At 52.1% G+C, this 525,773-nt stretch overlaps 10 protein-coding genes, 4 long non-coding RNA genes, 1 other non-coding gene and 1 pseudogene across 28 annotated transcripts; 11 read left to right on the plus strand and 5 right to left on the minus strand.

Annotated features, from left to right (window-relative positions):
• Positions 1–631: 631 nt before the first annotated feature.
• TIMM17A (translocase of inner mitochondrial membrane 17A) lies at positions 632–14,617 on the minus strand. Its single transcript, XM_036909533.2, has 6 exons — positions 14,462–14,617; positions 8,369–8,468; positions 8,180–8,243; positions 4,587–4,715; positions 3,694–3,804; positions 632–1,523 (listed from the first exon to the last, which is right to left on the minus strand). Exons 1-6 carry the CDS (start codon positions 14,485–14,487, stop codon positions 1,438–1,440), a joined length of 516 nt encoding a protein of 171 aa, XP_036765428.1. The 5' UTR covers positions 14,488–14,617; the 3' UTR covers positions 632–1,437.
• On the minus strand, positions 7,159–7,264 carry LOC118924757 (U6 spliceosomal RNA). The gene has a single exon (XR_005029739.1). It is a non-coding gene; the product is annotated as a U6 spliceosomal RNA (small nuclear RNA).
• A 5,235-nt stretch (positions 14,618–19,852) lies between the features above and the next one.
• On the plus strand, positions 19,853–21,176 carry LOC118924751 (ATP-dependent RNA helicase DDX1-like; annotated as a pseudogene).
• Positions 21,177–23,855: 2,679 nt separating this feature from the next.
• Positions 23,856–58,992, plus strand: LMOD1 (leiomodin 1). The gene is made up of 3 exons (XM_057508128.1): positions 23,856–25,015; positions 56,096–57,579; positions 58,311–58,992. Exons 1-3 carry the CDS (start codon positions 24,755–24,757, stop codon positions 58,618–58,620), a joined length of 2,055 nt encoding a protein of 684 aa, XP_057364111.1. The 5' UTR covers positions 23,856–24,754; the 3' UTR covers positions 58,621–58,992.
• Positions 58,993–60,289: 1,297 nt separating this feature from the next.
• Positions 60,290–63,782, plus strand: LOC130684984 (uncharacterized). The gene is made up of 2 exons (XR_008999459.1): positions 60,290–60,973; positions 63,530–63,782. It is a non-coding gene; the product is annotated as an uncharacterized LOC130684984 (long non-coding RNA).
• Positions 63,516–67,080, minus strand: SHISA4 (shisa family member 4). 7 transcript variants are annotated; one of them, XR_005029684.2, is made up of 6 exons: positions 66,594–67,012; positions 66,101–66,272; positions 65,140–65,273; positions 64,215–64,382; positions 63,895–64,006; positions 63,516–63,667 (listed from the first exon to the last, which is right to left on the minus strand). XR_005029684.2 is itself a non-coding variant. In XM_036909530.2 (6 exons), exons 1-5 carry the CDS (start codon positions 66,664–66,666, stop codon positions 63,960–63,962), a joined length of 594 nt encoding a protein of 197 aa, XP_036765425.1. In that variant the 5' UTR covers positions 66,667–67,013; the 3' UTR covers positions 63,516–63,667; positions 63,916–63,959. The 7 variants fall into 7 exon arrangements, 5 of the variants coding, with proteins under 5 accessions (XP_036765425.1, XP_036765424.1, XP_036765426.1 ...); XR_005029683.2 differs by having other exon boundaries at positions 63,516–63,682; XM_036909530.2 differs by having other exon boundaries at positions 63,916–64,006; positions 66,594–67,013.
• Positions 67,081–73,463: 6,383 nt separating this feature from the next.
• On the minus strand, positions 73,464–127,062 carry IPO9 (importin 9). Of its 2 annotated transcripts, none has more exons than XM_036909525.2 (24): positions 126,846–127,062; positions 103,245–103,306; positions 102,942–103,028; positions 102,010–102,211; positions 98,838–98,926; positions 98,000–98,086; positions 97,350–97,469; positions 97,134–97,234; positions 96,879–96,937; positions 96,158–96,309; positions 95,963–96,061; positions 94,890–94,996; positions 94,386–94,525; positions 91,826–91,985; positions 83,558–83,784; positions 81,759–81,907; positions 81,154–81,282; positions 80,182–80,457; positions 79,758–79,924; positions 79,026–79,159; positions 78,255–78,377; positions 77,708–77,812; positions 77,457–77,533; positions 73,464–77,015 (listed from the first exon to the last, which is right to left on the minus strand). In XM_036909525.2, the coding sequence occupies exons 1-24, from the start codon at positions 127,003–127,005 to the stop codon at positions 76,905–76,907; spliced, it is 3,123 nt and encodes a 1,040-aa protein (XP_036765420.1). In that variant the 5' UTR covers positions 127,006–127,062; the 3' UTR covers positions 73,464–76,904. The 2 variants fall into 2 exon arrangements, with proteins under 2 accessions (XP_036765420.1, XP_036765421.1); XM_036909526.2 differs by lacking the exon at positions 126,846–127,062 and adding an exon at positions 122,706–122,776.
• Positions 127,063–128,655: 1,593 nt separating this feature from the next.
• On the minus strand, positions 128,656–361,249 carry NAV1 (neuron navigator 1). 5 transcript variants are annotated; one of them, XM_036909516.2, is made up of 32 exons: positions 360,353–361,249; positions 292,584–293,337; positions 288,046–288,155; positions 271,828–272,625; positions 221,066–221,168; positions 216,502–216,867; positions 166,279–166,417; positions 165,544–165,841; positions 164,167–164,860; positions 163,222–163,665; positions 162,637–162,678; positions 161,817–161,965; positions 159,842–160,009; positions 158,774–158,826; positions 157,991–158,014; positions 157,801–157,878; positions 154,826–154,909; positions 154,469–154,580; positions 146,402–146,523; positions 142,938–143,134; positions 142,490–142,682; positions 142,228–142,396; positions 141,819–141,916; positions 141,560–141,655; positions 141,154–141,313; positions 140,513–140,748; positions 139,657–139,811; positions 139,438–139,509; positions 138,790–138,986; positions 138,169–138,287; positions 136,885–137,082; positions 128,656–135,342 (listed from the first exon to the last, which is right to left on the minus strand). In XM_036909516.2, exons 2-32 carry the CDS (start codon positions 293,294–293,296, stop codon positions 135,247–135,249), a joined length of 6,483 nt encoding a protein of 2,160 aa, XP_036765411.2. In that variant the 5' UTR covers positions 293,297–293,337; positions 360,353–361,249; the 3' UTR covers positions 128,656–135,246. The 5 variants fall into 5 exon arrangements, with proteins under 5 accessions (XP_036765411.2, XP_036765413.2, XP_036765412.2 ...); XM_036909518.2 differs by lacking the exon at positions 159,842–160,009; XM_036909517.2 differs by lacking the exon at positions 157,991–158,014.
• LOC130684985 (uncharacterized) lies at positions 200,076–203,091 on the plus strand. Its single transcript, XR_008999460.1, has 3 exons — positions 200,076–200,200; positions 200,964–201,136; positions 201,615–203,091. It is a non-coding gene; the product is annotated as an uncharacterized LOC130684985 (long non-coding RNA).
• On the plus strand, positions 219,312–222,373 carry LOC118924612 (uncharacterized). Its single transcript, XR_005029682.2, has 2 exons — positions 219,312–219,530; positions 221,994–222,373. It is a non-coding gene; the product is annotated as an uncharacterized LOC118924612 (long non-coding RNA).
• Positions 361,250–383,113: 21,864 nt separating the features above from the next.
• Positions 383,114–404,251, plus strand: CSRP1 (cysteine and glycine rich protein 1). Its single transcript, XM_036909515.2, has 6 exons — positions 383,114–383,228; positions 393,219–393,337; positions 398,210–398,378; positions 399,292–399,421; positions 402,497–402,590; positions 403,039–404,251. Exons 2-6 carry the CDS (start codon positions 393,226–393,228, stop codon positions 403,113–403,115), a joined length of 582 nt encoding a protein of 193 aa, XP_036765410.1. The 5' UTR covers positions 383,114–383,228; positions 393,219–393,225; the 3' UTR covers positions 403,116–404,251.
• Positions 404,252–407,973: 3,722 nt separating this feature from the next.
• LOC130684986 (uncharacterized) lies at positions 407,974–410,740 on the plus strand. The gene is made up of 2 exons (XR_008999461.1): positions 407,974–408,407; positions 410,609–410,740. It is a non-coding gene; the product is annotated as an uncharacterized LOC130684986 (long non-coding RNA).
• Positions 410,741–417,465: 6,725 nt separating this feature from the next.
• PHLDA3 (pleckstrin homology like domain family A member 3) lies at positions 417,466–420,248 on the plus strand. Of its 2 annotated transcripts, XM_036909512.2 has the most exons (3): positions 417,466–418,203; positions 418,632–418,708; positions 419,586–420,248. In XM_036909512.2, the coding sequence occupies exon 1, from the start codon at positions 417,760–417,762 to the stop codon at positions 418,135–418,137; it is 378 nt and encodes a 125-aa protein (XP_036765407.1). In that variant the 5' UTR covers positions 417,466–417,759; the 3' UTR covers positions 418,138–418,203; positions 418,632–418,708; positions 419,586–420,248. The 2 variants fall into 2 exon arrangements, with proteins under 2 accessions (XP_036765407.1, XP_036765408.1); XM_036909513.2 differs by lacking the exon at positions 418,632–418,708 and having other exon boundaries at positions 417,471–418,203.
• Positions 420,249–451,816: 31,568 nt separating this feature from the next.
• TNNI1 (troponin I1, slow skeletal type) lies at positions 451,817–463,182 on the plus strand. Its single transcript, XM_057508133.1, has 8 exons — positions 451,817–451,875; positions 455,146–455,179; positions 457,649–457,690; positions 458,304–458,435; positions 459,620–459,709; positions 460,753–460,929; positions 461,797–461,906; positions 462,865–463,182. The coding sequence occupies exons 4-7, from the start codon at positions 458,310–458,312 to the stop codon at positions 461,902–461,904; spliced, it is 501 nt and encodes a 166-aa protein (XP_057364116.1). The 5' UTR covers positions 451,817–451,875; positions 455,146–455,179; positions 457,649–457,690; positions 458,304–458,309; the 3' UTR covers positions 461,905–461,906; positions 462,865–463,182.
• Positions 463,183–471,421: 8,239 nt separating this feature from the next.
• On the plus strand, positions 471,422–484,960 carry LAD1 (ladinin 1). 2 transcript variants are annotated; one of them, XM_036909494.2, is made up of 10 exons: positions 471,422–471,639; positions 478,196–478,333; positions 479,640–480,441; positions 480,957–481,061; positions 481,835–481,878; positions 483,083–483,155; positions 483,260–483,397; positions 483,702–483,788; positions 484,026–484,100; positions 484,413–484,960. In XM_036909494.2, the coding sequence occupies exons 1-10, from the start codon at positions 471,602–471,604 to the stop codon at positions 484,416–484,418; spliced, it is 1,506 nt and encodes a 501-aa protein (XP_036765389.2). In that variant the 5' UTR covers positions 471,422–471,601; the 3' UTR covers positions 484,419–484,960. The 2 variants fall into 2 exon arrangements, 1 of the variants encoding a protein (XP_036765389.2); XR_008999462.1 differs by lacking the exon at positions 483,083–483,155.
• Positions 484,961–490,793: 5,833 nt separating this feature from the next.
• Positions 490,794–507,090, plus strand: TNNT2 (troponin T2, cardiac type). Its single transcript, XM_036909497.2, has 16 exons — positions 490,794–490,827; positions 492,634–492,685; positions 494,055–494,065; positions 494,166–494,180; positions 496,385–496,414; positions 498,280–498,345; positions 498,698–498,733; positions 499,584–499,617; positions 500,627–500,687; positions 500,981–501,097; positions 501,962–502,039; positions 502,962–503,072; positions 504,303–504,412; positions 504,950–505,040; positions 506,473–506,513; positions 506,877–507,090. The coding sequence occupies exons 1-16, from the start codon at positions 490,809–490,811 to the stop codon at positions 506,920–506,922; spliced, it is 918 nt and encodes a 305-aa protein (XP_036765392.1). The 5' UTR covers positions 490,794–490,808; the 3' UTR covers positions 506,923–507,090.
• Positions 507,091–525,773: the final 18,683 nt, after the last annotated feature.

Here is a 525,773-nt window from a genome sequence, read left to right on the forward strand (position 1 = left end):
CAATACGGTATCAGCCATCAAGAGGAACGACGTTTTGGCATATACTACAACATCAATGATGGATGGGACTTTAAAACATTATGCTAAACAGAGTAAGACAGAAAACAAATATTGTATGATTCCACTTACATGGGGTACCTAGTAGGCCAATCCAGAGACAAAGTAGAATTGTGGTTACCAGAGGTTGGGAGGAAGGAAAGTAAGTGGCTGTTAAATGAGTACAGTTCATGTTGGTGATGATGAAAAGGTTTGTGCACGAATGGTGATGGCTACACAACACTGTGACTGTATTTAAATGCCACTAAGTTTAACGCTTACAAATGGTCAAAATGGTATTTTATGTACATTTTACCACACACACAAAAAACAAACCATTAGTAACTAAATGCTTACTATGTGTATGGTGTTGGGCCAAAAGACGAATGTGTGCTCACCATACGCAAATGGCCTTGTTCCCCATTCCAGAGATGTAGACAGCTGGGAACTGATGACATCACGCCTTCTCTAAGGCCACATGTCATTTCCAATATGATCAGTAAAATGGCCTATTATGAAAAACTCATCCATTTTCTAGGCCCAACCAGACCCCAAAACACACCCTTTAGGAAGATCAGCTTCAGGGGACTTAGAACACATTAAAAACAGCATATATTTTATTTTCAAGCACATAAAAAACACCAAACTTTTCCAGAGCTACTCACACCCTTCATAACCTCTTGCCCTACAGAACTGGTGATACCGGAACAAAGCTGTTGCTGGCGAAGTTCTGATGATCAAGAATTAAGATGCAGTAGCCACAAAGGTAAAGACAGGTGTGAATCTGACATCCTCAAAACCAGGAAATAGCCTATTTTACTTTTGAAGCAAAGGGTGAGTTTTTACCATGGCCTTCAATCCATCAGGTATTTCCTGCGGACTGATCCATGCTGGCCCTGCACGGTTCTTCTCACACACGATTCACTTCAGGGAGGGTGAGAGCCTAACTATAAACGTGCAACATCCAACGCACTTTGCATTATTTGAAGGATTCAAGGATGAAAAGCAGAACTCTACAACTTAGCTTAAAAGAGCAAGTTCCAGGAGTATTTTATTGTTTGACTAACAGAACACACAAACCAGGCATGGCTGCTGCCAAGGAAATGGTCGTGTTTCACTGCTGTTTGCCCTTTGGTCCTTCATCTTCTGAGTACTCGTAATATTAGAGACATTTATTTTCATCACAAATGCAATCCCAGTGTGAATAAATAAATGTATTATCTTTTATATCCCACTCCACCCCCATGTTCCTTTAAATAGAAAAGTGTTAAATGTCTCTTCATTGCCTATTTGACCATAGTTTTCCCATCTATGGTTTTGAAAACAGACTGTAACCTGATCTTTTGACATCTTTTCTTGAACTACAGCTCGTTCTGTTGAAGAAATCCTGGGAAAGAAGTCCTATTGATATTGTCGATAGTCTCCAAAAGGCGAGGATGGTAACTGGGCTGAAGGCAACTGGGAGGGGTCTTCAGCAAACTGTGGACCTGCAATTAAGAAAACAACTTTTAAACCACCTGACTATATATACATATAATTAAATATATATAATTAAAAACAGTAACTCTCTGTAGAGAGTAAATCAATCAACTCAACAGCATGGTACGCCACATCAGAGCTGCGATCTGAGTCTCCGTGCCGATTACCCTGAGAGCGCCTGAACTCCGGTGTAACATGGCTGGTCTTCCTCATGCTCCGGAGTGCACAGCTCTCAAGTGCCATCCAGGAAAGTAAGTCACATGGATTAGTCATGGCAAGAAGCAATATTCAAGTTTTTGAAGCAGTTGCTGTTAACAAGATGCCGTATCAAAATTGGAAGAATCTCTCATACTTCTTCACATATTTTTCAGCAGCTATTTAAAAGTACTTCCACAAAGCTTTAAATACCCTAGTCGTGTTGTGAAATAACTCGGTAATACAATTTATATAATTAAGTAGGGAATGAGTTCTGAAATGGGAAGACACCCCTAGCTTGCTGCAGAATAAAGTCCTGTTCTTGGATAGGAGGGCCTGCGAATGAAGAAAAACTGAGGCTCTAGAGAGTCTTCTATGGAAATAATCACTTTTTCTCTTCAAGCAGACTGAAAAATACACGGGGGGAACCGAGAAAGAAGGAACGGCGGAACTCCCCGCAGCTTTCCCACGCTTCAAGCCAGTGGTATGTTTCCCCTATCAAAGCAGCATCTGTTCTTTACAGAAAACTTGTAAAGACACTAGGTGAAAAGACAAACCAAAAGTAGCTATCACTATCATTTAGATAGAGCTTTATCTAATTTTTTCCCACTCTTCTAAGAACCTTTCCAGGAAATTTGTAAAAACTTGATTACGTTTGCAAAGAGCCCACTGCCCCTGCCCCCAAACCCTGCACAGCTTTTCAGAAACATCTAAAATAAAATGCACTTCGTCTGGAGATTTCCTTGGAGGAAAAAGCCTAAAAGCAAAGTGACCAAGTTTACTTAAAAAGTAATTTTTTGTAATACCCATTTCTGAGTTTCCAAAAACACAGACTATCTCTGGTGTTTCACGTGAAGTCTTTTACCCTGAACTGGTGGAAATGAACTAAAATGCAAAATCAGAATGTGACTGAAACAAAGTCTTAGGTCTTCAGAAGTAATGACCGAAACAGCAATAAGGTGAGAGGGTCTGGGTCCGTGTCATCTAGATCATCCCAGTGACATCACGTGCGTTTGAAAATTGTGCCAAAAAGATACGAACTCTCTTGCTAGATGCCTCAAGAAAATCAAATCACACTGGGACCTATATCTGTTCCTAATTTTAGGCTGAATCCTTTCCAAGCTCCAAAAATAATTTTCAACATGTCTCCCTACTCTGCATATTTTGTTCCCCAAATGCCAGGTCAAGGTTTCCCTACAATAATCCTCACAATACTTTTGTTTCTTTCCAATGTCATGGAATATTCTCATTTAGACAATTATAGTTCTCTGTAATTACATAAAACTGCGCAAGTTAACAGCTGAGCAGATATACCACGACCACGTAATGATCATTAGCCCACAATTTAACTTTTCCCCAATATATGAGATAAGAGGAATAATTAGCAGCAAATTATATCACCAACTTCTCAAGAGACTTTCCCTGGGAACCATTAAATAGCCCTCCCAAATGAGTCACTCCTTACCACTCTATTTCATTTTCTTCAAAGCAAGCAACACAAGCAGTCTCATTTATCAGTTAATGTGTTTGTTTTCTCCCACCAGGACCCTAAGTCCCTGTTCACAAATACACCCCTGGATCCCCAGCACCTAGAACAGTGCCTGGCACAACATGCGCAAGGAAACATTGACTACCATTATTGTTACACACCTGCAAGGACCTTTCTTTCGGGTCCTCCAAAATGATCAGCAATTTTTTAGAATAAGCAAATGAGCATTGATAAAATTAAACTATAAGGAAAGGACAGCTGCAAATTATACAACCAGAGCATTTTGGTTATTGTGGTTAAACACAACTGCACCCATATCCACCTTTTCAAATAGAACCAGAGCCTATTACCATAACCCTTATGAACCACAGCATATTAATACACAATGCAGAAATCACAAACCACCATGTTAGCAAACAAAACATGTTTTCTCTAAACATCAGAAAACCATTCCAAATGTCTGAACTGTGGTATTAAGCAGAAAGAAGACTCACCATTGGGAAATTGTGCAGATGCAAATCTTGTCAACAAGATACCAGCTCCTTCAATTAAAGCTAGGAGAATGCCACCCATCGCTGCTGACCCAACCATGGCCACTGGTCCATCTGAATACATTAATAACACAGGGATTACTTAAGTCTAGTTTAATGTAAGATACAGTAAGGGAGAGAGCTGTCCATGTGACCACATGCTGGTTCCCAAACCCTCTTTCTCACTGGCCAAGACCAGGGGTCAACAAACTATGGCCCAGAGGTCAAATCCTGCCCACTGCTTCTTTATGTAAACAAAGCTTTATTGGAACAGCCATGTTCATTCTTTCATGCATTATCTATGACTGCTTTCATGTTATGGGGGCAGAGCTGAGAGTTGTGACAAAAACCTCACAGCCCATAAACCCTGTACTTACTATCTGGCCCCTTTACAGAAAAGTTTGCCAACCCCTGACCTAAACCACTAAGCCCAAAGGAATTCTGGGTTCCTCTGTCCCAAAGATCCAGAAGATGTTCTGGATAAAGACAGTTCTTTACTCACAACAATGCCATGTGGCAGGTGCAATTATTAATTCAAGAGTACTGATGAAGAAACTATGGCACAACAAGTTTGGTAAACTGCCCACACAGCTGATAAACAGCAGAATTGGAATTTAACTGCTCTTAACCACTGTGATGTACAGGTTAGAACTCCAAGCTCTCCTACTCTCTAACATTCCAAATAAATTGATCCTCTTACCTTCCCCATGCCCCCCACAAATAACGATATACACTCATGCTATCCCAGATTAGGGAATGCCCAGTTTTATGTATTACAGATGTCACTAAATTAAGAGAAATGAAGGTTCCCCCCCACCCAAAATCTAGTTTTTACTACCATGTCTATGATTGCTTACTTCTTGCTGCCAGTATGGCTCCTGTTAAGGCACCACTGGTGATGGAGTTCCAGGGATCTTCCTTCCCTCTGACCTGAACCATACTGCAGTCAATCATGGAAAACAGACCTCCCCAAACTGCAAAACTACCTATTGTATTTGAAAATAAAACAACACAAATTTCATTTTTTAAAGTCCTATTTTTAAAAATGCTGCATAATTTTAACAACACACTGTTCTTAAAACTCTCACACTCCAAATACATGCAAACTCCTGTTGGAATAAGCATGAACAAAAGTAAAATACTCATCTTTTTTAATAAAGCTTGGGTTGTATTGTATCAACTGGGAAATAAGCCAGGCCTACAAAAGTCAGGCTAAACACATTAAAATCCCCCATTCAGAAAACTGTGTCTTTTAAAAAGCACAAAATAAATCCACCCTGCTTCCTCCTTCCTCCTCCCTTTCTTGTGTAGCTCTGTCTTATCTCTGTTTTTTCTTTTCTTTATTAAGTGTCACTGAGCATCCACTCTGTGAAAATTATCAATGGAAATACAAAGAAATCCAGCTGTTTTGGAATGTATTACAAGTGTAAGCCAATATCCAGTGAAGTGGCAAATGAACAATTACGGAACACCAAGGGGATAAAAATTACCTTTCCTCTCTCCTTTCTATGCTTTGTCCTCATGCATCAAACTAAAAATCCTAAATCAGACTACTTTGCACTTAAACTCATCCTAAACATCAACAATTTTGTAAAATAAAACACACTCTCACATATACATATACAAGTACACACAAGATCCAGAAAGACAACACCAAGATTTTGTCAGCATCTCTGGGAGAGACATTAACAAATGATTTTTCTGCTTTTCTATATTTTCCAAATCTTCTAAAATGAAAACATGTGACGTATACCATATGAAAAGTCTTACATTTATTAAGATTAAAGGAAGAAAAAACACTGCACAAATGAGCCCCAGTCACTTTATTCTTTACCCTCCGAAATCTCCCAGTAGTAATCAGGGCAATAAACTGAGTTCAGCCAGATGTCTGAACCAGATCATCACCAGGATCCTTTTCCAGTTCTCACATTATCAATTACATCTAAGTGACAGGACCAGTTGAAGCACAGTCTAAGAACCCTCATCTTTGCTCCTTATACTAGATACCACATTCCACATAAAAACAAACCAGTTCTTTCTTTTTAACTCCATAATTCTATCCCCAGGGAGAGATGATGCCTAGGTATATGAGAATTACCTCACTAAATGTCTCAAAAAAGATGCTCCCAACTCCCTCAGTCTGTTCTCTCTCCATCCCCTAAGAAAAGGGCCAGGGCAAGCTATGGTCATTTATGAAAGTGGAGACTTCAAGTCCATGCAGAAAGGTGGCCCAGTGTGGGGAGCCACAGCAGGGTAAGCAGGGGTCCACAAGGCAGGCCAGGCTGGCATGGGGGTCAGTGTGCCCATGGAAGGCAGCCTGCTGTGGGGTGCGACAGCCCAAGCAGGGCAAGGAAGGAGGTACTCATACGAAAAGGATGATGGGACAAATGAACCCTGCAGGTCTGGACGGGCATTAGGGGCATCAGTGCGACATCATGATTTCAATGTGTATAGATATGTAGAAACACAGATATAAATTTGTATATATGCTGCTATTGTGTGTTCACATTTACACCCACACACACACACTTCCAAACTCTATTACAAAGATGGCCTGAGAACAGCAACACTCCAATAGTAATGATGCACTTAGTGCCTAGGTTTTGGCTTCTAAATACCATCTCAACCTGAAGGAATCAGGGCTCCTTGGAGAAATGGCTGACTTTGTGGCCAGGGCAGAAAAAATATAAGATGATTCTCAAATATCTTGTTCTAAAAATGCAAGGAGGTGCTTGAAGAATAATAGGGACATGTCAAAAGCCTATCTTATTTCCTCTATAAAAATATTAGAACACAGTTATGACTCTTCTGTGTTGCCTGCCTCTGGATCTTGATTGGAAGAACTCAGTAAATGTTCACTGAATTAAACTGAAAATGCCATCCCAGTATTTTTAAAATTCAAGACATCATGAAGATTCTCAATAATTTCCTTAAAAAGCCCAATCTCAAGGATTTGAAATAAAGGATCCCAATTCATTCAATGATATACTCTTCCTCTATTCCACCGACTGTTTTTTTAAAATAAACTTTTCATTTGGAATACTTTTAGTTGCAGAAAAGTTGTGAACATAGAGAATTGCCGTAACATATCCCACATCCAGTTTCCCTAATTTCTAACATCTTACATTTGCAATGTCACAACTAGTGACCCAACACTGATACATTAGTAACTGAGGTCCATATACTTAATTCAGATTTCCTTAGTTTTCATGTTTCCTGTTCCAGATACAGTATTATACTTAGTCATTATGTCTCCATAAACTCTTCCTGGCTGTAAGCTCCTCTAAGCTTCTTTTTTTTCCTTATTCACTGAAATGTATAATGTGATAGAAGTCACCTCTCCAAAAACATGTAAATACCTACATGACTTCTGCATGTGCTAGAGGTTCAGGGTTTGCTGCGTACTTTAATACTATTCCTCATCTTTTTGAAAATATGGAATGCTTCACGTATTTGTGTATCATCCTTGCACAGGGGCCATGCCAATCTTCTCCAAACTGTCCCAGTTTTAGAATATGTACTGCTAAGTGAGCACCTCCTTACCCTTCTTAAACAACATGGTAATCAAGCGAAGGAAAATCAGCCACTATTTACTTTCCAGGGGGAACAATTATTACAGAGGGAAGAAAACAAAAAAACCATATCACAGCTTCAACCCTCAAAGCCTCAATTTCCTCAGCTGGAAAATGGTACTTATATCTTGTGTTGCTATAGGGATTAAATAAGGCTGTAAAACACTTAGCAGAGAGCTCAGCACACAGCAAGCACTCAATAAATGTCAGCTACTAGCTACTGTCTGTGAAAGCAAAATGTGCTAAAAACAGAGAAGACTACTTCTTCTGAGCACAAAGTGACCAGATAAAGACTGCAAGCACTGTCTTTTTCATGTGTATACATGGTCTCTTCTCTCCAACTCGGCTACTTTTTTACAAGTGAGTATAATCTCCCAAGCTTTTTATCATCTCTCTTCTGCCAGCTTCTGAATAATGAAGTTTTGAAAAGTGAAATGAATATCTTTTTGAATTTTGCACTGACCTCTGCACAATACCTAACAGCTAACCTTGGAGAGGAGCCCAATCAGCTCCAACAGTTTCTCTCTCATGAAACCCCAATCTTTCAGATCACATTCTCTTCAGCTTTATGTTACCACAGAAGCCATCGCTCCTGGCTCTCATGGACCTGAGCTTCCTTCTGGGTAAGAGGAAAAGACAAACAAAGCACCACTGAGCATCTGATGGAAAAAGACAAGACTTTCAAATGGATGCAACAATTGAAGTTAACTTTCTGAATAAACCATAAATCAAGATACCACAGAGAGATTAATTTCTAACAAGCTTAAAGTGAACTAAAATCACTAATTGGAATAATCTAAAAAAGAAGAAAACAGAGCTTCATCTTCAAATAAACAGGAAAAAATAGTCTGGAGTACAAATGGAAAAATTCTGCTTACCTCCCAACTGTGGAGCTCTGGTTTTAATAGCTGTCAAACTCCCTCGTAGTCTGTGGTTTACTCCCTGTGAGGAAGCACCCAAAAATATATTAGAAGTATGATCATTTCCAACCCACTGATGCGGCCACCAGTGATTTCAGAAAACCCAGGTTTCAAGTGATGATGAAATAAGATCATTCATCCACTCACCACTGGAGAGTTTCGAAAACCTTTGATTGCTTGAAAGATCCCACCACCTATGGTACCCATCGTAAAGGCCCCACCGCAGTCATCCACAATTCGCCAGGGGCTAAGAATAGGAAAAAAACGAAAAGATGACTATATTTGTCATTCATTAAACATAAAACTTTTGCTTACACTGTAGGGCTGCAACAGATTTCAGTGCAGGGCCCACTGCAACCAATAAACATTTGGGCCATTACAGAGAAAGATAAACACATCCATATCTATTAAGCCCCAAGTCACCGAGACCAGAAGGATTGGAACTGGCTCTAACTCCCTCCGATCAACAGCACTTTACTCATTCATTTAACAACTAGTGTATCTATTATGAATCAGCACTGTATGGAACAAATGAACATGTAGAAAATTACATCATAATCAACAATGTTAATCCAGTCTCCTAGGGATCAGGGTAAGCTCTTGTCTTGCCAGTGGGTTTCAGCCCCAGACAAGTTCACGATGAATTCAGTAAGACCAAGGAATGACAATGGAATGTTCTTGGGGTGAAAGCGTTTATAACCAACTTTATTCCCACTGTGGCAGGTCAATCACTAGAACCCCGTTCACTTAGAGCAAGTCTGCATGCAGCAAGCCGGTCTCTGCCTTTGGGCCCCTCTGCCCCCGCAGCCATCTCAGTCTCTGTCCTCAATGCTGCCGCCACTCCAGTCTCTGCTCTCTTGCAGCCGTTCAGCCATGCCACCATGTTGCCGAGAGCACTGAACGAAGCTCTTTATATAGAGTCAATAGAAACATATTGCCCGCACGTGTGTAGTGAGCGTGCTCACCAGGGCCAGGTGAGTATCCTGGCCATAAGAACCTTCACTTTATCCACAGCTCCCCAGTTACATTAAAATTTAAAGCCAAGGCCCAAAGAATGAGGGTTCAGTAGGTGCAGAGAAAGACAACTATAAAAATTTTTTAAAGTCTGAAACTCCTCCAAGTTAGCATTTGGAACTTTAGTCTGTATCAGATCCATTTAACACACTGGAATACTCTAATATTCAAAAAATTATAGAGGTTGTTTGGAAACCCAGCTTCCAAATGCAGCACCTCAAAGTGCCCAGTGCACTGCAATCTGAACAGTGCAAAAGATCTGGGTAATAGAAGTCTGATAGTTAAATTCACTTTTAACCCACTATAAATAAACTTCTTTTATCTAGTCTCAAGCATCAAATGGTATAACGAGCCTGTGGGGTGATCTCCCTGCTCAGGTAAACTTGTGAATTCATTTCATTGTCGCTGTTGGGGTATTTGAATGATGAGTATTACTGACTTTGCCAGATAGGAAAACAAAACCGTGTGGTCAAAATACCATATCCTTTACAAGTGTAACACAAATTAGGCCCTCACACAGAACTACCTCATGCAGCAGATATTCCAATTGTCAACAAGATGCTCTCGGGCTTTCCTACGCTTTGGCGGTACCAAACACAAAATCAGCAACAACTGGGTGCTTATTAGACTGTTGGGCTCCACACAAGACCTACTGAATCAGTCTACAGTTTAACACAATCACAGGTGACTTGATTTCACTTTAGGAGTTTAAGAAGCAGTGCTCTGAGAGACTAAAAGGGATCAGGAAAATTACTTTAAAATGGTAGAAATATTAACAGACAGTAAAGAGGAAAGACAAAGGAGAATGAATTAGTAACTCCCTCCAAGTGGTGGGTCAGTAACTTTAAAAGATCTAGCCTTAAATGACCTTATAGTTAGTTGGAGCTGAAATAAATGAGCATTTAAAAAATCAGTAAACAGCAGATCCAGAGCAGAAAGCAGCTGGCGTATAACAAGAGAGGATGTCCGAAACAAAGGCAAGATGGAAACAGTTCCCAAAGTCTGGCTGAAATCAAAATGTTTCTGCAGGGAAATGATGGGCTACACACACAAAAAAGGCTGAAGCCAGACTCTAAAAGAATGTACATACCAGATAAATACAGGCAACAGAGAATTAACAATAACAAGATTAAAAGTTATGTATTAAATGAGGTATCACCTCACACCAGTAAGGATGGCTGCCATCCAAAAGACAAACAACAACAAATGTTGGTGAGGCTGTGGAGAAAGGGGAACCCTCCTACACTGCTGGTGGGAATGTAAATTAGTTCAACCATTGTGGAAAGCAGTATGGAGGTTCCTCAGAATGCTCAAAATCGAAATACCATTTGACCCAGGAATTCCACTTCTAGGAATTTACCCTAAGAATGCAGCAGCCCAGTTTGAAAAAGACAGATGCACCCCTATGTTTATCGCAGCACTATTTACAATAGCCAAGAATTGGAAGCAACCTAAATGTCCATCTATAGATGAATGGATAAAGAAGATGTGGTACATATACACAATGGAATACTACTCAGCCATAAGAAAAGGGCAAATCCTACCATTTGCAGCAACATGGATGGAGCTGGAGGGTATTATGCTCAGTGAAACAAGCCAGGCAGAGAAAGAGAAATACCAAATGATTTCACTCATCTGTGGAGTATAAGAACAAAGGAAAAACTGAAGGAACAAAACAGCAGCAGAATCACAGAACTCAAGAATGGACTAACAGGTACCAAAGGGAAAGGGACTGGGGAGGATGGGTGGGTAGGGAGGGATGGGGGGAGGAGAAAAAGGGGGATATTAAGATTAGCATCCATAGGGGGGTGGGAGAAAGAGGAGGGCTGTACAACACAGAGTAGACAAGTAGTGATTCTACAACATTTTGCTACGCTGATGGACAGTGACTGTAAAGGAGTATATAGGGGAGACCTGGTATAGGGGAGAGCCTGTAGTGACCTTCAATGAGTTCTACACAATGATATAAAGGGCATATAAAAGTGTAGGCAAAGGGTCTGTTTGTGTTTATACAGAGGATCAAAGCCTAATTTGGCTACCCCAAAAATGAACTAAGATACGATATGAAAAAGAACTTCCAACATCAGCACTCTCGGGAAGACTCATGACAGAAGATGATCAGCAAAAAAAACCCCAACAAAGATCCACGCACTGCCACAGGTGTAGATGCACTCACCCCACCAACTCCTGGACTTGCCATGGGAATGAGGAAGGAGATATCTAAGCTGGCCTGTGCATACAGTAAAACAACAAATTTGACTGGATCTACACTGTTGGAACTCAACCAAGAATTAGGAGAAGTGCAAATTGTAGCACTCCAAAATCTTACAACCACAGACTATTTACTGTTAAAAGAACATATGGGATGTGAACAGTCCCCAGGAATGGGTTGTTTTGTCTGATTTCTCTCAGACTGTTCAAGTTCAGTTGGACAATATCCACCATATCATAGATAAGTTTTCACAAATGCCTAAGGTGCCTAACTGGTTTTCTTGGTTTCACTGGAGATGGCTGGTAATTACAGGTCTGCTTTGGTTAAGTAACTGTACTCCTATTATGTTAATGTGTGTGCGCAATTTAAGTAGTAGTTTAAAACCTATCCATGCTGAAGTTACTCTACAAGAAGATATGTCAAAGAAATAATCTTCCCAGGTTTTCTTCCACCTGCTACTTCTATAGCTTTTCTTCTTCCTACCTAATTACAACCCTTAAATAGAATTCGTGCCACATGTTGAATTTACCGAGTATCATAATTCTTCCAAGTGGTAAAGACACCTCAAGACAAATGCTGGGCATAGAAGCCACAGGGCATAAATATGCAAAGAAGTAAAAAGCTAACCTTTTCAAACAATAAGGCTTCTCTCTCACTTACCAACTTAACATTTCCCTGTATGGCCCCGGAAGATGACTGGTTAGCCAGAGACTGGTAAGATTCCTCAAGGGAGGAACAACCTAAGACAGGCACAGTCGCAGGGGGCCATCAGGTGAGAAAGTGGGGATCAGCAGAGGTGAGGCTTAGAACCTCCCCCCTCATGTTCTGAGAGAAACCTGCATACGTGGATGTTTTATTGCCCTTGTCTAGCTCGGATTAACACATAGTCTACAGGCACACACCTGATCATCTACATTTGCTCTCTTACAACACTAAACTCTGTTTTCTACCTTTATCTCGTATCTACCTACCACTTCAGCATTTTATTAAAAATAATAATAATAGAGAAATGTGGTATCCACATATAAATCAAGTATAAAAAGCAAATGAATATTCATATTTGAACTGTTTATAGTTCATAATGCATGAACAAAACCGAAAGCTTCTGTGATGACTGCCCTTGTAATGTTCACCATGTAACTTATTCACTATGTAAGAATTTGTACTCCATGTAAGAACTTGTTCATTATGCATCAGAAGATTGGAGACTGACGAAAATTAGGCTTGGGGTGGATTAATGATTGTGCATTGAGTATTGACCCCCCTATACAGAATTTTATTGTTGTTAACAACCATTTGATCAATAAATATGAGAGATGCCCTCACAAAAAAAAAAAGTTATGTATTAAGTTATTATTTATGTTTTCGGTGCCTTACAATGCAAATAAAACCTGTAATTTTCAAGACAGGTCATTTTCCTATAGAATCCCTCATTCTTTAAAGTATTAACTTTTAGTATTCCTGTCTCTTCTCCATCTTATGGATGAATAGAAACTCAGAGATTAAGTAACTTGCCCTAAGTCACATAGAAACTAATATTTAAATATAAATTCTAGTACTCCAAAATCTCTAAATTCTTTCATTGTATCATATACAGACTAAGGGTTAAAAAAAAAATAATAATAATAATAAAAAGAAGCTATTGTAAAAGGCATTAAAATATACCAGGTAAGAGCCTGACAATAAGAACTGAAAGGCAGAAGTTTTGGAAGAATTCAGACTGCATATGGTGTGTGTTTTTGTTGGGGGAGGCAGAAAGGAGGGGAAAGATGTTTATAGTTTGAGCTTGGATGGGATGACTTGAGAAAATGTTCTTACCAAACAGGACAGTCCAGAAGATCAAAGCAGTTTTGACTACAAAACTAACCAGACAAATGACTGTACTGTTTCAGGACGTATGTGCTAAGAGTTCTGCAAAAGGGCCGCCTAATCAATACCTATTCTTCTAAACATCTTTAACTCAACGAAGTTGAATAATTTACCCTCCTGTCAACCCACGTCATTTTACCATATCCAACAGCAATTAATAACAGGTGTCTATCATATGCTGAGTCCTATCTGAGCCCAATCCAGGAAGGGAAATAATTACCTCTGGAGAAAGTAACTTTAAAGAGCTAGGAGGTACTGAAGGGGGCGGGCGGCGATAGGACAGAGAGAGCAGCAATACGGCTACTGCCGGCCTGGTGAGTCCTGGGCACTTTAACGACTTGAGATCACCTCGGTTCCTGCCCTTACACAATAAAACAGGTCATTAGCCCAAATACCAAGATCTGATATTTCAATGACTCAGGCAACGTGAGACTGAATCTCTGACAGCAATCAAGCCGTTTTGTAACTATTTATGTGCCTGATTTATTCATGCTTTGATTCCTTGAACCTGACGAAGTGCTGAGCACAGAGCCCTCACTCACATGCCGAATGAATGAATTTCTGTTCAAGGCCTTTCAAAGAACACATGGCACTACCTCTGCTTTCCAAATAACTGCTGTCCCCCTCCTCCCCCAATGAAGAGTTCCAAACACGAGCCTCCCGCCTACATAAGCTTACCCAGACCCGTAGGGTAAAACCTGTGTTCTACTTAGTTGAAATGCTTTACAGACACATATTACAACACAAATAATGCCTCAAGAACAGCACCCCTCAGGGGCCTGTATTCCCTTCCTCAACGCGGTGCTGAGGAAAGCGGGGCACAGGGTCGCGTCCAAGGTCACCCCGGCGTGCAGAGCGAATTATTACTGACCCCGCACAAGGCCGCCTACGCCCCGGGCTGAGAGCGGGTTCCGAGGCTCCATTAAGCGCAGGCCTGGGCCCCCTCCTCCCCACCCACCGCAAGGTCACCAGGATGCTGGGCTGGGGAGGGGAGGCGGCCTCACGCCACCGGGGGTACACGGCGGAGAAGCCGACGCCGCAGAAGCCCAGCAAGCCTGCGGCTGAGTTCGGCCTGCACCTCGGGAGACCGGACAGCGGAGAAAGCAAGCCGCGGCGGGAAAGAGAGAAACAGCGCTACCACTCACCACGGCTCCCGTGCGTACTCCTCCATCTTGACTTCACCAGCACGGGGCACGCCGGGCAGGATGGACGGAGCCTGACCCCAGCGGCGGAAGTGATCTCAAGAGGAGGGCGCTAAGGCCTATAGGGATTGGCTCGCCGTTTTCTCCACAACCAATGGGCGCCTGGACTCCGGCAGCGAGGAGGCAGGGCAGAGGCCAGCGGGACGGAGATGGCCACGCCCAGGTCCCACAAGGCTGCGGGTCCGGGTTGGATGGCAAGGGAGCAGCCGGGTGGCTAGGAGTTCAAATTGCCCGGTCACTGAAGGTTCCGTGGCCTGAAATAAGCATGGTATCGTTCCAATACAGTTCACCACACTTCCTAAATACATCATCATCATCATCATCATTATTATTATTATTATTATTATTATTATTATTATTATTATTATTATTATTATTATTATTACCTTGGCTGCCAACTGTGAATTAATGCCTTGATTTGTGAACGTCTTACCAACCACATGTAGCTCCTTTAGGGCAGACAGGGTCTTAGTCCTTTACAGTCCCAGTGCCTGGAATGTGGTCCATGTTCAACACATGTCTGTGAATTGAAACTAGCTGGGCCGTTTTGATTGTCGTGACCAATTTGGGGCGCTAGAGTTAAGGGACAAGGACCACAGGGCCTCTTCCAGGCCTTACTTCAATGGATCACTAGAAGATGCAAAGGGTTTAGCTCAGAAAAGAGAAGAGCAAAATGATGGTCTATCAACCTTTTTTAGCTTACAGTTAACTAAACTTAAGTCATGGTGATGTCTGTTGAAGGAGCTCTTCTCCATTCTGCACTTTTGAGCTTGACTTTAAAATATGTATGTATTTATTTTATGGGGAAGTTAATATTACTATAATAAATAGTAGGCAACTCTAGGGAAGTGAGAGGGTCCCTCCAAAATCTTGGAGCAAAAAGCTAAGGAGATAAACCAAACCCTCCATAGAACTAAAGAGTATCAGTAAAATGTGTCTTGTGTGTGAAAAGAACAGTTCAAAGTAGTCATCGCATTTGGATATGCAAGTCCACGAAGGCCTGTTTTGGAATGTGAAACTAATTCACAACATTTAAACCTAATTAATTGCACAGGCTGAAGAGAGAATGTGGGAGATGGCAACATGGAACCTAGAAAGCGGAACCAAGAAGCAAGAATTTGATGTTGCACTGCAGACCTAGTGGGTATTAATATTTCAGGAACTAGAGACTTGCAGTCCCATAAGACAAGGATATTTTTTTACTGGTCTCTCCAGGACCCAGGTAGCTCTAGCTTCCTCCCTTAGCTCTTATTCCATATTCATTATGCAATCTTCTGGTTGTTATTTGGTTTCTGAATAGATTTTTCTTCAGGAGAAGATGCCCTGGCCTTTGCTCATAGCTGTTCTTGTCCACTTGGTAGTTGTATTGGTTTATGCATCTGCTTCTTGTGAGCTTGGTTCTTTTGAACTGAATCAGTCACCATGAATGGGGATAATACAGGGATCCTTGTTTGATTGTGCTTTGCTTAATTGTGCTTCACCATTACTGAGTTTTTGTTGTTTTGTTTTACAAATTGAAGGTTTTTTTAGCAACACTACATCACAAAGACTATTGGCACCATTTTTCCAACAGCATTTGCTAATTTCATGTCTTTATGTCACATTTTGGTAATTCTCCCAATATTTCAAGTCTTTTCATTATTATTAATATTTTTATGATGATCTGTGATAGTGATCTTTGATATTACTATTGTAACTATTTGGGGGCACCATGAACTGCCCATTAAGATGGCAAACTTAATAAATGTTGTATGTGTTCTGACTGCTCCACCAACTGGCAGTTCCCCCTTTTCTCTCTCTTTCCACAGGCCTCTCTATTTCCTCAAGCACAACAATATTGAAATTAGGCCAAGTAATGACCCAGCAATGGCCTCTAAGTGTTCAAGTCAAAGAAAGAGTTGCATGTCTCTCACTTTAAGTCAAAAGCTAGAAATGATTCAGCTTAGCGAGGAAGGCATGTTGAAAGTCAATAAAGGCAGGAAGCTAGGCCTCTTGCCCCAAGCACTTGACCACCTTGTGAATGCAAAGGAAAAATTTTTGAAATCAAAATTGCTGCCTCAGTGAACACATGAATGACAAGAAAGTGAAACAGCCTTCTTGCTGATAAGGATAAATTTCAGAGGTCTGGATGGAAGATCAAATGAGCCACAATGTTCCCTTAAGCCAAAGCCTAATCCAGAGCCAGGACCTAACACTCTTCAATTCTGTGAAGGCTGAGAGAGGTGAGGAAGCTACAGAAGAAAAGTTGGAAGCCAGCAGAGGCTGGTTCATGAGGCTTAGGAAAGAAGCAGCAGGTGCTGATGGAGAGGCTGCAGCAAGTTACCCAGAAGATCCAGCTGAGATCGTTAATGCAGGTGGATACACTGAACAACAGATTTTAATGTAGGAAAAATAGCCTACTAGTAGAAGAAGATGTCATCTAGGATTTTCAACCCCTAGCCTCAAAGCTTCAAAGGCCAGGCTGACTCTCTTGTTAGGAGCTAATGCAGTGGGTGACTTTATTTTGAAGTCAGTGCTCATTTATCTTCCTGAAAATCCTAGGGGCCTTAAGAATTATGCTAATCACCCTGCCTGTGCTCTATAAATAGAACGACACAGCCTGGATGACCGGCATATCTGCTTACAACATAGTTTACTGAGTATTTTAAGCCCACTGTTGAGATACTACTCAGAAAAAAAGATTCCTTTCAAAATATTACTGCTCATTGACCACGCACTCGGTCACCCAAGAGCTCTAATGGAGTTGTACAATGAGATTAACATTGTTCTCATGCCTGCTAACACAACGTGCATTCAGCAGCCCATGGATCAAGGAGTCATTTCAACTTTCAAGTCTTATTATTGAACAAATACCCATTACCTAGTTTGTCATTAACCAGCTCATTTCATTCCAACGGTCCCTCCTCTAAGGAGCTTACCATTCTGGGAGGCACTCAAGTGGCCAGCAAACATCCCTAGACTTCTTGCCCTCTGCTTTCTTTTCACTCTGACAGATAAACAGGGTGTAAGAGGACACTTTGGGCTGGGTAAGGCCTCGGAGGTAGCCTTTGTTGGCTAGCAGAAGAAGATGTCACCCCTCACTCAAAAATATCCACTTCCGTGGAGTGAACAAACATCTTGGAAGAAAAGATTTGGTTCTCTAATCTCCTCCTAGTGAGTCTTAAAGACATCTGAGGAAGCACAGCAGACCTCGCTGAAGGAGCGGTCAAAGTCAGGAAGGCGTGACGGAAGAAGAAGTGGAAGGCCTTGGGAGAAAACTCAGTGTAAACGTGAGGGGAGTTTGAACTGGTGGTTCATCACACCAGGGTATTTTCTGGTGAAAGCCGGTGCTCTGTGTCCAGTGCGATGAGATACGGCTGGAACTCATCCCGATCCAGGTCCTCCGGGTATTTGCTTTGGGGTAGATAGCTCCGTGTGTGCACTGAAGGACCTGTGGCTTCCAGGGCCTGTCTTGCTGTGAGATTTCCTCGACTGTACAAGCTGGAGGGAGGAAGATCCGCTCTGGTGCCCCCGGCAACTGCCCAGACAGATGAGCGCGGTGAGGTAGGTGAGTCTGGCAGTGACCCTGGGCCTTCGTCCCCACCCCCACCCCCCCACAATTAGCTTTCAGTCGTCCAGTATTGTCCAGGCAGCACCGTTGTTTTTTCTTGGGGGAGTCGCCGCTGACGGAGCCTAGGACTGGGGAGAGAGGACCGCTGGACAGACAGACGCTAAGGGGGTGTGGGTGATGCTATATTGAGACAGTCAGAGGGATTAGTGACCCTAAGTCAATTGTAAGATCCTCGTTCTGTGCTCAGGATCATCCTTAAATTTAGGATTAGGGTGGAGAGAGTACAGAAAATATTGATGGGGTTTCTACTTTCAGGCTCCTCAAACTGTGCTTGGAAAAACAGTTCTCTCTTGAAAAATATCTGGGGCAAAATTATAAATGCCAAAATGTGTGACCTAGAACCAGCTAAGTACTAGAGGCATGAGAGGGGAGAGGGAGCCCTGGGGCCAGAGTGTGTTCAGAAAACTTTGGTGCCTAACTGGCATTTAAGCTATAGCCTGAGAACCGAAAGCTTTCCATCGGCAGCTTTCAGTCTGCGGAGAGGGGCAGGAAGGGACCTGTGCTGTCACTGAGGGGTGGCTGGTCCCGTGGGGAGCGTAGAAAATACTCAAGCAGGGAGAGTGAGGCTCTACAAAGGGAGAAAGTTCCAGGGCAGCGGAAGTGGAGGCCGGCAGCGAGCGAGATAGCAGTGTAAGCCGGGTGTTGGGAGACAGCGCTCCGCGGGGGTCTCATGCTTCTGCACCTCTGAGCATTCAGAGTGAGCTTCCTTCAGATTCTCTTTCCAGGAATTGTCCAGACAAGCAATGGCCTTGGAAAGCTACAGACAGTGACTTCCTCTGGAGAAGATTAATTTACATGCTGGATAATGCAGGTAGAGATGACTCCTTCCCCCTTGAGCAGATGTGCTTACCTGCCAGGGTAATACAGATTAATAAGTTTTACCTATGTTATTAATGCCACTGAAGGAGTTCATTCTTAGGAGGATAGAGTGAGGTTCACAGGGTGAGGAGCAGGCCTGAAATAGCTTCTGTGGGAGGAAGAGAAGAAACCACAAATGAGCAAACGAACCAAAAATTCTCTGTACCCAGATCCAATGCGTGGAGGAGGGGGACAGACCCTGTCAGCATCTGCCCCTCCCGACCGCTCAGCACCTCCGAGGTCCCTGGGCCTGGGGAGGGTGAGCTCCATGGAGCCAGAGGCTTCAGGAGCCCAAAGAGTTCACCTGCCAGGAGATCGCAGGCCATGTAAGTGTCTCCGAACCCCACAGCCCCACCTGGCCCGGCCAGGGGACCAGAGACTCAGATGGGCCTGGGTGAGGAAGGCCAGCTCCCGGGTTAGGCTCCCGTCTGGGACTGGGGCCTGTGTCGTGGGCAGAGAGGTTTTCATCTGGATGGGGTTGGCGGGGGGAGGCCATCTCTTGCCTCTCCTGCCCACCCCCACCCCCACCCCCATCCCTTCTGTCTGAAGGTGTCAATCTGGCCTGATTCTCCTCTGCTTACCTCAGGGGTGCTGGGCCAGGCCAGTGGCTTACTTCCAGAGACAAGGTCTGCTACTCTAGAGAAACTTCCAGTATCCCCAAAAAGAAGAGAACCAGTGTGATTATATATTGATTAATAATGACCTGAGTACAGGGGGAGGGGTGGGGGAGGGCAGGTGGGGAGGGAGGGAGAAGGGGATTGTGGGGTATCATGCATGATTGGTGCACATGGTGTGTGTGGGGTCACAGGGAAGACAGTGTAGCTCAGAGAAGACAAACAGGGACTCTGTGGCATCTTACTACACTGATGGACAGTGACTACAGTGGGGATGGGTTGCTTTCTCAAGGTTATTCTGATTTTATAAACAGGACTCACAGATCCCTCAGATTATCTCTGATGGAGAAAGACTCCAGGTGATTGTTTGCTCGGCTACTTTGCATTCTCTTGATGTAAAGAAGCTGTCTGAGAAGGTAATGTGTTTTCCCACATGGGTTGACTTGAAAGCAGAAGATTCTGTTCGAGATACTGTACACCACGTTGTTGTCCCAGTGAATCCGAAAGCTGACAGGCTCTGGGAAAGGCTTGGAAACAATCACATTAGAACTGATGACATACATGCAAAAGATAACACAAGACCCAGTGGTAACAGTCCAGAAATGTGGTCTGAAGCTATTACCGTCCTGAAAGGGGAGTATGCTGTTCCGGCAATCAAGGAACACAAAATGGATCAAGCAATTATTTTCTGTAGAACCCAAATCGACTGTGATAACTTGGAGCAGTATTTTATGCAACAAGGAGGAGGACCTGATAAAAAAGGACACCAGTTCTCATGTGTTTGTCTTCATGCGGACAGAAAGCCTCATGAAAGGAAGCAAAATTTGGAAAGATTTAAGAAAGGATATGTAAGACTCTTGATTTGCACAGATGTAGCCGCCAGAGAAATTGATATCCATGGTGTTCCTTATGTTATAAATGTCACCTTGCCTGATGAGAAGCAAAACTATGTACATCAAATTGGCAGAGTGGGAAGAGCTGAAAGGATGGGTCTGGCCATTTCCCTGGTGGCAACAGAAAAAGAAAAGGGTTGGTACTGTGTATGTAGCAGCCATGGAAAAGGTAACAAGACTCCAGGAAGATGATGGCTGTACCATATGGTACAATGAGATGCAGTTGCTGTCTGAGATGGAAGAGCACCTGAACTGTACCATTTCTCAGGTTGAGCCAGATATAAAGGTACCAGTGGATGAATCTGATGGAAAAGTTACCTGTGGGCAAAGAAGGGCTGCTGGTGGTGGAAACTATAAAGGCCATGTGGATATTTTGGTACCTACAGTTCAAGAATTGGCTGCCCTTGAAAAGGAGGCACAGACGTCTTTCCTGCATCTTGGCCTCCTTCCTAACCAGCTGTTCAGAACCTTCTGATCCTAACATACACTGAAGAAGATTTGAATAATAAAAGTCTGTGGTCTTAAAATTCTAAAACAATTACACTGCTTCCAAGCAGCAGTATTTGTGGTCACTTAAGGTAACTCTTGCATGTCAAGAAACATTAGTCTTAGCAATTCTTCATAAAATGACAACCTAATGAAAACAATAAATTTGATGACTATAAAAAAAAACTGCATGAAAACAGGAAAAAATAAAACTGAAATTTAGAAAACACACACACACACACACACACACATGACCTGAGCACTTACAGCATGTCTGAGGCAACGCTATGCACTTAGCATGCATTGTCTTACTTAATATATCTAATAACTCCATAGCCCTGTGCCGTAGGTACTTTTTTTCTTAAGGTAGGTACTTTTAATATCCTATTTTCCATTTCCTATAGCTTGGAGAGGTTAATAACTTACTCAAGGTCACACATCTCATTTTATTTGCTCATGTTATTTGACTTCAGAGACTGCGGTCATATGTACTCTACTACACTGCCAGCCTGTAATGTGTGAGATGAGATCAAGGAGTCATTTCAACTTTCAAGTCTTATTATTGGAAATGTGACTTTCCTGGGGTCACTAAGGCCAATTGAGAACCACCCTCAGCATTCATTAAATTGGTTCCGGCTCCCTATCCCCACACACCACATATTTGGGCTGGAGCTCGGGGTCTCTTTTCCCTCCTTTCTCTCCCTGTCCCTCGAGCACAACAGGGCTTGTTTTTCTCAGGGGAATAGGCTGGTGCCAGAGTCCCCTATTCTCAGGATGAATTTGTTCCAGGTGCAGATGGACTCTGCTCTTGGGTAACCGCTGCACCCTACAGAATGGGGGTGGTGGTGCAGCAGTCCCTCCTTGCAGGGGCCAGAGAGGCCGTGCTCCTGGGCTCCCGAGTCCTCCAGCCAGGGCCCTGGTGCCTCTCATGGGAAGACTTTCAGAGTCTGTGAGCAAACTCAGGCAGGCCTGGACTCCAGGGAGTACAAGGCTTCAGACTGAGTCCTATCGGGAGAGCCAGCTGTTGGGAGCTGTGGGGTCCGAAGCAGAGAAGATACAGGAGTTTATGTGCAGAAACCTGGGTCAGGAGGCCATGGGTCCTGCTCTTGTGGACTGGCAGACCGAGAAAAGGCCCTGAAACTAGATGGTACAAGGGCCTACCCTGGGGCTGAAGGTGGTTAACCGCGTTCAGGCCCTGACTGCTCTTTGGGAGGGGAGAACATTATTGGCAAAATGCCTGAGAGAGGATGCTTGGAGGCTGGGAAGAGCTGCTTTGCCTAACTGGGTGACTAGAGGTTGGCCGAAGCGGCTCCAGAGCCAGGGACCCCAGACAATGATGCCTGTCCTAGAAAGCCCCCTTCAGGCAAGAGTGGACATGAAGACGGACTGACCTGGGGAAGTCCAGGAGGAGGGGCAGAGAGCACCGTTTCCACCCAGCAGGTCTAACTGAAGCCCACTCCAGGCTAAGTCCTCAGTCACATCCTCTGGGTGCCCAGCCTGACTCCTCCCTGCAAAGTTTAAGGTCTCCCACTGGGCTCCTGACAATTGATTCTACCTCTCCTGCTTCTCTTTGCTTTATAGTATAATTAGGTTTTTCCTGTAAGTTATACATTTTAAGGAGAATAGCCACATTGTAATTGTTTTTCTATCTCTCCACATAGTGCCTGACATGCTGTATATACATGGCAGGATCTGAAAAAAGTCCTTGAATGAAAGAGACCGGGTGGGAAGACTGTGTGTGTGTGTGTGTGTGTGTGTTAAGGGTAGTTCCTGCTGAAGGAAAGAGGGAAAAGATGGGAGAAGGGGAGGGCAAGGGAGAAAAGCACCCAGGAAGTGAGTAATATTAACATAAAATTGTTAATGATTATTGTGTTCACCATATATCAGGTATAGCAACTGTTTCACATGGATGTTTGAACTTAATGTTCACAGCAATCCCACAAGGTTGGCACAGCTGCTGTCCTTATTTTACAGGGGATGAAGCCGAGTCTCAGAGAAGAAGGTAAGTGGCCCAAAGTCACACGGCCACTAAGTAGCAGCACGAGGACCTGAGGCTTTAGTGCTGAAACCGACCTGCTCGCCAGTCTCGCCTGCCATGTTTCCCCCATTACTCCCATACTTCTCTGTTGGGGCATTGTGTAGACTTTTAATTTTTGAATGAATTATTTGAAATTATTTACTTGTTAACGGTCTTCACTGACAGAGTGTAAGCTCAAAGAAGGCAGGAACCACATTGATTTTCTGTCTTCATTTACATCGCTGGCTCTTGCAACAGTGACTGCCACTTATGAGCACCTAGTGACAGACTCACCGACAGACTGCCTCCTGCCTCTTAAAAGTGACAGCCCCAGGGCTCTCCGTGCCCTCCTTCCTGTCTCCCTCTTGGGTCCTCCTGCCTCACCCCTGTGATCCTGGCCCACCAGTCAGCACACTCCCCTCCTCAAGCCTTATCCTACAGCTGGTCTAGTGGACATGAAATGCCGGGGCCAACTTTTTGCCCCAGACGATTCCTGGCCTCAGCAAATGATGATCAAGTGACTGTGTCTCTCTGGCTTAGGATGGAAAGACGCCAGGAAAGATCGAAGCATCTACCCCGATGGGTTACACCAGGGCTTCTAGAAGGGATTTGGTGGCAGGAGGGAGGGGGGCAGGAGATTGAATGTCTCCATGACCGGTGCCGGGCAGCGTGATGGATGGGCCGTGGAAAGCCCTTTTATGGAACATGCCAGACTTGTTGCAATAGTATCCCTCCCAACAGCCCAGAATTCTATTTCCCTAAAGACACACCGGACCGTGCTCTGGATTTATAAGCGGGTGGTGACCTGCCGGCTCCTCCTCAGAGCTCTCAAAGGTCTGCCCAGCAGAGGAAGAAACAGATAACAGAGGGAGGCTTGAGCCCTCTTCCCAAGAGCCTCGGTGCTTCATGGGAGTTGACAGCCCAGTACACGTTTGCTCACTTTTGCAGATCACAGTGTCTCCCCAGACAGCCTGCCAGTTTTGAGTTTGGGTACACAGTGAGGATTTATTTTCTCTCTCTCAGGAAGTGGCGAGGTAGGCTGGGGCCTCTGACGCTCTGCACTCTGGTTCTCCCGGCAGAAGAGCATGGGTGGGTGGCATCTCTGAATTGAGTGATTTCCCGGGTCTACACAACTGGGAGACCCCCAGCATGTTACCAAATACAGTAGGAAGGAGTCAGTGGGCCACACGCTGACCACAGCACTACCCACCTTGGAGTGGAGAAGTCGTACGTGCTTGAACAGAGCATGCCTGGGGCTGGCCTCTTCACGGACCCCCATGGCCCTGTCCCTGCTTTTCCCTTTGTGGCTCTGACCCGCCTCTGCCAGCCTCTGCATTTTTGTATCTTTTTCTCATTGCGTGGCCCCCTTGTCTTTAAAAGGCTAAATGCTCTGTACTAAATTTGGTCACACAACGCTCCAAGATTCCCTGGAATGCCCTCAAGTTTCAAACAGCTCTGACAGCAAGGCAGGCCCGCCTCCCGCTTGGGGATTGGCTTCTCCTTCCAGGGCTGGGCCTCGTCAGGGCTTATTGGCTGCTGGTCAGGGCAGCCGGGGTCCTCCAGCCCTGGGCTTCAGGGAGGCTTCTGCTTCCAGTTAACACGCCAGCACCTGTGGCTAGCAGGGCAGAGGCGAGTGGTCCTCGGCCAGCTGGGGGTTTGCTCCCAAGCCCACTCTGCTCCGTCCGGGTCCTCCCTCCCCCTCTCAGCCCTCCAGGAAGCCCACAGCCCCCTGCAAGAGTGGCAGCCCACTTTGCCAAGATGTCCAAGGTAGCCAAGTATCGCCGGCAGGTGAGCGAAGACCCTGATATCGACAGCCTGCTGTCCACCCTGTCCCCCGAGGAGATGGAGGAGCTGGAGAAGGAGCTGGATGTGGTGGATCCAGACGGGAGTATCCCTGTGGGGCTGCGGCAGAGAAACCAGACAGAGAAACTGTCCACGGGCATGTACAACCGGGAAGCCATGCTCAACTTCTGTGAAAAGGAGACCAAGAAGCTTATTCAGAGGGAGATGTCCATGGACGTGAGTGAGCGCAGACCTGGGGGGAGGCGGGGAAGGGAGGGAGGGGGAGACCCTGATGGTGCCTAGGATGCTGCTTCCCTGTGAAGCGAAGTCCTTGTTGGCACAGGATTTAATGCTTCTGAACCAATTATCGCCCACTGAACTGGCTGTGTCTCTTACCCCTAATTTCTGTTACAAAGCAGAAGTTGGCTATGTTGGCAGCAGTCAACATCCCCCAGTGGCAGATGGGATCCTAGTAGGATGGGGGTGGAGGGAGCCCTTGAAGTGTTCGTTGTCAGGTTGCCTCTCTCCTGGTCCCCAATACATTTTTCCCCGTCACATTCATTTCATTCTATTGTATGGAGGGGTGGAAGGACAGAGGGATGCTTGCTGTCTCTTGCCAGCCACCCAAAAAGAGAAATCTATGCTGTCTTTGCAGGGGGATGACTCATTTTTAAACCCTGTGGTCCTCTGGGCATCTCACAGCACATGGACCCCCTGAGGAGGCTCAGGGGAGACGAGCTCCCAGAGCAATGGGAGGGGACACCCAGGGCCTGTGAGGTTGGAGGTGACTCTGTGAGGTCGGAGGTGGCTCTTAAACGATGGCTTCGGTTTCATTCCCAGAGAAGGAGGGGTCTGCACTTTCCTGCAGGGCATCCTGTGGGAGCATCCCCTGCTGAGGGTAGGAAGCCCTTGTGTAAGCTGGCAGGCCCCTTTCCTAGGCGGATGGAGATATTTCCCCACAGTGCTTTGTCACCAGGAGGGGACAGAGGAGGGCAGGGGGTGACCGTCTGGAAATGCCTGCCCACATCTCAGCTGGCGGGAAGCAGACCTGCTTTGCTCTCTTGGGTTAGCCTGGAGGGATTTTTTTTTTCACCTTGTTCATATGTGAGTTTCAGGGGGACAAACTACACTAGCCCCGCCCTGAGCATCACTGTGCAGAATCCCTGCGTCTGAGGTGGTTTAGTGGGAAAACTGTGCAAAGTGTCTGGGCTCCTCCTCTTCCACTCAGCACTTACTGGCCATGTCTCCTGTACGTTGTCCAAGAGACGGTGTATTCTTGCAAGAAAAAGCTAGGTCTCGATTCTTGTCCTTTGTTTTACTCCTGTGAAAACTGGGGTCCAGAGTGTCCAATGACATGTGCATTCTCACCGACGAAAAAGAAAAGCAGTGTTATCATCTAATATGCCTGGCGCGGCGTGAGATCAGGTCAGACAGAGTGCGTTTGTGGACACAGCCTGGCTCCTTGAGGGCAGGGCTGGGAGAGTGGGGAGGCGGCGGGGCCAGGGAGGGAAAGGGGGGCGGAGGAGCTGGAATTCTCTGTCCCGACTGCCTGGGGCCCATGTTTAAGGCTTGGCCAAGACTTCTCTTGTCGGGAGGGAGAGCAAGGGGAGGCAGGAGGCTCAGCGATTCATTCTGTGGGCGAGGTGGTTGCCTCTGACGCAGCCCTGATCATGATGAACACATACTAAAACATTTATGGTAAAAATGACAGAGTGTAGGAACTTACTCTGAGGGCCTGGTGCCTCAAAAAGGCTATCAGGAAACAGGGAAAGAAATGGGGTGCACGCATAGGCCTTGGCACCCCGTAAGTCCCCGGCTGGGACCCTAAACTTTCACTCTGGAGCTCAGTGCCCTCTTGCCTCACTCCCAGGCCCAGGCTCTGTGCCCAGGACTGCCTTGTGCCCAGTGGCATCTGGTGCCCAGGAAGATACTCCGAGGTGGAAGTCAAGCACAAAACACTCTTAATCCCAAAGCAAGATGCTTGGGCCCAGGAGATTGTGAGGGGCTTCCCTGCGCCTGGAAGTTTCATTCCAGCAACCTTTTTCCTCAGCCCATTAAAAACGTAGCCCCACCTCCCTGGCCCCTGCCAGGTATGCATTTGTTTCTGCAGGCAGAGCCGATCAGGGAACAGAGGGTGTGTGTGTGTACCTGTGTGCACGTGTGTGCACATATGCATGTGTATGTACCTGTGTGCATGTGTGCGTGTGTGTGCCTCACCCAGCCCAAGGGGGTATGTTGGTAAAGTGGTGGCTGGAGTTCAGGGTGCCTCCTGAGCCATGAGCAGAAGTCATCTTGTAAATCCAGGTGAATGGGAATGAAGCCTAAAAAGTGGCTTCTTCAGCACCATTAGCAAAATAGTGAGTGTGCGGTTAAGAGCTTGGGTTTAAGTATCAGAAAAACCTGGTTTGGCTACCAGCGTCTCTTACTGTCTGAATAACTAAGCCACTCACAAGTTAATTCATTTGGGTCAAACAACTCAGAAGTTGGTGACACAAGAAAAAAAACACACCTTTCTCCCTGCCCAGCCCCTCACTCCCCCGAGTCCCCTAGGGCTGTGCAAGCCACGCCTGTCTGTCCAACCAGTGGCCAGGGTGAGCAAGCACAGCCAGAAGCGCAGGCAGGGGGCAGGTGACGCCACACACACAGAGCGGCGGCAGGGCTCCAGGCTGCTGGACTGGCTGAGGCTTGCCCCCATGGTGGCCTCTGTCGCATGTAAGCAACTGAAAGTCAGTCCCATCAAAGAGTAACTGTTAGCCTGGTTCACTTGACCCGGGGAAGCACAGCAAGTTGAGCATTTGCTGAGAACTTTCTGTATACCAAACACATTCACCTTTTCTTTTATTTAAGCATCACAATTCTAGGGAGACATGTACTTTTAGCTCCATTATACAGATCAGGAGATTGAGGCTCAGAGAGGTTGATTAACTGCCTCAAGGTCACACAGCTAACAAGGACTGTACTTCCTCCTCTCTGCCATACCAGGGTGCAAGACGCATACAGAACCACCACAGAGGCATTGCAGAGCAGAGGCCACATACCCACCCATGGTCATAGCAATGGCTGTGACAGTCCAGTCTGGCTGAATGCTCTTCTCCTATTGCAAAGACTAGGAACATAACTATTAGAGCCAGGTATGGACTTGGGATTAAAACTATTAGAACCAGGTGTGAATTAGGGAAAGTAAATCCTGCCCAGATATCAGAAAATATTGCTAAATTTTATTAATTCCTTTTAAGTGGGATAATGGTATTGTAGTAATCCTTATCTTTTAGACATAAATACTGAAATATTTATGGGAGAAAACTGATAGGATTAGGGAATTTGCTTTAAAATAACGTAGGTAAGGGGAGTGGGAAGGAGCACTGATGAAATAAGATTGTCCTCTAGTTGATAATTGTTGAAGCTGGGTGGTGGGTCTCTGGGGGTTCTCTGTACTTTGTATGTTTGTTTGAAAATTTCCATCATCAAATGTTGATTTCAGAAACCAAGGGTGGAAGGCAGGCCCAGTTTGCATCTGGAGCTCTGGCTTTTCTGGGAGAGGAGCCCCAAGACTCTTACTCTGGCTGTCATGCTGGGTGGGTCTGGCAGGAAAGGGGCCCCTGGCTGCTCCTCCCTGAGTGGGAGGGAACACCGCAGGGGTCTCTTGGATTGGTTGCCACCTCTTTCATAAACATCCCTCCGCCCAGCCACACGCCTCTTCCAGGTCAACTCCTACTTGGTCTTCAGGTCTTGGGTGCCACCTCCTCCAGGTAGTCTTCCCCACCCCGGGACAAAGCGAGGAACCATGTCTGACCTGAGCACTCTAGCCCCACACTGTATTGACCCTGTCCTGATGTCATGTTGTCATACCTGTTTTCTTTATCTCTCTCCCTCACCAAATTGTGTGATTCTGGAAGAAAAATGCCAACACAGGGCCTGGCACATGGTGGGCCTCAGCCTCTGTTTGTTGAATGAATGCTGTCTAGGTGAGGGAGGAGGTGGAATTCGGCAGAGCTGACCCCTGGCTCCCCTACCCCCTTAGAAGGGGCAGAGCTTGCATCCAGTGCCCCAGCCTGGAGCCCTCCGGTGGCCCAGGTGGAGGACAGGGCCCGGCAGCAGGTGTGCAGCCAGTGGTTCAGAGAAACCCTTGGGCTTGGCTCGGGTTTCAGGAACACGATCCCAGCAGGTCAACTCCTGTGTTCTCTTTCCTTCCCAGTGGGAAAGAAAATCACCAGCCGGTGTCCCCGTCCTCCCTGGCATTAGCAGGGACTGGGGATTAGTGCCTCCACCCCACCCGCAGAGACCCCAGAGCTGGGGGTGGAGGAAGCCCTCAGGGGTTCTCCCTGGGGGTGAACCCCAGAAGGGAACCAGAAGCGCCCCGCTAGCCATCGCTGCCAGGCCCGGGCCCCCTGACCTTCGCCTTCGGTCTCTGGCCCAACGCCTCAGCCGCCCCCCACCCCCCACTAGTCCCAGTCCTTGGCCCAGCACACACCGCGCACCGTGTCTCCGCAGGGACGAGAATGCCTGCAAGGCCTGAGGCTGGTCACACAACCCGCTGACTGCCCTTTGCAGAGGCCTGGGCCCTCCCAGGAGTGCCCCCGGGCAGCACGGCTCATGGCTTAAAGGGATTAACCCGACGGGTGCACACCCAAAATAGCCCTGGAGGCCAGGGGGGAGAGGGCGGGAGGGGTGATGGGGCCTTTGACCCTGGGAGGCCAAAGCTGGTGCCCAGCAAGTTTAAGATCTCTCCCTGGAGTCTGAAAGCTGCTTCTATCCAGAGTTTGAAAAAAACCGTTGGCCACTTCTTAAACCAGGTGGTGGGATTGACAGGAGTTTGTTTTATTACTCTTCCTCATATATTCTGAGTTTTCTTCTGTATATATAGAATTTTCCCTGAACGAATTTCCAGCAGTGAAGCATCAGTGCCCACTCCCACCCCTTGCCTCCTTATCAGGACATCAGGGATAAGAGCTTGACTGGACGGGGTGTGACGGGAGGGAGGCGGGGCTGACGGACAGGACCAAGGGGGGCTTGTAAGAATGCAGTGGCTCCTCAGTGAGAGCGGGTGTAGATGGTTAGGTGGGGTAGGAGTCCCACTTACCAAAGGGAGGCTGCTACCAGTGTCTGGCAGGTGGGGGGCTTCAGGGTCCCCAGGCTGAGGCAGGAAGGGGCACATCTGAGCAGACACCCAGGGCGGGGACAAAGCCCTACTCTCCCTTCCCTAAGCCTCTCTCTACCCTAGAAACTGGAGCATCTGTGTCAGATAATATCAGTGCACTGCGGCTGCACCCATAGGGTGCAAAGTCCGGGTGAAGTGCCCCGGGAGAGGTACAGGAGGCAGGGGGGCAAGGGCACTTGACCCTGTAGAGATAGAAAGCCCACGCACGTGCATGCACAGAGGCACGCGCACGCACACACACACACACACACACATGCAGAGCAGTAACAGCACCAAAGCCCAGCTAGGAGGGGGGCAGGGAAGACAGCTGATACTCACATGCCTGCCTAGTTGGATAAACAGGCATATGCTGCACCACAACACACGGTCCTCTCCAGCCCAGGCTGTGCTTTCTTGTTTGTTAGACCTCTTTTGGTATAACCAGCACGAAAGAAGGAAGGGGTCTGGTTCAGAGTATCAGTTCTCCCCAAGTGCCTGTTGGCACTGGAGTGGTGTGGTGACGAGGAAGCCCATGGGGGTTTGGACCCAGATAGTGCCAGTCTGAAGCTGTTTCTGCCCTCACCGAGCCCGTGAACTTGAGTTAAGTCACCTGAGGAAGGACGATGACTTCACTGAGTACCTCCTGGCGCCACGGGTGCATCGGTGCTATTCCATCAGTGCAGCTTCATGAGGGTCAATTCCTTCACCTGTCACGTGGCGAGCCAGCAGCAGCCTGAGGGGCCATGAGGAGCGGGTGGAACGGGGCACTGCAAGCACCTGGCACCGCCGCAGAGACCGCCTCCTGCCCTAAATCCTCCAGTCTCTGAACCCGAATGTCTGCCACACCAATCTTTTTTCCTGTTTTATCTTTCACGGGGTTAAAAAAAAACCTGTTGGTGGGAAGGAGGGAATGACAGAGGGAGAGAAGGGGCAAGAGAAGGAAGGAGCTGACTTACCGGAAAGGCAGGCTTGTTCACTGACTTCCTGCCCGCCTGGCCCCAGCTCCTGATTTCTTTGAACTACAGTGGAAAGTATTTTACACCCCAGGCTCCAGGGCCCACACTGAGACACTGGGCTGGGAACAATGCAGAGTGGAGGGAGGCTAGGGGGAGGCTGGGGGCCTGGTGGGTTCTCCTTGTCTGCAGCCTTCCATGAGCCCAGAGGTACCACACTGCTTTGGAAGAACTTGGCTTGTCTGTCCCTCGGGTCCCCTGCAGGGAGGACATGCTGGCTCGTCAGGACGCTCTTTACACCAGCGGGGCTTAGAGAGGCCTCCTGCTCCCACGCCTGCCCACCCTCTGCCCCCTGCCCTGCCTTCCCATGGAGCGGCCCAGGCTCCTTGGCCCTTACCTCTGGATCCAGCCGGCAGGGCTGGCAGGATCCCTGCCCCCTGAGATGGGCGTATGGGACATTCTGGGGGCAGAACTTCCAGTGAAGCTCTGGGTGCAGAACGTATTGAGTCTAGTGCTTAGAACAGTGTCCTCAGAGGCCAACCAGACCCGGATTCAAGTCCTGATCTGCTGGTTGCTGGCTGTGACACCCAAAGAAATTACTTTACCTCTTTGAGCCCAAGTTTCCCCATCTAGAAAATGGAGATAACACCTCATCAGAGGATAGTGGTGAGGCTTAAGCAAAATAATATACACAAAGCACCGAGCAGCATGCTGGCAGTAGGGGCCCCGGAACCTCCGTTTCCCTCTTCCCTTCACACCTTTCTTCTCCACCCACCCCATTCTCTGCATTCTTTTCCTAGGCAGGATTCATGAATCATGTTTTGTGTTTCAAGGAGGGAGGAAGATCCCATTAAGCCATTAATTCTCCAACTATTTAGCGAGTTCCTATTATATGAGGTGCTTCCTAAACACTAGGAGAGAGTAGTGAATAAGACAGATGAGACCCTTGTATTCTAACGGAGAGACAGACAATACACACACATACATACAGAGATTAAATATCGTCTATACACATACCACATACCATATGCCATATATATATATATATATATATATATATATATATATATATATATATATATATATGATAAAGAAAAAGAATGCAGTTTCAGGGAGAGTCCATAGACTGACCATATTGGTGGGGAGCTGTTTCCTACAGGGTAATCAAGGAAAACGCCCCCTCCGAGGGGACCCGGAGGCAGAGCCTGGACGGACAGTGGGATCCGGCCACGGAAGGCCCGGAGAAAGGTCTTTCCAAGCAGAGGGACAGCAAACACAGAGGCCCAACGCGGGAGCAGGTGGGGTGGGGCCACGGTCCGGCCAGGCCAGCGTGACTGGAGCAAGGGGAGGGTCGCAGGGGGTAAAGCCCAGAAGGGAGCAGGTCCGGATAACGCAGGCTGCCTGGGGCAGCAGAGGGAGTTCGGATTTTTATTCCAGGTGTGGTGAGATATCACGGGAGGGTTTTGAACAGGGGAGAGATGTGATCTGAGTTTAGAAGGATCACTCACTCTGCAGCTTTAAGATGAATACACCGGGGAAGGGAGGGCAGTTGTTAGGGGGCTGCGGTAGCTCAGGAAAGAGCTAAGGATGGTTGGAGGAGAAGCGGTCAGATTCGGGAACTACTTTACAGGTGGCACAGTCAGGATGGGCTGGCCTCCGGGGGAGAGAGAGAGGCGGGGCTGAGCAGCCCTGCCTGAGCTGTTGGGTACATCAGTGCCCTTTGCTGAAAGGGGAAACAGCCGAGGAGCCCTCATTTGGAGGGGATCGAGAATTCTGGTCTGAACAGATGGTCCCATTCCACTCGGAAGGCCGGCCGCCAGGAGGATGGGTCGGGTTGACAGGGCAGGTACGGGTCGGGGGCTCATGGGGAGGTAGGGCTGGAGATTGGATTAGGGAGCATCAGTACATAGACGGTTTGTAAACCCATGAGCCGGGAAGAGATCACTATGGGGTGAGTGTGGACGGAGAGCAGAGGGCCCAGGAGCACAGCCTCCGTTAGCCGACAGGTAGGCATTGCCGGAAGAGGAGGAGCCGGCAAAGGAGACTAAGAAGGGGAGGAGATTGAATGGTCTCATGAAAACAAGAAGAAAAGGGGCTTAAAGGAGGGGAGGGTGTCCCCGTGTCCATTCTTGCTGAGAGGTTTGAGATGAGAGCAGAGGATCACCCACAGTAACTGGAAAGGTGGAAGCCACTGGGACCTTGGCACGACTGCGCTCCTGGTAGTGAGGAGTGGGCACGGGGAGTTTGGTGGATAAGGACTGGAGAAAGAGAACGTAGGCAAGCCTCTCTTACTTTTTTTTTAGTTTGGTTTTAATGGGAAGCGATGACATAGGGTGGCAACTGGAGATACATGTGGAACCAAGGGAAGATTTTTTTAAAGATGGAATGTTGTAGCAGTTTGTCTGCTCCCAGGGATAGTTTGGTAGAGAGGGAAACCTCGATGGCCCTGGGAAAGGAGGCAAGAAGAGATGGAATGCACCGGGGTTGAGGGCTCGGCCTAGCAGCAGGCAGTCACCTCTTCCATGGGGAGGCAATGCAGCAGATACGGGCCGGGATGCGGTCAGGCTGACACATGTGTCGAGGGGAAGTGAGGCTGGTCTGTTATGTGTTGACATGTGCAAAGTGCTCCTCTGGGAAGACAACACTGGCAGCCATATATATATAGGCTGGGCTGAAGCAGGGAGAAACTTAGGAGGCTGTAACAATAGTCAAGGTTAAACCTCAGATCACAAGGAAAATGCTCACTGCTTCCTGGGTGAGATGGAGAAAACACGGAAACGCTTCCAGATATGAAATCTGGCATATGTACAGTCAACAGACAACAGCCAGCTGCCAGAGCTGCTTGGAAATCCAGTAGATTTTCACCTCTTCTATCCCCAAGGCAGCCCAGGCCCAAGGAGGAGGGAGCTCACTGGGCCTTTCCCATCCCGCCCCTGCTGGCTGGCCTGGTGGGAGAAGCATGAGCTTGCGAGTCAAGCCACAGTGACCGGGGCCTCGTCCCCAGCTTGACTGCATCCCAGCTGTGTGACCTAAGATGAGCATATATTGTCTATAAGCTTTATTTTCTGTTATTTGTATTCTTTAATGTTTGTGTTACAGATTATACTTGACAATAATGGACTTTTTTCTAATACAGAAAAGCACACAAACCATAAAGGTAGAGTTTCCTGAATTTTCACCAAGTGAACTAGAACTGGAACTTCGCCAGCCCCGCACGACCCTCCCTGCCCCTCGCATCCACCTTCTCTGCTTGTCTTCCCCACTCCTGATGTCCAACCCCAGAATTAGGCTTGCCTGTTTTTAAATTTTACATATGGAATCATACAGTATGTGTTCTTTGATTGGACTTCTTGCCCTCAGTGTATGTTTGAGAGTTCAGCCGTGTTCCCTGCTGCATAGTGCTCCACGCCGGTATGCCTATGCCATCATTTATTTATCCATTTCACTGTTAAAGGACTTTTTGGTTGTGTCCAGTTTGGGGCTGTCACAAACAGTGCTGCTGTGCACATTCTCGTATGGTTTTTGGTGCACGTATGACTCCATTTCTCTTGGTGTGTACTTAGGAGTAGACGTGCTGGGTCATAGAAAATGCAAATGAACTTTTACTTTCTTTACCTGCAAATAGAAGCAATACAACCTGAATCGGTGAGACTTTACATGGATGGAGGACAAAAGTTTGAAGAAGGTCTAACGTAGTAATTTGCAAACAGTAGGCATTTAATTGAGTGATAGCCACCATCATCATTTCTAGTGGGGTCCATCTTTGGGAACAGCCAGGGTGCCCTCCTGCCCTTTGAACACGCCCTGCCTGCTGTCCTCCTGACCCACATTAGTAAGGTTTGGCTGTGCACTAAACCCAGGTCAGATTCCTCTAGCCCAGGGCTCATTACCTTTTCCAGAGATGGCAGCTTAAGGACGTATCCCACCCCGAGGCCTGTGCTCATTCTCAGCCTAATCACTCCCAGGATGGACAGACTTTCCCACTTTCACACCCTTTCCTGCTTTACCTGGTCTCCTGTTTTGTTTGTATCTTACTCTAGTCACTCTCAACATTATCCTGCAGTAATGCTGGGCCCCCAACATTTCATCACCCCGGCCTGGACGAGAGTTGCCGTGTGGTACATCTAGTCCCGCAGTTAAGCTGCCGCTCAGACCTGGAGAAAATCACACGCCATACGTATTGGCGCTGCTGTGGTTTAACCCCGGTAACCTCAGCCAAGCCTCCAAGGCTGCCCAGAAAGCCACTACACGTCCTCTTTTACTCCAAAAGTTAGCCCCTCTCTATGAACCCTCCTGTCCTACCGTCATTCTTCACCCTTGGCAGATTACCCAGTGTCTTATTTCCCTGAGAAACTTGAAGCCCTCAGGTGAGAATACCTTCAGGTTCCTCTTCTGCTACCAGAAAACCTATAAGCATCCATATGGGCAAGTTTGTCCCCAGCTCTCTCATCTCATGCAAGAGACGTCCCTCTCCTGTCCCAGGCTCCTGTCTGCTCTGTCTTGTCTTCAACATTCCTTCCTACTGGCCCCTCCTGTCCACTTCCCACCTGCCCTCCTTAGGGAGACCAAGTGTGGGAAATGGCACCTACACTCATCACGCCACAGGTCTCTGCCCCACCCCTGCCTGACCTCCACCTCGGTATGGCCTCCCAGGACCTCTTGTTGCTGTTCCCAGGGGACACTTTTTAGTCTTTACCCTATTGGTTTACCTTGTGGCATTTGACCACTTTCTCATTCTTAAAACACTCACTTCCCTGGGTGCCAAGACACCACCCTCGCCTGGGCTGTTTGTCTCTCCTGCCCCCTCCTCCTCTCCTCTCCAAGCAGCTCTTCCCCTAACACCCAAACATGGAAGTTTTTCAGGGCTCTGCCCTTCTACGCAGCCTTCACAGGTACCCTTGTCCAACCCGGGCCATTCAGCTCCTCTTCACGTGCTCTTTCTCCATCCCTGGCCTATATCTCTATTTTGAGTTCTAGATCATTCACTTGCCTCTTGGATTCCTCAAGTGTCTCAAATTCAACTCCCCTAAAAATAACTTAATCATTGTCACCCCAGTCCGCCCCAAGCCTGCTTCTCCCCCTGCATTCCACACTTGAGTAAACAGAAGTCCGTCGGGGTCATAACCCTGGTTCTATCCTGCTCTAATCCCCCTCCCAGTGTCTCCCAACTCTCCTGGCCTGGGGGGCCTATTGATCCTACCCCTGCCATCTCTCTCGGCTCCGTCCCTCCTGTGTTACACGTCTACCGTCCCCCATTTCCCCCTTAGCAACCATGACAGTGCCTCAACCTCCCAGCCGATCTCCCTGCTCTCCCCACACCCCTCTGCGATCCATCCTGCCCACAGCTGCTAGTGTCTTATTATAACACTGAAACCACAATCCTGACATTCTGCTGTGTAAAAGCCTTCAGCTGCTCAGCGTAGCGTCCACGATCAAGTCCACCCTCGCGAGCGGGGCTTGGCCGTCCAATGCCTGTCCCTGTGGCTAATACTCCTCTCCTTGATTCTTACCCTTTACTGCATCAGCACTTGGCCACTGGCTCTCCAAGGCGCCACGCTCTCTCTTGCCCCTCTGCCTTTGCACACACCACCTCCTGTAATTCGGGAGCTGGACCCACCCCTGGGCCTAGCTACTCCTTATTCTTCTTTTCAGGCTCAGCTCAGGTGACCAGTTTCTGCTTTCCTGGTGCCTCCAGGCTGGGCTGTGTGCTCCCCCTGTGCTGACGAAGCACCATCTGTAGCTTCTGTCACTTACGCACCACCCACACTTAACCCAGTGTTTTGCATTGTCTGTTTCTTTGCTTTCCTTAGACTTCTTACGGGTGAGGCCTGCCTCTCACTCACCTCCATGGCCCCAGCAGCGAGCACACTGCCTGGCTCGATAAATGCCTGCTGGATGAACAAAGGATGAATAGTTTGCAAACGCCATTCTCATCGTACTTGATAGAATTCACAGAAGTTACAATTTCATCTATACTCTTCAAAGACTATTTGAAAATGTGATTTTGTGTCCAAATCCTCAAAGGAAGGGAAATCTGGCAGTGATTCCTTTTCTCCAGTTTCTGTAAACACCCGATTCAATCAGCCCAAAAATTTACACTCTGGGATCTGAATTGTTGGGAGGAGTCAAGGCCATATTTCCCCTTCAGTTTGTTCTGGACAGAATGAGCCTCAAGACTCATTATGATTTTTCTTCCTTTCCTTGTTCTTCTATTTCCCAGCTCTCTAGGGATCTGAGATTACAGGCTGACATTTTTAGCCTGACCAGATCAAGCTCCCCTATAACCTCTGGGGCCACAGCTATGCATACGCTAAGGAGGATAGTAACCAAGTGCTCTGTATACAGCCCCTGAAGCCTTCAGCTCCCATCCTCTGAATTCTCCCCTACAATGTCTGCAGAAGTTTATCAACTTTGCCTCGAGATCTAGAAAAAGTATAGCAGGTTCCATTCTAGACAACAGGCAAGAAATTAATTCATTATATACAGTGGATGCCCTCAGGGCAGTAGAGGCTTAATTTTCTTCTGGAATGCCAGCTGATCCAGGCTGACAGGGGGCCATCTTGCTTATCTCAAGTTTCCCCAAGATGGACCAGCTCACCTGGTCCAATGGCAGCATCTCCTCCATGTGCCCCTGACTGGTAGCCTGCCTGACTCTGGTCCTTTACTGCACCGAGAAGCATAATGGGTTTCTAGTTCACCAAGAATATGTCTAACAGTGACCTCAGAGTACTGAAGGCTCAAGTGCTCCAATGGTCAAGGATCCTTCAGGTTTCCCTACAGCTCCTGGAATCCTTGCCTTAAAGGCAGGAGTAGGGGGTGGCACACAAGCGTAGAGACGCTGTTTCTCGATGAACTTGCTTCAGAAACTAATTTACAATCGCAGGTTTCCCCCACTACCCTTAAGTAGGGAGTCCTCTGAAACCTTTGTGAGCTGAAATGGCATAAAATGAAGAAGCAGTTACCAATAGCTTATATGGAAAAAAGTGGGGGCGTTCCCAGTCTCAGGAAATAACCTCCCTTAGGCTAGTCTGATACCTTAGGACACATCTCGCTAACATATGCACAGAGTACATCAAGATGAAGCACAGACGCTCTCAGACACTGTTCAGAGCTCTGGTATTGATGCTGAGGCGCTGAGCATGGTTCTCAGGAAGGAGCCTGGAGAGGCCCCCCTCTGCACGGGTCTGTGAGGGTCTGTAAGCTCCTCTATGAGGGTCACTGCCAGACAAAGGCTGATCGCCTTTTCGCTTTGCACCTTTTTTTGTAAAGGCAAAAATCCTCTTTGGATTTCTTTCAGTTAGCAAAAATAGGTACTAATGAAGGTTTTCATAAAATCAAGTGGTGCTTTATGGACTTTTAAAAACAGGGGATATATGTATAATATATTAAGGCTCACTACAGACAATATACAAAACAGGAAAAAAGAGAGAAAATAACCAATAATTCTTTGTCTTTTTAGCTAAAGAAATTAATCACTGCCAAGTGTTTTAGTGTACGCTTCTGTGCGCACTTTCGTAGTTGAGATCGTTTTATGCATTAAGTCACATGAATTGTGTTTTCTGCTTTTCTTTTCCTTATCATAGTAGAGTCATTTTCCCACGTCACTAAAAATTCTTCCTAAAGACCATTTTCAGTGGATGTTATCATAGCTCATCATATGGCTGAGTCAAGCCATTTGCCTAAATTTGGACATTTACATGGTTTCCATTAAATATATTCTCCAAGGTCCTAAACAGATCCCCAGAGCCAAGGCTCCTTCCCGCGGCCTTTGGCGCCGATCCCCAGGGAGATGGCCGGCCACACAAGATGACAAACAGACCCATCAACACACTGCGCCTTATGGCCCGATGGTGAAAACAAAACTCCAGAAGGGGAGAGAAGACTCCCCAGAGCTGGAGCTGGGAACGCAGGGACTGACGGTCACTCACGGGACAGACACGCCAGAGCCGGGAAAACATGAGTGTGCACGTGTTATTCTTTAGAGGATTAAGTTCCTGATGTGGGAACATCTGCTGAGCAACTTCCCTCTCAGGGACGCCCGGGAGAGAGAGAGAGAGAGAGAGAGAGAGAGAGAGAGAGAGAGTGTGTGTGTGTGTGTGTGTGTGTTTACTGTGGGTGGAACCGATGTGCCTGGGTTCCCTTTGGGAAGAGTTGTTCCTACTTAGAAAGAGAATCAAGCCTCCGGCCTTTGGAAACCGCAGGTGCTGGGAGGATGTCAAGAAGGGAGAGGCAGTCGGCGCACCCTCGCGCTTCAAGAGTCCTGCCCCAGAGACCTCACAAAGCGCCAGGGCCAGATCTACCTGAAGCTGCCTTACTAGGCCAAATCATTTTTCCCTCCCAAGAAAAATAAAGATTACCTGGCACACAGAGCCCGGAGGTAAGCACTCAGGTGCTCTGCTGGGACATCACCCCATACGCCCCAGCTCCTCACAGCACAATGATGGAGCCTAATGCCTGGGGTCTGTGTTGAGCCCACAGGCTTCCACACATAATCTCTTTTGATCCTCCCCGCAGCCTTGTAAGGTAGACGGGATAGACAGGCTTTAACCTGCTTGACAGATGAAGAAACTGAGGCTTAGAGAGGTCACCCAGCTGGTGGAAGGTCCTGAACTCTTGTTGCAGCAAACTGCATAACTTAACAGAAAACCACCACCTGTCTCACTGGCCTTTTCAGACCTCCCTGTGCTGGGAGGTGCATTTGCCCATTCAGCATATAGGAAACGTCCACTGTTTTATCTCGTGCCCATCTCCGGGGAAGGTGCTGCTCAGTCCCGGTGGCTGTCTTGGCTGGCAGTCCCCTGTCACTGTGCCACAGCCGGCAAGCCCCCTGCACTCTGTGTGGGCGCTGGCCCGGCCCACCCTGGGGAGTGGCAGCAGTCAGGAAGCACCCCGACTGGCCGGGGGGCACCCCCTCTGCCCAGCAGGGTCCCTGTGCTCTGGCTCCCTTGCCGCCCTTCTCCCTCCGCGGACCCCAGGGACTCGCTCACACAGCTCGCCTTCCCTCTCGAGCGCTGCCACCCACTCTCCCTTGAGGCTCTTCTTCCCAGGCCTGGCTTTGAAAGAGGCTGAGGTCTTTCCAACTGGCCTCTTCCTAATAACACTGGAGCCAATTTCACAAGCCCTTTATCATTAGAGTATTTTTTGTTGCTCATCACAAATGGAAGTAAACAGAGGGAAGTATAACTGGACCACATGGGAAGTGACAGTCACTCTAGATTGGACAGACCGTCCAACATGGTAGCCACTCAGCACACATGACAATGAAGCCCTTGAGATGTGACCAGTCCAGATTGCGATGTGTTGTAAGTCTGAAATTCACATCAGATTCCAAAGGCTTAGCAGGAAGAAAAGAATGTAAAATATCTGATTAATAATTTTATATCGATTACATGCTGTAATCGTATTTTGTATGGGTTCAAACATATTTTGTTAAAATTAATTTCCCTTGTTTCTTTTTACATTTTAAAAGTCTGCTTGCTAGAACTTTTAAAGTTACATATATAGGTCACATTATAGTCCCATTGGATGGTATTGGTCTACAATATGGCATTTCGAATTGTGGTCTCTCATATGTAGTTTGTTTTTTTTTTTTCAGTTCTTTATCCTTTAGAAATTAAAGCAACAGAGGCAGCTCACCTCTGGAGCACACCTGTACTACTCCCTTCTTGGGTGTGAACTTTATTAAACTAGTCTTTGCTTTAGAAAAAGAAATTAAAGCAAGACAAGATAACCCTAGTGTGTAAATAAGATCTTATTTAGAATAACCCTCCTACAAGTGTTTGTATAACTAAGATCTCTTTCAATTACCATAACATTTTTTATTGAGATACAATTCAATACCATAAAATTCATCCTTTTAAAGTATGCAATTCAACAGTTATCCTAGTATATTCACAAAGTTGTGTAACCATCACCACTGTCTAATTCCAGAATATTTCATCACCCCCAAAAGAAGCCCCACACTCATTAGAAGTTACTCCCCATTCCCTGCCCTCACCCAGACCCTGGCAACCACTCATCTACCTCCTGTCCCTATGGATCGGCCTATTCTGGACATTTCATGTAAGTGGAGTCATACAATATGTGATCTTTTAGGTCTAGCTTCTTTCGCTTATCATGTTTTCAAGGTTCATCCATGCTGTAGCATGGGGTTCTGTTCTTTTTGTGGCTGAGTAACATTTCTTTGTGTGGACATACCACATTTGGTTTCTTCATTCAGCAGTTGATGGATACTTGGATTGTTTCTACTTTTCGTCTATAAAAAATGCTGCTGTGAATGCTTGTGTACAAATTTTTGTGTGGACATGTGTTTGCAGTTCCCTTGGGTATATACCTGGGCATGGAGTCACCGGGTCATATGGTAACTCTATCTTTAACTTTTGAGGAGCCACACATGTTTTTCACACCCTAGTTGGTGTGACACTGTGATTTTGCTAGTGTCAGAGGATATTGGCACTTTCCTAACTTACTTTTCCACAGTCACCTTATTTATTCTTGCGGTTTTCATTGTCACTTATACACCTATGACTCCCAGATCTACATCTCAAGCTCAGATCTCTCGAGCCTCAGACCCTGAGTAATGCCGACTTGTTAGGATTTAAACTTTGTCACGGCCACAACAATTGGTCCCCACCACTCCCACCCTCGGCCTCCTCTGTATTCCTTGCCATTATAAGTACCACTATCTGTCCAGTCAACCAAGCTGGCAATCTTGGGGTCCTCTTGCACTCTTCCTGTCACCCCCACTTCACTGACCCTTATCAATTGCACCCCAGAAGTATCTGTGGAACTCATCTCCGCTTCTTCATGCTCACTGCTCAGCCTTGGGCCAGGATCTCATCACTTCCTGCTTGAACTTTTCTAAGAGCCCCCTAACTGGTCTCCGTCCCTGCGTTTCTCCCAGCCTCAACTCCGTTCTGCAAACAGCGGCCAGAGCTGTCTTTCCAGACCAGAAATCTGGTTGTCCCTTCTCCAGCTGAACATGTGCGAGCTCCTGCGCTGCCCGCTGGGGGACGCCCCCAGCCCGTGGTGTGCCGCAGGAAGCCTGTCATGATCTGGCCTCTGCTCTGACCTCTCCTACCACTTCCTCGGCCCCCTCCCCACACAGAGACCTTCCCAACAATCCCTGGATGCTCTGTACCCCAGTAAGTCACATGGTCTGCCTGTCAGTTCCCTCTGCTAAGAAGTCCTTCCCTCGTCCCCTATGCCCAAGTGACCTCCTCTGAAGGAGGCCACCTCTGAAGTGCTTCTCCTGCTTCCTCTAGGCTCTCACTCCTGCTCTGCATCCCAGGGTCCCGAACTGTGTAGATGCCACTTAGCATCTGAGATACAGTGACAGACATCCTCGTTTGCTGCCTGTCCTCCCCTTCCAGCCTGACTTCTCTCCCCCACCCCCACCCCGGTGGGAGGACCAGACCCACGTCCCAGTTGTCCTGGAGAGACCCCACTTAATGATCAGGCCTCTCCCCAGCTCCGCCTGACTCCACAGCACGCCTCTCCCCTCAGCTAGCAGGGAAGCCCTTCTCTGTGGCCTTGGCATGCAGAGGACCTCTGCCCTCCTGGGCCTCAGGAGCTCTAGTGACCCTGCAGCACGAAAGGAGGAACTTTCCAGAACAACTGGAAGTGTCTGAAGCCTGCAAAATGCTGGCTCCAAGTGTGTCATTTTACTAGGGTAAATATCCCCAGGAAGAGTCAGCAGTGGGCAGAGGTGGCACTGAGGCCAACAATTCTCTCTCGTCCCAACAATGCTGTCCCTCCAGAGACTTCAGGAGACTGGAGAAGGCCCCTCATCAGAGCTCAGGGGCAAGGACAGAGAGGGGGACCGGGGGTGTTGATGCTGGTCGGCGGCTCCCAGAGGTTTCTGGAACAGTGCCGGCAAGCTCTGTCCTCTGCTTGCCCTGTCCTGGGCCCAAAGATCTAGAAGGCACACCTACCAGACTTGCAGATTATCTGAAGCTCAGAGGGACAATGAACCTTTAAACAGCAGAAGCAGGATCCAGAAAGTTCTGGTCAGACTGGAATGACGGGCTCAGTCTGATAGCTGGACTCTCCTAGCCGGGAGAAGGGCAGCGTCAGGGAGAGGACGCCATCAACCTCAATACGGAGAGAGCGCCCTGAAAGGAAGGGGCGGCTTTGTTTTTTGCCCCAGGAATGTAGCCCAAATCAGAAGGGCTTTCTCGGTCAGCTTCAGCACAAACACTTGGCTTCCTCGGGAAGGGCTGAGCTCTGTGTCCCAAACAAAGCCTACTTGGTTGGGATACTGTAGGTAGGATTGAAATGATATCTTTTCACCCCAGCAAATACTGATTAAGTGCAAAGCCTCTGCCAGGCCTGGTGCTGAGGACAGAACCAAAGGACCGGTCTGCCCTCAAGTCACTTGTCATCTAGTCTAGGGACAGACAGGTAAACCGTGAAGGGCAGAGACAGCGGTGAGCCAGGCCTGCTGCAGGAGCGCAGAAACGGGGCTCCTAACCCCTGGTCCCGGCCGCCAGTGAGAGGGCCCGTGGGCTAAGTGTGGACGGGCCATTAAGAGGAATGATTGATACTGTAGCTATCTTTTTAAAAAGTTCTGTCTTTCCAGTAATGACTCTATAACATCTTTCTGTGCTGATGGACAGTGACTGCAATGGGGTGGGAGGGTACGTGATAATAGGGAGGAATGTAGTAGCCACAATGTTGCTCATGGGAAACCTTCATAAGATTGTGCATCAATGATACCTTAATTTTTTAAAAAGTTCAATAAAGATGTGACCCAGATGCAAAACAAAACAAAAACGTTCTGTCTTAGAGATGCACACTGAAATAGTTAAGCAGGAAGTGATACACCTGAGATGTGCTTCAGAATCCTGGGAGGATGGGAGAAACATGGCTGGGCACACGGGCGCTTTGAGGTTCGCCAGGCTGTTCTCTCAGTTTTGTGTACAACTGACACTTCCCATAGTAAACAGATAAACAGAAGAAGGAGGAGGAGGGGAAGGGGAATGAGAAGAGGGAGTCAGGCAGAGGCGGGGGAGGGCGGGCAGGAGGAGCACGCGTGGCAGGGCTGCAGCGCGGCCCGTTTGCCCTTCGCTGTGACCGGAGCGCAAGAGTGGAGATGACGCAGAGGCAGGCACATGGCGGGGCTCCTGCGTGCCCAGCTAGGGGGCTGGCCTTCATCCTGAGAGCAGGGGAGCCGCCGGTCGGATTGACATTTTAGGACGCTTTCTCTGGCTGCACTGCAAGATGGCTTGAAGAGAGAAGTAAGACAGGAGGCAGGGAGACCAGCCGGGAGGCAAGAGGTGCTGGTGGCCCCCAGCACAGCAGCGGCCCTGGGGCGGTGAGGGAGCTGCCCTGGCACATTCTAGGAGAGTGGGGAGAAGGAAGGTGGTGAGGGGGCAGGGGGACTCATGGCTGGCGCCCCGCATCCAGGGGTGGCGAATGCAGGCAGGCAGAGACCTGCTCTCCTCCTGACATCTCTGCTCCTGATTCTCTGTTAGAATGAAGACCGGCTACAGAATTTTCAGAACCCAGTGCAAAATCAGAATGTGGACCCCTTGTTCAAGAATAATTAAAACTTTCAAGACCATATGGGCAGAACATTAAACCGAACACGGTGCCCTTGTGAGCATGTGCTCTGGGTGACTGCGGAGGCGGCAGGCCTGGGAATCCAGGCCTGATAAGGCCACTGCAGCCGTGTCTGCTTAGGACAGGCGGGCAGGAGGGCGGCACTGTGGGAGCCGGCCCTGCTCGCAGCCCCAGGTAGTGAGAAGACAGAATGTTCCTCCTGTCGCCCCTTGGGACCTGAGAGGGACCCAGCTGTGGGACACACAGCTTACATTTAGGTGGGTCTTACAATGTTTTCCAAGCTTGAATTGGGATAAAGTGCAGAAGCAGAAAGTAAGCATTTCAGAGAGCAGAGTGTTATAGTGACTTGTTTGTTTTTATAGATTTCCTGGCTTCTCCAAAAATGGGGATGCTACGGGCTTCCCAGTATGAGTCACCAGACCAGTTGGCAAAGCGCCTAGGTCTGCAGAGAGCTCTGGAGCCAACCCTTGGCCGTAGGGGAGACCCCTCGGCCCCAGAGATGGTTCTTTATAACTTCCAAACAGAAACCCAAGTGCACTGACCACCAAGGTCTGGCCAGCGCTGGCCTTAATGTGGCACCTCCCCTTGAAACCCCGCTTCTTTCTCCACCAGCGTGAAGTGCAGAAGCCCTTTCGGGGAGAAGTAAGAGCCTGGGCAGAATACAGACGTGCTGCGCCCTCCGTCCTTGCTGATGCCTCTTGGTGGCTCCACCAGGGACGCGGGGAGGAGCAGGCACCCCCCTGCACCCCCCCAGGTCTCCTTCCTGCTTCTTATTTAACGTCCCTTTCACAAGAAATTCTTGCCCTTGAACACTCAAAGCAGGCAAGAGTCGCCATACCCTTTGGCAGACTTCAGTGGAACATTCAGTGAGCAAGTCCAGCCACCCAGTTGGTGCATCCCTGTCTTTCCCCAAATATGCCTCCCACCCCGTCACCCACAGGGCAAAGCAGACCCCGGAAGGGGCAGCCCTTCCCCTCCGTGCAGCCTGGGCTTGAGCAGGACTGCCCCAGGAAATGTCCTCCTTTCCCGGGTTCACAAGCCCCTCGTCCTGGCCCCTACTCCAGGCCCCCGGAGATCGTCCTGGGAGGCGTAGAGTTTGTGTTTATACTGGAGTTGGAGGCGGGGCCTGAGACCCTCTCGGTCCTGCTGGGCACATCACCGGGGCCGACTTGTAATAACTGGAACAGAAGGGTGGAGGGGCAGGCTCCATGCAGCAGCTGGCAGACCAGCCAGGCTGCAGGACGGGGTGCCACCAGCCCACGCTCTGTCTCCACCCCCCCCATCCCTTTTTGCCGCCACTGGCCTGAGGGGTCTTGTTTTTGTTTTTCTTTTTTTCCTATGAAACTGAATTATTGAAAGACAATTCTTTTTTATAAAACAACTTTTGTTTTACCTGATCATAAAAATAATTTAGACATTAGATGATATGTTTGGAAAAAAAAAGTCAGATTGCTACCTCATATCATACTCCCAAATAAAATCCAGCTGAATTAAAGATCTAAGCTAAAACCTCTCTAGGGCACAAACCAAGGTGAGCATTTACTGGGAAAACGGAGGGAGGAAGAGCTTCCCGAGTGGTGAGAACATCGCTGCGGACAGAGCGCAGAGGTGTGGCTTCCTGCAGGAACCGGGAGCGGCGGAGCTGGAGCGGGGCTGAGCAGAGCTGGGGGCAGGGGGCAGGGGGCAGGGGGCAGGCGGCGAGGAGCAGGCCCTGGCGGAGGTGAGCGGCACGGTCAGGACAGGCCTTGGGGGTCCAGACTTCCTTCTGAGGGCACTTGAGCGCCTCTGCAAGGTCTGAGGCAAGGAAGTGAGTTGGCGGGTCTGTCCTCTAGAAGGTCCCTGTGGCTGCAGAGCGGAGACTGTCAGCGACACCGGGCAGAAGGCGACAGTGGGCTGGGCTCGGGGCACGGCAGTGAGGACGGGAGAGGGGCTCACTGGCACGGTGTTAGGGAGGTGGCGTCATCAGTGTGCAGGAGATAAGGGAATAAAACTGTCCTTATAAAATAGGTCCATCTCACAGCTTTTCTCCCAAGTCTCCTGCAATGGGATAGAAGGGGTGAGTGGGTACAGAGAGGTCCACATTGCCCCCCTGCTCCCCCCATCCTCTTCCCACCAGGGTTTCTGCTTTGAGCCAACAGATGTTTGGGGGAGCCACTCAACAGAGAGGGAACAGAGCAGGGGCAGGGACGTGGCAGGGAGAGACGGGGAGCTCAGCCCTGAGATACGTGGACACAAGGGTCTGTCTGAACCTCTACAGTGGTGCCAGGCTCAGAAATACAGCTTTGGGAGGCATCCAGACACAGAAGGCAACTGATGCCAGTAGAGTGGGTGAGATCACCCAGAGAGAGGGTCTAAAGGTGACAACGAGGGAGGCTTAAAATAAGACCTTGAAAACACCCACATTTAAGAGGCACACTGAGGAAGGTGGCCTTTGGGGGGGCTGGGAAGGTGTCCGAGTAGGAGGAAGACCATGAGGGGGAGGAAGGGAAGCATGTCCGAAGGAAGGGCCTGGTCCACAGTGCCCAGTGTTGCCCAAGCAATGAAGCAAGATAAAAAAAATAAAGGCTGTAATCTGATTTAGCAGTAAGAGGGTCAGTAATGATCTGGGCGGAACTGATTCCCAAGGCATGTTGGGGGCTGAGGCAAGATCGAGTTGGATCCGGCAGTGACCAGGGACCAAAGGAAGGACTGTGTGGGGAAGTCGGCGTGGGAGTGGCAGAGACAGGCAGAGACAGAAGGCAGCGCCTGGGCGGGCTGCAGGGCTGAGGCGGAGACCGGGTTGCCCTGGGAGGGACGTGAGCATGTTTACGAGGTGGTAGGAAGGAGCCAGGAGAGAGGGAGAGGCTGCAGCTCAGGGAGAAGGCGTGGGGGGCCCACGGGGAGGGGGTGGCCTGGGCAGGAGGAGAGGGGAGGAGCATGGAGGTGAGGCTGCAGGCGTGACGGTGAAAGTTGGGGGTTCCACGGGGTGGTTTCTATTCATTCCTAGGAAATAGAGGAGATGGGGGTGGAATGGGACAAGAAATCTGAGGAGGGAGAAAGATGCAAACAGATGCTGTGGAGGCCTGGGAGAAAGCTGTAAATGAGGGAATCTGGACCAGTAATGCCGGCTAACTCTTGCCAAGAGCTTCCGTGCGTTCAGCACCGCCGTAGAGGCTCCACGGGAAGCACTTCACTGAAGCCTCACGACGCCCCTGGGGAGGATTATGACCCCCCCCAGCTCAGAGAAGAGCAAAGTCTAGACACCGGGCATTCTGACCCCAGAGCGAGTGCTCAACACCCGTGTCACCCAGGAGGGCCAGGCTGCGGAGTGAATGGGTGGCCCGCCCTGGGCGGGTGCTGTTTGCCCAGCATGGCCGGCAGCCTGCCAGCTTGACACACTGGACAGGAGAAGAGGTGCAGCAGTCAAGGTGGGGGGTTAGAGAATCAGAATTGGGTACCCCCCAGCTCCACTGCTTCCAGGTGTTCACCCCAAAAGAATTGAAAGATGAGAGTCCAGGTGTTTGCACCCCCATGCCCACAGCAGCATTATTCACAATAGCAAAAAGGGGGAAGCAATTCAAGCGCCAGCCCTGGATGAATGGGTAAGCCAAATGTGGCAGATACATACAACGGAATATTATTCAGCCTTAAAAAGGAAGGAGAATCTGAATGTAAGTTTTTTGAGGTGTCCTGGCTTAGCAGGGAACATGCAGCAGGACTTCAGCCTCACTCTTGCCAACGTGCTATCCTCAGCCACAAGGGCTCACTGGTAATTTCTAATAACTGAGTTATTAAGGAGACTCCAGCCTTGTCCTGAAAGATGGTTTGAGTAGTAGCCCAGAGAGAAGCCACTAAAGAAAGGAGCTAACAGATGACCTAGCCTGAAGCTAGCAATTCTCTGATTTGGTAAAACAAACTTGATCTCTCCCCAACTGCTCTGTACTTTGGGATAAAGAGGGAAAGATGAAGAGTAAAATGACCATCAGTGCCCCCCACACCCACCCCAACCTCCCACCTCTGGCCCCACGGGGCTGGCCTTCTCCTTGTTTACTGGGTTCCTCATGGCCCGTCACTGGGGGGCAGGCTCGGGGAGCTGGCCTGGCTTGCCTGGCTGCCTCTCAGCTCCCGCCCCTTCCCCGGGCTCTGAACATCCTCAAGGCGCAGCAGACCCAGGGGGACTTCTCAGGGTGGACTCCGGGAGTGCTGCTTACACAGGTTTGGCCCTGCAGCCAAACCTGACGTTGGACCAGCCTGGTCTGGACCCAGGGCTGGGAGAGAAGGGGACGGGAGCTGGGAGAGCCACCAGCAGAGGGCACACACCGGACAGGGCACCTGCAGCCGGAGGCCCTGAATGAGATTCTGTCTTGGCTTGGTCTCCTCGGGAGGGGATGTGAGTAGCTTAGGAACGCTCGACGGCTGGCCCTGCTGAACAGCAGAGCACAGGTCTCTTTCCAGGGGTGCGTGGAGTCACATGCACCCTTCCTCCTGTAGCCTGTCCTCTTGTCTGACCCTGGCTGGGCTTGTCCTGCACCTTGTACGTGTGCCTGGTGAGCAGCTCTCAGCAGCCCTGCTCACGGAGTCCCCACTGGTCTAAGTGGGACAAGTGGGGGTGGGGGTGGCTCTGGGTGCTGGGTGACAGAGCCGAGAAGGCCCAGGCCCAGAGTTCTCAAACCCATGGCCAGATGGGACGCTGAGCCCACGGGATCTGTCTCAGCCATAGGATCTGTCTCTAACAGCGGCGAGTGGGAGGGCGCCCCTTTCACCTCCAACACCCACCTCAAGGGATAGAGTTTTTATTCATCACCCACTTGTTTGTGCTCAGTTCCTTAGTCTACAAAGTTTCTTGCCCTTCGTCATTCCAAACTAACATTTGGCTTCATCTGGTAGCCATCATTCACCCACTCATCCATTCATTCAGCAGCTATTCATCAAGCATCTACTAGGTGCCAGGCACTATGCTATCTGCTGGGGATCCAGTGAATAATAAGGCATAGATTGTGCCTGTGGTCTCATGGGACAGAGTGACAGGGGCCAAGACAGGGGAGGGAGGAAAGGATGCATCTGGGCCGCCTGCAGCGCACAGCTCTGCTTAGTTCCGGGACTGCATGGGCCTGGGCTTCTCAGCTCAGAGCTTACCAGGTGCACACAGGCCCCCAGGGGCTGCCCTAGATGAACCCAGGGAAGCCCTGATCAGCTTGGAGGCTTTCTCCTGGCCCACTTTCTTTTGGAGGACCAGGAGACATAAGTCTCCAGCATTGCTTGTCTTGTTTAGTGGACGTGAATTAGTTCATACACTGTCACGCCCCCAGGGCTTCAGGCTGGGGGCAGGCGGCAGGCTGTCTCTGGTGTTGAAGGGCCATACGGGGCCAGGCCCAGGGTCTCTTGGAGCCTGACACCTGTCCATTTCTGATATACTCCACATGGATTACTTGGGGATGGTGTACTTCAAGTATTTACAGAGCAACTGTGATGTGCAGGCGCCCATGCTGGGCATGCTTATGCTCCCTCCCGCCCTGCTCAGGGCTGGGAGCTCCAGAAATGCGTCGTCACTAGCCTCAGCACAGTAAGGTGGTTCTGCAGACCCCATATCATATGATACAGTACCCAACCCCAAATTAGGAACTCCATTTACAGCCCATTTCTTAGGAGATTAAGTCTGCTCCAGTTATGGCGGGAGCGAAGTGTACACGTGGGTCTTTATGTACAAGCCGTTGAACACCCCTAAGAGTATGTTGCCAGTGATGGGAACCCAAGGGGGTGGAGTTAAGGCCCCACTCCACCCTCACTCCCCACTGCCTTCCCCTTCTCCAGCCGCCCTCTGGGGTCTCAGTCTCCCCATAGGCCCCTTACAAGCTGGGAGGGGTGATGGAAGGGGGCTCACAGACTCGTCCCGCCAGGACCCGAGGAGACAGTCATTGCTTTCCCACAATGGGGGGGCTGTGAAATAGGGGAAGCAGGCCAAACATGATCCACCAAAGGGCAGGGCTGGGAAGCTAAAATAGGGGGTTTCTGGGAGGCGCTGAGGCTGTGTCCCTGGGCCACTACCAGAACAGGAGTCAAGGACCTTCAGTCTGGGAATGGCTGAGGGGGGCTGCAGGCCTTTTTAGGGAGGTGGCAGTGATTCTGCGGGGACCTGAAGGGACATTCTCAGCTGAAACAGTGACTCTCAGGGGGATGACTGCTCTACGGGGTCCACTCCCTTGGCACCCTCTGCCACATGCAGTTGATGTCACCTGGTCCCCCTGTCTGCCATGCCCCCTCAACTGTGAGGGCAGGACTGTGTCTTAGGTGGCGCCGGGCCCTAGAATGGTGTTGGAACGTGCCCCCTAATGCCCGAGTCAGTGAGCGGGTGAATGAGCAGGGCCAGAAGGAGTCTGGTGGGCTGGCGCTAGAGGAGAGACACCTTTGTACCCCAGGCTCAGCACCAGTCCCTAGTGCTGGTTGTCACTGTTAGTGGGGGTGGCCCCTCTTCCCCTCACACTCCACCCCTGCCTCTGTCACCCTAGACTTGGGGTGGGGTTGGCGGAGACTTCCCCAAGTAACCTGGGCCCTTTCCAGCTTCTAGTCCTCCGGGCGGTTGCCAGAGTTTGAGATGTGGTCCTTTCATTTTTCACGTTAAAGTATAAAATGCAGTTCTCCCACCCACTAGGCAAGTGCTTCCTTTCAGCTGCTGAACAATACTAGGGCACAGAGCAGGGGAGCCGGAGGGCCCAGAGGGGGTGGCGGGGAAAACCCTCCTGCCTGCACTTCTCATAAGGGAAGGCCCCAGATTCATGGCAGCTTAACTCTCATTCAAGCGCCTCTGGGCATCTGGACCTTGGGTTGGGTCCTGGCTCTGCCACCTGCAATCCATAGAGGAGGTGCTCTAGATTGGTCAGTTCCATCTGGCATCTGAGACAAGGTTCAGAGAGGGTAAGTAACTCACGCTAGGTCACACAGCTATTCGGGGGTGGAGGTGGTATTTGCACACAGGCCAGCTGCCTGCAGAGCCAATGAACTCTCATGCCTCTGTAAGGAGAACTTTCCAGAACAATTCCTGACAGCTCGGCAGGGAACCTGTAGCTTTCCAGGGGTAACATCAGTTGTTGCAAGACCTGTAGTTTTGTCTGATGAGCTGGCCTTGGCCTCACAGAGGACTCCTGCCCCACAGATCTCAAGGGAGACAGGCGTTGCCATCCCACCCAGGACTGCCAGCCTAGGAATACACTTTCCCCAAAAGGCAACTGACCTTTCCGAAACTCCTTGTCAGGAGAGTGTAGAATCTTTCCTGGTACAAGACAATAAAGAGTTGGCACTCGATGCAGAACGGGGCAGGAGGCCGAGGAATGAATCTCCTTGGTCCCCGGAGCCCTGCTAACTGCCCTACCCTTCATGCGGGCCCTGTGAAGGGGCTCCAGCCGGTGGCCAGCCGCTCCCTGCCCACCCTTGTACACAGATGACCCTGGCAGCTGTGGTGCCTGATCCCAGAGGTCACCAGGTGGCTGGAGGGAGTGGAGCCAGAGCCCCTGCCCTCTGCCAGCACAGCCTGATGACAGGGGCCGGGGAGGGCGACCTCATGCTCTGAGACAGGGTGGGGAGCAATGGGGGGCACTGGGACAGGACCAGAAGGAGCAGGACTGGCACATGCCACACGTTTCCCTGATGCTTCCTGGTAAATAACCCTGATCCCGGAGAAACGGGAAGCGGGCCACAGTCCAGAGCCAAGGTAGGAGCGCTGCCTTCCAGTGCGCTCCCTCCACCCAGTCACCGAGATGCCGCCAGTGCCCCCAGGGACCTCAGCTAAAGCCTGGGGAAACCCCAGAGTCCCTGCCCTCAGCCTGGGGCTCCAGCTGGTGTATTCTGGACACTTCCAGACAGAAAGCCTGCGGGACTGTCACCAGGCAGCCCTGGGGGACACACAGCAAGAAGCTGGCCTTGAACCACTGGAGTGGGCATCGCCTTAGCCATGCTCTGGAGAAGGAACAATGTACCTGCATTCGTGGCAGCACTGTCACAGGTGGGGCACTGCCAGCCAGTCCTGCCCTCTGTGGTTCTGCCCGCTTCTAGGCAAGTGGCAAACCAAACGTTCCTGCCCCTTTTGCCTCCCGTTGGAGAAGTTCTCCCGTGCAGATGCCCACGTGGTGGTCAGCATGAGCAAATGGGGTACAGCGAGCAGTACCCAGTGGGTCCCAGTTTCTGGGGACTTGCTGAGAGACAAACAATTCTTTTCCCCTCTCTCTGTGGCCATGAAGGTTGTAAAATGTTCTCTGTTCAATCAGATAAAACTTCTAGAGGAAATAGCATCAGAAAGTCCAAGGTAAGAAAGGGATGCTGTGTTCTGCCCATCCAAACCCACCAAAGTCATTCAACTTGGATTCAAACCCAAGTGACAGACCCAAGGCAGCGATGTGGCCATAACGCCTGGAGGAGGTGGGGGAAGGGAGCTGCCCCCACCTCTGAGCCTGCCGGCCAGGCCTCTGCAGTGACCAGAGGTCGCTAGAGCTTTTCAGAGGCCATCCTCTCCACTACCCGGCCTCCATGACAGATTCCCAAACCCCGCCCGTGGGCTTTCGCTAACCATAAAGCTTTTCCCAAAGGGCAAAGGAAGTTACTGCTGCTTAGGTCTCTCCTTGAGAAGCCCTTGCTCTGTGGAAGTCCTCTGTTACATCTGACCTAAGGGACACATAGTTGAGTGCGGCCTCGAGACAAAATAACCACCAGTCTAGGAGCAAAAGAAGCCGGCCTGGCCTGCTTTCAGATCAGCAAGGAGGCAGCGCTGCCCTGGGTGAGGAGCCCTGGGTGAGGAGCCCTGGGTGAGGAGCTCTGCTCAGCAGAAACCGAGCCCGGACGCTGCGCTCCTTCTCCTTTTAAGGCAACGTCTGAGCTCTCAGGACTACGAGCTGCAACAAGCCCCAGCCCCACTCATTCCTGGTTGTTTGCAGGAAACTGATGATTAATCAGCCACCCCCCCCACCCCAGCCCACCAGCCTGTTTTTCATTAGGTTCTTTTTAAAGGGTTGGCACACCTCCTACAGAACAGACACACGGCAGATCCAAGCCAAGCAGACCCTGGTGGGGCAGCACCCTAAGGCGCAGTGGGGAGTAATCCTGGGTGACGACCAGGCGGGAGGTCAGGTCTGGGCTGTCAGGACAGAAAGAGGCTTAGGATGCTGGAAGGAAGGAGCCCTCCTGGGGGGCAGGGAAGGGTCTAAATTGGAGTCTGGGTCTCAAAGTGGGCGGGGCTGCACTGGGAGAGGAGCAGGCGGCTCCCAAGCTTCTTTGGGCAGCAGAGCCCACAGGCACCTGAGGGATGTGGGCAGGCTGGCAGGTGGCGCTTTTGCCCCTGTGGAGGTCAGAGAAGGTGCAGTTGACTTGGTGGCCGCTGGACAATCAGGTCTGAAACCCAGGGCTTCCTGACCTTGCCGGGCACAGCTGGTTAAGTTACAATTTCCCTTCCAGTGAGGCCTGCGCCTGTCACGGGAAGCCTGCAGAGGCAAGCTGGGCAGTGCACAGGGGTCTCTGAGGAGCTCTGCACAGGCCCGTCTGGGAGGGAAGGAAGGAGGGGCTGGCAGGAGTCTTGGCCCTGGGGGCCTGAGCACTAGGGTGTGGGCTGCCCAGTCCTCACCTCAGAGCTCCTAGGACAGGAGGGAATTCCCTGGCTCCACGGCGGGCAGGCGGATCATCAGGAGTACCCCGAAAGGGCTGGCCCATTGGGCTTCCCCATTTCATTCTTTTTGCAGTAAAGTCACCCCCACTTCTGTCCCCAGCCTTCAAAAGGTGACCTGAAGGGTCAGACCCGTTCTCTGGGAGCCAGAGTGAGGGCTGTGGGGGCTGTCTGCCCCTTCTCCATCGGCACAGACCCAGCGAGACACCCCCCCTTGCGGCTGGCCCTGGGGCCTGGGGGGCGCATTCCAAGGCCCCATCTCACCAGGCTCCATGCCCCTTGGCTGCCTGTTGTGCTTCTAGCAGCGAAGCCAAGGACTTTTGCTGCTAAATAAACCCTGGGGCTGGTCCCCAGCGGCATGTGTTTGTGGTGCAGGTACAAACTGTTTCCACAGGACCCGCCCGCCCTGTTCCCTCTGGGAGGGCTGGCGGGGAGGACGGGCTCACCCACGGTGGGCGGGGCGCTGCTTTTCCACCCCTCCTCCTCTTCCCATACCCAGACTGGGGGCTCTTGAAAGACAGAAGACTGTAATGATCAGGCCATGGTCTCTTTCTCCTAAAAAGCCTTTAGGAAAGGACATCACGATGTCCCTCGAGGGCCTCTCCCGGAGTCGAACAATCAAATCTGATATTGAACCTTAGTTAACCCTGCTGCCTCCCCAGCTCCTCTGATGGGGGTGCGGAGCCCCTCTGATGGAGGAGGAAACGGGGCCCTGTAGACCTGCAGCGCGACCCGAGCTGCAGGTAAACTCAAGCCTCTCCTGAGCTCAGCTGACTCCCTCCCGAGGCCTCCCTGAACAACTTCTCGGTGTCTGTGGGTTCGAAATGGAGTCACCGAGCCCTGCGCCCCAAATCCAGCAGAGTCCTCCCGAGGTCAGACCCTAGGGTTCCAGGCCTCCTTGCACAGAGGTGTTTTGTTGTTTATTTTTATTTTTTTATTTTTTTTTATTTTTTATTGAAGGGTAGTTGACACACAGTATTACATTAGTTTCAGGTGTACAACACAGTGATTCAACATTTATATACATGATAATTCTAGGTACCAGCTATCACCATACCAAGTTGTTACAATATTTTGACTATATTCCTTATGCTATACATTACATCCCGGTTACTTATTTATTTTATAATTGGAAGTGTGTTTATATATATATATATATATATTTTGTGAGGGCATCTCATATTTATTGATCAAATGGTTGTTAACCACAATAAATTTCTGTATAGGGGGGTCAATGCTCAATGCACAATCATTAATCCACCCCAAGCCTAATTTTCGTCAGTCTCCAATCTTCTTGTTGTTTATTTTTTTACCAAAAATCAGGACACTATTGTGGTTTTTTCAAAAAGCCATACATATTTGATGTAAAGATACATCTTTCATTCTGATCTATAAATACCCCTCCCTGGTAAAATAAAATCTTAGCAGCCCTACATTGGTTCCCCCAGCTTTTTTTTTCTGAACAGGTATTAGTATAACCCCAGTCTGAGAATCGCTCACCTGCCCTTGGCAGCAGGCTGGGCCCAGGTGAGGCCCTGGCACCCAGAGGAGCACAGGATGTAAGGGGCACCAAAGAGCTCAGGGATTGAGATAATCGGACATTACAAAAAAATCAGATTTACTGCAGAAAAAATCCATGATGAACAAAAATGCAAAATTTTAAATAAAGACAGGACCAGTATTAGTAAGTTTTCCTGTTGCCTCAGGTCCCCACATGGCTGAGCAGGGCAGCACCTGCAGGCCCGCCTCTAAGCCACCGGGCAGTGAGGGGCAGTCGGCACTGGGCCCGAGGACCCTCGGGGGGAGGCACCGCCAGGGCCCCTCAGGTGCCCCTTGGCCCTCCCAGGACCCTGGGCTCTGCTCTCTGCGTCTGCTGTCCGGTGCTTGGTGCCTTGAACCCATCCCTCCACTGTGGCCTCAGGACAGACGGCCCTTTGGGGGTGCAGGGCAGCTATGAAGCGCTCCCCACGCTTGTCCCCATACTCACTCCTCTCCCTCCACAGCCAGTTCTTCATGTTTGTTTTTCTTTCCTGAATTCTTAGGAAAGCAAGCAAGTGGAGACCAAGACAGAGGCCAAGAATGGAGAGGAAAGGGGCAGAGATGCCAGCAAAAAAGCCCCGGGCCCCCGACGACGGGACGCAGACCTGGGGAAGGAGCCAGAGAGGGGCGGCTTGGAGAGAAGCTTCTCAAGAGACAAGGATGCAGCCGACGGCAGGAGCGGGGAGAAGCCCAGGGAGGGGAAGGTCGTCAGGGGCCTTGACAAGGGCCGGGTCAGGGCGGCCGTGGACAAGAAGGAGGCCGGCAGGGAGGGACGGCGGGAGGAGAGGGCGGCCGCCCCCAGCGAGGAGGAGAAGAAGGGGGGCGGCAGGGGCGCCGGCCTGAGCGGGGACAAGGGCCGGGAGACGGAGCAGGTGAAGGAGACGAGCAGCCGCGAGGGGCCGGCCAAGGGGAGAGACCCCAGAAAGAGGGAGGAAGTGAAAAGCGGGGCGCAGGCAGACCCCAGGAAGCAGCAGGAGAAAGTGAAGGGCGGGCACACTGACCCGAAAAAAGAGGATGAAAAAGTCAGAAAGGATGAGCCCCTAAAGGCGCAGGGGCCCAGGGAGGACGACCAGCCCGGATCGCCAGGACAGGCAGCCCCCCGCTCCCCGCCGAAGCCCTCGGAGGGGCCCGCCGCGGCGCAGGAGGAGGAGGCGGCCCCCAGCATGTTCGACGAGCCCCTGGAGAGGGTGAGGAACAACGACCCCGGGGTGACCGAGGTGAACGTCAACAACTCGGACTGCATCACCCCCGAGATCCTGGTGCGCTTCACCGAGGCGCTGGAGTTCAACACGGCCGTCAGGGCGTTCGCGCTGGCCAACACGCGCGCCGACGACCACGTGGCCTTCGCCATCGCCCTCATGCTCAAGGCCAACAGGACCATCACCAGCCTGAACCTGGACTCCAACCACATCACGGGCAGGGGCATCCTGGCCATCTTCCGGGCGCTGCTGCAGAACAACACGCTGACCGAGCTGCGCTTCCACAACCAGCGGCACATCTGCGGCGGCAAGACGGAGATGGAGATGGCCAAGCTGCTCAAGGAGAACACGGCGCTGCTCAAGCTGGGCTACCACTTCGAGCTGGCCGGGCCGCGGATGACCGTCACCAACCTGCTCAGCCGCAACATGGACAGGCAGCGGCAGCGGCGGCTGCAGGAGCAGCGGCAGGCGCAGGGCGCCGGCGGCGAGAGGGGCCTGCTGGGGGTGCCCGGGGCCGGGGCCGCGGCCAAGGGCTCCCCCGGACCGTCGCCGCAGCCGTCCCCGAAGGCCTCGCCCAAGAACTCGCCCAAGAGCGGGGGCGCCCCCGCCGCGCCGCCCCCGCCGCCCCCGCCCTCGGCACCCCCCCTTGTCATGGAGAACCTGAAGAACTCGCTCTCGCCGGCCACCCCGAGGAAGGTGGGCGACAAAGCCCTCCCCACCCAGGAGAAGAACTCCCGCGACCAGCTGCTGGCCGCCATCCGCTCCAGCAACCTGAAGCAGCTCAAGAAGTTAAGCAGTCGGGGGGCGCGGCCGCGGGGCCGATGCAAAGGGGGCGCTGCGGAGCGCGACGTGGGGCTGCACGTGCATCCTCCCGCCCCCAGGCAGGCCACAGCCGAGGCCCCTTGGAGGGAGACCCGCGCACTCCGAGCTTCTAACCTCTCCACCCCGCAGACAGACATGTCTCTCCTAGAAACGCAGTCTCTACACAGCAGTTCTGCTCAGGGCCTTCCTTTAGGTCTCCCCCCCGCCCCCTCCCCCCCATTCCCAAAACGAAATGCTCTTTGCTTTACGAATTCCCTCTTAGGACCAGCCAAGTCCTACAGGTCAGTTTACCCCTAAGGTCTCTGGGAGACGCAGCGTGCAGGAGGGTCCGCCTGTGACTCCCAGGTGCCAGGGGCGCAGGGGTCATCCCTGGAGGGTCTCCTCCAGGCTCCGCCTCCCTGGTAACGGGTCGGCCACCCGCCCACCTGACTGGAGGTGGCAGCTGCCCCTGCCCTGGCACCAGCATCTGGATGTGACATCATGACGTAAAGGACGACCTCGGTTATAATTCCGGTGGTCATTTGATGACATCCCATTTTTACAGAAGAGGAAAAATGTTCACTCTGTGTCAACACCCCACTTATTCTCCCCACAGACGTACATGGAGGCATCTGGCTTCCAGGGAGAGGGTGGCGAGACGACCCCCAAGGCCCCGGGCTGAGCTGCCCTCTCTAAACTGTCCATTTTGCCCCTACAGGTGGAGGTGCCCAAACTCCTGCAGTAGGACCAGGATGCCAGCGCCGAGACGGCCCAGCCTCGCCTCCCGGGGCTGCCCGCCCCGCCCGCTCCACCGTGGCTGTCCCCAGGCTGCCCTGGCGGGGCTGCAGGCCTGGGGCGTGCTCGAAGGACGCCTTCTGTCTTCTCACTCTTCTCTTCTTGTCTCTGAGGTGCTCCAAAAATATCTTTTATACCTGGAGCTGTTTCTGGACAAGAAGAGCCCTTTTAGCACGTCACTGGCAAGTGGCAGAGCCCGTGTAGCTGGCAAGATATCCCAAGGGACCACATGACCAGCCCACCCCACTGCCCTCCAGGGCCAGGATTCAGGCCTCTGAGGAGCCCTTGGGGCAAGGCTGCTGGGCTGTGTCACTCTGTGCGGGGCAATGGCGAAAGATTCGGGGCCATGAGGGCCCAGGGAGTGGGAGGAGAGGCCGAGGGCACCCCAAGCCCCTCCTGACCACCCGTGGCAGGGAAAGCTGGCCTGGACGGGCAGTGCCTGGTGGGGAGTGGCTCCAGATGGGGGGAGAGGGACAGACAGCAGCTGGACCTGAACGTCTGATGCCAAAGCAGACATTTTCCTCACGCCTGCCTGCTGTTGTATAAATAGCTGTGTATCTGTTTTTCCATAAGATTTTGATAATATATGCAAGCCTTTAGCCATGGATGCCTGTGCGCACCTCTGTACTGTGCCACAGGCCCTGATGCTCACCCTGGTCTCCCTGGAGGACTCCAGAAACTCAGGTTCCCTCACGTGCCATCTGGAGCTGACCACAGAACAAGTTTCCATCTGCAGAAGGTACAGTGCGAGGGAGAGATCTGTTCCCTGCATCCCCTGTGCCTGGAGTCACTAGCCAGGGCTGCTCTTGGGGTGACAGGGCAGAGTGGAACACAGGGCCCTGGGATGGCTATATTAGGCATGTTCAGGGGAGGCTCATTCCATGACTCTTCCTAACTGTGGGCTCAGGGCCAGCTCCCCACAGCAGCCACAGGCCCGGGAAGCCAGCCTTAACAGGCAGAGACGGCAGCCACCATCTGGGGAGAGGACCGACGCCAGGGTACCCATCACCCCCACCCCCTGCTCACGGTTTGCACTCCCCGCCGGAGCTGCGGGCTGCTTTCCTGCCCTGATAGCGCCCCGCCCCTTGGTTCTGTGGAACTGCAGCCTGGCGTCTGGGCCACTTGTAGGTTTTTCTGGCTCCAGGTTTTGCCTCAGTGGCAGGGAGCACAGGAGTTCGTCTTTGGGGTAGAAGTGGGTGACCCTGCCAGGAAGCAAGGTCACTGTGCTAGGTCTGGCCAAAACCAGAGGGCTGACTAGTCCCCAAAACAGAGCTCAGATCTCAGGATGCACCCTGCCCCCACTCCTCCCCACCGCCCAGTAACCTAAACAAGGGTGGGGCCCAGGAGAGGGGAACCAGACACTTGCTGCCTCCTGGACGGAAGGGTGTTGGCCGGCGCTGAGCCCGGCCACGGCTGCCATTTACCCTGCGTCTGTGGGTGCTTTAGGGTGCATTTGCAGATGACAGTTTGGCCAGAGAGGTTAGCTAACACGTCCGTAACCACACACTCTGATCTCCCGCCACTAGCGCTACTTCTGATAACAGGTCCCCCTCTTCCCCCTCCTGAGACGACCCTGGTGATGGTGTCCCAGGAAGCTCGAAGCCTAATCAAGCGCAAACGACCAGTCCCCAAATCTTACGGCGCTGATACAGCCAGTCTCCTTAGGAAGCCCTTTCTACCAAAAGTAAAACAAGATTTAGTCAGACTAAAAAACAAAATTACACCTACTGTTCACAAGCTGCCAGCGCAGCTTCCTCCGCGCACCCGGCGCCCCTGGGGTGGGCGGCGGGGCCGAGATGATGTCATCCTCCCGCCTCCCGTGCCTTTGAACCTGGTGCGGGAGCGCAGCGCCACCTGGCGGCGGACCGCGTTCTAGGTGCTCCGGCGGCTCCGGGGCCGCGCCCGGGCAGCGCCAGGAGCCCGGGACGGCGGGGCGGGCGGCTGGCACATAGTGGGGCCCCGCGCCACCCGGGAAGAGGGCGGGCGATGGGCACACAGCGGACGCGTGTGCTCAGGGGTGGGCTGAACCGCGGGAAAGGGGCCTGCACCTCCGGCCGCGCCTCCCGCCGCCCACCTGCCCCAACCGCCTGGCAGACGCCCGGCTGCCCTTCATGCACCCAAGGCGAAAGAGTCGGAAAGCAGCTATCCTTGCCCAGCGTCCCTTATACAGGGAAGAAAATGAGGTTCAGAGGGACCAAATGCCCTAACAAGTTGATGAATCCGATTCAAACCGAGGTCTCCCACCGACTTGGGCCAAGAGGCCCCCGCTGGGTGCCCCCCGCCCCGCCCCCCCGCGGGCTGCCCCGTCACCTCCATGGTTCCCGCAGAAAGCGCTGCGCTTTGCCCCGTCTGGCCGCGGGCCCGCTGGCTCCCGCCGCTGCGCCCGGCTTCCCGCCTTCCGGCCCACCCCGCAGGAAATGGGTCCGCGGCCTTTCCGCCAGGCCCTAGGGGCCGCCCGCGATGGGCTCAAGGCCCTGGCCCTGGCGGGGGGCGCGATGGCACGCGCAGGGGCTGCTGAGGCACTCACCCATTCCTCGGGTGCTGCGAGCCCCGACATGGCCACTCAGGTGGCCTTCTTTGAGAAGCGTAAGATCTGGGCTCCAGTCACCCACCAAGCTTGCTTTCCGACCACCATGATCACCAAGCCTGGAGCGCCATCCCCTGCGGACACTGCAGGCGTCCTCAGCCCTCTGAAGGCAGGTCCCAAGGCCTGGGCCGCCGAGGGCTTATGCTACCTAGTGTGAGGGCGGGCTGCCGGCCTGGAAGCCCAGGCCTGGTGAGCAGGAGTCCCGCTCGCCACTTCGCCAGCTGCACACCTTGTCATGTGCCTACTTGCTCCACCTGGACTCTGCACCCTCTCCCTGCCCCTTGGCCCCCTTCTCGAGCCCTCTAAGCCCCTCCTTTCTCCCACCGCCCTCCTTGCCTGAAGTGTCTGCCTTCCTGGCTGCCTCCATTCTAATCCCCTCCGGGCCCCCACCACAGCTCTCCCTCTTCGGGCAGACCTTTCATTCCTCAGGCTCCCGTGCCTGCGCCTTGCATCTCCATGTCCCCTCCTCCCTAGCCCTCTCCCTGCCTCTGAACCTCTCCCTTCCCCCTTTGAGCTCTGCCATCCCCCACCAGGCCTGAGCTGGCCCTGCTGTCCCCAGAATGCAGTCCGTCTACTTTTGCATAGATGCTCTTGCCCATCTCTGCCTCCCAGGCTCCCCTAGGGTCCTCAGTGTTCCCTCCCAGACTCCAGGACCCCATTTACACCACTGCAGACTCCACTCCTTGAGGGTCACTGTTCCTCCCGCCCTGTACCTGGGTATAGGGGAGGGTGCCTGCATGGTTTCCAAGGGTGCCAGGTGAGGGGCAGGGCGATCAGGAGGCGCAGCTAGAGCTCTGTGCTTCCGCTGGCCCTGTTCCCCTGGGGAAGAGCAGGTGGGGTGCAGTATGCAGAGCTCTGGAGAGAGAAGGGCATCGCCCCTATTTAAAGAACTAGAGAATGTGGGCGGGGCCTTCTCTCTGCTCTGGGCATGAGAAGGCTCCATCCCATCAAGCTTCCCTCCTTCACCTTAGGAGTCTTACTTCTAGTGCTTCACAGAGCTGATGGACTGGCAGTGCTGGAAGGGGGCGGAGTCCATCCTTTCCAAGGCAGCCATGACTGGGATAAACCTGCCTCCCATCCCAGACACAGACAAAGCGGATTTTTAACTGGCCCCAGGTTGTTGATTTAAGGATAATTAACTCTGACAGGCATGGCTTTGCATTCATTTACACCTCATTTCTTAGGGAAACTCAGAAACCTTATCCTGCAAATCTCCTCCACCTCCCAGCTTCAGGGAAGAAAAGGGGGAGACACCGCCCCAAGCCTCGAGGTGACCTGGTGACCCTCTCTCCAAAGAGTGAAGGCAGAAGGGGTGGACTGGAAGCCAGGACACTCGGTGGCCCCAGCCCCCACCTCCTGCCTACGCCCTCGGAGACGGTGGATTTGCAGCAGTGGCCCCAGCTCTGTCCCCACCAGCATTAGCTTCCCCCTCTGGTGGGGACCAGGGGGAGACTTAGGGGCCCCCTGGGAAGGGAGGAGGTGGTGAATCTGGGGCAGTTTTGCCCATGGGAGGAGTTGCTGACCTTGGCCTTAAGGTAGCTGGCCCCAGAGCCTCCCCAGTATTATATGGGTGGCAGATGGCCCTGGAGGCAGGGTGAGCACAGTGGCCACATCCAGAGCCCCTCCCGGCTGACGCTGCAGGAGCCCAGGGGCCTGCGGCACCGAGGGGCAGCCTGCTGCACAGTGAGCTGGAGGACCTGTGGAGGGCGTGAGGAGGGCCGGGGCACGGGGGGTGGGGGCCGGGTTTGGGGAGGGAAGGGGATGGCTGGTTGGTGACGGCTTTGCCAAGCTGAGTTGGCATGCTCCCACTTGAATCCAGAACTATAGAACTTCCTTCCCTGGATCTCTCACTGCACAAGTCCTTCGAACACATGGACCGTGTCCTCAGGGAGGGAGGCAGGGGGAGATGGTCTAGTTGGGTGCACAGGCAGCTGCAGGGGTAGGGGCATCTGCCTGGCCCAGCGGGCAGCGCCGGTGTGGGCCTGGGGACCTGATGCCTCAGGGTGCCCTGATGATCCAGGCAGCTGACAAAAGCACCTTGCCCCGGTGTCCTGGGGGGCCCAGTCTCTCCACTGAGCTCCTGGTCCTAGGACCTCTGATCAGGGAGGAAGGACAGGACTGAGGGTTTCATGTCCATGTTTCACCCTCCTGATAGCACTGGGGCACTACCCCCATTCTTTAGATAATAAACATCCTCATAAAGGAGCCTTGGCGACCTTCAGAGACATACCCAAGGTCAGACAGTGGTGGTGCCCAGTGTGAATCTAAGTGTCCCGAATGGGCGAATGTGCTGTTGTACAGTTGGCAGTGCCTGTGTGTGGCGGGGCCTGGCCCCTACTGGGGAGTCTCTGTAATGCAAATGACACTGAGGCCCAGCCCCCCACCCCACCCCGAGCTCCCGGATGGAGGGGGGGGTTCCGCGGAGGGAAGTGAGGGGCTCTGTGCTCCAGCCCCGTGCCTGTCCTCCCCCACTAGGGGCTGGGGGGCTGGCAGTGGCCGGGGCTACTGAAGGTTCGGGTGGCCCAATGAGGCACCAACAAGTTACATCTGTACAGCTTTAATCCAGCAGCAGAGACCTGCCAGTGGGGCAGCCGGAGGAGGGCTCCTGTTGACTGACGACGGATCCCCCTCCCTGCCCCACCGAGGCCCACAGGGGACCAACAGGAGGGGCCTCGACGTTCCTGGCTTGGATCCTGGGAGCAGAGGAACTATAAAGAAAGCTGGAGCTATGACCCAGACTTTCGTGTCCTTCCCCTGCTCCCAATAAAAGCAGTCTGCCAATCCCCTGCCCTCCCAGCCCACCCCTCATTCATGGCCAAGTGCCAGCTCAGCTCCTGTTCCATTTCCCTGGGGCTCTGTCACCAGTAGGGCCCAGGGCTTGGCTTGATCTGGGACCCAGTGAGTAGGGACCCCTACCCACCCCAGAGCCAGATGCAGATACCGGAGAGGGGTATCACTGAAGGGCAGCAGAGGCTGACTGGTCCCTCAGGCTCCTGGGTAGGAGGGCTGGGATGGCATGTAGGGGGGAGGGGCTGAAAGCCAAGGAGACAGGAGTAGGGTCAGGCTGGCATCAGAGGCTGTGCAACAGGCCCCAGCCGCTAGGCATGCAGGATCCCAGGCAGGTCCCCAGCTGGAGGTAGAGGAAGTCTGGGATCGGGCCTCAGGGTGAGAGATGGGCAGGGGAGGTCCCCATGCAGGGATGGGTGCAGGCAGTGCCAAGGGCTCCAGATGCTCACTTACCTGCAGGGTTGTAGATAGGGGGCCCAGCGGGGTAGAGTGGGTACTGGGGAGCAGGACCGCCAGGTGGGTACATGAAGCCAGGCTGTGGGGGGATGGGGCCAGCTTTGGGGTCCTGGGGGTACGGGTACACTGGCTGCACTGGGATGCCTGTCATTGGAATCTCCTGGCCTAGGTGAGGGACAAGGATCAGCATTCAGAGTCCAGGGGAAGCCTCCTCCTCCTGCCCAGGAGACCAGGGAAGCCCAGGGAAGCCCCACTGGGCCCCCGCCTCCGGCAGGCTCCAGGCTGGCCACCTGCTGCCTTTGCCTTCCAGACCTTGCTTGGCGGAGTTGAACAGGGAACTGTGTGTGTGGCCCTGATGGGTCAATCTGTGTTTAGCATATTTGGTCCGCTCAGCAGCTTTCAGAGCCCTGATGAGCTGGAGAGCATAGCCTGGCAAGGAGACGGCAGCTCCAGGGGCTGGTGTCTTGTAACTTACCGAGCAGCACTTCTCTCCCACAGTGCTCCCCCACACGGTGTCACTGTTCCCATGCCCACCAGTTTGGGCACATATGCAGTCATGTGCAACACTCAGGCACAAATCCACTGCATGCATGCTAGAGCATCCCCACCAGTGCTCACCACTCTAGACACCACCCTACTTCCTGAGAGCCATGTGTGGCATATGCCCACTGCACACACACCACTGTTGGCAGCCGGCCTGCCGTAGAGATCTGAGTGTTCACATGCGTGCACATACATATGTACACACAGTTCAATGTTCACGTATAGCCCTGGCACATTCTTATATCTGGGCCTAGAGGCTGGCAGGTGTGTATACAGAAGCACACGCTACTACCGAATTCACGCTTCTGCAAAGTCTCTGGCGCCCACGTGGGGCTCAGCCCCGCCTGTCTCAGGCTCGCCTTGCCCAGTACCATCCTACCTTCAAAGGGGCTCTGCAGATGCTGGCGCCGGCGGTACAAGTAGCAGCAGGAACAGAGGAAGCAGCAGATGGTGGTGGCGACTACGGCCACAAAGAGGATCACGGCGGAGGCGATCCCTGCTATGGTCTTAGGACTTTAGACAAAGAACAGGTCCTCTCACCTTCCAGCATTCACAGGAGGGAGTCCTCATTATGGTGACCATAAAACTGTGCTCCAACTCCTGGCCAGCAGGGGGCCACCGCAAGCTGACATTTGGGGTTCCTTGTGGGGCTCTGCCCAGTCCCTGTAGAGGAGATCTTAGAGGACCTCCACTTCCCAGAAGGCTGGGCTGCCTGGAAGGCTAGTGCGAGGCATGCCGGTATTTGTAGTGCGCTCCCACCCTACCGCGGCTACATTACACCGTTAATTGCTTAGACTCACAACATGTTAGCACGGGGAGGCGTCTTAGCAATAACCCAGAGCCATGTTTCTCAAACCCCCAGACACACAGTCTCTTTATACCTGCTTTACGTATTAGTAGTCCCCTTCAAAAAGAAGTTTGCAACCTGCTAATTTTGGCAACCCCATCATTTTGTTTAGAGGAATCAATGACCTGTAAGGGAAGGTGTCTGTGTTCCTCAAGACCACACAGGTAATGGAAGGGGGCCGAGGAACGAAACCCAAGGCTCCTGCCTTCTTGCCAGAGCTGCTTCCCCAAAGCTGCAGGGAGCGCTGGGGGCAGACGCTGCACTCTCCCTCCACCCCACCTGACCCGGCCCAAGCCTTTGATGGTTACCCATGTGGCTTTCCTGGGACCCTGCGGCCCCAGCTCTACCACCCAGCTTCACCGCCAAGCTGGAGTCCTGGGTTTCGGCTAGGAAGGTGGAGGTGGGCAACGGAGAGGGAGATGGGCAATGGAGAGGCCCCGCAGGCCTTCGGGAAGGTGGCTGGAGCGCGTGCTGGCGCCCGGCGGGAGCCCACCTGAAGGCCAGGCAGTGCTTCTGCTGACGCTCTGTGATGAGCAAGGTCAGGTCCCGGCAGCAGTACCGCTGGTAGCAGGTCCCGCAGCAGAAGGTGAAGAACTCGCAGTTAAAGCCCGGATGCCAGGAGCCATTGCGGTCCAGGTACCACAGGCAGTCCTCGCCGGCCAGCGCTGCGGGCAGGGGTGGGGCGCCCAGTGGCCACCAGGCCAGCTCCCTGGCCGCGCCTGGCCCCGCTCCCCCGGCGGGCCCCAGCCCGCTGGCTCCCGGCACCTGGGAGGTACCCCTCGTCCCACCCGGAGGGGCTCACCCGAGCCCCGGAGCCTCTCTCTGCAAACGGCCCGTGCCCCGGGTCCGCTTTCGTGGCCCGGCCTCCCCACGTCTCTTCACGGCGCCCGGCGGCAACCCCGGGGTCTTCGCGGAGGCCCGCGCCGAGGTCCCTGTCATCCTTCCGCAGCCCCCCGGCTCCCGCCACCCCGCTCCCCGTCCCTTACCCAGCGGGGCCCCCAGCACCAAGAGGGCGATCGCAGCGAGCGGCGCGGCCCCGCAGAGCCCCGCGGGCGGCATGGCGGATCGGGAGCGGCCGGGCCCGGCCGCCGCGGGAACGGACCGCAGGAGCAGGCGGACGGGCGGACGCTCTGCGGGGTCCAGCCCGCCGCCGGGCTCGGGCGCCTCTCCCGCCTCCTTCGGGGGCGGGCCTAACGGCGGGCTCGCGGTAACCCTGCCCCCAACGCCGCGCCCGGCCCAGGGGTCCTCCTCCCGGCGACGCCCACCCGCCGGGCTCCGGGGCTGAGCGCCCCTCACCCAGCCCGGTACTGCCCAGCTCCCCCTTACCCGGCTGCACGGCGGCCCCTCCCGCTGGAGCCACCGTGGGCATAACGGGCCTCTGGGCACCGGCCGAGGAGACCTGGCCCTGGGCCCGCCCCCCGGCCTGGGCCCAGTCCGTGTCCCGGGCCGCAGAAGCCCAGACCCTGGTGCCATCTTGGCATGGCCAGGCACGAGGGCCAACCCTTCAGGGGCAGGCCGGACCTTCTCTGTGTCAGTGTCCAGCCCAGGACGTCCTGCGGAGAGGGGCGGAGGGCAGGGAGGGGAGGGAAAGAGGCTGTGAGCACCCCGCCCCCACTCCCAGAACACAAGCACCCATTGAGAGGCGGCTCAGAGCCGCTTTGTCCCCCAGCCGTGCCCACAGGCCTGGACGCTGCCAGCTGCACTGGCTCCCGGAGATGGCCCCTTCCCCCTCCAAGTGGACAGCGCCGGCATGCACTAGCCTGTGGCCTCCCCAGCAGCAGTGGCAGGGGCCCCATCCACCTAGACACCCTTCACAGTGAAACCCCTTTCCTCGCAGAGCAGTCCTGCAGAAATACTGCGTTAGCCAGCGAGCACATGGGGAGGGCGGGAGCTATTGACAAGGGAGACAGTCTTTCAGGGAGCGGGTAGTCAGTCAGTCAACCTTTTTGCAAATTTATCCTGAGCGTCAGCGACTGTGCCCCAGGCTACATGGGGTACCCTGACCCGAAAATGCAGATCAAGCTAGGCTGAAAACCAGAGGCCTACCTTAGCCCCTTGCCAAGTACAGCCCTTCCCAAAGCTCTTGCACATTTCCCTTATTTGAGGCTCTCCACAATTCCATGAGCTAAGAGAGGGTGACAGGTGTGATTAGCAGGCCTCCATTTTACAGACAGAGGAACTAGACTCGTGGGAGTTAAAGGACCTCTCAAGGTAGCACAGCCAGTAAACGCAGAGGCTTCTAAACGCAGGGGGATCCCCTTCCGGGACAGCAGGTGCAGACAGTGAGGTTTCCGGTGTTCCCGGGGTAAGGGAACCAGCACAGGGCGCAGAGGGCCTGCAGAGTCTAAGTGAGGGAAAGGCAGCCTGAAGAGCTGCGCCATCCGGGACCCCTGTGGTGCCAGTACACCTGCCCGAGGGGCTGGAGGGTGGAGAGGGCTGGCTCCTGCCCTGCGACGCTGCTGGCAGTCAGATGGGGACGCAAAGGGCGGTCATAAAGGCAGCAGCGGAGGGTCAAAGAGAGACCCTTTCAATTCACCCTCTGGACGGTGTGTCCCTTCCGTCCATGTCCTCTTTCCTGGGGCACAAGCTCCATGCATTCAGGGACCATCTGGCCATCGTGCCTGGCCCTCTCTTTTGGTGCTCAGTCACTGCTGGTTGAACGACTCTCAGATGAAGGGCTGTCCCTCTTCCTGTCCAAGGCTGACCCTCCAGGGTGTACTCTGGAAGCCATCTGATCCACCTCTGCTTCACTATCCCTTCTCTAGTGCCTTTAGCTTCTCCTTCCTTACCAGCTTCTTTTCCTCAAAGGAAAATGAAATCTCGTCTTTCCTATTAAAACAAAAGAAAGCCACACAAAACCATGTTTCCCAAAACTCACCCCCCTCTAGGTCCTGCTCTTCTCCTTTCCCCAACCAGTCTTCCTCAAAGCTCATGCCCCTGCTGACACTTCCAGCTCAACATGACACCAAGTTCTCACCACCAGCATCGGTGATCTAATTACAAAACTTCAGGAAAACTTTTCAGTCCACCAGATGGGAGGTGATTCGGCAGAGGGTGAGGAATGGGGCTGTGGGCAGCCAGAGGAAAGAGCTGGCAGCCCTGGGTGAGCCAGCTCTCCTTGGCAGGGATGCTGGAGCCCGGAGGTGGAGAGCTGAGGCTCGCTATGTCGCCATAAGGAACCTGCGTCCTGGCAGAGGCCACACAACTGGGCAGGAGTGGGAAGAGTGGCTGCTCTGCGGAGGGACTGGGGGCCGCACAGGGAGTTGCCCAAATCTCCAAGTCTGCAGAGGCTCCACGGCACCTTCTCCAGGCAAGGGAGTGTCCTACCCTCACCAAGCCCATCTCCTGGCCCCCAGTGGCGGGGAGGGGACTTCCCTGGAAAAGGGGAGGCAGACAGGAATCTGTGACCAGATGAGACAAAACGTGGACTTTGCCATTAGCCAGCCAGCTGTCCCCAGCATGCCTGGAGTAGGATGATAATAACGTTAGCAGCTACCGCTGCAAGTGAGTTTGCACGTTGTACATATGAGGAAACTGAGGTTGGAGGAAGTTAATTTCCCAGCTCACGCAGCCGGGATTTGAGATTGGGCTTTTGTTACTTAAGTCCCAGCCCTTCCTCTCCACCTGCCTCTCCTTAAATGTGTCCAAAATCTCCCTGCTGTGCTTGGCATACAGAGCACATACTCTAGAAAACTTTGCTGCCTAGCCCTTATGCCCAGCAGAGTCTGTGTGGGGAGGAAGGTACTGGGGCTATCTGGAGTGGGGAAAGGCCAGGACCATGCCAGTGTCCAGTCTGGGCTTGGCCTGGGCCGGGGCCGGGGCACTGCTGAGTCATCTCGCCGCTGGGCTGTGTGACCAGCGCAGGGCTCCTCCCAGCCTGCCTAAGCCCAGGGCCCTGGGGCCTCCACTCCAGGGGCTCCTGTGCCCCCCAGCTGTCTGGGGTTGAGTCGAACATTCTGAGATCCGAGAAACTCTCTTCCTCCTCTGCGCGGTCAGCGCTGTCTTGGGAGAGCAACCCGGGCTACTCTGCGCTCCTCCCCCCGAGTCTCTGGTAACCCGACTCCTGCGGACAGGTAACTGGACGTGCCTTTCCTCCGGGCGAGTCAATCCCATCGCGCCCACCCAGGGGGCACAGATACCCTGATTCTCCTTGCAGCCCAGAGCTGGGGAGAACAAAGCCCAGGAGAGCACCAGAAACTTGGCCGCGGTCTCATGGCTTAGTTGGAGACTAAAGGAACCTGGCTCCCACTGCCCCAGAACAAACCTGTCTCCCACAACAGAAAGTCTTTCCTGGTGTCTAGCTTTAATCTTTTTGCTATATATGAAAGACTGCGTCTCCTGTGTTTGTCCCCTTGGTGGGAGGTCCTGTGAAGTGCTGAAGGACAATGGGGATCAGCCTCACTGCTGTCCCAGCTACTGGTGAGGAGCACTCTTCCCTGGAGGGCTTTCAGCAATTCATTTGCAAGATCACCTCTACCACAATACCAGGTGTCTGCTTCTCTACAGTCTCGGGTCAGCCTGGGCTTTAGGAAAGGAGTGGGTGAGGCCAGGTCTGCTTGGATGGCCAGTGGAGCACACGGGGAGGGCCAGGTTTTCTTTAAATGGCACCTTACTCAGCCTGCAGCTCTGCCAACTGGGCATGGTGGGGGCAGGCAAGTGTTATTTTGGGACCTGAGGGGAAGGGAGGGAGAAGGCTCTGCTTACAGTCCTCCCTCCTGGGAAGGGTTTGGGGACGTGGGCCTCAGCCCTCCATCTGGCCCCCTGCACTCTGGGGGCTGTTCTCAGCCTCGCCTAATTCACCATCTGTGCAGCTGGGAACTGCTGGGTCTGTAGAGGCACGGGGCCTTTCTTGGTGATACCAGACCTAGGTGGCAAGAATTGCATTAGATTTAGGATTAGACTAATAATAGCTGAGATTAATGCTTACTGTGAGGCAGACTCTGAGATGCTTTTTATGTTGACTTTAATCCTCAAAATCATACCATGAGACAGATACTGATATTATAGCTGTCCTGTGATTAGGAAATGGAGGCACAGAATTTACTAAGTAGCTTGCCCGGAGTCACCCAGCTGGTAAATGGCAGAGCCAGGATTCAAACTCAAGCAGTCTGTCTACAGAGTTCATGCTCTGAACTGCTCACCAGAGTCTGTGTTGCTCTGCCACTTACTGCTCAGCACGCTTGGTGGAGCCACTTCACCCCGCTGGTCTTGGCTTCCTCATTTGTAAATGGCCTGCAGTTCGGTCAAGCCCATGGAATCCCTGTCAGCTGGCTGAAGCGCTCTGGTCCATTCTCCCTATTCAATGGCAAAGTAATTTACTCAAGGTCACAACAGGTCACTGGCAGAGCCTGGGCAGGAACCCAGCCTCCTGCCTCCACACGTTTGTTCTCTTGCTAGTGGGCCTCATGAGTCAGGGATAAGGCAGGGGGGCCAAGCCAGCGAGGGATACATGACTACATGACCAGGTATGAATTTGCCATCACAAAACCAGGTGTGGAAGAAATGTCACATTCCTTAATTGTCTTTTAATCAAATGCAGTCAGACTGAGTCCCTATCCAGTGGGGAGCTCAAAATCTGTTGTCAGGGTTCACTCCCCATTCTGGGGTCATGCAAAGGTCCTGGGATCTTGCACAGTGCAGAACGCCAGGGGTGAGCCCTGAGGCCTTGTCCACGCAGCCTCTGCAGACACCAGCCCAGGGCGCTGCAAGGCTAGCATCTTGGCCTATGCGGAGGGGCATCCCAGGAACTGGGGTGCCCAGCATCCAGCCACCCCAGGGGCTCCACTCCCTTGGGCAGGGCCCTCATCTCCTAGTGCTGATGAACAGGTCTGGGTCCTCCCCTTTACAGGCCTCATGGACTTCTGTCCCCTTATTGTCTTTGGGACTCTGCCCTTCCTTTCTCTTCCCCTCTTACTCCAAGACCCTGCACTTAACCTCAGTTCAGTCAACCTTTAGCCATAGGGTCTAGAAGCGTGGTTATCCTCAAGTAGTTCTTCCCACCCTGAGGGTGCAATTAAGGCAAGGAAATGCAAATAATTCGGCTACGTTCTCAGAATAAGTGGAGGGAAAAAACCTAGTGAAAGAAATTAATACACTGATATTTTAATGTCATGCAGATGATCACAGAAAAACCCTGCTTCACAGGTGGACGGCAGGTTCTGCAGCCACCTGTTTCTACCCTGTTCCCCAGGCAGAACGGCAGTGCTGCTGCAGTTCCTCCGAGCTGTCCTTCCAAAGTCTCACCAAGACCCCAATTTAGCAGCAGCATCTGTGAAACCAAACTGAGTCATTCTGCTGCAGTGAGTCAGCGAGGCTGAGCCAAACACAATTCCTAGCTCCGGGGGAGGGGACACTGGATGAGGCACTTTCCCCATTGGAGGTGCTTTAATCAGGTTATCTTGGACTCTAATGACAACCCTATGAGGTAGGTATTAGCTCCCCAGTTTATAGATGAGGACACCAGGGACTGGGAGTCGCCTGCCCCAGCTCCCTCACTTTGCAGCTGTGCTGTCATGCCAAGTCAGAGCAACTCAAGACCCCGAGGACCTCCTGATCAGGGCAGCTGTTCCCAGTTTTTCTTCCTGCAGTCATTTGCTAGGAAATCATGGGAACCATACAGGTCTGAAACACCGGTGTGATCTATGTTAGGAAAACAACAGTAACACTGCCCTTTGCTCACTCAAAAAAAAATTGGAATGAGGGTCCTTGTTAGATGGTTAATGTTAGAACCTGTACCAATCTGAGAAAGGTTAAGTAATTCATAAAATTTGGAATTAAGTTACTTTTGACTGCTTTGCTACTGGACTCGTTAAAGTATGGTTAAGATGTAGTATAAACCTGTGGGAACAGGGGATTTTTCCAGTGACTGATACTGAGCGTCCAGCCTCCCTCTGGGCTGGGGAGCGGTGGGGGGAAGACTCCCTGCAAACAATTCCATGGCTGGCATTTTTGGAAAACCTTTCCTTCTCAGCCATCAGTCCCTGTGGATGTCGCCTCGCCAATGTCTTCTCCCCCACTGTGACCTAGTCCCCGCTGCAGCTGCACTTCCTTTGGATCTAGTCTCCCACACACCCTCAACCCAGGTTCCAAGCACTCCCTTTGCTCCTGTTTGGATGGACATTTAGAGGGCTTCTAAAATGCAAGCCTGATCCCGTTCCTTCTCTGAAAACTGAGTGGTCTCCCATTCTCTGAACAGGAAGGCCTTGTAGGACCGACCCTTCACCATCTGGCCCTCATTTGTCCTTCCTGAGTATTTCTGGCTGAAAAGGCCCATGAACCATTAACTCTAATACTAACCTGCTTATAAACTCTGAAAATCCAATTCTGTCCTATGAGGGTCTTGAATAATTTTTGTCTGGAATGTCCTATCCCACATTATAGCAAATGTGTAGGGGAGGCAGGACAGAGAACTGGCAAAAAGGGCCATCTACTTGGACTAGAATCCTATACTTGTTATGTGACCTCCAACAGGTAACATTTAATCTCTGTGCCTTGGTTTCACCAATGTGTAGATGGAGTAAACCAAACTACCTACTTGGTAAGGTTACTAGATGATCTAAATAAGATAATCCAAGTAAAACTTTAAAAGTCATTGGCATTTAGTAAGTGCTTCAGGAATCTTAGCAGTCATGTTAGCCACCTGGCAAGCACTCAGTTCAAGGGTCACCTTCTCCACGCTACCTTACCTGACTTCTTGCTCCTGTTTCCACTGACCACTCCACCTTTGGGCAGGGGGGACCGAACCCAGTGCTTCCCTCATAGCACTGCCCACATTTATTGCATTCTGATCCCCTCCTAGACTAGCTCCTTGAGGGAACAGGCCAAGTGTCTCCAGAATCCAGCCCTGGCCTTGCATGTAATAGTTAGTGGTTTAATACTTGCTTAAAAGAATAGAAGCAGAGTAGCCAGAAACTGGCTTTGTGTTCATTATCTTACTGGCCATAGGTCTGCCCAGCCAGGGTGAGAAGTGTGGTATGTCTCTCACTGAACTGCCCTTTACTTTTCCAAAGCAGAGTCCCGTTTCCCCTGGGGCCTTCTCCAAGCGGAGCCACCTCAGATGCTTCGAGCTTCTTTCCCTCGACAGTGTGGGTCCTCTAATTCTTGGTTTCGCTCTTGCAGATGCACTTCCCACCTGTCAGGGAGCCACCTGAAGGGACCAGAGTGCTCCAGAATCAGACAGGCACAGGGAGACTGACACGACCTTGCACAGGTCTCTGGACAGTGTGTCCACTACCCCAGCCAGGACCACACTGGAGTTTTGTGAAGACATGCTAACCGTTCCAGGACATTGTAGACACGGCTGCACACAGCCTCGTTAACCAAGAGCACAGCACTCTATACTCTTCCACGTTCACAGATCCTCGGCAGTCCCCGTTTCTGCAGCTTGTAGAGATAGCTGTCTGGATCCTACACTGTCATTCTTCCCAAGGGATTTCGTTATCTAAAAATCTGATCAGCATTTCTCCCTTATCTAGTATTTCTTTCATAAATGGCCTCAAATTCTCTTTTGGAATGGGTAGGCCATTAACAAAACCCTCCTGTCATGGCATCAAAGGGGGCCAAGGACAGAGCCTGGGGCAATCATAATCCATCCCACAATGGGCTATTCTGCAGTCTGAGTTCATGGCCAGCTACCAACTTCTCCATCTTCCTAATGCTTTATTTTACTCTGTCCAGAGTTTATCTAGTCTGTTAACACAATCAGACTGAGGCCAGTTTGGCATCACTTGCTCTTAAGTTCATAATGAACATCTATTAAACCCCAGTGACATGTGATCATTCCTGTTTATCGGCTTGAGTAGTTTGTTGGTTTGTACTTCCCGATTAATGACTCTCATAGGTCGGTGACTTGTGATAATCAGCTTCCTTTCTTGGACTTTTACCTCCTTTTATAGCTTCTAGTTTCCATTCTTTTCCCCTCCATTCTCTTCACTAGGACCTCAGCAAACGCCTGGGAAAGCCCTGGGGTTCTAGTGGCCTATTCACTAGGGTCAGGAGACCCCGAAATACCTTAGAGCAATCCAGAGCTTTTCCTAACTTGTCTTTATCTTGAACTTCCGTGCTTTCTGACCACTTGGCATTCACTGGCCCTTTCAGACTGAAGCTAGTTCTCTTTGGCTAAAAAGACACAGGAGTAAAATTGGTGCTTAGAGTTCCATTTTTTAATGCCACTGGCCTCAAGCCAATCTTTTTTTCTTCCTGTTCATGCTGGGTATAGTCTCAACAGTTTTCTTCATCAATAGAATGGGAATAATATCCACTGTGTATCTCTTATAAAGGTTAAATGGGATGATATATGTGAAAATATTCTGTAAACACAAGAAGTCTCTGCACATCAAGGGGTCCAAGACCGTCTGCTCTCATCCACAGCAGTGTGTCTGTCAGGCAGGTGGGCCACCAAGTGACCAGAGGATCCTCTTCCTCAGGACTCAAGTTCTTCTGAGGTAGGAGGCCTAGTCCTCCCCTGAAATCAGCAGAACAGGAAAAGAGGACCCTTGCCTAGGGACAGCTTTTGACACTAGATGCAGACTGTTTTTCTGATTAGCAGGCCTCCGAGTCTCAGTCTTTGTGAGAGCCCTAGGCCTTCCTGAACTTGGAAGTTCAATGCTTGGGGCGGGAGATCATTCTTCTGTGCTGAAATCAAGGGGTGATTTGGCCTTGTGGAACCTTCAGCACTGAACCCAAAGGGTACTGCCTTAAGATCAGCTAGGGAGTGAGGCTCTAAGGTTCAGACTGTGGTTTTCCTGAGCACCAGCTGGTGAGACCGCAATGCCATGATCCCCCTAATGCAAGGGGGAGAAACAGCAGGGGACTGAGGCAGTATTAGCCTCAGAACCTGGTTGGCAGTATGGCAGTAAACACACTGTGAACACACACGCCCTCAAGCTTTTCAAAGATAGTAACGTTAACAGACCTCCCCCCTGCAGCTCAGACGTGGGAGTTAGGCACCAGGGACACCTAGTGGCACAGAGTCACTATTAGCTACAAAGTCCTTGAGCTTCTGTTAAGTCTTGCAGACTACATGCCCCACAGTGGGGCCTTTCCTTGAATGGAAATTTAGATTCAGTTTGTATATTTTCTCCTATTTGTGAGACCACCAACCTTAAGAAATACTCTGTAGTTATTAAAAATAGGGCACCAAATGTGGGCACTATCAAGGGAATGCTGGGCTTTACCTTCCGCTTCTTGATTTTTTTTTTATCCTCGTTCACTTTTTGAACCCACAACAGACTAATTTCCCAGTTAAGGGACCTCCCTTAATAATGCCAATTCTCCAGGGACCACTTCAAGCTAGGTTAGCTAAAACACACACTAGGGTGTCTACATGGGCTCCGCCTAATCCTTTCATTATAATTTTCCTTCTAAAAGGAACAGAAGGCAGAGGTGTTGAGACACCTTATGTCATGTGGACTAAATTCACTTGTAAAGATTACTCTCCTAGAAAAATACACACTGCAAATCTGAGGGCTACAACTTAAGCACTGTAGGGGGTTCCTGAGGGGGCAGGGTGACGTCTGAGTATGACTGTGTGGTAATGTGCGGGAGGTATATTATACATAGCTGGGTCAGGTGGACTTTAAAAAAAAATGTTTTTCCCATTTTTTCCCCCTAAAAAAGGAAAAACAAATTGCCATCTGTCTCGCTTATTGTGTGTGTGCATAGGAATAGCTTGAGGGGAGGGGTTGTGTCATGCAGTGAGTCAAAAACAAGATGACTTCTTGACAGGCGAGTCTTAGTGTTGTAGAAGGGAAACAAGGAGAGGTCACTGGAGAGGGCTTAGGACGTAGCTGCTTCCTCTTGTTCCTACTGAGAACCCAGAGCATCTGTCGTGGAGGGCAGAAAGCACAATTCTCTCTCCAGGGCATTCCTATCTGAACACATCAGATGTCCTGTAAAAGTAAACAGGTCTGTTTTAGAATATAAATGGCCATGACTTTCCGTGTTCCTGAGGTGGGCAAAACAATCCATGAACACATAATCCTTCTGGGCACTATGTTTCTGGACAGGCTGGCAGAGGCTCTAGGAACAGAGGTGGGGCAGAGTTGGGGAGAAAAAGGTTCTAGAGATGGGATATCTTCAGGGGGACTTTGAGAAGTGTTCTCTTTGTTCCAGCATTCCTAAGTGACAGCATGGGTGAGCTTGGTCTGAACTGTCGTCAGTGTCACTCCACTAAGGCCGAGGGCCAAGAATCAAGAGGCCACTTCAGGTTGAGAAGAAAGTACACCTCAAGGCCAGCAAGGGCTGCGAAGGGCTTGCTTGCTGCTGGGCCAGGAGGAGCAGATGCGGATGCTCCACCTTCAGATACCAATGGTCTGCAGAACACGCCTCTCGCTGTCATTAAGGTGGCCTGAGAACATTAGGTAGCAGGGCTGCTGAGCGAACTGGCACAGGAAGTCCGTGAGGTATGCCTGGAAGAGAGGAAAAAAGTGGTACTACTGACAGCCCACAGGGTCACCCACCTGTGTTGGTAAGAGCCAAGGTGGCATAGGAAACCACAGCTCTCAGACACATGCCAGCACCCGAGGGATGGTCTTCCACAACTACTGGATCTAGTTCAGGTTCAACCCGGAGACTGAATTCCAAAGGGAAACAACATTTTCCCAAGAACAGACCTCATGATCCACCCTGCAGACACTTACAACACGGCTTCAAGAAGCTGGACTAAAACGCTCGTATAGAACACTAAGGTGCAAAGCCCCAGCCCACCCAAAGCCCTGGGCTACTCAGCAAGACAGGAACCCTCTGCCCTGAGGCTCCAGGGTGAACTCGGGATGGGTTTGAGCCCATGTTCCCGATTCCATGGCTTCAGACACTGTCACTTGCAAGACATCCTCTCTGGACACCCTCACCTGCAGGTCCATCTGGTAGAGAGGATCCTTCAGGGCGTCAGGGTCGTCTTCCTCATCGTCCTCGTAGTAGCCCTCCTCTGTCAGACACAGCCAACACGGGGAGGGGTCAGGGCAGGGCCCAGGCAGGCTCCGGGCGGGGAGGCGTCAGCACAAGCCCGAGTGACGTCCCTGTGGGCCCGCCTCTCCCCTGGCGCTGGCGTCCCGCTCTTGGTACCAGTGCGCCGCAGCTGTCCTCTTCTCACGCTGCTTACCATATTTACTTGTAGCAAGAATGTCAGATAAGAGTTGGCCAGCTAAACCATCCTCCTCCTCCTCTTCCTCCTCCTCCTGGTCCTCCCACATGTCATTGGAGTCATCTACTTGGAGAGGAAAAGGAGCTGGAGCATTTCCCCAGCATTTTCCCTCCCCAAATCTAAACATGCCAGAACAGAAGGGTCCCAAGTGTTTCTGCAGTGCGGCCTGACGTCCCCAGTGGGACAACCAGGGATGGCCACACACCCTCCCAATGAGTTTGAATGAAGAACCGAGAGTTGTGGTGGGGAGATAAAAGGCCAGAGAGCTCTTGAGAAACACCAAGCGGGAAGGGCTAAGAGGAGCTTCCGCTTGCCCCAGCTCCTCCCCTCGAGACCGAGATTTCGTAAGGGAGACCTTCACATGCTTAGCAGTGCTAGTCATGGAGTAGGCATGCAATAAACCTTTAAAAAAAATTAGGGACTCAATAAGCCAAATCGATCATTTGAAAATCTGTAACTTGATCTGCCAGGCTCTAAGTCCCCTGAGAGTAAGGGCCTGGGGCACCTTGACCCCACTCCGCAGGGGTGGCCTGCCGGGCAGCGTTGGCCTCCATGACGTTGGAGAGCTCATTGATGATCAGCTTTAGGATCTTGACCAGCAGAGGAATGTTTGTCCAGCGCTCAGGGTCTGAGAAGGGAAGAAAAGGCTCCTCGTAAGGCTGTCAACGGGGCTCACTTCTGGCAGTGCCACCCTACCCCTCAGTGTTGCTCGCTGGACACAGTTCCCCCATCCCTCAGGCTTCTCACCACCCCCAACTACATCCAGCCCCCAGAAAACGATTTAAGTTGCATAACTTCACTCTGCTTAGTGTTATAAAAGTTCCGAAGTTAGGAGAGGCAAGAGCGTTCAGGAATTAAAGGAGGTTTTTCCCAGCAATAAAGCTTGGAAACAAGTAACTGAGTTACAATACTTTAGTCCCCACCACTTGCAGTTTGAGAAACAGCACAGGTTTATAAACCTACAGTTAGAGAGCAGCTTTGCACTCAACCTACAAACCATAAGCCAAAGGCAATCTGATAAGGACATGCTGAAAATGGGTATCAGAGCCCCAGAACAAAGCTGGAAGCTGGGGCTCCCTGATACCTGAGACTATTTTCGTCAATTTTCAGCAGTAGGAAGGAACCATACGTCTGATCCATTGTTTACCTAGTTTTCTGTTTCTTTTTATCAAACCTATCACTAACAATTACGTTTTAAAAATACAGATCAGCATTTCCCTGCCTTCCACCCAGGTACCCCTAGGGAGGAAGAGGGAGGGGTGGCATCACCACCCACTTTTGGCTGCCTTGGAGCGGGTGCGGATGCCCTCATCCATGCCATAGATTTCCTCTCCCTTCACGCGGATGTCCTGCAGCCGTTTGTCGTCTGCATTGATGCCATGCTGGAGCAGTTTGCACAGAGCCACAGAGCTGGCAAGGAGGAGTCAAAGAGAGTCAAGTCAGTTACCCATCCAGAGGTCACTTCAAGGAGATAAGCGATTATGTCCTAAGACTCCCTCTTCCGTGGTGAAAATTCTGTTCACAACCAATTAGGACAGACAGTGAGTTCAGCTGAAAATGGGAATTAGTGTTCATGAGGTGGTCTAATGAGAACTGTTCTGGAACAAAGCTAGGGTGGGCAAGGCTCACAGCGGCTGCCACACAGCGCAGTGTGGCAGGGTGATGAGAACCAGGGGGTTACAAGTCCAGGACAGAAAACTAGCACGCCAGGGTGAGAAGGCTTGGTTTTCTAAAGGAGGGTAAGCCATCAGCAGTACTTGGCTGGGTGAAGTCTGTGAAAGGAGGATATCTAGCCAGCAGAGATTAAAAAAAAAAAAAAAGATATATATTGTGTCAAATGTCTTGGGAATTTCAAGATGCCAACTATTCAAATACAGAAATTAGCAATAAAGAAAGAGGGAAAAGCGACCACAAGGGGGCGGTGTGCTGTGTGGAACAGCATCAGTGAAGCAGGTCAGGGAATCAGGTGGTGTGAGAGGCAGAATGCCCGGAGAAGACCAGGCGCTACCTGACTTTGCCTTCATACTGTCCATAGAACAGGTGCTGCCGGCTCGTCCACTCGGCCATCACGAACTCCAGGGCAGGCTTGCCTGTGGGTCCCGGGAGGCTGCACAGGAACTCCAAGAGGGGCTCCAGCTGAGTGTGCACCAGATGAGCGAACACCATGATCAGAGACTAGGAGGTGACAAGGACACCTGCTTCAGGGAAGGCGAGTCAGAAGCTTAGGAGGCAAAAGGGGTGGGGATGACCATCAAGAACAGGAGAATACGGGGCTTTGCTTGTCAACGTTTCTTGGGCCAAGAGAGAGAAATTTTACTTGACTGTTCTACGTGGGCAGTAAGATGGAGAGTCAAACGACGCAGGACCAATATGCCCATCTCCAGCCCTACCAGCCGCGGGCTGGAAAGCCCAGCTCCCCACTGTCCTCTCACCTGCATCACACTGAGCGTCTCTGCCTGCTGCATCTTACTGAGGATGGCACGAAGAATCTGGTCCAGATTCTCGCCCAGCTCCCGCCCTGCTTTGGAGATGAGAGTAGAGACGAGGCGACCCACAAAAGCTGCGGTGAACTCTGAGGTGCGTGGGTCCAGGAGCTGGCTCACAACTTGCATCACATACCACAGCCCATTGTGGCCCTGCTCATCATGCCACTGGGCCACCTGCTCCAGTGTCACCGACACATAGGCCCGCAGGCACTCTCCACCATTCTGGGGAGACAAGGACGGCAAGCAAGATCAGCAATCGGGGACAGAAGCCTCAGTGTGCATGGGCAGGCAAGATGTTTAGAGCCTCTGCCTCCTAAGAGTGATGAGAACTACAGGGTTTGTGGTGAGTTCACAACGCTGGAATGAGAGTTTACTGTTACAGTATAGACATGCACCACACAGTCCTCACTTTACCTGGAAGGCTATCTCAGAAATGCCTATTTCTCATCACAAGGGACAGAGGCCGAGCAAACTGAGTTTAATGATAAAGATCTATCTCTGGTACCAAAAACACACGTCCAAGGCATAGCAATAATTGGGAGCACTACAGCTCTTTACGGGGATAAGAACAGACCTTACACAAACCCCCATTTGCCTAGAGATTTCCAAAGGTCTGTCACTTCGCTGACTTTATTGACAGAAGAAATACCAAGGGAGACTTTCTTCTGGCCCCAAGTCTATGTCTTTAATCTCCTCCAGAGCAGCAAGACCCACATACAGAGAGGCACTATGTCCAGCACCCACATTCTTGAACACTGTAACATACCCCAAAGCCCAGAAGGCTTGGCTTTTGCAATCAGAACCCTTCCTGGGTCCTCTGGATAAAAATGGATTTCAGAGACTTGTATCTCGAAAGCATGAAACTGTCAGATTTCTCGGCCTACTACTTCTCTTCTCTAGTCACTGTGGCTCAGATACCTGCATGGTGGCGTTGTCATCTGTGTGAAGGGTGCACTGCGCCACAGCAGGGAAAGCCTGGCAGATGAGTAGCTGGGAAAGGGGAGGCTTTGTGTTCCGCACCACTGTGGTCAGGATATCAATGGCTGTCTGAAGGAGAAGAGAGAGTCAGAATTCCCTCTGGGGTGGGGTAGGGGGCGCCCAACAACCAAGGTCTTCACTGTGTGGGCACAACACAGCAACCCAGAGAAAGCTCATTAATGAAAAGCAAGTTTCTGAAAGAAAAGGAACAATTAGACAGTAGCCTCAGCCCATCACGATAGCCCACGGCTTGATTAGCCCCGGGGGTGGGCAGGGTGGCAGTGGACTTGAGAGTCAGGTACCAGCCTTGGTGGAGCTGTGATGATGGCGCCCTGTTCAGTTCCCTGAGGGAGCCTCTGGGTAGGAAGAGCCGTTTTCTTAAGGCCTCAAGAATCACCCACTGTCTCTGAGGGGCAAGCAGCATGCTAACCTCACCCCCGCACCGCTAAGGCTGCTGGCTTCCTGCCGGCAGGTGGGAACCTGCAGGTGCGCTTGTAGGGTGTGTTCGCTCCCCTTGGCCACCCACCCCTCCTGCAACCACTCACCGCACAGAGCCCTGCGGGGATCTTGTCTGCTGGGGCCTGCATGATGCTGACTAGAGTGGGAATCAGCCGCATCTGCACTGGGCCCTGACAGGCTTCAATCTGGGACAGCTCCTTGAAGATGTCCTGAGCCAGCGAGGCAACGACAGGATCTGAAGTGGACAAGGCAACATGGAATCCCCCCGGCCAATGGTCTGCATGTGCTTCTGGCTTAGTCATGCCTGCTGTTTGGCCCTGATCTAAGTTAACAAGTTCTTCTTTATGTCACATACCTGGGACCTAGTGGGGGCCACATGAGTAACCTGGAAGAACAGGAGAGATGTGAGGTCTCTAAGAGGCACAGTGAGTGCATGGTTTCATTAAGTCAAGGACTTAGTGATAGCTACTTCCAAAACAAAATCTTTAATGTCCTTATTCTTGTGAAAATTGGACTGATCATGAAACTAAATGCTTAAGGAAAAAAAAAGTCCCACTGATACTTTGTTAAAATACATGGAAGTTCTAGAAGTTGCACAAACATGGATGTGTTTTCATGGGTCCAGGAGGAATAACATCTCCTAGGGGGTAGGCATGCTGGACAAGAACTCCCAAAGCCATTTCCAGGCAAAAGGTAAAACCTTCAAAAGCAGAGCCTTGTGAAGAAATGAACTTCAGCTTTACCTACTTTAAATGTAAGAAAAACAGCCTCCTCTACCTAGTCTGAAAAAATATATGCAGTGCACTAAGATAAATGTGAAAAGATCACTGCAGCACTGTTTGATAAAGAAAAACATTGATAACAGTCTAGATGTCCAATAACAGAATGGGTAAATAAATTATAGGTATAGACATTTTAGGAAATATTACATGATGGTTGAAAAGAATCATATATATCTAAGAGTGCAATGTGGAAACCTCTCCAAAACACATTTTTAAGTGAAAAAACAAGTCAAATAAAATGTTTAGTATGATATTGTATTATATAGCCAACCCCTACCCCTATATAACCCTCTGAGCTTCAATACTGGAGCTCCCTCTTTTAAAACAAATATTCTCAATATCTTTTCAGCTAACAAAGTGTTAATAATATATACTCACTACAGAAAAACTTAAAATGCAGAGAAGTACTAATGGAAAGAAAACACCTGTAATTGCACCACCTAGAGAGAACTGCCTTTACTTAACATTTTTATATATTTTCTTCTGGTATTTTTTCTATATACATATCTATATATACATCTTCTAAAACAAAACCAAAACTTGGGATTATATTCTATGTGTTTTGGAAAACTATCTATTCACTTACAATGTAAGCTTCTGATGGCTTTAAATATTCCTTTGAAATTTGATTATAAATGGCTGCATAGCATCCTACTTTTATGGACATAATTCATTTAGTCTTTTCATTATTTCCAAATTTTGCTACTATAAAAAACATGTGAACACCTTTTCATAAACCTTTCCGTGTGTCTCTTTCTTCAGTTTATCTCTTTTTCTACATTACAGTTCTAGTCCTTTTCTTTTAGGCGGCTTTCGACTTAGTTGCTCAGTTTCGTGCATTACTTTCACAGTTCTGAATTACACCTCTTGCCTGTTAGCCCTTTATTCGCTTGCTGCCCAGTTCTTATTAGAGAGGGAGCGTTCCAGGAATAGGCGCTCTGCCTTTTAGTGCTGCCATTCTCTATAGCACACTCTGCTAACCGAAAGCCACCTTCTTGGCTTCTGATGCTCAAGACCATCAGAGCCAGGGTCATTTTCACTGAAATTCACCAGCCACCACCTTTCCTTTGGTGTCCCATCAACACACTGTCCTGGTGGCATACCGTTACTATACTTGAGGAAGATGGCGATGGTGAAGGGGCAGATTTTGCTTTCCATGCTTGCTGTGAACTCTGGGTCTACTGTACAAACGATGCACAGGGTCTCCATCACCAGGTTGAGGACCTCTGAGCTGAACTGGGCTGCAAGGTGAATCAAGCCATCCAGGATACTGGGGAGGAAGGGCTGAAGCACGTGGGTACTCTCTGAGACTTTCAGCTGGTCACAGTAACTAGAGAGAGAAAGCCAAGTATTACCCACGAGTGGATCCCTCAATTCCTTTTTTTCTCCAAATCCGCATCATGTTACAGCATTTACATGTGTAGCTTTATGAAGCTATTTCCAGAGTTAGCTAAGTTTTTATATCTTTCTGTGGTGTATTAAGTATCAGCACCACCATGTTTTTATTTTCTAATTTACTTCTGCTTTGGTCTTTGCCATTTCCTTTAAAAGTTCTTTTATCCTCTCCCACTTTGTTTTGAAGCAAATCCCAGACAAGTCATTACATACAAATTATTAAGCTATTAAGTTAAATGCCTTATGATTCTTTAGACTACTGCTGTAATCACATTCCTAAGATTTTGATATATATTCCCATTATTTCCTTTAGTTAGTGTTTTTCATTTTTTCCAATACAACTTTTAGTAGGAGACTCTGTTAACTTCCATGTTATAAAAATTTTGTACTTTTTGGAGTTTTTTTGCATCCTAAAATGAGATCAATGTATATGAACATTTTATGCACACTTATCAAACTGGGGTGCTATTTGTAGGGTTTAAAGTTTTCTATGCAGGTCTACCTCATTCACCTCTTAGTCAATCAGTAAATATTTACTAGGTGCTACTTACCATGTCCAATAGGATACACTTATCATGTTCTGTATTCTGTAAGAACCTGGGACAGAAACAGGACCCTTCCCAGGTACTCAATATATGATTTTTCTTAACATAATTTTTAAAAGTGTCTTACAACTATATTATTTGCATCAGCTGCTGGGTTAAAAGGTCCACAATGACCAGTGAAACCGTGGACACTGATCTCAGACTTGTCCACAAATCTTTTGATTTTTAGGTTCACAACATCTGAATTTTCAATACAACCACCTTGCTCTGATCTAATTTTTCCTTAAGAGGTGATTTAACATTAGCCAGCTCCCAGCAACTCAGACAGGCTTTGCATCCAACTACCTACTGGTACTCAGTTGTGCTCTACCTCCTCTCCCCTGCTTCTCCATTCTAAGGGTTGACAGTGCTTTGCCCTTCTAATGAAGTTGAAACTAAACAGTCTGGTAGGTCGCAGAGACTGCAATTCTGATGCAGATCATATGGGATCTTTTATGCCATGCTAAGGGAAGGTAAACTTCATTTTGGAAGCCAGTTTATCTCAAACTTTCTAATAAACTACTTCTAAAGCCTAATTTATTTGTTTCCCTACCCTAAAGTCTTTGAGGAAAGCTGACAGTCCAGGAAGATGCTGTATGTTTATCTTGCGGTTTCATGTGCCAGCTGGCATACCCTGACCTTCTGGGCGCTTACTTGTACCTCAGTCTGAACGGCACTACAGCAGACAGGACAGTTTTAAATACAGGAACAAAAAAATCAGTTCTCCATTTTAGAAAAATCAATTTGACAGCTAAAATAATACAGACTACAGTGGTGTGAGGTTGGAGGCAGAGTCCCCAGGAAGCTACTGCAGTAATTCCGGCACAAGAAGCTGAGAATGTGAGCTGTGGTAGAGACAGTGGGAGGGAGGAACAGCCGGGCAGTTTGAAAGAACCAAGACCTAAAGGGACACGATGTTCACTTTTACTCAAACAGGGAGGGCAGGCTTGGAGGTGCTAAATAGTAAGCTCAGGAGTGGACACGTTGGTTCTCAGATACTTCTAAGATAACCATCCTGGTATGGATAGTTAACAGTGGACATATTAATTTGGAGCTCTGGAGAAAGGCTGGCATAAATATGATTTCAGAAATAAGACACAAATATTTGTTGATCACTATCTTGTTTCAGAAATGAGTTAAAGCAGTTTTCAGTGATACATAAACTATGTGGAGGAATAAATTAAAACTGGGGCAAAAGAAGAAAGCAAGCATGGGTGTGGAATGACTGAAAGGCTGCTGGTGACATCAGAAAGGCAGTTTCAGTGCTGTGGTGAGGACACAGCCAGACTGGAATGGGATGGATGGAAACCTGAACAAGGAAATGAAATGGAGCATCGTGCCTGTGAAGAAAGGAATAGCCAGGGCCCCTTCACAGGACAGTCTGTTACCTCGGACCCATTGATGTCAAACCAGTCTTTGATACGTTAGGTAAAATTTTATAAAAGTGTGAGTGTCCACTCCTCTGGTGTCCATGTTCATAGCTTTTGTCACCTTTCCAGAAATCTGTTACTTTTCAAGAAATCCACTGCCTATATAGTCAAGAGTTGAAACTTAATTATATAAAAATTACCTATTTTTCCTGATTATGAAAGTAATATAAACTTGTAAACTTAAAATTTTTAAATCTTCAGCTTTATTGAGGTATAAGTGACATAAAGTTGTATATTTAAAGTGTGCATTGTGATTTGATACACATTGTGAAAGGCTTCTCATCTAGTTTGTTAACACATCCATCGTGCCTCACATTTTTTCTGTGAAAATAAATTCTGCTCTTAGCAAATTTCATTTACACAATATAGTGTTATCAACTCTAGTCACGTTTTGTTAGATTCTCAGATCTTACTCGCCTTATTGATGTGATTGTACACCCTTTTGTCAACCTCTTCCTATTCCATCCCACTTTTTTCTACTCTTTTTCAATGAGTTTTATGTTTTTTGGATTTCACATATAAGTGATAGCATGCAGTATTTGTCTTTCTTATTTCATTTAGCAAATGTCCTCAAGGTCCATCCATGGTCTTGCAAATGGCAGGAGTTCCTTCTCTTAGCTGAATAATATTCTATTGTAAACATATACCATGATCCTGTTTTCATTTCCTTTGTCATATACCCAGAAACGGGGTTAGTAAATCATATGCTAATTCAATTTTAGGTTTTGGAGGAATCCATAATGTTTTCCATAGTGGCTACATCAGTTTACATTTTCAACAGTGTTGGAGGGTTCCCTTTATCCAGTCACCAGTGCTTATTGTCTGTCTTTCTGTAATAGCCATTCTAACAGGCATAAGGTGATATCTCGTTGTGGTTTTTGGTATCTCATTGTGCATTTCCCTAATAATTAGTGATATTGAGAACTTCTTCATGTACCTGTTGGCTATTTTTGTTTCTTCTTTAGAAAAGTGTCTATTTTCAGAGCCTCTGCCCCTCTGCCATTTTTTAATTGAGTTTTATTGAGTTGTATGAGTTCTTTATATATTTTGAATATTAACTCCATTACCAGATATATGATTTGCAAATATTTCCTCTAATTCAGTAGTTTGCCTTTAATTTTATTGATGATTTCCTTTGCTGTGCAGAAAATTTTTAGTTTGATGTAGTCCCACTTGTTTATTTTTGCTTTTGGTGTCAAATCCAAAAAAATCATTGCCAAGACCGATGAAGGAGCTTAACTCCTGTTTTCTTCTATGAGTTTTATGGTGTAAGGTCTTAGGTTGAAGTTTCCAATCTATTTTGAGTTGACTCTGGTGTATAGTTAAGGGTGCAGGTTCATTCTTTTGCATGTGACTGTCCAGTTTCTCCAACATCATTTATTGAAGAGACTATCCTTTCCCCATTGCATATTTTTGTCTCCTTTATTGTGGGTTTGTTTCTGGCCTCTGTTCAAATGACCTACATGTCTGTTTTTATGCTAAAACCATACTGTTTTGATCACCACAGCTTTATAATATAGTTTGAAATCAGGAAGTATGAAGCCTCCAGCTTGCTATTTGGGGACTTATGTGGCTCCACACAAATTTTTGTTTTATTTCTGTGGAAAATGCCACTGGAATTTTGACAGGGATTACACTGAATCTACAGATTGCTTGTGGTAGTAGAGGCATTTTAATAATATTAGTTCTTCTAATTCATGAGCACAGGATATCTTTCTACTTACTTGTCTTCAGTTTTTTTCCTCAATGTCTAATAGTTTTCAGTGTACAGAGATTTTTTTACCCACTTTAAATTTATTCCTTGGTATTTTATTATTTTTGATGCAACTGTAGATGGGATTGTTTTTTACATTTCTCTTTCTGATAGTTTGTTATTAGTGTATAGTAATGCAACTGATTGTTGTATATTTTGTATTCTGCAACTTGACTGAATTTATTAGTTCTAACAGTTTTCTGATGGAATCTTTAGGGTTTCCCTTATACATCATGTCATTTGCAAACAGAGACAGTTTTACTTTTTCCTTTACAATTTGGATGCCATTTCTTTCTTTTCTTTCCTAATTGCTCTGGCTATGTTGAATAGGAACGGTGAGAGTGGATAACCTTGTCTTATTACTGATCTGGGGAAAACTTCACTGTAAGTATGTTAGTTGTAGGCTTGTCATATATGGCCTTTACTTTGTTGAGGTATGTTTCCTCTATACTGACTTGGTTCAAAGTTTTTATCATGAATGAATACTGAATTTTGTCAAATGCTTTTTCTACATCTGTTAAGATAATCATGATTTTTATCTGTCCTTCTATTAAGTGGTATATCACATTTACTGCTTTACAAATGTTGAACCATCCTTGCATCCCAGGGATAAATCCCACTTGGTCACGGTGTGTGATCCTTTTAATGTGCTGTTGAATACAGTTTGCTAGTATTTTGTTGAGGATTTTTAGATCTATATTCAACAGAGATATTGGCCTTAAGTTTTCTTTTCTTGTAATGTCCTTGTCTGGCCTTGGTATCAGGGTAATGCTGGCCTTGAAAAATGAGTTGGAAATGCTCCCTCTTCAATGTTTGAGAAGGACTGATATTAATTCTTCTTGAAATGTTTGGTAGAATTCACCAGTGAAACCATCTGGCCCTGGAATTTTCTTTTATGGGTTTTTTTGGACTACTGATTCAATATCCTTACTTGTTATTATCTTCAGATTTTCTATTACTTCATGATTCAGTTATAGTAGGCTGTGTGTTTCTAGGAATTCATCCATTTCCTCTCAGATATCCAATTGTTGGCATATAATTTTACAGTAGTGTCCTATGATCCTTTCTATACTATCAGTTGTAACGTCTCCTTTCATTTCTGATTTTGTATTTGAGGTCTTCCCTTCTTTTTAGCTAAAGTTTGTCAATTTTGTTTACCTGTGAAAAACCAGTTTCACTAATATTTTCTATTGTTTTTCTGACCTCTATTTTATTTATTTCTGCTCTGATCTTCCTATTGCTATCTTTGGGCTTACTTTGTTCTTCTGTTTCTAGTTCCTGAGGTTTAAAGTTATGTTGTTTGAGACATTTTTATTCTTAGTGTAGGTGTTTATCTGTACTTTCCTCTTAGAACTGCTTTTGCTGCATCCCACACATCTTGGTATGTTCTATTTCCATTTTTGCTTGTTTTAGGATACTTGTTTCTCTTTCGATTTTTTCTTTATAAAGGCTGTTCAGGAGTACATTGTTTAACTTCCACATATGTGTGAATTTTCCAGTTTTCCACCTGTAATTGATTTCTAATTTCATCCCACAATGATTACAGAAGACACTTGGTATGATTTTAATTTTAAATTCACTACGACTTGTTCTGTGACCTACCGTCTTACCTTTTCTGGAGAAATGTGCGTGTTTGGAAGAATGTGTCTTCTGCTGCTGTTGGATAGAACGCTCTGTACATGTCTGTTAGGTCCACTTGGTTGAAAGTACAGTTCATGTGCTATGGTTCCTTACTGATTTTGTTTGGATATTTTATCCATTGTTGAAAGTGGGACACTGAAGTCAACTACTCTAATTGTGTTGTCCATTCCTCCCTTCAGATGCTACTATTTGCTTAATATATTTAGGTTACTCAATGTAGGCCATGTGTATTTACAACTGTTACATCTAATTGATGGACTGACCTCTTTATCATTATATAATGACCATTGTGCTCTCCTATTATTGCTTTTGAGTTGATGTTTATTTTGTCTGATAAAAATATAGATACTTTTGCTCTCTTTGGTTTCCACTTGCATGGGCTTTTTCCATCCCTTCACTTTGAGGCTATGTGTGTCCTTAAATCTGAAATGAGCCTCTTGCAGGAAGCATATTAGTTGAGTCTTTAAAAAAAAATCCATTCAGATACTCTGAATTTTGATTGGAGAATTTAATCCATTTACATTTAAAGTAATTTGTGATAGGTAAGGCCTTACTAATGCATTCTTGTTAACTGTTGTCTGGCTCTTTTATAGTTCACTTGTTCCTTTCTTCCCCTTTCTGTCTTCCTTTGTGAGTTGATATTTTCTGCAGTGGCATGCTTTCATTCTTTATCCTTTATGTAGTGTAGATTTTTGCTTTGTGGTTACCATGAAGCTTACACAAAACATTTACTAGATAATGTTTTACTTAACATTGATAACTTAACTTTGTCTGCATACACTCTATCCTTCTATGCCCTCTTTTATGTTTTTGATGTTACATTTACTTTGTGCATTAACACATATTTAGCTGGTTATTTTTAATGTATCTGTCCTTTAACCTTTATGCTGGACTTAAGTGGTTAACACACCACCATATTACAGTATTAGAATATTCTGAATTTGACTTATACTTACCTTTTAGCAGTGTGCTGCATATTTTCATGTTATTAATTAGCATCCTTTTATTGTAACTTCAGCATTTCTTGTAATGCAGGTCCAGTGGTAAAGAACACTCTCACCTTTGTTTATCTGGGAAAGTCTTTATCTTGCTTTCATTTCTGAAGGGCAGCTTTGACAGGTAAAGCATTCTTGGTTGGCAGTTTTTTCTTTCATCATTTTGAATATATCATCCCACCCTCTTTTGGCCTGCAAGGTTTCTGCTGAAAACTCTACTTATGGCTTGAGGGGTTCCCTTGTAGGACATTTTTTTTCCTTGCTGCTTTTTAAATTCTTTGTATTTAATTTTGGATTGTCATAATGTGTCTTCAGGAAGATCATTTTGGATTGAAATTTTGGGGTGACATACTAGCTTCATGAACTTGGATGTGAAAATCTCTCCCCAGATTTGGGAAGTTCTCAGACATTATTTCTTGAAATAAGCTTTCTATCTCCCACCCACCTCCTTCAGGGACTCCAATAATTCACAGATTGTTTTTCCTAAAGGTATCATGTAGTTCATGTAGGCCTGTATTCTATTTCAGAGATTCCTTCTTCTGCTTGCACTGTTCTGTTCTTAATGCTCTTTACTGCATTTTTCAGTTCATGCACTGTATTTAGCTCCAGAATTTGTTTGATTCTATTTTATGATTTCTATTTGCTGAACTCATTTTGTATGCATATTGTTTTCCTGATTCAATGAATTGTTTTTTTGTGTGTTTTCCTGTAGCTCATTCAGTTTCTTAAAAGAGCTATTTTGAATTCTTTATCAGGTAAGTTGCAGGTCTCCATGTCTTTGAGGTTGGCTACTGGAAAATTACTGTGCTCCTTTGTGGTTTCACATTCCTTAAAATTTTGTGTAGCTGTTGTCACATCTGAAGTAGCAGTCACCTCCGTCAGTCTTTACTGAATGACCTCTTCAACATGTCCAATCTTAGACATTTTTTGCTCCATGTGCTGGAATTTCTCTGCTGGACTCCTTGAATTCCACAAAGGCTCTCATCCATGGGTGACTGTCTCAATCAGTTCTCTTGCAGGGGCTCCTGGACCACAGCTGAGAGGGGCTACAGCCAGTTCACAGGCCACTTCAGGGTGCAGAGCTGGGACTGAGATCTGTACTCCTGTTACCTGACACTGAGGTACCCTCCTGGGTACCTCAGTGTGTGGTGGTGACAGAACCCAAGCCAAATGGAGTGACAGCCAAGTCCTTGGGGTATGGAGCTGTGTCCATAATGTATTAAATGATTTGGGCTCTAATCCTGCCTCTGTTAATTCATCACTGTGCAACCCTGTGCAAGTTATTTATCTCAAAGCCTCAAATCTTCATCTTTGTAAGAAATGGAGTTGGTCTAGACAATTCCAGAGCTGGACTGAATCTAAAGAAAACGAGGAACAAAAGGGAACAGGATATAGCTGGTACTCCTGGAAGCCTGATTTGGTTTCTTTCCTGTCCTTCTAACATCCACCCTGCAGATCTTCAGCAGAAGTTTCCAAGCAACATATTCCACTGGACAACTGCCATTTGGGACTTCTACTCTGAGTAATTTTCTCTTAAAATAAAGGTCTTATCACCCCCAGGTGGCATACTCACCCCCAGATGGCTCTCACAGCAGAAATTCTAACCGATGGGGGTTGTGTCTCATGAAGACCACTAACTGTTGCCTGTAGAAACTGCTGGATCAATTCAGGGGACATAGCAACAGTGAATCGACTAGCAGCCCAAAGTGCCCGGCCCAAGAGGAAAGGAGACACTGGGAGGGAGAAAGAGCAATTAGGGGCTGGACAACAAAAGTTCCTGTTACTTGCCCTTCTCCCTTCCCACTCCACTCCTCACCCTGTCACAACAACTGTATGCTTGGTAATATATACAATTTAGCAGAAAAACAGCATGATGTTATAAGAGAAAAGCAAATGCAGACCTATGATAGAGAATCATTTTCCCAGTTTCAGTTTTCACTATTTGCAAAGTAGATATTAAATATTCTTAGACTAAAAAGACTCCCACCCCCGTTCCTACCCCTGGCTCTCCTATAGCTTACCCACACTGCTAAATATCCTCTCCATTGTTTGTTTTTTCCTACTCTAGGACCACGACTGGAACATTATAAATTATAGCTGTCGTTCTTTTATTTAAAATCTGTCATTGAATTCCACAGTTTACCAAATAAAGACCATCTTAGCATGGCACTCAAAGCCCCCTAAGATCAATGACTCTAGCATTACCTATGATTTCCCTTTATTCCTTCTAAACTCAAGCACACACCCCTCCCCAATAACTCACATCTTTGCCATTTCTGTGCTTTGTTTATAAGCCACCAACACCTCTCCTTGCCTTACTAACTGATCTTTTGGGATACAGTAATCCTAACTATCTGTGCTACTGCAATCCTATCTTTAATTTTCTTACATGTTACATATTGTTTGCTATTTCAGTCACCTGTGTAAGGATTACTACTCCCAGCCTATTATAAGCTGCTTAAGAACAGAGACTACCTTATTCAGCCTGTCACAGGGCTTAAGTTAGTTACTTGTACAATAAACATTTAGTTGATGAGAACTATTCAACAGAACTCAACACACTGTGACAAATAATTACATAGTAATTTATATAATATAAAGTAACAGTTCTCAAACTGGAAGCCCCAAAAGTTAAAACCATATTCACTGTTAACGCCAAGAAATTATGTGTCCTTTTTCACATTCATTCTTTCTCAAGTGTAGAGTTTCCAAAGGTTACATGGGTGACACCATGGCTCTGACAGCTAATGGAATGTATGCTTGCATTTCTTTTATTTTAAAAACTTCTCAGTTTTAATATCTAATATGTTTAATATTGATATATTAAACTCACAGAACAACATTTTGGGATCACTTATATTTTCTTAAAGTGTAAAGGGGTCCTGAGACCAAAAAGTCTGAGAATGGCTGGTACAGAAAAGCTTTTAGCTATAGCCAAGATAATAAACGCTACATATTAAACCCTTTCCAGTCTTCATGCTAAATATTCTCAAGTCTCCATTCATTTTTGAAGATTCTTTGCTAGGGAAAATTCTACAAAAAATATGTTTACGGGTTTGAGAAAGTGCTCAATCAGTTACTTTCATTCAATACATAATTAAGGAATGCTTATCACATGCAAGGCACTGTGGGATACTAAGATGTATTGGATATGATTTCTACTCTCAAAGACCTTACATTCTAGTAGGAAAAAGAAAACATATTCATCAACTACAATATAATGAAACATGTGGTAAGTGCACAGTACAGAAGGATATTCACAATGATCTGAGCTCTGGATGTTCAACCATTTTAATTCTGTGATTCAGATAATGGAAGTGATGGCGTGAGGTGATCCTGTAAGATTACCTAGTTACGGTCTGAGTAGAATGTTTCCAAATGGCTTAAACTACTCAAAGGGCTATCTCATGGAGAGGCAAGTGAATGGGTTGAGAAGGGAACAAACAGTACCACATGTCCCATGATTTAAGTATTCAGAAAAGAAGCAAAGACTGTTTTGTAAAGGGGGGGTCTGGCTCTAAGGAGGAGAATAAGGGATGGCCTGGGCAGCAGCAATGTAGCTGAAAATGTCACACAGAGAGACAATGAATTCTTAGCTGTTCCTCTGCCAGAGAAATAAGTCTAATACATTAGAGGCTACTTTTTTTTTTAAGGCAAGGAGCTAATGAAGGTATGAAAACAGAACACTTTAATTATTTGGATATTGGCCAAGAAATAAAGTTTGCAAAAAATAACAGGGAACAAACAGGAAGAATGAGTCTGACTCAAGCTGCCTGAGGATATTCTAGACTTAATGACAGAGGAACTCAAGCCACAGTTCTCAAGATACAGCAACTGGATTTTCATTCTATTCAAATGCCAAAAGCAGCCATGAATGTGAGCAACGATTTGGGAGAAAACATGAACAGCCTGGAAGAATTATGAGGCAGTATCAGTCTCTTAATTGGTAAAACTTGAGCCAAGATCTATAGACTGTTTTAGAGGTTCAGACGAGTTCAAGCTCTAGGGAGAAAGAAGAATTTTCACCTAAAGGATACATGAATACCTGACTTACCTATCTAAGTGAACAATATAACTGAGTTGATGACAGGTCTAAAGATCTTCTAGAATCCAGGTGTTGTGCTGAAACATACCTGAGATGTTGAGGTCCGCAAGGATGACATTGGTCAGGAAGCCATGCATGTCGAAATGGATTCTGCCATTTTTCACACTGTCAGTGATGATGGCCTTCACTGAGCCTAGGGCAAGCATGCATGCCTCATGGACCTTCCACCTGTGAAAGGGATACCACAGCCTGTAAAATAAACTACCCTGCACCAACGGTAATATTTGAGGAGGGAAGACTCAGGAAAGGGCATTCGAGCACAATCTGGCCCCAAACAGCCATTATCTGTCCTTCCAATATAAACCTATTGCTGAAAAAGTGAAAATTTTAACAACAGACTTTTAAAATTAAACATAAAAGTAAAAATCCTTCTTTTCAAGGGCTTTTAAAAAAGGAGTAAAATAAAAACTCTTAATTATTTTAAAGTTGGAGAGATCTGTTTTAAAACAGATGATTCAAAGCAAGAATTTTCTTGCCTCCGCTCTAATGCCCAGGACAAGTCTCTAAGTTTTCCTCTGTCGCTTGCTCTTACCAGTGTTCAGTGCCACTGTTCCTGGTTTGCTCGGCTTCTTGTAAATGCCGAGTGGCAGCAGCAGCCAGGGCTGCCGCGCTCTCGTTCTGGAAATCAGTGGCCACAGCCTAGGGAGAGAGGAGAGGGGCTAATAAGTCTGTCTGTGCAATTTAAACCCACCTTGTCTGAAAAAGCAAGTTTAACTGCAAACCGAATGGTTCAAACTCTTTCACATAGGCATGCTAAGCTCTGACTAGGTGTATTAAAAATATAAGACCTATTAGTTCAGGGTCTCTAATAAAACTAAAGTAATACTGATACTTCTACAGTGTCCAGGCATTGTGAATCTAACAAAATGTAAGGCTTCCTTTGGCTACATTCAGTGGCGTGTGAGTAATGGTAGGTTCAGCTCTGGATGACAAAGGGCCAGATGTTTATTCTCTGGGTGCCTGACTGTGGAAGTTAAAGGTTCACCTACTAACTGAAATCACAGGTGCCTTAGAAAACACTAAAGGACAATGAGAAATATTCGCTCACAATGAGGACAAACCTCTCACCCAATGGGCAGCAAGGGGCAGCTTCTTTATAGAACTTCAGTTTAGAGACAATTATGCCCCAGTGAGAGCCAAACTAAACAGGAGCAGATGTCTGGATGTTCATTTCTCAGCAATCTAATTTTTTTTTAAAGTTTGCCTGCCTTTGGTTTGTGCTACAGATTCTTGCTAAAGAGTGGATGAAACTGAAATGTTTCTGATTCAAAACTACTCTTATTCACTAGAACACTATCTTCGACAGTTTTTACATCTAACAGTCACTTGTAAATCAGAACTAGTGGCAATGACTTCGGAATTCCTGAGTCCCCAACTTCATCTGAGATGCTCTCCTGTTATCGCCCAAAAAGTCTAAATCAAAGTCATACAACCACACTGCTCAGATGAGTTTGATGTCTAGAAAAGAGGAAAAGCCCAAGTGACTGATGAAGATTATTTGGCTGAAGCATCAGGGTAACCTTTCTTTAAGTAAAGGTTTAGGTGAAAACATTGAAATGTAATAAAAAGTGATCTTTAAATTCAAAATAAAGTAAAAATCCTTACCAGCAGTAAGTCTTGAGCTGCAATCCTAACAGTATAGGAGAAAGTATCGTCATCTTCATCTTCTACAAACTGTTGCGGGTTGGCTGTCCACACTTTAATCTGCAATGATGAAGCAGTTAGGTCTTTGTGAGGCTGCTCATCGGGCTCAGGCTCTCATTCAGACAAGCTGGTAACTCTCTCCCAAGTATAACTTACCTGTTCTTCAGTGATTTGCATGTACAGGATAATATAGTAAATCAACTCAGGCAAAGCTTTCTTAACAGTGCTTTTGAATTTGCTGTTTTCAAGTAGAGCATGGACAAATTCAAAAATGCTAAAGACAAGATTTTCAAAGCCCAGGACTTCACCTACAAGACATACACAAGGAGAGATGTTATGACCAGAATGCAAAAGCAAAGAAGGCAGGCTGGAAATGAACTACATTATCTTTGTAAATCAATGAGTGTTTAAAGTACTTGCTAATTAGTATTCCCAAGGGAATGAAAGACGGAACTGATGAGTCAAAGAAAGAAACCTTAAGAATAGTAAATACTTGGATTTTTCAAGTAAAAAGATCAGAAACACTGAGTATATTTTCCAGTGAGTATATTTTGATCTGAAATGCTCAAAAAATTTTAAAACAGAAATGAAGGTATTATCATTTGGGACCCCAAAATTAACACAGACAAAATGCTAGGAGGCTGGATTAGATGGCCTTTTAAGGTATCTCTTCCAAATGCCTACAAGGAACAGATTAAATATTTTCATTTTTACATCTCTCTACATCTGATATGCTCAAAGGAAGCTCAATTAGAAAACTCACTTAAAAGAGGGAAGCCTCTAACTTACTGTTCTTCTGTCTCTGGTTTCTTTTTCTCTTCCTAGGTCCCTTTTCTCACTAAGTGGTGTATCTGTTAAGATGAGATAAACTACATACCATCAGAATCCACAGGATCTTCTACTTCCTCTGTGTAATTTACTTCTGTCCTCACATAAGTATGATGAAGAGTAAAGAAACAGAATTTGGAGTCTGCTTTATATGTATTCTACATGGGAATGTTATCCATTCCAACACTAAGAGTAGGTACTTTAAGCAACTCATTTACAAAAGTGGAACCACATGAATAAGACCCAGTGCCAGATTCCCAACTACAGGCGGTAGCGGGTCCCTTAAGCTTTCTGGAAAGGATATAAAGCTGCACTCTCAGTTAGGGTATTCCAAACTATAGGCAGAATCTGCTGCATGGAGGACACCATGTGCTTTGGGAAGTTTTTCACCAGGGCTGTCACTGCCTGAGAAGTTAAAGAGAACAAGACCCAAGAGTTACAAGTGGTACAGGAGAAAAATCATGGTTTCAGACCACTCTCTCAAACTCCAAGCATCCATCCAATGGTAGCAAACGCTCACCTTCAGGACTTCCATCTTAAACCCACTGTCGGATGTGGGGCCATCTGGTATCTGGAGGGCCTGAACAAAGGCCTCTGTGAACTGCTGCACCACAGGAAAGATCAGGACCTTGGCGGCACCCTGGTAACGGAAACCAAAGTCAACATAGCACGTACCTCTAATCAACGGCTTCAATGCACACATCAAACACTGAGGTGAGAGGCTACTGAAGAGCTCTTCAGGCTCAGGTTCCATCAGGAGGGTGTGACTCTAATGTCACTGGGGGTGTTACCTTTTACACTGGCTGTTCCTCACCAGAGCCTTCTTAAAGCTATTACATAAGACCAACTTTTCAAAACTACTTCTGAATCACAGGGATCAGTGTTTTTAGCTAGCTTTGTTTTACATGAAAGGACCATAAAGGAATAGTAAGTTCTGGGTGATGACTAGTATAAATAAATAGGATGTAGAAGAAATAAGGCTCAAACAAAGGGAAAGTAAGGTATATACAAGTGAAATTTTCAATCAAAATGTTAAATGTATCCACAACACTGGTTAGTGTGCATTCTGGAGCTGCCGTAATGAAGTGAGCGACTGGTCTGCCGACACGGGAAGGCACGAATAAAGACTTCTAAGCATGAACTCTGTCACTGGCCCCAAGGCACACCCACCTTTTCCAGCTCCTCCATGTTACAGATCATGTGGGCACAAGTGGTAAAAATCTCCACAGCTCGGGAACGGGTTCGAATGCCATACACCTGGGGAAAAAGTTATAGCACAGCATGGGATAGGTGAGCATGTGTCTGCATCTGTGTATCTGTGACCAGAAGAAAAATTGACTGGTCAATCCTGACATGGAATTGGACTTGCTAGAGATGGGGAGTGTCCCCCACTCATGTCCAGGAGACAGACTTCTTCTGTAATTCACAGAATGAAAAGCAGCAAAATGTTGGAGTTTATTGGAACTAGCCTTACATATAGGCCTCTGTGGGCTGATCTGATTGAAAATATTAGGCTGGGTACTGCTTGAAATCCCAACATGGTCAATGTATTTCTTTTGAAGTGCAGACCCTTGGCTGAGGGCAGGGAGAAGCGATGTTAAAACTTTATCCAGCAGGCATTCACACTTTATTGACATCAGTCAAATATATATGCAGTTTACTAGGGGCCTATAATGTGCAACGCAGTGTTACTTCTAGTACTTAGCTGAGCAAGCTCAGGGGGAGATGCCCCAGTGGGACTCTAGATGCAGCATAAAGGCACTAGGTTCTTGGCAGCTCCAGGACACCAAGGGGTATGGGATAGGGGAAGCAGTATTGCAATAATTTCACTCCTTTATCAAAGACTTGCCCTTATAGTGAAAAGGGAAAGGTCTAAAGTTCATCCACATTCAGATCTTTGTCAGTTCTAGTCTTCAGGTACAGGGATCAACGGCAAACACGAGTCTCCCACCTGAGAAGGGGGTGCTGACCAGAGCCTGAGCCACTCCTCAGAGCTGAGTGTTCATACCTCGGCCATGGTGAAGATCTTATACATTTCTGGGAGAATGACAGGAGCAACAAGTGGCATCTGTGTGTCTGTTACTTCTCGAGTGAATTCTACAAAGAAAAAAGGAGTACTGTAAAAAAAAATACTGCTTTATAAAGACAAAGCTGTGAAAATTTTTGAATTGCTTCTAGGTAGCAGTTTCCAAACAGCATGCAGATAAAGACTGGGCATGGGGGCCTCATCCTGTGGAAGGAGAAGTAGCAAGAGGTATTATTTTTTAGGAGGGGAAAGAGAACAATACAGAGATAAAGGAAAATACACTGGATTAAGAAAGAAAAACTTCATATAAATACTGAAGGAAAATCTGTAACAGAACTGTTAAAAGCCCTTGCTTGTGAAGTCACCTCAGGAAAACTGTGTGTTAATCCAGTTCGTGCCATGTGTCAACATTCACACTGGGAGGCATCTACCCTTGGGTCCACCTTCTTTACTCTTCCTTGGCAAGTTGGTTTGAGGCACGTAATAAAAAGTGCTCAGGCTTAGTAGGTTTCGGCTCTATTCTGTATATATTAACCGGTGAATGACATTTATTGACCTCAAAGTCAGAGGCTGCTGCTCATTGGAACAGAAAGGGTTTCTACCACACAGAAGTAGCAAAAAGCATCCTGTACACGGAATGACACTTAAAGGTGAGGAAACAGGGGTCATACCTTTCCCTTGGCTTCTAAACAAACCCCATAAGGCACTGAGAAAGCACGAAGGACCCTAGATTTCTTTGTCTTACGAAGCAGTGGGATACAAGTCCTTGAGGCCCAAGGTCTGTTAATTTTACCTGCTGCTTTTCTGGCTCGTGTGCATTATCAGTACAGAAATGGAGCTGATCACCTGGGACATTTTCCAGGAGGACCTACACTTAGAAATGCAAGTTGGCACTTTCAAGGTCTGAAATATACACCTCAGGAATCTCTGGCAATATTAATCACCTTAGGAATCAAATGAAAATCAGATATTCAAGGCTGAGTCCTCTTTACTAGCTGTGGCTTCCTCCTGAGGAATAAATTCCAAACTTTGAACAATAAATTGAGTGTTCTATTTTATTTACAAACTCAAGGAAATTAGTTCCAACAATGTGATGAATGGCATGTTAATGAAAACAAGTTCTTTGAAAAATGCAGTGTAATTTAATTCTACTAATAAAGTGCTTAACCACATGTTTTACTCTTATTTTTTAACACTTTACAAGCATAAACTCAAAATAAGTTTTCTGAGGCCAACCAGCAAGTCAAAAAAAGTCCAAGACACCAAAAACACTTCAATCTCCAAACTACTTAGAAAAAAAAGCTGTAGGTTGCAGATCAAATATTTCAATCTTTAGCTGCTGTGTTTGCATTTCCTTCACACCATTAGTTTTATTACCTCTTATTAATAAATAAAAAAGTTTGATGGGAAGCCTTATCAACGGGAGAACGGTACAGTGTCAAAATGCTCCGCAAAGCGTCAGTCCCCGCCTCCTCCCGGGCTCCTGTCCACACGCCAGCGCCCTGCTGTCTTCATGCACGCTCGCACCGCTGCTGCCAGAGTGCGGTCTACCCTCGTGTGAAAGCATGCAGGGCAGCTGTGTGGGAATGGAAGTCGGCGGCTGCCCGTTCCATGTCTGCTGACTCCATGTCTGCTGACTCCATCACAAAAGGATACACATCTCCCCCACAGTTTTCCTTGTGGATGGAGAAAAGTGACGTCACTGAACAGTGGTTTCCTTAGACAAGCGCCCCGACTATAGCAGATGTTCAACCACCCTTTTCTCCAGGTTTGAGACTGGAAGGGAATAAGCTTCCTTTCCTTGGTGGAAAATATATGTGAGCTGTTGTTTTGGCACCACGAAGTTGTGAATAAAGAGTCCTAAAGGCTGATTCCATGGAGAGAGACATATATGAAGCCCCCTGAATAATGAGTCCCATGAGAGAAGCAAGGGAGATGAGCAGGGAAGTGAAAATCTGAGCAAGGATCACTTTTGGTAAGTTTGCTCTATAACCTGAGCACCTGTCACAGATAATAAGAATACAGTGGGTAATTAACAAAGGCAACGAGGGGATAGGAAGAGAGGGTTTGAAAGGAAAAGGAGGAGGGATTGCTTTTGGGAACAGAATTGATATTATCTACCATCAATATTACATGGACTAGTAAAATTGGGCCCAGAAGCAAAGTTCAGTAAACTGAGATTCAAAAACTATAGAAATGGCATTTACAACTACGTAAGAATAAATTTCAGGTAAGCTAGCAGATCATACAGAAAGAATTAAGATAAAGGTAAGACTTCCACAAACTTATATGAAGAGAGGGGAAATAAGATTTCCAAAAGAGCAATACAAGATGAATAACATCTGGATACAACAGAGCACTGGCTTCATCTGGGAGAACAGGAAGCAGCACAGAACCTGGGAAAGACCGGGAAAATCAGGGCATACCTAGGGGTATATGGGGATGGCTCTGTGAGGGGCTGCTGGGGTGACCAAGCTGAGAAGTGATACCCACCCAATGGCCTTGGCCTAAAAGTTCAAGTTTTATCAACTTCTCAGAACAGAAAAAAATAATACCAATGATTACATATTCTCTAAGCTGGTCAAATCAAGGTCAGGATTATATAGTTATACTGTTTTTAATCTTCTTTTTATATTTCTATAAAAATTGTATTTGACTATTCTTAACTTTGCCTTGGTTGAACTAATACATCATAATGATAATCATAATGGCTAAAATATACTGAGTGCTTACCACACGTCAGTTATTGTGCTAAATACCTTATATAGATTTAGCTCATTTAAACTACCAACAACTCCTCTTTGAGGTAGATACTATCATTATCTTAATTTCATATACAAGGAAACTCAGGCACCAAAGACTAAGTAACTTGGGTCAAGATAAAGCCAGAAAATGAACTGAAATCTTAGCGCTTACCCACTATGCTATTAGTACTCTCTCTATTCTTAAGAGCTAAGGTTTGCCAACAGTAGAAGTACTCCACCTACTTAAGTCAATGGAGTGGGAGAGTACAACAACCAGGAGAGGGGAGCAGCATCGAGGAGAGCTAAATTTCAATTCCTACTGGTCAGAACTGTTCTATCACGTAGCTTCTTGTAAATATTCCTGTCACTTGGGATCCAAGCACGAATACCAGGGAAAAGGCTTCCGATACCTGTCAGCACTCGCATGGCTCCATGGACTGCATTTAAGTCTCCGCTCACCAGCATCTCCATGAGCAGGTTGAAGAGCTGGGGCCAGGCTTCGGGCCAGTCCCAGTGGGCAATGGCTGACACTGCATAGGCCACACTGGAGCGCACCTTGCTTATTGACTCTCTCAGCCCGTTGGGCAATAGCTCCCGGATAACAATTTTTGCCTGTTGAGGAGAAAAGCCCACCTGCCATTAGGCCAGATTACAGTGACCGGCAAAGTCCTACCCAGTTTATGTGGAAAACAATGTGCCCAAGAGACTATATGTCTATTGAAAACGGTAACATAAAAACTTGACAACTAATTCGGTAAGAGTTCACCCGTGAGCTCTGAGCTAATGCTGTCCCTTAGAGTGGTCACCAGCTACATACGGCCATTTGAATTTAAATTAATTACAATTAAATAAAATTAAAAACCCAGTCCCTCAGTTGCACCAGCCACGTTTAAGTGCTCAACTCCCACATGTAGATAGTAGCTACTGTACTGGACAGTGGATACTAACATTCCCACAGCTGCAGACAGGGCTGCTCTAGACCTTACACTGCAGAGCTTCTAGGAGGCCCAGAGTGGTCGCACAGCACTATACCAAGCAGAAATACTATTTCACTTAATCCTCAAACTCTTTGAAGTTTGAGTTTAATTCTCATTTTAGATACTGAGGAGATTGAAGCTAGTAAGTTACAAATATGTTTCCAGTCTGTCACAGGTAGTAAAAGGCAGAGCTGGAATTTGAACACAGGTCAGCCTGACACTTGAGCTCTTATCTATAGTTATGTTGCCCATAATGCCAGGTACTAATCAACCTCCATTTCTTCTGATGGCTGCATGCTGTCACAGAATGCTGACAACCTCTGAAATGGCCCCTCAAATCTCTACAGGTAGACTAATCAACTTACCCTTTCTGTGGTTTCAGGAGGCCTAAACTTCTCTGACTGGGCACACCAGTGAGTCTCCACATATTGCTTCAAAATGACTGAGGCCAGCTGTGAAGAGAGTAAGCCAAGTAGTAGAGCAAGAAAAAACCTTTCTTCCCAAATAAAAACACATACATGGCCTGACACATTCATTGGAAGTATCCCGACATCTGGTAAAAATAGTAGGTTATTTATAAATAGGCCTTATTATTTCTCTTTCTGATAAGAAAGTTTCACTACCAAGTAAAGTGAAATTACTTATAAACTGGGTCAGTGTGGACTTACCTGACGGATTGCCAGTGCCCCCTGGGGATCTACAGTTAGCTCTGCCAGGTGAACACCAAATTCTGAAAGAGAAAATTTTATTATGAGTCTAAGAGAACCAAGGAAAGCCATAGCAATTTACTGATAATTTCAGTAAAGAGCTTGATTCAGTGCTTCTGAAAGTGCTGATAACTGCTAAGATTGACTCCTCCAAGTAAGAGAAACAGTTGGCCTGCAGGACATGGCTGTTTACAGTGAAAGTTCCAAGACCCTCTTATTTTCTCCAATCATTGCATAGCATATTCCAGCTATCATCCTTTACAAGATAGCAATACCTTTTTCTTAAACCAATGAATGTAGTGTCTAAATGAATGCCAAAGAAAAATCAGAAGATGAGAATTCAGGAGTTGCCCAGATATGCACCACCAGATAAAAGATCATAAATCTAAGAAAATCTAGCTAAAGTCCTAAATACAACTGCTGAAAGTGAACAGTTTCCAAAAAACAATGTAAGAAGTAGTCTTGAAATGCATATTGGGAAGCTATAAACAACTCTTAGTCCCAAATTAAATTAGATCCTTCAATGCAATCTCCATCAAAATCCCATGATGTATTTGGAGAAAATAAAAAGCCCATCCTAAAATTCTTAGGTAATCTCAAGGGACCTTAAATAGCCAAGATAATCTTGAAAAAGACCAAAACTGGAGGATTCATACTTCCTGATTTCAAAACTTAACTACAAATCTACAGTAATCAAAACAACATGGTACTGGAGTAAAGACAGACATACAGACCAATCGAACAGAATAGAGAGCCCAGAAATAAACCCCCACATACATGGTCAAATGATTTTTGATAAGTGTCCCAAGACTATTCAATGGAGAAACGACAGTCTTTTCAATAAATGGTGCTGGGAAAACTGGATATTCACATGCAAAAGGATGAAGCCAGACCCTTATCTAACACCATACACAAAAGTTAACTCAAAATGGGTCAAGGACCTAAATGTAAAACCTACAGCAATTAAACTTAGAAGGAAGCACAGGACAAAAGCTTCACGACAATGGATTTGGCAATGAGTGCTTGGATATGACACCAAAGGCACAGAAAACAAAAGAAAAAACAAACTGGACTTCATAAAAGTTTAAGAATTTTTGTGCATCAAAAGATACTAAGAACAAATTAAAAAGGCTACCTACAGAGAGGAAAAAAATCTGCAAATTATACATCTGATGGAGATTAATTTCCAGAACATACAGAGAACTCCTGAAATCCAATAATGAAAAACAACCTAATTAAAAAATGCACAAAAGGACTTGAATAGGTATTTCTCCAATGAATATGTATGAATGGCCTATAAGTACATGAAAATAAGCTCAATATCACTCATCATTAGGAAAATGCAAATCAAAACAACGACACCACTCACACCCACTTGGGTGGCTATTATATATATATATATATATGTATATATATATATATATATAAACAAAATAGAAAACAAGTTGCTGGCAAGGATGTGGAAAAACTGGAACCCTGTGCATTGGTGGGGTAATATAAAATGGTACATTTACATTCTGTGGAGAATAGTAGTGGTTCCTCAAAAAATTAAAAAGAGAATTACCATATAATCCAACATATTTCACTTCTGTGTATGTACCCAAAAGAAATCAAATCAAGGTCTCAGAGAGATATCTATATACCATGTTCACAGCAGCATTATTCATAACAGCTAAAACGTGGAAGCAATCCAAGTGCCCACTGACAGATGAATGGATGAGCAAATGTGGTATATACATACAATGGAATATTATTTTCCTTTAAAAGGAAATTCTGCAATATGCTACAATTGCTACAATGGATGACACTTGAGGACATCATGCTAATTGAAATAAGCCAGTCATAAAAGACATATATGTATGACATGTCATACAATACTGTATGAGTCCACTAACAAAATTTATAAAGACAGAAGTGTAACAGTGGTTGCTAGGGGCTAATGGAGGTGAAATGGGGAACTGTTTAATGGATACAGAATTTCAGTTTTACTGTAAAGAGTTATGGGGATGGACAGTGGTGATAATACAACAGTATGAATGTATTTATTACCACTGAGTTGTGCAATTAAAGATGGTAAAGATGGTCAATCTTATATTAAATAAATCTTATATTAAATGTATTTTACCATAGGAAAAAAACACTTAAAAATTTAGGTCTAAACTACACTTGCAAATAAACCAAATATTTATCTGTGGAAAGAGGAAGAAGAATGTAGACCAAGCATCATAATTTTCACATCTCACATTTTAAGGCTGTGCTATCCAATATGGTAGCCATTAGCCACAAGCGGCTACTGAGTACCTGAAATGTGGCTTGTGAGAATTGGTGTGTGCCATAAATGTAAAATACACACCAGATTTCAAACTCAGTATGAAAACAAAATCATGTAAAATATCTTAGCAATGTTTTTATTGAATACATGTTGAAATAACACTTTACATACATTAGGTTAAATGAACACAGTATTAAACTTTTTACCTGTTTCTTTTTACCTTTTTAATAGAGCTTTTAGAAAATTTAAAATTTCCTAAGTGACTCATGTTACATATTTATTGGGCAGCACTGTTCTAGAGAATGAAGAGCAGATATTCAGATTTGCTCAGTTATGGCAGGTGCACAGGTTACAACAGGCTCATCACTCCCATTTGGAGGAAGATATTGTTAAGTGGGTTTAAGAGCATGGGCTCTAGATTTGGGCAAGTTTGGGTGAAATTATGAAGTTACTATGGCTGATCTTAGGCAAGTTACTTAACCTTCCTAAACCTCAGTTTCTCAGCCACAAAATAGGGATAGCCAAGCTACCCTGTGAGAACCGTAAGATACAATGCATGTAAAGTACTTAGCACAATACTTGGCACATAGCAAAAAACCTTAAAAATCAGTTATTGTGGCAATCCATATCAAGATTCTGTGGCATTTTTCAGAGAAGTAGAATAATCCTAAAATTAGTATGGAACCACACAAGACCCAGAATAGTCAAAGCAATCTTGAGAAGGAACAAAGCTGGAGGCATCATGCTCCCTGATTTCAAACTATACTACAAAGTTGTAGCAATCAAAACAGTATGGTACTGGCATACTAAAAACAGACACAAAGACCAATGGAGCAGAATAGAGAGCCCAGAAATAAACCCATGTATATATAGTCAATTTGCTTATAACAAAGGAGCCAAGAATAATATAATGGGGAACAATCTCTTCAATAAACGGTGTTAGGAAAATGGACAGCTACATGCAAAAGAATGAGACTGGACCACTGTATTATGCCATATATAAAAATTAATTCAAAATGGATTAAAGACATAAATGTAAGACCTGAAACCACAAAACTCCTAGAAGAAAGCATAGGCAGTAAGCCCTTGACATCAATTTTGGCAAAGATTTTTTGGATTTGACACCAAAAGCAAAAATAAAAAAGTAGGGCTATATCAAATGAAAAAGCTTCTGCTCAATGAAGGAAACCTTCAACAAAATGAAAAGGGAACCGACTGAATAGAAAAATACTTGCAAATTATATATCTAATAAGGGGTTCATATCCAAAATACATAAAGAACTCATATAACTCAACAGCACAAAACAAAACAGACCACAATCTGATTAAAACCCAGGCACAAGTGACATTTTTCCAAAGAAGACATACAGATGGCCAGCAGGTACATGAAAAAAATGCTCATCACTATCAGGAAATGTAAACTGAAATCACAATGAGATATCGCCTCACAGTTGTTAGAAAGGCTGTTATTAAAAACATGATAAATAACAAGTGCTGGTGAAGACATGGAGAAAAGGGAACCCTTGTTTAGTGTTGGTGGGAATGAAAATTGGTGCAGAAAAACACTACAGAGGATCCTTTAAAAATTAAAAATAGAACCATCATATGATCCAGCAATTTCGCTTCTGGGTATTCACCTGAAGAAAACAAAAATACTAACTCAAAAAGATATATACACTCCTATGTTCACTGCAGCATTATTTACAATAGCCAAGATACTAAGTGGTCAGTGATGGATAAATGGATAAAGAAACTGTGGTATATATATACACACAAGCAATATTATTCAGCCAAAAAAAGAATGAAATCTTGCCAATTGAGACACCATGAATCCACCCTGAAGGCACTGTGTTAAGTGAAGTAAGTCAGACAGAGAAAGACAAACACTATATGATTTCTCTCCTATATGGAATCTAAAACAAGCAAGCAAACAAACAAACAAACAAAAACCAAGTTCATAGATAGAACAGACTGGTGGTTGCTAGAGGCAGGGGCTAGGATAGGTGAAATGGGTGAAGGGAATCAATAGGTACAGACGTCCAGGTGTAAAATAAATAAGCCCTGGGGAAGTTAACATACAGCAGGGCAACTATAGCAATGATACTGAATTGGGTATATTTGAAAATTGCTAAGCACGTAGATCTTAAAAGTTCTCATCACAAGAGAACTAACAATTCTGCAACTTAAAAAAAAACAGTTATTGTACAATTATTACTTTCACTGCCCATTCATAAGTATATGGTTTGGCTTTCCTGTCTGTATAACCAAAGTCACTTTCCATGGTAGCACTATCATACTGGATTTCCTGGAATAGCCATCCAAAAAGGGCTTTGATGCCAACAGAAAAGCTTACTATCAAGAAAAAGTCAATCCATGCCATGTTTCATGTTCAAGGCTCATCCGAGTAAACAGGTAAAAACCACTAAAAATGATCTATCTTTTTTTTTTTTTGTAGATAATTATTTTTTATTGAAGGGTAGTTGACACACAGTATTACATTACATTAGTTTCAGGTGTACAACACAGTGATTCAATATTTATATACATGATAATTCTAGGTACCAGCTATCACCATACCAAGTTGTTACAATATTTTGACTATATTCCTTATGCTATACATTACATCCCGGTTACTTATTTATTTTACCATTGGAAGTCTGTCCTTTTTTTTTTTTTTTTGTGAGGGCATCTCTCATATTTATTGATCAAATGGTTGTTAACAACAATAAAATTCTGTATAGGGGAGTCAATGCTCAATGCACAATCATTAATCCACCCCAAGCCTAATTTTCGTCAGTCTCCAATCTTCTGAAGCATAACGAACAAGTTCTTACATGGAGAACAAATTCTTACATAGTGAATAAGTTACATGGTGAACAGTACAAGGGCAGTCATCACAGAAACTTTTGGTTTTGCTCATGCATTATGAACTATAAACAGTCAGTTCAAATATGAATACTCATTTGATTTTTATACTTGATTTATATGTGGATACCACATTTCTCTCTTTATTATTATTATTTTTAATAAAATGCTGAAGTGGTAGGTAGATACAAGATAAAGGTAGAAAACATAGTTTAGTGTTGTAAGAGAGCAAATGTAGATAATCAGGTGTGTGCCTGTAGACTATGTGTTAATCCAAGCTAGACAAGGGCAATAAAACATCCACGTATGCAGAAGATTTCTCTCAGGACAGGGGGATGAGGTTCTAAGCCTCACCTCTGTTGATCCCCAATTTCTCACCTGACGGCCCCCCTGCGACTGTGCCTGTCTTAGGTTGTTCCTCCCTTGAGGAATCTTACCCGTCTCTGGCTAACCAGTCATCTTCCGGGGCCATACAGGGAAATGTAAAGTTGGTAAGTGAGAGAGAAGCCTTATTGTTTGAAAAGGTTAGCTTTTTACTTCTTTGCATATTTATGCCCTGTGGCTTCTATGCCCAGCATTTGTCTTGAGGTATCTTTACCACTTGGAAGAATTATGATACTCGGTAAATTTGATATGAGGCACGAATTCTATTTAAGGGTTGTAATTAGGAAGGAAGAAGAAAAGCTATAGAAGTAGCAGGCGGAAGAAAACATGGGAAGATTGATTATTTCTTTGGCATGTCTTCTTGTAGAGTAACTTCAGCATGTATAGGTTTTAAACTAGTAATTAAATTGCACACACACATTAACATAATAGGAGTATAGTTACATAACCAAAGCATACCTGTAATTACCAGCCATCTCCAGTGAAACCAAGAAAACCAGTTAGGCACCTTAGGCATTTGTGAAAACTATCTATGATATGGTGGATATTGTCCAGCTGAGCTTGAACAGTCTGAGAGAAATCAGACAAATTAAAACAACCCATTCCTGGGGAATGTTCACATCCCATATGTTCTTTTAACAGTAAATAGTCTGTAGTTGTAAGATTTTGGAGCGCTACAATTTGCACTTCTCCTAATTCTTGACTGAGTTCCAACAGTATAGATCCAGTCAAATTTGTTGTTTTACTGTATGCACAGGCCAGCTTAGATATCTCCTTCCTCATTCCCATGGCAAGTCCAGGAACGGGTGGGATGAGTGCATCTACAGCTGTAGCAGTGCGTGGATCTTTGTTGGCGTTTTTTGATGATCATCTTCTGGCATGAGTCTTCCAGAGAGTGCTGATGTTGGAAGTTCTTTTTCATATCGTATCTTAGTTCATTTTCGGGGTAGTCCAATTAGGCTTTGATCCTCTGTATAAACACAAACAGACCCTTTGCCTACACTTTTATATGCCCTTTATACCCTTGTGTAGGACTCATTGGAGGTCTCTACACAGGAATTGCCTTTTTTTTTTTTTTTGGGTATCATTAATCTACACTTACATGACGAATATTATGTTTACTAGGCTCTCCCCTATACCAGATCCCCCCTATAAACCCCCTTACAGTCACTGTCCATCAGCACAGCAAATGTTGTAGAAAACTGATCTTTTTTTTTTTTTTTTGTAGATAATTATTTTTTATTGAAGGGTAGTTGACGCACAGTATTACATTATATTAGTTTCAGGTGTACAACACAGTGATAAAACATTTATATACATAATTCTAGGTTCCAGCTAAAAATGATCTATCTTTTAAAGAATGTTTTATTTTGAACTAATTTTTATACTTAAAAGCCTATGATAATACAGAGTTTAGGGATATTGCACAGAGTTCATTGGTGTCCTTCACTCATATTCTTCTGTTATTAACAACTTATACAACCTGGGTTCCATGACCAAAACCAGGCAACTAACATGGAAGTACTATTACCTGGACTACAGACACTTACTGTCCTTTTCCTGTTTCAGAATCCCATCCAAATCCTACATGTGTATGTGGTTGTCTTGTCTCCTTAGTTTCCTCCCATGTGTGACATTCCCTTATTTTTTCCTTGTACATTATGACCAGAACACTTCTGATGAGTAATTAGCAGTTATTCTGTAGGTGTCTCAATGTATGTTTGACTGAAGTTTCCTCATGATTAGATTGAGGCTATTTATTTTTGCCAAGAATAACAGAGAAGTAATCCTGTGTCCTCATTACATTATCTCAGGGAATACATAATGCTGATAAATTTTATTACTGGTAATGTTAATAATAATCACTTGGTAATGGGGGACTTCTGGGTTTCTCCACTGCAAAGGTACTATTTTTCACTTTTAATTGATACAATTCTTAGGCGAAATACTTTGAGGTTATGTTAATATACTATTTCTCTTCAAACTTTCACCCACTGGTTTTAGCATCCACCTGTGGATCCTGCCTGAAACAATTAGTACCGTACTATTTGCCTAATGGATCTTCTGTATTTTTTATTCTCTTTATACTTAATTATAATTCTTTTGTAAGGAAGAACTGTCCCTTCCCCTTTAGTTATTTACCCAATTATTTATTTATACCCTTATGGACTGATGCTTATTTATTTTACTTGATGGGTTTTAATCCAATGCTATCATTATTTATTTAATTGCTCAAATTGTTTGACTTTGGCCATTGGCACTTCTTCCGGTTGGCTCCTATGTACGCTTACAAGATCCCCTTCTTTTTCAGGCACTTCATTATTTTCTGATATCACAAGATATTCTAGGCCCAGCTTTTACTTTCTCTGCCTAAACCCTGGAATCAACTTTTTCTCCATGGAGCCCTGGTGTTTTTCAGTGGAGAATGCTATTTAGAAAACAAGAACTAGGAGATGGGTGAGCTTACTGGCACTGGGGTGACACTGCTCCTAGACTGTCTCAGAGAGCAGCGCTAGGAAGCAGATGTATGTATACTAACATATGCCTACACACACATCCGTCCATCCACCTTCCCAATCCATCAATCCATATATTGATACTTCAGAAGCCAATCCAATACCTCAAGGTTCATTATCCTTTTCTTCCTTTCCTTATTTGTAATTCTTTTCTCTGACAGTGATAAATCTGGCTCTCATGATCTAATACATTTACTTATTTTTTCAATCTTGGTATATACATGAACCAATCACAGAACTATTAATCTATACTATGAAAAAGATATATTAACTGGAGTACAATTTTTGTGTATAGTTCTTTTTGACTAATCTTATAATCTGCAGTCAAAATACTGTTTTCCAAAGTTCTTAGGTTAGTTCTTTCTTGCCCAACACCAAATAATAGTTATGTTATTCATTTGTAATACAGTTAGGTTCATTTGTTAGTACTTGTATTCCATTCTGGTCCACCTCCATTGTTTGATTTTAATTATTTACTTATTTTGGGGCATATAACATTACAAGTAACTATTACTGTAACTAGTAACATTACTATAACATTACATAGTAAAACATTACTATGATTCTCAAAGTTAAAGCTACACAAAAAGGCAAGTCCTGAACTGTCCTTCCAAGAACTGTCATTCCTTCCTCATCCTTATTAACTACTTTCCACCCTTTCTCCACTACTTCACGTAAGGAACCAATCAGTTTCTGATTTATCTTTCCTGTATTTCTTTTGAATAAATGAACAAATACATGTGTATTTTCATATATCCTCTTGTTTATATGAAAAATAGTATATTATAGATACACTTTTGCACTTTTTTTTTTCAGTGAACATTGTATCCTGGAACTCATTCCAAATTGTCTCAGAGATTCTCCATTCTTTTTTATAGATGCATAATATACCATTGCGTAGATGAACATATTTTATTCAACCACTTTTCTATGTATGGGCAATTAGATTGCTTCCAATTTTTGCTTTTATAAACTATGTTGCAGGAAATAATGCTGTGTGGTATGTATTTTTGTGCTGTTGAAGACAGACCTTCAGGGTAGACTACCAAAAATGGGATAGCTGCATCAAAAGGCAAGTGCATACACAGTGATGTTAGGCATGGTCGAATTTTTCTCCAGAATTGTACCAATTTGCCTTCCCACTAGCAATGTTAAGAGGGTTTCTCTACAGCCTCATCAACATAATGTATTATCATAATTAAACATTTTTTGCTAGTCCAGAGATGAGAAATGCTATCTCAATGTTGTTTTTTGTATTTCTCTAACTATGAGTGACTTTAAACTTTTTATGTTCAAGTGCTGTTTTAGTGTCTTTTTATTGGTGGGGGGAGAGGTGAGCTGTCTGTCTCTCCCCATTTTTCTGTTGGGATTATGGTTCTCTGTTCCTCAATTTTTAAGAGTTCTTTATATGTTAAAAATATTTTCCTTTTGTTTGTGGTACAGGCTGTGAAACATTTTTATCAGTTTCTCAGTTTTCTTTTGGCTTTCTATGTGTATTTTTTGTTACAGAGATTAAAAATTAATTTTTTTATGCAGTCAAATTTACCAATCTTTTCTTTTATTGCTCTGGATTTTGAGTCATATTTAAAAAGCTTTTCCTTATGCAAGATTAAGGAAAATATCACCCGTATTTTATTCTAGAATTCGTATGGCTTCATTTAAAAAATATTTAGATTCCTGGTCCATTTGGAGCTTAAATTTTTGTATGGTGTGAAATACCGATGTAATTCCAAATGGCCACAGTCGTCCCAGCACCCTCTCTCTATTCCAAAGTCCGTTTCTCCCCCCAATGATATGAGATACTACCTTTATCTACACTAAATCTCCATACATAGTGTGTGCCTATTTCTGGACTTTCTATTCTACTTCACAGTTCTGTATGACTATTCATATGCCAGTGTCATGCTTTTTTTTAACTATAGAGATTTTATATAACACAGTAATGTCTGGTAGAATAGTCCCTCCTTATAGCTTTCCCTTTTCACTGTTTCTGGAGCTGTTTTTCCATGCACTTTAGAATCAACTTTATCTCCTCTATCAAGTGGAGTTGCCCTATCCAAGAATAGCATGTCTTCCCATTTGTTCAAGTTTACTCTTAAGTCTTTCAGGAGTGTTAAAAAAGTTTCCCCTAATAAGTTTTTGCACATTTCCTGTTCATTTTATTCCTAAGTATTTAACTTTTTGTTGTTAATATAAATGAGTTTTTTAAAAAACACTATTGTGTCCTCTAACCTTTTGTTTGTGCATATGAAGGACATTGTTTTAAATTTTTTATATCCTGCTACTTTACTGAATTCTTAATTCATTTTTTAATTTAAAATTTTTATTAAGGGATTACTGATATATTTCTTATGAAGGTTTCACATGAAAAAACAATGTGGCTACTATATTTACCCATATTATCAAGTCCCCATCTATACCCCAATGCAGTCACTGTCCATCAGTGTAGTAAGATGCCACAGATTCACTATATGCCTTCTCTGTGCTACAATGCTATCCCCATGATCCCCCACATCATGTGTACTAAACATAATGCCCCTCAATCCCCTTCTCCCTCCCTACCCACCCTCCCCCACCCCTCCCCTTTGGTAACCACTAGTCCCTTCTTGGAGTCTGTGAATCTGATGCTATTTTGTTCCTTCAGCTTTGCTTCGTTGTTATACTCCACAAATGAAGGAAATCATTTGGCACTCGTCTTTCTCTGCCTGGTTTATTTCACTGAGCATAATATCCTCCAGCTCCATCCATGTTGTTGAAAATGGTAGGATTTGTTTCTTTCTTATGGCTGAATAGTATTCCATTGTGTATATGTATCACATCTTCTTTATCCATTTATCTACTCATGGACCCTTAGGTTGCTTCCATATCTTGGCTATTGTAAAAAGTGCTGCGATAAACATAGGGGTGCATATGTCTTTTTGAATCTGAGAACTTGTATTCTTTGGGTAAATTCCAAGGAGTGAGATTCCTGGGTCAAATGGTATTTCTATTTTTAGTTTTTTGATGAACCTCCATATTGCTTTCCACAATGGTTGAACTAGTTTACATTCCCACCAGCAGTGTAGGAGGGTTCCCCTTTCTCTACATCCTCACCAGCATGTGTTGTTCTTAGTCTTTTCAATGCTGGCCATCCTTACTGGTGTCAGGTGATATCTCATTGTGGTTTTAATTTGCATTTCCCTGATGATTAGTGATGTGGAGTATCTTTTCATGTGTCTGTTGGTCATCTGAATTTCTTCTTTGGAGAACTGTCTCTTCATATCCTCTGCCCATTTTTTAACTGAGTTATTTGCTTTTTAGGTGTTGAGGCGTGTGAGTTCTTTATATATTTTGGATGTTAGCCCCTTGTCAGATATGTCATTTACAAATATATTCTCCCATACTGTAGGATGCCTTTTTGTTTTGTTGATGATGTCCTTTGCCGTACAAAAACTTTTTAGTTTGATGTGGTCCCATGAGTTCAATTCTTGCTTTTGTATCCTTTGCTCAAGGAGATGCATTCAGTAAGAAGTCGCTCATGTTTATATTCAGGAGATTTTTGCCTATGTTGTCTTCTAAGAGTTTTATGGTTTCATGACTTACATTCAGGTTTTTGATCCATTTTGAGTTTACTTTTGTGTATGGGGTTAAACAATAATCCAGTTTCATTCTCTTGCATGTAGCTATCCAGTTTTGCCAACATTAGCTGTTGAAGAGGCTGTCATTTTCCCATTGTATGCCCATGGCTCCTTTATCGTATATTAATAATTGACCATATATGGCTGGGTTTATATCAGGGCTCTCTAGTCTGTTCCATTGGTCTATGGGTCTGTTCTTGTGTCTGTACCAAATTGTCTTGATTACTATGGCTTTAGAGCTTGAAGTTGGGGAGCATAATCCCCTCAGCTTTATTCTTCCTTCTCAGGATTGCTTTGGCTATTCAGGGTCTTTTGTGGTTCCATATGAATTTTAGAACGATTTTCTCTAGTTCGTTGAAGAATGCTGTTGGTATTTTGATAGGAACTGCATTGTATCTGTAGATTGCTTTAGGCAGGATGACCATTTTGACAATATTAATTCTTCCTATCCATGAGCATGGGATGTGTTTCCATTTATTGGTATCTTCTTTAATTTCTCTCATGAGTGTCTTGTAGTTTTCTGAGTATAGGTCTTTCACTTCCTTGGTTAGGTTTATTCCTAGGTATTTTATTCTTTTTGATGCAACTGTGAATGGAATAGTTTTCCTGATTTCTCTCTCTGCTGGTTCATTGTTAGCGTATAGGAATGCCACAGATTTCTGCATATTAATTCTGTATCCTGCAACTTTGCTGAATTCAGGTATTAGATCTAGTAGTTTTAGAGTGGATTCTTTAGGGTTTTTTATGTACAATATCATATCATCTGCAAACGGGGACAGTTTAACTTCTTCCTTGCTAATCTGGATGCCTTTTATTTCTTTGTGTTGTCTGATTGCTGTGCCTAGGACCTCCAGTACTATGTTGAATAGAAGTGGGGAGAGTGGGCATCCTTGTCTTGTTCCCAATCTTAAAGGAAAAGCTTTCAGCTTCTCGCTGTTAAGTATAATGTTGGCTGTGGGTTTGTCATATATGGCCTTTATTATGTTGAGGTACTTGCCCCTGATACCCATTTTATTGAGAGTTTTTATCATGAATGGGTGTTGAATTTTGTCAAATGCTTTTTCAGCATCTATGGAGATGATCATGTGGCTTTTGTCCTTCATTTTGTTGATGTGGTGGATGATGTTGATAGATTTTCGAATGTTGTACCATCCTTGCATCCCTGGCACAAATCCAACTTGATCATGATGGATGATCTTTTTGATGTATTTTTGAATTCGGTTTGCTAATATTTTGTTGAGTATTTTTGCATCTATATTCATCAGGGATATTGGTCTGTAATTTTCTTTTTTAGTGGTGTCTTTGCCTGGTTTTGGTATTAGAGTGATGCTGGCCTCATAGAATGAGTTTGGAAGTATTCCCTCTTCTTCTACTCTTCGGAAAACTTTAAGGAGGATGGGTATTAGGTCTTCACTAAATGTTTGATAAAATCCAGTGGTGAAGCCATCTGGTCCAGGAGTTTTGTTCTTAGGTAGTTTTTTGATTACCAGTTCGATTTTGTTGCTGGTAATTGGTCTGTTCAGATTTTCTGTTTCTTTCTGGGTCAGTCTTGGAAGGTTGTATTTTTCTAGAAAATTGTACATTTCTTCTAGGTTATCCAGTTTGTTAGCATATAATTTTTCATAGTATTCTCTAATAATTCTTTGTATTTCTGTGGTGTTCATAGTGATTTTTCCTTTCTCATTTCTGATTCTGTTTACGTGAGTAGACTCTCTCTTTTTCTTGATAAGTCTGTCTAGGGGTTTATCTATTTTGTTTATTTTCTCGAAGAACCAGCTCCTGCTTTCACTGATTCTTTCTATTGTTTTATTCTTCTCAATTGTATTTATTTATGCTCTAATCTTTATTATGTCCCTCCTACTTACTTTGGGCCCCATTTGTTCTTCTTTTTCTAATTTTGTTAACTGTGAGTTTAGACTGCTCATATGGGATTGTACTTCTTTCCTGAGGTAGGCCTGTATTGCAATATACTTTCCTCTTAGCACGGCCTTGGCTGTGTTCCACAGATTTTGCAGTGTTGAATTATTGTTGTCATTTGTCTCCATATATTGCTTGATCTCTGTTTTTAGGTGGTCATTAATCCACTGGTTATTTAGGAGCATGTTGTTAAGCCTCCATGTGTTTGTAGGATTTTTCATTTTCTTTGCGTAATTTATTTGTAGTTTCATACCTTTGTGGTCTGAGAAACTGGTTGGTACAATTTCAATCTTTTTGAATTTACTGAGGCTCTTTTTGTGGTCTAGTATATGATTTCTTCTTGAAAATGTTCCATGTGCACTTGAGAAGAATGTATATTATGCTGCTTTTGAGTGTAGAGTTCTGTAGATGTCTGTTAGGTCCATGTGTTCTAATGTGTTGTTCAGTGCCTCTGTGTCCTTACTTATTTTCTGTCTGGTTGATCTGTCCTTCAGAGTGAGTGGAGTGTTGAAGTCTCCTAGAATGAATGCATTGCATTCTATTTCCGCTTTTAACTGTTAATATTTGTTTCACATATGTAGGTGCTCCTGTGTTGGGTGCACAGATATTTATAATGGTTGTATCTTCTTGTTGGATTTACCCTTTTATCATTACATAATGTCCTTCTTTGTCTCTTGTGACTTTCTTTGTTTTGAAGTCTATTTTGTCTGTTATGAGTACTGCAACTCCTGCTTTTTTCTCCCTATAGTTGCATGAAATACCTTTTTCCATCCCTTCACTTTTAGTCTGTGTATGTCTTTGGGTTTAAAATGAGTCTCTTGTAGGCAGCATATAGATGGGTCTTGTTTTTTGACCCATTTAGTGACTCTATGTCTTTTGATTGGTGCATTCAGTCCATTTACATTTAGGGTGATTATCGATAGGTATGTACTTATTGCCATTGCAGGTGTTAGATTTGTGTTTACCAAAGGTTCAAGGTTAAACTTCCTTACTATCTAAGAGTCTAACTTAACTCACTTAATACGCTATTACAAACACAATCTAAAGTTTCTTTTTTTTTTCTCCTTCTTCTTCCTCCTCCATTCTTTATATATTAGGTATCATATTCTGTACTCTTTGTCTATCCTTTGATTGACTTTGGGGATAGTTAATTTAATTTTGCATTTGCTTAGTAATTAGCTGTTCTACTTTCTTTACTGTGGTTTTATTACCTCTGGTGACAGCTATTAAACCTTAGGAACACTTCCATCTATAGCAGTCCCTCCAAAATACACTGTAGAGATGGTTTGTGGGAGGTAAAATCTCTCAGCTTTTCCTTACCTGGAAATTGTTTAATCCCTCCTTCAAATTTAAATGGTAATCCTGCTGGATAAAGTAATCATGGTTAGAGGTCCTTCTGCTTCGTTGCATTAAATATATCATGCCTCTCCCTGCTGGCCTGTAAGGTTTCTGCTGAGATGTCTGATGATATCCTGATGGGCTTTCCTTTGTATGTGATCTTATTTCTCTCTCCGGCTGCTTTTAATAGTCTGTCCTTATCCTTGATCTTTGCCATTTTAATTACTATATGTCTTGGTGTTGTCTTCCTTGGGTCCCTTGTGTTGGGAGATCTGTGCACCTCCATGGCCTGAGGGACTATCTCCTTTCCCAGACTGGGGAAGTTTTCAGCAATTACCTCCTCAAAGACACTTTCTATCCCTTTTTTTTCTCTCTTCTTCTTCTGGTATCCCTATAATGTGAATATTGTTCTGTTTGGATTGGTCACACAGTTCTCTCAATATTCTTTCATTCTTAGAGATCATTTTTCTCTCTGTGTGTCAGCTTCTTTGTAGTCCTCTTCTCTAGTTCCTATTTCATTTATTGTCTCCTCCACCGTTATCTAATATGCTTTTAATACCCTCTATTGTGCTCTTCAGCGATTGGATCTCCGACCGGAATTCATTCCTGAGTTCTTGAATATTTTTTCTGTACCTCCATGAGCATGTTAATGATTTTTATTTTGAAATCCCTTTCAGGAAGATTCATGAGGTCAATGTCATTTAAATCTTTCTCAGGAGTAAAATTTTACTTTGAACCAGGTTCCTTTGGTGTTTGATATTTGTATATGGCGCCCTCTAGTGTCCAGAAGCTCTACTCTCTGGAGCTGCTCAGCCCCTGATGCAACGTCGGGGGTCGCAGGGGAGTGGTATTGGTGCCTGAGGGGAGGAAAGAGTTGTTTCCTGCTTCCTGGCCACTATGCCTGTCTCCACTGCCTGAACCAGTGGGCCGAGCACACAGGTATAAGCCTCTATGCTTTGCATTTGTAGTTGCTGTAGACAGGTCTTCTGTCCAGCTGCCTAACGCCTGGGTAGGTTTTGCCGGTTTTTGAGCCAGGTGGGGATGAATGGGAGGAAGGCGCAGTAGGCTGCATATCACGGAGGGGGTCCTTAGAGCTGTGTAGCCAGCCAGGGAGCTGGAGCACCTGAAGATCGTGAAAGCTCCCAACCTGCTGGGCAGAGTGCACCCGGACAATTTTGTTTACCTGTCCTTTCTCCTGAGCAGTAAGTGCTGTGCAATCCTTGTCCCTTTAGCAGCTCTCTTGCTGTTAGGAAGTCTCTCAGACTGCCCACCTTTCTTTTGTCCCAGAGCAGCCAGATATGAATCCCTGCTTTCTACAAGCAGCTGGAATCTCAGTCTCTCCAGGAATTCTGCCTGTCTTAGCTTTCCAATCCCCTAATCATGAGAGTACCATGCAAGCACCATGAAATGTAGGTTTGTGCTCCCAGGGAGATCTCCGGAGTTAGGTATTCAGCAGTCCCAGGCCCCCACTCCCTCCCTGCTCCATTTCTCTTCCTCCCGCCAGTGAGCTGGGGTGGGGAAAGGGCATGGGTCCCACCAGGCCATGGCTTTGGTATGTTACCCTGTTCCATGAGGTTTATTCTTGAGGTGTATGCGGTTTGGCACAGTCCTCTTTGCTGTTGCACTTTCAGGATTATTAATTATATTTTCATATTATATGCAGTTTTAGGAGGAAGCCTGTCTCACCTCTCACGCCATCTTTAATCCTCTCTGTTGAGAGGTGCAAATTTATTTGTGTCTTAATTCATTCTTATTACATCTTTATTTTAAGCTGCAGTTTTTGATACAATCCTATGGCATCTGTTATTTCCTTAGGAAAGGAGAATTTTTGCAAGACCACCACAAAAGAAGCCACATTATTTATAAAGCATTTACTAAGTAATTAAATCACAAGTAAATAATTGAAACCTGCGGAATTACCTCTAAAAATACTGAAATCGATTCTCATTCTTAGGATTAGTCTGGCTAGTTCAGACTCTGCTAAATCTTTAACACCCATTTTATAACAAAAGAAATGGTAGGTGTCTACAGCCCAAAGATATGGGAGTGAATCTTCAGAATGAACAAAAACACAGACAAATCAGATATAATTTAGGAAACTTCTTGGATACCAACCGATGTTCAAGCTGAAAGGCAAAAAGTGCACTAAAATGCACGTGTAAAATCCAGTTAAAGGAGAAAGGAAAAGGGGCACTAGTAAGGGTATCCACAGCCCCTTTGACTTCAGATACTTAGTGTGAATAATAGAAGCTAACTTTAAGGCCCTAAGTCTACTTAGAATGTCATGTCCATCCAGGTTTGGTTTCCCTGGATAGTTAAACAATGCTAGTGTGCTTCAGGTGACACCCTTCAGAATGACCTATAAACATGTTCATAAACTACCTGGGCCATACAGCATTTTCTAAGGCTTTTTAAAATAATTTTTGCATGGACCACTATCAAATGGGTTTTAATGTTCCTGATAGGAGCACAATTTTTAGATCATCACTACAGGAACAAACAGATCAAGCTGAACAAAATCTTCATCACAGAGAGTGAAAAGGTACTGAGATATAAAGTGAGACTTTTTGAGATGGGTTTAAAACTTGAGCTGAGGCTATAAAGTTTGAACAAATCTGAATAATTACCTTTGTAATGAAAGCACAGAGATTGTTACTGCTGTAGGTTAACAGTGATGCTCACAGAAGGGAAAGGACTGTGCATTTTCTACCAGTTCACACTGGTGCTGACCAGAAGAGTCACTATGGCATGAAGACCAACAGTTCAGGGGTCTTTTCTCATCAAATCTACTCTTTTTAAAGAAAAGTTTAGTGTGGATACATTTTTTCCATACCAGTGCCAGGAGAAGGTAGTACTCTGGTGACAACCACAATGGCTAGGAGTTTTTTTGCCCTAATACCATCTTTAAATTAATCTTGTCTAGTAAGCTACTGAAGAACATACCCCAATTTCCACTAATCATCTTGTTTCACATGTCATGAGATTGTGAGGGATAAGGGTGAGATTAAAAGATGATCAAAAGAGATGTGGCACCCAGAAACCTAAGTCAACCAGAGGATCGGTACTGAAATACGTATTACAGGATGGATTTTATCTGAAAGTTTATTTCCTCCACATAGGAAAGAAGTTTGAAAGTTTGAGTAACATGACTCTCAGCTCAAAAGACTTAATGGGAAAGAAAATCTTCAAAGAATATCATCCTCATAAACTAAAGACAAGTTTTAAAAACAAAATGGATAAACAGATTTTCTTCTCTACAGGTCCTTACATTCCAAAAACTGTGACCACAAGATTAACTCTGATTTGGAAACCCCAAAAATTCAAAGACAAAGAACCCATTTGAATTAAGTTATAAGGAAATATAAGAGGGAAAATATCAATTATTATTTTATTTAACCCAATTTATTCTGTCTAGACCATATATCCATTAGAAATACAGGGATCTATATTAGTCACCATAGAAGAGTTTTATACCATAAAATTTTAGTTTACTTAAAAGCTTTGTGAAAAACTCTTTGTAAGGAGTGATAGTGATGGTGTGGTGCTGAGGGTGAACTCTGTGCTATAAAGTTAAAGCTCAGAAGGAAAAACCAGAAAAAAATCAAGTTTTGTTTTAAATCTGATCAACACAGTTGCTCCTATCTGAATATTGCAGGTTTCTGTTAAGTAGTAAAAATCCAATTTACAGTTACTCATTTAACAGAGATCATACAATAATGTTTGAAAAAAATATAATTAAGTGTCTGTAGAGAAAAAGTACTCTCATTTATTTTGTTGTGTTGGGGAAATCTCCTGTTTTGCTGACTGATGTCTTTAACATAATTTCTTTAGAAAACACTAGAAAGAAGAGCTGAATAACTTACTTTGGGATGATTAAGGCAGGGAAATGCAGACATACATAGCTGCTTTATTTTGTCTTGCTTGGAAATGACCAACTCAGATTAAACTAAGACTCAATCTATGAAGTCAAGCCAAAGAGGAGCATTCAAGGTCTGTATGCAGTTAGCTTTCTAAAGCCATTTTTGTTAATTTAATTTCTTCAGTTCCTTTTCCCAAGGTGAAGTAAGGACAGAACCATTCTGTTCTTTTGCAGTTTCACCCTGACTCCAGGTTCTCATTATATTTTTAACCAAATATTCCTTTCTAAGGAAATTTTTGCTCTCTTTTCTTACTCATTCTCTTTAGTCTTCTGCTCCCCTCTCTTGTTATCTTTGCTCCCCTTTCTCTCCTTTCACCCCAAGTGGCAAAATATTATCTATCTAGAAGTTGGCTTAGAAGGGAAGATCCAAAGGACAGCATGGAGGATAAAGGATAAGTTAAGAAATTCATGCTATTGATGTTAAGGGTCTACAGTGCTTTGTCAGGGCAGCTACTAGCAGAAAAACTGAATAGGGACTGTTTGGAGAAGGAGGCAGTTCTGAGCAGAGCTCTGGAGAAGCCCCCCTTCTCTCATGGGGGTTGGTAAACACCACAAAACCACAGCTGAAAGGAAAAAGAAAAGTCCACCACTGGCCTTTTTCCGAGCGTGGCCGCCTTCCGCTCGGCTCAGTGCCCGCCACATGCCCAGGAGTGCGTCTGGATCCTTGAGGGGCTCCCTTCGCAGGTGACAGTGCTTACGCTATACTGTAAGAGAGCCAGAAAAGTGCCCATGAGAACCAGAAAGCAAACTTCCAGCCAGCAGGATCATCTCTCTAGGCATCTAAGATGGGGGGACCAACACAGGCATCTGGGCAGCAGCTGAATGCCAGGTAAAGTGAGGGAAAGAGAATTTTCCCCCTCCCCAGTTCAATATAAGGGTGGTAGAAGGAAAGAAAAAAATGTATTTTCTGTGACACAGCTACTGGAAGCAAGGCAGAGAAGACTAAGTCAAGGCCAAATGATGGAGGAAAACACCTTCACTTCTAATAGACAAAAATAAACAATTAAAAGAAGAAAGTGACCTAGGATCTAAATCTAGTTATATAAGAAAGTCTGTGCTCTGCTGGCCTGGAGAATTAAAGCTTATGAATGCAGGGAACTCATTCCACCACTTGGGTGATGCTGCTCTTAGGAGGAAGTCGTGAGAGAAGAAAAAGAAGGAAAAAACTTCATTCTAAGAAATAAAAACAGTAAAGCATAAACACACCAAAAATTAAGAGCTGACATTCTCAAAAATCATCAGCTCCTCATAAGTCAGACAGAAGAGTAGCCGCAGCTGAGTACAGAACATTAGACTTTGAAATAAGAGATACTGGGAAATTGACAACCTTTCCAGTCTTTCTAATTACGATGTTTGTAAAATGCTTGATATGACTTTGCCTTTAAATAAAAAGTATTAGAATGTTCTAAACATCCAAAAGACTTTTATTTTTATTCTATTGAAGCAGAACTAAATTCTTGCCAACTCTACTGATCAAATTCAAAATCTCAATCTTCCTAAGAAAAATGAAAGGGTGCCAATTATCTACTGGAATATTATATAACACAGAAACTTAAACTTTCAAATAATATGCTTCTCAATTCAGGATGAGAGTGCTCTCTGAAGAGGTGGTTCAGGACACCATCTCCTTCTCCAATTAACTCTGTGAATTAGGCACTAACTATTCAGAAAAGGTTTGCTGGGTTTCCCTCAGACTCCAAGTGACTAGGAAAAAAGGCAAGCACAAGGACTCCAGAAAATCATTCCAGGACACGAGGATGATGAACGACCCATCCTGATTCTTTTGAAGCTGACCCACTCTATGAGTCAGGTGGCTCTCTCACATATGTACACTTCCTCGCCTTAAGAGAACAGGCTCCCATTCTGGAAGACATGAAAACTAATTATAGGCAAGTTATTTCTGGGAAAACATAAGCTGGCAGACTAAATGACTGGGATGTACTTTGGGCTCCAGCAACCTCAATTTTCTAAGATAATTGCTTCTTACAATCTCCTCTACCCCTAGAAGCTGGTTATAACATGTCAACCTCTCAGGTCTGCCCATATAACAGGGAGTTGATGACCCAAAATTAAATTAGAGATTTTTCCACTTAACTGACAAGACTAGGGGTAATCACCTGACAGCCAAGGAAGGTGGCACACCTGTTTGCCAAGGGAACAGCCTGGTTAATATTAAGAATCAGTGGGGACCAGTCTCCCATGGGAGGCAGAATAAATGGTTTGCAAGGACTGTGTGGTTTTTGAAGGGACAGATGGACTAAAAACAACCAGATTTAGCTGTCATCTGAACGTGGGCTCCACGGAACCAAAAAAGGATCAAAAGACTACTGGAACATAACAATAGACACCAATTCCCATGTTTTTCATTAACTTGAAGTTTTAAGGAAACATGCTTCCTAGGACCAGGAAGCAAGGTTTCCTCTACTAGGATAAAACTAAAATGTGAAACAATTTCAAAGGAGTGATTTGTCCATTCATTTGCAACGCCTCACCATGGCCTGCAAGGTACTCTTAAAGCAGGAGCAATGTCTTGCCATTTTCATCAGGCCAAATAGTTGATTAAATCCTGGCTAGGAAGCCAGGTTCTCTATTTTCAAGTAAAAGGAGGGCAACAGCTAGTAGAGAAGAAACTACTAATCACGCTAAGGAAACATTTTAGATTGAGGCAGAATACAAGACAAGGTATTCTGAACCCAATGGCAAAAATAACTTGTTAAAGGCCACAAGACGATAAAGGAGAGATGCAAGGTACTGTATTTGAGGAATGGATCACCATCCTCCATCTAAAAATAGGGTACTGATAGAGGTGAATGTCTACAGTTTTTAAACATGAGGAATCAGACTATGTAAAGACACAAACAGCCTCTGAAGGGTTCAAAGCACCGCATTCAACTCCAGAGACTTGTTCCAATCCTGTACATCACCTCTGAAACCTGTGAGTCATTATGCCTTTACTGTAAGACAACTGCTATCAGGTCACTGCCTCAAAGCCTTTCTGTATGTCTCACAGCATGCCTGACAGCCCAGTACCAGTCGGTGTGGAGTATGTGTGAGTGTGTGTGCATACGAGTGGGTTTCAATCTGTTCCCACCAGTGGCCTAGATCAAATGCAAAATCCTGCACTTCTGTTTAATTTATTTCAAGACCCCAAAAGATGAAGAAAGTGAGAGACCAGAAGTTCAAAAAGAGCTCAAGAAGTTTATAATCGAGTTTGCCTAGATGAGACCCTAACATTGGCTAGAACTGAAGAGATCAGAGACCAAGTGGAGCTGTTGTTGGACAGTTTGAATATGCGCCACGGTTCACCTTTCACAGAAAGTGCCACACATGCATTTGGGGAACCAGGAACACTAGGTACCGCTCAGGGAAGGCATCAGACCTGCAGGCTCATTCAAGCAGTAACTTGAATGTGATGAGGTTTCTTTCCTTTGTCACTCTTTCACCTTCATACCCAAGGGAGGCAAAGCCCATGTGAATAAAGAATTTCACCTAGGAGCCTATAACAACTCCTTTGATGAAGCTATGCATGGCTCCTAAACAGCTCCGGTTCAGTGGTTGCTCCTCCTATGGGGTCTGACATTTTATAGAACGGTAATTACAACTAGGCCTTCAAAATCGGTCCTTAACCTGCTAGATCCCAAACCTCAACATATTCGCAATAGAGGGAACAGAGCTTTTTTGACAGCTCTCTCATGTTGTGAGAGAACAGAACATTAAAGGGGGATTTGTCTTAAAATTCTTTTCAATAAAAACCCCAGCTTAAGAGAGCCAACCTAAGGTTTTGAGTGTGAATGGTCAGACCACGGACGATTCCCCCGTGCTCAGATGAGCCCCTGAGAGGTGGTGGAGACATTCTGTTGGGCTGGGGGATTTGGAGGACCTGGAGTTCTTTCAGTGGAGCCCTGACAGACAGATAGACTTCTTACATAAAGACCAAGAGGACCTTCCCTCCTCCGGTTTCTGGATCAAATTGCTCTTTGTAGAGTGGCTGCACAGGGCCTGGTGAAAGGCCCGCTCCGCAGGACACTGACAGATATTCTCAAACCAAAAGTTCATTTTTTTCTCCATCACTCTAAAGCACATAATAGGAGGATGGGGGACAAAGAATCAAAGACAAAGGATGATCAGTTCCTTGAAACAAACGCATAGTGGTATTTAATAAGTGCAAATTATTCTGAAAACCAGCGGGGCGTAGGGTCAGGACGGTGATGCAGCGGTACATATATATATTTAATGGGAAAACATGAAGAGGAAAAACAACCCGCTGGGTTTCTAACTCGGAGGCAGAAACTTGCTGGACGACGCCCGCTGGGCTGTGACAGCCGCCTTCCGCAGGCGCTGCTCTCTCGCCACTTCTAGCGGCTCCCCGCACCCCCAACCCGGACAGCCGGGCCGGGGAAGGGGCCGCAGGGACCCTGGTCCTGAACTCAGCAACACTGCCCAGCCGGCGCGACCTCCTCCGACGGCCAGGAGTGCGGCCCCACCTCGGCGCTCGCGGGCCCCGGGCTCCGTCCATCTGTTCCAGCCTCCGCCCTCCGCCGACCCGCTCCGCCAGGCCGCCTCCCGCCCGGGGCTCTCGCGGCCGCCAGGGACACCCACCTCCGGCTGCCTGCCCCACGCCCGCCTGCCGGGCCTCGGCGCCCAGATGCCCCCGGCCGGGCGGCAGCTGCGGTCAACGGGCCGCACGGCCGCCCCGGGTCCTGCCCATCCTCGTGACGGTCCCGCCTCACTCACCCTCTGTCACCTCGAGCACTTTGATCTGCTCCTCGGCAGCCGCCCGCACCTCCTGCACTGGGGACAGGATCCCGGTGAGAGTATCCACTAGTGCCTCCTTCAATCCTTGGGCCACGGGACCCGGCAGCCCGGAGGCCCCACCAGCCGCCGCCGCCGCCATCTTTCCTCCCTTCAGCCCGCCAGCCCCGCGGGCAGCCCCGCCACTGAATGACGGCTCCCGCGCGCGGCCAATCCGCGCAGCCGCGCCTGCGCACCGGCGCGCCAAGGGGGCGGGGAACCGGCCGGAGCCTCCCGAGACAGCGCCTCCTGCCGCGGGACCGGAGCCTGCACCTTTCTCAGCAAGAATCCCGTCCGATTTGTGGTAACCGAGCCCCAGAGAGGTTAGGGAGCCTTCCCCAAACCGAACAGTAAGTTAGCAAACAAACTTGGAGTAAAGTCAATGATATGTGACATTTAAAGTCATAGATCTTTCAGGTATATGATACTCTTCGTTGATTGGAGGTGAGATGGGAATGGATGTTGAGAGCGTTAAGGTGTGGGTCAGAAATAGCTGTTTTAAACCAGACTCTTTTTCCCCCCAAACACTGAAAAAAACGTTGGCTCAAGCGACTCTTTTCATTTCTTGCTCAGGAATTCAAGTATGGGGGAAAAAAAGAAACTGCAGCGGACTGGGCGGGGGTGGTCGCCTCCAAAAGGCCCAGTCCCTTGGTTTTCCAGCCTAGAGAAGCCCACCCTCAAAACTGTTAAGTGCTTGGCCAGGAGAGGGCACCAGAGTGCGTAAGGGCATTTCCTCCTGAGTTAAGTTCTTATGTGACTATTTGAGAATGAATTCTGTTAGCTGAGAAAAAGTGACTTTTCTTTTTCCCCCAAAGAAATTATGGCTGGACATTTAAGGGGTGTTAGAACGAGAGTAGTTTAATATGGCTCTCTCAGGGCTGGTTGTAGGAAATGGCTGGAGGAATAGAGATGCTTCTACACACTGAAACAAGTGGAGAGGATTATCAGAAGGCCCTAAAAATGCAGGGCAGGGTGGTGAGCCTGTAGTGGCTGAAGTGTTGTAATGGCATATGTTGTTAAGAGTGGGAGATTCTAGGGCCAAGGGGAACAGGTATTTCTTAATAAGCTGTTCAGTTTGAATGCCTTCAAATGGTTTCCAAGAACCTTACTTACCTCATTCCCAAGTGCCAAAGGAAAACCAGTCAGCAATTCCTAGCTCATCCTAAGACTGTGGATGCTAAAATTGCTAACAACCAGGAATTAAGTCACCCCATCTGAGGATTCGTCCAAAAGAATGACTCCTTGATTTGAGCTCTGTACACCTCCCATGTTAGAGGGCAGAAGTGGGTTGTTACCAGTTTCACAGGGGTAAGACTGCTGCTTGGACCCTGAAATTCCACAGCAGAGAATAGTAGGACTTACTTTCCTTCTTTCAGTGGCCAAAGCTGAATTCCAGTAGAACAGCTGCTTTCTCATAGGCCAACTCACTTTTACCCTAAGGAGGAAACTTAGGAAAGCCCGGAGTGCGGTTTGTTTTCAAACACTGTGGCAGTGGATGGAGGTCTTGAGAACCCCAACTTTTGGGCTCAATTTTTTGAGTTCTGGTGAACAGTGCTATGTCCACCATGTGCAGGCAGGAAACCCCTTCTCCTCCAACGTAAGGGGTCAAGGGACTTCTGCTTAGTATTTGAGGATTAGACGTTCTGGGGAGATGGGTTTTACCTGTGGGTTAGGCAAATGACCACAGGCAATCTCACCTTCCAGATGAAGGAATGGGCCACAAGATAAATGGAGACAGAAACCAGACAGAGAGGGAGCTAGAGAGCGGCAGTGGACAGTACAGGAGATAACTTTATTGAAACATAAATGGCATCGAACAGATGAATCTTGCTGGGAGGAGATATGCCTGACGGACAGAGGGCCCAGATGGAGGGGGCCTCTGGTGGTGATGAGGAAGGCCTCTTCAGGTGGCCCTGGCATGGATTTAATTTTCCACCAATTTATTATTTAAAACAAGTTACTGAGGGGACAGCCCAGCTCTCTTCATGATTGTTACCGCAACTATATACAGTGGTTTGCTTTTCACATTCAGGTTTGCTTTCTCTACATTCGCTATAAAAGGGGGTAGATTGAAAGAGGGAGTTAAAATGAGAAAAAAACAAACACACACACACACACACACACACACACACACACACACATACATATCCTGGTTTGGGATTTTGTGTCCAATAAATAAGAAAAGTGTTGCAAAAATTCCTGCCCACCTTCCACCTGAGGATCGCCATGCAGTTGAGAAACACAGACTCCATCACATGAACAGTGCTGCCTAAAACAGGATGGGAGGTTTGGCGGGGAGAACAAGAATCTAGCAGGGGTTGGAAGTCATTAAAAAAAAAAAGACTGCACTGTTAAAAAAAACCCAGAGAATAACAACAAAAAACCCTAGGAAGTGGGAAGCTACTGCACAGCAGTAGCCCAGACACTGGGATATGCAAACTCTTGCCTTCTTATCCAACATATTCGGTCTCAGAGAAATGGCAGGGAAGTGGGAAGAGCCCCCAGGAGATGGCCCAAGGACCCCTGGTCAGCCTTCTGGAGACCGAGGGGTGACTGGAGTGTAACTGGCTTTTTACACTTGCCTTCCTCGGGCTTCAGTCCTTCCTCCACATGATCCGTTGGTCCCAGAGCTCCTGAGGCCTAATACTGGCTGGTTTCTTTGTCCTCTACTCACAGCTCTTACAGGGAAAACTGGCAAACTGGAAGCAAAACCAGCTGTAAACAGCCTTCTCTCTCCCACGGCCCCATCAGCTAGAGTCAGGGGCTTTGGAAAGATAAGCAGCTCCTTTCAGATTTCTTTCTCTAAAGGATTTTTATTCTGTTACCACAGCTGAGTACTCTCTATCACGTCCTGGTGCTGGCAGAGGAGAGGAGCCCGAGGCTGTCCTTCCCCAGCACCAGGGCACCGACCTCTCCCGTGAGCTGAGCCGAGGGACGAGGGGCCTTCCCGGGACACTGCAGCCCCTGGCTGTCAGCTGCCTCGGGGGAAGGAGGTTCTGGCCAGGTTCTCAGACCCAGCAGTGCTCTTCTAACTCAAATAAGAGAGGAATGTTGCTAGGAGAACAAGTTGTCATGGAAATACAAATTGGATTTTTTTTTAACTTTTCTCGTCCTATTACATAATCAGAAAAAGGCTCAGAGTAGACACAAATAATCCACCAGAAGAGCAATCTGGAAGAGACCTCCACCTGCTTTCTTCTGTTGCAACCACCACTTAGTTTGTCAGGTAGAAACGTCAGTGCCATGAGATTTTTCTCTGAAGGTTGTGTCCAACGAGAAGGGATGCAAACACTCCCCCAACTTCCGCCCATAGGCACACATACCTTTTCTTTTTGCACTAAATAAAAGGAAAAACAGAAGCCTGAGAAAGGTGATTTTGAAATTAACGCTAAAGTCTGAACTATACCCGAGGACCTTATTTTTGGTTCTAAAGCCCCTTAGTGTGGGGACTCTGACATGGCTTTCCCTTTACAAGTGAATTTCAAACTATCATGTGCATTAGAATTACCAAGGTAGTTCATTTTAACACGAATTGTGCAGCCCTCTCCCCAGTTTCTGATTCAGTATGTCTGGGATGGGGTCTGAGAATTTCATTTTTAACAAGTTCCCAGATTCTGCTGGTCTGGAAACATATGATGGGAACCACTGCTTTAAGAAACTGAAGAACTGAATCAAGGAAGCAAAGATTTACTTCCTTCCATGACCACTCCTGTCACAGAAAATTCTCCATGGCATCATCATTAAGAAAAATAGCCAAAACAACAAACTGGGAAGACCCAGCATGCATAGGTTTCATTTTCAACTCTACTGGTCTCTGCAGTTTCCAAATTTCTATTGGTGTCCTCACTTTGAGACTCTACCAGCTTTCAGTTTATTTCCCACTTCCCCAGGGTCCATGGCTGGCAGTGCTGGCTTCCAGGGCTAGCTGGAGCACACATGGACCCTCAGCGGTGGGGAGAGCCAAGTGGCTGGCCCTAGATATCCCTGATCAGGTTGACCGAGGCCTCATGGATATATATAGCTGATTTGGTTATAAAGGGCAGCATCTTCAGACTTGGCCTTCTGGAAACATAGCATCCCTAAGCTCATTATTATTACTTATGGCCTTTTCAATGGGGCCATGAACCAGAACTCAGCAGTAGTTATTAATCATCATAAGAGTGAACCAGCATTCCACCCGCACACCTCTGTTAGTGAACCCTCCCTTTTGTGCCATCAGTGGCGTTGGCTTACAGGAGCCTAGTTGGTGGCTTAAGCTCAGCTAAGCCCAGGAGTAAGGAATGAATAACAAAGTGTGGTGGGCAGTTACATTTGGCAATCCAGAAAACCCTGGACTTGAACACACCTGAAACCTGTCTTAAGGTGTGATTAGGACAACAGTGTTTCCTCTCCCAAACACCTTGCAGTAAAAAAATCCTTCAAGTCTCATGTAGGTCTTTCCCGATCCTGTCTTGCAGGACCAAGGCCCACTCAGTCAAATTTCACCTAATATGCAGGAGAGCCATCCCCTGTGATGATGGGAGGTGTTTGTGAGAAAGAGCAGGTTACCACTGCCCTCTTCCTGCTCGCTGGGAATACCACAGGAGTTACCTCTGATACTGAATAGGGTATCCCTCTCAATACTGGGACCCTTGTCTCAGGAAGCTAGAAGTGAAGCGAGGATGAGATTAGGTCCACTTGGAGTCTCGAAAACCAGAAGGCAAGCAATGACAGGAGAAGAAAAAGCACGCTTCTGTCTTTAAGTCCTTAAGGAGTACAGATAGATTCATTCGAAAGTTGGTGATTCAAGACCCAAACTCGGCATGCCAATCAATAAGGACTTCATTGTAGGGAGGGTCTCTCCATGGACTTTTAGCAAATCCTTCTTCCCTGCCAGCCTCTGGCTCCCCAATGGTTAGACTACATGAAAAAGATGTTGGCATAAGGATTCACACAAAGACAGAGATAAGCACCACAGAGCTGTCACAAAGCATAGATTATTTTTAAATACTCCATGAAGCTTTAGAAGATCAGGAATAGCAAAACTGCTCTGGTGAGAGAGAAGAGAGAGACACACACACAGACATCAGGTCCCATATTAGCCTCCAATTACCTAGTTTTATTTTTAGTGCCTAGGTAGGGATTGAGAAACAAATACACGGGACAAACGCATTGGTCTTCTTTACCCAGAAATGAGAGGGATCTGCTGAAGGTTTCTGGGAGTTGTGGCTCTCCCCAGAAGTTGATGTTAGGTATTGAAACATGTCATCTGCTAGCCAACCTTGGTGAGGACTGGAGTTGAAGGACTAGAGAGGAAGAGGATAGCACACATTCCAGTCTTAGATAGGCTGGATTCTTCTGAAGGTGCCTGGGGCTACAAATTTTGCTCTGGGACCTGGTTTTCCTTTCTTGAAGGATCCCAGTGGTCTCGACCAAGAAGCAGGTGTCATAGGTAGAGAGAATGCTATGAATTTGATCTTGCCGTTAATTCTAGGGCAGTCAGGGGAGCTCAGGTTTCCTGTGTTGGAGAAGTCTGGGTGAGCGTCCCAAGGGGTTATAGCACCATGAGGAGGCTCAACCTTCTGCAGTTGCCACATCACTGTGATTCTGTGGTGAGAGGATGGATCCCTGCAGTGGGGTCCCAGGTGTGCAACTGTAAACAGGGTCCCCTGCTCCCGAGGGAAAGCTGAAGCTGCGGTACCACCTTGCTCGATGGGAACACACTTCCTGGAAGAAAGCAACTGGAGACCTGGGCTAAAATGCAGCAGTCAACTCGGAGCAGAGGGGGACGGATCCCAGGAACAGAGATGAAAGTCCGAACACAAGAGGCCTCCAGAACCAACCTGCTGAGGATCCAGGTGAATTCAGGGTGGTATCCATGGTTGCCAGGGACACAAGAATCCCTCCAGGGGTCTGAGGCAGATGGAATGGAGGAAAGGGCTCTCCCCTTTCCCTTTCCTCAAGTAGCCAGTAACATCCATGACAGAAGGCACTGGCTGGGCAGCACCAGAAAATAGAAAGTCAAGGGCTCAGCCACTTCATGAAGGTGGCATTGAAGTCTGAGCCCTGCCACGGACTGGAGCTAAGGACAGGGGTTCAGAAGAGGCCCATACGGTCGTCCCTTCCTTCCAATTAGAACACCCGGCTCTGGGGCCTCCTCATTCTGCACAGCGGAGACCTTAAGGCAGTGATTTCAGCACCATCCTTGGACAAACAGCCTCTTCCCACCACAGAGCTGCGTATTTTACAGCTGAATTGGTCAGGTATCTTCATTGCACACGGACTTAGCAGCAATACCAAGAACGGTCTCCAGCACAGAGGGCCCCGTCATCTCTGGGAGCTACTAGTTGAATGCAGCAGCTTTCCTGGGGAACATTCTAGACCATCTTTTGGACCAAAATAAGAGAGATGAAGATTCAGATGCATCTAATTCTTCATTTGGTGGGACACAGTGATCTAGGTTTGCATGCCTGTAGATTCTAAGATCTTGTTGCTACTTAGGAATCTGAAGAGCAGATACTTGGACCCAGGCTCTTCACACATCCCTGATCTGCAGAGCCCTGAAACTTTGGCCTCATCAGGAAGCTCAGCCTCGATCTGATCCCACAGGGGTTTTCATAAATGGCGGGAGTAGATTTGCCCACTGGATAAACAAAATGCAATAGTCCTTCAAGGTTCCACCTTAACTGATCGCAGATCTTCTGCTGCCAATGTATTGGACGTAATTAATCTTCTTTCTAGTTGGTTCCTTGGGTTTTGGCTACATTTCTTAGATTATCCTGAAGACCTAGATAATGGGATGTGTACTTCATGGAGGTTAATATTTCTACTAGATTGTGAACCTAAGGACCCAAGTCTTTTTTTTTTTTTTTTTGACCTAGTGGCTGGCACACAGGAGGTACTTAGTAGATACTTGCTGAATTAGTGTGTAGGCAGCCAGACCTTCAGGGAAACTTCTGTAAAAGGAGGATCCCTTTGGAAGGCAGATCTTTGCTACCAAGTCGGATTCTTTGAGCCTTGTATTCTGACTGGGAGTATATTCCACATGGATGTCAATTCTCTGCTGAGTGACTATTCACTTTTCCAAAACACATAGTAAAGGTCAGCCAGGGATTCTGGATTCAGTCAGGCAAAGTGGCCACCATCAGAAGAATGAGGGGAAAGACAGGCCACAAGACAGAGGAATACTTCTGGCTTCCTAGTTCTCCTCTAGTCCACGGCGAAGCTCAGCGTAGATCTTCTATCAAGATGGGGCGATACGCTCTCATGACAGAGGCTGGCAGCTGAGCTCCCAGGCAAAACGTGTGCTTTCTCAAAAGGGAAATAAAGGTTCCTCTTCTCTTACTACTTCCGAGCCAATGCTTCATGTCTCATATAGTAAGCCCCAGGATGCCAGAGACGGTGACATGGAAGGTGTCTAGCTGGTGCCAATTAGATGGCATCAGATTCTCCAAAGAAAACCCACTTGGAAAAATCAAACTAGCTCCTGGAACAGCAACCTGAGCATCTTGTGGACATGTGAGGAAATGCAAAAAAAACCAAAACAACAAAAAAAAAAGGGAAAATAAATAGGCAAATGGGAGAAAAAAACCCAAAAATCAAAAATTAAAAAAGGAGGGTTTATTGACTTCATGCATGTTAAATTAGGAGGTGTAAGACAGAACTAGCAGTCTTTGAAGGCTGTAATGTTATTTTCATGGTTTGGCGACTTCTTAGATTGGCAGCTGTCTTGTCGACGTCCCCTATGTCACCCGGGGTGGGCAGGGCGTCTCTCTACCTTCGCAACTGGTTCCCCTCTCTCCAGCTTCATCTTTTCCTTTTATTTTTCTTTTTACTTTTTATAAATTGATTTAAACATTTTTTAAACCACATGCTGCTTCTTTTTCTGGGCTCCAGCCAGATCTCGGGGGGAAGAGCTGTTGGCAGTGGTGACAGAACTGGGCAGAGTCTGCAAGAGATTCCAGGGAGCTTCTGCTCCCCGCAGATTTCCCCACAGAGCACTGTCTCTCAGAGTCCCTCGGGAGGACTGGTTAGGAACCGCTGCAGGTTTCTTTGATGTCTTCTGATCCCCTCCCCCGAAAGGCCAGGAGTCTGAAACTGAGACAAGAAATAAAGGAAAAAGACCCAGAACTATCTTTTCCCCAAAGTCGTGAGAGGAGGCCTAGAAGTGTATCCAGAGGACCCCAGTGTCCCCACTGCACGCTGCCAGTCCCCAAAGCTGCAGCACCAAGAGCCCAGTCCTCCTCTCTCCCTGCTCCTCTCTCCTGGTCTCCTCTTGGGCCTCGAGCCAGAGCTCTGTAAGAGGAGAGGGGAGAGGAGGCACCGACGGAGCTGATACCCGCTGATGACAGGGACTGCGGGACCCTCAGAGCGTTGCCTGGAGGTTGGGGTCCAGGATGGTTTCTCGATCTGGAGACTCAATATAATTGGCAGCTTCTTGAAGTTTCAGCAGCATGGCCATCTAAAAAGCGGCAAAAAGATGGGTTCATGAGAGTTGGGGCTCTGGGTCCTGCTCCCAGAAAGGAGATAAAAAATCCAGATCAAGGATCTGATCCTTGGTTTGTAAAGTGATAAGGAGCCCAGAGAGTTTAGAGGTGGTTCATGAACAAGCAGCGATGGCTGCTCCAACCCTGTCTGTAAACAGGTGCACAGGGAACAGAGCTGGCGGCGTCCTGGCCACACAAGTTGCCCTGCTGTGATGTAGGGCCGGGGGGAAGGCTGACAGGAACAAGATGCCCTCTGCCTTCAAGGTGCTTACGCTCCGGCAGAGGACACAAGGCCGGTACCAGCAGCAGATCCTGGCAGGAAGGCGAGCAGTGCTGTAAGACCATTTCTGTCCGACAATTTCTCCTTCTAGTAGATTATTTCCCAACAGCTACACTCCAGGTTATTATGAACCTGTTTCCCCCCAACTAATTGCCTCAAGTCAGGTGTGTGCTCTCCAGGGGGCTCAACCTCTTCCTCTTCCTTTCTTCCCACGCTACTTCGGGACTGTGACCTCCAAGCCATCTAAGGAAGCCTGGCTGGTTCTCTAGTCAATCTGCCTTCCACCTTCCTGTTTATAGGATTCTTAACAGTCTTCCAAGCTAAAAGTATTTCTTACAGATGTTTTTGACAAGTCAAAATTTCACTAAAAATGTATTATGACTAAAGTGGAAGGATTTCCTGCTTGAAAGGCAAAACCACAGGGTCACAGTATTAAAACGTTACGTTTTAAAGTATTAAAAGTATAACAAAAGTATTTAAAGAAGTAAAGTATTTAAAGTTTAAGTATTAAAATGTTCAGTATTAAAATTCTAACTTTCAATATGGACTACAACTGCCACATTATTCTCCGGAGTGGTTTCCCTAATGAGCGCTCTCACCGGCAGAGTGTGAAGGTCAGTGCGCCCACACATGCTGGTTCTGCCGATGTGAAACGGTCATCTCCTTGGTTCAGTTGGATATATATTTCCTCAATTATTAGAGACGTTAAGGATGTTTTTACATTTTTATTGGCCATTTTCATTTTCTCTAGGCAAATGCCTGTTCATATCCTTTGTCCATTCTTCTGTTTGGAAGTTCTTTGCTAAGTTTTATATATTCCAGGTATCAATCCTCTTTTGGTTTGGAGCAGTCCAAGAATTTCCCCTCCTTGGTCCCTCGTCCTGGCCCGCTTCCACAAAGGCTCATGAAAGCCACCAACTGAAGCTCAGGAAACTCTCAGAGAGCAGAGGTGGAAGGACAGAGAGGTGCTAACGGGTCCTAGTGCTCTGCTTTTCGGTGGCTCTCCTACCCAGGACCTGCGTGGGGTCAGGTCTTTTCCAGAACACCTCTTGCTTGCGTGCGTTATCATTTAGCTTGAGCTAGGCCGCAGGTATCTGATCTAACCCAGGATGCTGAGAGTCAGCTCCTCCCTGGCCTCAGCCTAGTCCCGCCTTACTAATGTCCTTCAGCCTCAGGCCTCTACCAGGGTAAGCACGAAGGGTGCTCTTACTATTACCTCAGAGTGGCTTCTACTCACCAGAGGGTCTGAATCCAGGGAAATCGGGGTACTGTCTTTGACTGTCCTGTCCTCAGGAGGTGAAGCCATGCTGTGAGGGCCCACGGTGGGTGGGGGCAGGTGGTACAGCTTTGACTGGTCTTGCTGGGCTGATGGCCAGGGGAGAGTGTCCCGGACCCACTCCACTGGGTCCTCCCAAGCAGCTTTCTGTCCATGGACCTGGAGAGAAGGAGAAAGTGGTTACTGGCAGGGCACCTACATTCCAGAGGGTTGTTTACGCCATCTCCTGACGGCGACATGTGCTTCCTCAAATGCAAAGCCTGTAGGCTCTGGTTCCCTTGGAATTTTCTTTTGAGTTGCCCAAAGAGGGAAGTAAGTTGGAGTATATTGGTAAAACCACTTTGGAGATAAACACTTTGGCAGATGGTGTTAAGACTTAACATGTATACATCTCATGACTCCATAATTTTACTTTTCAGGTAGGAAATCCTTCCACTTTAGTAACAAATACCTTAAAAAATATTTTTGTCTTTGTTGACAACAGATGTTATCTGTGTAAATGCTTTTAAATTGGGAAACAACAAATAATAATGCAAAATTAAATGAAATCATAATTTCTGATATTGGTCTGATAGATAGTATTTCTAGAAATTTCCCCTATCATCAGTAGCTATCTATTGCGGAAACAAATTGCTTCTGTGGATGACACATGACTAATAGGGTCCAGTCATTGCATCACAGCTGATTAGTAGTGGAAGGAACTTTAGTGATCAATATGCCCTAAATTATAGGTGAGAAAACTGAGGTTTTAAAAAAATGACATCTTCCTTTTGCACAAAGTTCTTATTCTAACTTTTAAAAATCATTTCACGTATTTAATTTGTCTTAAAAACAACCCAGTGATTTAGGCAGAACAGAACTTAATTATTTCCTTTTTTACATGTGAGGATATTAAAGGGGTTAAGTAACTTGGCTAAAGTAACATTTTTATTAGTAGTTGGATAATGAGCCAAAGCTATGATAAGGTTTTACTTAATTCTTAGCGTATTTCTCTATCTGCTGAGTTTGACATTGAGCCAGAAAGCCCAGGACTGGAGACATGGCCCCAGAGGCAGTGGCCCCTTAGCCGTTTGCTGAAGGTTGGCTGTGGACAGGAAAGCAGCTTAGTCCGTGCTGAGCCTTACTCTGTTAGGAAGAGAACGTGACTGATCCCAGTAGCCTGTGTCTAACACTGAGGAGATGCTCCTGTTCTGTTAGGTGGATGGCCTGACCTTGCAGACTGATTAGTCAGAGGGTAGGGCTCACCTTGATCCCATCCTTAGCTCCTTCCTGTAGGTACGGAATGATAGAGTTGTTCCACAGGTCAATGAACCAGGTTCTGAAGTCCTCGATGCCAATGGGGCAGGACAGAAAGAAGCAAGGGCCTAGGGGAGAGGACAAGGCCATTGAGATGGCTGAGAACCCAGCTTTCCCCGACGTGCCTCTTTTACCCCGATACCAGGCAGAGGGGTCTGATAACAAAAAGGACTAAAATAAATTTAGAGCTAGGCTACACTGAGATGACCTCACGACCAGTGGGAGCTGACTGCCTGGCTGGCAGTCTCTGAAGTAATGCTTCACAGGGTCGGAGTGCGGGAGCGAGGGAAGCTTTCAAATACCCTCCCAGGTACCTTCCCTTTTTCCTATGACCTGTGGGGTAACGTGAGAGCGCGGGGTTAGCCTTCTGATGGCTGAAGCGATTCACCCAAATCATGGTGCTCAATGCATGGGGATGCTTGTTCTGTGATTGAGTGGTTCTAAGTCACAAGGTCTTTTAACTCCTTTACATGCTGCAAACTCCAGAAAGAAAAGGCAGCACCCCTCCAGGCGGCAAAGTAGGGAAGGGAAGCCACCTCTTGACCCAAAGGGGAAGCTGAACCCCAGTACCGATGAGGAAGTCTGAGGTGCTGTGCTTCTCAAGGAAGGTGTGGAGATGGTACCACAGCTTGGGCACCCAGTCGAGCACCCGAAGCAGCTCTTCCTTGTTGGCATTGATGTCACTGTCTGACTCCACCAGCTTCCTCCTCAGGTAACGAACCAGGAAGCCATTGGCTGGTTCCACGTTGTTGGAGAAGGTCAACATCCTGCCACCAGGGATGGCGAGATGGGGTCACAGCGGCAGTGGGGACGTCATCAGGGCTCACCCCCGCCAGTCCGTCCCGTGTCCTGCCTGCCTCCCACTAACGCCTGCTTAGTGTCTTCTCAAGTAATAGCAGGGTCGATCAACCAGGCCCAGGGAGGCAGCTCGGGGCAGGCAGAGCTGATTCTCTAATCAGGGATCCTCTGCAGATGACCATCTGACCTCACCGACCCAGAGGAGGCTGTGAGTGGGCAGAGAACCTGAATCCCAGCAACCTAGCTGCATCTCTTGAAGTTTTACAGCCGTTCCCCACCTCGATGGTCCTCCTCCCAGCCCAGAAGGCTCTGGCCAGTTCTCTCTCCACCTCCTACCTACTGACCCTCTGGCCAGACCCTGGGACTTAACTACTCTATAGGCTCTTAGGTAGGGTTGGAAGGTTCAGCCATAGTTCTTACCTGAAGCTCAAGTGCAAGCCATGATTGGGCGTCATTTTTACAGGCTGATTGGTGGTACCTATAATATAGGGACTATGGGGACAAAGAGAAAAGAGATTTACTTAGATTTGTCTTAATACTTGCTTTCTGCGCTGTGCACCCAGTGGAAAGCTCATAGGTTGGACTGGCCTGGGGTCTCCTCTTCCCACCGTGACGTGTTGGGTGCTGACTCCAGCTTACCATTTGTGATACTTGCAGGTGAGGGCCCCGTTGACCAGCTCGCTGATGGAGCCTGCCTCACTCAGGTCATCCAGTAGGATCACCAGAGGGACGTCCCCAATCCCTGTTTCCCGGTCTATCTGGTTGGCCAGGTTGGAGAGGTATAGTTGTAGATCCTGAAATAAAAGAAGGCAATGGGTCAGCACTCGGGAGTGGTGAGCACCTGGACCAGCCTCGGACAGCAGGGTTTTGGAGAAGCTATGCTACTTCTGGGCTACCTGGGAGCCTTGGGCTCCAGCTTGAAGCACACAGACATCTGACTGTAGAACCCGACCACCACAGATACATGGTGATCCCCCCAAAGCTCTAAGGCAACCCTCGTAAACAGTGGTCCCTACATCTCCCAGGGGCGGGGAACACATGGGATTTCCTAAGGGGATTTTCACTGGGTGTGGCACGGTATGTAACATGTCCCGAGTGCTTCTTCCCAGAAAGCCCCAAGCCTGAGAGTAACGCTCCAGAGAAAGGTGGAGGGGAGAAGATGAGAGAGCAGGATGGGACTGACGGGTAGGCAGGGAGGGAGGTGGGAAAGGGGAGGGTGTGGCTGAGCCAGCAAGCAACTAAAAGGAATGGGGCTGAACAGAGGCTGGGGAGAGTGTAGAGATCCAAGCAGGAGAAAAGTCTGGAAAGAAAGTGGAGGCAGAGGCGGGGCCAGAAAGGGGAAGTGGTAGGGAGGGAAGAAGACACCGAACAGGGGAGGCAGGTCAACAGAGGTGAGCAGAGGGGAAAGGAGATGACAGGGTGGGCAGGGCCGGAGAAAAGTCTGGGGAAGGCCGAGGCCTGGACGAAGGCTGACGGGGTCTCAGGAGGCAGCCACCTTGCAAGACTGCTGGTGCATGTTAAAGGTGCTGACGATGCCCTCGGTGACCTCGCGGCCAGAGCGCTCCACCAGGTACTCGGCCAGCCGGTTGGTCAGGTAGGTCTTGCCGGTGCCGCTGGGGCCCGAGAGCACGAGGCGCCGGTGCTTGAGCAGCAGGCCGATGTAGTGCTGCATCATCGGCTTGGGGATCAGCGTCTCAAACACCAGGCTGTCGACGCACTTCTCCTTCAGACCTGAACCCCCAGCCCAGAAAGCGGGAGTCTTGACCAGGGCCCTGAGGACGGCAAGGGACCCCGACGGGCAATCCTGTCTTCATCCGGGAGCCCGATGACAGAACTCAGAGCTACTTGCCCCACGGGCCCACGGCACCCCCAACCCCTGGTTTTAAAAGCCTACATCTTATTTTTAGGGACACAGGTCCACGGGTGGAGTGAGAAGTCCATCCGGCAGAAATGTCCCTAGAAGCCAAGTTAGGCCGGGGTCTCACTCATCTTTTTACAGCTCACGTCATTTAAACACAGCGGCCTTCAAGGCGTGGCTTCTCAAGAAATCCTTGTTGAATGAATGCACGAGGTTCTCTGAGGAGCCTCTCCCCTCCCTCACCCCCTAGCATGGCACCCCAAGGGACAAAGGCTGACCTTTGAGGGAGACTGATATGTTATTGACACCTCGACGGCACGGAGGCATCTCCGGGGGCTCCACGTCCAACACTCGCTTCACGTGGCTGATGCTGTAGCCATGGACGGACTCTGTGCTGAGGCCCAGGGTCGAGGCTGGGTCCATCTTGGAGACATAGTCCTGACGGAGGGGAAGGGGAACGAGCAAGGAGGGTGAGGCCCGCTGAGGAACAACAGCAGAGGCAGAAGAGGCAGGCAGGACAGAGCGCAGGGCACAGAGCAGATCTGCACCCACTGAGGGAGGGGCCCGCACATCCCGCTCAGCCTCTCTCCATAAAGCATCAAAGGTCCCCAAGACCCAATGCACGGATGGCTCAACATCTCACAAGAGGATGAGGAACCTTTGCAAGTACGTGTAGCCCTTTACCTTGAACACTTGGAAAACAGCTTCATCCAGGGTCTTCCAGTCGACTTTTCCACTGACCTTGCTGCATCCCAGGAAGAACTCCTGCTGCTTCAGGTCCTGTATGGCCAGGGCAGAGGATGTGAGCCTCAGGGCAGAGGGGTCCAAGGCAGACAGACCCCGGACGGCCCGAGGAGTGGGGTCCTCTGTCCTGGCAGTTATGCAGAGCCCAGATTTTCTTGGGTGAGCACGACTGTCACGAGCCGTCCCTGAGGTTCCTTACCCCTTTGATGATGTGCTGGGGGGGCATCCTCACCACCACCCGCAGGGTCGCTTCCTCCTTTGGGCCACTGCTGCTGACGCCATCCATGGGGGACAGGTCTGCAGGAGCGGAAAGGACTATTGGTTTTACAGGCACCCATAGGCTTTCCTCAACATTCCAATTGCCATCCTTGCCAAATACTTTCCTTGACCACACAGAAGAAACAGAAGCCCCAGACTGAAAAGTAATTAAGGGTAAAGGACCATAACAACTCTTTGTGTCTCCTGACACTGGCACCTGCTTGGTTCGGGCACTGCTGCCCCCCCCCCGATCCAGGGAAGGGGCCACCAGAGCAGGCGGCATGGCGTTCACGGTGACCCCAGTCCTTTTCTTTATGCCACCCTTACAGGTTCTTCTCCCAGACAGATACCTGTGTCTGTGAGGCTTGGGCTGCAGGAATGAGTGAGCGCAAGACCCAGGGAGCGGCGAGGGGATGACAAAGCAGACGGTGCAGGGACCTGCCCTGGAGCGGATCCCGATGAGGGGCCTGGGGCCACCTTTAGCCGGTCATTCTCTGCTTTCAGCAAGTCCACCTCCAACTGTGGCGAGAACAGACAGGGCCAGGTAGCAGGGCTGGACAGCTCTCCAGCCCTGGCCTTCCCCTTCCTGCCACCCTCTGCCCAGACACTGACCTGCATGTTATGCATGGTTTCGCGAAGCTGGTCCAGTTGGTGGGCAGAGTTGAGGGCTTCCAAGCGGATGTCTGTAAGCTTCATCTCTTTCTCCCACAGCTCGGAACGCAGCTCTGATACCTCCTTCTTCTCCGGCTCCTCCTCCTCACTGGCATGGAACAGCCTGGTGTGGGGACCCGAGTGGGCAGGGCCCCTGTAAGGAAGTGAGAGTGAAGCCAGGCTGCATGGGGCTCTAGAGGCACGGGGGGGAGATCAAGGCCCATGGGTGGCAGTGTTGGTTTCTCCTGCCTCCAGACCCTCACTTGGCAGAGAGAGGAGGGCTCCGTCTGTTGGCCCCGTGTGCCCAGGGAGAGGTGGGGCAGGGTACCGTTTGAGGCCTGCTGCCGCCTCTGGCCAGCAGTGTGTGTGTGCACCAGGCGGGGTGGCGGGCAGTTAGGACAGCACTTACTCGGTGGCCTCCATGCCCACGGAGGATGAGGTGGAGGACTTGATGGAGGGTGAAGCCGTCTCCGTGGGGCCATGCTGTAGTTTGGGGGACGAGGGGGCCGAGGAGTCGGGTGTGGCAATCTCCTCGATATCAGAATATGAGGAAGCCGACTTGGGTCCCTTTTTTATACTGAAGGCTTTGTTGAAGGAACTTCGAAGCTAGAAAAAAGCAGATCCAGGTAGAGAGATGTCAGGGCTCCACTCCGGAGAGGGGACGACTAGTTTGAGACTTCTGAGCAGTGGCAGAGGCAGATAACTCTGCCTGCTGCAATCAAGCCTCCCTCCTTACGGCTCTATGTGACTCGTGTAACATGGACAGAAGTCGCCTAGAAATCAGGGCTCAGACAAAGTGGAATACTCGGGTTTGCTGCTGTGGCCGGTTGTGGGAACTTCTCGGGTCTTTCTGCTCCCATGGGAACCTGTGCTGCTGAGAGGGACAGAGGGAGCCCCCAGAGGTCACAGGGCGGACCTTCTCCAGCCGACCAGTGACTGCTCCGTCTGCAGCCTAGCTCACTCTGGGCCTCAGGCCCCACCTCTGCCCTGGGCTCCTCTGCTCACCAAAACTGACCATATGATTCTTTGGAAATCAGAAGAGAGTGGCTTCAAGTTCCTTTCAGGGTCTCTTGTGCTCAGCACATCACAGAATGATTACAACAACCAGATACAGGGTTTCTTACTATTTCTACCCAACTGTCCTAGACTGAGGGATAGTTCCCAGCATTTCTTCAGAACGCTTGGGGTCTTACAACCTGACCAGAGCTTGTTTGATCTCAGGTGTTGATGAGCTAGAAATGCAAACCAGGGTCCTGTCCCACACCCCTTCCCATGCATCCTTACAGCATGCACACACGCACAGGGACACAGATATGGAACGGCAGCAAGAGACAGAGAGTAAAGGAGGGGTCGAAGGCTATAGGGCAAAAAGGCAAACCAGATCTTGGGGACAGTGAGAAAAGACGGGCAAACTGGAGGGTGCTCTTTCTTTCTAAGAGTCTCTCCCGGAGCGCGGGCAGCTGGCAGGTGATGGCTGGAGCTCATGACTGCTGTGTGCTGGGGTCTCCACTAGGTAGGACTGAAGGAGGACCAGCCCGGCTGCCATGGGGCTCTGAGGGACAGCGTGTGTGTCCACGAGCTGGAGTGTGTGTGCAGACCTACCGCCAGTGAGGAGTTAACATTCAAAACTGCCATAAGGCTCGGTTCTCTGGAAAGATGAAGACTTGAGGCTCAAAAGGCCACAGTGTTGACTTGCTTGAGATGAGGGGATTGAAGACCTGGGGCGAGAACTCAGGCTTCCTGATTTGCAATCTGATGAGGTCCTCTCTACACTACTGCCTCACGGGAGCCACACGTGTGTGCTTGCATGAGTGTGCATGTGCAGAAAAGAGATCCTGTGGCCACAGTCTGCTGGTGCATGCACCTGCTAAGGCCACTCAGATCCCTGAGGGAGGACAGCGCTCTGGGTGTAGTGCAGGTTTCCCAAAGTACAAGAGCTGGGAGTGCTGATTGGTGCTCCGAGGGGAGGGAGTCTGTGGTCAAATGAGTTCAGAAAACAATGGATCGAACAACCTGAACCAGGACTCTTCACTGAGGGACACCTCAGAACATCTATGCTGATGTGCACTGTAGAAAACGCAATACTCAGATTTGATGCTGGCATCTCTTTTTAAGGAGCACCTCAATGGACCACTGTGGGACACACTTCAGGAAACGCTAACTTAAAGGAATCTAATTATCCTGGCATTTCAGGCTTCCCCCTACTTAGCCAGACCTCTAGCTAGACTGATTCCCTCCCTGCCCCCTTTGACCAGGCAGCATCTGTGCAGAAATCACTCCAACACACTCCTCTGTACCTATTCAATCCCACCCCAGTTTAGCCTTTACCTCCTTTGTGGTGTTTCCCTGCCACATGCACCCGGTGTCTCTCACCAGTGAATTCCTCTAGCAGTCACGGAGCCCAGCACCTGGACTGTTATCAGTATTACATGCACAATGTGTTTTTGTCTCCCAGACACCCTGCAGGCCCCTTTATGGCTGAGATGATAGACTCCCTTTTCCATAGCCCTCACGACACCTCGTGCCAGGCTGGGATGGGGTCAGTGGACCTCAGCTGGCTGGTCTGTGAACAGAAACTCCGGGTTCACCTTTCTGTTTGTCTTAGACTCTCGTCCCTGAAATGTCTTTGGCAACTCCGCGGGTGCTCAGAGGGCTTCAGCTGCTAGGGTGACGTGAGGCCCTGGAAGGGACCGCGTCCCTCACCTGTCTGTGGTCCATCCTACTCAAGAGCTACATGTGCACACGGGGCCCAAACTGAATTGGCCTCTGGAAATCATGGTCAGGGTGACTCCCTTCCATTTCGGGCTCCTTGGGTTTGATGCAACAAAGAAATGAGACAGTGTACTTTCTGGATAGGAGGAGCTCAATTTGGCTGCTTTCATAACAGGCCAATTTTGTAACAAGGGGAAGACAGGAGGGAACAGATAAGGATTTTGCTTGGTAAGGCCCCCAACCAGACCACTCCTCTGTCCTCATGTGGGCAGCCATGAATGGACCATGCAGTGGAGTGAATTAGGAACTCCGGGGTGGCTGTTACAGTTAGTTTTATGAGTGGGCATTTTTTAGGGGGAGAAGTTGCTCTGGAAATGGGGAAGGTATGGCAAAGGGAAAGAGAAAACACAGGGAGAGGAACTGGGTCTCTTACCTCATAGACCTGGAAAAAAATAGGGATTTGAAGTCAGCATTTTGAAGGGGGGAAAAAAAAAAAGAAGCAACACTTAATCACTCATTTCACACAGCTGACACCTGTCTGCCTCCACAGAGGTTGTGGGCCAGTCTTATTGCACAGGGGGCAGAGAAGCCAGGGGTCTCCGTGTGGGGACCCTGCTCTTCTCGCAGGCAGCAGAGGAGCTCAGAGTGCGGGAGATCCACCTGAACCATTTCAGGAAGGCCATTCAACGGCAGTTTAGGATTATCTGGGAGGAAAAACCCACAACTCTTTGGACCAGTCAAAGGTAATGCATTAAGGTTCCTTTTGAAGTAATTTGTAAATTTCTAAAAACCTCTCTCCAAAAAATGGAACAAATGACCTCCAGAAGCATCCATAATGAATAGCTCTGTTCATAAAATCTTTCCATAGTATAGAAGGGATGGGGGAGGGCACAGATCAGGCATTTCCCTCTGTTGCCAAATATATTTGACCTCATCAAATATAGGAGAGCCCCAGGAAAGCGTGTGCATTCAGGCCGTGGGACAAATGGAAGACTGCGGGAAAAGAAGTTCAGCAGACCTTGCTCTGAGCAGACATCAGCCCACACTCAGCATCAGAAGGGACTGTCTCTTGGTTAATTCTAGGGGGGTGTGGCCCCTATGCCAAGGTGGAAGGGGTCCACCATGGTCCTCAGAGCTCCCGGCCCCAAAGCCTGTACCTACCCAGCTCTTCTTCTTCTTCTTTTTTGCATCAGCATCCTTGCCGCTACCAACGCTGGAGTGGCTGGTAATGCTGTTGAGGCTCGAGATGCTATCTGAGGAGTTCTGTCTCTTGATCCGAAGTTCTGCGGGCAAGTGCAAGTGGGAAGAACACAGACAAGGTAGACTTAAAGGAGACATGAGACTTGAGGCAAGGCCAGATGCAGAAGGTAGAGGAGAACGGACCCTACCAACCACTAGGTCCGCATTATTCATTTTGTGGATCATTCTTTCAACAAACATGTATTGCATGCCCATCATGTTTCAACATAAAAAAATGCAAAAGGAAAAAAGTAAGTAAGAAATGATCTCTGTCCTCAAGAAGCTTGCAGTCAAGGAGAAACAGCAGTGCACAGATGCATGAGCTCAGCTTGAACAGGCCTAAGAGGGACATAATTAAAGCGCACCCCCTACAGTGTTGTGGAGATGTCACCTACCACTTTTCATGGCTTTCTCCAGCAATACTTGGCTACTTTATTATAGTTGCAATTCCTCTCTTCCTCCACATAACAAACGTGCACACATACATATACTCACAAACAGATTTTCTTCAAATGTTTGAAAACAAGTTGCCAATAACATGACACTTTACCACTGATTTTTTCTAAGAATAAGGACATTATTCCACAATATTATCACATGCAGGAAATGAACAGTAATTCTCTTAATTTAAAATCTAGTCCATATTCAGATTGGAATGATTTTTGGTCTTAACTGACATTACTGGGTTACTCTGGGGACAGAATGAAGGAGAGACTGAGCAACACAAGACTAGTTAGGAAATGACTGTCACGATGCGGAATGATGAAAGCCTGAGCTGGGGCAGTGACAAGACGGAGGAGCGACAGCACTGAGATCTATACAGATATATAGGTGTACACAGGGGTCTTACCTATAACTGACTGACCACATACGGTGGAACAGTGTGACAGAAAGGATGACTCTCATATTAGTGGTGTGGGTCACCAGGCCGATAACGGCTGCATTGGGCAAAACTACAGAAGGGAAAGGGTCGGCATGCATATTTCTAAGGGAGGTGAAGGTGCCTTTTAACATTGGACATGCTGAGTTAAAGGCCCATATCATGTAATCTGAGTGGAAGTGTCCAAAAGTATTTGGAGAGAGGGGAATAAAATTCAGGAGACTGATACAGATTAAGAAGAGAGATACAGACTAAGAAGTTGTAAAAGCTATCAAGTTAAATAAATGAACTCAGTTAAATGAAAGAAAAAGGTTGCTGGATACAAGTTCAATGTACAAAAAAATCAATTGTGCATCTATACACTAGTAATGAATCATCTGAGAAGAAAAATAAGAAAACAATTCCATTTATAACAGTGCCAAGATATAAATTCAACAAAAGAAATGCAAGACATATATATCTGCATATATAGTAAAACCCCACTGAAAGAAATTAAAGAATAAATAAACAGAAAGGCATGCTGTGTTCACAGAGGACTTCATGTTGTTAAGTTGGCAATACTTTCCAAATTCATATACAGAGTCAACATAATCTCTATCAAAATCCCAGCTGGCTTAATCAGCAGAGATTGACAAACTGATTTTAAAATTCACATGGAAATACAAAGGGCACATTGTAAGCAAACTTTCTTGAAGAAGAACAAAGTTGGAGGACTCGCACTTCTGATTTCAAAACTCACTACAAAGTTATAGTAATGAAGACAGGGTAACATTGGCTAAGGACAAACATATAGAATAATGGAATAAAATTGAGAGCCCAGAAATAAACCCATACGTTTACAGTTAACTGATTTCCTATAAGGGTGCCAAGCTCATGTAAGGGGGAGAAACAGTCTTTTCAACAAAGGGTGCTAGGACAACTGTATAGCTACTTCAAAAGAATGAAGTTGGAGTCCTACCTCACACCACCTATGAAAATTAACTCAAAATGGACTAGCGATCTATAGGGAAAAGCTAAAACTATAAAGCCATTTGAAGATAACATAGGAGTAAATCTTCATGACCTTGGATCAAGCAATAGTTTTTCAGATACAACATCTACAGCACCAAAAACACAAAGAAAAAAATAGATGCATTGTACTTCATCAAAATGGAAAGCTTTTCTTTCAAAGGACAGTATCAGGAAAGTGAAAACAACCCATGGAATTTGCAAACCATGTATCTAATAAGAATCTAGCATTCAGAATATATTAAAAGCTCTTGAAACTCAACAATAAAAAGACAACCTGATTAAAAAGTAGGCCAAGGACTTGAATAGACACTTCTCCATGAAGATATACAAACGGCCAATGAGCACATGTAAAGATGTTCAATGTATGCCAAGCCATCGAGGAAATTCAAATCAAAATCACAGTGAGATATCACTTTACACCCACTAGGATGACTGTAACAAAAAATTAGTATGATAACAGGTGTTGGCAAAGATGTGGTGAGATTGGAACCCTCACACATTGTTGGTAGGAATGTAAAATGGTGTAGCTACTTTGAAAAACAGTTTGGCATTTCCTCAAAAAGTTAAGCATAGAGTTACCATATGACCTAAGTATTCCACTCCTAGGTATATGCCCAAGAGAACTAAAAACATATGTTCACACAAAAACTTGTACATTGATGTTCATAGCAGCATTATTCATAATAGGCAAAACGTGAAAACAACCCAATGTCCATCGGCTGACTAACCGATAAACAACATGGTATATCCATACAACGAAATATTATTCAGCCATAAAAAGGAATGAGGGTCTGATACAGGATACAGCATAAACGAATCTTCAACATATTACGCTAAATAAAAATGCCAGTCACAAAAGACCATAAATGGAATATTGTTTGATTACATTTATATGAAATATCCAGAACGAGCAAATCCATGGAGACAGAAAGTAGATTAGTGGATGCCAGGAGGTGAGAGGAAGGAGGAACGGGGAGGGGTATTAATGGGCACAGGGTTTCTTCGTGGAGCGATGAAAATGTTCTGGAATTAGATAGTGGTGACAGTTGCACAACCCTGTAAATATGCTAAAAACCATCGAATTGTATACTTTAAAAGGTGCATTTTATGGCATGTGAGTTATAGCTCAATTTAAAAGAAAAAAGAAGAAAGATCGGGAACAAGACAGGGATGCCCACTCTCCCCACTGTTATTCCACATAGTACTGGAGGTCCTAGCCATGGCAAACAGACAAAACAAATAAATAAAAGGCATCCAGATTGGTAAAGAAGAAGCCAAACTGTCACTGCCTGCAGATGACATGATATTGTACATAAAAAACCCTAAAGACTCCACTCCAAAACTACTAGAACTAATATCGGAATTCAGCAAAGTTGCAGGATACAAAATCAGCACACAGAAATCTGTGGCTTTCCTATACACTAACAATGAACCAACAGAAAGAGAAATCAGGAAAACAACTCCATTCACAATTGCATCAAAAAGAATAAAATACCTAGGAATAAACCTAACCAAGGAAGTGAAAGACCTATACCCTGAAAACTATAAGACACTCTTAAGAGAAATTAAAGAAGACACTAACAAATGGAAACTCATCCCATGCTCCTGGCTAGGAAGAATTAATATCGTCAAAATGGCCATCCTGCCCAAAGCAATATACAGATTTGATGCAATCCCTATGAAACTACCAGCAACATTCTTCAATGAACTGGAACAAATAGTTCAAAAATTCATATGGAACCACCAAAGACCCCGAATAGCCAAAGCAATCCTGAGAAAGAAGAATAAAGTAGGGGGGATCTCACTCCCCAACTTCAAGCTCTACTACAAAGCCATAGTAATCAAGACAATTTGGTACTGGCACAAGAACAGAGCCACAGACCAGTGGAATAGAAGAGACTCCAGACATTAACCCAAACATACATGGTCAATTAATATACGATAAAGGAGCCATGGACATACAATGGGGAAATGACAGCCTCTTCAACAGCTGGTGTTGGCAAAACTGGACAGCTACATGTAAGAGAATGAAACTGGATCATTGTCTAACCCCATACACAAAAGTAAATTAGAAATGGATCAAAGACCTGAATGTAAGTTATGAAACCATAAAACTCTTAGAAAAAAATATAGGCAAAAAATCTCTTAGACATAAACATGAGCAAGTTCTTCATGAACATATCTCCCTGGGCAAGAGAAACAAAAGCAAAAATGAACAAGTGAGACTGTATCAAGTTGAAAAGCTTCTGTACAGCAAAGGACACCATGAATATAACAAAAAGGAACCCTACAGTATGGGAGAATATATTCATAAATGACAGATGCAATAAAGGGTTGACATCCAAAATATATAAAGAGCTCACGCACCTCAACAAACGAAAAGTAAATAATCCAATTAAAAAATGGGCAGAGGAGCTGAACAGACAGTTCTCCAAAGAAATTCAGATGGCCAACAGACACATGAAAAGACGCTCCACATCACTAGTCATCAGAGAAATGCAAATTAAAACCACAATGAGATATCACCTCACACCAGTAAGGATGGCCACCATCCAAAAGCCAAACAACACATGTTGGCGAGGTTGCAGAGAAAGGGGAACCCTCCTACACTGCTGGTGGGGATGTAAACTAGTTCAACCATTGTGGAAAGCAGTATGGAGTTTCCTCAGAAAGCTCAAAATAGAAATACCATTTGACCCAGGAATTCCACTTCTGGGAATTTCCCCTAAGAATGCAGCAGCCCAGCTTGAAAAAGACAGATGCACCCCTATGTTTATCGCAGCACTATTTACAATAGCCAAGAAATGGAAGCAACCTAAGTGTCCATCAGTAGATGAATGGATAAAGAAGAGGTGGTACATATATACAATGGAATATTATTCAGCCATAAGAAGAAAACAAATCCTATCATTTGCAACAAATGGATGGAGCTAGAGGGTATTATGCTCAGTGAAATAAGCCAGGCGGAGAAAGACAAGTACCAAATGATTTCACTTATATGTGGAGTATAAGAACAAAGAAAAAACTAAAGGAACAAAACAGCAGCAGAATCACAGAACCCAAGAATGGACTAACAGTTACCAATGGAAAAGGGACTGGGGAGGATGGGTGGGAAGGGAGGGACAAGGGGAGGGGGAAAGAAAGGGGGCATTATGATTAGCATATATAACATGGGGGGAGGCACGGGAGGGCTGTGCAACACAGAGAAGACAAGTAGTGACTCTACAGCATCTGACTACGCTGATGGACGATGACTGTAATGGGGTTTGTGTGGGGGGTGACTTGATGGGGGGAGTCTAGTAAACATAATATTCTTCATGTAATTGTAGATTAATGATACCAAAATTAAAAATAAGAGAGATTATAGAAACTACAAGATAGACATGAACACTGGGGAAAATATGTAGAATCATCAAGGAAAAAAGCTGCGGCTGTCGCCCTGGGAAATGTCAGTAGGGACGGGTTCTGTGAAGGACTCAGAGTAGTGGGAAGAGGCTGTGATGGGCAGGATGACACAGAAGCCTGGGGAAGAACTTAATGAAAAAAGGAAACAAGGCCAAAGTTTGGAAATCTTGGAGTACTGGCTCTGTGTATTTGTAAGAGGAGGTATCTTTTGAGCACCTGGTACATGCCCAGCTCTGTGGTAAATGTTAACATACATCCTCTGATTTGCTACAACAGACTTTTGGTTACATGTTATCTCCATCTTACAGAAGTCAAGTAAAAGAATTACTACAATTATGTTAGAGTTTGGAAAAATCGGGGTCAGTGTTGATTTTAGTGAAAGCATTTTAGGAGGGTGATGGTGACAGAAGCCAAATTATAGTGGGGTTAGTGGGAAAGGGGGATGGAAAGGTGGATTTTGCTGTGAAGGAAGGAAAGAGATAAGATTATACAGTTGACCCTTGAACAGTATAGGTTTGAATTGTATGGGTCCACTTATAGATGGATTTTTTTTCAATAAATATTGTATAGTGTACTATAAATGTATTTTCTCTTCCTTGTGATTTTAATAACAGTTTCTTTTCTCTAGCTTACTTTATTGTAAGAATACAGTATATAATACACATTAACATACAAAATATGTGTTCATCTACTGTTTATGTTATTGGTAAGGCTCCCAGCCAACAAATAAGAAAAGTTTTGGGGAGTCAAAAGTTGATTATCAACATGGAATTTTGACTGCGTTGAGAGGTCAGCACCCCTCTCCCCCCATGTTATTCAAGGTCAACTGTAATTTGAAAGGACTTACATGGATACATCATTCACCTCCCAAAAGATAAAAGAGCCTTTAGCAGCATTCTAAGCAGAGGGGAAAGACTGAATAGAGGATAAGAAGTCAAAGGTGTAGACAAGTGTGTACATTTGTACAACTGCTAGAGGGAGCACCCCAAAGCATTAGATAAGGGGCCACTCTTAGCCAGAAGAGATAGATCCTTCCAACAACATGTGGGGGGGTGGGAAATAAGTAAGTACCGGATGAATAAAAATTGATGGCGTGGGGAAGAGTTGATGGAGTTCTTATTTAAAGATGTTTATTTTTCTTAAGGAGAAGGTGAAATCTATGTTCCGAGTGAGGCATGTCACCAGGGGAGTGAGGGGCTTGGGAAAAGTGGGGGGAGCCGGGAATGACTGACAGCGGAGTAACCAGAAAACCACGGGCAGGGAAGAGGGCTGGCTGCAGGCAGGGAGCCCAGGTTTTCACAGCATCAGACAACTAGTTGTCTTGAGTTTCTCCAGCAAAGCTTGATAGGCTGTGAAGTGGCAGCCTCATCATCTGAGCCCGTGCAGCCTCTGTGCCTCTGTGACGTGTCTCAATTGAAGAGACTGCATCTCCTTGGAGAACTGAAATGAGGGTCAGGTACATGTGTGTGCATGCACGACCCCTTTATGTAAAAAGGTAAAGTGCTAATTTTGTAGACTATTTTTTAGAGCAGTTGTATTTTTAGGTTCACAGCAGATGAGAGGAAGGTACTGAGGCTTCCACAGAGCACTGCCCCCGACAGGGGGGGGATTATTACATCGTTCTCCCCCACTGCCACCCTTCCCCCACCAGAGAGGTGCCCTTGTTACAGCCGATTAACCTGCACTGACATGTCGTTGTCACCCAAAGCCCAGAGCTGACATTAGGGTTCACCCTTGGTGATGGACATTCTGTGGGCCCGGACAAGTGTCTAATGACACAGCACATATCCACCATGATAATACTGTACAGGTCCCTTCCACTGCCCTGAACAGCCTCTGTGCTCTGTCTGTTCACCCCCACCCTGGCAGCCACTCATCCTTGTACCATCTCCACGGTCTTGTCTTTTTCATAATGTCATATTGTTAGAATCACATGATACATAGCCTTTCCCAGCTGGCTTTCTTCACTTAGTAAAATGCACTTACGACTCCTCAGTATCTTTTCACAGCTTGATGGCCCATCTCTTTTCACTGCTGAGTAATATTTCACTGTCTGACTATAGCACTTTGATGCATCTTTTCACCTACTGAAGGATATCTTAGTTGCTTCCAAGTTTTGGAAATTAAGAATAAAGCTGCTATAAACATTCATGTGTTTGTTGTGAGAATATAAAATTCCAACTCCTTCCAGTAAATACCAAGGAGCATGGTTGCTGTATGGTACAGTAAGAGTGCCTTTAGTTTTGTAAGGATAAAGCACTATTCATTAGTCTCATAGACATTGAGAAGTGACTAGTGGTTGGTCACTAAGGGGGAGGGGAGTGGGCCGGGGGGGGAGGGTGACTGCTAAACCACTGTGATGTTCATTTGATAATTAAAAAATAGTAATAATAATAGAAAAAAAAAAGAAAAAAGTGCTATTTTAATGTTTGTGGCTGCTCTTTAGCTCTGGCCTAAAGGTTCAGGAGAGGCCCCACGGGGACTGGGGTCTCATCTACTCTCCCTCATCCCCTGGGATATAGGGTCACGCTCCTGGCTGACCAGTCTCCTCAGTCCAGAGCACCGTGCTGAAGGGGTGATGCACCTTCAAGAATCTGGTCTGAGACCTGGCACACCAGGGTACAGATAGGACTCTGCAGTGACCTTCCTTCCATCCCGCTCCTGTTCGCCCTCCACCTGTCTGCATGCCCTACCTTTGGGTGTGATTTCCGAGGCATTAAGGGCTCCCTGAATGACGGCCTGAGCCTCAGAGTTCTTTTTCTTCAGAAAGTCTATGGTTTCTCGTAAATCAAGTAGCTCAGTATCCTAAGGGAGAAATGGAAATAGTGTCATTAGCTGGGACTGGGAGCTCCTACTATGCTCCGGGCAATGGGCCAGGCACTGGAATTCTACCAGACTGGATAGACAAGAGAAGCAGCAGGTTGAGAATTCAAGTTGATGGGAAGGGAGGGAGAAACTGGCACTCAGGAGAGAGGGGAGGAGGTCAGCCTGGGCCTGGCTGCCCGGGGGAACTGCCCCCTGCAGGTCCCTCCCCAGCCCAGGCCTCTCACCTTCTCCTCTGCCGTCTCTGCCAGGTGTCGTAGGCGGGAGGTCATGTTCACCAGGCTCTGCTCAAACGCTGCAACTAGATTAGCCTGGAATGAATACAGAGGAGGCTCCTCAGTTGCCTGAGGCTTAGGGAAAGCAAAGGACTTTGACGGGAAGCAGTTCGGGCTGATTTTCCGGGTCTCAGAGCTGACAATGTGCCAACAACCTCTTGGTGATTTTTAGATACTGATATCCCTGGGCAGACAAGGTGGACTCAAACCCCTTCTGGAGGGAACAGCTTCTTGACCAGTGACCTGGTACAGACAGCATTAGGGCGGGGCAGGTGTCTGGAGGCGCTTGGAGACTTGGGACCTGGTACCTGTCAGCTACCAGACTGGGGCTTCCCGACTCTGCGGGAGGGCTGCAGTCTCTGAGGTCGTTCCTCTGACCTCGGCTTGATGACTCTGCTGTCCCCCAGGTGGGCCCCCGCGGTCCACATCACCTCCCAGGAGAGCTGTGCGGTACGTCTTTCCGCCTCTGCTCCCAGTGGTCCCCCATCTTCACTAGTACTGCTGCTCCCCATTCCTGGTTTCCCCAGGCTCTCTGTGCAGCTGGCAAGAAGTGCTCAAGAAACTTCGGGGGCGTTCCACAGTTTGGCCACCAGGTGTCAGGCCCGCTTCGTGAGGAGTGCAGGACACCTGGGGGCCTGCGCAGGGAGGCAGGCCGGGGGAAGGTGAGCTGCGGCCACTGAGCGGCAGCTGGACCACAGACTGAACTCCAGCCGCCCACCTGGCAGCAAGGCGGACAGGAAGGTGCGGGGAATGAGGCATGACACTACAAAGGGAACACCTGGGGATGCAGAACCATCCCTCAGTGGAGGGTATCCGAGCAAGCTGGTGACCCTAGCAAGAAGTGACGGCCATATTTCGGGCAGCCGGCTCACTCACAAGCTCTAAGATGTCTGCGGCATACACTCACGGCTGCCTGTAGGCCTGCGATTCTCTCTCCCTGCTGGCTCTCCTCTGGTTTCTAGCCACTGCCCTTGAAACATGCCTGGAGGCTATGGCATTTGACAGTGGCTGGACATGAACCCTTCAATCCTGTGTGAGCCTCCTCGGCCTCGCCTACTCTAAGTGCAGGCCAGGTCTCTGTCGTGACCCTGAGCAGTGGACGTCACCTACTGTACAGGGAACGTCTGTCTCCTTGGCCTCAGACCATCTCGGTTATGTCTCTACATTCCTGCTTAAGTCTGTAAACAGACTGCTTCTAGTCCCAGCAAATCTTCTCATGAGAGACCTGAGAACCCCCGGGTTCCTGTGTGCTTTTCTGCCTCTTCTTCACTGGGGGCTCCCTTTACTCTGGATGGCCTTTCCTCTCCCTTCCCTCCTACATTTTATCTCCCTCCTCCGACTACCCGTCAACCTCACGAGGGTGCCTGTAAGACATCAGGGCTAAGCAGGCTGGAGACAGGCCGGCATTGGGAGGGGTAAGTGGTCTGACATGGGCAGCAGGTAAGTTCCATGAAACAAGACAAAAGCTTGGTCTGGGATCCTAAGGGGAGCTGCAGAAACTTCCCGGCCCTGGCACCTCATCTCCTGCTTGAGGGCAGGGCTCCAACCTCAGCAATATCTCGCCTCTAACAGAACCCGTCACATCTGGGTGTTTGGTCTATTCTCCCTAGCCAAAGGGAACTTCTTGTTCTAAGGAAAATCACCCTCTAAATTCATTTTCTTGGCTCTCACCCAGCCCAACAGCACGATGGCTGACACACTGCCGTGTAAATGAATCAGAGACACTAATGTTCTTGCCTCCCTGGCGCCTTTTCCCCCCACCCCGGCACCTCCCAGACATGAATTTCCTGGGGTGTGTAGAACGTGACCCAGGGCACTGGCCTTGGGTGGCGCACGAGGGAGAAGAGATGGCTCTTGTTTATATACCAATTCTATGGGTCCTCAAGAGTAGAAAAAAGTGTGTGAAATGAGCTTTGACCAAACTGGTAAAGTATACAGCTTATGAATTGAGGGTTTGGGGACAGAGAATAAAGAGGTAATCAGCATGGTGAGGGAACTGATGCTGAAATATATTAGAAATATGCAAAATCTTGGTGGAGAGCCTTCTACCTGATTCCAAGGGAAGACTTAGGTCCGACAGCTGGGCTCCCCAGAGAGGAAGGGAAGAGAAAAAACCAGAACTATTGCGGAAATCGCAGACACGGTTACTTTTGTGCAAACACTTGGAAAGCTCCTGCAGATCCGGCTCAGCTGTTGTTTACAGCTTCGGGGGAAAATGGCTCTTATGTTCTCTGTTCACAGCCCAGTCACAGGGGAGATGCGACCACAGCTTCCTCAGAGGAGGGGACTGCATTTCTCCCCATCTCACAGGGTGGACAAATCGAGGCCAAAAAGAACTCTCCTCAACTGGATATACCGAGGGCAGAAACAAAGAATTCTGGCTCTCAGCCTAAAGCTCAGATCATTTCTGCCAGTGGCCTACGGAGACAGCTATGGAAAGGCAGCTGTGAGCCAAGGGGTTAGACTGGAGTGGGAGTTGGCTTCCTAAGCAGAGTCGTGGTCACCGGACAAAATTCTGATACCCAATGCTGTGCCTGCCCAGGTATACGAGTGACCAGATGTGGACGCGCCCCGGGGCAGTGGTAAAGGGTCCTGAGATTTCTGTAATTATAATCCTTAACCATTTCTGTCCATGGCAAGGGTGTTTCCACCTCCATGCAGAACCACTGATAATCCTCTTTTCTTTGTCTACGGAGTTTAAAGACCACGGACATGAACTCATCCATACCTATTAATTAGGGTGGGACAAAATGGTTCTTCATAAAAATCAAGACTCAGAGAAGGGGAAGGCTAATTGCCAAATCCTTTGCTGTATAGCCCCTGGAACCTAAGCCCAGGGGATTCCTTAACTGATAATTCCTCTCTGGCTAAACTTATCTGACAGCCACAACAGCTGCCCGAGCCTTCCCCTGCTTTATGGCACTCACGTTGGCAGAGAGTTGAGATGTCAGGGTGGCCACTTTCTCCTGGGACGATTCCAATTCCCTACGAAGCTTCCGGATTTGCTGTGAAGGAAGCAGAAATACAAACTTATGGCAGCAGAAGACGGTATGAGAGTCAGAAGGAAAGCGGGATGCAGCGGTGTTAACAAGCAGAGATAAAGGCTTTGCACCCTACCTCAGACTGCATCCTCTCCTCAGCCTGAAGAAGGGGGCAGAGAAGGAGAGAAAGAGAGAAGGAGGTGGTTATACGGAGGTGAGGAAGCCAGGCTCTGGCGGCAGGGCAGGGGCCTTGAAGAAGCCTGACGCAGAGGCGCGGAGAGGCGGAACCTCGTTCCTGGCCCTGCGCCTCCCAAGACCGCTCAGACCCTGCAAGTAGGGTTTAAATAAAAAGATTTCTCTGGAGCTCATCTCCAGCCAGCTTTGGTCATTGCCCAGAAGGCTAGGAATGGAAAATTTGCTGACCCCAAGACTAATCTTTACTGCCACCAACTTGAAGGAGTAAAGAATGAGGGGCAGAACAAATTTAAGAATCAGGTTATGTCTAATGGCCAACGCAGGGCCAGACGCCTCACAATGAACACTGGGTAAATCTGACCACTGCTCAGATTCTGGAGTCCTAGAAACCTGCCCATCTCTCCGTGCCATGAATGCTTCCCACTTATGATGGCACAGAATGGGCTCTATAACAAAGGGGATTCTTCGTTTTTCAAAGGAGAGGATCGAGAGGCACCAGAGTTGCTCAGGAATTGCAGGTGAGGCCAGAAAGGGCATCGAGGAACTGAAGCGCCCCACCGGGTGCTCCCAGACCTAGGAGGCTCCCCCCACACCCGCCAAAGACCCATCAGGCAGAGCGAGGAGACAGCAGTGTCCCCCCACCTATCCGCCCAACTAACTACCCGGCCAAAGGAGGTCGTAAGGAGCGGCGCGGTGGCAGGGTAAGAGAAGGGAATGCTCTTACTGAGGAGTAAGTGGAGGAGGCGCTGGAGGCCAGGGACAGCACCGAGCCATGAACTGCAAGAGAAGCAGAACACAGTTAGCAGAGGGCTCGGGATGGGGGGCGCCCGGGGAGCGCCGTAAGGCAGGAGCCTGGATTCTGACCCTGGAGGGCGTCTGGAACAAACAGAAAGAACAGAAGGGGGACCCAACTGCTGTCCCAGCAGCCCGAAGTGGCAGGTGTCGGCTGAGGCAGGTCCTGAGCAGAGCTCGCCCCCTCCTCCAGGCTACCTGCTCTGGCAGCCTGGGTGTGGCAGCCCCTTGCTCAGCCTGCTCCAGGGGCGCCTGGGTGAAGGGCGGGGACAGGAGATGTCAGCGGATGGGTGTCATCTGATCTCCCCAGTCAGGAGAGAACTTTGGCGGCGCGAGAGACAGCAGCAGTGCCGCAGAGCTGTCTGTGTGCGTCTTCTCTGCACTGGGGGACCTGCCTCGCATCCTGGGGACCAGCCCCGCGAAGAAAGTACTGAAGTGTAAACACTCATTCTGATCACTCATTAGAGCCTGACTGAGAACGAAGGCGCGCCTGCCTGCAAGGAATGCCTCCTGGAACGAGCGTCCTGGGAAATCTCGTCCCCTGTAAAGCCCTGTTTTTCAGGCTCTGACCACTGACACCCACGTCACCACCAATGGCCACAGGGCCCTCCCTGAACCTGATCTTCAGAGCATTTTCAAAAGAGGAACGAGATGCCTAATTTTTCATATGGATCAAGAGCCACCATCATGTCCCTTTATCTTTCCATGCACTCTGACCGACGTGGGAAGGAAAGACCACCGCTGGAAGGAGGCAGGCAGGAGCTACAGCCCCAGGGCCCAGAGGGCTGCCACTCCACCCTTCCGAGCTCGACCCCCCCGGCCCCAGGGCTGGACGCCGCCGCCCAAGGTCTCTGGGCCCCCAGACCCTGCAGAGAAATGGGAAGAGAGGAGCGGAATGGCCCAGCTGGTGTTGTGCGCCTCGCATATGTGTGTGTGGTGGCGGGTGAGGGGGCCCAGAAGAGCTGGGATGAGCGTGAACCGCGCTGGCATGAAGTCTCACCATCGTCCGTGGGGTCTCGGAAGGATCCGGACCGAATCATTCCCTTGGGTCTCTCGGCCAGGGACAGGGTGCTCCCCATTTGGGAGCCGCTGTACAGCTCGAAGGCGGCCTCGTGGGTGGGGATGCTGTTGGAGCGGGCGACTCTTGGCGTGGCCGCAGTGGGACTCACTGGAAGGACAGAGGGGAGGGGACGGGCAGGGAGGGGAGGGCGGGAGAAGAGCAGGGTCATCAGCTCTCCGGCCCCTTGGGGGATGGGGCGCCAGGAGCAAGAGAGGTGAAGGGTGGGGGGGGGAGTGGGGGGAGCGGGGAGTGTGGGGCAGCCGGTGTCAGGGGCGGGGTCTCTCCTGGGGAGATGGAGCCCTACTGTCTGGAACAAAGAGCGCACTTTCTATTTTAAAGACCTTCCCTCAGCCCTGCCTGCCTGGAGGTGTCACTTTGGAAGGTTATGTCTGGGGGCCCGGCAGCTTTCTGAAACCTTCACATCACTTGGATGTGCCCGTGAAAGGGGGGTGTGTGGTTCTCCAAAATACTACTGGCAGCTTGGGAGGCCTGAGGACCCAGACCAGGACCCAGAGCTGAATGACGAGAAAGAGCCAGCGACAGAAGGGGGCGGGGCTCTGGGACCCCACCGGCTTGGCATTCACCAAGGCAGGGAGCCTCCCAGCAAGCAGCGTGCCCGAGGTCTTCGGTCAGTTCTAAAGCAGAAGAAACACAGCCCTCTGTGCCCAGTGTTCCCCTGGCTTGAAGGCCAGACAGATGAGCAGGTGAGAGTGCCCGACCCGGGCTGGTGGAATGGGCTTTGCAGCTGGGCTCGGCCTTCCTGCCGAGCACAGAACCTGCCCCCCTTTGGCCCTCGCTTGCTGGGGTTACGGCTCCTGTCGGGAGCCCCCTGGTTGTCCCTTCTCCACACAGGCGGGTGCCTGCCATCTCTCCACCAAGACCTGTGCGGAAGGTTTTACACCTCTGACCAGCCTTTCCAACATGGGAGGTGAGCCCTGTTTCGCTCAGCCCCTCACCCTGCAGCGTGAATGCACTTCCTCCCGTTTGGTCCTCAGTGGGGACAGAGAACAAGGGGGCCCCATCCTCCACTTAGTGGCCCTCGGGGACCAGAGGACTTGTGATTAAGAATCATTCCCTTCTCTAGGTACAATGATCCCACGACTCCTAATTTGTCCTCAAATTCCCCACGGGCATCCCTCAGGCACAGGTCCTCGTTTTGTCCTGACTGCCTCCCTTACTCAACTGAAAGGGGAGATGGCTTTGGAGAGAGACAGTGAACAAGCACCAGGCCTGTCCCAGGCGCTGTCCTCCAGGGGCTCCATTAGGCCAGCCCCGGCCTGCTGCTTCCCAGAAGCAGCGCCACCGCGCTCTGTGCTGGGCCGGCCTCTCTTGGAAGCTGCCTCCCCTCCCTGCCTCGGAATCACGCAATCCCGTCCTTCGCTCCGGGCCTTCCCTTCTCCTGAGGCTTCAGAGAGGGTGTTGCCAGGACATGCCTCAGACAGCCCTGCCCTCAGGGCTAGCACAGCCCTGGCCCAGACACTGCAGCTGGACGACCTGGCCTTCTCTGGGTTTGGAGGCAGATCCCATCCTGTGCAACAGCCTTCCCCTCCTTCCTTCCCCCCAGTCCAGCCGTTTAGTTTTGCAGCTCTGGGTGTGGTGGCTGTGTTCTGGCAATGGCTGCCTGTTCACTGCACAGGTTTGATCTCTGGGCCTCAGTCTGTGGCTTTTTCTTGCCATCACTCAGATACTCTGAAGCTACAAGAACCCTACAGCATGTGCCCTAGGGTAACTTTCCAATTCAGGATTGTGAAGCACTTTGCCTTCAGTCTTGCTTTGGATGGACAGACTGAGGTACCAGGAAGACACCCGACATGGTGGGAGTCAAATATGAGATGAAATCCAGTGCCCAGCTGCCCTGCCTTGCTCTGCAGGGCGACCCCTGCTTCATCCTGTGCCAGTGGCTGAAAGCACTGACCTATGTTGGTAAGCTGGCCCTTTGCACTCAAGGACATGGAGAGGGCAGGGGGGGAAGGCAGCTCGGACGGGTCGTCGGATTCAGGTAGCCCCCCGATGGTGTGGGAATGTCGCCTCTCCTTGGTGTCCTCTTGGGCCTGAAGCTGGTACCTGGAGGAGGAGGCATAATTCAGTCTGGGCAACTACAAGGGGATCTCGGAGGTTTTGTGGGCATGGAGGCTCTGAAACAGGACAAGGAAAAGCGGGAGCATAAGTGGGGGACTCAGCATCCTCTCCCAGACCGTCAGAGAGCTCCGCAAGAACCAGCAGGTATCCCTATGGGGTTACCTCAGGTGGGCACTGAAATGATGGAGGAGACATTAAGGCTCAGGACACAGCTTTACGCTTCCCTGCTGGGCTTCCAAGTGGCAGGAGTCATGTAACCGAGAAACCCAACACTGCCAATGGGTGAAGGGCCAGGGGTGTCTTCCTCTTGCCCATCTGAGTGGGCCCAGAGGCAGCCCGTTCCCCCTGGGACTGCGAGGAAGGAAAATTCCAGAAAGCTCAGCTGGGACTGTGGCAGCACAGGCTGGTACGGGATAAGTGTATGACTCCCACATGCCAACTTGTTTCTCCTCCATTGCCAGAACGCCAGCTCTACAGTCGACTCACACGCAAGCTTGGGGCACAGAGTGTGTGTGGGGAGGCATGTGTGCAGCAACGACGTATAAATGACTCGGCTGAGAGGGTCACTGAATTCACAGCTGGCATAGGGCAGGTTACGGTTTCTCGTATGGCCCACAAGCCCCAGGTAGAAGGAAGAAAAGTCATTAAAGGGTTACCTGAGCCCTTTCTTGGGAAGGGTGTTCCGATCCCGCTGATTACTGTGGAGAAAAAGAGAAAGAAGCATGTGGGTGCACCTTAGGAATGAGTTTGGGACCCGAGGTTTGAGGGATGCAAGACTTGACACATGACATCAAACTGTGAGCCCCTTTATCTCTATCAACAAAACAAGAAGACAGCTGTGGCAGTCCACCTCTTGGCCTGCAATGAGACATTTACTTGAAATGCTAAATGTTTTCTCAGCTTAGGAATCAGGGTGGGGTTAGCTGTTTAAGAGATTATATCAAGGGTGTGATATAACAAATCATTTTGGAGTAGGAAGCAAAAGCTTTGGATGACAGGTTAAACTAGTTAAGAGATTTCATATTAAGTCATTTAATGTCTCTGTGCACTGGCACCCCCACTTACAAGAGAATAATTTAAGAACAAAGAAAATCCTACCTTTGTCATGCAGTTGTGAAGCAAATGCAATTACTTAATGTCGGTGAAAAAAAACTTCAAAGTCACAAATCGAATACAGGACAGTATTACTAATGGCAAAATGAACCAGAGGCACAGGTTCGGCTCTGTCTCTGTCCACCTACCTGTCCAACTGCCCAGTTCTGGGGCTTCCGCTCCAGGTCAGCTCTTCCACCTCTTCCTCTGGGAGTGCGGCTGGGGGAGCAGGCGGGGTGGGGATGGGCGCACTGGTGGGGAAGGCACTGGGCAGGCTCATTGGCATCTGGAGGGACTCCATGCTCCTGTGCAGGCCTGAGAGTTTGGGGTACATGCAGGTCTCTTTTGGAACACTGAAGCCACTCATGAGCTCCAGGCCTTGGGAGAAGCTGGCAGAGTTGATATTGAGAATGGGTGCTGGACTGGGGGTGAAGCAGGAAGGGAGAGCGCCTCCTGTGGCCGAGCTTGTAGCATGCAGATCCGGGACCTTGGGCGGGTGGGCGTCACTAGACGAGGGCAGGTCCAGACTGTTGGAGTTGACCTTGTCTAGATTGGCTAGTGAGGGTGGCTTGACAAAGCTCTTAGCGGCAGTCCTGAGAGGAGTGGAGATAAGACAAAATATTTAGAATAGCAAGAGTTACAGAAGCAAGAGACAGATGGGACCTTAGATAATTAAATCTAATTCAGGTTCCTCACTTTCTGGCTGTTCGCTAAGTACAGAGGCTTATCCCAGTGCTGCTGAGAAATACACGGGAAGGAAACCTGGTATGTGACCCGAGGTACCTTCAAGTCTTACGAGCGGGTCAGCACACGCATGGGGGAGACACAGGTGCCCACGCGCACAGAGGGGGGTAACTCAACAGGAAAACCACCCGTACGAGTGCTGAAGACACGGTATGGGTTGGTCAGAGGACAGTACAGAGGAGGTGAGCTTTGAAAACAGTTTTAGAAGAGGGTGAAGGAAATGGGCACGCAGGAGGGTGGATGGGAAAGACCCGCGCCCAGGCCCAGAGTTCAGCGCGGACCGGCCGTGCCTCTCCGGGTCTGAGGAGCGCAGGAACACAGACGAGGAGGCAGCCGCCCCGCCCGGGTACCTGAGAGGGGTCGGCGGCAGCTCCGCCAGCTTGGCGGCTGGGGGGTGGCTCGCTTGGCTCCTGGGGGCGTTCTCTGGGGAGCCGCCGCTCTGCAGGGGGCCGCCGTCGGAGTCCACAGCCCCCGCCTTCGCTTTGGCCTTCTCCTTCTCGCGGTCCGTCTGATTGACAGGCGCGGGCGCGGGCCGCCCCCCGGCCACCTTGGAAGGCTCCTTCAGCCTGGACGGGGCGAGGCCCCCCTGCTTGGCGCTCAGGAGGCTGGGGTCGATGCTGCTGCTGACGGGGCGCGGCCCCCCCCGCCCGCCGGTCACGCTCATGGAGCTGGACTTGGCCGGCCGGGGCAGGCTGCGGTACTGGATGTTGGAACGGGCTCCGGGCGCCAGGAAGCCGGGCTCCGCGCTGTTGGAAACGTCCAGGCTGGTCTTGCGCCCGTTCACGGGCTTGACGGGGATGCCCGAGGACTTCTGGATCTTGCCGAGGGTGGCCGAGCCACCAGCCTGCATGACGGTGGCGGTGCCCGTGGCGGGAGGCGGCTTCTTGTAGCCGAAGGATCCCGACGCGGAGGGGCGGGCGATGCCCGAGGGCGGCCTCTTGGCGTCGCTCAGGCGCTCGCGGCCGGCGTCGGAGGAGGACCGCTGCAGCCCGGCGCTCTTCACGGCGAGCTTGCCTTTGTCCGCGCTTCTGCCGTCGGATTTACCTGCAGGACGGAGGCCAGGGGGTGGGGGGGGCGCTGGGACGGGCCAGGGCCGAGGCGGCGCCCTGGCCGATCCCTCCCTTCCTGTCCGCACGGGCCGTGGCCCGCGGACGGCCTGCACAGGGGCAGGCACGCACCAGGGAAGCTGCTGGGAGTTCTCCCGACCGAAGGGGGCTGCGGGGTGGGAGGCGCCTGCGGTTTTGTGTTGTGTTGCTATTTGTTGTTTTCTGCTTCCAGAGTAAAATGATAAAAGGAGGGGAAGCAAATGGCCTGCAGTCTGGCAACGTCTGCTGGTCATTAGAGACCAGAGAGAAATGCTGATTAAGGCGAAAAGTTACCCAAGGGGCCAACTCTGGGAGCGATACGATTCTGATCTGTCATCTTCTCAGGGCCCTCCCGGAATGTCAAGCAAGAACCTTGTGCAGGTAAGTACACCAACCAGACACACCAGGAGAGGAAAGGACAGAGCCAGCGGGAAGTGTCCGAAGGCAGGTCCCACAGGCCTCTGAACTGGACACACCCCCTCCTCCCCCTCTTCCTAGGCGCATGGTTTTGGCTCAGGGGCTCGCCCTGCTGGAAGTAATGTGGAGCTAGCACTGACTTTCCTACCTCACAGGACTCTGAAATGCTTGCTATCATCCAAGAAACAGGCTACACCCCCGTGCCTTCCGTGGTTCCGGGCTCACCTGCGACCTTGAGGGCACTCTGGGCCGTGTGAGTGATGGGAGACGTGACAGCCACTGGGGGGGTCTTGCCCTTCTTCAGGGAGCCAGGCTGGCCCAGGCTGATGGGCTTTTTCAGCTCCCCAACCTTGGATGAATCGTCGCAGCTCTCGGGTCGCTCCCTCCGCCACTTGGAAGCCCCCGGCTCCATCTTCAGGCTGCCGCTGTCGTACTCCAGCTTTTTGGGGGCCTTCTCCTCAGATTCACTAAACCAACTCAGTCCGCTTTCTGCCAGTGAGCGCTTCTCTGAATCTGTGCGCAGCTGAAGAGAAAAAGCAGAATGAGACCCTCATTTGGGGACAGGAAAGTGGAGGGCTGGGGCTGACGGGCTTTATTTTGGTTGCTGGGTGTTGACTTCCCAGAGTGTTAAGTCAACCCAGGTTTTCTACCTGCACATCAAGGATGCCAGAGAGAAAACATCACATCAAATATCCCTGGGCTTCGTTTTCTTCCCCAGATGGAGTAATTCTTACATGTGTCACTCTACACAGTTGTGGGCACTCGATACAGGCACCACTCATTCTGACCACTGCTCATGTCTTAGGTGACCACTTAGGTGACGTCTTTTCTAGAAGGAGTTGGCCGAAGGCAGATGGGAGCCAGTCCCATGGAGTAGGTGAGTGTATGGGCAAACCCGTCCCCAGGCTGCCCTGCTGCTCATCCTGGGACGGTGGCCTGTGCATCTGCAAACTCACGTACCACTACTGTTGAGTTCCTGCGAGAAGCAGTGGGAGTGGTTGGGAGGGAGTTGAGTGAGGAGCTGGCATTGAACTCTTCTGAGCTGAGGTTGTCTGAGGCATCACTGAGCCCACTGCTGATGGAACTGCTTTCATCCCAGCTGCAGGAGAGGAGAGATAAAGGCCTGCCGTTAAAACAGAAGCCGAGGCAAGAAAGTAAGTCTTCATACTGATGGAGAATGGCTATATTCCAGTGTAGAGACTGGCCAAAAGGAGAAAGCTTGGGGATTAGTCCTGGCTTTGCCAGTAACTCAAAGTATGACTTAAACTTCCTCATAATTTGGTGATGTTCTTTTGTAAAGGGAAGAGACTCTCTTTATGTGGCAAAGGAAGATACTATATCTTAACAGAAAATTATATTCTAAAGACAAGGTAATTCTTGGATCAATCTAATTATACAAACAAATTTCCCATCCCAGTAAATGGCCTTTGTTCTTATGATTACCTTATCTTTGTTCATTTCCCAATGTGTTCTCCAGGTGTTTTCCTTTCTTTTTCTAGATTTCTTTATACCCAGTGATAAGGGCCAGGAAAAGCTTTCTCTTTTTTAGAACGCTTAGGCCTATTGTTGCTCACAGCTCCCGTTTATACCATTCACCTATCCTGGCCTCAAGTTTTGCTTACCAACAGTGTGCACTGCTCTGCTGGTGAGTGAACCACAGAGGTGCCAAATTTGTGTTTTTCTGCCCATTGCGTGGAACATCAGATCTGTGGTGCCTGGGAGAGACTGTTGTAAACACGTCTGTCTGTCTGTTTTTATAGAAGGACCCTAGTCTGTATACCACACGACTGAATATAGCCTGTCTCTTTATAACTTGGACTCTACAACGTTCCCTTGGCTGTTCATTTTTGTGTTTAACAAGTTTCACAGTCCTAACATCTAAACTAAATAGCCTCCTCTACCGTTTATACTGGTTTCCCTTTTTATGCTGGTTTTATTTTTTTATTTTTTGCTATTCACAAGTTTCTTTTTCACCACACATTATTTTCTAAGCTCAGATTCTGTCTCCTACCACCTGTCCTCGAAGGACCCACTTTCCAAGTCTTTCACCATTTCCGTCACTCCCTTCTAGACCCTAAAAAACTCTTCCGGTTTCACTCAAGTTTTAGAGCCTAAAACCGAACATGGAGCTTTAGTAAGACTGCAGTGCAGGAGTTATCTGGGCCTGCAGGAATTAATTCTCAAAACCCTTGTACCTGTGTTCATCAGCTTTGCATGTGTGTGAGGAGTAAAGAGGCTGAAGATTTTTTTTTTTTATGAATTAGCTGGTATCTGGAAAATTTTTCCATTTTGATTTATTTTGAGTTTCATATTATGGAACAAAAATCAGACATACAAGTCATCTAAATGCCTGGCCCAGAGTTCAGCTGGCCTCCCTCTATTTGATGTGCTGGGAATAGGAAAGTGGGTGGTTTGGACGTTTGGCATGGCTGCTCTATAGTGATTAATCCAAATATGTTGAGAAAGAGCAAAGAAAGCATAGGGATTAGAACACACTACAGAGTCATTTCGATTTTATTACAGTGAAATACAGCCAGTATTAAATGACCATCAACCTCTTTTTCTCCCTGACTCTAGACATGTATTAAATCTCCCATTTGTGCCGGGCTAAGATATCACACCTCCCCGCCCTGAACAGAGAAAGAAAACTGAGGAGGAAAGATCAATTCCGCTTTTTCATCTTATCGGCTCTTCTGGTCAAGATAAAATCTCTGGCAAGCAAACAAACAAACAATTCCCAGCATGTTCTTAGGTCAAAGACAGAGGAAGCCCGCAGCCCTGAACCTTCCATCTGAGACTAATTTTTGGTGATCAAGGGTCTCGGAGCAGAGAAAACTCCTGGGAGGGGCCCTTGCAAGAACAGGGCTTCTGCAGCCCACCAATCCCAAAGAAGCCCTTCTTTTACCCTCTGTGTACGGAAAGCCAAATACTGACCCTGGGAGGGGAGTTTATCTTCTAGAGAGTTCAGGTCCTTCTTGCCAAAAAGACATTCTTCCCTAGTCACGGACTCCTTCCTACAGTAAGAAAGTATAAGCCCAAAATGACCAGGCAAGGTTGGCTACAGGATTTAAGGATTTCCTAGCAAAATTCCTTTGTAGGTTCCAAACAAAAGGAAAAATTCTATTGTTAGTACCTAAACGTCAAGCATCTCTATTGGAGATGCTCCACTGGAGGCAGCATATATCCTTTCTTTAAAAAAAAAAATCAGAAAAGTAATACGTGCTATAGTCAAGACTCAACCATTACATAAAAGTATAAGGGAAAAAGGAAAATGTGCCCCTTTTCTGTCCTCCCACTTTTTCTTCTAAGGTAACAATTATTAACAGATTCCTGTGCTTCCTTCAAGAATATCCCTACATATCTGTCCTCTAGCTATGAGCTCTCTCCATCTGCCAGCATGGGACCGCACGTGACGTTACGGGACCACACCTCACATCCTGGAGGTTCTCTTTACCTAGCTTTAGGCTGCAATCTTAGTCCTTTCTTTGCTGGTTTACTCTCTTGTTCTAGTGAAATACCTCTCCCAGTAGGAAAGAGGATGTTTGGGAAACAAACGTTATAAAATCTGACATATTATAAAATGTCTTTCTATTTTTACACATGAGATTCTGGCTGGGCATAGACTTCTAAACTGAAAATAATCTCCTTTCACAATGTAAAGGCATCGCTCCGCTGTCTAGGCGCTGCTGTTGGTATCCCCATTCCTTGTCCCTACCAGGTGATCTTAGTTTCTTTGCTTCCTCTCTGCAAACTTTTAGCCTCCTCCTGATGTTCTGAAACATCGTTTGTGACAGGCCTCAGTGTTGGCCAGATTTTTACCCATTGATTTGCATACCTTACTGGGCTCTTCTAATCTCAAAGCTCATGCCCTGCAGTTCTGGGGAATTTTCTCAAATTACATCTTTGATGATTTTTTTCTTCTCCATTTTTTCAGTTTTCTCGTCTAGAATGTCTGTTGTTCAGATGGCAGATTTTTGAGGCTAATACTCTGATTTTTTCTTACTTTCTAGTATGATAATATGTACTTTTAATTATATTTTTTGGGCAGTGATCTCAATTTTATCTTCCATTATCGCCATTAAGATTTTCATTTCTGCTAACTTATTTTTAATTTCCAGGGGTACTTTTAAAAACAGTGTATTTTTTGTTCTTTCTTTCAAGGATACAATCTCTCAATTCTGAGACATTCACTCACTCCCCCATTTGGAGGGGTTAGGTTTACAATCTCTTTGCATAGTTTCTAGTTCCAAGTTGCTTTTTTCTGTTTGTACTGGTGAGACCTTCAAGTTGCAGACCTCTGTGGTCAATCTTGGGCTGTTTGCTCATATGAAGACTGGGACACTCAGTACAAGGTATTTGGAAACACTGTGTACATGGGCAGGACTGGTCAACTATGGCTTCAGTATAGGGAGATGTGATTGGACTGATCCATTTAAGTTTTCTTCTCTTGGGCTGGTCAGATTGCCTAGAGATGACTCTTCCAAACTCCTTCCTGGAGGCAAAGGGCAGTTGCCTTTCTGGGAGCAGCAAAAGAATTTGAGAGTCTAAGTGTTTCTTATATGAATTTCCAACCAATCCTCCTGTTTTTAGTTTCATCTCTTCCTCCACAAAAAGTACCTGATGTCACTGATGACCATGCTTTTTGGGGTTCTGGGGTGCAGAGTTGCTGCACAGCTTGCCTCACACTTAGGATTCAGCTTTACAACTGATAAATCAGTTCACATTTGTCATTCTGAATTCTAGCTTTCCAAAATGTGGCTATTATATCTCTTCTTTTCTCCTATTCTTTGTCCTTGTGGTTTTATGACTTAAGGGGGAAAAAAACCCAACTTTTACTGTACCTTATTTTTGTGATAGTTGTGAAATATGTTAAACTAATTTTATCAGCAGCAAAATGTCCCTAAATGACACTTAACGGGGCCTGCTCTTTTGGATTAGATGTTCTGATGGGTAGACTTTAAGTAGAGCGGGGAGAGGAGACGTTAAATTTGGAGTTCCATCACCAAATCAGGAAGAGGCATGTGGAACCATCAGATGACTTTTTGCAGAACCAAGAGCTGTGGGAGAAAGGAGGCTGGGTAAACACTGTCCTCCCGAGACGTGACTGCTAAAGGTCTAGGAACAGGAAGTCTTTACAAGAGTTTGCAAAATCCACGAGCTAATGAGTCAGTTACTACAGAGTAATTGCCTGGACATTCAAGACAGCAGGGAGAAAGGAAAGCAACTTAAATAGGGCACCAAAAGGAGTCAGTAAAGAGGACGGAGCTCAGAGTTCTGAAGGGCTACAGCATCTGCTGTTTGGTACAAAGAATCTCTGCTCATTCTAAGCTGGATTTTGCCATCTCCCTTCTATTTCCCTCTAAATTTGTTTCTCATATAAATCTCAGAGGGAGAAAAGAGGGTTGGGCAGCAACAAGCTAGATCTAAATTTACTAGGACATGAGAAAAACAGAGAATGCAGAGAATTTAATATTCCTCTATAATTCAATCTGTTTATAAATCCAAGCAACAATCACTTCACAGGCGGCTGATGTAAAAGAGAAATGTTCTCTTGTGATTTACGGCACTTGCTTTGAATGGTGTGAAAGTTTTCATTCTGGGAGGCGTATTTTAAGAACAATGACACTTTATCTTTCTCACCTATCCTCAGAATAGAAGAGGAAATAAGTCTGAGTCAGCATATGAGAGATTAAGTCACATAAACAAGACAATGAAAATGACTCTTGTTCAGGGGTATTTCTGAAGTGCTGGAATGGGTTATCCAGGTAAAGAATTTTCTCTGCAGGATATTTTCCCACTTCCTCATCTCCTCATATCCCTTAATCCTCCCTCCAAATCTTAAACTTTTCATTTCCTGTTTCCACCAGAAGAATCACTATTCATTTTTCCTGTCACCCCATCGAAAACTTAGATAGGTCTTCAACTCCTTTTTCTGAATTTCTCTTAAAAAGCCCTACTGATGATGTTAGCACTTGCCTCCCAAATCTCCCTTTTCTTCCTTTACATTTCCCTGACTTTTGCTCTGATTCAGGCCTAATGTCCTCTCAGCTGAACCACTGTGAAAGCCTTCTTAATGGCCCCACTACCTACAGATGCTCCCTCCTTCCAATACACACTGAACACAATCAGAAGTCTAATCACCCAAAAGTCTGGCACTTACCAAACCTTCATTAGCTCCTCGCCACTGATAAAATAAAATCAAAATCCAACAGTCCACTCTCAAGACTATCCATCATGAGCCATCATTAACACAGTGCTGTGATTAAAGCACAGACGTTGTAGACAGACTATGTGAATTCAAGTCCTAAACTCTGCCAGGGGTTAAATCCAATTTCAATGGCAAACAGTCATTAAGGTTCTAATATGCACAAGGCAGTGTCAGTTGTATGGGCATTTGAAAATGAGTGGCTCTTCCAAATGTTCCGAACCCAAGGGTGAATAAAAAATGTACAAACGAAATGAATACCACCTCAGAAGTGCGGACAACTTACAGAAGAGAATTCAGAGAAAGTAGTGATTTAATTCTTCAGAAATATGACCGCCATAGTAGGATCCCGGTAAGCATAATGCTCATCCCCTTTTCTCCACTTCTACCTTGTTCCTTATTCCTATGTCCCCCAGGATTCCTGTTAGGTGACCAGTTGTCTCACCTCACTTCTTTGTGGAAGTACAGGCACATGTGAGGGTCCAGTCCTCTCATCACTGTGCAGCGATTTATGTCCTGCTGAAGATTCTGGAGTCCTGGAATTATTCCTGAGACTCAACAGCAGTGGCCATAAACCTGACCTACTTCCCACGGGTGTCTCCCTAGCTCTGCCTTTTGAAATCTTACCTTTCTTCAAGGTCCAGATCACATCAAACACCACATTTTCTAGGGGGCTTTCCACGATTCTCCTTATTAGAAGAAATCCCATTCTCTTTTATGTTTCCATGGACTTCACCTGTATCTCCACTAGAGTATTCTGCCTTTAAATATTTATGTCCATACATCTCTACTGGAGCACATTTCCCCGAGGGGTATGATTAAGTCTCATGAATCTTTGCACCCCTCATGCAATGTCTTCTACATACTTGCAGACTTGAATTCCTAGCTTATGTGAAAGTAGGACACACAAACCCAGGGAAGGGGTTATGATTTTGGACGTGCTATTTATCTGTTTCCCAAGCATGGCAAGTAGCTTATTTCCAAATGACCTTGCTCCATCGGGAATTCACAAACATTCTCTTTTTGAAACTTCCAGTTCTCTGCTTAAATTCTCCATCTATTCAAGAATGCAACCCACCTTTCCTATTGGATTCCCCGAAAACTACTGGATCCCTACAGATATTTATAAAAAGTATTTTACAATCCTTATCCACTAATTCGAACATCTGGGTCATCCATAGGTCTGCTTCTATTAACTATTTTTTCCTCTCTGTTGTATTTCCTGCTTTTTTACAAGTCTTGTCACTTTTAATTATATGCCAGATGTTGTGTGTAAAAGAATGGCAATAAATTTATGCAGAAAAGAACAAGCCCCTTCCTCTCTCAGGCTGCTAGGACTGAGAGCTGAGTCAGTCTCTTACCTTGAAGAGCTACGCCTGGGGTTTGCTGTCCCTTTGGTTTAAGTCAGTTCACCACTGGTTTCAAAAGCTTTGAGGGCAGGACCAAGACTGTCCTTCTGGTGGAGTTCCGGATCTGCCCACACTGCCATTCCAGGGCTCGTTCTCTATGCTCTACAGCCCAGCCACCAGCTTTGTGGAATGCTGTGCAATCCCCTTTGCCCTTGGGAGGCCACTCCTGTGCACTCACTGAGGGGCCCTTGTGCTTTGGCGGGGTCTTTCTCTACCCACCAGCCCTGCTCTCAGATTGCTCTGTACTGTACCGCGCTGCTGGGTGTGTGATGAATGCCCTGCGCACACTGAGCTGGGGGAGGGACTCTTTCTCAGCTTTCTGTCCTGCCCTCAGCTGTCAGCTCACTGCCACTGTGTGTACTCAGTGAAGGTTTCATGGCAAAGAAATAGGCTGGGGGGACATATTTGCTCTGTGACGGAGTCCCTTACCGCCAGCCACAGTAGCCTTCAAACGTCTGCATGAAGTTCAGCCATTCTCCCCTTAGCCTCACCGATGGGAAGTTTATTCTTCCTGCTGCCATGAGCTCAGGATGAAAGCAGCCAGGCAGTCTTTCTGCCCTTGGAAGGGCTCCTCCCTTTCTGGAATTTAGTTCAATTAGAATGCTTTGCATCCTTTTAATTTTTTTCTTTTCCAAGTTTTGTTTGTTACTTACCCAGCTCGTTCTTGTTGTTAGGGCGGGAGTGACAAAGTCCTGTGACACTGCACTGTCTCTCTCTGTAAAGTAGTCCCTTGAGTGCTCATTCATTAAAGCCTCCATCTAGGGCAGTAAGAATGGCAGCTGATTCCTCCTCCTATTCTCCTGCCTATTCCCAGCACTGATACCACAGTCTTAGGGACACTCTGGTGCACCCCATCTCCTCTGAAGGATGTAAAGGTGGATTATGTGGCCAGCTCAACCGAACACTGCTCCGCTCTGGCTGTGTCTGTGCAGACACGAGGCAGCACACAGGGAGGGAACACGCCTGCCCTCTGGGAAAAGCACCAGCATGAACGTAGCTCTTGGCAAGGACCGGCCGCCCCTCCCAGACTCAGTCTGCTCCCCACATTTCAGGCCCAGCCATTCCACAGAACTTGAATGACCAAGGGAGACTACAGGCAGCCAGAGGGCCAAGTGTGTGGGCTGGCTAGTGGGGAGGGAGGACTAGCTAGTGACTGCACAGGAAAGAATCCTTATTGCTTTTCTAGCACAGCATGGTTCTCAGAAGTCAAACTTCAACACTTAATTGGGTCTCTTTTGTCCAGAATACATACGCCTGGTGCATCAGTGACCAAACTGCTGATTATTTACCAATTAATGCATAAGAACTCTGTCCATGGAACCTTTCTACCTTACTTTCTCCTTTGAGAGTGGGTAAACATCTGCAGTACACCAGGCTGGCTAAAGGAGTTGGGTTTGTTCCCTGGTAGAGTTTATGGAATGGAAGCCTGCTGTTCTGTCTCCAGCAGATGCCTAGGACTTCCTGTTCTCCAGTTCAGGAAAGAGAAGAGCATCCTCATACCTAAACTGGAAACAGGCTCCAAGATAGTGGGCAGCTGCTTGACCACACAGCGTTCCCAATTTTTGAGAATCGAATCCTCAAGCTACTAGTAAAAAGAAGGCAGAGTCACACTTGGGAAGCTTTTCAGTCATGAACCCTGTACCAACAAGGGTAAACCATACTCCATGAAACACAAAAACATCAAATGGGGCACAGAGGGGAAAGGTCGCCACCTCTTGATATTGTCCCACTCGCTGGGATTGATGCATGGTGGCCTCAGTTAGGCAGTTAAACAGACAACAGCGACAGGTGGTGAGACGAAGTGTGAATTAGACTGGGGGACCACGAGCAATCTGACAGCTGAAATGGGTGGGAAGCTGGCAAAGGGGGTGAGGCTCACTTTAGGTTCCTTCAGGGCCAGAATGTCCATGCGTCAAAATAAAAGGAACATTTTGATGATGCAAGTGCCTTTACATAATACTACCACGGATGGTTTTGCAGCCAGAATATTTCATGCCATCCATTCCTGAAACTCAAATTACTCTTGGTACATAAAGAGGATATGGAAAAGAATATATAAAAGCTTGGTCTACGATCAGCCCAAGCTGGAAATAAATACATACAGAGACACAAGATTACTCTGTCTTCTTGGAGAGGCTGACCTTATGACTGGAAATGGGCCAGGCTGACTTCAAAGAGCACACTTCTGTGGACCAGAATACATTCTGGACACTTGCTCTAGTTGTGAAATTTCCCACAATTTCCCTGGAACTACACCAGCTTAGAATTAAGATACAGCTTTCCTTGCTCACTACCTCAGGAGTATTCTTGGCACCTAGGATGAAATGCAATAGGTTGAACTGTATGAAACTGCCAATTTTGTAGGTAAAAGATATGCTTTGAACACGGGTACTTTCATATGGTTCAACATCAAATGTTTATTTTTGTGTTTGCCCTATGCTTTTAGCACTTGTTTACTACAAAAGTGTGGTGGTGGATTCAAAACTCTTAATAGGAAGAAACTGGGCTCTGGAATCTGAGTCAAACGACAGGAATGAGAGGCTGTTCTGACCTAAGCCTACTTTGGTACATCTGAACAAGAGAACATGTTCTGTACTCTCCTCAATCCAAAGTTCCAAGGATATCCCATTCTTCATTTGTCTTTTATACTTTCTTCAGGCCCATTCCTGGGGACGAGCCATTGAGCTGATGGCCAGGCCAGGTTCCCCCAAAGATCACTTGGACGGCCATGGAGAAATGGGTTCCTAATGAGAACCAGTGGGTGATGCTCCAACTCTGGTCCCTGCAGCAAGTGGACTAACTTGCTCTCTCTGTTAGGTGGCAACCTCCCAGATCTGTGTAATACGGAAGTCCTTATCCATAGGCAGCTGCTGAGGACTTGAAAGGTGGCTGGTCCAAACTGAGATGTACATTCAGATTTCAAAGACTTAGTACCAGGCTTCAAAGACTTAGTATGAAAAAAGAACATACTATATCTTATTAATAATTTATATTACATATTAAAATAATATTTTAAATATATTTGATAAAATTAAATGTTATTGTAATCGATTTCACTTGTTTTACTTCTTAAAAATGTGTCTGCTAGAAAATTTCAGATTACATAGGTGACTTGCACCACATTTCTATTAGAAAGCACTGTCTTCAACAGAAACTTTTGGTCAATGACATGTCAGCTTTGAAGAGCTGGAGTTCATTCACTGCTACAGTTGGCTCATGACCTGAAAAAGATGGTTTGCAGTTAAACTTCAGCTTATCCTTCTTTTGATGGCAACCCAACGTGATAGGGTAGGTTGGGTACATCACTGAATTATTAGCCACAGTCCTCAGAGAGCAGTCAAGAGGTTAAAGAGGATAAGTGATTTCAGAAAAAAAAAAAAAAAAAGATAATGGAAGAGTCAGAGTGAAATTGGGCAATTCTGGGATGTTCAGCTTTGAAAATGAATTGAGGCCATGTAGAGAAACCAACATTCTACTCAAGTACAGCCCAACTTCTGAAGGGCTGGAACCTCTCCTCCTCCTCACCCCCATGTGGCCACAGAGCAGCCCAAGAGCAGGGGGGGCTGCAGTGTCTGCTTCATTGCATGTCTGTGGTTTGGCAGAGACCACAGCAAGCTAGCCTGATCCGGCCAAAAAAGCCAGGCAATGGGAGGAAAGGATGAATTGCATTGAGTGAGAGATTTAGAGGAAGAGGGGGTGGGGCAGAGAAGCAGCCAATGTAAATTTTTTGAGCTAAGGGTTTGCTAAGTCTTCATCAAGGGTAAAGATCACCAAGAATGGACTCTAAAGAAAAAGGTCACCAGAGTCTGATACAAAATTGAAGGATATGTATAATTAGGAAAATTTATTTGGCCCCCTTGATATTTTGTCAGTGAGCTCATACTTCTATCCCAGTCCATAAAAATACTAATGGTTTTGGTAACTTGTTAAAAGACATTTCCTAAACTACAGTTTGAATCACAGAACCATGTGATTAATTTTGTTCAACTCTCAATTGCTGAGGCTAATTTTGTGAATGACTACGGACTGGGCATCCCAAAATCCAGATTTAATTCCTACAGACTGGTTGCGTGGCACTACATGGCACAACTGAAAAATCAGAGAAAATGGTTGCCACAATTCAGGAGCCTATCATTTTAGGGTGTCCGCTGTCACATCTAGGTGGATTTTCACTCAGCCCCAACTGGAAGGATTATAAAGATTAGGACCACAGATTTTGAAATTATTTTCTGGAGCTCAAACCCAGTGAAGTAAAAGCCAAGAAAATGGGACCCCAAAGCCCTACTGTACCTTGATCATTCTGTAAAGTTCTGCAATCATAAATTTCCATGGTTGCCTTTTTAAGTCACTCAGTTCATGATTTTTGCAATGACCGCCAAAGTTCCCTGTGGCATCTAGAAACAGGTTCATGTAAACACACACAGGGCAGCTATACCACCAAGAATATGAATGTCACCCTAATGTCTCCACTGAGAGAAGCCTTCCACTGTTATTTCTGATGATGCTTGGCATAACGAAAAGTAAGAATACTTCTGTCTGCGGGGCTGTCGTTTTCACTTGCCTCAACTCTCGCTTTCAGAAGCTATAAACCACTAGCATGCCTACCCTTGCACACTCTTCCTGTAAGGTCTAAGGTTTTCAGGGGTGGGAGTTAAGTCACAGGCCCAGCCCTAGGCAGAACCTCACTCACTAAAATAAAGCTGTTAAGTTTTTGTTTCATGTCCTGTGCCTGATGCGATCTCATCAGGGGCAAAAGCATATTTTTAGAGAAAATTAGACTAACATGAAGTACTGCATAGGTCTTGCAATCTGGAAGGCCTTGTTACATAACAAATTCTGTGCATATGTGCAATTTCCTGGTATCTGGTCATACTTAGAGATTCTCAAATGTCTCTGACCCACAAAAACGTTTTTTTTTAACTGGTCATCTTGCCTCATAATACTTTGCTTCAAGCACTGCCTTAATTCTGGCATTTAATCTCTGCCCTAAAGTTATGAGACTTTCTTAAATTTAGACCATTGTTATAGATCAAATTGTGTCCCCCCAAAATCATCATGCTGAGTCATAACTCCCAGTGACTATCTTTGGAGATAGGGCCTTTTGGGGGGTAATTAAAGTTAAAAGAAGTTGTAAAAGTGGGGCCCTAGTCCAATAGTATTGGTATCCTCACAAGGGGACACCAGAGAGCATTCTCTATGTATGTGCCCAGACGGAAGGCCATGTAAGGAACAGAGAGAAGGCAGCCATCCACATGCCAGGAAGAGAGGGCTCACCAGAAACCAACCCTCATGGCACCTTGATCCTGGACTTCAAGCCTTCAGAACTGTGAAACATAAATTTCTGTTATTTAAGCCACCCAGCCTTTGGTATTTCGCTACGGCAGCCCAAGCAGACTCATATAACCATTAAGTGATGAAGATCAATTAATTCTTTATTTACACATCAATACCCCCAGTGGGCTACATACATTGGACTTCACCACCTCCATGATTCAGGTTAGTCTTCAATTCAGAGATTTACTAACATGAGGTTTTTGATACCACAGGTCATGACGGCTGAAATAAAGTACCCAGATGCATCAGCTAGGGTCCGTTGAAGCTATGGACTAAGAAAATCAAGGAGCAAGGACAGTGGAAGGAATTATTACTGCTTTGACTTGGCAGCTAAATAACCCTGGAGAAATTCCACCTTCTCATGACGAAATGAGGGTCTGTGTGTGCTCCTCTAACGACGCGAGACACAATTACTCAGCCCTGCAAACAGCTTGTATAGCACTTTGTGGAACAAAATGGGTGCGATTGGATTAGAGGAATCAATATATGTTATTGGGACCTTAATGTGGGAAAGGGTAATTGCAGGGCAGTGGGCAAGCGACAGAGAAGTGAGAATATAGGGGACAGACATGAGGGGCTGTTTCCGAGGTGTGGTTAAAGCTTTGCCATGTCAGCTGGCAGGGCCAGAGCAGAGGAAAAAAAGAGCAGAAAGTTGAGCTGTTTAACGGGAGTCTCCTTAATTAGGACCAACTGTGGGTGAGAAATGCTGACTCGGCTGGCCACAATTTGTTTGCGTTTTCTCTAGTTTCAGAGATTTCCCTCTTCGCCTGCCCCAAGCCTTCCCCCTCCTCTACTCCTTTCACAGGGGCAGGAATGAAAAAAACACGGCACCATCCTCTCTTTCTCGGATGTTTCCAAACAGGGAAATTGAAATCCTTCACTGAGTTAAAGATAACTGGAAATCTCTCTCAAGAAAAAGGAAACCTTCTCAGGGGTGCCGTCAAGTTCACCTTTAAAGGACAAAAGGCAGCCCCTGGAGGAGGCTCTGGCGGTCTGGCACGTCCATCGCCAATGCTCTTTCCTTGTCTTTAGCCTCAATTTCCCCAAGTAGATGATGCAAAATGTTTGAAAAAGTTGAACACCAGGGAAAATAATTGTGATTTTTAACTTAGGCAAAAAATTATTTTGATGAGAACTAAAAAGTCACAAAATTAAGATATCAACTGATAAAAGCGATCTCGAGTTTCCACGTTGTGATTAGAGAGCCTGAAGACAACCCTAAGAACGGCCAACAGGGAACTACTTAGAGCCAGTATTCCCTTCTCTTTCTAAAACCCGCAAAGATGCCCCATTTAATAGATTCTTGGAAAACGATGAAGGTAACATTTGCTTTAAAACTTCATGAGATACTTTCTGCTTCCTCCCCAGTTCTCACCCCCATTCTCCCCACGTCCTTAGGAATCTATCACCCAATTCCCAGATCCCAGGCTACTTCAAAGGAAATGATACAACAATATTTGCATTTCTGCATTTCTTTAAACCAGTAAGGAATTAAGAGATAACTGACAATACTTGGAACAGCAGGAAAGGTTCAGGTTAAATGCCTAGAGCAGGGGCTGGCCATTTTTTTTTCTGTGAAGGACCAGATAGTAAATATTTTCGGCTTTGAGGGCCACGTGGTCTCTGCTGCAACTTCTCCACTGCGCATGCGGCGTGAAAGCAGCCACAGGCAGTATGTGAACAGAGGAATGCGGCGATGTTCCAAATTAACTTCACTTACGGATGATGAAATTTGAATTTCTATCATTTTCATGTGTCATAAAATATTCTTCTTTTTTTTCCCCCCATCACTTAAAAATGTGAAAACCATTTTTAGCTTTGTGGGCCGGACGAAAACAGCCAGTGGACCAGAAGGCTGAAGTTTGCCAACTGCCAGGCAGGACCCACGGAAAAGGAAAAGGAAAAGAAAAAGAAATAATAGTCCCTCAACTGGCAGGTCCAGCAGAAGTTACCACCGACTGAAGGAGCCTCCACGTCCATCCCCTTCAGTGCCTTCCTCACAGCTCTTCTCAAGTCCAAACAAGATTTTTCTACCAGCAATTCTACTGGCTCAGTTTTGACTCAGGGGGGAAAAAAGGGTGGGAGGGGGTAGGCAGGGGAGGAGAAGACCAGAAAAAAAGGAAGCCCTGGTACATCTGCACTTCTCTGCCAATGCTCCGTTGGAATCAGGCAATGCCTTCAAGTAGGATGGGAGTCAATCATATTTGTAGCTTTTGAGAATGATTTATCAAGGTTGACAGAAGCAAAAGCCACTTGTAGTTAGAAACATAAATCCTGACATACAGTCAGGCTGGGAGACGCCATGTAGAGTGTGTATGTCCTGTGTTTAAGGTTGTGACAATAAAGAAAAGTCCTTGATGTTAACAAGCTGCCATTCATCTTCAGATCTGAAATCACCCTCTTAGCTCAAAGTACGTATCAGGAGGTGAAAGTGGGTAGGGATCGGTCCCTAAACTCATCATCGACCAGGCCAAGGAATCTGTGCCACTCTGAGCAGTTTCCGTGCCCCAGAAGATTCAGGCCAGACGGCTGGTGTGAAATGCCGAGCTGGCAGTAAACACTGTGAGCCTGTGAGCTGCTCTCCCTTCGGGAAGGGGGCTTGCCACCCTTGCCACTGCAAACCTGACCAACTGCCAGGCCTTCCCTCTGCACCCATTCACTCCCCTTTTTGGGACTTCTTTGTATCACATTCAATCTTCTCACTCCAGAATCCCTGGCCTTCCATTATCTCCTTTCAAACGTCCACTTCCCATCCTCTTCTCTAGTGTTTCCACATAAACTGAGATCATCTTTTTTCTTTTCACTGTCTCCCCTGTTCAGTCAAAAACCTGACTCAAAATAGAGGGTTAAAGTGCCACCCAAGGTTTCTGCCCGTAATTACCCAATTGCTGTCCACACAAAAACAGAACAAGGAACATTAAAAACGAAAGCCAGCAAAACAGAAACACACACAAATTCCAAATCCTAAAACGAAAGAGTAAAGTATTGTCAAACGACACGGCAGCATATTGGTCAGAGACGGGAGCCCGTTTCGATCCAGCGGCTTGCGCACCTGGGAGGAGCCACTCAGCCTAAACACACGGCATGTGACAGCATGACACTTAGTGATGCACAGAAAGGGATGTCGTTGAAACACATTGGATTCTCCACAACCACTCTCAATTTGTTTTCCACCTTAGCAGTGATACTGAAAAGTCCAACCCACAACAGAATGTGACCAAACCTCTCAGAATTCACCCCGTCTTGAGATCCCAGGGAGAAGAAGTTAACTCTATATGACTCACATGCAGGGTCCCACAGAAATAGCTGTTGTCCCTCCACTGAATAAAAGGACAGTAAGTACCCCAGGCTGGTTGGACAGTCATATGTTAAGATCAAAGATGAAGCTGTTTTCCAAGTTATAGAAATTATTAATACAGCCTACTTAGATCACTTTGAAGTTTGGACCTAAGTGACTGTGGCTAGATTTCTCCCTTCCCATAATTTTTGCAACTCCTCTTTGCGTCCCATCCTCACTTAAATTCCAAACTAAGCTATCAGTCATGTATGATGGCAAGTGGCCACAGGGTAGAAATACAGGTGATAAGTTTTCTCTTTTTACATGTCCATGAAGAATTAGAACTTGAGGACTTGAAGGAGATTTAGTGTGTTGCCAGGGAAGCTTATCAATTTGTTACTGGGGGAGCTTATCCAACGCTTCATTCAGCACCCTGGCATCATTATTTCAAAAGAAACAATCATAAGAAGGTAGGAGAATTTAAGGGCACACTTTGTAACTGAACATTCTTACATGAAGATTTAACAGTAAAGACTTCCACTGTGGCAAAGCAATCCATGTAGAGAAGTCTGAGACTGCTTTGCAGAAAGCTACTGTTCACCTAGTCAACAGGCAGGCTGGGATGTGACTCCACAGTAGCCATTACTTATACCTGCCCAGTCAAACACCGAACATAATCTCTACATTGCTGCAATGCCTGCTTTACTACGACTCATGACTTTCTGGAAGACAACCTCAAATAATTCAGGAAACTGAGAAGACAACCAAATGATAATAATGAACACTCAAGACGTCTGCATCATACTATCCAGCATCAGAAATGTGAAGGCCAGGTAAAGGACCTAGTTGAAGGTCCCCTTCAGTCTTAGAGTCAACACAATTACCCAGCTCACTTATTTGTTACCTGTCTGTAAGCATGCATTAAACAAAGCAGTTTCTCCACTTTTCTACTACCCAATGCTCTGCAGAAATCCAAACAGAATTTCCTAAATACTACTAAAAGGCATCTTTAATGCATTGCCTTTTATCGCTGGCATTTATGTCAAAAGGGCATGCATTCTATATCATTTTCTAGTGGAGATGCCAGATTTGTGCTCATCCATGCAAACATTTGAATCTTTCTTTGTGAACATCACCAGATCCTTATTAAAACAAGTTACCATATGTTCAGTGCTTAAATATGTATGCCATGCACTTTGTTGGGCACTTTTACATGATGTACAATTTCATTTAACCTTCATATTAACCCCGAGTTAGATATACTTCCATTTTACCTATAAAAGAGCTGAAACTTAGCACTGGTAAAGTTACATGCCCAAGGTCCCACAGCTAGTTAAGAACCAGGAGCCAGTTAAACATCAAAATCTGTCTGAGTCTAAAGACCCTATTTTTAACCACTACATATACTATAAATACTTCCATCATAAGAGAGATAACTGAAGTTAGGGGTGGTCACAGAATAGCAAAACTAAATCAGGCATTTACTCAGGTCACTAGGGAACCATCTGGCATTACATCTGCAGTGCATTATCTGGCAGCTTTCCAAATGGTGTTCCACTGGAGGGCGGGGACCACTTAATGCATCTCTCGGGGCTCTTTGCACAAAAAGGTGGTCTCCAGGTCAAATTTAATTTGTGTCTGCTCGATCACTTTTACACCGCACCTCAACAGTTATTGAGGTTTGGGACAGAGAATCGTGAAAAAAAAAAAGGAGTTCACTCCTGGACCTCAAAACGCCTACAGACCAAGACACAGTTTGCCTGGATGACGTGCTGATCATAGCTAACTATAAGAAGGACGTTAACAAAAGAATGTAGGACAGTCTAACTTGACAGAAACCTCTCCTATTTGTCCAAACTGCTTCCTACACAATGCAAAGGCAAATCAGAGCACTTCAACATGAGCACCGCCCAATAAAACCTCAACATCACAAACCTGCAGAATGGGTGAAAACCACTTGACCTTGGGGTGTCAGCTGGTTGAAGAACAGCTGGTGATGATTTAGCTGACAGTATCCTGTGGGTAGGTCACCCTTTGTGGGTGGCCCAGTCCAGTACCTTTCCTCCCTAGGAAAACTCACCCAGGACTCCACCTTGCCCTTGAATATTAAGTCCAATCTTCTGGATGCTGCTTTGCAAAGGAAGTCCCTGTAACTCGTGGGTAAGAATCGCACCACTCCCTCATGGAAAGGATGGGGGGAGGCTGGAGGAGTCCCCACAAGTGGGTTGCCTGAGGGTTTCAGCCCCAGGCAAGTTCACTGTGGATTCAGGGAGACCGAGAAATGACAACGGAACGTTCCTGGGGTAGAAGGTTTATATCCAGCTTTGTTCTCCCCGGCAGCAGGTTGTGCGCTAGAATCCTGCCTGCACCCAGCAGTCTGCGGGTCTGTAATCCTCCTCGGCTCTGCCTCCGCCCAGGGCACTGGGCATAGCTCTCCACATAGTGACTCCGTCAATACTGGCTCATTGCTAATGGGTGTGGAAGCACTAGCGCAGCAGCAGGCCTGTTACATCACCAAGGAGTTTAGTCAGGGGAGGATCCCGGCCATAGGAGCTTCCATTCTCCCCACAGGGGCCAATATGTTGGGACATTTGGCTCTGCCTGTTACCCTGCGGCCCTGAGCTCAGGTGCAGCCCAGGGCATCATCCCCAGGACCTCCTCACACGCTCATGACGACGAGGCGGGCCAAGCGGCACCAGCCGGGTCTCTCTTTGGACACTGCCTTCCACGTTGGGCTTGAGCCAGTCTTTGGAGTTGAAGCCAAAGCCCGCAAAAATTCCATTTAAAGGCTGCTGCCCCTCTTCTGCCCCTCAGCCAACACCCAGGGCGACCGCTGATTGGTCTCCTCGGTGCTGCGGTCTGTGCCCACCTTCTTCCCGCGGTTTACCTTCTGGTGCTCACCTGAGACGGTGGCACCAAGTCCAGAGGCTGCTTTACAAAGCAGCCAGGTTTGGGTAATTGGTCTGTGTAGAAAGTAGACAGCGATGGAGTGGAGCCCCGGGCTAGCCTGCAGTATGAGGGAGCTCGAGACCCCTGCCCCCTGCAGAAGGGCTTGTTCGCCTTGCGGAAAAACAAGAGAGCTGCAGGCACCTGACACCTTCAGGTTCAAGAGGAAATGCTTCTTCCTCTCTCCTGATTGGCTGGATGGAAATGAATTCAGAATAGTTTCCTGGGTTAACCGCAGTCGCCCTGGGTCTTTCACGGCAGGTAAGATGTAGTTTACAGCATGAACCCCAATGTTGTGTGTTCTCTGTTCCAAAACAGAGGGATCACGCATAGAAACTGATAGAAGCCTCTCTTTCCCTTTAGAGATCTGGAGGAGGAGCTGCTTTTTCAATAGAGTGCAAGACAGGAAAGTCCAGCCTCAGGGGCAGGTTGCTGAACAGGGAGATAACGGGATTGCCATTTTGTCACGAATGACAGAACATATGACATCCTGGTGGTCAGAGCCAGTCATGCTGCACCACCAGTGTGACAGTTGGCTTCCCATTTTTACATACTCTAATGCCAGACCTGCCACTATTACTGTGACTACAGAAGGAAGCACTTGGGGGCCAAGAAAACCATTTTCTGATCAATCACAACGACAGCCAAAGCAGAAAATAAAAAAAGTTCTCATTAGCTCTGTGCCCCTTTTCAGATTCCTGGAGAAGGATTAAGCATAAAAAACATTGGATGTGTTAGAAGAGAAACATATTCATCTGGAGAAGGAATTTTTCTTCAGGACGAAAATGCAGAGAATTCCTATATATTCAGTCACATGGAAGCAAAATACCGACTGAAAGATGTCAGGAGCAAGAAAGTGGGGTGCTGAGGCATCATAAATGAGAAGGTTTTGGAGAGGCTGACCTGCCTGTCAGCACCCTAGGATGTCATCAGCCAGAGAGGTCAAATGTTTAGTTATCAAAGGAAGAAGACTTTGAGACATGTCTTGGACCTAGTGTGGACATCTTGAAGAGAGATATGAAACCATATGAAAAGCTGATAAAACAGGTTTGTTCTAGAATGAACAAGGAAGTATGAAGTGTTCAGAGAACTAGGCTTTTTCAACGCCTGAAAATATGATTAGAGTGTTATAATCTAGATAAACTATAAAAACACATGAAAACTGAAGATTTAAGTACTTTTATATAGGCTCTGCCTTATACTCGTATTTGTGCATTTTTCTCTTCATTTTCAGCCTTCTCCTTGGAACATTTTAACTCTTAAAGGCAATTTTTAACTCTTAAGAGGCTATTTTTTCATGCTGGAGCTATTCTGCCCACTCTCCATAATGAGAACAAAAATAAAAACACCTTTCCTCTTAGGAGCCTATTCTCCACTTAAGGCCTCAGGAGTGAAGTCCCTTTAAAGATTTCACTTTCCAAGTACTTCCCTACATACAGGAACTCACGTGTCTAGTGTATTAGTTGCTGATCTCACTATCCACACCACCATGATTCTTATGTTAATGGCCCGTAACAAAAATCAAACTAAGAACTGAAATGATGCCTCAGCCTACATTTGACCATACAAATCATAGTAGTTCCTAGTCTGTACCTATAGAGATAGCCAATTCTTAACTGCCTCCTCAACACAATGATTAAGAACTAAGGTAAGCTAAAAGTAAGTATATCCTTCCTCTAGGTTTTTAAAAATGTTTCTATGCAAACAATTTTTATTTTATCTGGATAAGAGGGCCTTTTTGGGGGTGGGGGGGTGTCAATTCTTTTCAGTATGGCTGAAAACAAAGTATTGTGTGCAAAATATCACCTGGGAAATATTTGGGCAAAGGTTATCAAGTAACCTTAACTTTGAATTCTTATTATTCAAATGTCTTTGAATTCTTATTATTGATGTCTAAAGGCACTAGTTGCTCTAAAGTTTTATCTTGAAGTATCTAAAGTTATTCTTCTGTTCTTAATTGCATTTGTTAAATATTATACTATGTTTTCTTGAGCATTTTGGTAGAATTCCACTATATGAAACAAATTACTCAGGTGAGCTGTATTGTTAATTTTATTATGAGAGCCCATTATACATGCTGAATGAAATATATGAACATTTCCCCCTTTTAAAAAACTGGCTAAATTTGTGATTTATAATAAGAAATATATATATGTTTGGTTTTTGTCCCTGTTTCTAGCACAGAGCTCCTAAAACCCTAGCAATTTCCTAAGTTATAAAAGTGATAAAGAGGTCTTTAGTTTTGCTAATGGGGTGGCTTCAGGATCTCACCTGCCTACAGGGGGCTGGTTGCTCAAGAGAAACAACCTTGTGAGTATAAGATTGGAACTTTCAGTCCCACCTCTGGCCTCCACAGTGGGAAAACAGGGTGTAGGTTGAATCCCTCATCAATAACCAATGATTTAATCGATCGTGACTACTTAATGAAGCTTCCATAAACCCCCCCAAAGGGCAGGGCTCAGGTTAATGAGCACATGGACCTGCTGGGGGAGAGGCACGCTCCTTCCCACGTACCATGCCCTATGCATCTCTCCCATCAGGCTGTTCCTGAGTTACAACCTTTTCAGGTAAGTTGATATCTAGTAAGTAAATGTTTTCCTGAGTTCTGTGAGCTGCTCTAACAAATTAATTGAACCCAAGGAGGGGATCATGGGAACCTCTGATCAACAGCTGATCAGAAGCCAGTGATAACTTGGTCTTACGCCTGCTGTCTGAAGTGGGTAGGGGGCGATCTTGAAGAACTGAGTCCTTAACCTGTGGGATTTGATGCTCTTTCTAGGTGGAGAGTGTCAGAGTTGAGTTGAATTACAGGACATCCAGCTGGTGTCAGAGAATTGCTTGGTGTGGGGAAAGAAAACCCCACACATCAGAATTGGAAGTTAATACACCAGGACAAAATAAAAGTGTAACCTGTGGTACAAGTAACACAAAATAACATGGAAAAACTCTTGACTGTGTTTGCAGTCTGTGCTTTCAACTACCCACACTCACTGTCTCCACCGCCTCACATGTACTCCCCCACTCATGGAACGTGGCTTTCATCTCCCTGCTTTACTAAAATCTCTCTGGCAGCGGTTACCAAGGATCTGCATATTGTAAATCCAACTGGGACTGTGCAGTCCTGTCTTTGCAGCCTCTCCCTTGCTGTTTACAGTGTCCATCACTCCTTGAAACGCTTCCCTCTGTCAGCCTCAGCGACAGCGTTCTCTTCCTACCCCCTCACCGAGACTCGCACCCACCACTCTGCCCACCCCTGGCATGTCTGCTTTCTCATTGCGGCGCTTCACCTCCTCCACCTACTGGTGCTCCCATTCCGCCTGCTCCCCTGGTTGTTCTGTCCCTGAAGAACAGGATGGCAAAGCCTCTTCCCGTACAGGGCAAGAGAGGTTGGTTGGAAGGGTCTGGAAGAGGAGATACTCAATAAACACTTCCTGAATGAATGAACCAAGGGTCGTATTAAAATAATTTGATGGATCTGGTTCAGCATTCTGTGAGGGTCTGCGGTAGGAAAGAAGGCCATATGGAAAAAACAACTGTCACTACATGTTTTCTTCAAAACACTTTTATCCCAATAATCAATTTAAAAAATGTTTTCACTGGACACTCATTTTAAATAACAAAAAAACAAAAGCAAACCCCCCCCCCACTTTTAACCCAATGGCAGTTCCCAGGTTCTAATTTTCCTTCACTTTCCCCCTTCTTAGACATTGGTCTGCCACCAAACTGGCAATGTTCCTACTTCTGGGAAAAGAGTTCAACAGCCTCTGCCTGGGTTCCTGTAGTTGGGAGGGTCGTACCAGGATCTCATCAGCTCCATCTTTACAGTAACAGTTATAACCTCATACATTTACCCACCAGAGGCCGACACTCTATGTAGTCCCTCATGTTTCTGGAAAGCCCTTCAATCGGAGTTTACCCAGAATAGCTTAAAAACAAAATATGGAAGCAGAATTTGGTTAGTTGTCTGGGAGTAGAATTGTGTTTGACCTCCTAATGACAGCTCCTTGAGAGCCTGAAGCTTGTCATTTCTATGGAAAACACTTACCCTGGTCAATGCAAAGCACAGCATTCGGGCTGAGCCCTGCCATTTGGAAGGAATCACTGGAGTTCTGGAGTAGAAACTACCCCAGACTCTTCCATCAGTAAGGATATTTGAGACATACATCCTCACACCCACGTTAACCACTCTCCAATCCCAGACAGTAGTCACACATAAGGCCACCAAGTTTTCCTGTCACACACCGGATAGTGGAATTTAATGCAGTAGGGGGCTTCTCCAGTTACCCAATCATGGGCTGAAATTTAACATAGCATAACTGCTTCTGCTTTTTCCATTTATGAAATACGCTATGGGGTTCCTACAGGGCTCACCAATTCTTTTAGGATGGACTGCAGTACCTATACCACAAGGACGCCAAACAAACAATTTCAGAAGTATTTACATTATCACCTTTCCCCCTGAAATAGCTACTTCTTAGCGTGAATGCTCATGTGGGAAGATAGTTATGGGTGACCAGGAGAACTTTCTCTGCTTGGCGGGATGCGGGTTTCTAGTCCATTCTCAGGTCCCAGACAGATCTGAGATCTACACAAGGTGGCCTGTAATTTGAGCCTCCCTTCCCCCACGACAGCCCATACATTTTTTTTCTAATGTAAAGATTTCCAATAAGAGTGTAAAACTTGCAGTTAATAACAGGTCCCAACATGTAAATTACAGTGGTCTCCAAAAATAAAGTTCCATGGGGCGAAAAAATCTGCAAGTTACCACCATGAGGTAGATGGAGCAAAAGACCCATTTCCTCACACCGCGGAAATCTGGACCTCCACGAACAACTGGCAGACGAATGTTCTGAGCACAGAACTTGGAAATGATTTTTTTTTGTGTGTAAACCAAACCATGACTTTTCCCTACCTCACTCGCCTCTCTGTCTCCTTCTTCTCAACCAACCTCACAATTAAACACCCAAGCCCTGTCCCCAAGTCTAAATCTTTCCTTACATTTCTAGAGAGCAGTAGGGTTGGGGGTGTCGGGGGGAAGTAATGCTCTACTCTGCTGGTACTTAGGTCTAAGGTGATGACTGGAGACACGTGTTATTTGTGCAGTTTTCTCTAGTGCCAAGCGGCCCATAAATGTTTGCATCCTTGAGACCCTTAGAGTAAGAATATCTGTCCAGGATTCCGGAAGTGCTCCCAAGAGGCCCTCCAGATTCCTGCATTCTCAATGGCTTCCTCCCCCACCAAGAGCCGCTACTCTCCTTTATCAATCCACCCAAGCAAGACACTGGCAGGTTTGTCCAAAGAAATCCTAGCATTAAGAAATTCCACCGAATAGAAGGTTTCCCTGGCCCTTTAATCTTGGTCTTAAGAAAGGTCGGGCTGTCACCCCCACCGTGGGGGGATCACGGATCCGGCCTTGGTGGGCATCATAATTTTTTACAGACCTCTTGCCTCCACCTTCACTTCAAAATTAACTGCCTCCTTATCTTGAGCCATTCAGCTCAGGGGCCGATTACTCCAGGCGAAACATCTTTGTTGAGGGCTCTCGAGGTTTTCACTTCAGAGAACAGGGCAGCTGAATAACACATTGTGCATGGGGGTCAAAGGTCAGCATCAGAGCGAACACCCAGCTAATGCGTTGTGAAAGACCTTCGTTTTTAGGGGTGAGGCTTCCATGCATGTGAAAGTAAGCACATCTCTCACCTACTACAAAGCCTTGAACAAAAAGAATGAAAAGAAAAAGGAATCTTCTTAACCAGTAAGTGGATGAAGTGAAGATCTTATTCCACAGAAACTATATGCAGGTGTTCAGGCAACGTAAAAAGCCACTTGTTATATGCCCCAGGCATGACATTCTGCCCACTTAGGGATAAAGGATGGAGGAAAAAAATAACAGGGAACTGAAAAGACAGAGCCTCCTCAAACCCTCACCTGTAAATGCCAGATACATCGCATCTGCCCAGTTGTCACAGCATCAGGTATTGAAGTGTCTGCAGGGCTTTGCAAACATACATACCTGCCATCTTTGTAACTGGTTGTTGCTTTCAACACCCTGTGAGGTTGGACTGCCAGTAGCAAAGCCTTGCTGAAGCACTTTACATTCGGCTAGCATTCCATTCCTTCAAACTATCTCACACTCATTGTGTGCCATTTAATTGCTGGGGCCTTCATTCTCCTTCAAAGAAAAGGAAACTAAGGCTGAAAGTTTTGCCCTGGGTCATGGAACATGAGTGGCAACTCAGTATTAGACCTCTGGGGGTTTCATCTCTTTCTTTCAGCATCAAAAACATACCACAACCCTGGCTGGATATAAGCATTTAACACAACAACCCTTTCCCTGGACTCTCTGAAGTGTCCTTTTTGTTTATGCTTCCTTCAAAATGCCTCCTGCCACATCACCTCCCCCAGGTCAAGAGGGGGAACAGTTTGTTATCTAAAGATACAGATCTTAGGAAAAAAAATAACAGTCTGAGAACACAGGAAGTGACTAGCTAGGAAATTACTTTTGGTATTAACATGCTTTTCTTGAGCAACTATGAGTTGAAATCTCTGCTCTGAGGCTTTATGATCAGTCTGGGGCTTCTGACAAAATCCTTAAGTCAAAAGAAGGAAGGTTGAAATTAAAAGAAGAGAAAGTTAATCAAAATCAAACTAGTTTTGATTCCGTGGAAGGTGCCTTCAGGCAACAGACAGGAACAAAAACATCCTGTCTGTCTTCCATGCTGCTCCGATACAGGGAAGCTTGGGGCCACTTCTCAGCTTATAAGGGGTGGGGGTGGGAGGGCCCTTCCAGCCCCACCTCGCCCTCGGTCCTCTGTTGCCCAGCAGGGTCTGTGCCAACAGGTCCTGCCTGCCTTCCTGAGATTTGGAAGAAGAGAGCCCTAATGCACCCCTCAACAGGTGATGACCCTCTGGGCACCAACCAAGCCTTAGGTCTCAGTAAATGTAAAAAAGTCATCAATTCTCACTGTGAAGGAGCTGAAAACAGATGGATTTAAGATGCGACTTGGGAGCTAAAATACATCCTCTCGTCTCACTTGGGGAGAGCCAGTTCGGTCTCACACGATTTGGAGGAGAGAGAGACACAGAAAGGACTAACCTAGTAGTGTGCAAACTCTTTTTAAAGAACCCTTTTTACTAACATTTTACTGGAAGTCCCCGATGTATAAACCAGTAAACTAGGTGACAACAGCACCTCTCTGGCTGAAAGGGAGTCAGAAGCTCGGGATCCACCCGCCCCAACCCCCAGACCCCTTCAAACCACCACCAGATGGATCTCAGCCAGTTTCCTCCCCCATCACCAACACACCAGTCACCCAGGCAGATGGGTTTATTTCCTACATTGAAGACTTCCAGAGAAGGCCCTTCTAAGCCTTCCTCAGGCACTCATGCCACGTAAAATATCCTTGCAGCCATAAGTCCTTGTCACAGAAAATCACAAGGAAAGGTGCCAGTGAACCTCTACCATTCCAAGCCCTGGAACCAGAAGGGTTTATTCCAACACTCCTGCTTTTCCAGCCCCTCTCACACCTATATCCACGCCGCATCAGTATATCCATCTGTTTCTCTAAAGTAGAGCAAAGCTTTCATGACACAGAGCGATCTCAGAGCAAACTCCTGTTTCTCAGCTCCCCGTAACCTTTCAAGTCCTACACCTGGTTCAACAATGGTTTCCTAACAATTTGCCTTTTCAAGTTTCCCAAAGTCTTCAGTAATATAATTTTTACAGATACATTTTTTTACACTCAATTTCATTAATTTATGTAATAATTAAATACAATTTCAACTGACACACACACACACACACACACACACACACACACACACACACACGCTTGGGAACAAACTCTTGGTTAAGCACACCGCTGGACTGGCAGGCACAGAAGGGTGCAGCCACCCCAGAGGGGAGGTGGTGGGAGAGGGCTCTGCTCCACCTCAGGACAACTGGAGCGAAATTCACAAGGCGGAGGACATGGCCACAGCTCTACCTCTGACCCTTCCTGCCTCTCGGTATATTACTACTTGCTTGGCCTCTGGATTTCTTCGCTAAATGTAAAGACCAGAGGTGGGGATGAGGAAGTGAGGCCGACAGAAATAAGAATTCAGGTCATTTTTTAATCCTTGGGCTCAAATCACGTGACCAGCATTATTTTACTTGGATGGCATTATTCTACCAGTAGAGTTGTTCTGTGTTAGAGTGAGTCCTAGTTCAACTTTACTAAAGGACATGGCGTGGCTACAAGGCTTGCCAGAGCAGACTTTATGTGAAAACCAGACACCAAACCCGGGAGTCTTGACTTCTTTTGGGGGGCTCCTACAGGTTACAGGGCCTCCCTGGCACAGCAAGATTTTTTCCAAGTGCTTTTGGATATTCCGGGGATCAAAGCTGCTTACACAATGAATAGCTCTGTGCAAATGCCGAGAATTTGTTTCTCAGATAGCTGGAAAGCTCCTGCAACAAGCGGCGCATGAGAAAGCAACGATTTCCTCCGCCCTGCCAGGGGTTCCACGACTTCTCCAACAGAGGATGGGGCTGACCTTTCACCCCTGAGGTCTGAGGGTGGAGCTTGGTGGAGGTTCTTAGGCTCCGTGGTGAGGTCACTGAAGTGTGGCCGTCCATATCCCGTCTTCCTTTCAAACACCCCACTTGCTGATCCTGCAGGATCACAGCTTTACCAGGGATTTCCAAATGGGACTCCAGGGGGGAAAAACACTTGAAAGATAATGGCAAATATGAGGTGCATCTACAGAGGATGAAAGCAATTTCAATAAAACACTAGAGGAAGCTGGTGTTATTACGTGTACCTCCCCCTTCACATTTAATTCGTAGGAGTCGGGGGACAGTAATAATGGGACAAGGAAAATAGAGAAACATTAATGATTAACACGCTGCTCATTTTACGTCAAAAGTAGGTCTAAAAGGCATTATGAGCACTGTGAAGTGGTTTTTATAGATTTTCCTCATTCCAAGAATCACCTTTTCTGGAAAAGGGGATTCACACCTAGGTCACCCCTGAGGTCAGCTCCACGCTAGCCTAGAAGGGTATCTGCGAAGTGTTAGGCATGAATCCCTTAGGTTGCGAGACCCACTGCTGTGGGGCTGCCTCGGGGAAGGGGGGCTCTGAGTCTTGGAAGTCCGCCCCAAAAGCATTCTATGACAGCAAGTATGGAAGTCTGGGCTGGGAACCCGGGGCCTGGAAATTACAGGGATGTTTACGTAGAATATATGAGAGAGAAGCTTTAAATGGGGAGAAACAGTACAAATTACTGGAACTGAATGCATATATAACATAGGAAATAGGAAGAAATGGCACACATTTCCAGAACATTGAAATACACCATATGTGAACAAGGATTCCCTTAGGGAACTCTTTCCAGACAAGAGGCATCCATTTCCAGGGATCCGAGGTACCCATCAAACACTCAATCAAGCGCTGCTTTTCAACCATCACAGAGAATTAAGGAACAATCTAGGGTGTGCGTACAGAACAGTGCTGTTACCTTAGCCACTGTGTCTGGGGCGTCAGATTCCAGAGACCCACAACATCCAGGGATAAACCCCAAACACTTGTTTTCTCTGAGGGCCTCTGAATCACAGTTCCACCCACTGGCAGGAACACTACTTCTGTTTTAAAGCTGTTAAAAAACCTATTTTAAAATTATGCAGTTGGCAGACCATCAGGATCAAAACCTGGTTGTCTAGCACAGTCTTAGAGAATTTAGAATAATCCATGGGAAAATGTTCCAAGCTTGGAAAATAACGTGCGCGCACACACAGCCTTGCAGGAACACGTGTGCATATACACAGGACAACTGCGGCACAGCCCCAGGGACGGGGCCTCGCAGGACCCCAGAGATGACAGAGTGGGATGCACTGGACATTCCTGTATTTTCACAGCTTACCCTTGATCCCACTGCCCCATAAATTCCCTTCAAGATCTTGGGCTCAGGACCCTCCCTTCCTTCTCCATTCATATGTAAAAACCGCCCTCCTTCCTGAACACTCCCCAAATTTCCCTGTAGTCTCCATTTGAACGTCTCACGACATCACCACACTCGCTGCCCTGCTAATGCCCTGCTCCCTGACCTGGGAATAAATCTTCCTATTTCTAGCTGCCATTATCCCCAGTGTCTGAAGTCAACTTCCAACTCTGTTACAAGTTGATCATACCATGTGTGCAACGAAATAAGTTGTTCTCTTGGTAGCAATGAGCACAACTTTTGGCACACAGGTGCGATAAATACTAGCTGGTGGATGACTGATTTCCTGCTATTTTATGTAGCTGTTATATTTCAGGAGATATGATTGACCCAATCAAAAGAGCTCTAAGTGTGACATGGTACAGGATACACATGGTATATCCAAGTCTGTACTGTTATATAAGGTCTTATCTTGGGATCCTGTTAGCTCTTTGCTGCTATCACCGAAGGACTCTTATTAAGTCCCACTCATGTATCACTTGAAAAAGAGTCTCTGGCCCCTGGGAACTTATGACTGGACAAAACCACCACCATTTAATGAATGAATATGAGGAAAATATATATAAATAGAAAAGGTGGAAAGCAACTTCACTGGAGGGTGGAAACCCTTATTAGCAGCTCTCTTTTATAGAAAAAGACCTCCCCCCAAGGGGGCCTAGGCGTGCTCAAGCTTGCAGAAAGTTCCAAGCTCCTTAGACCTACATCTAGTCTAGAGTGAAATGGGCTGTGGAGCCAGCCAAGCTGTGTTTGAATTTCTGCTCCTCCACTTACTGGCTCTGACTTGGGACAGGCATTTTCCCTCCCTGAACACATGCCCACGTCACAGAAATGGCTGGATGACCATCAGCTTCTCAGGGTGGCTGGGAGGAGAAAATAAGGTAAAAAATAAAGCATCCGGCAAATTAGGTATGTATATACAACTGCCCCCTGCTCTCCTCTTTGGAATAACTCACCTGCTACTCAAATGGCACCTGCAGCTACAGTAAGTAGGAAAAGTAGTTTCCGAGGAAACTCCTATTTGCTGTATCCTCTGTGAGGCCGTGGGTTACGGCAGGCACTTCTCGACTGCGCTAAACGGGACCAGCACCAGGCTGTTGTGTATGTGTACACACATGGAGCGGGGACGGCTCTGGTGCTCTCTCCTTCTCAGGATTTCTTCCCCAGTGAGTGTCAGAGTCTTCATGGGATAAAGGCTCTTTAAAGCTTAAATGCCCAATATCATTCAAGAATTTAGTAGTTCTAGGAAATTGCTAAAGCCATTGCAAGAAAGTGAGGCTGAGGAGGAATTCTCACATTCTCCACCCTGGTAGCATTATCTGACTGTTTTCATGGCAATCTGTTATTCTGGCCATGAACTTGAGGTTCCACTGACACCCAGGTCCGGAGGAAATAAGCCCTGTCAAAGGCTGGTGCTGGGCAGTGAAAAATTTATTCAGCTGTCTGTCTCAGAGGCTTCAGTCTGGGACAAGGAGTTTGCATGACCGAAGAAGCCATAGTGATAGGTCCGGGCAGAGATGCTGAAAGATGATATAGAGTGTCTCAACTGAGGAAAACTCCCTTTCTTCAAATGAGCTCGTTTCTCTGGAAAACTCTGTTTTTGCTTCAAGGTCCAATGAAAATGCCACCTTTTCTGTGAAGACCTCCCTGACTACTCAAAGTATGGCCCCTTCCTACTTGCTCCAGATATTTCTCAGACGAGCTGGTAAATCAATTAACTTGCACCCTTCATCCACATTTCTCCACCAGACTGCGTCCTCCACCCTTATTCCATCTCATTCCACTCTCATGATTTGAAATAATGTATGTACCTGTTTGATGACTTTTATTTATCTGTTTTCACTGCAAGACTGCAGGCTTCCTGAGGGCAGGGACTCTGTCTGTCGTGCTATTAATATCCCCAGTTCACAGCACTGCGCCTGGCACCTGCGGGGGTGCTCATTGGAGTTTGTTGAACAAATGAATAAACAAATGTTCGCTCCTTCCCAGCATAGTGGCCAGGACAAAGTTACCACAAAGGAAAGGTTGAAAAAACAAGGTTGGTTTGTTTAAAAATAGGGTGTATAAATATGCCATCCTAATTAGTAAAGAATCTCGACTGAATAGAAATCTGAAGATGGGCAATTAAGAATTTAAGGGAAAAAAAATCAAAGCTATATTCTAAGCCAGGATTTTGCTCAGTCTACTATACTGATGAGCATGCTCGTCTTCAGCATTCAACATTCCTTGGGTCTCAGCAGTGTCAGTGAGAACCATCTCCTTCTGGAGGTGTGCAGGGCTTGGCTTCAGAGTCTGACAGATCCTAGCTGAGGACAAATGCCACAACTGTGATCTTAGGTGCATTTACTTAACCTCCCTGTGCCTCAGTTTCTTTGTCTGTGGTAATAAATTACACCCCCTATGGTGGCTGTAGGGATTAAATGGACGAATGTTTATGAAGCACTTAGCATAGGTAGGGTTTTAGGATACCAGTTATAGTGTGAAAAGGTGACTGGCCCAGATGCTGGTCACAAGCTGCTGCCATATTAAGTCTTCCTGGCTATAATGCTTCTTTCCTGGCACCTCTCTCCTCCCGTCTCCCAAGCAGAGGGCAGGGGCTCTGCAGGAAGAGGTTAAGCCAGCAAGTGTGGTTGGCCTGTGCTGTGCGTGCCTAGCCCTATAAAAGCTGCTAACAAGCAGCAGCTTGTCGGCTCTGCCGTCCCTGGGCATTCGGTCCGCTCACGAGGCTGAGTGGGCGCCAAGCTGAAGCCCTCCGCCCTAGGAGGTCTCTGAGTGAGGCAAGTGTCCCACTGATCCCCAGGCTCTGATTAACAGTCCTTTCCAGGAGGGAATGCCAGGACTCCAGGTTTTCTGCTTGGAACATACTGAAGGATAGTGTTTTCTTGGGCAGGAGAAGAGTGTTCTCTAGGAGAGACTGTAAACTTGAGATGTGCATGAATGGTGCTTATGGAGTCAGCCTTCCATGATAGATGCAATAATCCCAGGCATCTGGGGAGCAAAGGCATCTGCTCCCAGGCAAATGGAAGGGCCCACGGCTGATCACAGCTCAACTTATCAAAAGCTGGTCATGGGGATGCCTGAGGGCCAATTAAGCCATTCACCCTGATACCTCACACCCTCCTTTGGAGCTTAAGGGGAACCTGAGCCTGCAGGGAAAGCTCTCTTTGATCCCAGTCGGCCCCAATCAAACATCATTTACAGGGGAGGTTTTGAGCTGTCCCCAGAGCGCAGGCTTGGGCTGAATTCTCCCTCTGTGGACTGGAGCCAGGGCAGTTAAATTTTACATTTGCACTCTGGCAATTTGAGGACTGACCTCCACTTTACAAAATCCCCTCTTTCCTTGCCTACTAAAAATGATCCTGATAGTTGGGCTTGGATGGAAAGAAAACCACAGGCCCAGCCTAGCTCAGCCCCACCCCACTCCACAGGCAGCAGGCTGAGTAGGTGTAATATGACCTGCTTCCCTCCCTGGGCTACACAGACAAGTCCCCACCCTGACACACCTGCCCAGAAGTCCTTTCCGGTAAGGAGCTAGGTGAGTGCTCAACAGCTGTGGCCCCAGGATAGGGCACTAAGCTCACAGTACTAGCCTGGCTCGGTCTCCTGGGGTGCGGCAGGGTGGAGCAGGAAGGAGGCAGGAAGAATACTGATTCAAAAGAAATGACAGGATTACCTAGAAAAGTGCGTAGAAAGAAGGACTGATGGGCTCCAGGAAAGGATCCCAGAGTTAACTACAGGATTTTCACATCTTCCAGCAGCGGAGGAGGCAGAGGACATCAGAGCAGAACCAGGGCAAACCTTGGTCTGGTGGGACTGTTTTCCTTGGGCATCCATGCCCTGTGTGGATCCCAAGTAGTTCTGAACTGGGGTGGCAGTGGTAGAAACGGGGGGGGGGGGTTATGAATAACCCTTTGCTCTACCTTCTCCGGGTCCAGGACCCAGTGATTGAAGACAGCCCAGGATCTACCAGAAGTGGGAATCCCCAGAGGCCCCCAACTAGACCTATTCTCTGTTCATGAACTGCTTCCTCTTAAAGACAGCTGCGGCCCGTTATCATAGCAAAGTGCGTCCAAGGGTCCCAAGACCCATCCATCCCAGAGGGCTGCGGTCTGGGATGCTGGGACAAAGCATCTGGGGCCAGCAGGACTCGGGCTTCCGCGGATTCCGGGTGCCAGGGCTGCCTCTCCCTTCCCAGGCTCGCCCAGTTCCTTCGCTCTTACACGGGCCTGTGTGGGCCAAGTTGCCGCGGGGTCCCTGGTGAGCGTTTGGGGCTTCCTCCAGGGCACCATCGGGAAGCAGGGGCATGTGACCCGGTGCCAGTCTGGCCCCTGGGGCTGCGGGCTGCGAGGAGGTGTGGGGGTGGGAGTGCACAGCATCCAGCCTCCCACTGAACTCCCTGATCTGCTCCCTCCAGCCAGATCAGCGGGGCCTGAGGGAGATGTACTGGGATGGAAGCTCCCAGAAAAACCAGAAAACAACAGCCCTCTTTCTCAGGCAGCTGCAGTTCCCTAAATCCTCTCTTGTAAGTGCGGTTTCCAAGTCACCGCTGCGGGTCCCGGACTGACTGCGGCCACACTCAGTTCCCCTCCGCGGGGACCCTCTGTGCTCCGCCCTCCACCTTACAGGGATGGTGCGCTGTCCCCCACCGCTCATCTCCCCAAACCACCGGGCTCTTCGGTGTCCAGTCAAGTCCCAGGCTTCACGCCCTCTCGGAGGGATCCAAGCTGCTGTGGGGTCACAAATCCAACCCCACGCCACCGCCTTTCACCCCAGGTTAGCAGAGCCTCGGCTGGGCGGGTCTGGGGCTGAAGCCCCATCTCCGGGTCCTCGGGAACCGCGGCCCCCGCCTACTGCAGCGGCAACCGTCCAAGTTCAATCAAGTTGTGCTATTGTCTCAGCGTTGTCCCGGTCCCTGGGGAGTCGGCGCGCCTCGCCTTCCCTCTGCCCCGCCAGACCCCTCCACACACCCACCTCCGACCCCAAATGCCGACAACCCAAAAGCCCGGGAGCCGGCAGGCTCTGGCGGCGCTGGCGCCGCTCCCTCCATCGGAGAGGCGAGGGCGGCCAAGACCCTCCTCCTTGCAGCCCCCACACCCACCGGCCCGAGGCTGCAGCTGCGGCGGAGCCGGGGGCTGCGCTGGGGGCGCGCAAACCCGCCCCTGGGACTGGGTCCGGCGGCGGCGGCGCAGGAGGCGCTTACCTGCGGGGGAAATTCACGGTCCTTCCCGACCTGGGCAGGGGCAGATGAAGCATCTTCCCCGGCTCAGGCGGCCATTCGCCGGGTGGGCACCCAGCGCCCCCAGGGGCCGCCTCGCCCGGCGCCCGGCGGACACCCGAGGAGGCAGGAGCCGCGGGGCCACGCGGAGGGCCGGAACCCGCGCCCTCGCCGGCCCTCCGCTCCCCCCCCCCACCACCCGGGCTCCTACTTACGGCTCCAGCTGCACTTAAAGCGACAGAGCCCCATTTCCCCGTCGCTGACTTCTGCCCTGAGCCCCGGCGCTGCAGGCTGCGAGCGGGCTCTTTAACGCCCGGAGCAGGTAGACAAAGAGCCGCCACAGCCTCCGCCGTTCCGGTGGCCTCGGAAGCCGGGAGGTGCCGGCGAGGGCTGGGGGCCCCGACCTCCACCTGGGCTGCCCCGGAGCTACCCCCTGGGATGCCAGCTGCGTGCTTTGGGCGCTCCTACTCCTGCTCGCGCTTCTCAGGCGGAAGGGGGTGTGAGTGGCGAGGCATTTCCAGGTCTCTACGGGCAGGGAACCGAGGTGCACGGCTAGGTGCGGGGCTGGGGAGGCCTGGGCTGAACCCTCCCCAGAAAGGGCTTCCTCCCAATCCTCTCCTGGCCCCTTTCCAAGCTTTAGGAATTAGTCGGAAGAACATAGCATCAGCACTTGGCCTAAAACAAGGGGAATAGAGGGGTGTGGTGGGCGATGAAGGTCACACGGGGCACACATAGCCAGAGGTCGGCTCGGGAACTGTCCCACCTGCAGATAGGGCTGGACCATGCGACCTCCTGCAGAGCTGGCACGCCCAGGGGTGGGGGCGTAACATCGCTCCAGCCCTGGGAAATAGATTAGGGAAAGGTGTGCATGTGGGGGGAAGACTGTCACACCACGCACGGGTCTGTGCCTTCCTCCGGAGGCACTTCCAGCTGACTGATTAGGAAGAAAAGGATCCCAAGACATGAAGATTTTAGTGTCGAGTAAGAAAAAAGAAGCGATATCCAGTAGCAGGGCACCCCCATGAAGCTCCTCTCCCCTCAGTACCTTAACCTGTTCCAACGCGGAAGGAGAGCGCACTGGCTGCACCGCTTCCGTCACCCTTGCTGTTTCCAGGCCTCGCTCCCGGCTCCCCAGAGAGCTGGAAGCGTCTGAATGCGGAAGGCAGGCGGGGTGCCAATCCCAACGGCAATTGGCCAAGTGGGAAGCCTATGTTTTAGAACAGATTCTACCTACAATTTCTTTAAGCAACAAAAAGCAACAGCAGCAATGATGTTTTTTTGAAGTTTCCCCCAAAGTCCTGAACTATGATGACCGGCCACCACAGAGGAGCAGGTGTCTGTGTCTGAGCAGCCTGCTGGGACTGAGCCACACACCGACATCCAGGCCCCACAAGTCCTCCAAGGCCTATCATCGCATGGCCTTTAGCTTCTTGGACCTCAGTTTTCCAAACGTTAAGGTAGAGGAGAATCACATTCCCTCTGAAACCCTCCCTGCACTGCAGCCCTGAAGGAGGTCTGAATGGCGCTTTGAGTCCTAGGGTTAGCCGGCTGCCTACACGCCCATCTGGCTCTAGTCCTCTGGCTGCCCAGTGCCCCTGGACTGGGGCTGCAGCTCTCAAGGAGTGAACCCTGGTTCTCAGAGGGTGGGACACCTCACAGAGAGAACACTGTCTCTGGATCCCTGAACAGTGTGACTTGGGAGCGGTCTGTTTCTGAGGGTGTATACTGTAGCCAAGTTTTCCAAATATGCTTAGAGCTCAAAGAGGAGTAAAGAGTGGCAATAATCCTTGCAGCAATCCCTCATGCTACCCCCTAGCATGGGGGCAAGCTGGTTTCTATTCTCTTTACTCTGAGTAGTTGGTTCCAAGCAGACCAGGTTTGACAGGGCATCCGGGCAAGGCAAGAGGGTCTCACCAGCATATTTTCCCATCTCAGTCCAGGAATGGCGTCCCTGGGCCAAGCCGTGACTTGTCCACTTTCTGGGACCCTGGCTCTTCTGTTCTGATACTGTCCCAGCACCCCACCCTCACCACCACGCTGATGGCGGGTGAGCATCATCAGCTCTTCAGGGAGATGCTGGGTGATCTGTGGAACAGCTTATAGTGACACACACCAGAAGGGCTTCTCTTCAGCCCCAGCCAGCATGGAATACCGAGTAAAATGACTTTGTCTCAGCCAGAGGAATGTCATCAGCAGGGGATGTTTTTCTCCAGATCTAGCTGTGTGTTTTCCATAAGGTTTCCTCTGTTGTGGCTTTCCAGATAGAGCCTAGAGGGCGGGAGATGAGGCCTGGAAGGGGTAAGGCCCAGGGGATGGCTTGGGGGGACGGGAGTCTTTTGTGCAGGGGACTGAGCTGTCCCTGGACATTCCTTCGCAGACCTGCAGTGCCCACATGACTGTATGCCTCTTCCTCACACCTAGCAGCCTGCTTACCTCCCTTTGGCCCTCCCTGTCCCCCAGCATTGCACTACCCACCCCCCAGAGACTGGGGAACAGACCAGAAAGCAAGCAAGTCTCAGCCAGCAGCTCAGCCCAGGGAGAGGCTCTCAGCTTTCTGGGTCCCCTGCTAGGAAGAGTCTGGCCTGGGGATCTCTACACTCCCTCCTCCTCGGGACTGGTTCCTGAGCTGCAACACCCAGCAATCTGAGATTTCCCTCTATGTTCTTTCTCCTTCTCTATGAGGAAGCGGGATGATGGGAAGGTGGGTTGCACAATAGTGTCTACCTTCTTCTACCTGGTGACTCACCTGCCTGCTTGGTGGAGGCTAGAGTAGGCTTTACAGGAGAAGGAGCCGAGTCCCACAGGCTCTGCTACTAGCATAAAGAGCATGCAAATTAGCACCTGCTATTTTCAGCCAACAGGTCAAGGCACTTTGGGTAACCGAACAGCAGCGCTGAGGCCAAGTGCTGTCTGGGGGCTTTTGTGCAGGCAGGAAGATGCGGCCTCCCCTGTCAGCAGCCCCAGCTTGTGTGCTTGGAAAGGCCCTGCCTGCCCTTGCCCACCACGGGGCTGAGACAGAGTCAGGGTGTGGGTGTGGGTGTGGTGGCCTAGTTGCCTTGACTACAGTGGGGCAGGTACACAGGGGGTGACTCTGAGCTTCTTTCTGGGTCCCAGGCTGCAGAGTCGTGGCCTGAGGAGGGGCCGTGGGGACAGCTGGGGCACATGTGGTGGAGGGGGGACACCTGCTGAGAGGCAGCGGGGAGCAGGGCACTTTTCCAGAAAGAAAACCCAGCCAAAGACGGGGCAGGAAAAAGGCCCATCTACCTCGGACAGGCCTCCGCGGTGTTCCTCCGGCGCTTCTCTCAGAGCCCTTGAGAGCCATGATCTCATTTGTCTCGCATGCCAGGACCATCAGAGTGACTCTTTACAAGGGGAACCTGAGGCATAGAAAGCCCAGGAAATACCCAAAGCAGAGGGCACAGATTCCTGTGACGGGTAACTCCCTCTCCCCTACCCCACTTCCAGAAGGATCTCTGCAGTCACCCTGGCTCAGGTCCAAGGTCCTGTAGACCAGTGTTCCATTTCCAACAGAGACATCCAAAGAGTTCGTGGGAGGCCCTGGCCGTCTCCCTGACAATCATCTCAAAGGCTGACGGGGTTGGTTAGAGGCAAGGAAAAAGAGAAAGACTTGCCAGGAAGTCCCATGAGGTCTGAGTTCCAGTGTCCCCCGCCTGGGGCCCGACCACACACCTGATCTCCTTGTGAGCCCCGAAGTAAGACCCTTGGGAAGACAGGCCCCCAGGTAGGCATCCAGCACTCTGTCACTTTACCTACCCTCATGCTCTCGGTCCCACAAGTTATGAGGCTACTTATTTCCTTAGATGGAAAAGCCTCTGTAGCCCCACAAGTCTTGGCCAGTCTGAGAAACTCCCCTGGGACCTGTGGGGAATGGCTGGGCCCAGACACTTGTCCACTTCCTGGCCAGGCTGAGCTGGCAGCATCTCTGCAGAGGCAGAACAAAGAGTGTTTTCCCATACACAGGGGGTGATAAGAAAGAGAAAGGATTACACTGGGATGGAGGGGGTGGGAAAGAGAAGGAACCTGGGAAGACCTCAGTGAATTAACCCTGCGGTCACCGGCAGTGGGAGGGTGGGGTCTGACCTGGCCGCATCCCTAACCCCAACTTTAAAAACCTGAGAACCCTCGCCCTTGACCCCACTGAATCCTGGGAATCATCGCTGTGACCTTGATGGAAATATCTATACAAGTCATCCCAGCCTGTGTGCAGCACTGTCACATCTCTGATTTTATTTTCAATCAACCCAATGATCTGAAGCGAGGCAGGTGTTGTTATACTTGCTTTTTGGGACATTAAAGCCCAGAGCTGCTAAGAGAGAGGACAGCATGGAAGGTGTGACAACATTCGTCCCAGGCAGGGACTGGCCCCTCTTGGTTCTCAGGTGGATCTCTCGGCCTCTCAGGGTCGCCCGAGCTTTCTAGAGCTCCTTCTGCTCTCCGCTCCCGGCCAAGCAAGGCTGTACCTGTCCTCACCAACCTCCAGGCCCTCGCTGGAGCTCACACAGGGAGCCCAGAGCAGACCAGCTCCGTGCGGTCGGAGAATCCACAATGTCAGAGTCATCTGGTTCAACTCCCTCATTTCCACAGCCAAGGAAGTCAGGGCTCAGAAAGGGACAGTGACTTGCTCAAGGCCCATCCTCAGAGCCTGGGCTCCCTGATTACCAGGGCAGAGTTCTTTCTACTTCTTACCAACTCCCTCCCCAGGGCCAGCTTGGGGCTCAGACAGAAAGGCTTTAAGGGAGGGGGAGAGCGTGGATCAGGGGCCCTGGAGTCAGCAGATGCACACACAGCGTCCCTGAGCCCGAGCCCAAGCCCAAGCCCAGCCGAGACGTCTCTGGGGCAGCAGATGACCGTGGGTGGAAGGGGTCCCGATCCCAGCTGTGTTACTGCTCTACAAATATTTACACAACCTCTGAGGAGACCTGCCTTTCTCACCACCCCACAGCTGGGAGAGGCGCAGAGAGGCAGCACTCCTACCGGCTCTTAGACAGCAGGCTGCTGTCCCAGTGGCCCCAGATCACTCACGGTCCTCCCTCCACCATCCCCAACCTCAGTCCCTGAGACATGCAACAGGTGGTACAGTGAGAACAGAGACAGGAGAGAAGCTGCCTCTCAGCCGACTCCCTGGACAGATGTACGTATGTGTGTGTGTGTCTGTCTATCTGTTTATAATGCCTCCAGCTCAGGTCCTTCAGACCAGAAGCAATTTATTTCAGAACAAGAACAACCTTAGGACCCATGGCCCCAGGCTCTCCATCACTGAGTTCGACCTCTAATCTCTCAGAAAATGTGAAGGCACTGTAAATATATTGCCTCCTTTTATTCTCGGAACCCTTCTCACCACCTCCAGCCCTAGATCCCTGGGATCAACTGCCACCTTCTCTCTCCTGTGTTATTGCAGCGGTTTCCTGTCCACACTTCCAGCTTCCCCTGGCTTCCCTGTGGCCTATGCTCCTCACAACAGCCGGGAAGACCCTTCACAAAACGTGTCAGACCTTATCACTTATCTGCCTGAAACCTTCTTATGCCTCCCTGCTCACTTAGAAGAAAAGACAAAGTCCTCACCATGATGTATGAGCCCCTTTATTACCTGGCCCCTGGCTACCTCCTAACCACTTCCCCCTTGTTGACTCAGATTCAGACATGCTTACCTCCTTGCAGTTCCGTGAACACATGCCCATGACTGCCTCAGGGTCTTTGCACATGCTCATCTGTACACAGTCTAGCAGAGAACTTCCCTGACCACTCTATCTATGTAACCCCCACCCCACTACTCTATGCCTCTGACCCTGCTCTATTTTCCCTTCCAGTCCACAGCATCACCTAACCTTCTATATATTCATTTGTTTGCTTATTTGTATATGAATTTAAGAATAATGTTTTTTTTTCTTCTGCAATATCCCCAAGTGTCTCATATAGCAGGTACTCTATAAATATTTACAGAACATATGAATGAATATTCAATCATGAGATAGGCATTATTATCATCTTCCCTTTCAGACCACAAGACTGAAGCACAAAGAGGCTAATTATTCAAGGTCATGCAGGTTGTGAATGGCAAACCAAGAATTAAGACCAGGTCAACTGGACTCTAGAATATTTGGCTGACTTTGCCAACCTGCCTCCCAAGAACAGGAAACCAACCACAGGGGCTGGTGGAGACAGAAGAGACCATATGGCTGCTGCCTCACAGCCTCCAGGGGCACCAGCTCACAGCTGGGAGGGGCAGGTCTCTTAGGGGCAGGTCTCAAAAAGCTCACATGGGTGTTTTTTGCCCTGGCTCAATCCAGAAAACAGGGATCATCTGAGGAAAGTTCACACCAGCATATGCACAGGCAGCTGGCTGTGCCCCAGGCCCCTCTGTGGAGGCTGGCTGTGGCTCAGGAAGGGATGCTGACAGGCAGATGATAAGCTCTGTCCCTCCTCTTCTAATAGCACTCGGCAGAATGTCAGCAGTCTCGGGAACCCCTGCTGCTAGGAGCCCCCCTCCCCCCGAGTCAGCCCACGTGGCCCTGTACATGTAGACGGTGTCATTCCTGTACTGCCCCTTGTCATCAAGGCCACAGGGCTCCAGAGGGAAGCCAGACATCCAAGTAAGGAAGGCTGAGAGACTGAGAAAGGTGGCCCGTGAGAAGAGGGGCTGGGAAAGGAGCTGGAAGAGGGTGAGAAGAGGGAACAGGAACTAGGCTGGAGATGTGTCTCTCTAGGCTGGAGACGCCGTACAGGAAGGAAGGGCCGGGGCACCGGGCAGACTCCTTTGAGTACCAGCCAGCCAAGAGCAGCAGGAGGGCAGGCCGGCGAGAGGAGCTCGCTCTGCTCCGGTCAGGCCCCCAGGCGAGTGCAGCACACCCACCCCTCGGTGGCAGGGTCCCCCTGCCTCTCAGACACTCGCTGTGGCTGGCGGCTGCCCACCCCTGCCCGCCGTGGGCCGTGCCCCCCGCCCTCTGCCAGTATGTCTAGTGCACACAGCCTCTTTGTGTCCAGCGGCTGCTCACACACGTCTGGATGGGGCTCACACAGTGTCTGTCTGTCTCCCGTTCCCCTCCTTGGCGTGCACATCACGGACACGGTGGCTGTTTATCTGTGGCACATGCCCCCATACCAGCTTCTCCCACCTAGTCTCTCGGTGACCCGGTCTTGCATATCCAAGGAGTGTTGATCTGTCTCTCATGTGGCTTCGTGCTTTGGTTCTCACTGGACCTCCCTCTTTCTTTCTGCTTATTTTTCAAATCCAGATTGGTGCATCTGCCTGTGCTTGTCCCATCACCGCCCCAACACACAGGCCAAAGAGCTCAGTGCTGCTGCCTCGTTAGGGCACCCCATGCACAGCTCTGCCGGGCCTGCTGGCCCTTCTTCAGCTGCAGTGAAAGGTCTTTTGCTGCCTGGCCAGAGACATCTGATAGCCCAGAGGCCAGAGCTGGCCCCCGGTGAATATCCTGGGACAGCTCAGCCTCTGAGCCAGAGGCAACAAGGGCTTGCATTCACAGACACTTGGGGTGCAGCCCTGGGCTCTCAGCTGTGGCTGCTCTGTGACTCTCCAAAGCAAGAGCCAATCCTGGAAGATGATGAGGTCATTTAGGGGCATTCTAGGAGGGGGTCTCCAATGGTGATCCATTGGTCCATCAACGACATGGCCTAGGAACCTACTCTGCTGACCTAGGAACCTACTCTGCTGACTGTTGAGGGAAAATAGCCTCTCCTTGGGAAGCTCCTACTCCAGTGGAAGGCATGTGGTCCCCACCCCTGACATGCCCCCAGGCTCAGGGGGCACACGGGCTTCACACAGAGGGAAAGGTTTTGTGGTGTACACAATGAGGCAGCAGGTACACCATGAAGAGCACATATGTGGGTGTCAGAAGGCTGGGGATCTGCTCTGGGGCTGCCACTTTTAAGTTACATGACCTCGGCAAGCCAGTTAGGCTGAGTTCCAATTTCCTCACTTGTAAATTGGGGGAAAGAATACCTAATTCGCAGTGTTGTTAAGATTAAATAAGTTAATTCCCTTTAGTGTTTTGTAAACCCTATGTGCTATGCAATTGTTAGAGACATAAAAGCACAAGTTACTACAGTACAAATTATACATGCAAGTTCAAGGATAGCAATCATACTGCAATGAGATGAATCAGGGAAGACTTCCTGGAGGGAGAGGAGTTTGCAAAGACAAGTGGGCAACCGGGTGTCACCACCCAGGGAGGAAAGTTCCGTCCTACAGATGGCCTTTAGGACCTTTATAGCTTTGGCTTTCTAGTAGCCATTGAAGAGAAGGGAGGGAGGTAACATTTACTGAGCACTGCTGCATGCCTAGGGTATTAACACAATACATTCTACAATATCCTAACAGCAATTCTATTCCTATTAGAATGGACACACAGCTTCCCTAAAGCCTCAGAACTGGGATCTGAACCCAGGCTTGTCATATTTCCAAATTTGTGTTCTTGCTAAAATATCAGATTGCATGGAATTTTCAGGCACTTTATAAGCTTATCACGGAACGTAAGGTTTGTGGGGAAAAGGAGGAAGCTGACAGTTAAAGAGAAGAGACCAGTGGACAGGCAGGCAGGTGGGGAGGGCTGGTGGGGAAAAGCCAAACCCACCTCAACCCCTTCTCCATTCTGAGCGCCGAACAAATCATATATCATCAAACTCAGTGAAAACTCCGGCAGCTCAATTGTAGGTTACTAGGACACACCAGGGGAGGGGCCACTCCTCAGCTGCATCAGTTGCCATGGCAACTAGCATACATCCAGCTGCCCCTCTGGAATACCTGGCTTCTCCAGTCTTCCATCCCTGTTGGGTTTGAACAGACACTGTGATCCAGATCAACCCCACACGGACTTGAAGCGTGCTGTCACTATTTTGTTTTGTGAATTCAGAGGTGTTTGGAGAGCCAGGGCCTCTCTGAAGCCACCCACTTCTTTCCAACAGACCCAGGAATGTGACTCCACACCTTCCTCCCCTTCCTTTCTACCCATCTGCCATCTTCATAACTGATGCCACTTGTGTCCACCTTTGCTGTCCAGGTTCCACACATTCCAACAGCACCACCGCAGGCATCAGACTCAGCCCGAGGGGCTGCTCTTGGGCCAAATGGTCAGGCTGGAGAAACCCAGGATGCAGGGCCCCTAGGAGCTGCCCTCAGCCATGGTGAAAAGGAGTTTAAAGATAAAAAAATATCCACACCTCCTTGCCCACTGGGTGGAGCAGCTCTGAGGTGGGTTTTGTGTAATCTCCCAGAAATCCTTAAACCCCGGCTGCCCATGGCAGTAACCTGCATGTGAATGTATCCTGCACTGGCTTCCTTTCTCTTCCCTGACTCACTTTCCCACACCCCATCAGTGTCTTCTAGAATCAACTCTCAAATAAACCACCTGCTCTCAAATCCTTGTCTGGATGTTGGCTTCTGGGGGACCCCAGTCCAAGACACTCTTCATATATAATAAGCACAGGTTTGAGTGAGGCTCAGATACCCCAGGTAACCAGGTCATGGTGGGAAGGGGCATGGCCCCTTGTGTGACCCTTTGTGTGGTTAGCTTAGCTATGCTGCACACTGTGTGCTATACCCCTGGCCCAGACCACAGATGGGCACCATCTGCCACATGAGAGCAATGCAGGAACACATATACGTGGGTCAGGATATATCTAGCTTACTTGGCATGCCACTTAGTTTGTCAAACTCCCAGGAAGGATCAGAAACATCATTTTCAAGCATGAAGGTGAACGCACACTTTTTCAAATACTGTATTATCATTTAGGGTATGCATGTGACAGCTTAGGTCCATCAACTCACTAATGTCTGTCATCAAATGGCTAACAAATGGTAACTAGCATTTGTTGAATACTTTATATACATATATATATGCGGTAGATATATTAACTAACTTCATCCTCACATCAATTTTTCTCTGCATTTTTCAGCTGAAGAAACTGAGGCAGAGGGAGATGAAACACTCACTCAAACTCACACAACTAGTAAGAAGAGCCAGGATTCAGAGGCAGTCTAGCTGCAAGCCTTCATTCAATCTAACCCACTCCACACACTGCCTGTCTGTGGTTCGCCTATGTTGGTAAGCCTGTTCTCAAAGGTCTGTTTATTTAACTGCACACGGTGTTAAAGACTGTGTTAAAACGCAAAACAAGATCATCCCTCGCAACAGAAGTCCAAGCCCAAATTCAACTAACATGTCTGCCAAGTTTAAGAAATCTTATTTTGATACTAGAAGAGCCTCTAATTAAGACAGAGGCCATCAGTTAAATGAACAGATCAGTAAGTTGCGATCCGAATAGTATATGTCAAACCAATAGCTCTTTTTTTATCAAAGCACTTTTACATGTTCTTTTCCACTTGATCCTCACAAGGCAAAAATGAATACTTTTTTACAAACGACCAAACTAAAGGGGTTCTCAGGATGGAACTCCAGCTCCCTAGATGCTCCTTCCCCGGCACCAGAGAAGTACCAGCCAAGCCTACACGACGCATCTGCAGGTCAGCACTGTAATTTGTTACATGTCATCCCCAAAGAGGCAGCGGCCATTGTCTCAACTATACACTGTGTGGTGGACCCAGAAGGTACCCCACCTGCCTTTTAGGTTTGAAGGCCTTCAAAGGCAGAAACTGTTTCCTTCTTGAACTTGAAGGCCTTCAAACCTAAAAGGCAGGTGGGGTACCTCTCTAGCACGGCGCCCTACTGCCCTCTGCCCAACCGTGTTCCACGGGGAAAAGCCAGGCCTGGTGCAGCTGCCCCCTCGGCGAGATGCCTAAAGAACTGCCGGGACAGAGGACAAAAGCAGAAGAACGAGACTGTCCTCCCTGACCACCCAAATTCCAAAGGCTTCTCTTCCCTTGGTTCAGACCCTTCAAACCCAGCACCCATTGCAAGAGAACTATTATCCCTGAGGGCTTTGGTTGGGCATCTTGAGGTATGCCAGTCAGACATGAGCTGCACTGGAAAGCAGAGAACGAGGCTCCTTCTCAGGAGGGCGGCTGCAGAGGCCAAGGCCGCTCAGCAAGGCTGGGAGGTGTCTCTTTAAGGCTTGGGCTCACTGCCGCTGGGAGCAAAGAGCCAGCCCGGGGGAAGGCAGGGGCCTATGGTTTATTTTATTTGACATTTTTCAACGTCAGGACACTTCAGAGCCAAGGAGGAAACGAATCCCATCTGTTCCTGAGCCCCCAAGCACAGTTCAAGAGGACAGGCTGGGCAATGGAGGGGAGGGGCCAGGAGGGAACAGGAAGGCTGGGACTCGCAGCCACACACGCGGAGCAGGGAGCCACCTGCAGAGAACGGGTGGCGGAGCGTCGCCAAGCAGTCCTGCTGTCCCCCAACACACACCCGCAGCGCCCTTCCAAGATGGGGCCCCCAGGCTCTGTCTAGGGCTCTGTGGCCCTTGGCAGGGGTCACATTCACCCCTGGAGGTGTGCACCACTGCAATACTGCCACGGGCTTGGCTTGGGATTCCTGCCCATTCCTGTCAAAGCTCCGACGGAGCCCACCCAGACTGCCATTAACATAGACGGAAATGGGGACGTTAGGAGGTAAATCCATGTAAAAGTAGGGAGGGGTGGAGGGCCTTCCCATCTCAGTCCCCTCCAGGCACAGGGGTGCCTAGCTAGTGCCTGCACTCACCGCTGCTGGCCCGCACCCTCTGCCCACCTCCCGCTTCAACCCTGAGAAGGACAGATGGCCCTGGAACTTATCTTCTTACTTTGATTAAATTCCAGATTTCTCTATTTTTAGAAAAACAAATTCCTTTTCTCTTTTCGAGGGGTAAAAATGCCCCAAGCTGTCACCTAGGACAGTCAGCAGCCAACCCGAAACTGTCTACAGTGTCATGCTTAGGACAGTACCCGGGCAGGATGAGGGTCAGGTGGTGATGGTCGAGGTGCCAAATTTTAAGAGGATCATTGATAACTTGATAGCTGCCAGAGGAGGGTGACTAGGATAACCATGGTCTGGAGAACTGGGTCATTTAAGAAAGGATTGAAAAAAGCTGGGACATTTTGGGGGAGGAGGGGGCAAAAGAAGAGAATAAATGAGTAATCACTGAGCACATGTTGGAACATTTGAACAAAGATTTATACTTATTCTGTTTTTCTCAGATGACATTTGAATCCATAGGCAGAGGTGAACCACATTGTAAGTGAATATTTAGATACTCTCTTCTAACTTTATTCTCTTTAAAATGGAGTAAGTTCCCGATCACTGTGCCTATGCAAGTCAAGGCTGACAGACTGGCTGCCAGGGACACTATATGGAAGATTCTTGTACTTTATGGGAGGTGAACTAGTCCAAAATCACTGAGCAGCTTTCAAAAAATATGGCTTCCTGGGGTAGCAGATAATCTGTTTGGATGGGTCTGGAATGAGACTTGGAATCTGTTACTTTTTAAAAGTCCCATCAGCTATAAAACTCTTAGAAGAAAACCTCTATGGGGGAGGAAGTTCATGATACTGCCTTTGGCAATAATTTCTTGGTTATGACACAATATGCACCAGCAACAGAGGAAACAATAGTGGACTCCTGCAAAATGAAAAACCTTGTGCATCAAAGGATACTAGAACAGAGTGAAATTCAGGCAACCCGCAGAATGGGAAAAAACATTTGCATATTCTATGTTTGATAAGGGATTAATATCCAGAATACATAAAGAATTCCTGCAACTCAACAACAACAAAAAACAACCCGATTAAAAAATAGGCTAAGGACAGAAAAGGCAAACAGTGAATCTGTGGCATCTTACTACCCTGATGGACAGTGACTGCACTGGGGTATGGGTGGGGATGCGATAATATGGGTAAATGTAGTAACCACATTGTTTTTTCATATGAAACCTTCATAAGAGTGTATATTAATAATAAAAAAATAAAAGAATTAATTTAAAAAATTGTTTAATTAATAAAAAAATAAGAAAAGAAAAAAAATAGGCTAAGGGCTGGAAGAGATGTTTCTCCAAAGATACACAAATGACCAATAAGCACATGAAAAGATGCCCACATCACTTATCAATACGGAAATGCAAACGAAAACCACAGTGAGCTACCACTTCACACCCATGAGGATGGCTATTATTTAAAAAAAGAAAAAAGAAGTGTTAATGAGGATGTGGAGAAACTGGACCCCGTGTAGTGCTGGTAGGAATGTAAAACGGGGCAGCCACTGTGGAAAACAGGAGGGTAAGTTCCTCAAAAAATTAAAAATAGAATTACCATATGATCCAGTAATTCTACTTCTAGTATATACCAAAAAGAAGTGAAAGTAAGGACTTGAACAGACATTTGGACACCCATGTTCATAGCAGGATTATTTGCAATATCATTGCAGAAACCCTTTGACAGCTAAGAGATAAAAATATTATTCAGCTTTTGAAAAAAAAAAAAAAAGGAAATTCTGACTCATGCTGTACATGGATGAGCCTTGAGAACATTATGCCAAGTGAAAATAAGCCAGCCACAAAAAGATGACTACTGTGTGATTCCACATATATGAATTACCTAGTAAGTTCACAGAGACAGAAAGTAGGACGTGGGCTGCAGGGCTGGCAGAGAGGGGACGCGGAGTCATTGTTTAATGGGTGCAGACTTTCATTCGGGGAAGATGAAAGAAGTTCTGGAGATGGATGGCAGTGAATGTACTTAAAAGCTCTCAACCGTAGTCTTAAAAATGGTTAACATATTGACTGAACATACAAAACATATTATTTTCTCACAGTTTTTAAAATACGCAATTTTTAAACATATGCATTATTTTTGTAGCAGCACCAGATGCACCTTCCTCATTCTAGTTTGCTGAGCTTCGGTTTGAAGAATCTGCCTTCCCTGAGCTCGCACAGATGGGCAACCCCGGGAAATGGTGTGACATTCGCACGGAGTAGGGACTGCTGACTGGGGACTGAGCGCTGGCTTGGGAAGACCCTCCGAGTGGGTGAGCCCTCAGCAGATCACTGAGAGCATGAGAAAGCCTCAGAATCACTGTCACCTTCCACGGCTTACTCAGATGGCTGTGGCTGGCTGACGCCACCGCCCAGAGGGGCAGGCCCAGCGGTCAGCTCCGGCTCTCCAGCTGGCCCAGTACCGGCAGCTCCCAGGAGGCAGAAGCATGAATGGCAACACACAGGGGCAAACGGGGGTGACTGGTGGGGTCACCGTGTGGGTGAGAAGGGTCGCCCTGCAGGCTGTCCCTACAGGGAACAGCCCTACCTGCTTTATGAATAGGAAAGATAATTTTCTTAGGATTAGGCCATGTTCTAAATTATAAAACCCGGGGGGAACCACAGTGGGGATGGGAGGGCCAAGAAGAGGCTGGGCCAGGGTGGCTCAGGTCTGCATGTTCTCTTGAAGATTTGCAGGAGCCTCAGATGTCTGTTTTCTAATGAAAAAACAAAACACTTAGCCATGAACTCATAACTGAGGAGTGGTTGTTTACATTAAAATTATTGGGGACTATAAATGGATGCCCCTCAACTCTAACTTCCTAAGCACATTTAAGGATAGGGGTTTTATACACTCCTGGCATGTAAGTTACCAACAGAGAGACCTTAAAACCAAATACTAAGGGTTACTGCTCATTATAGCCAGACCATAAAAAAAACGCATGGGAAAATTATCTTGGAAACTGGCACTGAAATTTACAGTAAGGTCCACTTTATAGCTATCGCCATGCCAACACTTTATTCGGCTTCCACTCTGCGAACTCCCAGCTTCCTTGGGCTTCCCGTGGGTGGGCATGCAGGAGGGCAGGTTCTCATCCACGCCAGCCTCAGTGACTCCGCTTTTCGTTACTGAGTCAGGGGCACACACATTGTCCAGAGGGAAGGGAATAAAGAAAGGGTGCTGGAGGGTAGATGAAGGGTACTTTCCTGGCTCCCCTCACCCAGCACTCTATACCCTCACGCCCCCAAAATCATGTCCCCGGGATTGGCCAGATGCTACCTTATCTGTCCTCGCTGCTTATTCCAATGGGTGCTCCGGTCTGACACACCCCGAAGGCAAGACTGGGAGTCTCAGAGGGCAGGGGACTTACCCCTCATTTAGACGGCATTTTAGCCATCCCATAACAATAACAACACTTATAATGGCAACCAAAAAAGCTAGCATTTACTGAGCATTTACAAAGTCAGGAATTATCCCAAGTGCTTTATGCATACTAATCCATTCAATCCTCATAATCACCTGAGGTGATTATCTGCATTTAGCAGATAGACAAACTAACACCTGGAGAGGCTAATTTGCCCAAGCTCACACAGCTAGGTGGGTGCCTGCAGTCCTGCCACCTGCCTCAGCGGGCATCTCTCCAAAGACAGGAGTCCTGTGCCTTCCCAGTTTGGGGAATTTTTCGCCATGTCCAACGGCTCTCACCTCCCTCAGTCTGGGAGCTCCCTGAAGGCCGGGGGCCCTGGTCCTTCCAACACCTGGGGAGCTGTCAGAGCCCTTTGCCCCACGGGGTTATGCCTCCCCCTGCCTGTCCAGCTGGGAGCTCCCAGAGAACACTTCCCTAGAGAAGGAGCTTCCTGGGACAGAGCCCCTGGTCAGACACTGTGGCTGTCCTTCCTGCCCAGCCCAGCCCTCTGAGCACAGGGGCAGCTGGATGGCTTTTCTCCGGCCCCAGCTCAGGGCTGGCGGATCTCAGCGTGAGGTTGGGCGGCCCCTGGGATTAAACAGGGAGTAAACAGCCCCATTCATGCGTAAGTTGTTTTGCTCCAGAGCAGCCTCTTCAGCCGGACAGGCCCTGCCAGATCCCTCCAACTTTACCCCCGGGGGTGGGGACCAGTGGACAGCCTGGAGCTTGGCTCTCTGTCCTTGCTGAGGAGGGGCTATTTTACTTTCCGTTTCCTGGAAGTTTGGTATTTTTATTGGGGAGAGGTAGTCCTTGGGAGGGAAGGGAAGGGGTGCACTGCTCCCTGTGTGGTCCCTGGGAGCATCCCGGCAGACCAAGAAGGAAGAGTGGAAGCAGCAGTCAGCTAGGCGATGCCGATGCCCCGGAGAAGCTTCCAGAGCCTCTGCAGCTCTGTGGTGTCAGGGCCCGGGACAGCTGACCGGAATCCCACAGGCCCCAGCACTTCTTGCCTGCTGCCCTCTCCCCTCACTTCCCAGACCGTCACCTGTGTCCAAGTTGCTCCACAAACCCAACCCTGACAGGTAGGGCAGAAAAAGCCAAGAGGATGAGGGTCCCTGTGGGGCAAGGAGCAGGTGAGAAGGGTCACTAGACTCGGGGAGGGACTAGCGAGTTGCAGTGCTGGCAGGTTTGCGGAGGGAACCAGAGGGGGCGAACCGGAGGGTCGGGGGCGGCAAGGGGCGCGGGCGCGGGGCTGGGCGCCCTGGCGGAGGGAGCGACGCCGCTACAATTTATTTCACCTACAGGCTTTCGCGTTCCCTTCTGGCAGCCTCTTGAGGCGGACAGATCGGGTATTATCATCCTCTTTTTACAAACAGGAAAGCAGGCCAGGGTGTCCAAGGTCCACAGGGAACCGGAAGAAGAGGGGGGTCCGATGCGACCTTCCAGGGCCCTCCCGCCAGCCTTTGGGGCGCAGGGCACAGGGAGGAAGGCGGGCGCACCCCAGAACGGCAGCCACGGGGGCCAATGAGAGGGGGCATCTTCACTGGCCAGTCAGCTCCTCAGGTGCCACCTACCCCCACGGCCCACACTGGAGTCTAGACGACACCCCAAAGGCGCTGGGCGAGGGCCCACACCGGTCACTTGTCTCCGGCCACGGGGCGCAAGCCCAACTCCCCACCCTGCGCAAGGGACCCCATTCCCCGCCATTCCACGGGTCACCCAGCGCCGGCCGCAGATGCCCCGTGCCCCGCCCTTACCCGGTTGTGATGTCGTCATCCTCGGTCATGGTCTTGCCCATGAGGTCGCTGTCGCTCATGTAGCCGGACTTGAGGTCCACCTCGTCTGAGTCCAGGGACTCGACCAGCTCCAGGCGGGAGATGTGGCTGAGCTTGCTGGGGCTGCGCATGGGCATGGTGTGCGAGTAGTGGGCCCGCTCCCCGTGCATGTACCAGGCGGGCGGGCCCTCCTGGCGGCAGCCCCCTCCCACGGACGGCGCGTCACCGGCCTGCAGCCTGGGGCTGGACTGGCCGTAGCGCCAGGAGAGCGGGGACGAGCGGTTGGAGAGGCTGGACACGCTGCGAGGGTTGGCGTCATCGCTGTCATAGCAGGTCATCTCCAGGGAGCTGGGCAGAGGGCAGAGGGCACCCGTTTACTCCTCAGCACCCGTTCTGTGCGCTGCCCGCTGCTGCCGCCCCCCGTGCCCTCCCGTGGCCTCTCCATCTGCCCGTCTCTGGGTGTCACCCTGTTACATGTGATCTCAGGCTAGGGAAGCCACCCGGTACTGCTAAGACCATAAATTGTATCATATGCCCTGGGTTTGGATACTTTTCTTTCACTAGTACCAGTAAGTGAGCCAGGGGGCAGTAGTCAACCTTGCTGATCTTCTGTTTCCTCATCTGCACAACAGAGATAATAGCTCCTTCACAGAGTTGTAAGGATCGAGTATGTAGACCTAACACAGCACCTGGGGTACAGAAGCTGCTCAAGGAATGAGAAGGGGCCCTGAGGCCTCCCGGGGGGAGTGGGAGAGAGGGGTCCCCCAAGCTTAGAAGGCCTTGACTATTCATTTAGCTCAGGGTGTGTCTGTCACCTCTTTTCTGTTAATGAGCTGAGGGCTAGTCGATTCCCAAACCAGAGACGGCGAAGTCGGAAGGGGCTAAAGGGGGTGCAGCAAAAGCTTAGGTAACCTGGGATGTGTGGCAGACTCCCAGGAAGACCAGGCCCAGCTGAAGGCCTAGGGCTTCCGGAGAACCAGCAGTGCCTCACCAGAGAACAGAAGCAGCCTGAACTGGGCAGAGGAGGGAACAGAGGGCAGTGGGTGAGCGGGTAAAGGAAGGGGGTCCAGGGTCCCAAGCGGCAAGCCCTGCCAGGCCGGGCCAAGGAAGCATGCCCAGGTTAGAACTCGGTGGCCTGACGCTAAGGGAGTCCAGGGGCTGGAGAAGGAGGAGCCTTTCTCCCTCTGGGGCCAAGGAGGCTGGAGCAAGCATTCCTGAGGTCCTTGGAGAGGCGGCCTGGCTTCGGGTCAGACAGGCGCATCATCCCCCCCAGCCTAGCAGTGCTGCCAGCCCAAATCAACCGCAGGTAGGGTCTCAGAGGCTTCGCCTAACTAGAGCCAGGCGGGGTTGCGTCAATGAAATAGGACTGAGGGCCAAGAAAGCTGGACGGCTAGGGTGGCCTGTGGCTACAGGGGTCCTTGAACCTGAGCACGAGGGTGGTCCCTGCAGAAGTCCCGTGCATGAGCTGGGGGACCCCGGCCGGGCGGGGCAGTGAGCGACCGCTGCTCTGGAGCCCCTTGAGGGTCTCTGACCCAGCCCACATGCAGCTTCTCCCCCAGGGGTGTGCCTGTTGTTCTGTGGCTCTTCATCATACACTTATTTCTGTTTCTAATGACTGCAGACCGCAGAGAGAATGGATCTTCCCTGAAGGAGGGACTGCGGTGCCGTGTGACTGTCTGCCTTGCTCACCACTGTATTTCAGCACTTTGCACAGGGCATGGCATGTACCTGGTGCGTGTACAAGGGGGACTTCAGGAGGAACAAACCCGTGACGAGCATGCTCAGCTGAAGAGCAGTGACATTCTTGTCCCAAGGCTCAGTCCAGGGCTGCATGCAGTCAGTGCTTAGTAAGAACAAGCTGACCGTGCCAATGAGATGAGGAGAAGGAAGAGGATGACAACGATAGTGACAGGACGATGGAGAGCTGCAGGACGGCCGGTGTTGGTAGTTAGTCTACACCATGGTAATAAAATTAGTGTGTGGTGTGGGTTGTGTGGAGCACCCAGATTCTTCAGTTCTATTCCTGACCAACTCCTGTTCAGCTCTCTGCACTGGAAGTACCTCCTCCTCTATTGCACTGCTCTTTTTTAAACCCCAAACACATCTCCGGACATGTCTAAGTCAGTGGGGGAGGGTTCTAGCTCAGAACTTTTGTTCTTGATTTCCCATCCTGCACCCAGCCCTTCGGCCTTGCCTCTCTCCGGGGAGGACATTTCTGGGGTGGGCAGAGCAGTGAGCCTGGAGCAGAGGGAGGAAGGGTTTCACTTCCTCTCTGGCCCTAGCCCCAGCCCCCTGACCCAAATACTCTACTTGCTGGGGAAACAAGCTAGTAGAAACAGAGGAAGCAGAATGTGAATAAAGGTTTCTGAAAAGGAATCGAATCTAGAGTTAGTCTGTTAGGTTCCAGGGTGAAAATAACCTCGCTGGGCTCACCAAACTGTAAGCTGTGTTTGCCCCAAGGGCTGGCGCCCAGCACTGTGCCCAGCACACAGCCAGCAAGGTGTGGGTTCTAAGCCTGCTGGGCACAGACCCTGCCCTAGTCAGCCTCTGGCCTCTGGCAAGGGACCCTCTCCAGCCCCTCGCTAACCCAGGATGTATGTAGATACCCGATGTAGTCCTGGGGCTGAAGGCAGGGCTGACTGATGGAAAGCACTTTAAAAAGCAGAAGAGCCATAAAAATTTCGGAATCATTGTTTTGGCTAGGGAAGTGTAGAACAGGAATAATATAAACCAAAGGCTAAGAGAGGAAGTGGCTCTGGGTCCGCAGTAAACAGAAAAACCAGCTTCTTTCCCATAAAGGGAGACAGAAACCAGAGCCCGAGGTGCTCCTCCCAAATCGGTCAGCGTTATGCTGAGGGCTCTGGCCTCCCCCTAGACCACCCCACCCAGGAAGCAGTGAACAGCGCCCGCCTGGGGTCTGGCTGTCTCGCTGAACCTGGGGCCTGGGGTTGGCTGTTGGCGGTCGGTGGCACCAGGACACTGCAGCTCCTGCCTCTGCCATTCCCTGGCGGGTGAGTCATCTGGGGTGTGACTCTCCAGCACACTGAGCACGTTCTGCCTCCTTTGGCCTGGGGCTGGCGGGTGATCTGGTGCAGGAGCTGTTCCAACAGCTTCCCTGGGTGGGGGAGGATGTTCAAGATCAAATCCCCTGGGTCCCTACAATGGTGAGCCAAGCAGAACCAGACCCCTGTCCCACGTGGGTCCTGCTCGGGGCTGTGAGGGACGGAGGCGAAAGGCAAATGGAAGGGGCCCTGAGTTGCAGGGCCTCCTGGAGCCCCATCACCTACTTTTTTTCTCAGGCCTCCTTGACACGTCCCTTTCGGTAGTGAAAGGCCTGAGTGGAGGTAATCCCAGAGAATAGGGGCTTTGATTTATCATTTAAAGTATTTTAGCTGTCTGGGAGCAAAGGGCTGCGTGTTGAAGATAGGAATGGGATGGGCCTGGCAGAGGAGCAGCAGGAGGAGGAAAGGGGTGGCCCTAGGCAGGAGAAGAACCATAGCAGACGCAGAAGCTGCTGGAGCCTGGCTCCTGGTCCCCTGCACAGCTGCGGCAATCTCATGGTGGAAGGGATGGCTGAGAGGTAGTGAGCTCTCTGTCACTGGAGGTATGCAAATGTAGCCTGGCCATTCCTTGGCCACACACTTGGGCTTAGAAAAGCCCTCTTTCCAGTGCCCCTAAGTCCCCATCTTGCTCTCCTTTTCCTCTCTCAGGAAATGGGGAGAAACTGGTTCTAGTCCCACTGGAGAGGCCGCCTATCCCTCTCTGCCTCCCTGCCCCACACCCCCCTGACTTCCCAGTCCTGGCTGTCTGCACCCGGCCTCTACCCCAGAGTGCAGCCTGGCCCTCTATCCCCCTTGGAGCCGACAGCGTGAGCTCATCTGGGCAGCCTAAGGAGCCAGGGGGGGAAATTCTGAGTCACGGCAGAGGCTGCGGCCAGGACGCCGCTCCAGGGAGAGGTGCTGCGGGAGGGCCGAGTGCCCGCACAGCTGGAGGCCCAGAGGTCTCTGCGAGTTGGGGCGGGGGGTGGAGGGGCACACCCACCCGGTTTGGAATCTGGGTGGCACTGTGTGGGCCACTGGCTGAAGAGCAAGAGGGAACCTGACTGGCAGAAGAGGGTAAAGATGCTGTGTGCGGGGAGGGGCCCGGGCCTGGGATCCCAGAGCAAAGGAAACCTCAGAACAGGAAGAGGAAAGTGGCCCGTGAAGCCCCTTGTGACCAATGAGAAGACTGCCGCCTGAGGAGGGAAGGCGGACGGGGCCATCCCACAGAGCTGTGTGGTGGCTCCTGCCTCCCAGCCACTAGTGATTCTCAAACTTAGCTGCTGAAGGGAAATCTGAGGCTGAAGCCCAGCCGGTACTAGACAAAGCTGAGCCGCTTTTGCTGAGTTGCAGCCGGGCAGCCATGGAGCTCTGCACATCTGGCCACGGCAGCAGGCCACCTGGCCGACCTCTGAGGCCTCAGCGGAGGCCTGGAGAACCCCTGGGGCCCTAGTCCCCAGAACGGGAGGGCAGCAGAGGGCAGGGCCCCCTCTGCTGTTCATACTTACCTGTGAGTCACCTGAGAGCCCCGCAGGCTGGACATGGTCTCCTCCAGGTTCTGCCGGAGATCCAGGACATTCTGCACCGTCCTCTTTCTCTGGGACTCTGGGTCTGGGGGGAAGAGAAGGGAGAGCGGGGTGAGGAAGGGGACTTACTGCTGAGAGCCTAGGGGGTCAAGGAAGCAGAGGTGACTGTATCCCTAGGTGGTGGTCCCCAGGCCATGCTGGTTGCCTGCTTCTCAGGCCCCCTTAAAGACCCTGGACATGTGCCCTGGAGCCAGCTGAAGGCTTAACCTTGGAAGAGAGCTTAAGACACGGGGCCCTGTGTCTGTGCACGCCTCCTGGACTCCCCAGGTAACTGCTTCTGCCCCGGCTACACATGGGGAGGCCCTGCTTCTCGCAGCAGAGGTCCCGGGCAGGGTTTCCCGTGGCTGAGGTCAGCTGGAACATCTGCCTAGAACCCCGCCTCCAGTGAGGTGTTGGTAAATGTTTAACAACCGGCTGTTGGAGGAGGGGACACCCTGATATGCAGTGTTTGCCAATTTCTGTGGTGTAAATACCCCGACCACGGCTGCTTCCAAGCTACCAACATGATGCCACTGACCACAGGGTGAGGAAGAGATGCCAACCACTGGCTCTGGGGAGCTGGTATGAGCAGGCTTCATTCAGCACACGCACTCCCTGAGCCCCAGGCATGGCCAGGACCATCTGCAGACCCTCTGGAGTCCAGGGGAGATAGTTCAGATAGAGCCCCTTAAAAGTGAGATGCCTGGGAGAAAGGTGGAAGGACAGTCATTTTTGGGAGCAAGGACTGAGCTCTGGGCATTTCAGCCCCAAGGCAGGCGAAGCGATCCCGATTCGGGGGGACGCATGGGTGTGGTCCCACCCTCCAGATCGTAAATGAGCTGCGGTCATTTCATTCAGCCTTGGTTTCCAGGCATGATATTAACCTGGACAGATGAGAGAGAACCGACAGCAGCAAACAGACCTTTATCCCATCTCCTTGGTGAAAATAATACCCGAAGACCGAAGGGCACATGAGCATGAAGGAACCCCAAGAACTTCCTCCATCCTTCCATCAACCCAGCCAGTAAATCTTCATCGAACATACTTTATGCCAGGTGCCACAGTAGGCCCTTCAGACACCAAAATGAAGAGGACCTGGCCCTGGCCCACTGTTTATTTCTGACTTTGGGACCCAAAGTCCCTGAATGGAATCAAATCCCCCAATGCCTCCCTGAACAACGATCTACAGGAGGCAGTCAGGGACCTGCAGAAAGATGAGGGCAAAGCAATGGAGAAAACTTCAGAATCCTCTCTCCAGACTACTTCCCTTTTCTGTCCATCCCTAACTCTCTGCAGCCGTCTGCCCACTCAGGGACCACCCCCCTCCACCCCAACCTCAGCAGGAGCATGGGGTTCTTTTAGCTTCCAAAGGGAACACTTCTGAATCTCTTCAAGAGGTATTTTTTACCGCCAAGACTAGCTCAGGCTGTCTGGTAGGCAGCCGCTCTGTTCACTTGGCCAAAGGGAGGAGAGACAGGGTGAGCAGCAGCCCAGGTGGCACGGTCCTTTCCAGAACCTTCAAGGCACCTTTTCTGAGAATGAGCTCCACACCCCTGACCCAGCCGCCTCTCCTTTGTCCTCCTGGGGGCGCCTGGTGGTGGAGGTAGGGGCAATCTCTTGTGGCCACCACATGTATCCACACCTCTATGCTGGTGACAAGAAGGGACAAATGGCAGGCCCCCACGCCAGCGGCCTGAGCTGTCCCCAGCCCGGGGTCACTTCTACAGCTGCCAATGCCTATTTATTCTGGCAAGTACCACTTGACGAGCTGCTCCATGGCTTTAACTGATGGCTTGGCATGGAACCCAGACAGGATCAGGAAGTGTGTGTGTGTGTGTATACATATTTAAAGCTTGGTTCTAAAATGCCTGTGTAGGGACCAAGAATATGGTGCCAAGATGTGGGTTTCTGGGCCAAGGCAATGCTTTCTATGGGGTTGGCAGAGATGAGGGGAGACTGTGCATGACTCCAAGCAGTGAGCAATCCCAGAGGAAGGTGACCAAGTGTTACTCAGAGGCCTGTGTGGCCAACCCTCTGCATGCAGCATCTAGTTTGAACCTTACAACAATTATGACATCTGCACTACTGACCCCATCTTACAGATGAGAAAACCAAGACCCTGAGCGAGGAAGTCAGGGGCCCAAGGCCGCACACCGGGCATGGAGCACGGGGCAGGGCTGGGCCCCCGGAGGGGCTCCTATTTCTTTGGCTCCATCACCGGATAGCTCTGCACGGTGAGCAACGAGTATGGTGGTGGCAGCTGGCAGGTGCTCGGTGAGCACTTGAGGAATGCATGGATGCTACCACAAGACAATTAAAAAAAAACATACAAAAAAGAGAGAGAGAATGATACATGTCTCTTTAGGAAGACCCTTTAGTCTGTTTTTCTTCTCAAAGGAAAGTAATCCTCCTGGTGGCCAGCCTCGGGAGAGAAGCTCTGCACTCCGTGCTACAGGCCCTGGGGCACAGGGACAGCTGTGGGGACCTGGGGCTTAATGCTCTAGTGACAGAAACAGAGATGCTGTCCTCCTCACTACACGGATCCTGACCCTCTTTCCCTGTACCTCCCCTCAAAGACCTCCGCCCCAGCCCCCACCTCATTTTCCTGTCAGTCCAGTGGGGCAGGAATGGCCCAAAGTCTCACAGATGCGCCAGGAATTGCGGCCACCAGAGTCCTTGGAACGGACTCAGTCTACAGGTCACTGGGGAGCCGGGAGCCTGGGGCCCAGGGAGGGCAGGCTGGCAGGAGGTCACAGAGAGATGCCAACAGAGGAACATCTGCAGCTGGGGAGGCTCCCCCCGTGTAGGTTCGGGGCGTGCAGACGAGGGGCCGGGACAGAACCGCATTTGCTGGGGGGTGACCTGGATCTGCTCTCTGCTCCCAGGCTGAATGGGTCTGCGGCAGCCACCCCTTAAAGCTCCCTGCGTGCCCCAGCAGTGTCCCCTGGTGGTCACCTCGGGTATGCCGAGGCTTCTCAAGGCTCAGCTAGGGGTGGGGGCTCCTGAGAAGTCTGGCTGGGCTCCACATTTGGGGGTGACCCGTTTCTGGTCCTGGTCCTGGTCCTGGAGGTGCAGTGGGAAGCCCAGGATGAGAGCACTGACATGAAGGGATGCGCTCCTGAGCCCGGAAGGCTGCAGACACTTTGCCCGGGTTAGGGGTCAATTTGACATGCACGTGCAAGACCATGAGGCAAATCTTTATATTTTTAGCTTAAAAAATGTTGCATTTGCAAAAGAATTCACCTCACCCTTACCCTTGCCTATTCCTGACCTTCACCCCATAACCAGGCTTCACCCCTTTCTCCTCATTGCGCCTGAGGCACACACTTCTCTGTGGGAACAACCACCTAACACCTAACAGCTCCACATCTAAGGCACCACCATCTCAGAGGCCGCCACGTGCTTTTCTCAAAAGTGTGGTCTGGGTAGGGGGTAGGCCTAGGGGACAAACAGCACAGACATGGCAGGGAGAGCCTGGCAGCCCCTTCCTCCCCACGCAGTGTCCTTCAGTGTGAGATGTGCTCAGGACACTCCCGGCCCATGTGGTATCCTTACGCCCGGGAGGGGGAGGAGCCGCCAGGCCGACCCGGCCCTTGCTGGAACCCGCGCTGCGGCTGGCAGGACGCACCTTGCTCCTCTGGCTGGATGTCCTGATCAGGACACACCTCGCAGCCTCACTCTGGGGCCTGGGTATGCCCACTCTCCCAGCTCTAGGGTCCAGCTGCAAGAGGTGTGTGTGCATGCATGTGTGCACGCTTGTGTGTGAAGCAAGGCTGGAGGGAGGCCAGGTCAGGCTCCCAGCAGTTGCAGGGCAACAAGGAGGCCTATGGGGGAAGCTCGTGACATTGTCCTGGGCTGCTGCTCCCAGCTTTTCCCTGAAGTGGAGCAATCGGGGAAGACATACAAGCTCCTCAGGCTCAGAAGGGACGAAGAGTCTCCCTGAACCCAGCTATCACCATTGCAACTCGCCATCGCCACAAACAAGAGTGTCCTCCCAGCATGCACCAGGGCAGGGTGGTGTTTCTTTCCACACACTGTTGCCTCTTATACAAGCCCACAGAGAGCACACTGTCCTTGTCATGAGTGTGAGCTAAGGACTGGCAATCACATAAACCTGACAGGTGCACACACACACACAAACTGAATGTTTACCACGGGGTGGCGGTCAAGACACTTTCCATGACTGACTCCCAAGCCCCTGCTCTCTCCACTGCAGAACAGAACCTCAAAATACGAGCACATGCCTCCAGATACAGACACCTACTTGTGGTCCTGCCTGTCATTTGTAGAAACCACACCAGAAGCACACACACACAGCTCTGCAATCATGCAGACGTGCACGGGAGGCCTCTGTGGACATCTCACTGTAGGTCGGGAAGGAAACGGACGGATGCAGTGCCTGGGGGTGACTTCATCTGGAGGAGCAGTGGTGCACGGGGAGGATGATGGCAAATGGGATCCTTCTTTCTGAAGTCAGAACTGGGGGAAACAGGCTTCCCCAGGGCAGCGAGACTATGACCTTGCTAACCAAGAGACTGAGGCACGGGGGCAAACAAATGCCAGCACGGTACAGCTACAAAAATACAGTTCTTAGAGTTGAAAAGACCTGAGTTCAGACCACTGCACTGACCTTTCCCAGCAGGTTTGACCTTGAATGAGGCAGCTCACCTTGCTGCAACGTTCCCTCCTGTGAAATGGGAGAATAATGGTACCCATCCAGCAGGGCTGCTGTGAGGATTATAGAGCTCATCATGCAGAAGGCTTTGTGCCATGTTTGGCACCAGGCAGGTGCTCTGTATTTGTCAGAAGGTACGAAGGGGCAGGAGAGCAAGGGGCACACACGCCGCTGCTCAGGGCTGAGCTGGCTTCCTGCCTCCTGCAGTGGGTGGGGCGACCCCGATGGTGTATGCAGGTGGGTTTACATTCTGCTCTGGGACCTCGCTCTGGTTGGGGGAGGCCCGGTACGTGGATGTAGCGAGTGGATGGGGTGGTAACAGAGCCTCCCCTAACTCTGAGTCAGTGGCCTGACTCCCCTGGAAGTCAGAAGTTACATCTTCAACCTGACTCCCTGGACACCAGTCTCAGCTGTGGGAAATGCCGGGCCTTACAGGGACTTCTCTGGCCATCGGCCTAAAATCTGATGTAGTAATAGGTGGGAGCATCCGACAGAAGGTAACAACCCCAACAGGTTTAGGGAAACGCAACGAAGGGGGTCTCGAGATTATCCATCAGCCAGCAGGCAAATTTCCCCAAGTTCTGTAAAATGTTAATTATTAGCTGACAGTTAAGTAAATGGCAATAACTGCCTGTTGAAATCTTAATTACTTCCACCAATGTTCCAGAAGCCACACTGGTAGTGCAGCGCAGGGCGGGGCCCACAGAGGACTGGGTCTGTGTCTGACTTGAGACTGGCTTTTGCTGTGCCTGGCTGGGCCTAAGTGGCTCAAGAGGAGAACACTGCCGAGTCATGAACAAATCGTCTGCCCTCTCATTTCACACGTGGGGGAGAAACACCACATCACCCAGGCAGAGAGAGGGAAAAGGCCTGCCCCATGTCACCCAGACTGCAAATGGCAGGGCAGGTGTGCTCCTGGCCCGGGGCTCCTGTCCCATCATTGCGCTCTGTGTCGCGCACTGGGGCGGGCAGGCACTGAGGTGCATCACCAGCATGGGTGATCACAAAGGAAATTAACCATTCAGGATGGTCTGGGACTAGACCTGGAAATCCACACTAGGCTAAATGACCCGGAAAAGGAAGGATTAAGCATCACACGCACTCTCTTCTTTCAACAGTTCCCTAGGACACTCCAGGTCTCCACCCTGCTAGAGCCCATGGGCGGCATCCAAGTCTTCTTTAAGTTCTAAAATCTGTCACAGCTCAGGCGGGCTCCTACCACTGTAATAAAAGCCATTTCAAACACACATATCTCTGACGAAATCATTCCCAGCTCAGACACTTGGCCGCTTGCTCCTAATAATATTTAGTACAACACAAAAGATCCTTGGGAGTTTGTTTACCATTTGTGGGTGATCATTTTGTGTTTACAGTGAGTCAAATATCTGGGAATCTGAGCCACTATCCTCCCTTTCCTTGACTCAAGGACATAAACCTTCAAAATCTAGCCAGAGAGGGCCCTGCGGGCCCACAGCTGTGCACTCCTCGGTCTTCTGATACATTCCAGGACTCCACCCACTGCCCAGAGGTTGCACATTATAATGAGCAATGCTACCTAAGTTAGAGGTTGTACTAACTGGGAGGTGGGCTCTGGCAGCCAGCAGCCTCGGGCTGGGTTGACGCCCGCCAGGAGTCTGGGTGCTGCAGGGTGGCTCGGAGCAGGTGCTGACACCGACAGGGGACCCAGGACACACACCTCTGCCACCCTCAGGCCAAGCCCAGCAGCCTCTCTCTACAACAATTCCACCCCCTTCTACATCTGTTTTCCTCACCATCTGATGACCCCAGAGCCCTAGAAAAACCCCTGGGTGGTCTCCATGCAAGAGGCACCCGCTTCCATGGAGTATGTAGGCAGGGCACTATGTCTTCTGTTACTAATTCTATCGGTTCACTCATTCCCCCCACATAAGTCACAATATTGTCAGAGGTGGCTGTCACACAACCCTGCAGCATGACAAATCGCGTGCTGCCAGTTGCTGAGAGCTCCTGCTCCCCAGAGGAGCTCCTGGGGTGTTCCACCCTCACGCTGGAGAATCTTGGACCCTCTCCACTCACGAGTGGGCCGAACTGGAGCCGAGTGTTCAGGGGCCCTGCTATGATTTGCTGTGGGGGACAAAATACTTAGAAAGAGCCAGGACTGAAGAAATAATGCATTGGCCACATGGATGTGCGAGGTAAGAAACAGAAAAATTGGGAGCTGGAAGCAAATCTGGAGCCGGAGAGAGGGGCACGCACGGTCGCCCCTGGCCTGGAACTGCCAGGCAGGTGTCTTTCCAGATCACCTACAGTTTCGACTTTGAGTGAGAAGGCTTGGATCAGAGACCCTCAGGAATGTGTCTCCAGTGGGCACTGGGCTAAGAGGAGGTGGGGCATAGAGTGTGGGGAAAGAAGGCAGCTTGGGCAGGTGGAGGGTCTAGTGTGGTTTTCCTGAGGGCACACACTAACTGTGGGGCCCTGGGTAAATTGCTTTCCTCTCTGGGCCTCAGGTTTTTTTTTAATCTGTAAAATAAGGCATTTGTGGTAGGGGACACTGAGGCTCCTAACCAACTTAGACTAGGTCTATCTATAGCTTGGAGTTGGCTGAAGCCCATATAAACATCTTTACTCACGCCTGAAGCTAATATAATATCGTACATCAAATAAACTTCAACTTAAATAAATAGAATCTCAACTTCGAAAAGAAGAAACATCTTTTCTCCCAGAGTATGTTAAAAATGCAGGTGCCGGAGTGTCACCTCCAGAGACGGTGATCCAGCAGATGGGAGAGGGGGCCCAGGAATCTGCATCACTGCAAGCCCCCAACGTGGGTGGTGTGATACAGGCCACATTTGGGGAAATCTTGACCTCTGCTGCACTCCACCAGAACAGGATGTCCACCACAAAACCAGTGCTCGGTTTCCTGATGTCGGGCCGCTGGGCCGTCTCCCGAGCCTTCGGGCCCAGTCTGCTCCCTGGGCACAAATCCACCGTCGCGCTCGGGAAAGCCCACTCCTCCATATCCACGCATGCCCCTCTCTCCGGCTCCGTTTGCTTCCATTTCCCAGTTTTCCTTTCCTTGCCTCACACATCCATGTGGCCAATGCATTATTTCTTTAGTCCTGGCTCCTTCTAGGTATTTTGCCCCACGCAGCAAATAGTAGGGCTTCGGATAAGAGAAGCCAGTATGCCCTGCCCTTCAGAGGATGCCCGCCCCAGTCCGGCCCCCGCCATGCCGAGAACGGCCACAAGAGGGCGCTGCCGGTCCTCAGCGGAGGCCTTGCGGCTGCCGCGCCGCTGCCTGATGGGCAGCTGACTTGCTCTCACGCTCGGCAGCCGCCCAGAGGTCTTCCTGCCCTGCGTTTTGCGCAGCGCAGCTCCTCTCCTCCCAGGCTTTGCCCTCCTAGGCAGGCTTCCTGACCCCGCCCCAGGCTTCAGCGCTCAGCGTGGACTGTCGTCCTGGCAGAAGAGCTGAGGCGTGGCAGCACCACCTCTGGGGAGCCTGCCCTGCGCCTGGGGAGAGGGAGGTGCCCGGTCTCTGCGGAGAGCCGACCAGCCCCGGGCCTGCCGCCGGGCTCGGAGACCTGCGGGCGCCACCTGGCGAGCTCAGAATCAGGGCCGAACTTTGGGAGACTGGCGGCCTTTCTGCCCCAGGGCCCAGCGGGTGACGGGCCGTCTGTGGGTCGGGGCTGAGATCGGCGCCCTGGAGCGCGGGAGTCACCTCGCCCCCACCCCGTCCACGCCCGCCGTTGCCCTCCCCGGGGAGAGGGGCGGTGAGCAGGGGGCAGTGAGCCCGAGCCTAGGACAGCCCCGCGCGGTCAGGCGCAGCTCAGCCTTGCTCAGCCGGTGAGCAAGAGAACTGGGAGGGGGCGCGTTACAGCTCCAGGGGACGCCGCGCCTCCAAGGCCACCTCTTCACTGCTGGAATCAGGATGGCCTCGAGTAGGGCTGGTTCCGGCTCAGCTGCTGCGCCAGGAGAGGCGCCTGGCCCAGGGCCCTCCTGGAAGGCGTGCTGGTTTGCTAATTCTGTCTCCATCCCACCTCATTTCCCTCCCGATGTTAGCTTGTAAGATCGGAGAGGGTTTGAGAACACACTCAATGGTCTTTCATTTAAAGACTTGGGCTCGGCCCAGCTCCAAGGGCAGGCCCCCTGCGGAAGGCGGCCTGCCAGCCGCAGCCACAGCCGCAGCCAGTCTCCATGCCCTGACGGGCTCTGCCTCTCTTGCCCAGTGGGTCTCTAGATTTATTGGACATGTTTTCCATCAGTGACGCTACCCAGACCCTTCCTGCGACGCCGACCTCCAACGGGCGCGTCAGTGCGGGGCGCCGGGAGTGGTTGTTAGGGCCGGTTCACACAGCAGCAGAGGGCCGTCTGTGGGCAGGGGCAGGGGCAGGGAGGGCAGGGCTGGGCCCAGGTGTGGACCGCAATTGGAAGAGGTCCCCGGGGATTGCTGGCTGTGAAACTAGCTATAGTAGGATTGGCTGGCTCTTCTATAGCCTGGTGCCAGGCGCTAGTCTGGGAGCTTTATGCCTATAAACCCGCTTAATCTTCACGTCGACCCTTTGAGGTAGTCCAGGCATTGTTTTCATTTTACGGCTGAGAAAACTGTGGCCCAGAGAGGTGAAGCCAGCCATCTAAGGCAAAAGAGCAGTAAACAGCAAAGCCAGAATGTGGGCCCTGGGAGCCTGAACCCGGAGCCGCGCTGTCCAAACCCGTGGCCCCCAGCCACAAATGGAGATACATCCACTGAGATACACTTCACATACCGTAACACTCACTCTTTCAAGGTGTACGATTCAGTGGTTTTCAGTATGAGCAAAGCTGTACAACCATTACCACTAATCCCAGAATATTTTCATCACACCCCCAAAGGTACTCCACGTCCATTAGTAGCCACTCACCATTCTCCGCTTGCCCCAACCCCTCGCAGCCCCCAGTCTCACCTTTCCCTCTCTACAGATTTGCCTATCCTGAACATCTCATAGAAGAGCAATCATAAATATGTGACCTTTCGTGCCTGGCTTCTTTCACTTAGCGCAATGTTTTCAAGGTTCATTCATGCTGTATCTTGTATCGCTACTTCATTCCTTTTTGTGGCTGAATAATTTTCCTTTGTATAGATATTTCATCTTTTATTTATCCATTCATCATTTGATGGGCATTTGGGTCATTTCCAATATTTGCCTATTTTATGAATAAAGCCACTATAAACTTTCATGTGCAAGTTTTTTTTTTTTTTGAGAGGGCATCTCTCATATTTATTGATCAAATGGTTGTTAACAACAATAAAATTCTGTATAGGGGACTCAATGCACAATCATTAATCAACCCCAAGCCTAATTCTCAACAGTCTCCAATCTTCTGAAGCATAACGAACAAGTTCTTACATGGAGAACAAATTCTTACATAGTGAATAAGTTCTTACATGGTGAACAGGGCAAGGGCAGTCATATCACAGAAACTTTTGGTTTTGATCACGCATCGTGAGCTATAAACAATCAAGTCAGATATGATTATTCGTTTGATTTTTATACTTGATTTATATGTGAATCCCATATTTCTCCCTTATTATTATTAATAAAATGCTGAAGTGATAGGTAGATGCAAGATAAAGGTAGAAAACATAGTTTAGTGCTGTAAGAGGGCAAATGTAGATGAGCAGGTGTGTGCCTGTAGACTAAGTATTAATCCAAGCTAGACAAGGGCAACAAAACATCCACGGATGCAGAAGATTTCTCTCACAACAGTGGGGGGGTTCTAAGCCTCACCTCTGTTGATCCCCAATTTCTCACCTGATGGCCCCCCTGCGACTGTGCCTGTCTTAGGTTATGCAAGTTTTTAAATGAACGTACATTTTCATTTTTCTAGAATATATGCCTAGGAGTGCAATAATGGGTCATACGGTCACTCTGTGCTTAACTTCCGAACTGTTTTCCAAAGGGGCTGCACCATTTCATGTTCCCACCCACAGTGTATGAGGGTTCTGATTTCTCCACATCCTCTCCAACACCTGTTACAGTCTATTTTCATTATTACAGTCATCCCCATGGCTATGAAGTGGTATCTCATTGTACATTTAATTTGCATTTCCCTAATGAATAATAATGTTGAGCATCATTTATATTTATATTAATTAAAATTAAATAAAATTTAAAACTCAGTTCCTCAGTTGTACCAGCCACACATCAAGTGCTCAATAGCCATCTCATCACCTTGGCCAACAATCACCGTAGCTCAGAGAGAGGACATTTCCATCACCTCCAGAAGTCCCATCGCACAGCGCTGGGAGCCCAGTGGGCCTATCCTGTAATAACATCACCAGCTTTTCCCACAAGGTGTGTGTTCGCCTTTGGTGCACTGCCAAGTCCGGCATCTCCACTTCCCAGATGGGCCTGTCCTGAGGTTCAGGGGGCCCTGACACTGAGGGCCAGAGTGGGTCAGATGGAGACCCACCAGCGCGCATAACTTGAGTTAGGGCAGAATAGAACCAGCCACAAAGATGAGGTGGGCTGTGGCTGTGTGTTTCTGTCCTTTAGCTCCACCTACACTGCTCACTCCTGCTTCCTGTCCAGGCCTCCACGCAGGCCTGCCCCTGAATCCCTGACATCACTTCCTTTCCCAGGACCTACCAGTGGCCAGGCGACAAGAGGCACTGTTGGAAGATGCCCCTCTCTTGAAGGGAGACCTGCCCCTGACCCTGACTGAAATCTTGGGTCGGCTCTCCCGGGGACAGACCCTCCTGAGCTCTCCAGCCTAGACCTTCGTAGTCTCCTCTGCAGTCGACTCCCCTGGAAGCAGCTGCACTGCATCAGGAGACAAGTCAAATGTTCGGACCACCACTGCCTCTCGAGGCCCAGCCGTCCCGAGAAGAAGCTCCTGGCTTCCTCCTTAGCCGTCCGGGTGGGGGCCTGCCGCCTGGGAGCCCTGCAGCTGAGAGGCTGGCATGCACAGCTGGGTCCCGTGCACAGGGGCTGAACTTTATTGGGGACTGATCAGCAAATGAGGAGGTGGGGCTGGGCTAGGCTGGGGGAATCAGAAAGGGGCTCCTGGAAGAGCTGGCCCCTGATCTGAAACCAAAGGAAGGGAAGGAATGAGTCTGACCACGGGCAACAGAGCAAAAAGCTGCAGGTTCGGGAATGGTGCAGCCTAAGTCACAGCTGAGTCACGAGAGAGAAAGGACGGAGGCCACAGGAGGCCACGGGGCACGGAGCCAGCTTTACCACCAACCAGCTGTGTGACCTTGGGCAAGGCACTCACTCTCTGGGCCCCAGTACGCTCACCAGTATGGAAACGGGGATAACGGCACCGAACTCCCAGAGCTGTTGTTCAGATTTCATGTCTTCCGCTCTGGAAGAGCGCTGGAGGGCAGAGACACATCGTATCCGTTCTGTATCCCTACACACCACCGCAAATACGAACAGTTTGACCACCTCCACAGGAGAGGGATATGGAGTTGGGGGTGGGAGGGGCGCCGAGGGAGACAAAGCAGATGTGGGTGACTGGACTGTGGGCACAAGGTCTGGCCGGTCCGTGCGCGGACCAGCCCATGCAGCCCCTGCTGCCAGCCTAGAGGAGGGTGGACGTTAACGCTCATCAAAAAACAGGAGCTGGCATGAGCCTCAGAGGTCATTCAGCAGAAGGGAACTAAGATCCAGTGGAGAGGCAGTGACTGGGTCAAGGTGACAGGGCCTGGGGACAGAGGCAGCAGAGGCCGGGCCTTAAGGAGAATTCCACGGGAGAAAGCTGGGGGCAGGGTGCGGCGGTGCAGGGCTGCCCCAGGATGGAAGGTCCCACTCAGGCAGGCTGCTCACCCCTCCCCTGCCAGCCCGCTCCACCCAGGCAGCATCTGCTCCTCCATCAGAGCCGTCGTCCCCCTGCCTAGCTGCCTCCCTGGAGGATTCCCATCCTGGGAAAGCTTGATACGTCACCCATCCCCTCGGCCCTCTGCTGCCCACCGCTGGGAACCCTGGGCTCAGCCCATCTGCCGCCAACAGTCCCCCACATCCAGGAGGGTCCCACTACCCACCGAAAGGACCGGCTTGGACAAAGGCCTGCACTCCTTCAGAGCGCGGGCACAAACTGAAGTGAGGAGGAGCGCGTGGAGCATGGAGGCCTCCAGGTAAGAAGTAGAGAAGTGCTCCAGTGACTTAGTGAGGTTTGTGGAAGAGCCACTAAGAGGCAGGCAGTGCTCCCCGAGGCAGGAAAGGAAGGGAACAGAAAGGAAACCCTGCTTACTATGTTTGTTCCATGTTCTGAGCGTGGTGCCCACACTGACACACATTCTGCCCTTCAACACAGCAACCTGAGGCGTTATGTGTAATTACCCCCATTTTGCAGATGTTTGGCTCAGAGAGGCCAGTTAACTTCCGAAGGTCACAAAGCTTGTGTAAGTGACAGAGCAGAAATCTGAATCTGACTGGCTGAAGTCCACGCTTTCCCCAAAAGAAATGATAAACAACAATAAAGACCATGTAGTTGGACACCAGGAGGCCTTCCTGACTGACATGCTGGAATCAGACTCCTAACCGATCACAGGACAAGGCCTGTCCTCCACTCCGTGGAATGAATGAGGTGCAGGCCTGCCAGGAGACAGCAAGGAATGGGCGACGGGCCAGGTCAGGGGTTTCTCCACCTCCACGACATGGGCCGCCAGCCAGTCCGGGCTGTGCTGGGCAGTCACTGCTCCGGCCCGGCGCTGCCTCGAGGGGGCCTCTCTCCCCCTGGGCTTCGTCCCAGCTCTGGCCGGCAGGTCCTGAGGCCCGCTTGCCAAAGCCCCATGGCTGTGCTTGGCTGCCTGATCAGATCACCCGGAGTCCTCTTCTTCCCCATCCCGTTGCAGTGCAGGAGCCTGGGAACCAGCTGTAGCCAGTGCAGTGCTTCAGTACCGCCCCCTGCCTGCCCTCCCAGCCTCTCCTTCACCGCGACACACTGCGGGCCTAGAGGCCCCCAGCCCACCTCCTCCTGACCCTGGCCTGCCCCCCGCTCCCTGGCCTCCTCCTGGAGCATCGAAGGGGCCCCCATGCATCTGGAAGGGAGGTGCCTTCAAGAGCCTGAGCACCAGGCTGGAATTCAAGACCCCAGGGTGCCAGTCTCAGCACCCTCCAGTGCCTGGAAGCTAGCAGCTCAGCCCTTCTGGGCCTCCCTTTCTCCTGAGAGAAAGAATTAACCCCACTCCCAAACTCCTGAGAGCGGCGGAAAGGAGATTAAGGGACAAGTACAGGGCATGCTTCTGCAGAAGGGCAGCGGAGGTCCTAGCGTGGCCCAGGTCCAGGGGGAGCAAAGGTCGGGGGGCAGCCGAGGTCCTAGCGTGGTCCAGGTACAGGGGGTGCAAGGTCGGGGGGCAGCCGAGGTCCTAGAGTGGCCCAGGTACAGGGAGAGCAAAGGTCGGGGGCAGCTGTACTACCATGGCCCAGGCTGGGGGTGGAGAAGGGGAGCAAAGGTCGCATGGCTCTGGAGAGCCTTGGACCCTTATTGAGTGAGGCCCAGGCAGGTCAGGGAGGGCAATGGAGGTGCCCAGAGCCCTCTCTCTCGAGCCCTCCTCCAAGCCCTCCCCGCCCATGGCAGCTCAGACCTGTACCACTGCTGCCAAGCAGCTTAGGATTGTCACCATTTGAATGGAGCCGAATTCCCAGGGAAGACTCTCCCCTGGAGAGATTTCTAGCTCTGCCAAGTGACAGAGCCACATCTAAGTTCAGTGACAACATGTGCTGCCAGTGTGCAGCCCCGGCCCCCACCACACCACTCTGGCTGGCCAGTGTATTAGGGTTCTCGGAAGAACCCAGCGTGGAGCACGGCTTCTGTCTGCCCGAGGGCAGAGGAGGGGCAAGAGGGACAGCCTCCACTCTGCATGCTAAGGCCCAGCCTGGACCAGAAACCACACACAGGGCTGGGAAGGGTGACTGGGGGAGGGTCCCCGTCTGCAGGAAGTCCTTGGGGTTGGAGACAAGGGCCAGGGAGGAAGTGGCATGGGCAGTGAGCTGCCCACACCCTGGCCCATGTCTTGAGGCCCCTGGGGAGGATCGTGCTGCAGGTGTGCACACGTGCAGGCACAGGGAGGCGCCGCCCTGGGTGGACAAGAGAAGGCAGACAACCTTTGCTGTTCCTCTTCCGGCCTGGTGCAAGGGAGTACCCTGGACCCATCCAGGCTGCAGCAGGAGGCCTGAGCATGGAAGAGGCAGGCCCAGGGGCAAATCTGAAGCTGGCACAAGGCTAGGCTCAAAGGAAGATTTTCCAGAGGAGAGGGTGGACAAGAAAAATGAGTACTAGGACCTGGTCAGCCTCAACCCTTGGACATACAGACCCCTTTGGCAGAACTGATCTCATCTGCCCATCTACCTTTGGAAGCAAGAAGGCAGACTAACATTTATGAAATGCCTACTGCGTGCCAGGCCCTTCGCATCCCTGTGTCATTTAAGCCTCACAATATCTTGTAAGACAGGCATTAGGGAGCTCACTTGGGCAAACTGGACAAGCAATTTGCCCTCAGCCTCAGCTATGAAGCAGCAGGGACGGGGTCAGAACCCAGCTTCTCTGACGCCAACTGCAGGGCTCACCCCTTCATGCCACTGGAGACTGCATCTCACCCAGCACAGATTTTCAATGGAAAAGCAACCTAACAGAACACAGAGCCCGAGAACATGGACTCCTAGGTATCTGTGGCTCTGCTGACCAGCTTTGAATATTTGTCAACAGGATGTACACATTCTCAGGGATGTGCTGCTGACCATCTGCTGAGGCCACCCCAGGGCTGGCCCGTGGTATGGCTCACCCCATGGCCACTGCAGCCGGGGCGGATGGTCCAGGCCGTGTTCTCCCCACAAATGATCCCCAGCCCATTGCAGGGCAAGAGGCCCTGGCAGCTGGTGACCCTTGCTCCCATCCTCCCTGGGGTCATCTATCTTTAATGAGACAGAGGATGCAGAGGAGCAGCCCCGGCTCAGAAGGAGAGCTAGGAGGAGACACGGGACTTGGTGGCCAATGCCCAGCTGCCCGTCCCCCACCCCTGTGAGTACTTCCTTTCTTTCTCCATCGAAGGACAAAGGGAGTCCCCTGGCCTCAGGGCTTCCCAGCCCTCACCCCCACTCCCCAGTGCAACCAGCAGCTCCCCTTCGCACCCAGACCCACCAGGGAAGCCTCAGTAATGAGTGGGGGCTGCAGCTCTCCTGCAGATCTCTGCTCCACACTGACGGGGCTGTTGTCATGGGAACAGCAGGCCTGGGCTGCGCTCCTGGGGACAGGGGTGAGCAGACTTGACTGAACTGATGTCTGTGAGTGTTCCCTCCCCCACTAGGAAGCAAAACTGGGGGACACGACACGCTGGGGACAGAGTGGTGTCCAGGAGCGCCCAGCCCCGGCTGGGGGCTGGGGGCTGGAGCCAGGCCCTTCTCCCATCCCTCCGTCCAAGGAGTCTGAGAGCCACCATGTGGGCCACCCTGGGCCCCTGCAACATGAGACTTCAGGATCTCTCAGATGACCTTTGAGTCAAGGACCCCTATAGTAATTTTTTAGCCTAATCTTCCGTTTTTCCCTACATGATCCCTCACCCATTCCCACTGGTCTCCACCATTTCTGATAATAGCACCTTTGCCTGCTCCATCCCCTACTGCTCCCACCTAAAGGGCCTTCCCCACCAGGGTGACTCCCACCCACGCCTCAACGCTCAGTTCACTTCACACCTCCGCCAGGAAGTCTTCCCTGGATGCCAAGGTACGGACACTTGCCGTCTGAGCGACTCTCACGGCGCACATGCTACCATGCAGCGACAACTCTGTGCTTGCTGGCTCCTTCCCCCACCAGACACGATGCTCCTCACGTGACTCCTCTCGACCCCAGCAGTGCTGGGCAGCACCCGCAGGGGGCCAGCAAATGTTTGATGGGTGAGCAACTGTCCCTGGGAGAATGCAGACCTGCGTTTAGTGTGGCCCCTCCCCCTGGGCAGGAATCCCCAGTCCAGGCTCAGGATCCCCGCCCGAGTCTGCAAGACTTCTGCCACAGCCTCCAAATCCCCTTGCTGCCCACACTTTTCGCAGCTATCTGCCTCCGGGGCAAGGACCACATGCTATCCGACCCTGAATGCCTAGCACCTGGCACGATGCCTGCCATATGGTAGGTCCCCAATAAAAGCCCGCTACACAAATGCATCCCCCGGTAGGTAGTCAGGTGGTACCCCCCCACCCCACCCATCTGCCACACCTGTCCTGCCTCATGGGCCTCCTGCATTCACAGATGGCAGGGAGGCAACCTCCTGTCCCTGTTTGCCACCCTCCAGCCTCCCTGCTCCTCATCGCCCCCCTGCACCATCGTCTCTCCAGCTCACATCCTTCAGGAACTCTCACCGCCCCACCCACCCCAGCTCCCCAGCCCCGTCTCTAGGCTTGCCTTCTGCCCCAAACACCAGCAATGCCTCCCTCGGCCAGATTCTCCTGAGGCTGTGAGCGTCTGGCCTGCCTCCAAAGGTAGGGACCACATTTTCCTGAGCTCTGCAGGCACCGAATTGCAGGCTCGGCCTCCCGCCCTCCCTGCAGGGGGGACTATGGGCGAGCCTGCTCCTCGTGGTGCGCGTGCCCAGCGAACACGGACTCGCCTCGTCACACACATGGGCCTTTGTCTTCCTCCCTGACATCTCAGCCTCCATCTCCCTCGTTAGACACAAATCAGAGGGAAATGGCTCCCCCGACACCATAAATGTTTTTAATGGAGATCAGGAACTCACTCTAAAGACTTTCCTGTATTTTCTAGGCCATTACAAACTCCTGTTACCAAGAAGCCAGAGTGATTTTCCCTGGGTAGGCAGACATATATATTTTACTGGACATACAACTCTTTAACACACAGTGAAAAAACTACAATAAAACTCATGATCACAGACTTATAAGGCTGAAGCTCCATCACCTCAGCTGGGTGCCCAGCTAGCTATCTGCAAGCCTTTGCCTACAAGGGTTTCAACAAGCCTCACTCAGCCAGCCCTCAGGAGGCTCCCCCGAAGTCCCAGGGCACCCGTGTCCCTGCACACAGCAGTCACCACGCGGCACTGTAGGTGCCCAGCTGCATGTCAACATCCTTACCTGAGAAGCAGCAACTCGGCTGCACCTCAAATGCATGTCATGTGGGCGCATCAAGTGTTTGTAAATGAATGAATACATGGTGAGGTGGCAGAGAGAAGAGAGACGTAGCCACTGAGCTCCAGGGCCAAGGAGGAGAGGGGAAAGGACACCAGCTCAGGAGACTGAGCAACACAAGCACGCCCCATGACCCAGAGAGGCTGGTGCGCTCCCTTCCTGGCCGGCTCCAGGCAGAGCACCGCTCCTGGGCCGTTAGGCTCCCGAACCGCAGCCAGGGAAACACCGGTGGCGTCTGGTGCTCCAGCTCCAAATGGTGATAGAACTGTCAGAGGGTTGAGCTCAGATATATGCCAAGGTCATATCCAAGTTTACCAGGAAGACGTGTGTGATCATTTCGCGAGGCGTTTGTGACTGACAAGCAGTACTGTACTGACAGCTGCTTCTTTCTTCAGGATCTCCAGAAAAGAGGGTTCCACAGCTTAAGCCAGAGCTGCATGAGCCACAGTCCTGTTCTTATCCACGGAACAGAGAGACTGGTCCGGCTGCAGCTCCCGGAGATGCCTGCCCTGTGACCCCGTGCCTCTGAGCAGTGCTGATCCTTTAACCGGAACACCGCGTGCCCCTTCCCATTCTCTGCGTCTTCCACCCTTCCTCGTCCATCCATCCATTAGTTTATCCACTCAGTGCTCATACTCTGAGCATCTTGGTGCAAAACACTGGTTCAACTCCAGGGATAAAAAGCTGGGGGAAAAAAGTTGCTTTCTTGGTTTGACCCCCAAACCTCTCCTTCCATGGAGCCTTCTCTGATGCCTCTGCTCAGACTTAGCCACACTGCCCATCAGGGCTGAGCACATTGCTGGTGCCTCTATTACAGAGGCTCTCTACTGGGAGTGATTTTGCCCACCCGGGGACATTTGAAAATGTGTGGAGACATCCCGATTGTCACACTTGGGGTGGGACACTCCTGGCATCTAGTGGGTGGAGGCCAGGACTTTTACTAACTACCGTGCGAAGCCCAGGACAAGCCCCCCGACCAGAGGGCTGGCCCCAAATGTCAACGATGCTAAGGTCCACCCACTACCCCGCCAGCTGTTTCCTGACGTAGGATGCTCTTGCTCTTGCACACTGTTCACATTAGTGACGCCCCTTCTTTGCTCTCCACTCCCTGGATCTTAGGTTCCTTGTGGGCATGATTCACGTTTTGTAATATCTGGAGTTGTTCAGACAAGGCGACAGAGGGTCCAAAAACTCCCTGAAGGATATGCAAGATCCCATACTCATCATGTGTGATATTCACTTTTCTGGGGAGAGGGGTCTGAGGCCAGAGAAGTTAGGGGTGCAAAGCTGGGGCCCAGCACTGTGGCATGTATGGGTCAGGAGGAGACGGTGTTGGACCCGGGGAGCAGAACCCCACTCAGGTGCTCAGAGACCCCCAGCTGTCACACTCCCATGACTGCTCCTACCCTCCTCCAAATTTGAGTTGGGAATGTGATCAGCATGGTTAAGCTCAGCAGACAGAGCTCCCTGATCTGGGGGTCACTCTGCAGCCTCGCCATCTTAAAGAGGTCAGGGCAACTGGATATGTCAAGGAAGTGCTGGCAGAAAAACTGACTTTTGCCTTAGAATTCCTTGAGAATGCTCTCGCAGAGAAGGGTGTGTTCTTTCCCTGGGTGTATTGGGATTCATTGCTTCTTGGAAGCCCATGAAAACACCCAGTTAATTTTCTGATACAAAGCTTGCAGGCATTTCTCCCCATGTTTCCACTGCAGAAGCTGAGGCTTTAAACCCAAGGTCAGGGGTGAGCAGTCCATACGCCTAACGACCCAGGTCCCAGCCTCTGATGCCCAACCAGACTCCTCATAAACGGACACAGAATTTATCAAAGTGAGAGCGCATTTCGCTCTATCGTGTCGGGACAGGCGAGAGAGATAAAAGGGCGTTTGACTCCCTGCTGTCAGCCAGCGCCACTAATGAATTCCTTGCTTCCGAAGACGATTATCGGACAGAATAATTCATCGCTAGAGATTAATTGGACTAATTATGTTGGCTCTCAGAATCCCCTGAATAATTATTTTCTATTGGGGCGGGTGTCAGCGATAATTGTGTGATATCTGAGCCTCCTCCCCGGAGTGAAAAGCCCACAGAAAGGGATCCCTGGTTCTGAACAGCGGGCAGGATGTAAATATCACGGATGACGAAATTCATTCAGCCCTGACATAGTTATATGGTGCCCATATTCCATGAGGAAATCCTTTATTCAGAGAAACATTATCACTTCTAACACCCCACTTTTGCCAGGAAGTCCTCCTTGAGTCCATGGTGACAGGAAGACCATGAGCTGTGTAAATTCACGTCCCTCCTGCGGGGGAGGTTGACCTTGCCCAGGCACGCCGAACGCCACGACCCCTTCTCCAGTGCCGACCTCCCTGGCCACACTCACCCCACAAATGAGCCAAAGAGCCCCGACACACGCACACATCCAGAAAAACTCGCTCTATTCAGAGCATTTCACTGCACCTCTGCAATCTCGCCCTCCTTAAATTAAGAGTCAACAACCTCACTCTGTGAATAACTACAAGACTGAGTGCACAGCAAAAGAATTGTGTTGAAATAAAACAACCAAGTTAATCTGACACATGTAATAATACACATTGTCACTTTCGTGTTATGTGGCAATTAAATATAAAATGGCTGGGCTGTCATCCCTCTTAATTACACACAGCCAAACGAGGGATGTGTAGGATCACATGCCAGGGGGGCTGGGGGGAAGGAGAACCTCGGGCTCCCCTCTCCCCACACCAGAGGCAGGGCTCTTAAGTGATGGTTTTTGCTCTTATTCTCCCATCAGCCTTAGGTCTACAAATGAAGTTGGTTTCAGGAGAGGGTGGGGTACCACACTAATTAGTTTTAGGGCTCCAGTCTACTCAGAACCAATATCCAGGGTGGGTGGGTCGAAGCTTTAGAAACAGATCTGAGTTTGAATCCTGGCTCCATCGTGAGGGCTGCAATCTCAGCCAAGAGTCTTGATGTCCAAAAGTCTCATTTTTATTTCACCTGTGAAATGGAGCTAATTATATTTACTTCTTAAAGTTACTGGGAAGATTAAAGTAGATAACACCCGTTAAGTGATAGCACAGCGCCTAGTACATGCTGGGCTCTCAAATGGTCATGGTTATTATTACATTACTACCGTAAGTGGGAAAGCCTACCCATCTTGGTCCACTTTGGTTATGAACACAGCGTAAGATTTCACCAATTCTCCATCTCAAAGGGTGACATTTGCTGGGGGCCATAACACTCACTTCCACCCTTCACCTGGACCTGGATGCACAACGGATGTGTGACTAGGTCGAGAGGTGGCAGGATTTAGAAGACATATCCTGTCCCACCTTCCACCCAACTCTCTCTGGAAAAGAAAAAAAGCACTCCTTAACACCCTCCTTTAGCGGCAAGCTAGACTCAACGAGTGAAGCACATTTAGAATCAGTGCTAAAATCCTTCGAGTGAGGGTCCCTGGTTGGCCATGCCATGGTGCGATTTATATTAAGACTGTATATCCTGGCAGAGGAGACCTTCCCTAGTACATATACCCACAAAGACTCCTGAAGGTGGAAAGGGGAAAGCACTAGGAGCCGAAAAGTTTCTGTTAATGAGGAACTATGCATAATCTCAAAATACCTTTCACCCCAGGAAGGATCTTAGAGACCCAGCGACAGAGCGGCTGCTGCTGGAGCTTTTCTGCAATGGCAGCAAAGAGGAGCCTCCTCCCGCCTCCAGGGCTTCCTGCCGTGCGTGGGAGGGAGGGTGAGCCTAGTCTGACGCTGGCACAGAGGTAGGCTGCAGGGGTTGGGCTGCTCTCCAGAAAGAACGGGTAGATTGCTGCCCAGAAGCCAATTCAAGGGCTCTTCAGGAGATAAAGTGGAAAGATAAGTAGCAGGAGGAAAACCTACCTACAGGCTCTTGAAATAAGCAAATGGATTGGGGGGTGGGGGCACCAGATATGATGCAGATGCAAATAAATGCAACCTTGCAAATAAAGTCACAAGATTTTCAGTTGGGTATAAAGTAATGTGGTCAGGAACTGCCTGGGACACACAGAGACAATGTATCAAATGTAGTTAATTATAAGAGGGCATACATCCAATGCCTGGAGTGAGGGGCCTACACCCCAAAAATGTTAAATGGGTTAACAAATCCCTGAATAAGGAATGCATCTTGTCCTATAGTTGAATCAGACTGCTTTCCCAACATCATGACTCAAGATATGAGTGTCTTGATGGGGACTTTGGGGAAAGGCTGACGTGGATAAGAAACACTGAAGGGGCAGGGATAAGGGCAGCTTGAGAGAAGCATGGGGGGGTAAGAGGAGCAAATACAGGGGTGGGGGAGGAGGTGCCAGTGCAGAAGACAAGTGCCAAGAATTTACTTAGGATTACACATTTCTCCCTCCACTCTAAGAGGACAGGGCAGCTGTCACTTGATTCTTATTAAGTCTGCTCCTGTCCACACCCTCTTCTCTGGCTCTGGAGCCTCAAGTCAGAGTGGAATAAAATCATCCTGTCCCGTTGACCTATAGAAAAGTCGCTGGCACTCTACAGGGACATTCTGCAGAGAGCAAGCCTAGAGTGTTCAGGGGTATTTTGGTTCACAGCGGCCTTAAAGACATGCAGGTGTAGGCTGTGATTCCCGTCGCGATCCCAGCTCAGGATGGACTGGTGACAGAGTGGATTTGAAGAGCATAGAAGGCCTGGGTTTTACTTCCTGATCTGCCATTAACTGGTTATTATTCCTGGATCTGTTCCTCATTTGTAAAATGATCTCTAAGTCATTTCACGTTTTCTGGACTCTGTTTAGAGACACATATATGCCTTGATTGTCACCAAGGGGAAAGGAAGTACGGGTTGTTGGGCCAAGGGGGACAGGCAGGGCGGTCACTGAAGATTCTGCTGCAGGCAGTAATGGATCCCAGACGTTCTGGCCTCACAGCAGGAAGTATCAGGTGTTCAGGGAATCAGATACAGGAGGAAATGAGCAGAAACACCCAAACATGGGGTAACGGACACCTCGGTGAGGATTACAGGCTGTTTCCTCCAGAGCATCACCTGGAGGGGGAAGGTGAGAGATAATCTGCCTCTCAGCCCTAGGGGCAAGATACATACTTGTAGGTCTGGAAATGCTGCACGTCTATGATGGGGCAGGTCTGGGTTTCTCTAAAATCAATTCAGTTGAACAAACATTTGCTTGCTTGCTGTAGTGTTTCTCAGCCTTTGGACTTTGACTCAACCTTGAAGACTATGATTCAGAAGAAATGGGGTCTTAAAAAGCTGCATAAAGAAAGGAATGTTAGAATGAATCATGTGGTATTAGATTAGAATTGGCAATATCAGAATTAATTCATGGTTATTACATTAATTATATTAAATATAATTACAGATGGGTGTGCATACACAGGTCTGTCCACTGAGAGGGTCTAAAAGCAGTGACACCCCAATAGCAAAAAGCACACCCAGCACCCAGATCTTGGTTTCTAATATCATCCTCCAGTTAAAGGAAAAGGGCTCCTTGGAGAAATGACTGATTCTTGGAATGGGCCAGGGAATATGCAAGATGAGTCTGGAGCATCTTACAGAGCCAAACAGCAAGGAAACACTTAAAAAAATTCAGGGTATGTCAAAGGGACCCAGGTATCAAATGAAAGTGCTTCCATAACAGCCAACACTGAAATAATTTGAACAGGAAAAGAAAAAATGTACTACAATTGACCCTTAAACAACATGGGTTTGAATTGCGTGGGTTGCTTGTATGTATATTTTTTTCAATAAACATACTGAAAAATATTTTGGAGATTTGTGATAATTTGATAAAGCATTTTCTTTCCTCTAGCTTACTTTACTGTAAGAATATACTATATAATACATATCACATAAAATATGTGTTAATTGACTGTTTATGTTATCGGCTAGGCTTCTGGTCAACAGCTGACTATTAGAAGTTAAGTTTTTGAGGAGTTTAAGTTATATGTGGATTTTCAACAGTGTGTGGGGTTGACAGCCTTAACCCCTGGGTTGTTCAAGCATCAACTGTATTAGATTATAGCTCAAAGCATAAAATAAACATCCATGAGTATGTACTGACTTAAATAAATAAATGGAGAATATACAAATCTCCCAATATAGAAGAATTTATGTAGATACTCCCCACTCCAGGCAGTGGAACTTATTTCTTCCAATTCCACAAATGCAGGCTGCCCATAGTGACTTCCTTCTAAAGAATATGCTATGGAAAGAGGGGGGAAAAGAGTAATTTCGCAGTAGGGAAACTTGACAAACGCCCCTTCAGCCAGATGAGCGAGTTCCACACCAACAATGTTAAGTCACGCCAGTAATACACACCCTTCGTACAATGTCATGAGAACCTCTGTGGTTTTCATCCCCAAATTCTATGAAGCCCCTGACTAACCAGGAGAAAAACATCAGCCAAACCCATAATAAAGGACATTCTACAAAACACCTGACCAGACGTCTTCAAAACTGTCAAGGTCACTAAAACAAGGTAAGTTTAAGCAACTGTCACAGTCTAGAGAAGCCTGAGGAAATCCGATGACTAAATGTAATGTGGTAACTTGGATGAGATCCTGGGACAGAAAGAGACATTAGGCAGAAACTCAGGAAATTCAAGTAAAGCGTGGACTTTAGGAATAATGTATCAGTCCGGGTGCATTAATTGTGACATAGGTAGCACTGTAATGTAGAATGGTAGCAACATTTTAGAAACTAGGTACGGGTGTATGATAATTCACTGTAATATCCTTTTGAAACTTATCAATAAGTCTAAAACTATGTATTCAAAACTTAAAAAGTTTATTAAAAACTAAACTACACTGATGATTCTGAGCACAGCGAAGGTGACAGATTATGCAGAAGATCCTGAAGAGAATAAAATAATGAGTGACCAGCCCCTGCCATCAAGGTGCTTAAAGTCTGAGCAGGGAGAATTGCTACCAGACAAATAGACAAAAGACAGAAAATTAAACTATTTCAACTGATGAGTGCTGTCAGAAGTACCGCCATGAAGATGAGAGGCACATGGTTGGGGAAATGAGAAAAAATATGTGTAAAGGATGGGTAAGACTTTTACAGATGAAGATTATGGAAGTAGGTGTTCACAGCCTGAGTTTATGGCTAATCTGAGATACAGAGGCCAGAAAATTCAGGGCAGACTGTGGAATAGTAAGGAACCCAGCCTGTCCAAAGGTTGGGCAGTGACCCACACGGAGCTCCATGGACCATGGCCCAACAGAATATTCTGCAAAAAATAGGGTCTCCTGGACAAACATAGTGGGAAATTCTGCATACTGATAACCCTGGGGCATCTCACAAAGCTGATGAATACATAAAGACTCTGAGAAGTCCTGCAATAGAGCTGCCTGTTTCACTTTCTTCAACCCAGAGTTTCCTAGATTTATTTGACCACAGGGTCTTTTATCTTTTAGTAATGTCAATTCACGAGTTCCACAGAACTACCTCAGGAAAATGCTGGCAGATGGTTTGAGCAGGGAAAAGAAAGAGAGCCTGTAAAACATAGGAAGGTGTATTCACGGGACCGCAAAAGCTTGGATAGGAAATCAGGACTTCCTCCTGTGGGGAGCCACTGGAGACCACCGTGCTGGGGAGCAACAGGGTCTCGGCTGCGTCAGGAAGCTCCCCTAGCGCGGTGTGCGCGGACGAACCAGACAGAGGGGAGGTGGCACACTTACATGATGGTGTGAGCTCGGACAATGGCTGCTGGGAAAGGGATGTGATGCTGCAGAGGCAGAAGCAACAAGCCGTGGCGAGTGACCGAGTCGAGGATGGGAGTCCAGTGCAAGAGAGGGGGAAACGAGTGATGGTCCCAGGGACATCACGGGGGAGGCGGGCCAGCCAGCGGGTCTGCTGCAGACCCTCCCCGCCCTTCTCCTCCTTTCCCCACCCCAAAAGACCAGACCAGAGTGATACCCCCAAACTCCCCTGGGCAAAAGATGCAACAAAATAAAATTCATTTGAGCAACAAAATTTAAAATGTAGTATTGGATTAATCTCAGTGTATAAAATAAACATCCATGAGAACATACTGATATAAATCAATGGTTGAATTAATAAACAGGGAATTGAATAAATAAAAGACCACTCTCCCCTACAGAAGACTCCCAAATGACCTCTCTAGATCTGTATAACCACGCTGGACCTGTAGCCCATGTCCCACCCGCTCTTTGAATCACTCCGAGCAAAGCCTCCCGCAAGGCCCCAGAGTGGGGTGGTCAGGACCCAAGCAGACACCTGTTCAGACCCCCTTTCCACCATCTACCAGAGGACAAGTCACTCAGTCTCTTTGCCTCAGCTTTCTCATTAGCAGAAGGGGGACAAAAATAATTCCAACTCTAGAGGCAGATAATGAGGGTTCATGTATGTGAAGTGCTCAGACAGTATCTGCTAAGTGTACAGTAGCATCAGTAACTATGCTGGTTTGGACGGGGCCAGGCGCGGGCCTGAGAAGGAAGGAGCCCAGGGACCCCTGGAGGTCAAGTACAAACTGCCCTGGGTCAGGGGCGCTCAGGGCCGGGGGTTCAGTTAGGCGAGATCGGGATGCGGGTTTCTTCCCTTTCGTGGGGTAGAAGAGGCTTGGCTGCCCGTTTGAGATCGGCTGCCTCGCTTTCCCAGATGCACACCGGTAACTGGAGGACGCGGGCTCCTCGGGCTCCGGCACCTCCAGGCCCCCTGGGGGATAGCTGTGAAGGAGACCAGACTTTGTGAGGGGCAAGGGGCCGGGAGGGCCAGCTGGCCTCCCCCGCCTCCATGGGGCCTCCTTCTGCCGCAGGCTCTGGGGTCTGGCTCCCAGCTGCAGGTTGGGGGGGCACTGCGACACCCCCAGCAGCCTGGCCGCCTCCCGTCCCCGACATCCTGTCCCTCTGCAGAGGCAGATGGGGGTGGGGGCTGCCAACCCCTCCCACCCACCCCACCCCTTGGGTCTCTAAGGCTCCCTGGCAAGGTCCTTCCTCCTTCAAGCTTTCTGTGGGGGCTGATGCGGCTGAGTTTGGGTTGGGAAGGGAGGCGGACAGAGGAGGAGGTGTGCCCTTGAGTTTGAGCTTGCGTGGTGGTGAGCCGGTGGTAAGAAGCGGGGAATTTACAGGGATGAGGAGGCTGGGACTTGGGAGAGCAGAAGGTGTCAGAAGGCCAAACAAAACTGCTGATAAAGTTACTCCGTTCTTGCTGGGTTTCTCCCTCCTTAACATTTGCTGAAGTCATCAGGAGACCCATTAGAAGAGAAGCCTTAAGAGCTCAGGGTTCAGATTCTGGCTGCACTGATTACCAGCTGTGTGACCTCTAGCAGAGTGCTTGCCTTCTTTGTGCCTCGACTTCTCATCTGTGAAGCAGCGGCCAGAGCACCTGCCCCTCACAGAGCTGTAGTGAAGACTGGGCAAATTATACGTAAAGCACTTGGGACAGTGTCTTGAACACAGTAAGCCCTCGAAACCCATCAGCCACTGCCAACTTTAGTCAGAGGCCCTCGCGGGCAGTTCAGAAAGGCTTCCTCTGAGGGCGGCAGCTAGAGGGGGAGGTAGGAGGCCCGGATGCCTGGATGTTGTCGTCACACGCCCACTGCCGTGTCCGTTCATAACATGGCCCCTCATCTGTGTAATGGGGGATTCATACTTGTCCTACCTACATTATAAGGATGATGTGAGGATAATGAGACAGATACGGACACTCTGATACACTTAAGATACTTAACTTGTTGCGTCTTTCTCTACACTCCACTCCCCAGCCCCCAGTTTGAGCAGGCTACCAAAAACGTCTAACTTTAAGGACTCTGGCAAGGGTAGGAGGAGCCAGCCAAAGGATTCAGTGAGAGTGTCAGGCTAGTGAGAAGATGATTTTAGAGGAAGCGGGAGACCGCCTTTGAGAAGCTAAGATGGGGGCAAAACTCCAGAGCTAGAAATGAAGAGGCCAGTGAGCCTCAAGCAAGCAGTCAGATGCACACCCACGTGGCAGGGCAGGATGGAGTGTGCAAGGAGGAAGGGGGGGGACGTCGGGAACAGGTTACCCCCAGCCTTGGCAAGGAGGCCCATGTGCCATGGTGGCAGGACCGGACAGGTGCGCACTGCTTAAGGCCACCGTGGGCCTGGTGCCGAGGGAACCCGAGGGAACTCAGCAGAGGGGTCCTCACTGCATCTCCGAGCCCCACCTGAGCTTTCCTGTCCCTGCTGGAAGCCTGGGGTGGGGGGGGGATGTCCCACAGCTCCAGCAGGAAGGGGCTCGTAATGAGAATTAAGTTGATTTAAAGACAAGCAAAATGGGATGATTCCTGAATGCCTGAGTTTGTGATCTATTATACACAACTCCAAAGTTTAAGAAAGTGTACAGTGCAAGACACACAGTACATGACATGATTATTAATTACCTAATTATTTTGGTAAAAAAACGCTTGGCAGGAGGGGAAGAGGAAAGGTTCGCCAGTGCCAGGAAGGTTCGGGCTGGAGCCCCTGCGAGAGTGTATACCTTTCAGCAGGGCTGACCGGTGTGTGGGCAGAGCAGCGGAAGACCCGCAGGGCCCCTGGCCTTGGCTGTCAGGTGAAACAATTCCCTGCAAGCCAAGTCCCACAGCCACCTCCCACCGTGGCCTGCCTGACCTCCCCGAGGCCCCCTGGCGCCTCCCCACTCCAGGTGAGGGTGCACCGGGAGGACTGGGGGCAGAGCTGGGCACAAGCCTGGGAGGCCTCATCAGCGGGTCTGGGCGGCTGCACTTCAGTCTAGTTAGAAAGGGGAGTGAAAGACACAGAATCCCGGAGCCGGACACCCGAGCCCCGCCCGGCTGAGGGAGGTCCGGCCTTCAGGTCAGCCAAGTTCTCTCAGACTGAAGCTTCCCCTCATGTGGCAGAGCGGGGGAGTGGCCACTGGGACACGCAGGTCTCCAGACCGTGGCCCGTCCTACACCTCCCCGGGACCTCCCCTCACCCTGCTTCTTCACTCCTGAGCCGCCTGGGCTGGCCGGCAGGAGGCCCTCGTGCTGTGGGGAGCCCAGGGCCGCAGGGAGGACTCGCCAGCAGCCCATCTCAGCAAGAGCGGCTGGAAGCAACTCCTTCCAGGGCTGAGCTGGTGATTTGGGAATAAAGTCATCTGATCATGAGCAACAACCTGCGGCTCAGGCCCTAAGCTTCTCCCCCTCGAGGCCCCTCCCCTGCCATCCAGCTTCAGAACACGGTTCAGGGTAGGCAGGGCCCCCCTGCCCCACACAGGACTCCAAGCCCGAGAGGCTAGGTTGCAGGGTGTAGGGGGTGTAATGTGACGTATGGAACACGAGAGGTGAATGTGGGCAGGACTGGGGGGCTCCACGGAGCTCCTGAAAGAGCCTCAACGTCCACGGCGGTGCTGTGAACACTGCTCCACCTTGAGGAAAGGTAACAGGGAGAGGGAGACACAGGGAAGGGAAACAGATGTCATTTAACATGCAAATTCCTCTGCATGGGCAAAACAGGACCGCCTGCCCTGGGCCTCACCCAGGTCCTCCTGAAGGGGCAGCGGTGTCTGCAGGCTGTCCTCCGAGCGGGCCTGGGGTTGAAGTGCCCACGCCATAGCTCTCATGCCCGCCCCACTGCCCCCGCTGCAGCACTGAGGGGGCGCGGCTGGCCGGTCCCGGCTGCAGGACAGGAGGCTGCCAGTGGGCGGGGGGGCGGCAGGGGGACAGGCAGCAGCGGGGCGTCCACTTCGCGGTTCCGCAGTTTTGTTAAGAAGCCAATCTGACACTGAACGGCGCTGTAGATGCTCCCCAGAGCCAAGGAGGGAGTGTTTTGCTCTGGAGGCCCTCTGCGAGTGTTCCTGACACACCTGCGATTCCCCAGAAGCTGGGACTGGGCCCCAGGAGGCCCCCGCCCACTCCACCAGGGACCCTGAGAAGGGGACAGAACAGAGTCGTGGGCGGTACGCTGCAGATGGTCCCTGCCACCCTTCCTCTCTGCTGAGACCCCCTCCCTCAAAATACTTTTTGGTTTTAGACAAGTTTCCATAGCAACTCAAGTCCCCATCAGCTAGAGGGTTACCATGGTGACTTACCTTGGCTCTGTGTCCACAGCGAAGGATGGCCTTACAACCTTATCTGACAAGCAAGGCCCACAGGAAACCAAGGGAAGGGAAGACTGAGGCCTGGGCTTACCGAGGGGCACTGGGGGCCACAGCTGGCCACCTGCCAGGCTTGGCAGGGAGCGCTTGGAGCAGTGATGGCCCTGGTCCCCGAGGGGACCAAGACTGGCTGGGCTCTTCCTCCCCTTGGTCTCCCTCCAGGGCACTGCCTGCCCCAGGATGCACCCTCTCCATAGCTGCCTCTTTCAGACCCTGCCCTTCCTTCCCGGTCCTTCCCTAAGGCCTCAGTGACTCAGCTTTCTCCCTTCTTAACAGGGCTTGTAACCTGTCTCCTTTCTTCCCCATCAGACTGGAGACTCCCTGAGGGCACAGCTTGGTTTCTTGCTTTGAAGTTCTGCATTCAAAGAATTTCTGCATCCTGGAGCAGAAGGGCGTGGCTGATGGCAATTGGCTTAACAGTTGTAAAAAGGAGGAGGGATGTGAGGTCAGCTCACACTTTTGGGGGGCTAATGGACTAGAAACTTCGACCTCAGTGGTTTCTCTGTTTCTCAGTCACCGCAGATCCCTCCCTCCCGTCTCAGCACTCCCCAGTTACTATGCCAAGAGAAGAGAGCAGAAATGAGACCTGGTAAGTGTGCGCCTCCCACGACCATCCCTTACAAATGCAGGCTGGTTTCATCCCTATACACCATCGCCCGTCTGTGGGACCCTGCCCGCCCACGTGCCAGAAGCACTGGGCTCAAATCCTAAAAGCAATCCATCAAGTGTGGGGACACATTTTTACTTTGCTCTGAAATAAACGTTTAAGACTTTTGTTGCATTCTCACAAAGCCCAAACAATAAATTTCATTAAAAAATGGTGAAAGTAGTTAATTTAAGCTCACTCTTTTTTTAGCTTGTAAAAAGTACTATGTGTAAAATTAACAGCAGTATTTTTTTTTTTTTTTAAAGACCAGAGTCAAGCTTTCTTTTCCACTCAGAAAGGTCCTACTTGCTGACGGGGCAGGGGGTAGAGTTCTGTGTTTGGGTCTGACAGGTACCCCAGAAGGTCTTCGGTGTCCACTGGCACCTGTGTTGGTCTATGTGAATCCACAGGGCAGTCAAGCCTGGGCACCTGTCAGGCCGTGGATTCTCAGGGCCCCATCTTTGTATGCTTCTTTGCAGTATGCAAAGCAGGCCCGCCTCCCGGAAGTACCTGTGGCAGGCCCTGGCTTCAGGGACACAGCTGCTGGCTTCTTAAAGCACTATAATTACCCCCTTGCAGGACCACCTGCGCCTGTGGCATCCAGGTAGCCAGCACAGCCCAGTGGTAAGCATATGGCATCTGGGGCTCTGTCACTTATTAGTACTAAGACCTCAGACAAGTAACTCTCTGTGCCTCAGTTTCCTGGCCCATAAAATGTGAATGATGGTGACAGTAAGAACCATATCTCCCAAACAGTGGTAGTGATCAGCTGAACTATTATATATAAAGCCCCTAAGCAGTGCCTAGTGCAAAAGAAATGCTCTATTGCCCTACATCGGGGTAAACTGGCCTGACACGCAGTGCTTAGAAAGAAGGTCCCTTTAGACCTTGGCTTTATAAATTGCAGGTTGCAACTCATTGATGGATCATGAAATCAGCTTAGTGGATGGCAACCAGCAATTTAAAAAAAAAAGACCACATACAATTAAACAGAAAATCAAGTGCATTGTATATAGTATTGTTTCATAAAGTTTTGACTCAATATGTGTATACTGGATTTCCTGAACAGTGTTTTCCTGAGAGTCAAGGTTTAAAAAAAGGTTTTAAATACATGGCTTGAGGTGTTGGTAGTTCGTGACAATCTCAGCATGAATGGGTGCTTGGTTCTGTCCTGAGACAAAGCAGGGAAGGGAGAAGAGACAGGGGTGCTTCAAGGGACTGAAGCCACAGGGCCTTGCTCAGGGGCAGGGCTGGGAAAGAGGGCATGAGGGGCAGGATCAGCACAGCACAGTCTAGTATCCCACATTTTTGCCCTAAGCTGGGCCTGTTCCATGTGGAAGATGGGAAAAGTCTCCTTTTAAATAATTTGCCTCAAGACAGCTTACATTACTCACCAGCGATAAAAGCCGGCATCGGCACCGTGACTGGTGGCATGGTTCTTCTGGGAACTTGCAGACAAGGGCCCCTTTGTGGGCCGGGTCCACTGACCAGCCAGCTGGGAGGCTCAGGGAGAGACATGTGCTGCTTGCAGAGACCTCTGCTTGTCCCCCTGCATGCCCGCGGGGCTGCATCCCCCAGGGATGTCCGTCCATTGCAAGTTTTCACACCCATATCTCATGTGCTCCTCCCAACAGCTCTCTGAGCTAGAAGGGTGAGGGTGGGAGGGAATTTTAACCTCTCTTTATAAGAAATGAGCAAATTGAGGCTCCCAAAAGTCAAGTGATTGGCTCAAGGTCATGCAGCAACAGTTGGCCCCAGTCCACACTCCTCCCTCTCGGTCCAGCGAAGTTCTCTTTGCCCACCTGAGCCTACGGCATGTCTACGCAGAGGTTTATGTACCCAGGATGGGGCAGGAGGCAGGTAAGGGCGGGTGGCAGCTCTGAAGAAGGTACACCTTAGCACATCTGGAGCTCCTCTGCTCGGTCCATGAAAGGAAAGCACAGAGAGGGAAAGACCAGCACAGTGAGACACTTGGTCACATCCCGGGAAGGTGAGCCTGAGCAGGCAGACGTCTACAGCCGGCAGGGTCCTGCACTCAGCAGGGAGTGCTGACTAAGGAAGCGAGTGAGACAAGCAGGCCCGTCGGGGGTCACATGCAGTGCTTGTGACAGGGAACATTCAGGGCAGAAAAGCGAGCACCAGGCTGCCCAATGCACCCTGGGTCTCTGGCCTGGCTGTGAGGCTGCAGACGCGATGACCGCTCCGGCCACCGGTGTCACCGCCACCAAAATCATCACTTTGCCAAAACCACCACTGCTGCCACCATCACTTCCACCACCACCAAATGCATCACCATCTCTGCCGCCGCTATCACACGATCTCTGCCGCCGTCGCATGGTCTCTGCCGCCACCACTGCAGCATCACCAAGACCATCACCATCACAGCCACAGCCGCCATGGCCACGGCCACCTCCACCTGCTTGGGACGCTGGCTGCCCCCCTCCCTGGTCTGAGCTCAGCGTGCATGAATCTCATGCGCCCTACGTTTAGCTGAGATGAGCACACCTTGTAAACTCATCATGACTAACAAACTAGAGGATTTTGGTATCAAATCGATGTGCTTTGCACAGAATAAACCTGTATTTAGGCAAAACAAAGTACCCTGTCCCTTTCCCCAGAGCGTCTCTGGTTGGTTCTTCAGCCTCTGCACTTCAGTTCCCCTCCTGGAGCCTGCAGGAGCCCCACTCACTGCCGTCCAACTCCTGCCATCTGCACTGCCTGCCCCCGACCCCGGGCCACTGCCACGCCATGCCACGGGGATGGCTCCAGCTGGGGCCTTCCAGTTGCAACCCCATGACTCTTGCCTCCTCCAATTATGTTCTACGCCAACCTGAGTCACTTTTGAAGACCACAAACCTGGTGTCATCCCCCATTAGGAAGCTAACACCCTTTCTGTCTTTCCACTGGACAAAGGAATAAAAGTCAGAGTCCTGACCCTAAGCGCCTCCCACAAGCCTACCTTCCCAGCCTCATGTCACACCACTGTTTCCTTGATGACCTTCTACGCTCCCCAAATGCCAGCGCCAGCTCCTGTTTCAGAGCCATGAACCCCCCGTCCACTGCCTGGTGGACGGCGGGACCACAGGGCCCGGCTGCAGGCATCCCTCCGCAGGGCACCCCAGCGCGGCCTTTGCTTTTCCTCCACAGCGCTCTCTCAACACAACTGAGGATTCTTATCTGTGCTTAAAAGGCACCCCCCCCCAAAACTCCAAGTCCACAGAGAAGGGGAACAGGTCCATCTCGGTTACTGCTCTAAGCAAACTAAAGCACCGCCGGGCATATGGCGGACGCCCACCCACGGTGGGGCCCCCCTGTGCTCGGGGAACTGGCGGAGGCTCTTCCCCGGGCTGTGGCCGGGCATCCTCATTGCAGCCCTGACACCGCCCCTTTCCTACCCCAGCGCCAACCACGTTTAGGCAACGGTCTTGCATTTTCTCTAAACCACGTCCAAGGACCTGATTCTGTTGGTCAGTGCGCTGCCCATGGCTCCACTCAAGAGTAGGGAACCGACGCGGTGCAAACGGCCCCGCAGCCAAGGAGAGCACGAGGGTGGAGGCAGGGCCAAGGGGAGCGAGGCAAGTGGTGGAGGGAAGGAAGGCTGGGGAGGCAGGCAGGCCGGCGGGCCCAGGGCCCTCGGCCGCCATCGGTTTTCTCCACCAGAGGTGGTTCCCACAGCTGCAACCACCTCCTCTCTCCAGCAGCTGGTTGGGGGTGCATTACCCCCCTCCCAGCTCCCCTATGGAACCTTGGTTCCCAGACGGTGACTTTCTCAGCAGCACCCCACATGAACGAGCAGCGCTGAGGCCACAGCGAGGGGCTTGGGCACAGGCAGAGACCCCCCCTAGGAGGAAAGCCAGGGCCAGGCGGTGGCTGAGGAGTGATGGGCACAGAGAGCTGGCATGGCCATTGTGCATGGCACACTGCGCTCCATGCCAAAGCTTTTAACATGCCTGTGAGCAAACATCACATTTCATGCTGAAAAATCACCCCTTGAAGAGGCAGTGGAAGCATAACTCATTTCCATCTGAGCACAAGCCTGCTAAAGCCATCAGAGTAAGGGTGCTGGGGGCTGCGGGGTTGGTGGGGGGAGGCTGGGGAATGTGAGCCTCCTGGGTCTGGGCTGAAATACCAGCCCCGTGTCTGCCTGTTCTTGACAGTGGGGCCTGGACTTCTGCAGACATGACCTCATTCCCCTGCCTCCTGCTGGGAAGGGAAACTGAGGCAGTCTTCCAGATCTGAGGCATTCTCAGCAGGAGCAGAGGCGGGCTCCATGGTCTCCAGTGCCCCGTGCTGAGGGCATCCAGTCCAGAACCTCCGGGGCCCGAGGCTGCGGCTGGGAGGGGATTCTGGCCAGTCAGACCCGCCCATCAAACGTCTGCCTGGGGCTTCCGCCCTCACCCCTCAAGGGAAAGCCACTTCCCTACAGGGGGACCATCTGCAGAAGAGGCCCCTCGACCAGCCCCGGAGCCGAGGAGAGCCAGCTCTGACTGCCAGTTCTCGGGTTTCGCTGAGGGATTATATGAGACACCGTGGGTGGGAAGAGCTGCCGAACGACTTCTCAGAGCACATTTATGAGGTTTAAAAGGCACAGGGAGAGAGGTGCGTTCGTCACTTGGCCCTAAAACCTCAGCAGATATGGCTTTAAAAATTCATGGGTGAGGCCAGCAGCAGCCATGTGCTGCCACGCCGGGCAGTGCCCCCCTCCTTCCTGGGGCCAACTTCCTAAAATGAGAAGGCTCACCGGACAAGAATAGAAATCAGGAGACCTGTATTCGGATCCTCGATCTGCTGCTCACTGGTCGGGTGACTTTAGGCAAATTTGGCTTTTTGACACCTCAGTTTTCTCATCTGTGAAACAGGGGCTTCCAAACTCTGACATCCCAGGGCTTGCCTGGGTCCCCTCCCCTCTGTGGGGACCTGCTGGCGGGGACACCTGCCAGGCTGGGGACAGGACTCAGCCCACTTCTGTTTTAAGGACCTCCTGGAGGGGCCAGGTTGGGGCATCCAAACTTTAAAACCTAAAGAATGAGATGCCTTGATTAATCTTTAGGGGGTTAAAGCACTGCACCAGGCGTCAGGGGAGCTCTGGGTGATTCTGAGCAAGTTCCAATTCCTCTTTAAGGCCTCAGTTCCCCTCTCTGCAAAATGAAGCATTTGCCCTTCACCTTTAAGATCCCCTCTGGCTTTGACACTCCGGTGCAGTGGCTTGCCAGGGAGCCAGGGGGCAGGGGACATCCTCGGAAGCGCCCACGCCCTCAGCTTCCTCCCCACTCGTGCTGAGGGAGAGGAGTCTCCTTGCCCGGGAGCCCAGCTTCATGGAGATGGAGTACGGTGCCCTCACCTCTAACCTTGGCTCTTGCTTTCGGATTCCATTCAGAGAAATCCTGACAAGCAACATGCCAGAGAGTGGCCGCCTGCTGGCTTTGTACCGATGCCCAGATGGAGCCGTGAACTACCCTGCCTCGCTGACACCCTGAATCCTCGAACCTGCAGGCCTTGCCATCTCAGAGGCAGGAGGGGGCTGGGAGTGAGGGGAGGCCTGCTCCCCGCCAGGAGAAAGGCTCAATGTCCAGCACCCCTGCTCCACGTCCTCTCTTCTCAGGGCGACGGGCTGGCCCACTTCCTCCAGGCAGGCAATGAACTGATGCTGTCAGCTGCCCTGGGGACGGGCACGGCAGAGACGTCACGGGCTTCCCCCACCATCACTCCTGGGGCTCCTTTATCACAAAAGCAAGCTCTTTGTGTCCGACCTCAGTCCCTCTTGCTGCTAGCACTTCTCCTGCTCTCCCCTCGGTGGATATAAAGGACAGTGTCTCTACCACCCTGTACCCCATCCCCCACCCCATCTGTCTTCTCTTCCAGACTTATGTCGCCTACATTCAGAGCTGCTGGAGATAATATGTGACAGTTTTTTTTTTTTTTTGTAAGGAGGGAGGCAACACAAGAGTGGATGTGGGGACAGATTCCCTCCCAATTATGTCTGGCTCAGGCTGATGCTAGTGTCACTCTGCATTCCCTGAACAGAAAGGAGAGAAGTGGGAGGCAAGAGCGAGAGGAGGAGGTGAGGCCTCCCCAGCCTTCTCCGTGGGTGGACCGAAGGACCCCGGGGGGCTGGGAATGGAGGGGTCGGGACGGAGGTCTGCCCGAGAGGACGGCAGAGATCTGGGGCCCCATTCCGTCCTCTCCGATCCCCACCCAAGTGGGACCTGCCTGCACCTGCCCACTCACTCGGAGCCCTCAGTTCCTTCACTCCCTTTACATGCATTTAGGGGATCGAAATGGGTATCAGCTGTAGTCAAGACTGATCAGAAACCAGAAAAGCACACTGTTATCCCAAAAATCTCATGCAGAAGATTTTTCAAGGCAGATGGAAGGGCTTTGTTTCCCTAGACTTTTACCCTAACACTGGTAATTGAGAGAGGAGTGTTACTCGGATGGTAGAGACTCCAGACCTCAGCAGGCAAGAGGCACGGGCAATCCCTGGCCTCCTGAGGAAGATTTCCCACCGTGGTGGCAGAAAAGGATCCAGGAGTTCTGAGCGCCACCCTGGTTTCTCCATTTCCTCCTCGTCCATCCAAGGAGTGATGATGGCCCGGCTGCCCTCAGAAGGCAGGCCCTGCTCCCTGCCCACTGGTGACTCTGCTCTCGTCCGTCCAGAGACTGGAGGCGAGGAGGAGGCTTTTCAAAGGTTATTCTGCACCTGCGGGGTTTCTGCAAGTGGTGGTGCTGATAGCAAGTGGGGACAGACGCGGAGGGTGGGCATCACCATGTCTCTACGAGCCCCCTGCACAGGCGTTAGGGTTGATTTCTAAGCCAGCAGCTGAACTCCTGACAACAGGCTGCAGGAACCGATGGCGTTGGAGGCACAACGAGAACAGGCTGGGCCCGAGGAAAATCCGCATAGCTGACCGCGGGAGCAGCATGAAGCTGTGAGTGTCACAGCTCCGCAGCAGTGGCCGGGGCCACGCAGAGGAGCCCACGTGGAGGATGTCCTGAGCACAGCAAAGGGAGGAGGGCAGAGAACCGGGGCACACTCTGCAGAGGGGAAGGGCGGGGCGGGGGGGAATGTGGGCGGGAGAATGTCTTTTAATCAAATGCAAATTAAGGCAGACTGCATGCAAACTGACATGTCTAATTTTTGTGTCTGCAGTTTGGGCGGTGTTTGGAGCGGAACTAGCATCCTAGGGGAGATGCTTCTTGAGAACATGCTCAGCACACACAAAAAGGACCCGTGAAAAGTCATCTGGGGGACCCAGCCAGTGAGCACAAGGGAGGCAGGGCCCAAGGGCACCAAAAGGAGAGAAGGGGATGTTCTGGACATGATGGGCCTGGCTGCAGGGGGAGGGCAGTGGGCTGGTGAAGGGCTGGTGGCCAAGGGGCGGGTTGCAGTACACTGAGGCTCAGGAGAGGGGCCCAGGAAAACACAGGGGTCTGAGACAGACCAGCTGGGGCTCTTGTGCACAGGAGCTATGCCTCCCCGACCAGGGAGCTCCCTGGGGGCAGCACCCATGTTTCCCCCATCTGACCGGTGGGTCCTTAGTGTGGGGCTGAGTCTCCAACCAGGAGGCTGTCTACATATAGACTACGTCTCTATACCAGACTGGGGGTCCCTGATGGCAGGGGTCGTGCCGCCTCCCCCTACAACCCCACATACTCAGGGTGGATAGACAGCAATGGAATAATAACATAAAGGCATCATTTCCTGGGAGTTCTCATGCGCTAGACATTGTGCTTAGGGCACTCCATACATTCTATCACTAGTCTTGGTGGCGATCCTGAGGTAGCTATTATGGGACACATTTAACAGGTGAGGAAACTGAAGCTCAGAGAGGTTAACTGGCCCAGGGTCTGCAAGCTACTTAATACAGAGACAGGATTTGAACTCGGGTCTGTCTGACCCCATACCCTGTGCATTTGACCATTATATTCTGTGTCCTTGCTTCCAGGACCCCAAAGAAGTAAAGCTGAAGACTTGGGATACTCAGAGCTGCTGTGAACAGCCTGAACGGAGAAGCCAGGAACTTTATGACTGTGATTCAGACACAACCCCAGCAGGAAACTCAATCTCTGCAGGGTGTGGGAAAATGGCAGGAGTCCAGCCCCTGCCCAGCCCCAGGCCAGGCTGGGCCCCGCAGGCTGAGAAGCAGAGCGCCATCCTCTGTGGCAAATTCTTCCCTATCCCTTGTTAGACATCCCACCCCTAAGGCAAGACAAGTGAGCCTCCCCCAGCCCCAACACCCCTGCCCCGGGCCCCCGGCCTCACGCTGGTGGGAAGCAATTGGTCGACAGTAACGCCATCCACCTGTTCTCCCCTGAGATAAGGCGAGGAGCCGGGTCTTGGCCTCCTTCCTCCCCAGATGTCTTCCCAGCTGTGTGTGAACACATCCTGGCCCTGAGAGGACCTTTCAGGCAACAGGAAGGACAGTTGCAGAGGACCTGGGGTGGAGAGGAGACAGATAAGCCCAGGGTAAAGCCGTGGGTCAGGCCTGAGACCCCATCCCTGCCCAGAAATGCGGGTGTTGCCAGTTCCACCCTGACCTAAGGCCCAGACCCTGAGTGAAGGACTGGAAATGGGTGATGAACTAGAGCAAACGGTACTGCCTGACAACCTTCTTCACATCCAGAGTTCAACCACTTTTTCACGCTTTCTGCTATTTTCTTTTCATCAGTGTCTGAACAACACCAGCCCGATGAAGTCCCTTAGAAACGTCTGCAAAGCCAGCTTCTGGACAACGTGCTCCGCTAGCCCCTGCCACCCGCTAGGGGAGACAGGCTGGCCTCTCGGACAGAGGAGGTGTGAGCTGTGGGCATCCACGTGGGCTGGGGACAGAAATGTCAGTCTGCAGTACAGGAGAAGATGAATCGGATGCGCGGAGCAGAGCAGAGCAGGTAGATGCTCGGGAAGGACACCCCAGTTCCTTTCTCCCTGGAAACGGCTAACCCCTGCAAGGCAGCTCTGTGCCCTATGAGCTTTCCCTATTGCTTAAGCCGGCTCCGGAGGGCTTCCACATGTACAACCAAGAGTCGGAACCAAAATATCAGAACTGAATTGAAATAGAATCAATAACTGAAGCCAATCGGAAGCCACTGGGATTACTAGTTGCCAGTGGGGTCTGCAGAGCCAGGGTGGGTAGGACAAGGGAGGACGGAGTGCCCGCAGGCTTGCCGAGGAGGCAACAGAATGAACCCTGCTGACCATCTGTGGTGCGCCAGCTGCTCTATTCAATCCTCACTATTATTCCCGTGCAACAGGTGTAAGCCCCACTCCATGGATGAGGAACAGGTTCAGAGAGAGCTGAGGACAGCCAGCTAGGAAGCAACCTGAAGCCTCATACACGTGAGTCAAAGCTGCCACTCTTTCTGTTACTCCAGGTGGTCAGAGACCCAGGGACAAACAGGACTCCAGGCCAAGGGCAGACCCAGCATCCTGGTACGCGCCCAGCCCCTGCAGGCGTGCTGGCCCTCTGGGCTGCCAGGGCAGGCATGCGGGGTGGAGAAGGGAGCACAGATGGTGGTGGAAGTGTATCAGCTGCAGACCCCACAAACTGCCCCCACCCTGGCAGCAGGTACCCAAGTGGGTCCAGGGGACATGCTCAGCTCCCAGCTCCCTGTACCCCCAACCTCCTATAGAAGGCCTCAGAATGGGACTACTGGACTACTCTATGTGCATAAAGGATCTAAGCAGCTGTCCAGGGGGGCTTGCCATGCCTGTGGGGCTCCACAAGGCCAGTGTCCACCACTGGTGAGAGGCCTGGGAGCATAGTGCTTACGGGGCCAGGTGATAGAGCCAGACTGCCAGGGGGTCGGAGCCAGGCTCCCCCACTTCCTGGCTGTGTGACCCTGAGGAAGTTACTCCACCTCTCAGTTTCCTCATCTGTGAAAAGGGGATAAAAACAGCACCTAACTCACTAGACTGTTCTTGACGGTTACAGGAATGAATACGTGTAAAGTGCTTAGGACAGTGCCTGATACATAACACGTAATACATGGTAGATATTATTCTTACGAGTCCTAAGATCTTCCATGAAGCTAACTCCCCACCCGGACGCAGCACTCTGGGAAATCTAACCTAGAAATATGGGGCTACTGGCCAACAGAGAGGGTGCGAGGAAGAGGGGGTCACGGACGGGGCTGAATCTGCAGAACCAGCCCTGCACAGCCATGTGGCATCTCACCCACCCTCCCACTCCCAGATCGGGGAGCTAGGAGGCTGATTCCTGTACTGCCCCCAAGGAGGCGGAGGCGGAGGCATTAAGTGGGTAATTCCAGACCCACAGCCGTGAGTGACAGATCAGGAGCCACAGTCAGAGGGGCCAGAGGAACAGCTCAGCGCAGGCTGTTGTCTTGGGCTCCAGCTCTTCCTGGCAGTTCTAGTCATCCTCAGCCCTGATCCTTACCATCTGTGTGGAAGGCACTCTCCCCAAGGGCTGGCCTCAGCTCCTGGGCACTGCCTGTAGGGGCACCGGCCACGGGGATGTGCTCTAACTGCCCATATGTGGGCCGGCTTCCTGGACAGTGGGCACCTCGGGAAGCAGGGGCTTGGCAAATAGCTGGCACCTGGGGAATGTTCGCCTAGGGCAGGAGACAACTCATTCATACAGACCTGGACCGTTGCAAGACTGGTTCAGCCTAAAGGTTCCAGAATGTCCACAGGACAAGAGGAGCAGAAAGCTGCCCCGGCTGTGGAGTCTAGCAGCAGAACAGGGGAGCCGGAATCAAGCCTCATTTTCATCTGGGCTTTCCAGGAAATTGCTGTGTGACTTCGGGTCTCCCTTGTGCTCCTCTAACGTTCCTTAGAGCTAAGTCCTGTGTCCAAGTGGGGCTACCAGTCAACAGGAATGTACCACAGGGCCATTCTGGCTGTTAAACAAGGAAACATTCCCAGACCAGTAGGCAAGTAAGTGCTTCCCTGAGCCCTCAAGTGCTTCTCCAGCCACCCTGGCCACGTGGGCTCTGGGACACCAACTCAGCATCCACAGAGTTAACACCTTACTTGACAGGGGGCCCCCAGGATTCAGTTCTGCAGCCTTCGAGGCTTGTGAACTAGCTCGCATGTGACCTTGGAATAATATTTCACTGTGAGGATGAAGTGAGTTTATACAAACAAAGTGCTCAGCAGAGCTGGCGAACAGTGGGTGCTCAGTGACTGTAAGTCATTATTGGGGCTCATCTCCCAGATGATGTTCTGGCCTATCTGCAGAGTACAAGGCCCTGATTAGAATCTCTCACACTGAGGGCTCCCTTCTAAGGAGCTCAGACCCTGCAGCTGGGCCTCAGTGGCCCCAAAGCTATGGGCTGGGCTATGCGGCCAAGCAGGGAGACTTGCCCCTGGCACCCTTGGGAGCCCAGGAAGTCCCTTGACGTGGCCCCAGGAGCAGGGGCAGCCTCTCCATGTTGCCTGCTGAGCAGCGAGGAAACCCTCCTGGGTGGGTAGGGCAGCAGGCCCTAGGGACTGAGCTCCACCATGCGGTGGACGGAGGACCCCCTTGTGGCTGCTGCGACCTCCTCTCCCTGGGCCTGCAGCCAGGCACTGGGTGACAAGCAGGCCATGCATAAATGCTGCGGCCACCCCTGCCCTCCATGTCACCAATAAGGCCATGGAGGATCCATGGAAACATCGTGAGACTGGGACAGTACCTGCACCCTAGGGCAACCCCTGGGGAGGCGCCAGGCCCGAGGACCCAGCACAGAACCAAGTCCTCTTGGCAAAACACTATAGCTCATATTTAACAGCTGAATCCCATGGCAACATCCAGGGCGTGGCACTGGAACAGTCTGGTGGCATCCCGAAGGACAGAGAAGGGGAAGCTCTGCATTTAGGATACGGCAGCTCCTAGCCCTTCTCGGGGTCACCCCCGCTCCCTGTGGGCCCTCGGAGCCCAGGGCAGCCCACCCCCTTCACTCCCTGAAGGACTGTCTGCTCCGAGGGTTCCCAGCCAGCTAGTCCCAATCCGATCCTCCTTCTCCAAGCAAAGCTGGGTGACTGAATGCCTTCTTCCTTACGCCAAGAATTTCTGATTCCTTTAAATAGCTCCCCAACTTCCAAGTCCTTCACGGTTTGCTGGATGGGACAAGCAAGCTAGGGGCTGAAAAGTGGGCCCCTACCTACTCATGCCCATCTCTGAATCATGAACTATTGAAATCCTCTGTTGTCTGTTCTCTAATCAGGGTAGGGCTGGTTCCGCCATGCACGGCCTGGCTCATGCTCCGCTGTGGGCTACGGGTCTGCCTGGCAGTGCACACCCCGGCCGGGGCAGCGCAGGCCCAATCCTGGGCAGGGTGGAGCGCTACGCCTCAGGCCTAATCAAAGCTGTTGCTCACCAGAGGGATGACCTCTGGGCACAGAGACGTCCTCTCCCTTGGCCCCTCCCATGTGGACACTGCTCGGGTGACCTTCACTCTAGCCAAGAGATGCAGGACAGAGGCCTGGGCTGGCTGACCTCATCAGTCAACCTCTCCCGGGACTGTTCTTTGGGATCCTTTGGGGCCAAACCATGATGGCTCTCCTCTGTTCCAACGTCAGCCCCGGGCCTACAGTCCAGCCCCAGTTCACTCCCCGTGGGGTCCGTCATGCCCACCCCCCACCTGCCTTTCTGGTCTCACCTCCTCTTTGACCTCCTGTCCCACCTTTCCTCCAGCCAGACAGCATCCCACAACTGGGCCTCTCACTCAACTCCTCCCTTCCCTCTCCAGGCCTTCCCATCTCTGCTGCCAGGATCCCCACCTTTTTTCAAAATGACATCACTTCTCCAGAGCTTCCCCCTGCCCGCCCCCCGCACCCAGCACATTCACCCTCCCACCAAGTCCACTCGAGGTGGCCTTGCTCTCCCCAGGAGCCCTTCCTAAGGTTTTCAGGGCACCCGCTCCCTCTGCCTTGTGCTGCAATGAGCGTGGACGCTCACCTCCTCCCAGCCTGTCAGAAGCTGGCTGGCAGGATCCAGGGCCTCCACCTCAGGAGCTCAGAGCTTTGCCCACAGCGACTGCTGGACAAGTCATCTGGAATTCAGTGGACTTGGACTCACCATTTGCGGGCAGTATTTCAGAGGCGTTAAGCTCAATTCCGGGCTCTTCGGCTTGCTCGCTTTACTAGCTTTGGGCAGAATACCTACAGTTCAGTGCCTCAGTTTCCTCGTTTGTAAGTAGCAAGATCATAGGGTTATTGCAAGCATTAAGTGACTTATTTATTCACTATTATTATTAGACTATTACATTCTCGGGTCTGTTTTTTCTCCCTTGGGAGATCCAGGTCCCAGAGCACTAGGAGGCAGCTCCTCAGCTAGGGATGGATATGGAGTCCCAGCCGTGGGGCAGCTCAAGGGCCCTGCAGAAAGCCAGGGTCTCCCTGGGGGCTGCCAGCCTCCCCAAGAGGGAAGGGCCTGTGCGGTGGGTCACCAAGAGCAAAGGGAGCCCATGTCCTGAGAATCCGCAGAGTGATGGGCACTCACAGCCCTTCCTGGGAGAGGAGCCCGGAGACCGAGCCCTGCAGGCCCTGCTCGTATTTCCAGGTTGTTCCACCCGGGTCATATTTCAGACTCTTTCAAAACTGTCCAGTGCCCGTGTTCACGCACACACATGCACCTTCGGCATGTGCCTATCTGCTGGGAGCCGGCACTTGTATGCCCTGCTCCCCGGGACACGTGCTGACTGCTGCATAGCCTCAGTGCTCACACCGGCACTGTCACTGGAGTTCATGGGGTGTATGCCTGCATGCCATACAGGAGACCCTTCAGGACAAGCCTGGGGTTCCCTGGGGACCAACCCCAGGGGCATTTACAGCACTCCTTGGCTCTGCTGGGCCTGCCCTTGCTCTCGGTTTCCACAACCCCAGCTCACAGGTGCCAGCCCTGGGAGGAGTCCAAAGCAAGACCTGCTGCTCAGAAATTAGAAGACTGTGGGGAAGCCGCCCACTCCAGTGGCCCCGAAATGTGTCACTGGGATGGCTAAAATAGATTCAATGATGGCTCGAGCCCAGGCCCAGCCCCTGCCAAGCCGAGGTTTGGCTGGAGCTGAGCTGGAGATGAACTGCGTGCCGAACAAGCCATGTACAACCGCGCTGGCAGTGAGGGCTGGAGCCTGCTGGAGGCCGAGCTCTTAGGGGTGAACCTGTAACCTGCAGATGGGCTGTGCTCCCAGCCCCACCGCCACACTGGAGCTGGTCTGAGGAGTCTGGGGACTCCCACTAGGCCTTCCTTCTGTCCTGCTTAGCCTCCTGCCCCTCTCCTGCCAGAGGCACAGGTGCTGAGCCAGGCCTGCACACCTTCACCCTTGGCAGCCACCATGTGGACACACCTTGGTTCTAATCCTCCCTCAGCCTCCTGCTGGAAGACAGAAAGTTCTGGGGCAGCTGCCCAGTCTGCACCCTGATCTCTGCTGGTCAGCAGGAAGCAGAGGCCTTTGCGTGCTGAACAGGGTAGAACTGAACCCAGCAGGCTCTGGTTTCTTCTCCCTCCAGGAGGCCCAGTCCCCAGCAGCGACAGCGTGGGCGAAGGTGTGGGAGGTGGTGTCTGCTTCGAGGGCTGACCCAGCGTTCCAAGGGCTTCTATCGATGGTGCCTGCCCATGCAGGACCAGCGAGCTGCGCGTGGCCCCAGGCCCTTCCTGTGCATGGGAGGGAAGGCTGCAGACTCTGGGGACATCAAACACATCTGGGTAATCCAAACAGGGTGTGGGAGGAGGTCAGCCAGCACAAATGAGAAACATGTGGCAGCGTTTCCCCCTCCTCGGGCTGGCTAGCATGGGGTTTCCAGGAGCAGAGAAGGCCTCGGGGAGGAGAGCCCAGGTTGGGCCAGGAGAAGACTCGGCCAGGTGCTGAGACGCAGACATTCTGAGGAGGTGGGGGCGGGTCCCAGGGCCTGGACCCAGGAGTCAGGGTGACCACGTCGGCTCCTTCTCCTGTCAGGTCTTATTGCAAAAGAAAAGACAAATGGAAGAAAACAGAAAGGCGGCAAAGGGAGGAGAGCTGCTTTGGAATATGGATAGGTGCACCCTCAGATGGAGTACGGGTAGGTGCACCCTCCAATGTAAAGAGAGGCACCTGTGAACTGCAAAGCTTAGTCTGTAAGGATCTAGAGAGCAAGTCTGGACCCATGGGTGGAAATCTCAGCAGACAGAATCTTGACTCAACAGACTTTCTAATAATGAATGCTTTCTAGGAAAATAAGGTAGTGAGCCCTCTGTCACTAGGAGTGTGTAAACAGAACACCCACCTGTCTATGCTGCTATAGAGGGATTAATTTCAGCTCTAGGTGGGTGGCTCAACTAGACAGTTTCCAGTCTGTGGTTCTGTGAGATCCCAAGGAAGGGTGAGGGGGGCGGAGTGCTCTGCATGCAGGAAGGGATTTTTCTCTCCTCAGCTGCAAGAGACACTGCAGGGAGCCGCAGAGGTGCAGCAGCCAGGGTGCTGAGCTGCAGTCAGGCACCGTGGGGGCTCTGCTCAACCTGGTCAGGCAGGACCGGCTCTCCCCTGAACTCCATAGAACAACTGCACCTGTGGCCCTTGGGGCCAGAGTCTGTGAGGTGTGGGTGTGTGCAGACAGACAGCTGCAGAGGGGAGACTGGAGGGTGGCAGACAAGAAAGTATCTGGTGTTGGCGACTAGGGCTGAGGACAAGTCATAGTGGGTGGGTGGCTGCAGCCACAGCAGCAGATGGGGGCTGTGGAACAAGGGAGCAGTGTCAGAAAACACCCCAGGATTCCAGCTGACCTGGTCCTGCTCCCCATCCAATCCCCATCTAGGAGAGGCCCATGGCCTGGGGCTGGGCCACATGGATGATGAAGGGCATCTCCCTGAGCTGGTTTATGCTGCAGCGAAGCGGAGAAGTTCTGGGCACTTCAGCTCTGTATATACTTCTCCCCAGAGCAGAGGAACTGCCCCAAAGACCTACTCATCCATCCATCCCTGACTCCCCGAAGCAGAACTGTGGCTGCCACGGGAAGAGAGCGGCTCTGGCTGCAGCCATCTGACGATGGCGATGACAGAGGGAGAGAGCGGGGCCGGTGGGAGGGCCGCTGCAGAGCCCTGAGCCTAGGCTTGAAGAGGCAGTTCTGGACATGGTGAGAAATGTTCTCCTCGGTGCTGACCTTGAGGGAGACACGGGGCCTCACAGCTGGGAGGTTCTGTGCCAAATGCTTTATGCTCCCCTGCAGACCACCCCCAGTGCCTGCCACAGCCCCACCTTCAGCCGATGGTCCTACAAGCATCATGCAGCATCCCTCCTCCTGCTGGGCTCAGGGGAAGGCTAGACCTGAGCTCTGTCCTCACGCTCCAGCTAGGCCTCAGCAGAGCCCCTGGGAAGGCGTCAGGAATGGCTCTGGGTGTGCAGCCTCTGACACAAGGGTGCTGGGCGAGCTCACACAGATCACCTGTCTACTCAGGGCATCAGTTCTTTGGAGAACTCACAATAACTGCTCTACCCACCCCGACATCCCAGTGCATTAAATAAAAAGGGAATAAAAAGGGGGGAAAAAACTGAGAAGCCATTTTTTTCCCTCCCCTTATTTAAAGCAGCCCAGAAAACATTTGCATGTAAATACCTCCCTCCCAATACCCACCTCCCCCAAAACACAAAAACCCACATCAACCAATTGACTTAGAAATGGTCACTTCCTAACTTCCTTCTCCTGCTGTTTGGCCTGTGCCTTTAAGGGCCTAACTGTTGTCATGGCAACCTCTCACAGGGGTCCAGACACCTTCCAAGAGGAAGTGGAACCAGGAGCTGCAGTGGCCTGGGGTCCTTCACACCCTGACCTTGGGCTGTCTCAGCTGCCCCAGTCTGTCCCTTTACTTGAAGAATTAAAGAGGGGACACTGAATATGTGGGGAGTCAACAGACTGACTTTGCTTTGAGATGCTTAGGCCCAGGGTTGATGAAGTAGGAGAGTGGTTTGGGATGGTACTGTGGCTAACCGTTCTGTATCAATGCAGGCTCTCCTAAAGCCACCTGGGACATCTTCCAAGTCTGCCGACTTTAACCTGCACCCCCTTCCCCCATCCCTACAGGTTAGGAAGAGCCATGGGAAGGTCTCTTTCCATTCACAAATGGGGAAACTGAGTCCCACAGGAGGTCACAGACCATAGGACTTGCAGACAGGGAACTTGGGACTGTAGCCTCCCACCCTGCCCCTGCCCCTGCCCCTGCCCCAGGCCTTTCCTCTGGGAGCCAAACTGCCTGATGGGAACTATCAGCCGGGTCCAAAGGCATCTGATTCCTGGGGATGGCCCATTTCCCCCAGACACTCACCCCCACTGTTCCAAGTTTCTAGGGTTCTCCAGTGGGACCCTGGTTATCTGGCAGCTTCCAAAGTGAGGGAAGGGGCAGGGAGCCTGCTGAGACCATCTGGGTCCCAGCTGATTTCTGGAAAGAGCACGATCAGGTTTCAGCGCTTCCCTTTCATTCCAGAAGGGCTCTTATTTGGGGCTGCCTCACCCTCTCTCCCCCCAGAAATTGGGTCTTGGCAGCTTCTTGCAACTGGGATGGTGCTTGGAAGTGAGTGTAACCTGACGCTGAGCCTCACGGGTGAGGAACAAATGCTCTGTGTCTTTAGCCACCATCCTAAGCATCAAGGAAGACATTCTTCTCAAAGGCCACCCTGCTCTGAGGTCCTCCAGACGGGTCCTGACAGCCAAGAATGCCTTCATGTGCTTGAGGAGACTGATCTGGCTCTGCTGTCCCCTCCCAAACCCACCAGTCAGTCCACCCTCCACCTCCAGCCCCACCTTCAGGCAGGAGACAAATCTGCCTGGAGGTCACCAGCTCCCCCATCTCTTCCACCCCCTCATGTGATGCAAGCACTGCCCTCCTACCCACACCCCGTGCCCCCACCTGGGGTCCTCAGAGCCAGAGCCCATCCAGCATCCTACCAGCCTTTCCACCCTTCTCGCTGCATCCCCAGGCTAAGCACCTCTGCCCCGCTGGGGGTTTGTCAGGGCTGGTCTGGTGGCCCATGCCCAGCAGACACTTGCCCTGGCCAGATTTCTTTTTACCTGCTGACTCCCCTCCCTCAATCAGGTCTCCTAGAGAGACTGTGACGTAAGAATCAGGAGCTGCCTGCAGAATCTGCCTTCTACCAGCGACTCACGGCCTAAAGCAGACGCCTCCCTCAGTGCTTTTTACCGGGCATTTCCCCAACTGGAAATTGGGAATTTCCAATGCAAGTGGAGTTCTCTCCATCTCCAAAGTTGCTGAGAGGCTACCCCCTCAGTGTGTTGCAAGAAGTGACAACTGCTGAGCAAGGGCGCACAGCCCAGCACACCCCCCCTCCCGCTCTCCCTGGCAGCCTAGGACCGTGCGTCGGCTTTCTGTGGTTACTGCCTCTGGAGAAGCAACTAAGAGGACTTCAACCAGGCGGCCAGTCTTGGGCAGCGCTATGCCTTGCCCAGATCAGCGAACTCATCCCAAGCAGAGGAAGCCCTGACCTTGGAAAGGGAGCTGTGCCCTCTGCCACTGTGTGTGTCTCCGACGGGCGGTGGATGCCTTCCCCCTGCATCGCCACCCTCTTAGTCCCTCCGGAATATTCCTCCCTGTCTGCCTGTGTCTCCTTTTCTCGCCTCAGTCGCAATTCAATTATCGGTTCCATTGAGAGGCCTCTCAGTCCCGCCTAAAGCATGGCCCGGGCCATTTCCTCCATAACCTCCATGGTGCCTGAAATTATTTTATTTCTCCCTTCCTTTGTCTGTCTCAATCTATTGGGCTGTAAGCTCCTTGAGGGCAGCATTCGGCATGGGGCGGCACACACTGTCTGTCAATTAGGGACGCGTCAGCTCTACACCGCCCACCCCGAGTTGCCTGATTGGCCCTGCGAAGGCCTTATGCAGCCTCCTCCTCGAGGCTCCAAATCCCAAGCTCCAAATCCTTGCCCCTGGTCAGGGGTCCCTCATCCTGGGCCACGCAGGAGTCGGGGGGCCTGGGAAGATTGCAGCGAGTCGAACCAGTCTCCCTCAGGTCCGCATTCTGCAGCGCCGCCAGCCCAGCTCCCCTCCCAGCAGCCAGCCCACCGCCGCAGCTCCTCCGGCCAGTCTCTCGGACCGCAGCCCGCGTCGGCCCCGCCCCTTCACACGCACACGGACACGCCCCTTCCCAGCCCCCAGCGGGGCGGGCAGCCTGCCCGGTACCCGGGAAGCTCGGGTCCCTCGGCGCCGCAGGATCCACATCCCCACCACCGCAACAAGTCTGCGGAGCCACGGCGCCCCTCCCGGGCTCCAGGCCCCGCCGCCGTCCTCCCGTGGCCCCGGCACGGCCCGTGCAGGCTCCCGAGGCACGGCGGCCTTGCGTCCTGCACATCCCGGATCTATTCCTCGCAGGGCCGGGGCTCGCCGCGGAAAGCAAGCGCAGTTCCGGGCTGCTCCGGGTTTTTTGCCTAGACTCTTCAGACTCGGAGAACAATGGAGCAGCTCTGCGCTTCCTCCGCCCGAGCAAGCTTTGTTCTTCCCTTCCCGCCCGCACGGCTTCCATCAGCCAAAGGGCAAAGGCTTCCCAATCAACCCGAGTCTCGGCGCGAAAGCCCAGATCTTTCCGTTCTAAAAAATCTGGGGGTAGGGGTTTGGGCTAGAGCCGCGGCAGAGGTACAGGACGCGCATCCAGATGCGCGCAGCTGGCTGCTCGCCCGCCCCCTGGCCCCAGACGCGTCTCCTTGCCAGAACCCCCACACCCGGGAAATCCGACTCGTGCCCCCACTGGGGATCCACAGAGGAAGTGGAGCCTCAGCTCTGTTCCGGGGCCAAGCAGCCCTCACAGCTGCTCTCTCCACCTCTGTCCTCTAGATCCGGGCTCTCCCTGGAAGCTCTCCGAGCAAAGCTGGCTGGCTGCTCTCCTGCGGAGCACAGACCGCAACACAACTGAGGTCTCCACCCACCCAGATTTTGCCACATTAGGATTCTGGACTTTAAATCCGAGGAAGCTAATGGGCTCTATTTCTGAGAATCTATGACCCCCACCCCATTGTGCAGCCTCACCTCAGGCAGGCCAGAACAGAGTCTGGGCGCCCACCTGGTGACATCTTAAAGAAGGCGCACGTTAGCCATGCGTATCTGGAGGCGGTCCAGCCAGGCACATCTGGGCGCAATGCCCCTCACAACCTGACTGAGACCTGGAAAACCCTACCAGAAGGAGGAGAACAAGAGGGAGCCGCGCTTTCCGCACACCTTTCCATGCAGCTGGGCTAGGAGGCGGCCAGGGGTGGGGCAGGGAGGCAGGCCTTACCCAGCATCTGGCTGAACAGCAGCTGCTCCAAGTCTCCCAGCACGGTCACCACGAGCTCGGGGTCCACCTTGAGGAAGGCGCGCTCCTCCTGGCCTTTGGCAGCGGGCCCGGGCCCGGAGCCCTTCTGTGCCTTGACCTTGCTGGAGAGCAGCTCGTCGTCCGACTTGCCGTCGTCGCTCACGGCAGCCTCAGGAGCCTTGCTCAGCGGCTTGACCTCGGCGTAGGGGCCGCGCGGGATCCGGCTCGGCTTTCCCAAGCTGGGCGCAAGCGGGGCCAGAGGGGTCTTGGCACCGCCTGCCGGGACGCCCTTGGCCTGGAAGAGCGAGTGCTCCGATTTGGACAGCGTCCTGGACATGAGCGGGGCCTCGCGGCCTTTGGACCCCGCCTTAGCCAAGCCCCTGGGCGCCTTGGCCATATCGTCGCTCCACTCGGGCTCATAGAGCTGCAGCTTTTTCTCGGAGTCCGTGAGGAAGGAGAGGTTGGTGAGCGACTTCTGCTTGCGCAGGTTGGAGGCCGGCGGTCCGCCGGGGGCTCGGCCGTCCACGCTGCCGGACTTGAAGACCCTCAGCTCGGCCGCGCTGGCCTTGGCCACGCCGCCGCCGCCGCCGGGCGCCTTGGCGCGCTTGGGCAGCATGCCTTTGCCGTCCGCCGCGGCCGCCTTCCTACCCGCGCCCCGGGGCTCGTCCGCGCCCTCGTCGCCGCCGCCGCTCAGCTCCACCTCGGGCTGCGCGCTCTTGACGCTGCTGCCCAGCATTCTGCCCGCGAGGAGCGCATGGACGATCCGCGCGTCTGCAGGCACTAGGGGGCGGGGTGGGGGGAGCGCGGGGAGGCGGAGGCGGTGAGGGGGGGAAGACGGAAGAAACCGGGGAAGACGGGGGGAGGAAGGGGAAGGGAGCGAGGGCGAGAAACGCACGAGGGAAGCGGGGAAAGGGAAGGAGCAGGGAATCCGCGCAGCGGTGGGGCGGGGTCGGAGGGAAAGGGGCGGGGCGGGGGAAGACAAATTAAAATTTAAAAATCAATAAAAGGCAGAATGGAAGCGCCGCGGCTCCGCGGGCGCTCGAAGGCGCTTCCGCGCCCCGGTCCCGGGTCCCCGCCGGCCCGCCTGTCAGTCCCACGGGCGGCGCTCTGCCGGGCAGCGCCCTCGCGACCCTGCGCCCGCCCGCTCGAGCGCAGGCTGCGGGCTGCAGCTCCGCGCGGGGGCAGGAGGGGAGGGGCGGGCGGGGCAGCGAGCAGGAGGCGGGGAGGAGGTGGCTGAGACTACGTGTCTATTTCTGGCTCCGGAGGGGGTGGTATTCGCAGCAGAGATCCAGGGGCGGATGAGTAGGGGGTAGGGGGGTTATAAACGATCCGACCAATTTTTCTTAGTTTCCACGCACACGCGGGGCAGTTCCTCGGAGGGTACCGGTGGCCCCCTGACGTGCCTGGAGTGGGGGGTGCTGTGGAATGGATCTATTGAGATGCAGGGGTGCAGGTAAAAGGGACCGAGACCGGGTGGCTCAGGATGCGGGAGGGAGAGTGGGGGGCTGGGGCCTGGGGAGAGATGTTGGGAGAGGGAGGTCGCTGTTCACCCCCACCCCACCCCACCCCACCCCCGACCTGGCCCCAAACCATTTCCTGGAGGGAAACTGCCGGGTCCCCCTTCCTTCAGTCTCTGAGGCACAAGGCTGCCCTCCCGAGGTAGGGGGAGGGGAGGGGACAGTGGTGGCTTGGAGAGATGGCCCAGCATTGGCTGGGGAGGAAGCTAAGGGCTTGGTAGGAGAGGACTAACCCTTGGCATGAAGAGATTGGGTTCCCATTCTCATTGACTGCATGACCTTGTCAAAGTCATTGCCCCCTTTGGCCCTGTGTCATCTCTTACAGTGGTTATAATACCAGCTCCATAGGTAAAGGATTCTGTCAACCCTAGGAAATCAGGAAGCTGAGAATTGGTCCCTTGCCTGCCAGAGCTAAAGTGAGGCTTCAAATAGCAGATAACATTCTCCTAGCCCTTCTCTCTCCCTTCCTACCTTGGCCCAGGGAAGAGGGTGAAAGTGGGCGGGGGCAAGAGGCCCAGGGAGCAGGCCGACGATTTGCCCAGGGCTGTCCCTCCCTAGCCGGTCCACACGGCTTAGCCTCCCAAGGCCTCCCAAGTCAGGGCCAAGTTGCCTGAGCAAATGGTTCTCAGGCAAGAAAGTGAGGGACAGGAGAAATTGGAGCGGAAGTCTCTGAAAGCAAGCTTGCTCCAGGAGGGGCCAGGCCCTACGTGGGGCCACACACTGGGGACTGTGAAGCTCTAGGAACTCTTGGCCAGGATGTGCCAGCCATCAGCCTACCTCCCCAACCCATCCCCAACCTCCATCTTGATAGCTCCCTACTCCCTGCCCCCAGAATCTGAAGAACCCTGTGCCTGACTCACGCTCACCCACTCTCCCATACCCTGGCTTGAGGTATGGGTGCTGGTGTCTGTCTCCCCCACCAGCCCCAGGGCTCTTTGCGTGCAGAACTGGGTCTCTCATCACTGTGCATAGGTGTGTTGGAAGATGGATTTTGAGGCCTGAGTGCTCTACACTGGGTCTGTGCCCTGCACAACTCTTGGGTCCTGGTAGCGCCCCCAAGACTCTGCCTTCCATAATTCCAGGGCTGGATTGAGATACCATAAAATCTGCAAGGACCAGGATCATAGCAGAGAGGATATGCTTCCCGCAGCACTGAGAACAGAGTTCTCCAGCAGAGGGGTGTTGGGTAAGAAGCATGCACCCTTGGTCAGACCTTAGAGATACATAGAAAGATGGAGATTCTGCCCTCCAGAAACTCAGTGTGTGGCAGGAATACGTAACAGGTAAGTTCTGGGGTAAATAATCCTGTCCCTGTGAAAATGCAGTGTCACATACATCAACACATTCATCACAGACGCACATAGGTATGTGTGCACCAATTCCACGAAAGACAAGAGGGAGACTCTGAACCCCAGAGAGCAGGGCCCCTAGCTGTCTCATTCACTGCTGTAACCCCAGAGTCTGGCACTTAGTAGATGCTGAATACACATGAGTGCAGGAGTAAGAGATTGTGCGGCCAGGCAGACTGGAGGAAATCTTGAAGGTTTCCAGGAATCTGTGCCATATAAGTACAGAAGGGCTTAGGCCAGGAGAGTAGAAAGGTTCAGGGTCATGCCTGCGCAGCACTGGCACTGCCTCCAAAGGGGAGGAGGAAAGGACTTGGGCACAAAAGTTTACCAGAAGATCCTGGGCAGGGGGCACAATGCAGACCGGCCTTGGAACCTGCGTCCAGCATGCGGGAAATGCAGGAGTGGAATGAAGGCTTGTGATCTCACATAAGGAAGGACAAGCAATACGGATCTGGCTAAAGGAACTTAGGTGGCCTCACGCTAGAACTTGGCCCTGGCACAGAGCAGGCCCGAGGATAAGGCCAGTCATGGGACTTTTTCCTCCGGGCACACATGAGGTACTCATGCTTATGCCCAAATCTAAGATCCCAGGTCAAGGCAGGGGGGGAGCCCCAACAGTGATGCCAAATCTCTGGGTAACCACACCCTTCTCGCATCCCACGGGCCCCACAATCACTTCTAAAGTCCTCACCCTTACTAAGACGTCATTCTCTAACTGGCACAAGACACACCTAAGGCAGTAACGAGAACCTCACCTTTCTGAAAATAGCAGTTTGAGGATGTGAGACACTTACTCTCTGATTTACCAGGTTATGGTAGTTTTAGTTCATGTGTTTTCCTGCATATAGGGTCACCTCCTCCTTAGCAGACAAGGAGAAATTAACCAGTTGCGCTGAAAATCATTATTTCCACTGGGGTTCATTCCACCCAGTGTGTACTGCTGTAAGCACACCGGACCCTCTCCCCCCTTGGTTAATTTGGCCTCTCGTCTCTGCTTTGTAGGATCCGTGTTTGCAGGTTCGCTCCCATCAAAGTGCTGGGAAATGCCGTTCCACTTGTTGCTCTGTCCACCTGCACTTCCTGGTCACGGATGCCCGCCGCTCCCCCCAGGGCTTGACCTTATTTCTCCCTCGTTGTCTCACTCCCTCATTTGTTCCTGCTCTTTGGCCTCATCCCTTCCCCCCTCTTTGTTCCTCTGTGCCTCCTCTCAAGGGATAGCATATGCCCCAAATCCCAAGCCCTTTTCTTTCCTTTGATAAACAGCTGCTGAAATTCTGCCTCCTTCAGGAAGAGAGGGTTGCCCAGAGGAGAGGCACAGGCAGCCACCCCATCTCATCCAAACCGCTATCCTCTCTCCTGCATGAAAAGGCCTGTCAGCTCATGAGATGGAAAACTTCCATAGTCGTCTCCTGAGTTAATTCAGCGCTGATCCCTTGAATGCCAGTCCTCTCTCTGGCCACCTGGTACTGCTCATCTTCCCACACTGTCACTCTCCAGAGGGTCCTGCCATAGCCATGTGGTGGTCCCTTTAAATAGTCCTCTCGGCATTCTGGAACTTTCAGATGCTCCCTAATGCGACCTCTCCCTCTCTCTGGCTCTTTCTTGATTCCTTTCCCATCCCTTGAGTCTCCCACCATCCTCTGCTGCAGTGGAGGCCTCTGCTGCCGTGGCAACAGCCATTCCAACATCAGTCAGTAAAGCCAATACAGCAGAATGTTTTCTAGAGCGATTCCTAAAAAGACAGGGCCCTGCCCGGTCACACCATCCCCACACCCAGCCCTGAGCCCCCGCAGGTGGGCGTTTCCTCCCCCCACCCCCACCCTGCAGGGCAGGCTGGGAGCAAGCTGCTGGAGGGGAGCGCACAGGAGCTCTGGGTGTGGCAGAGGCCTGGCTGGGCAGGAGTGGGTGCTGGAGACGTCCTGACCTTGGGGAGGTTCCTGGATCCTGCCCAGTGTATAAAGGGGAGGATTTGCAACCAGGAAAGCCCCCAAGCCCCATCTCCCCAAACCAGCTCATCACCCCACTCCTCTCTCTTCAAAGGCACTGGCAGTTTCAGTGATGGGGGTGGGGAGAGTGGTTTGGCCACATCTGTTGACTGACAACTTAATGCAATTTGAGGAACGAATACAGAGGCACACAGCCAAGGCAAGGCATGCTGTGTGACTGTACATTCTCACACCGCTGTGACTGCAAACAGATGTCACCCAGGTTGTCTGGGGCGCCTGGGGGCTCCACCCAGTGGGGTGTGTTGGTATTGCTGTGGGGGGAGAGAGGAAGAGAGGAGGTGGTGGAAAGGAGGGCTAGGCAGCCCACAACCTGCTGACCTTGAAAGGTGACCTTAGGGGAAGAGGGTATCTGAGCAGGGGGTTAGTGGGCAGGTGAGTCCACGCTTGGCTTCCTCGAGGGCTAAGGTCAGAGCAGGGAAGGGCGGACGCTTTCAGTGTCTGTGCCCCCAGTCAGGAGCTGGAGAGCAACGGCTAGGCGCCTGGCCACATGGCTCTCCAAGCCCAGCCCACCGGCCCTGGGCCAGGGGTGGCCTTGTCACCAGCCCGAGTTACAAACACCTGTAAGTTTTCCCCTTTGTTCGGACCCCTGTGACAAGGTGTTTTTCATCACCTCCCCAGGAGATCACAACACCTTTGCCTTTGTGGAAAGCCCTCTAGCCATCGCTGTCCACTTCCGTCCGCCCCTCTCTTTGCCACGTCATCCCCCCATGTCATCCCACCTATCAGCCAGGACCTCTTGAGCACGGGCTTGAGAGTGTGTGCCAGGCCAGGCTGCAGGCTGCTGAAATGGCTGATGCCTGAGCACAGGGTCTTGTCTGTGCCCAGCAAACTGGCTCCCCACTGCTCACTTCTAGTGCAGTGCCTTTCCGATGCCAGCTCGGAGAGGGGGCCAGAGGACTGGGGAGAACCAGAGAGACACAGATGCCCATCTTCATGGAACTTCCATACTAAAGGGAAAGGTCAGCTACTCAGAAGTGCTTAGGAGAAAAGACAAAGCAAGAATACAAAATATCCAGAGGCAGAAGTTGAATTTTTGATGTGGTGGTCAAAGAGGCCTCTCCCAAAAGGTGGCATCTGAGTAAAGAGCTAAAGGATGAGAGGAAGCAATCTGTATGGATGTCTGGGGGAAGAGATTTCCGGGCAGAGGGGAGCCCGAGCAAAGGCCCAGGGCGAGAGCATGCCTGGCCGGCCTGAAGAACAGCAAGGAGATCACGTAGTTAGAAAGGGAGGGAGGGGCCAGTGGCAGGCGATGAGGTCAGGGATGTACTGGGAGGCCCGTGGGTAGAAGGCCTTTCAGGTCATGACAAGGACTTGGCCTTTTACCTTGAGAGATGGGAGCCACTGGCAGGTCTGGAGCAGAGGAGTGACAGGACCTGGCTTCCCCCTTGAAAGCGTCACTTCGGTTGCTGAGCTGGGCTAGTGGCAGAAGCGGTTGTAACAGTTTAGGTAAGAGAATGGAGGCTCGGAACTGGCGGGGTGGGGAGGGTTGGTAGTGGTGAGAAGTGGTCAGGTTCTGGATATATTTGAAGCCATTACAATTTGCTAACAGACCAGAGGTGGGTGTGTGGGAAAGAGAGGAAGCAAGATTATCCCAAGCATTTTGGCCTGGACAACACTGAGATCGGAGTTGCCGTCAATCAAGAGAGGGAAGATTTCTGAAGAGCTGGTTGTGGAGAAAGGATTGGCTTCTTCTGTTCTCCCTGGCCCTGTCTGAGGCCCAACGGACCTCGTCTAGGATGCCTGCCTTCATGCTGCACCCAGGCCACTGCGGCCACTGTCATCAAGTCCCAGCATCCAGAGCCAGCATCCTTTATTCACTCCTTTGTGCTTCCCAAGGGCTCATCTTTAATTCGTCTACTCATTTTGAACTTTTTCTCAAAATCCATCACAGCTCTTTACACACAGTGGACTCTCAAAAATATTTGGTGAATGACGGTTGATTAAATGGATGGAAGCGTGACTCAGAACAGATGTGTAAAGGACTGTAAACAGCAGTGACCTCTCAATACCCGGTGGCGAGACAGTGCAGCTGGTGTGTGCTGGGATGGAAGCCAGGCTCTGGGACGGTGTCCCAGCAGCAGTTTTGGTCCCTCTCTGTAGCTCTAGGCCACAGGGAGGCTGGCAGACCCTCTCTTTGCTCCTTAAAGGGAAGCTCTAGTTCTTCAGGGCAGTGACCCTGGGACATGTCACACTGAGACCTTCTCGTCCACGACATCTCTGCTCCGCTCAGAGGCATGGGGAGGGTTTCACCCACCTTCTGGGAGACAAGGGCAAGAGTGAGCAAGGTGTCCTCAGGTACCCTAGCATATGAGGCAGTCCCAGCTGGAACTCGAGCCCCACCCTCCACTGCCACCTGTAGAAGAAAAGGGGCCAATGGACAAAGTGGTCCACCATGGGTGACCAGCTTGCTCACACTTCTGGGGCTTCATCCAGGAAGCTTCTCTGGATTGATTATCCACTTGCTTCCTCCCAGCTCAGTCACTCCATTGCTTAGCCAGGCATTGGTAGTGGAGACATTTCTGTGGACTCTGCAGGGCCCTGGCTCAGCCTCTCTGGTCCCAGGAAGCCCCCTGAGCTCAGAGGTTGGGGATTTTTCTTCTGGGCCACTGGGTCAGGTGTCTTGGCTCAGAAGAGAATTGCCGTCTGTCTGTCTGTTGGGGAAAATGAGGCTCAGCAAACTGAAGGCTGGGAGTGCAGCCAGGGATCGTGGGCCTGTCTGCCTCCTGGACCATCCCAGAGAGAGCTTCAGGAAGGGTGGGGATGTCAAGAACTCAGAACTAAAGTCCACATTCCAAAACTACAAATGTCGCATTAGGGGCATTTAGGAGGTCAGGTCACAAGGATGGAGCGCACATGAAGGGATAAGAGCCCTCGTAAGGGGGTGCTCCAGACAGCTCCTTCCCCTCTCTCCACCATGTGAGGACACAGCAAGAAGGCAGTGTCTGCAACCCAGGACGGGAGCCTCCACCAGGAACTGAAATTGATCCAGCCTCCAGAACTAAGAGAAATAAATTCCTGTTGTGTAAGCCACATGGTCTATCCCATTTTTGTTATAGCAGCCTCAATGGCCTGAGACACCTCCCTACATAGAAGAGTTAGGCGCTCACTGATGCTGTTGAACTGAAGGAGAGGGGGTCTTACAGCGCTAAGTACCTACTACTGTCAGGGACCCTTGTAGACACTCGTGTGCAATATTTCGTAAAACCCTTTGATAAAGGTTTTGCAGTAAATCCTATTACTTCACTATGGGCCAAGGAAACCCAAAAACCTGGTAAATAAAAACACGAGTCCCAAACCCGAGGTTGCCTGGCCAAGCCTGTGCTGACATCACTGCTGCAGAGCAGGACTTCTTCACCTGCGCTCACAGGCTGGGTTCTGCAGGTCCATAAAACCGACCACCAAATGTAAGTTTGTGCTGTGACTACATCCGTTCGTCCAGGGGTGACATGCCACAACGTTAACCGGGCTCTGAAAGAGGGCTGAGAGCCAAAGAGTTAAGGCCAACTCCCGAGAGTAAGGAGGAAACCCTACCCAGGTGGTCCTGAAGCAGCCAGGAGAGCTGGACTGACGAGGCCTGGCCTCACTATCCTGGAGAGAGATGTACCCACTTCCCACTGCTCAGTTGGCACCTCTGTGCTTTAATACTAGAGTGTCTGTTAGGTTTTTAAACGAGGTATTAAAGTTAAAACAGAGGAATGCCATGGATTCATGTTTCAATGAATCTTAATAGAATGATCGCTGGCAATTAGTGGCATATAAAAACTTCCGCGAATGTTAATATTCATCGGTGTGATGGGTGGGGTTCCAGCCCCACCAAGCCGTGATGAGGACTTCGTCCTTCCCCCAGCCCGAGCTCTTCACAAGGAGCTTAGCCCCTCTGCGCCCCTTCCTGCTTCCAGGGACGCCCGGCGGCTTCGGCAGGAAGGATGCGTGAGCTCACCGGTCAAGCCCCAGCCCCGGGCCTGCGCCGTCTCTCTGTGAACGCGAGGGCTGCGCTCCCCCGACTTCAGTGGGGCTGAGCTCTGCTCCGGCTCAGCAGTTCTCTTGCCTGTCTGCCCTCCTCACCCTCACCACGGAGCACACTCGCTTCCTCCCTCAGCCCTCTGTGGAGGCGGAACGGTTTCCCTGGACAGGGGACAGCTAAGCACTGCCCTGCCCTCCACCTCCCTGCCAGCGCTTGGCCGGCCCCACGCTCGCTGACCCTCCCGCTGTCCTGACCCTTTCATTATCTTCAGCTCCTTCCGAAGCCAGGGCTCCCCCCACCCGGGAGCCACGCACGGGAAGGCAGGTGTGCGATTCCCTCCGCCGCTCACAGGACTGGCTGGCTGGCTGTTATGACGGGCAATTCTGGGCACTTATGTTCCTGGTGACTGAGCCTCGGTCCTCTCACCCTCTTCAGTGGCCTCTCCCAGGAGCTCCTTCAGCGCAGGCCTGCTGGGCAGCCTTATTGTGGAGGGGGAAGTGTCTCAGTGGGGGTCCCTAATCCTCTTATCACGGGGGTCGGGGGCAGGCGTGGGGGTGGGGACGTTGTTGCAGCTTCTGCCCGCGCAGCGGTGCGAGGAGGGACTGACGCCGTGACTGACTGGCCCGGGCTCGGCTCCTTGCAGCGAAGCCCCTTGCAGGCTCTCCACCTGCCCTGCGCCCTCCCAGGGAAAGCCTGTTTCAGAAACTATGAAGAGGATTCGCCGACCGTTGCCTGAGGGGCAAGGACCTGTGAGGTCATCTTTAGGACACTTGAGGTGAAGTTTCTCTGGATCAGTCATGGAAGTTTCTCTCCACTGATCACAGAGGGACGGGGGTGAAAGTTTAGCAAATAGTCGCAGCTGAACTTTCTAGCTGCCCCACAGCTCCCTGGATGACCACCCTGAAGCTGTATGGGGTGGTCCGGTCCGGAGAGATTCCTAGTAACCAGGCCAACCTCCTCCCCGTGAGTGTCCTTATCCTCGGGGCCTCCCTGGGGCCCACGGGCACCCGGAGACCTCAGCAGGGTCCTGGGTGTCCTGGAAGAACCAAAGCAGCTCATCTCAGGTTGGAGGGCTGACTCTCTAGAAGCCTGGCAGGGGGCAGCTGAGGAAGCGAACAGCCACAGGGCAATTCGCTAAGAAAACCACTGCGGGCAGTTTACCACCCTTCTCTTCCACTCATCCCCCAGCACTGAAGACTCAGGGGAAGCGGGCGCCCAGACGGCCGGTGCTGGCATTCTCCGGGGACGCAGGAGGCTAGAGCTCCGCCGTTGCTCGGTGGGACGGGAGACACAGTCCAGAGCTGGGACGTCTCCAGGGCCACCACGCAGACCACAGACAGCTGTGCAGGCTGCCTCCGGCACCGCTCCAGACCGCTGCGTGAGCCCCTGGACGGCAGGGGTCTTGTCTGCTTTGTTCGTGGGTGTCTCCCCAGCACCTCGAGCAGTGCCTGGCATATAGTGAGTGCTTAATAAAAAGCTGATGAATGGATATGAATTCCCTCTGGAGCAGAGGCCCTGGTTTTCCTGGGTGAGGCAGGAAGCAGGGTAGCTGGGTCTTGCCAACCGATGTACTCTTTTTCAAGCACTCATGGTTGCAAATACCATGCAGAACCACCCAAACGCCTGCTGGGGTGGCAGCGGCGGAGGGGGCGTCAGGCCGCCCAGCCTCCGTTATACAGGACGCTCCACTATAACAGCTCCCCCAGGGTCAAATCCGCTGTTGGAGTTAAACCCCATTCCTGCCAAAAGCTGTCGTGAGGAGAAGCCACTCAGTCTCTACCCTCCCCCTTTCGTCCTCCAAAGAAATAGAATCCAGATCCCTCCAGTTTCTACTTCCAATCCCTCTAGCAGGGAAGCTTTAGTGGCCTCACATCTCTGGCCTCTTCCTTCAGGGCCCCTCCCAGAGCCAGCTGGTCATCCCACTGCCACACCCAGCCTCCCTGGGGCACCCAGGATGTGGGACACCTTCCCCTCCAATGAGACCCCCGCACGTGTGGCCAAGAGCAGATCCCTGAAGGCCAGCTGCCTGACCACCTGGGGCCTGTCACTTACCCTTTCCTCATCTGTGAACTGGGTGCCTTAATAATGCACTTCCCCAATTAACAGTAATACTGAACGTACATCAGGCGGTTACTATGAGCCAGACACTCTTCTAATCACTTACACTGGTGTTTAACCCTCACAAAACCCCAGTTAGTAGGCACAGAGAGTGAAATAACCCACCGCAGGCCGCACAGCAAGTGGCAAAGCTGGGAAGCAAAGCTGGGAAGCCAGGTTCCGACTCTCACAGAGCTGTGGGAAGGACCGACGGTGCTCCCGGCTCTGCCTGGTTCAGAGGAAGCCACTGCAAGGGCCAGCTGCAGCTGCTCGGTGTTACCTTCCATCCCGTCTCCTGGAAGTCTACTTGGTCCCAGACAGTGGTCACTCTGCTCATGCAAACAGGCGCCCAGAGACCAACCTGCACACCCAGGCGTCCTCTGCCCCACAGCGGCACTGACCCGCCTCAACCCGGAGAACGTAGCTGACACCTTCTGCCGCTAAACTTGGTCAGTGTTCTCTAGTCAAGTGTCTGCACGTCTTCTCTCCATGGATGGCTGGGACTTCAGGCTCGGCTCAGCCTGAACGTCCCCAGAGGGTAGGGAACACAGCAGCGTGAGTCCAGAGTGAAATGACAGTTTTGGGATGACAGAGAAGCCAGCGACAGCCTAGGGCTTGCTAGAGTTGAGGGGGATGTCAGCAGGGACTGTGGCTCACTGACCCCATTTCCTTCCCCACCACTCGGTGGAGGGTGGTGGAGACTGAGTTGAGCTTGAACAGTGTGCAATTAACACAGCGAGTCCTGGCAGCTGATGGGAAGGCAGGGGAGTGACGCAAAAAGACGATGACTGTTTGACAAGGCTGGATTTAAATCCTGGTGCAGACCCCATCTGTATGTCCTCAGACAAGTGATTTTCTATAAGCTCTGTGAGCTGGAGATTCCTCATCTAAAACACAGAATAACTGTACCACCTACAAAGAGTGGGAGGTACTTAGAAAGGACTTTATGCAAAGCAACTAGCATGGTGCCCTGCACATAGTAAATGTTCAGTGAATGGTGGTCGTCATTGCCGTTGGTCATTTTAGTGTTTGGGGAGTCAGCAGGCGGTGGCCCTGGTTTCAGTTCACTTGCTAACTAGGTGTGAAATCTTGAGCAAGTCATTATTCCCTGACTCTGAGCCTCATCCCTCCCCATTGAAAAATGAGGCCATATTTGGACGACACGTAAAGTTCACTGAGCTTTGACTTCCAATGTTCTTTGATCCCAAGTCATCCGTAGCCCTGGGATACTTGGCTCTGGCCTGAAGTTCCCAGAACAGCATGGTGCACTTATACCCCGTGCCGGAACCACCTAAGGGCTCCCTGCTGCCCTGGCTGAGGGCATGCCAGGTCTGCAAGTTCTCTCAGAGGGGCCCTCCTGAATCCACAAGATGTGAGAAGCCAACAGTGGCTTAAAGAGGGAGTCAGTTCAACAAGGAGAAGAGCAAACAGCCCCAGCAAGACACCAGGCCCCATGCTGCCCCTCCCGCTCTGTGAGTACTGCCCTGCCCTCCTGCAGAGGCAGGCAGGGAGGAGGCTCTGGCTGGTTCCCCAGTGACACATGCTATGACCAGAGTGGATCCCTTCATTATGTCTCCACTGAGCTCACATTCAAACATGCCACAAAGTGGAAGTAATTAAGCAATCTGTGTCAACCTCGGGGCAACCTTCCCCAGTTCTCTTGCACGTGGCCTCAACACATGTGGGCACATAGAAACATCAGCCCTGGCTTCCCTCAGCTTTCCAGATTGAGATCTGACGGTGGCCTCTGCACTGCTTTGCACTGACAGCAGCCAAGGGGAGTGTCAGCAGATGGAAGCTGCACGGGGCTCTCACCAGCACAGCCAGGTGAGCAGAGGGAGGGTCAGGGCTTCCACACACACCACAGGGCGGAGGCCCAGGGAGCAGCTGATTGTGCACAGCCTTCTGGACACACAAGGGCCGACCCCAGCAACCCTGCTTGGTGGCGAGTCATCCCAGGATATTCTCTTCCTGCTCTACCAACACTGTTCAGCCTCATCTGGACTCTCTTCCCAGGCAAAGTAAGAACGTGCTGCAATGCTGAGGACGGCCTTCAGTCTTTACTGCTCCCGCGAAGGACTGCCCTCCCCACTAGGTACCTGAATGCCAGGCAGGACCGTAGTGGGAAGAGAGCATGGAAAGGCTGGTTGCTCCTTCTCAGCTGGCAGAGCAAGAAACAGGCCCACAGAGGCTAAATGAGCCCCGCAGCCACTGAGCACGGACTCCTTCCTCCCTCAGGCCACCATTGCACCAAACACTGATCAGCAGGCACAGGCTCAGTAACGGGGAAAGGTGCATTCCCAGACAAGAAGGGAGGATGTCTGGGTTATGAAATCAAGCCGACCCACCCCTTGTCACCTACAGATTGACAAGGAAGTACCAGGATCAATAACTGTGAAGTAACTGTGCTGATACCGATACATGAAACCGTACTTTCCAAGGCGCCCAAGTCTCCTTCCACAAAGTCGGGGGGGCTGAGCTCACACCCTCCTTGTGGTGCAGGGCTTTGTGGGGGGCCAGGACTGACTGGGCCGCCTTGCCAGCTCCTACAAGGAGCTGGGTGGGCCTTCGGGACCAACAGATCCTCAGGTAGGGCTCACCAGAGTGAAATCCTAAACAGCAAACTCCTTGAAAGTGGGTCAAAGTCTTACTCATTCTTTACCTCACATCCACACAGTGTTTGGCCCAAGACAATCACTTAGTGATAGTCTGTTGATTTAAATGAAAGGAATAATGAATGAATTATAAAAGGGTAGAAAAGGGAAGCCTTCCATTGCCTCTTCTCTGCCTTGCATCTGTTTTCTTCAGATTCAGAGGGCAGACTCCCCTACAAAGCACAGGCAGATCCCAAATCTCTCCCCCATCCAACCTGTCAAGAGTGTATCCTTGGCCAAGATGGATCACCATGACAACTAGCTAGTCCCGGAGCAGAGGCAGCCACTGAACCTTGCTCCCCTTCCTGGGGAACCTTGCTCCCCTTCCTGGGGAACCTTGCAGGTAGCAGATGTTTCTAGCTTTTCTCTGTAAAGCCCACCTCTAAAGGTTCACTGGCGCTCTGTCCCACCCAGTAACCCAACCTCTCATCCATCAGACACTCAGAACCAGCTGGTGAGGGTGGTCTCCCAGCCTGGGGGATTCTTAATGCAAGGCTGCAGCAGACGTTAAAGTAAAAGTCCTCCATACGTACCCCTATGTTTATCGCAGCACTATTTACAATAGCCAAGAAATGGAAGCAACCTAAGTGTCCATCAGTAGATGAACGGATAAAGAAGATGTGGTACATATACACAATGGAATAGCATTCAGCCATAAAAAGAAAACAAATCCTACCATTTGCAACAACATGGATGGAGCTAGAGGGTATTATGCTCAGTGAAACAAGCCAGGTGGAGAAAGACAAGTGCCAAATGATTTCCCTCATTTGCGGAGTATAACAATGAAGCAAAACTGAAGGAACAAAACAGCAGCAGACTCACAGACTCTAAGAAGGGACTAGCAGTTACCAAAGGGGAGAGGTTGGGGAGGGCGGGTGGGGAGGAAGGGAGAAGGGGATTGAGGGGCATTATAATTAGCACACATAATATAGGGGGGTCACAGGGGAGGCAGTACAGCACAGAGAAGAAAAGTAGTGACTCTATAGCATCTTACTATCCTGATGGACAGTGACTGCAGTGGGGTGTGGGGGGGACTTGATAATATGGGTGAATGTTGTAACCACAATGTTGCTCATGTGAAACCTTCGTAATATTGTATATCAATGATACCTTAATTTTTAAAAAGGCAAAAAAATAAATAATAAAGTAAAAGTCCTCTCACCAGCTCATTGGCTAGTTGCTATGAACGAGGGCCCGGCCTGTGGAGCTCACTCGTCAGGCTCTGACAATGGGGCATACGCATAAGGAAGCCGTTACATTGACAAAACTGCAAATGCAAAAATAGAGCTCCACATAGTTTCCTGGTTACCACATTCTAATTCTGCTGACTGTTCAGCGCCAGAGAAATTTGGTTTCCTTTCGTCCCTTGCCATGCCCTGATTCCCCTGCGTGTATACATACTGTGGGAGGGATGGCTTGCTAAAAAGTCTCTACCCCAAAGCTGTCCCCTGCAAGGCTTGCCATGGAAGACTGGTGCAGCTGCTCTGTTTTCTGGGTCACAGTGGCTCCGAGACCACTGCTGGAGACCAGGCCAGCAGAGGGCTCAAAAGGGTCCAGCTCCCAGCCAAGAGGGATACCCAACCACCTGCCCTGCAGGGGACAAAGAAGCCAGGGGTGGCACACTACCAATGTCCAATGACATCAGGGTCAGGCTGTGCTCTCGGCCCCAGCTCAGCCCACTGGAGCAAGGCACCCGGATGAAGCTATTCAGATAAACCCTCTGGGCAATCTCAGGTTTGCCAAAAGCAAGTTCATTCCCTTCCTTGGGCAAGCTTCCCTTTGGGACCTAAAGGACACAGCCGGTTCCCTGCAGTGTGGACTCTCATGGACCCCTGGTGTGGATTGCAGCCATCCTGCAGGTATTTATTTTAATAACACACACACCTCTACACCTTGCTAGGAGTTTAGAGTCTGACCCACTTGGGACCTGACCTGCATTACACAAGACATTCACTCATTCACTCACATTCACTCATTCCAAGACACCTGCTTGTTCATACTGAGTGCCTCCTGTGGCCGGAGGCGGGCCTGAGGCTGCCCCTGGGACAGGCAGTGTCCCTGCCCTGAAGGAGTGTCACTATATTCGAGTTTCAGGGATCTTCTTGGCAAGTCTCACATCCTGGTTCCTGAGACTCTTTTAGTACTACGCATATCAGGTGATATGTTGGGACTACAGGATGCCACAGAGAAGGTGATCTTCGCAGGAGTGGGCTGTTAAAAGTGGTCAGGCAGTTAGCCTGATGGCTCTGGACTTCCTGCCTGCTCCCAGCACCTTCACTGTTAATCTGGACTTTCCTTAGAACTTGGGTTGGCTGGCAATCTCCCAGCCTGTTATTTTTTTTGTTATGGCCTCAGTGACTCCTTCAACTGGGCACTGGATAAGCATGGCACCCACTGGCGACCTTCCTATCCTGACCTTGAAGTGCTCCTGGATTTGAGGCGGCGACCCTGGGTTGAGCCACACATGGCAAAAACTCTAAGTGCAATACTCAAGTTGATGTCTCACTCTTAAGAGAGGGATATCTTTGGCTAAGTCACTTCTCCCGTGTGGACAGTGAGGAAAGTTCTAGGTCACCTCTAGGAAGGAGGAAGTCTGCCACCCAGAGCACTTACCCATGCAAGAGAAGCTCTCCTCGGTCTCAGTCCTGCCAGGGGCACTGGAGTAGCCATCAAAGGCAGAGCCACCCTGCGGGAGGGGGCCAGGTTCCTGGTCTGTCTGCAGCCTGTGGGACAGAGAGGGGGTGGTCACTCATGGAGGAGGGTGTCCCAGCCTCGCAGCCTCTCCATGGGACTAAGGAAGCCCCCTGGGGCTCGGTTCTTCTCTAACGGTGGCCTGCACCTCTTGGGCAGGGTCCCTCCCATAGGGATATGCACACATACACCCCGGCAGGCAGTGGGCTTTCTAGGCCAAGTTAGGCTGGGGTAAGCGGTGGGGGGGCCCCAGAGGACACTGGGATGCCTGATGCCAGTCACCCTTTGGTGTTCTACCCATTCCCAGGAACCCCAGTCACCCACAGTAACTCCACGCTTGGGTCCTCTGTCCTGCCAGGATCCCTGCCCTCGGGCTGTGCACATATCACAGCCATGTGGACACACAGGGAAGAGCTCGTTTGAAGCTAAGGGCACTGATTCTGCAGGAGAGCTGCGGGTACACAGGCCCCCCTGGCCTGGCTCACAGTCCAGGCAGCAACAAGGTCGGGGAGGGAGGAGAAGCAGGCTCCGCCGGGGTCACAGAGACGCCTGCGAGGACAAGTCCATGCCGGGCCGGCTGTGACAGCAGGAAGGGCGAGGTCGCTGGGCACCAGCTCCCACTGCACACAGACCTCTGGGCACAACCCAACGTACAATCGCTCCCAGGAACAAAGGCTGTGGGAGCTTTTATTATAGGCAATTACCCTGGGTGCTCGGAGCTGGCCCGCCCACCCGTCCACCCACTGTCTCCAGCTAAATGGACCCTTTGGCAGCCTGGCAGGGGGGGCGGGGAGCACTGTGCAGGCAGGAGGGGAAGGTGACGGCTGGCCCTGGGGCTGGGGGCTGGGCCAGGGGACCCTTGAGGGGAGCCTCCAGGGCTCCTGAGATTGCCTTCCTCTCTCTCCAGTTTTTACTCTTTACAGCACTGAGGAACTCTGGGCTCGGCTCTGCTATCAGCTCCCTGTGTACTGCCGAGCAAATCTCTCCTCTCTGGGTCTCACCTCCAGCACAGGGTGGACGAGATCACCTCTGGGCCCAGACCAGTCCGGGAATCTAGGGCTGTGTGAGGGGCATGCCACTCCTGCGTAGCTCTCAGCCATGCAGGCAGTGTTGAGCTCGTGTTTGTCTGTGAGCCCCTGGGCCGGTGCTGGACACAGCAGGATGGGGTACACTCAGTGGAAGCAGGAGGCCCAGCTTGCCCTGGGGCGTGCTCCGTATGATGGGCACTCACCACGTACTACTGTCAATTGAATACTGGTCCAGAGGCACAAGTACCAAGGGGACAAAAGAAATTCTGGAGTTGGTTTCTTAGAAGAAATGAGTATAGGTTTAGGTTTTGGAAGCATGGGATGTAACATATCGGTGAGAATGTAACAGGAATGCTACAGGGGAGAGGAGATACTATGTAACATATAAATGTCTCACTGAGTAGCAACACATATGTAAAGAGCTAAGCGCTGTCCTACTCAGAGCAGATAGGCTACTGCCGGTATTAGACATAGGAATCGTTTGCTGTCATATTTATGATGGGCATGATCATGATGCCAGGGCGGGTGAGGGTGTACTGGCCCTCATGAGCCAGGACTCCGATCCCAGGGACGTGGAGGAAGGCAGCCTCCATCTGTCTGGCCCCGGTGGGCTCTGTGCTTGGCTCTCCGGCTGCCTCCACCCCCCAAACACGGTAAGGCCTCCATGTCTCTCTCCTCACTTCCCACCCCGAATGGACAGTACCGTCTATGCTGGAGGCTGAGACAGAGGGCAGTAAATCATGGGCCTACATCTCACACCACTGACCGTACCCTCTTCTCTGAAGTCTGATTGAAGGCCAGCTGGAAAATGGAAGGACAGAACTGTTGGGGAAAGAAAATGCTTGGCGACTGGAAAAGGCAGTGACGGTGGAGGTGAAGGTGCTGGGGCTCTTGCCCAGGAGAACAGCAGGGAAGGAGGCGGAAGATCTGACAGAACCAGGTGTGAGACCAAGGAACCCAGAGAGCAGACCGAGGGGCACGTACAGTCCAGGGTCTCTGGTCCAGGGAGCAGGGCTGTCCAGAGGGAGCAGGAGGTGACTTCACTTGGAAGGACCACATACACCCAGACCCTTGGCCAGAGATGGCTCTGGAGGGTGGGCCAGGGGAAAGGCGGCTGACCACTTGTTCCCTGGAGAAGCGGGTCAGGCAGGGCCAGGCTAGAGATGGGGAGGGGAACATGGTAATGCCTCCTTCTGCGTTCAGCTGCACAGGGCCAAGATGCCGGGGCGGGGGAGTAGATTTCCATGAAAACAGGATGTCTGTGACTTCTAGGAGCAGATGGCACTTCCTTGGCTACGAAACTTGCAAGGGTAGCCCAGCCTGGCCCCTTGGCAGAGGTGCCCATCACAGCAACACCAGGCCCTATGGGGTGTGCTGGGCTCCCATCCATCTGCCCGCAGCGCCCTGCGGTGTCCTTGATCCTAATCTTCCCTTGCCCGAACCATGACCCTACCTGTAACCCTAACCCAGGCCCTGAAGTGGGCAGGGTCTAGGGGGTGGAATGGGGAAGAACACCCCACTGGGGTGGTGCAACACAGTTCCATTTCTGTTGAAAATGCAAACATGCAGTCAATGTTTGCTGAGTGAAGGAAGCATGGTTCTGGTTAGGTTGCACTTAAATGTTCAGAGGATAACGTTTTGCCCTCTTTGGAAAATGTCAGATTCTAAATATGCTAGGGGACTTGTCAGGTAGATTATGTTAACTCTTAAACAATTTAATCCCAAGACACTGAATTCAACATGCCAGAAATCAGATGGGAGAAGAAAGTCAAAGCCACCATGGAAGCATTTTACTGACAAAAAGGTTCTTCAAAGGACGGGCTGTCCTGCATTCTGCTTCCCTGAGTTCTCTCAGCAGCTTGTAAGTCAGGAATGTCACCCAGGGCAGAAGGGAGCAGCCCATTTGGAAAGGAAGGTGGGTGCCCTGGGCGGGCTGCATGCCAGCAGAGGAGATGCTGCAGAGGCAGGCAGTGCCCAGTTAAGAACGTCTTTGGCTGGGGAGTCCGCTGGAGTTCCCACGACGACCAGAAGCTCACCCCATAGGCGACTGGCAAACCTCACTGGGGGTCGGCAAGCTCTTTCTACCGAGCTTCACATCTCTCAGCTCACTCTAGCCACAACTCTAAGTTCCTTGGGGCTGCATCAAGTGACCCTAATTCATCTTACAACATGACGGCCCTTCGAATATTTGAAGACTGTGCTCAGACCCTCTTGAAGCCTTCCTTTCCAAAGTAAACTGCTTCAGTTCCTTTAATCATTCTTTCTTGGATCTGTCACCTTTCCTGGTTTCTTTACCATCAGTCTTTCTCTAGATGTGTTTTTGTACAACAGTGTCCTTTTAAAATGCAGTGTTCATAACTGAATGTAATTCTCTAAATGAGGCCTGAACACACGCTGTCTACAGTAGGACTATTGCCTTCCTTGTCCTGGACCCCAGGTATCTATTATTGTGGTGCAAAGTGCTTAGACTTTTCTGATATCAAGTCACACTGTGGGAGTCTAGTGAACGCGAAAGCTCCTAGCAGTTCCCTTCCTGCCCTCAACACGCTGATGCCCCAGACACCCTCAGTGTCCAGGGAACGATGTACAGGCTTTCTACTCCCCAAATGTGAGTTTCTCCTTACATTGGCATAGCAAAAAATCCCAGGGAGTTTGGCTAGTCAGAAAGGTACTTAATCTGCATTTAGGCATTTCTAAACTGTGTAATGTTTAGTAATTAAAATGGACTTAATATGGTCCTTTTAGTAAAGAGTTATATTTTTATTTAAAAAACATAGTTGATAGAAATGTTGTTCTATACACCCAACTTGCCATGTCTGAAGAAAACTAGTGACCATGTTGTTAGGAACAATGGCCCAGCCACCATCAGTGGTGGCAACCCTGATCGGACCATTTGAGAAGCATTACTGGTGACCCTTGGTATGCCAGACGTGTAAACAGCTTTGCATAAGTCAACATGGTAAGTGGAGAGAGAGAGAGAGTGACAGACAGACAGACGCAAGGTATCATGGGAGCCAAGGCCGAGCAGTGACAACTTTACTCGCCATGAGCTGAAGGCAGTTAGTCTGACTCACAGTGATGGCAGATGCCCCCAGTGAGCCGGGTAAGACGGACCCACCTACCTACATATCTAGCTGCTTAGGCATCCACCTCCCCTAATACACGGTCTCAGTGAGGAGGAGAGATGGGCATTTTAGGGGTGCCGTCCTTATAAGCCTGTTTGTTGTAAAGGCCCCAGAGCTGAGAAAGGCCAGAGCCTGGCTCCAAGTCCCCTTACTATACCCCAACCCCACCTCAGCTCTCCCAGTCCCCTGCCTGCCTCCCGCCTACACTCCAGGGCCCTGTGGCCTCAGGGCCCTGCTCCTCTTCAGGCCTGCCCTGGGCCCCAGCTCCACTGCGCCCTCCTTCCCTCCCTGCCTGGAGGCAGCTCACCTGTACTGGAAGGGGGCCACCGTGGCGGTGACCGGCTGGCTCTGCTGATGTCCGGAGGAGAAGCTGATGGCCCCCAGGGTGGGGGAGGGCCGTGTGCTCTGCACGGGGCTGCTGACCGGGGAGCAAGCCCCTGAGCCTGCCGAGGCATCAGGCTCCAAGGACCTCGGGACCCCAGAACTGTTGCAGTTTGTAGCTCTTTGATCTTTTCCTGAGTAGTTAGGAGGGTTTTGACCTTCAGGCGCCCCTGGGATTAGAATTTCTCCATGAGAGCTCATTCGGGGTGGGCTCCTGCCCCGGCTCTGGTGGACTGGAACTCCCTCCTGGACCACCTTCTTCTTTCCCTGGGGGCCCGGGGTCACCCCACCTCTTCTGGTCCCAGCCTGGCTGGAGATGGCTGCTCTTGGGGTTGCTCGGGGACTGCCCCATGGGGAGCTGGAGAGGCCTTCCCCGCCTTCGACAGACTCTCTTACTACCCCAGAGGCCTTGGCTGAGCCTCTTCCCCGGGAGGCCTTCGGAGAGGGGCCTCTGCAAGGGGCTCCAGCCCTGCCCAGTCCTGGGGAGGCTGCTCGCTGGGGACTCAGGGCCAGGCCAGCCTGGCGCGGCCGCAGCTGGGGAGAGGCGCCCGGTGTGTGAATCCTGGTCTGGGAAGCAGCCCGGGGCACAGGGATGGAGGAGGCATAGTGGGGGCGGCTGGCAGAGTTCACACGGGCCATCCTGCCCACGGGTATCAAGGATGGCGATGCGGGCTTCTATCCTGCAGGGAGAGGAGAGAGCAGAATTCGTTAGGCACTGCCCCAAGCAACTGCCCAAGTGTACAGAGATGAGGGCAGGGGCAGGGGCGGCACCAGCACCTGGGCCGGCCTCGGGACCCCTGCGCTCACACCCTGCCTCCGCGTGAGCTCCGGGCTCAGCCCTTTCCCTCTGCTCTGGAAGGTAACATCTGTGAAAAGGCCTCCTGAACTGTAACGCTCTGTACAAACAGGGTCAGTCTGACTTTCCTTGGCTATGTTCCCATCCACTGATCAGGGACGGACGCTCCTGCTCACAGTGGCCCCTCCAGATTTTCTATTACCCAGAGTCTAGAAGGTGCTGCCTGTGGTAAACCAACACCCTTGTGCCCTCAGCCTTTTCTCTGCATGTTCCTTCCCCTCGCCACCTGACCTGACACCTGGCTGTCCCCCAGGATTCCTCTCCAGTGCAGTGTAACCTTCCAGAGCCCACTGGGCCCAAAGGTGGGACAGAGAGTCACAGTCCCCGGGAGTCCCAAACCTGTGCACCTCCCTGCCACCCAGGCTCCTGCCACCCAGTTTATCCCGTTGGCTTGTCCTGCTCATTGATGCCGATTCTCCTGGTCCCTTCCCCACCGGCCCCGCCCCCTCAGTCACTGGAGATTGGGCCACCTGGCTCAGAGCCTTCTTTTCTAGCCATTTCCTGCCCACCTTCTAACCTGGCAGAGCTGACTCTGCCGTGCCACTCCCCCAGTCTCAGATACCACATCTACCTTTAGTAAAGGCAGGTCCCTCCAGGCACCCCTGCCCCCGGCACTCAATCCCTTCTCCTCCAGACCTTGATCCATTAAGTACCCATCTCTCTCCTGTGTTCTCAGCCTCTCCACTTACCACTTCCCCTTCCTGCCACATTAATCAATGAACTAATTTATCTATTAATCACCTTCATCTCAAAAGGGATTTGAAGCATTTCACAAAGATGCAAGCCATCCATTCCAGCTAGATGAAAGAGTTAAATGTAGAAAATGAAACTGTAAGAGAATCTTCAGAACACATGCATAAGTCTTCCCATAATGTTGTTGTGGGAAGGGCCTTTATAAGCACCCCATCATAGTCAGATGTCATCAAGGAAAATACTGATGGAGCTGAGAGCAAAAAAATGAAAATCTCTTATGAACAAAAAAGCCCTTTCAACAAGTTCAAGCCACCAATAAACTATAAACATATCTGCATCATACATGAGGGACAGGAGTTAATACCTTGGAATACAGGGAACTCTACCAAATCAATATAGGAAGCAAACAAACATCCCATAGAAAAAAGGGCAAAAGACTTGAATAAGAAATTCACAAAATACTCAATACAACTGGCCAAAACACAACAAAAACAAAAGGTTTCATTAAAATTGAAGAGATGCAAATTAATTGTTATCATATGTTGCTATCAAATTTACTGTCTTTTGCAAAATTACAATATCCAGAATTGGTACGTGTCCAGGGCCACAGGGCCCTCCTACACCGCTGTGGGAACTATGCCAGATCTAGAAATGGGTCCGAGGGAAACAATGAAAGATGTGGCCAAACGTTTTTATAAGAGGAGAATGCTCAAGCTGACAACCGAAGGGTGAACTGGCACTGGGGGAAGACGGAAACAAAGGACATCTGGACACACGAAGACCCCCTGTGTTGCCAATGGGTTTCAGCCTGGGGCAAGTTCACTATGGATTCAATGTGACCAAAGAGATGACACTACAACGTTCTTGGGGTGAAAGGGTTATACCCAACTTTATTTCCACGGTGGCAGGTCAGTCACTAGAATCCCGTCCACTCAGAGTGAGTCTGCCTGCAGCAAGCCGGTCTCTGCCTCTGGGCCCCTCTCTCCCCACAGCCGTCTCACTCTGTCCTTGGCGCGGCCACCACTACAGCCTCTGCTCTGCTCTCCTGCAGCCCTGCAGCCGTGCCACCCTGTCACCCAGAGCACTGGGTGGGGCTGTTTATATATAGTCAATAACGACCTATTGCCCACACGCGTGTAGTGAGCTAGTCAGCCAGGGCCAGGTGAGAATCCTGGCCACAGGAACCTTCACTTTATCCACACCCCCAAAGCATGGCTGGACCACCTGAGACCACTTGGGTGCCCCTTCCACATGGGGGAGAGCTGCCAGCAACAGCATGGGGCTGTTTATGGCTGTTGCTGACCTTTCCACGACCTTTGGCTCTGTGGTCCGGGACCAGTTACAAGCTGCACTGTAAGAAGTCAGCAGAGACTCTTGAACACTGATGGGTTTATAGAACCTCAGCTTGAAACAACTGCGAGTCGGGGTGTAAGGGCTGCTCTACTGACAAATGGAACAATGTCCACAAGAAGGAGAAATGCTACGCCCCCACCTCACCGCCGCCCTTCTTCTAACTGGTACTTCAGTGACGTGATACTATTACGCATGAACTAAGCAACCCCACGTCCTCCAGCTGAGTAGGACGACAAAGCCATGTGTGTGCAGGTAACCACGACCAGCTGGTCTCCACCCCTCCGGAGGCTGCCGCCGCTCAGACCTCAGGATCGTGTCCAAGGCATGCCTGACTCCTACCTCCTCCCCATCTACCTGATGCCCCTCCCTACCCGCCCACCAGGCCACAGACGGAAGGACACCGAGTTGCCCTCTGCCTGCCCACAGTCACCCATGTAGGGCACCCTACCCTGTCCCCAGCCCCAGCATGCCAAGCAGCCCCACAAAAGGGCCTGGGAAGTGCTTTCAGAAAGAGATCTCAGAGGGTGTCAAGCAGATACTACTGCAGCTGTGCGCATTCGGATAAATTACTTTACTTCTCCATGCCTGGTCTGCAAAATAAGGGCGGGATAAAATGTAGAGGCTGCAGTTAGGTGGAGCAATGAGAAGCCCCTAAGAAAACAACCCCATGTTTTAGCCTGGCCTCAGGACCTGCCATCAGAAGTCTTCTCCAGTAGAGGTGAGAGTAGATTTGCTTTGTTATCCCCCTGTCTTAGCATCCTATTAGCGATCAGCTCATGCATCTGCGACAATGCCAGGTAGGGCCAGAGGCACAGTATGGACCTGCTCAGAGACTCATGTGGTCCCTGTGCTACTGACCTTGGCCTCCGGCTCAGAGCTGGGCCACGCCCTGACCAGCTGAGCTGACCAGCCCCCACCCACGAGAAGGGCCCACACTGAGCACTGCAGTCACACCCCTGAGGCCTCAGCTTTCCCAGCCTCAATCCACGGCACTGGCGGGAGCCACTTCTGCCCTTGGCCCCAGTCCTCACCAAATCCCTGTGTGGGGACTGAAGCCGTTTAGGTGCCCCACACCACCCCCTCTGGGAGCTCCATCTGTGAGGGACCCCAGAATCGCACCTTGGCTCTGCCTGCATCTCTCCTGGGAGCCACTCCCCCTGCATTGCCCAGGGATCCCCCAGGAGCCCCAACTTACCCACGTGGTCCTCCATGCACCCCCAGCGACCTTTGGCACAGACCCCCCCACCCCTACATCTAGGACTGGCCAGATTTCTAGCCAGGGGAGCCCGAACGCCAGGAGGCTGCTTTCACCTCACTTACCAATGGAGCAGACGCAGCGCTGCTTTTACTCGGTCATCATTTTTGCAAAAGCTCGATGGGAAGATTTAAAAGCGCTGCTGAGGTTACAGGAGCCCCGCCCCTCCCTCTTCACGGCAGTCGGGGCCCTGCTGTCCTCCTGCCCCAGTGACAGCCTCACCTAGAGGAGGGGCAGCCTGCGCACAGATGTGACAACGCCTGTCCAGGTGGGGGCCTGGCAGAGTCAGAGCACCTCTGGGGTAATGGAGGCGGGCTCCCCCCTAAGTAAGCCACTTCAGCCTGGCAGGACTGGTGGGCACATAGGGGCTTTCCTGGTTGGCCTTCAGAGAACTTGCAGGTGCCCAGTGTCCTCAGATCTCAGAAGACACCCGGCACCTGCCCTCTGCCCTACACAGAGCGACCGACTCTCTCTTTCACTCAGACGTTGTTTCAAATCCTTACAACAACGTTCTAAGTAGGTATTATCATCCCTATTTCCCAAGTCAAGAAAACAAGGCTGAGATTAAGTGAGCTGCTCGGTCATGCACAGCTGGGAGTGGCAGAGCTGTGTGATTCAAAGGCAGACGGGCAGGACTCTGAGGCCCAAGGAGGGAGCCCGTAGGCCAAGCAACCAAACACATGTCCAGCCCCAGAAAGCGTGCCCCAGCCTCCATGACCAACACTGCATCTGCTGTGACTGACCACGCCGGGCCTTCCTGAAACTGGTGGGGAAGTGGGGAGGGACACCAACCCAGTTTACAGGATGGACACTGAAAAGATCAGTCGGGAGCTCTGGAGGAGGCCTCCTCTCTTTTTTCCTCAGCACTCCTCAGATGTAGCCAGTTTCCCTGTCCCCCATACCTGTTTGCATTTGTTTGGTGGTCCCAGGGGCCAAGGTGGCCCTAGGACACTGCCCCCATGGGACTGTAGGCAGCATGAGTGGGGGTTGGGAGGGAGACAGTGTGCCAAATCCAACCTGATCACAGGCTTAATATGTCCAGTTGGTGGCAGGTGGCACACCTGGGGTAGGTGGGGGCACTGAGGAGGAAGACCTTGGGGTTACAAGTCTCTGGCAGATGGGGGCCTGCAGAAGGGGGGAGGGAACATGCATGGGGAGTGGGCTCTTAGCTGAGACCCACTCAGTGGTGCCGCCAAAGCTCAAGGGTGAGCCCCTGCCCAGATCTCTCCTGGGGCCCAGACAGCTGCCTGCCAGCCATGGCACCCGAGCTGCATTCGTAATGGACCCAATGATTTGGCCAACTCCCACCCCTTCTCTGGGCTGTTTCTCCTCCTCTGAAGTGAGAGGAAATCCCTTCTGCCTCCCCGCTTCCCACTGCCTCTCCTGAGCCTTCTGAATCAGGTATACCCGGGGATGCTCGGCCTCCTGGAGCGAACAGAATTAGCTGTAGTGGCCCCCATGTCCTGGTTTGCAGTGTTAGACAGAAACGTCCCAGACAAGCAGGACAATCTATGCCCCTTTTGGACAGGGTCTGGCCGTCAGTACCAAGCACCCTCTGTGACCTTTGCAGTGTCTGGGGAGGCCCGCGGGCAGAAGGCTGGGAGTGAGCTGGCAGTGGAAGCAAGGAGCCCACTTCTCTCCTATGAGAACATGTGTGAGCATGCATGTGATGGGGACCCCACCAGGTCGCCTCCTAAACATGCTCTCTCCTTGCTCTTCTTCCTTCTAAGTGCCCTGATCTGAAATTCCACTCGACTTCAGTAAACAGATTCAAGAAGAGGGCCTCAAGTGTTCCTCAGTCCCCTCATCCTGGGGATCCCTGTCCTCAGCATTAGAGAGTGAGTGTTCCCCATTACAAAGCTCATGAGGCTCACAGAGGGACTCCCGACAGGATCCCCTTGTCCAGCAAGCATACACCTTGGCTGGGCCCCAGGTTCTGCTCTCAAGGAGCCAACAATCTGGTTAGAAGAAGCCCAGGCACCCTCGTCACGATCGCGTGTGCATTGTATTAAGAGGCAAACAGAGTGCTGTTGGATGTGCACCTGTTACAGTCAGTGAATGAAGCAGATCTGGGAAGGCTTCTCAGAAGAGACAGCAGCAGGGTTGGTTGGGGTTGGTGGTTTGAAGCCTGGGAAGCCGTGGTTTTGATGACTGAACTTCCCTGGGCCCACAGGTCTATCAGTGCTCCAACACGCATCCTGATCTTCAAAGAGACTCTGTAGTGTGGTGGCTGGAGAATAAACTCTGGGGCCAGAGGGCCTGAGTCCAGAGCTTGGCCCTGCCATTGGCTGATGTGTGATCTCAGGCGAATTCCATGACCTCTGAGTTTCCTCATCTGTAAAATAAGGCTTGACTAGGACCTACTTCTTAGGGTTGCTTTGAAGAGTAAATTAGCTAATAAATGCAAAATGCTTAGAAAGCGCCTAGTATGGAGTAAGGACTCAGGAGTGTTGCTGTTATTAAGATCACAAGTACAAATGACCTTCCTTATCAGGTATCCCTCCATCCCAGCTGCCCCAGGACGGAGGCTGAGCTGGTTCATTCTCCTAGTTTCCAGCAGAGCAAAGGAGGATCAGGGTACCTCCTGGGCTTGGATCAGGAAACTGTTAACATCAACGGGAAAAACACTATCGATGCTGTACACAACACCCAACTGCCCATCAATGGGAGGGGCAAGAAAGGAGACAGTGCAGAATATGTGTAATGGAAAGAGGAAAGGCTTTTGGGTCAGGAAGACCTGGGTTCAAATCCTAACTCTGCTACTTCTTGCTACATGGCTTTATATAAGTTTAACTTTTCTGAGCCCAAAGTCCTCATCTGCAATAAGCAGTCAGAGAGTTTTGTAGAAATTAAAGGAGAGAATAAAGGTAAGGCACCTGGCACATAGTAGGTGCTCAAAAAATGGCAGAGATTATGTTGAGGACAGCTGCCCTTCTTCCCAGAAGAGAAGAAGACAAATTCAGATGCCAAGTAGGACAGTCTGGTGGATGGCAGGTGAGTCAAGAGGCTGGTGGCTCCCAGGGCAAGATGGCACAGTCTCAGCCCCTGAACACCGTGTTCAGCCCCACCCAATGCACACTCCCACCTTGCCTACTCTTCCCTTTCAAGTCTACACCCCAGCTGTCTGTTCTCAAATCCTTACCCTGGTGCTTTATCTGACTTTCAAACCCAACACTTTTTAGTGGCGTTTGCTGACTGCAGGCCAAGCACTGTTCTGAGTGTGTTACCATATTCACTTGCAATTGCCCTGTGAGTTGGTGCGATTATCACTCCCACTTCACAGGCAAGGACGCCAAAACACAGAGAGGCTAAGGAACTTGCTCATGATCACACAGCTAGCAATGGCAGAGCCAAGACTACACCCAGTCTAGCTCCAGTCTGTGCCTACACCCACCCTGCTCTGCCGCTCACCCTGCAGCCCGAATCCAGGCCTCCCCACGGACTCCCTTCCAGCCCCAGCCTCCCGGCCCTCCGGTCTTGAATCATTCTGGCCCCAAGCCCCATCAGGACAAATGGACAAGGCAGGCTCCTTTCTACAAACCCGTGAGCCAAGAAGTATTTCTGGCCTGTAAATATTTTAAGGCTAGTCCTGAAGGGGGTGAGAGCTTAAGTGCCAGCTTCCTGAGGTCTGCGGGGCCCTGGCGGGACCAGGGGAAAGCAGGCGGGCCCTATATTCGGCCGTGCCTCCCAGGTCTGGAGGTCTGGCCGGGCTGCAGGTTCCCGGCCCGGGCTCCCGGCCACCCATCCGCCCCGGCGGCGCCCGCAGCCGCGGCCGGTGGGCGGGGCGCGCGGGGCGGCGGCCGTGGTGCTGATAGGACAGCTCCTCCTGCGGCGGCGCCGCGCCTGCGCCCGGGAGCGCGGGGAGGACGCCCGCCCGAGAGGTCAGGCCAGTTTAACCGCAGCACCGAGACGCTGCATATGCTTACAGAAAAAAAGGAAAGACATAAAATGGAAGGAAAGAAGGGAGGGAGGCAGGAAAGAAAATGTTAGAAAGGAAGAGAAAAAAGCGTAAAGAGAGGAAAAGCCTGGGAAGTGGGACGTGGGGCCCCTGAGTACTGGTCCCACGAGTCCATCACGGACTGAGTGGATTTGGGCAAATCATTTCTCTTCCCTGGTGTGTTATTTACCAGCTGCAAAATAGGGAGGAAAAACGTGGCCTCTCAGAAAACCGGCCAGAAAAATGTTGGAATCATTCATGATAAAGGGCTGATGGGCTGGAGTGCCTCTGTACTCAAGCACTGAGGTACAGGCGCTGCACTGTGGTGTGTGGCGGCTCAGAACACGGGGCCTGACGCCAGAACCAGCCCCTCCCTCCTTGCACCCGCCCCAGCGCACCCCTGGCTCACACCGGCCTCCTAACTTGTGGTCCAAAGCAAGTTACTTAACCTCCTCGGCCCGTTTCCCCATCTGTAAAACAAGGATAATAATCATAGCATCTATCTTACGGTGCCGTTATAAAAATCAGTAACAATTTAGGAAATTATTATAGGGAAATCCTTTAAGGCAGTGCCTGGCCCATAAAAATCACCGAGTAAATGCCAAGTTTAGTCAAATACCTCATCAGCACAGCATCTATCTCCCTTCTCTGTCCTACCCAAATTTCCCACTGGCACCTTTTGTCACCCATTCCAGTCAGAACAACATAGATTGTCACAAGAATGCTTCCCTGTAAACTAAAGTTCTATTTAAGTAGGAATGGGATGACCAGTTTATATGGGACTGGGGTAGGGTAGGTAAACAAAGAGTTTCCAAAATAAATCGTGCGTGTCAGTAAGAGAGAAGGTCTCATCTCTCAGGGAGGCCTTTCTGACATAGAGGCACTCCTGACAGCCGGAGGATGGCTCAGGCACAACCTGCTCAGACGCAGCAAGGGGGTCAGGACGACCTTCAGGGGTTCAGGGCCACAGACAGAACTGGATGGCAGACAGGCCTCCTTGCAAGCTTCTTACCCGCCCTGCCACACACTGCCTTCTGCCTCCGAAATCCTGGCTAGTTCCTCCCAGTCCACACCTCAGCTTGGGCCTCACCCTGGTTGAAGGCCTGGTCTGGTCCCCGGAGGCTGAACCACCTCTGTAACAGAAAGCTGTGTCCTCTGATGCCACAGCCAAGACCCAAGTGCTGCACTCTATGGACAAACACCAGTTACACAGGTGCACACACACACACACACCCCTAGCTCCTCTGTCTGCCTGCTCTCCTTGCCCCCTGCTGTCCCTGCCCTTTGGCCCAGTCCCCACCCAGCTCGGAGGTGAGGAGGTGCTCCGTGTCCCCCCACCTCTGTCTGTCTCAGAGGTTCTGGCTCTCCAGCAGTGCACTCACAGGTTCCCCTGGAAACATGGGCCCCACCCCTCACTAATGTATACACAACTTTCACTTAATATTTTGGATTACAGACTTTCTACAGCGCACATGTGGGGCTAGGGATGGGGATAATGAGCACATCCCTATGCTGAGGGTAGGTAACCTGTCCTGAGCCACACTGCTAGGGTGACTCCTGGTACAGTGCTCTTCCCCCACACCACATGGCCTCCCTTCCACATAAGGCCCCCAAACTGGGCACCGTGGCGAAGTCCCCAGGGCTGAGGACATGGCTGTAATAGCCATTTTACTAGATGTTTCCCCATCTTGTCCAGCCTCTAACAGAGGTTTGACACGTAACTACTCAGGACAGAGATGGAGATCTGAGGGGCGTGGGGTGGAGCTGCCGGGGTGGCCACAGTAGGAGATTTGAAACCCTTGGCCTGCAGAGCCTCGCTCTGGGCTCCAGTGACCCAGCTGGAGGCCACTCGCTGGGCCTGGGCCTCGCAGGGAAGGCAAGCACCCCAGTCAGCGTGGAGAGGAGGACAGGATGTACAGCCTGTGTCCTCCCGGAGTAGCGGTGCCACCCCAGTGTAGTCACAGGCAGAGGGCACAGAGGGGCAGAGCACTAGCAGGAAGCAGGGGAAGCTGAGTCTGCCGGCCAGGACTTGGCAGGGGAGGTCAAGGCTCAGTCCCCCCAGAGCCCGCCTGGCCAGCTCCTGGCTCAGAATGCGGATTAGGACGGTCCCCAAGTAGTGGGACACATCCTGCTCCTTTCCACCTCCACTCCCGGAGCCCAGAGCTCTGCCAGCACCCTCAGAATCCCCTGAACCTTCAAATTGCAGAGTGGGCTTTCTGGCTGGATGGCAACGTGTTCTCACAGCGGAAAGACGGGACTGGCTATGCTAATCTCGGGCGATATCAAATCGTTTTCAGTGTTCCCGGCGTTTATATTAAGCTGGTATCCAGCGAGACTCCACCTTTCATGTCTGGCCCAGTCAAGTCCCTTTTTCCAGGAGATGGCTTCCAAATGATATACTGGCGAGACTTGGCATTCCCAGAGCAGCTCCATCACCCTGCTTCCCAAAGAGTGTTCCCTGACCCGTGCCTACTCTGGCTGAGCCAGGCTGACAAGCAGGACATACGAGGACTATAACAGCCCACACAGGAGAGATGTCCACTGTATTCTTCCCACACCTCTCCCCTCTTTCTCTGCTGGAAGTCCTTACAAATGTCTAACCTCCATCCTTCCCAGTAGGAATCAAGTTACTCCTCACTGTTCATTCTGGGGGGTTGTTTCTCTCAGCCTCTGGCCTGAGAGAGGAGTGAGTTAGAGCCCCAGGGAGAGGCCCAGGGCCACCCAGCTGAACACTTGTGCTGTGTCAGCATATTGGCATTATTTGCTGATTTGATCCACATAAACAGCTCCACTCTCAGTGTCTTTGGTTCCTTTTCAATTAGCCAAGAGAAATGATTTAGTGTTAATGAAAATCAATGGTTTAAAACTGTCCCACAAATCACAGGGGGCTGGAGGCCTCTGTTATAAATACCTCCCAGGAAGTGAGCCCGCCTGGGGAGCCCCCGCAGCTGCTCAGCTTTCCTCTGCTCCGGAACACCGCCTGCTCCTCAGCCCCCAACCCCCAAGCCCCCTCCGGGTGCCCGCCTGCGGTAAGCCTCCTGTGCCACAGGTGAGAGCTTGGAGCTCTAAGTCACTCGGGTACAAGTGCGAAGGCCCCTGGGGAGGTGCCCTGAAGGCAGTCCATGTTGTAGTGTGTGCGTGTGTGTGTCTTGCTCTCTAGTTACTTCCTCCAGGCCAGAGTTACTAGAGGTCTGGCTTCCCAAGCAAGAGCTTAGATTCCAGATGGACCCAGGAGCTGATGAGTGGGGGAGGAGCTCACTGCAGACAAACTGGAACCTGTGCGGACCCCCAGGCAAGCGGCCAGATGACTGCGGCTCCCACCAGACCTGTCAGCTTGGTCTTTCTCACACTCCCTTTATTATTTTTCTCCTCCACCTTAAAGCTTGCAGTGTTCTTCCACGGATGGTTTTCTCAGCCAGGCAGATGGAAGACATGTTGCTCAGCAAGCTCCACATTACTTCCCAGGCCCCAAGTCCAGGGCCCCTGGGCTGGGACAGGAGAGGGAGGTTTGCTGGTGCTGGGGCAGGAGAGGTCTGTGGGATTCTGCACTGCGCTTAAAGCCCTCCAGCCCAGAGGCCCTGCCACATTGCAGTGTGAGCGGATATCTCGGCCGGGATGCTCCATCCTGGCATTCGGGGAGGGCTGGACTCAGTCTGATTGCAAACCTGCCAGTCAGACTGGGCGGTGAGGCACTGACCCCACCTCCTGCCAAGTTAAGTCAGCATCAGGCTGGCTACACTAGCAATACGCTCCCTTCCTCAATGACCTCTGAATGTCTGAGGGGTGGGTAAGAGGCATGAGTTGGGAGTGGATGACAGGCCCAACAGCCAAGAGCAACTCAGAAGTCAGCCCACTGGGCTGGATTCCAATGCTATTATCTCCCTAAGCTGTTCAGTCTCCCACACCTTAACTTTACCGTCAGAAAAGTGGGGCAAGCAATTCCAACATGAAAGAAACTTCAAGTTCCTCTGCCTCTCTCATCCCAAGCAGTGGAGAGACCATCGGCTGCCTGTGCGTCTCGAGCAAGCCGACTGCCTGTCCTGCTGGCTTGGCCAGCCTCCCTCAGAGCCAAGCGAAAACCGTGCTTGGGCCCCATTCCTGCCAGTCCGCTGCTGCCAAGCCAGGACAACCCCCCACTTTTGGCGGCACATTCGTGTGGGAGCCATGCACAGAGCAGAGGCCAGGCCTGGCTGCTGCCCAAGGCCCCGGGACCAGGCTGCAGCAGGGAAGCCTCCCCTCCCCCAGCTGACCCCAATCTCAGAGAAGGGGTCCATAGACTGTGAGGCTTCCAGAGGGCAGCTCCCCAGGCCCGGAGTCTTGCCAGCCACCGGGAGGCTGGCGGGTGAGCCCCTGGGAGACCCACCCCAGCTGAAGCTGCGAAGTGCCCCCTCTGCCTCCCCCATCATGCTGGGCAGACCAGGAGTGCAACTGCCCCCGCCCTGCCTATGCTGGGGGCCCCACTCAAGTTTCCGTCCTCTGCCTCCTGGCACAAGGTGTCCGAGCAAGGCCACCCCTGCCTGGAAGAGCTGATCGGGAGGCCTGACCAGGGCTGCCCAACAAGTGGAGCGGAAGTGACAGGCCCCCCCGAGGTGGGACGCGCCGGATGCCCACAAGCCACGCGGATCAGCACCACTTACCCATTCCATGCACGCCCCCGGCCCCCGCTGAATGACAGCATTAACTTTTTGTCCCTTTTTGGGGTGCTGTTCAGAGTCTGTTTCTGCTATTTATAAACTGTGTGGCTTTGGGAGAGACACACACTCGCCAAGCTCTGCTTCATATGAAAAATAAGAGTCTGTATATCACTGAGTTGCTGTAAAAATGAAACGAGATCATGTGTGTGTCTTAGTCTATTTGGGCTGTTTTACTGGAATACCATGGATGGAGTGGCTTATAAACAACAGAACTGTATTTCTCACAAGTCTGGAGGCTGGAAATCCAAGATGAAGGCGCCTGCCTCTTAGCTGAGAGAAGCTCTCCTGGCCGGTTCCTCCCGTGTTGGAACGGCGGGCTCCCTGGCATCTCTTTCCTAAAGGCGCTGATCTCACTCATGAGAGCCCCGCCCTCCCGGCCTGTCACTCACCGAAGACCCCACCCCCCAAGCCCATCACCGTGGGGTCAGTATTTCCGTGTATCGATTTGGGAGGGCACACTGTCTAAAGCACAGTGAAAAGTGCACAGCAGAGGAGCACAAGGGGAGCGCTTCATAAAGGGTGATTCCGATCATAAACATAACAACACGCTCACCAGAAAAAACTTGGAGAATCTTGAAAAATGTAGAAGAAGATAAAGTCTATCACCTATAAGCCTAGTAGCCTACATTTAGCATTTTTAAGTGTTCTGGTTTCCTCAGGTTTTTTACTATTCACACGATATATATGTGTATACATATTTATATAAAACTGTGGTCATACTATACATACATTTTATATCTTTTCATTAACTGTGTATTAAACATTTTATTTTTACTTTCCATTTTTAAATCTTTAAAAAAATTTTAAAGTGTACTTGTTATTTGATAAACTATTATTTGAATACTTTATATAGAAAGTAGTTAACCATTCCACCGTCACTAGCCGTTTAGGTTGTTCCCAATTTCCCACTTTTAAGTATAACACTGCGATAAACATCCAGTCAAAGCTTTGCTTGAGCCTCAGATTACGTCCTCAGGCCTCATTCTTAGAAAGGGAATTACCAGGTCTAAGGGGAGAATCCTAGAGAGACTCTTGGTTAAGTATCGCTGATTGTTGTTCAGAAAGATTCAACCAACTTGTTCTTCCTGCAGTGGCGTCTGGGTGCCGGCGCTCTGCATGCTTCTCAGGAACAAGGATCCGGGTGGGTCTGGTCGGGCAGGGGGGCTGCAGTCTCTCCCCAGGCCTTGCCCTCCACTTGGCACGCAGGCCAAGAGCTCTAACAATGTTCTTGAGTAGTCAGGCCAAGCAGGGGGGCAGAGCTGGAGGGACAGCTGGAGGGACAGCAGTGGCCTCGTGGCAGGCCGCTGCTGTCCCTCCCCTCTGAACAAGAAATGAACTGCTCCACTTTGAGGATTTAAGTTAGAGGTGAGCAGGAATTTTCTGTCTATTAAGAGCACTAAGTTCTGGGACTGGGCCTTTCTAGTCCTTGACCTTTGGAGGTTTGAGGACAAAGAATGCTCAGGGCCACGTGCACGGACAGGATGACAGGATGACCTTCAGCCTTAGGACAGCCTCCTCACCACTGAGGACAGTGTCGGCGATACAAGTGCTGGGAGAGTTTGCTGAGTCCACAAGTGCCAAGCACTGGGTCTGAGATCTTCCAGGCACTGTCTACCTTGAGCAGTAATACAGCCCAGGCAGGCCCTGCTTTGTCTACAGGAGAGGAGGTGTCGCGATAATTCCTAGCTGTTCTGACCAACTCAGGCTTCCTCCCCTTCCTTCTCAGCCTTCCTTTCCTGAGACCACCGCCTGACTTCCCCATGCTAGGTGGTCCTGGACCCACCTGCCGGGCCCTCAGGACTGTGGCTGGAAGAGCCCGGGTCCCCTCTGTGAACACCAGTCCAGACACCTGGAAATCCAACGTTGTCCTCACCTCCCTTCCTGCCTCCTCTTTACCTCATTTCCCTGCAGGCTTCCTCCAGGCACTTGGACAGGAAGGCAGTCTGGGGATGCGGAGGCTGGTGAAACCAACCGCTGCAAACCAGGAAAATCTCACAGGGTTCCTGTGCCCACAATCCTCAGGCAAGAGCCTGGCGGTCCAAAATCCTGCTTATGACATCTCACCCCGATCTCCTCTCCCTGGTCTCAGCCCCTTCCTAAATGTGGCTTGCTTCAGGCATGGCCTGTCAGGGACATCCCACCGAAGAACACTCTCCATTACCTCACCCGAGCAATTACTGAAAGATTCTCCTCCTCCAGGCTGCCTTCCTGAACTGACCCACAGAAAGGCGATCACACAGCCCAGTGCTGCTCTATCTGAACAAAAAAATGCTGGTGGCTTATCTGTGGCCTTTGCATGAATGTCCCTAAGCTAGAATCAATGTCCTTACATGCAGACTGTCACTCTTGTGACTTGTTATCTCATGAGGTTTAGGTTTGAGTTATTTGTGACACCCTCTGGGGGCCCCGAGAATCACGAGCAAGTGGCTGCTGGCAAACTGCGTGAATGTCCTGAAACGTAAGGTCTCACCACCTCCTCCCACCACCACCTAACTTTTTTTCCTCTCTCTTTTGGCAATACTTGTTGTCATGGAGATTCTAACACAATGGGGCAGGTAGGAAGCCTGTTGCTTGGCAACAAGAAGCTGGAGATACAGGATTGGCTGCAAGGTCTAAAGGAGCTGAAAGGGTGAGGAGGGAAGGTGGGAAAATAGAGAAACACCCTTGGGGAACACAAAGGCACCGTAGAGAAGCAGAAGACGGGACCAGGGTGAAGGGAGAAAAACAGAAGCAAGAAAAGAGAAGAAGCAACCTCTCTGGGGCCGGGTCGCTGCTGTGTATCTGCTCAGATGCCCTCAGCAAAAACAACAAAGCAAAACAAAACACACATTAATATATTTTCATAGCTGTGTTTACATTGTAGCAGGATGAGTGGAGATTTTGACAAAAAGTAGTCCCTAAGTATCAGAACGGAAATGTAGGGACACAACTCTACGGTGGATAGGGCACAGGCTTGCGTGAGCCCTTGGTTTTGAAATCTCCACTCAACCCATTCCCACTGCCCAGTGACATAACCCATTTGAGCTTTAGTTTTCTCGGCTGTAAAATGAGAATAGCAACATGTACCCCAGAGGGCTGATTCGACAGTAAAGGAAGGATGTGAGAAGCGCTGGCACAGAGTGGCGCTCAGGAAGTGGTGATCGCGGTTATCGCTGTTGGCCTCTCGTGACCAACCGCTCGGTGTTATCTTAACCATCGTAATGACCAGAATCGAAGGTCTGTGAGTGCAGTGGACAGAACCCCGTTCCCAATGCCCAGAGACCTGCCTTCCACCCAGACTGATATGCCCACGGTCTGAGACTCAGGCAAATCATTAAGCAATCTAGGTCTAGTGGCCGATCCATAAAACAGGGATAATAGTCTCTCCCTCGGAGTGTCATTAGGAGGATCATTTCCAAGTAGATTGATAAAGAACCTGTCCCAATCCTGAGCACCCGTGGGCGTCCTAAATGCTGAGCGCCCCCACTCCCACTCCTACCTCCCCGCCTGGGTCTACTCCCTTGTGTGGACCTACTCTCTACCTATCGAGAGCACAGGAGCCGCCTTCAATCCTTCTTCAAGGGAGTGAAGGGTGCCTGCATGCCCGTCCCAGCAGCTGATTTCACGTGACTATGGAAAAGACGGTAAAAGGAAGACTGGGGGCACATGGGAGACAGAGCAAAAGCGCACCCTCCAGGCTGACTTCCAAGCAAATTAATTTCGCCAAAGCAAATGACTTCTGTCAGCAGAAGCAGGAGACAGCAGCGGGGGCCTGACAGTCATTACAGGGGCAGGTGCACAACAGCCATTTCTGTGTATTTCACAATGATGCAGCAATTCCATGCTGGGACTGTACGAGGATGGTTTGTGAACATGAGAGTCACCAAGTTGTAAGAGGAGATAGGTTCGAGGGGGCAGGACTGATCTAGGTCACCCCGGGCAGGAGCCACGAGGTGCCCAGCAGGCCAGACCATTGGGTGCCTCCCCGGAAAGCCACACCATAAAATCCTCTGGGGCCCATGAAGTTCAGGGAATCGTTCCTGACGTCTGGCCTGAAGCTTTCCCACTGTAATTTCAGTTCAGTCCTCCTGGTTCTGTCCTTAGAGAGCAATTTAACTGGCAAGTGTCTCACCAGCTTCAAGATTCACGCCAAGACTGGGTAGGCAGGAGAGCAGTGAGTCACACAGACGCTGTTTGATGCAGTAGCTCACTGTCCACAGGGCTTCCCAAGCTCTACCCCCAACACGCTAGATCCCTCTGTGGTTTTGAGGCTGACTGTTCTAATAATCCGACAGTCATTGGAGGATGCTGGCCTGGGCCAGGCCTGCCAGGATCGGGGAGGCTGTGACTGGGGGCCGAGTGGGGCTGGGAAAAGCCAGGAGTGTGGACAAGAGGCCAGAGGGTCAGCTGGCTCCCCGTTCTGCCCTGCTGGAGCACCCCCAGCCTAGAGGAGCTCCTTCCTTTGGGCCCTCTTCTCAGGGGCCTCAGAAGGCCTGACCCTGTGGCCCAAGCCTGAAGGGCTCTAAGTGATTTCATGGTGGAAAAAAACACATAATTTAGGGAAGGATTAACTGCAGCTTCAAGAATGCAGAGTCACTTTAGATCTGATGCTGTCAAATCCTTTTCCTCCTATTCTGGGAGGAAACAGGAAGAAAAAAGCTTGCAATTACAGCAGCAAGATTCAGGGAAGACTTGAGGAGGATGGCCTTGACAGTGAGTAGGTGGGACAGAGCTGTTCTCTTGACAGTCACGACACGTGCTGTTTGGACAGGGGAGTTTTTCATCTCAGACCCTTAAAAGGTGGGCTTCTGCAGAACCATCCGTTCCCTCGGGTGGGTCAGTGGTGCTCCTGAGAGGGGGCAGTTGCTAACCTGAGCTGGGCAGGGTTGGTCATTTCCAAAGGGCTGGTGGTGACCCCACTGCGGCTGCCATGAGGGAGTGGAAAGGGGTGGTAGTGGGGGACCTCCCTTATTTTAACAAGCTTCAAGTTTATTTTAAATCTTGGCTTGCCATGTTACATTTTATTTAAACAATGTGTTCCCCAGCTTAAAAAGTTGAGGACCTTTCCAGTTGAGTCATTCCCTGGAGCAAGACCGGGATCAGTGACCACTACAGTTTTAATCAAGGAGTGGAGACCCCCAGGGACATACTGAGCTTCAAAAGGGAAAGAGAAAGCAGGCTGACTGACTAGTTTTTGTAGAAGGCCTAGGAGGAGCGAACCTCCCAGGAGACAGCTCCGCCTCTGAAGCTTTCAGGTAGGGAATCTGTCAAGCGCTAGAGGGCAGTTATCTCAGGAGGAACTTGATCCCAAGGGCTTTTGCCTAGAGGGGGATTTCTGCTCTTCAACTAGGATTGAGGGATCAGACACCTACATGCTGCAAAGCCTTACTATTCTTGAATTTTCTCCATTTTTTGTCCCTCCCTCCCCTTTTCTAAAAAATAAAGTTTGTATTTTGAAGTAATTTTAGATTTACAGAAAAGTTGCAGATATTTCAGAGTTCTGGGTACCCTTCACCCAGTGTCCCCTGCTGTTAAAATTTCACAAAACCATAGTTCAGTGGTCAAAACTAGGAAATTACCATTGACAGATTACTACTGAGCAGAGTGGACTTGATTCAGAGATCACCGGTTTGTACACTAATGTTCTTTTCTCTGTTCTAGGATCCAACCCCGGATTCTCCTCTGCATTTCACTTCCCCCACCTTTTACATTTACATCTCCTCTTGCACTCTCCAGCTCGTCTCCACCATGCTTCAGGGGGAAAAGGAGAAGGCATTTGGGCTACTGTCTACCACTGATGGGAGCAGGGGAACTCTGCACAGGGCACCGGGCAGGAACAAAAGGAAGAGGAGGCCCAGAGATGGTGAGCCACGGGAAAAGACTCGTTGGGTGCCCGCCCTCCCCCTGGAGAATCCCTCTCCTTCTGGACCTTTCCTTGCTCCCGCCTTGCAACCCCTCCCATACAGAGGTCATTCAATGGTACAAAGACCTTAGGGATGACTGCGGGGTCTCCAGCCCCAAGAGCCAGAAGCATGAGGTGACCTGACCCGACCCTTCCACTCAAGGGCAGATAACCTGGCCTGTGACTTCAGGACTCAGCCCCTCTTTCTGAGCACACAGCACTTCGTAATAAACAGCAGGGGAACAGAAGCTGAGATGGGACTGCATCTCAGCAGACTTGTTTCCAAATAAAGTGTTATTTTTTCCCTCTCAAGCTCTCCCCAGAGATGACTGTGGCACTTAAAAACCACTAAATATCGCTCCTTGTTTATGACAGACACCTTCCCCTCCTCCCTCTGTCCCTTAGCCTGGTAGCTTTTATAGCAATTATGTGAGTGGCACTGAATAAGAATCAGGGCAGGCACTAGAAGCCTGCCAGATGCGTCCCCCTCCTAATAAGAGGGGCCCACAGGAAAGGCTTTGAGTTTCTAGAGACACAAGATTCGTGGAGAGAAGCTCCTAAGACCTGAGCGTCAGAGCTGGTCCTAAGCCCTGGACTTGGCTGGCTGGCTACCACGGAGGCAAAACTACCACAGAATCCATCTTCCTGTACCAACTGTGGGTCAGGATCTTATGGAACCCCCACCAATTAGTCTTGAGCTCTGTGGCTTCTGAGGGGCTACAGGGAACTGGAATTGCATGAGGTGGGTAGGAGGGTGCAGAGCAGGGGTCAGCCAGCAAGAGGTTAACAGACAGGGGCGGCTTATCCCAGAGTGAATGTCAAGGAGAGCCCGGCTAATGGGCTTTGCAGATATAAAGCCTTTGTCCTTCATTCCCATTGAAAACAGGGCTCTGGACAAGGAAGTCGCCCTGCCAACCAGAAAGCCTGAGGTTGGACACAAGAGAATGACAAGAGGAGTTGTTGGGAAGCGCTGCAACATATGAGCCAAGATCTGTGGCCTCATCTGCCCACGAGGCCCTCCTCGGTGGGATTCTGCTTGCTGGGGGTCCCATCCAGGCTGGGCAGCAGGCCAGTGAGGTGAGAGACCATCAGCAGGAGGCTCCAGAAATGTTTTCCAAAGGACAGATCCTCCTAACTCGAATGCCCCAATGATCACCTGTCCAGAGGTCATGTGATGACCTCTGTAGGGCTCTGCTGGCTCCAGGTCAGCCAAAGAAGCAGTACCTCTTCCCACCTACCCATCCGCAGGCACAAGAATCGAGCGTGACCGGAATGCCAACGTGCTGGAGTTGCAAGGCCTTTACCAGTCACAAGACGACAACCAGCACGTGACCGTCCTCAACCCGGCTTTAACTTCCATTGTCTCAGCTCCTTCTGTTAGGTGGGGGAAGGCTCTTCATGGTAAACTTGTGGCTCAGTGTCTGGGAGATTGTCTAAGTCACAGGGCTACCAACTGGCCAACGCCCAGGTCCTTAATTCCAGGCCAAGACGCCTGTGGTCAGTCCTGTGGTCCTGCCAATTTTCCCTGACCCCTGCACCCTGGTGCCACTGCCCCAATTCGGGCCCTAGGTATTTCTCACCAGGACACACAACTGTTCTCCTGGCCCCACTCTGGCTGGTCCACTCACACCATTTCTGCACCGAGACCAGAGGCACACAGCCTGCTTATGGCTTTGATCATGACCCTCCCCGTAGTAAAGTCAGGCTCCTTGGGGACTGCTGAGACCCTCCTTGACTTAACTCCTCCCCATCTCCCAGGTCTCCCTGCTTCACACTTTCTTCATTTACCCACACACCATGTGATTCAAAGGCTTTCTTTAGCTAATTTCTATTCATCTTTTGTATTCAGCTCAGACATCATCCCTCCAGGAAGGCCTCCCTGACATCTGTCAGAAGCTATGTGGCCCCTGGACCTTCCACAGCACAGTCTACACAGCACTGGCTTCTCTGTTTGGATTCCTGACACCCAACACAGTGCCTAGCATGTAGTAGACGCTCAATACTCCATGGCCTCATGCCCTGAGGCTGGCTGGCCTCCCCGTGCAGAGCTGTGCCCTGCCCCCAGGCAGAGGGGGGTGGGCAGACTGGCCTCCCAACTGCTCTCCAGAGTCCCAGGGAAATGGAGTCAGGCAGGACACCAGCACACCACCCAGGGGAGGGGCCTGCCTCACCTCATCACTGAGCCGGCCCTGCAGGAGGGAGAAGAGGAAATGAGCCACGGCTGGCAAGGAAACAGGCCAGGACACCATCCCCACTGAACAGGAAGCGGGGTGGGTGCTGGGGGCCACTTCCTGAGGAGTGGGAGGGAGGAAATCAGGCCCCATTTGCTGGACGGGGCTGCAAGGTCCTCGCACTGCAGCCCTCAGCCCCGAGGTGCAGGGCTCTGCAGCCTGTGGGAAGGTGTCTGGTGAATCTCCTCCTCAGGCTTTAACCCGAGGACCCCAGGGGCATGTTAGGGCGTTATGTGATAGTCTGTGGTTTGCCCAGTGAGACCTGACCGGAAAACCCCAAGTCTGAACAGTCACGGAGCTCCAGGAGAGACCACAGAGCCACCTTCAGGATGAGGCAGGAGGGCCGGGAAGGCAGGTCCAGGGGGCTGACTGGCCAAGGCAGGCTTGTGGGAATGCCAGGAGATGCTGGGTGCCTTGGGAGGGTGGGGGCCAGGAATAGGCCGGCTGCAGGCGGCCGAGCCATCCCCTCCTCATCTGCCTCACCGACCCTCCTTCCTCATCCTTACCCCCTCCTCACAGGTCCCCTCCTCAGGGACGATTGCCTCCCCACGCCAGACCACTGCTTCTCCCTCGCTAACACCCACCCACTTGTTCAGTGTCTTCCCACTAGGCTGGAGGCTCTTCTGGGGCAGGGCCTGTGCTTGTTCACCAGTCCCCCACATCCAGTACAGTCCTATGTACATAGTAAATGCTCAGTAAACATGGGCAAATCGGTAACTATGTGAAGTGACCTGAAAATGATGGAAAAGGGAATCTTACAACCAGGCACTAAAACTGAGCCAAGGATGAGAACCAAGAAAGGACAGGGCAGCTCTTGCCAGATCCATCAAAAAGCTGTGGACTTCATGGCGAGCCTAGTCCATAAGCTGCTGCAGTTCATTCCACAGGAGCCCTCCCAGGAGAACAGGCTTGATCATGCACCACCATTAGTGTGGCCAAAGCCCTGGGCTACTTGGGCTAAGGTCAGGGTCAGGGTGGGGGTACCCCAAAGGAGGGGAGAGGGTCCCTGTCAGCAGGAAACTCTTGGGCTGATGGGCTATACATGAATATGCCCTTGGCCCTCTCCCAGCCTAATGGGAGAGGTGGGGCCCACAGCTGGACAGAGGCTTATGAATCAGAGACACAGTAACAGCAGCTGACATTTATGGGACACTCACCACGTGCCAGGCGTTGCTGCCAGCATTTTACATGTACCAGCTCACTTCACCTTCACAAAACCCCATGAGGTACCTGATGTGATCATTCTCATTTTACAGCTGAGGAAACCAAGGCAGACAGAGGTTAAGGCACTTGCCTAAATCACAACTGAGTGGAGCGGGCAATATTTAGGGTGTAAGTGGGTAAGTGGAGTGGGTAATATTTAAGCCCAGGCTGCTGGCCCCGAGATGACATTCTTAGCTGCTACCCCCACAGCATGTCCAGTGCAAGTGATGCACAGAACCACCGAGGAGACGATCATGAAGGCGGCTCACCCACAGTTAGTTAATAGCTTCCTCGAGGAGGAGAATGCTGGGTCAGGAAGGACGTGGGTCAGTGCAGGAGGCAGGAGGGGGGCATCCTGGTGGCAGAGGACGTGCGATAACAAGAGGGTACAGGGAATGCTGCCCTCAAGTGGGCCAAAAGCAAAGGGATGGAACTTCTTCCCCCTCTGTGTGCTGGAAGCCAGTGCCACTCTGGAGGGCCAGCCTCTGAGCCTGGCTCTAGCCCCCCAGATCAGCCCATCTGCAGCCGCAGTGTACACAGCTGCTCCGGCCTGCCCCCCCCCAGCCCCACCCGCCCCCAGTCACTGCCTCTGGCTGAGCAGAAGCCCTGCCTGGTCTGGAGAGGAGACAGCTGGTGAATGGAGGGGAGAAAGACAGAATCCCCTGGCACATGGGGGAAGGAAGGGGCTTCAGGTTAGCATGCAAAGAAAGGCTGGTGTATAGGGCCTGCGAATAGGGGAGGAGAGGGCCAGGTGACGCCTCTGAGGATCGGGGGTGTTGAGAAGGCGTCTGCTGAGAGGGCAGCCATGAAAGGGAAGCACACTGGTATTTGACTCTAAGCCCTGCTGGAGCCATTTTCACTAAATACTCTTACACGTCCTTTGCCCAACAGAGTGCTGTGGCCCACAGAAGAGCCTGATCGTCGAGCTTTGCAACAGAGACACATGCTGGAGATGGCGTACGTTACGGGCACACAAGACTGGAGGTCCCACAGTGGGAGTGTCTCAGGACCAGCCCAGACTTGGAGACTAGGAGGTGTGCCGGGACACGTCAGTCCTCAGCTGTATGGCAGGTCAGCGGCCACCCCAGGGGGCTTTTCAACTGCTGGTTATACAGTTGGCAGCAGAGGCATGCAGCGGTCCTCCCGTGCTGCCAGGTCCCTCCCCGTGGGGGCTTCAGCGCTGACCGTGGCGCGGGACACGGGAGAGCTGCACGGGGCACCTCGCCCTTGACCAAGGCTTATTAGCGCACATGGGGGTGCTTCCTGAATGCCGGCTGCTTCCTTCCCCCACCAACGCGCTCCCCCATTAGGAAGTGCAAAGAATCTCAGTGTTCCTCTTCTCAGGGCTCTCCTTCTAAGCTGGTCTCTCATTCCCAGGGCGGAGAGGGTGCCGTGAGCCACAGAGGCACCCTGGGAGAGCCACCACCCTTGCGCGGGGGGCCTCCTGCAGGCCTGGCCCCTGCTGGTTTCAGCAGGTCCCCGTGCTGGACAGCTCCCAGGTCCCGGCGCGGGTGGGGATTGGAGGGCCTTCCCGTCCCGCTGCTCCGCCCCAGGGCTCCACACCAGCCAGGCGGGAGGAGGCGAGGGCCGGCTCCCTGCCCACTGCCCAGCACTCACCTCACCTCACTTGCTGCCCATGTGCCACAGGCAGAATCCATTTCCGATCCTCCCCTGAGGGGCAATGCCCGGCGCCCTGCCTGCCTCCCCTCTCCCCCTTGCCTTTGTAGTAACCCAGAGAGAGCCCTTGCTCCCCGGGGCCAACAAGGGCCAGGCCTCGGCCACTCTCCGTGCTGAAAGGGAGCCCCACAGAGGCTCTGTCAGTTGTCTGGATTAATCTAGTTCTGCCTCTGGTACCGACCCGAAGGTGTCCTCAAAATCAGTCTGATCACAGACCTCCCTCCAAGTTAGGTCCTAATGCTTCTTCCTGCGGCCATGCCAGACCCCGTCCCGCAGCCTGGGACCTGTCCGCATCTTTTCATTCCAGCAGCCGCCTCCCTTTCTCTCGGGTCTTGGGTTTTCCTGAGGGCCCCAACCTTCAACCTTGGCGGCTGTGAGGGGCACAGTGAGGCAGAAATGAGCCTCGCCCACAGGACGCACCCCCCAGCACGGCGCTACGGGCTGCCTGGGCCCGGAATGGAACGGCCTCTGGGGCCTCCGGCGGGGCTGGAAGCACCACTCCCTCCTCAGCAGACCGTGGCTCCCGGCTCTCGGCTGGCGGTACTCGGAGGGCGGCTCGGTGCCCCCCACCCGCTCTGACGGTGGTCCCACTACACTGACCCCCAGGGCCGGAAGTGGAAGCCTTAACACCTGCTGGCAGTTCCCCGCCGCCCCTCGGTGGCTCCCGCCTCCCATTCTCCCCGCGGTTGCAGCAGGAGCCACCGCAGGAGGGCCCGTCCTGGAAGGGGGCGTGGCCCAGAGGTGGGGAGGAGCCTGCGCCGAGGCCACTGGGGGCCCAGCCTGCCGCCGGGGTGGAGACACAACATCGGGCGCTGGCCACACTGCTCCCCCACCCCCACACGAGGGTCGGTAGAGACACTGTCAGAGACTGACCGCAAATAGGGCGCAGGCGCAGGGCACAGAAGCCGAAGGGCTGCCGAGAGACGGAGGAGTCGGAAGGAATGGGCCCAGCAGGAAAGGTCAGGACGTGGAGACAGCCTGGACTCTGGATTCGGTCCTGCCTCTGACTCATCTGTCATCTGGCCACTGCCCCAGGCCTCACGAATTGGAGGAGAGTTGAATAGGGCCAAAGAAAACAGGGGTGCATGTCGTAGAGTCCCGTGTCTCTGGGACTCCGAGGGAGAGCAGATGCCTTCATTTAGGAGCCCGCATTAGTCCCCCGGGGGAGGGGGTGTTGTCTCTGGCCTGGAGTGGATGGAGGCCTTCTCTGCCCCACACTGCCGACAGGCTCCTTGGGGTGATGCATGAACAGGGCTGCAGCTGAGGACAGAAAGCCAAGATGGCCAGCTGTGACAGAACACCCCTTCCCTGCCCGCACCCAAGTTACAGTGCCCACTGGGCCTCATACACCCAGATGGACACCCGAGGTGGACACCTCCCAGGTGGGACAGCACTGCTCAGGGCCTGGGGCCATCTCAGGCAAGGCTTGGCAACATCTTCAATGTCGGGGTGCCTGTGCAGGCTAAACAATGTCCACAACGGTCTCTGATCATCAGGAAGTGAGAGATAGATGTGCCCACGAGGGGACAAGGCCCCATGTTGGGAATGGCAGCATCTGAGAGTGACAGGAGACAGCCACCAAGGGAATCCCAGCCACCGCTGGGCTCGCTGCAGGGCTAGCGGGTGGAGCTCAGAGCAGGGCGCTAAGGGCTGGCTCCTCATCCGGGCAGTCGGGGGCCTTCCGCTCCTTCTCGCCAGGAATCCCCATTCAGCCTGAGCTATCCTTCCCGGCCTCGGGGACACAGCCAGGTACCTCCTCCCTGCTGCTCTTCAGGTGTCTCAGCCTTTAGAGCACACTCCTAACACCTCCTCCAGGAAGCCCTTTGGGTCAGGCCACCCATTCTTTAATTCAAGAGCCGTGCTTGCTGACCACCCCCATCACTGCCATTAATCGAAGTGAGCTGGGTGAGGCCTACCCAGCAACAGGCAGGGTATCAGGAGACCGGGGACACGGCTCCAGCACCACCTCCACGCACTGATCTGTCTCATCAACAACCAGGTGAAGGGTGGAGCCAGGAATTCCCCTAAACTCACTCCAGGCCTTGTGGCGATGGAATTCTGCCATTCTGCCGGTTCTTGAGCCTCTGTCCCCACCCCCTACCCTTTGCAGGGGACTGTAGGTTTTCTCGGGACAAGGCCTTGCATATCTTTCCCTCACACTCCTACTCAGGATTGTGTTGTTAGCGGGTCAACAAAGATTTTGCTGATGGCAGGTGGGGGGATGTGGGGAGCAGAAGGCAGGGAGAGGGCGGGCAGTGTTTCAGGGCAGGAAAGGCCCAAACCAAGTGAATCCCCCTCCCTCCCACGCTTCTCCCCTCCTCCAGGAGCTCTGCTGGGAGAGAGAAGGGGGTGTTGCAAGGCGGGGGGGTGGGTGGACGCTCGGTCACATGGCCTCCTCACTGTTGGCTGGCACCCGAGACACTGCCAAGCCCTGCGTGAGGCTGCCCCAGGCCTGAGCAGTGCTGTCTCATCTGCAAGGTGGGCACCTGGGTATCTGGGCTGAGCAGGAACTGTAACCAAGAACTTGGGGATGGCGGCCCCACACTGTCCCTTTCAGGCACTGTCATTCTCCATCTGGAATCACGTCCCCTCCCTTCCCCACCTCATGATGCAGCTTTCTCGTTCTCCCAGAGTCGGGGTTAGGGGCTGCTGAGAGGGGGACCTCTCGGGAGGAAGGAGGAAGAGGAAGGGATGCCTGGGCCAGAAGGAGACGACACACTGAGGGGCGCGCCAAGGGTGGGCTGTGGCTGTCCCACCAGGAGACGAGCACTGTGGGAGGCGGGCGGCACAGCTGCAGAGACTTGCATTAATCTGCATATATTTGCATGTTTGTTTTCCTAGCTCCCCTGACCCTCCCTCTTCGTGCCAGGCCTGCTCAGCCCTGGCCCAGACAGCATCGACCCCTGGCTGGAAGCATGGGGGGCCACCCAACCTGAACTGAGCCCTGGGCTGGGAGCTGACTCAGAGAGGCTTTGCAAAGTGCTCCTCAAGCCACCTCTTGCCAAAGAGTTCCTCTGGGCACATATCTCCTTGTCTGACCAACCTGTCACTTGCTGCTAAGGGGTCATCACAGCCGCCCTCACCCACCTCTTCTCTCCAGGGGGCTCCATGGCACACCGAGAGTGAGAACAACATCGCAGTGAAGCCTGGGGATCGTGGGGCTGGACGCCCTTGTCTTACAGAAGAGGGAAAGGAGAGCCTGGACCTCATTCTAAGGCCTGGGAACTCGGCCCCAGTCCTCATCCCTAGGGAGCTAATGACATTCTAGAGAGAACAGAGGGGAAGAAAGGACAGGTAGCAGCTTAGACAGTGCTCAGCAGGCAGAGGAGCAAAGAAGGGCAGGGTGCCCGGAGGGGGCGGGGGAGGGGAAGGGGCTGTTAGATGACAGCTGACCCGGGCTCTTCGGTGAGTCACCTCCAGACTCTGGCCCCACCCAGCACGGCAGCGCCGCATCCGCCCTGCGCCCCGTCCCCCCACCCTTCTGCTGTGCTGCAGGAAAGGGGGCGAGAAGGCAGTTCCCAGAAGCGGCCCAGGCCCCTGGCCCCCCACACCTGCCTGACCCACCAGCAGCTTTCCCTGCAGGCTCTCCTCGTCAACACCTGGATCAGAAAAGGCAGGGCGGCCAGGGCCGGGGGACAAGGGGATGAAACTTTCAGAAGAGGCAGGACTGTTCTAAATCATGCTTATGATGGCAGTTCCATGACCGTATACACGTGTAAAATCTCACCGAATTTCATTTCACGTACATTATACTCAATAAACCTGCCCACACACAAAGTCAGGCAGGGACTCAGGCTGGGAGAATTTCAGACTGGAATGAAGAGGCTCCGTGGGGCCTCGGCACCAGAAAGGCTGGTTTCCTGCCCATCCCTGACCAGACATCCCACCTCGAGCTTCACTTCCTGGATCTGTGAAATGAGGTAATAACATCGTCCTTCCAGGGTGGTTTCAAGGATCTGGCATATTGCTGGATTCGCTTACATTTGGTGACTACCCACAGTACACGCTCAGATAGTAACAGCATTTTACTCAGCACCTCCTGGGCAGGCATTGTTTTAAGTGCTTTATGTATACATGAACTCATTTCACACCACAGCAACCCTACAAAGTCTTACATTTTATCCTTGTTTTATACACAAGACTAAGCACAGTCTATTTCTTTCCCCTTTTTTATCTACAAAAATGGGAACATTCAACCTTCCCCATCTTTAGCTGTTTCCACTGGGTGTCAATTAATGCACTGGGGTAAAAAAGGACTATATTCAAGTAAGTTTGAGAGATACAGGGTTAACTAGGGCTGTTGTGTGCATGACAGAATTCATACACAATAAAATCTGCCCTTTTAAAGCATACAATTCATTGGTTTGAAGTATACTCACGAAGTTTTGCAACCAGATGTTCTAATTCCATAACATTCTCAGCATCCCAAACAGAAACCTGTACCCTACAGCATCCCCAGCCCCCAACAACCACTCATTCATTCTGTCTCTATGGGTTTGCCTATTCTGAAATTTAATAACTTATCGTATAAATATTATATATAAAATTATAGTACTATAATTTATAATATAAATATTATAGTTGATAATTTATAATAATAGGGATCATACAATATGTGGACTTCTGGGTCTGGCTTCTTTCATTGAGCATAATATTTTCAAGTTTCACCCAAGCTGTACCCTGTATCAGTACTTCATTCCTTTCTATGGGTGGATAATATTCCACTATATGGATAAACCACATTTTGTTTATCCATACATCAGCTGATGGACATTTCGGTTGTTTCCACTTTTTGGCTATTATGAATAATGCTGCTATCAACACTCATGTACAAGTCTCTGTGTGGACATACATCTTCAATTTTGGGGGGAATATACCTAGAAGTAGAATTGTGGGGTCAAATGGTATTACTACATTAAACTTTTTAAGAAATTGCCAAACTGTTTTTCAAAGCAACTATATCATTTTGCATTCCCACCAGCAGTGTATGTGGGTTCCAGTTTTTCCACATTCTCATCAACAATTGTTATTTTCTGTCTTCTTGATAATAGCCATCCGAGCTGATGTGAAGTGGTATCTCATTATAGTTTTGATTTGTTATTTCCCTGAAGAGTAACGATGTTGAGCATCTTTTCATGTGCATATTGCCCATTGGTATATCTTGTTTGGAGAAATGGCTATTAAAACCTTTGACCCACTTAAAAATTGAGTTATTTGTCATTTTTGTTGAGTTGTAACATAATCATATATATGTATATAAATATATGTAAGTTTTTTACATATTCTGGATACTAGACCCTTATCAGATGTATTAGTTGCAAATATTTATTTCCATTCTGTGGGTTGTCTTTTCACTGCCTTGATAGTGTCCTTTGAAAAACAAAACAATTTTTAAAAAATTCTTGAACTGTGGTAAGATACACATAACAGAATTTACTATCTTAAGCATTTTTACATATACAGTTCAGTGGTATTACGGACTGAACTGTACCCACGCAAAATTCATATACTGAAGCCTTAACCCTCCATGTTTTTTCACTGATTTGCAGCCTGGGCCTTAAGGGAGGTAACTAAGGCTGAATGAGGTCATGAGAGTAGAGCCCTAAGCCAACAGTACTGGTGTCCTTACAAGAAGAGGAAGAGACCAGAGCTCTGCCTCTCTGCCTGAGTGCACAGAGGAAAGGTCACATTAGGACACAGTGAGAAGTGGCCCTCTGCAAGCCAGAAAGAGAAGTCGCACCAGACACCACCCTGGCATCTTGATCTTGGATTTCTAGCCTCTGGAACTGTGAGAAAAAAACATTTGTGTTGTTTAAGCAACCCAGTCTTTGGTATTTCGTGACGCCAAGCTGACTAATACAAGTGATAATTGCGTACATTCACGGTGCTGTGTAATCATCACCGCCATCCTTCTCCAGAACTGTTCATCTTGCATAAACTCAAACCCACTTTCAACAATACCTCCCCACCCCTCCCCTGCCCCAGGCAACCACCATTCTAACTCTCTGTCTCTGTGAACTTGACCACTCTAAGTGACTCATGTAAGTGGACTCATACAGTATTTATCTTTTTGTGACTAGCCTATTTTACTTAGCATAATGTCATCAAGCTTCATCCCTGTTGCAGTACATGGCAGCATTTCCTCCCTCTTTAGGGCTATATGACAATCCGTCGTGTATATACATCACATTCTGTTTATCTGTTCAGGTATAGGTGGACACTTGGGGCACTTCCTCATCCTAGCTATTGTGAATAATGATGCTGTGAAGGGGGGTGTACAAGTCATCTCTTTGGGATCTTGCTCTCATTTCTTTTTGGTATATATATCCAGAAGTGGAACTGTTGGATAACATGGTAACTCTACTGTTAGAGAGCCTACGATACTATTTTCCACAATAGCTGCACAATTTTATATTCCTACCAACAGTGAACAAGGGCTCCATTCCAATTTCTTTGCATCCTTGTCAACGCTTGTTATTTTCTTCTTTTTTAAAAAAGAGCAGCTATCTTATGGGGTGTAAGGTGCTATCTCTTTTTGGTTTTGATATGAATTTCCCTAATGATTAGTGATGCTGAGCAGTTTTTCATTGCTTGGTTGTATATTTTCTTTGGGGAAATGTCTATTCAAGTCATTTGCCCATTTCTAAATAGGGTTGTTTGAGTTTTTGTTGTTGTTGAGTTGTAGAAGTTCTTTATATATTCTGAATATCAGACTTTTAATCAGATACACAGCTTGCAAATATTTTTTCCCATTCCACTGGCTGTATTTTCACTTTCTTGATAGTTTCCTTTGAAGCACGAACATTTTTCACTGTGATGAAGTCCAGTTTACCAAATTTTTTCTCTTGGTGCTTGTAAACGAACTTTCCTGAGCCTTTCCTATGTTAACATAGATTGAGATTACAAAAGGCAGATGGATTTTTCCACATTTCCAAATTTTAGCTGACCAGTTTTTAGCCGGGACCCTAGCTACGGGCCTCCCCCGACCATCTTATGCCTCTTCACAGAATATTTTGCAGGGTTAGAAGCCACAGAACATGCTCTGAGATTTGCAGCTCTAAGGGCTTTTCATACTCCATAGCAAAGCCCCTGGCAAAAGATGAGGCATCACAAAGCTGGAATCCTAGAACCAGGCGAGATCCAGCCCAGGGACCAACTTCAGGGACCAGGTATCAAGGACCTGCTCAGAGCTTGAGGTTTTGGAGAGAAGAGCAGGCCCCTGAGACAACTGTCCAAATAGGGAATCCAGGTCAGGAAGCATCCGTCTTACCTCTTGTGCATGGAGCAGGGCTGAGTGGGGGACCGTGGTCAGCTGCTTCCTGTCTTTTGAATTCCTTAGTCTGAAAACTAGGGTTTCTTCTTCCCCCACAGCATAGCTCATGGGGAGCCAAGTCTGGGCTCCCTGCCAGTGGGCCAGGGGCTTCCTGGATCCCTTCCATCCCTGTCTGCTGCAGATTCTCCTCAGCCCACTCTCTGAATGACTCAGGACAGATTAGTGACCTGAGCTGAAGGCCCAGAAGCCAGATCGTGGAGGAGCCACTAAGCTGCCCCAGTTTGTCAGCTGCACTGGTAGGTAAGCTCTGGCAGCTTCTTATGGACTCAGAGAAGATTCTAGAAATGGGCTCAGGAGGGCTCTTGCCAGGCTGCAATGGGCTCTGCTGTCCACAAGCTGATCCCAGCCTGAAGCTGCTGCTGAGTTAGCAGCTGTGTGCCACCTTGGGCCTCAGTTTACCCAGAGGGCAACTAGATTCTAATGCCTGAAGGTCCTACAAACATTGTTTAATTTTAGAGTCTGTATATACACATCTCAGGCAATCTCTCAGTCACACGGGGTGGCCAGAGGGAATAAGGCTCTTTCTTGTTCATTCTTTCCTAAACTTTACACCATGATTCCAGAGAAATTAAGGGGTCAGAATTCAGATTCTTTGTCTTTAGCAAGGTTACTTTTTCCCTCTATAATCAGCTCAATCTTGTAAGGAGCCATTTGGGTGGGCAGCTCTCTTAAAACACGGAGTCATGAAAAGAACAAGGGTTCTACAGCCTCATAAATGTGGATTTGAATCCCGAGTCCTCTGTGTAGTGGGTGTTTGGCCTTGTGATAGCTTATTCAGCCCCTTTGAACCTTATTTTTCTCACATTTAAAATGGAAGTAATGACAGAGGCAAGAGATTTGGCGCCTATTAGGAATTCAGTAAATGCTACTTCCTTCCTTCTCAAATTGCATCATATAGAAGAATCATCCTAGGTAATAGGATTTCTCTGTTGGAAAGGATCTTGGAGATTATCCAGTTGGATCTCCTAATTTTTCAGAGGAAGAAGCTACAGCAGAGAGATTTCATGCCTCGCTGAGGGACATGCAGAGGGGGCCAGCAAATCCTGCTCAATCCAAAGCCCTTGGGCAGCTCCAGGTCCGCCGGCAAGTCTCCCCTGCCCTCCGCCAGCACGAACGACACTGGTTGTTACAGCGAGGCTGTTTACATGCTTTACCTTGAGGCGCAGTATTCTGACTATTGCAAGTATTCTTAGCCATGATAATAGAAGATGGGATTACGTACGGTTACTCCGGGGAGCCAACATAGTGAACAGCTTCTTACTCGTTTCCATAGCTTCCCTGTTAGCAGGGAGGGGAGGAAAGGATTTCCAAGGCCCAGAAAAGGTCAAATTGCCCAAAGTCACGCAGAAATTTGTAGAGAGCCATGGCCAGGACTCAAGTGCCTCCCTCTCCCCGGAGCCCTTCCTGCCGGCCTCAGCTGCCTCTGTAGCCTGCTTCCTTGGCTCAGTCTCTGAACAGCAAGGAAGGAGTTAATGCCAACCTCCATGGCCTCCGCAGGTGCTGCTCTAGAGAAAGCCCCTTAGCAGAGTCTGCAGATAATGGGAGCAGGAGAGATAACGAGCTTTCTGTCTTAATTGCAGCGAGGAAACAGGGGTGGCTTGTTGGAAGACTTGGACAATGAGCACAGCTGGGGCGCCGGGGCTGGGGAGCCCTGGGTAGGGCCTGCCCCTGCTGGCTTCTCTCGACAAGCCCCGGGACGGGGACAGGGCTATTACAGCAAAGGAGGCGCGCCAGGCCCAGCATGGGCCAGGTCAAGGCACACAGAGCGATCAGCCGCAGGGAGGAGGCTGAGGAGCCGTGAGAGGGTGCGGAGCCACAGCGCCCGGTCCCCCTCAGACACCTGGACTGTCGGGGCTCGGGCAGAGCCCCACCATACCGGCCATGGGCCCGGGTCTCAGAGGTGTGGCGGGAGATGCTGGGGGGTGTTGTGCACGCTGTCTCCAAAGGTCAGGAACATAGGGAGTAGCACGGACAGGAGACTAAGGTCAAGAGCGGGTGTTAGTTTAGGTTTCAGAGAGCGAGCGGTTGTCTGGAATCAGCTGTAGCTTATTGAAGGGTGACGTGGACCTGGGCCTGGGCGGGCAGCTCTATGCTCAGCAAGCCCTGGGGTTGGACAGACCGATACTGGACCTCAGCACCTTCCCGAGGTCCCTGGCTCTCTAACCTCCCAGATTCCCCTCTGGCCAGCTGACCTCTCTGGAGCACTGGCCACTGCAGACCACGCCCTTCTCCAGTTTCCCTGCCCCCTGGCCTCCGGGCCAGTCCTGGGCCAGTCCTCCCGTCCATTGCTCACCATGCCCCAGCTCCTCCCTGCGTCAGGAAGGCTGGCCCGTTCCTGGAGGCTGCCTGTCTCTGGGACGCGATCTCCGGCTTCTGGCCGAGTCCTGCCAGCAGGAGGTGCAGGCATGACAGGAGGGTGGGAGGCAGGGGGCAGCCAGGGGGCTTCTCTCGCTCCCTCTGCCTCAGGCGGGTGTCCGGCAGCATCCAGGCCCCTCGTGGCCCCGGCCCCTGCCTGCCCGCTCTCTAGGCCCCAGCACAGGCCTCGGGGTCCTCCTGCAGAGGAGCCGTAGCTGCTTCCTCCTCTTTGGGCCCCGAGGTGCCCCACCTCTCCGGGAGCCGGCTCCCTACACGGCATTTCCTCTCTCTGAACATGGAACATGATTTTGGGAAGACAGAGGAATAGAACTCCTGACCGGCTCCGCCCCTCCTTTCACGCCCCCTCGTGGGGACCCCCCCCCGGGGCTCCTCGTCCACTGCTGCCCCTTCAATGTGGCAAAAAAGTTCCGGTCTCCCCTGAAAACCCGCACAGCCCTCTCTGTGAGCTCCACGTTTGTAACTACCAACCCTATGCGATGACTCCCAACCCTGTCCCTCTCTGGCTGCAACTTCTCTGCTGAGACATTCGTGCCCCCCACATCCTCACTGGACTGTCCAGACACTCCAAACTCAACTGTCCAAAGCTGGCCTCATTTTTCCCCCTCTCAAAACCCAATCGTCCTTTTCTCAGGTGGGGCTACTGAGCCAAGGAGCCAAGCCGCTGCCCTCATCCGTGCCGTCCGTGCATCTTGTCCCCTAAGCATGTCCCAGACCTATCCCTTCAGCCCACCTGCACCACCTCTGGCCATGTCACCCTCGCTTGAACCCTAACAAAAACCTGCTGGCTAGCAACTGCACGTCCCATGCTGTCCCTCCCAGGATGACCAGCCAGAAATACAAATCCAACCGTATAATTTCATGCTTAAAGCCCTCCAGGGGTCAGCATGCACACTCTGCCCTCTGTGATCCAGCAGCCACTCCCTGTCCTCCCTGCCAGCCACCCCCTCCGTGCCATCCCCAGCCTCAGCAAAGGCCTGCGGTGGGTTCCCTGCACCCCCGTGGGGGCTGAGGCCCCTAAGCTTTTGTATCTACTGCTTTCCCTGCTGGAATGCCCTCTCCTCCCATGTCTATCCAGAAATCTGCTTGTTTAGCTTAAGTATAATGGCTTCCTCTAAAATGCCATTCTTCGCCCTCCCTGCCATCCCACGTAGGGGGTGACCTCATGTCCTCCAAGCCCCCAGCACCCCTCGTATAGTCTCCTACTGAAATACTTAGAAGACAGCACTTGATCTATTTCTTTGCATGTCACTCTTCTCGGCTAGATTTTGAGCTTTTTGAAAGCTAAAAATTAATCTCATTTGTCTTTACCTTTAAGGGCTGGCACAGAGAGGTGTTCAAACATAATTCTGGGAAGATCTGGAGGACTTCTCCCTATTCCTCCCATGAAATACAACTCAAAAAGCCTGCACAATTATACATAGAACAAGCATTAGATGACTCTGAAAGATGGAGAAAAAAAGGCAGATTGTCTAGGGAACCTGAGGGCTCAAGGGATGACATGGTGGTGTGTTCCCTGATTTTCTTTTCGCTTCTACATCCCAGACTTGGAACCGAAGACAGAGACAACTCAGAGACGCCAGTGGGTGAAAACAAAAAAAGCCTTCACAAAACCCACTCTCTCCAGCCAAAGCACAGAAAGAGGCAGCCTAGCAAGACAGAACTTTCACACAACAAATGTCCATTCCGGCCAACACTGCAAAAGAACTGTGGCTCCACCTTCATCCACAGCAGCAAAGGCCGAGGCCACCCTCCCCAGCTGAGGCTGAAAGGAGATGCCCACAGCCCGGCCTGGTGGTGTCCCAGAAGGCCAAGCAGGACCTCCCCACCTGCTGGTAACATGACCACAGCTCCCCCACAACTCCCCCTCCATTGTCAGTGGAGACCAAGTGGAGAGCTGGAACTCCCTTCCCCAGCCTGGTGGTAATGAAGAGCAGAAAACAGAAGATGTAAAGAAGACCGAAGGGAAAATTTTAAACTGAAAAATACAATAACTGAAATACAAATCTCAGCGAATGCAGTTAACAGCTGAATAGAGCACACAGAACAAAGAATCAGTGAACTGGAAGGTAGAACATAGAAATTACCCACTATAAAAAATGGAAACAAAATAGAATGGAAAAAACAAACAAAAAAAACGAGCATGTCCTTAGGGACCCATGGAAGCAAACAACAAAATCTAACTTTAATATCACTGAAGTCCTGGTAAGAGAGGAGACAGAAGATGAGGCTGAAATAGTACTCTAAGGATGGATGAAAACGTCCCGAAGTTGGTAAGACATAAACCTAGTGATTCAAAAAGCTTAGCAAATGCAAAACAGGAGAAATCCCCAAAAATCCACAACACAAATCACAATTAAACTTCTACAAAATACAGGAAAAAAAAACCTTGAAATCAGCCAGAAAAACAGGAAACCTTATCTATAGGGGAAGAGCAATTAAAGTGGCAGTGTATTATGTTAGCAAGGATGTGGAGAAAGGGGAACCCTCCTACACTGCTGGTGGGAATGTAAGTTAGTTCAACCACTGTGGAAAGCAATATGGAGGGTCCTCAAAATACTAAAAATAGAAATACCATTTGGCCCAGGAATTCCACTCCTAGGAATTTACCCAAAGGAAACAAGATCTCAGATTCAGAAAGACATATGCACCCTTATGTTTACTGCAGCACTATTTACAATAGTCAAGATATAGAAGCAACCTAATTGTCCATCAGTAGATGAATGGATAAAGATGTGGTATATATACACAATGGAATACTATTCAGTCATAAGAAAGAAACAATCCTACCATTTGCAACAACATGGATGGAGCTGGAGGATATTATGCTCAGTGAAATAAGCCAGGAGGAGAAGAACAAGTATCAAATGATTTCCCTCATTTGTGGAGTATAACGAGGCAAAACTGAAGGAACAAAACAGCAGCAGACTCACAGAACCCAAGAAGGGACCAGTGGTTACCAAGAGAAGGGGTGTGGGAGGGAGAAGGGGATTGTGGGGTATCATGATTGGTGCACATGGTGTGTGGAGGGGTCACAGGGGAGACAGTGTAGCTCAGAGAAGACAAGTAGTGACTCTGTGGCATCTTGCTACACTGATGGACAGTAACTGCAATGGGGTATGGGGGTGACTTGATAATATGTAGTAACCACAATGTTTTTCACATCAAACCTTCGTAAGAGTGTATACCAGTGATACCATAATAAAATAAAATGGCAGTGGATTTCTCAACAGAAACCATGGAGGCCCTAAGGAAGCAGTACAATATTGATCATGTGCTATGAGAAAAAAATTATCAACCTAGAGTCCTATCCTCAGTAAAAATTCTTTGTGGATTAAAGGGAAAATCAAGACAATTCTCCGGTGAAGGGTAAACTAAAGGAATTTGCTGTCAGCAGAGCTACCCTAAAATAACAGCTATAGGAAGTTGTCTAAACAGAAAGAAAATTAAAAGGAAGAAGTCTTGGAATATCAGGAAGAAAGAAACTGTTAAGCAAAAATATGGGTAAATGCAATACAGTTTCCTTCTCTTGAGTTTTCTAAATTACATTGATACTTGAAGCAAAAATTGTAACTCTGATATGGTTCTAAATGTATATAAAGAAAATATTTAAGAAAGTGTGTTATAAACAGGGGTAGAGAAGGGATGTAAAGGGAAGTAAAGTTTCTATACTTCACTCAAACTGGTCATGTGATTACACCAGTAGGCTGTGATAACTTACATATATAAAAACAATTTAATATCTATAGCAACCACTAAATAAGCTATGCAAAGAATACACTCAAAAACTCTACAGGTAAGAATTAGTGTGGTGACCATTCTGTAATTTATACAAATATGAGACCGTTATGTTGTACACCTGAAACTAACATAATGTTATATGTCAGTTATATCTTGATTTTTAAAAAGTTACAGATAAATAAGAATGGAATTCTAAAAAATGTTTGAGTAACCCACAGGAAGTCAGGAAAAGGAAAACAGAGGCAAAAAATACACAGAGAACAACAGAAAACACAAAATAAAACAGTAGACTTAACCCCTAACATACCAATAATTACACAATTGTAAATGGTCTAAATATATTTTTAAAACACTTTTCTATTGAACTGTAGTTATATACAGTATTACAGTGGTTTCAGATGAACAACTTAGTGATTCAGCAATCATATACATTATTGAATGCTCACCATGATAAGTGCAATTACCATCTGTCAACAAAGATTTTACAATATTATGAGCTATATTCTTGACACTACACTTCCGTCTTTGTGACTACATTATTTTATAATTTGAAGCCTTTATCTCCTTGACTTATTTTGGTTTCCCTCCCCATGGTAACCAACTTTCTATTCTACGTGTTTATGAGTCTATTTCTGTTTTGTTTGTTCATTTGTTTTGTTTTTCACATTCCACATATAAGTGAAACTGTACAATATTCCTCTTTCCGACTTAGTTCACTGAGCATAATACCCTCTAGGTCCATCCATGTTGTTGCAAATGGCAAGATTTTCTTTCTTTTTTTATGGCTGAATAATACTCTGTTGTGTATATGTACCATATCTTCTTTATCCATTTATCAATTAAAGGACATGTCAGTTGCTTCCATATCTTGCCTATCATAAATAATACTTCAATAAACCTAAAGGTGCATCTATCTATATTTATTTCCTTCAAATTAAGGTATCATTGATATACAATGTTATGAAGGTTTCACATGAGTAGCATTGTAGTTTCAACACTCGCCCATATTATCAGGTCCCCCCACGCCACCCCATTGCAGTCACTGTCCATCAGTGTAGCAAGATGCCACAGAGCCATTACTTGTCTTCTCCATGCTATGCATGAGGGGTGCATTTATCCTTTTGAATAACAATTTCATTTTCTCTGGGAATATTCCCATAAGTGGAATTGCTGGATCATATATTTCCACTTTAGTTTTTGAGGAATGTTCATACTGGCTACACAAATTTGCAATCCTACCAGCAATGCACAAGGGTTCCCTTTTCTCCACATCCTCAGCACCATTTATTATTTCTTACCTTGTTTATACTAGCCACTCTGACTAGTGTGAATGATATCTTACAGTTTTGATTTGCATTTCCCTGATGATTAGTGATGTTGAACATCTTTTCATGTGTCTATTGACCTAAATACATTAATCTAAAGACAGAGAGTGGCTCAAAGGATTAAAAAACAAGGCAACAATATGTTGTCTACAAGAAACTCACATCAAACCCAACAATATAGGCAGATTGAAAGCAAAAGAATTGAAAAAGAAATTACCATGCAAAATGAATCAAAGGAAAGCTGGAATGACTATATTAATGTCAGATAAAGTAGACTTCAGAGCAAAGAAAATCTGAGACAGAAAGGGGCACTGTACAATGACAGAAGAATCAATCCAGCAAGAGGGCAGCAGTCCAAACTGGGCACGTACCAAACAAAAGAGCTGAAGAAAATCTGAAGCAAAGACTGAGAGAACTGAAAAAAATAGACAACTACACAATTATATACCGGGGGAAAGACACGTCTGCTCTCGTGTCTGTCTCTGGTTCTCTCCCATCTGCTTTCCAAATGCATCACCATGAAAAAGGAAGCGCTGGGAGTCCCAGAGGCTAGAACGTATTCAGAACAGAGAACGGCTGAGCCACTGAGGCCATCTCCCTCTGCATGAGGACTTGGAGGGCGAAAGCACCACCCGGGGTGGAGCAGGTCCTCTGCGGGAGCAGCTGTGGCCTGTGGTTCCAGGTGGGGACTCCACCTGGGCGCCCGGCATTGCTCCTCATCCCATGAGGGGAGTGTCCAGACCGTGGGCGCGGCGTGCAGCACCCCTGCCCCTGCCTTCCACACCCCGGGCCCAACGCAGCGGACAAACACACTCTGCTTCCTTCTGCGTGGGGCACTGAGGCTGTGTAGACAATACAAAGCAGCAGAGAGGGTCAGAACCCACACACCGGTGAGGGCACGACGGGGGCTCTGTCCCGTTTCTGCCAGCGGCAGCGGAGCTCATCTGAGTGGGGCTTCCTGTGGCATGACTCGGGCTGTGGTTCTGACACCAGCTTCCCTCGGAACCTGCAGATTTTCCAAGCATGGTTCTCCAGCCTTCCCATTGGTTCAGTAAGTTACCCGTGTATCCGATACACTCTCCTGTGAAGTTAGGCAGGGCTGGGGTCCTTTGTTGGCTAGCAGGAGCCTGCCGGTCCGGGTGGGGCTGACCAGTGCGATGTCGGGCTACCCCTCCAACTCATGCTGCTCCTTTACCTGCGTGGTGGCTTCAGGCTCACCAGCACTCGGCCGATGCCCTTCATTCTGCCAAGTCCATGTCGCATGCCTCCTCCTCCTCCATGGAGCCCTCCTGGATCTCTCCAAGGAAAGAACGCTCTCCTCCTTGAACCTTCCCGGCCTCTCAGGGACTTAACGCTTCGTACTTGGATTATAGGCCATGCATATTGCACCTCCTTTGCCAGATGGTGAGGCCCCTAAGGCTAGGCCACCTCTTCTCTCCTCCCCTGTGCCTAGCCCAGTCCTCCACACTGAACAGTGTCAACAAACACTTATGAATAGACCTCTAGTTTGCCCAGGCAGCCCTGACCTGAATGTGCATTTTTTTGGACACAATGCCCATAGCTTTCAATATGTACCTGGCACTATTCTACATACTTTTCCATGCACTAGCTCATTGATCATCACAAGAACGCTAGGAGGTAGGTACTATCATCAGCCCCCTTTTATAGAAGAAGAAACAAAGGTTCAGACAGGATCAGTAACATGCCCAAGGTTACACAGCTAGAAAGAGCAAACACCAGAATTTAAACCCAGTGAGTCTGGCCCTGAGGCCCATTCTCTGAACCGCTGGACTATATGGCCTCCCCTAGAATCTCCTAGACAGAGGCTGCTGTGAGCTGGGCCATCTGGTGACTGGGTGGGCCCAGGGCTGGGTCTGGGCAGCTGGAGGTCTGTGGACAAGTTTCTCCTCACCCCACCGGGCGGGGTGGGCAGTGGCTCTGATACAGCCATGCACCAGCTGCCCTCTGGGAAATGTCACTTCCCAGAGTCAGTGGAAGCCGTGCAAAGCCACCCAGGCTGCTGGGGCCAGCAGCTCGCAAGCCCGCTGCTGAGCAGGTCTGGGCTTCCTTCCAGGGCGGCCACATCTGGAGCCAACCGCAGGGGAAAAGCAGGCCAGCCAAGGACAGAAGACAATTTGGGCCTCCCTCTACCATTATGGAGGGTCCTGAGTACAAGATGGCCAGGGGGTGTATGTGACATAGACGTGGGGAGGTGACCACTCTCGCTGTGCTTGGAAGGGTTGGTCCCAGGAAGGCAGGAGCTGCACGTGGGTTTATCTGAGGTCACATGGTCTTGCTTCAAAGACTTGCTTTTGTTTTCCTTCCTTCCCCTTTAAAGAGTGGACATGGTGTAGGTACATGCACGTGCACGCATGCACACACAGACACACACACTCATGAGGAGATGAGAAATTCCTGGGACTAGCAGCCATGTTCTTAGGCATCACACTCCAGGTCAGCTCCTGTGGCCTGCCTCGGCCTGATGTCTGGCTCCCTGTATGTCCTTTGAATCAGTCAGGGTGTTTGGCCTAGATGGTAAACGCCTCAGGGACAGACCCTGTGCCCATGTAATCCAACCTGAGCTAGACCAATACAAATAAACACTCTGTCAGGACTCTAAACAAAGTTTGATGGTTTACTTTCAAGGGGGATTCACCCATGGAACCCCCCCAGTGATGACTGCGTTTCGGACCTCGCTGGCCCTGGGCTGCTGGGCTAACGGTGTCTGCCTCAGGCTTCTCTAGAGGTATGACTGGGAAGAATGAAGGGGGACAGGATGGGGCAAAGCCAGACCACAGCAGGGGGCAACACCTGGGGCAGCAAGAAGATGCTGGACACCACCCCCACCCCAGGGCAGCTACTTGAGCAAAGAGGATCTCACTGTTCAGGAGAAAATAAAGCTCTGTGTGTCCAGCTCTGCATAGTTTAGAGAGGGCCAGGGTGCTGCGTCATTTGAGTACTGTAATAATTTGTTGCTGGTTGGTCAGACAGGTGCCATTTCAGTGAAGGCAGGAGGCTAAGAGAAATTAGAACCCAGGTGTCTCCAGGTCTTGAACGTACCCTACCACACACCACTGCTCTCGGGGAGCTAAGGAAGCCAACTTGGACCCACAGAGCTGCAGGTGGAGGCATTCCAGCCACTACAGAGGCCTCCACGTGCCTCGGCCTTGAGGCGTCCTCAGCTCCCTGTCTCATCATGAATCCCACACTTCTCTCCCTTCATCTCGGACCACACGCTCATCCATGAAGAACTTGAGAAAAGCACTCTCTTGTATGGGCCTTTTGGCCGGAAGGTGCTCAGAGAATGTGAGCTGAATGGATGATTAGATGAATGGAATGAATGAATGAATGAGCAGCTGACCATTCCCTGTGGGTGCCTCCGACACAGAAGCTCCCCTTCCCACTGGACGGCTGTGCAAGGATATCATTAACTATCGTTCCCATTTGCATTGTAACCTTTCCACCGAGATAAACAATCCCGCAGAGCACATTCCTGCAGCTCCATCTTTGTACACACTGATGACCATTTACACAGGATAAATTCCTATGTAATCCCACTTCAAAAGTGAGATAAACAAAACCAAATTAGGAAGGGACGTTTGCTGCAAAACAGAAATAAAAACTGTAAGAAGTGATTCTAGGCAAAACACAAAGTTTGGCCAGGTCCCCAGCTCTTGACTGTGGAGAACTGAGGGGCCCCTGCACTTATACTGCTGAGCTCCCGTAGCCAGAGACCCAAGGACAGGCCCAGAGGGCTCCCACAGTGGTTCCCTTTTGTCTGTGACCTCATGATGGGGGAGGCCGGGCTCCCCAGTGGGGCAGCAAACACCCTGCCAGCAGCACCTGTGCTCCCCACACGTGGAGCTGGCAGCACCTGGAAGGTGGAAGGTGCTCGGTACAGGCTTGGCACTGGTCCGCAGGCATGATGCACCTGATGACACAGGGAAGGGGGCTGTCATGTACTTACTGGGCACCTACTATGTGTCAAGCACTGTGCTAGGAACTGGGCAGGCATCACCCTCCATTATCTCATTTGATTCTCAGAGTTCCCCCACCACTATCTCCACCTGTCTGATAAAAATGAGGCTCAGGGAGGTTGGCCTGACTTCCGCGTCACGCCACTGGTGAGTCTAGAGTCGCAGGACACAGAGCCCGCGAGCTGACAGAGCTCACAGTGCATGCCCACCACTCAGCTCCCTCAAGCCAGTGTCTGCCGGACCCGCAGGCCTCACCCAGCCCCTGGTGGGGACAGACAAAGTCACAGGGCACCTCCACCCTGGCAGGTGGACACAGTGGAGACCAGTCCCGAGGTTCTGAGACGCTCTGGAAACTGGAGGGCTTTGTTGCCTTAACAACAGGGGTCAGCGGCAAAGAGGAAGCCAGCTGCAGGGCCAGTGGTAGAAAGCAAGCCCCCGGGGTGGAGAACCTCCCCAAAGCAGCATTTCTCCTGCGCCTGGGCTCCCAGGAGAAGGGCTGCGCTCAGCAAAGGGGTCTGAAAGGTCTACTGCATGGAGCCTCTTCAGAGCCAGAAGGGGGAGAGAGGCTCCTGCACAGGCAGGCCATAAACAGGTGAAAAGGCTTCGTCCTGCCCCGTGGGCACCAGGCAGACGTCCCCACGGCCTCTGTGGTTCCACTGTGCACGACCCTGAAGACCTACCCTTAACTTTTCTAAGGACACACACTCCAAGGGCACGCCTGGCTGGCTGGCTGGCTGGCTCCATCCCATTGGCAACCTGCACTTCTCATGGGCCTGCAGAGGCCAGAGGCAAGGATCGGGGTTTGTGATGCGTCCCCTGAACTCGAGGGGCACAATTCAGGGCAGCCTTGCCGGCCATTTCCCCGGTGGCTGGGTGGAGGGGCCTGGCCCTGGCAGCTGCCTGGTCTCGGGTACAGCCCGCACATGCCCACAGACCCCCACCAGGCAGGGGGAGGCTGCTTCCTTCCATCTGCTCTAATTTTTCTGTTTGGTGTTTTTCAGGTCAGCTTAATCAGGACACACCAAAGGCCAGAAGAGCTCCCACCAGGTGCCTGTGTTTTCCACATCGTAACACATCATATAAGTCATAAATCATAATAAATAAGAGTATAAGAGTATTTTACAGTGGGAACATTTTCACACACATTTCCTCATTTGATTGTCACAATAACCCCATCAGCTGGGCAGGGCAGGTGGTACGTTTCTCTTTATTTCACAGGTAAAACTGCAGATTTAAAACCACAGAAGTAAACTGCCATGTCCACCGGTCAGAAGACAAAGGCCTGGCTTTCTGGCCCCAGGACCTGGGCTCCTTCCACCGGGCCATGGTCTCGGAGGCTGTCCAGGTGAGCGAAGAGAGAGCTGGGCTGGGGGAGGCTGCAGGGGCTCCTGCCACCGATGTCATACATACATGTACCCTGGGGCCCCTCCGTCCTGTCCCCTCTCACTGCACCTTCTTCATCCTGCCCCACAAGGCAGGGCAGAGAAAAGGCAGCTCCCAGCATCACTGCACCTTCCCTACGTAATTTCCCCCCACCTGGGATTGTTGCGTAAACGCTTTCTCAAGCTTAGCAACATGGCACCGGTCCCTGCGGCTCTGCCCTCCCTCCCACTCGCCCCCTTCATTCTGCATGAACTCTGGGTCTAATATTCTTCAGCAATGCCTTGTATCAGTGACTTAGACGGTGTGAATTCAAACCAGACCCTAAATAGCAAAAGACAGGACCCCAGCTGCTCCAAATAGGGAAAAAGTTCAGTCTGGGCCCACGGAACACTGTTTTCCCTTCGTCTATTTACTTTTTTATTTCTGGTTAACTTTTTGAAAACTGTCTTAAAATTAAGTTCCAGATTTCATTCAAGGAACTAGTCTCTCCTCTGAACCACTGGAGGATAAACTGCTGACACGCCATCACCTCTGGTTCCTTTGGTGTCTATTCCCTACGAGTCAGAAGGTGCTCGGTGGCTACCACAACCTCCATGGCCAGAAAAGCACAATGAACGCATCTGTCTCAACCTGCGTTCTCTTCCCAAGTTTCGCCTGTCGATAGAGTCCTTTATAGCAAAGAGATCCTGTTCAGGTCCATGGACTACATGTACTTTTCCTGTTTCTCTTTAGACAATTTTTTAAACACAGACATACCGTTCGCAATCTATAATGCTATATACGGTGTTGGATCGCATGACGGTGTTCAATGACTTCAAAAGAGAAAGTAAGGTTGCTATCAGCCCGGGATCCGGGAGGCCCTTTGAGTATCTCCGGTGTTGTATGAACAAGTGTGCTTGCTGTAAGATCCCTGGGGTCCTTTGCTTCAAGAACTAAAGGTGATGTTAGTTCTGAACATCAGAATCCTTTGTAAATCAGAGGCCCCTCAGGGAAGGCCCTGGCATCAGAGGGGTTGGCACAGTGGCTGTGAACACCCTGCCTCAGGGTGCCAAGCCTAGCGAGGCAGACTCCCGCTGGAACAAAGCTGCCACCGAAGGCTGCCCAACATCAGCCACAGACCTACTGTGCATCTCTGGCCAGGGCTGGCTGTCCACCCTGGGCCGGCTCTCAGCCCTGAGAACTGCTGCTGGTTCTGCGCAGAAGCCTTGGGGGTGATGGGATGGCCTGGGCTTGCCCAGTGCAGGGAGGAAACAGGCCTCGCCTCTCCCCAGGTGTCCTGCTAACAGGAAGCACCTGGGAGGAGGGGTAGCTCGGGAGGCCTCCCCCTGCACAGCTGTCCCGACTGCAGGCCCACCTATCCTGACCTTTCAGCCTGACCTTCCTCCCTAGGGTCTGTTGTTTCAAGCCCAGTGGCCTAGAGGGACCCCCAGAAACTTGTGTGTGTGCATGAGGCCCGTTTGGACTTTCTGAGACAGATACTCTGGGGAAGAGAGGGATCAATGAGCAGCCTAAGGACCCAGAGACCCCTGTGATGGAGCCCCCTTTCCTGGCACATGCTCAGGATGCGCCCTGCGCAAACCTGCCCTACTTGAGTTGCCTTACTGAATCCTTACGACTCCGTGAAGTATGTGTGATTCACATTCCCATTTTACAGACAAGGAAACTGAGGCCAAGGAGGTGAAACTACAGGCCTAACTGCCAAAGTCACTGTCAAACCCACGTTGCCAGGCCCATCACTCAGTCAGTGCGTCCGTGGTCACAGAGGCCCTGGGCAGGAACTGTGCTAGACCCAAACGTGGCCCCAGAACTCGGTAAGAACAGCTTTGGATGCGGCCTTGAGAATGGGCGGGTGGCAGGTCTACACTCTGCTAATAAGTAGGTTTTGAGTAATACGGGCGTGGGAGTTCCAGGGTTCCAGGACTGCAGAATTCTGGGGCTGGCAGCCCAGATCTACCTACAGGAGCTGCCAAAGAGGGACGAGAGCTGCCCCGGGATGCCAGCTGCACAAGGGGCTCACTGTGCCAGCCCCGCTCCCAGACCTTCCCCGGGAGCTCCGCCTCCTTTCTCTTTGTCAGCAGGGGACGCCCACCCTCCAATTTCTCGTCTAACATACAGCCCGGCAGCTGACGGCAGCACGCTTTCCAGGCCTTCAGAGACGGTCAAGCAGCTAGCTTTGCATTGCAGGGCCTGGCCAGAGGGGGGTTGGTGAAGCACAGCTGGGCCACGGTGCTCCCCGCTCTGTGGGGCTTGGCCCCTGGCTTCCATCGTCGGGGTCAGCAGCCTTTGCTCTGTACTGTATAGGGAAAGGCCCGACCTCACCAATATGGTGGGAGCAAGGCTTTGGGTGCAGACAGGGCCTGGAAAGCAGGTATCCCTGGCCTGGGAGCCCCTCATGCCCAAGGGGCGTTTGGAAAGCAATCCAAGGAACCGCCAGCTCCATCTCATTGTGCGCTGACAGCCTGGGGCACATCAATGCCGTCCATACACACAGGTCCTTATAACTGGTTAAATGAGACCAAGTGGACCCCTGAGAGGCTCTCTGGGCACTGCTGTGAGCAGAACTAAAGAGGATGGCAGACCCCATTCAGTGGCACCCCCCTGAGCGGGTGGTGAACCCCATCCATCTCTGCAGCGCAAGGTCCCCCTGACCCAGCCCCATCAGAAAAAGTAACAGAGGTGGCCCCTGCACCAACAGAAACCCATCCCCCACGAACAGGGTGGGGTGTTTGTCAGCTCCCCCTGCAGCTGACGGCTTTCCCATCTGTGAGGCAGGAAGGGCTGGGTGTGGGGAGGGTGTGACACTGATTTCCAAGCACCACCCAGTTGAAGATCCTAATCAGAGTCCCGGGAGGGCAGCTGGTCATCTCTTTTGTCTTCCAGTGGCCTGGGGGGCGGGGGTGGGAGGGGGCAAACTGCTGCAAGCCACCCACGATGGAGTCGCCCCCTTGTGCGTGGGGATTATCCTGAGGATCATAGAGAGCTGGACAAATGACAGTATATCCATAAGAAATAATACTAAAAATGGCATGTATAGAGCTCTGGATGGTATGGGAAGTACTAATAGTAAGCAAATAAGCAAAACCAGAACTAAATGCAGAGGAGGAAACGAACTGTGTTGAGACAAGCTTGCCTAAAGAGAACCAACTGGCAGGAAAGGTTAACAGGACTTGCTTCTGGAGGGGGGATTCCAGCTACTTACTGCTTTTCTATTTTCCTATGATGAACTCAGCCAATCAGGAGAAAAAATACCACGAGTTAAAATTTAGAGAAAACAAGGGATCATGGGCTGCGGGATGGTGGTGTGACATGCATTTCCCAAGGGAAGACTGGGTCCGTGCATGGTTGCAAGTGGGCGGGGTAAGGAGGTGCTGTGTGTGAGTCATGGTGAGACCCTGGACCGGGACCGGGACCTGGACTGAGACCAGGAGCCGGACAAGGCCCCTGGGAGCCAGGGGAGCTCCCTGCCTGATAGGAGTCACATCCCACCCAGGAGCTCGGCCTTGACACCCAGGCAGGGCGCCCGCAGGCCTGGTGGGGGCAGGAGGGCTCCGGGTGAAGCCTTCCTGGAGGCCAAGGGCCTCCCAAGTGCGGGGGCTGGTCATGGGGCTGCAGGGCGTTCTGCAGGGTGTGGGGAGGGCTCCTCAGAGAGCACAGGGCCGCGTGTCCCTGGCCTGTATGCAGACACCATCAAACAGTGAGTCTGTCAGGAGGGTGCTGGGCAGTGCGGGGGAGGCCCCCGGGGCCACAGACAGGATCTGGAGGTGCCGACCATTCAGTGCGGTGCGGGAACTGCAGCCAGGTCTGAAAGAAAGGACCAGCCAGAGCCTTGACGTGTGAGAGGGTGGCTGCATTTCAAACTGGTCTTGTAAAGAAAAGCCTGTGAGGTGCCCAGAGGCATTTGGGTGTTAATCCTGGTTCTTTCAGTGAACTGGGGGTTGGGGGGCATCTGGCGCCTATGGGGATGAAATGCTGGTCGGAAACCACAAAGCCCCTAAAGGTCAAGTCCACCTCATCTTCTGGCCTGGGGTCCTGCCTCTAACTGTGTGGGCCTCAGTTTCCCCCAAAGAGGCAGGGGATGGGTGACAGCCCTGCTATTATTCTCAGGTCTCAGGGGCTCTGCTAATAAAAATGATTGTAAAACGCTTTGCAAATAGCTAGGCTGCCTCACAACGGAGGCGATTCTTTCCCACAGAGGGGGCTCGGTCCCTGCAGGGACCCGCCGAGAACCTCTCTGCCCTCTGAAGAAGGGCCCTTCTGTTCCCTTGTGATCGGACGAAGCCTGCATCCCCAGGACAGCCGTGGGCCGGGCCCCGTGCCCGCCACTGGCCGCCGCTCTCACACAGCACAAGGGAAACTTTGTCTCCTAGGCCTGGAGTTGGAGCTGCCAAGATCAGGGGCAGCTCCCCTGCCAACAGCAGAGGAAACCGAGGCACGGGGGGGCGGGGAGCGACAGCGAGCCCTGTGGAACCCGGAGCCCGCACCTTCCCAGGAACGTGGCACTTGTAACTCACACGGCCATAACAACAAAAACCAAAGGGCCACTGAGCGCTGGGGAGGGGTTCGCCACTTTACATATATTACCTTTTCTCTGTATATGTTTATTCCTCTCTGACCCTGTATAATAGGGATGGTTATTGTTCCTGGGGCAGGCAGAATCCTGAGCCCCAAGACGCCCTGATACTCAGAACCTGTGCACAAGGCTCCTGAAATGGCAAAAGGGTCCTCGCAGATGGCATCAACGCTGTGGACCTGGAGACGGGGGATCAGCCTGGACTGCCCAGGTGGGCCCGACCCCATCACACACAGCCTCGGAGCAGAGACTCTCCCAGGGGCCGAGACAGTGGCAAGACGTGCACTCGGCCCGCTGCTGCTGGCTTTGAAGATGGAGGAGTGGAGTGAGAGGGGCATCTGGAAGCCGGCAAAGCAAGGGAACAGGGTCTGCCTCGGAGCCTCCAGAAAGGAACGCAGCCCTGCCGACACCCTGGCGTTGGCCTGGTGACACCCTGTGGGACTCCTGGCCTCCAGAGCTGCCGGAGCACGTTGTTTTAAGCCACTAAGTTTGTGAAAATTAATTACACAGCAACAGGAAACTAACACATTCCCCTTTCTAGGTAAGGACACGGAGACACAGAAAGCGTGAAGCCGCTCTGCTAGAAAGTGGAGCGGCAGAGACTCAACCATTTCCTTCACGAACAAGAACTGACCCCCCACCAGGACCCCATTTGAGGGCTGAGGATTTATGCTGCTGAGGAGACTCAAGTGCCAACCAGGTGGTCCGCTTGAGAGCTTCTGCCTGCCCCACCACCGCGTCCTGCCTCCCACAGCCTTGCACTGCCACGGAACAGGAAGCAGTGCCCTCATTCTGCAGATGAGCAAAGCGAATCCAAGGGGCAGGGCACCAGTCAGAGTCCCGGGGCCTCCTCTGGCCAGAGCGCGTGATGCTGGCGTCAGCCTCCGGATCCTGGGTGCTCCCTTCCTTCAGGTTTGGAGGGGTGCAGAGGTCCACTTTTCATGCCACTGGCACTTGAAGCAGACGTGTGGGGTGTCACCAGTCAGCCCACTGAGCAGTATTGTGGAGTTGGTGGTCTCATGAACTTGCCCCCTGGCTCAGATCTGACAACTTCTCCCAGCCTGGGCTGCAGCAGTCACGCGGTGGCAACGACAGCCCGCGGGCGTGGACGCCTCTCTGTCATCCAGGCTGGGGCCCCCTGTCCCGAGGCTCTTTGAGAACAAGCGTTTCCTGCTGCTGCAGATACACAGGAGTGACACCGGGCAGCAGCCCTGGGCTCCCACGCTGGCTCACTAAGCACGCCTGCACCCTCTGACTAGTCTGTCACCCCACACCCCCGCCTGAGGACTATCCCCTCATAGGACTTGACCACAACACGACAGCTCAACCAGGGGGCCCAGCCCATCCTAACAACCACAGCCGTGTGTTCTGGTGAGAACTGTTTGCAGGGCACCTGCCTGCGCATGACCTCAGGGACCTGCCCACCACCCTGTGCTGATGTCATCCCCACTTTTCAGGAGAGGAAACTGATGCTCAGAGAGATTCCACGATGTGTCTGAGATCATCCAGGCATGGAAGGGTCTAGTATTCAACTTCAGATCCCACCTTCCTTCCTGTGACTCACCGGCTTTCTTTTGGACAAATACCGGAGTCGGGTCCTGCCCCAGCCCTGCCTGCCTGCTCGCCTCCTCCAGCCCAGCCCAGGAGACCCTGAGCTCAAACAGAAAGACGTGGCCACCGTCAGCTTCTGCACATTCTCAGGGTGACCCGCTTAAAGTCCCACCCAGAGGCAGGCTGGCGCTGGTTGTCGGAAGGCGGTGTCACAAAGCAGTCGGTCCTGCCAGGGTCTCTCCAGACTTTCCTGCTGACACGCAACTGTGTCCCCGCGGAGAGCCCCACTGCCCAGCCAGGCCTGGTCCACCAACCCTGTGCAGCCCAGCTGCCCAGGGGCTCCTGCGACGGAGGGTGAGTCACAGAGCCCGGAATCCGAAGCTTCCAGGCCTTCACGTCCTGCCAGCTCCACATCTGCCCTCCAGATGTCTCCACTTCAGAAACACCTTCTGCAGACAAGGACCGAACCCCAAGGTCAGGAGGCATACTTGACCTTGGGAAAACGCCCTCAGAGCTCACCAGGTATGTGGCATTCATCACCTGGCCTTCTTGGTAAGTCCATGATTCTCAAGCCTAATCACCCCAAATCCTCAGGCGCCTTTGCTCCGACCTTGAAAATCTTACTCCACAACAATGCTCGCTGCCCAAGTGCCTGAACCCAAGGAGCCCCCAGCCCGACGGAGGAACCGGCCCTGCCCTCCGAGAGCTCCCGGTTTGATGGGCAGCGCATGGCCGCTAAGCTCATGGAGGATGAGTGGGGAAATGCCGCCCAGACTGACGGGGGAGACACAGCCCTGCCCAAAGGGGCCTGCGGTCTGGCAGGGGAGACAGCCTCTGTCCCTGGGGAGTTCCCAGTGTCCTGGACAAAAGGACTCAGAAGAAAGACCTAGAAACGTAGACAATGGGGAGCGATACTAACTTTCATGTACCTTCTATTTTACAGGTTTAATCTTCCTTCTACCCCACGTACAGTCACGGAAACTACAGCACGGAGGTCCCTAGGCAGCAGAAGCGGGGTGCAGCCCCAGCCCCATGCACGCCTACTGGCTTCTGTACCACGACGTGTGAGGGGGCCAGTCACGTGCCTTAGTGTCCACGGCATCCTTCAGGCCGGGAGCTACTGCTCTTTCCCACCCACAAATCACTTCTCACAATATTAAAAATTATTGCATTTAGGACAATCTCACCGACTGACAACATCCCACTGTCCCCCAGCCACAGAAGGACTGCCGACCCTGTCCCTTTAAAGCAAAGAGAAGGACTCACAGCTGAGCTGCCCTCCCTGCCAGGTTCCGTCCCCGTGAGCCCGCCCACCGCGGAGGCTCCTGTGGTCAAGGGCTCTTTGGGGTGCCGGCAAGAGAAGCTTCTGAAACAAGGCCCCACCCCAGGCTGGCCCAAGCCGGTCCCTGCCGAGCGCTCTGCTCCGGACTTCTGGGCAGGATAATGACTGGGGGCACAACAGAAAGCCTGCGGTGGTGGAAAATGCAACGGAAATGCTGACCACGCTCCCGGAGCGCACTGTCTGCGCTGCGGCACCCAGGGCTGGCCTGGAACAGCAGCCTGGCCTTCCCGTCCCCGTGTCGGAGCCCTGGGAGGCACTGGGGCTCATGGCACAGACCCCGAAGCTCTCCGCGGCTCCTCCGTCCCAGGAAAGGGGCTCGGCAGGGAGAAGACAGAAATGCTGCCACGTGGCAACAGAGAACCAGACTGCGGGGATCTGGGTCTCCCCCCCTGGGGACAGTGACTGGGGCCCAATGGAATGGGAGGCAGGATTTCATTAAACCCCTGCCTCTCAGAGCCTGCTACAGGGCAGGGAACCCAGGGCCCAGTGCCAGTCCCGGCCCTTCCTCTGCCTATTCTGGAGTGCATCACTCCCCTGGGCACCCAGACCACCCAGGCAGGTCCCTGGGCTCTGGCCTGTGGGTCCCGGCCCAGGACAGCCTCCAGCCTCTGCCCATGCTGGCCTAGTGGGAAGACTGGGCTGACGACGGTGAAGAGAGACCAGCCTGGCTAAGGGCCTCATAACCAACAGGGGAGAAGATTCCAGAATCAGCAGCCAGGCTGGAAAATCTTTGGCCTTTTGCTTTTACCAACCAATAGCCCAGTAGCCCCCTCCGGATCCTGTCACCCAGATCCCAAACGGCTCTACATCCCCAAAAATGAAGCCTAGAGGGCAGACGGTGAGAATGTTTTTTGGCGGGGAGGTGATGGTTAGCGGTACAGGGAGCCAGAATCAAGAATAAGAGCCGGTTTTTGATACCACCCAGCAAACCCGCGGCGAACAGCAGCCGGGAGGCAGAGCTCTGCTCCCTCCGTGCCGCCAAACCTCAGCGGCGGCCCACCCTGCCTGGCGGCGCAGGGCCTCCCAGCCCCAGGCTTTCTTACCACCGGGAGAAAAGGGGGACACTATGCAGGGCCTGCCTCTCCAGCCCCAAAGATCAGGGCTGCCCGCGGCCTGCCAGGAAAGGAGGGCGTGGATCCAGGGGGCTTTTGCTGGGCAATTGCGCCCTCTGGTGGTCGCCACAGAAAGATGCAAGGACATGCAGACAAAGGGCAAACGGGAGCCCTTCCTCCCTTTCCCAGCATCCCTCTACTCCGCCTGTATTAAGCACCTTCTGGCACTGCGCCTGCCCGAAGAGAATTGGTTAGACAGCACCCTGTCCTCAAGGCTGCTAACTGAAACCCACCCAGCAGAGAGGGGACCCATCCTTCCACACTCCAGGCTCGGAGTCTTCCCTTCTGTCGCTCAGCAGCTCCTGCCATGAGTCCTGGTGGGCAAACCCGCTCCCCTCTGCCCACGTGCATTGCACCCTGGCTCCCATCTGGGCCAACTCATGCTTCTCACCTCCCTTGAAACCCTGCTCTCAGCTCTCCTCGCCTGAGAGGCCGGCCCACCCAGGCCAAAGGCAGCAGCTGTTTGGAGTCACTGGTCGCCGGTCTGCAGGCAAGCTGACCTCCACAGTCGGGTCCCCCTGAGAGTACGCACCGGTGTCTCCACCTGGACTGACAGCCTCCCAAGAGCAGGAGACAGTGGGTAAAAGACACTTACTGGGGACCCATCTCATGCAGGCAGTTCACATTCCCCGTCTCCTTCGGGCCTCCCAGCAGGCCTGAGCTGGAAGGGCCACAAACCCTCTACAGCAGAGAGGACCCTAACCCCAGAGGTCACTGGGCTCCACCAGCAGCTACTGTCTGTCTAACAACCACCACCTTCCACGCCCAGCCCCGAGCTAGGGGTGTCTAGGGGTGTCATATCAGTTATCACATTCAACCCTCACACCAGCCCAATGAGCCAGGCTGGAATTATCCTCATTTCACAGACAAAGGCACTGAGGGGATACACAATTTGCAGCCACGCGACTGTGAAGCGGCGGGCCAGCGACCCAGGGAAGCTCTGTTGCACAGCCTGGCCTCCTCCTTCCTGCCCCTCCAAGCCCCTCACCAGGGCTCCACACCCTCCTCAGACCAGACCAGCACCCAGGCAGCTTCCTCCCCAGGCCCGAGGACCTTCGCCTGCTCCAGCAAACCCCAGACACACAGGCGCAGCCTCCCCCGCTCTCCGTCCTTCCCCCTTCTATTGGAACAAAACCCATGTCAGACATTTCTCAGCATTATGACTATAAAGGGACAGATGGCTACTCCTGGGCTTCAATTACCTAGTTACCCACCTGAAAACTGGGCAGATCAAGAAATATCCCCTAGCATTTGATTACCAGCACAGGAAGTGTGTGGCTGGGTGATTTCTGACCTCAACTCACCCTCAGGCTGGTCCGGGGGACTCTGGGCCTCAGTGCAACTTTGGAAGTGATCAACCACCCCAACATCAAGGCCTAGTGGGGCCCCACAGCACAAGCTTCATGGCCGACCACTGTCCTGTGGGCTGAGGCGAGAGACCCTGGGCGAGGAAGACCACCTCTGTCTTTCTCCCCAAACTACTAGGCACTGTTTCACAAAAGGGGGCACAGGAGCTGAGATTTGCCCAGATCCCTCAGAAGGCGCCAGGATCCTGTGCTGGGTACTAACTACAACCCACCCTGGATGAACAACTGCGGTTTAATTGCGGCATGGTGGCACGGGAATGCACAAGAATCTCAACTGACACCAAGCAGACTTCTCTGGAGTCCCCTAACAGAAACAGCAGCCATCACAGGGGACCTGTGGTGTGGCAGGATCGCGGAGGGCTGCAGAGCTGGGGGTCAGGGCTCCCGGCTCCCAGGCTGAGTCACCAACATCCCCTACCCAGGGACGAGCCTGCTGCCCCGAGCTTTTGCCTGACATTTGCCACTGCAGACACCTAGCAGAATGAAGCCTCTGTTTACAGGGGAAGATGGGCGATTTTCCAGGGCTCTTCAAGGAGATGGCACTTGAGAACCTACTATGTTTTCAACACAGGAGATGGGAGGACGTGCTCTCTGCTGGCTGGGAGAGGGACAATTCTTCGGAGAATGGGGCCCAGGGACTGGCCTAGAATCTCTGGAGGGACTAAAGGCTGTTCCTTAGACCCCTCCTGGAGGCCCAGTTCAAACAAAGAACAGGCTAGGGGAGCACGGTGAAGAGTGGGGGCACTCCCCACGCCCTGCCTCACGTGCTGCCCAACTCCCCACCCCGCCCACTCTCTGCCCCACCTAATTCCTACAAGCCCAGGGGCACTCACTTCCCAGGAGGCCTTTCCAGCCCGCCAGCATGGACAGTGCCCTCCTGTATCCTGCCCCTGCCTGGGCTGCCTCTGTTGCATTTATTATAATGGGCACCATCCCTGGCCCACTCACCAGGCCGCTTCTCACAAATGAGCCGCGTACTGTCTGTGCCAGCACCCAGCACCCAGCACCCAGCATGGCCTCGGGCTGCGGCAAACATTCAGTGAATGAACAAATGTGACACTTTCCAACCTCTCACTCAACCTGAAGTCCTCAGTCTCCCAGCCCAAACCCTGCCCGGGCCCTTCTCTCTGGCTGGCTGTTCTCACCAAGTCCCCGAATAGCAGGCCCCAGGTAGAGCCACGTGAGGCCCAGAGGCTGGTGCCACGCGACCAGCCGGCCCTCTCCCTTCCAGCACCCGGGAACCCACCTGGCTCCCAACCCCCACCCTCTCCCTTTTCTGGCCTCTCTTTCGGAAGCACCTTTTTCCTGCTTCATTAGGCTGCTGTGTTTCCTGCACAGGAAGAAGGCCTTTTGATTCAAGGCAGTTATTTTTAGCAGGCCTCCCTCCTTTGGGGCCTCACTTGGGTAAGGGTCTGCGATGCCCGGTGGGAGGGCAGGGAGAAGATGCTTTGGGACTTTCCAGGGTCCCAGCCACTGGGGCACAGAAGCTGGGGACTCGGAGGAGGCACTGGACCCACAGGAAGCCTCTGCTGCTATTCAAACTGGCTCTGTCCTCACCCACCAACATCCCCTAACACAGCCCCCCAGGTCCCCAGCTTGGAAATCTCAGGACCTCAGAGGCAAAGAGTTACAGGTATTAGATTTGGAGAAGAACCTGGGGACCAGGTCTGATGAGGAAACCGACTCATCGGGGTTAGTGATCTAAACGAAGGCATGCAGAAGTGAAATGCAGGCCCCCCAGCTAGAATCACCCCTGGCGCTCGCCCAACCCGTCACATTGCAGGGGACAGCGCATGCAGAGCCACATGCAGTCTCAGCAGGGGGCTGTGTTAAGGGGTTGAACTGTGTCACCAAAAAGGCCAGTTTAAGTACTGACCCTCTGCACCCCAGAACACCTGGAAACAGGCCTGCCGCAGACGTGATTGGTAAAGATGATGTCACGCCGGAGCGGGGCTGGCCTTGTAAGTAGGGTGTCCCTGTACGAACAGGGCAGCTTGGACACAGACACACATGGGAAGCCGAGGTGGAGGCACAGGGAGGAGACGGCCTCCTGACCGTGGAGGCAGGGACTGGGGCAAAGTGTCTCCCGGCTGAGGGGGGCACGGGCCGTGGGGAGCACGGGAAGCTGGGGGCGGCAAGGGAGGGCCCTCCACCGCAGGTTTTGGAGGGGGGCATGGCCTCGCCAACCCCGTGATTTTAGACATTCAGCTTCCAGAGCTGGGACAGTAGATTCCTGGTGGTTAAGTCCCCAGTCTGTGCCTGTGGTGATGGCAGCTCTAGCGGCCCACACCTGGCTCTGCACCAGTTTGACGTGAGCAGCAGGGGCTCCGGTTCAGGCCTCCTGCTCTGCAGAGCATCCTCCCAAAGAGAGGCACTCCTCTTTGATCCTCCTCCAGCGGCCCTCCAGGCGCAAGTCATCCAGTCCTGTTGGGTTTTCCTTTGTGAAAACTGCCCCCTGCTCCAACTTTCCCTGCCAGGAATGGGACGGACGGCCTGCTGGCCCAGCTCCTCCTCTTACCATCCGTTGGTCCATTCAACGCTATTCTTGAAGGCTCTGGGTTCTGCGCTAGGTGCTGGGGTCCCCTCGGTGCAGGACGGCACCCTGTGGAAACACTGCCTCATCCGGTCACTTCCCCGCTGAGGCCTGGCCGTCTGCGGGCCGCCTCCGGGCTGCAGTCCAGCATGGCCTGCACTTTCCCACAGGCAGGGCCAGGCTCTCCTGCCCATCAAAACATGCCAGCTCAATTCTGGTCAGAGAACAACCTTCTGTCTTAGAGAAGTCGGTGGCGCCTGTCCTGCTAACCTGGACTCTCTGGCTCCTGGAGGCAAGGGGGGCTCCCAGCCCATGAAGAAAAGAGAAGGCATGTGCAGCCTTTTACAGGAAGCCCCAAAAGTGAGAAATGCTCTGGGGACAAAGGTGATGCTGCAGACTTCAAAGACTTCCGGCGCTTCTTAACTTTCAAAACCTGAGCAGATACCCTGTGATGCTGAGTAGATGTGAAGCTGAGAGCAACAAAAACAATCAGAAGGTTCCCCCCTAAACAAACATCAGAAGTTAAAGGGAAAAACCTAATCATATAACATGCGTGAATCTCAAAGATGCTAAGTTGGGCTAAAGATGCCAGATGCAAAATAGAATGTACCATATAATGCCACTTAGATGAAGTTCAGGAACAGGCACCATGAATCTGCGGTGACACACAACAGAACCCTGACGCAGTGGTTGAGGGGGGTGTGGGGACTGGAAGGGCCAGGAGGGAAGCACTGTGGGCTGAGGGAAGTGCTCTATCAGGGGATCGGGTGTGGGCTAGGAAGGTGTGGTCACTTGTCCAGAACACATGGAGCTGGACACTTGAGATCACTGCTTGCAAATCGTATCTATTAAAGAGAACAGAAGAAGGAGAGAGAGAGCAAGGTTCTCTCCCTCTCCGCTGGGGGAAAGGCTGCCTGGGGCACACAGTGGAGGGGGCCGCTGAAGGTGTGAGGACAGTCCTCTTCTGCTCGCCCCTAGACCCTGGACTCTTTCTCGCTCGGGCTCTGCTCAACCCCCGGCGGCTTTAGGCAGCAGCCCAGGTCTCACTGCAAAGAGGCAGATGGAAGCGAACAGAGCAGGCAGCTCTGGCCCACGGGCCACTGAGCACGGGCGCTTTCTGGCTCACAAGTGAGGCCTTCTGCCTCAAAGGCATGCAGGTGGGGCCTCCCTGGTGTCCTTCTGCTATGGCAACGGCCCCCGCCTGCAGGCTGGCCCACAAAGGCTTGAGCTCATCATTTCAAATCTTCCGCCTTCCCAGATTCTTTGCCTCAGCCGCATCTGCGACCTCTCCTTCTGAAGCTGGCCCTGTTTATTATACCCTGGAAACAGCCTGGGCCTGATAAGAGGTGGGCTTTGCCAAACAAAACCCCAGGCCCCTGCACTTCCCCACGGTCCCCAGAGGCTGCAGTCTGCAGCCCAGTGGGGCCCAGAGGAACCATACATCACAGAGCCGGCACCACTCCCACCTCGACCGTCTGACCCTCAGACAGGCAAACATGTCCCCTGTCTGGTATATAAACACCCCTTTGCGGATAAATCCACCCAGAAGCGTAGCCTGCAGAACCAGGGAGCTGAGTGTTTGCAGAAACCTTGGCTTTGCCCAGTCACTCTGTCTGCATTTACCCTCCGAGGACAAGGCGCAGCAAACTGTGGGGCGTGCAGATCACAGATGACCAGGACTAACATTCGTGCCCCCTGGCTTGTCACTCCCTCTAGGGCAGTCCTCACAATTCTGTGGGGCAGGTGTGACTGTCCCCATTTTATAGGTGAGTAAATTGAAGCTCGGGGAGGTTGCAGGAACCCAGGTCAGGCTACCTCCAAAGACTGCATTGCTGGCACAGCACCGCCTCAGAGGCTGTGCGCCAGGCGGTGGCCACGGAGCAAGCCAGGGAGACTCAGGACTGAGGGCACTCCCGTGGGCAAAAGAAAGGGGAAGGGTATTCATTCCTGCCCATCCCTCAGCTTAAGAATGAACCGATCCCTTACTTCCAAGTAATCAATGAGCAAGTATTTCCAGCCCCTACTATGTGCCAGGACCCTTAGAGCTCTAAGTCCAGCTGAGGGCAGCCCCTCAGGCTCCTCTCTGCCCTGGGCAGCCTCCCCAAGACCGTATCCACCCCCCAGCCCTGTCATCCCAAACACAGAGGCCTTTGTCTGGGACTGGATGTGGGGGCTGGCGTGTCACAGTCTCTGTGGCCAGATCAGCAGTGGCCCTTCCCACTCACTTCCCACAGCCACCCTGACCCTGTGGTCTCTTTCTGGGCCTCCCGAGTGGCCTCTGGTTTCCTGCTGGCCACGGCTAGCAAGAGGAAGTGGGGAGATGACTCAGAGGAGCACCGTGGCCTCAGCAGCTGTGTCTTTGAACATTCCTCCAGGAGATGGGTAATGAGTGACAGAGAGATTTGGGTGTCACGGGAGATGGAGAAATAGCGAAGGGCCAGTTTAGTGGGAGGTCCAGACCAGCTAAAAAGTGAGAGAGTCTTAATGGATTGCCAGTTATTTTCAACTCTGAGGGGAAAATGAGAAACAGAACTCCAAATATAACACCTTTCACATGGTTCCTTTGGGTAAAATTAGCAGGAGCAATAAAATTGACAGTGTACTTTTAAGAAGCTTGTATTGAAAGACAAATCGTAAGGACCTGTCAAAATAAATGCAACAGCCAAATTCATAATAAAAACTCAATGGGATTTCTGTATCTGCACAACAGATATGACATCTGCAGTTATGGTCCAGAGGCCATTCAAGATGCCCCCCATCTCTGCTGTATGTGGCCATGGGGTACATCGCAAAGATCAGAGGTCAGGGTAACCTGCCTGATTTTCTGAAGCTGTGTGGCTTAGGTTAAGTTAACCAGCCCCTCTGAGTCCTGTTTTCACTGTCTATAGAAAGGGGAATGTTGGTCCTGACCCCGCAAAGGGTTGCCATGAAGACTGAATGATGCTGGATGTGGAAAAAGTCAGTGACACGTACACTGAACCACAGGCCCTTCCACCATAAAGGCCTGAGAGAGGAGGAAGGGGTTTGGGTCTAGGGACTTCAGTCCAGCCCAGCTCTACTCTCAAACTCAGACCATGACTGCCCCACAGTGGTGTGGGTCTCACACTCACACAGATCTCCTGGGGGCTCACCACCCACCCAACCTATTCCTAGGACAGAAAGCTCAGGGCCGTGGAACTTTTCAGAGGTCTACAGAAGAAAATACTATAGGTTCCAAAATACCAACATAAAACTGCAAAATTTAAATTAATGGAGGTTTGATTAAACATCCATAAAATGTTAATATTGTATCAAGTGCATCAGATTTAAATTCGGTTTTCATACGAATTCATTATATTTTAAAATAACGTGTAGGAAAAATTTTTCTCACTTTGTGGTAACTTCTGCATATGTTCAGGGTTACCAAGTAACAGCCAATTTTAAGTTACAATTGACCCTTGAACAACATCGGTTTGAATTGCATGTATATGCAGATTTTTTTCAAAAACTATAATGGAAAAATTTTTGGAGATTTTCCACAATTTAAAAAACATTTTCTTTCCTCTAGCTTATTGTAAGAATACAGTATGTAATACATATAACATGGAAAGTATGTGTTACTTAGCTGTTTAGGTTCGGTGGACTTTTGGTCCACAGTAGGCTATTAGGAGTTAAGTTTGCAGGAGTCAAAACTTATGCTTGGATTTTCAACTTAACGGGGGGGAGGTGGGGTGGTCAACACCCCTAATCCCTGCATTGTTCAAGGGTCAACTGTATTAAGAAATGAGTCACCAGTGTTCAAATACTTTGAAAAGCAAAATTATAAAAATCTTTAAAAATTTGTACAACAAAACTATTAACACTTCCTGTGGGACACAGGGTGTGGGACGTGGGGTGGGGCATCCTCTCCAGCAGCAGGGTCCTGGGGCCCTCTGTGGGCAAGCACACCAGGGGGCACCAAGGTCATAAGGTGATGCCCTGGGTCTGTTGGGCTCAGCACTGTAGAGAAGCTTCCCCAGGGCCAGGCCGTTTTGTCCTGTGCCCCCTTTGTGTTTAGAAGACAGGATATCTGGATTCAAAGCCTGCGTTTCTCATGACTATTATGGGTGGTCGCCATCAAACTGTACAGAAGACCTTATAACAACAAGCAAGTTTCCTGTCCCACCTCTTCCCAACCCCACCTATTGCCCAGACAGTGTTGTTATTCATTCTGTCGGGGTCCTACCCACCTAACTCTAGAGAACGTACTAACAACTTTATCCCTTGTTTTGTCACCTTTGGCAGTATTTTCCACTACCTGACAAAATTATTGAAAATAACAACGGGTCACTTACGTTAAACCCATCTCTCTCCTTCTCTTCCTCCCAATATTTTAGTTCCTTTTGTTGGTTATTTTGCACCTTTAATCTTAACATTGGGTTTCCTGTTTTGTAACCCTTTAACAGACTCAGTCTAGTCCCCTCTGTGTGAGATGAGAGTACAGGGCACCCTCGCCTCCGCTCCCCACCTCTCCTGCAATCAGATCTACCTTCATCCGGAACCGCCATGTGCAGCCAGCCCAGCGACTACAAGCAACCGCATTGAGCTTTACCAATAAATACCATGTATACTACCAAACTCAATGCCAGTAAATGTCACCTACATTATCTCGACTCTGTAAATACTGTTTAAAACTAGCCTTGCAGCGTCTCGACCTCACTTTCTTCACTGCTAAATGGGGGCAGCAGGGCAGGTCCCAACACCTCATAAGATAAGATGAAGAGGATAAGGAACAGGAATGGCACTTCGAAGGCTTTTTGTACCTATGAGAGCTCGTTTTTTTATAATTATTATGTAACACACAGCATGGAATGGTAAGGACTAGTACTATTTGTGCTACTTACATAACTCTCTGTACTTCAATTTCTTCACCAGTAAAATGGGGAGAAAGCTAGGACTGATCTCACCAAGTGGTTGAAAAGATTAAATGAAATAATAAAACGGAAGTCTTTGCCTTCTCCAAATGTAGGTGATCACGTGTCATTTCTCTCTTTCTGGAGAGAAACCGCAGTTCAGGCCCCCCGACCTAGCAGGCTATGGGTTGAGAGAGATGCATAGCGCCCTCTAAAGGGAATCTGGGGAACAACTGGAAAATCTGAATGTGACTTTTTTTTTAAGGTATCATTGATATACACTCTTATGAAGGTTTCATAAGAAAAACATGAATGTGACAGTTTTCAAAATAAAACCTTGCAGGGGGAAAAGAAACCTTGCAATGTTGGAAAGCACCTCACCTGTCATGTAGCCCTTCCCCAGGGAATTTGTTCAGGGACGGGGGATATAGCTTGGCAGACATCTTAAAGCTCCTTGTAAAGCTGAGCATGCCCAGGAGGTGATGGGGAGCATGCAGATTTTGGGGGCCCAGTGGTATGGGGGTGCCCACACAATGGAGTTCTCCTTCTGAAGCTTTCGGGAGGGAGGGCTGGGTGCCCACACAGAGCTGCCCCAGAGGAAAGCTAAGGCAGACAGCAGCAGGCTGGGGCCCCGGCAGAGGCCCCCCCATGGAGTATCATCAGCTGCCGCTCCTTTGTTAAAAGCAAAGCAGTTGGTGTATCTCTGCATCACCCGGAACCAGACACTCCTTCCTGTCAACTCAATTACCTGCACCGATGAGCTGGGAAGAGGCATGGTGACAGACAGCAGCGATTCCCTACTGGGGACCTATTCTCTGCCATACCTGCATGTCTACAGAAAAATCAGGGGACCCCAAACAAAATGAAACAACTCCACAACAAAGAGGAAGAGGCCAGAGCTGCGGTCAGACCCCCCCCTTCCTTTCTGCCTCCAGGTCCCCATCTCTTCCCTGACAGTCCTGCTCGCAGGTTTTCAGGGCGATCTACGGATCGGAAAAAAAAGCTGCTCTGCCTGATAAAAGGTGATCCGCCTGTGAACGGTCCATGCCAGTAAGCTCGTAACTGGAGGGCTGCATTTCATTCAGGACACAACACATTCAAACGGCGACAAACCGTTCTAAAGGTAACTGGTACAGTGAGGAGGGTGAGGGGGAAATTTGGTATTTACTGAAATCACTCACGGAACACCCTGGGATTCGAGGGTCTTACTTGATCTGCACAGTCACTCTGCCTGTGTTTCCTGAACTTACCAGCTCGGAGGAATCACTGTGTGGAGGGTGTTGAGATCAAGCGAGCTAGGAAATACTGTTTTATGAGTACGGCATTTTCATTCAACTTTTCCTGAAGAAACTGACTCTCTAAGAGATTCTAGGCCTGCCCAAGGTCACACATAGTGATTCCAGTGTTGGTGTGGCTGGTACGACTTCAATGGCTGACATTTGCTGAACACTCAACATGCGCTAAGGACGTCATGTGGTAAAGTCAAGACTTGCACCTTGACTCCAAGTCTGGCTCATTTCATGATCCAGATTCTTGCTATGACATTATATATCTTTCCAGAAAATACTTGAGAACACATCCAATGAAGGTCTAAAATAGGGCTGCTCAGAGCAGAGAGGAAAAGATAGGGCAGGCACATGGCAGCTGTTTCCAAATATTGAAAGGCTGTCACTGGGCAGGGCAATTATGCTTATTATGCATGGTTTATTTAGAATATCTCCCGTTTTATTTGCAGATGCATTTTGGTGAAGCCCATTCACCTTTTGGTATCTTTCACCAATGGACTGAAGTCACACCTGTGACGGATTAACACAAGGAAGAACTCTGAAGGGCAGAGCTGTCCAAATATGAATACGATGATTTCAGCAAACCGTTATTGGGTTTTCCCCAGACACAGAGGTGTCCAAGCTGGATGGCCCTGGTGGGGGTGTTTTAAAGAGGCCTGATGTTTCTGAAAGAGAAAAAAATAGGGCTACATGACAATTAAGGGTCTTACCAACTTTGAAAGCTGAATTCCACACAAGTTGGTATTTGCTCTATTTATAAATGGGTTTTAAAATCAAGGGAAGGATGTAAAATGTGCCAGTATTTATTGTCCATATGGGGAGGGAATTGCATCACTGAAAGCTGGGACCAGTCAAAGTTTCCAGGGAGTAAATCAGCTCAACCACTGTGTAGCTGTAACCAACCCTCCCTGCGCGTCAGAATCAGGGAGGCAGCTTGGAGCATGACCGACACTGGAGCTGCATTCCGAGCCACATGAAGCTGGACCTCTTGGGGTGGGCCCAGCAATCAGTGATTTTTAAAAGCTCCTCAAGTGATTCTAATGTCCAGCCAAGATGGAAGACCTACAGAAAATGAACCTCTAGCCAATGCTGATCTTGGTGCCCGATGAGCCTCTTAATGACCATCTCTCCACCTGCAGTTCATCTCTATACGCACCAGTCAAGTCTCTGACATGGGGGCAGTTGTTGAGAGATTGTATGTCACGAAGATCCAAATCAAAATCCCTCTAGGACTTCCCTCTGGATGGGGAGGTCCTTTAACCCTTCCATGTCTCAAAGTCCTGACTTTTCTAGCTATTACAAGCTTTCCACAAACTCACAGATACAATGTAGAATGCTGGTTGTCAGGAGCTGGGAAGTGGAGGATGGGGAGTGAGTGTTAATAGGTACAAAGCCTCAGTTTGGGAGGATGAAAAAGTTCTGGAGATAGATAGTGATGATGGTTATACAACAATGTGAATGTACTTAATGCTACTGAACTGTTTGCTTAAATGTGGTTAAAATGACCAATTGTATGTTCTATATATTTTACCACAGTAAAATATTTTTGATGTTTAAAGTATAGTAACTATAAAGAAAAATATAATAAACATGCATTGACCATTGTAGAATGTTAGTGCTTTGTCAGATTTTCTGCAGTCTTTTTAAATAAAAGAAAGAAATTATACAGATTAAAAAAAAATGTTTTCAGAGGGATTCATCCCAGGAACATAAGGGTAATTCAACACAAGAAAAACAATCAACATAATGTACCAAACATATGATGATCTCAACTGACACAGAACAGAGCGTTTGACAAAACCCAGCACCTTCCATGATAAAAAACACTTAAAAAACTGGGAATAGAAGAGAATTTCCTTAACACAATAAAAGGCATTTATGAAAAACCCACAGTAAACATCATATTCAATGGGGAAAGACTATAAATTTCCCTTCCAGATCAGCAACAAGACAAGGATGCCCATTCTCACCACTTTTATTCAATGTATCACTGGAAGTTCTAGCCAGAGCAATAAGGCAAGAAAAAGAAATAAAAAGCATCCAAATTGGAAAGGAAGGTATAAAACTAACCACAGTTGACATGATCCTATATACAGAGAATCCCAAAGAATCCATACACAAAAAAAGCTACCAGAACTAATAAGCAAATTCTGCAAAATTTCAGGGTACAAGATCAACACACAAGTCAGCTGTGTTTCTCTACAACAGCAATGAACAATTCGAAAAGGAAATTAAGAAAACAATCCCACTCGCAAAAGCTTTCAGAGCATTTAAACTAGACACCAGAGCAATCATACTCCTTTGGCATGGAAATAATTTGTTTTTAATGGTCACTTGCTGGAGGCACTGTATCAGCACCTTTAATTTTTCATGCATATTAGTGCATCTCATATTAAAATCAAGCAGAGCAAATAGATTTGATGGGGATGCTAGTATAGCCTGCACAGGATGTGCGTAAGCAGCAGAACCACATCCACAGGAGGTCAGAGCAGCCCAAGCCCAGCCGGCCTGCCTTTCTCCACGTCTCAAGAGTCACAGGAAGCTGGGAAGCGAAATCCCAGGCCCTTCAGAGGAAATCAGGCCTGAGTCAGCCTTCCTAGGAGGTTGAGGGAAGAGATTAGGCCCAGGAAACTGTTCACTAAGGGTGTTTTTCACTTGAAAATTTGGTGGTTTTTTTCTCCTTCAGTTGAAGAAGGAACTAGAAGTGTTTTTTATTATTGTTTTGTGACTAGGGGCCAGAACGATGAAGGGTCTGCCAAGGATTGCCACATCTCTCAGTTCTCCATGTTGCAGAGACGCTCATTGCTGGTAGTTGGTTCCACCAGAGATAACCCTCCGTACCCGTCTCTGTTCCTCTCTCTTGACAATAAGCTAAGTGACCGAGATCTACGGATGGAAACGGGAGCAGAGAACCCTTCTGAGTACAAGACTGGGTATGTTGAGAGGGACTGAGCCCTGAACTAGAAGACCTGCCTCTGGGCTGGTGTCTGCAGCTCCCCAGCTGTGCAGCTTTGGTCCCCTCCCCACCTTCTGGGGCCTTGATTCCGGTCTGTAAAGTGGGGGAAGGCAGCCCAGGGGTGGGAAGGGGAATAGATCCTTTTGACTTAGACATTCTCATTTTTCTAAAGGCCAAATTGTTTAAGAATTCAAAAGAATTTTAAAAGAGAGAACTGACATTGATAGAAAAATGGAAAGATGAAAAGAGAGATAAACTTTTAAAGATGGATAGGAGATTTTTTACTCTAGACCGTTCTTTTCTGCGGGGCCAAAGCTGACTTGAGGCTCACAAGGACTCAGGAGCGGGGCCAGATGTAGCAAGGGAAGGAAAAACAGCATCCCTGTTTCCAGTTTGAGGCCAGAGCTTCCCAAGGAGGTCCCAGGAAAGGCCCAAATGCTTACAGCTTGCCCACCTGTGGGCAAATCAAGCTGATTATGGACCACGTTTTAAGGGGAACGGGAAGGTGGAGGCGATTCAAACAATTCCCAAAGAATGAACATATGCGCCCTGGGCTGGACTGGAGGCCTCTGGGTGGTACTTAGATTTTTCCAATTTTATTAATTCAGCAAGCATTTATAAAAAGTGCCTTAGTATGTGCTGGGTGTTGTGGGTGGTCAGACAGGGTATCTGGCCGGAAGGCATTCACAGGGAGATAAGGAGTGTGCACAAATACCCAAATGTCTGAACTGTGAATTAGAATGTGAAACCTGCTCTAAGGGAGTTCAGATCTATTTCTGAAGTTCAGAGGAGGGTCTAAGTTCAGGATATGGCCCCAGAAGCTGGAGCACAGATGTGAAAAACCTTCTCTGTTCCTCCAGCAGTAGCAATTTTCTCCAGCTCCATTTTACAGAAGTGAAAACCAAGACAGAGAGGTAAGAAATCATCTGCTCTCTGATCATCCAGATGCTTGGCGACACAGGCTGATACAGAACCTCCAAGTGATTGAAAACTTCCCTAAACTGAAGTCTGTCTGCCCCTCCCAGGAGTCACAGGATCTAGTGGTGAAAGCATATAACATTACAAAGCTCTCTTAGGGGAGGAAATCCACAGTCACAGCTATTTGGTCTCCTTTCCCTGTTTAATCCCAAAGACACACCAGCCAAAATTCAAAGCAGGATAAAAAAATTCATGAGCAGGCTGCAGTCACATGGGTCTCAGTTCTGAAAGGGAGCCAGGGTCTCTGGAGCGACAGCTCCGCCTACCTGGGGAGGCGTTCTCGGTGTCAAGTCCGGCTGCCCCACTATAAGTGAGCGCGCTGGCGACACCAAGCAACTGCTCGGGAGCCAGGCGCGCCACAAGACGAAAACCCCGACAAGCCCCTGCTTCTGCAGAGCGAACGAGGCCGCAGGCTGCTCGGCATTGAATTTGAACAAGCCAATGGCATCCCAACCGCTGAAACAGGAAGCCAGATAAACAGCACGTTATCAAGGGGGGATCCGGGTGCTTCCCTTAAGCCGGCGCCAGCTGCGCCCTGTGGCTCTCCTAACAAAGTCCCATTGACTCACCAGCTGATTTTCCTGTGTGCGGCTCCACGGCACAAGGAGCCCTCTCTGCTGGGTGGACGTCACCCCCGCACACCGCCCCCACTGCCCACCATCTGAGTCCTGCCCGCATCCTGCCTCCCCTCTGCCCGCTGCAGACTGCTGAGTCTTTATCCTATGCCCAGCTTCTGCCGGCTCTGAGGATTCTAGAAGGGACCACAGGGAGCCTGGCGCGGGGGCGCTTCTCAGCGCATCCCGGGGGCCCGGGGGGCATTTTCTGGGACAACCCGGCAAGGTCACCTGCCCCGGCTGCTCCGCTCGCTCCGCTGGGATGAGAGACGTGGGTAAGGGTGTGGGATGCCGCAGCACTTGGTGCCTCTGATGACAGCACCACAACGCACTTTAAACTTCAGGTATTTCACAGAAAGGGAATTTGAGCCTCCGAAGGGCCGGAGTGGCGTAGCGCCTAGCGAGTCAACGCCCGGACCAGACGCGCAGTCCCGTGGGGACATCGAGGCACACACCTTCCCCGGAAGCCGCCAGCGCCTCTCGCGAGCCCAGCCCGCAGCCTCCCTGGGGCACCACGCTCGCCTCCCCGGGCCCCGCACGACCTGCCGGCCGAGCCCCGCGACGTGGGGACCCGCCCGCGACGGCCCCGCGCGGGCCACTCACCGGCGCGCGCGCCCTCCCGGGCTCCGGGTCCGCGCCGCCGCCGCGCAGAGGGGCGCATCCCGAGCGGCGCCGGGCCGGGGGCCTGCTCCTCGCGAGAGGAAAGTTTCTCGGGGCTCCGGGGCCGCGTCCGCCCCGCGCACGGGTCTCGGCGTGGCTGCGCGCTCCCGCCTCGGGCTCGCACTAGGGCCGCCGCCGGCCCCGGCCCCACAATGCGGAGGGAGGCGGCATCCTGAACAAAGTGCGTCCCCGGGGCCGGGCGGCCGGGGGCGGAGCCTCGTGACCCGCTGCCCCAGGCACACGCCGGCGGCCCGACCGCTGCCCGGGGAGGGGAGCGCGCGGCGGCCGGGGGGCGGCGGGAGGGCTCTGCTTCGGGGCGCCCCCGCCTCCCTCCCCCTGCACTGTGCCCGTTTAACCCGCAGAGGGGCGGAGGCATGGGTCCCTTCCAGACTTTGTCATTGGAAAGCTATTCCCGTAACCCTTTCCTGCCTTTGCCTTCCCGTCCCGCCTCCCCGGCCGCAGAAAGCCGGCTGATCGGTGGTGGGGCTGGGGCCGCGGGCGGGCGGGCAGGGCAGGAAGCCCTTGCACAATTAAGCCTTTCCTTGCCCAGGGACCCGCCACCTCCACTTCCAGGTCCGGCCGCCTCCCACTCCCACACACACCCTCCGGCTGCAGCAGCCCCGCCGTCCTTTAGGGGAAGGGGACAGACAGACCGCCCAGCGGCCTCTCCCCGCTCTGACTCCGCCCCTTTCCTTCCTCTGTACCGGTTCTGAGCTGGGACTTTTGGGAGCCGAGGACAGGGGAGGTCCCAGCAAGTGCCCTGCAAATAGTAGGTGCTCAGTAAAATTCGTAACTTCTTCCCACTTTCCTCATTCTGCCTCCGCCTCTTGTAGGGTCGTGGGAGCGGAAGAAGGGAGCAAGGACACGACAAGACCCGAAGAGAGTGAGTGGGAAGGGAGGTCCTCTGCGGGAACCTAGGGCAGCCTCTCTGCAGTGCGAGGATTCCACCCGCATCCCTGCCTCCTGGCCTGGGGCCTTACAGGCTCTGCAGGAAGGGCAGGACGAAGTCGGGTGGCCTGTGCTTCTGGAGCGGGTTTTGAATTCCGTGGGAGAAAGGGGGTAGCTGTGGCCAAGGACCCAGCGAATCGGGGCCAGAGACGTCCCCAGCTGCAGCCAACAATCCCAAGGACTGATTTGTCTCCAGCGCTTGGGGGTTGAGGCTAGAAAGCAAAAACGCCCACTCTCTGGGAGGGACGTCTCCGAATGCCTCCCCAGCAATGTCAGCCAGTGGGGAGCAGTGGCCAGCAGATTCCCGAAGCCCGCCTGAGCCCCACTCCAGCCAGCCAGTCAGATCACAGCGGCTGTGGACATAAGAGGATGATACAGGCACACTAGGCAGCTGAGTAGCAGTGACATCGAAGAAGGTATCTGATCAGGAAAAGGATTCCTATATGGTCTTTGTCTCCGAAGGGAATGAGTTATTTGGTGGGGTAGGTGGGCCATCTCAGAGGGACACGGAGAAGAGTCCTTTGCCCCGTGTGTGTATCAGCCGAAAGTATGGGTTCTTAAGGCAGACTGACTGGGTTCACACCCTGGCTCACTACTTACAAGCCATAGGAACCTGAACAGATTCTTTAACCACTCACTGATTCTTTAACCTTAATTTATTCATCTGTGAAATGGGTGACAGTTGCTATCTCAAGCTTGTAGGGAGGGTTAAATGTGATAACACAGGTGACATCTGGAGTCGTGTCTGGCAGTACTCAATAAACATTAGCTGTTATTTTGATCTGTGAGTCCTACAACTTTGCATACAATTTGGCATTCTGAGATGTGCTAACTGGAATCCTTTCTTGCTTTTCACAGTCGCCTGTGCTTTAAGAAACAGCAGTGTTTTTCTGAGGACTCACAGAACGGGCTGGCTGAGCTCCTTGGCCCTTCTTGGCCCAGGGACTGAGGATCACACATGTAGGCATTGCAAACCAGTATTAGAGACTGAACTGCCCCCTGACCCATCGTGAAGCTGAACACAGGGCCCCGCCCACACTGGAAATGTTGGAATAGTGAGTTCCTTGGGTCCTATCCAGAATGGGACGAAAGTCCAAAGCTGTTATTTTGTGAGGGTTAAATCTCTTCCATCAGCATGTACAATCAGTATTTCTCTCCCGTTTGTGAATGGCTGATCATACAAGTCCTTCCTCCCCTGCTCCAAAAGTCCCTATCATAAACCCGCCAACGGTGAAGGATGTATGCATAGACATGACAGCATGCGGGCAGCTTGTGGGGCAGGGAATGAACAGGCCAGTCTGGTTGGGGTGAAAGGCAGATGCGAAGGCTCCTGAAAGAGTAGATTGATAGGACAAAGCAGCGGAGAGAAGCCAGAGGAGACTACGGATGGAGACTGCCCTCTGGGAAAGAAGCAGTGACCCCGCCCATCCCAGAAGCGGCCTCTGCCAAGTGCCTACTTTGTGAGTGGTTTTCCTCTGAACATAGTGATGACTCAGTTGCTCTGAATCAAGCAAATGGATTTTCCTTAAATATGAAAATCAATAAGTACAGGCAAGGGCCTGGCTATGGGGAGGGGGAAGTAGAGAGAGCCAGAGGGTGCTAGGGAGTGAATGGTGGGTAATGGGGGGACTGAGATTCAGGCTCACTGCAGGAGGACCCTTGGCTCAACGTACCCTCTCCCCCACACTCACTGGGAAGGGGGCCTCCAGACCTTGCTGACCTTACTGAGACTCCTTAAAACCCCACAGTCCCCTGCCTCCACCCACAACTTAGAGCCAATCCTGCTTCAGGGCAGGAGATTGTTAGCAAGAGGATTACCGTCAATGTGACAAATGGGTTTTAAAAAATCAGCCCAGCCTGGGAGCCTTGTCACCCCCATCAAGTTTCAGACCTGGCTTGAGATGAAGGCTTTGGGAGCCCCAGAAAGCGTAATGAGTGACATTTTCAGGCCCGGCCTGGTTTCTTTGCGGGCTCTGCCTGTTTTCCTGCCACCGGGAGGTCTGCAGACCAATGCTAACTTGTTCCTGCTCGGGCTCTCTGACGTGGGGCCTGGAGGGTCTGGCCGAGCCAGAGTCCTCTCCTCCACGTGGCCTGCAGAGCGCCACTCTGCCCTCGGGCCCTCTGGCTCAGGGCCTCCCTGGCACTTCGGATATGAAGACAGTACATTGCTTCATTTTTGTGAACATTTAATAAATGTCCTAGAGCTTCTGAGGTGGAGTCTGAGGGAGTCTAACTTCCTCCTGCCAAGCACAGTGGAAAAATACTGGGCATAGCATCAGGGGGCCCGCGTCCAGGCCGTGATCCAGTCACCTGCTGATGAGCGTCACCTCTGCCCGTCAGTGGGAGGGGGTGTTGACACCCAGGGGACAGCCACCACCGCCACCTACCAAGGCTCCGGGGAGTAGTCACTGAGGCGACGGAGAACACGGCTGACAGAGTGCCCTGCACGTTTAAGCAGACCTGTGATTAAACAGCACCAGCTCATCTCCCCTCAACCCTCGTCAACCCTCCCCACCCCTCCTCCTCACCCCTCCCCACCCCTCCTGGCCCCTCCCCACCCCTCCTCCCCATCCAAGTCACATTCACTAAGGCTGTGGGCTCAGGGCTTGAAAACTCATCTTTGAGTGATAGAAACCTGACTGTTCACCAATAACCCTCGTCCTTTCTAGCTTCATCATCAACAGGGAGAGGCTTCATGCCAGTGGGATGGGGTGGGGCGTGGGCAAGGCAGTTGCGCCCAGCTGTGGCCCCGCAGGCCTCAGGGCCCCCTTTCAGAAGGGCCCTCTGTGGTGGCTGAGCTGGTGAGGGCCTGGGAGAGAGTGTGTGGGGAAGAGCTGGCACAGGACTGAATGTTTTACAGGAGGGAGCGAGTCACTGCCTTATCGGGAAGATGCTGTTGCTCCCGATCTCTCAGTTGCCAGGAAGTGAGATGTGCTGAAAGCCATCACAGTATTTTTCCAAAGATGGCTTTTCAAGAGAGGTGTTTCTTCAAGGGGCCAGGAGGGTAGAAATGGGTTTGGCAAGGAGAAACATTCCCCTTTAAGAAGGCTGGCTCTGGCTATAGCAGTCCTGGAGAAGTTAGTAGTCCTTACAGACCGCTTGCTAGGGGCCATCTGCCAGTCGAAGCTCTTAGCATGTATTAACCCTTTAAGGCTCACTGAGGCAACATCATTTTAATCTCCATTTTATAGGTGACAAAACTGAGGTCAATGCCTTGCCTGGAGCTCACAGCCAGTAAGTGCCGGAGCTGGGATTTGAACCCAGGCAGTCCGGCTCCTGAGTCCATGTTGTCAAGTGCTGTGTATATGCGGAGGAAACGCCTACTTCGGCAGCACTGTGAGGTCGGTGCAGGGCTCTATCACTTCCTAGCGCCACTACTATGTTTCTTTCTCCTTAACAGCTCTTTTGAGGTACAATGTACATACTATAAAATTCACCTATTGTAAGTGTATGAATCTGTGGTTTGTAGTAAACCTATGGAGTTCTACAACCATCACCACAACCAAGTTCTAGAGCATTTCTGTCACCTCAAAATGTTTGCTCCTTCAGTCAGCATGTTTGAATCTGAGTCTCTACTTCCTCATCTGTAAAACAGGAAAAACAATGCCTGCCTAATAGGATCGTTGTGAACATTAAATGGCATACAAATGGCATATGGTAAATGCTCAAGCTATGTGAGTTATTATCACTGTAGTCATTTAAACATAGACTTTCGGAACTGAAAACGGTCTTAAAGACTAGTTAATCCCATTCTCTTCTTTAACATATAAATTAACTAGGATGCCAAGATGTTAAGCATCTTGCCAGTTGAGGACACACAGCAAATTCAGTGTCGGGGCTGAGACTGAAACCCAGGTCTCTTGGTTGGTAGTTCAGTGTTCTCTTATCTCCCAAGGGACTTTTCACCCACGGCACAGGGATGTCATTGTCTAGCCCTCCTGTTCATCAGTGCCTTTAGACAAGTGCTGACTGGCAGGCATGGACCCCAGGAGTTTGCTTGTCCTGCAGCTAGAATGCCCAGCACTCTGGCTTTGGAGCAGAGAATGCTGGGGAAGCCTGGGTGCAGAATCAAGGGATAAAATTCAGTGTGGAGGCTGAGGCAGGAATGTCCAGAACAGGAGATGTATTGACTCAAAGAATCCAGGACACAACCAGCCCCTGTGGAGCCCATAGGCAGGCCAGCCTCCTGGGCATGTGACCTGGGCAGTCACACAGGGCCCTCTGCTTGGTTTAATGCTCTGCTGTTGCCTTCTTTAAGTTCTTCATCTTTTTTAAAAAGGGATCACACATTTTTATTTTGCACTGGACCTCATAAATTATGTAGCCAGTTTTGCCTATGGGATAGGGAACTGAGCCCAAGCTAGACTCTTAAGGTCCCAGAAAGGAATAATGTTAATCCACACAGAAATTACACAAAAGTGTGTGTGTGTGTATGTATACACACACACACACACACACATACAAACTATATATGTAGATGATATAGGACCTTCAATTCAGACTTAAGAGAAGTAAAAGTTGAAAAGCAATTTGCACACTGTGATTTAATTTATATCAAACATGCCCCACAAAATGATATACTTCTATGTGTACATATACCTGTGTACAAATACTTTTTTTTTTAATCTAGAAAGACACTTTAAACAGCCGTGATTACTGCTGGAGAGTCATCAAGGGAGTTGTTTATTTTTTCTATATGTTTGATGGCTGTAGGTGCTTTACAAGGAGAACATATTCATAAATTACTTATACAATGACAAAATGTTAAGATACTCCTAATATATCTGTGAACATTTTCTTATGTCAACAAATATTTTTAAAACACTCAGAAATGTCTTGAGAGGGGGAAGAGTGTGAAATGGGGACCCTCTGAGTGGTAGGTAGAGGCAGGGGTTCAGGCCATGACAGGGCTTGAGGGAAAGCAGGCTGGACATGGGGAAGGGGATGTTGGGCAAGGAAACCCAAAGACAAGAGGGTAGGTGCTGGGGGACAGCGCCGTGGGTGGGGGGTGCTGATAGGCCTGTGACTTGTCAAATGAACCTGGTGATGAAGGCTGCAGAGTTGACTTGGGTGGAGGTGAACAGAAAGGGATCAGGTGGGGATAGACAGGGAAGTCCCTCCCCAGGGAAGGAGCGATAGGGTCCTGAGTGGGGTTTATCAGAGAATGAGAGGTTTCAGGCAGTGTGCCCAGTGGATGGAGTATAAGCTCTGGCTGCAATCAAGCCTCAGAATCACGGCATCCTAACTGTGTGACCAAAACCTACAAAACAAATTATTCTGGCAGGGCTGCTGGGAGCATTTGATGAGATGATGTAAGTAAAGCATTGGACCCACAGCCTGACAGCCTGGGAGCCCCCAAACTTTCCCCCTTCCCTTGAACTGATTCTGTGGTTTGAGCACTAAAGTTTACATATGTAAAGAGCCATTCTTTCAAGTTCTTCCTTCTCAGTTTTCTGGGAGAGCCACTAAGAGCCAGGATTCTGAATTGCATCCTGCAAAGGCCTGAGCTAAGCCAGCCAGGACGGGAGAGGAGCTGGCTGCAGGCGCAGGGCTGGGCAGCAGGACAGAAGAGGAGGACTCAGGCCTCAATTCCCAAGCAGAGCCAGCGAGGGTGACTTTGGGGCAACCTGGCAAGGGTCCCACTTCGGGATCTCTAGGAGAAGAGTGCTCTGTGAATGCTGATCCCAGTTTCTCCACGTTTATCTCACCCCCTGGTGCTGTCAGCACGGTTCCCCCAGCTCTGGGGAGGGTGGATGACTGGCAGGCCCTGCTGCCGCAGCAGCCTTCTGCCCTGGGTACAGATGTGCTCCGCAGCAGCTGCCCCTCGGAGCCCACACCTGTTGCCTAGATCAGCTGCTGTAACTCTACTCCTAGGAAAGCAGGCCAGGTGCCCAAGCTTTGCTCAAGTCCTGCCTTCCAAAGGCAGGTGGAAAGGCACGGTATCCTCCCATCCCAGCAGTGCATGCAAGCTACCTGGAAGGTCCCTGCAAGTCTCAGCTACAGACTGGGGCCCTCTTCCAGCCCAGAGGTGCTTCCAGCTGGACAGCTGTCCCCTAGGCCCTCGTTGGTCCTCTAGCCACCCCCACCCCCACCCCATAAAACTGGGAAACTGAGGAGCATGGAGAAGGCAGACGTCTGGGATGGGGTCCGTCTAGAAATCCTGGCAAGGCAGTAGGCGCTGCAGGGCTGAGCTGCGATGACCAAGGGGTCAAAGAGAATGAGAGCTAGGAGAAGGCTGGCCGTGGGGCCAAGGATGAGGCTGAGGCTGGAAACGTGCCCTTTTGTTACTTGTGCCATGGAGACTTTGGCTCTGCAGATGGCCGCCCTGGGAGCCTTCCTTTCCACCCTGAGCAAGTGTGGGGTGGTGGACGGGGCCGGCATCGTGGGAGTGCTGCACAAACGCCTCTCTAAGCGACGGGGAGCCAAGTGACCTTTGTGGGCAGCATGGGTACTGAGCGCCTCCAGAAATCCCAGGTCTGGGAGAAAACTTCCACAAGGCAAATCTGAGGCACACGTCCTCTGACATCCAGACCTACACAGTGCAAAGCACATGCCAATACATATAAAAACCTCCCAGTAGAAGCCCAGATGGTGAATTGGCACTGCTGATGTCTGGACTGTACACCCCCACACCCATGTCAGTCCTTGAATGAGCATGTCTCTGTTTCCCTGGTCCACTCCACACCCAGGCAAAGCAACCGGAGCCAGCGGTGCTCAGTGTGCTGCCATGGCGCCAGCAGGGAGGGCTCTTCCCCATTAGCCCTGGCAGTGCCAGGAGAGGCAGAAACAAGGGGCAGGCAGCTCCAGGCCAGATGTGAGACACTGCTGCTCCCTGCTGGCGTTTCTGCTTCTGCAGCCACCGAGAGGCCCCAGGGAGAATAAGAGTATAGGAAAAACCTTGCAATCTGTCTGGGAAGGGCAGGCAGAAAAAGGCCAGTTCAGAATCTCATCTGGAGCTCCTTTGATGAGACCAAGAAATCAGGATAAAACCCAGACTGAGTTTCTGGGCGGAGTGAGACAGACTAGCAGCTTGTCCTGAAAGCTTCTGTGGCTTGGAAAACTCCCTGCTGCCAATACCCTTGAACCTAAGTTGGGAAACCATCAGCAATAGCCCATCGGCCAAGGCCCACCACTCAACTGAAGGAAAGAGAGAAAGAGAGAAAGGAGGGAGGGAGGGAGCGAGGAAGGAAAAAAAGAAAAGAAAGAAAGTCCTCTCTCCCTCTCATTTCTTATTCCATTGCAGAGCTCTCCTGAGCTTTTAGCTTACTTTATTGTGGGTCTAATGTTCCCCCTTAATGTGGGCTACAACGTGATCATCATGAATGTAATTTCTTTCTTTCCCTGAGAGAGGGGTATGATGCTCTTTGGGAAACCACTACTTGGAAAGCTGAGTTAGGAGATCAAGATGTGGGGAAAAAAAAGAAAGCTGACTTCTAGAGTATTTGCATTTGTGGTTTGCTATTTTAAAAATCATATCATACACCCAAAGGATGAAACTGGAGACTGGATTCCAGAATCTTTACTGGAATAGTCACAGGGACCAGAAGAGCGTCAGGACTGATAATTCCAACAGAATTAGTATAGAAGCCGCAGGAGAAGTGAAGTCACTCATTTCTTAAAGCCCTTCCTCTGCCCTGCACCCCATTCTAGTGGCAGGCCCAGTGCTCTCCTTCAAGGCCCAGCTGCTCCGCCAAGGGTGTGCCGCTCCCATCACCGTGAGGCCTCCACGCTGGACGGCGCCGAGGCTGCTCCGGCAAAGGCCGTCACTGGCATCTTAAAAGCTACATCTGAGATGCATTTTCCAGCTCTCATTTCACTCCAACTCTATAGCGTCTGACATTTTAGCACTCATTCATTATTTCTTTGTTAAAATTTTATTGGGAAGTATTTTAGACATGCCAAAGGTATCGAAAATAATATAACGTACCTTTTTGTATCAGTCAAGGTTCTCCACTGAAACAGACCTAATAAGATATTATGTATTCACTCATTCATTTATTATGAAGAACTGGGTCAGGCAATTATGGAGGCTGACAGGTCTCAAGATCTGCCGAGTAAGATGGCAAGCTGGAGACCTAGGAAAGCCAATGGTTTAGTTCCAACCTGAGACTGAAGGCCTGAGAATCAGGTGAGCTGAAGGTGTAATCCTAGTCTGAATGTCAGTGGGTTTGAGACTCAGGAGGAAGCCAGTGTCCCAGTTCAAGGGCAGTCAGGCAGGAAGAATGCTCTTTTATTTGGCGGGAGGGTTCATGCAGGCCTTCAACGGATTAGATGAGGCCCACCTACATAAGGGAGAGCAATCTGATTTATTCAGTCTACTGATTCAAATGTTAATTCCATCCCAAAACACCTCACAGAAACACCCAGAATAATTCTGGCCAAATATCTGGGCACCCCTTGGTCAAGCTGACAAAATTTCACCATCACACTTATGAATGCCACACAGTTTAAGAAATAAAGCAGTACAAATATAGATTAAGTTCCTCTTCTGTTTAATCTTCTCTATCCCTATGGAGGAAATACTATTATGAACTTGGTGCTAATCATTACATTCCCATGCATATCTTTACACTTTTACTATATTATATGCTATATATGCACTGCATGTTTTAAACATATGAGTGGAATCATACCTCATATATTGTACAAGTTTCTTTTTTGATTCGACATTATATTTGTAAGGGTCATCCATGTTGATGCATGTAGCCTTAGTTTACTCATTTCCACTGCTGTATAATATTCCATTATACAACTACATTACTTATCAGTTCTTTTGTTTCCAGTCTTTTGCTATTAAAGCAGAGCACAATTCAATAATCTTTTAGTAAATTTAAACAGTTGTATAACTGTCACCACAAACCAGTTTTAAAACATTCAAACATACAACAGCAACCCCTCTGACTTGTTTGCAATCAATCCCATCCCCAGCCACAAGCAGCCACTCATGTGGTTTCTGTCTCTGTAGATTTGCCTTTTCTAGACTTTTCACATAAATGGAATCATAATATGTGGTCTTTTGAATCTGTCTCTTTTTACTTAGAATAACATTTTTGAAGTTCATTCGTGTTTAGTATATATCAGTAGTTCATTTATTTTTATTGCTGGATGGTATTCTATTGCATCAATGTAGCACATTTTGTTTACTTACCAGTTAATGGATAGCTGGCTTATATTATATCTGACAAAAAACAGCTCTCATATTTATAATTGTTCCTTTCTATTATTATTTTTGTTTTAATAATGATCTTTTCTGATGTTTTAAATAATTTTTTTAAATCTTACATTTTTACCCATTAGTTACCAATTCTGTTACTCTTCACTTATGAAAAATATTTTTTCTATATTTAGAATTCTATGCTGATAATTTTTTTCTCTTAATACTTAAAATGACTGCTCTGCTATCTTCTTGCTTATATAGTTACCAATGAGAAATAAGTTGTAATTTTTTTCCTTCTGCCTGAAGGACTTCCTTTAATATTTCTCATATTATAGATCTGCTGGTTATGAAATATTTCGGCTTTCACATGTTTGAAAATATCTTTATTCAACTTTCAATTTTTTAAATGTCTTTATTGAGATATAATTTTCACACCATACAATTCACCCACTAAAAGTATACAATTCAATGATTTTTTTTAGTATATTCAAATAGTTCTGCAACTATTACCATAAACTGATTTTAGAACATTTTATCACTCCCAAAAGAAACCTGGTACTCATTAGATAACAGTCTTTCCTCTTTCCTGTCTCCACACCAACCCCAGCAACTGCCAATTTACTTTCTGTCCCATAGATTTGCATATTCTGAGCAATATACATGTAAATATAAATAAAAGAAAAATAGATAAGTAAATATGGACCACATATTGAATGTGGCTTCTTTCACTTAGCATGTTTTCCATATCCCTCCATACTGATTGACAATAATATTGCCTTCATTTTTGAAATATTTTTTTTTTTTTTTTGCTGGGTAAAGAATTCTAGGTTGACAGTTTTTGCTTGTAATACTTTAAAGATGTTGCTTCACTGTCTTCTTGCTTGCACTGTTTCCAATGAGAAGTCTACTGCCATTTTTATCTGTTCCTCTGAATATAACATGTCTTTTTCCCCTCCAGTTGCTTTTTAAGATTTTTATCTTTATTACTGGATTGGAACAATTCAATTGTGTTGTGTTTTGGCATATTTTCTTGATGTTTCTTGTACTTGACCTTTATTGAGATTCTTGGTGGAATTATAGTTGTCATCGAATTTGGAAAGTTTCAGCCATTATTTCTTTGAATTTTTTTTCTGTCCCCCTCCCTTTTCAGAGATTCCAATTACACATATTTTAGGCTGAAACTGTCACTCAGCTCACTGCTGTTTTGTTTATTTTTTTTTTAATATCTTTTTTCTCTGTATTTCATTTTGGAACATTTCTATTGCTGTATCTTCGAATTTGCTAATTATTTTCTTCTGCAATGTCTAGTCTGTTGTCAACCCCACTCAGTGTATCTCACATGTTGCAGTCTTCATGTCTAGAAGCTTAATTTGGGTCTTTCAGTTTTTCATCTTCTGTGTATCGTCTTAGTGTTTCGAACACATAGATTCAGTTATGCGTATTTTATTATCTTTATCTGTTAATTCTAACATCTGTGTCAGTTTAGGGTGGGTTTCAATTGACAATTTTTCCCCTCATTATGATTATGGGCCATGTTTTCTTTTACTTTGTATGCCTAGCAATTTTTTATGGACACCAGGCATTTTAAATATCAATAACTGATGAATGGATAAATAACACGTATATCCACACAATGGAATACTATTCAGGGATAAAAAGAAATGAAGTAAGGACACATGCCACACATGGATGAACCTTGAAAACATTATTGTGGTAAGTGTAAGAAGCCAGACACAAAGGCCACATATTATGTGGTTCCATTTGTATGAAATGTTCTGAGTTGGCAAATCAAACAGAAAGTAGATTAGTGGTTGCCTGGGGCTGGAGAGGTTGGAGGAAAATATGGAGAGATGGGGATTCTTGCTGGGTTGATGAAATGTTCTCAAATAAATTCTGAGAATGGTTGCAAACCTGTGAATATACTAAAAATCTACCAAAAACCATTGGAATGTATATTTTGAATGGGCAAATTATATGGTATGTAAATTATATCTCTATAAAGCTGGGCTTTTGTTTAAATTAAAGAAATGCTATCATATACTGCATGTCAGTATGGATGACCTGATGTTTCCAGAATTCCTCCAGCTCTGCTAGAATGACCAGATCAGGTATGACTGGGTACAGCTTTTTATTATCTAGTACAACTTATCTTTATTATCATGGTACAGCTTTTTTATTATCTGACAGTTCCCTTTCTGTCCTCCCTTCCTTCTTTTCTTCTATCACTTTTTCCTTCCTTCCTTCTCAGGCACTTACCATGATTCAAATACCCTCCCAGACACTGAGCATGTAGAAGTCGGTCAAACATGATTCTGTTCTCAAAGAGTCCACAGCTTTGTGTCTCTCCTTAGTCCTTTGCAGCAAAGGAAGCTTCTGTTGGGAGCTTCTATCTATTCCAGGTTATGAAGAATAAACCTAGTCCCTCTAGGAAAGTATAAATCTGAACGTAGGGGAACTCAGGCGATGGCCCTCCCCTGCTCAAAAGCAAGTCAATACCATGTGAGATAGGCGTTAACATCCTGCACCTGTTTAGCTCTTCCCTTCTATAGTGGTGTTACTCCAGGGAGGGGAAATCCCAGGGCACAATACGTTTGAAATCGAAATCAATCAAAGGGAGAAATAAAGTTTAAAACCCGTTTGCTTACAAGCAGTCGTCCCAGGTCTCTCTCTCCTGCTGGGGCAGAGGTGAGTGAACAGTCCCCCCAGCCTCTCAGGTCCAGATAAGCCCTTGCTTGCCCACATAATTACCCATTGATATGGAGATGAGCTACTTCTCTCCACACCTTGGAAACACCTGTTTATATGGAGACACACTAAAGCCAGGCAAGAGATTCTGGAAATATTGCAATTTTACCCACAAGTGGGTAACCAAATACACATAGCATAGAGACAGGAGCCAAGATTCCTTTCCCTTCAGGTTTCAGGGCCCATTACTGGAAGCTCATTACTGAGACATTCAGCAGCTTGCGAGGACAAACTTCCTACTTTCCAGACAGCCAAGCTTGAACCTTAAACCAGGCTTCCTCCTCCTTCCCTGAAAGGCTGGTGGTTGACATGAGGGTCAGAGGCCTTCAGGCCCTGGTCCCTTCAGGCTCTCTTGTGGTCCTTGATATCCCTCCCTGTTCATCTCAGCGTCAACCCGCCTTCTACTTTAAGGCTGTCTTATCTCTGACCAAGCTCTTGTTCTGGCGTGAAGACGGCTCTCTGCTTCTGTATTACACCCAAACTGATAGCACACACCTTATCTTTCTTGCTACACTATAGCTTCTTATTAATTGTTGCTTCCTGGCTTGGGCCCTGCCCACTGCTGTTCTAAGGAGCTCAGTTTGAACATAGCCTCCAGCTCTTCCTGGTCACGTGCTGTAGTGGCACAAAACCACTGTATGCCCACTGCCTCACCGGCTGGTGCTGGCCGTCCCTCTCAGCCTTCTGTCCCCTCTCAGGAGTTCAGTGTGCATCTCCTACTTTCTCAGAGGTCCCTCTTCAGAGAAATGCTTTTCATAGGTCCTATGGCTTAATGAATACTTCCCAAACGTCATGTTTTCTCAGAGCAATGCCCAGTTTGTAAAAATTACTTTCTCTTTTTGAAAATGCATCTCTGAAGTTACCATTAATGAAGGCATCACCTGGACTGACCTTCCTGCCTGTGGCAAGTCGCATTTTCCAAATGGGGCTGCTATAAGACACAGGCACCCCACGCGCTCTTCAGAACCTTGCTACTCACCACAATGAGTTGTGGTCTCTGTCTCCTTTCCTTGCAACTCGGTGGGGCTTTATGACTGTCCCAACTAGTAGAGTACAGGGGCAGTTCTGCTCTGTGCCTTCTGAGGCTCGGTCACAAAGAGTAGCCTCCTTCCGGCTCCTTCTGGGGGTGTTTGCCCTGGTAACCTAGCCGCCGTGCTGGGAAAGAGTCCTGGCCTCCCCCAAATGTGCCACGTTCTCACGTGGGCAGTTTTGAACTGAAGGCAACCAAGGCCCTGTGGGCTCAAGAGAAGTTTCTGCTCCCCCCTTACCTGCCTAGAATTTAAATTGGGGTCTTTCCCAGAATGAGAGTTTTGTCCAAGTGACCCATCTGTTCGGTAGGGCAAACATCTGCTCTGCTTATTGCCCCAGTGTGGGGACCAGCAGTGCCTGCCTGTGACTGCTTGTTTGATAATAACCATGTGTCCACGCGGCCCCTCCTTCAGGCAACCTGCCCAGTTTACGGTCTGTAAATGGCCTGGGTCTAGCCTGCCTTATCTACAGCAATATCTTGGTAACCGGGCCCCTCTGGTGAAGGGTTTGCTCCTTGGAGCACTGGCCACCCAAGGGCAGGCTCATTCTGGCAGACACACAGAGGGGTCATCAATCACATACCCTTTGCTGGCGTGCACTAGTCCTTTTCTCCTCACCGCATAAATCAGTGCCCTCTCTGTCCATGATAGCAGCGTGCAGCCCTTCCAGCCAGCCGCTCCTGGACTCCCCATACGTCAGTCCCAATAAATTCTCATGTGTCTAAGCCATCTCCAGGTCTTCCCATCGGTCTTGGGATGTGATCACACACGCGTGTATTGCCCTCCGCCCTCTGAAGCCCCGGCCCCTCTCCCATTCCCTAGCTCAAGCTGGCATACACACCTCATTTTACCTTTCTGCCTTGGAACCTCTCATGTAAGTGGGTTTCCCATACATGTGAAATTAAGTTTGATTCTTAGATCAGCAAGAAGAATCTTCAAGGGTAGAGGTACTTTTTCCTCCCTAATACCAGGTACATATTTTATCTCCCCCTCCCTGTAAAGTCCTGATCTGTCTACTCCTGGCACCGAGCCCAACACCTGCACTTTGCGCGTGCTCTTCTCTCTACCTGTGATGACGGAAAAAGCAATCTTGGTGAAAGAACATTTGCTAATGGAGAGAAGAGGGTCCTGAGTTGCAAAACAGAGTCTCTACTACCATCAGAGGCCCCTTCCTCTGACCCATGTCCCAGGACATCTTCGGCCTCTGCTAGGAATCTAGAATGTCTCGAGTAAGAGCCAAACGAATTTTAGTATCAAGTGATCCTTGTAAAAAAGGGATTGTCTAACTGGCAGGTTGTCTTCCGGTTTCAGAATGCAGGGCCGTTTACCAGGTGAGGCCCCGAGAAGTGTCTTTCACAAATCCCCCAGGAGGTGGCAGCTTCGCTCCTGGTTCTTACCCAGCAAACCAGAACTGAAGTCATTCGTGCCTTCATCAAGTATTAGCTAAGCACCTGCCCCTGTAAGGCAGTGAGCTACAATCCCAGGCCTCTGAGACCTTCCCATCTAGTAAACTTTATGTTTCTTGAGCTTATCTTTGGATGGATGACTTACATCCAATCTTTAGGAATTCAATTTCATACAATTGTGTGAAATTTCTTGCTCAAAGTCTCACTATTTCCAGTCTACTTCACTGCTTTAAACAACTGCTGTCTGGCCAGATGACCATAGAGAAGGTTGGAGCAGCGAAGGTGGAGGGTCCCAGACAAAGTGGAAAAGGAGCTTTTTTAAGCCAGAAGGAAACAAACCGCTAGGTGCAGAGGGGAGCCGGGACGACCGGAGCCGGGTCCGCTGGGGAAGGCGCCCTGAGCCTGCAGCCAGGCCCGCGGCCGCGCTTCTCCCCAGAGCCTGCCTGCCGGGCCCCCCAGCACGGCGGGGCTCCGGGGCACTCGGGAGCCCCTTTCTCCTTTCATTCCCAGCCCCTCCAGTTCCTCCTGTCCCCACTCTGCCAGCGAGGGCCAGTCCCCCGCGCCAGCCGCCTGGACTGAGGCGGGGGCAGGGGGGCAGGGGCGGAAGTGGCCCCGCAGAGCTGTCGCGGGAGGGGAAGAGGAAGCGCTCCTTTAAAAAGTTACCCAGCCTGTTTGAGGGAGTTTCTGAATCGTCTTTCAAGCTCCCCTGGAACTTTCTTTGTGTTTCAAAGTGTCAGCGGCCGCCTGAAGATCCGGGAACCCCCTGGAGTGCCCGTCGGTTCCTTGCCAGATGGAGTTCCCCTTTTGTTGCCTCCAAGCATTTTATCTGCGTGACGATTACACACAGACTTTTCTGCCTTTCCTGTTGCCTTGGACCTTCGGGCTCATTTCTTCTGCAAACCCTGAGGGGTTCTAGGACTCCTCGGGAAACAGGAATACCAAGGCTGAGGGTCCAGGTCAGGAGCGCTGAGCCCGGTTCCACAGCTCCCCCTTGACTTAACTTCCCTTGTCACAGCCACGGAACTGCGGAGCCTGATCCAGAAAGATCCAGAAGGGCTGCAAAGAGCCTAGAGACCACCTATGCACTTTGCCGGGACCTGCCACGGCCCACAGAGCACCACCAGGGGCCCCTGAAGCTACCCAATGAGCAGGACACGTTTCCCAAGAACCTCCATTCCTCTTAATATAAATAATATTCAAATTTATATAAATATTTAATAGATCATTTAATGTATAGATATATATTATTGTAAATTATCTATATTAGAAATGGATAATTTTAATTTAATATACAACACAAATATTTGTGTAGGAGAATGCCAAATTTAAATAAACGTTTTCAGTAAAACCTGAGCCTTCAAAGACCTGCAAGTAGACTTCTTCTGCCAATGTCCTGTCCCAGTTTCCTCAGGAGGGACTCGTTCAGCCTCTTTGTTGTCAGGAAACTTGGGGTAAACTTACGAGAGCCCCGAGCTGGTCCAACCGCTCATCCCACACGTGAGCTAACCGGGGTCTGGATCTCGGGCACAGCCACTGGGCTGATTACTGCTCTGAGTCCTGGTTACCTCACATGCAAAAGAGGGGGTGAAAATGGTCCTTACATCACTCCGTGAAGGCTGATGGAGATGCTGGGGTAAAGGGAAGACATGTCGCTGGGGCTCAATAATTACTTGTTAGTGTTAATATTATTTTTAATGATTGATGGCAGAACTGAGAGTCAAACTGCAAGTTTAGCCCTGGATCCCTTACAGCACAGTGGCTCCTGGTGACCTGGGAGGCTGCGCTTTGCGTACTCCTGGGATGCAGGAAAGGCAACGCCTGCTGAAAAAGAGTTTGATCTATGCAGGGAATTCTTTACTCAGGGAACCTTCGTATTCTGCGAATTCATTTCTGTGGCTCTCACAGAATCCTCACCCCTCCGAGAGGGACCCGGGAAGCAGTCACACCTCCTCTCGGTGTGGGGAAGGGGAAGCAGACTAAGGCCTTTATCCACTGACTCTTGCCTTTCTTGACCCCCTCCATCCATTTTTTTCCCCAGGTGTCTCCACACCTCTCGGGTCTTTCCCCTCGACATCCCCCCACACAAGGCACAGAAGGGGGCCCAGCCTGTGCGTGTCCTGGCTCCCTCCTCTTTGAGGCGCCCTCTCCGCTAGCGTCCCTGTCACCTCCCCCTCAGTGTCCTCCGTGGGCCATCACCCACCCTCAGTTGGTGTGCCCGAGGGTCCTGAGCCTGCTCCCCTCGAGCTCTGTCGGGACTGGGCACGCCCACATCTCCACCTCCAGCCCCGGCCCCTCTTCTGCCCTCTGTGCCCAACCACCTACTGGACAGTCCCACTTGTGTGTTCCTCAAGCATCTCAAATCCAGGAAATCTAAAACCAGTTCACCATCCCTCCCTGCCCCTCAACCTGCAACTCCCCCGAATCTCACTGAGTTCCCAGCCCAGAAACCAGGGCCCAACCCTGACCCTCCCGACCTTCCTGCCGCACTCAGCCTCACCCCCAGAAGCCAACTGCTCATCAAGCTCAATAGATTCTGCCTCCTCGACAATTCCCAAATCCGTCACCCGCTTTCCATCCCCAGGGCTACTGGAGCCCCTCTCTCTTTCCCAGACCATTGCAATGATCTCCTGACGGACCCCTGACTCCTCTCTCACACCCTTCTCATCTGACTTTCACGGGGAATCGTAGCATCCTCCTAAAATGCTTTTACTGACCACGTCATGTCTCTGCTTAAGGTCCTAGAAAGCTCCCACTGCCCTCAAGACAGCCCAGCTCCCTTCAGATGGTTGACAGTGGCCACCACGTTCCTCTGGTCCCTGCCTACCCCCCAGCCCATCACCCACACAACCTTGTCTTCCATCTTAGGTGTCAGCTCTGCGGCTGAGCTTGCAGTTCCCTGGTTGAACAGTGCTGTTCCGGGATCTTGCCCCTTCCCATTGTTTCCTGGCCAACTCTTGTTCACCTTTTAAGGCCCCATTCCTATCTCACTTTCTCGATTGAAACTTTCCTGACCCTGTGCCCTGTGCCCTACATTTGTCCTTTGTCTACTCATTGTTCCCCACACCCCTCCCTCATGCCCCCAAAAGGTGTGGGACCCCACACATTGGTTTTCCCACTGGATTGTAAACTCCTTGAGATGATGATACAAGCCATATTCTCCCCCATATTCTCAGCACCTATAGCACATGACCAGCATTGAGCAGGACCTCAATAAATGTCTGCAGAATGAATGGATGGATGGATGGAGGAAGGGAGTGATGGACAGAAAAGTGAGAAATCTCTGGCCCAGCCTGAATCTCTAAGCTTTCTGGGACGATGGGCAGAGATAAGCCAGCCATATTCCTTCACTTTCAGCCTCAGCCCCACACTCATGCCACCCTCACCTGCGATGAATAGGAAAAATAAATACTTTGTAGCAGGAAGCATGGGAGAAGATGTGGCATCAGAATGCTGATGGGGAGGAAAGAGAAGATGCCAGAAAGGCAGCAGAGGAAGTGGGAAGTTGGAAGGCAGGAGCCCTGCTGCCTGCCTGTAGCACCACTACTTCAACCCCAGTAGCTGAGAACAATCCAGAGGCACTGGGCGGAAGAGTGCACAGAGAGGAGACGTGAATACGGAAAAGTTTAGCCTTTTTTTCAGAGTCCAGAGAAGCAGCCAAGCCCCTGTGTGTGTCAGGCCCCCTTCGAGAACCCCCAGCAGAGCACTTCTCGGCGATGAGTTCTGATGGCATTTTCTCTGCACAGTTGCATGCTGCTGCTGGCTGGGCACAGTCATCTAATTGAGGTCAGCAAGACTGAGTGTGTCTGTCCTATGGACATTTCTGCACGTGCAATATCCCAAGTATTGATGCTTTATACATCGGGCTGTGTCTGTTTGCATGGTTGATACCCCAGCACACCTTTGATTCCCTCAGTCCCAAAGTCCTTCCTGATTTGCATAGTCTTCTTTCCTGCTAATGGGTTATCCAAGGCCAAGCCCAAATGGTCAGCAGCATGCAGGCGGGGATACATGTGTGAGGTTCTGGAAAAATAGCAGACCAGGCAAGGCCTACCAGGCTTCCTTTATCTCCAGCTCTGCCTGACAGCTCCTAAGACATGTGCCCTGGCACGGTCTTTGGGTGGACATACAGGGTGACCATCTACCCTGGCTTGCCTGAAACGGTCCTGCTCCCTTGGTGTAAATTAGAAATACTGTCACTATACTATTCACCATCAAAAGCGATCCAGTTTGGATGTCACATTCTGTAGCCACCTGATTTGCAAGGTGCTGTAAGCTGTGCGTGGAGAATCGCGGTGTGACTGCAGCTATTGCTCTCCTTATCCTGGACTTCCCCTAGATTTCACAGCACAGGTTTGCATGTCCTTTCTGGGGAAATCAACAGTCCCTTGACTCCAGAAGACAAACCGAGACCAAAGAAGGAAATTCAGGGGTTTGCCCTTTTGTAAAGGCTTGAACAAGACTCCAGAACTCATCTGTCTGGGATCCTGAGAACTGAAGGGAAAGAGGGTAATCCCGTGAGGCGCCCCCTTTGGGCAGCGAGCCCACTTTTTTTTTTTGTTTTTATAGAGAGTGTTCCATTTCTTCTAGGTTTTCAAAGTTGTTAGCATATAATTTTTCATAGTATTCTCTAATAATTTGTATTTGTGTTTTCTGTATGACTTTTCCTTTTCATTTCTGATTCTGTTTATGTGTGTAGACTCTCTTCTTTTCTCGATAAGAAAAAGTCTGCACCCTGTCGTAGTTCCACAGCCTAATGTCCCTGTTTAGTGCTTGCTCAGTGCAGGAACGACCAGGAATTCTCCTGGTCCCTCCCCCTACATCTGGCTTGGGTCCAGTGAGGACAGTCCAATCTGCGAAGAGCACTAGTTGGTGTTCACAGACCTCTGATCTTGGAGGGCCCTGTTTATGTGAAGGGCCTAGCCAAAGGAAAGATGTTTCTTATGGTGGAAAGCAAGACAAATCTTGATAAATACTTCCTTTTCTGGTTATCAGATGCTTGACTTTATTTCTAGAAGAGCGTTGATTCAGCAACCTGAGCTTTAAACGAAGCCTGTGAGGTCCTGAGCCCTTGACACCTGTCCTGTCTGGAAGAGGTGGTAGGGGCATCTATGGGTGACCTGGGGAGAGAGGTGGCCAGCTGCCCAGCAAACCCTCCAGACTTGCCCCCAGTTAACTGCTCTGGGCAGAGGAGGCTGTCATACTCCCTTCTCAGAAAACACTTTAGAGCCCAAGAAAGCAGAGAAAGTTACACACAGACACACCAACAACACATAATCACAGTGAAATGTATACCCAAGAACCGAGTGTAGTTTACTTCCCACCAGTCTGCACTCCGTGAAATTCAACCCTGGAAAGTAAGAGGTAGCACCAGCCCTCAGTTCCCCTCTGGCTTAGAAATGTAGGGGACAAGTCACAGAAAACTACAAACCAGGAGCTAGTTCTTTAATCTCCCTCAGGATCTCACAGATTCTTTGTTGCTCCTTCCATTCCTGGGAACACCAGTCTCTCAGATTCTTCACGTTCCTCCAAATCCAAGTCCTCAAGCCCCAACAAAGGGCGTTACTTCAGAACACAGAACCTGCCCCGATCGTAGCCTGGTTCTGCTGTCCCGCCTGAGTCCTGCCTGCCAGGGACCCCTGGGAGGTTCCTTCTCTGTTCTGAACATTGGCTTTCTGGGCTGTTCCCGCATCCAGGAAAGAGGTAGAGATTCCACCCTGGGCGAGGCAGCAGCCCTGCCCTGTGAGGGCCTCTCTGTGCTCTGCAAAGCCCTCAGGAAGGGCTGGGCACTGGGTGAGGGTGCATGCCCATTGGTAACTGCCCTGGGGCAGCTTGGAGTGGTCTCAGCCTGTGTCTGTCATACTGAAGTTTGGAAGCCCAGAGAAAAGCCCCAGCCGAGGCACCCACTGTTCAGAACTGCCACTTTTGGGGGTGGGATGTTCTCCTTCAGATAGCAGCAGAGACTGGGGAAAACTGAGGGGATGGGAGCCGTTGGAGGATATAATTAACATTTAGTGAATATCTTATCTGGCTGGCCATTGATGAAGGCTACTGGTCCTACACCATCTCAGCTCATCCGGGGCAACAGCCCTGTGGATTACACCCTTTTCACAGATGCAGAACCCAAGGCCCAAATGGGCTAAGTGTCTATGCCAAGCATTCAAGCAGTAAGTGGAGGGCAGGATTAGAGCCCAGGACTGTCTTACTCTTGTTGCCGGGTTTCTTGTTCACAGAGTCGAAGAATGAACTTTGCAAACACTCATAGGAGAGTAAGTGAGAGGCTTTTATTTAGAGATAAAGTGAGAAGACAGAGCTCCTGGCTCGCGCCAGGAGGGGACAAGAGAGTCCGTGGTGGTGCATTGTCTAGGGGTTTTACAGGCGGTTGAGAGACAAAGGGCTAGGGATGCAGACCAGCTAAATGGTCCCCAAATGCTTACCTTTGAAGAGACATTAAGTTTCTTATCAGTCTTCGGGATTATTTTTCAGAGTTAACACAAGAAATTAACTGCTTTGATTCTTTCCCAGAATAGCAGTTTCTTGGTTTGGGAGCGTATCAATCAAGACTGCCTGTCCTGCTCCCGAGGTGGGCTGGGTTATTGTCTGTTATGTTAAGAAACCTATTTTTTTGACTTCTTGGGTTTTAAAATGCAGTCTTATCTTTAAGATGGAATCTTTCCTGTTTTTACTATGTTGTTTGTGATTGGACTCGCTTGCCATTATTACTTGCACATACTCAATCATTTGATTAGGTTGCAAATCATTTGATTAGGGCTGGAGGAAGAAAAGCAGCATCTGGGTAAAGTTAAAGAAAGTAAGCTGGGCCTTTTAGCAGCTAAAGTAAATTTTACAATAGCCTCATTTAATTAACACAGTGAAGACATGGCTATGCTGAGGTATTTTCTTATCTGGGGGATATTCAAATATTTCAGGCCAAATTACTCCTGGCTTTTTAGTTTTAATCTCACAGAAGAATGCTTATATTACTTTAGAGAATTAAAGGGACTCTGACTTTGCTTAATTGTTTAATACAGAGTTTTGGTAGGGGTCTTTTTCCGGAGGCCCTCACCCTACTCTGTCTAAACCCACAGTCCCTGTCTCACTCTGGAGCTCCACCTTGCCACCAGGACTTGCAAATGTGAGACAGTCCCTCCCGGGGGCGGGGGGCACAAGTTAGTCAGGGGTCTGCCCGCTCAGATCACATCTGCGCCCCCCATCTGGCGGACAGGAAAACCCAGAGAGGCTCGGGGCACGGACGAGCGGTGTCCGCGCGGCGGCAGGCGCACAGTGGGGCCGCAGGGGCGCGCAGGGTCGAGCCAAGCCGAGCCGCGTCGCGCCCGCGCAGCCCACGCCGCCCCGGGGCCTGGGGGAGCGCCGCGGGGCTTCGCGCCATGACATCAGCCCTGGCGTGGTGCAGTGTGCAAAGCCCGGGGGCTGGCGTGGCCCGGGACACGCCTTCCCCCGAGCGGAACAAAACGGCGCGCCGGCCGGGCGCACCCAGCCGCCGCTTCCGAGAGCGCCCCCGCCGCCGCCGCCGCAGGGTGAGTGCGCCCAGGGCCTCGCCGCCTGCTCCCCGGCTGCCGCCCCCGGCCCGCGCGCCCCCGGGCCTGCCCGCCCGCCGCGCCCCGGCAGCTGCCGGGAAACTCGGAAGGGAAAGTGCGCGGCCGGGGGCGGTCGCGGGCAGAGCAGGTGGGAGAAGTGGCCGCAGTTAGCCAGGGCTGCCTGGACACCACCGGCCCCGGTGCCCCCGGCCCGGGCCGCCCGGCTCCGCCCGCCGCCTGCGGGTCTGGCAGCGAGACAGTGGGCGATCCTGCGCGAGTCTGACTCTTTGTTACGGCGGGGGGATGACGGCATCGGTGCCACCCCCGCCCTCACCGCCCCGCTCTGGGAGAACACGCTCGCGGGGGGCGGGGGCCCGGGGGAGCACACATCTGGCTTCACGGGCGGCCTGGGGCATCTGTGCCTTGAGCGCAGCTGTGAGTTTTCACTGTCGGGAAGCTCGAGATGGAAGCTGCACGGTTCACCTGTTCCCCCCACCCCGCCCCAACCAGGCCTTGGTGCTGGGTGGGGCAATCACCCAAGCCCGAAAGAACTCACTGGCCGTTGTGTGGCCTCAGCCCTTAGGTGGGGAGGGGAAGGCGCTGGTCTTGGGCATTTAAAGCAAGTTGCAATATGCTAGCCAAAAAGCAACCTCGAGGCAGGTGTTTGCTCCCACAGGCAGGGAGAGTATTCTGCCCACTCCTGCTCCCTGTGCTGTCGGAAGCCCATCGGGGCCTGGGTCTAGGCTGGGAGCCATGCGGGGGCACAGGCCCGTCCCTAGAGGCTGGGCTCCTGCGCCGCCCCCCGCTCCCCACCCCCCGCCCCTGCTCCGTGGGGGTGAGCGAATGGGCAGGCCCTACGTACACAGAGAGGGCTCTGCACGGGGATCTGGCGCGTGGGCGCGGGGGAAATCCCCTGGCCCTGGTGGAAGGCGTGTCATGAAAAGAAGCCTGGAATCTTGGTGGGAGATTGTTTGGAAGGTGGATGAGTCTTGGATGTGCCATTTAATACGCAGATGGCCTCGGACAGGTGACTCAGTGTCTCAGTTATTGCACAGTAAGGCTCGATTACTGCCTTCCCCCGTATACCCCTCTCTCCCAGAAGATGAGGCTGGAGGTGCTGGCTCCTGTCACCTCAGAGTGCAGGCTGGGGGTTTCTCAGGGGTGGGACTTGGGGACAGGGGTGCTGAGCTTCCCCTGCACGCACTCAGCTGTGGCCTTCTGATTCTCCAGCCGCGCTCCGTCCGGCTCAGGAGCCAGGGTCACCTCTTGCTGGAGAGACTGTCCTCAGCCTTCAGCTGCCCTTAGGCAGCTGTTACCCCCTCTTGCACTCCAGCCTTGCCCTGCACACAGTCTGGCAGGGAGGGACCCTTTGCCTCAGGGAGGCTATCTGGGGCTGGGACAGTCAAACAGCACAGGGTCCGGGGCGTGGGCTGGAGGAGGGGGCAGGGAGCACTGCCCAGGGGAGAGCGTCTGGGACAATGCAGGAGAGAGGCTGCCGGGCAGGTCCATCAGCTCTGCAACTGGGTGGCTAGTAAAATGTGAGCAGGAGAGCCACAGCCTTTTGCCTCTAGCTTGCTCTAGCACCATCCTTCCTTGCCCAGGTATTTTCTGTTTAATTGCAAACATGTGCCTGTGGGGCCAGAGCTGCAGCTGGGGAGTGTAGTGTTGACACTTGGTTGGTGATCAGTAAATATTAGGTGAATGAATGGGCTAGGAATAGGCTTTTAGCTGGGTTGCCTGACTGGACACTCATAGACCTTGCAAATAGTTACTAGCCCGTTTTTCCATGTGACTAGTATTGAGATCAAGTGAGGGGAAAAAAGGCATGTTTTTATTTATGCAGGTCTCCTGGTGGGGAAGCAAATTGTGAAGGCTTTTTTGATAGGCTGCTGAAGTTTTAAATATTTATGTCAGCCCAGCTTATTGTTAGAAATTGGCTTGCTTTGACGACTGATGAGTCAAGCCTCACACGTTTCGAGGTGCTAATGAAGGGGGCACTGGTGAGGGTTAGAGGACTTTTTCCTCTAAGTCAGTCATTTGCTCCTGCTCTGCAGAGTTTGCAGATATCGGAAGAGACACAAAACCGAATGGTAAGTTATTTTTATCATTATTGTCATTACTGTGAGAACAGTAAGCAGGTATCTGCGCCAGCTGTGCCTTAGGGACTGGCCTAAAGTCTTCACCTATATTATGTTGGACAGTCTATGAGGGAGGCACTGATGTCCCCCTTTTTGACAGATGAAGAAACTGAGGTTCAGCGGTGACAAGTAACTTGCTCAGTATTGCAGCTGTTCAGTCGTGGAGCTGCCATTCAAACATAGGCAGACTCCTTACAAAACCCATGCCCACCACTAAGTCGTTATTTTTCTTTACTCTCCATTTCCTATTTCTAGATCAACTCTAGGAGCTGAGTTCCTCCACAATAAGGGAATACCTGCCATTTGTGAAACACAGTAGCTTTACAAAGAGCTTTACAGCTTACAAACTATTTAGGAAAGATACAGCTTTGCCAGTATGAAGGTGGATGAAGACAGGGTTAGAACTCAGGACTTCTAACTTTTCCCTCTGCTTCCTGGCCTGGGAGGAGAGGACACCCTGGAAGTTAGGTCCCAGGTTCCAGGGGATATGCTTTCACCAGGTCTGATGTGGTTTGAATTTCTGGGCCAGGTTTGTAGGAAAGAAAAGAAGCCCAGAAAAGAAAGACACGCTGCGCAGAAGCAGACTAGCTTCGGGGCGGGGGAGGGGTGTGTGTGTACAGGGGGTCCCGGTATGGACAGGCCGCTTTGCCTACAGTTTCCAGCATTCAGGAATTTCTGTGGTAATGACGTGGGTGGCGGTACTACGCAGCTCCCCAGGAATTTGTCTGACGTCAGCATTGAGTAATTTCCATGTATGGTAAAGTGTGTAAATACCAAGGCAGCGAGCATTTCCAGACTCTGGCATTTCCAGTGTTTCCTAAAGGCCAGAAGGCAGCGCCTGACTCCTCAATAGTGACAAAGGAGGAAGAAATAAATAGAAGGTTTGCAGCTGGAGCACAGACTCGGCCCCCACCAGGCAGCCAGGCCCTCTCTGGCCAGTGAGCCTGGCATTCTTCACGCAGGGACGGTGTGGGATGGCGTGGCACGGGGCTTCCTGACGTGTCAGCTGCAAACAACCTGTTTTCAAAAAGTCGAAGTGCTAATTTGTTTTGGCTTTTGAAAAATTAAAGCAAACTTATTCAGACCTTTCAGCACGGGATAAGCAATTTCTACAACTCTAAGTGACATCATTCCAGATGAACTGCAAGAAACTGGATCTGTTGATTAGTCTGTGAGACCTTATTATAATGCAGGATTTCCTGTAGTAGTTTTAAAATCCTTAAAAGAAATCACGGACCCCCACTTCTCCCTTCGTCGAACTTCAAGTTTCTGAACTCCAGGGGTGAAGAGCTCCTCTGTAAAAGGCATTAGTGGACAGGCAAGAAAGGAGACAGGGCACAGTTTTCATCAGCTCCCAGTCTGGGCACGGGCTTGAAAACTCAGACCTCGGAGAGAGTTTAGCTAGAATGGCAGTCGGGGGTCTAGGATACCACGGGGCCTGGAGTGATCGTAGCTCAGCAGGCCAGTTCGCCTCTTAGAGAGGTGAGTCACGGACAGGGTTCTGAAGCAGTCATAACCCTGGGGGTATGTGAGGATGAGGCTGAGTTTGCAGCTTTACATCTGCCATTTGTCCCCCTACCAGTGACAGTTATCTTCAGGGAAGGCCTCTTTCCTGGGCTTTCAGGCATCGCCTCTAAGATGTGGGCTCTGAACCCTGACCACTGGCGGTGGGGGTGGTTAGGGTGGCGGGGAGACCTCTGCTGCTCTCCTGCTGTGGGCAGGGAGGGAGAGGCCAGGCTGTGGGGTTGGAATGGGTGACAGTGATCCTGTGTACCTGGCCAGATACCACACAGCTCAGGTCATGCGAGTAGCGCACTAACTAGACAAACACCTGACAGGTCTCTACCAGACCGAGTGGGTGGGGACCTGAGCCCAGCGCCCAGAAGTTGATCTTTGGCCTGTAGACAACATGAGATTTTTGGAATGGGAGAGATGGGATTTTTCCATTGGAGAAATCAAGACAAGGCATGGCTTGTCAGATCAACAGGGTGATGAGAGGAGGCTCTCCTCCAGGCGCCGGTGGCTGGCCGTGAAGGATCGTACATCACCGAGATGGTACCTTAGACGTAAAGCATGAGTGTGCAGGGGACTCGTCAACTCATTCCAACTTATATGAGGTTTGTGAATGTGAGAGTCTGTGCCCCGTGTCTGCCCCTTCCTCCGCTGCCGTATGAGCTGCATCTAAAACCTCTCCCCAGGACCGAGGGTCTGGATAGCACTCCTCATGGGGCAGCTAGGCATGGAAGTGCGAGCAGCACACTCAGGGTAGTTGATGATCTTGGCCTCTGCTTCTAGCTGGCGCTGAAGTTCCTGACATTTCAGGTAAAGAGCTGACCAGGTATTTCTTAGCCAGTCAGCAGCAAATTCAAGCCCTGTTGTCTGCTGAGATTATCAACATACGAAGCAGGACAAAACCAGAACACAGATGGATGGCAGTGCCCACTGGGAATATAACTCTGAAGGGAGCCCATGGCAAACCCAGCAGGTGGGCGATGGGGTCTCAGAAGATAGCAATGCCTCTTCATCACCCGCAGTAGTACACTAGAGAGCGTGGTATAACATCTCAGGTGGCTGGGGGAACTAAGTTCCAAAGAAGGGCAAGATGCTTGTCCCAGACTCTTTGGCTGAGCTGATGGAGGAGTCAGGAATCCTTGGTCCCTATTTGGCGTGTTATGCTCGAGCCTTGCTCCTTCCAGACGTGGGCTAGGTGGGACAGAGAGCTGGCACCTGCTGCTGCGCGTGCTGGCAAAGCTCTCCTGGGCCTGTCCTGTGAGTGGTAATTAGGGGTGATTCAGTTATGCCAGATGCTGTCCCATCACTTCCATACAGTCTCATTTAATCCTCAGAACGATGATTTTAGGGAGTCAGTATAGAGTCCAGTTTAGACAAGCTAACTGAAGCTCAGAGAGGAAAACCACCCACCCAGGATCGCTCGGTTAGGAAGGGATGGAGCTAGAACCCCTATTCCTATCCACACTAAACCGCACTGTCTGCACTCTGACCTTGGGTACTTCCCTCCCAACAGTCTCCTGCAGGGTCTCTGTCCCCCCAGCGGGGAAAGCAGTTGAGAAAGAGTCAGGTGTCCTTGTAGGCACTCCAGGTTTCCTTTTAAGGCAATTCAGCCTCCTGATAGCCAGAATTTGGCTGTGGAAAAGGGGGTAGGGTGGAGGGGCGTGGGCAGGGGTGAACCATGCTCCTCACCCCTGGTGGGTTAGGAGGAAGGGCTCCCTCCAGCTGAGACTCTTCCTCAAGGGTGGGATCCCTGGAAGGGTCCCATGTGGGCAGAGGGGGTGGGCAACCCACGCCACCCACAGGGGCTGCTTGGGACCCTTCCTGGCCATGGGCATCATTGCTTTCTGTCCCAAGGTGCTAGAGCCTTGTGCCTTCACGGGGCTTCTGCAGGGAGACCCCAGCCTGACGCCTGGCTCACAGGGATGGCCCCGCTGAGAGGCGCCCTGGGCGGCTTCTCCTCCTGGCAGGTCCTGGGGGTTCACTCCACTCCGCCCATCCTCCTGCTTCCCTGGGGCCTTGCTCGATGTGGGCCCCTGACCTGGGGCCAGGGAGAACAAGGGGAGGCCTGTGCACAGCGCTTGGGTCTCCCCCAGAGGGAGAAGGGCTTTTGTGTTTGGGAACAAACACTGCTTGGAACTGGGTCCCAATCACGCGGCTGGGGGAACTGCCCTCCCTTAGGGGTAATCCCAGGGGATTGGAGTATGTCCCCTTCTGGCTGGGGAGTTGGGAAGGGAGGAGAGGCCCAAGCTTGGGTGCTGCTTGCCCACTGTTCACAGGAACTCTTAAATATGGTGGGGGTACATCGTGGAGACTGGGGCGACAGAGGGCTCAGAAATGGCTGACCTGCGCCGGGGTCCCCGTCTGCCTCCTCCAGCCCAGTGGCTCTAGGCACGTCACCTAACTCTCTGAGCCTTGTTTTCTTATCTGTAAAGTGGGCATGTGGTCCCCATCTCCAGCTGGTGGGGACAGAATGGGAGCATAGTAGGCGTGTAGTGGTGCAGCCTGTCAGCTGGGCCTCAGCCGCAGGAGTGCTGGGTTGTGTCTAGTCACCTTATCAGAGGCGGAAGCGCACCTGAACCTGCGTGTCCCCAGATGCATGAGCACCTTTCCCTAGGGGCCTCCCCAGCCAAGCTTCCTCCTGTCTCATGGGAACGGGGTCACCCTGGTTGGCCTAGGCGACCAGCCTCTGCCCCTAGGGCCGGGAGGAGAGAACCTCCCCAGAGTCACTGGGGGGCGTGGGGGGTGGCTGCCTGAATAGTGTTGGGGTTCTGTAATAAGGAAGAGGGGGAAATGGCTGGTGGCTAGGCAGAAAGCAAGTACACATTGCTCTTCTGATCGAACCGTTCTTCGTGTTATATGGTTTGGCAGCCCTGAGCTCTTGCTCAACAAAGCAACTTAGCCCTGGAGTCCTCAGGGCAGAACGGGTCTGACGAGCAGGGCACTGGGGGCTGGGGATGGGGACTGCCCCGAGGACCTGGGGGCCCAGGCCTGTGGGTTGTCTGAGGGAGGCAGAGAGAGGTCATGTGCACTTAGAGAAGTCCCGCCTGCGGGCTGTGTCAGGGATGTGGGTAAGCCTGAGGAGCTGCGGCCTTGTGGAGCTGGGGAGGGGAGAGCTGCCCACGCAGGGACCCACGAGGGAGAGGCCGGGCCCCAGCCTCAGCCCCGCCTGGTCGCAGCCCCCCAGCTCTGTTCACAGGCACTGACTGGTAGGATGGGATTCCCACCTGCCGGCCCTGCTCCGGTGCTCTGGGGACAAACGGAAGAAATCCCGGGGCTGGTAATGTGGAGGGCGGGGAGCGGTGGGGGGGCATGCAGGAGACAGCGGCACAGGAAGGTGGAGTTTGTGTTGTGGAAGGCGTCAAGGTGAGGGGTTTCATTATTTTTCGGCAGCAGGGAGTCACTGACAGCAGGCAATGCCCCACAGAAAGGATCTGGCAGCTGTGGGGGGCAGACTGGGAAGGAGCTTCCAGAAGCAGCATGGCCCTGGCTGCCGTCTGTCCGGGGAGCCATTCGGTTGTAAAGTTACTGGCTTAAACAGTAGAGGGATTTTGTTGGTTTGTTTAACTGGAAAAGTCAGCGACAAATGGAAATTTAGGTTTTGCTGAATTTGGGGGGGGGCTTAGTGATGTCACCGCAGACTTCATGCCTCTCAGCTGTCTTCCCTGCTGTCTGCTTCATCCAGGGACTGCCTGTCCCTCTGGGGACAATGACCCCAGGCCTGTTGCTCCCCTCCCCTCACTAGGGGTAGGGGCTTGCTTCCAGGAAGTTCTCTCAGAAGATCCAGAGCCCAAGAGCTCCGTTCTTCTCTCTCCTTGGCCTGAAGTGTATGGCCGGCCCACCTTCCGTTGGTAACCGTGGCAGCTTATGATTACACTAGGTCCAGGCCACGTGTCATGGCTGAAAATCAGGGTGGCCGTGGTGGCCTCTTCAAGGGAGCATGGGATTGGCTAAGTGAAGGTGAGAGGTGATGGGTCTGGATTAGGGTGGCAGAAAGCAGAGAGAATCTAAGGGTCTCAGCACAAGGGGGTGAGTGGGCAAAGGGCTGCCCCTGGGATGGGGCTAAGGGAGCAGGGAGAGTGCGCCATCATCCCGGGTGCCGGATGGGATTCCTTAGGGATGGAGAGGATGGTTGTGGTACCCTGAGCAAAAATGGAAAAGTCAGGAAAGAAAACAAGTTTGAGAAGGAAGGCAATGAGATCAGGTCACTCATGTCGGAATCGAGGTCCTGGTGGGCCGTCCACGTGAGATGCTCACCTGAAGTTGGATAAGGAGTCTGTGCTCCAGGAAAGCTCAAGGTCAGAGGTCTATGGAAGTCCTGGCATGAGGCGACTTTAGGTACAGTGGGATGGGAGGGGATTGGGGAGAGGGAGGGACCAGGGTGGGGCCAGCAGAGCCCAGTTTTTAGGTATGGGAAGACAGGGCAGAGGGGGTGGACATGCGTTGCCCTCTACACCCGACAAAACCTTGCTGGAAAGCCCCATAATCTCTGTGATATTCCAGCCCCAGCACCCGGCAGGGAGCCAGCAGCGTCGCCATCACCCTCGCCATCACAACTACCCCTTGAACCCTGCTTGTCAGCCTGCACACGCTTCCTGGGCACCTCTGCTGGGCTTCAGGCTCTGCAGAGGTACACTGCCCTGGAGAGCGTGGCCCTAGCATGGCATTCAGGACTGAGGCCTGCTTTGCTCATTCCCCAACTATGTATTGGATGCCCGCACAAACACCCATATGCCAGGTGCTGTGCAGGGTGCATCTTTGAGCTGAAGCCTGTGCCCACTGGCAGAGGAACCTCTCCAGCAGGGGAGGCCCTGCGTCCTCTGTCCTTGACACCAGGAGGGTGGGCTCTGGATAACACATGGTGTCAGCATTTCCGTGTCACATGTCCCACGAGAAGCTCCTGAGGCAGCAAAGCCCTTTGGCACCTGCTCCGTTCATTCCCTGGCAGCCTGCAGCCTGCCACGCTCCCCAGGGCCTGGCTACCTCATCACCCATCCATACCCACAGTCACCTGTACCTTGCATGGGACTCTTTTCTCCACGAACTTCTGTCGAAAGAGCTGGAAGGGTCATGTGTCTGATGAGTGAGTGAGATGGAAGTAGAGAAGCAGAAACCATCCTCACGGGCTGCCTCTGCCTCCAGGTTCCTGTAGCATTTACCCTCTGTGCCACTTGCTGGCAGCACTGGGTCCCCTGCAGTCTTGGACTTGTGCTTCATAATAATTGTTGAATGCTTCCCATAGGCCTGGCGCTGTGCCCTGCCTTTGACCTGCCATATCGCATTTCACCCCCAGAAATAATCCATGAAGTAGCTTTTGTTTTTATCCCCATTTTACAGATACAGAAATCAAAATTCAGAAAAACCACCTACCTTGCCCAGGTACACACAGCCAGTGTATGGCCGGGTCAGGACTGGACCAAACCTGATGTCAGGACCCCATCCAGCTCAGAGCCAATAGCTCGAGCATCTCCAAGTGGGTCTCAGGCTGCCTGCTTTGGATCAGCTGGGGGGCTTATTATTAAAATCCAGATTCCCATAACCTCATCCCCAGAGGTCGTGACTCAGGCTCTGGGGTGTGCTGATAAACCTGACTTTGCGGAAGCCCCGTTCCTGATTCTAATGGACCTTAAAGCCTGAGAACTGTGCCTTGCGTGCCTGCCTCCTGCTTAAAAAAAACCTGTGTGTGAAAGAGCATCTGAAACCTACGTGTTTAAGACTAATTCTAAAGTAAGCCCCCATGTGACGGCCACCCAAGAAAAAGAATACTGCCGGTGCCTTAAATGCCCCCTGGAGACCCCCACGTCTTCCGTTCCGTGTCTTGGGGCAACAAATCTGAGATACTAGTCTGTGGTAGCTGTGCCCTTGCTTTTCTTTATGACTTTTGCATCATGTGTTCATCCCTTGACAATGTGAATTTTGCCTGAGTGTGAACCTTACACAAATGATTTGTGTTTTATGAATTCTGGTTCATCTGTTTCTTTGCTCCAAATTAATGTTTGTGGGGTTCATCCATGTTGAGGCATGGAGCGGACGGTTCATTTTTATGCTGTGTAGCCTGCTTTGTAGAGCCCGTATCTTAATGCTCATCAGTCTCCTTTGGAGCGCCTAGCACGAGGCTCAATAGACAGCGGGTGCCCAGTGAGTATCTGTTGATTCCATTGGGGTAGGAAGCCCCCACGTACGGTCTGGGGGGGATGTGGCGAGCAAGCCGGGGGCAGTGCCCTGCCAGGGCCTGCTGGCCATCTCTCCCTCCTCAGGCTCTGCCTGTTGCCTGTGGCTTTCCTGTCATGGGCAATCTGTGTTTCCATCTCCCTGAAAAATTAATTTCCATTTCTGTGTGCAGGTTCAGAATGCCGAACTGGGGAGGAGGCAAGAAATGTGGGGTGTGCCAGAAGACAGTGTACTTTGCCGAAGAGGTCCAGTGCGAAGGCAGTAGCTTCCATAAGTCCTGCTTCCTGTGCAGTGAGTATGCGCCCCAGGCCCTGCCACTGACGGGCACCTGGGCCTGCCCCCACAGGCTGAGCCTGTCGGCACCCCAGGGAACCGGCCCCATGGGACGTAAACAGCCTGACATTTGTCTGAAGTGCAGCTGGGCGAGAGACACTCAAGGGCCTCTTTGTTCCGCCCAGAAGCGGCATTCTCGGGGTGAACTGGCCAGAGCTGGGGGAGGGTGTGGCGGCGACGCTCGGGGCTGCGGGCCAAGCGCTAAAGCCTTGGTTAGGAAAACTTTCCACTCCTCTTTCCCTTCTTTCTCTCCCTGCCATGATCCCAATCCCGTTATTTAAGAGGAAGACGCTTTTAGCCCAAAGTTCCACCAGACTTGGGACCAGATGATCACTCATCACAGGCAAAGGGGCTGAGCCTTACAGGGAAGCTGGGTCCGGAGGAAGAGCCGTGCTCTGCGGCCCCTTCTGGGCCGGCCCGGGCGCCTCTCACTTCCCCTTCCTGCTGCAGCCCCTGCGGCGAGAGGACGGTGGGCCAAAGAGCTTGGCGTCCGCGCCCAGGAAGCCGGAGCCAGACTTGCTCCAGGCCTGCGTCGGGGCCCAGGGATGTTTTCACGGCGCCCGGGAAGCCCCTGCAGATTCCTGAGTGATCTGGGTCAGACGGGGCAACCTCAGCACGGTGTGTTTTCCTTGGGGGCAGCCAAGAGTGGGCAGCAGTGGGGTGTCTCAGCCTGGCCCTGGGAGTCAGGGCCAATCAGGCAGGGCTGGGACCTGAGTGGTGACCAAGGGCAGTCACTCAGTTTCTCTCTGGTTGCGTTTTCTTGTGGCAGGGAGGCGAGTGATGCATACCTCACAGAGCCATGAGGATTCAAGCAGGAAGGGCTCGGGGACAGTGAGGCACTGAAATCGGTGTGAGTGTTCTTAAGTAATAGACGCTGCCCCACCACACAGTCACATGCACACCGGCAGGCACACGCAGACACACGGGTACAGAGACAGACACACACACACACACACACACACACACACACATGGTACTGAAGGATCTGCCGGCTGGATGGTCGGACGCAGAGAAGGTCTGACACACAGCGAAGGGGCCCCAGCCTATGAGGGACTCAGAGAAGGGGGTCCTCTCCATCCTGCACCACACAAAGCAAACTGGCTGCTTTGTCTATGGTGGTTGTGACCCAGGCCCAGATCAGGTGGGCTGAGGGCCACTGTTCACTGGATGTTCACCAGATCTTTATCTGCTGCTGGGTAAACTGGCCGGAAGCCACCCAGCACCGGCCCCAGAGGCACCACACCCTGCCTGCCGGCCCAGAGTGACAGGCCGAGGGCTGCGTCTGATGAATGGGGAGTAAATGAGCTCCAGTGGAGCCTTGCTGGCTTCCAGCCTGCAGAGGCTGTGCAAACACAGCAGCATCTTGTTATCAGCACTGAGGAATTTTCAGGCCATTATTTTTCTCAGAGGGGATAAGAGCTTGGCATTGGCAGGGAAGAGGGTCCTGGCTGCTGGGGTCCTTAGGACATCCCTCTTTGCTCTCAGATGTTGCTTAATCGCTGGCTAAACATGGCCAGCTGTGGCTGGGAGGCCTCCTGCCTACAGCCCTTGTGGGGTGGCGGGGGGCCAGGCACCAAGGGAAGTCAGGAACTCGGGGTAGCATAGGCAGAGGAGGCAGCCCTGGAGCAGGCGGGAGGCCTGTTGAGGATTAACAACAGTTGTAGAAAGTCAGGCTGGGGAGCAGGGCCAGGAGTGGGTGTTACGAAACCGACAGCCGCAGGGAACAGTGCCGTGTCTCCCCAGGGTCCCTGGGCCAGCGCCGTGCCTGCTCATCGGAGCTCAGAGAGGTCCCAGCAGTCTGAGGTGCCTCCGCGGCAGGCCTATTCCAGTGCCTGAGCAGCATGGGGCACACGGTGGGCTTTGTGCAGGTTTATGCATGGAGGGGTGTCACTGTTCTCTTTCAGTGAGGGGGTGAGGGGTGTCCGGCTTGAATTCAAGAATTCAGAATGACCCTCAGAATCAAAGGGCTGTCTTGCTAAGGAGGACAGAGACTAGCAGGGTGTGGGCCGGCCTGGCATTAAGGGCTATAGTCCCTGGCTGGCTGGCCTGGGTGAGTCCCCAAAGGAAGTTCCTCTGACCATTTGGGTCCCTGGCTCTGGCTCTGTTCAGTGTGGCACCTGCTTGTCCTCTCCTGAGGGCCTGGGACAGATCAGAGGAAGACAGGATGATGTAACAGGCAACGTCAGGGAGAGTGGCCTCTGCCTTGGGCTTGGCCTTGGCCTTTGACCTGAGAGCAAGGACAGAGAGGGTCTGTGGTACTTGCAGTCTCAGTAGGGGCAGCCAGTCTGTTGGCAGGCTGGAGAGCTCAGCTGTGCAGCTGAGAGTATGGACATGCCCTTCTCTGAGCTGTAACTGTCCCTGCTGGAGAACCAGACCTGGTCTTGGCCTAACCCGGTAGTGGTGGCTGAGGGAACTGGGCTGTTTCCCAGAACCTCAGTGCCCAGGGGAAGCGCGGAGGGGCCCTGCATGCCCTCTGACACCAGTATCCCACCTGCAGGCTGAGGTTTGCTGTCACTTTTCACCTGCCCTGTCCCACATGCCTGGCCTCCCCAAGCTGAGTAGAAAACAGCAGGTCTAGAAGTTGGGCTGGGTTCTGGCTTGGCTTGGCTTCTGGCCAATTCTGTGAGCTTCTTTTTGGGCCTTGGTTTTCTTTCTAGAAGCAGAAAGGATCGCTTGTCTTGGGGTGAGGTGAGGGGGCTCTCCCCTGGGGCTGCGTCTTCCCTGTACTTCCAGATAGCATCACAAGGCTTCACTGAGCCATGTGGTACCTGGAGGTACATTTTCCCAACAAATATACATGACAAACCCACACCTAAGCCTTGTCCTATTGGCCTAACAGTATTTGGTGAAACCTTAGGCCTTAGTTCGAAATTCCCCTTAAGTGAGCCAAGACTCCATCACCTGGAGGAGGTGAGGGACAGGGCCCGGATACAGTGTTGACGCTGGGCTACAGTGGGCAGGGCAGGGCTCTGGGAGAGCGAGGCCGAGCGGAACCCAGCAGGGAGGTCTCCCCGTTGGATGCGGAGGTCAGGGCTCAGCTGGCGTGGAGAGGGCATCTGGAGTGTGCCAGCTTGAGTCCTGGCGTCTCCTCTGGGCTAAGCTCCTGGGCCTCCTGCTGGAGAGATCAACCCCCAAGGACCTCTCTCTCCAACTGCTGGCGTCTCTGCTTCCTGCCTTCTCTCTGGTCTTGGAATTCCCAGTTCAACTTGGGTTTTACGGGAAGCAATTGCAGGCCGGCTCCTGACTCCCACCCTAGAAGGGAATGCCGGAGCCCTCGGCCTGTCGTTCCCTCTCCCTCCTTCCCAGGAGCTAAGCCCCGCGGGAGGTGGTGGGAAGTCCCTTATTTGGGCTGCCCAGAGTGCTGGAATGAGGTGGGGATCTCAAGGGCAAGACAAGAGGGTCCTTATTTAGTCCGAAGTCTCCAACCTGGGGCTCAGGGGGAGAGAGGGGCTGGCAGAAGGCCCAACCCTTTAAAGGCACGAGGATGGCAACTTTGCAGGGAGCTGGGCTGAGAGCCTTCTCGGGGTGAGTGGGGGATGTGGCTCCTCCAGGGGTTTCCTAGTGTTTCCATCTTTAGAAGGACATGTTTGAGTGTCTGGGCCAGTTGGGCACACTGCGTCCCAGGATTTAAGGAACATCATAGAACCAAGTTAGCCTTGCAGGATAAGACTAAGGAAATGGAATGAAGTTGGCTCTCTTAAGAGTAGTTTGGGGTTGGAAGCATTTGACCTCTTGAAGACCTGGGCCCATCCCTCCACCTCACTTGTGTCCCCCTGGTACTAACTTTATGTGGTACTAACTTTATGTGATACTAAGGGTAGCCAACGTTTATTATGCACCTATTGTATGCAAGGTATTGTGCTAAGACGTACTTTACATGTAAGATTGCATTCTGTTCTCCCAATCATCTTTTGGGATAGATGTTACCCGCATTTACAAATGAGGACCTTGAGGCAGAAGAACTGGCCCCTCACACACAGGTGGGGCAGCTGGCAAGGGAGACAGTTGGGATTTGATTCTGAGCAGCCTGACTTTCCCTGAGCCCAGGCTCTGCACTGTTTCACTCTGCCTAGGTGGGCGCAGTTCCCCTCAGAGGTAAACAGGGCATCTGAGGCCCCCAGGCTATCTAAATCTCATTTCACTGTCACTCACCCCATTCCACTCTCTCTCCAGGAGTCAGGAAATTCATCCCACTGTCTGACCTCAGTTCTTCCTATGGCAATGATTTCCGAGATTAGAAACTTCAGATCCTATTGTTGTGATTAGCTTGGCCTGCATCTCATTTGAAAGCCCACCACCCTGGAATCTTTATTAAGTGTTAAATCTTTTTTTCTGTCTGGGGGCATCTGTTTACCCGGACCCCTTGCCCCAGGCAGACCTAGGTCCTCCCTTCTGGATTCCATTGCTGGGGGCAGGGAAACCCTGCCCTTTTTCCTTCCCTTGTTTTTTTCTCCTCTCCTGTTGGGACTTGCGGTTTCTTTGTCAAGGGCAGAATGAAGGCCCTCCACAGGCTTCCTGTGGCTTGGGGTCAGGCTGTTGCCTCTGATGAACCTGGGGGTGCACTGCAGCCCGGAAAGGGATGAGGGTGCAGAGTTTGGGGAAGGTGCATGTGGGCTCCTGGGAGAGGTGGCTGGGCCGGCATTCGTAGAGCTGGGCTGCATGGCTCCCCTCCTCTGCTCCCAGCCCATCGGCCATCCTGACTTAATTTCCAGGCTGCTCCTGGAAGCTCTGGGTGTTATGGATGCAAAGTGCCTGAGGAGCTCCCGTTGCCGGGCGGCTTGCTGACAGCTCACCCACGTGCTCACTCACCATACTCACTTCCCTCCACAGTGGTCTGCAAGAAGAATCTGGACAGTACCACGGTGGCTGTGCATGGCGAGGAGATCTACTGCAAGTCCTGCTATGGCAAGAAGTACGGGCCAAAAGGCTACGGCTATGGGCAGGGCGCAGGCACGCTGAGCACCGACAAGGGGGAGTCACTGGGCATCAGGCACGAAGAGTGAGTATGAGAGCCCTCCAACCCTTTCCCCCAGTTCTCTCCTCCGGCCCCCAACCACTGTTGGTTAAGCGAGGAAGGTTCTGGAAGCCCTTTATGTCAGGCATGTCACAGAGCACCCGTGGGGGTGTCAGGCCATCTGGAGGAGCTGGGGACCCAGCAGGGAGTGAGACAGGCCAGGCTCCCCTGTATGTGGAGTGTGCAGCCTGTATTTTTATGGATGTCAGAGGTGGGATGGGCCCCAAGTATTACTTGGTCCGATTTCCTTCTGTCTTAGGGGAGGAAACCCAGGCAAGGCTGTGACTTGCCCGGGGTCTTTGGCAGACCAGGGCTCAGAAGCAGCGCCCTGGCACACCAGCCTCTCTGGGCCCCCTCTCACCCCTGCTGAGGGGAAGTCATTTCCCTTTCCTGAAATTGCTACAGGGCAGAGTCCCTGCACCCTTTGCCCTCTGACCCACTGTGAATGGTGACTGTTGGCAGGCGGCCTGGCCAGTGTCTTGGCCCTGGGGGGATGGACAGAAATGACCGATGTGTTGCCACATTCCAGCTAAGGTCAATCCCCCAGTGGGAGTGATTCGTCAGCAGATTTCTCCTGGAAAGAATCTGATCACAGACAGCCTGCTGGAGTGGGGTTCTGAGGAGGGCAATTCTTAGCAAATGAGGTGCTAAATGGCCCCAGTGTTTTAACTAGGTTGCTGGGGGATCTGTGATGCTTCAGTGGAAACAACTTCATGCTGAGCCTGGGTTTGTCCCTCTTTAAAACGGGAGGGAACTGTGCAGGCCTGGCAGCCAGCCTCGGGGCCAGCTGGGAAAGCTGCCCCTGCCTTGGTGCCCGATGATGGCGGGGGTTGTGCCCACACAGTCCAGCCTGATTTTTGTGTTAAGCCACCTCACTGCATGTGCTTCCCCACTGCAGGGCCCCTGGCCACAGGCCCACCACCAACCCCAATGCTTCCAAGTTTGCCCAGAAGATTGGCGGCTCCGAGTACTGCCCCCGATGCAGCCAGGCGGTCTATGCTGCCGAGAAAGTGATTGGTGCTGGGAAGGTAAGGCGGCTGCTGGGCATCCTGGTGGGTGGGGGGCGGAGAGGGGCAGGCTGGCAAGATACTTTACTGAAATGTGGGTTCCAGACTTTTGTAAGTCTGCCCCAGCTCTGCTCAGGGGAGCCCAAGCGCTAGGCTTTAACTCCCTCCCTTCTGGGGAAGGTGTGACCTTTCGTGGGTCCCTTGACCCTGAGCATCCCAGCCTCCAGGCTCACATCACTCAGGAGTGAAATAAATACCTTGGGCAATTCACAGAGCTGCAAAGATCAATCTGTGTCTCTAGAGTGGGGGACCACAGAGCTCTAAAGGTGGTGCATAGATGGGTTTCAGAGGAACCGCAGACTCCCTAAACTTGTATGCAAAATGTTGTGGGAGCGTGTCTCTTTCTGGGAAGGAGATCTATAGCTTTCATCAGATTTCCAAAAGGATTTGTGATCCCCAAAATGTTAAGAGGTAAAAATCACTTGAAAATCTTCATACATTCCATTCACAGAACGTGGGCTCCAGGAAACCCATCCACGTAGTTCCAGGGCAGAGATTTTCAGGGCCTACAGTGTCCTGGGAGGCCTTTGCAAACTATTCTGTCACTCGTGCATTTTACCCTGGCTGGAGCATTGCACTTGCCAAAGCCTAGTGGGAAGCACAGAGCGAGGCCCCCACAACCCCGGAGAGAGCCTAGCACAGCCCTCAGGGAGGATGGGGGTGCAGAGGCCTGAGAACCCTTGCCCAGGGATTCTCAGAGAATCACTGAAGAGGCATCTCCAGTATGTGGCCAGAGGGATTTCTGCATCATCACATGAGGTCCAAGGACAGGAGTGACTTGGCCAGAGCCACCCGACGGCTCACGAAACAGCCGAGCCTGGAGCCTGTCCCCAGCTCTTCTGCATTTGGTCCGACCTTGAGGCAGGGGCCTGGGAGGGATGGACAGGGAGCTAATACTTAGGCCATGTCTAGGCCACAGCAGGCTCTCAGTCTAACCCTGACAGTCATGATTGGAGGTGGATGTTGCTGTCCCATCCTGCAGGTGAAGCACTGAGTGATTTTCCCAGATCTCCTGGCTAGGAAATGGCTAGGCTAGGAGTCAGGAGACCAGCTTCCTCTAACCCCCAAGCCCTTGCTCTTAACTATTGTTAACTCTACCGGAGGTTTTTTAACCTCTTTGAGCCTGTTCCCACAGCTGTACACTGGGAAGGGGTCATGAGTCCTAGCAGGCTGATTAAGACATTGGACTATAGACAATCTGGTGTGAAACCTGGTTTTGCCATTTCTCATTGAGTGACCTTGGGCCAATCATTTAACCTTCCTAAGCCGCAGTTCTACATCTGTAAAGTGGAGCAAATGATGGTCCCTGAAAAACAAGGTGGTTTTAAAGATTAAATGAAACTATGCACGAGTAGTGCCCAGTGCCGTGGCTGGTTGGTGCTCAGTTTAAGTCAGCTATTGTTGCTGTTACCATTATTATTACTATTATTGTTTACTCTTGGGGATTGTTGTGAGGTCAGAATGACAATCCTTGCTGTTGATTAAATAATATGAAAACGGGAGATACTGCTAATATTATTATTAAGTTGTTTTTTTCCTGTTGTGTCTTTCTATGAGATTAGACGATTCTAAGAAACAGCTGAGAATATTTCCATTACTTAGACAGGGTCTAAGTTAAAGTTAAGACTGTACTACTAAGGGGTAGAGATAAGAGGATTTTGTGGTCAAACAGAAAAAGATGTATAGAGGATCAGGACTATTTTGGGTGTTCAATGAATGAGTAAAGGGCTGGGCTGTTCGGAGCGAGGACTGGGCACTGTGAGGGCTGGGCGGTGCAGTCTGTCTCCAGCCTGGAGAGTGTGGGGTAGCAGCCCCTGCATTAGGAGGAAGCAAAGGCTGGGTGCCTGCTGAGGTGCCCAGGGCACTGGTGGGAGGGCCAAGTCTGAGCCCCCATCTCAGCTCTCTGGACCCTCGTCCCTGGAGTTTTGGACGAGAAGCCAGCATACATTGGTCTGGCAGCCAGGAAATCTGAGGGGATCCAGTTTCTTTTCTTATTCTCCAGCCCAGCACTGGGCAGCTGGGTGGCTGAGCTCCGGGAGTGTCTTTGACCTTAAAAGGCCTTGTTTTGTCCTGCCTGAAGGCTTCCTGCCTCTTGCAGCGCTGTCTACACGTCACCCGCTGCTCCTGCTCAGGGCTGCCGAGAAGGCTCGCCCGTGTGTGCTGACTCCTGCCAGCGAGGGCATACGCGGGCCGGCCGGCTTCTTCCCTGGCAGGCTGCTAGCCCTGTGTTGCCTGCAGGCTCCTCTTAGAACCCCAGAGGGCCTTCTCCGGCTCCTGGAGAAGCTCTGTTTCTCTGGCCTTTTCCTCCTGGGTGCAAGTGCACTTCATAGGCCCCTTCTCCTTTCAGAGGAACATTAGACACCAGGCCCCATGCCTGGCACTTCATGCTGGGAAAGCCATTAAATCCACACAGCTACCTAGTAAGGGGATGCCACCAGCCCACTCTCTGAGAGGTGATGACTTTTGCGCAAACAGGGTACCCAGGTGTAGAACTTCAGAGGCTTGGCTGGTTCAGAAGGATCCCAGGTACAAAAGCCTGCCCTGAGGCAGGCAGCACGCCTGTACATATCTACTTGTCCATCCCTTCTGCAAGGCAGGCAGGCAGAGAGGCCCCCCGGGGGAGGAGATGGCGGAGGCCCTGCAGCTCATCAGCGCAGGGCCAGGACAAGTCCAAAGCCCACTCCCACCTCACTAATCCACAGGCAGGTTGGGTCGGGAGAGGCCTGTCTGGCCCTGCCTGTTGAGGAACAGCTACCTTGGTGGTGACCTCACCCTCCCACCTGCCCTCTGCGGGGCAGCGGGTGCCACTGGCCATCCAGTGATTGCCACACTGCCTTGAAGATGGGGTGAGGTGGTGCGTGGTCCTGGCTGGCCCCTTCCACCGCGCAGCCCCAAGGGCTGAGATGTCCCAGTGGCACCAGCTGAGCAGACCTCGGAAGGGTCTTGAGCCTGTCTGCTGTCATTCTGTCACAGGCGAGGGGGCTGGGGCTGCTCTGGTCCCTGGCGGTGGTGCTAACTACCCCCTTCCCTGCCCAGTCCTGGCATAAGTCCTGCTTCCGGTGCGCCAAGTGTGGCAAAGGCCTCGAGTCAACCACCCTGGCTGATAAGGATGGCGAGATTTACTGCAAAGGTGAGTGGTTTCACTTCAAATTCGAGGGTCGGAAGGTTTGAGGGGTAGGGCCGCTAAGTAGTTATGCCCTTACTAAAGGTAAAACAGCTCCTGGCCTGGGGTCAATTCCAGAGCATCTACTGTGACCCCTGCGTTTGACAAGTGAGGAGACAAGGCCAGAGGGAGAAAGCAGCCTGGCCGGAGTCATGTCGGGTCAGGGCAGGACAGGGCCACACTGGGGTCCTGACTCCTGGCTCCCTGCCCTGACAGAGAATGCTGCTGTGATTTCAGTGGCCAGGGAAATGGCTAGCCTGCAAAGCCAAGAGGCTCCTCAGTACTGGGGATAGGGGGTGCTGCAGAAGGGAGGGGGTCCCCCTGGCCAGGTGCTGGGGGTGGAGTATCGGTGGTGGAGGCCAGGGGCGTGGCTTGGGGTGGGGGGAGCGTGTCCTTACCCCTCTCCTCTCTGTAGGATGCTACGCTAAAAACTTCGGACCCAAGGGCTTTGGGTTTGGGCAAGGAGCTGGGGCTCTGGTCCACTCCGAGTGAGGCTGCAGCCACCCGCCACCCGCTGCCCACGCCTGCGCTTTCCATCGCTGTGTCCTTCCCAGCAGCCTCGGCGACCTCGGATTCTTCCCCCCCTCTCAGCCCTGCCACGCATCACTAATAACTTGAACTTGGGTGTCTGGGTCCCTTTGGTTCGGGGTCTTCCTGACATCCTACCCCTCCAAGGAGCCCCCCTGCCTGGGATCGGACACCATCACCAGCAGGAGAATCTGTGTTTTGAGTCTAGGTGGGACCGAGCCCCTTCCCCTCACCTTGCCCCACAGGCCTCTGTTCTTAGCCTCTTAGGCTGAGTGTCCATCATCAACTGGCCGGACCCCTGAGCCCATTTCTCGGATCCCAGAGGAGCAGCAGCAGACCCAGTCGGGAGGGAAGCAGAGCTGATGTGGGGCAGGGGCAGGCTGTGGTCTGTTGCATCCCAGAGATTCCCCTCTGTGGGTAAGAGGGTGGGCTTCTGGTGTCCCTGAGAACAGGCCTGGGGAGTCCCAGCTCGGGATGCAGACAGGGTCATGGACCGAAGGAGCCCCCTGCTTCTCCACGCCTCTTGCCTTTGAGGCTGTGGGGAACTGGTGTCTTTTCTCGGGGTGGGAGGAGAACAGCCTGTGTGAGAAGCTCCCAGTCAGGATGCGGTCTGACCTCCCCAGGCACTGACTTCCCTGCTTGCTGGAGGGCCCAGAGGAAGAAACACCGGCAATGCACGCTCCCATGTGTCCACTCGGATCTGAGGGTAGGCGGCTCTGCCCCTCACCCTGGGTCCGAAGGTGGTGACGGCAGCTCCCGCAGTTTGCTGCACAGCCCAGGCCAGTGCCTGACCCTCAGACGTGGAGGGAGGCTCACACAGCCTCCGTCTTCATCTGGACGCCCCTTCCCCCTGCACCCAGTCCTCAGGACCTGCCCACCCAGCAGGGCCTTGCCCCTTCGCCCTGCCCTTCTCCAGGGACTGCTCTGGCCACTCACTCCCATCCCTTCCAGGCCCCCAGGTCAGGAGCAGCAAGAGGGGGAGGGGCTGGGCCTTGCTGGTGACTGAAAGGACAACACTGACGGGGCTGTGACCAGCAGGGCTGCAGGCACGGACCGTACTCAGCTGATGCTCACCTGGTCAATAAAGCTATTACAACAGAGCTCTGGTGTCCTGATCCCGGATCCAGAAGCACTACTGTCCCCTGGTACTGGGAGGAAACTTGATTAGAGTCGTCAAATCAGCAGGAGGTGTGGTGGAAATAGAGCAGTCCATTCCTGCTTTTCTAAGGGGCGCCTCCTTCCCAGTTCAGTTCTAAGTGAACCACACTGCAGGGAGCAACCAAATCCTGCCCCTTGCCTTTTCCAGCCCCCACCCTTACATCTGGGCATGAGGACTCTGGGCTCAGCAAGGCCCCCAAACTGCTCACTCTCCCAGCTTGAAAAGCCCCAGAATGGGAGGCAAACTGCCAGAGAGCTTTCACGTTAAATCCAGAACGCTCCCTTCTGCTCAGGAGGGATGGGGTGGAGGGATCTGACTCAGCCCACCGCACGGTCAGGGCCCTGTCTTAGTCTATTCTGGCCGCTATAACAAAAAGCATAGACTAGGAGGCTTATAAACAACAGGAAATTTTGCCTCACTTCTCTGGAGACTAGGAAGTCCAATATCAGGGCACTGGCAGACTTGGTGTCTGGTAGGAGCCTGCTTTCTGCTTTCTAGACCATCATCTTCTTGATGGAAAAGCTAAGGGAGCTCCCTGAGGTCTGTTTCATAAGGGCACGAATCCCATTCACGAGGTCTCCACCTCATGGTCCGATCACCTCCCAAAGACCCCGCCTCCTAAGACAGTCACACTGAGGTTTAGGTCTCAACATAAATTTGGGCGCCGGGGGGTGGGACAGAAACATTCAGTCTATATAGCATTCTGCTCCTGGCCTCCAAAATTCATGTCCTCTTTACATGCAAAATACATGCATTTCATCGCAGCAGCCCTGAAAGTCTTAACTCAGTTCAGCATCAACTTTAAAGTCGAAGTCCAAAGTTTCACTAAATGTCTACATCAGATACGGGAGAGACTCAAGGTAATTCATTCTAAGGCAGATTCTTCTCCAGCTATGAATTTATGAAAAAGCTCCCCAAATACGATGGTGGAACACACATAGGATATAGATCCCATTCTGAAAGGAAGAAGTAGGAAAGAAGAAAGGAGTGACAGGTCTTCAGTCTAAAACCTAAATAATGGGATAAATTCTAATGTATCTTAAAACTCGAGAATAATCCTCTGCCTTCGGGACCCACTGGACCCTCTGGCTGAGAGGGTGCTTGCCTACCCCTGACCCAGCTGCTGGTGGCTCCTGCATTTGGAACCTAAGTGGAGGAGCCCTAATGATTGACAAGTCACCCTGAAGACCAGCGCTTGGCTCCTGGTGGTACGGCGGACCCGTACTCATCTCCTTATCCTAAGGTCACGGCCACACTCTCAATGTCTCTTTTTCTGTGATTATGGATAGGCTGAGAATTTTTCAAATCTTTGTTATGCTTCTTTTCTGCCTAACAATTCCGTCTTTACTTTTGCATTTTACTATAAACAGGAACAGCCAAACGGCACCTTCAAAACTTTGCTGAGATCTCAGCTGAATACTCATTTTCATTTTTCACAAATTCTGCCTTCCACAGAATGCTAGATTATGAGTACAACTGAGCCAAGTTCTCTGCCACTTCACAACGAGGATCACCGTCGGTCCAGTTTCCAATAATACGTTCCTCATCTCTGCCACCAGAGTGGCCTTTATCAGCCACATTTCCACCAACTTGACCTTCAGAAGGGCAGTCATTATTTGCCAAGTCGGCTGAGGCTTCCTCTCCAGCTCTGTTTTCTGAGCTTTCACCAGAATCTCCTTTAAAGGCCCGTTAGCAATTTTGAATTTTTTTCTAGCAGACATTTAAAAACTTTTCTAGCCTCACCCATTACCTGGTCCAAAGGCACCTGTACATTTGTAGATACTTGTTTACCTACTTCTTGGCAACAATTTCTGTCTCAGTTCAGGCTTCTATAACAAAATACCATACATTGGGTGGTTTATAAAGAACAGAAATGTGTTTCTCGCAGTCCTCCAGGCCAGGAAGTCCAAAGTCAAGCACTAATCGCATGCAGGGAGGGCTCCCCTCTCTAGGCCTAATCACTTCTAAAAGCTCTTCATACCATCACTTTGGGGGGTAGGATTTCAGCATAAGAATTTGTGGGGAGTGGGAGGGACATGAACTATGCAGCCCCCCCCCACGGCCAAGTCCACGGAAGGCTGAATTCTTTGCAAATAAGCTCATCTGAGGAGTCATCTTCTGGATGCCTGACTGATGTTTGGGGTCTGGGCTCCTCTGCCCTCATTGTGAATTTACAATACGCCAATAAGCAGATGTGCATAATGTCAATGAGCAGATCCAGCAGTGGCCTTGACAGACCGCCCGCCCAGCCCCTTGGCTCTGGGGACGGGACCTAAACATGCATTAGACCAATCAACAGTGTGGGACCGCAGGTAAGCCCAAGGCGACAGGTAAAAGGGCTGTAGGCATTGGGAGAGAATGCCGCCGAGGCCCTGAGGTCTCCAGGTGGGGGCAAGGGCGAGGTCTCTTCTGCTCTGATAGTTCCTTAAGTCCAGCTAAGGACGTGGCCAACCGGAAGTTCTCCAGGGCGGGTTTGTGCATGGGGAAGATGGATGACAGGACGGCCCCACACGTAGTCGGATCACCACTGCACTCTGAGATGGCCCACAGGATAGGTCAGGAATGCCCACCTTTGGGGTCCAAAGGTGGAGGTGGGCTGCCCTCCGCTGGCTGCTCCGGGGGGGCCTCCGGCGCCCCAGAACTAGGCGATCAGCTTTGCCTCTGACACTGGCTGTCAAGCCCCGGGACCACCTGTCCTCCAGAGCAGCCACAAGGTGGGGAGGAGGCTGGATGCAGCCCATGGGAGAGATACCGGGGTAAAAGGCAGAGGGCTGGAAGCCAGAGGCAGCTGGCCAGGAGGCACCCTCTGGGCAGTGTAGGGTAGGCAGGGCGGGTGGCTCCCAGAAAAAGGAGGGGCACCCAGTGGCTGATGGTGCCTTGTGGGGAGGGGTCTCGGCGGCAGGGAGTGGGCCGCGTATTCGCCCGCGCGGCGCTGCGCGGTCCCAGGAGACAGCAGGTGGCGCTGTGGGGCCGGGGCCAAAGGCCCGAGTTCCCCTTCCGCGCCTCCCGCACCCACCTCCTGCCCCCGTGGGCCCCGAGCATCTTTATTTCCCGCGCGCGGGCGCTCGCCTCTAATCCCCAGACAATAGCTTCTCCCCTGGAGGACTCGCGCGCCAATAGGGCCCTGCGGGGTACCACACCGTGGGAGCGCCCCGAAGGAAGAGGCCCGTTCGGGTGTTTTGTCGTTTCTGTGATGGCCGCGCGAGGCGTCCGGGGGGCGCTCCGGGGAGCGCACTCGGCGGGAGCAACGGCGGCGGGGCCCAGGGTGTGATGGGACACGGCGGCCGCTCCGGAGACCCACCCCCTCCGCCCCCGGGAGACCTTGCAGCCCGTCTGCGTCACCTGAGAGGCTGAGGACGGGGAGGGCCCCGAAGGAGCCAGGCCGGGGGTTGAGGACAGGCAGGAGGGCCAGCGGGGCTCAGAGCTGCTCGCGGTAGGCGCGGGAGGAGTCCCCGAATCAATGGCTCGGAGGCCACGGGCCCCAGACCTAGGCCAGGAGAGCGTGGTGGTGGGGAGGCAGGATGGAGATCCCCGGGGGTCAGCTCCCGATGACCTCCGCGCCCTCCCCCCGTGCAGCCCTCATCTAAGCCCTTGCCCCCCGCCCCCGCCCCCGCCCGCACTCCTCCCCAGGACCGGAAGCGTTGGGGGCAGCTTTTAAAAGGGCTCCCTGGCCCCACCCCCAGTGGTCTTGACTGAGCCGGCCTGGGTGGGACCTGGGAATCTGTATTTGGATAGCCCTTCAAGGGGTTCAGAGGCCACACGCAGCCGGGCTTGAGGATCTCGGCGCCAGTGCCGCCTGTCGGCCAGTGCCCACCCCCACCCTGCCCTCCTGGCGGGGCAACCCTTAGCTGCCCTGAGCTCCGGGCCCCACCCGGCAGCTGGCGCTGCCTCTGAGCAATCCTAATGGTTAGAGAAGACTTCCTGGAACTTCCTATTTCTGTCCCCTACAGTCATCCAGAGCAGGTCTAATCCCTCTTCCGCGCGACAAGCCTTCGGAGATTTGGAGGCAGCTGCCCAGCCTGTCTGCGCCTGCTCTTCTCCAGGACAGACGTTCCCTGGCCTGTCAGTGGTTCCTGACTGGGGAACGAGGAAGCCCAGTTAGGCCATTTCACCAGATAAGGAGAAACACAGGTGGAGGCGGGGGGGTGCGGTCCAGGGGCCAGAGAAGCAGATGGGGACTTGAAACAGGTCAGTGGGACAAAACTGAAGGAGCTTCCTCTGAGAAAGACCCTTACCCCGCCTGGGGCCTGGCTCCCTCCACCAGAGCCTTCCTTTTGAAAGTATCATTCATGCCTCAGGCACTCTTTCTGTGCCATGGATCATTTGAAGTCCTTAAATGTATTAAGTGTTGACTCCTCACACTAAGAGGTAGATGCTCTTATTATACCCATTCACAAATGATTAAACTGGAGCAAAGAACCAAAGCACAATTTAGGAACTGGCGTACAGTCAAATGGTGGAATAGGACATAAACACAGGGAGCTGGGTTCACACCTACCCCGGCACCACGCACCTGACACTGTCATCTTTGGGAGAAATTGTCATATGTCAGGAGGTACGAGGTGTGGTGCTAGGATCGTAGCAATGGCTAACGTCTATTGAGCACATACTATGTGTGAGCACTGGTCTGCATGTCTTACATGATCCCTATACCAGCGCCGAGACATGGCTATATTATCCCTTTATTATAGAAGAGGAAACTGAGATCCAGTGACTTATTAAAAATCACTGGCAGGTGGCAGGGCCAACAGAGGACAAGCCGGGTGACTCTGGGCCAGCCTCCTGCCCTCTGGTGTCAACCTCTTACTTGTGAAGAAGTTGGCCTAAATTCTAGAGAAGTGCTTCTCAGGCTTTAATGTGCATCTCCTGCGGATCTTGTTAAAATGCAAATTCTGAGTAATTTTGGGCGGGCCTGAGATCATGAATCTCTTGCAAACTCCCCAGGAAGGTGGTCCTGAAGCTTCTTGTCCTGGGACCACATTTGGGCGGCCAGGTTTTAGGGGACCTGCCCAACTCTGTTGTTCTGAGTTTATGGGCTTAGGAAGACTCATCCCAAAGGCCATGAAAATTCAGGAAGCAGATTATAGTGAATAAAACCCTTTGTGGGAATTTTCCTTGCCTGGACAAGCCCTTGGTACCTTTTCTGAGGCACTGGCCCAGAGTCTTCTACATTTCTACTCTGTTGACCTCAGCCTGACTCCTCCAGAGGGCCCAAGGGCTTGGTCCTGGCCCAGGCGGGTTGCTTCTTCCTGCTGAGGGGGTGAAGGGAAGTCCTGGGACCCCCTGCCTCCTGGGGACCCCCATGGGTCCCACGACAGGCCCGCTGCCTAGTCCTTCAAGACTGTTTATAGATATCCCTCATCTTCTGGGCACATGGTAGGGTTGTATTTCTCCTCCCCCCTTGAAGTTAGATGTGGCCACATGGCTTGCTCTGGCCTCTAAATTGAGATGAGAAATGACTCATGTCCCTTATGGGCGGAGCTCTTTAAGAGCTGCTGCTGAGTCATCTCCCTTTTCCCTGACACAGAAAGTATCATTCATCCATCTCGTGCACTTACCCTGGGCCACGGACTATTTGAAGACCTTAAATATATTAACTTACTTGATCTTCACAAAAACGCACATGCAGTCAGTGTTATCATGATGCCCATTTACAAATGATCAAATACATCAAGGTGGAGCCTCTGGGAACCTGGATCTGTGAGTACCACAGTGAGCAGAGCCTCCCTGGCCGGCCTAAGTAGGGTGTTTGGTATGTGTGGATAACCTCTGCAGTGTTAAGCCTTTGGGATCTGTGGGGGCATTTGTTAGTGCAGCCCCACCTAGCCCATCCTGACGAATACCGCTAAAGTCAGCCATGACAGGGGGCTATCACCCTAGGTAAGCTGCGTCCAGTGCTGGCAGACCGGGACTCTGCAAAGTCAGGATCATGGCCTGTCAAATAACTAAATGCTTACCCCTGGGATCCTTTTCTACCTGAAGGTAGCAGGGGTTTCCCTGGGGATACTCCATGTGCCCCTGTTTTTCCAGCCCCCATTAGAAAGAGAGCTATGACCCGCTGATTCACCATGCTGTCCCAAGTGCCTAGCCCGGAGTGTGGCTCACAGAACACTTAGTTCACGTGTGACAGGACTTACTCTGATGTTCCTTTCCATGAATCTCCCTGTAGGTCACATTCAAGGATATGCCAAGAGTTATCAGCTATACTTTGATTAAAAAAAAAATAGCCTTGTACTTCCCTCCCCTCTCTTAGCCCCCCACAACCCTCTGCCTTGAGCCATCTGATAATTTCTTCTAGTCCCAGGCTGGACCACTCAGAGCGTCTCTGCCTGATCTTGACAATGGTGTCATAGAGGAACTTCTTAGTTATCAACTACTACTTGTGAAAATACAGAATCCTCACTGTGAAGCAGTCAAAAGTCAAAGGCAAGTAAGAAAGAATGTCAGCCATAACCCCCTCACCTAGAAGAAACTATTGTTGATGCTGTTATGTTATCCTTTCTTTTTGCCTCTATGCATCCCCCACCCCTTGCACGATTTTAGTGAGATCCCATAAATGGTTGCTTTCGAGAAGGAGAGGGAAGGGCCACCTACAAATGTCAGAGCAGTCAGGGGGCTTATGAATCCCCCAGACAACCTCTCACATTACCAGTGAGAATGCTGCTTTAAAATATCCTGGGTGCAAATGTGTGTAAAGTAAAGACAGATGTCTGGCAACACCCACACCAAGCTAAGTGATTGTTGTCTCTGGGGTGGGGGAACTGGATGGGTGGTGAAAAGATGCTTTTCATATTTTGAATTTTTTATAGCAAAAATGCTTTCAAGTATGAATTGCATCTAAAACACATTGTTCAAGGAAAAGAAAAATTATGAAATAGAAGGCATCAGTGTATCCAGGTTTAATGACTATTACTGGCAGGTTGGTTAAGGCCACCACTTCTGCGGGTGACTGCCAGTCTGCTGATGTTCTTTTGACCCTTGGCCCAGGGTCCCCGAGAACAAGGGTCATTCCAGGGCAGCCCCTTTGCTCCTACAACATGGGCATCCAGGTGCCAAGATGCAATGGGAAAAGGGAAAATTCTGCAGGCCCCAGCCTGAACCCTGGGCCCACAAGTCTCATCTCTGCCAGACCCAAGCTAGGATCAAATGCCTTCAAGCCCAGACTCAGCCCCATCAGAGAGGGGGCAATGGGTGCTCTTAAGACGAAAGGGATCCCTGGTGAATCAGGAAAGTTATTGGGCTGGAAAGTGATTAAAGGGCTGAGTATGGGAGGGGATTTCCACAGAAAGAGCCAGGCCCAGGAGCAAGCCTGGGCAGTCTATGGTGCAATGGTGCCCATAAAACCCAAATCCTTGGAGACTTGAAACCTTGATCGTTTTTGTTTTTTTTTTCTTTCTGTTTCCCTTTAGAAAAACAGAGATCCCAGGAAACCCCAAAGCCCTAGAACAGAGGGCTCAACATCAAAGGGGTACAGGCTGGTCAGGAGAAGTCTGGGGGAGAGGTCAGCTAGGGGGTGGGTCTCCCTGCACCCAGGCTCCAAGGAGAGAAGGGCAGGGAGGGACCTGTAGATGGGAGTGTTCCTGCAGAAGCACAGAGGGGAGGGGAGGGGGGGAGGAGCAGGGCTGTGGGCGACCCATTTTCCTGTCCCATGTAGGTGAGGAGGAGCTACCTGCCCACATGAATCTGGGCACAGGAGCAGGTTGAGGAAGAGGTAGCAATGCCCTTCTTGTTTCACCCAAAGGGAGACAGCTGATACAAAAGTACCTTAGCCCCCATAGACTAGCCAGGCTTTCTTACAGATCTGATACAGCCTGGACAGGCTTCATTCTGCAGACAAGGAAACAAAGATCAGAGAAGGGATGTGACTTGTCCACAGTGTCACAAAGCTGGGGCTGTACCACAGGTGCCCTGTCTCTTGGCCAGTGCTTCTTCCTCTGTACCAGTGGTCCCCCACTTCCATGCACACTGGAATCTTCTGCGGGCTCATTAAAGCACAGATTACTGGACCCCAAATGCAGAGTTTCTGACTCAGTTGGTCTTGGGTACAGCCTATAATTTGCATTTCTAAGAAGTCCCCAGGTGATGCTCATGTAGCCACCACACTTTGAGAACCTCTGCTCTAGACCCCTGCTGTCTCAAGAGTGTTCCAGAGACTAGCAGCATCACTGTTACATGGAAGCTTCTAGAAATGCAGAATCACAGCTCCTACCCCAGACCTGCTGAAGCAGAATCTGCATTTACAGGATCCCTAGGTGTTCTGTTTGCACATTAGTCTGAGAAGCAGAGGTCTACACCACACCACTTCTTCCTTACTGGGAGTCACACCCAGGCAGCCTAGAAGAGCCTTGATTTCCAGGTGCCAGGAGACAATGGGACAGGTGCCTGTGGGGGACCCTGCTCGTTTCTAAGTTTCTGAGGACTGGGAATGGGTGAGGGAATCACACTGCTAGGAAGGGCTGCACTGTCAGCCCAGGGTCTGCTCTACTGGGGTGCCCACTCCCCATTGCAGGAGGTTCTGCAGAGCACACCCTGGGGGAGCTCACAGCTCGTGACTGCCTTTCAAGTGTCTAAATTGGCCCTGGCTTTCAAGCCTGTCCTTGGTTTTTTTGTTTAACTTTAAAAGTCTATGTGAGACACATGTGTTTATTTCATTTTTTAAATACGTGTAATACACGTGTGTGATGCAAACCATACAGAAGCATGTTTGTAGACTGACAGGCGTTGAGAATCCATAGGTAACACATGGGTGTGAATCCTTCCGGATGTAGGCTCTAGAGAGAAATGGACCTTTGCTCGTCTGGGATCATATCACACACTTTATTACGCTTACTGTACCGAAATATTTTTCCCACAAAACAACACTCTTTGGACATCTCTATTAAGATCTGCAGATTTGTTTCATTATTATTTTTCACTACTCCACTGTATGAATGTTTATGTATCATAGAGTGGAGCAGTAAAAAATAATAAAATAGTGAATGTTTATGTATCATACTTAGGTGGATTTCTAAGGGAAGCAATGCATGCATATAGTAAGAAAATAATAAATCAGTACAAATCAAGCTATATGGAAGACAAACAAAGAAAAAGTAAAAGTCTTTATCTTCTCTCCCCACCCTTTCCTAGAGGAACAACTGTTAACCATTTATTTTGTTTTTTTAAATAGTAGATGTGATTTTTTTAGGACAGTTTTTGATTTACAGAAAAGTTGAGCAGATGGTACCGATTCCTGTATACCTTCCCCACCCCCATAGCTTCCCCTGTTATTAGCATCTTGCATTAGTGTGCTACATTTATTATAATTAATGAACTAGGGTTGATACATTCATTATTAACCAAAGTCCATTGTTTAATTAAGTTCATCCTTGGTGTTATACAGTTGTGTGGGCTTTGATAAATGCATAATGTCATGTACCCACCGTTACAGGATCTTAAAGAATCGTCTCACTGCCCTAAAGATCCCCTGGGAACATCTAGTGGTTACCACTGTTATGTAAGGTAATACACTCAGACCTGCTCTGTCAGTTCACTGACTCCAGACAGCAGTCACGACTCCTTCTAATGAAAGAAGGGAAGACCACTGCATTATCCCTTCCCACCTCCCAATTGTTGTCGGTTACATTCCCCTTCCATTCACTCATTCCACAATCATGTACTGAGGCCCTAGTGTGTGCCAGGCAACCGTCTAGGTGTGGGAGCTACAAGGGTAAAGAGAACAGATAAAACTCCCTGCCAGCATAGAGCCTACAGTCTAGTAGAGGAGACAGACAATAAGTAAGAAAAACAGAATTTTAGAAGGTGACATGGGCTCTAGAGAAAAGTCAAGCAGGGAAGGGTACAGTGTGTGTGAGTGAATGTCTGCAGGCAAGGGGCTGTGGCTTTAAATGGGGTGGTCCAGGAAGACAGCCCTGAGAAGGTGACAGCTGAATGGGTAGCTGAGCAAGGGGAGGACATGAACCATGTGATGACCTGGGGGAGAGCAGGCCAGGCGGACATCAGCAAGCACAAGGGCCCTGTGGAAGGAGCGCTCGGCCTTGTTCAGGGGGTGGTGGGGAGTGTGGCTAGAAACGGGAGGGAGGGGACAGAGACTAGGTCAGAAAGTCAAGGGCAGGTCCCGCCGGGCCCTGCAGGCTGCCTCACCGACGGGCTTTCCTCGGGGCTGATGGAAGGCGCTGGCGGACTGCAGCCGAAGGAGTGGCACCACCTTCTCTTTTAAAACTTTTACAGTGTTCATATACATTCTGTTTTGTAAGCGAAACTATCTTCAATGCTTTCTCTGTAGACTGAGTCTAACAATTGGCCACCGAACAGAACTTACAATAAGATACGTAAATATTGTAGCAACAGAAGCTACATTACTTTTTGTGCGTCTCTGGGTCCCGTGTTTGCCTCCACCACCCCTTACGCCCACCCTCCCTTCCCCCGCGTCCTGGCCAGCCGCCCAGAACGGACCGGGCTCTCACCTCCCCGCTGGGGACGGCTCACACCCCAGCTAGAGCATGTCCAGCACGCTATTCCCTGGGGCCATGTTGTAGTCTCCCCCATTCCAGCTGGACTCAGATGGACTGACAGCGCAGATCAGCTTTCCTTCGGGGTGGGCAGAGGGAGGAGCCCGCTCTGGGCAGCTACCAGGGGACATTCTGTCCAGCAGTTCCCTGTGGAGTCAACAAGTGCGTAAGAATTGAGTATCTCCGGGCCAGCACTGCCGCCAGCCATGTGCCCAAAGGCTCAGTTAGAGCTCCGCTTCCGGTGGGGGTGGGGGTGGGCAGTCTAGGGATGCCCTGCAGGAAGGCCCCCTGCCCCCTCGCACTCAGGTGCTTCCTGAGCCTTCTGATGGCCCAAGTAATCCAGCGTGGGCCTGAGCCTCTCCCAGATGGGGCTACCAGCCAGTTATAAGGACAGATTTAGAATGAGTCATCTCCCTTCATCCCAGCGGGTCACAAGACTGGAGGATAGAACCCCAGGTTCCAAGGACCTGCGCAGGACCCTAGGGAGATGCGGTGCTGGGCCCTGGATGTTTAGTTGGTAAAGACCTTTCCAGCATCAGAGGATGCCCTGCTCAGTTTCCTTCTATGGCCTTCTCTTTACCCACTTACTCTTGCTAATCAATGTTCCTGTCTTTTCCCCCATTCTCCTGTGTCCAAAGCCCCCTCACCGACCCAGTAGGCTGAAGAAGAAAGTGTGGGTGCCTGGGTCATGTCTCCAAGAAACCCTGTGTGCTCAGATACTTACATAAAGGTGGTGTGGTTTCATCAGACCATCCTGGGCACTCGAGCATCCTCCTGCCAGCTCCGTCATTTACAAATCTGTGTGACATCATCTAGGTTGCTTGACCTTTCTGAACTCCTTTTTCTCATCAGTGAAATGAGCACTATAATAATCATACCAATCTGTCTTGAGAATAAAAAACATGTGAGAGGGCTCTGTAAAGCTTTAAATGCCCGTACATTTGTGAATTAATCTGGAACTGGAGAGAGCGTCCTCGAGTCCCTGGCCCAGCAGTGAGAGAGGAGGAGGAAGTGATGGAGATAAAACAGAGCTGTGAACCGAGCCTGGTCTACAGCCCTGCGTCCTCGGGACTAGTGCTTTAGGTCGCGGCAGGCCTGGGCCAGACTGGTGGGCCCAGGACACTCCTACCGAAGCTGGAGAGCGGAGCCATGCTGAGACCATGGGTGTCTCTAAGGCAGAGCTGTGGGTGCCTCGACCTCCCTCCACTGTGGCCCTCTGGGCCTCAAGAGACACCTGTGTTGGCTGCCTCTTTTCCCTCATGGCACCGTCCCCTCCTTTCCTAGAAGGGTGTTCTGGGGGCTAGGGAGTTAGCTGTCCTGTGTGTGTGTGGGGGGGCACTTCCGACACACGGGCTCAAGAGTTGTGGGTGAGACAACGACAGCTCCCTTCCCCTACCTCCTGACGTGGGTGCTGCAGAGGAGGGCACCCCTCCCCTCCACACTAGACCCTCCTTTGCCCGTTAGGCTCTGCATCAATGGGCAGGAGGATGGAAACAGGGTGTGGGTACACAGAGGGCTTATTACTGTCATTACTACGTGTCATTATTTCCGTAATAACCTATTATTAACATGTCGATGAATAGGCCCTATGAAACCGTGGGCCTGGAGGAGCTGACCAAGGGGGGGCAGAGCCAGGGCCTCGGAGAGCCATCTTCCAGTGCCGGGCCTAGTCCCAGGGTCCCGTCCTCCTCTAAGGGCAACAAACGCGGGGGAAGGGAAATGACGTTGCCCGAGACTCCGGGAGTTGCCAGGCCCCATCCTGGGCCTTTCACGAATGTTACCCAACTCATCAGAACTCCATGAAATAATAAATTAATCCTCCAAAGAGGATATGGGAAAACCACAGGAGGATAGTGAAGTTGCCCACGGTGGGCAGGACACCACAGTCAGGGCGGAGGAGTTGTTTGAATCCAACTCTGCAAAGCTCCCGTGTCTACGCAGAAAGGGGCTGAGTGACCCCAAGGTTCCTCTCTCCGCTGGGCGCAGTGGATTCTCAGTGCCTCCCGGCGCCGCTTGGGGTAGAAGGAGGGGGTGGGCCGCGCAGGCAGAGACAGCGGGGGGCAGCCCCTGCTGAGCGGGACAGAGAAATGTGCCGATGGGGGAAGAACCCAACATCGGCTTGATTCCCACCGTTCCCCCGGATCTTCCTCATTTTTCTGATTGCACGGTGCCAATGGGGAGCTGGCCTAGCAAGGACAGGGGCAGAGGCTGGACGCCAGGACTCCTGGGAAGCATCCCGCAGCACCCAGCCGGCGTGCGCCGCGCGGCTGCCAACCGGTGTGCCCCTGCGCGGCCGCGGAGCAAGACGACGCTCTCCCACCAACAGCGAGCCTCTCGTCTAGGAGGCGCTTCTGCCTCTCTCCCGCTCCCCGCACCGCCTGCCCGGCGTCCCGGGGCTGGAGGAGCTGCGGCTCCTAGAAGCGCAGACCCGACGCCGGAGGCTTGGTCAGTTGGCTGAGCAGCCCCCTGCTCGGCCCTGCCCTGCCCGCCCGGCGCCCAGTCCCTCGGGTGGGTGGCGGCGGCCCCGCCCCCGGGCCCCGTCCGGGCGGGTGCGCGGCGCGGAGGGGAGGGCCGGCCGGGGCAGGAATGCGCGGCGGGCGGCGCGGCAGGCGAGCGGCGGAACATGTAAGGGCACATCCCGCGAGCTGCCGTCCTGCGCGCACACCGAGCCCAGGGAGCCAGCGAGCGGGCGCAGCGCGAGCGGGCAGCCGGGCTGTCGGCCGGGAAGCCGCGGAGGCACCAGGCAGCGGCGGGGCGGGGGAGCCCCGGCGGGCTGAGCGGGCGGTGGGCACCCGCGCCCGCCGCCGAGGCAGCGGAGGCCCGAGGACCACGCGGCGGGCGCACCGGGCAGCCGGGGCGCAGGCGGGCAGGGCGCACGGCCGGCCAGCCCCCGGCGCCGGAATCCGCGCTGCGCGCAGCTCTCCCGAGACCCCGGGCGCCCATGACGGCCGCGGCGACCGTGCTCAAGGAGGGCGTGCTGGAGAAGCGCAGCGGCGGGCTGCTGCAGCTCTGGAAGCGGAAGCGCTGCGTGCTCACGGAGCGCGGGCTGCAGCTCTTCGAGGCCAAGGGCGCGGGCGGCCGGCCCAAGGAGCTCAGCTTCGCCCGCATCAAGGCCGTGGAATGCGTGGAGAGCACCGGGCGCCACATCTACTTCACGCTGGTGACCGAGGGCGGCGGCGAGATCGACTTCCGCTGCCCTCTCGAGGATCCTGGCTGGAACGCGCAGATCACCCTCGGCTTGGTCAAGTTCAAAAACCAGCAGGCCATCCAGACAGTGCGGGCCCGGCAGAGCCTCGGGGCCGGGACCCTTGTGTCCTAAACCGCCAGGCTCACTGTCTTAACCCTCATGCCCCCCGCCGAGGTGCACGCAGGGCCCAGAGGTCAGGTAAGCGCCCTGGGTATGGGGCCCTCCTTCCCTCCTTCCTCCCTTCGCCTCCTTCCTGTACCTAGAGAACTGGGGACTCCCACCACTGCTCCGCCTCAAAGGTGGGCCATCCTAGGGCCAACAGGGGTTCAGGAGCCAGCATGGGAGGCCTGGGCCCAGGCCAGCGCTGGACTTTCCCCAGGGAGCGCCAGGCAGGAGGGCCTGAATGTGGTCCAGGTGTCTGAGAGAAGGATGGGTGGGTGGGTTGCCCTCCCTCTTCCCCCAGGTTGTTTCCGCCCTGCTTCAGGGACAGGGAGGCTGGCCGGCAGCTCTGCTCAGCGGCTGGGCCTCTGCCCTGACCCAGGGCAGGGCTCCTGGGCTGTGGCCTTCTTGGAGCTGGGAAGAACCGAGGGTGGGATGAACCCAAGTTTGCCCCTTTCCTCTGCTAGGAGGAGCCCTCTTCAGAGAAGAGCTTGAGCAGGAAGCGGGGCAGAAAAGCAGCCTCCCTCAGCCTCCCTCTCTTCAGGTGTTGGGAATGGAACCCAAGTGTCCCTGCCCTCGAGCTGGGGCCTCAGTGGGGAGGGCTTGGCCTGGCAGGGCCGAGGGCTTCACCACCCAGCCTTGACCACAGGTTGTGGGTCCTGAGCTGAGCTGCTGGCACCCCAGGAGAGCTGGAGGGTGGGTAGGTCAGTCCAGAGGCCAGGCCACCAATGCCAAGGAGGTGGGCTGCCTGCCCCTGAGTGCCAGCCAGTGCCCGACTGGGCAAAAGAAGGAGAGACTGGAGGAGGGGCTGGGGCATAGGGAAGGGTAGGTAGATGGGTGCAGGTTGTGGCCACGATTTGCTATTTGTGATGTCTTAATCCCTTTGAGCAGTGGGGCAGGGGTGAGGGGCAGACGTGTGGTCAGGAAGGCCCAGGGGAGGGATCAGGAATAGAACCTAGAAGCCCTGGCTCCCAACCCTGTGCCCTCTTCCCCAGATGCCACTCCCTCCCCGTGGGAACTAGGAACAGGGCTGAGGAAGGATTTGTATCACTCCAGTTTTAGTTTCTCTGGTGGAAACCTATATTCCCCTTGCCCCCTTCTCTCACGCTACCTCAGTCTCCCTGCCGTGCAGCTTGTCCACCTTGACAAGCAGCATCGCAGGGATCCTGGGGGCCCCACCTGGTGCCATGCACCCCTCGGCCCTTCTAAGTCCCCCTCGTGCTGGAGAGGCTGGGCTAAGGCACACGTGCTGTGCTGAGAATGATCCGCGCGGACCCCTCAGGCCACAGGGGGCTGCGAGGAAGAAGATCCCATTTCTCTCGATGTGGAGAACTTCGGGAAGCTCTGGTGTAAAACAGCTCGTAGTGGATACCTGTTACCCTGGTGCTGCCCCGACCCTAACTGCTGTTCTCTCTTGCCAGCATCCCTGTGCCTTTGGGCTCATAGGGGCGCCACCCTGCTCCATTTGGCAAGGCAGAAGCCATGGTCTGTGGAGGAGGCGTTGCAGCTGAAGGAATGGATGGGGTCTGGGAGGAGGGCAGAAGGCCACACAGGGCTGAGGATGAAGATTCAGTCCCTGGACGTAATCGACTCTCAGGACGTACCAGCTGTGGTCTTCTAGCCACAGGCCTGCCTCATCGGTCATGATGGAGGGCTGGCCTCAAAGCCCCTGCCCGCAGTGGCCCTGCCATTTGTCCTGCAGACTGCTGCTCCTCCCCGGCATGGTGCCGTGCCCAGAGGAGGGCATTCCCCCGTGGAGCGCTGACCCGGTGCCTCAGGACTCAGGAGACCAGCGTGGTACCCAGGAGAGGAACAGCCCTGGGATTGCCTCTGGACTCACCTTGGTGGGGAGGGGGTGGCTGATGGGCCTGTGGCCCGCACCTGGGGGTCTCCTGCTGCTTAGGTCCTTCTGGGACCCCCACCTGTCCAGGCTTCTCTTTGCACACATGTTCCCCCACCTCCTTCCCTCTTGCCCCCGCAGTGGTGTTAGCCCTGGAGGTGGTGGGGTAGGATGGGGTCTGGCCGTTACCATTTCATGTCTATCTCAAAATGAAGATGCCCCACAAAGGGCAGTGACCACACTGTTTGCTGAGTGAGTCTTTGCCCACGAGACCCAGTGCCTGGAGCATCCCTCCCCTCTCCCCATCTTTCCTAATTCATGGCCCTACCTGAAATCTGCAGCCTGGGTGGGGAGATACTGTGACCTCAGGAGACACAGCCTCAGTGGTCCTTCAAGGAAGGGCCCTAAGGCCAGGACTGAGGGATGTGTTCCTGGGGACACGCCCTCTGTAGCTGCCTTTTCTCCAGAAGGTGCCGCCTGTCCTGGGAGGTGGCTCTGCTTTGGGGGCGGAGCTCGCCTCCCTGTGGTTTACACACTCAGGCTTTATGCACTTTGTCCAGGAAGCGGTCCTTACCAGTGGCTTAAAGGAATCACTTCAACCTGGGAGCAACGGAGGTACCAAGAAACAGCTGCCCTGGGCTGTGCAGAGACTATGAGCCGGGTGACCCCGAGGCTTCCCCTGCTGTAGTGAGCAGTTCTCGGCTTCCTTCGCCCCCTTGGCCACCCACGTCTGGCCTCCCTGTGGCTAACCAGTGCCCACTGCAGAGCGTCCGGGAGGAGAAAGGAGGCTGAGTGGCTCTCCAGTGATCTGCAGCCTCCTTTAGCGCCTGCTGAGCTGTCCTCCGGTTCTGTTCCCCATCACATGTCTCCTTCCTCTCTGTCCTGTCACCCAGTACCTGAGAGCCCTCAGGAGCATCTTGCTCATGAGATTCGTGAACTATACCTTGCAACTGAATAAGAATTTACAAATTATAAAGGCAGGCTTACAAGTATTATCTCACTGGGCTCTGGCTACACAGTCACCTTCATCTCAGCGCTGAGAGTGGTCTGGGCTCCCGAGCGCCGTGATCATGTGGTGATGTCTGCCACAGGCTTGGGGCCGGGACTGTACCTGCACCAGGCAGCACCTGTACAGCAGCAGGGGGTGGGGAGGGGGCGGGGAGAAGACGGTGTTCCTGCCTTCATTAGGGCTGTGTGACTGGGAAAAGGTTAGCTTCTCCGTCCTCCTGTAAAAGAGCAGCCTCTGAAATAGGATCATTGCTCTTTCAGTCAAACCTGGGGTGACTAGTGGTGTGGATTCCAGCATGAAGAAAGGAGGTGTCCAGGTCCCTGGAAATGGCAGTGGTTGTGAGCAGATGGAATAGGGGTGCAAGGCACACTCATGCAGCAAAAATGTACATGTATTTTAAGTGCCTCTTATTGGCCTGGTGCTATGCTTAGCATTTGGGGTGCAGAGATGAAAAAGAAATAATCTGAACCCTGCTCTGGAGGAGCCCAGAATCTAGTGGGAAGACAAAATGATAGCTGGTGCCAAAAGAGTGGAGCATGAGTGGCTGGGGAGCCCTGGGCGCTTCCTGCTCTGCCCTGCTCTGTGTTGGCCTCAGCGGAGTTCAGAAGAATCATTCTGGGCATCTGGCTGCAAAGGGCAGTGGGGAGCAGCCAGGTGTCAAGGGCAGGGGCCACACATGAGTAGAGGGGGAGGCGGGCTCCAGTCTCTGGAGGGGCACCCAGCCCTGTGGTTCCCACCATGCTGAACTCAGCTTCTCCCATTGCTGGTGAGTCCCAGCCCCTCCGAAGTGCGTGCTTCTGTCGGCACGCTTAGCACAGCCCCCAGAATGTGGTAGGTCCTCAGTGCACGTAGGTGGAGGGCATGGTGATGGTGCTGGTCACGTTCTACCATTGGTAAGAGCTGCATAGTTCCCAAAGTCTCCGAGAACTCAGCACAGAGATCTGGAGCTCACATACCAAGTTTTGGTTTTTAAAAGACATGTGACCCAGCTGGGGCGCCACTGTCTCTCCGCTGGGGAAAGAGACGGCCTGTTTCTTGGGTCCAGGGTTGTCTTCACTGCTCTTGCAAGTCTGAATTCTGAATCTGGAGCACAGGAACGCTTGGCTGGGCCATACAGTAGGGTCCAGTCCTGTTTGGGGGTGCAAACGGGCCCTGACAGTGCCAGCAGACAGGCACGAGATGGAAAAACTGCTCAGGTGGGCCTGAGGATGCTGTGCGGCCAGGGAGGGGCTGCTGCCAACTTCTCCCCCACTGCCCTGGAAGCCATGGCCTCACCCCCGCCCCACATATGAGTCATCAGTGGGAAAACGAGAGGGCAAGTCACAGCCCAGCTGCGGGAGGCCAGTAAGGCTGGGGCGGGGAGGCCGGAGGAGAAGGGATGGCGTGTCCTGGTCTGGGCGAGCCATGCTGGGGCTGAGGCTTTGGCAAGAGGGAGCCTGTTGCAGGACTGAGAACGAGATGAGTGGGAAGGGCCAGGATTAGAACCCCCGAGCTGCAGCTGCAGCAGGAGAGTGGGCGGGTAGATCTAGGCCTTATAGTGTGCAACCCGGAAACCTGGCCTTTTCCAGAAATTGAGGGTGTTCCGGTGGCCATGGGCAGTTGTCCCCCAGGGCCAGGGCCCAAGGGCCCTGGCAAGACTGTGTGTTTTGCTCTGTGCCAAGCGGCTGTGAGGCTGCACGGTGAGCCCTGATCTGGCCCCCTGCAGTCTCCGTGCTCCAGTCCTCACGCCGCAGTCTGCCTGGGTGCTCCGTCCACGATGCAGTTCATTCTCCCTGCTGCCCAGGTGAAAGTCCAGGCTCCTAGGAAGTGAGGTCTCCACTGCCAGGGCTCTCCTGGGGTCTGTCCCACAGGCCGCACGCCCAGGCTCCTTGCATGCAGACCACCCCGTTCCAGGCCCAGCCAAGGCTGCCTCCCACCTCCAGGCCTTTGCACCCCCACTCCTCCCACACGTTCCTGCAGCTTTACTCGCCAGCTCTGAGGAGCCCCGCCTGCTCTGCCTGCAGTCCGGGCTGAGTGGCCGCCCTCCCCTTGGTGCCGCCGGAGCTCCTGCATTAGTCACACTGCAGGGCAGTTGCCAGCTGTGGTCTGTCTGTCCTACTAGACAGTCAGCTGCTGTCATTTGTATATTCCTGCTGCCTCAAAGTATCCAGTACACAGCAGGTTCTTAGTAATAATGATGGCAAATGATATGTAGTACTTACTCTGTGCCAGGCAGGGATCCAAGGAATGTGCAATTACTGAATCATGTAATGCTCCAAAAGCTCTGAGAGGCAATGTTATCATTATGACTCCCATGTGTTACACTAAGAAACAGGCCCAGAGAGGTTAAATGACTTGTTCAGAGTCACACGGCAGCTAAGTGGTAGAGAGCTGATTCAGCCTCAGTGGGCCGCTAGGCATGGGCAAGACGGAGAATGGAGCCCCGAGCAGTGGGGACCGTGCTAGGGCTGAGAAGGGGGCCGTCTGTGTGCTGGGGAGGAGAAGGCTTCATGGAGCAAGTGGCTGCAGCCAGTCCTTGAAATAAGGGTGGTCTCACTGCAGGAGGTGTCCTGGGAGTTGGGAGGAACGAGGCCCCGGGCAGGACTAGCCTGAAAGAGCGAGAGCCCCAGGGGAGGAAGAGGCAGCAAGAACACGGCTGACCAACGGTGCCAGGCTCAGATGGGGTCCTGTGTGGCCCCAAACGCTGTCTGTCTCCTGACCTGGGTAAAGGGCCTCCCCCTCCTGCAGGGTCAAGGGCTCTGTGCTCAGCTATTGTGGCACAGTGCTTCCCTGGTCCCGGAGGCCCGAAGGCAGGGCTCACCCTCTGTGGGGCTGAGTAACCAACCCCATTTGCCTGGGACTCCCCTACTTTTAGCACTGAAAGCTCTGTGCCCCCAGGAGCCCCTCAGTCCTGGGCAGTCTGGGAGAGTTGGTCACCCACCCCTGTCGCAGGGCCAGGAAGGGCTGCCTCTCCCTCCCAGTCAGCTCTGCCCACAGCACTTGGCCCCACTGATTAGCCCTGAAAGAGCCCAAACCTCTGGGCAGCAGTGCTGCGAACCAGGGCACGCCCACCCCCGACTCAGGCGCCAGGGGAACTTCCTGCCATCCTGGGGGGGGGATGGGGAGACAGGCCCGCAGCTGCCCGGAGGGAGAGCCGGGTGTCCTCAGGGAGCTCCAAGCAGCTCTGCCCCTACCCAGCAGCAGTGCCATTCAATTCACCTCAGCCTCAGTATCAGCTGTCCCCTTACAGGAGAAGCCTGTCCCAACTCCTAAGGTAATCGAGGTGGAGAGGATAACAAGGGAAGGGAGGGGACTGTCCCCCACACTTACAGGTGGGGACAGCTGTGAGGGGTGGCCAGGGGGCTGCAGGGAACATCTGAGGTGGTACTTGAATGGAGGGGAATAGGATAAGATTCTATCAGAGAGAGGTGGGCAGGCAAGGCTTTCTGGGGAAAGAAATCGCTAGTGCAAAGGTGCCCAAGCTGGTACAGGTAAGGTGGCACAGGTGACACAGACAGGTCTGCGTGGAACCCAGGGCTGCGACAGCTGGGCGCAGAGGAGGTGGGCTCACTGGGAGCCCCCCAACACTGGCCATGCGCCCTCACGTCTTTTCCAGGCAGTGGGGAGCCTGTCACAAAGCTTCTGGTCTGAATAAACCTGCCCCCTTCACTGTTTTTACCAAAACACGTTCATTGAAAAAAGTGTGAAAGGGCAGGACATAGAAAGAAGAAAACAAATACCACTCTTTATGTTTCCCATCTCTCAGAAAATCTCTTGTTATCGTTTGGTGTTTTCCTTCTACATTTATTTCTATGCTAATATATATGTAATGTATAATTATTACATGTGATATAATATGTCATTATTTTCCACTCATGGAGTCATAGTATGTGTACTCTATTAAATCCTGATTTTTAAAATTTATAATATATTATGTTTTGAGACCCTGGCATCAAGTATTTTAATGCCTGCATGTCATCCTATTCTACTTCCTGTTATTTATTTGACAAACTATCTCTTATTGTCGGACACCCACATTCTTTCAGATTTTTTCTCTGTTCTATACGAGGCTGCAATGAACATTTGCATACTTAAATCTCTGCGTTTCTGGTAGTTTCTTCAGCAGAATTCTTACTGTGTAATGGCTGGGTCCCCGTTGGAGTACAGGGGAGGGGTGCGGTGAGCTGGGTTTTAGAACGGGTGTTGGTGGTCATGGAGAAGGGAGACGCTGGGAGCAGGGAAATCGGTTAGGAGGTGATGAGGCCTGAAGCGGTGGGGATGGAAAGGGGGAAAGGGAAGTGGGAGACAACGAGCTACTGCCAGGTTGGGGAACGTCCACCACGGGGCGGGTAGGAAGGCTCCTGGTGTCCCCCGCATGGAGGGATTCAGGAAGCAGTGAAAACCTTACATTCTCATCACAGGCCAAAGTGAGAATTCCTGCTGGGTCTCCTCTTAGCTGTGTTATTTGGGCAAGTTATTTGGCACCCCATGAGAAGGGGGATGATGATAGCCCACTCCCTGGGGTCGTTGTGAGGCAGACGAGAGACTGCCTGCAAGCAGGTAAGGCACCTGTCTGTCATTACCAGCACGTGATAATCCTCCAGCCATCTTGCTATTAGAAACCTGCATGTAATTAACGGTTTAAATTAGCAACATCCAGCCTTTACCTAATGCCAGCACCTAGCTTCATGGAGTGCATCTCAACGTGCTAGATTCACGTTGCTCCAAGATAAGCGTGCTTGCCTCTTACAGATGCTCAGAGAAGTAAAGCAGCGGCACAGATCAGATTCGGGCCCCCCAACTTGCCCCACTGTGGATAAAGTGAAGGTTCCTGTGGCCAGGATTCTCACCTGGCCCTGGTCAGTGAGCTCACTACACACGTGTGGGCAATATGCTGCTATTGACTCTATATAAAGAGCTCCGCCCAGTGCTCTGGGCAACACAGTGGCACGGCTGTAAGGCTGCAGGAGAGCAGAGACTGGCGTGGTGGCAGCGCCGAGGACAGGGACTGAGAGGGCTATGGGGACAGAGAGGCCCAGAGGCAGAGACTGGCCTGCTGCACAGAGTGGATGGGAGTCTATTGATTGACCTGCCACTGTGGGAATAAAGGTGGGTATGGACCCTTTCACCCCAAGAATGTTCCATTGTTATTTTACGGTCTCATTGAATCCATAGTGAACTTGCCTGGGGCTGAAACCCACTGGCAAGACACCCCTGCTCCTCTCAGTACGTCCCTGGGCCTCCTGCTTAGAAGTGAGGATGGAGAGAGCAGGCGAGGCTCCGTCGAGAGACCACCGTGATTGATCACGCTGCATGGTCACTGACCCGGGGCTGCGCAGGGGGCTCTGGGCCCTGACACACATGCACACCCTGTCCTGCTGCGAGGGAGAGGGCATGTTACACAGCTTGTCTTGAGTTCACAGAGCATGTTGCTCACCAAGCCAGGGGCAGAATGTGGGAGTCTGGCCCAGGCCATTCTCGGGGAGCCCTTGGCTGGCTCCCTGTTGTGAGGGAGGGGGGCCTCCGTGCTTACTGAGACAACACAGGGAGAAAAGCTGTACCCAAAGAGCAACTCTAAAGTGCCGACAGCATCAATTAGTTCTACTTGGCTGGGGTGGTCAGGGCTGCAGTTTGGAGCCCCAGCTATTTATGCACAGGGAGACTTCAGGCTGCTTGCCCCACTTCATAAACACCTACGGCTGGGTGGTCCACCCGACAGGCCCAGCCAGCCTGGCCTATTCCTCCAGCAAGATGAAGCCTAGGCCCTTCTTGGCGAGGTCTTTGGGAAACCCCTCCCCCACCCTCACCTTCTCACCCTGTAATCTCTGTCATCACCCCGGGTTTCTCTCTGGGACTCTGACTACTAAATCTTCAGATGTGACCTCATATCATCCCAGCAGTCCGTGAGGTTGGAAGGGCTAAGAATTTTTTCTGATAGATTAAAGATGATAAATCTATGGCCTGGGGAAGTAAACCACCCTCCACATGGCTGAGGCAGGGTCCCTGATCAAACACCGTCTGCAATTACGACAAATGTTCCCACTCAGGCCTGTTGCTACAGGCTAGGGCATGGATGCAGCTGGGCCATTTGGGAGTTTAGGGAGGGGATAGTCTCTCTGCTCTTTCTCTTTGGCTTCTTCTGGGTGCCTGGGGACTCCTGTCAGCTGGCTTCCAAGTCCCCTCTGTGGCCAGCACCCCCTGGGGGTTGAGATTCCTTCAACAGAAAAGGTACTGATGAGGCCAGCGGTGCCTGGGAGGTCCTGGGTCCACCTCGCTCTGCCCAGTGCCTCGGAGTTCCCAGAGCCAAAGCCAACCTGCAGCCTGCTGAGAGGTATACCCCACTTCAGCAGCCAGCCACCTGCTCCTTTGCTCAGCTGCTCCTGGGCCTGGGCAGAGCCCAGCTGCTGGAACTGACTTGAAGCAGCTTTCTGATTCACTGTCCTCAGCTGGAAGGTGTGGAAGGTACAGGGGGCAGGGCCTGTGTTTCCTTATTGCGCTCACTCCTGGATCCTCAGGGTGACTGGCATATAGTAGGTGCTCAGTAAAGACTGGAAAGAACAAATGTGTGTGTCTATACTGTGTTGGGGGCTTATGGCCTCCTCGGGCAAGTGTGTGGATGAGGAGAGGACATGGGCTGGGCCCCTGAGAGCTCCTGGCACACTTCAGGTAAGTAGAGTCTGGAGCGGTTGGGTGGGTGTGTGGGGAGGACACTGGTGGTGCTCAGCAGGAGTGCTGGCAGCCGGGTCCCAGAGGCAGCACCTCAGGGTCCTCATTCAGGCGGGGCCATCTCCCAGCCCTGTGACCTTGGGCAAGTTCCTCCTTGCTGGGCCTAGCTTTCCTCACATGTAAAAGGATGGAGTTGAAGTAAACCAGTAGATTTCAAATCCAGTGGATGGCCAGAATCTCCTGGGTGCTTGTTAACAGCACAGAACCCTGGCCCTACCCTGCAACCCACTAAATCTGAACCTCTGGGGCAGGGGCCCAGGAATCAATATGTTTAATAGTCCCCCATGGTGATTCTGAAGCTGCCAGTCCAAGGGAACGATGCTCTCTGGCCTCCGACAGGCATCAGGGGCTCGGTGCAGAAAACTCATGGCTGCAGTCCTGGCCCTGGGGTTTGGGGCTCAGGGGCCTGGCAGAGATTTACTGAGCAGAGCCTGCTGAATAGTGTTACACAGAGACAAACACACCTTGCAAGCTCATATATGCCCACTTGGCCTCAGATGCCAGGCCGTGAGGAGTGCCATCTGGCAGCAGCAACCATCACATTCCTCCACTACCTGTGTCTTCCTCAGGCTGTGGCTTGTCTGTCTTCACTGGATCCCACACTCACTAAAACACTCCCTGGGGAAGGGGGCCCACATGCACACTTGGCCTCTGGCCATGCTTTACCGTCTGGATCTTAGTTTTCATAAACGTAGAATAGGAACAATAATTCTTTCCTCCAGGAATACTATGCACATAAATAAAGTCAAGAAGGCAACGTAAGGGAGCATGTAGGAAAATGTAAACCACAGAGTACATTGATTCTCTTAGGTCGGCTCTCTGCGAGGCAGCCTCTCTGCTCTGCTCTTCAGAACAGAACTCGATGCTCTTCTCCAGCCTCTGTCCCTGCCTCGACCTAGTCCCTACTGTTCCTTTGAGACTCAACGTGGGGGTCCTGGTGGCAGGCAGACCCTAATATTCTCCCAGGGACCTCTGTCTCTTGATACACTTGTATAAATCCTTCCCCTTGGAGTGAATTAGCCTAGTGATTTGCTTCTAATCATAGAACAGGAGAGGATGTACCTTCCGTGATCAGGCACATAAGTCTGTGATTTCCATCTTGCCCTTTCTGACTCTCTCCTTTGCTCATTTTGATGAGCAAACTGCTGTGTTAGAAAGGCCCTCATGGTCAGGACTGAGGTGGACTCTGGCTAAGAGCCCACGAGGAACTGAACCCCACCAACAACCATGTGAGTTTGGGAGCAGGTCCTTCCTCAGTCAGGCCGTCAGGGGAGACCCCACTCCTGCACCTGCTTGCTGCCTGGTGAGACCCTGAAGCAGAGGCCCAGCTAGGCACGCCTGGACTCCTGCCCCATAAAAAGCCAATAAGCATGTGTTGTCTTACACCACGCAGTTTGTGAGCATCTGCTACTTTGCAGTTGATAACTAACACAGATGCCTTCTCCGTGGCTCTCCTCCTACCCCCAGTGGGCCCAGTGCCCCTCCTCTGCCTACATTCATCAGGGCCCGGCCCACTTTGGTTTGCTTGTTTGTCTCTGTCTCTAGGTAGGGACCACATTCTCTTGATCTTTTCTCTCTAGTGCCTGGCCCTGTGCCTGCCACACTGTGTTGCTACAGGACCGAGATTCTAGGATTTCTATCCCTCCTCCTGACCTCTCCCAAGATCTGACATTTTGCCTTTTCAGAAAGTGGTTCAGGTCCCCCTGAGAGGCCTAACTAGTGGAAGATGCCAGAGTGCCCTGGGCTGTGGCAGGGGCCAGGTGAACACAGAGACGATGCGCAGGGCTCAGCCTAGCGGTCTTGGAGGCCACATGAGCCACCCAAAGCCGGGAGCTGGCACTGCAGAAGAGGGGGGCCCTACCGTCTCCCACTTGGACGATGCACCTTCTCCAGTTGGCCTGCTTAGCGCAGGACATCCTACCTGCCTACGTCGGGACATCCTGGGATATTTCCAGGCTAGAATGATGTCCTCGTCCATTAAATGAGCTATTCCAATGGCAGGGAAGATGAACTCTGAAAAAGAAATTGTCCAACACAACAGAGAAAGAGATCCACTTTGCAAGGGCCAGGGCCAGGCACATGCTCTCTTCACTCCATCAGGCAAATGGTGGGCAGCCAATAGTTTCCTGTGGCTACTATAACAATTTAACGCACATTTGGTGGCTTAAAGCACCAGACATTTATTCTTTCACAGCTCTGGGGGCCAGAGGTCCAAAATCAGTATTGGGCTGATCCTGGGCTGAAATCAAGGTGTTGGCAGCGCTGTGCTCCACGTGGAGGCTCCAGGTAAGAATTGGTCCCTTGCCTCTTGCAGTGGCTCCAGGTGTCCTTGGGCTTATGGCCACATCATCTCTGCTTCTGTGTGTACACTGGCCTCTCCTTCTCTGTCATAATCTCCACGTGCCTCCCTTGTATAAACACACTCATGATGGCATTCACAGCCCACCTGGAAGATCCAGGATAATTAGCCCATTTCAAGGTCCTTAACATAATCCCACTTGCAAAGTCTATGCCATGTAAAGTAACATTCATGGGTTCCAGGGACTAGAATGTGGACATTTTGGGGGGCCATTATTAGGTCTAACCCAGAGAGTGTGCCCAGAATGGGAGACACTGAGGCACAGAGCAGCCCAACATCATATTCTCATCTGGAAACGGAAGCCTGGAGTCTGAACTCACAGACCAACTCCCTTGCCCCTGACTGCTGTCCCCAAACGAGGAGGGCCCGGGACAGACAGGACCAGCTCTGCCTTTGCCATCCTGGTAGCTGGAGTCCAGCCCCTCCTGCCCTGGGTCCCCGAGCTCCTCTTTCCTGGCCCTCACCCCCGCCAGTGCCTGTGTGGGAGGCCCTGGCCGCGGGACTGGGAAGTCTGGCTTCAGAGCAAGGGCTCTTTCTCTCCTGAGAGCAGCATCTCCTCTGGCGCAAGCCCCACAGTGGGCGAGGCTGTACATCCCGGCCCGCCCAAGACAGCTGGGGCCCGGGCACATCCTGTGGACTTAACCCCTTGCTGGCCTGCTGACCACTCCCTGTGCCTGAGCTTCTGCTCCTGTGTGCAGTGTTGGCAAATGGCCCCAGGACTGTTTACTGAGGGACTTAAGACTGCCCATCCTGCCAAAATCCAGGAAGGGCCAGGGGCTGGTTAACCCTGGTGTGGCTGGTGAGGACCCTGGCAGGAAGGGATGATCGTCGTCAGCATCCAAACGGCCTATGTGCAGAACCATCTACACCAGGCTGTGGGATGAACCACGGACCAGCCAGGAACACTGTGCTGGCCCTAGGGCAGGGCTGCTGAAATGTGTTTACTTAGCTCTCTCCTTCCCAGACTGTGTGTCTAGGGACTAGAGCCTTGTTTATCTTAGGAGATAATAATTTCTGTATAAATGGCTCGAATGATGCTGAATGTTTCCAGCTGTGCAGAATGATCCTCCTTCCCTACTGCCTCCTACACTGCATTCATTTGGGAAAGTTATGGAGGTTTGAAGGGTGTGAAAATGCTTCATAAAGTCAGGATTACACACCTCAGGGACGATTATGATTAGTCTTCAAGAAGCTGGGAGCACACATACTCCATTAGCATACTGACGATCGTAATAACCCTCTGCTGTGTGGCCTGGTGATAAAGTTTCATGGGGCTTCCCTAACTACTAACTTATTTGAGTTTCCCCACCGCTTGGAGCAGAGGTAATCCCTTCTCACTTTGTGGATAAAGAACTTGAGAATCCAGAGACGTTTAGTAATTGCTCAGAATCGCCACGGGACTGTGTGCTGTTTGTTGGAGCTGGAGTCCAAGCCCAGGTGTGTGGGGCTGAGAACCCGCTGGGGCAGAGCGAGATGCTGAAGGGCCCAGGGAGAAGCAGGGCCGCAGGGGGGCCGGGGAACATAAATTGGATTATGAGGCCCAGAGTGAAGGTTTGGGAATTTTAAATCACTGCCCTGGGTGACTTAGGGTGGTGGCTGGGCAATCATAGCATTTTCCTGAATATGACATGAGGGCCTGTATTTCGCCAGGTGCACTGTATGGATGATAAATAATAAAGACAGCAAAGGAACGAGAATGGGATGGAGGCTGTGACAGAGAATGGGAATTGTGGCTTTTAGGGAAGGGGAAAGGAGCAGGGGGCAGAGGCGTCGTGATCAGCAGTGGTGCTTGCCCGCCAAGCAGGCTGCAGAACGGATCCCTGCAGGTGTCGGGGCCAGCGTGGGGTGGGAGGGAGGTATCAAAGCCTGTGATCACTTGGTCACCCGCTCCAGGAGGCGGGCTGGGGCGTGAGCCTGCCACTTGGCCAGGCGCTGCTGGGCTATGCTCTGATCTGCTCCTCCCCCGAGCCTCAACAGAAAGACAATAGTCCCAGAGAGACTCCTTGGGACAGGACAGGGGGTGCCAGCCTGCCCAGAAGGACAAGGAGCCCTTGTGCCGGCCACAGCCTCAGATCCTGCCCCACCCCACCCCCCGGCCCTGGGGGATGGTCGGAAGTCCAGATCCTGGGGGGAGCCGGCTGGGAGCTGACACTGAGGGCCAGGGCTGGGGCCGGGGTCACCTGAAGGTCTGCAGGGAGCCAGGGAGGGGCTGGGTAGCCAGTTCTGGGTTCCCGGACCCTGGAGGAGGCAGGGATCAGCTGCCCCGCAGCTTCTGGTAGAGGCTGCAGAGTGGCCTCCTTGGAAGAGAAAGGAACAGACATGCTGAGGTTCCCAGCTTTTCTCGTGTGGTCCGCACGACAGCCCTGTGCGGTGTGAACGGAATGGCCCATCGCTCGCCCTTCACAGACGGGGGGGACACAGAGGTTCCGTGAGGTGGCAGGCGCTCCTCGAGGCCACTAGGGAGCGAGAGGGAACACCACGGTTTGTACCAGCCCTGGGCATGGGGCTGGGCGGTGGGCTGGGAGAAGCTGCTTCCGGCGAGTGGACTCCGGTCCGGAAGGCCGTCCGAAGGGCGGGGCTCAGCGCCCTGTTAGCCGGTCTCGGCCTTTCCCGTCCAGTCCCGCTGCCTGGCCTCCTCCGCAGGCACCGCCTGGGAGCCCGGCCCAAGCCTGCGGTGTTCCAGGGAGGGGACGCACAGGGTCCCAGCCGGTCAGCCCAAATCTCCCAGCTTTTCCTTGAAATTCCACACACCCTGGACATTTGGCAGGAGCGCGGAATGTGCTTCGTCTGAACAATTTGTCTTTCATGGCGCATTTGCATCAATTACTCCATTGTTGCTTTGCCTTTTTCTGGACCACTGGGGCTGGCGGAGGCCCTGCCAGAGCGCCGTGGGGGCGGGGCAGCGTGGGGGGCGGGAGGGGCGCCCCCTGGTGGCCCAATCTGCACACTCCCGTCCCGGGGCCCCAGGGGAGCTCTTAACCCAGCGGCCTGATGGAATCGTCCGGCTTGACACGACCCCAGCTCCCCACTCCCGACCCTGTTCCCACGGCCCCCGGGAGGCGTAGAAGGGACAACACAGGTGGGTCAGGCACTTCATAAAAGGAGGGGTGCTGTTTAGAAAAAAGGTACAGCCCACAGGGCCAGGGCCAGGGCTCAGCCCCTGCACTACCCCTAACTCCTGTGTGGTCCTGGGTGATTGAGCACCCTCTCTGGGCCTCAGGGCCTCCTCTGTAAAATGGGCGAGTGGTGGGGAGGACAGTGCTAAAATCACAGGCGTGGAAGCCTGCTATGTGGGGTCTGAAGCCTGGCTCTGCCACTTCCCAGCTGCGTGCCAGTGTTTACCCCGATGCGCCTCAGCGCCTTGCTCTGTAAAATAACAGTACAGTCGACCCTCTTTATTTGTGAATTCCGTATTTACAAATCAGCCCCCTGGCTAACGGCTATTTGTGACCGCCAGATCAGCATTTGTGGATCTTCCATGCGGACGTGTGCAGTGGCCCTGAGCGTGCGGCACAGGTTCCCAGTGGAGGTCGCACGAGGCGGCACCCTGCCTTCGCCCCTCTGCTCTGGTACCGCCAACCAGTATCTTCTTTTGCGGTGTGCGTGGTGAGACTTGGTTTGCACTTCTGTGCTTTTTCTTGGTGATGTTACCGCCTAAGATGGCCCCAAGCATCGTGCTGACGTGCAGTCTGGTGTCTGAGCATGTGAAGGCTGATGTGCCTTATGGAGAAAACCTGTGCTAGAAAAGCTTCACTTAGGCTTGAATTACTGTGCTGTTGGCAACAAATTCAATGTCAATCAACAATATAAATTAATAAGGTGTCTTTAAATAGAAACGCATAAAACAAGGTCCTGTGTCAACTGGTCGTGAAAATGTGACCAGAGGCTGGCAGGGTCTTTACTCTGTGTTTCTGCAGGAGCAGTGGTTCGGTGGCTGAGTCAGTGCCCCGGGTGACTTTGTAGAACAGAACTGGTGGAGGGCAGAGACAGGAGACAAGCATCATGATTCATTTTCCAAACAAGCTGAGGTGTAAACAGTAGAGTAAGAACAGGAGGGATTCCATCTTAAGGCTAAGATTCCATTTTAAAAGCCAGAGAGTGAAGAGCTAAGATTCCTAATGTGGTCTTTGGTAAACAGACTACTGCAACCCACCTTACAGCAGGGCAAACAGTCTTAACCGACACACATTCCCAGAGGGAAGCCACTATCCCGAGGAGGAACCAGATCAGTACATTTCTTGTGTTAAGCTGATTTTGCAGAATTAGCTAGAGGACCGATAATAGAGGAGAGGAGACAAGGTGTCTCTCACTAGAGGTAAGCATCTTGAGGCCACTTGACAAATCTATACCCCCCGGCCCTTTGTCACATTACTGAAAAATGCCTAAAAGAGGGAACCCCCAGCCTTTCCGTGTGCCTCCTCCCTGAGGATGCCCACACTTTTTCTCTCTTTAAGTGCGTAACTTTAAACAAAGCTTTCTCACTGCTGAATTTAACTGCGTTTTGCCTCCCTGAACTTTTCCAGGGGTAAGCGGCTTTGTTTCTTTGCTATTTCATTCTATTTCTAAGCCTTCACTTAGCTCCATTTTACTCCTGTTAAGTAGGGAGGGGCTGCCTGCAATTCCCGTTGCCTGCCTGACCCAGAGGAACTGCAGCTGCAGGAGCTGCCTGAAAATCTCCTTTCTTTGGGAAGTTCTCAGAACGTAATGTCACTCCATCCCATGCTCCACAACTCCCCAAATTCTGGGGTGGGAGGGGGTAGCCCCCACACAGTGCAGGTCCAAGCGGACACGGATGGCAGGTGACCCTGGCTCTCAGAGATGGCAAAGGAATCTGCCCTGTGCTGAGAAAAGGTTCAAACTTTCTCTTTCCCTCTGCACTTGCCCGTCCTCAGCCTCCGGCAGGCAGCTACCATTCCCTGCTACTCTCACTTTCATGGAGTCCTTCTTTGACTCTTCCAACCTGCTCAAGAATCCGTTCAGAGTCAAGAACCCTCCCCCGTCCAGGCTGAGGTCCCACCTGGTGTGCAGCCCCTAAACCTCATGGGGGGATGAGCCGCCTGGCGGTGGGGCCCCCCCCCAGTGTACACACCCAGAAACATCACCAGCCAGACGTCGCTGCTCAGGCCCGGACCTTCCACAGCGACACTTAATTCATTTGGTTTCATAGAAAGGCTCACACAGCTCCTGATGATTCACAGAGCCTCCGCAGGTATGCCCTCATCTGATCCTCGGCGCTCCTGGGACGGCAGCCTCGTTGTTCCCAGTCTACATAAGAGCCTGAAGTTCAGAGACGCCAAGTAGCCAGCCCAAGGCCACGGGGTTCGTTAGCCAGAGTCAGCAAGCTTCCCACTACACTGCCCACCACCGGGCTCCCCTGTTAAAAGGCTCAGCAGGAAGTAAGAGTCAGACCTTGTTTTGACAATTTAGGGTGAATGGGTGCAGTGAGGTCCCCAGGGACGTTGGAGAGCAGGTGGGAGAGGAATCTCTGAGCACTTCTTCCCCACCTCCGCCTGTGCTCCAGACTGGGGCTCCCAAGGTAGCTCACCCCACACCTGGACTCCTCCCACCCCCTTTGCCTACAGGCCCTGTGGGCTCTGAGTCACCTGCCCTGCTGTCGCTGTGGCCATGGCTAACTTCCTACACATTATGTGTAATAGTGTTACTCACAAATCTCCCCTCCCACACCCTCGCAATAAATTTGGCTTTCTTGCAAGTTTTAGTTAAATTAAAAGTATTTACATACTTTTGACTATGTACGATGTATTTTTCATATCCAAGCCATAAATAGTATATTAACATTCCCTTTTTATACAGTTTTTGATTTTCTCTGAAGTTGTGTGACCTTGTTTTTATTTGCTGAGCTGTCCCTGTGTCCGTGATGGAATCGGCCCCCCACTTTCTGACGGCACAGTGGGCTCGTACATCAACCCACAGGCCATCTCAGAATGTCCCTCCCCTCCCCTCCCCAGCGCTCGCCTTTCCTTTTCTCCCTTCCTGTGCCCCATGCCTTTCTCTCTCTGTGGTTTGCTCCTTCATTTTGGGGGAAACACTACGTCCTGCAGCTTCCTGAGAAAAGAGGCAAGATAATTTCGAAGCTTTGCGTATTTGAAAATGTCTTTCTTCGACCTTCACACCTAACTGATAGTTTTGCCAGGTGTCTATAGCTTTCTGGTTGGAAATTATTTTTCCTTGGAATTTTGAAGGCCTTTTTCTACTGTATTCTAGTTTCCAGCATTGCTGTTGATAGGCCTATAGTCATTCAACTTTTCAGTCTTTTATATGTGACCCACTCTTCATTTCCAGAGGCTTTGCGTATCTTCTCTTTGTCTTCCGGGCCGGAGGTCTTTGTGATGGAGCAGGGGGCTCGGTGCCCAGTCCTGTGGTTCTGGGAGGGGTGGCTTTAATTTCTTGGATGACTGTCTCCTAAATTCTCTGCTCCTCTTTCCGGAACTTCAAATAGCAAAATGTTGGACCTCCTGGATGACCCCATACTTTTTGTATCTTTTCTGATAAATTTCCCATCTTTTTTGGTACTTTCTGGATGATTTCTTCAAGTTTATCATCCAGCCCTTCTATTGGATGTCTTATTATTATCATCATGTTTCTAATTTCCAGGAGTTGTTTTCTATTTCCTGAATGTCCCTTTTCCCTTTTATACAGCACTCTGTTCCCACTTCATGGACAAAATACTTCTCTCTCTCTAAGTAATCATAGGTTTTCGAACTTTTGTTCCATTCCTCGCATGTGTGTTTTCCCCAGATGGCATTCTAATCTGTTCTGGTTTTCTTTCAGGTTAGAGATTTTCCTCAACTATCTGGTGATCCTTCAATGTCCTTTTATGTATATGAATTTGAGGCACTGGAAAGCTGATTGGGAGCTCTGCGTATGGGGCGGGGCTGGTTTCCTGGGGGTCGAACTCCAGGGACATCTGGCCGGACCGCACGGCCCCAGGGCAGGACTCTGGAATGTCGATGCCTTCTCCTGAGACGGTCAGTTTCCCTAGATCAGAGTTTTCAGGTCTCCTGCCTCGGGGGTGAGCCTGGCTGCCGGCGTTCCGGAGCAGGGATGGGAGGCAGTGGGTGCGCCTCGTCCTTCCGCCTGTGAACTCCCCTTAATCCTCCTGTTTCCAGGATGGGGCCCCTGTGCTCAGATGCGCCTGCTGCTGCTGATTCGCAAAGCTCTCCGGCTGTGTCTCTCTTGAGGGCACCTTTGTTTTCCGCGGCCTGGAGCCCGGGCGGTGCTAACATTCGGTGTTTGCACGGCAGCCACCCCCGCCCGGTCGCCAAAGACTCCCGCCGGCTGCAGCTGGAGGGGTGAGCTGCCCTCGCGGTGGATCAGCCCTCCTTCCCGGGGCCCTGTCTTCGCTTGACTGCTGAGACGTACTGGTCTTGGGCTGCTCGCCCTGCTTCCCCTGCTGCTCAGAATGCCTGCCTCTGCCTCCCCTGTTCGAACCACGGCAGGGGCCGCGGGCAGGCTGCCCCCAAACATGCCATTGTGACATCCAGGTTATTTCTGAGTTGAAAACAATCAAGGCCCAAAAGATTCAGAAAGAAACTGTGACCTCCCCACCTCAACCGCATAGCAAGAATTTAGATAGAGGACCTGCTCCAGGAAGGAGGCCAGCACCACAGATAAGCCCATCGGAATATAACCGGGGTGGGGGTGGGTGGGGGAGGTGGGAGACAGGGAGGAATGCGGCTCGGTCTGTTAAAGGTCCTCTGCTTCCCGTTGCTTCTGCCTGTTGAGCCTTGGCTCCTTCCCATTGCTGTGAATGGCTTCCCTTTCCCTTTACGGTCTCAGACCCCCCTCCCTTCTCCTTGTTCCGGATGACATGCAGACCTCATTTTCCCTGGTGTCTTTGGAATCCATGTCTATAGATTCCTTGTAAGTACCTAAATAAATTTGTCCTTTTCTCCTGTTAATCTATCTCATGTCAATTTGATTCTTAAACCAGCTAGACGAACCTTGGGCAGAGGAAATTTCTTCTTCCCCAGTCCCATTGCCCCCGGGGTTTCACCCGCAGCCTTCTTTGCCTCCCTTCCCCCCTCCTGTCCTCCTTTCTTCTGTCTGGACACCCCCCCTGTCTTATCCCTGCCTATGGTTTTAGCTGCTCTGATAAACTGGCCTGCCTTCCAGCTGAGACAGGAACTGTGGGTTTAGACAGGGTAGGGTGAGGGCCTCCGGAAAAGACCCCTACAAAACTCTGTATTAAACAATTAAGCAAAGTCAGAGTCCCATTAATTCTCTAAAGTAATATAAGCATTCTTATGTGAGATTAATTAAAACTAAAAAGCCAGGAGTAACTTGGCCTGGAATGTTTGAACATCCCCCAGATAAGAAAACACCTCAGTATAGCCCATGTCTTCATTATGTCAATTGAATCAGGCGATTCCTGCTAAAAAGCCCAGCTTATTTTCTTTAACTTTACCCAGATGCTGCTTTTCTTCTTCCAGCTCTAAATCAAATAATTTGCAACCTAGGCAAGTAATAATGGCAAGTGAGCCAGGTTATAAACAACATAGTAAAAACAGGAAGGACTCCATCTTAAAGATAAGATTGCATTTTAAAACCCAAGAAGTAAAAAGAAATAGGTTTCTTAATGTATTTAAGTCCAGGGAAAGGAAATCCTGGGACAAAATACCTCTAAAAACCAAAATCAGCCAAAGGGAGAAATAAAGTTTAAGACCCGTTTATTGCTTACAAACGGCAGTCTGGGGTCTTCTCTCTCCTGCTCCAGCAGAAGCCAAACCAGCGCCCCCCCTCCCCTCTCAGGTACAGATAAGCCCTCCATTGCCCAGGTAATTACCCACTGATACAGAGATCAACTTCTCTCCACCCCTGAGGATATATAAATGCACTAAAGCCATATTTCTTTCCATCTTTGAACTCCTATTGATATGCAGATATATTAAAGCCAGGCAAGATATTCTGGAAATATTACAATTTTACCCACAACGTAACAGACGATAACCCAGCCCACCTTGGGAGCAGGAAGGCAGTCTTGATTGATATGCTCCCAGACCAAGACGATGATCCCAGACCAAGACGTTGCTCCCAAACCAAGAAGCTGATATTCTGGGAGAGAATCAAAGCAGTAAATTTCTTGTGTTAACTTTGCAAAATAATCCAGAAGACTGATAAAAAACTTAGTGTCTCTTCAAAAATAAACATTTGGGGACCATTTAGTGGGTCTGCATCCCTAGCCCTTTGTCTCTCAACTACCTATAAATCCCCTAGACAACGCACCACCACCGACTCTCTCATCCCCTCCTGGTGCGAGCCAGGAGCTCTGTCCTCTCACTTTATCTCTAAATAAAAGCCTCACACTTGCTCTCCTACTTTGAGTGTTTGCGAAGTTCATTCTTCGACTCTGTGAACAAGAACCCTGGCATCACAGCCACCAGCACCCCCTTGGGCTCTATACCAGGCTATCCTGCTAACCGGACACTCCTGCCCGTCTCCTGAGTTCCTCCAGTTCTTCCTGTCTGAAACGGAAATCATCATCTTCATCCCAAACCAGCTCTTTCTCGGATACATTCCCATTTTCAGTTCAGGGCAGGATATCCATGCTGCTGACTGAGCCAGAAAATCAGCCCAGGGTCTTCTCCTCATCCATCCCATCTCGGCCCCCCACCAGACACACACCCCTCCCACAGTGCGTGCCGACGATTGCCTGGAATGGCCCGTTGCAACCGTCTCCTCTGCTCCAGGCTCCTGCGGCTGCCTGAGTGCAGGCCCTCCTCAGCTGTCACCCCTAATGATGATGATTATACTTTTGTTGTATTTGTGTATTGCTTATATTTTCATTATTATTATTATCATTGGAATTGCCTCTGAACTGTTCCTTTGACCTCCGATCCTGTCACTCCCTAAGCCAGTTTTTAATTCTGCAGTTGGTATGAACTTTCCAAAATTCCCATCTGACTGTTAACCTTGGTTTACAGCCCCTTAATGGACCCCAGTTAAATGCATGAAGTCCAGGCTCCCCGGCACCAGCATGTTGACCGGGTTTTTCTGACTTGTCCCACATCCACTTCGGCTTCATCTCCTTCTGCTTGTCCTTGGCCTAGTCCTTCACACTCTAGCAAGAGCAAACTGTTCATAGTTTCCCCACACCCCATGCTTTCTCATGACACTGTCATTGCTCAGTCTGTGCTTAGGTCTATAATCTTTCCCTTGGTTGTCTGATAAGCTCCTGTACTTCCTTAAAAAGCCTATCTCAGGGGTTACCTCTGGGGAATCTGCTTTTGAGTTCCATCTGAGAGACTTCATCACACCTCGTCAGTGCACTGAAACTTCTGTTTTTGCACATATTACAAACGCATGGGGAGTTTTTCCTGTCTTCATGTGGAAACAAAACAAGAGATGAAGGCTGTCTTCTACATGGATATATGGATTTTAGTCTGAATCGTGAAGAATCCACATTTGTCAAGGTAGGGGAGGATAACAGGGAGGGCATAGCACGCTGCATTTCTCCCCAGGCTGAACCTCCTGAATTACAGGAGAGGGTGTGTGTGATTGCCCATGAAGGGGGGATGTGGTGAGAATAAAGTTGTTCTGTCACATGCCACGAAATATCTTGGCTCTCTGGCCTCCACAAGGCACCCTGGGAGCCTCAAAGTCCTTATATAAGAGAAACGGTAGGAATATGCTTCATTCTTTTATGCCTTTTATTTTTTGCTCCTGGGGAAGGGGGACTGGCCCGCTCGCTCCTGCTCCACACCGCCCTCTGGTGTCGGCTGACTGCTCCCGCTCGGGTGCCCACGCTTCCCCCGTCCTGTTCCCAGACGTGAGCAGGCGCTTAGGGAGCCTCTCCTTGGAAAAAGATACTCGGAAATCCTTGGAGACAGTCGTGCACACATGACTGGTTCAGGCGTCCCCTCTCTCCATGTGTGTCCTTGAATAGGTTTCAGAGGGTCTCTGAGCCCCCTGGAATTGGTGTGTATGCAAAAAATGTCCGACTTTCAGAATGATGTGCGTGAATGTTAGGAATTCCAAAAATTTTCAAAGGAAGTTCTAAACCTCCCCAAATATAACGAACCACTTAGCCTTGAGAGCATCTCAACTGTAGGAAGACCTCACTTTCAGAAAGAAACATTTTGAAAGCAGCTACACTGGGGTTACAGAAACTGTACTGCAAAACACCGCCTGTATTTGTTGCTCTCCAAGCCTCAGCACTGGAATTAACCCAGATCACCTTGTGTGAACGAGGAATGTGTGCGGGGAAGGTTCACAGAACGATGATGACAAAGGGCCGGGGACTGGAAACACTTCTGGTAACACCTCGGGTGGAGGGGTTGGAGAAGGGGTGGAATGGGGAGGAGGGACATTCACATATGATCAGCCACTCTTAAGTGTGCACACAAACGGTCTCATATGCATAGTTAGCAGGTCACAAATAAGACCCACATACATTGACACACACACGCGCGCGCCAGTGCTCCCTCTGGTGGCAAGGAGGAGAACTGCACACAGCTCCTGGGAATGGGCCTGTCGTGCCTGAGTTTTCTCACACAGACACACACAGCGGACTGAAATGAAATCACAGTGGCAGTCGGACTCTTCCGTGCAATTCCCTACGAAAATTTCCCTCTTGTCGTTTTAGTGGCATTTTATTAAACTACAAAATCCCCAGAGCTCACAGCAATGGCCGGTGGTGCACTCAGCAACTGGGTCATTAAAGATTTGCTGGTCGATTGCTGTTCCTGGCAGAAGTGATTTTTTAATTTGACAGAATTAAAAATCATACTTCATTTCTTCTTGATCACTTTTGTGTTTTACTTATTGTATAGATAAAATAAGTGAATCAGGATAATAAACAATGATAATGTACAAAAAGCAGAAGAGTGGTTCTCAACGTTGTGGGATTCAAGACCCCTTTACACTCTTCCTGGGGACCCTAAGGACTTTTGGTTTAAGTCAGCCACAGCTATCAGTATTTGCCTTATTAGAAAATAGAACTGAGAAAGTCTTAAAAAATATTAATTCATTTAATAATTATTATAATAATAAGCCCATCTTATGGTTAACATAAATGAAATATTTTTATAAACATATATTTTTTTATTTGTAATAAATAAGGACTTTGTTTTGCTTATTATATGTTACATTTATAACATCTTTAAAATATTTTAAAATATATATGTAATAAAATTACAAAATACAAATATCTAATAAGGGTGGCATTATTTTACATTTTTATAGACCCTTTTAATGTGGTTTGAGAGAAGATAGCTGGGTTCTCATGTCTGCTTCTGCAGTTAATCTGTTATAATACATTTTGGTTGAAGTACATAAAAAATATCCAGTTTTTCACAGATACATGTTTGGAAAAGAGAGGAGTATTTTAATAGCCTTTTCAGAGAATTGTGGATATTCTTGGGTACTACAATAAAACTCACCACGTTTCTTAAAGGTTGGCTTCAGTGTGGAATCTGAAATCATATCAATGAAGTTCTATAGTTGGTTACATCAAAATCCAATGGTTTATCTTGCACTTTGAATGAATCTTTTATCCATGTGATGCTTTTATAGCACTATGCATAGGTCATCTGGAAAATATTGGTGCTCTGATTCATGCAGATCTTCCAAATGTTAATACATTTTGTACATTTTACATGCTTTTTAAATATCGCAGTCTTGAATATCACCACAGATCTTATCAGAAAAGTCTGCATATTTGGGAAGCTGTCAAGCTCACAAAGGCAGATATAAATTTTCCAAGATTTGAATTTTCATTCGAAGGCTTGTATTTTATAATTGGCAACAAACATGCTCAGCTGTTTCCCTTTAAGACACAGGCCCCTTTTGCTTAGTTTTGAGAAAATATCTACCAATATTCAAGTCTAACTAACCATAGCTTTTCAAACAGTCACTCTACCAAGTAAAAATGACACGCCATGAAAACAGCAGCCAGACGTGGTGTATTCCATCCCACTTGGTGTATAGCAGATGTGCTCAATGTATGCTAACCATGTTTAATAGAAAAAAGTTGGTGCTTTTCCCTGCTTCATCAAGGACACTAAGTCTTAAGTACAACTGGCTGTTTCCCCCACGATGGCACATTGGTGGAGAACCGTTTGGTGGCATGGCCTCGATTCCTGCTTTGGCATGAGCGGCTTTCCCTGCCATTGCCTTTGCACCATCAATGCAATGCCAACACAATGAAAAAGGCAAATCATGTGCCCCAGGACTGGGCAGACCACACTTTGAGAAGCACTGCCACAGACAGGCGCAGGACAGCGGGTGATGGGGGAGAGAGGGTTTGTGTTCCGAGGACTGACACTGCCTCCGGCCCCGTTTTGGCTGGGAGAGTGAATTTCATCGCCCACCCTGCGCCGGGTTTCCTGCCCCGGCTGCAGCAGGTACCGTCTGGCTGTAGCTGCGTGTGCTGGACCGGCAGCACAGAGCGAGGGGCAGGGCTTTGGGCTGCGAATCCGCCTACAAACAGGGGGCTCCTCCGCCGAGGACAGGAGAGGGTGGAAGTCTGTCTGGGAGTCTGCGCTGGGAAGGACCCAAAGGACGGCCTCTGTTTTCTTGCACAGAGAGGAGCACGGGCGGCCCCCCCAGCCCTCTGCCCCCACGTGTAAAAGGCAGGGACTCATGAAGCCCTACCCTCAGAAGGAAGTTCGGCCCTACCTTTGAGTTTTGGAGAGGTTATCCCATCCTGGATGGGGGCTTGAAGGAGTTCATTAGAACCTCTGATTGAGAAGGCCCCTTCCTGGTCCATTTCTCCCCAAGGCTCCTGAGAAATCGTCACGGTGTGGGGGCAGGAGTGTAGGAGGGTAAGGAAGGAGGGCTGGAGTCTGTAGAGCGGGGGTGTGGACAGGGATGGAGGTGGGGGGGGGAGGCAGCAAGAGGGGACCTTTGTCGTGTTGGCACCTGCTGGCATTCCTGGTCCCAGCCTGGACACGCAGGCCGGGGGTGGCCATAGTTCAGGGTGACCGCCGAGAGGCTAAGTTTAACATCAACAAAGGCCCAGCTGCCCAGCTGCTGTTTCTATGTATGTCTGAGCACATTGTTGGAGGCGAGAGGGGTTCATCACTTGTGTCAAGGTCAGGGAGTGGCTTCCAAGGGTTGGACACAGTGGTGCCCAGACACTGGGTGCCCAGAACTTGAACAAGACAGCTTGCCAGCCTGCCCTTTCCCTATATGCTTAGCCGTGAGCACCCCACCCTGTTTCAGGACCCTGGGAACAAGCAAGGATCCCTCCTCGGCCCTGAGAGGCAATCTTCTGCCCTGTCTTTGGTCAGAAGGCTCCTCTCCAAGTTGGCCATTTGTCCATTTATTTATTCCCTGAGCATTTACTGAGCACCTGCTATGTGTCAGGCACTGGGACACAGATGTGCTGAGGGCACAAGAATGAGTAGGATGGCACTGGCACTCTGGCCCAGTAAATAGACGGCTTCAAGCCTGTGAGTTGAATGCAGGGAAAGAGGATGTCCAGGGCCTGTGGTGCCTGGAAGGGGGTGCTGCTTGCAGTTAGGGGTGGTCAGGGCAGACTTCCTGGAGGAGTGGGTGCTCCACTGAGGCTTGGAGGAGGGTAGGAGGCTGCTCATCTGGGATGGGGCGGGAGAGGAGGGCCTTCTGAGAAGGCCCCACGGCTCCGCCATCTGTAGGCAGCCTCTCGTGGCTGGAGTTCAGGGGCGGTGGGTGCAGGGAGCTGGGAGGCGTGGGCTTACCCAGGGCACGTGCCCTGACTGCGGGGTTTGCAGTTCATCCTGAGAGCGGGAAGTGGCAGGACGACATTCTTATTTTAGAAGATGTATTAGGAAGCAGAGGAGACCCCGGAGGGGCTGCAGTGCAGCCGGCAGAATGTAGGGGCCGAGCAGCAGCAGAGCTGGGTGGGACCCCCGAGCGCAGAGCAGGGCAGGGCCTGGCGTCCAGCGGGCTGAGGGGGGTAAAGCGGGTGACCCCTGCGTTCCTGATTTGGCTCAGGGGCTGTGGCTGTGCCGTTTTCTGTGGCATGGAGAACAGGAGGAACAGGTTGTGGGGCTGACGTGGGGTTCGGGCTGGGACCCTGGGTGAGGGGGGCTGCAGACGGCTGAGCCAGTTTGGTCAACAGGGAGTGGGCGCAGCTGCCCAATGCTGGGGGCGGCCTGGGCAGGAGACAGGGCTTTGGCACCAGGGAAGGACAGCAGGCTGGGATTCCGTCCCCGGGGATCCCCCCTGCCCTCTGGACCTCTGGACTGATTCGCCGCTCCAACGAAGAAGGAAATGATTTCCGTCCCTCACTGTCTGCAGCCTGGGAAGGAAGAGGGCAAATGCAGAAGGATCAGGAGATGAGAGGGTCCGTGTCCTGGTGTCCAAGGCCACCCACCAGGCCAGGCGGGGGTGGGGGTGGGGCCTGAGGCTCCCTGCGCCCTCCCCGGGGCTGGGGCCAGCGCTGGGATGCAGGGAGCCTCCATGTGAATCCATGAGTGGGTGGTGCGGTTTGTGGGCTCCTCCAGAGTTCCCTCGGTCCTGGGCACAGGGTAGAGGAGGGCAATGGCAGGGTGGGGGTCAGGGTGGCTCTTGGCTGGGCTGTGGGCCCAACCCAGCAGAAGAATGGCACAGACAGGTAGAGCCATGGACCCAACGGGCCGTGTCTGCCCATAGGTTGCGTCTTTCTGGTTGGTATAACTACCGTGGTTCTCAGAGGGTGGTCCCCAGGCCAGACAGCATCAGTGCCACCTGAGAGCGTGTGAGAAATGCACGTTCCCAGGCTCCACCACAGACCTACTGAATCCGAAACTCTGTGTCTACCAAGCTCTCCAAGAGCTTCTGATGTACCATAAAGGCTGCAAACCCCTGGGCTGGCAGAGGCTGGCTCAGCTGCAAACCACACTGAGTCGTGAGGGCACAGATACAGACAGAAGCCCACCACCGGCCCCTGGACGCAGCCTTCTCGGAGGGAAGGGAAGACCACCCCTGAAGAGAGGTGATCTGGGAAGGCCCAGGGGAGGAGGTGGCTTCCAGCAGCGCCTGAAAGGAAAGGCAGCATCACCGGGGAGCACGGAGGGGGTGACCTTTCTGTTTTGGAATCTGTGGGCTCACAGGTGCAGACGTGGAGACCTATGATGTCTGGGCTGAGGGGCAGCGGACGGACTCAGCGGCCAGGGCGGAGGTGCGAGCAAGGTGGGAGTTGGACGAGCGGAGTGGGGCCCGGCCGGAGACGGTGCTGGGGGCCCCTTGGTGGGGAAGGGGGCAGGGGAGGTGGAATGGGGAGGGGGACACGGGGAGCGGCGTCCTGTCCGGCCTTGCTGAAGGCTCACATGCCAGTTTAGAAGGATGTGTTCCCAGCGTGGGGTCCACCCCTGCTTTGCGAGCTCACTCTCTCCCTGTGTACCCCAGGTCTTCCCCAGCTCCACAGGACCGACCCCAAACCCCGCCTGCTTATTATGGGATTTCTGGAGAAGCAGCCAGTTTTGCAGGGGGCTGCCAAGGCGGGGCTGGGCCTCAGGCTTTTGGGGGTGAGGGCTCGGCCCCAGCACGGAGGGGGCCTGGGGTGGGGGGTTGCGGTCTTGGGTCCTCCTCCTCCATCATAGCCCTGGGCTGATGGGGGAACCAAGATGGGCAATGCTGAGCGGGGGGAGAGGCAGGTCCAGGGAGAAGGCCAGACCAGAGTGGGGCAGAGGCGTTGGGGGTGGGGGCAGCAGTGTGGGAAGGTGCGGGGAGGGTGCCCAGCTTGGAAGGGAAGTGTGGAATGCCAGTGTTGAGCTGAGGGCAGGGCCCCACCTAGCCTTCCTGGAGGGCAGGGCAGGGCCTCCTCCTAGTATGTCAGCACCGAAAATAGTGACTAACACTATCTGTGTCCCTGCAGCCAAACCTCTTACAATTATGTTGATAGAGAGTCGGTAATTCAAAGCACACTTACATTTTTTAATGTCGGGATGACTATATGGGGCTTCAGGGGCCCTGGTCTGGTTTGTCCCAAATCCCTGGTGGAAGCCACCATGCTGGCTGAAGGTGAGAAGCTAAGGCCACAGTGGGGCCTTGGTTGCCGGCTGTGGGTGTGCGCTGTGCTCCGGTTAAGGTGCCCAGGGACCAGGTGCTCGTCTCAGCGCTGCCTCTTCTTGCTGCGGGACCTGGGGTGCGTGGCTCAACCATTCTGAGCCCCCTTTCTCCCACCAGTAAAATGGTGTTAGTATAAGTGCCTGCCTCAGAACGTTACCGTGAGGCTTCAAAGAGAACATGCTAAGAGCTGACGTTTGTGACGCATTGGCCTCCTGCCAGACGTCCGCTGAGCTCTCTGTACACATTCCCTCACGTGAGCCCCATGGTCCGCTCTGAGGTGGCCACTGTGATTATCCCCATGTTACAGATGAGGAAATGGAGGCTTGGAAGGGCTAAAGCACCTAAGTTATACCAGCGAGGTTTGCTAGGCAGTGGCAGAGCTGTCCACCCCGAGGTGTGGGTATGCTCCAGGCCTTAGTGATGGGGCTACTCTGTGGCAGAAATTGAGGGGTGTCTCCTTTTCTGTTCTCTGTTCCTCCCGCTCAAGCCTCTGCAGCTCCCGCCTGGCCTCCTCTCAGAGCTCAGCCGCAGGTAGCCTGGCAGCGGACCAACTGCTGGGTTCACGTGGGGATGGATGGAGGAGGAGGCAGGCAGGGGCTGTGGCCGGCTGGCCCCGAGCTGCCAGGGGAGGGGCCGCGGCCGCAAGGTGCTGGGAAGGCAGAAGAGGCCGGCGCTGGTCACTTACTAATTCGGGCTCCTGTGCTTCCCAGACATGCTGGAGAAGCTGGCTGACAGGTGTCAGCCCCCGAGGGGGTGGGCCCTGACTCCATGACCAGGCCTTGCAAGGCTTAGCTCCTCTGGCCAGACCCTGCCCTGCCCTGTGGCCCCCCGAACCCGGGGAAGGGACAAGGGTGCCACTGAAGCCCCAGGGATCTGAGGCTGGAGACCCCAGGACTCCGTCAGCTTGCCTGTCCCCCCTTCTTCCTGGACTGGCCCCTCCTCCCCGGGCCTGGCAAAGCCGCCTGTCCTTTCTCCTCCTGGCTGCTCTTCCGTCCATTTCCCAGAGAGCCAGAAGTTCCAGGAGAGTGGGGAGCGCCGGGGCCACACACCCCGCTTGGCTTCTGGTTGGGCCACCTCCCACTCCCCCTGGGCTTTATGAAGAGGCCCAGGGAGGACCTTCCGCCTGGCCCCAGGGAGGGGCGTCCGCACGGGAACAGGCCCACCCTCGGGTCACTGTCCACGCTTAACTGGTGTACGGGATGCGGAGGCTGAGATGCAGGGGGGACTCTGTGCAGCTGGGACCCTCCATTCAGGCCTGCAGTGAGGTCAGGGCTCGTGCAGGGAGGGAGGGTGGGGCCAGGCTCACCCATCTGGCGGGAGCAGGGGCCGGGAAGGAAGCTGGGTTAGACATACGGGCAAGGTCGGTTTTAGCATTTTGTACAAAACCGTGCTCGAAATGGATTACAGGAGGGTGAGGGGCTACCTCGGGAGACCGGAGGAGAGGAAACCAAACGAGGTTCTGACAGGTCAGCGCCAGGGCTGCTGGGGGCAGCCTCGTAGGTTATTCACCTCATGACAACTGAGGCGGCCAGGAGCCAGTGCACACCTGCGGGCTGCATCCCTGGAGAGGGGCACTGCGTCCCCATTCGCACAAAGGGCACCTTTGGGCCATAGGGGTGTGTCGGGTAAGGGCAGGGACAGGGTTAGAGTAGGGCTAAGAGGAGGGATGGCGCTAGGACTAGGACTGGGCTGAAGACAAGGAGGGGAGCGACCCTGTGTGAGGGCAGCCTGAGGGCGCCCTGGCTGGAGGTCAGACCTGCCCCACACCACACCGCCTCTTCTCTCTGGGCTCTGTTTCCTCTGGGCACAATGCCGGCACTGGACAGTCTTCCTGCTCTGCCGTCCTGGGATCTTCTCTGCAAGTTCAGAGCTGGCTGTTGAGAAGGCCAGGCCCTGGTAGAGCTGGATGCTGGTCAGGGACGCATGAGGCTCTGCCTCAGGGCTGTCACATCCTGGGGACCCCGGGCCAGGGCCTCTTCTCACCGAGCCTCCCAAGCCCACCATTTTCCTGGCTGGCCCCATGCACAGCCTGAACCACAAAACTGGGGGGCCCAGTGAGGCAGTGCAGAGTGTATTAGCTTCTTATTGCTTCTGTGACAGACCACCACAAACTTAGTGATTCAAAACACCAGTGGTACCTTACATTTCTGGAGGTTGGAAGCCCAAAATCAGCTCCGCCAGGCTGACGGACACCGTGTTGGCCTGCCTGCTTCCCTCTGGCAGCCCTGTGGGGAGACTTCCTCTCCTCCAGTTCTGGAAGCTGCCCTCTCTCCTTGGCTTATGGGCCCTCCTCCATGTCAGAGCCAATGGCATAGAATCTTCTCCCTGACCTCTGCCTCCCCCGTTCCACCTCCTCCCCCTGGTCCTCATGGACCTAAGGACCCCTGTGATTGGCCTGCATGGATAATCCAGGGTAACTCTCCCGACTCAAGCTCCTTCATTCAAGTAGACTTGTAAAGTCCATTTTGTCAGACAAGGTAACACCTTCACATTTCCATTAGGACTTGGGCGTTTTGGGGGGCCATCATCCAGCAAACCAGAGGGAGCTCTGCCTGGGGCTCTGGCAGGGCCAGAAGCCCTGTTTCTGGGTCTGGTCTGGGGAGGGTCCTCCTAGGCCAGGGCAGCGTCTGTGCCAGACACAGCCCCATAGCTCCGGGAACAGCTGTCCCTGCTTCTCGGGCAGAGTGGGAGGTGGGTGACCTGGCGCCTGGGCAGAGGTGCCTTGAGAAGGGGGTGACCTTTTTATGAGGACAACTTAAAGAGGGCAGAAGAAAGGTGACAGAGGCAGAATGGGGCTAAGGGCCTGTCATGTCCAGCAGTGGCCCCTCTGCTGGGTTTGAGCCTCCACTGAGATCACTGGGCCTGCAGGGGGACTCTGGGGGTCTCTATAAGCACTCCCACAGGTGCATGGACCACAGGGCGTAATGGCCCCAGGTCTGAGGGCCAGCTTTGAGCAGACAGCAGGAGAGGGGCCCTGGAGAAGGCGGCATGCCCAGGGCAAAGCCATTCCCTCCCCACGTAGCCGAGCTGGGCTGCAGGCAGGGTGGAGCTAAGGGTGGGCAGCTAGACGCGGGACATGCTGTGGGGGGACAGTGTGGATGGAATCGGGGCTCTGGGGCCTGGGATGAGGGAACTGGGCCCCCCGTGCCCCAGGAGAACCGGAGGATGAAAGACCCCTCGGAGTCTGTGGGTCCCTGTGGCCCCCACTGAGAGGAGGCCCCCTGGGCAGACTGCATTCACCGAGTCTTGGGCTGAACACCAGATCGCCTACATTTTAGGTTGTTTTGACTTCCCTTTTGCTCTTCTGTTTGTCACTCTGCTGTTTCTCCTTTCCCCAAAGCAGGAGAATGCATGCAGATAATTCATTTTTTTTGTGTGCACGTTAAGGTCTTACAAGAAAGTTCTTGTATAAATTATGAACCTCAGAAGCCGATGTGATAAAGTCCAGGGGACTCATCCCCCGCCCTCAAATTCCTTCTCTGAGCCCCAGCTCGTCCTCGGCCGGTGCTGGCCTTCACTGTGCATCCCGGCCCTCCACCTGCGATCCTCCACCCACAAACCCCATAACTTCCCAGACCCTGTCCTTTCTCCCTGGCATCTTTCCAGCACAGAGGCTTCTCAAGGTTGACCTGACCAGAGTCAAATTAGGGCAGCCCGGACCCCTCGGGGCCAGAACGGCAGTGGCCAGAGGGCAGGGCCTTTACCCCTCTGGGGCGCTGGGGGTGTGTCTCCTGAGGACGCCTTTGTCCACCGGCTCCCCCACCAAACAGGGAGCCTGGGAGGGCTCCCTAACCTGCTGCTGCGTGTCAGGCCTCTCTCTGGCCTCCAAGAGGGGTCAGTACCCTGCTTGTCCTGCCCCCACCTGGGATCTCAGCCCATGAGATGAACGACAATAATAGCTGCAGGATTAACATAGCGGCATTGTCTTTCTCTGACTATAGGGTGGGTATTATGTGTCCATCAACTGTCCTAAAAATACCCAGTGAACAGGTGCAGCCCCTACGGCACCAGCCCCCTGGATTCTGGCTGGAGACAAGGAACAGGGCAGGGCAAAAGGTGAGCTAGCCTCTCTAAGTTGCAGGCCTGGGACATGGGATGCGGTTGGGAACCTGGGGTCCATCTGGAGAGGGCTGCCGAGTGTCTGCAGATGCTCAGACTCCCGTGAGCATAAAGGCCCCTGCCGCTGCCTGCATGTTGGCTCTGCCCCAGGAATGCTCACTGGAGCCCACCTGAAGCATGGTCCACGTTACCCCCCACATGCGGCACATTCCTATCACATGAAGATTGGAGCCACCCAAGAGTCCCCAAAGTAGAGTCTTTAGCTCTCTCAGGCTTTTGGCGCCTGAGCTCAGGGGCCTAATTTCCTTGTAAGAGATGTGAGTCAGCCAGGCAGTTAGGTCCCTTTCCCCAGTGCGTGCTGGTCCCCCGGTCCTGCTAGTGCACCTCCCGGGGATGCTAGCTCTGCCTCAGCCCCTGCCCTGCTTTCCCTGGTCGGGCTGTTCATCCTCTCCCTTTGGCTTCAGTCCCCCGAGGCGGGGGCTGGCTTCACTCGGTCGGCGGCCTGTGTGCACAGGGCCTGCGTGAGCCCCCGTGCATGTCTTCCCGCCTGTGTCCCTCTTGAGCGTGCTTTGCTGTGCCTGCTCCGGGAGGGCTGTGCTGGGGGGAGGGCCAGTGGGTCTGTTCTATTTTTACTGGCCAGTTGCTGTTGACCATAGTTTTCATAGCCTCCCCTCTGCTCTTGCCCCCTCAGTCTGCAGGCAGCTGGGAGACACAGGCCAGCCCAGCCCCCGGAGACTGAACAAGGTAAGGGTCTGCAGCCCAGAACTTTCCATCTAGGTTGAGTCCAGACAGAAAGCGGGGCTTGCATTTCAGGAGACAACCAGCCAGGGCTTGGAGGGGGAAGGCGTTTCTTACCTGTGCAGTCGGGTTTGTTGGTGGGACAGCCCTAAAATGCCCCCAGAGCCGTGTGCCCTGTAGGGTGGCATTTCTCCTGCAGCACCGTTATTGGGGTGACACCCTCCTGCCCATTTGCAGGCAAAGATCCATGAGCAGAATTCTCCGTAAGGTTGTGGAGGGGCCCTGGGCAGAGCCTAGTGGATGTTTTCACACTGGGCTGCCCAGCAGGTGCCAGGAGGGAGAGGCACCTCCCGGGGAGGGGGTGGCATTCGGGGTCAGAGAGCAGGGGCAGCAGTGGGGCTACCTCTGGGAGTTTAGGGTTCTGTAAGCAATGAAGGTGAGGGATGCCTCCAGCGGGAGAGAGAGGAGGGGACTTGGGGGAGCCTAGAGGGCAGAGCCCAGCCCTGCTTGAAGAAACCGTCTTGCCTCTTTGTTCTTTGTTTTTGAGGCATGCATGTAGCTCCCTTTGCCCACCCATCTGGACAGTAGGACAAGGGCAGGTGAGGGCAGGCTGCCAACCCTGATCAGCCAGGGGCCAATCCCTCCCAGTAGTTCGTGGGGCCCCTGGGGGAAGGCAGATGGTGAAAGCATAAGGGGCAGAGGCACAAGTGTCTGAACATATGGTAGGGGGCACTTCTACAGTGGGAGCCATGGCTGGGGTGAGCATGGGGGGCTCTCTGACTGTGGTGAGGCTACGGCAGCCCCTGCCACCACGCTTGGGAGACAGTCGCACAGCTGTTCTGAGATCGGGCTTTCCTGCTCGGACCTCGAGTGGGTCGGTGTGCAGCCCACAGCCATCAGTCAGGGAGGACCAGGGTGCCCTTGAACTGGGGCCCAGTGTCGGGGTGGGCAGCAGGGGGAAGAACATGAGCCGAACTAGAAATCTGTGACCCTGATTATCAGGTGCACAAGAAACCAGCTCCTGTTCCCTGAACACACGCACACACACACTCGCAGTCACACACTCAGCCTGACTCTCCCAGTCCATCTGGTACTCTGTTCCATCCTGGGGCCTTGGGGGAAGGCAGGCTCAGCTCTGAGACAGTCGCCGCAGCCCTTTGCCCCCTCCCTCCAACTGCGGGTTTTCTAGTTATCTCCCTTCTAGCGGCTGGGGGAGGTGGGAGCTGGCTGGCAGCCTCACATGTGCTGTTATCTACATCCTGGCTTCCTATCGGGTTCCTGTTTCTTTTCCATGGGACCTGTCAAGGGGTCCCATGTGGCGGGTATCAGAGCAAAGGCTGGGGACCCCTTGGCCTGGCATTTGTCAGTGGGGCAGCCTGGGGGCCGGCCCTGGAGCTTGGCGGGGGACCTTACGCTGGGGACGCTGAGCTCCCCAAGGAAGGTGTGAACAAGGCCAAATGCCCACCAAGGGGAGGCACGTCCCCACTCAGCCGAGGCCTGGGGCCCGCTGCAGCCTGGCACTTCGAAGGGCCATCATGATGGACAGACGGGCCGGGGGATAGCTCTTCACCAGCTAGTTTTTCTTTTTGGACTTTCTCAGTGTCTTTGGAGGCGTGAAGCCCTTAGAATAAACAGCTGGTGATAAAATCTAATTTCAGCTGAGCATCTCGGGAATTTATAGATTGGCTCCAACCTCTCCCTCTGTGCCCCAGGGTGACAGCTGAGACTGGGGTCACACTCCCTCTCCCCCTCCTCCCCTTCAGGCCTCACCATCTCCTGGTGGCAGAGATCCCCAGAGGCTTTCTGATGGACAGGGTGGGCGAGGCGGCCAAGCCCTGCTCGTGGAGTGGGGAGGGGGCTTCATGTGCACAAAGGGAAAGGACAGAACTAAGGCCGAGGCGGGAGGTGGCTCTGGAATTAAATTATGGGGCGCCACTTCGCAAGTGTCGTTCAGATTCTGCCCTCCCCCACTCCAGACCAGGTTCTTGGACCGAGTCCAGGCTCCTGATTACACACTGGTCTCCCCATCCTTCACTTCACAGTCCAGCCCAGGACCCCTGCCCTGCCTTGCACACCTGCTCCCACACCAGTTGTCCCTCTCCTTCCCTGACCTTTTGTGCACTGCCCACCTCCCAGTTGGAATGCTCTTTGTCCAGTGCTGGCAAGTCTGGCTTTGGAACCCCTTCCTCTGCAGCCCAAAGGAACCCCTCTTCCCTGCCCTGGCCTGGGCCCCCAGCTGTCAGGACCAAAGGGAGCTCCAGCGTCCCCTGCCTGGAGGTTTCAATCTGCTCTCCGTGGCCAGGGGTCCTCGCGGAGGACGCCAGGGCTCCTGGGCGCCCCCTTCAGCCAGTGCCATCCGCTCTTTTTGATTGAATTCTCTTGGCTTCCAAGTAAAATTTGATTTGAACAAAGGGTTCAAGAGTTAAACATTAAGTGGAAAAGAACTTATTTAACCTCCTAATTTTGCAGAGAGAAAACTGGCCTAGAGAGGGTCTGGGTAAAGATTAGAGAAGAACACAGGGCTTGCTCTGCTTCTGGCTCAACCCTGTCCACGCAGCGCCTCCTCACTGCCCTTCCTTGGGGGTGCCAGGCACTTTGCCATCTATGGAAATAGCGCCCCCTGGGCACAGTCACGTTGCATAGTGTGTGAATGGCGCCCCCTGGTGTTGTGCAATACGGTGGCTACCTGCATTCTCCCTTCCCTGTACGCCGCTCGTCTTCCAGGCTCTTCCCCTCTCTGAGACCTTCCGTGACCGCCCTACGTCTCAGGACAAAGCCTAAACACAGCCTGCTGTTCATGACCCCATGATTTCCCTCACTTTCCAAACATATTCTGTGCAGACTCCATTCTTTTCCCCACAGGGATTGGCAAGCTTTTATAGAAAGAACTAGATAGTAAATATGTTAAGCTTTGCAGGTCACATAGGTTGTGTCACATATTCATTGTTTTATAAGCCTTTAAGCAAAAAGAGGCTGGGGCCAGATTTGGCCTGTGGACTGTGGTTTGCAGACCCCTGCCCCACACACCCGTCCCACGGAGCCACTTGGGTTCTTGCGTTGCTTTTTGCTTTTATACCATTTCTCTCTCCCATGAGTGAATGAATAAATGAAAAAGCATAAATGGAGAAGGACCTATCCCTTCCTGACCCACTGGAATCCATCGTGTCGGATTTCTTCTTGTTGTCTGCCTCTCCCAGGCTGAGCTGCTGACACAAGGCCCAGCCGGGTGAGGCAGGAGGTACGGCCTCTCTCATTAACCACGTCTCTGTCCCCCAGGTGCTGCCCCACCACCACCATGCCAGAACTGTAAGTGTCCCCACTCCATCCAGGGCTTCGGGAGGGCGAGTCCTCTGCTGTTGGCATCAGCCCCGTTGTTGGGGCACGTCTGTTCAGCACCTGAAGCATTTCCCTGCGAGACCAGATCCGAAAATGGGAACAGACCTGAGTGCCTGGGTTCCCGCGGTCCCCACGGGTCCCCGCCTTGGAGCAGAGCACCCCCCCCCCCAGGCTGCCTGGGGAAGACCACTGTGGCCTGTTCCAGAGCCGGTCTGTCTGCACTGACCGAGCGAATCGCATGGGCCGGGTCATGATTTAACACTGGCCCAGCAGATGCACAAGGCTTTGGGAATTTCCCCCGGAGCCCAGGGCTGGGAGGTCCCACACTGCTGGAGTGATATGTGCCGGCTTCCCTGGCCTCCCACCACTCCTCCCCAACGTACAATGGCCAGTATCTCCCAGCAAACTCTGCCAGCAGCCCAAAGAGCCTTTGGGTTTATTTCATTCTGCCGGAACACTTGAAGTGGTCCCCCCGCCTGACGCCCGGTTTCTTTTGGCGCTCTCTCGTGGCCCCGCCTCCCCGGCCCCAGCTGTCCTCACAGTTCTGCTGCTGCAGGTGTAATACACATTGTTCACACTCAGTCTGTCTTTTGCTCTCTCCCCTGGCCTCTTCTGATGGACACCTGAAGTGAGGTGAGTGAGACTGGGGCATCTCCGTGCTGGTCAGGCCTTCAGACTGCTGGAGGTGGGGTGGCACTGAGCAGAGGAGAGAGCGGGGTCAGGGCCCCGGGGGGAGGGGTGGCCAGTGGCTGAGCAAATTCCCAGGAGAACAGTAACCCTGGGTAAAGATTGTGGACACAGGGCTTCTCTGGGCCCGGGGAGTTGGTGCCCCAGTGCACAATGTCCCTGGAAGGAGGTTTTGCAGCTGGGCCCACAGCACAGCCCGTGTGACCCTGCACCCGCTCCTTGCTCTGCACCCTCACTGAGCCCCGAGGAAGGTCTCCCTCACCCACTCAGAGCTTGTCCAGCACTGGGTACCCTCCTGCTCCCTGCAGAACCAGTCCTGTGCAAAGCCACATTGGAAGGCTATCAGGGGACTGCCATAGGGTTACTCCACCCCTGCCCGGTGACTGGACGTTGAAAAGGAGCATGGAAGTATTCTTATAGTCCCCTCAGGTCTTAGGTGACCCTGATCCTGATACAATCCACGATTTATTCAGGCTGCTGAGCACACAGCCTGGGTACAGCCAGGGAGGGGGCTGTCGGGACAGGGCTGTGGACTCAGGGTTGGCAAGGGGGAAGTTAGCAGCTTGGATGGCGGTGACCTTTGGCACAGAGATTCAGAATCAGACAAGCCACTTTCCAATAGCCACATGGATTTCTAAGTTTTGCTGAGGCTCATGGAAGAGTTCCCTGGATTGATGGTCAAATGAGGTGGCCCATGAGCTCACCACCATTGTGGTGGAGAGACAATACTGCAAGGAACCACTTGTCATGGGCACGATGGGGTGTGTGAACCATGGGTGTTAATGTTCATGGCAATCAGCCATCTTTCCCGTAACTGCACTTACCTGAAATAGCAAAACCCTAGGCTTTCGGAGAGAAAGGACAAACCAGCCACTCTGAATGGTCAGATTAGAAGCCACACGTTCCACGCACTAAAGCCCGTTCATTTTCTCCTGTGAGAACTCCCTCCAAGCCTTCTCACCTCTGCCTGACACACCAGAAAACCAAAGAGAGCTGTGTTTTCCCAGCGCACGGCACAACTCAAGTAGATACGGACTCACGGCAGCCATGAGAAGCCACACCGTAGGGGCAAAGAGACGCACAAGTGTTCGAAGACATCACAGTCGCATTAGTTAGAGGCTGAGCGGCCCTCCTTGCCATCCCCTCCCTGAGGGAATGCTGCCCCAGGGCTGACTTACTAGAATAGCAAGAATCTGTCAAGTATTTTTAATGAGAAGAGAAATTAGTGTTTTTATACCTGAGAAAGATTTAAATGGATGGTGTTGGCATTAAAAAAGCTTTGGTGTCTAAAAAGGTATCCAATCTTCAGGGAATCCACGGCTTGTTTCTCTGACAGCAGATCATTAAGCTCTTGGTACATCACCATCCGGAGAGCAGCCCCTGCATCTCTCATGCTTCTCAAAGGGTTTGCACATCCGTGGTGCCGTTTTGTCTGTAATCACTCTGTGAACTGTTAGGTGGGTCTCGGCACCCTCATTTACAGATGAGGAAGGAGGTGGACCCACACGGTGTCTCACAGGATTCCACCATCAGGAGAACCAGAAAAGGAAGTGAGGGCTTCGGCCCCTGGGTTCGAGGCAGCTGACTATGGCATTCTTTGAGTCTGAGGGATTAAATCACAATGATGAGCATTTAAGGGGCCTAAGGTGGGAATTCTGGGTAGTGATGGTGACCTTGGCAGGCCACTGTCCTGGCCTGGACTGGTTTCCAGTTCTGTGGCCTCTGCCTCACCACGGTCTCTCCCTCTTGCCCTCAGAGAAAATCCAAGATCACTGCCTCCCGCAAACTCCTGCTGAAGGTGAGCGTGTGCGCTGGCTCCGGGAGGGTGTCCAGGGGGAGAAGGGGGATGCAGTGCACACTCTCAGGGGTGTGGGCAGGTGTGGGAGGGTGAAGAGGAAGGAGGCCAAAGCGAGATGAGGAGGGGACAGAGGGAGGCCAGTCAGTCCTGGAGCTGGGTGGTCCGTGGGTGGGACCCGGGCACGATGGAGCCTGAGGACCTCTGGGTTCCTGAGAGGAGGCAGTGAGCAGCTGCTGGTGGGGACAGAGGGGTTCAGTTTAATTTGGTAAGAGTTTCTCTCTTTGGAGTTCTGTGGGCCCAAACACATCAGAAGTAGGCAAGAGACTTGGGGGGGCAAAGCTCCAGGTCCATGAAATGCTGCGTGTGGTCCCAGGTGCCTGTTGCCCCACGCCTGTCCGTGGTTAGCATATGCACTTCCACGCTTTGGGACTGCCTCGTTCCCACGCGCCCGGGGCTGCCTGGTGTGGGCCCTGACGGGTGTGAGAACACGCTGCCCGCAGAGGCAGAGGCCAGAGCCAGCCCAGCCTGGGGTCTGCCCCACCCTCACGCCCTGCTGCCTGGGGGGGAACATGCAGAATGTGGGCCCCAGCTCACCAGGCTCTGTCCCGTCCAGAGCCTGATGCTGGCCAAGGCCAAGGAGTGCTGGGAGCAGGAGAACGTGGAGCGCGAGGCCGAGAAGACGCGCTACCTGGCTGAGCGCATCCCCTCGCTGCAGACGCGGGGCCTGTCTCTGAGTGCCCTGCAGGTGAGCCTCGAAGGGAGGGCGGGGCTTGGGGGCTCCTTTGGGTCCCCTGGGGAGTAGGTGGCCAGAGCCTGAACTAGCACGGCCCCAAGCTCTGTGATTCACAAGCGGCGCCTCCTTACCTGACCCCCCCAGATCTCAGCCACCCTCTGAGATGTGCTGTTCGGTGCCCCTCACAGGTGCAGGGAGGGGCCTCAGTGCATCGAAGGGGCTTGCCTGGGGTGGGGCCCAGCCAGGGACGGGCTTCCTGTCGGACCAGTGCCCCAGGGTGGATGGCCTGGAGCGGGGAGGGGGACAGGCCTTGGGAAGCCCCGTTTCTCCAGAGACTTGCCAGTCCTTGCCTCACAGGTCTTTAATGTTTTACAAATACTGGTGGCCGTTTACACGCCAGTGACTGCAGAGAAACGAGACTGGAAGGAAATAAACCAAAAGATCGCCAAAGGCTACCTCCTGGTGGTGGCATTGCTAGCTAGCTATTTTTATTTATTCTTTTTGTTTAATGTATAGTTTTCAAGATTTGTACAAGTGACTTTTATTTATTTATTTTTATTTTGGTATCATTAATCTACAATTACATGAAGAACATTATGTTTACTAGACTCCCCCCATCACCGAGTCCCCCCCACAAACCCCATCACAGTCACTGTCCATCAGCGTAGTCAGATGCTGTAGAATCACTACTTGTCTTCTCTGTGCTGCGCAGCCCTCCCCGTGCCCCCCCCCATTATACATGCTAATTGTAAGGCCCCCTTTCTTTTTCCCCACCCTTATCCCTCCTCCCACCCATCCTCCCCAGTCCCTTTCCCCTTGGTACCTGTCAGTCCATTCTTGGGTTCTGTGAGTCTGCTGCTGTTTTGTTCCTTCAGTTTTTTCTTTGTTCTTATACTCCACAGATGAGTGAAATCATTTGGTACTTTTATTATTTTTTATAATAAAAAACTTTTTAAAGAAAACAAGTATGTTCAGGAAGGAAAACAGAGGGATTACGCGTTGAGCCCCCAGTGGCCCAGAACCTCAGAGAGAAGGGCTCAGCAGCGTCTTCCCAGAGCACGGCTCTTGCAGCAGGGCTGGGAGAGGGCCGAGGGCCGAGGGCACTGGGCTTGGAGGCAGCAAAGGGAGGCCGGAGACTGAGTGGCTCTCCCCCCACCCCGCTTCCCCCTTCCTGCCGGCCTGTCCTGCTCCCCCAGGACCTGTGCAGGGACCTGCATGCCCAGGTGGAGGTAGTGGACGAGGAAAGATACGACATCGAGGCCAAGTGCCTCCACAACACCAGGGAGGTGAGCCCGGGCCAGGGGGAGCGGCAGCTGGAGGCGCGGGCGTGCCTGGCTGGGTGCTGGCTGGGGGAGGTGGGGTGGGCAGCGGTGGGCAGGTGCCCCATTCCAGCCCCACAGGATGTGTGCAGAGCACACACGCTGAAAAGCACAAACTTCCTTCCAGCCCACCAGACAGGCTCTTCGGTCTAACAGAAGCTGCCCTTTTTATTCCCTGACACAAATGATCATGTAACTGTCAATAGCATCTTTCACGTGCATTAATCCTTTGATCCTCCCTACACACCTCTGCGTGGAGTAGGTACTATTATCTGCACTTTATAGATGGGGACAGCGAGGTTCAGAGAGGTGAGGACACTTGGCCTGGGTCACACAGCGGTGGTCTCTGGCCTGTCGGGGCATTAGCTTGGTCCAGCCCCTGCTGCAGTGGGGTGGGCTGAACACGGAAGGATGGGCTCCTGGTACTGTCGTTGGCTGCTTCTGGGCCCGCCTTCAAGCAGTGGGGAGGGGTGGGCCAGAAGCTACTCCCCTCCTTCCCACCGCTCCCCATCAGGAACCACAGTCTGTGGGTCACTAATCGCCCCAGAATTCCCTCCAGAGATGGCGTCATGGAAATGCCTCTGGGGCTCTAGGACTGGGGGTTTATGTACCCTGCTGGACAAAGGCTGTGTGCTCAGCCAGCGGCTTTGAAGGCTCGCCGGGCAGGGACTAGTTAGAAGCGGGAGTGAGGCTGCAGCCCCACGTCCCGCGTCCACACTGCTCCCAAGCACCCTTGCCCAGAGATCATGGGGCCGTCCCTTCTATTCCTGGCCACCGCGACAGAGATCGCTGATGGGCCTTATCTGTCCATTTATTCCTTCTTTCATTTAAAACACACATGGTGGCTATTTGCAAAGTGATGAAGGTGGGGCCTGACTGCCCCAGAGGGTCTGGCCTGGAGGCTGGAGAATGTGGGGTACAATTCTGAGGGGAAGCCTAGAGGTCCAGGTCCTCAGGAGGGGGCCCTGGGGCTGCCCCCTCTCCAGTGAGCCCTTACTCTGCATCTGCAGATTAAGGATCTGAAGTTGAAGGTCATGGACCTCCGTGGGAAATTCAAGCGCCCTCCCCTGCGCCGGGTCCGGGTCTCGGCCGACGCCATGCTTCGGGCCCTGCTGGGCTCCAAGCACAAGGTGTCCATGGACCTCCGGGCCAACCTGAAGTCTGTGAAGAAGGAAGACACGGAAAAGGTGAGGTCGTCTCTCCCCAGAACCTGTCCCATCAGCCTGTCACCACCCTCACATAGATTCAGGCCAGCCCAGGAGCTCCTGCTGGAGGCAACCGGCCTGTTAGAATGTTCTAGAACCCTCTGGGGGACCAGGGATGAAGTATCATTCTGTTTTGGGGGAAAGAAGACATGCTCCCTTCCTTCAGGCCGTTCCCAGTCTGAGGAGGACACTGGGACAAAGAAAGCCAGACCAAGTCATGGGGTAAAAACTGCACCCAGTGTGAGGAGCAGGTGGAGATTTGGGGTGAGTCACTGCTGAGGAGAGGGCAGCAGACCCCAGTGGCCACAGGACCCATGAGCCCAGGAAGTAGGGAGCCGAGCCCACTCACTCACTCAGCAACAAACTGCTCGAAGCTGGGTGAGCTCACAGCCTGTGCGCCCAGGCCTGCTGGGCCCTGTAAGGAACGTGATGAAAGCCATGGTCTCTGGCTCAAGAAGCTCCATAAAGAGAAGAAAGGGGCCAGGCAGTATGATGATGAAATGGAGAATGAGCCCAATTAGGAGTAGGAAGGCTTCTTAGAGGAGGTGGCCTTGAACTGCTGGCATCAGCCCAGGAGGGTGGTGTGGGGCCTGGAGGTGAAGGCGGGCTGTGGTTCGCTGGGGTGGGAACTGGCCCCCTCGCCCTGCCACAGTCCCCCAGAGCTCCCCTGTGGAGGCCCACCCGGACCTGTGTCCTCTCCCAGCTGTGTCCTGGACCTCACGGCTGGGCGGGGTGTCGTGAACCCCCTATCTTCTTGAAGAGGCTGATTTTCTCCATCCAGTTTCTTCTGTGCTTGGAGAGCCCTGTGCACCCTCTGGCCTGTCTGATATGGGTGTGCCCTGCCCACAGGAGCGGCCCGTGGAGGTGGGCGACTGGAGGAAGAACGTGGAGGCCATGTCTGGGATGGAAGGCCGGAAGAAGATGTTTGATGCCGCCAAATCTCCAACCACTCAGTAGAGGTACTGAGAGGCCCCCTCCCCTCTTTCCAGGCCCACAAGAGTCTAAGGGATAATGGGGGCTCCAGGACAAGGGCTGGTGGGCTGGGCCCCATGTGGTACAGGGAGAAGGGTCCCTGTGACAGTCAGCTCTTGGGGGCTCAGCCTGGCTCCAGCGCCCTGAGACCTTGGGCAGGTAGTTTCTCCTTTGGGGCACTTTTGTTCCCCTCATTATAAAATTGAGGGTTGTATTGGATCAGTGGTTCCTGAAGTTCGGTCTTGGGATGAGCAGTATCAGCACCAGCTGGGGTACCACCCTTGGCCCCCCAAGTTGGAAACTCTGGGTGGGGCTGGTCCTCTAGGTAATTCTGATGCAAGAGTCTGAGAACCCCCAGGGTCCGATGACCCCTGAGGGTCCTCTGGCCCTGACTTTCTGCAAGTCTGAGCTGTTTGAAATACCTCCTGGTGATGTCGCAAAGCACCCGGGACCCACAGTCCCTGGTCCCAGGGGGTTCCCTGCAGAGAAGACAAGACCATCGACTTGGAGGCAATGGCTGGAGAAAGCAGCCAAATCAAGACAGGAGTGCCCAGGGGGGATGTGCAGTAGGGCACAGGCCTGGCACAAGCTGTCCGGGAAGGCTTTCTAGAGGGGTGAGCTCCCTGGAGAAGTGGTGGGAACATTAGTAGATTCGGGGAAAGGCATCATCAGAGGCTGATGGAGCCTTGGGCAGGGGTGGAATGAACCGGCCGTGCAGGACGGCAAGGCCAGGAAGTTCCAGGAGCCTTAGTGTGCAGGAGCAGCGGGAAGGGTTCGGATGGGGAGGGAACGTGCGGCCCGGCTAAGAAGCTGAGGCTTCTCAAGGGCCTGCGGACGATGGTCCAGCCCGGGTTGTGCTGGGGGTGAGAAGTCCTGGGGGCTGTATGTGTCGTGCGTAAGTCAGGGGTTCCCGGGAACTGACGGCTTCCACGTCTGTCCCCACAGGCCGGCTTGCCATGCTGCGCTCTGGACTCCCGCCTCCTGCCTCCCCCTCCAGCCAGCTGACCCACCTCTCCGCGTCAGCCTGCATTTCATTTCCAGAGTGCCCCTTGCTCTCACCTTCCCCCTGCAGCCCGGGTGTCCTTCTCTCGGGACACGCGGGAGGAGAAACACCAATATCTGAAGACCTCAGCCTAGCAGGTGGGCACCTGGTTTCCCGGCCAGCCACCCTCTGCTCCGTGCTGCGTCCCTCCACTGCTGCTGGGACATGTACAGTGCACCAGGCGTCACAGCCCCGCCATTAAAAAACCCAGTTCACGGTCATTTCTGCAGCTCTGGCCACGCGCGCTCAGAAGGGCAGACAGGGAGGCTGTGGAGGGGGCTGGGCTGGGCTCCAGCGGGGACTCGGGATCAGGAGGGAGGGCTAAGCGACAGGCAGCTGCCTGCACTGGGGCCCCCTCTGCCCAGACCCAGTGACGTCACACAGCGCTCCCTCACTACCTAGGACGTTCAGCTCCAAGCCCTGATCTCTGGGACAGTCCCCACGTCACCCGGGACTCCAGCCGTTGGGAGGAGCCTCTCCGTTCAGAGCCCTTACCCTACCTGATTTCAGTCCCTTCCTCTGCAAACATGGATCCCCTCTCCCTGGTTCCCACTGGATGTTCCTGACGGTCCTGAGCTGAGAGGTCACCTCACCTGTCCCTACAGGTGCTCCACACCCTGGCCCCGCAAGGAGGGACTGTGCTCGGCCTGGCCACCAGGGGGCTCCCCTCCTCATCCCTGGGGCTCTCCCGCCCCTGTCGTCCCCGTCTTCATCCATCCTCTCCGTCCAGTTGTTTTCCCGGCACAGTCCTGAGCCGGTCATACCCTCCAGGACTGATTCTTTCCCTGGGGTGGGGCAGCCAGCAGTCTGTCTTGTAGGTCACACAGGTTACCGGGTCCTTTCTTCATTCCACTGACATCTGGACCAAAAGCCTGGTGAGGGATGCAATGCGGGGTCTGGGGTAGCTTCTCCCTGCCCCCCACAAATACATGTTGAGGACAGTGGCTTCTATGGAGCAGAGACTCAAGTCCTGGGAGCAGAGCCTGGCTCCTCACGCAGTGTCGCGGTGACCCCCGAGCTAAGCCTAGAGAGCACGGGCTGGTGCCGCACTGGGGCCCTCGGGCTTTCTCACCGACTCAGCGCTGGTCCTGGGGGCAGGGTGGTGGTGCTGAAGCTGCCCGAGGAGCCCCACTTCCACCCTCTCTGTGAGTCTCCGTTCTGCCCTCCGCTCCCAGTATTATCTGCCATAAATGCCAGAAGCTGGGGCAAAGTGCAGTGCTGGCTACTCCCCCGGACGGGGTCTAGCCCCCCCGGGGGACGGGCAGCTCAGGATGTGTTAGGGAGGCGCACGGTGCCAGCATTCTCACTGCCAATCAGTAGACAGGCAGGTTGTGCGAACAGCACAGTTCCTACCGCCCACCGTACACAGAAACCCTCGGGCAGGGGCACACCTGGCTTCTGTCACACACACACACACTCACACGGGGTGCAGGACCTGACGGGGGGTTCCATGCCAGGGGACGGGGCTGGGCTTCACGTTCAGGCAGCCACAGAAACCCCCCCCTCCGTGCCTTGGGGTGCTCCTGCTGGCTGGCCCGGCTCCAAGCGCTGCCTCCTGTTGGCCCTTCGACAGAGCCTGGGCCCAAGTTCCAAAGCCAAATCTCAGTTCTGCCAGTTGACTATTAACCTGGGGCCCTGGCAGTTTGGGGTCTCCACCCTGCCCGACAAAGGGAGGAGGCCAGCCCTGGGCCTGACTCAGAACAAACACCTGCGCGCAGAGAGCCCTCGGGTGGAGGAGGTGGGCCAAGCGCACACACCCAGAGCGGGGCCCTCTGCAAAAGGGCCGCAGGCCTCCCGGAGGCCACCCCCTCCGTCTGCTTCCAGCCTGGCTAGAATGGCTCCGTCTCCTGTGAGGATGGAGCAAGAGCCAGGCAGCACACCTGGGAGGAGACAGAGACCTGACTGCGGAGGACGGGGGCTCTTTGGGTTGGGGAGCAATCTATGGGAGGGGCTGGGAGTTTCGCTGAGCCATTATGGGGCCTGGGTGTGGGGCATGGCATCTCAGAACCAGGATGCCACCCCGCCGCCTCTCCTGGCATGGGGCTGGGGGGGCGGCGACACACCCTAGACTGGACCTGGGAGGGCAGATCTGGGAGCTCAGCCTCCACGGAATGACGGCTCCCACCTGCAGCATACCTCTATATGCCAGGCACACTCCATACACTTTGGTTCATTCATTTAACCTTCACAACTCCACAACTACCCCCATTTTATAGAAGGGAAAACTGAGGCATAGAGAAGTTAAGGCCTGCCCTTGGTCACATAGCTAGTAAATGGAGGGACCAGAATTTACCTGTTAGAGTGTTAGAGTCCATACTCTTAGTCACTATTTTAATAATAATGATCATTATTACTATGCTAATGCTTTATCAGAATTATATCATTATATTATCACAAAACCTTGGAATTATGTTATTGCATTCTCACAAAACTTAAGAAGTAGGTACTATTGTATCAGATTTACGAATGTGGAAACAGGCTTGGAGAATTCTAGTAGTTCATCTCATTATGGGATGTGATAGTTGCAGACTGGGGATTGGAACTGAGGTCAGCCTGCCCTTGGGGTTGCCGTTTTCTGGGATAGACTTGACTCAACAGAGCCTAACCAGCCACTTTCTAGAAGGGACACGGCCCGTGGTCAGGGGCCCTGCACATACACCTGGGGAGCTCCAATAGTCCCTCTGACTGGCAAACATTCAAATGAGATGCACATGGATCCCTGAGCAAAGGTGAGGTCTTTCTTCAACCTTAAGCAGGGTGGGAACCAGGATGGAGAGACTGGGACAGTGTGGGGGAAGTCTGCCACACACTGACACCCAACAGCTGCCGCTGGCCATGGGCCCGGGGCGCCTCCCTTGGTGGTAGGAATGCTCGGGGCAGAATGATGTGCTGCCACCCCTGTCCCCTACCAGGTCCCTTCCCCTTGGGGTAGGATGCTGAGCCACTGCCTGCCTGAAGCCCACCTTGCAGCAGGGTGAGCCAGGCAGGCCCAGTGCCCAGAGCTGCAGGGCTAAAGGGCCCGGCTGAAGGAGGGAGTGAGTTAAACATTAGCCCCACTGGCCCCCCGCGAAGTGAGTCAGACTCCTTGCAGGGTGCCGGGCTGGGCAGCCAGGGGGGGCAGTTTCGTTCCAGGTGGGTGACCAAGCTACGGAAGCCTGGGACAGGTCACTGGGACCAGCGCAGGTGGCAGCTTCCTCTCCTGACCCCAGCAGGGTTCTCTCCTCAAAAATCCCCTAAGCTTGTCAGCGTGCAGGTCGTCCACTGGGGGTGTGGGGCCAGGGCATTTTCTCACTCCTAGGACAGGCTCCCAAGCTGACCTGGGGGTCCTCTGAGGCCATGCCTGGGCAGTGTGAGCCTCCATAGCCCGTGGCATGGGCACAGGTCACTGCAATCAGCGTCAGAGGCCGGTGAGGGAGTGACTCACTCAAGGTCACAGAGCTGATCTGGTGAAAACAGGTCCCTGGACCCCCAGGATACTGAGAAAACTGGAGGTGGGCAAAGGCAGAGGTCCAGTGACATGAGCAGGTGGCCCATCTCTGGTCCCGGACCAGCACCTGCCTGGCCCCAGTGCCACCTAGCCTTCTCACTGGTAGGCCAGGCTGGGCGAGCCTGACCCTTTGCTCAGGGTTCAGGAGAGAAGGATGGCCTCCCCTGGGTGCCAGGGCGGTGTTCCAAACTAGGACCCACTGGGCGGAGTGTGTGCATGAGCACTCACAGCTGGTCATCCGAGGGCTGAGCCAGATGTGTGCACACAGCAGCTGGCTTGCACGTGAGTTTGACAGATGCGTGGGTGTCCCTGTCCTGACCCCAGCAGGTAGTCGTGCGCTGCTGCTTTGGGGCCCAAGTCTCCACTTTTCTGCTGTAATATGCGGAAACCAGGGCCTGTGGGGTGAAGTTTCCAAGGAGCTAAAGGCATACATCAAAAAGGGCCCTCCTTTGTTCTGAAAGCATGCGTGCCTTAATGTTAGTGCTATAGTATTAAAATATCCTTTACTTACAGGTGGGAGATAGTGGGTGGTCATTGTTTCTTAAATGTTCTTACTTCACAAAATAAAAGGGTAACAACACCATTTGGGTATTCATATTTTAAAAACTATTATTAGTTTGTAAAAACCTAAAGCCAGGGACCCACTACCCCAGATTCTTTTGGGTGTGGGTCTTAGCAGCTCATTCATTTCTTTTCTGCCTCCCCCAGGAGTGGCCAGCGTGGCAGTTGATCAGGGGGGGCGTGTGAATGGGAACGGACCTGAAATGTCAGGGTGTGACCTCCAGCCCCCGCTGGTTTGGGGCCGGGAATCCCCCTTCATCTCTGCTCTGGCCTCTGCGGCGGGGATTCCAGAGTCCGACGCTGGTTCTGGGAGGGGAGGGGAGAGGGGACCCTTTCCTCTGCTGCTGCCAGCTAGAAAGTCTTGAAAACCCCTTGTCCGTCCCCAGGGGATTCCTGGTGTGACAAGCCCCATCTCTGTGGACTCTCCCCAGAGGAAGTGACCAGCACATGCTTGTGGTTTAATGTACCTAACAGTATAAGAACACAAAATGGGCTCCACATGCCGAGCACTACGTGTGAGAACTAGGGTATCGCAAATACTTTCGAAGCTCCTGTGTGTCCTGATGTAATCATAGCCCTTCCCCTCGCAAAGGTAAACAAAATCCTCAACTTTGTGTTTATTATTGGTTCTCTTTATAAGAGATACTACATGTTTATGAATCCCTAAACAATCTACCATTTGCTTTTGTTATTTGTTACTTTTTTGTCAACCTGACATAAACACATGATTTCGGCTTTTTCCCCTTTGAGGATGAGGTTGTAAAGTTCATTGATGTGCTACATTTGTCTGTAGTTCATTTTCACGACTACGAAATGATGAAATGTTGAAAATTCCACCACTTACTCCTCCGTCTTCTTGTGGATAGACATTGGGATGGTGTCCAGACTCCTGCTACTATTAGCAGTGCTGTATGGAGTGTCCATGCGCCTCTCTTCTGTTCCTCATGCTCACGAGTTTCTCTCCCAGGAGGGCGACTGGTGGGACATCGAGGACAGCCTCCCCTTTGCTGGGTTGTGCCATGTAAACACCTACCAGCAACTGTGAGGTTGCTGACGGTCTATATCCTGGTTTTACAAGATCCTCAAGGCCGAGGGTTAGGGATGCTTAGAACCCCCAGATCTGTTTCTCCCTGACCCAGTTCCCAGTGTCACCCTCGGCGGGGCCTTGGGCCACTCAGGTTTCCTGTTCTTCTTCCCAGCAGGTTAGTGACATTCTCCTTCCCTTTGCTGAGGACCTGCTACACTAGGCATAGTGTCGAGGGGAGGCTGGGGTGAATAAGACATTTTGTCTCTTCTCAAGACACCCCCGAGATGTTGGGGAGTCAGAACATGAGCACAGGTACCTTGAACACTAACCCCCTGTCCTCGGGAATCAGCCCCCATCTCTTCTGCAGTTCACGGTTGGGCCCTAAGGAAGCATAGGCAGAGCCACGTCCTGCGCTCCCACAGCCAGCACCCGGCCGTCAGCTGGCCAGCTCCACTCAGCTTTCTTTACGATCTCACATCCTAGTGAGTAGGGGCCAGGGGTGCTGCCAGTCCTCTCACAATGCATAGCCAGCCCCCAGCCAAGAGCTGTCAGGCCCCAAATGTCAATAGTACTGAGGTTGAGAAGCCCACGGTGGATCAAGTCACTCTCCTCCCTAAACTTCCTGCACGGTCGGCTCATCAGTGGCCCCTGTATTCACCCAGCACCCCGCAGCTGGGGAGGTGGGAGTCACCTAGATCTCCCCTCATTCACCACCTGGAGTCAACCAACTCCATCTTGACAATTCAACCTTCCAAATCTCTTGCCAACACCTTCTCCCGCTCGTCCTGGCTGCCATTGCTCAGGATCCTCATTTCTCCAGTCCTTAAACACCTTCACTTTCTGCCTCCATGTCTTTGTTTGTTCTGTGTTCTGTAGCTGGGAGCCTTTATCACCTTTCTGGCAACTGAATTCCAGTTACCCTTCAAGACCCAGCCCAGATGTTCTTTCCTCTTGAAAAATTCCCCAATCCTTCCATTATAATTGATCCCTCCTGATGACACAATTTCAGTTTTTATCAGTCTCTTGTGAGTGAGGTTTGGGTATATGCACGCCTGTGAATATACATGTGCAGGTGTGAGCCACAGTGGGTGCCTCCACCATGGAGTGTGACTGTCCTGCCGTCAGGAGCCAACCGAGCCCTCATCATCTTCGTCTCACTGACTGTCACGGCCATTTGCTGATTGTAGGAGATAGAATTATGTCTCCCCCAAAAGATATGGTCAATTCCTAACCCCTGGTACCTATGAATGTGACCTTATTGGGAAAGGGTCTTTGCAGAAATGGGATCCTACTGGACTTGGGTGGTGGGGGGCCTTAAGCTAATGACCAATGTCTTTGTAAGAAGAGGGACATTTGGACAGAGACACAGGAATTCCATGTGACCTGAAGGCAGAAATGGGAGAAACACAGCTGCCAAGCCAAGGAACTCCGAGGACGGCTGGCAGCCACCGGAGCTATAGAAGAAGTGAGGAAGATCCTCCCAGCGCCTTTGGAGAGAGCACAGCTCTGCTAACAGCTTTATCTCCGACTTCTAGACTCCAGAACCGTGAGAAAATAAAGTTCTGCTGTTTAAGCCACCCAGTTTGTGGAACTTTGTTTCAGCAGCCCCAGGAAGGCACTATATTAGTACAGCTCCAAGTGCAGTGCCTGGCACACAGAGGTGTCGGGGAAACACACAGTGCCCGCCCTCAAGGGGCTTTCGGCAGTACGGCAGTACATGACCTACTTTCCCTTACTTCCAGGGTTGTCTGTATACCAGCCTCCTGTGTCTTTGGGTTTCTATATCCACAGAGAGGATTTTGGACTTTTAGATATGTGACTGTCCTCTGGCTTCTCAAAGTAATCCTGGAAGGGTCATGCTTCCAGTGATTCTGAGTATTTTTACTCCTAAGTTGAGGGGCCACGACCCACAAAGCATGAGAAGAACATTCCCAGGTCCCCGTGGAGACAGCGGGCTCTCCAGGCAATGCCGGGTCCTGGGTCAGAGGCTACAGGGTCATTGATTACTGCCATTCCCTCTTTGTCTCTTCCTGGAAGAGCAAACAGGGTCCAGCCTTGGCCCCTGCTCAGAACTCCCTGGGGCCCTATCGGCTCTCACACTGCTCTGAACTGTCACCAGCACTCAGCTACGGACACATTTGATCTCCACAACCTGGAAGGAAGCAGGGCAAAGTATCAGTATTTCTACTACACAGACGAGGACACTGTGATTTGCCCCAAATCACATGTCTCATAAATGGCAAATCAGAGTTCAAAGCCAGGTGTCCAGGCTCCCAGTCCAGCATTCATTCCTTGAACCTCATTCCTCAACTCCAGGGTAAGAAAGGAAGGCTCCCTACAGGAGGGCGTGTCTTTTTTGGAGGAGATGCCCTCTCAGGCTACCTGTGTGTGTGTCTCAGCAGCTGGCTTGCGCTTCACTATGCGATCTCAGAGCTGGAAGGCCCTGCAGAGACCATCAGTGCCCAAGGGGAGCGAGGCCCAGCAGAACGCTGGTGGTTCCGGGTCCCCGTCCCTGTCCCCATCCCCGCATCATTGCCTCCTGCTGTCTGGGGCTGCACCTCATTCCTCTCGGGCAGGAACTGCTCTGCTGACCTTGCAGTTCTGATCCATTAGGGAAGATAAGATTCCTCAGCTCAGCGACTGGCCCTCCTGCAGCCCATCTGAGGCTGGTTCCTGGGTTGAAAGCACCTAGATAGAAAGTACCCACCAGCCAGAGGTGCCTCAAGGCACTGCAAAATTCCAGCGCTAGTCTCTGTGTTCGGTCCCTCCCTCCAGGCGGAAAAGCTGAGCTTCCTCTGCCCCGTCACACACTCTGTGCCTCCAGCCCCAAGTCCGGTGTCGGTGGGGGGGAGACAGTGCCTTTGACATTCATTGTGTTTTCGGGGCTGTGGGAACTCCGGTGTTTGCTTAACTGAACCCGACAATCTCGTTTTGGGAGCAGCTGGCCGCCTACGGGGCGTGTGTGTAGTTTTGCAGCCCCACAGGGGAAGCACCGCGCCGCTCGGGTCGTGGGCTTTAGGGGCGGTGGGCCGGCAGGTTCGGGAGCCCGGGGCGGGGACGGCGCGTCCGGGGAAGGCCCAGGTGGCGCCCGGGGCTCGAGACCCGAGATCTCCGGTCCTGCTCTGACTTTCCCGCCCGGGTTTTCTTGGCCAAGTCGGTTTCCCCGCAAGGAGCTCAGCCTGACCCCGTCCTCGGGCCTCCGCCCCACCCCCGGCACCCGCGGCCACGACGCCTGCGGGCGGAGGCGGCGGCCGGGCGCCGGGCTGGTCCGACCGGTTCTGGGCAGGAGCCCCCCCTCCGGTCCCAGGCGGCCGACCCCCCGCGCGGGGCCCGCGGTCCGGCGGTCCGCCCGGCGGCCGTCGGGCAGTCCGCGCCGCGCCGGGGCCGGAGCCGAGGTCCGCGCGGCCCGGGCGGGATGCCCCCGCGGGGCCGCCCCCGGGCGGCAGGTGGAGCGCCGGGCGGGCGCGGGGGAGGCCATGTGACCCGCCCGGGCCGGCGGGGCGGGGCGCGCAGGTGAGGCGGCGGCGGCGCGGGGCGGGAGCACACGGCCCGCGGCTCCGGCAGCATGTCCGTCGGCAGGAAGGACTGGTCGGCGCTGTCCAGGTGAGCGCGGGGAGCCGGGCCCGGGCCGGACCTCGGCCTGGCCGCTCCGCAGCGGGCGCAGAGCTGGGGGACGCCCCGGGGCCAGGGTGGGTGGTACCCCCTCCTCCACAGCAGCCTTCTCCCCTCCCCTTGGGGCCTGGGGCCGCAGAGGGTCCCTGGCCCGGAGAGCCGCCCGCAGGGCCGAGGCCGGGGCGGTGTTGAGGAGTCACCGTCCGGCCTCATTTCCCGAGAGAAGCCCCCCTCGCGGCCCCGTTCCTCTAGGGAGCGGTAGGGGGGGCCGCCTTTATGGTCTGAACACAGGGGCCAGTGAATGGGACCAGAGGGAAGCAGACCCCCCCCTTTCTTTGATGAGGCCCGAATTCTGAGCATGGCGTGCTGAGGTGGTGTCTGGTCTGGGTGACCTCAGAGAGGTGCTGCCCCCTCTGTGCCTCAGTCTTTGTTTGTGAGCTGGCTCCTCAAGGGTTCAGGGCACTGGGTATTTTATCCCTGCCTGCCGGACATCCTGTCAAGGGCAGAGAAGTCTGGGGTGGGGGCCTTCCTGGGGGCAGGCCCTCATCGCGGTGGGCGACCCCTGGTGCCTGCTCGGATGCTACCCTGCACCTGCCCAGGAAGGGGTCACAGGAGCATCTTCACCTCCTTATTCCCCACTGTCCCGCCACACACACACTTCTTGTCCTTAAGGAAACTGAGGCCCAGGCAGTAGCTCAGATCCCCATGCCTTTGATCCCCTAGGCTTTCACCAGGTAGAGAATGGCCTTTGGGCCCCTCCCAGGTGGTCGTTTAGGTACTGAGGACTTCAGTGAGGCCAGGGCTCTGCAGGTGCAGACCAGCACCCTCCCCAGGCCTTCCCCATCAAGGCAGATCTATTTTAGGTGTCCTCCCCGGCTCTGGGACCTCCTTCTCCCCTGCCTTCCGGAGGACTCCAGAGCTCTAGCACCCCGAGCACATCCTCCCCAGGGGTGGGGGTCCCCCTCCCCAGACCCTCAGGACTTCACACTCCTCTGAAGCCCAGTCCCCTGGAACTCCTTGTGGAGGGGCCCATGGGGTCTAGAGAGGGGAAAAGGTAAGCCCCAAGAGTGGAGGGACCTCGGTTCTCTGGAAAAGGAACCCAGGCTGCCACAGAGGTGGGACACACCCCAGGGAAGGTCTGTGCTGAGGGTGGGGCCGGGGGGTCAAGGCCTTGGACTCTATGTGGGACAACTGCCCGGGTTGATGTGGGAGTGTCTTTGCTGCTGGGTGGGGGCCTGTTAGTGCCTATGGAGAGCGCCTGTATGGATGTGTGGGCACAGGTGTGGGCAACGGGTTTGCGGCCTGTGCAGTAGGAGATGTGTGTGCGGGTGGTAGCTTCTCAGGTAGCTGAGCTTGGGCCTTGGGGGTCCCAGTTTGTTTGGTCCGAATGTTTATTGAAGATTTCAGTACAGGCACTGGGTTAAAAATACAAGCAGACACCATTTTCTCAGGAGCTCACAGCCTGGTGGGATGTATGTGATTCTGTGTCTGAGAACATGCCTGGATATGTACAGGGTGTGTGTGGGGGGTGGGTGGACAGCTGGAACTTTGAAAATGCGAGCAGGGTCTGCTGCTGAGGTGGACCTGGTCTCACGTGGCTGCAGGGTGGGGCCGAGTTCCCATGGGGTGTCCAGGGTAAGTGCCAGGGCAGCCCTGGGGAACCAGTCCTGCCACAGAGCCCCTGGCCTGGCCCCTGCCCGGCCCCAACCCGCAGGGAGCCCCGTGGGCATATACATCTGCTGCCAGCAGGCCCCCTGACGAGGCACCTGGAGCGGAGGACCGCTCCTGCCCTGGGTGAACAAGCCTCAGCGGGCAGGAGGGGAGGGGCTGTGAGTCACTGGGAGCCGAGCCTCTGCTGGGGAGGACTGTGAGGAGGGTGTGACTGGTATTGCCCCAGCCAGGGCCCTGCGGGGAGAGGAGGGCCAGCCTGCTGCCCATCCTTGGCATGAAGTAGAAATTCCTGTGTTCCAGCTCTGTGAGGGGGGCAGTGGTGAGCTCCTGGCTGGGTGCCCTGGTCAGTGGCCTGGTGACGGGTGAGGCTGGGTTGGGCCTGTCCATGGGGGGTGAGGATCTGAGAGCGCCCAGGACTGAGCTGCCAGTGGTTAATCATTCCCCTGCCTGGGCCTTGAGCAGCCCCTGCACCTCCCAGTGCTGCCCAGTCCTCTCCGACACCTCTCCCTGGACCGGCAGAGCTAGAAGGGTCCTGTGACCATCCATGGTGGTCCCTCATTGCCCCTCATTGGCCAAGGGGGCCTAGGCCTGACCCACCAAGGCCTAAGGCCATACAGCCAGTCAGAGCTGGGCCTCCCTGCCCTGTGCCAGGCCTGGGCTCTCTTGTATGTCCTTTCCTTCCAAGATTTGCAAATCCTCCGTGAGCCCCAGGTTCCCCTAAGGCTTCCAGGGCAGTCCTCTCACCCTGCCTCTACCTGAATGGGAGCAGCTGAGCCCTGGCCTGGTTTTTGAGCTGCTTTGGGTCTCCCACAGGGTTGTTCTCCTGAGGTCCTCCTCCATCTTTCCTGTGTAGCTGATGGCAGGGCTGTGTGTGCAGCAGAGGGAAGGCTAGCAGCCCCTGTGCAGGGCCCAAGAGAGGGTGTGTGTCCCCAAGTGAAGGCCAGGAGAGAGGAAAGTGAAGGCCTGGCTCTGGAGCCCAGAAGGTCAGTGTGTTCGCTACTGGCCTTCCCCGAACCTCTGCTCTCCCAGGTGCACTGCGAGCCTGTCCTGGGGTGGGGAATCCCGCTTGGACAGAGGCCCTCCCAGGCTCTCCCAAGAACTGGGGCTCCTCTCCAGTTTAGGGCCAGCCCTCCCAGGACTTCGTTCCTGGCCCTTGGTTATGGTTAAGGGTGTGGGCTTTTGAGAGGCTGACCTAGGTTGGAATTCTTGGTTCCTTCTCTTTTGCTTCCTGTGCTGTTTTGGGAGAGAGAACCCCTATGAGCCTCAGTTTCCTCATCTGCAAACTTTCCCTGACAGGGTAGCCGTGAGGTTTAATGTCAACAATTTTTGTAAAATGTTTAGGACGGTGCCTGGTGTTGCCACAAGCACGCAGTAGGGCCGTCACTTCTTCCTCTGTTCCCTCACTGACGGGTTTATCATAGCTCACACATTCAATAAGTATTTGTGTGCTACTCCATGTCCAGCACAGTTCTGGAGCCCTTAATGGTCATTTACTTATTACTGGGGTTTCAACAACTGCACCTGTTGAGGTCCCTCTTGAAGGTTGACCTCTGCCCCTCCTTCAGGTCTATCCATTTTCCCATCTCTAGGGGCTGATAGCTCTTGGCTTATTGGAGATAACATTTCTCCCCCAGGGTGGCGGTGGTGAAGTGATTTGCGTTTTGCTAGGGCACCAGGGGTTGAACGCGGGCGTGTGATTCCTCAGCAGCAGGGCAGGTGACCGTGTCACCTTGAGCAAACTGTGGGGTCATGGCATAAAGCCAGCGGATGCTCAAGGACTCCTGGGCCCCACCTCCCGCGACTCCAGCCCTGGAGACCCTTCAGGGGGCTTGAGTCATTTCCGAGGAGACCAGGCTCTGACAGTTCACACTCCATGGAGGGCCTCACTGGAGGGTAAACAAACATGCTGCCTCCCTGAGGGCTGAGGGGAGTGTGTGGGAACAGGGTTGCTCAGAACAGCCCAGCCACGGGTGTGGTCAGGGGGTTGTAGCTGCCGACTCTGTGGGTCGTGTCCCCAGTGGAGGGTCTCAGCTTTGGAGGGTAAGAGCTGGTCCCAGACAGGGACCAGAGCAGAGGATGCGTCCAAAAGAGGGCAGAGCTGAAAAGATGGCCTCAGCTGTAAGCCAGCTGAAGTTGGAGTTTCTAAGTCTGAACAAAGGGAGCCAAGGAGAGGCGGGCATGGGGTCTGGGCTCAGAAGAGACCATCGGCTCGCGGGTAGTGAAGGAATGTGGGATCAGTCTGCGAGTGTGCGTATCTCACAGGGCTCACGGGAAGGCCCAGGGGATCTTATTTAAATTCTGTGGTCTCAGCCCTGGGCCCTTGATTTGCATCCACTTACGGAGGTAGAGTAGAGACATGCCTGGAGCAGGAGGCATTGATTTTCTCACCAAGAGCTGCCCTGATGATCAGAATTGGGAGGTTCTGGAAGTTTCCCATGCAAAGGCAGCTCCTTGCCTGTGGGATGATGGGTAGGTGCTCATTTTCCAGAGGCAAAGAGATGGGCAGATTGCCTTTGAGGGAGCTTGGGATATGCTCCCCTCCCTGTTCACACTCTTCCTTATCAAGTGGAGGTTTGGAACTTGCCCGGGAGGAGAGCCCTGCACTTCTGAAAGTGGCATCTACACTTGGTATGTATTCTGAGCCAGGTGCCTTGCAGACACCCAGGTGCCCCATCCTGTGGTCTTTCCTCTCCCTGCAGGACAATGCCCTCACACTTTCTTTTGAAGCCTCTTGTGCCCTCTCCGCTCTTCTTATTCGCCTGTCTTTAAAAAGGAAACAAAATTTAAGATGTGTTCAGAGTGAGGAGACATCAGTGAAGAGCAAAGAAGACCGAGGCATTCAGCCAGGGAGATGGAGGAAAACCTGAAAGCGTGTGGACTGGGGGTAGGACTGAGTTCCAGTACCTCTGAGGGCGAGAAGCCCGGGCAGAGTAGTGAGCACACAGGTCCCTAGTCCCGTAGAGAGAGCAGCTCGGAGGCCGGAGCCAGAGCTGGACAGGAACTAGTAAGGAGACAATGGGGACCCAGAAAGAGGAGCTTCTGACCACCAGCAACTCTTCTGAAAAGAAAAATAAATGGGACAGTAGCTAGAAAAGATGTGTATTCAGGAATGTTTTTTAAATCGAGCTTTGACCCCTGATAGTGCCCAAGGGGAGACCTTGAAGCCACTGCCCTAACTCTGGGAGGGATGAGGAAGGCCTCTTCTAGATCCTTCCGGTCACTGGGAGGCTCCGGAGAGGCCCCGCCCGGCCGACCCCCGCAGCCTGCTGCTCCCTCATGCAAGCCTTCTCTTGGGGCTCCGAGGGAAGCCTCGCCTCCCGCCCCAACGGGCCCCCTGCCCTCTGACCTCCAGGCCTGCCCGGTCCCTCCCCTCTGCCTGGACGGCCTGTCTCTCCCCTGCCCCCCGTTGAAGTCCTGCTCGCCCGCTGAGGTCCGGCACAGGTTCAGTCTCTTCTGTGGGCCTGTCCGGGTGACGCTGGCCTGCAGTGACTCTTCTCCCCTGCAGGGCCATTTCTGCACTTTGCCTGGGGAGTTACTGGTGGAAACGCTTTCCTTTCTCACCGGAGAGTGGGTCTCTCCCAGGCAGCCTTGTTCCGGGAAGCCCGGTTCCTGACATGGTGCTGGCCCGGCCCAGTTGGCTCTGAAATGCGTTGGCTTTTGGCAGGGGTGGGTAGATGCAAGAGGAGGTGGTCAGGCAGGGAGGTGGGTGGGCAGGCGGAAAAGGCTGATCGGTGGGTGGGCGGGGATAGGTGGGGCAATGGTGGGTGACTGGGTGGATGGGTGTTTGGATTGACAGGTGGCTGGACCGGCAGGTGGGTGGGTGAGGGAGGAGATAGGTGGGTGAGGGAGGAGATGGGTGGGCTGGTGGGTGGCTGGCCCGCGATCAGAGTGACTGTGGGCAGGAACCAGAAGGAGGGTGTTTGGAGCCCCGTTGCTTCCCAACAGGTGGAGCTGGTTTTCTAAAAGGGGAAAGAGGCTTAAAGAGCTCCTCAAAAGTGAAGTGAAGATGATATTGGAATATTTTCCAGGAATAATTGGTCTTATTTGTGAGTCTCCACCCTCCAGAAGTGGAGAAATCCCATGGGTTGTTGAGTAATCCTGAGTTAGTTTCTCTGTGACTGTTCACTGAGGGATATTACCTCGGAATCCCAGGACCAAAAGGAGTAAAGACCCTCTCACGCTCACCTCCTCAGGCTGAACCGAGCCCACCTTCCCACATTCCTAGTCAGCGCCCGAGAGGCGGCCCCACGCGCCCACTCAGGGGTCCAGAGTAAAACCCCGCCGAATGGTTCTCGCCTTGGGTGGTTTTGCCCCCCAGAGGACATGTGCAATGTCAGGAAACATGTCTGATTGTCACAACGTGGTATCGAGTGGGTAGAGGTCAGGGGTCCTGCTCAATATCCTGTAATTCACCACAGTCCTGGGCACCACAGTCTCGGGCACCACAGTCCCGGGCATCTGGCCCAAACAGAAACGGTGCTGAGGTCCAGAAACTCTGGTGCCCTCCAAGTGCCTTTAGTAGCTTTAGTAGAAACGTAATGTCGGCCACAAATGTGAATCCATGAAAAGAAGCAAAAATAAATAGGAGATTAATTTTCATAATAGATCTCCCTTACCCCTGTGTATCCAAAATGCTGTCATTTCAACATATAATCAGTGTGCAGAATTATTCGTGGGATATTTTGGCCTGTGTTCGAGTCAGGTCTTGGAAGTCCAGTTGCAATTGCCCAGGCAGCCCCCGGATCAGGCCCACGCCATAGGTGCCTGCAGACAGCGCAGGCCAGGAGGGTGTTCGTCACCCCCCCCAGCCCCACCGGAGGCCACCTGGGGGCGGTCCTCAGTCTTTCCTGGGCTGCCCTGACCCCTCTCCCCCCAGCCTGGCCCGGCAGTGGTCTCTGGAAGACGAGGAGGAGCAGGAGCGGGAACGGCGGCGGCGGCGCCGAAACCTGAGCTCAGCCACGGACGACGGAGCTCCCGGGCTCAGCCAGAGCGGAGCAGGGCCGACGGCAGAGAGGTGCTAGGGCCGGGTGGGCGCGGTGTCCTTTCCCTCCGGGCGGCGGGGATGAGCATGCAGCCCCGGACTGCGCAGCGTGTGTGGCTTGCCCAGGGAATGAGGCTGGAGGGCCTGCAGGAGGACTTGAGGCCCCTTACCCACCCCAGGCCCTCCTCGGCCCAGCCAGGCCCCACCCTCTTCAGAGCAGTGATCGCTCCTGTCTGTCGACACTGCCCATGAATACTGTGCTGGACAGCACCCAATTAATCCTTACAGTGTCCCTGGGAGAGGCATGGTTACCCCATCTCACAGGTGGAGAGACCGGGTCCAGGAGTACAGAGGTGGCCGGCTGGGACTGCACACCTGAACGCGGGCAGGGCCAGAACTGTCATCCAGATCTCAGGCTGTGGCTCAGCTCTTTCCACATAGAAAGGCTGCCTCGCCCTAACCCCGACCCTCCCTAATTCACTTCTGACGGGAGGAGCACTGGGGCGAGCCCTGACCCTAGATTCTAGGGGCCTGGGGGACAGGAAGAGAAGGGCCGGAATGTCCTGGATGTCTCACAAAACGAGTCTCATTTTACCTTCTAACAAGCCCAGTGTGTAGATATGGAAACTGAGGCTCAGACAGTGAATTAATTTGCCCCCAAATCGCATGGAGAGCAGGGTGATGAGGCAGGAAAAGAAAAGAATCTCCTTTTGCTAGAGGGCATGGGCTGTGGGTTTTGGACAGTCCTGTCATATTGCTCTCGTGCCTGTGGGTCCCCCAGAGAAGGCACAGGAGAGGGTGTGTGTCTTCATCCTGGCAGCACAGATACCTGGCTGCCACCCAGTCCCAGCAGCACTCATGCGCCTAACAGGAGTGCAGGATGGGGTACCAGAAACTTCGGGTTCTACACCTGGCTCACCACTAATAAGCTGTGTGATCTTTGATGCATCCCTGAATATCTCTGGTCTGCATTTAAGCTGCAAAGGGCAGGGACTGTATTTATTGCTTTCGACCTTCCAGCACAGGGCCTGGTACATATAAAGGAATTGTTTAATCAGGTTTTGTGGCTTGGTTCTGAACATGGCATGGTAGGGCCTTACAGAGATTTATAACCTTTAAAAGCATGGTGTACTTGGTTCAAATGATATCTTGGATGCCCAACATGTAAAGCAGATGAAAGGAATCTATGCTGAGGTGATGGGGAGGCCAGAGCTCTACTTCCTGACCCCTCCCTGGGGGCCCTGGTAGCAGCCACTGGGGCACGTACACCCCGGGGTCTCGCCCACCTCTGACATTCTCTGATTCTGTCTCCCACCCCACCTCCCATCTGCTGGCTCAGACTGCCCAGCGTGGAGGAAGCAGAGCGGCCCAGGCTACCGCCCCAAGCCTGCGAAGATGAGGATGAGGACATCCCGGGCATCCTCAGGACGCGGCAGGAGCGGAGGCAGAGGCGGCAGATGGTGGAGGCTGCACAGGCCCCTGTCTGGGAGAGGCTGGAGGCAGAGCCAGGGAGGGACAGCGCAGGCCCTGGGCAGGCCAAGAAGCAGCCCCTCTTGCCCAAGAAAGAGGTGGAGCTGCCCCCTCGCCGGAGACTCAGCCGGGAGCAGCGGGGCCGCTGGGCTGGGGAGGAGGAGAGTGCGGTGGGCAGTGAGCCGGCGGGTGGGGAGAAGGGGGTCTCGGAGAAGACCCCGGTCTTGGAGAAGTCCCCCGGTCCAGAGAAGACTTCAGCACTTGAAAAGAGACTGATGTCAGGGGAAACCTCCACCCCTGAGGAGACCGTGGGCCCTGAGCAGACATCCGTGCTGGAGAAGACAGTGGTGTTGGAGAAAAGAGCCATCGCGGAGAAAAAGTCAGTTCTAGAGAAAATGAGTGTGTCAGAGAAGCTGCCAGGGAAGACGTCAGGCTTGGAAGGGAGACTGGTATCCGAGAAAGCACTGCTCTTTGAGAAGCCACTGGTTTCAAAGAGGGCAGCAGCCTCGGGGCGCCCTGCCCAGGAGCAGCCAGCCTCTGGGGGAAGCCGGTCTGCCTCCAGCGAGCAGAGAGGAAGGGCCCTCCCGGAGAAGAACCCTCTGTCCTTGGCAGGACAGGGGGCGGCAGGCCCTCTGCCTGCGGCTGCCCGCCTCCCACCCATCACACTCCAGGTGGGCGTGCCCCTGCCCCTCCCATCCTCCCCAGCCGCCCCCAGTCCTGCCGAGGGGGTCCCTGGCTCCCTTGCTGTCCCCTGGCCTCCCCCCTTCAGGCTGGCTTTGGCATTTTCTTCTTTCTCAACCTGCTTCCAGCCACCGTCAGACTAGGGGACACCGAGACAGGGGCAGGCTGCTGGCAGATGAGGGGCATCAGCTGTGTGCTGGGGGGCACCTGGCAGCTTGCGGCACTTCCTCCTCCAGAGCCTGGACGGCAGGACACCAGCAATTGCTTGGGAAGCCTTGACTCCTGCCCCAAGTTCCCAGGGAGGCTCTGCCCGGTGGCCTGGCACTGCGGCACTGCGTCCCCGGCGCCTGCAGCAGGGGTGGCAGGGCAGGAGGCAGCAGAGGGAGGACTGGCTTATGCCCCCCCTCCTGCAGTTCATGGGCTGAGCCAGGCCACATGGGGTCCCCGTGGCAGCTTGGGCTCCGGGCTGCCCAGACCTGCTGTGTGACACCCCCACTGCCTCCAGGTGAAAATCCCCAGCAGGGAGGAAGGGGTGGACACCTCCTCACCCTCCCAGGCCACCTACAGCAGCTCCCTCAAGCGCTCCAGCTCCAGGACCATCTCCTTTCGGGTGAGGGCCTGGGCACCTTTGTCTCCAGCCCAGCGGAGGGCAAGCCCGGGATGCCAGCCGGCATTACAGCGTAGGGCCTCGGTTAGATGTCAGGAGGGCGCTGTGGGTGGAGAGGGCCCTTGGATTTTCATGGGTGGCCCGGAGCAGAGGAAGCTGATCCAATGAAGGAGAGCAGGCTAGTGACCTGGAGGGTGGGTGTGCGTGAGCCTGAGCAGCCCCACCTACTGGGGAAGGCCGGAGCTGAAGGAATGTGGCCCAGGGCAGGCACCCTGCACCTGCGGCGCCTGTGCCCTCCTGGCTGCGCAGCCTTTGCTCTGAGAGGACAAACCGTGTGGACGGGGGACTCTCGTCTCCCTTATCCTGTGTTTACTCTGTAGTTCCTCTGTTCACCGGGTTTTTGAATCACTTTGTACTGACTTTGTGCCCCTGATGGGTGCCAGACCCCAGGGAGGACGCTGGGGCCTGGTTGACCAGCGCCTGTCCCTGGGCCCTGGGGCTCATGGGCAGTGAGGAGGTGGACAGGAAGACGGGGTTGCAGGTACCCCTAGAAGAGGTGGGGTTCAAGCAGCGGCTCTGACCCGGCCTGGTGGGTGGAGGTGGCATGTCTAAGGCAAGAGAAGGGCCTTTAGCAGAGGGCCGGTCTGGGTCCAGCAGTGGAGGAGGGCGGGGGTCTGAGGAGGGGGAGGGAGTATTCTGAGGGCAGAGCCTGCCCCTGAGGAAGCTGTGGCCCCCCTGGGACCCCCACACATCCATTCCTCGCCTTCTCATTTCAGATGAGCCCCAGGAAGGAGAACTCGGAAACAACCTTAACCCGCAGGTCAGGGGCCTGCAGGCTCTGGCTGTCTCGCACCTGCTCACGTTCAGCCTGTGTTTGCTGAGCACCCGCCACCTGTCCTCGAGCCATGTGGTGCCATAGGACACGTGAGGGGAAGGCAGAGTCCTTGGCAGGGCTGCAGCTCCTGCAGGGAGACTGGGTTAACATGAGGGACAGAGGCCCGATGAGATGGAACAGGGAGGGGAGAGACCCAGGAGGGCTGCTCGGAGGAGGAGGGCTTCCATGGGCTCGGAAGGTAGAGGAGGGTTTAGCCTTGGTGTGGAGGGGGACGAGGGGGAGGAGGGCTTCCATCTGAAAAACACAAACAAACCTGAAAGAGGATCCGAAAAGCAGCTGTGCTTCTGTGTTAGGGGTTTCATGCGCTCACGCTGCACCCGCCTGCCCCCAGCGGCTGAGACTGCTGTCCTGGGCTGGGACAGGGAGCGCGGGTGCGGGTGGGGCCCACAGATGAATAAGCACAGTTCCTACTCTCAAGCAGCTCACATTCGACCATGAACGTTTAAGAGCCACCCAGCCTGGAGGTGCCGGGATAGGGAGACAAGGGGCTGGGCGCTCCCGAGCGGCTGTAACAGCTCAGCCTGCCTGAGCTGGGAGCGGGACAACGTCACAGAACAATGGGTGTCTGAGTGGGGCTTGAGGAACTCGCTTTTACAGATGGAAAATCAAAGGAATGCATTTTAAATAGAGGGCATAGCATGTGGAAAGGCACAGAGTATGAAAAGCCTGGGGTGTCTGGTTGGCTGGCACGTGAGCACGTGGAGAAAGGGGCTGGTGGGGGGGCACGCTGGTGTCAGGAGTGGGGCAGGGACCAGATCACCACAGCCTTGGAGCTGTGCTGTCTGGGGCTGCCGGCAGGGGGAGGGGGTAGAAGGTAGGCAGGGTGGAGAGGAAGGAGGTTCCGGAGATGTTCTGAGCTGCAAGCACAGGACGGGGGAGAAATGGCAGGTATTTCTGATATTGAGGATGTTTTCCTGGATGAGATGTTTCTAGGGAGGTAGGGAACGTCCGTGGAGTCTGTAGATTTTCACCTTGGCCAAGTCATTCTAGTGTCACTCAGTGATGGAGGTCACATTCTCTTTGCCGACATGGTGGGGTGGAGGGCTACTGCTCCTCAGGCTTGGGGGGCGGGCCTGGCGTCTCCTGGGGAGGGACTTCGCCTGGCCTGCATCACCCTGTCACCTTGCAGTGCCAGCGTGAGGCTTCCGGTCAGCACAGCCCGGCTGGGCGAGAAGCTGAAGAGATACCACACTGCTGTGCAGGTGGGCAGGCTCTTGCAGGGAGGAGATGGCAGCTGACCCGGGTGGTGGCCATGGCCCGTGCCCCTCACCCTTGAGGGCCCGTGGTCTGTGTGCTCTGTTCCCAGAGATCGGAATCTGTCAAGTCCCCAGGCTCTTCCCGCACCGAGTTCTTTGTGGCTCCCGCGGGTGTTGCCAGCAAGCGGCACCTCTTTGAGAAGGAGGTGGTGAGCCGGAGCCAAGCGGAACCAGCCTCTGGCAGGAAGGTGAGAGGCTCGGGCCCAGCCGCGCATCTTCGGGCTGCTTAAGCCTGAGGCCTCCAAACCTAGAACCCTGGACCGGGCAGTGCTGGAAAGCTCTGTATTGTCACGTGTCAGTTTGGACAGGACCTGCCGTTGACTTGAGTCACCGTTCCTGAAGCCAAGTCTCCTGGGCTGTGCACGTCACTCCCTGGGGGATGTACTGGGTGGATACAGGGACGGGGTCGGGTCCCATCCTGTGCCAGGGCCTCTGGAAGTGCCGTGCTGTCGCCTGTGGCCCCGGCCCTGAGATGGGAGCTTCTCTTTTCAGGAGAACTTGAAGCTTTCAGGGGTTGTGACATCAAGGCTCAACCTGTGGATCAGCAAGACCCAGGAGCCAGGAGCTCAGGACCCCCAGGTGCCTTGCTCCTTCCTGAGGCCTCTGACTATGGGTCTTTCTGGTGGGATGACCTGGGTCAGCGGAGGGTTGAGCAGGGGCCATCCTCTGCGGGCGGGGAGGGCTATGATAAGCTGCGTCCGGGCAGCAGCAGAGAGGAGGCGTGGGCTCCTCTCTGTCATGGAGGGGAGGGGCCTGGAGATCCGAGCCCTTCTGGGTGTGCTGAGCCCCCATCTCCACCCTGACGCCCCCGCTCAGGAGGTGCAGAAAGAGTCAGAAGCCGCCAAGAGGACCCAGTGGGGAAGGAAAGCGGTCTCCTCCCTGGAGGCTGAGGTGAGAGGAGTGGGCAGGGGCTGGGCCGGGAGTTGCCACACCCCATGCCCACGGGCCCTCTGAGTGGCCTGCAGCTGCACAGTCTGCGTACCCAGGTTGCTCCAGACCTGCCTCCGGGCTGGTTTGACCCAACCTGGAGACCACTCCCCGAACCCCTCCACTGGCCGTGCTTTCCCCAGCACCGTGCCGAGTCCCCACCCCCTCCAGCCAGCAGATGCGGGATCTCTGGTGCGGTGTTGGCGTTCTGGTCCAGAGCCTGCCCTTCCTTCAAAGGGACGCCCTTCCCTTGTCCTGAGAGACCTTTGCCCGCAGGTGTGACCAGTCCTGCTGAGGCCCACCTGCCCATCTGCGTCTCAAGGGTCCTCCCCTCCTCATGCCACCTGCTCCCTTTCTGCCTCTGGACCTGAGACGGAAGGAATGCCGGGCAGACTCAGCCAGCAGCGGCCCAGCCTGGCGTCTGGGGGCAGGCGTGAGCACTCGGGGGCCTGCACGGCCCGTCCGGAGACGGAGCCTACTTCCTGCTCACTTCCAGGGCCAGGGCAGTGCCGTCTCAAGAACCCCAGGGTCACCTGTCCGAGCTCCTCCCGGCAAGCACCTCCACGTGCCTGTGACATCTCTGCCTCACGGAGGCCTGGCTTTATCCACCATGGTCCCTGGGGCCTGCCGGCAGCTTGCCGAGGCCCAGATCAGCCGGATCGGGAGGAGCTCGGTCTTCCCTGCGCCTCATCTCCCTGCTTTGTGCCCCTCACACCCCCGGCCCCCTGCTCTGTCTAGGAGCTCTGTGCCTTTTTGTGCCCCCTCACCCTCTCCCTAGAAAACCTGTTCTCAGGAAAAGCCTAATAAACTCGTTCACTCTCAGGTGTAAATGACTGATAATACCTTAAAAATTGATTCCTTTCTGGAGGCTTTGCTTTTTAGCTGGGACCAGTGGTGTGTAAGGAAGACTGGTCTGGCTGGGAGGAGGGGTCAGGCGGCATTTTCCCAGCAGTCCTTTCTCTTCCTCATGTCGTCCTGGGTCGCTACCCTCTTGTCCTAGCATAGTGACTTGGTAGGGTGCAGAAATGCTGCATATAGTGCCAGGTCTGCTGCCACACCACCCCTACCTAACACGCATTCTCCCCGAATGCAGTCTCCCATTCCCCCAACATCCTGGCCCGTGTGACTTTGGAGAATGCCGAGCCATCTGAGAATCTAGGAAAAACTGAACTATGAAAGTCAGTGGTGGCCTGTTATTAAAAAACCCCATAGATATGTATTCCTAACTGGCATTTACCTTCCTAATTGCTGCTCTGGGATTTACCGGAACCAGCTGGGGGGTGCAGGTGGGGAGAATAAATGCAGAGCTCGACCGGTTCCTCCTTTGTTCCCTGCCCCCAGGCAGCACGCCCGGGGGACTCAGAACATAGCCTTTTAGGGTGTCGCCAGGCCTCAGCTCCCCAAGCTTGTAGGGCACAAGCTGCCAGCCAAGGACAGCCAACCTTATGCGGCCTTTGTGGCTGTGAGTGACCTTGGCTTTCGTCCTGGATCCGGGGTCGAGGGCCTGCCCGGCTGCCAACCTCCCGGTCACCCCAGGCTGCCCACCTCCAGCTGGTGGGTCGCCTGTGGCTGCTGCCGGTGCCTGCACCGAACTAGGGGTATTGGGGCCCCTCATGACCAGGCCTAGAGCTTTTGCAAGTTTCCCAGCTCCAGAGTTTGGGGCCAAAGCCAGGGGCAGGGGTGAGGAATGGGGTGAGTACTGCCTGGAGACTCTGAGAACCAAGCTGCTCCGGCCCCCCCCATTGCTCAGGGTTCAAACGAGGGCCTAAGGGGTTTTGGATGCCCGTGTTCTGGACTTCGGGGCACTGGGGGCCACGGAGGGCGAGGGGCGAGGGTGAATTTGCCTAGCGGTGTAACTGTCCTCACATGGACTTTTCTTAGGAGACGCTCCCAGAAGCCTTCCTCCAGGTGGAGGCCTGACTGGGGACTGCGGGGTCTGGCATGGTCCTGGGTGTCCTGGCAGCTGCTGCCCCTGGAGTGGAGCCCTTCATGCCAGCACACCTTCCCTGGGATGCCCATCAAGGGCAGACTGCTGGACAGAGTACTGGGGGGCATGACCCTCTGATTCCTCCCTTGCATTCACGTACCCCCCACACGAGGGCCCTGCACTTAATCCTATTTGGGTTGCAGCCAATAATGAAGTGAGTGCGTGCACAAAATGATTTCAACTGGTGACAGGTGTGGGGACAAAGGCGTGCATAATGGTGGTGACTGGTGGCTAGGAGGGTAGAGGACATCTCCTGGAGGAGGACATTGAGCCCCTCTGGGACAGCAGGTTCCCCTACCCTCCCACCAACCGCTGCTCGCTCTGCCTGCCTGCTTTCCTGCCCAGGTGGCCTTGAGACCTCGCAAGTGACCTGTCCTCTTGTGCCCTCGAATTTGCAAGCACCATATATGCTTCTTCCAGTAAAATTCCGTATTAACACCACCCCTTTGATTTCTCTTTCCTTCTACAATTAGCTCTAGGAGGTGACTTTATGGCTATTTGCAAGGACAGGGGCACCAACTGACAGATCAGGCATAACCCTGCCTAAGTGTGGCTGCTGGGGAGTGGCTAGACTTTCTCACGAGCTAAGTGACTGCCTCCCAGCTCTCCTATTTAAATCCCTGCCTTTAGAACAGTTAGTAAAATCCTGGCACATTTAGTCCGTGGATGCCAACAACCTATTGGAATTTTCCTGTGGGGCACTGGGGATCTTGTGCCCAGATCTCTCTTCCAGGCATCCATGCAAACAAATTACTGAAGGATTATTTGGCTTACCAGGGACAGTAATCTACTGAAAGTAGCTCAAGGGAGGGTTTAGGGTAAGCAATTCCTACATTCCAGGAGATTCCAGGCCCCAGGACTCAAAGCAAAGCCCTGACCCTGGGTTCTGCCGGACTAGGGCAGGAACACCATATAATGATGCTTTCTCCGCCTCCCTGTAGACAGTATGGTTGCCCAGAGTTCCTCTGTGGATCTGCTCCCTGCACGTGCCCCTCTGCCTCTCCACTGCCCTGTGGGCTCCCTCTCCCCGGGGATGCTGGCTGGTAAGCACGTGGCTTCAGCTTACCCGGCCTCTGATCTCCTGGCAGCGTGGAGGACCACATGGCCGGGCATAAGCCTGGAGCTGGGGAATCAGGCCAATGGCCTCGTGGGCACTGGGGACCACGGAGGGGACAGTGTCAGCTGAGCTGATGGGGCAAGAGTCTGATAGCAGAGTGGGCGAGGGGCGAGGGGTGAGGGGAGACCCTGTGCGGAGGATTCCTTCAAGGATGTTGGCAGTGGGTGCGACATACTTGCTCCCGCAGCGGCAGGACTGAGAGGAGAGTCTGAGGGCTGGGAGGGGGGCACTCCCAGTCGGCAAGGCAGAAGGAGGCTGGGCGTGGGTGGGACTGACTCTGCCGGGTGACTCACTGATGGGCAATGTCTGTAGGGCCAGGGGCTCAGGCCTCAGGGCACGTGGGGAGGAGTGGGCCTTGCTCAGAGGAGGGGTGGCCCTTCAGAATTTGGCAGGACACCTGCCCGGAGATTCAGAGAGATGAAGGGGGTAGTCAGCTCAGCCTCCCTCAGCCCGCTGTCTTCTTTCGTTTTCATCACGTACCGATTCCTACAACATCCCAGGCCCTGTACGTGGGGGTTGCGGACACAGACATGCCCGCAAACAACAAGAATCCCTGGGCTCTGGCCTTGTGGATCCTACAACCCAGTATGTTTAGCTTAAATTTTTTAATTTTAAAGCCTAGAGAAAGGAACTCCCGCAGGCCTCACGGCCCCTCACACAACCCAGCGGCCTGCCCCAGGAGGACCGTCACTCCTGGCTGGAAGCTCTACCTTGTGTCTGACCTCCTGTCGCTGCTTTGGTCCCTTGCCGGTGAGGACAGCTTGTCACCTGGCTCCGGGGGTCAGGCAGAAGAGCCACCTCCCTGACACCCTCCCTGAGGCCTGCAGAGCCCGCATCCTGCCCACGGCCTCTCAGCCCACGGGAAGCAGCCGGGAGGCTGTAAGACATCTGCACCCACAGCAGCATTGCAAGCGGAGCTGCTGCTGAGCCTTCACCTCCGCTCTCCAGACCCCGGGCCCAGGGACTCATGACGTGTCTTTCAAGTTGTCTTCTGCCCCCCGTCTGCGGTCCTGGCCTCCCTTCCCAGGCCTGGGCCGCTGGCATCTGCTTTATCAAGATTCTCAAGAGGGACAGCTGGTTTATGTCACAGGCCTGCTCCCTCCTCTGTTCCCTGCGTATCTGTTCTGGTTTTAAATAGCTTATCTGAGCAGCTGGACGACCACATGGGCTTATATGGCGTGGGGGACATGTTCCTTTGGTCCTGTCTCTGGCACCTGCCAAAATAGCAGCCAACACCCCCCACTCCCCTGCCATGGCTCCTGCCACACACCCCTCCCACCACGGGGCTCGGCTCACAAGGCCCAGCCCACAGGCCTGCTTAAAGCCCTCTCCGTCCCCTGCCTCGCCAGTCCCTGCTGAGGCTGGGCACCGCCTCGGGTTCTGCCGGCAGCTCCTGTCCTGAGGTAAGACTCGGGCAGACCAGAGAGCAGGGAGGGAAGGGAAGATGGCCCGCGGCCTGGCGCCTGACCCAGAAGACGCCTGCGTCCACTCTGCGTGCATGTGGAGGTTGAGAGAGGGCCACGTTCCCTTGAGTGGGGAGCACTTAAGGAGACGGGACCCCAAGGTGCACCCTGTGTTGGAAACTGGAGGCTTGGCCTTGAATCCTGGGTCTGCCACTAAAGATGGTGTAGAGATGGAGTCTTGCGTAAGAATGTCCCCTCCCTGGGCCCCAGTTTCCTCATTGGTGGGATGGGCTAGCTAATTGCTAGACCTCTACCTGCTCTAAAAGCAGTGCTCCAGCCAACGGGGATTCCCCAACATGGCCCTGTCCCTGCCCTTGCCTCCGGGCCGAGGGGCCCCTGAAACTTTCTGGGCAGACTGCTCCTGATCCCCTGAGAACAGAGTGAGACTGAGGTCACATCAGTCAGAACAGCCCTTGTGGTCAAATTCACATCTCCAGGAACTCAGAGACTGTCCTGGGAGCGCCGAGGAAGGCCCCCCGTCCAGAGGTGGGCAGGGACCGCTGGAGCAGCCCTCCAAGCTTGGGCAGATGCGCGGAGTTCATGCGACTCCCCAGACCCCGCACCACTCCCCTCCCCAGAGAAAGCTTGGCTGCACAGCATTTGGGGGCTGATGGGGGAGACCCCTCGGGGAGATGGTTTCATGGGGTGTGAGCCCAGCTCGCTGGGTTAGAGGGTTAACCCGAGTCCAGCCATGTCCACGCGAGTGTGACCTTGCCCCATGGCAGGGTGACATGACCGTAAGGACAGACCTTCTCTGTGCCTGGGAGTGGCAGAGGGAAATACTCCTTTGATTATCCTGCCCCTCCTGGGCAGGCTGAAAAAATATTTGGGGAAGGGGTTGCCTGGAGTGTCGGGAATTTCAAAGCGTGGTCCCAGCCTAGTGCAGCTGGAAAGCCACCTGGCCTGGATTCCTGCTCGGACCCAAGTCCTCCTTCTCTCAGGGCAGAAGGGGGCTCCGAGGGCATGAGCTGCCTGCTGCCCCTCCCTCCTACCCACAGCTCCCACTCCCCCATATCCTGTTCCCTTGCTGTCCTGGGGGTGACAGCTGTGAGCTCAGGGAGATCCCAGCTCAGGGTGGGGGACAAGGGCTGAGGGAGGGGCGACATTCCTCAGAAACTCAGAGTTTGTTTCTGTAAGACTAGAACAGGAAGCTCATCTATTTTATACATAGGTTAACTGAGGCCCAGAGAGGTTAAGTGACTTAACTAAGGTTACACAGCAAACACTGGATTTTAGACCCAGGTCTTTTGACCCCATGGCCAGGGTTCTTTCTGACTTCTCCTGTTTCCACTCTACTCTCCAAGCAAGGTGACCCCGATCTCTTGGCTGTGAGTCTGGCTAGAAAGCATCAGGGGCAGCAGGTGGCAGTGGGTGTGAGGACTCAGGCGCTATAGGTCATTCTTTGCCCAGCCAGTCTTCGATGTCTCCCATTCTGGAGCCCCCAGCCACAGCCTGTCACCTTCCGCTTTGTCAGTCCTGCCTTTGGGCAACTGGCTTGGCTGTGTCCCCTCAGCTGAAAGCCCTCCCTACCCTCTGTGGTCTGCACCCTATTTTTAGGCGCTGGGTGATGCTCAGGCGCAGGGAGAGGGCTCCAGCTGCTCTTCCCTCCTCTGGGCCTCAGTGCCGTGCCTGGTGGGGGGGCAGGAGAGGAGAGAGAGTTGGAGGCCAGTGCTCAAGGCTGGCCATGCACAATTCCCCCCAGGAGGGTTCCTCTCCCCAGGGTGATGGATTCTTCCTGGGGTTCAGGGACTAGCACCCCAAGTTCTCAGGTGTTTTGGCTACTCCCTTGGGGACTGGGGCAGTGCTCATCTGCCACGGACCCTCCCCCCACCCCAGGGTTGGCCACACTCATCCTGAGGGTCCATCTGGGGACCCTCTGGCTTTGGGCCTTTCTTCAGCAGAATGCAGCTCAGTCCCCCACCGTGACACCTCACACATGTGACATCTCTTCTCTAACCTACCTCCACCCCAGGGGAACCACAACTTGACTCAGACCTTCTGTCCAAAGCTGCATGTGAACCTGCCTCACTGCCCCCACCCTACTCCAGCAGAGGGGCCTGGGGAGGGGCCTGCCTCACCACAGCCACGCTTGTCCTGAACCCAGGATGCACATGATTGGAGCAGGTTCAAAAGAGCAGCCAGTGTGAGGCTGTGGTGTGAGGCACTGGGTCTGAGGATCTCCACCCAGAGGGAGAGCCAGAGCAGAGGCTTCTTTAGAACCTCTCAGCCTCAAAGGGGCTGCCTTGCGGCAGACATCACCCCATCCAACCACTGCGGTTATTCTCACTGGATGTCCGTAGATGGATGCTGGGGGTTGGTCTCAGCCACTACAGTGGGATGTACAGGGAGAGGTGGAGAGGGCTGTGAACACTGCTATCTAAGTGCCACTATTACATGTGGCTGGAGTTGGAAGTTAATGGCTGCAGTGCTGGACACAGATGAGGCAGAAGGCAGGGGCACAGGAGAAATCTCAGAAATCCTAACCCCACCTCACTTGGGCTCCCCTCACATCACCTTGTCCCTTCTCTCCCTCTGGAAGATTACAGGGTCCCCAGGGGGCCACTTTGCACATCACATTTCAAACAACATGAATGGTGCCCCTGGCGCCGTGCACTGCTGTGGTCCCGGAAGGCTGGGCTGTAACAGTTATGAATGGAATGCCTCCTCTCAGCCAGACACTTTACACCAGCCCAGGCCTCACAGCCACCCCAGAGGAGCAATTTCACATAAGAGGGAACTGAGATGTAGGGAGGGTAAGTGACCTTTCCAAGGTCACAGGCAAATGTGAGATGGAGTTGGCATTCAAAACCAGATTAGCCTCATACTCAACTGTGTGCTATATCCACCATCTCCCTGTAATTACATGGAGATTACAGTAAAACTGGACATTGCCTAATGCCCTCCTCCTTCCTTAATGCCCATGTGGGCCTCACCAAGGTCCCTGAGGAGCCAGGGCGTATACAGTGCATCTCTATAGGCCCAGGAAAGGACTGACGTTCAGAGAGGTGAAAAAGGCTCCCCTTGCACACAGCAAGCTGATGGAGGAGGGTCTGGACCTCAGTCGTTCCTATCAAAGTAAGGGGGTATCTCAAAACAAGTTCCCTGGGGAAGTTTACTCAGTTGGCATCAACATTGAGAACGAGGCAGGCTGACACAGGCTTGGAAGGAAAGATACAGATGCTTTGAACACTCCGCTGTCTGCACATCTGCAGTACAAGTCACCACTAGGGTATGGACATTGCTGCAATCCATAATCTTACTCAGATTTCTCAGCCCTACTTGGACAGACAGTCTGAGGACCACGGGGATCCACATGGGCCCCTACATGCCTTTCATTACCATGCCCACCTTCTCCCACCTTCCATCCAACTCTTGACAACTGCCCAGCTCTTCTCCATTTCTCTAATTCTGTTACTTCAAGAATGTTATATAAGCGGCACCATATGAATTGGCCTTCTCCCCCAGTGGAAGTAATTCCCTGGAGGGTCACCCACGGGGCTGCATGCACCCCTGGCTTCTTCCTTTGTACTGTTGGGTAGTATCCCACCCTCCAGGTGGGCCCCAGCCTGTTCCCATCTCCCAGGGCACCTCCTGCAGTGACACAGGCCATACCCAGCGGGGTTGCACAGCTTGGCTGCCCTGACTGCTTGGCAGAGTGGTGGACTAGGAAAGGGGAGAAACTCTAGAAACATCATTTTGAGAGTTACAATGTTTTGAACCAGAACAGCAAATTCCAACTGTTTGCCTGTCCAGGTGCAGGGAGTGAAAAATGGATGTCAGCTGGTTGCCCGGCTTTGATGTGCGGTTAACCGGGCTGGACTCACCCCCGGCCTCTGGTTGGCCAACCCGGGGCCAGCTCTCACGGCAGAACTTGGGAGGGTGGGCCTCCCTTCCCCTTCCGTCCGCTCTGACATTTTTCTCTCTCCGGAGGAAAAGCAGAGGCCATGTCTGACATAGAAGAAGTGGTGGAAGAGTGCGCGGAGTGAGTATGGGAGCCTCTGTCCCCCTGCCCGCCCTGCCTCCCAGCCCCCCACCCCCGGTCCCAGAGACCCCCTGGGATGGGTGAGGGGAGTGGCTCTGCTGGCTTTGGGGAGCTGAGGAGAGATATACCCCCTTCATTTCCACCCCTGTGCCTCTGGGCTGTGGATCCCAGGCCAGTCACAGCTGGAGGACTTCTGAAAGTAAAAAGGCACAGCTCCCAGGGTCAGCCAGGGTCCCATCTGCTAGGAGACTGGCCACCGTCAGAGGGGCCGGGAAGGCCGGTGTCCTGAGGACAGACCCAGAGAGCCTCACTGACCCTCCCAAGGCCAGGGAGCTGACCGTGCCCCATAAAACCCAACTCAGGGCTCAGTGCTGGAAACAGGTGAAGGGGATAAAGAGCTACAAACTGCAAATTTAGTAAAAAAAAAGTAAGTCATAGGAATGGAAGTACAACAGAGAATATAACCAATGAAACTGTCATGTTTTGATATGATAATGGGGTGACTACTCTTACCCATGGCAGGCATCTAGGAATGTAAATAATTATCAGGTCAGTGTGGTGTACATCTGAAGCCAACATAATATTGTATATCAACTTTATTCCCAGAAAAGATGAAAGAACTCAGTGCTATCTCTCCGCCCTGGCACTCTGCTCTCCCTGACGGCAGCCCGCCCCTGCCCTGTCCCAGAGACTCTGGGGCCGGGCCCCATCAGGCAGTCAAACAACTGTCTCCTGGGGGAGGAGGCAGCCAGGGAGGGTACAGAGGTTTGCAGCTCCTGCCCACTGCGAACTCACTCTCCTATGGGACTTTAAGATGTAAAATGTCAACAGCAATTAGCAAACAGGCTGGGCAGGGAGGGTGGGCCACTGGTAATGTAGGAGCTCGAGGGGGACCGAGGTCAGCGGGGGTTGGAGGAGTGAGTGGAGTCGGTGTGGAGAAGGCAGGTCTTACCTGCGCAGGATTTGGATAGAGGAAGGGAGAGAGGAGCGGTTCCTAGGGGACAGCCTGGGAAGCCCAGAGGCTGATGGGAGCAGGAAGTGGGCAGAGGGCTGGAGCAGAGGTTCCAGGGGATAGTGGGAGGTCGCCCTGGATGGGAAGGCTGGGCCAGGTTAGGGAGCGCTTTGTGGGGTGGGCCGAGGAAAGTGAGTTCCTGTAGGCAATGAGGGGAATAAAAGGTGGGGTTATTTTCAGGAAAAAGGTCACTGTGCGTGTGTGCCTGCCTGTGCGTGTGTGCGTGTGTGTGTGTGTGCGTGTGTGTGTGCGTGTGTGTGCGTGCGTGCGTGTGTGCGTGCGTGTGTGTGCGTGTGTGTGTGTGTGTGCACGCACACACTCTCCCGCCTTGCTGCTGACCCCTTTTCTGCACTGCAGGGAGCAGGAAGGTAAGCCCACACCTGTACACTCATTCGAACAAGGGACAGTCTGGCTTGAAACTGACCCACCTCTTCTCTCTTCTCCTGCGGCATGGCCTTTTATGAGCAGAAGAAGCCACGGAAGGTATGGAGCGTGGGCCGAGGGAGGGCCGCACGGGAGGAATCCCAGGAATCCACTGTTCCTGGGAGCGCTGGGGAAACAGCTTGTGCGTCCCTGCCCCTTATTGTCAGCTGAGCAAGACCCCCCCACCCCTCCCCGGGGGCTCCAAGGCAGGAATCAGCTCTAAGCTTGGTTGCCTAGGTCTTGATGCAAAAGGTTGAAACCTGTCTCTGTTGTCCAGTATTTTGTTCAAACAGAATCATCACTTTTTCTTTTCTTTTAAATTAATTTTTAAAAATTAAGGTATCATTGATATGCACTCTTACGATGGTTTCACATGAAAAACATTGGGGTTCCTACATTCACGCATATTATCAAGTCCCCCGTCACCCCATTGCAGTCACTGTCCATCAGCGTAGTAAGATGCCATAGTCACTACTTGTGTTCTCTGTGTCACACTGCCTTCCCCGCGACCCCCCCACACCATGTGTGCTGATCATAATGCCCCTCAGTCCCCTTCTCCCTCCCTCCCCACCCACCCTCTCCTACCCCTCCCCTTTGGTAACTGCTAGTCCCAGAGTCGCCATTTTTTCTAATGATTTATTTTTGCGTTTTTTCTCTAAAATTTTTAAACATAGCAAGTTTTAAATGCATGTAAAAGTACCAAAATAGGATAACTGTCCCCCCAGCCCCCTCCCCACGCACTCATGATCTAGCTTCAGAAGTCACCAACTTATGGCCAAACTTCTTTCACCTGCTCTCCGTCTCCTCCCTGTTATTTTAGGGCAGACACCCCAAAGCATTCCCAGACATCACATCACCTCATAATTAAGAATTTCAGTGTGTATCTCTGAGAGAGAAGCACTATGTTAAAACACCATGGTCACACCTGAAAACATGCAATGTGATCATTTTTCAAGTGAGATTAGGAGAGTGCTCAGCCATCTGGGCATGAAGACCTGTTCCGTTCAGAGGTCCATTTCGACCCATGGATCTTTGCCATTCCTGCTCTAATTGGCTATTGCAGTTCTCCCCTTGGCCTTGCGGCCTGTATCTCACTGAAAGGAGGCCCTAACCTTTCTTTCTTCCTGAGTGCCTGACAAATGGAAGTGTCACCCCATTCCCCACCTGCCCCAAACGGCCCAGGATGGCCCTCGGGCACCTAAGGCTTCTGCACCTCAGGAAGGTGGGACCCTGCCCCTCAGAGGCTCAGCAAATTCTCAGAAATATCTTTTCAGCACACGGTGTGTGGACATTAGGAGGAGGGTCTCTGTGAAGGTCTGGGGAGAGAGCCGGGGGCTTCAGAGCTGTCCTGCTTGTCCTCCGTGCCTGCTAGAGAGAATGACAACAGATTGCGGGGGCTGAGGTTTGAGACGCAGACTTCTGGATTCGGACCAATCTGCCGCTGCACACAGTAGGATTTGGCTGTGAATTAACAAAATAACTCTCCCCTCTGTGGTGGTCTGAGCTCCACGTAGCATCTGCCTAGCTTGCAATGAATGGGCTACACCTGCCCCCACAGAACTAAGCCTCCGGCTGTAAGTGGCCAAGAGGAAGCAAGGTCCGGATGGTGTCCCACAGGTGCGCAATCCTAGTTTCTCTTCTTGCAGGAGAGAATAGTACCGATGGCTGTTAGCTCTGTCTTTGGGCAGGAGCTTGCTCTCGATGCTGTCTGCTTCCTTGGTGCTATGCTGGGCCTTCCCTAGACGGGGCAGCCTGCTTAAATCAGACCAGTCTGAGCTGCCCTGTGCCATGCTTTCCAGCACAGAACTGTGACTCCTAGGAACGGATGTTTCGTGGGGTAGCTGAGAAGCTCATTTAGGGTGGGAATGGGGAAGGAGTTTGATGGTAGTGAATTGTTTCCACTTTCTGCTCTTTGCAGCCTCTGTCTTATGAGAGGGAAACTGAGGCCCTGTAGTCGAGAGGCAGGGCAGCCAATGGCCAGTGACCACTTACTGAATGCTTTCCGGGTGCCAGGCACCTGCTGGGCACTTATACACCCTGGGTCGTTTCATCCTTCCAACGGCTGAGAAGGGGGTGTAACCATTTCCATTCATCTGGGGAGTCCTGGGAAGTGAGTTGCCCCAGTTGCCAGAAGGTGGTGGGGTGGGAGTTGGAGCAGGACCGTAACCCCAAAGCCACCCCCTGAGAACCATGCGCTGTCCGGCTGCTCCCAGGCTAACCTGTCTCGCTTCTCCCCTTTGCTGCCGCCACTCCCTGAACCCCAGAAGAGGAAGACTGGAGAGAGGACGAAGACGGTAGTACAGCTTTGACTCTCCTTGGGTTTCCTGCCTCCCACTGTCCTGCTTGCGCAAGGCCCTGCTCTGGGCCCCGGGCTGGGAGGGCAGGGGTGCAGAGGGCCAGGCATTCCCTTCCCCCAGAGGGCCAGGACCGCCATTCTGAGCTCTTCTTAGTATCTCTCCTCCAGGGCCACCATCCCTTTTCCTGGCTCCCCATCTTTCCTCTGGGCTGGGTGGTGGGCTTGTCCCCCAGCTGCTCTGACCGTAGCCGCAGTGGGGGACTACTGTCTGGAGGGAGCGGCCTTGCTCTGCCCCAGGGCACATGCCTGCACTCTGTGCGGGGCGGGGGGGGGGGGGGGGCGCCCTCTGGGCTGGACAGCGCCCTGCAGGGCAGCCCAGACTGAGGAGCAGGGAGGAGCCCTCTGAGGAGGAGGAGCAGCTGGGGGAACTGGAACTAGCCAGCGCAGAAAGGACATGATGTCAGCTCTCAAATGGGCACTGCTCTGGGGTAGTGGGGCCAGGCCTGGTTCCCAGTCCCTGGGGGTGGGACTAGGGTGGGGCACAGACTTGGGCGGAATTGAAAAGCTCTTCTCAGTAGTGACATCTCAAGCTGTTGTGGTGGCCTGGGGAGGCTGTGGGCGAGGGGTGGGTATCCTACAGAGAACTGAAACATCAGATGGGGTGGGGAGAGGTGGCAACCAGATGGCCTGAAGTGCCCCATGCCTGGCCATAACCTTGCTAGCCAGTCCTCTACTCTCACCCCTTCTGGAAAGATCTTTGAGGTAAGCCTGCACAGGGATCAAAGAAGAGGCATGCCTGGCCTCAGACCTAGGAAGAGAGGACAGAGCGTGGAGGCCAGCGTTTCTGTCTGGGTGGCCTCTCTCCCTCCCTGAGGCCCCTTCTTCTCCCTCTGCCCGGAGGCCACCACTTGTCAGTCATCGGTCTGCAGGCACTTCTCACAGGCAGGGCCGTGTGCCTGGCGTCGTCTTGTCTTATGTGTCTCCTCTAAAAGCACCTGACTGAGTTGGGTTGCATCCTGCCAAGCAAATGGATGAAAACAGAAAAGTCCTGTTAACACCCTGGAGGGTACACGTGTCTGTGTGTCGAACATCTCATCACCCACCCAGTCCTGCTGTTTGGCTTCTTTTAGGCACACATGAAGGGTGTCTCAAGTTACTGAGTCTGGGGCAGGGCTTCCCCAACACCTCACCCTGAGCAGGGCACTGCCTGGGGTGCCAGTCACTGGGTTAGGGAGCATCTGGGTTGGAAAGCTGGGGAGCAGGGTGGATGCACCCTGCCTGGGAGGCTGTTAGGGAAAGGGGAGCTGAGCCAGGCAGGAGGCAGGCCCCCAGCCCCAGCAGCCTCCAGGTGGAGAGCAGTTCTCGATACTCAGAGAGGCCCAGTTCCAGTTCTCAACCCCCCAGAGAGGCACATTTAGAACAAAAGGTCTCTTCACAAGCCTGATCATGCTCTTCCGTCATGGTTTACCAGGGGTCAGCAAACCTTTACTGTAAAGACACAGATAGTAAATATTTAGACTTTGTGGGCCACACAGTCTCTGTGGCAACTAATCAACTCTGTGGTGACAGCACAAAAGCAACCATAAGCAGTATATAAATGAATGGTTGTGGCTGTGTTCCAATAAAACTTTATTTACAGAAACAGTCTTGGGGGCCGGATTTGGCCCTTGGGTCACAGTTTGCTGAATTCTGGTTTAAACCAGAAACTAACTGAGCACCCCTCTGTCATTCACTTGGGTCACCCCAGAATTCATGTGGACCCTGGATGTTCTTGACCCCCGTCCCCACCCCTCTCTGTTCTGGGTTCTGCCTGTTAACACGGTGGGGGCCTGGGTGTTCACTGTGTCTGGCTCACTTCCGCAGAGCAGGAAGAGGCCGTGGAAGAAGAGGCCGAAGGGGAGGCTAAGACTGAGGAGGCCGATGTAGAAGGTAAGGCTCTGGGTGAGGGTGCAAGGGGCTTGGCCCTGCTGCTCAGGGTGGTGGTGAGAATTCCCGAAGTCACTCCTATGGCAGTGAGAACCCCCGGGGAGCATGCTTCCCGCCGTGCGGCTGCCTCCTGGCTACGGGAATGCAGCCACTACTGCTGGACCGTGAGCATGACCGTGTGTCCCTTTTGCATCTGGCAGAGCCCTGGGCCCGGGGCATCTGTGTGAGCAGACAGCTCCCTGACCCCAGAGAGCAGCAGGCCTCACTTTGGGGAGGACCTGAATGTGGAAGGCTCTTGGCAGGGAAACTTGCACTTAGAGTGAGGACCTTCATTGGTTCCTCGTATTCTGTTTAGAAGGTGGACAAGAAGAGGAGGCTAAAGAAGCTGAAGGTAAGGTGGGCACCAGGAGATGTATTGGGGTGATGAGGGAGCCCCTCCAAGCAGCTGTGGGGGACACTGCCCTCAGAAGGTGGGGGAAGAGAGGCTCCTGGGGGAAGAGGACCGAACTTGGTGGCCAAGCAGGTTTTGTCAGGCTCCAAACCTCTGCCCGCCCTCATTGCAGAGAAGCTGCCTCGGTGGTGCCCAGGGGGAGACGTCCTCAGTCTGGGCAGGGCACCTGGTAGTCAGGACATGCGCAGGGCTCCTGGAACCCAGGCGATACCCCCCACAGGCTGCGGGGTCTGTGGGATGGACTCCCAGGACAGTTCTCGGGGTGGGCCGCCACTGTGGTCATCGTGTAGGCAGTCCCTGCCACTGGGGCCCTCTGGAGGGGAGGGGCAGCCAGCAAGGGCTTAGGACCATGCCCATCGGCTTCCTGGCCCTGTGGCCATGTGGAAGTCCGGGGGCAGTCAGTGAGGCAGACTCGGGAGGGCTGCCCTGGGCCAGGACTCCTGGCCAGAGCCACGGACTGAGAGGCCCGAGGGAGGCGAAGCTGGCTTGCGCGGAACTGGCTGGTGAATGAGAGGTTTGAAGTTTCCCTCTGGGAGCGTGCGCTCCCTTCGGGACTCAGCCGCCCCCTGAGGCATCCCCCCAGGGCCACTCTGAGAGAGAGCGTGGGGTTCGCACCCCATCAACAGGATGCTCCTGGAACCAGGGACCCCGGGTCTGGAAGGGACTCACTCTGCAGACAGCTGAGGTCTCTGGGTGCCCAGCTCACCAGAGGCGGAGCTGGGACGGGATCCAGGGCCTCCTGACCCTGTGGCTTCCTGACCCTGTGGCCGTGTGCCTCTCTCCTTAACAGATGGCCCAGTGGAGGAGTCCAAACCTAAGCCCAGGTGAGTGGGACACACCTGTGGTGAAGCCGTGGGAGCAGAGGGCTCGTGAGGGAAAGTGATCAGGGCAGGACAGGAGGGCAGTGTGGCAGAGTGGGCACGGGCAGGGGGGTGTGCTCAGTAGAGACCGCCGTGTACGGTTGTACAGGTTTGTACTGCCCAAGTCCCTGCTTGAGGGGTGAGTGGAGGTTGGAAGTCACCCTACACTCCATTACTGACGGTGTGCCCTGGCAAGGGCAGCACTATGATCAGAGGAGAGAGATGGGCTCGCTGTGGCCCGGAGACCCTCTTGCATCCCACAGGACACCCTCCTCAGTGGCTGAGTTGGGACCTGGGGAAAAGGCAAGAAAATCTGGGAGCGCCAAGCAATGGAACCATGCCAGCCAGGCACAGCGCTTCAAAGAGTCGCAAAGGGGCACGGAGAGCAGCTTGGTGCTGGCCACACGCGTGAAACCCCATTCAGCTGTGGGGGCGGCAGAGGCCTGGGGGCCGCACAGGGTGTCCCTTTTGGTGATGCAAAACCTGCCCAGCAGATGGCGCCTCAGCGCACCTGGAGGCTCCTGGCACCCTGGCCAGAGACAGCCCGCCCCCCCACTGTCCATCAGCACCCTTCCCCCTCCCAGCCCCTTGGATGTGCGCTGCAGTGTCTCATTTCAGCCCCACACACGCCTGATCATACGGGGAACCGAAGACCAGAGCCCGGAGGGCCTGGTGTCACACAGCTAGTGTGCATTGGGTGGGAACAAAACCCCAGGACCCCTGGGTTCATGGGGAGAACTGGGGGGTCAGTCCTGGGGATTTGGAATCAGACAAACACGTCATCTTGTTGCAGCTTCTCTACTCTTGTTGCATGGCTTTGAGCAAGTCTGAGCCTCTGCTTTCTTCACTGAGGTTAACGGTGCCTGGGCGCCGTGTCTCTGCAGGAGGAAGGGCAAGGCCTGCCCCTGACGCTCGCGGTCTTCGGGTCCAGCGCGGGACTGATGCTCACTGACTGTCTCCTTCTCTCCGTCAGGCTGTTCATGCCCAACTTAGTGCCACCCAAGATCCCTGATGGAGAAAGAGTGGACTTTGATGTGAGTGGTAGCTGGGGGCGGAGCTGGTCTGGGCTGGGGGAGGCTGCAAGGGCCCTGATGAGGGAGCTTACGGCCTCGCGGGCTGGGGGAAGGTCTCTGGCAGACCGTGTTGGGCACAGGCTGGGCTGGGCATCACCCTGGGTTCAGGTCGAGGTCGCCTCTTCCCTGGCCAGGCCGCAGGCCCCGCCCATCCCTTTTGCTTTGAGGAGGGTGGTGCCTACCACCCACTTCTCCTCTGGCTGCTCAGCGGAAGTGGGTGGGGTAGCCACTGAGTCCCGGCGGCGCCCTCCCAGGACATTTACCGGAAGCGCATGGAGAAGGACCTGAACGAGCTGCAGACGCTGATCGAGGCCCACTTTGAGAACCGCAAGAAAGAGGAGGAGGAGCTGGTTTCCCTCAAAGACAGAATCGTAGGTGTCACATCTGCTGCCCAAATGCCGGGGCCTCACAGCGGTCTGCCTTCTGTTCTTGGGCCTCACCTCCTCCAGGCAGCCCTCCTGGAGCCCTGACCCCTCTACGAGCGGGCTCTCCACCAGGAGCTGCTCTCCGGGCCCTGCCCTGTGGGTCCCTGGGTTCCTGTCTTCCCTCCCCACCAGACAGGCACTCCTTGCCGGTCGGGGCTGAGCTAACTCCCCTCTGGGCCGCCCAGGTTCTGGCCGTGGGGTGACCAGTCAATGCCTGCTCTTGCAGCCCCTGCCCCTGCCTCCCTCCCGCTGGGCACCCCCCCAACTAACGTAGGGAAGACAGGTGGGACCCCTAACATCTCGAATCATTCTCCTGGGGAGCCGGGGTCGGGGTGGGGTTACTTCGACTCCTTTTTCTCTCCCCACCAAACTTGACTTTCCACCAGGAGCCGCTCTGGCTGGCAGCTGGGGACTTGGCCACCTACCTTCGGGCACAGAGCTGCTGACAGGGCCAGGGCCAGGGCCAGGGGTGGAGCCCTCAGGGGAGAGGGGAGAAGCCTGTCTGCGATTTTTCAAACCCTTGAGGGTGACCCCGCCGCGAGGGATGTTCCGTGTGGGTCATCTGCACATGTGTGGAGTGGCCTGCTTGTTTAGCAGGCATTCTGCGCTGGCCCACTTGGGGGCGCTCTCTCTGCCTGCCCCGGGGAGCTGGCTGAGGGCAGAAGCCCTTAGGAAGGGTGTTAACCGCCCTGGCGCTCTGCAGGGAGCGCCCCCGAGGGTTCCCTTGCCCCCTCTCTCCCCGGGTGGTCCTGCGCCCGCAATGCCATCTCCGCACGTGCGCGCTGGGCAGGCTTTGCCTCTTTCTCATAGGAGAAGCGGAGGGCCGAGCGGGCCGAGCAGCAGCGCATCCGGAATGAGCGGGAGAAGGAGCGTCAGACGCGCCTGGCGGTGAGTGACCCCGGCCCAGCCCTCCGCAGCCCGCGGAGCCCCCTGCACGGGCCCAGCCCCCTCTCTGCTCGCACACTCTGGGTCAGTAGGACAGTGCGTGCGAGTGCTGCCCTGGCTCTGGTAATACAAGGACAGAAACGCCTTGGCCCTCATGCACTCAGTGTTTTAAGACTCTCTTTCCATTAGTTGCACTTCAGGGTATTTATCTGAAAAAAAAAAAACAAATACTAACTCATAAAGATATCGGCACCCCCATGTCCACTGCAGCATCGTTTACAACAGCCAGGACTCAGAAACAACCTAAGCGTCCGTCAATGCGTGAATGAGCAAAGATGTGGCACATATACACAATGGAATATTACTCAGCCCTGAAAAATCCTGCCATTTCCAACACCATGCATGCACCTTGAGGGCCTTATGCCAAGTGAAATAAGTCAGAGAAAGACAAATACTATACAATCTCACGAACATGTGGAATCTAAAAAATCCCCCCAAACCAAGCCCACAGATACAGAGAACAAATGGGAGGCGGCCGGAGATGGGGGCTGGGGGGTGAGGGAATCAAAGGCCACAAACTTCCAGTTAGAAAATAAATCAGGCACAGGGAGGTGATGCAAAAGAGAAAAGAAAAAGGCTCTCCAGCCCTCATCCTTTCTTCCTGGGCTGCTGGAGACCCTCTGTGGGGGGCTCACTGCCTGAGGGGAGACGGACCCCACACTCGGGAGCCCAGACTCCTCAGCCAGTCATTCCGCACACGTCCACAAACCTGTCGTGAGCCGGCCCTGGGCCGGGGGCCCCCTCAGGAAACTGCTTGCCCGGTGGAGAGAAAGCTCAACCCAGCTCACCCTCAGGCTGCCAGCTCTGGCCAGGTACCCGGGTCCCTGCCCCCACTATCACTTGTTCCCCTTGTCCCTGGGACCAGGAGGAGAGGGCCCGCCGGGAGGAGGAGGAGAACAGGAGGAAGGCTGAGGACGAGGCCCGGAAGAAGAAGGCTCTGTCCAACATGATGCATTTTGGAGGCTACATCCAGAAGGTGGGTGGGGGAGCGGCAGTGGCCTGCCGGGGTGCTGGTGGGTCGGAGGAGTGAGGTGTCGCCTGCAGCAGACAGGCTTGAGGTCGGTCCCCAGGAAGAGTGCCCAGGTGCTCTGGGTGGGCGTCCGAGGCCCCCTCGTGCTCAGACCCTCAGTGGCTCTCAGCCGGGCTGGGCCTTTCCCTAGGAGCGGGGTGGGGGCTGCGGGCCGAGGCCGGACACCACTGCGCCTCCCCACCCTGGTGTCAGCAGTGCCCAGGAGCCCCCAGGGTGGCCGGGCAGGTAGAAGAGCCCTGTGCCTGGACTCGGAGCTCTGGCTGCGGACTCAGCGCTCCCACATGCCCCGTGTGGCCTTGGGGCCCCGGTGTTCCCGTCTGCAGAGGGGGAATCTGTTCCCATGTCTGCCCTCCCTGCTTTGGGGTCCCCTGAGCCGACAGGGAGAGCGTCCAGTGCACACACGTGTGAGGTGGCTCACTCCCGGGAACTCACTCCAGTTCCTAATTTTAGTGCCCGGCGCCTACCAGCTATTCCATTCTCAAGGGAGGAGGGGGAACACAAACTTGATTTTCTCTGTGCCGGGGAGGGTGGGAACGTTTCCTTAGGTTTCCAGGGTCTCCAGCTCAGAACTAGGCCAGCCACCCTGCCTCTGCCCCCGTGGTGACCATGCCAGCCAGGCTCAGACCCGCCCCGCCGGGGCAGTTCCTGCCCTCCCCCCGGGTTCGGGTCCCAGTGAGCAGGGCCGCCCGCAGTGAGCCTCTGACCCGTCTCCTCCTCTCCCCGGGTCTCCTCGTCTCCGCCCGGTGCCTGTCTCTCTCTGTGCCCCTGTCGTGGTCTCGGTCTTTCTCTCTGGGCCTTTCTCTCATGGTGTCCTGGCTTAGCAAGCCCAGGTGGGTACCAAAACCTCGAGCCCGCTTCCTCCTCACAGCTTTGGGGGCTCCCTGGTAGGGGGACGGCCCCCCGCTGGCGGGTGGGGATTGGGCCAGGCAGCAGGAGGGAGCCCGGGGCGAGGTGGGGGAGACTGGCGAGCAAAGGGAGGGGAGGCCGGAAGGACCCTCCTTGCCCCTGCCTCAGTTTCCCTGAGGAACCCAGACCGTCACCGTGTGGGTTTTGCAGGAAGAAGATAAGAACCTGGTCCTTCTGTAGGCCCTGCCTTGCTCCCCACTGGGTTTTGGGGGGTTGTGGGGTAGGAGAGGTCTTCTCCAGCTCAATTCCCCTGCTTGTCACCCACTCCAGACAGAGCGGAAAAGTGGGAAGAGGCAGACAGAGCGGGAAAAGAAGAAGAAGACTCTGGCTGAGAGGAGGAAGGTGCTGGCCATCGACCACCTCAACGAGGACCAGCTGAGGTGGGGCCCGTGGTGCGCAGGGTCCTGCACGCGTCGGCTTAGGAGGGGCCTCTGGCTGGGGGCACTGCTCCTCACTCACCACCAGGGGGCACTGCCGCCTCACATATTTTCCCAAGGCAGGTTTGGTGGGCCTGGGGCCGGGCGTGAGCAGGTCCCGCTGTCTCCTGTCTGTGCTTTGCTGATGAGGAAAGAGAACTGGGCAGGCTCATCACCTCTCTGAGCTTCGTCCTGTCCACCTGCACACAGATGGCGGGCAGGAGGCTGAACTAGATGCCCTGCTGTGCCTGAAGGGCTTCTCCCGTTTCCTCCGCTGTCCCAGAGCTTCATCATGGCAGCCCCCAGGGTCCTTTCCTAAGCCCGGGCACTGCCGCCTGGGCCCTGTGCCGGGCCTGGGGGCCCCTTCAGCAGGCCTGGGGGTGGGAATGAGGGCTGGGCTCCTGGGGGCTGTGTCAGGGTCAGGATGACGGCAGATGAGGCCTTCCCTTCTTGTCCCCCATCCCTACCCCACCCCAACCCCAAACGCCCTGGCCTGTGCAGGGAGAAGGCCAAGGAACTGTGGCAGAGCATCTACAACCTGGAGGCAGAGAAGTTCGACCTGCTGGAGAAGTTCAAGCAGCAGAAATATGAAGTGAGCCGGCTCCGTGTGGCCGCCCACCCACCCCCAGCCATTGCTCCTGGTTTGCCTGGGTCCCAGACGGCTGCAGCTAGCCAGCCCTTGTCCCTCTGTCTGTCACCCACCACCCCAGCTAACTCGTGTACTGGTGCCGGTGCCCGGGCTCCTGTGGTGCTCAGGGCCTACCACTGGGCTGTAGTTTCCTGGAGATGCCAGCAGCCCTGCTGGGGCTGAGCACAGGCATGTTCCTGGGCCTCTGCCCGGTGGGGCTCCCCCTCTGCCGTGCCTCAGGGCCTGGAGGCAGCCGCTCAGATGGCCGGCCGGATGGGAGAGCCCGGCCGCACAGAGCCAGGCTTCCCTGCGGAGCGGGAGCCCTCACCAGACGTGCAGCCCCCTCTCTTCTCCCTACATATGCCCGAGGCCCTGGTGCGGGCATAGCCAGGCTGAGCCCCACTCCTACAGCCTTTCAGGGTCCCAAGAGCACTGGTCCTGTGCGCCTCCCCTCTGGGGCCTCCGCTTGCAGGAGGAAGCCCCTTCCCTTCCAGGGCCCACCGCTGCGTGTCCCTGCACAGGCCCTCCCGAGCAGAGCTCAGGCCCCCATGGCTCGGGGCTCCCCACGTCCCCCAGTGCTGAGAGAGGCGGTGCACCGCCTGCACAGACGGTTAGCTCTGCCCTGTACTAGCTGTGTGGCCCGGGACAAGTCACCTACTTCCCCTGTTTCCATTTCCCCATCTAGACAACAAGGCTAACACCAGGGCTTCAGAGGTTTATTATGAGTGTCACAGAGAAAATAACAGTAATAATAGTGCTCCAAGAACTGCTCTGAGCACTTTGCACGTATTAACTTGTACTCTGGCAACAATCCTGTGGGTTAGCATTTGGGAAAGCGCTCTGAAGAGAGCAGAAGGCGCCCGGCACCCACCGATCGCCCGCTGGTGATCGCCCGCCAGTGTGGGCTCCTGTTCCGGCCTCTCTGGGCCTGTGCTTCCCACTTTCTTTCCGGTTCCACACTTAACTCCTCACCCGGCCTGCAGGGCACAGATTTGGCCAAAATGCAGAGCGGCAAAGAGCAGGTGGTACCTGATGGGTGCTGCACCTCATGACCCCTGGGCAGGAGTGCCTGAGGAGGGGTCTCAGGCTGGGCTGCGGCTGTTAGGGGGGCTTCCTGAGGCCCAGCCTTGCACCGAGGAGGCCGCCTCACGCTGCCCTCCTCCTGAGCTCTCCGTGGCTCTGAGAGGCCAGCGAGGCCACCAGGAAGCCTCTCCTTGGTTTCTGCTTCTGGGACCTGGGCCTCTCCGGACCCCTGACTCCTCTGACCTTCATAGTATTGTTCCCCCTCCCCTCCCCATTCCCAGCTGGGCCCCCTTCTCCTCCCACCCTCCACGGTCCACATGGGATCTGAGCCACCTGAGCTCCAGTCTTACTGTTTTCCCCCCTTTTCTTACAGATCAATGTTCTCCGAAATAGGATCAATGATAACCAGAAAGTGTGAGTATCTGGCTCACCCCCGCCAGCTCACGCATTCCTCCTGCTTCCTGGTCTCCCAGCCACCCCGCCCCTCCGTGGGCTCTGCCCCCCTTCCTCCTCTCCTGCAGTGCACAGGCCTCCCATGGCCCCCCCCCCCCCCCGGGCCTCCCTCTCCTCTCTCCTCCCTGTGGCCACACCGCTCACTGGGGTGGAATGGGGCCCGGGCCCAGAGGGTCTCCCTCCAGCCTGAGGCTGCTGGCCTGGCCTGCCTCTGGCCAAGCTCCAGGCTGGACCCTCAGCCCTGAGCATCCCCCCGCCTCCTCCCCACAGAGACCTGCCACCCTGTCCTGTGTCCTCTTCTGACTGGGCCTGCTTTCTCTGCAGCTCCAAGACCCGCGGGAAGGCCAAAGTCACTGGGCGCTGGAAGTAGAGGCAGCAGCCTCCCTCACCAAAGATCTGCTCTTTGCTCTGCCCCTGCCCAGCGTGCCCTGCTCCTGGGCCCTCCTGGGAGCCAGGGGCTGGCCCAGCTGGAGCTGCGACTCTGGCCTGAACCCCCGCACGTCCACACACGCCCGGAATAAAAGCCATCACACTCCAAGTGGCACTTCTTGTCACTTCCCCTTCAAGAAGGAGAGAAACTGAGGCAGGAGCCACCTCGCAGGGAGTCGGGCACAGGCCCCTGGTGGCCTCCTGCGGGCGGGGAAGGGCGTGCGGGCTGTCAGAGCCAGGAGGGGGCCAGCCCTGGCAGCTGTGGCGAGTCCGCAGAGAGGCCGGGAGGGGCAGTGCGGAGGCTGCATGGCGAGCAGCGTGAGTCACTCCCTGGAACAAGGAAGGCCTCTTTGTTCGGCCTGTTTTCCTTCTCCTCCTGGTCAGGGCACTAAGGACCCGGTGTTCTGCCCAAGGATCCAGGGTGGGGAGGGGCAGGAGGCCCGAGGAGCGGGGCAGGGCCTGCTTCTCAGGCGGAGGTGAGCGGCAAGAGGCGCAGGCTGGTCTGGGCGCTGGGCCCCCCTTCCTGATACCTCACGTCCATGGGGTCCCTGAGCCGCGGGGCAGCATGGATTCCGGTTGGCAGGAGGCGCGGGAACCCACATGGGGTGGGAGCGCTCCCGGCGCCACAGCTCTCGCACCTCCGTGCCTCTGCCCCGCTGCTCCCTCCGCCTGGAAGGCCTCCCGTTCCTCGCCTTGTCCCCCACCCAGGGCCTCAGCACTGCCCCTGGGAAGGCTTCCTGTGCTCTTCCAGACAGAGCGAACTCATGTCTCCTGCGTGGAGCCCTGGGCCCTAGTTTAGCTGTTGTCACAGTCACACCACTAGTGCCACACTGTGGCCATTTACCTGTTCCCGCAAGCATTCCTGCTTTCAGGCAGCCCTACAGGCCTGCTTACCCTGTGCTGTGTGCCAGGCACCCTGATGGGTGCTAGTGAGGCGGCATGGAAAGGGGATGGTCCCTGGGCCCCTGGAGGGGCTCAGCCTGGGCCCTGGCCTCCATTCCTGTCACTCACACACTCTTGCATTCATTCCGTGAGGACTCCTGAGCACCACCTCGCTGTCAGGTGCTTGCCAGCTGCAGGGGACGCTGTGATCAAACGGGCACGTCCCTGCGCTCACGGAGCTCACAGCCCAGTGGGAGAGACGCAGCAGAGAGCAGGTGGGGCCCAGGGTGTGGGGGAGCTCAGACAAGGGCCACCCCACCTGGCCTCAGCAGGCTGCAGGGCTTTCTGGAGGAAAGGTGTCTGCATGGAGTCCCAGAGGGCGAGGAGGGGGAATCAGGGAGAGAGTCAAGGGCGGGAAGAGGGACCAGCGCATGCAGAGCCCCAGCAGGAGCCGGCCCCGTGGGTCCGGTGAGCGGGGCTGCCGCAGAACCCGGGGCCCGCTGGGGGCAAGGAGGCCCCAGAGGGCTGGGGGCAGCGCCTTAGGCCACGGGGGCTCTCGCCTTTGTCTCTGGGAGGCCCAGCCCCACCCCTCTCCTGAGGGCACCTGGTACTCAGGAAAGACCCTTTGAGTGCCCCGGCACAGACCCCACCCAGCGCTGACCATACCGAGTCTGTGGCACCCAGTTGGGGCCCCCATCCCGGCACCTTGAAAAGCACACCTCACACAGGTGGCCCGAGCACTGCCTCCTGGGAGGCCTGCAGACACCTGCTCTGCCAGATCCTGGAGCATTTCTCTGTAAAGTGAGGAGTCTGGGCAGGTGGACCTGTCCTGTCTCACTCAGCAGGGGGCAAGTGTGTGAGTGCCAGGGTGCAGGAGCACACCTGGGCATCAGGCCGGGACAGGGGCCCCTCCAAGTCCCGCAGGAAGGGGTTGGGGTCTTCAGGCCTAGTGGCCCTGTGCTCTTCCCACGACATTCCTGGAAACGGAGGGACCACTGCCCTGTGCACGGAAACACACTGGGATGGATTCCTGAGCATCAAGGTGCCAGGAGGCTGTGCGGCTCCGCTTTGTCTGTTCATTGCTTGCACTGCTCCATGTTTGCCCGCAGTAGGGGTGCGGCACACGCTGAAGGTGCAGGAGGGCAGAGAGCCACCCAGGCCTCCGGACCCACCGTTGTCCCCACCCCTCACCCCCTGTGCCCTGCATACCCCGTCTCCACCTGGTTCCCATTGCACCCTGCTCCAGGCTCACCCCTCACCCCAAGGATCTTCCATTATCTGTGGATGCCCACATGTTTAAGGAACATGACCTCCAAGCTGGAGACTCACCCCCGTTTGGCATCAGATTTTCTCTCCAAATGAGCCCATGTCATGGACAATACTCGTTTGTGTCACAAACCCACTTTGGAGGCAGGAACGCTAGGGGAGAACAACGCATTCCCCTGGGGCCCGTTTGTCTTGGGGAAGGCTCCTGCAGCTGCAGACCCTTGTTCTGGGCCCAGGTTCTCCCTTTCTCCCATCACGTCTGGCCCTGCCACGTCCCAGCTCCGACCCTGGTGAGTTCCTTCCCTTCTCTGTGCCTGAGCTCCCTCGTGGAAATGGCGGGGATGGCAGGGAGGGCCTGTGCTGCCCATGTTAGTGCCCCTACAGGGCTCAGCCTGCAGTCTGGGGTAGGAAGGGCCCTCCGTTTTTACTGCTATCTTGGTTCCAGGGCTCCCCTTGTCTACAGGGAGCCCCAGAAGCCTCTCTTCCCTTGGGCTCCAGGGTCAGCCCTGCTCCCCGACCAGACCACTGGGGGCCGCGTGTGACCGAGCCTGCTGCTGAGGGTCCCTCCTGGCGGCTGTGGTGCTGCTGGGCTGGAAGTGGCAGAACCTGCCCCCAGGCGCAGCGCCGCCCTAACACCGCAGCCTGGTTTCTGGAAGGGGCGGGGGCTGGCTGTCCTCTGTGGCTGGGTTTGAGGACAGGCTCTCCGAGGGGCCCCCGCTGCGGTGGGGCCGGCCGAACGTGCAGGGCAGACCAGGCTGGCGTCCGTGTGCTGCTGTGTGGCTGTGAGCACTTGCCCTTCTGGCCTTGGCCTCTCCTCTGGAAGTGCAGCCCGCCCTGTCGGGCCTCCCAGGAGGAAGGCTGAGTGGGAACTGGGGGAGCGTGCTGCTGATGGAGGGCACACTCACCCCTTCTCCCCCTGCACAACATGCCCCTCATGGGCGTCTCATGTGGCCCTTTGTGCCAGGCCCCGCGCTGGCTACTTTACTCATGTCCCTCCAGCTACCCACCCACTGTCCTCAGGTCTCATCCCATGCTGCAGGTGAGGAAACTGATTTGGAGATTTAAGCAACGTGCCAGGGCCATTCTGTTAGTAAGTAGCAAAGCTCGCATTTGAACACAAGTCTTGTGTATCCAGAGCCAGGACCTTTCCCAGCACATGGACCTTGTGGATAGAGGAGCACCCCAAATCTCCCCAAACTGTAGTATCGGGCCAGAATCGGAGCCTCCCCTGGGGGTGGCCCTGGGGGTGGGGTACAGGGTATGAGTGTAGGGGCTCAGCGCCCTCTGCTTCTTTCCACTCCGCCTACCCACCTGGGGAAACAGCAACCCCTCCCAGCAGCCTCTCTGCCCTGTGCCTCTCAGCCTGTAAGGCCAGACTTTCTGCCCCCAAGGCCATCCTGGAGCCTGACAGCTGTGCAACATCCGGCACAGGAGGGGGCTCTGCCCCACTTAGAAGAGCACAGTCAGGCAGCCTCCTCCTCCTGGGGGGGTTACATCCCATTCCTGTGCCGAGGGGAGGGGAGGTGACCAGGCTCATGGAGGCACCTGTCCCTGCTTTGCCCCTGGGTCAGCCCTCAGTTCTGCAAGAGTGAACCCCAGGGTGGGCTGAGGCTTGGCCTAAATGCCAGCAGCAGGCGAAGCAGCTGTTGTAGGAGGGGCCCGAATGCATCGGGGGCTTCCCAGTCCACCCTTGCTGCCTGCTGTTTTGTTTCCCCAAATTCCTGAGCCCTCCCACCTCTGCTGTGTGCTCTCCCACCCCCAGAATGCTCTTCCTTCCCTCACTCCCCATCCTTCAGGGCCTCCTTATTCAAGTCACAGTTTCTCCAAGGAGTCTTGGAGGGGCCCTCCACAGCTCTGGGGCTTCCTGGGCAATGCCCCCGCACGCTGCCTTGAGAGCCCTACACCGAGAGCCTTGTTATTCACAGAAACCAGGTCTGGGTGCTCAGCCACACCCTCCCGGCCTGTGACCAGCCCTTCAGCCCCACCCACCTGCTCATCCTAGGTTCTCAGCCCCCACCCCAACAGCTACAGGAATTTAAATTGCTTTCACCTGAAGACGCAGGAGAAAACTGTTTCCACATATGTGCAAAGCGCCCAGGCCCCAGGGGCTGCCCCCACCCCCGGCCTCGCACTCAGCCGGGCCTTGGCCACGCAGCCGCACCTTCAGCACACCCCAGCCCCAAAGCGGCTTCCCCTGTAAATTCAGGCCTGGGCAACGCCAGTCTGAAGGAGGTGGCGGCACTGGGCTGCTCTTCGGGAAAGTGGAGGGCGGAGCAGGAGAGGTGGTGTGATCGCAGGGCTGGCTCCAGGCCCCAGAGAGTGCTGGGTCTGTGGGTGGCTGGCAGTTGGCAGATCTGCTTAGCATGAGCTGTCCCCCGCCCCCAGTTCCCAAGGAGATGGCCACCAAGGGTGCCAGTTGGTGAGGATGAAGGGGGGAGTTCCCTTTATTTCTGCTCCGCCGCGGTGGGCAAGCAGGGTTCTTCCCTCTGAACTTGACACAGAGACCCGCCTGACCCCGTGTCTCCCACCAAGCCTGGGAGGCGGTGAGCAGTGCACGCTGCTGGGAGGCACTGGACCTGCTTTATAGGCCAGCTCCATGATAGCCCTGATAGACGACATTACCCTCCACATAGTAGGCACCTCCTGTGTGCCAGGCACTGTGCTAAGTCACATGCACTCTCATTACAGTGACCTGTAAAGTTAGGGCCTAGAGAACAAAGAAAGGCATGTTTTACAGAAATTGCTTCTGTATTTTAGCCAACAAATCTTTGAATAACTTCTGAGTGTATAATGCAAAGTATGTGAGCATAAATCCTTATCACAGGGAAATGTGTGTGAAGAAACGTTCAAGTCCCTCTGCGGCAAACTGCGGATCCCTCACCCGGGCCGCCGGGGATGGCGGGACGGGCGCTTACCGCTGCCGCCTGCTCCGGTGAAGGACCAGCTCATCGGCAGGGACCTCACCCCCCTCAGCTGCACGCACTGTTCCCTCAGCTCTCCCCCGACCTAGGCTGGGTGCTTCTGGGGTCTGGGGCCCTGGCCCGCTCATCCATAGATCCCAGGGCCCCTCCATACGTGCCGGATGACGGAGGAAATCGTTCTCATTCAGTGGATGTTGTACAGGATTTGATCGTTCAACTATCAGACGTGACAAAACGGGTTAAATGGCCACCCTGTGCTTGTGTTGCCTTTCCTAGGGGCCAACGCAAAACAGTGGGGCCAGCAAAGAGCTCCTCTGATCCGAAAGATGTTTACTTCCCTCATGCGCCATCAGTGAGAAAGCGTTGTTTGTCCCTTGATTGCCAGGGCTTCTGTTGTAAGGGTCCGTCCGTGCACTGACCCGGCCGTGCCTTAACCCCCACGTGTATTTCCTGGGCACACCCCTGGGGCAGGCGCTGGCCGGCATCAGGGTTATGACTCTGAACGGACCAAGTAGGCTGCCTGATCTCGCATGCGGTGCGGCCCGTGATCGCTCTGATCTGGGCCTCCCGCTCCCACGGGCCATTCCCCAGCCGTGCGTCTCGGAGGGTGAGGCGAGATTCAGAGGAACAGAGCCACTCGCTGAGAGAGAGAACAGCTGGGGGTGGACACGATGCAGGCTGAGGGGCTGGGTCGGGGAAGGCTTCCTGGCGGAGGCCAGCCCTGAGCGGAGACCCGAAGAATTGGCAGGGTGACCCAGGGGACGACGGGGAGATGCTGGGAGCAGGGAAGGGCACGTGTAGGGGGTGCTGAGGAGCGAGACAAAGGGTGGGGATGAGTCAGGAGGGGCCCGCGGCCCAAGGGAGGGGATTTGACTCCGAGGGTGGGAAGTCTGGGCATTTTAAGCAATGTGGGAGGACACAGATTGATTTACATTTTAAAAAGATCCCGTTAGTGTGCAGCGGCCTGTTGGGCTGGTGGGAGGAAGCAGAGCAGGGAAACAGGCTGACCAGGTAGGGGCTGTTACGGAGGCGGCAGTGGGCAATCCTGGGGGCCTGGGTGGCGGTGATGGAGCCAAGAGAAGGGGTCTGGGAGCTGTCTGAGGCAAGGCCGGCAGAATCGGGGTGCAAGGTGAGCTCGCCTTCCGCGTGCACAGCGGCCCTCCCAGCTTAGGTTCTGATGCACCCCACCACCTCACGCTGCTCCCCCCAGCTCCACCCTTAGACCTGGGGCCCCTCACTACAAGGCCCACTCGGGCTCTCCTCGGGCTGAGGAGGGTCAAGGAGTCTGCAGGCCCCTGGGTGGAGCCCACGCAGCCCCGCCTGCTGCAATCAGGCCACAGGGAAAGGCACGCCCCCGAGAGATGGGGAGTTCGCCCGGAACATGAGTCTGTGCACTGCCTCCTTCCTCGGGAAAGTCTCAATGTTAAAAATAAATCGGCAGGACTGATCGGGCCCCTGCTTAGGTAGCTGGCTGGTCCGGGTGGGTCACAGCCCCGAAGCGGACACCCCATTCCCAATAGCTCTGCTCGAAGCCACACTCAGAGTACCTGTGACTCCTGACTACCTGCCACATGGCTCCTGAGGGCCCGGGAGGCTTCTGCTTGGGGTGCCTCCCCCAGAGGGCAGACCATCCCACCCGGTGTACCCCTAGATCCAAGAGGGGGCCGGGGTGATGGTGTGTGGTGGTGGGAGGGGTGTGATGGAGCTTGGATGTGGGGCTGCGACGGCGCCAGGCTGCTCCCAGTGCCACAGGGAACCTGGGTGGAAAGGATGGGACCGAGGCCCTGGCCCCCGAGAGGTGAGGGGGGCCTGGCACGGAACCGAATCAGAGTCAGCCCCCTCCCTTCCTGGGCCGAGGAAAGGGGTGTGTGAGCGACAGGAGCCCAGCCTGCCCCCTGCCCAAGTCTGGGCTGGGCTGGGCTGGGCTGGGCAGGTGGGCCTGGCCTGAGTCGAATGTGAGGTTCAGACCGAAGTGGACTAGGATGGGGTTCTCGCTGGCCAGACAGTGGGTGGAGGTGGTCAGGAGTGGGGAGACATCACGTGTGCCCCCAGAATCTCCTGTCTTCTGGGAAGTGTTCAAGGTCACAGACTCTGGGTCCAGTCCCAGCTCTGCCACATACTTGCTGAGTGACCCTGGCCAAGTTCCTGAGCCTCACTTTCCTCATCTGTCAAACAGGGATGATCTCAACAGCCCTTCTTGGGTTGTGAGAATGACATGAGCCGAGGTAAGTGCTCAGGACAGCGCCTGCCCCACTTATGAGCACTTGCCAACGTCTCTGGGGTATTGTGGGGGGAGAAAGGATCCCTTTCCTGGGGGTCCCTCTGTCCTTTCCCTCCCTGTGTGCCCACCCCGGCTTCTGCCTCCCCTCCGATGCCCCCAGCTAGGGACCCCCTCCCCACTATGCCCTGGGCATAGGGAGGCCTCGGCCCAGCCCCTCCTTCCTGCCCTCTCTTTCTTTGAACCAAGCCAGGGACTCGCTGGTCATGGGAAGACGGGCTGGCCGGGTGAGTCGGCCCATCCTGCCTCGCCCTAAAGCCACCAGAGATGAGAGGGCAGGGAAGGTGCTGATGACATCCCCACCTCCTGCCGGGAGGGCAGACATCCCTTCTGGGAGGTGGGGTGACATGGAGCCCAAGGCACCCGCCCGCTCTTCTGAGGAACTAGAGCTCACCCCAGGCGTGGTCCCTGGGTCTGGCACCAGAATCACTGCCGATCCTTGTGTGGCCCATGGAACCCTCTGCCAGCTGCGCACCCGGGTGTCCATCTTCCAGCCCTCCCCTGTGCCTCCCACCCCGTCACTGACCTGGAAACCTGTGCCCCTGGCTTCCTGGCCCCCACCAGCCCTCCAAACCCGCCCCGCTTGGACAGACTCTCCCCACTGTCTTATCACTCTGCAGCCCAGCTCTGTTTTTTGGTATCTTTTCCTTCCAGTCTCCCTTCTCCTTAGGTCTCCTCTTCCAGGAAGACTTTCTAGACTGGCTACCTGACTACTCAAAGTGCGTTCAACAGACTGGCCGAACAGCATCATGTGGGAGCTCACGGAAACGCAGAAGCTCAGAACCTGCATTTTAACGAGATTCCCCAGGGACACACGCACACCACACACACACGCCACACACACACGCACGCCACACACACACACACGCCACACACACACACATGCCACACACACACACACGCCACACACACACACACGCCACACACACACACACACACGCCACACACACACACACACGCCACACACACACACACATGCCACACACACACACACACACACGCCACACACACACCACACACACACACACACACACACACGCCACACACACACACACGCCACACACACACACATGCCACACACACACACACGCCACACACACACACACACGCCACACACACACACACACATGCCACACACACACACCACACACACACACACACACACACACGCCACACACACACACACACATGCCACACACACACACACACACACACACACACACGCGCGCGCGCGCGCGCGCACACACACTATAGCTTGTGAGAATCACCAAGCAAGGTTACCCTAGTGGCTCCAAGCCCAGAAAAGTGGAGATTCTGGGAATCTGGGTCAGCTGGTACCAGGCTGACTGGAAACAGAGGAGAGAGGGTTTCAAACTTGGTGAATAATGGCACAGGCCCTGCTCCGGCCTCCGGCCTGACCTTACTTCCACAGTGACCTGCTCAGCTGGCTGGGGCCAGGGCCCATCAGAACTGCCCCGGAAGGTGTCATCAGGTGGACCGACGCCCGTGTGGTTCACTGTTTACCACATCCCAGGAGGGCCTCTGTCTGGGGTTCAGAATCTCCTTTCAAGCTTGGACAATCCGAGTGTGGCCCTGACTGGCCCTCTGGGACCCCGGGGCTCTAAAAAAGTATTCTTCAAACAAGTTCAGGAGGGGCTTCGTGTCGCCCCACTCCCTCTCTCTTCCTCTCTCTGCTGCTGCACATGTTAGACATTAAAGCTTCTGGGAATATGAGTACAGAAAACTGTTAGGGTCATCTAGCCTAGAGTTTGCAAACATAGAGCTCTTTTGTCGCTTAGCACCTTGAACACCCCGTGGGGATAACTGAAATGCTAATCAAATTCCCTTCTGTACACACTCACACCCACAGACACGAGTGTGCACACGGATCACTAAGGATTTTATGGAGGGGCTAAGGGGTCCCCTTCAGGGAGAACCTCAGTCTGCTGGTCTTGGAGGGGATCCATGGGGCTCCCCTTCCTCCGAGGTCCTCTGGGCAGCGGCCGGGGGAGCAGGGGGTCACCTCACCCAGGGTCTCTGGAGCCGACTGTCCTCACTAGCTATTGTTCTCCCAAGTCCACCAGCCTGGTCCTGGAGCAGGAGTCCCTGCTGGCCACTGGAATGGCAGGTGTGACCCCCTCTGTGGGTGGGGAGGCAGGGAAGGACTTGGGCAACCCGGCAGCTGGTGGGGCTGCTGCTGACGCGGGGGTTAGTTGGAAGGCGGAGCCGGCAGGGCCCGAGCTGGCAGCCGACTCACCTCTCTGGCCCCTGCCTCCCGCCACAGGCACAGTGTGGGTGAGGAGGCGGAGGTGGGGGTGTGGGAATCTGCAGAGGACTGTGGGCTCCCCAGCCCCAGCCGGGGAGCAGGGTCAGGCAGGGCCAGGGTTTGGCACTAGTATAGATCCTGGGCGGCAGGGTGGACACGGGATAAGGAGGCTTTGAGAGCACTGGTGCTCTGAGCATCATCAGGGACAGTGTGGAGTGGCCGCATGAGAAGGGACACCAGACAGCCCCCCATTTTAGCAGGAAACTGGTGAGGAAACTTTCCTGAGGTCATCCACAGTCCTGTGTCAGAGCTGTGACTTCCTGGCAATTATATTGAGACATCACGTCTTACGGCCTCTGGGCTGCTTTCCCCAGTCAGCACGGAGTTACCTGAGAATACGTTCATCCCAAAGCCGGATCCGTGCACACTGGAGAGTTCCGTGTCCAAATACCCGCACACGCATGCCGAGCTTCCTGCTCCCACGAAACCAGCTCCTGGAGGAGGTTGCACATTACCATCTGCCACAGACCTGGGACCCTGTTGTCAGGAGGACCTCTGCATGAGCTTCCAAGGAGTGGGGGCTCAGAGGGGCCAGGAACCCAGCCATGTCCAGGTCTGGATGGCAGAGTAGACTAGAAATGGATGCCCCGCACCTGAGAGGCCCATCCCTCTGCCCTTGGGACTGCTCAGACCGTGTAGGGTGTCCCATGCTCCATTCAGAGCTCCAGTTCTTAGAAGGAGGATGACAACCTAAGGTGTGCTCAGAGTAGGGTGAGGAGACAGCGAGAGGGACACCGGACATGCCCTGTAAGGAAAGGTTGAGGGAACTGAGAAGGCTTAGCCTGGGTTTGAGAAAACTCAGGGGCAAATGTTGGAAGCAATGTCCTGAGGAAGAGGGACTGGATCTGTTCTCTGTGGCCGCAGTGGGTGTAGACAAGGGCCCGCGAGTGGAAGCCACAGAAATCCAGGAGCTGGGGAGTATCAGAGGTGTGTCTAACAAGACAGCTTCCAGGAGGGGCTCAGAGGCCTGCTTGGCCAACGTGGAGGTTGTGCTAATGGGCCTTCAGGGTCAGATGGTGGGAAGGGAGGCCTGGAAGGCTTTTGAAGTAAGCTCAGCACACAATTGCAGGATTCTATGCCCAGAGTCGTGTGCGATTCCATTTCCACGCATGTTGAGCACGTGCTCTGCGCTGGACACTGCCGGCGGTTGAGAGAGGACACAAACATGACCAAGTGGCCCTTCCTGCCCACAGGGAGCTCCGCGCTCCACAGAAGAGGGACACAGGCCAACAAGTCGAGGCCTGGTCGGGGCCTCTGCACAGGTGCAAACCCGCCGGTGGCAGAGATGGAAGGACGTGCGAGTCGGGCCTCAGAGGGTAAACAGGGTTTTGACAGGTAGAGCTCGGGGAAGGCCCAGCAGCAGAGGAAAGAGCACGAGGGCAGCGGGATGGAACGGGCGCGCCGTGCCCGGGGAGATGCCTAGTATGGACGGAGTGCAGGCAGTGGGCGAATGGAAGACTGCAGGGCACAGAGCGGGCGCCCAGAGCCCGGGAGGGCCTGGGGCAGCAGCCTAAGAATCCTAGCTACAGACACTAGGAGCTGGCTGGTGTTTTTAGGCAGAGGATGGCTATAATCAGCATTATTTTCAGAGAGTGTTCTGGTGGTGGCACCGTCTGGTGACTGTGGGTGGTGGTGGTGGGGACAAGAGGGGAGGCCGGCTGGAGGGGTCCGCAGCTTGCAGGCATCAAGGCCAGGCTCGATGGTGGCCCTGTTAAGCCCATGGTAGTGGGTGTGGAGGTGCGGTGGCATTCCAGAGCTGTCAGGACTTGGTGCCTGAGTGGGGGAGGAGGTATCAAAGATGAGGCCACAGCTTCCTGCTTGGTGACTGGGGGCAGCGGCTTCATCCACCTTTGTTTTTTGTTTCTCAAAGCAAACAAATAAAAATACTCAGGTGTGGGCCTCATGCTGAGGGGCCCTGGGCAAAGAAGAGAAGGCCCAGGGCGGTGCTGGGAAGCTGGGAAGCGGGAAGATGCTCTGAGGGCAGCCACAAGGGGTCTGAAGTCTGCCTGTGAGCTCTCCTCGCTCGGTGCCTCGATGTCCCCTGAGTGGGCAGCAGAGACAGACAACGTCCGGCTTTCTAGCAAAGACCAAGGCCCTCCCCTCTGCTCCCTTCCACACTCTTGCCCCATCCCGCGCCTCTCTGCCAACCTTCCCATCTCTCCTTTCAGTGTAAGCCGGCAGCCTGGTAACGAGGTGTGTCTGCAGGTGGCTGCCCCAGCCTGCACCCAGACCCCAGCTGGGGGTCAGCTACAGTGACTGCCGGCCGTGCACTTTGGTCCACAGGGCTCGGACCTGGCGGCTGTGACGCCCGGACCTTTCCTCACTGAGCCCTAACAGCAGTTTGTTCTTGGGTTACCCTGGGCCGGGAGAGCGCGTCTCCTCCACCCGGTGGTGTTTGTGTGTTGACTGGAAGCTCCTACAGGTGGAATCCAGGAGAAAAGAAAACCTGATGGGGCCTCGGTGCCTGACTTCACTTTGATTAAATGAATATGTCATCACACTGCCCAACCGCTACAGCCCTGCGGCAGACCCTGAGCCCCGGGCCACACGCCTTGTGTCCCTGACCACTTCAGCCGGCCGTCACTCTCAGTACGAGTTCTGGTGGAATTCTTGGTGATTTCGATGCCCACGAGTACAGTCCTTCCAACATCCTGGCCTTGTGGTTCCTTGCTCTCTTCTCCTCCAATGATTTTTCCTCTGCCCTCTCGTAGCCATTCACTCCCATGGTCACCTAACCTCGTTGCCACCAATAATGACAATTTTTCCATAATTTCCATTTCAGGTAACATACTTTCTGGTTACCGTGTCCTGACTTACAGCTCACCCCCTCATATTCTCCACCTTTCATAATTCTTTAGCCCCTATAATCCATTCATTCTAACACCTTAATTTTAGTCAGCTCTCCACCCCCTCATGTTCTCTCCTTCCTTCCCCAGGTTCAAGTCCTTGTCCGTGTAGAATCACTCCCTTGAGTACCGCCTGAGCTCCCTTACTACCCTCTTTCCTCATTGAACCTGCCTGGAAAAATTCCTGGTTAAAGACTCTTCACCAGCGCCGCACCTGCTCCTACGTGGTAGCGAAGTGCGGGTGGAGAAAGCATGCCTACCCCGAGTCCTTTCCAGTCGTGCCCACCGCTGCAGGAAGGATCGTGGTGCCACCTTTCCTACTGTATTTTGCTAGCTCTTCAGTTCTCCTACTTCCCTGGAAAACTGTTTTAAGCTGTGGGGAAAATCAAAGCTCCTGTGTCTAGGATCCCCACCTGACCTGCCCTAAACTCCTTGGTGCTGTAACAGGCCTCCTGCTGGGCTAGTGCTTCCACACCCGTAGCAATGAGCCAGTGTTGACGGAGTCACTGTATTAAGAGGTCCGCCCAGTGCTCTGGGCGGAGGCAGAGACCCGGGGCGGATCACGGACCTGCAGACTGCTGGGTGCAGATAGGATCCTAGTGCTCGACCTGCCGCTGGGAGAACAAAGGCAGGTAGAAACCCTTTTACCCCAAGACGTTCCATTATCCTTTCTCAGTCTCACTGAATCCATAGGAAACTTTCCCGGGACTGAAACCCTCAGGCAAGACACATGCTTTCTCTCTTCCAAACATCTGATATGTGTTCCCCTACCCTCACTCTCAGACAATGATTGGGATTCCTCCCTCAACGAGACCACGGAAGCAAAGCTAAGGAGCTCCGGCGCACCTGTCCCCTCCCTCCGCCACCCGCTGCCTCAGTGGCTGTTGGCGAACTGCCCTGTCTATCCGGGGCCGCCCCCCAGTTATGCACGCCCTGTACTCCCTGGTCCATTCGAGAACATCACGCCAGCAATCCCTTTTCTCTATCATCGATTTCTCCTTCTCTGCCGATTATTCCCGTCAGCATATAAAACATGTTTTTAATCTTACAAAATGGCTTCTCCTGATGCCACATCTACTTCCAGAAACCATCCCATCATCTCTTCTGAAGTTTCTCCTTCGGATAATGGTGGAGTAACTCTGATCAAATCATCCTTCCACAGATCATAGTTAAGAACTCTGCACAAAACGTGAAAAGTAGCAGCTACCCGAGGGTGCGGAAGGGCGGCCAAAAAAGGTCAGAAAACGAAGGGGAGTTGGTGCTCGGAAGAATACAACTACATTGGGGTAAGTCACCTATTTTAATAGCTTTCCTCCCAGTAGCAGGCTGCAGTTGGCTCCTTGCAGACTGTCAAAAACTCAAATAGAAGTTCATGGTCTTTTTGGACTGAAGAGTTAGAGGCAAGAATTTAACATTGAAAGGAGAGGGTCCCGGAGAAGTTCTGAGAGGGAACTCGAGATGCCTGAAAGGCCTAAAATCCATGACCTGAGTTTCCACTTTATGAATCTAGAAAAAAAAATCATAGTCAACCCAAAGCAAGGGGAAGGAAGGAAATAATAACAGAAACTGTGAATAAGAAAACAGATCTTAAAGACAAAGTTAAGAAAGTCAGATGTTGGTTTCTGAAAAGATGAACTCCTGGCTGGACTGTTCAGGAAATCAAAGAACACAAACGACCAAGATCAGAAAGGGCAGGGGGTCCGTCACTCGAGATCCCACAGACATTGCGTTTTTCTTCACAGGCACAATTAAGCTATCATAAAAAACTCAACAATGGCTGCCTCTCAGGAGGAAGGGGGATTGACTGGGAAAACATGTGAGGGAAATTTATGGGGTGAAGGTGATGTTCTGTATTTGGACAGTGGCGTGGGCATTTGCCAGAATGTATGGAATGGTGCACTTAAGGTTTGTGCATTTCCTGTATCTAAATTTTACCTAAGAGGGGGAGGGGAAGACGGAGGCCGAGAAAAGAAAAGAGCTGTAAATCCAGTGGCCAGGTTCCTTCCTCATCTCCTGCAGCGCACCAGCAGCACTGCCCAAAGTGGGTCCCTCCCTGCACCTGCTCACACTTCTTCACGTGGCTTCCGTGGCTTCCAGGCACCACAGTCCCCTGGTTTGCCTCCCACGTCACCGGCCATTCTTGTTCTCTTTGGCTGATTCTCTATGGCCTTTGAACCTCTTCTCTTTTCTGCCTGTGCTCAAAGATGCCCCAGGGACGCTGGGCTCTCTTTAGAATGTAGGGCGCTTGGCATCTGTTTGTCTCCTGCTATGTCCCAGCCACCGATGCTGCAGCTGCAGAAACGGTCCTACTTAATCATCCAGGGACCTAAGCTTTACGAAGGCTCAGCTCTGTGCCCACGTGGTGCCAGCTGCTGTCGCAGGTTCAGTCAGCCTTGTGGGGTGCGCCTGTGTGGGGGGTATGCAGCCCCTTCTCCATGCCAGGCACTGCTGGGGTCTCTGCCCTTAAGTAGCTCACGGTCAGTGCAGAAAGAGACAAAAGGATGTGGCCACTGCCCAGGGTGGGGAGTGGCATGCTAGGCCCCAGCACAGCACTGTGGGAGCAGGAGAAGCTGCACTTGGCCCAGCGGGGAGGGGAGGGGCAGTGCAGGAGAAAGGGCCTGGCTTGCAGTTCCAGAGATCCCAGCTCTACGCAGGCTCTGCAGCCAGAACTGTTCTGTGACCCTGAGCAAGTCACTTTCCCTCTCTGGCACTGTTTCCTCACCTGCAAGAAGAAGGAGTTGGACTAGACCAGAGGTTTCCCAGCTGCCCCTTGGAGCCTGGGGCTCTGAGGATCCCCCCTGGAGGAAAGGGGTGGGCAACTGGAGCCCCCATTCCCAGCCCCTCCCACCAGGCTTCCTTCCATCTCACCTGTTTGGGGTTTCCCCCTTCCCTGTTAACTGGCAGGGGAAGGACTCAGGGGCGGAAGTACGTGTGAAATCCCCTGACAGGGAGAGTGTATCCCTGTCACTTACCCCTGGCGGTGTGTGGCCCTGATGTGAACAGCCCATGCGGAGTGAGCGCAGTGTGCTGCCCAGCCCCCAGCCCTCGGGCTACATACACCCTTGCCCTGCGGTCCTGCCAGTTGTCTGGCCACCAAGGAGCTCTGGTTCGTGGCGCCAAGGACAGAGGCTCTGTCCCCAGGAGGGCCGGAGCTCAGACAGACGGGGACCAGGTGGGGCCCACTCTAGGCTGGCAGGACAGAGGAGAGGGTCTGGGCAAGAAGCGCCCCCTTCGGACTCAGGACTGGCCGGCTGCCTGGAGAGGGCTTTCATCTGCTCAGAGGAGCCAGTAAGAGTTGGGGGTCAACTTCTACTTTTGTCTTGAGAGTTTTTTGGAGGGCAAGAGGTTTTTGTCTGAGTGTTTCTTGAATTAAAAAAAAAGTGAGCAGTACAGGACCCGGGCACAGGTGCTCAGTCCAGTCTCAGAACCGGGTTACGGAGGGCTCAGCGGGTCCCTGCAGGCGAGGATGGTTGCTAGAGGGCCATTCAGGAGGCAACCCAACTGTTGGCAACTGTGGTCCAGGTGCAGTTTTAGTGAAGGGGGAAGAGCAGGAGCCTTGGCCTCAGACTGGCTCACATTCCATGTCTATGACCTACCAGCTGTGTGACCTTGAACAAGTTACTCAGCGTCTCTGAACCCTAGTTCCTTATCCGTGAAATGACAATTAGTGATACCTGCTTTGTGGCAAGGATGTGACAGTTAAAGGTAAGTAGCATGTGGTCACATAATAGGTGGGCATTCACTCCCCTCTAAGTCTATCCCTGTGTCCTACAGCCCAGTTGTCCTCCAGAAAACTTTGGGCCCCAGAATGCAGGAGTGTGAGCCCAAGAGGACCCAGAATGGCACACGTGGGCGCAGTGGGGGCCTCACTTGGCCTTGGGGACCAGGAGGAAGTTTCCTTTCTGAAAGAGGTGTAGAGAGAAGGATTCTAATGGGGGCGGTGACGTTTACAGCCTGGAGATTCAGAACCAGCCGGTAAATGCTGGAGCGCTCGCTTTAACTCACCAGGGTGAGACTCGGTGAGTCTGGAGCGCTGGGAGCAGCGGGCCCTTCCTTATATGGGACGCTGCTGCTGGCCCCCCACCAGAGGGGCCCGTCGGCTTTGACATAGCTCCCCTAGAGGGCTGACATGCCGCCGTGACATCCGCACCGCTGAGCAGTGGCAGGTATGAGGATGGCCACGCAGGGTGGGGGACACCTGCTGCTGTCACTGAGGCGTGTTTTGTCCTGTGGCTCTGGTCTCATTTGCCCCAGATTATAACCAACCAAACCAGCTGGCCCCGGATTAGATGATCCTCACAGTAGGTTCGTGTCTGATACAGTATCTGCTGTTCCATGAATCAACTTTTGTCCTCACAGCCACCCCAGCTCATAGGACGTGTGATCGTTGCCTGCCGCAAGGAGGCTGGAGCTTCTGGATCGCCAAAGGCTGAATTATGTGCAGCATCGCCTTTGTGTCAGGCCTGTCTCGTGTGTCCCAGAGCCTTGGCAGCTGGGAGGGGTCCCATCAGCCGGTCAGAGTGCACCTGGGCTGGCAGAGGAGGCCTGGGCCCCAGCCTTTGTTCTGCCATGAACTTGCCACATGACCCTGAGCAAGTTTCTCTCTCTGCATCTCAGTTTTCTCATCTGTGAACTGAATGAAGTAAAGATTAAAACAGAAAGTGAATAATACCCTACGGCTTTGAAGGGTGAAGGGGTCATTTTGTAGTCCCTCCAGTGAGAAGATGGTCATTATTATTAATAACTCCTGTCACTCTTTCTCCGCCTGCGCTGGGCCACAGAATGTGCTCTGTTCTAAGGCGTGGTGCACGGGCACAGCTGGAGGGCTTTATCCCCAAAGCAGCTTGGACTCTGGCAGGGGGACTGGGCCCTGGGCCAGGTCAGCTGCCAAAGGGCACGGGAGGAAACGGCTTCCAGGCGCAGCAGCAGATACTGTGGGCCTCCTGCATGTGGGGCCTGGGACGCTCAGCCGCCAGTCTTGAGACCTGTCCTCTGCCATAGTCTCGGCTCCCGGCTGCTCCTGCTGCCGCCAGCTCGGCCTTTCCCTCTGCTGCTGGACCCCCAGGGCCCCTTATTCATCAGCCGGTCCTTTGAGGGTCCAGAAGGGCCAGCCACCCTTCTGGTTAGGGATGACTGACTTAAGACCTTTGGGCCCTGTGGCATTCCCACGCTTACTATACCCACATCCCACATAGAATCCATTTTTTTTTTTTTTACTGTTAGTTATAATTTCCCAGTAGTCCTATCCTATGTGGGAACTACTGGGAAGTGAGACAACTAATCCGCATTGTTTCCAATGCTTGTAAATACCAGGCGTAGCCACGAGGGGGTGTAATACTGCATTTTTCCTTGCAGTACATTCCCAGGATGGACTGCCAAACCGCAGTGACAGTGACGTGCCACCGGGATGGGTGAATCCCATGAACAGGAGCTGAGGAAGCCAGACACCAAAAGGAACATATTGACTCCATTCATACCAAGGAAAAAACCAGGCAAGATTACTCTGGGGTGAGGGAGTCAGGACAGTGGTTGCCCCTGGGGAATGCAACAGTTACCGGCAGGGCCCAAGCTGGGCTCTGGGTGCAGGTGGCAACCTGTTCTTGATCTGGGTGCTGGTTGCACGTGTGTTCAGTTTGTGAAGATTCAGAGCCACACACGTTGCAGTTGTGTGCTCTTCTGCATGTATGTTCTGTGTTAACGAAGCTTAATGACTATGCATTTATGATTTGGAATGTGTAATTCCATCTCACATTCCAGAGCCAATACATGTTTCTCAGGTCTCAAGACATATTCAAAGGCCCAGACTTAGTGTATTAACGACGTAGGCCACAGACAGGCCATCTTCTGTCCCCTGGGCACTGCCCCTGCTCCCTGGCCTTCCTGACCATTAGCAAAGGGATGGATGACCTGGAAGGTCAGGGCTCTGGAGAGAGGCGCTGCCAGCACCACCCTCCCAGGCTGCGAGAAGCTCATTTCCAGCTCCTTCTCTGAACATTCCCAACCTTCTCTACCAGGTGGCCGGGACTCTCACTGATGGTCACCTCCAAACTGCCTCTTAGAATGTGCTACCCGTGTCTTAGAAAGTTCAATGCACACGTCATGTCCCTTATGAGCCCATTGATGCTGGGGCCCACCGTACCCTCTGCTTTTGTGACCCTTCAGCCCCTCATACAGGCCCAGGTAGAGGACAATTGCAGTAAACATGCACCACTTTTACATGATGTCCACTTTCCTACAGGTACCCTGCCTGAGTATGTTTATGCTTGTGGTGAC

Source organism: Manis pentadactyla, chromosome 9, assembly GCF_030020395.1.
Source record: "Manis pentadactyla isolate mManPen7 chromosome 9, mManPen7.hap1, whole genome shotgun sequence".
Lineage (NCBI taxonomy): Eukaryota > Metazoa > Chordata > Mammalia > Pholidota > Manidae > Manis > Manis pentadactyla.

Bases quoted from the DNA above. Each gene is read 5' to 3' on its own strand.
- TIMM17A (XM_036909533.2), bottom strand. From the start codon at position 14,487: ATGGAGGAGTACGCACGGGAGCCGTG. The intron at 4,716-8,179 runs GTAAGCAGAATT...CAAATACAATAG, and splicing joins CAGAGCTCCACAGTTGGGAG to GTAGTTTTGCAGTTTGGGGA. The intron at 3,805-4,586 runs GTAAGCAATCAT...TAATGTATTCAG, and splicing joins AGCCATACTGGCAGCAAGAA to ATGGACCAGTGGCCATGGTT.
- LMOD1 (XM_057508128.1), top strand. From the start codon at position 24,755: ATGTCCAAGGTAGCCAAGTATCGCCGGCAGGTGAGCGAAGACCCTGAT. The intron at 25,016-56,095 runs GTGAGTGAGCGC...CTGAATTCTTAG, and splicing joins AGAGGGAGATGTCCATGGAC to GAAAGCAAGCAAGTGGAGAC. The intron at 57,580-58,310 runs GTTAAGCAGTCG...TTGCCCCTACAG, and splicing joins AACCTGAAGCAGCTCAAGAA to GTGGAGGTGCCCAAACTCCT.
- SHISA4 (XM_057508129.1), bottom strand. From the start codon at position 67,080: ATGGCACCAGGGTCTGGGCTTCTGCGGCCCGGGACACGGACTGGGCCC. The intron at 66,273-66,593 runs GTAAGGGACGGG...CCCTGCCCGCAG, and splicing joins GGTGCTGGGGGCCCCGCTGG to CGCTGGCCGGCGAGGACTGC. The intron at 65,733-66,100 runs GTGGGCTCCCGC...CTTCCCTTACAG, and splicing joins AAGCACTGCCTGGCCTTCAG to GTCATTGATTCCTCTAAACA.
- IPO9 (XM_036909525.2), bottom strand. From the start codon at position 127,005: ATGGCGGCGGCGGCGGCTGGTGGGGCCTCCGGGCTGCCGGGTCCCGTG. The intron at 96,310-96,878 runs GTATGTAGTTTA...TATGTCTTGTAG, and splicing joins AGATCCTGTGGATTCTGATG to GTGAAGTCCTGGGCTTTGAA. The intron at 80,458-81,153 runs GTATCTGAGCCA...TTGTCTCCCCAG, and splicing joins ATGACAACGCCACCATGCAG to AATGGTGGAGAGTGCCTGCG.
- NAV1 (XM_036909516.2), bottom strand. From the start codon at position 293,296: ATGGCCCGTGTGAACTCTGCCAGCCGCCCCCACTATGCCTCCTCCATC. The intron at 160,010-161,816 runs GTCAGTGCTTTC...CTGTCCTTCCAG, and splicing joins GGGCCAGCTTACCAACATAG to TGAGTCCCACTGCGGCCACG. The intron at 143,135-146,401 runs GTAGGTACAGGC...GCTTTTTTCTAG, and splicing joins AGAAGAAGAAGAAGAGCTGG to CTTCGAAGTTCCTTCAACAA.
- CSRP1 (XM_036909515.2), top strand. From the start codon at position 393,226: ATGCCGAACTGGGGAGGAGGCAAGAAATGTGGGGTGTGCCAGAAGACA. The intron at 393,338-398,209 runs GTGAGTATGCGC...TTCCCTCCACAG, and splicing joins TAAGTCCTGCTTCCTGTGCA to TGGTCTGCAAGAAGAATCTG. The intron at 398,379-399,291 runs GTGAGTATGAGA...TCCCCACTGCAG, and splicing joins CTGGGCATCAGGCACGAAGA to GGCCCCTGGCCACAGGCCCA.
- PHLDA3 (XM_036909512.2), top strand. From the start codon at position 417,760: ATGACGGCCGCGGCGACCGTGCTCAAGGAGGGCGTGCTGGAGAAGCGC.
- TNNI1 (XM_057508133.1), top strand. From the start codon at position 458,310: ATGCTGGCCAAGGCCAAGGAGTGCTGGGAGCAGGAGAACGTGGAGCGC. The intron at 458,436-459,619 runs GTGAGCCTCGAA...CTGCTCCCCCAG, and splicing joins TGTCTCTGAGTGCCCTGCAG to GACCTGTGCAGGGACCTGCA. The intron at 459,710-460,752 runs GTGAGCCCGGGC...CTGCATCTGCAG, and splicing joins GCCTCCACAACACCAGGGAG to ATTAAGGATCTGAAGTTGAA.
- LAD1 (XM_036909494.2), top strand. From the start codon at position 471,602: ATGTCCGTCGGCAGGAAGGACTGGTCGGCGCTGTCCAG. The intron at 481,062-481,834 runs GTGAGGGCCTGG...TTCTCATTTCAG, and splicing joins CCAGGACCATCTCCTTTCGG to ATGAGCCCCAGGAAGGAGAA. The intron at 481,879-483,082 runs GTCAGGGGCCTG...GTCACCTTGCAG, and splicing joins GAAACAACCTTAACCCGCAG to TGCCAGCGTGAGGCTTCCGG.
- TNNT2 (XM_036909497.2), top strand. The intron at 500,688-500,980 runs GTGAGTGGTAGC...GCGCCCTCCCAG, and splicing joins GAGAAAGAGTGGACTTTGAT to GACATTTACCGGAAGCGCAT. The intron at 501,098-501,961 runs GTAGGTGTCACA...TCTTTCTCATAG, and splicing joins TTTCCCTCAAAGACAGAATC to GAGAAGCGGAGGGCCGAGCG.